Source organism: Pan paniscus, chromosome 21 (genome assembly GCF_029289425.2).
Source record: "Pan paniscus chromosome 21, NHGRI_mPanPan1-v2.0_pri, whole genome shotgun sequence".
Classification (NCBI taxonomy): Eukaryota; Metazoa; Chordata; class Mammalia; order Primates; family Hominidae; genus Pan; species Pan paniscus.
The window spans coordinates 41,397,480-41,969,689 of record NC_073270.2 but is presented as its reverse complement, the minus strand read 5'-3'; the positions used below and the strand labels follow the sequence as shown (position 1 = coordinate 41,969,689).

General features: G+C 45.9%; 10 protein-coding genes, 2 non-coding genes and 5 pseudogenes across 77 annotated transcripts; 8 read left to right on the top strand and 9 right to left on the bottom strand.

The window, feature by feature from the left end:
* Positions 1-2,399: 2,399 nt before the first annotated feature.
* On the bottom strand, positions 2,400-80,151 carry EPB41L1 (erythrocyte membrane protein band 4.1 like 1). 50 transcript variants are annotated; one of them, XM_063600815.1, is made up of 22 exons: positions 79,894-80,145; positions 61,196-61,386; positions 59,436-59,600; positions 57,111-57,215; positions 56,495-56,537; positions 52,852-52,927; positions 49,864-50,082; positions 47,433-47,520; positions 46,697-46,849; positions 44,845-44,942; positions 44,422-44,597; positions 40,860-41,005; positions 39,856-39,891; positions 37,182-37,364; positions 25,328-25,738; positions 22,846-22,950; positions 20,782-20,865; positions 16,260-16,346; positions 15,378-15,461; positions 13,277-13,357; positions 12,827-12,943; positions 2,400-5,883 (listed from the first exon to the last, which is right to left on the bottom strand). In XM_063600815.1, the coding sequence occupies exons 2-22, from the start codon at positions 61,370-61,372 to the stop codon at positions 5,875-5,877; spliced, it is 2,643 nt and encodes an 880-aa protein (XP_063456885.1). In that variant the 5' UTR covers positions 61,373-61,386; positions 79,894-80,145; the 3' UTR covers positions 2,400-5,874. The 50 variants fall into 50 exon arrangements, with proteins under 50 accessions (XP_063456885.1, XP_063456886.1, XP_057156832.1 ...); XM_063600816.1 differs by having other exon boundaries at positions 20,782-20,862; XM_057300849.2 differs by having other exon boundaries at positions 40,860-41,008; positions 79,894-80,144.
* Positions 78,160-84,878, top strand: LOC100994367 (uncharacterized). The gene is made up of 4 exons (XM_055104692.2): positions 78,160-78,261; positions 78,973-79,194; positions 79,536-79,727; positions 81,704-84,878. Exons 1-4 carry the CDS (start codon positions 78,160-78,162, stop codon positions 81,806-81,808), a joined length of 621 nt encoding a protein of 206 aa, XP_054960667.1. The 3' UTR covers positions 81,809-84,878.
* Positions 84,879-113,762: 28,884 nt separating this feature from the next.
* Positions 113,763-113,873, bottom strand: LOC112438035 (small nucleolar RNA U13; annotated as a pseudogene).
* Positions 113,874-156,848: 42,975 nt separating this feature from the next.
* On the top strand, positions 156,849-159,139 carry LOC117977173 (high mobility group protein B3-like; annotated as a pseudogene).
* Positions 159,140-202,912: 43,773 nt separating this feature from the next.
* Positions 202,913-277,358, bottom strand: CNBD2 (cyclic nucleotide binding domain containing 2). 5 transcript variants are annotated; one of them, XM_008957245.4, is made up of 13 exons: positions 276,945-277,358; positions 273,932-273,985; positions 258,903-259,040; positions 256,001-256,054; positions 251,382-251,545; positions 247,862-248,018; positions 247,222-247,373; positions 244,461-244,599; positions 236,839-236,953; positions 225,275-225,452; positions 222,494-222,614; positions 209,874-210,043; positions 202,913-203,270 (listed from the first exon to the last, which is right to left on the bottom strand). In XM_008957245.4, the coding sequence occupies exons 1-13, from the start codon at positions 277,116-277,118 to the stop codon at positions 202,979-202,981; spliced, it is 1,908 nt and encodes a 635-aa protein (XP_008955493.2). In that variant the 5' UTR covers positions 277,119-277,358; the 3' UTR covers positions 202,913-202,978. The 5 variants fall into 5 exon arrangements, with proteins under 5 accessions (XP_008955493.2, XP_034802911.1, XP_054960798.1 ...); XM_055104819.1 differs by having other exon boundaries at positions 202,927-203,270; positions 209,874-210,031; positions 276,945-277,299; XM_034947020.3 differs by lacking the exons at positions 273,932-273,985; positions 276,945-277,358 and adding an exon at positions 262,999-263,246.
* Positions 276,340-278,067, top strand: SCAND1 (SCAN domain containing 1). Its single transcript, XM_063600814.1, has 2 exons — positions 276,340-277,250; positions 277,352-278,067. The coding sequence occupies exons 1-2, from the start codon at positions 277,117-277,119 to the stop codon at positions 277,944-277,946; spliced, it is 729 nt and encodes a 242-aa protein (XP_063456884.1). The 5' UTR covers positions 276,340-277,116; the 3' UTR covers positions 277,947-278,067.
* Positions 278,068-281,321: 3,254 nt separating this feature from the next.
* On the bottom strand, positions 281,322-465,534 carry PHF20 (PHD finger protein 20). 3 transcript variants are annotated; one of them, XM_034947499.3, is made up of 18 exons: positions 465,369-465,534; positions 431,685-431,799; positions 390,916-391,087; positions 386,219-386,303; positions 375,295-375,374; positions 370,289-370,676; positions 364,153-364,266; positions 362,577-362,756; positions 361,882-362,061; positions 334,168-334,446; positions 318,577-318,675; positions 317,727-317,891; positions 314,266-314,444; positions 304,377-304,476; positions 300,820-301,015; positions 292,586-292,997; positions 290,647-290,830; positions 281,322-284,210 (listed from the first exon to the last, which is right to left on the bottom strand). In XM_034947499.3, the coding sequence occupies exons 2-18, from the start codon at positions 431,765-431,767 to the stop codon at positions 284,068-284,070; spliced, it is 3,039 nt and encodes a 1,012-aa protein (XP_034803390.1). In that variant the 5' UTR covers positions 431,768-431,799; positions 465,369-465,534; the 3' UTR covers positions 281,322-284,067. The 3 variants fall into 3 exon arrangements, with proteins under 3 accessions (XP_034803390.1, XP_054960792.1, XP_054960793.1); XM_055104817.2 differs by lacking the exon at positions 334,168-334,446 and having other exon boundaries at positions 465,369-465,390; XM_055104818.1 differs by lacking the exons at positions 386,219-386,303; positions 390,916-391,087; positions 431,685-431,799; positions 465,369-465,534 and adding an exon at positions 378,385-378,414.
* LOC112438054 (U6 spliceosomal RNA) lies at positions 303,590-303,695 on the top strand. Its single transcript, XR_003026552.1, has one exon. It is a non-coding gene; the product is annotated as a U6 spliceosomal RNA (small nuclear RNA).
* Positions 345,955-346,097, bottom strand: LOC112438049 (U4 spliceosomal RNA). The gene has a single exon (XR_003026547.2). It is a non-coding gene; the product is annotated as a U4 spliceosomal RNA (small nuclear RNA).
* Positions 349,000-355,287, bottom strand: LOC103783896 (HIG1 domain family member 1A, mitochondrial-like; annotated as a pseudogene).
* LOC117977251 (cytochrome c oxidase subunit 7B, mitochondrial-like) lies at positions 381,539-384,793 on the top strand. The gene has a single exon (XM_055104824.2). It carries the CDS (start codon positions 382,726-382,728, stop codon positions 383,116-383,118), a length of 393 nt encoding a protein of 130 aa, XP_054960799.1. The 5' UTR covers positions 381,539-382,725; the 3' UTR covers positions 383,119-384,793.
* A 2,055-nt stretch (positions 465,535-467,589) lies between the features above and the next one.
* On the top strand, positions 467,590-467,678 carry LOC112438073 (U6 spliceosomal RNA; annotated as a pseudogene).
* Positions 467,679-482,226: 14,548 nt separating this feature from the next.
* LOC100985419 (ribosome production factor 2 homolog) lies at positions 482,227-485,494 on the bottom strand. Its single transcript, XM_034947090.3, has one exon. The coding sequence runs from the start codon at positions 484,532-484,534 to the stop codon at positions 483,761-483,763; it is 774 nt and encodes a 257-aa protein (XP_034802981.1). The 5' UTR covers positions 484,535-485,494; the 3' UTR covers positions 482,227-483,760.
* A 9,531-nt stretch (positions 485,495-495,025) lies between these two features.
* Positions 495,026-533,625, top strand: RBM39 (RNA binding motif protein 39). 9 transcript variants are annotated; one of them, XM_008957242.3, is made up of 17 exons: positions 495,026-495,470; positions 496,507-496,570; positions 498,340-498,389; positions 505,251-505,445; positions 507,856-507,921; positions 508,018-508,071; positions 512,214-512,331; positions 512,647-512,799; positions 515,504-515,641; positions 520,444-520,509; positions 522,862-523,066; positions 524,146-524,223; positions 527,971-528,021; positions 530,031-530,112; positions 531,904-532,009; positions 532,486-532,564; positions 532,652-533,625. In XM_008957242.3, the coding sequence occupies exons 2-17, from the start codon at positions 496,520-496,522 to the stop codon at positions 532,750-532,752; spliced, it is 1,593 nt and encodes a 530-aa protein (XP_008955490.1). In that variant the 5' UTR covers positions 495,026-495,470; positions 496,507-496,519; the 3' UTR covers positions 532,753-533,625. The 9 variants fall into 9 exon arrangements, with proteins under 9 accessions (XP_008955490.1, XP_008955491.1, XP_034803242.1 ...); XM_008957243.4 differs by having other exon boundaries at positions 495,057-495,470; positions 527,989-528,021; XM_057300847.2 differs by lacking the exon at positions 495,026-495,470 and adding an exon at positions 496,797-496,869 and having other exon boundaries at positions 496,505-496,570.
* On the bottom strand, positions 520,684-520,781 carry LOC112438038 (small nucleolar RNA U13; annotated as a pseudogene).
* Positions 533,626-536,254: 2,629 nt separating the features above from the next.
* Positions 536,255-537,905, bottom strand: ROMO1 (reactive oxygen species modulator 1). 2 transcript variants are annotated; one of them, XM_008957241.4, is made up of 3 exons: positions 537,765-537,905; positions 537,468-537,598; positions 536,255-536,437 (listed from the first exon to the last, which is right to left on the bottom strand). In XM_008957241.4, exons 2-3 carry the CDS (start codon positions 537,596-537,598, stop codon positions 536,329-536,331), a joined length of 240 nt encoding a protein of 79 aa, XP_008955489.1. In that variant the 5' UTR covers positions 537,765-537,905; the 3' UTR covers positions 536,255-536,328. The 2 variants fall into 2 exon arrangements, with proteins under 2 accessions (XP_008955489.1, XP_008955488.1); XM_008957240.4 differs by having other exon boundaries at positions 537,760-537,893.
* Positions 537,892-570,054, top strand: NFS1 (NFS1 cysteine desulfurase). 2 transcript variants are annotated; one of them, XM_003831863.5, is made up of 13 exons: positions 537,892-538,024; positions 538,627-538,736; positions 539,417-539,533; positions 540,756-540,839; positions 546,605-546,757; positions 557,007-557,100; positions 558,119-558,253; positions 563,805-563,962; positions 564,390-564,495; positions 564,576-564,657; positions 565,324-565,407; positions 566,165-566,254; positions 569,334-570,054. In XM_003831863.5, the coding sequence occupies exons 1-13, from the start codon at positions 537,928-537,930 to the stop codon at positions 569,395-569,397; spliced, it is 1,374 nt and encodes a 457-aa protein (XP_003831911.1). In that variant the 5' UTR covers positions 537,892-537,927; the 3' UTR covers positions 569,398-570,054. The 2 variants fall into 2 exon arrangements, with proteins under 2 accessions (XP_003831911.1, XP_034803245.1); XM_034947354.2 differs by lacking the exon at positions 546,605-546,757.
* The last annotated feature ends 2,156 nt before the right edge of the window (positions 570,055-572,210 follow it).

The window sequence follows — 572,210 nt, the reverse complement described above, 5'->3', positions numbered from 1 at the left end:
GCTTGTCTGTCACATTTCCTCAGTGACAGCTGGACACGCCAATCTGTCTCGGTCAAAATTTGTCTCTTAGTGGGTTGCAGACGAGACCGGGCCCTGCAGTCATGGTTAATCACAATGAGCTGCTGCAGGATTAACCAGAGACAGCCTCCATCAGTCACAGTCATGCTTATCAATCTCAGCCTGTCCTGTAAAGTTTCATTTCCTGCATGAAGAAGCTCAGCTCCCTCTCCACCCCTCCCCACTCCCAGTCTTAAGTGCTGAGCTCTGTGGTCTGGTCTCAAAGCTCCCTGTTTCAGTTGGGCTCACCATCTTTTCAGAGACTCCAGGACACTGAACACTGGATGTAGAAGCTGTAAATGGTGGCCTAGGAGTCCCACCTTGTGGGTCACATGTCCATTTAGATCAGAATTTCTCAACCTTGGCACTATTGACATTTGGGGCCAGATAAGTATTTGTTGTATGTGGCTGTCCTGTGCATTGTAGGATGTTTAGCAGCAACCCTGGCGTCTACCCACTAGATGCTAGTAGCACCCCTCAGTTGCGACAACCATTGCTAAATGTCCCCGGGGCGGGGGTTGGGGGTAAAGGAGGAGGGGTCATTTCCCCACTCTCAACGCAATTGAAAAACACTAATCTGGGTGAACTTACCTTTGATTATTCGACAAAAGCCGAGTCAGGATGGTCCTTTATGGGAGACAGAAATATGGATCAGGGTGTATGGGGTCCTGAGAAATCATATGAAGACCCATTGTTTGTAAACCAAGTCCTATTCCAGAACCCTAGGGATAACAGATTGCTAAAGGAGACCTATAGGGAAAATTCAGAGAAGGATTCATAATGTTCCTCACAGCAATTGCCTCTGACAAGAGACAGAAATCTGGAGAAGGCTGAAGAATCACTTTTCACTGCATAGTCTTTGTATCATTTAATGAATTACCTTTCCAAAGAAAATAAGTGTTTAGTATTTGAAAGTATACGGAAATGCTCAGGATATATATACGTGTATATAGATATATATGTACATATATATACATATATGTACATATATATATTTTAAAGTATTTACAAAAGTATGTACAAGATGACCAACTCTGGAAAAATACATACACATGGAAAAGACTCGCTGGTGAGATTTGCAGCAATAAAGGTGGGCTGAGGTGAGTTGCTTGGTGGAATAAAAGGAAAGTGTCGTGTGTGCACCTCAGGTGGTCCAAGGGATGAGTTTAGGTTTTAAGTGCATTGTGGTTGTTAATTTTAATATTTTTGCATTTATTTTATGAAGACCTCCTTTCTTGGCAAATAACATAAGCTTTTCATTTGTGGAAGTAATATAGTTTCCTTTTTAAATGCATTTGCTTTTAACGTGAGTCAATTTATTTAGTTAGTTATTTTATTTTATTATTTTTTTGAGACGGAGTCTCTCTCTGTCACCCAGGCTGGAGTGCAGTAGCATGATCTCGGCTCACTGCAACCTCCGCCTCCTGGGTTCAAGCGATTCTCCCGCCTCAGCCTCCCGAGTAGCTGGGATTACAGGTGCGCACCACCACACCCGGCTAATTTTTTGTATTTTTAGTAGAGATGGGATTTCACTATGTGGGCCAGGCTGGTCTTGAACTCCTGACCTCAGGTAATCCGCCTGCCTCAGCCTCTCAAAGTGCTGGGATTACAGGCGTGAGCCACTGCACTTGACCTGAGTCAATTTAAAGAAAAATAAGTGAATAATGGGACAGGTGGTATGAGGATATGGGAACATATATAGAGGTTCTGGGCAAAGGCCGAAGTTGAGCCCCCTACTAGGCTCCCATGTAGGGGGGTTACAGGAAGAGAGACTCCAATGTAGGTACTCTTGTTTCAGGAGGAGGGACCATGCTGTTTCTCCGCTCAATAAGCCCCTCCACGTCCTGGGGCCTGTGTGCTTACTGTTCCCTCTCCTAGAATGTGCACCAAAGTTCCTCGCCTTTGTTGATTGATCCTTCTTTTCATTCAGCTCACAGATCGCCTCCTCAGGGAGGCCTTACCTGGCCACTGTATTTAAAGTGGTCTCCTTCAGTGACCCTCCTTCCCTTCTCCCTGTGTATTTCCTTCCTAGTGCTGAGCGCTCTGTAACGGACTGTTTGCCTGTGTTGGCATCTGTTTCCTCCACTAGCCTGTGGGTTCATGAAGGGCAGGGACTTTTGTCTTGTTTGTGTTGTGCCTGGAGAGTCACCCAAGGCCCGGACCACCTTGAGTTCCAAATATTTGTTGAATAAACATGTTCTAAGTTGGGATGTCTCCACTTCAGTTTTAGCCCCTCCCACAGTGCCGACTTGTACCAGTGGCCAAAGTCAGAGAGAGACAGTGAGAGAGAGAGAGAGAGAGAGAGGGAGAGAGACAGAGAGAGAGGAGAGGTGCCAAGGAAGTATGGTTCAGCATCAAACACATTTATTTCACTTTTATTGAGTATACAAGAACAGAGAGCACACGCATACAGCACGGAGCACTGAGGTGGGGGAGCATGGGGACGAGAAAGGAGAGAAGGGTGTGAGTAAAAAGGAACAGGACAGCATCGCAATTGGTTGTTAAGGTGCTTTTGGAAAAAAAAAATTATTTCGAGTGATGTTGCTCATGCAGTTTCAGGCCAGTCTTGGAATGTGCTTGCAGGATTCAAAAACTGAAACAGGTCCTGGCACTTCCTGTACCCTCAGATGGAAAAGATCCAGAGAAAACAAAATAAGAGAAAATGAAGACCCATGAGATGGCAAAGTAGAAAAAGACCCTGGAGAGCATCTGGTTCTTTCTGCTTATTTTGCAAGTCGGGAAACTGAGGCCCAAGAGGGGGAACGGGGATAGCCTGATGTCACATGGTGAGTTAGGAGCTGAGCCAGGATGGTCACCCAGAACTCCTAACCGCCCTCAGGGACTTTTTCCACTATGCTACATGGCCTCCTGGGTGGAGAGGTGGCACAGAGAGGATGAGAAACAAAAAAGAGAAAAGGAAAAGTAGGTTGAAGACAGACAAGACAAACGTCTCTATTCTCTACAAAGAGAAGGATGGGGAGGAAACAGTGCCCTAGATTCTAGCTTTGCAGGTCCCCTCCTCCCTCGTGGCACTGCCTGCATCTCCGTAGAAGGGAGGTCACAGCATCCGCGGGATGGTGATTTCCCCAAACCCTGGTGGCCCATAAACTCCACAAGCTAAGCCTGGTCACTTCATCCCTGCCCCGAAGCCAGGTACAAAATCCACAACAAGGATCCTCCCTCTGAGGTGTGTTCAGTGTGCTCAGGACTCCTGGTTCCTGCAAAGATGAGTTCCTAGACTGAAGTGGCCCAGAGAGGATGGAGCCACCACTCCAGCTCTTGACCCAGAAACAGGGGGAACTCTCAAGTTAAGAAGGGCAGGAAGAAGGTTCTGTGGCTTTTCCACCAGGATTGTAGAAAGAACCTGGTGTATGGAAAGTGTGCTGCTACACTCAGGGGGAGTTGGAGTGGACCCACCGGCCTGCACCAGGGGGAATGCCACTGATTCTGCTGCCCCGCTGAACTTCCCATTTGCCCAGCGAAGCAAATGCTATTCTGATTTCCTGCCCTGCCTCAGGCCAGCACCAGCTAAGCAGCTAAGGTGTATGTCATCACTGACAAGCCAAAGGGACGCATCTAACCTGGGCCACCTGGGGGCATCCCTGGGCTATGCCCCGATAGGTTGGCGAGAGTGGGGAGATGCTCTCAGATGGGCCAGCCATGGTTGAAATATAAAGCTGGCTCAGGTGGCTCCTCAGGCTCCGCCCTCCCCTCCCACCTTCTTCAGCCTGAGAATAGTCCCTGGCACAAGCAGGTAATCAGTAAATACTTGTGGAATGAATTTATTAACTGGTTTAGAAGGAGGACTGGGAGGTAAAATGGAACTGAGAAATTCGCAGTGCAGTGGGACATTTTCCCTCATCAAGGGGCACTTTCTGAGCTCAGAGAAGTAGCTTGTGGCAGACAAGCCTGAGGAAGCCCACGTGTGGCAGACAGCAATGCCAAGCTTGTGATGGGAGCTTCTTGAAGGGTTCCTATGGTCTTGGGGTAATTTCTGGGCACAAGCTCAGAGTTCAGCTGTTGACTGAGAGGGAGGTCTCCAAGCCAAGGTCTTATGCAGAGCTGGAGCCTATGAGCAACATCACCCGTCAGTCTCAGCTTTGTCCTGGGACAGGGGAGGCCTTTGCAAATGCAGTTTTGATCTTTCAGGGTCTGCCCCATGAAGCCTCCTTACCATGGCTACTTTGGCCTGAGAAGAAGAAATGATTCAGAACAAGGAAGAGAGTAGAGGAAAAGGCTTAGCTGGGAATTTTTAGACAGTCAGGTTAAAGCCACCATCTTCTACAATGGCTGAGAACACCACCTCCCTTTGGATATGGAGTTGGTTATTACAATGGGGTCAGGGAAGGGCAGAATGTGGCAAAAAAAAAAAAAAAAAAAAGAGAGAGAGAAAGAGAGAGAAGACTGAAAACCAAGGCAAGCCCCGTAGGGAGATAAGGACTAAGCCAGGGACCTCTACTGTGGCAACTTCAGCAGCAGAGTCCCAGACTGGGACCCAGTACCTGAGCACAGACCAGGCCCTGACTGTTACTACCAGGGGGGCAGGGAGAAGGTGTCTTGAACTGGCATTTTGGGGACGACATCTGTGTTGCTTCTTCCTTGCCAAACCCACACCTCTCCATTAGGGGCCCCCACCCCTCCCCACCAATCAACCAATTACAAACACCACACACAGTATTACTACACTGAACCCGTCAGCCCCTACTGTGAGCCAACCCACACCCAGAGTCCAGGTCTCCTTAGCTGGGCCAGTTCAGTGAGATCTAGGAACCTCAGGATACATCAATCACAGTCAGATAATTATAATTTTAGAATGTCAGCTTCATACTTACCAGCACTGTTTATTTTAATATTTTTTCCTGTTATATGTAATATACATAACTTCAAAGCACATCCGTACAAACCTCCTACAAGCTGCACCTTCATAATGAGAAACCATAAGCATACAATGTCTACTTCCCTTCCTGTGGCTTCGTTTTCTGTTCTTGCTTTCTTTTCTTTTTCTCATTTCAAAGGAGAGTCATCTGCAGTGGCCCTCAGAAAGACCAGGACACAGAGGGTGAGGGGTCTGGGGTGGGGGAAGGGGGAAGGGGGAGGAGGGAGCCGAGACAGAAAATGACAGCAAGACATTGAGAGTTGAGGGTGAGGGGAGGCGGGAGAGAGGAAGGTGGGTTTTGCAGCCCAGTGTCAAGATCCAGAAAGTAAGAATCCAGTGTTCCTCCTCTTTCTTTCCAAGTGGGGAATTTTCTTTTTTTCTCGGAAAATGGTTGACTGTGCGTGTCTTGCTGCTGTGACTTCTCTTGCTTTGCTGCGCAAGTGTTTTCCTTTGCATTCAAGTGGGCCTTAGAGATGCTGGAGAAGAACAAATGGAATTGCTCGTCTGCTAACTGTAACGTGCAGAACCAGGGCGGGAGGGACTTCTACAATCATCGTGGTCTGGCTTGCGTTTCTTATTTGGCGGGGGAAAGGGGTGAGCAAGGGATTATAGTTATTATATAATTTTTTTTCTTGAAAAAAATCCCACCAGTTCTTCAATTTGTCTGCAAAGGAAATGTAGGTGTTCAGATGTCAGTTGTTGCTGTCGGCCAACTGCTCTGCCAGCCCCAGCAGCAGTGCAAGGACGCGGTGTTTCCTGTATATATATCTATATCTCTATATATCTATATATATATGCTTTTTCCTTCCCAGTCTCTCATCAGTGACAGTACATCGCAGCTGGGACGTCAGTGTTGCGTCGGAGAATCCAGAATGAAGGCCCCTTCTTAATGGTTCTCTGGCTTGGGTTGGACCAGAAATGCCAGGATCTCTTCACAGAGGTCAGGATTCCTGGAAGCCAGAGGCATGGGGTAGAATGGGGGGTGGGGAGTGGGGGGAAAGGAAGGAAGAGGACAAGAAAAATTAGTAACTTCTGTCACTTGTTTTAAAATACATGGCAAGAGGTTGTTTTTGCTACCCTTTACCATATGCCCTTTATTGTGACTCAGCAAGGTAGAGTGACTTGCACCTGTAATCCCAGCTACTTGGGAGGCTGAGGTGGAAGGATCTCTTGAGGTGAGAAACTCAAGGCTGTAATGTGTAATCATCATGCCTGTGAGTAGCTATTGCACTCCAAGGCCACGCAGCTTGTGTGTGGCAGCAGAGAACCGAACCCACATCTGTTGGATTCCAGAGCCCATGTGTGTTTGCTCGCTTGTTTCCAGGGAGGTGGTAATCTTTTACTTTGGCCTGAAAATGTGTTAAAATGTCCTTTAACACCGAGAAGCTAAGATCATCATCATTTTACTTTTTCTTCCTATCTTGTCAGCTCTAAGAAATGTTTAGTCACGATTGCAGATGTTCTTTTTTCATTTGGTTTTCCTTTCTGTTGTCCGTGGGCTTGCTGTGTCCTGGAGATTAAACCACAGACAGCAGTATTTAAATAAAGAAATGAAGTCTGGATTCCAGGTTTGGCTCCAAAACTCAGTGTTTAAAGGAGCAGGTTCTGAAATCACACTCCATGAGTTCAAATCCCACTCTATGGGCCTGCTAGCTCTGTAATCTTGGGTGAGTTTCTTAACTTCCTTTACTTTAAACAGTTTTTAACAGACGAGTCTTACTATGTTGCTCAGGCTGGAGTGCAATAGCTATTCACAGGCACAATCAATGCACATTACAGCCTTGAATTCCTGGCTGCAAGTGATCCTTCTGCCTCAGCCTCCCAAGTAGCTGGGATTACAGGTGCACGCCACAGTGCCTGGCAAGTTTCTTAACTTCTTTAAGCCTCAATTGCTTCCTCCGTAAAATAGGTTCTGCCTCCCATTATAGGGAGGAACTGAAGCAAGGGCCCAGCATATAGTAAGTGCTGAATAAATACTGGCTGTTCTTATTATGATGATTGTTGCTGTTGTTAATTTAACCACATACTACTCTGATCTCCTTGAGGGTAAGGGCTGTCTTTTAACTCTTGTCTTTCCAGTGTTCAACACTGTGCCTGGCACATAGCAACTACTCAAAACCATTTAATGGATGAAACATCATTTCTGCTACTTGCATGCAGTCGAGTGCTAACGGAATCACAGAAAATGGATCTTTCTTGGCTCATTTGACACATAGGAAAACCGAGGCCCAGAGGCTTCAGGCTTAGTAAGTTGGCAAAACCAAGACTAAAACCCAAGGTTCCTGTTTTGGAACAGGTCAATTTTTTCCCATTAAATTTTGGAAGGTTAGGAAGCTAGGCAAGTGCTGCCCTCTTGCTGGTGGTGTTTGGGAGACAGGTCCTCTTTGAAGGAGGTGGGCCAGTGGGAGAAGATGGAGCAGAAACCAGACGTCTGACCTGCAAGGTTGCAGGGAGAGAAGGGAAAAGGTTCTGTGTGACATGAGTGACTTTCCACGCTCATAGCAAGAACTTCAAGAAGGAAGAACTTTAAGAAGGAAGAACTTTAAGAAGGAAGACAGAGTTAACTGAAGCAGGGACAGATGTTTCTGGAGGATTTGTGGAAGGAACAGAAGATGAAGACCAGTAAGACAAACACCCTCATGGAGACAGGGCCTCAGGCACCAGGCTGGTGGTGGACAATTACGATCTGACTTTCTCAGTGCTCTCATCAACCTCTAAACATGGAAAAACCTCAGAGGGACAAGGAAGCAGGTTCACCTTGCTGAGCCCCTTCTGTAGGCAAGACACAGATCCAGTATATCACAGGTGTTGTTTAGTTATTACAGCAACTCCAATGTATACATTAATGACATTTTGCAGATGAGGAAACTGAGGTCAGAGAGGTTCCTCTGGGCACACAGCTACCAAGGTGTTTCTAGCTCCAAAACCTAGTTGTATCCATCTATTCCTTCCTTCCTTCATTTCGTTTTTTGTTTTTTGTTTTTTGTTTTTTACAGGGTCTTGCTCTATTGCCAGGCTGGAGTGCAGTGGCGCGATCATAGCTCGTTGCAGCCTGGACCTCCTGGACTCAAGCAATCCTCCCGCTTCAACTTCCCAAGTAGCTGGGACTACAGGTGCCAGCCACCACACCCAGTTAATCTTTCACATTTTTTATAGAAACGAAGGTCTCATTATGATGGCCAGGCTGGTCTTGAACCCCTGGGCTCAAGTAATCCTCCTGCTTCAGCCTCCCAAAGTGCTGGGATTACAAGTGTGAGCCACTGCGCCTGGCCCCTGGTCAAAATTGAGTAGAAAGAATACTACTCAAAGAATATTACTCATGTAGCAAAATTACTACATCCTAACTGGGCATTGGTTTTGCTTTGGTTTGGTTTGGTTTTTCCTTACAGTAACAGGCTGCACTTTAAGTTTGTGCATCAATTAATGAAGTGGCTGTCCTATAAGTCAGTGTAATCATTATTCTGGGTATGTGGGATGTCTTCGTAAGCCCATAGACACTTCAGAAGTACCAAAGACATCTAAACAATACAGTGTTATGATTTATTCTTCTTGGTTTATTACAGCACAGCACAGTCCCTGCGTGCAGCATTTTGTTAGCCTATTTCAAGTTAATGGTAGTAGTAGTCATAATGAGCTTTTATTAAGCACTCGCGATGTGCTAGGCAGTGTGCTAACTACCATGCTGCATGGATGATCTTGGTAGCCCTAGGAGACAGACGTTATGAAAAGTGGGTGTGGTGAAAAGGTCAAGACCATTGGGTTTTGGAGTCTAACAGATTGGGTTTCACTCTCTAATCAATCCATCATGTTCACAGCTTCATGACTGTGAGCAAGCCACTTAACATCTCTGACCCTCAGTTTCCTCATTTGTAAAATGAATGAGCAGGTAACAGTACTTGTGTTGAGTGCACGGCCTGGTGCCTGGCACAGGGTAAGCTTTCCATAAATTATAGCGATTGTTATTACTGTGATGATCATTGCCATTTGGCTGACGAGGAATCATAGGCTGAAAAGTTTAAATGATTTGCTAAAAGGTCACACAGCTAATAAAGGGCAGGGCTTGAGACTCTGCAGGAGTACAGAGCTCTTCCTTGGGGTACCAAGAGGCATCCATCCATTAAGCCAATGTTTCCAAGCACTTTAAAAAGGAGTTTTTGAATTCAGAGGAGACCTCTTCTAGAATTAGTGAGTCTGACTGTATTAAGAGTCAGACTTGGGTTCTACTTGACCATAATTACTGGTAAAGCAAGTGGGCAGAAAAGGCAAGGGAGAGAAACTTCTGGCTTGCCAGGGCAACATAAACAAGGTGACCTTTACAGAACAACCCAGAAGAGAGAGAGATGGGGCATGGTGGTGCGTGGGGCAATGGCAGCAAAGAAAGAACTAAAGAGAGGCGAGGAGGAGGGAATGAGACAGCAAAGGGAGCAGTGAGGTGGGCAGATGTGAAAGACTGCATCGCGACGGGGTGGGCAGGATGTGGAGGCCAGGATGAGGGCTCTGAATGGCTAGGGAAATGGGAAGACGGGAGCCTGGGGGCCTGGTTCTGAATGCCCTGGGAAAGATGAGGAGGCGTGAGAGAGGGAATGGAGAAGAGATACCCCAGGAAAGCAAATAGCCAGAGGACTATAATTGGAAGGGGGCTTGCTCCACCTCTTCATTTTGCAAGTGAGGAAACCGAGTCCTCAAGCGGGAAGAAACGGACCTACGGTCACACACCAGTCAGTGGAACAGCTTTAGAGCCAGGTCCCTGGATTCCCAATACAGAGTTCTTTGCATCAATGCTACTATACCTGGCTGCACGTGGACTCCCTAAGGACCAAGGCAGAAATGAAGATTCACAGGCAATACAGGTCCCAGGTCCCAGTCCAGTCTTTCTAAATCAGACTTTATGGAGAGGGTTCTCCAGTGCCTGTATTTTAAACAGGCTTCCCCAGGTGATACACCCAGCTCAGCAAGTGGCCTACACTCTACCACTCTGAGATTTGGGAGGAATAAAGGAAGAATGATTGAAAAACTGAGGGGATAGGAATGACAATCACTTGTATGAAGGTCTGAGGAAGCCTGGGAGGTAGGCTCCGCCCATGGCCAACCTACACTTCTAGACCAGTGCTGTCCAATAGAAATAGAATGTGAACTACATATGCAATTTAAAATTTTCCTAGATAGGTCCAGGTGCAGTGGCTCACACCTGTAATCCTAGCACTTTAGGAGGCCGAGTCAGGCAGATCACTTGAGGTCAGGAGTTTGAGGCCAGCATGGCAAATATGGTGAAACCCCGTCTCTACTAAAAATAGAAAAATTAGTTGGGTGTGGTAGCACACGCCTGTAGTCTCAGCTACTTGGGAGGCTGAGGCACGAGAATCACTTGAATCCGGGAGGTGGAGGCTGGAGTAAGCCAAGATCGTGCCACTGCACTCCAGCCTGGGTGACAGAGTGAGACTCCGTCTCAAAAAAAAATTTTTTTTTCCTAGATAATAGATTTTCTAGATAACACTTCCTAAATTTTCTATATATTTCTATTTTTCTAAAAATTTCTAGATAAATAGAAAATTTTAATTTCACACTTAAATTTCTCAATTTTAGTTTACATTAAAAAGTTTAAAAAGAAACAGGTGAAATTAATTTAATTTTATTTTATTTTTGAGACGGAGTCTCGCTCTGTTGCCCAGGCTGAAGTGCAATAGTGCCATCTCAGCTCACTGCAACCTCCGCCTCCTGGGTTAAGGCAAATCTCCTGCCTCAGCCTCCCTAGTAGCTGGGACTACAGGCACCCACCAACCCCCACTCCTAATTTTGTATTTTAGTAGAGACAGGGTTTCACCACGTTGGTCAGGCTGATCTCAAACTCCTGACCTCAGGTGATCCACTTGCTTTGGCCTCCTAAAGTGCTGAGATTACAGGCATAAGCCACCGTGCCTGGCCAGATGAAGTTAATTTTAATAGTACATTTTACCTAACCTGATGTATCCCTTATCATTTAAACATGTAACCAATGTAAAAATTATTGAGATCATTTACATTTTTTTCATATTAAATTTTCAAAATCCTGCATGTATTTCACCCTTAAAGCACATTTCTTTTTAGACTAGCCAATTTCAAGTCCTCAATAGCCACATGCGGCTAGTGACTACCATCCCAGACAGCACAGAAAGAACACTTCCATCACTGCAGAAAGTTCTGCTGAACAGCCCGAGTCCAGACCAGAGGTTAGCAGCCTTTCAGAGCAGCAGGAAAATGTTTCAGTGCTTTTTCTTCTGACATTAAGGGGTCTGGTAATCAAAGGAAGAGAAACATTCTCGTATCTTTCTAGAAAAGACTGGTTTCATTCATTCAAGGAAAAGGGCAAAAAGGAGACCAGCAATTATATTTGTGGGGTCTTTGAGATGGATTTTTTTTCATTGTGGTAGAGCCCGTGAAATGTGTGAAGTACACAACTCTAAGTGGGAGAATAATTTTATAAATGTGTTTATATGTATATACCCATGTAACCCACCCAGTTGAAAATAGTGACATTTCCAGTACCCTAGAAGGTTCCTTTCTGGCCCTTCCCTCTTCCTCGTGAATACTGCATCCCAGAAGTAACAGAAAAATCAGAAGAATTTTTTTCTCAGATAGAAAATCAGAAATATTCTGATTTTCAACCGTGTCGATTAGTTTTGCTTGCTTTTGGACTCCCTATGAATGGAATCATACAGTTTATACTTTCTGTGCCTGGCTTATTTTATCCAACTCAATGGCTATGGGATTTTGCTTTAAGATCTGATAAGATCTGGTAAATTTCCAGAGGGCCCAGAAGAACCCCTCCCCTAATTTAGGTTGCTTAAAAGCCCTATCTGCCCCAACATCATCTTATTTCTCTTATTCACCAAAGCATTGATGGCCCACAGTGAAACAAGAGAATATTAGAGTCCCTAAGATTTTGGCTCCTGCAGGTCTCAGAAGTCAAAATGCAATCATGCCAGGCATGGTGGCTCATGCCTGTAATCCCAGCACTTTGGGAGGCTGAGGCAGGCAGATCACTTGAGGACAGGAGTTTGATACCAGCCTGGCCAACAAGGTAAAACCCCGTCTCTACTAAAAATATAAAAATTAGGCTGGGTGCGGTGGCTCACGCCTGTAATCCCAGCACTTTGGGAGGCCAAGGCGGGCAGATCACGAGGTCAGGAGATCGAGACTATCCTGGCTAACACGGTGAAACCACGTCTTTACTAAAAATACAAAATATTAGCTGGGCGCAGTGGCGGGCGCCTGTGGTCCCAGCTGCTCGGGAGGCTGAGGCAAGAGAATCGCTTAAACCCAGGAGCCGGAGGTTGCAGTGAGTCAAGATTGTACCACTGCACTCCAGCCTGGGTAACAGAGCAAGACTCCATCTCAAAAAATATAAAAATTGCAATCAAGCAAGACAAAAGGGATCAAGGGCTCTGGTCATCATGGCCCCTTAACAACATTCAGTGACTTGTGATAGAGAGAGAGACTCAGGGCCAGGAACGTGGCACTGGGCCTAGTAGGACTTTTTCTGACTTCCGGTTTATAGACAATGCCCAAGGAGATAATGAGGACCTCCATCTGTCCCACCTCAATATCCACTGTCAATCCTCTCTCCATTTCCCTCCCTTTAAAAAAATTTTTAACCACTTCTGGATTTATTTTTCTGGATCTGGAGCCTGAAACCCCAAAGAAACCAAGGAACCAGTCTTCCTTCCTCTCCCCGCCGACTTGTATCTCGGGGAGGTGCCGCTCTCCTTTGAGCAGCAAATCAGGAAGGCTGATGGGGGGAGGGTCAAAGCTGCACTAGGGGTCAAGCCACTGGCTTCTCAGATGGAAATGGCCCTCAGAGGATCTTGCTACTGCTCCCTCCTCTCTCTCATGGTTGCTGGGCCTCAGGAGCCTTACCTGTGGCTTCTTGTCCCTCTCCTCTGGGGATGGGTCTGTTTCTCTGTATACGACAGCTTTGGTTACCAGCATATCAGGATGCTGCAGTTTGGCCTCCTTGATGGCCAAAGCCAGGGCCTGGTGGTAAAGAACAGCAAAGGAAGGAACCATGAAATATCCAAGACGAGAGAGACTGTGAAGAACAGCAAGCCCTCTAGTGCACAGCTGGAAAAACTGAGGCCCAGGGAGGGGCAAAGTCAAACAACTAAAGGGAGAGACTAGAGCTCAGGTCTTCTGGCTCCTTCTGGCTCCCATCCAATGCCCCTTTCTTGGGGGTTTCTTATCTGAACAGGGTCAGCAAGAAGTGGACACCTTCTCTGCCCATGAGGATAGCCATCCATGGGTAACCCAACATAGGAGGGATTGAGGACTGGGCAGTGGCACTGGGAAGAACGGTCCCTACCCCCATACCTGGTCTTGATCGACATCTTCATCCCCAGTAATGATGATTCGCTTCTCGATCCTTGTCTCAGAAAACCCTCCTTTCACAGTCTGCAGAGGGAGAGGGAGGTGAGGTCACTCTTGGGTCCTGTTGGGGCAGCAGCCTCAAGAGGGGACCTACCCAAATCATCTCTCGAGGGCAGGGCTGAGAACCAGCAGTTACCTTCTCTCCTGACTTCCTCAGATTTTTTCTTTTCTGATTTTGGACTTTGAACTTCAGATCTTGCCTGGTTGCCACCACTCCCCAAAACTACCAAACTATCCCATCTAGGTCTTCCAAGCCTAGCTCCAATGCTGCCTCTCAGACCCTGGTTGGCAATGCTTCTGTCTTCCTGCCTTGGTACTGCCTGAGCACTGAATCTGTCTCTCTCACAGTTCTGGACCTCTCTGCCTGGTGCCGACTTTATGTATGTCTGTGGCCTTGTTCACCTCACCAGGCTGCCAGCTCTTGAAGGCAGGGTCTGTATTTTGTTCATCTCTATATCCCCTCCTCCCCCACTCCCTCACCCAGTCTAACCAGGGCAGTGCTGAATGCAGATTTGTTGAATGAACACATGAATGAAATGTGAATGGTGACAAGGTTCTGCCTTAAGCAACTTCAAAAAATACTACAAGAGAAAATTAGATTGATGATACTTATGACCTCCGCTGTTTTCTGAAGGCAAGGGGTTTGGACAAGTTTAGAAGTAATAACTGAGGCAGGACCTAATTGTTTGGCATGTTAAAGCAGGGTGGTGTCTGTGGGGAATCCCAGCTGGAGTCAGGAGTGGATAGAAAGAAGAGGGGGCTCCCAGTTGGCAGGGACTTTGGGAAGAAGAGTTTCCTGAGCTGTCTGCTGTGGGCGTGGGATGTAAAACCTCCCATAAAGCTTTCAGAGAAGTCAACATTGCTCAGTAATGCTTTTGCTGAGAGTGGGTTCTTTGTGGGGTACGTGAGAAAGTGCTGAATCCTGTAGAGGCGCAGGCAGAGGCCAGGACAGTCCGTGCATGAAGGCCCAGTGCAACTGACCAGAGTTCTCCTCTGATGGCTCATCAACCTGGCTGCTCCAGGCCTCCAGCCCTGGCTAGGCGCCCTCCTGCCTTCCTCCTGGCCACATAGGTGTGGACGCATCAGCCCGCCTGCCTCCCAACTAGCCCTTGTCCTTATTGCTGGGTCACCCAGGAAGGCTTCCCTCCTTTGCCCCTACCTCTTGCTGCCTGAGCTCTGACTCACACCCTGGTCCAGGCCCTCCCCACCAGGCCTGAGTTATTTATTATCCGTCTCTCTCCATACTTCTCCCTCTTCTTTCTCCCACCTATCTACACATCCTGGTGGACCTGATATTCTCTCCTTAAACCTATGTTCACTGGGTTACTCTCCAATCTAAAAACCTTCATGGCTTTCCAATCTCCCTGAGGCCCAGATCCTCCAGAGTCAAATGTGTCCTGGTATTTGTTATTTGCTCTATATTCCACCTCCCTGCCCCCAGTGCAACCTAATTTCCCAGTTACACCCCCTACATGTGCTTCTCATGTCCCATAAACAGGCCTCACTTACTGCTACATCCAGCAGCCCCTGGCACAGAGGCTAACACAAAGTTGACACTCACTAACATCTGCTCAGTGAACAAACAAATAAGCAAACACACAATTTCTGCTTCCCTCTTCTGCTTTGCTTAGAACACCCGCATCTGTCTTCTCCTCCCTCAGGTGTCCTGCCTGGCTTTCCAAGACTCTACTCAGTCCCTACTTCTTCCAGGAGATGCTTCCTGACTCTTGCAGGGCCTCCCATATGTCACCCCGTCTAGATTCCTCCAGCACTTTCCAGCTACAAGGCGCACACGCCATGGTTCACAGTTACTTCAAAGAGGAGAGTATTGTTCCCCCTAGCCTGGCTGTCAACGCCGTGTGGGAAGAGCCCGTGCCTAGAACAACATGTGGCACAGGACAAAGCGCACAGTATTCCAGAAGCTGGTAAACACTACAGGTTTTCTCTGTCCGCTTTACAGATGGCGAAGCTGAAGCAGAACAACAGTCATGACCTTCTCGCCTGCAGCTCGGCTGGGAGCATGGGGCGCCCTGCTGCTACTCACTTTGGTGACATGGGTGGTGGTGGAGGTTGAGAGGGTTTCCGCAGTGGCGCCGTAGGTGCTGGTGAGGACATCTTTCCCGATGATCTGCAGAATATAACCACCCCCCACCCAGGGTGTCAGGTAAGGACAGTGGGCTCTGGAGGGGTGGGGGCGGGGTGGGGTAAAGGGCCCCGTGAAGGTGACGTTTCGAAGCCAAGATGCTTTGAGCCATTAAGAATTCAAGAATACTAGAATATTCAGAAAAGTAGACCCATCAAATTCTCAAATCCTGGAGTCTGAGATTCCTAGACGCTAAGATTCCTGAGGCCCAGAATCCTAACAATACCCTAGAATTTAAGAATCCTGGCATCATGGAAGAATGACCAAAAGGATCCAAGGTGGAAACAGAGCCCTCCTGATGCCCCATCCTGTCATAGCCAGGTGCACGCTCTCTGTGGAGCTAAACAATGAGAACCACAGACTTGGAGAATGCAAGAGCTGAAAGAGACCCTACAGTGACAGACTCAGGGTCACTGGGCAGGCACCAACAGAGGCAGGTCCAGAATCCAAGCCTCTGGCCTCCTAGTCCATTGCTCTTCCTGGTTAGTAGGGAGGGCAGATGCAAAAGAACCCTCAGCAGCACCACCAAGGTGAGGGGCCGCTTCACCCTCACACGCCACCAATGCCCCACTTACATGTGTGGGCGGTGGGGAGGGCCACTCATGAGATTCTAGCAGGCACCAGGGAGCCCTGTGGGCATCTGAAAAGGGTCCAGTTTCCTGGCTCTGCACCTAGAAGGGTGCCTTCTGGGCTCAACGCTGCACTTCCTGCCAGCCATACATGGGTCCATGCCCATATTCTCAGTGTGGAGTCCCCTAGCCTGAGCTGGCCTTGCCCACTTACCGGAGAAAGAGAACGGATTTCCGTGGCCACCGTCTGTGGGCCTGGGATCATGGCAGCTGCCCCCTTCCCGGACTTGAGACTGTTCTCCTGGGGAAACAATAGTGCTCAGATGGCCAGCTCTCAGCCGGGTGGGCCCCCAGGATGGGCGGAGCATGTGGCCATGTAGCTATCACGACCACAAGGTTGAGTAGAAATAATAGAAGCAAAGGACTGAAGGCATCGTTCAGTTCCGCCTCATTCATCCCTTGCTCACTCAGGCACACATTTGTTCACTCGCACACTTGCACACTTGCTCATTCAACAAACATTTACAGACTGTCTGGCGTTAGGAACACTGTAGTGATCAAGACATGGCATTGTTCTCCGGAAGCACTAGCAGAGGAGTTGCCAGATTCAGGCTCGTGTCCTGCCCTGCCACCTTCAAGCCATGTGACTTGGGGCAGAGCCACTTCCTCTCTATGGGCCTCACAGATTCATCTGTAAAAAAGGACCCTTGCCCCAATCCCACACAGAACCTATGAAGCTAATGGAGTAGAAAAGGTTTTGCAAACCAAAATACATAGGATAAATATAGGGGCATAAGCTGGCTATTTAGAATATAATAATAATAATGACTTTCTGAGTGCTTGCTATGTGCGAGGCATCATTTTAAGGATGTTACATGCCTCATCTCATTTAATTCTCATAACACTGGTTGGGCATTATTTTTAATATTCCTGATTTACAGATGAGAAACTGGAGGGCAAGAGAAACTTAAGAGTTCAGTCTCCCAGCAAGTTAGTGGTAGAGCTGGAACTTAACTCCATGTTGTCTGACTCCAAGTCCAACACACTGTGCACGCCACTCTGCCCTTGGGAATCTTTCCTTTCAGACAGCTCTCTTGGCCCTACCTTAAATTCTAATTGCTAGATCTTCCTGGAATTGTCCCCTGACTTACTGCCCCCGATCTGGCGCCAGGGCCCAGCTGCCTGCTTCTACCTCCTACTTTCTGCACCATCTCAGGGCTCAGCCTTGTCTGTCCAGGGGCCCAGAACTGTGTCCATTCTGCAGGTCCTCAGTGACCTGACCTCTGATTCTGGTCCAGGCATGGCACTAGATCTGGACTTCTGCCTACCAAGGGACAGGTGAGAAAAGAAACTCGCTGACTTTCCCCTGCCGCTCCCACACCTGCATCCTGCTGAGGCTGCCAGCAGCCTGGTTCCTTGGTACTGCACCACAAGGCACGTTCCCAGATGCACCTGCAGTTCCAGAATGTGGCCCAGCAGCAGGCTTCCCAAGGGCAGCTTCCGGGCTCAATGCTTCCTTTCCCCTTAACAGCCACTAACCCCTCTGAATCCTAGCATCATTCTGGGAAGTTCTCCCTTAAAGCCTCTTATTCTCTCATTGTTCTGTCTTTCCCAGGGCAAAGCCTCACCTCCACCTTCACACTAAAAACAGAGGCCACCACTAGGGACATCAGTCATTCAAAACGAGGCACCCTCTGCTCCTCCCTTCCTCTCCTGTATCCTTGGCCAGTCCCGTCACCTGCCTCCAGGAGGAGTGGTTCCTCTCCCTGACCAAGGCAAACTCAGCCCTCTCTTCCTCCACATTCAGGCTCTCCTCACTTGCCACCCGCTCTCTGGGCCACCTCGGCTACTCAACAGCTTCTGCTGCCTCATGGAGGTCAAAGTCCCCTATCCCTTCACCTATAGCCCAGATATTTATTGGACCCTAGGCCTTTAAAACCAGTTGTGTCCTAGACATTTTGCCCTGGAAATGTTCCACAGGCACCTCAGACTCATCCGATCTCGAAAGGAATTCACTGCTTCTTCCACTTCCAACACACGCTTGTCACTAAAGAGCACTTTCCCCCATCGCTCTGTTTACATCAGCAGTTCTCCAACTTCAGAGGCATCAGCTGGAGGGCTTGGAAAAACACACACTGCTGGGCCCCACCCTAGAGTTTCCGAGTCAATAGGTCTAAGGAGGAGCCCAAAGGACCTGCCTTGCTAACAGGTTCCTGGAACCACATTTTGAGAACCATTGGCTAGTGAACGGTGTCACGAGCTCATCTTTCCTCTTGTCCCCTGAACATCCTACCAACGACCAAATCCTGTGCTTTCCCCCCTCCAGGCATCCCTTAACCCTGACCCCTTCTCTGCATCTACCTCCTTGCACTCCAGCCCCACCCCAGCCTGGGCACCAGCATCTAAGCTGGTTCCCTGCTTTCTCTCTCTGTCTCTCCCAGTGGCATGTGGGCCCCAGAGCCCCGGGATGTTCCCTTCTTCAAGCTGGATTCACAGTGGCTGGTACAGAACTATACACATCATGGGTGTTCAATCAATATTTGTGGAAGGAAGGAGAGAGAGAGAAGGAGGGAAGAATTTTTTGCTCAAGTCCCTCCTCCACAGAGGTTGCTAGAATAATCTTTCTAAAACACAGAAACACATATCTGATGACATCATGTCCCTAATGTAAAAAATTTAAGTGATTCCCCCTTGTCTGCAGGACAGAAGTTTGAACTTGGTATATGACATTTGAGGTCCATCAAGCTCTGGCCTAGCCTTCCTTTCCAGCTCTTCCCCCCCGACTCCTCCTCCATGTGCTTGACATCTGGCTTTCTTGACCACTGGTCCTTCCCCAAATGCTGCACTCCTTCCCTTCTGCCCTTTGCACTTGCTTTTCCCACTGTCTAGAATGCCTTCCCCCAGGACCATACTTTAATTTATCCTTCAAGCATAGCTCACTCAAATGTCCCTGCCTAGGGAAAGCCTTTCCTGGCTCCTCCTGGCAGAGCTGTCACCCCATAGCTGTCCTCCTGGTGGCCCCTAGGATAGCATTATTACACTGTCCCATGAAGGCAGGAAAGAAGTAACTGCAGCTCACATCTTCAGGCCACTTATTATGTGCCAGGCACTGTTCTCAGGGCTTTGCACAGATTGCTTTCGTTCCCCCTCACATCAGCCCTTTGAGGTCATGCTATTACTGCCCTCTACCCTCACCCATTTTACAGAAGTGAAAACTGAGGTTTGGAGAGGTTCAGGTGACTTGCCCAAGGTCATCCAGCCAGGAAGTGGGACAGCTGGGCCTTGTTCTCCACTGTATGCCCAGAACCCAAATACAGGGTCACAGCACATTAAAGGTGCTCATGATGGTCATTTGAATGAATGAATTCCAGCAGGCAGTATAGTTTCTTCAACTGTATCCCCCATACCAGGCAGATAGTACAGACTAATAAATGTTTTTGGAACAAATGAATGAATAGATGGATGGATGGATGAGTAAATGAATGGTATAAGTGCCTGCTCACCATATGAACGGATTTAAATTTAGCCCTACAAGCATCCCAATGACACGTGGTGAAGGACCGAGGGGAGAGGAGGAACTGAGTGACCAGGGAAAGGTGTGCAAGCTGGTAACTAGTTTGGACTTATTGATTTTAAAATTTCTGTGTATTCAAAACCTACCTGCTGGCTAGTCTAGATTGATGGAATTACCTTCCTATGTATATGTCAGGGGGTTGGCAAGAAAAAGTATTTGAAAACAACTTCTCTGGCTCCAGCACTGCTACCTTCCCTAGCCCGAGTAGTGGCTGCAACCGCAGCCCCAGCCGCATGCGGCTGATGTTCACAATGGTCAGGATTAAGGAAGCAGAGCAGAGTGGCTGGGGTTGAAAGTGGGGCTCCTGGTGTCAGAAGGCCTGGGGATAACCTGGCACTACCACTTATTGATTGTGTGACCTTGGGTAAGTCGCTTTACCTCTCTGAACTTCAGTTACCTCATCTATAAAGGTTGTGGAGGGAAGAGCATCCACCTCACAGTGTCTGTGAGCATCCACGGAGATTATCCACTCAGGAGTCTCAGCACATTGACTGGAACCACAACCTGTGTGCCAAATGCTATCTGTTCTGTTTAATCATGAAGGGATCTAGTGTTGCCGGGGTCTCTTAAGAACTGCAGAATGGGGATTATTGCCATTTTGCAGATGAGGACACCTCAGGCCAAGGGCCTTCCTTCATGGGTCAGACAGCAAATAAGTAGCAGAACCATGAGGTCCCTCAATAGGGAGGTCCCAAAAATCCTGGTTCCAACTTACGGTCACCGCACGCCATCTACTGACCAAGACAAGGAAGTGGTCTAAGGCATGAGACAATGTGCAGCCACCAGGATGGGTCCAGCCTCACCTTCAGAGTGGAGGTGAGATGAGCCAATGAAATCTCAATGCAAGATGAGATTCGTGGGTGCCAATAACCAAAGAAGACCATCCTCTCTCTCTCTCTGCTGTGGCTGAGATGGTCTAGATAACTGACACTATCAGTGGGGATTCCATCGCCCACATTACTCACTTTGGAAAACTGAGGCCTGACTATGTCCTGTGGCAACTAAAGCCCCAGATAATAAACAGCTGACTTATGTCCCGTGCCTGATGCAGCGAGGGCAGCTCACAACTTCCTGAAGCAGCCAGGCGATGTTAGCTTGTTCTCTGGCTGTTTGGTGGGGCAGGGGGCTGGTCAGAGAGGGAAGCCTCCTGGGTTCAACTTACCATGGTGGTCGATATGGTCTCCGTGGTGATGGAGGGAGTGGTTGCTATGAACTCCCTCCCCACTGAGGCACTCCCATCAACCTGCTGACCAGAGGAGGAGTCGTTAGAGCTGGGGAGAGCTGGGTATACCTGCAGCATCTGTCACCTGGGCTCACGGCCTCCCAGTTACAAAGTGACAGGCTGTGTGAGTGAACATCACTGGCAGGGGGCTGCACACAGACCAAATCACAGAGGTGCAACAGGCCCTCATTACATTTCAACCAGTGTATTTGATAAATAAAAAATAATCTCAGACTATCTGGCAAATTCTATCCAAATTGCAATGCGTGTAATCTTTGACCTAGCAATCTCTAGGAACTGACTCTTTGGATATAACCTTTGAAAAGCTCACCGAGAAGTATGAGCAAGGAAATTCACGAGCGCTGATAGTGAATTGCACAAAACAAAAACAATCACAGGGCGAGCCATTGGGAGACAGCGAAATAAATCAAGATTTGCCTCCTAACTGAGATGATCAAGAGTAAGGTGGGTCTATGTATGCCAACAAGGAGTGATCTCCAAAATAATTACTAAGAAGAAAGGTAAGGTGTAAGAAAATGATCACTTCTGTGTAAACATTGTTAAGTATATAGAGATGTAGGTATCTGTGTTGGAATAGGCTTATATTTTTTTCTGGGTGATATTATAAGAAAAATCCCATTTTGTTCTGCTTGAATTGTATAACTATAAACTTTTTTTGTTGTTTTGTTTTTATGTCAATAAGGGTTACTGGGCTGTGGGATCTAGGGCCAATTTTAGTTTCTTTATACTTTTCTGTATGAAAACACAACAGAAACACGTGTTACTAAAACAAAACAGGTCAGGGGGGGAAGCAGCTTGCCCAAGGTCACACAGCTCATCAGAACTCAAGAGTCCTGACCTGTAGTAGACGGCCTCATAAACTCCTACCATCATTATAAAAGTGGGAGAAAAAAATCTGGAAACAAAAGAATTGCCCATGTTGTATTGGTTTATGTCTTATTTCAGTTTTCTCTTTCTCTCTCTCTTTTTCCCTGTCACCCAAGCTGGAATGCAGTGGTGGAATCATAGCTCATAGTTCACTGCAGCTTCGACCTCCTGGGTTTTAGTGATCCTCCTACATCAGCCTCCCGAGCAGCTGGGACTACAGGCATGTGCTACCATGCCCAGCTAATTTTTGTATTTTTTGTAGAGCTGGGGTCTCCCTATATTGCCCAGGCTGGTCTTGTACCCCTGGGCTCAAGCGATCTGCCTGCCTTGGCCTCACAAAGTGCTGGGATTACAGATGTGAGCCACTGTGCCTGGTCTTATTTCAGTTCTTCAGAAAAAGGTTAGTCTCAGAGCAAAAAAGCTCCTAGCATTGTAGCTCTTCTGGCCAGGAAAAACCAGGAGGGCATCTATCAGATCCTCAATCTTAACTTCCTAAGTTTAAAAAGCATGGAAGGAGTGCAGGGAATGGACTGGAAGTCGTGGGCCTGTGCCTATGCCTGACGGCTTTCTCCAAGTGGTCAGGATGCTGCTTCTTGTCAAGACACATGATCTTCGGTTTTCTTCTTTCACTTTGTTCATTTTACTGATCTGATGTGGAACTCTAATGCATAAAAAATGACCCAAGGTGAGCTACTCTGACTGAAGCTGAATTGGGATCTCTCCCTCTTCTCTCCTCAAGCAGCCCCTGAGATACCTCAAGAAACCTCTCCAACTCCTCCAAGCAATGTGAACACCAAGGTCCCAATCCACTAGTCAGTACAGTCCTCCCAATATGCCCAGGAGGAAGGGGTAGACAGGGTCATTCCCATTTTATGGATGGCTAAATGGAGGCTTTAAGAAGTATGGTCTGCCCAGGACAGGAACCTGCTTTACCCGTTGCCCCTCCCCAGAGCTCAGAGAGGACACTGAGGCACAGAAGAGCATCAGGATTAACATATGGGTTCCAGGGAAGCTGAGATTAAAAGAGCTGGCCAAGGGGTTTGGCCACAGCAGTGGGGACCCTACCACCAAATGCCCAATACCCATGCTTAGGGTACATTGGAAGGCACAAGTTACCTGGGTGTTATCCATAGCGGAGACTCTGGTCTGCAGTACGGCCTCCGGCTCAATCTTCTTTCTAATGGCCAGACTGCTGACAGTCATGGTTTCTGTTTTCACAGGCTGTAGGAAAAGGAGGGAGAATGCTCTGTAACTGAAACCCTAGCACGACCCTTGCTCACAGACAATTGCAGTGTGGTGTCTGCAGGCTATCTCCTATCCCCACAGCTGGCCACATCTCTGGAAGGGTACTCTGGACAGGGTAAAAGAGTTGTGGTGTGATATCATAGACAGATAGCCCGCGAGGAGAGCCAGGACCACCACCAGGACCAGGCAGGCCTGCCCTGCGCCCCTGTGCCACACACCCTCATGGTGGCTATATGCTGTTTTTTAGGCTACTATTAGAACATCTACCATTTCATTAACATACTCTATGACAGGCCCTGGGCTAAGTGTTTTCCTTGTGTACATAATGTCACCAAATCCTGGTGAGCTCACCACCTCTCAGCCGCTTCAGCTGAACTCTTCTATTTTTTTTCTTGAGACAGACTCTCCCTTTGTCGCCCAGGCTGGAGTGCGATGGTGCGATCTCGGCTCACTGTAACCTCTGCCTTCCAGGTTCAAGCGATTCCCCTACCTCAGCCTCCCAGGTAGCTGGCACTACAGGCTCATGCCACCACACCCGGCTAACTTTTGTATTTTTAGTAGAGACGGGGTTTCACCATGTTGGCCAGGCTGTTCTTGAACCCCTGACCTCAAGTGATCCACCTGCCTCAGCCTCCCAAAGTGCTGGGATTACAGGTGTGAGCCACGGCACCCAGCCTGGACTCTTCTTTAGAGCAAGAGCCACACATGCTTGGAGGCCTACAGCATCCAGGCAGGAGATGTCAATGAGTGAAGAGGGTTTGTTGAGGACTGGGGTGAAGTAGAGAGCATGTGGGGTCCATTTGGGTATGGCAAGCTGTGACTATGACCTCTGAGTATAGTTTTGTTTTTGTTTTTGTTTTGTTTTGTTTTTTGAGATGGAATCTCGTTCCGTTGCCCAGGCTGGAGTGTAATGGCGTGATCTCAGCTCACTGCAACCTCTGCCTCCTGAGTTCAAGTGATTCTCCTGCCTCCCGAGTAGTTGGGATTACAGGTGGGTGCCACCACGCCCGGCTAATTTTTGTATTTTTAGTAGAGACAAGGTTTCACCATGTTGGTCAGGGTGGTCTTGAACTCCTGACCTCAGGTGATCCACCTGCCTCAGCCTCCCAAAGTGCTGGGATTACAGGTGTGAACCACTGTGCCTGGAGATTTTTTTTTTCTTGTTTTGTTTTGTTTTTAAGAGACAAGGTCTCACTCTGTCGCCCGGGCTGGAGTGCAGTGGCACGATCAAAGCTCACTGTAGCCTCGAACTCCTGGGCTCAAGTGATCCCCCTGCCTTCTTGCCTCAGCTCCTGAGTAGCTGGGATTACAGGCACAAGTCACTGTGCCTGGCTGAAGGGGATTCTTACAGATGGTTGCAACCCTGTAACTCAGCCATTCATCCAATTAATCATCTATTAGTGCCTAGTATATGCCAGGCCTAGAGGAGCTGCCACCTGGTGGGAGAGCAGGCTTGTCAGCCACTGACCTGACCGCTTTGGATAGTGCTGGAGCATAGGCATTACAGGGCAAGGGGGTAGGGGGGCAATATTTCTGCCCAGGGTGGTCAGGAAAGCAAACCCCTGCTAGGAAACTGACATTTGAACTTGGTCCTGGAACATGATAGGTTTGTAAGGCACCGAAAGGGAGAAAAAAAACCTGCTCAGAGAATATAGCATGAAGTGAGAGCCCAGAGTGGCTAAGCTCATATTTCAATGCCAGGAATGTTGGGGAAAGGAGAGTGTAGGAGGGAGGTTGGGTTTAGAAGAGATGAGGGGGCAAAGGAATGATATGGGCAGGCGTGCCTTAGAGAAATCCCTTCGCAGCTCTACAGAGGAGACCACAGAGAGGCCCAGAGACAGTCTGTCCCTCCTCAATGACCATATTTCCTCTCTTCCAGGAGCTTCCATTACCACCCTGAGACCCCAGGGCCAGATGGATTTAAACTGCTTCCCCTTCCCCGGGAAGCCCAGACCCCAGAGAGACAAGCCTGGGCCCGGATCAGGAAAAACCATTCAGCTTTCAGACCAGGCTGCAGGAGCCCCCAAGAGTCCACAGACGCATGCTCTCTGCAGGTGCCATGCAACACAGGTGGGGGGGCACGGGGTCAAGAAAGACCAGACTACCTGTCATCGCTCGACTTCAGCAAGCGATGGGGTCACAGGGTTAAAATACCAAGGAGCGCGTGTTAGGGGTAAACCGAGATGGCAAACATGCGAGCACAGAACCATGCTGTTCTGCGGAGGGGCAGTCATGCAACACGAGACAGAGCTTCAGGCTGCAGGCTGGGTGCTCGGTCTTCTCACGGGTGGCCCAGGGCCCTCTGAGCATGCGGTGCCCAGCGGGCCCGGCTCTTGAGGAAGCTCCACTGTACCTCAAACTGGGGCATATCCGGGGTGGAGCAGGCCCCTCGATCCGGGCTGTCCTCAATGCCCCCAGACTCATCATCCTGGCTGGGGGCCCCCTTGTTGAGATCCCGGGAGAACACCAGGCCCTCAGTGTCCGAGTCGCTTTTGTCCCGGTCGAGCTCAGGCAGGCTGCGGGAGAAGTCTTCGAAGGCGCTGCCGTGGTAGTCACCAATGACCGTGAAGTCCACCTCAGCCTCCAGGCTAGACGTAGAGCTGACCGTGATGCTGGAGCACTTGCGCTCAATGGCCAGGTGGTTGTCCTTCAGGAACACCGTGTCCCTCTCCTGGTCCTGGTCCTCATCGCCCGTGTCACTCTCTGGGGCCCGGGGACGTGGTGGTTTGACTTTCTCCTCGGAGCCCTCCCTCAGCCCTGCTCTCTATGGCCAGATAAAATCAAAAGAATGGGGATGTGGGGTGGGGAGAGAGAGAGAAAGAGAAATCAAGATGGTGAATGTCAGGAGAAATCTCGGGGCTGTGTTGACATCCCGAATGGAAGAGCAGGCCAGGAAATGAAACACACCCCAGGAAAGGTTCCTTGAAATCATAACAAGCTTAAAAAAAACAAAAACGACTCAAGAGTGGAGATGCCCCTTTCTGAGGGTCTCACACTGATGGCAAAAGCAAGTACAAAGCAAACGTCCTGCCAGTGACTCCTGGACAGGAGGCTCCATCCAAGGGTATTGGATCTGGGAGCTTATTGGAAGCAGCATTGCACGAAAGGCAGGGATGGAAGCCCGGACCCCAGGCCCATCCGTGCAGGTGGGCGTTGAGAAACAGAAACTAAGGAGGGAGATCCAGGGATTCAGGGAGACCCAGGAAGGGAAGGCAGAGAGGTTGGAGCCAAGAACTTTGAGGAACAAAAGAGGAAGCCAACATGTTTGTCAATTCCACTGAGTCTCCGGGGGAGGGGTCAGCATCGACTAGAGAGAAGAGCAATTCAGGGTCAGGCCTTTTGGGCACGAGCTTCTTGGGAGCTGAGTGCTACGCCAGCTCCACCCTGGGCTCCATGAGTGGACCACAGGCAAGTCAGGGAGTAGAGGCTCTGGTCCCATCAGTGTAATTGACAACAGCGGGCCAAGGCAGTGCCTCGGGGAACCAGCAACTCTTGTCCGACATACATACCTCTCAACTGGCCTGTCAGGGATTAAACACCACACACACATTTTTGGCGGGTTCATAACATTCTTTTTAAAGACCAACCTAATACCCATGAAAGATTTGTAAAGAACTTGGCTTCTGGTTCTAGGGATTCAGTGGGCTTAGACATTCACTTGCTAAGCAAGCCTCCATTTAGCCAGTTTCTGGAAGGTTGAGAGGTGTGAGGGAGACATTCCAGACAAGCCAGAGTTGAGCAGCACGAGAGGTGCTGCCACAGCAGGTGGGAACCTAAGGCGGCGATGCATCCTGGCCGGGTGAAGGTGACCGGGTCATCAGGGCACAGAGGGGCTGCAGAGACCTGAGGGCCCGAGGGGCTGGCGAATCTCAGGCACCCCCCCTTCCCAGGGGTGTTGGCTGCTAAGTTGGTGGAGCGCTTCTCTTCCCTGACCGCATCTCCGGATTTGTTCTGGATTAGAGAAGACAGTTAGTCTTAAGGAGGCAGAAAGAAACTTGGCACTGGGACTGAGAGGGAACCAGAAGCGAAGGATGGAAACCTCTGGACTGTCAACTTTCCCAAGGCGGGAGAACCAGGGATGGGAAAGGATGAAGAAAGATCGCTGGACAAGCCAAGCAAGGTAGGCAGGAACCCAGCGGGTATGAGCGGCAAGGCAAAGCAGATGTGTCATTTGCTGGTGGTGGCGCCACCTTCTCCATGGGGGTTGTGTGACCCTCTGGGCACCAGGTCACACCAAAAGCTGAGGGTCTTTGTGGCCAAGCTAACATGGGCCAAGCAGAGAAGCCCATCATTCAGCCTGAGCTACACCCAGGCCCGTTTAGGGAAAAAACTCACAGGGATGGATAAGCAGCCTCTGATTGCAGAAATGACGAGGGGCCACTGAAACATGCTTCTAAAAACTACAGAGCATGCGGCCAGCCCCCATGGGCGGGGAGCAGCGGTGGGGGCGGGGGCTCACGCGGCCAGTTACCCCAGTTCCAGTAGCTTCTGCCAGCGTGGTTTCACAGCCCGAATCAGGGGACACGGGCTCTAGTTCCGTGTGTGCTTCCTGGTAGGATGCAGAAGTGTCCTCCCTGAAGTGTCTGGTAGCCAGAGGTATCACTGTGGAATGTGTGGCTTTGGGGCTGGCAAAGTCCCCTGGGGGCTGGAGTTGGGCGAAGCCCAGGTCTGAGAGCGTACTCCGCTGCTGCTCTGCTTGTCCCACGGGTGCCTCTGAAGATATGTCATTTGGAAGGGACCTTGCTTCACCCTCACTCATTCGGCGAGTTTCAGCTCCGTGGGTCTCAAATATCCGAATTTTATTGGCCACTGAGGTCTTGCTAATATCTTCTAGGGAGCCCTCTTGGTCCCCGGCCTGGAAAGAGGTCATCTCCCTTCGCTTCCCTGAAGGGAACCCAAACCCCAGAGGTATGCGCCCCTCAGCTTCTTCAGGGACTACTCTGGGCTTTCTGCTGGTGATGGGAGGAGGCCTGCGCTCACCTCCTGTGGCAGGGGACACCACAAACCCTACTTGGTCCTTGGGCTCTGGGCTGGCTTTCGAAAGATGGACATGTCTAAGAAAGGGCTCCCTGAGCTCCGAAGGCTCCCCTGACCCATGGGAGGTTGGGCTTGGAGAAGCTTCCTCCAGAGCTGCCAGGTCCTCAGAATGACCAGGGGAGGCTGGCAGGGGAATGATCACCTCCATGTGAAGAAATGCTGAAGCCTCGCGGTCCTTCAGCTCAGCCCCTCCTTTCTGGGTGGGAACCACTCCCCTCTCTTTGGGTGGGAAGTTGCCTCTGTCTGGTTTGACTGGCTTCCTGACATTCAGAGGGATGGCCCGAGGAAGGGCGCAGGCCTGGGGGTCGGGATGCACGCCCCGTCCTCTGTGAGGAGGGTGCTTCTTCAGTTCCTCTGTGGGACTTTCCTCAGCCTTTCCCAGCAAATCTCCACTCACGGGGGTCCCTTCCTCTCGGGCTGCGCTGGCTGTCAGGTGGGGAAACTCTCCTTCCACTCCCCACTGGGCATCTTCCCAGCCTTCAGCAAACGTCTGTCCTGCAGGAGATCCCTTCAGGTCACCAGGTCCTCCATGGTTCTTGGGGGTCCCTGCCCCTTCCTTTGGGGAAGTCATGTGGGCTTCGTCCTTGCTCCTGCTGGAAGCAGCAGCAGAAACCCTCAGGTCTAAGGAATTCAGCGTCGGCCTGGGCTCACCTCCGGGAGGGGCATCCAGGCGCCCTTTTCTCTCCTCCAGGGGTGGAGGGAGGACTTGGTCTTCTGAGTCTTTTTCTTCATAATTTAAATAGAAGCTCCTCTCTGCAAAGGAGGTATCAGTTTCATCGCTCAACTCAGCTCTGGCTTCTGCGTGGGCTGGATCCAATAGAAACGACTGGAGTCCTCCCTTGTCGGAGGCTGGAGAGAGGGCGTCCACCTCTGCTGGCCTGGTCCCTGGAGCAGTGGGTCTCCCACAAGTGTGGGGCTCCTCCAGCCGCTTCCTCAGCTCTGTCTGGCCCTCCGGCTGACCATCTGACATGCAGCGGTTCCTGATGGTTGCCCCTCTGGTGTCTGCCCTGAGCTCAGAGCCCTCGAGGAGCTTTTCTGCCAATGTGCGGCCGGAAGCCAGGCCAGCCCCTCCTGGGCTTTCCCTGATCCAGGGGCCTTCCTCCCCCACTGACTCAAAGTCTTCAGGACTTGCAATCATTTTTCCTTGTTGCTGGGTGTTTGCTCTTCTGTTTCCCACCATTTCTTCTGTGGCCACTTCCACTTTGAACTTGTCCACCAGAACGTCTACCTTGGAGAGTCTGCCGTTGGCAAGGATACCAGCAAGGCCTGCCTGCCTTTCTTCCTGCTGCATGGTGGTCACTTTTAGGAGACCGAGCTCTTCCGGCCTAGTGTACTCTCTTTCTATAAATACCCAATGCTCTGAACCCTGTGTTTCAATTGGAGCAAGAAGAGTTAACATGAAATATCAGGTACCTGAAGAATGGGTGAGTTTTTCCCTTTGTAAGAGGGGACCAATCTACCACTGAAATGTTTGACTTTGGGACAGCATATCCCCAGAACTGGCTGGGGAGAGGAAGGCATGACGTGCCAGCCATTCTCATCAAGGTCCCTCTTCCCATCAGGCACTTGATAAATTATTGACCAATTTTCCTCAACCACTGCCCCCAACTTGATAAAATGGGATGGGGTCTTATGCCCTCCCCATGTCAGCCATGGGGAAATGGAGATCCACAGATGGGCCAGGACCCTTCCTCTTCCTCTTTTAATAACATAACTGCCACCGTCAGAGGGGAAAGTCATTTCCATCACATGGAATCTTTGAATGTTAGAGTCAAAAGTACTCTTACAATGTTATCCAGTCTCATTTCCATATTGTGTAAATGAGGAAACAGGTCTAGAGAAGGACAGTGACTTGCCCAAGGTCACTGTTAGTAGAAGACAGAGTCAGGAAAAGAAAGCCTGATTTTTGAGGCTGGAGATCTTTGCTAACTTATTTCACAACCATGGAATATGGGTGCCAACTGTGACCTAATGGCAAATTGAAGGGATGCATTAAGTTCCACAGGCCACAGCCTGAAATCGAACCTTTCTACAAGGGCTTCTGGGAAGAAAGCATAGTAGTCATGGAGATACCACATGACCACGTTAGTGCCAGGCACCACAATGGCTTAAACAGCTTGAACACTGTGGTGTTCAATCTAAAAGAAACAAATACCAGGGCCCATTCTAATTCTAATAAAACCCATAGAAAGAGCAGAAAAGAACTCAATAGAATGCATCAAGGAAGGGAGAGAGGTAAAGATCTAAGCATCATCGTGCATCAAAAGCACCAGAGGCCAAGCGCAGTGGCTCACGCCTGTAATCCCAGCACTTTGGGAGGCTGAGGCTGGCAGATCACGAGGTCAAGAGATCAAGACCATCCTGGCCAACATGGTGAAACCCCATCTCTACTAAAAATACAAAAAATTAGCCAGACATGGTGGCATGCACCTGTAATCCCAGCTACTTGGGAGGCTGAGGCAGGAGAATTGCTTTAATCTGGGAGGCGGAGGTTGCAGTGAGCCGAGACTGTGCCACTGCACTCCAGCCTGGTGACAGAGCGAGACTCCATCTAAAAAAAAGAAAGGCCAGGCTCGGTGGCTCACACCTGTAATCCCAGCACTTTGGGAGGCTGAGGCAGGAGAATTGCTTGAACCTGCGGGGCAGAGGTTGCGGTGAGCCGAGATCACACCATTGCACTCTAGCCTGGGCAACAAGAGCAAAACTCCATCTCAAAAAAAAAAAAAAAAAAAAAAAAAGCACCAGATCGCAGCACTGTTAGGCCATCTCCCAACAGCCTCTACCTCCCCCAAGAGTTCTTCAAACAATGCCTGGGAGGGGATGATGGACTTCTAGGGTGGTTAGAAAAGCAGGAAGGTCACTGGGTTTTTCATCTTGTGGCCACAGGATACTTCCCACAAAATTTTAATGCAAGTCGGCTATGTGACAGAAATACAGAGCTGCCCTGGTAAAGTTGGGGGTGTGGGCGGCCTTAATGCCCTGAGGTACCTCCCTCCTCACTGCCCCAACTAGAGCCCCTCGTGATACAGATATGGAAACTCGGACCTGGAGAAGCATCTTGCCCAAGGCCATACAGGGAGCAAGTGGAAAGGCAGGCCTTGAACTCAGTCTCTGACGCCAAGTTCTGTGAAGTGTGTCCTCTCCACCCTACCATGACCACCTCCACAGGGAGACATGCCCAGAACTTCTCCTGGCAGCAGGAGGGGGAAGGTTTATATGACCTTGGGCTCCTTTTCAGGTTATGACTTGGTGAGGAGTCTGTTAATCCCACCCCACAGGGAGGAGTCTGTCAGATCCCATAAGATCTGAAACATTTTGAAGGCTCAAGAGAGCATCATAAACCCTCTGTCCCCACTGTGTTTTGAGAAAATCTCTCTGTCAGGGAATCAGAACCCATTAAAATAATCTTGTTCATGGGAAAGCGAGATAAAAGGAAGGGGGGAAGGTCTAGGTAAAGTCTGGGGTGGGTTTCTGAGCTTTTACTTCAGGTCATTAAGCCTTCAGGACCACAGCTCCTGAACCATCCCAAAGGGACGTGCTTTGAGAGCCTACGGAAGCTAGGTCCTTTTGCTCATTTCCTTGAGAAGCAGGTTCCTTCAGCTGCCTCCATTCCAGCTGTACTGACATCCGCCTGGCAATGATGGCCAAAGCCAGTCAATACGCCTCCTTCTGGAACATTCCTGCCCCAATTCTAACTAGCAACTAGTCTAGATAAGCAAGAGTGAGTGGCGCAGGTGCTGGCAGAGAATGAAAAGTAGACTCTGCAGGAAGAAAGGGGAAACGTATAGTGATTGTTAGTTGCTATGTGCCAGGCAATGCCAGCCCTTTGTCTGAGTTATTAAATTTAATCCAAATGGCAACTTGTGAAGCAGATATCGTTATCCTTATTTCAGAAGGCGAAACGGTATCCCAGAGGGGAGAGGCCATGCGCAAGATCACAGGCTGAGCAGCGGGGGACAAAGTAAAATGTAGGATCCTGAAGAGGAAAAGAAAACTGAACAAAAAAGAAAAAAACTTCCACGGTGCGAAGGCACGGGTAGAGTCACACACCTGGCCCGAGGGGTTGGCGTGAAAGTCGTTCTAACCCGAATCACAAGATGGGATAATCTTAGGGTAGCCCCAGGTAGCCGCAGCCCCGCAGCCATTCTTTCTCGAGCCAGAGGACCGTCGGTGCCTTGCTCAGAGCGCCCCCTGCCGTCAGTTAGGGGCACTGCAGCAAAGGAAGCTGGCAACAGGGGTGGGGAGAAACAGAGCCAGTTGGGCTCACAGCTGTCTGCACCCAAGGCACAGACAGGAAACTCTCCAGCCTGGCTGTTCTCCTGACTCCAGGCTGTTCAGGCCCCTCCTGGAGCTCTGGGTCACATTTTGGGGCCTGCCTTTTTTTTTTTTTTTTTTTTTTGAGACGGAGTTTTGCTCTGTCTTCCAGGCTGGAGTGCAGACGCGTGATCTTGCCTCACTGACAGCCGCCTCCCGAGTTCAAGCGATTCTCCTGCCTCAGCCTCCCCAGTAGCTGGGATTACAGGCACGCGCCACCACGCCCAGCTTATTATTATTATTATTATTATTATTATTTGTATTTGTAGTAGAGACGGGGTTTCACCATTTTGGCCAGGCTGGTCTCGAACTCCTGACCTCAGGTGATCCACCCAACTCAGTCTCCCAAAGTGCTGGAATTACAGGCGTGAGCCACCATGCCCAGCCAGGCCTGCCCTTTATACGAGGAGGGGGTCCAGGGTAAGGGGCCCTCCAGAAACCATTTCCTGGGAGAAAGTGGGAAGAGAGTGAAGTGTTCTAGGGAAGGGGAGGTGTTCAAGTCTCCGAAGGGCTGGCCTGGAGGAGGATGCAGAGCGGTAGCGGGCACCAGCGGGCAGAATGAGACCTACAGGCTGCTGATTTGAAAAGGCAGATTTTAATTCAACACGAAAACTTCCCAATAGTTAATGGGCTGCCGCCAAGGACAGCAAAAGTGCCTGCTGTGGAAGAGGCTGGATGGACATTTGCAGGAGAATGATGCAGGGGCGGGGTGCAGGTTGTGGGCTCTGCTCCCCAAATGGGCACCTGTCCTTGGTCACAGGAGCATCTCTGTGTCCAGGGCATCTCTCTAGCCCTGTCCTTGGTATGCTGTTGACTCTTGTCCGATTTCCCTCAAGAGAGTGTGCGGACAGTTTTGTTTTTTAGATTGAGGAAAAATTCATAGAGTAGAAGTATGACTTATATTTTATCACTTATGTAGCTCATTTATGTCTTTCTTAAAGTTCCAGCACGTTTGCAGCAGCTACAGAAGTTTTCTCTGAGAATGGAGAAAGGTACAGGCCCTCAGAGGAGAGCATACATCAAGAGGGGAGCGGCAGATATCGGGGAAGAAAGTTCTGCCCAGATGATCGCTCAGTAGCTTCCAACCCTGATAGTCCATGAAATCCCAACAGAGGAGGGAACGCAGCCTCCTGCCTGGGCCTGGATTCTATGCCCAGCATCCATGAGGGGCCACAGGAAGTTCAAAGAGCCCTCCACTTGCTGCCGCCCTGGGCATAGAAGCAATGGCCTCCTCATTTCAAACACTTGCCTGACCAATCTCTCTACAACCCTAAGGATACTCCTTAGAGAAAGATGTCCACTTTTGCCTGCCTCCTTGATGGGCCCAAGCTCCAGGGGAGTTCAGAGAAGACGCAGGCAGGAGATGCCTGGAATGTCATGCCCTAACTAGCCACTGCTAGACCATTCAGGCTTCTGAACAGAGAAAAGACCTTAAGGCAGAAGGCATTTGGGTGCCATGACCCCTGACCCTAAGCATAGAAGTCAGAGCCTGCTTCTAGCATGACCCCTGACCCTAAGCATGGAAGTCAGAGCCTGCCTCTAGCATGACCCCTGACCCTAAGCATAGAAGTCAGGGCCTGCCTCTAGAGTCACCTGCCTCACCAGGACCTGAAAGAGGGAGATCATTCCTGCCTCTCCTTCGAGGCTAAAGGCAATGCAGGCTGTTCTGTCTTCCCAGAATGGTTGCAGTCCTGTCCCTCCTGAGAAACAATGGATGAGGGAGGGGCTGGCCCTTTATGGATCTCTGGGATGGGGACATTTCCTTATCACAGCATGGAGACAGCATGGGTTACCTATTGCTTCCATCTGCTTGGCAAATCTGGTACATTCCCCTCACCCCAGAGAAAGGGTTTTCTTAAGACCACAGAGGGTGGTTCTGGGTGGGCAGGAGGAAGGGGCACAGGAAGGTGAAGACAGTAACCTCAGGAGATGCTGCGAGGCTTTTCTGAGTGAACACTTCCAAGCCTGCGGCTGCTCCAGGCTCAGGTACCAAGTCCCGCTGAGAGATGTCCTGGGTCCTCTGGGACTGCAGGGGAGGCCCAGAGCCAGAGGAAAGGGAAAGAGGGAGGAAGGGAAGGAGAGACAGAGACAGGAAGAGAGGGAAAGAGAAAAAGTAGGAGAGAGAGACACACACACAAAGTCCATAAATAGCCCAGCTTTTTAAGTCCCACATCTGTAGGATTTGTGGATTAGGTCAGGGAGTAGCCACTCTGTGGGGTGAGCTCGGGAGGGACTGCCCTTCTGAGCCACTTAAGGGAGGGAGGCCCACAGTCAGCCCCAGTGCCCTTCCCCCATGGCCTGCCCACTCTCATTCAGAGATGTTGGAGCCATATCATTTAGACTCTGGCTCCAGATGTCTCTGGCTTAGGCTATGGTTCAACCCTGCAGTTTGGATTACAGCCCCCTTTAAACACTGAAACTTGGGTTTGGCAAATGGGAACAGTTAAAGTTCCCTCTGTTTTCCCCTTGGCCCAGATGAGGCCCAACAATATACGAGGAGGCTGCTAGGAATTCTGGATGACACAGGCATCTTCAGGATGCCCCCCACAAAACTGATTTTGGGATCAGGGATTCTAGTCACCATCAGCAACAGCCCCATGACTGCCCAGCACCTTCCAGTTGAGAAAGTGCTTTTATATTAATTGTTTCACTCTACTTTCCCAACTACCCTATGGAATGACCATTTTGGTCCTCCTGTAGGTGGACTAGGCAATGCGGCTCAGAAAGGGGAAGTTACCCAAGGAGCCAGTCAATCCTTGTCTATGGCACCTCCCCATCTCCCAAATCTTCAAAGGCCCCTAAATGCCAAGGGGGCCTGTAAGCCAGTTCTGAATGGTCCATAGCTCCAGGGTGAGCTCCTGGACCATAGTTCTTTCCAGCAGTGGACTATACTTCTTGCGGCTGAGCAGGGCTGGGAGGTGGAGCAGATTCTACCTTTTACTAAGACCCATCTTCTAGCAGTTCCAGCTATCACCAGCAGGTGGGGCACACCCTACACCAGGCTACACTAAGACACTCCAGAGCTCTAGACCTCACTTCCCAGGGCTCATCCTCCCCTTCTCTTCTGGAGACTCACTCTTTCAGTAGCCTCTGCATCCCACCTCGCCCACAGCCAGGTCAAGCTTGGCCAGCCCACATCAGGATTGATTAGGGGCCACGCTGAAGGGCAGAAGAGGATGTTGTTCACTGGATCACTAGACCAGCCTCCGCCACCCAGCCCAGGGTCTTGCTTGTGCCAGAGGCAAACAGAGGCCCTTCGTGGATGCAGAGGTCTGCCCTTCTTCCATGGCACCAGCCTTAAAGGCCCCCAAAGCATCCCTAATTCTGTGACTTACAAACCAGAAAGCCACCCCAGTAGCTCTCTCTGGACTTATGCCTTACTAGACAAAGCCGTCTGTTATCTGGCAGGTTCAGGCCATGGTAGCACTGATCCAATAAAATGCTCTGCTAATTAGATCATGGGTGCATCACCAATTTTCAAAGCATTAGAGGGCAGCACACATACAATTGACTCTCTACCTGGTCTTTATGTGATTTGGTCTTGCTCCTAGGCAGCTGTGATTTAATAGCACATACAATAGCCTGGGTCACAAGAAAATTGGGTTCTGGTTCCTCTTCCATCAGCTAAGACACTGAATAAGTCCTTCCTCTTTCTGGGTCTCGGTGCCCCTATCTGTAAAATGAAGGTTCTGAGCAGGTTCCCAGGGCCCTTTCAACTTTATTTTATTTAGGAAAGGGGAATTTTATTTGTTAAAGAAAAGTCATCTGTGAATGCCTCTAGTTAAATTAGTATGCTTGACTTTAACACTTTGGATTGAAACATGCTTTCTTTATTCTGATTTGAAGTTAACCTCCTCTGTGGAAGAGTCTGGAACTCTCAAGTGAAACAATAACTCACACTGCGCATCAAGGTACTCTGCTAGTCCCTCTACGTGCATTATCTCGTTTAATCCTTACAACATCCCCATGAAGTAGGTGCTTTTATTATCTCTACCCAACGAGCCTCAGAGAGGTTAAGTAACAAGCCCAAAGTCATCCAGCTGGCAGGCAGCGGAGCCAGAATTCAAACCCAGGCAGTGTAAGTCTACACCACAACCGTATTTGAGACCAGTAAGCAATAGCTTCAGGGAGAAAACACCTAAGTATAAACTGGGGTAAATATCGCCAAGATTTAGCAAGGGCTAAAAATACTGACTTGAGAGTCTAAATGCAGTGCTTCCCCAAATCCTAACTTTATCTCTTCTTCAATCGAGAAAACACCCCACTCTTTCCACTCGGAAAGGCAGGTCATGTGAGATCCTTTTCTGAAGCCTCAGAAGCAGGTCTGATTTCTGTGAAGGGCCCATTCCCCTCCAGTGGACTCCGAAGCCCCTTCTAGGAGGGACCACTCCCCGATCCGTGTTTTCACAATAGGCACAACAGGGTCTGGTTCTGGAGAGAGCTATTGGGATTCTCAAAATGTAGTGTGCATGAAAAGCCTCTGCAGCACTTGTCCAGATGCCAATGCCAGCACTGAGTCCAAATATCTGGTTCAGTAGGTCTGGGCTGGGGCCCTGAAACCTGCATTTCTAACCAGCACCCCTTCCCCATTATACTCGGGCTGATGGAAGGGGAGTATGCCAAGCTACCATGAGTCTTGAGTTTTTCATGTTTTAAGTTGGTCTCCAGGACCCAGGATTCCAAGATTTAGTGAATTCATCTCCCTCAGCCTAATCTACCACCCTCTCCATCCCCACCAGCCCCTAAGCAGCAATGGGGGAAGCATATTGGTGTGGAGGATGAGTGTAAGTCAGGATGCAGCAACCCAATGTCTCTTTACCCAAGGCCCCTATCGAGGGGTTCAGGGCGACACCTACCTCATTGGCTTTCTCAGGGGTGCCCTTGGGGGAGGGGGAGGCAGGGGAGGAGGGCAGCCTGCGCTCCCGTTCCCAGTCTCGATCCCGGTGGATGAGTTTGCTGTTGGGCTCCTTCAGGGTCCTTTTGAGCTCATTGATGCTGGCCTGGTGCTTCAGCAAGACGTCTTCTGGCTTGTCTAAGAACTAGGGATAGATGGAGAGGGTGGTGGTGTTAGGGGAACAGCTCCAAGCGGGGATGCAGGGTGCAGGGATGATGGCAGCAGTCACCATCACCACCCTCCACCAGCAACGTTATTCCCACTCTGACCTGTGTCACTCTCATGGCAGCCCCAGAGACAAACCAGGGCAAGGAGAACCACCCCAACAGGTGCACATCCCAAGGCACAGAGCACTGAAGATGAAAAAGAGGAGATGTCTAGTCAAGCCACCTTTGCTTCTCCCTTGCCTGGCTCTACAGCCTCTGAACAGCCAACCTCTACCCAAAGCCCACAGGTCTGGGTGAGTTCCCTGTGGTGCTATAAGCCCGGTCTTAGTCACAGAGGTGACTTCCCTCTGTTACAACTAAGGCATAGCAGGCAGCAACTGCCAGAGAGCTATAATAACTCACTAATCCTATTCACTGGGCTGCTCTGACTCATTCAGGGGCCTCCTAGATCCCTCCTGGATCCCAGTGTCCACTTTCTGGCTGAGACTTGGGCCACTGTACTTAACAGGATGTCCAGTCTGGGCCCCTCCTAGCCCAACATGCACAACTGCTCAGGCCCTGGGGAGGCCCACAGTACAGATCCTCCTCAAGCCAGGGACATCCAGAAGAATGGCCAAGCTCCCACACTAGGTACCAGGGGCAGGAAAAAATTGCATCTAGTCTCCTCTGTGATGGGACACTACCTTCCCCAACCACCCTGGACCTTCCAGATACCTTTCAGGTACTGACTCACCAATAGCAGACAGGGTGAGATACAGCCAGATAGAGAAACTAGAATGCTGTGGAGTGTTCAGGAAGATTAGGAGAATTAGAGACCAGGAAGAAGAGCAGTAAGTCCCACAGCTGGGCACAAGAATTGAGCCAGGTATAGCTGGAGTTGTAGGATTCTACCTATATGGGTAGTGTTCCCAGCCAGTGCAGCATGACAGAGTCATCTCCTTAGGTCAAGGGAGGACGAGCTTTGTGCAGGAGCTGGCAGGGACCTGCCAAAAGCTGTTTATCTGGCTACTTCTGGGGCAAAGTGGTGGCTGGCAGCCCAAGGACGCTTATCTGCAAGGCTGCTTAAAAATTCATGTTAACTCAATTCAGGACAAGAAATGGACAATCTCAGCTTATTAAAGTCAGATCAGGTAATTCTGGAAGAACCACTGGAAGGTAAGCTTACCCTTGGACAAAGCTAGAATCTTCCCCTGGGCTCATCTCTGGTACCCAAGGATCCACTATGGCTGACTCCTAAGCTACCTCAGGAAGGAAACCAATCCCAGTGAGGCTCCTGCTTTCCCTCCAGACATCTGTCTGTTCCTCGGGCATCCCTTCCCAAGCTGAGCTGCCCTCTGGACCATGGCTGTCTGAGAAGTCAAACCTGATGGTGCTTGCACAGGGAGAGGGTTTGGGCTGCAATGGGTAGTGAGTCCCAACCTGAGATGTGGCTTGTCATCTTCCATCACAAACCTGCCCCACTGCCTCCGTGGGTGTGTTGTGTCCCTGAAGGCTGTAGGGAGCAGTGGGATCCTGGGGTCCTGGGATCCCTAAAGGTTAAGGGCATTGGAGAAACCTAGTCTGAATGCTTTGCTGTTCAGACAGGGGACTGGGGCCTGAGGGGAATTTCCCAAGACCTTCAAAGAGTTGGTGGCAGAAGTGGGGTTGAAACCCAGATCTCAGGACTCCAAGGCAAGGCTCTTCTTATGTCCCAGTCTCTGGCCCTTTCCCTTGGCAGCCCAAGAATAAACCCACTTCTCTTGCAGTTAAAGTTCAGATGAAGAGTTGGTGACTGTGTGAGAGGGAAGAAGTGGTTAACATGGAAGGAATAATTTGGGGGAAGCAACAAATGGGAAGACGGGGAAAGGAGGAGAAAAGGAGGAGGTTTTTGCCATAGCGGAGCAGTAGTCGACCCTGCCTGGGGGAGGTGTAGGACTGGAGTTGGGGCAGATGCAGGTGTGCTCTGAGGCACCTCCCTCCCCCACCCCCAATCCCCACTCCCACATCTGACTGCCAATAGATACAAAAAGAAGCTAGGGGTGAGGACACAGGGGACACAGACGAGATGGAGGCGAGACCGAACAGTGCTGTCAGGGAGGAGATGAATCTAGGGAAGGGGTGGGTCAGGGGAGATGTGCTAAATGAAAGCACAGAATGGCCTGGAAGAGCTGGTGGTGCAGGTGGGATGGTCAGCAGGTGAGCTGCAAGTATGGAGGACCAGGTGAGCTGGGGAGAGGGTGGGAGAGCTGAGGAAGGAGGGAGAGATGGCCGATTGGCCAGGAGAGTCTAAGAAGGGAGCTGGAGAGAGAAACTTAGTGGGTGGCGGAGTGGGGAGCAAGGACGGCTGCAGAGGGGGATGGCTGGGGAGCAGAGATGAAGTTGAAGCTGAGATGGTGCCAGGGAAGTGAGCCTGGGATGGACTGTGGGATGGTGACAAATGAGCTAGGGATGGGAACGGCTGGGTAGGGAGGGACAGGTCCCATGCAGTACCTCCTGCTTGTGTCTCGGCGTGGTTTCCTGCTCCGGCTAGTGGGATGTGGTAGGAGGGAAAGAAAGCAGCAGGGTCAGTAGAGCAGGTGGATTAGAGATACCACGATGGGCTTGGTCCAGCAAGGAGCCCAGAGCACGCACACTCGACCAAGTGGAGGCCAGGGCAGCTGGGTGGGCCACCAGCAGGGCAGTGAGGTAGTCAGAAGAAGGTACAGGTGTGAAGCAGGGTGCTGTCCCAGGAAGGCAGAGAAGGGAACTAGAGGCCAAGTGGGCAGAGCCACACTGGGCAGATGGGATGTGAGAATGGAGTTCCCTGCTCTCGCTGTCAGTGGGAGCATGTTCAAGGCCCTGTGCTCACAAGGTAGATGGAAAGAAACCTGCTGAACAACTATACCAAGAGGAAGCTCTCCCTGGCCTGTGTGTGCACACACCTGTGTGTGTGCATGTTGTTTGCACATCTGTGTGCATGGATCTAAGGGTGACGGGTGCATACATCTGTTATTAAATGAGTGTGAGGCTGAGGTCATGCAATCCTGCATGAGCATGTACACACAGATACTAGGACTGTGTGTGTGCACCCGAGTGGGGCATGGGGAAATAGGAAGGGGACACACTTGAACCTCACACTCCTAGAGCTGTTGGTGACACCTGGTCATGCTCTGAGGAGGAAGAGAGTGGTGCAGATCCAGATGCCAGTCAGAGGGGCAAATTAAGAGTGTGCAAAAGGAGGCCTGAGTCCTCTAGGGGACAGAGTGCCCCTCTGGAAAAGCAGGGCAAAGCTGGGGAGAGTACAGGACAGGCAGCATGCCCACTCCCATGCCCACCCCATCCCGGCAAGGGCCAGGTATTGAGAGATGACCCAAAGGCAAGGCCCTGCCATGGTGCACTCCATAGTAAGGGTGCTTGGCCACAGCTGGAGGCATGTGAAGGTCAAGGCCGAGGCTAGACCTCAGGTCAGCCTCCTGATCCCCAGGGCAGAGAGCATGAGAAAGCCAGGCTCCTACCTTTAGCTCCTTGATCTTGGTTGGAGTCCTGACCTCTCCCTCCTCAGCCTCTGACCGTTGCCCCCCAGACTCGCCATCCTCATCCCGCTTGTCACCGTCAGGCCCTGCATCGTGGTTCTCGCTGACCGAGGCTGGGCGGGAGAACTCTGCTGAAGTGGGTGGAGATAGCCAGGCAACCATGTGAGACCCCTCCCAGAGAACAGACAGAGAACCAGCCCAGCCCTGCCCAACCACGCCTGGAGTGGAGCCAACTCTTCCACACCCCTCACCCATTGCCCAGAGGGGTGAAGTAGACTTCTGATCACATGGCCAGTGAGTGGCAGAGTTGCCTCCCAGCCCAGGACTCCTTCCTGGTTTCTACAGCACTAGAGCCTGGGTTCAAATCTCAAATCCATCTGTTCTTGACTGTGTGACCTTGGGTAGGTTACATAATATTGCTGGGTCTCGGTTTCCTCATCTAGAAGCAGTGCCTGCTTTAGAAAGCGGAGGTGAGGAATGAACAAGCTAATGTATATAAATATTTATGGAAGAGTGGCTGGCACAGAGTGAGTCTTCCATCAATGGCAGCCCATAAATGTTGCTGTTTTGGTTGTGGTGGTTGTGGTAGAATACTCACTTGATCATCATTTAGCAACACACAAATATTGTGAGACTAGCTTTATTAGTGAAAGCTAAAGTCCTAAAATTTGCAACTGATTTACCTTCTTTATAAATTAGGGAGAATTCAGGGAGATGCCTGCAATAACACCTTTCTCACTCACTGGTATTCCAAAATGCTTTTCTGAATAGGAAAGGAAGGGGTGGAACTAGACTTCGCATCACGCATTGGGCATAATCCGACTATGCCCGTGGATTGTGTCTTGGTAGAAAATAGGCTGAAAAACACGGGTTTAAAATAACCAGAGCTCAGATTATCCTTGGGGTTGGCCTAGATTTTAAAAAGAGGATAATTATCCTTTCTATTCATATACACTCACTTTGCAAAGTACGCATTTATGCATATATTTCGTTTGATTTACACAATACCCTATGTTGATGGCTGGAATGGGACTGACTTATCCCCATTTTACAGAGGATGACTGGAGACATCAAGAGGGGAAATATCCCACTGGTGACCTTTTGGTGAGTTGGGACAGGGACCAAGGCCTCCTAGCTTAGAGTCCATGCTTCTGTTCCTCTCCGATGAGCTTCACCAGTCTGGGCTAACCTCTGCTGCCTGCCAGAATCTGGGCTTCATTTGGCTCCTGACATAGTAATGGAAGCTACAGGGGAGGGACCTTTCCCTTTGCATAAACCCCAGTTGTCAGTCCTCTGTCTACCCAAGGAGAAGAAGGAGCTTCTTCAGCCTCAGATGAACCCTAGCAGAACTACACATCTTTCAAACATGCACAGGAGTCCTGAGACAGGTCTCATTTTCATATACCAGACAAAGCATCAGACTTTCTTAATCACTTGGCAAACTCCTAGGTATCCTTCCAAACCCTGCCCAGTTGGCACCCTTTCTGCAGAGCCATTTCTGCCCCTTCTAGACTTAATTCCTCCCTCCTCATGGCTACTCTACATTCTACACATGCTTTTCCCATTGCTTGAACCACAAAAAATGCTTACAAACCTGCTATTCTATGAGCTCCTCAAAGGAAAGGGCCAAACCTATTCACTCTAAATACTATACCCAGGACCCAACACAAGGCCTGGCACACATATAACACTCAGAAAATATAAGTAGAACTAACTTGCCTGGAGGCCTGCCCCAAGGTGTTCTGGGAGTATCCACGGTTTCCCTACCCAAGTCCCCACTTTCCACCTTTTTTTTTTTTTTTTTTTTTTTGAGACGGAGTCTTGCTCTGTCACCAGGCTAGAGTACAGTGGCGGTGCAATCTTGGCTCACTGCAACCTTCACCTCCCGGGTTCAAGTGATTCTCCTGCCTGAGCTCCCGAGTAGCTGGGACTACAGGCGCCTGCCACCATGCCTGGCTAATCTTTGTATTTTTAGTAGAGACGAGGTTTCACCATGTTGGCCAGGATGGTCTTGATCTCTGGACCTCGTGATCCACCTGCCTTGGCTTCCCGAAGTGTTGGGATTATAGGTGTGAACCACCGTGCCTGGCCTTTTTATTTTTTATTTTTTTTATTTTTTTTGAGATGGAGTCTCGCTTTGTTGCCCAGGCTGGAATGCAATGGTGTGAGCTCACTGCAACCTCTGCCTCCCAGGTCCAAGCAATTCTCCTGTTTCAGCCTCCCGAGTAGCTGAGATTACAGGCGCATGCCACCACGCCCGGCTAATTTTTGTATTTTTAGTAGAGATGGGGTTTCATCATATTGGTCAGGCTGGTCTCGAACTCCTGACCTCAGGTGATCTGCCCGCCTTGGCCTCCCAAAGTGCTGGGATTACAGGCATGAGTCACCGTGCCCAGCCCCCACTTCCCACCTTTAAGCCACTCTCTACAAACCTAAAAACAATAATGATGGGTACAATTTCTTAAGGTGCTACTATATGCCACAGAATATTTTCTAGGCATGATCTCATTTAGTTTTCCCTAGAACACAGCAAAGTAGGTACTATGTATTTTGTAGAAGAGGAAATAGGCTCAGGGAGTTAAATAAGTTGCTTAAGGTCACCCATCCATTCATTCAGATATTTATGAACCACTTCCAGTGTCCAGAGAACAGCCCACGGTGACTGTCAAGCCGAGATTTGAACTCAGATCTGCATAATTCTGAATCTCCCCAGTGACCCATGTGACTTCCGAACATCACCTACAAACTCTAGTGTGTACATCCTGGGGAGAGACTTGGGCCCTGAAAGGTGCTGATTTAGTAGGTCTGGGGCAAAACCTGGGAATTTTCGTGCTTGCTTAACAATCTCACAGGCGACTCTGATGAAACGTGGTTTGTGCACCACATTTTAAGCCCTGTCTGCTTGCTACAGGACTATATAGGGCCAGTTTTCATTGATGTTAAGGGCATCCATCAATCCAATAGAAATGGGGACAGTGGAGAGTGCCATGTGGTTAGATTGTCAATCAGCCCAGAACCTAGTAGAACCAAAAGAATGACCAAGAACGATGCCCTGGCCTCCCAGCAGATAAGGCATCATCAGCTCCACACTGCAGTCATAAGACACTATTCTCCTAGTATGATGATGACCAGTGCAAGGGACACTAGCCTGCAGCAGAGGGATGCAGGGGAGGAGGGTGAATCAGACCTGCACTGCCAGGCCCAAGGTTAGACCACAGGTTAGACTGGTGGATTGCTAAGCTTCTTGGGTAGGTGGCCCAAACCATATGGCTAAACCTGGGACCCCAAAAGACCACGACTCAGGGAAGTTGTGGGGAATCCAGAGAGTGGTAGTGTCACATCTCAAGTGGGAGTGAGCTCTAGGTTGGGACTAAGCCACCAAGAGCTGCCCAGGGACAGCACTGGTCTTGAGGGGCCAGCCTGGTGCAGATGAACTTGGGATGCATCTACCATTTTCCTGCTCATTCTGCAGAACCCAGCATGCCCACTCCCCCAGTTCCCTCTGAAGACCATTCCCCGCCCAGCCCTCCAATTTGGGCCATACCTCCATCAAGGCTGCGGGACATGGTGTACCGTTTGCTGGAAGAACGCTCAAAGAAGGGTGCAGGCCGGTCAATGAGGGCGCTGGCCTGGCGAGTCTGTGCCTGGGTCCTCCCACTGTACCGGAACTTGGAGCCCATCACCAGGAAGCCCTTGGGTGGGGGCTCAGGGGACACCAGCCTGCAGCAGAGGGATGCAGGGGAGGAGGAAGAATCAGACCTGCACTGCCAGGCCCAAGGTTAGACCACAGCTGGCCTTTCATCCCACTACTCCACCAACTACAACAATTCAAAGTGGTCCAGGAAGGGAGGGACTTGGGGAAAGGGTGGAGGACTTTCCTAGAGTTCTCACTAACTCCTCCCCCTGCTCCCCTCCATACACATGGCCTCTGCCCCATCCCCATTACCCCATCCAAGGTCAGGCTCACCGGAAGAATGTATGATGCTCGATGCAGACCTTCCACAGTCTCTTGGCTGACCGGTGGTTTGGGAGCTTAAAGCCAATTGTGCTCTCAAATTGCTCATACTGGAAAACCAAAAGGGCAGGTTAGAGGCAGGGCCTGAGCTCACTCTCGCCACTAGCCCATTCTTTGTGTTTTTTATTTCATTTGTTTAATGTTTTTTTGAGACACAGGGTCTTGATCATTTGCCCAGGGTGGAGTACAGTGGCGCAATCATAGCTCACTGTAACCTTGAATTCCTGGGCTCAAGAGATCCTCCTGCCTCAGCCTCCCAAGTAGCCAGGACTACAGTCAGACGACACCACACCAGCTAATTTTTTGTAGAGAATGAGTCTCACTATGTTGCCTAGGCTGGTCTCCAACTCCTGGGCTCAAGCAGTCCTCCCACCTCAGCCTCCCAAAATGCTGGGATTACAGACGTGAGTCATTCTTTCTGAACTCTTCTCAGGCATCTGCGACTTTGGCCTGTTCATTCACTGAATCAATAAGGGTGATTGAGCCCTTACTCTGTGATGGGTCCAGTGCTAAACACTAGAGATACATGGAGACCAAGGCAGAAGATTCTAGTAGGGGAAGGGGACCTCCAATAACAAATAAGCAAACAAGATAATTGCAGACACTGATCAGGGCTACAAGGGGAATGAAGGGAGATGTGTGGTGCAGCAGAACTGGGAAGGCATAGGGGCTCCTGTCATCTAAGGAAGAGCAGGGGATCCCCTCTAGACCTAGATCTAGGTGATCTTGAGCTGACATTTGAAGAATGGGAAGGAACCAGCTATGTGAGAAGCGAGAGGGGGACACTTTCAGGTAAAGGAAACATCAAATGCGAAGCACTCAGGCAGGAAAGAGCTCGACTTATTCAAAGATCTCAAGGCCAAAGAGGCTAAAGCACCTTGGGCATGGGGCAGTGTGGCAAGGAATAGGTGGGAGAGGTAGGTGGCCATGGAAGGAGTTTGAAGTTTAGCTCAAGAGCTAAAGAGAGTTCCTGAAAGGTGTAAGCAAGGGTGTGGATGGGAAGGGGGAGTGGGCTTGCCATGATCTGATTAAAGGGACTTTTTAAGATCTCTCCAGCAGCTGTGAGGAAAATGACCTGGAGAGCACCAGAGGCGAGGGAGAAGGCCCTCATAGGCACAGGCAAAAGATGGGGGATGCTGGAGGCGGGTGTGATGGAGAGGAAGAGAAGCAGATGGGTTCATGTTTATTCTACAGGTACAACCAAATGGGCTTTTTGATGGGTGAGATGTGGGTAATTGAAGGAAAAGAGGTGTAGACATATACATGTTTGCATTTGTGTGTGTTGTATGTATAGTCGAGTCTGTGTATCTTAAAATGTGTACAAACTTCCATACTTACAACACCTAAATACATGAACTTTACACAGACATGTATTCATTTATCTGTGTGACCTGAATGTATGTAGTTATATTTCTTCTTTTTTTTCTCCCTTTTTTTTTTTTTGAGACAGAGTCTTGCTCTGTCGCCCAGGCTGGAGTGCAGTGCCAGCTAATTTTGTATTTTTAGTAGAGACGGGGTTTCACCATGTTGGCCAGGCTGGTCTCACACTCCTGACCTCATGTGATCCACCTTCCTCGGCCTTCTAAAGTGCTGGAATTACAGGCATGAGCCACTGCACCTGGCCATATGTGGTTATACTTTTATTTAGACTCCTCTCTCTCTCTCTCTCTCTCTCTCTCTCTCTGTGTGTGTGTGTGTGTGTGTGTGTGTGTGTGTGTGTGTTGGCAGTCCAGGCCCAGCTGCCAGGGTCCACTCCATTCTAGTTGATTCCGGTGAGAAGGAGTGTTTCCCAAGGCAGGCTCACCTCCCCAGGCCGGATCTTGATATAGAAGTTACTCCTCTTGTAGGAGATCTTGAGGATCTTGGGCCAGGCAAAGCGGTTGATTCTCAGCCGGTCCCGGTAGATGAGCAGGCCATTGGCACAAACGCCTAACATGATGTCGATGCCCTCAGAGTCCTGCATGAGAAGAGACCATGGAATGGGAGGCCCGGGGTCCATGCCTGGGGACAGCCTGCCACCCACCCCGAAAACACTGCCCTGTGCGCTGCTTGTAACGAGCTCTCAGGAGCAGGGTTAGAGCCTCCATGCTGGAGTCCCACTGACCAATCCCTCCCATAGTCATTCAGTCATTCACTCATCCATTTAGGTATTTTTTTCACCCACTCACTTGTTTGATCATTTGCTCTGTCAATCACTCAATCATTCATTCATCCAGCAAATATTTAGTGGCACACACTTGGTGCCAGGCTATGTGCCAGGTGCTAGGGATATAGAAATAAACTAAGGCCTACGTCTTTCCCTCACAATGCTCCCAATCTAGCAGTGGCTCAAACAGGTTCATAAATAAAATACATGGAGAAAATAATACAGATCATGAGAAAATAAAAGGTTATGGAACTTCGAGAAATGAGAATGAGAACAGAAAAGGTTTCAAGTTGGAGGTAACACAGGGTCTGGCACACCACGCCCTAGGGAAAGGCCTGATAGTTCTTTGGGGGCACCACCCAGACACTAGGGGAACCCAGGAAGCTGGTGGTACCTTGGCATGGTGCAGGTCTACTCCGTACATGGAAAGCTTCTTGGCATTCTCTAAGAAGTGGATTTCTGCTTCTCCCGGGGTCATCCCCCTGAGGGAAAGAAAGTGATCACAGGTGACCAAGGGAAAGGCCCAGGCTTAGTCCTGCTGTCCAAAGGTGCCCACCATCAGAACCCATGATTCTAGAAAGTCAAATATGCTGAGCCTCACCCTAATCTTTTCCCTCTGCCCTCAGAGCAGGAGGGTGTACCCCAACTCCCACTTCAGCCCACCCAACCCCCAACTTCTGCCAAAGCTCAAGTCCAGTCTTGTTAGTCCAGGGATCATACAAAGGCTGAGCTGGGAGTCAGGATTTTTGCCTCATTCTGCCACTGAGTTGACTGTGAGCTATAAATTCTACTTTTCCATGACTGTAAAACCATTGTTAAGGACATTGTTCATTATAATCACCCAGGGGCTCCTAAATTATTACCCACACAGGATATTTCTTGCAGAATTTAGTATCAGAAGCCACTTAATCTCTCCTAAGGAACAGGTGCACATTCTCCTTTCCAAAAAGAAGAGTTATGTAATTAATCAAGTTCCTTCTTTGCTTTGGCTGCCAGGAAACTTGGACTACATTTTATACTTAGTCACAGCAAACACTTATTGAGTACTATGTGCTGGTTACTGTTCTAAGCACTTTACACATATTAACTCACTGAATCCTCATAACAACTCTGTAAGATAGGTATTATTATTATTCTCATTTTACAGATGAAAAAACCGGCACAGAGACATTGAGTAACTTGTCCAAGGTCACACTGCTATGAAGGAGAAGAGTCAGAATTTGAATCTAGACAATGTGACTTCAGAGTTTATGCTCCTAATCACTTCATTACAGGTCTTGTGTATCCTCCAGGCCTCAGTTTCCTGTGACCTGTCTACCTCTGGGCTGCTGTGTGGGATACTTGGACACGAGATGTCAGTGTGCTTTAGGTCCAAAGAGCTTTAGGGACAGCCCTTAGTATTTCTCCAGCCCATATTGATCTGAACATCTTTCTCTGAATTATTATGACTCTTGCAAATCCTAAGATGTCTTGCTATCTAGGACAGGGATGACAAATAGATGGCAGGCAGGCCACTACTCCCTATTCCTATGCCCAGGTGGATATTGCTAACCTAGGCATTGTAGGGAATCAGTGTCCTACTCAACACAACACCACAGCAGTCGCTATTAACTAAATGGAGTTAGTGTGCGACTCTCAGAGACAGCATTTGCCACCCTTGACCTAGCATTCATCACACCCCAGCAGGCTCTTCCCCACGTACACGATCCCTCCACATCTGACTCTAGCCCTCCTCTCCAGATAACGCCCACAGAACCAAGGCCTCCTAATTCCCTCCATCCTCAATAGTAATGAGACAATATCACCATACTCCTTTCCCTGGGTGCCGCACTTTACAGTTTATAATGCACCTTTACATTATTAATTATATTGAGTCCCCATAACAATCCTGGACTTACAGCCCCAAATACTTCCAGCTTAAAAGGACCCTACAAATCATTTAGTTCCAAGGGTTCCTCTCCAGGGGACCCTGTACAGAAGCAATGGCAAAGGGGAGTATCTGGGTTGTTACAAGGACTGAGAAGGTGTTATGGGCATTTACTGGGTCCCAGGGATGCTGAACATTCTGCACAATGAATTCTCCTGCCCCAAATGCCAATAGTTGAGAGACACTGATAATCTAACTTTGTGCATATACAGGTGAAAAATGGGGCTTAGATAGGTTAAATAACCAGCCTACAATCACACTAGTTAATTATCGTCCAACTGCTGGAACGAGGTACTTTCCCCTGCATGATCAACTGTTCAACCCCTCGATCCACAGACAGCAACACTAACAGCCAACATGCAGTGTGCCTTTAATATGTGCTATTTAGGCTTCCCAACAATCCTACAGGGTGGGTTTAACAGCATCCACCTTGAACAGATGAGGAAACCAAAGCATAGGAAGTGCAATGACCTTCCTGAGATCCTCTAGTTAGAAAGTGGCAGAGCCAGTATAGGAACCCTAGCAGGCTGGCTTTCGGGTCCAAACTTTTGAACTCTACACCAAGATCTAGACATGAGGACACTTACTCAGAGACACAGTAGCGATTATTTTCTCCAGTTGGCAGATAAACTTATTCTCAGAGGCCAAGGACAGGGAATTATCACACCTATAGAGGAGCTTAAGAAACTTGGGTCCCAAAAGGTCATCAAGGCCACACAGCCAGTCACTATCGTTCCTATTTACAGAGATGATTTGCTCTTAGATATACCTCAAGCTAGGGGCAGAGCCAGGCGGGGTACAAACAGCACAGTATGCGGCGGCCTAGGACATTCAGGCCTGCAAGGAAGGCTCCCACTGGCCAAGGAGCCACAGAAGGCCCTGGCTGGCACCCTCTTACCTATATGTCTTATGCAGCTCCATGATCCTCTCCTCCAGCTCCCGGGTCTGGTTAGGGGCGAAGCGGAGCTCGCTGACATAGTTGCCCACATGCTCCTCAGCATCATAGTCACCCAGCTCAGCCTGCACAGCGTAGGAGCCCAGTAGGGCATGCGTGACAAAGGAGCATGGCAGCCGGCCCGTGATGATGTCTGCCCGCAGCTGCAGGCACAGGTAGTATCTGGAGATAGGGGAGAGCCAGCATGGGCACAGGGCCCTACTCCTCCCTAGATCCCCCAAGCACAGCTGTCCATCAGAACTAAATAGAACATAGCTCAGCAGAAAAGTGTGTTTGTAGACATCGGCGCTTCATATATTGACAATCTGGGTATGTCTCATGAGATGGTTTTGCAACATTTCACATGACTTTAAGCATTTTTGTGCATTTCTAAATTTGAGGAATTTGTTTTCTATTATGACAGCATTTTCAATTTCTAACTCAATTTCAAGCTAAATAGGACTACTTTGCTGGTTTGGCCATTACAAAATGTCGTATAGTTTTAATTATACAAGTAATATACTGTATTCATGTTGTGGAAAAATTCACACTTTAGAGGTGACTCTAAATTTCCTCTTGATGACCAGAAATGTATGTGGTTTTGATTTATGGATGTTTCTTACCTGTAAATGGCATCAAATGCTGTCTCTGATTCTAACAGCTCATTTTTTCATACCCAGGCCTTAGAGCCCTCCCATGTCAGCACATGTGACTCTACCCCATTCATTTTAACTTCCACATTGTATTCCATGTCCCAGATGAACCTGCTTGCCAATGCTTTCCCAAAACTTTCTTATTTTGCCTCCAGCTCTAAGTAAATTGTCTGAAAACAAATTGGTTTAAAGAAACATTTCCAACTACCAGGCCATGATTTTTTATAACTTTTATGCACAGTTGGACGATTTTACAATTTTAGAACCATTTAAAACCATTTTTATTGCTTTTTTGGTTACTATGTATTAAAAAAAAGTTTCATTTTTAGCCAACGATGCCTCCCTGTCCATTTTTTGTTATGTTTCACCATTTTTTTCAACTGCCTATTTCTTTTTCTTTTTTTCTTTTTTTGAGATGGAGTCTCACTCTGTCACCCAGGCTGGAGTGCAGTGGCGCGATCTCAGCTCACTGCAACCTCTGACTCTCAGATTCAAGCGATTCTCCTGTCTCAGCCTCCTGAGTAGCTGGGATTACAGCCACATGCCACCACGCCCAGCTAATTTTTGTATTTTTTGTGGAGACAAGGTTTTGCCATGTTGCCCAGACTGGTCTCAAACTCCTGGTCTCAAGCAATCTTCCTGCCATTGTCTCCCAAAGTGCTGGGATTACAGGTGTGAGCCACCACATCTGGGCTTTTTTCTTTTAAGTATCTTTTACTTAAAATAATTCTTACTACTTGGTGACATTATTTCACAGTCAGAACTGAAGTCCTGGCAAAAAGTATGTGCAGCCTCAGTGTGCGCCCAGGGCCAAGGCATAGACTCAGAATCAGTAGCAGCTCAAACATCACAGGCACCGAGTACAGGCTTATGGGCATTCTGTTCAAAAGTCTCAAAATTCAGAAATCACTGCCAAATATTCTGACCAATCTTTCATTTCAATCAATTTGTCATTTTGACCAGTTTATTTCGGGCCTAACTATTTTTGGCAAAATCAGCTGCTATAGCACCCATCTCCTGGGGCCATCTGTGCTAGGCAGGCCTAACTTCCTTCCTGGTGTCCCTGGAAGCACAGTGCCCAGTGTCTGGCACAAACAGGAGAGGTATCAGTAGGGAAGACCAGGGGGATTGAGGCTGTGCTGGCTTAACCTACACAGTCCACTTGGGAATGGAATTTCAGATCTTGCTGCTGCCACATTAGCCCGCACCTGACCTCAGGGCTCAGAACTAGGACTAATGACGCCAAAGCCCAGGCCTGATCTGTTCCAGGAACATCTGTCTTATCTCCCAAGGCCAGAGTCAGCACCTTGACCTTTGGTCGATGGCCTGGCAAACAGGTAATCAACATGAAGATGAAGGAGGGACCCAATGGGAGAGAGGGGCTGGCTTAGGAGCCCTTCCCCTGCTGTAGGGGAACTCCAAGCCCATATTTTATGTTGGGAGTATAAGGCCCATCACCTGGATGACACAGCCCCAGGATATCATGAAGTGAGACTATCTCTTTGGAAAGGGCTTAAGAGAAGGGCTTCCCCCGTTCTGGTTTCCAGAAATGGGATAACCCCACGGAAGCTCCCATCCTGAAGGATGCTTTGCACTCATTTCCAATCTTCAGGCCATGTTATCTACTGGCCCTGAGGCACAACGAGACTGCACACACAGTCCACGCTTGCCCCAACAGCCCAGGCTTTTCTCTGTGGGGAGTCCCAAGACCCACTTGACTTCCACATGCCTGATGTGTGCACAGAGTGGCATGCAGACCAAAGTTCTACGTTCAAAGGCATCCCATTCTACCCTCTCCATACTCCCAATGCTGCAAACTGGTGGCTCACCCAGCACAGCAGCTTTTACATGGGTTTGGTATGTCCCACCCAGAGATGGCCCATGCTATGTTTTTTTAAAGTTTGCATTTGTTGCCAACATTTAGAACTGTGGTTTTTATTCTTTAATCTCTAGGTTCATTTCAACAATCAGGCCCAATTCCTACATGACAGTGATGGCCTGGAGGGGAACAGCAACTGTTTTAGGTGGCTTCTGTCCTCTTAAATCTACAAAAGGCCCCGCAGTTCCCTGTGATACCTCCTCCTCTGACATCAAGGGTCAGCTGCCACTGACCACTGTGCTTGCATCACTGTGTTTCTTACAATGAGTCGGCTTCCTGTGTACGATGCTGTCTGCCTGACCTCGGTAGGCGACTGCATTTGCAGCTGCTGTCACATACTGCCTGTGTCCCCAGGGCCAGGGGCCCTCATCCATAGTCCCACACAGCCAGCACACCTGTCTCTCCCTCCACAGCCCTCACCTTGTGATGTCTTCTGTCAGCTGGGCAGGATCAGGCGGGTAGAACTTGACTGTGAAGGCAAAATTCCAGGGGCTACCTGAGAGGAGATGGGAGAGAGATCAGCGAGGCCCTAACACCCCACTGGGTGGTCCAGATGCACCATCCTCTGGGCAGTTTTTCAAAGTTTCTCCTATCTATAATCTCAGGACAATCCAATCAGGAAGGCTGGAACATTATTCCCATTTGACAGATTAGCAAACTGAGGCCCAAGTTAAGAGACTCGTGAGCTAGCAGTAGGAAGGAAGGTAGAAAGAAAGAAAGAAAGAAAACTGACGCTGCATGCCAGGCACACTGTTAATTGCTTTACAAACATTACTTCAGTAAACCTCACCACAACCCCATGAGTAAGTCCTATGATTAGCCCCATTTTATAGATGAAGACACTGAGGCCCAGGCAGTAAATTAGCCCAAGGTCACCCCGCTTGGAAGTGGCAATGCTGGGGTTCAAACCCAGGCCACCTGGCTCCTTGGTCTACAACCTAGTCTGGGTTGCAGGATGTTAATGATAAGAAAAAAGTCTAGATAATATATTAAACAGGTTTCCTAAATTTGGACTTGTCAGAGCCCTCACCCTGCTACTGTGCACTGCAACTCTCTGAGGGGAACATGCATTCAAGAATTTCCAAAAATGATTTGATCTGTTGTATCCATTTTTCACAGAGCATCCTGAAAGATTAATGTTTCTCAGAACACATGTTGGAAAACTCTGCCCTATATCATGTTGACTCCATCTCAGAAGACAGGATTGGATTATAAACAAGACCTAAAAGGTAAATATAATGGGCTAAATGTAACAAAGGGATATTTTAGGGGGATAAATGCTAACCTCCACACTTAGATGTGAAAAACCAATGGCACACATCTAAGAAGATACACAGGGGAATAAAGGCTGAGGTTATAGCTGGAAGCAAGCTCTGCAAGCACAGAGAAGGGGTGGTCACTTGAGAGGGGATGAAGGCAGGTAGATATGAGGTACTGGACAAAATTAGCGAAAGTCTACATATCCACAACAATGGTCAGACCACCCCTGGGACATTTCAGGTGCCAGGCTCAAAATGGCCCCTGACAAAATGAGAAAGCGAGGCCCATCCATGGCAGGGCTGTGGTCATGGACCACTGGAGGCCACATCATCACTACCATCCTTGTCTCTGCGGTAACCACCATCTGCACCATACAGATGTCACATCTCAAACTCTTACTAGATGCCAGTCACTGTGCTTGCTAAGAACTTTATGCACATGTACAGGGGTTTGATCTTCATAATCATCCTGAAGTTGACTTTCTGTTTTATAGATGAATTCTGAGAGGTTAAGTCACTCTCTCAGGGTCACTCAGCTAGTCAGTGGTAGAGAATGGGGATCCTAACTCTGGCCATCTGGCCCCAGAGCCCAGGCTCCTGACCACACCGACTCCTTGGAAAGAGCAGCTTCAATGAATAACAATGGTCTCCGGAATTCCTACCTCAGGAATAATAATGGTAATAATCAATAATAATAATAAAAATAAATAATAGCTAATCATACTGGGTGCTACTGTGTGCAGGCACCATTCTACATGTAATACTCATTTAACCCTCACAACAACATAAATATAAGTACTAGCATTACCCTGCTTTACAGAGGAGGAAACCAAGGCACAGTCAACACAAGAATCAGGTGGAGTTAACATTCAAATCCAGGCAGTCTGGCCTCAGTGTCTGTCTGCTTAACCATCACACCAGATTGCCTCAGGGAAGCAAGAAGAAAACAGCTACTGAGCACCTACTATGTGCTTGGTGCTGTCCATACATATGTCATTGAACTGTCACCCCCACTTCATGAGGCAGGAACTACTAATCCACTGGCCAAGGAGAAGCAGGGGCCCAGAGAGGTGGAAAGCTTGTCCCAGGTGCCCTACTTTGCCCTACCTTGCCCCAGGTGGACTGAGGTTTGGGAGGAGATACACCCAACTCTGGAGCTCAGGCCACAAGGACCAATGGGACCACCTTCAGAAGGCTGAGGTGCTGTCACAGAGGGCAAAAAATTGCTCCACTGGGGCACCAGAAGGTAGGATGAGGATAAATGGCTGGAAGTTACAGGGGTACAGGCAGAGACTGTGGCTCTCCTGGATAAGGTACTTGCTAGCGATCAAGACTTACTCGATGACTTGGGATGGCTACAAGGAGTGACATCCACCAGGCCTGGGCTGTGCTGGCAGGGGCTGCAGGCCACCTCTGGGAGGGATGCTGAGACCTGACCATTTGGTCCAGCCACCTGTCTTTCCCAAGCTCCTGGTCCTGACCAAACACCACACACTCGGCTGCCTATATGTTTTCCGATCCCTTTAGTCATGAGAGACAGGCCTCCCAGCCAGGCTGGGGCTCCTGGGGGACAGCCTGAAGCCCAGGCGGAGGATCTGTCAGCCCCCCGAGGAGTGCACTCTGTCTGTGTGCCTGCCTCTTTGTCTCCAACTGACAGAACCTTCAGGAAGAATTCCTCGAGCCCCCTCCTGCAGAGTCAGCTGGCATCCCTGGGCCCAGCTGCCCGCTGTCATGGCAACAGGCTCAGCTACAGCTTTCCAGCCAGGGGACCAGGGAGTTCAGGAGAGACCAACCACAGCCAAGGGGGAGGGGCCCTGGGTGGAGGCATCTCTGCCTCGAGGCCCCAGGTCTCCAACTACTCAGGCTGCCTTGCTGAGGCCACCTACCACCCCCTTCTGCCATTTGGGAGCTGCCCCATCCCTTCCCGACATGCTTTCTCTCTCTGGGCCAGAAAGGACAGGTTGTTGGCCTGCTCATCTGCCTTCACCCCAGGCCTTGAAAAGAGCACAGGATGGTGCTGGAAGACCAGGGCTCAAGACCTGGCTCAGCCAACATTTGGCTCTGTGACCTTAGGTAATAACTGCCTCTCTCTGGGCCTCTGAGGAAAGGGTCATTGTTTACTGAAGACTACACCATTCCTGGACAGAAGGGTGGCTGTTTCCAGCCCATCTGCTTGTCCTTTGTCCTAGATGGCTCTGCAGGTCCCTTCTAGAGCTGACGTCCTGAATGTATTTATGATTCCTCTGCTAACTTGCTGTGTGACTCTGCACAGTCGTTTCTCTTCTCTGGGCCTTAGACTTGTCCTTCCCACTCTGGCTTCTCCCAAGATCTGCCATGTGGAGTACACGGACTCATGGATCTGAATGCATTTTCTTTTTTTTTTTTTTTTTTTTCCTTTTTTGAGATGAAATTTTGCTCTGTTGCCCAGGCTGGAGTGCAGTGGCATGATCTCAGCTCACTGCAACCTCTGCCTCCCAGGTCCAAGAGAATCGCTTGAGGCAGTCCCAGTGCCTCAGCCTCCCGAGTAGCTGGGATTACAAGCACCCGCCACCACGCCCAGCTAATGTTTGTATTTTTTTTTTGGTAGGGACAGGCTTTTCCCATGTTGGCCAGGATGGTCTTGAACTCCTGACCTCAAGTGATCCACCCGCCTCAGCCTCGCAAAGTGTTGGGATTACAGGGATGAGCCACAACGCCTGGCCTGAAATGCACTTTCCAAAGGAGGAGAGAGCAGTACAAGGGGGGCTCTCATGGCCTGGAATCCCCTCACCCACCCACCTCCCCAAACACAACAAGCCACTCACTCCGGATCTGCTTCTTGATCTCCTTGGAGGGGTCCAGCCAGTTCTAAAAGAAAAGATAGAGATCTTCAGAGGGAAGACACAGGAAAGGACCTGACTGGGCTGAGAGAGAGAAATATCCTGAAATGGCTGGTCAGCAGCCCCTTGTAGGGAACGCCCTTCCTTGGCTAAGCCTCTTGGTTCCTTTTCCTTGGGACTAGGGGGTGAGGGGAATGGGGCCAGGATTCACCACCAGGCTTGGACCCAGTGCCCGGAGCTGCCACTGCCCTGAGGCAGTCCCAGTGAGCAGGTGATGCATCTGCAATGGGACTGGCAGGAAGAAGGAAACTCAGAGCCTCCCAAGGGTAGGGGAGAAGCTCTAGCAGGGAGCTCCTCAGCTCCCCCAGCAACTCTAGCAGCCAGACCAGGGCTCTCCAAATTCTCATCTGGGGGTGACCTGTATGTCACCAAGAAATGGCTGAGACAGGGAACCGCAGGTGGATAGGGCTGGTTGAGCCTTGGGGACACGCAAACAGAAGATGCTTAATGATTTGAGCACTAATGGATGCTGTGGGGGGTGGCCAGGATTACAGGAGCCTAACGGAAGAGCAGGTCCCACCCTGCTCCCTAGCCCAGGTACCTTCTGGCTGTCGGCATCACAGAAGGTCAGGCCGAAGTAGTCCTTCTCTAGGAGGTTGAGGTGTTCACAGACCAGGTCAAACAGCACCTGGCCCCGGCCATGTTTCTAAGGAGGGAAGCAGAGCAGCTATGAGGCTGAAGCACACCCCGGGGCGAGGCTGGGAGATACCCTAGGCTCCACCAGGACAATTCAAAAACCCCAAGGGCCTTTCGGTGTCTGGACAGGAATGCAGCGCTCCTGCCACCCACTTGGCTCTGCCCTCTGAGTCCTAAGGGATCCTGGGGGTGACAACAATGGCCAGCTCCTTGATGGCCTTCTTCCAAGTTCTGGTGGTGGTTTCTGGACTTTGAGCTTGCTTGGGGAGAAGCTGAAGTGGAAGGCATAGGAAGTGACGGCTTTCTCCTTCCTTTTTAGTGATTAGAAGGAGGCTAACTTAGACCGAAGGAGCAGAAAACCAAGTCCTAAGCTTTGGGTGTGAGAGGAAGAGAAGCCGCCCCTGGAATATGACAGAAGCGGGCAGGGGGAGAAGGGGAGGGCTTGGGACTCAGGGTCACAGTGTGACCCTCCCTTCCCTGAGTGAAATCCAGGGCAGCCCAGGCTAGCCCACCACTCCCTTCCCCACAGCCAGTGAGGTTTCACAGAGGCTCATGGGGCCTCCATCAGCTTCTGCTGGAAGTACCATTGTTAGGGCCAGGTAGGTTCCTCCCACTCCTGTAGAGCTAGGCTTGGGCCTCTCTGAACCACCATTCAGAATGACGAAGCCGAGAACCCGACTGGGCACTCCAAACCCACAGGGGTAAAGATGAGCACCAATAAGGGGATCACATGACAGGGGAACAGGAGGCAGTCACCACCCAAAGAGCCAGGGACTCTAGAGAGGGAGTGAGACCCCTGTAAGGTCTGGCTGGGCCCTCGGGACCAAGCCTGGCAAGGAATTCCTGAACCTGGAGATCATCAGAGAGAGAGGACCTAGCCTCAGTCAAATGCTTTGTGCACTTCTAGGACAGGCAGAAATGGCGTCTTGGGGCCCATCAAGGTAGGAGAGAGGACACAGAAGACAGCCCTTTCCTTTGTCCCAGGAGCAGGGAAGGTGAAGTCTTTCTATAGACAAAATACATACACAGTCGGGCGCAGTGGCTCATGCCTGTAATCCCAGCACTTTGGGAGGCCAAGGCAGGCAGATCACTTGAGGCCAGGAGTTTGAGACCAGCCTGGGCAACATGGTGAAACCCTGTCTCTACTAAAAATACAAAAATTAGCCGGGTGTGGTGGCGGGCACCTGTAATCCCAGCTATTCAGGAGGCTGAAGCAGGAGAACTGCTTGAACCTGGGAGATTGAGGTTGCAGGGAGCTGAGATCGCACCACTGCACACCAGCCTGGGCAACAGAGCAAGACTCTGTCTCAACAAAAAAAAAAAAAAGAAAAAAAAGAAAAAATACATGTACATAAAAACAAAACAAATCAAAACCCTGTAGAGAAGAGGGACTCAGTCTCCCAGGGCTCAGGAGTAAGCCACATCCCTAAAATCAGGGCATGGGAGAGAAAAGGGGGCAGCTCCTATAAATCTCAGTAGCAAGGACACCCTCTGAGCCCTTTCACACATGCGGAGAAGGGCCACGAATGCTGCCTCGGCAGGGATAGAACCTCTAAGGGCTCACAGAGGGGGCGAGCGAGAGCTCAGAATTAGGGCAGGAGTCAGAACCTATACAGGAAAAGGAGACCTAAATGTGAGGCCAGGAGGGCCAAACCCAGAAGGAGGCATCTGCTGTGTCACCACCATGGGGCAGGGCCATACCACAGGGTTTCTACATGGCCTGGGTGACATCTTCCCAATGGGCCGCCTCCCTGTGACGTGGTGATGGGCTTGCCATAGAACCCTGAGGTGACTAGTTTGTCCTGGAGACTTGAGATGGTGCCCTGGACAGGGACATTCACTAGGAAGGGAGGAGCCCTCTCTCCACCTAGTATATAAAAATGATTCTAATTTAAATGTCAGTCTCTCCTGGGTGAATAGGGGAGCCCAGTTCCCAGGTCTACTGTTTGTAGATCAGCCCTTACATGGTGGCATCCTTGCCAAGGTATAGTCACCCTGCAAAATCTTCCCCTGGTGCCAGCCCTGTACCTCGTCTAATTCTATTTGGAATCATAACCACTCTCTCCAGGCTTTGGTGCCACCATCTGTACAAAGGAGCTCCGAGCCAGGTCATCTCTCTGGACACTGTGACTAGTCCAGGACTCCTCTGGTTTGGCCCAAGCTGGAGCCTGCCCTGGACCTGAGGCTGGCTGACCGGGGACGGGACATATGGCACTCAGTGCTCCCCTACCTCCACCTCACACTCATACTCCGAGGCATCAAGCAGAGTGACCCGGCAGATGGCACTCTTGTATTTCTTGGCAATCTTCTGGGGCGATTTCTGGGCCTTGCTAGGCGTGGTCCTCTCCGAAAGGCCATCGGCCTCACTGTAGTCCTTCTCCTCCATGTCTAGGCTCTGCAGGACCAAGCAAGGGAATAGTTTGCTCAGTGAGTTTTAAGCCATGGCCTTTCCTATAAGTAAGAAGCAATATAGAGGCATCTGGGGCCAAGACAGACCCCAGAATGAAAGTCGCTACCGTCTGAGACCCACAGGGCAACTAGGGTCCATGGCTGGTGTGTACAGGAGGAGAGCCAGGGCTTCCATGCATAATGGGTGGCCTTGTGTGAGGGGTCCCCATCTTCCCTGCAGGCTACTGCTGCCATAGGCATCCTCTGAGGCAGGAGCATCCCATGAAACCAAAGCCAGTGGCCAGAGCTGCCCTGTCTCCCCAGAGCAGCACATGACTCATCACAGCATTCATCTGGTCTCCTTTTTGTCTGTCACTGGATCTAGCAGGAGTCTGGGAGCTGTGGACTGAGTTAAAGGAGAGGAGAAAGGCCAGAGACCTGCCCCACCGCCGCCCGCCCCGGGTCCTAACTCCACTGCTGACGCCCTCAGTGATCTTGGCCAAGTCCCTGCCCCCTCCAGGCCTGTCGTGAATTAAGGAAGGTGTTAATTAGATGAGGAGGTGAGTCTGTTGTAGCTTTAGGGCAATGGGTTTTGCTCTGGGGTTACATGGGGCTGGCCAAGCTAGAACAGACAGGTTCAGGGGTAGGAAAATAAATGGAAAGAACTCAGGCTTCAAAATCAGATCTAGATTTGTCTTCACCTCTGTTACTTTATGGCAATGTGACTTTGGATAACTCATTTTATCCTGCTGGTGCTCAGTTTCCCCAGGTGTAAAATGGGGGAGTTAGTAGCTACCCTCTTTAGTCTGAGAGAATAAAATTTTAAAATGACCACAATGGGCCAAGCATGGTGGCTCACACCTGTAATCCCAGAACTTTGGGAGGCCAAGGTGGGAGGATCACTCGAGCCCAGGAGTTTGAGACCAGTCTAGGCAGCATAGCAAGACCTCATCTCTACTGAAAGTTAAAAAAAAAAAAAATTATGGCCAGGCATGGTGGCTCACACCTGTAATCCCAGCACTTTGGGAGTCCAAGGCAGGTGGATCACCTGAGCTCAGGAGTTTGAGACCAGCCTGGCCAATATGGTGAGACTCTGTCTTTACTAAAAATATATAAATTAGCTAGGCGTGGTGGTGCATGCCTGTAATCCCAGTTACTAAGGAGGCTGAGGCAGGAGAATTGCTTGAACCCGGGCGGCAGAGGTCACAGTGAGCGAAGAGTGCAGTGGCACCACTGCACTCCAGCCTGGGTGACAGGGCGAGACTCCAACTCAATTAAAAAAAAAAAAGAAAGTTAAAACAATTAGCCAGGTGCGGTGGTGCACGCCTGTTGTCCCTGCTACTCAGGAGGCTGAGGCGGGAGGATTGCTTGAGCCTGGGAGATTGAGGCTGCACTCCAGCCTGGGCAACAGAATGAGACCTGTCTCAAAAAAGAAAATAAAATAACAACAATGCTCCCAGCACAGTGCTTGGCATGTAACGGGTCACTAATAAATCTTAGTTTCCTTCTTTCCTCCCTCCAGAAAAAATACTGGAGCCCTAAGAACTGGACCTGGAGGACGGTCTGGGCAGGAAAGTTACGCCCATGCTCTCGGGCACACACCTGTTCAGCAGGCCGCGTGTCCTGCTGGGATGGATGCTTCTCATTGGAGTTGGCCTCTGGGTGGCCGTGGCCTGCAGGGGTCACAGGGGTGGTCACAGCGGCGGCAGCCTCGGGCTGCTGCGGGGCCTCCTCCTGAGCTTTCTTCACCTCAGAGTCGGGGCCTGTCTCTGTTGTCATGGTGACCAGCACGCCTGCATTGGCATGAAGGAGATCATGTGACAGGGAGGGACAGCAATGGTATGACAGCGAGAGGGGCAGGAACCACACGCGGAGAGAGACAGATGGAGGCAAGCGGACAAAGAGTCACAGGGCAAAGGGAGGAGGAAGGGAGAGACAGAGGAAGTGGGGAGGAGGGAGGGTCATGGGAGGTGAGGGGTTAGTGGCCGAGGTCACAGGCACCCCTCCCACCCTGTGTCTGCAGCTCTTCAGGGACTCAAATCTCTGGGCCTTTCATAGGGATGATGAGTCCTTCCAGGGAGCCCTGCTCTACCAGGAGCACACGGGGCTGCCAGTGACCGCCTCCAGGCAGGGTCCAAGCCAGGCTGTCTCTCCAGCCACCTCACCTGGCGCTTGGTAGACCCTCAGCAAAGCTGGATGCACAGAATTTAACTAAAAGAACCCTGGGTTCCAGACCTTTCCAGTGCTGAAGCTGGACACACCTCTTCATACCCCAAGCTTCAATAATTCCTGCCCTGCTAACTTCACAGAATAGATCCAAAAAGAGAATGACAGGAAGAAACTTGAAACAAAACAAAACAAAACAACGCGCAGGCTTGACGATGTAAAAGTCAAAAGAACAGGCTCAGTCCCCGAGTTGGCCACAAATGTGGCAGTCACTTCACCTCTCTCAGACTCATCCAAAACATGAGCAACGTAGAGAAATGCTTTCTGGGATAAACTATTCTTGTCATTTTCCCCTTTCAGCAGTAAATGAGGAGATTTCAGAGAGTCAAGGACCCATTGCCCAGCTATTCTGCTGGAATAGGCAAGTTACAGAGAGAGAAAGAGAGAGAGAGAATGGCATGGTCTCATTTTTATATTTGAAAAACAAAACACGCCAGGCGCAGTGGCTCATGCTTGTAATCTCAGCACTTTGGGAGGCCGGGGAGGGCGGATCACCTAAGTTCGGCAGTTCAAGACAACCTGGCCAACATGGTGAAACCCCGTCTCTACCAAAAATACAAAAATTAGCCAGGTGTGGTGCCGCACTTCTGTAATCCCAGCTACTCAGGAGGCTGAGGCAGGAGAATCGCTTGAACCTGGGAGGCGGAGGTTGCAGTGAGCTGAGATTGCACCACTGCACTCTAGCCTGGGCAACAGTGTGAGACTCCTTCTCCAAAAGAAAAAGAAAAAAGAAAAACAAAACAGTAACCTCAACAACATATGTTTGTGTTTGCACACATTTAGTAAAAGGTCTGAAAGGATACTTACCAATGTTAAGAGAGGTTGGTAAGGCAGAAGTGGGTAAAGGAAAATGAAAGAGATCCCTGGGAACTGGGTGACATAAGAGAGAAAACTTCACTTTTCACTTTATATGTTTTGGAAGTACTTTTATCTTTTAAAATATGCATACATAAGCCGGGAGCAGTGGCTCATGCCTATAATCCCAGCATTTTGGGAAGCCGAGGCAGGCAGATCACCTGAGGTCAGGAGTTCGAGACTAGCCTGGCCAACATGGTGAAACCCCGTCTCTACTAAAAATACAAAAATCAGCTGGCTGTGGTGATGCATGCCTGTAATCCCAGCTACTGGGGAGGCTGAAGCAGGAGAATCGCTTGAACCCAGGAGGCAGAGGTTTCACTGAGCCACTGCACTCCAGCCTGGGTGATAAGAGTGAGACTCCATCTCAAAACAATAAAATTAAATTAAAATAAATAAAATATACATACGTACTTTTTTAAACGTACAAGTTGGCTTTTTAGAAAGGTAGGGTGGCGGAGGGGCATCAGATGCACCCATTCCTGCCCCCAATCAACAGATCCTCAAAAAAAAGCTTTGAAGCTAAAACCAGGGAAATAGAGAAATGAGCAGGAACCCTCACCCCTGAGTCCAGGCCCTTCCTCTAAATCTATCATATTACATGAGAGAGATTCAGGCTAGACTGACATGGCATGCCCTCTCCCCTGCACCATCCATCGTGGGAGGCCTCTGATAGACAGACAGACAGACACAGCATCCACCCTGGGCTAGCCACGTGCTCCAGGTCCCCCGCCCCACACTTCCTTTTCATTTTTCAGTTTTTCTCCCTGCATCTCAGTGGACATCAGCCCAGCCCAAAGCCAAGAGCACTGGATAGAAAGCCAGGGACCCTGAGCATCCCACTCAGGCACAGGAGAGCTCTGGGGCCCTGAACATCCTCAGCCCCCCACAGAGTGGATAACGGTGGAAAGGCTTTTTGCGTGGAGGCTTGGAGTACAAATGAGAGGGTTTGTTGTTACTGATGCTGCTATTTAGAAGGAAGATGAGGAGGAAGGGAAGGCCTGGGTCCCCATCACCTCCTCCCCACCCAGAAATGCTTTCCACTCAAGCCACTACTCTCTGCTTTACGGGTATAACTGAAAGCCATAGTTAAATAAAGGCTCTCTGTCACTTACAGGACAATGAGTGCTGACTCCAGGCCAGGATACAAAGCAATGAGAGCTGCTCTAGGGGAGCCCACAGCCTTGGAAGGGTCCAAATGATACCGGTGCACCGGGCTCAGGATCTTTTCTGAGCCTACACTTAAGGATACTGGTCATAATGCCAGATAAGACCTATAGGCAAGAACCCTTAAAATAACTGCCTACTTAATTTTGCTTAAAAAGAAAAAAAAAAAAAGCATCACAGACTCATCTGTGTGTTTTCTGCTGTGAGATGCAGAATCCACATGACCCCTTGTGGGCCCAGACAGCCGGGAGACACTTCCACTCCTCCCTCTCCGATGGCCTCAATCTGATTTCAGCTCACACTCTCGGAACTTTTCCTGGGCCTGAGGTTCCTTGAAATAGCCAGGAAAGCAACCTTAAATAAATATCCCAGTCTTCCTCTGCCTGGGTCTCCAGCAGAGCCCGCTGGCAGCAAATGCCTGGCACTCCCAGAACGACAGAGGAGAGGAGCTGGATGCCTTTTGAGATCATTTTTGAGATAATTCAATCTACTCCTCTTCCTTTACAGGTGAGACCCAGTGAGCAAAAAAGACGACTGACAGTCATTTCCTCAGAAACCAGGTTTCCCTGGTTCCTCCGCCCACTCTCCTCCCTCCCCAGCCTCCAGACTCCCCAGATCCTAACTCTAGGTCTGCCTTCTCTCCACTGTACTTGGCTGCCTCAAGCAAACCCCAACAGAACCCCCCAAAGGAGAAAATACTCAGGTTCACGCTAGACACCAAGGACGTGGCAGGAGCCACCTCTGCATTCCATGGCCAGGGGCTAGTGAGAGAAATGATGGCTTATCCACTCTAAAGAGTTAAAGAAAAAAACGTAAAAAATCATGGAAAAGATTTGAGTAAAAAAGCATGATACACAATAGTTTGTACAGATTATCTCTGTGTTAATGAATACACATGCACAGATACAGAAAATTCAGCAAAGTATTAACTATAGTTATTTCTGGGTGGCGGGAAGACAGATTATTATTTTTTCTTCTGTTTAACTGTAGTTCTTGGTTTTGCTACTATACTTGGAGATTCCTTGAATGAGTTTAAGTTAGAGGTCAAAAAAGAAATTTTTCTGAGGCACATGGCTTGGTATGGCAGTATGAGAAGGAGATAAAATCTGTTTAAACCTTTAAAAAATTTATAAATCAAAAATAACATATTTAAAAAAAAAATCTATGATGAAATCTTTATTTCACAAATCCAAGGATAACAGCATGGTTCTCTCACTAGGCCACAGAAAGGGAGCCTAGGTGGCCCTGGCTTCTGACATAGCCCGTCACGTGGGCATGGTTCTGCCCAGGCCCAGGTGAGCACAGACTGATGGAGCCTGCTGTGCGGCTAGGCTGGGCCAGGCACTGTAGTGGCCCCTGGAGGGAAGCACGTGCTGGTTCCCGAGGAGCTGGCTGCAGTGTGGGAAGAGGATGCTCACCCAGGAAATGGCTAAACACTCATGCAGGAGACGATTTAGATTTGCCATGTATGTTTCAGCCTCTCAGCAGAGTCTGGGGACCTGGTGATCTGGAGTTCCCAAAGGAAGCTTCTAGGGTGGGGAGGTGAAGGTGGAATTAGGTGTTGAAAAAAGGGAGCCATTTAGACAGGAGATGCAGGGAGAGCATTTGAGCTGAGTCACCATGTGGGCAAATGCCCAGAGATGGGAAGAAGGGGGTTGGGCAGGGGATAGAGAGGAGACCTTGACATTCTGGCACTTCAGAGTGAGAAGCCTATAAAGGTGAGCACCAAACAGCCTGGAAGGAGGAACTGGTTGGAGCTTGGGAGGAGTGACGGAGCTGGGAGCCTTGCAAGAGTCAGAAGCATCACTGTGCAGGAGAAGGACAGAGATCCCAACACTAAGCGTTGCTGCCAGCCAGGCCCAGGGCTAGAGACTTCACACAGTCATTCATGGACCTCTTGAAGGGAGGTAGAGCAGGCGGCCCTGTGGCTCAGTGCTTCACAGCACAGGCTGTGGAGTCAGGCAGACCCAGATCCAAAGCCTAGTGCCAATGCTTGCTCACTCTGTGACCTTGGACAAGTGACTTCACTTTTCTGAGCCTGAGTTGCCACTTTTTTTTTTTTTTTTGAGACAGAGTCTTGCTCTGTCACCCAGACTAGAGTGTAGTGATCTCAGCTCACTGCAACCTCTGCCTCCTGGGTTCAAGCAATTTCTCCTACCTCAGCCTCCCGAGTAACTGGGATTACAGGTGACCGCCACCGCAGCCAGCTAATTTTTCTATTTTTAGTACAGATGGGGTTTCACCATCTTGGCCAGGTTGGTCTCGAACTCCTGACTTTGTGATCCACCCGCCTTGGCCTCCCAAAGTGCTAGGATTACTGAGGCTAGGCTGAGGCAGGAGAATGGCTTGAACTGGGAGTCGCGCCACTGCACCCCAGCCTGTCAACAGAGGAAGACTCCATCTAAAAAAAAAAAAAAAGCACTTAACATGGTATACACCCAATAAAACAAGCCTGAGACGTAGGGTCTATAATTACCAGCAGTAATGGGAAGCTGCAGTGAGGAGGGGCCTGAGAACGGGACTTCAGAAGTGTCCACCCACAACAAATGGAGAAAGAGATGTTTCTAACAGACAGAGGCCAGCAGGGCCAGACTGATGACACTAACATATGAAAGGCCTAATGCACAGGATTAGAAAAGAGAAAGGTCAGCCAGAGAAGTAAATGCTGACAGCGCCCGTACTTACTCTGTCTGGGGGAAAGGGACCCAGTGAGGCCAGGGATGCTTGCCTGGGCTGGGGCTGGCCCAGCAGACTGTCAGCATCTGACCCTCTTCAACACCCTAACCACCCTCTGGCTCCTCTAGCTCACCTTCCAGGGGCACTCAGCAGCCTTCTCACCTGTGGCTGTTTATCTGGGTGGCCTGCAGGGAGAGGGTGTCCTAGCCCAGATGAGGCAATATCCACTCAGCCTGGCAGTGAAACCACTCCTTAAAAATGAATCAACTGGTATCCGGTTTATACATCAGGCCCTCTAACCAGGGTTAGCATGAGTCAGCATCTCTGAGTCCAGTAACTTGGATTTGCTCCTTTTCTCCATCACCATTGCAACTGCCTAAATCTAAGCCACTATCAGCTTGTTCCAGGAGCTGCCCCAGCCTGCTCCATGGTCTCCCTGTGACCACTTGGGCCCTCCTAGAGTTTATTATCCACAAAGCAGCCATAAGAATCTTTCCAAAACTCTCAATGGACACCCTCTTTATTTATTATTTATTATTGTTATTATTATTATTATTATTATTAATATTATTGGAGATGGAGTCTCGCTCCATGGCCCAGGCTGGAGTGCAGTGGCATGATTTCGGCTCACTGTAACCTCCACCTCCTGGATTCAAGCAATTCTCCTGCCTCAGCCTCCCAAGTAGCTGAGACTACAGGCACCCGCCACCATGCCCAGCTAATTTTTGTATTTTTAGTAGAGATGGGGGTTTCACCATGTTGCCCAGGGTGGTCTTGAACTCCTGAGCTCAGGCAATCCGCCCGCCTCAGCCTCCTAAAGTGCTGGGATTACAGGTGTGACCCACCGCACCCAGCCGGATGCCCTCTTTAAAACCCCCAGGGGCGTCCCATTAAAATAAAACACAAACTCTTTATCAAAGCTACAGACCTCTGTATATGGCTGTTGCCCATCTATTCAGCATCAGCTCCCACCACTACTGGTCCCCTATTCCCTCCCCACGCCGCCACCATCACCATGAGCCTGTCACATTGGCTTTCCGTCTGTTCTTCGACTGTGCAAGGCTTTGGGGCTTTGTCCTTAATGATAGTCTGTAATGTTCCCTCTGCATGGACAGCTTGGCAGCTCCCACCTTCAGATTGTGAATTTGTGTGCCCCCTGACCACCCTGTCTAATTTATTTAGGTCCTTTCCCCTGTTTTTTTGGTTACAGCATGCTAGATTGTTTTGTTTTTGTTTCATTTTGCCATTGTAACCATTGTTAAGGGTAACAATTCAGAGGCATTAATTACATTCACAATGTTGTGCAAAAATCACCACTATCTATTTCCAAAAATTCTTATCACCCCAAACAGAAACTTCGAATCCATTAAGCAAGCATGCTGGGTTGGGTGATTGGTTTTCTTTTTCTTTTTTTTTGGAGACAGTCTCGTTCTGTTGCCCAGACTGGAGTGCAGTGGCATGATCTCAGCTCACTGCAACCTCCACCTCCCAGGTTCAAGCAATTCTCCTGCCTTGGCCTCCCCAGTAGGTGGGACTACAGGTGCACACAGCCATGCCCAGCTAATTATTTTGTATTTTAGTAGAGATTGGGTTTTGAATTCTTGAGCTCAGCCAATCTGCTCGCCTTGGCCTCCCAAAGTGCTAGGATTACAGGTGTGAGTCACCACGCCCAGCTGGGTGGTCGGTTTTCATAGTAATTATCACAAACTGATCTTCTATCATTGATTGATTTACTTATTTCTTTTTATCCCTCCTTCCAAAATAAACTCCATAAAGATAAGAATTTTGTCTGGTTAGCCATTATCCCCAGGGCTCAGCGCAGTTCTTGATAAATAAAAACAACATTATCATTTGTAGTCTGCTATTTGCTAGGCGCTGATCTGAGTACTTTACATCAATGAACTCACTTCATCTTCACAATAACCTATAATGGGTAATAGGTGCTCTTATTATCCCTATTTTACAAAAGAAGAAACTGAAGCAGAAAAGTTAAGGAACTTGCTCCAGGTCACACAGCTAGTAAACAGCAGTGCCAGAATTCACATTCAGCAGATTTGGCATCAGATGGAGGGGTAGATGGATAAAAGGTTGAACACATGGATGACTGATGGATAGAACACAAAGAGACAATTTCTAGTCTACCCAACTGAGGATGGAGACCTGGGCTGCATTCACCTTGGGAGCCTTTGTGGCTACCAGCCAGCCTGCCTCTCCTGATGATTTATTTTATCTCAACACCTGATGTTTCCATCCAAAGACCTGATATTATTCTCCTCATTTTACTAATGAGGATGCACACGTGCAAAGAGGCAAATGGATTTGTCCAAGGTCATAAGGCTGTGCCAGGTATCTCTGACTCCAGAGTTCTTCCCACTGTATGGCATTCCAGCAACCTCAGGGGGCTCATGCTGTACTGATTTCTCCCAGGGTTGGGGCTGGCTAAAGAAAGACTTCCCAAGATTGAAAAGGAAATATACTGGGAAGAGCTGAACTTAGAATTGGGACCACTGCTGCTTCAGTGCTTCCACTTCCGATCTGATCAGCTTTGGGCAGGTCACTTCCTCTTTCTTTTTTCTTTTTTGAGATGGATTCTCGCTCTGTCGCCCAGGCTGGAGTGCAGTGGCACAATCTTGGCTCACTGCAACCTCTGCCTCCCTGGTTCAAGCAATTCTCCTGCCTCAGCCTCCCGAGTAGCTAAGATTACAGGTGCATGCCACCATGCCCAGCTAATTTTTGTATTTTTAGTAGAGACAGGGTTTCACCATGTTGGCCAGGCTGGTCTTGAACTCCTGACCTCAGGTGATCCACCCACCTTGGCCTCCCAAAGTGCTGGGATTACAGGCGTGAGCCACCACACCCGGCCACTTCCTCTTTCTGAGCATGTTTCCTCATGTGTCAAACAGGGATGAGAGACCCTGTCCACATCAGAGGAAGGCCATGGAGATCAAGGCTATTACAGAGAATGGGAGGACTTTGAGATACAAAAGTTAATGTCCTGGGCCAGGCGCGGTGGCTCATGCCTGTAATCCCAGCACTTTGGGAGGCCGAGGCAGGCAAATCACTTGAGGCCAGGAGTTCAAGACCAACCCGGCCAACATGGTGAAACTTTGTTCCTAGAAAAAATACAAAAATTAGCCAAGTGTGGTGGTGCGTGCCTGTAATCCCAGCTACCTGGGAGGCTGAGGCAGAAGAATTGCTTGAAACTGGGAGGCAGAGGTTGTAGTGAGCTCAGATCGCACCACTGCACTCCAGCCTGGGTGACAGAACGAGATTCTGTCTCAAAAATAAATAAATAGCCAGGCGCAGTGGCTCACACCTGTAATCCCAGCATTTTGGGAGGCTGAGGCGGGTGGATCACCTGAGGTCAGGAGTTCAAGACCAGCCTAACCAATATCGTGAAACCCTATCTCTACTAAAAATACAAAAATTAGCCGGGCATGGTGGCAGGCTCCTGTAGTCCCAGCTACTCGGGAGCCTGAGACAGGAGAATTGCTTGAACCTCAGCAGCAGAGGTTGAAATGAGCCGAGATCATGCCACTGAACTCCAGCCTGGAGACAGAGCAAGACTCCATCTCAAAAAAATAAAATTAGATAAATAAATAAATAAATAAAAAGTGAATATTCTGCTGGATACAGAGGAGACTATGTTATAGATGCTTATGACATGTACACAAGAAGCATGTCTTTGTATGCATAGGCACAGCAGTGAAACAACATGAGAACACACACAGCCACATGTATCATGCAAGCAAGGTTGTCTCTTCTAAACCCTGCACACCAATGACACCAAAGACTGTTGCCCAGGTGTTCTTGGAAATTCTGAACCAGGTGAGAGAGGAGATGGGGGGCAGAGGAGGGAGGAGACACCAAAACACCAAGAGACTCCCAGGCAGAAAAAAAGTCTCTTGTTTTGAATGATGTTTTTAATAGTCAGTTACTAAGACAACTCTTTCTGGGAAGTCAGGGGACATGTCTCTCCCATCTCCCTACAACCATGTCGCTTGGGTTGTTAGTCTCCATGTGCACCCCCAGATCCATGACCTGCTTGAAGAAGCAGGAGGCTGGCCCATTGGACTGTCCCTTGAGCTCCCTTGCCTCCTGGCTTCTGGTTCCATTTGGCCAATAGAAGACACTGGCAGGGGCCGGGCACAGTGGCTCACGCCTGCAATCCCAGCATTTTGGGAGGCCAAGGTGGGTGGATGACTTGGGGTCAGGAGTTTGAGACCAGCCTGGCCAACAAGGTGAAACCCTGTCTCTACTAAAAATATAAAAATTAACTGGGTGTGGTGGCAGGCGCCTGTAGTCCCAGCTACTAGGGAGGCTGAGGCAGACCTGGGAGGTGGAAGTTGCAGTGAGCCAAGATCATGCTACTGCACTCTAGCCTGGATGACAGAGACTCTGTCTTAAAAAAAAATAATAAAGAAGAAGGCACTGGCAGGAATTCAGAAGGTGGAAGGAGAGAGATCCTGGGTGTATCTTCCCCAATTTCTCTCTCTGTGGTCCTGGTGGTGGCTGAGCCCCTCTGTGACAGCTCCCTGCCCACCTCTACCGGTCACGGAACTCAGGTAACACCACTCCCTCCTGCTCATTCAGGCCGAGAGCTAGTAATGCCTTCTGTCACTGTTAGTTTGTGGGTGCCTCACCATCCCATGTGGGTTCCCCTCACCCTGCTCACATCTTTATTAACATCTCCTCAGGTGAAGCATCTGAGTGGAATTCTGTTTCCTGTCAGAATCTGACTGATCCACCACCTGATGCTCACTTAGGATAAGGGGAGCCTGAGAAGAGGCAGAATAGGCTAAGAAGTCAAGGAAGGCAAGGGAACCGTAAGGAAGCCCCTTAACCTCTTTGTGCCTCAGTTTCTTCATCTGTAAAGTCATGATGATAAACTTACATACCTCACAGGCTTACTGTGAAAATGGAATCAGATCATGCCTGTAAAACACTAAACACATACCAGAATATTAGAAATATTTGCTCCAGAAATATTACTCTCCAATTAAGTCCAAAGACTAAAATGTTAACAATAGCCTTCCCTTGGAGAAGGAAATAGGGGACTTTTTCTCTGTATTTTTCAATTTTCTACTATGAGCATGTATTACTTTCAGAGTCAGAAAAGAAAAAAGAAGAATTACAAGAAAAAAAAAAAAAAACAGAAAGAGTGCCTATTAGGGCTTATTCTTTCTCTCACTTGCTGGAGATGATGTGACTTCCTTCCCAAGGGGACTTCCCCAGTATGGAACACTCACTTCCCTGAGTGATAATGTCTGCATGGACGTGAATGAAAGGATGGAGGGTACAGGCTGAGAGAGCTGCCTCTGAGACCTCAAGCCACTTTCACAGCCAGGCAAGAAGGATCAAAAAGGGAGCTGGGTCTGCAGTCATCCTGTCTGGTGCTTGGATTTGTACATGGCAGTGGGGAGACGGCAATTCGTCAGATGTTTGCAGTACCCACGGACACCACTTTAGACCAAACAATGTGAAAAGGCCACCACCCATCAGCCTTGGCTTCTTGCCCAAAAGCTTCACGGGCCACTAGGGAGCCTCAGGCTGATGTGCAGTGGTGGGCTGGGGACCATGTGACAGCACAGAACTGCAGAGTAACAGCATTAAAACGGAGACATGCGTCCCACCTGGCCCATCCTGATGACGATGCAGAAGGCAGAGAGAGACCTCCCGCTAGCAGGGTATCCTCCGAGAGCCGGGCAACATGCTGGCTGTCTTTTGGGCTTTATCTTATTTGAGCTGCACAAGGGCCACACGGAGTAGGTGAGCTTATTTCCCAGGCGGCTTAGTGGCCAAGGCCACATGGCTAGTCAGTTTCAAGGAGAGCCAGGACTAGGACTCAAGTCTGCTGGCTCACAGTCCAGTGCTCTCCCCACTCAATGCTGCTACATCCCACGACCTCCAACTTGCTGTAAGCCATATAACCAAAGCTACTGTTGCTCTGGATGTAGAAATAATAACGGCAGTATCAATCCCTCCCACATGCAGGGCACTTTACAACTTAAAGGATCTTTTTATAATCATTTCGCTTGGACCTCACCAATTAGCCACTGTTGAGAGTGGGCAGGAAACAGCAGTTACAGACATGGGCTTATGAGCCAGAGCTGGAATCCTGATGCCACAGGCTTGGTGACCTTGGGCAGGTTACTTAACCTCTATTGAGAAGACTATCCCCTGCACCTCCAAGGTGTATAGTGAGAATTAAATGAGATAGGCAGGGTGTGGTGGCTCACGCCTGTAATCTCAGCACTCTGGAAGGCCAAGGAGGGAGGATTGCTTGAGCCCAGGAGTTTGAGAGCAGTCTGGGCAACAGAGCGAGACACTGTCTTTACCCTGTGCACCCCCGCAAATTAGCCGGGCATGGTGGGGTGCACCTGTAGTCCCAGCTACTCAGGAGGCTGAGGCAGGAGGATCACTAGAGCCTGGGAGTTTGAGGTCACAGTGAGCTGTGACTATGCCACTGCACTCCAGCCTGGGTGACAGAGTGACAGGCTGTCTTTAAAAAAACAAGAATAACGACCGGGCCTGTAATCCCAGCACTTTGGGAGGCTGAGGCAGGCAGATCACCTGAGGTCAGGAGTTCGAGACCAGCCTGGCCAACACAGTGATAACCTGTCTCTACTAAAAATACAAAAATTAGCCAGGCAGGTGGCACGTGCCTGTAATCCCAGCTACTTGGGAGGCCAAGGCAGGAGAATTGCTTGAACCAGGGAGGCGGAGGTTGCAGTGAGCTGAGATCCTGCCATTGCACTCCAGCCTGGGCAACACAGCAAGACTCCATCTCAAAAACAAAACAAAAAAACCCAAAAAACAAACAAACAAAAAAATAAGAAGAATAAAATAAAAAGAAAAAATAGAAAAACAGATAATGCACATGAAGCTTGCTCTAGCACAGTATTTGACATATAGAAGACACTCAGTGGCAGCAATGGCTCTGATCACCACCAGACAGATGGACAAACTGAGGTACAGAGAAGGTAGAAAGCTTGTCCAAGGACAGTCTGGGTGTGGGCAGCTGCACAGCCCAAGCAGCAGCTTAGAGCATCCTAAGAGAATTTGAAAATTTCCTAGGAGAGCTCCATACTGGGTGGGTGAAAGAAAGGGTCTTTCCCTGGGACATCACCACCTTTTGAGGGTGACAGAGAGATGGCCTTCTCCAAGACCAGTTCCCCCAGGCTCCAGTGAGGAGAGGAGGGAACAGGAGAAGGGAGAAGCAGCAGACCTTTGAGGGCAACTCTCACGGTCTCATGGTTTCTGACTCCTTCTCTCACTTGATTTTCATTAATTGTCTAAATACTGTTAGAGTTCAGTTAGCGTTACTTAGAATACCGTAAAATTGGAAACAACTTCAAATGTCAATCAACAGGGGGGCTGGCCAAATTAGTAGGGTTTATCCATTAAAAATTTAATTATGAAAGTATAACATACCTATTGCAAAAATTTTTGAGATAGATTTTATATCTACTGACATAAAAAGATGTCAATGTGTAGTTACATGAAAAATGCAAGTTGTAAAACAATAATGCAATGTATGATCCCATTCTGGTTTGTATGTTTATGTTGGTATAGAAAATATCCTGGAAGGATACACAACATGCTGTTATTAGCTACGACTGGAGAATAGGATTTGTTTGGGGATCTAAGGGGAGAATACACTTTTTTTCTTTCTTTCTTTTTTTTTTTTTGTGACGGAGTCTCGCTCTGTCACCCAGGCTGGAGTGCAATGGCGCAATCTCGGCTCACTGCCCCACAACCTCTGCCTTCCGGGTTCAAGAGATTCTCTTGCCTCAGCCTCCTGAGTAGCTGGGATTACAGGCGCCAGCCACCATGCCCGGCTAACTTTTTGTGTTTTTAGTAGAAATGGGGTTTCACCATGTTGGCCAGGCTGGTCTTGAACTCCTGACCTCAGGTGATCTACCCGCCTCAGCCTCCCAGAGTGCTGGGATTATAGGCATGAGCCACCGTGCCTGGCCTACACTTCTGAATTATTAGATTTTCCACAAATTTTTTTTGTAATTAAAACTAAAGAAAAGTAAATATAACAGTAAAGAAATATTTGTTTTTCTGTTTTATTTACTTCCCATATGCTTGCTGGAACTCCATTTTCTACCTGTTTTCTTCCAATCTGTATCTATGTTCATACCTAATTTTTTACCATTGTAATATGAATACTGATAATCTTATGGGTCTTCTTTCCCATTTCACATTAATTGTATCAGACCATTAATGACATCACATCATGACATCATCATCATCTCCACTAATGTTCATGGATACTTTACTATGTACTAGTTACCATGCCAAGATGTTTACATGCCTTAACTTATTCAATCTTGATGACAACCCTAAAACCAGGTACTTGGACTATCCACATTACAGCTGGGCAAATTGGGGCTTTGAAAGATTAATTAACTTGCCAATTGCCTCACAGCTAGTAAAAACAGAAAGAAGACTTAAACCCTGTTCTATGCAAGTGCCAGGTCCTCACTGGGAACCTCTCTGTCCTATTCCCCTCGAAGATAGTGAGTGGTTAGTGAGAAGAATGTGGCAAGTAGGGAATAGCAAGAATATGGCAGGCACTATGTCTTACAACTTGAGTGACCTTGATCAAGTCACTTCCCCTCTTGATTAGTTCACTCATTCTTTCATCGGACAAGTATTTGCAAACCACTGAGCAACATGCTGTGACGAAACAATGAATAAAATGTGAACTCTGCCTTCAAGGAGACTGGAGTCTAGCGTCATTCTCTTCAAACACAGAAAGGATCTAGCCCCGGCCCCACCTCTGTCGCAGAGCAGTCATAAGCACAAAATGAATCAAGGATGCAAAAGAGCTTTGCAATTGCACAGCTCCATCCACTGCAAGCAGTTTTTCTGTGGGTGTTCACCACTGCGTATTATTTTATCCAGTGGATGTTCCAAAGCTTTCCCAATCATCTTCCTATTGTTGGACACTTAGTCCCAATTTACTGCTATTATAGAGGAAGCTCTGATGGGGATTTATTCAAAAGAAATAATTCAAAGGAAAAACAGGCCAGATGTGCAAAAAAGATGCTACCCAATCTTCCAAATGACTAAAGGGAGACCAGCCCTTCTCAAACTCACCAGGCCTCAAACAGAATTCCTGACCCTGTGGCCTTACCCACTCCAAGCTCCTCCTTCTCCAACCTGGCGAACCACCCGCTACCAGAGGGACACCTTAATGAGTGCCAATCTTGATCCCTCCCCAGCCCTCCAAGTCCCCACAGTTAAGGTTTCTCCTGTAAGATCCCGTCCACCCTCTCCTGTGGATCATACGGTTGCCAAAAGGACCTTCCCAAAACACAGTTCTGTCATGCTCCTCAGCAGACTAAAATCCTGCAAAGGTTCCTAGAGCATCCCGGCTCACGTCAAGTCGAAACACCTTGGCCTGACATTTAAGAGAGACAGAAGTGGGAGAGAAGTAATGTTTACTGAGTTCCTGCAATGTGTTAGCATTACACTAGGTGCTTTATATAACAACCACAACATGGTCCCTGTGAGACAGGCATGTTTATCTACATTTTACGAATGAGGAAACTGAGGTTTGGGCCAGCTGAGTGATGTGCCCAAGGCCACGTGGCTAATACAATGCATTGCTGTGACTACAGCCTACGTCTGGTGGATTCCAGAGCTCCATCAAAAACCCAAACACTAGGTGACTTTCTGAGTCACCTCCCAGCTCACACTCCGCCACACACACTATCTGTTCCACGCACATCAGACCGCCCACTCTTCTTCAGAGGCATTCCTATTTCCTTCCCCTCTGACCTGGGGAAGTGGGTGCCCTTCCCCCTTCAACCATCGAAATCCGACTTGGCCTTCAGTGCCCAGCTCAAAGGTCCCCGTCTTCTTGAAGCCTTCCCTGAGCACCAAAATAGGAATCCATGCTGAGCCTATGCAATAGCACACTCTACTTTTAGTGTGTCATGTCTGCATCTCTCCCAGCTAGACTGGGAGGCCTTTGAGGAGAGGGATGCATCTGACTGAGTGACTATTTCAACTTGAACAAAACAGAGTACAGCCTCTGAGAAACTACAGGCTGCCTGGCATGGCCTTCAGGAACATGGCTCTGACCCACACTGCCTAGGTTTGAATCCTGACTCCCCCACAGCCTAGCTGTTTGACCTTGAACAACTATCTAAGCCACAGCTCCATCAATCTGTAAAATGGGAAGAATAACTCCTATACCTCATCTACACCTCAAAGGGCTTTGTGAAGAACGTATGAGTTGTACATGGAAGCCCTTAAAACTGGGCCTGGCACATAATAAATGCTCAATAAATGTTAGCTGTTACTATTCTGATCCACAAGCCTCTAGCCCACAAAGGAAGCAGTGCCAGCCTGCTCCACCCCCACCCATCCACCAAGGCTCAGCTCCCTGCCCACAGGGCCTCCTCAGCCCAGTCCCCACTGTGGCCTCGGGATGTGTCCAGAGCCAGCCCATCTTCCCTAAAAGCCAATGGGAGCAGGGAGTCTGGTGTTTCCCCACTTCTGGGGGACCCTGGCCAGGAAGGAGAAGGCCAAGGCTAATCCTTCTCTGAGAGCTCCTAGTCAGTACTTATCTACCCTACCCCTCAGCACTATAGTAATATTCAGTCCACAAAGCCACCCTTGCCTCACCAGGCACACACACACACACCTCACACACCTCTCCACCTGGACTGGCCCTGGCCTACCAATGAATTGCCTGGCTCCACTTGACACCAACCTGGTACTTCCAGATATTGCCCCCAGTAAATGTCATGGTAGAAAGAAGGGCTCTGGACTCAGACCGCCTCGCACTTTCCAGCTGCGTAACTTTAGTCCAGTGACATAACCTCTCTGAGCCTCAGTTTCTCCTCTGTAAAAAGTGGATAATTAATTGCACCTATCTGACAGGGTTACTGTGAAGTGACTCAAAGCACTTCTTGCAGTACATGGCATACAGTAAGTTTCAATAAATACTATCACTTTGATTGTGTAATCACTGGTATTTATCTCCAGGCAGAGATGATCATCCTCCCCGCCCTTTTTTTTTCTTTGAGAGGGAGTCTCGCTCTGTCTCCAGGCTGGAGTGCAGTGGCACGATGTCGGCTCACTGCAACCTCCGCCTCCTGGGGTCAGGTGATTCTCCTGCCTCAGCCTCCCGAGTTGCTGGGGCTATAGGCGTGCACCACCACACCCAGCTAATTTTTGTATTTTCAGTAGAGACGGGGTTTCACCATGTTGGCCAGGATGGTCTTCATCTCTTGAACTTGTGATCTGCCCGCCTCGTCCTCCCAAAGTGCTGGGATTACAGGCGTGCGCGGTGGCGCACGCCTGTGTCCCCTTTTAACAAATGGGACAGAGAAGCTCAGAAAGGGGCTCTTAGGGAAGCCCCGGCAGGTGCTAACAAGCACCTCCCACCACAGCCTGAAGTCAGAAAACTCTCTCTGTTGCCCCCTGGAGGCTCAGGCCAGAACATCCCTGGGCACCTGGCATCCTCTCAGCTCTATGCACTTCCAAGAGGGTCCAGGACCACCCACGTCCCTTTCTCTCAGCCCTGACCTCTCCTGCTCACCTACAGAGGGCAAGGGCTGGGAGGCCAACATAACACCCCTCCTAAGGGATCAGGTAGCCTCAGGCTCCAGGCTACAATGCCTAGCCCTTGGCAGAGTCCTGTCTATAGCACAGCCACCGCAGCAGGGAAGCCAGCACCTGAGCTGCAAGAGCCCCAGAACAAGAGGTGGAAGACCTGGGTACATTAATGCTGACTCCCCCGCTCAGCTGCTTTGTGACCTTGGCCAAGTCACTCTTACTCTCTAGGCCCCATTCAACCTTTCAATATCGACTGAGTGAGGACTACCTGACCAAGCATTGTTTTCATGCAGGATTCTATGGAAGAAGCTCTTCAAGAAGCTCACAGGGCTGAGCCCAGGAGGACTGTCACATAGCCCAGGAAGGGCTTTAATAGGAACAATGCCCTCTGCACTGATCTCCTCCAGGACTGCCTTGAGGTGCCCCTGAAATCCCAGGGACTGTGCTCTGCATGCCATAAATACTATGCCTGGGTTGCCAGGCAGGCATGACCTCAGGCTGGCCAGGAGAAGCCAGCTCCATCCTTGCACAGAGCTGGCAGAGCCTTCCTGGGCCACGGTGGCTCACAGAGGAGGCTGGCACAGGCTGCCTCTGCCGCAGGCTCCATCTGGAGGAATGGGTGGGCAGAGAGGCACACAGCTGCCTCTATTCTCCACACCCTTGCCCGGGACAGGAGGCACTGTCTTCCAGGAGCTGCGGAGGGCACCATCCAGGCCCCAGATCTTGACCTGGCTCAACTGCCACTGATTCTGGAAGGCTCCTAATGCTGAGGGTGGGGGGATGGGGTGGGAATGAAGCCAAGCCGCTGGACCCCGCACAGCCCTGGAGAGGTCCTAAATCTGGCCGTCTCACATTCCCACCTTTGGGTGCAGAGGAGGTGCTATGCGGATCCAGAAGTGAATGTGGGAACACGTGGTGCTCTCTCCCCCACCAATGCATCCTCAGAGCTCCGAGGGAAAAGCAACGACGATGGCTGGCAGCTGAGGGAGAGACCAGCATCCCCAGAACTCCCTTTTGGTCCTTGTCCAGACTTCAAGGTCTCCATGGACCACTTTGAGCCATATAGGTCTGCCAGTCAGTGGCCTCTGCACCCAGTAAGTACCCCAGTGGCTGTAGACATTGGCCCCCCATGCCCATCCCTGAGACCCCAGCCTCTCGGGCCCTTGGACCTCCCCAAGTGTGAAGGTGCCAGACACAAGTGGGACACACAAGCCCTCTCCCTCTGATCAGGGGACGGTCACTGGCCAGGACAATGCCAGGCCAGAACTGCAGAAGTCCTAGGGCTAAGATCCCTCCTAGCAGCTCTGAGGTACTTGGAAGGGAGACGGAAGGGGAGGCAAGCCCAGAGCGGGGAAGGGTCCGTAACCAGAGTGAGGAGAGATGAGGGCAAGGGCTCGCCAGCATCCCAGGCTCCAGCCAAGAACTCCTCCTGCAGCGTCCGAAGCAGGAGAAATCCAAAGAGCCCTTGGCCTCTGGAGGCGGCAGCAGGAGTGCTCTCCGAAAAGAGACTGGGCCAGCCGGTGGGAGCCCAGCGCCCACCCACCGCTCATCCTACAGCAGGACCAACCCCCCGCCACCCCCCAGCCTCTGGATCCTCTCTCCAGGCCTTGGAGGAGGCTGCAGACCGGTAGGTAGGGAGGAACAGCGAGACCCTCCCCCACACTGGCCAGGGGACCAACAGCCTGAAAACTCAGTTCTCGGCCTCGCCCCCGTTCCTCCCCAGGGCTGGAGGCTGGGCCTAGATGTTGCAAGCCCCCGGCCCCGAGAGCCACCTGATCCCCCCATGTGCCTACCTGGGCCCGGGGGTCCCCATGTCGGGCAGGTTGGGCGAGGGGCGGCCCCCTCGGCTCCTCTGGCAGGCAGGCCGCGGGGCGGGGCGGCGCGGGGTCGCGGCGGGCTCTGCGGAGCAGCCTGTTCGGCGACACCCCCGCCCGCTGATGGATGCCGACTGCAGCAGCGGCGGCGGCGGCGGCGGCTCGGCGTGCGCCGGGGGCTGGGCACGGTGCCCACAGCCCCGGGCCTGGCGCCCGACGCGCGGCCAGCCCCCGCCCCCGCCCCGGCCTCGGAGCCCAGCCCAGGGGCGGCCGCCGCTTGCGCCTGCCTCCCAGCGCGCCGCGGCCCTGCCCCTGCCTCCGCCTCCTCTCTGCCTGTCTCCTCTACCACCCACCTCCCCCCGCGCCCCGCCCTCTCTCTCAGGCTCCCAGGCCACCTCCTCCCGGTCCGTGCCACACGGGCAGTTCCCAGACCACTGCGGGACTGTGCAGCAGGGGGGCCTCTCGAGCGCCCCGGCTGCCCCCACCCTGGTCCTAGCCAGCCCCGGGCCTCCTTGCTCTCGCCAAGCCCTCTTGGGGGCTCATCAGCGAGAAAGGGAGGGGGAGGAGAGAAGAGGGGGATGGATCCCTGACTCAGAAGGGGTGACTCAGCCTCAGTGGGCCTCCCATCCCACCGGAGCCGGATCCCCTCACCACCCCTGCAGCACAGCGACAGGGCAGAACCTGCCTAGGACTCGGCGTCCTCCCCCACCGGGAGGAGGTATTACAACTGTCTCCTGGGAATCCTCTGTGCCTCTGAGTGTGTCTAGAGGGTGTCTATGTGTACATTTGTCCACATGTGCCTTGGTGACAATGACAGTAAGTGTAACAGTGAGAGCCCAGGGACCTATTGGGGATGGGGCCTGTGTACAGGTGCACTTGCTGTATGTGTCTGAGCACAGGCTGAGTGTGCACCTGAGCTCCAGGAAAGGGCAGGGGCTGGCCAAGCAGCTTGTGGCAGAGATCATGGCTCAAAACCAAGGTAAGCCATGCTCCTCCCCTCCAGGAGCACTGTTACCCACTAAAAAAACCAGTCCAACCACTGCAGCACCTCCATCTCACACAATCCGAAGGTGGGGACCTCAAGCCACAGAGGACTCTGGGAGGGAGAGGGCCTGGGTTCCAGTCCAGGTCTGCCACTGGCTCAGCAAGTACCCTTGGGCAAGTTGTTCCATGCTCTGGGCCTCATTTGCAAATGACGAAAGGGCTGGACGTTCCTATCTCTAGGGTCCCTAGTTCATGGCGAAGGCATAAAGAGAATGGTGGGTAACCGCAGCATGATCTCCAAAGATTTCTGTCCATGGGTCCACTGCAACCCATATGACCGCGAACCCCCAGTCACCACCCTCACCTCCAGGCATACACAACTATTCATTCATTCTTCACATCATTCCTAAGTACCTACCATGTGCTGGCCATAGTTCTTACCACAGAATCCACTGCCCTGGGAAGCACAGAGGCCCCAAGCTGGGAAGCAGCCTCGATGTGAGCTGAGCCCTCCATCCTTCCCTGCTGCGATTCCCTCAGTATCAGCCTCACCAGTGGGCTCTCCATCTCTGCTTGTCACACACTATAGAGCCAGGCACCTCCCTCCCCCAACTCCTCCCTCCCAGTGTGCTGCTCCATCATGGTGACCTTCTACCCTGGGTCCTCATATGCACTCTAGGGCCTCCAAAGACTGAGGCTATGCCCTCTCCTCAGCACCCTTTAGAGAACTCAAGATACAATTGCGTCCCTTTGTACCATGCCCAAAGCAAGCCTTCTCTTCTCCAACTTAAACCTCCTTCATCAGGTGTCTTTAGACAAAGCTTCCGGTGCCTTCACTCCCCCTGCTCACCAGGTTCAGCAGCGGATGAAGAGCAGAGAGCAGAATGAAGCCAGCTTCTCCCAGTCCTAGAGAACAGGCCCACCCTCCAGACAGAAGGTGGGAAGACAGACAAATCTGCCCAGGCCGACTGACAGAAGGACGAGTGTCCTGCTTGGCAGCCTTCTGTACAAATCCTGTCCTTTGCCTTTGGACTTCTCATCCCCAGGCCTTTCAAATTCACTTTTTCCCAGGAGCTCCCAAGGGAGTCTCACACAGGCCCCTGGGGCCGTGGCCTTGGGCAAGTCACTTTGCCACACAAGGTGCTCTGTTTGAGTTTAGCTCACCACACATTTATTTAAATGAATGAGTGAAAGGACCAATAAAACTCAGGAGTTATACCAGATGCATTTATTGTTTCAGATGCACAGCTGCTAAGAGATTCTTGACTGCCTGCCTTCAAGTATTTTGATTCCAAATAGGCTCAGTCTCCCCTGCTGGCTGAGCCTTTCCAATCGTGGGCTCCCGTGGGCAGGAGGCTCTGGGCTGCATGGCCAAGGCTCTCTCTGTTCCTCTTAGTTCAACTCTCCTTCCCTGGCCGTCTCCCTTTCCTTCCTTCCCCCAGGCTGAAGCCCTCCCCACTCCTCCCCTGGGGCAGGGCCACTTTCCCACCCTCCTCAACCAGATGGAGCCTCTCACTTTCCCAGGAGAATCCAGGCTACACTCCAAAGACCGAGGCAGGATGTTCCCAGACATCGTTCTGCATTTATACCCAAAGGGCTCAATTCACTTCAGGTCATTGAGACCACACAGAAAATGAGGCTTCTGCTATTTTCATTATTTTGATTATTATTATTATTCACTAACATTTCTATTAGCACTTTCCAGTTTGCAAAATACTTTTGTGTGTCATCTGCACAGCATCTTGTGAGATAATATCATCCCTCATCTTTTTTTTTTTTTTTTTTGAGACGGAGTCTCGCTCTGTTGCCCAGGCTGGAGTGCAGTGGCGCGATCTCGGCTCACTGCAAGCTCCGCCTCTCGGGTTCACGCCATTCTCCTGCCTCAGCCTCCCGAGTAGCTGGGACTACAGGCGCCTGCCACCACCATGCCCAGCTAATTTTTTTTTGCATTTTTAGTAGAGATGGGGTTTCACCATGTTAGCCAGGATGGTCTCGATCTCCTGACCTCGTGATCCGCCCGCCTCGGCCTCCCAAAGTGATGGGATTACAGGCGTGAGCCACCGCGCCCGGCCCCCATCTTATAAATAGGCAGGCTGAGGCTCAGAGTGGGAGTGACTTGCCCAAGGTTATGCTTACACAGTTACACTGGCTCCCTGGACTACATACTTTCCACTTTACCCAACAATAACCCTTTCCAGAAAAATCAGGCTGGAGGAAGCAGGAGAGACACTTAAGAATGTATGGCCCCCATAGGCATCAGTTGCAATTACTACTTGAGTTACTTGACTGTTTTCATTCCCCAGGCAGGGAAACTGAGGCACAGGGATAGGACTCAACCTAGGACCAAGTCTCATGGAGAAAGAAGGAAAGAGGAGCCCATCCAAAAAAGGGGTTCCTCAGTTCCTTAGCTGCAAATTCTGCTTCCGGCCCTAGCGCTACCATTTCTTTTTGTATTACTTAGGCAGGTTATTTGACATCTCTGAGCCTCAATTTTCTCACCTATAAAATGGGAGAATCCCTGCCCCATGTCTGTCACTGGGCTGCTGTGATGGGAGGTCAGCGGATGCTGGCAGAAGAGAAGGGACAGGACCCTTCATTCCCTCTCTGCTCTGTCTAGGAGGCAGGAGAAATTCTTTCCTCTTAAATTTTAACTGGATGGAACTTAATGGTGCAAAAGTCCAGGATACAGGAAAGCCAGGAGGAGAACGGAAGTGATTCGCTCCACTGGCTGGGAAAGCAAGGGACACAGAGTCAGCCACAGACCCCCAAGGTCACTGCAGGGCAGAGATTCAACCAAACACTTCAGGCAGGGCCCCTCCTATCTCCCTTTTATCTTTCAAAGGAGGAAACCAAGGTTCTAAGCAAAGCAGTGACTTGCCAAGGTCACCCACAAGTAGTCAGTGGTCTCCTGACTCCCAGCCACCAGGGCCCTTGACTACTGGACAAGCGGGGTGGGGTGGGGAGCACTCCCAGCCCAAGGACTTAATCTTTCATTCAGCAAGCAGTAATGCTCACACCAAGCCAGGCCCTGGACACTGGGGAAGGCTGGAGGAATTGAATACAGCCTCTGCCCTTGAATTCACAATCAATCTAGTGGAGGCACGTACCCCAGCACATCAGAGGATACTAGAAGATGAAGCACCACCATTTTCTGAGCACTTCCTCTGTGCCTGGCACTGGACACACATTCATTTGTTTAATCCTCAAAGCAATTCTCTGGCACTGAAATTATTAATCCCTTTCACAGCTGAAGTAACTGAGGCTCAGAAGGGTTAGCAACCCCAAAGTTCATCCAGCTAATAAATGGCAGGGTCGGAATATGACTGACAGGTATGTCTGGTGCCAAACTCTGAGCTTCAACCCTTATAAACTCCCTGTTTTTAGGTCTGTGCTAACCAATATGGTAGCTACTAGCCATGGCTAGTTGCTATGGAGCACTTGAAATGTGGCTCGTTCAAATAAAAATGTGCTGTAAATATAAAAATCAGATTTTGAAGATTTCATACCAAAAAGAATGTAATATGTCTCGGGCATGGCTCACACCTGTAATCCCAGCACTTTGGGAGGCCGAGGTGGGCGGATTACCTGAGGTCAGGAGTTCGAGACCAGCCTGGCCAACATGGTAAAACCCCATCTCTACTAAAAATACAAAAATTAGCCGGGCATGGTGGCATGTGCCTATAATCCCAGCTACTCCAGAGGCTGAGGCAGGAGAATAATTGCTTGAACCCAAGAGGCGGAAGTTGTAGTAAGCTGAGATCGTGCTGTTGCACTCCAGCCTGGGGGACAAGAGCGAAACTCCGTCTCAAAACAAACAAACAAACAAACAAACAAAAAACCTTATGAATGTATTGGGTTAAATAAAACAAATCATTTGAATAATTACATTTGTTTCTTTTGACTTTTTTAAAAAATGTGGCTACTAGAAAATTTAAAATTGCATGTGGCTTGCACGTGTGGCTCACATTATATTTCTTTTGGTCAGTACAGGTTTAGATACTCTGGGGTCCTAACTCAGCCCATAGAGATCAGAAAAGGCTTCCTGGAGGAGAAGACAGTAAGCCAAGCTGGGTTAAAGGTGAGGTCATGGGGAGGAGGGTATTCCAGGACAAGAGAGCTGGAGGGCATCTGGCTCCTGCCCGGGAGGGCAGCCGGGCCCAGTGACAGCCCCAGGCCACTGGGAGCTGGGCCAGAGGGAGGGAGCTAGCGGAGCCAAACTTAACAGAGCAGCATGACCCACCATTCTGGGAAGTGCTGCCTGGCAGGCTGTTTCACTGAGGTTGGCACTCTGCAGAGGGCACCACAGGGCAGCTGTGTCTGGGTGGAGGAAGTAGGCAGGGTGGACAGGTGGCAGTGCCCACCTTGCAGGGACCTCCCCCCTCCAGCTGCCCCCTACTTCCTCTTCTCCATCTTCTCTAAGAAGCCTCTCAAAGCACTGCAGTTCCCAGAGACCTTACCCTTCCCTGTAACCTTCCATCCAGCCCAGACCGTGGGAACCACACCCTCCTGCGTTAAGCCTTATTCTAGTGTGGAATGATGAGGATGCCTGCAAACTGCATAGCAGGTCACAGTGTACAAAGCACGTTTCCATATGTATCTAGTGTAGTGTTGTTGAACAGCCTAAGGGCAATTTTCACCTCTGGCAAGGGGGCTGGGGCAGGGATGGGGGACATTTATTAGCACAGGAGCTGCATGACCTTGAGCAAGGCCTTAGCCTCTCTGAGCCTCAGTTGCCCCATCTGTACAATGGGGATAATATCAGCACCGTCTTCCAGAGCTATGAGAATGACATGCAAGAATGCCCACAAAGGCTCTGTTTGGTGCTGGCATGCTCCAAGCTCCCTTCTGCACCTCAGATGGACCCCACTAGGGTGCCCCTCAGTACCCTCAGTGTCTCCAAAGCCTGCCCATTCTGAAGGTTGCCTCCCTTCCAGAAAGCCCGGCCCCATCTCCGCCCCGCATGCTCCCCCAGCCAGTTTCTTCTTCTCTGCCTACTGGACCCTCATCTCATCCTTGCCTCTACTTTTGAATTTGGGGCTCAGTTGTCATGAGGCTCTCCAACGTCTCCAGTAAGACTGTCATTTCTCAAAGCTGGGAACCTCAGCTCTGGTCCATGCCCCTCTTCCTCTTCTATACCCACAGCCAAGCCCCCTGTACATGTCTGGGCATCCCAGAGGCTCTCACAGCCCGCTCCAGTGGCTTGGACAACTGATTGCCATCTTTGGCTAAAAACAATGCTGGTCTCCACAGAGCACAGTAAGAGGATCTGGTCTGGCTCTGCTTCCTCAATGGAAGAAGCTTCAGTGGCTCCTCATTCTCTGATGAAGCAACTCAAATACCTCAGCCCAACTCTCGAGACCTTCCACAGCCTGGTCTCACCTGGCTCTTCAGCCTCATTCTCAGATTCCATGTGATGAGCTTTGTCAAACTGACTGGTTCCAGGTCCCCAGGGCACAGTGGCTGTGCCCTCTTCTCTGCCTGGGAGACCCTCTTCCCATTTCCCATAGTTATTCTTCTAGGCATTCTCCAGGAAGTCCTTCCTGAACCCTTCCTCTTTGCACCAACTCCTCTGGCTAGAAATAACCTCTTGGCCTCTCTGTCTCCCTCCTGCCACCCTCAAGTTCAGGGTCATGTGACCTGTCCAAGGGTTTTAAACTTCCATTGCACTATGAGCTTTAGGATAATGGCCACTTTTCATCATACTCCCTTCCCCCCGCCCACACACACCCCTGAAGGCCCACATCAGTGCCCAGTTCACAATATGTGCATAGTATGTGTTGGCCATCTTCACACCGAAAGCCAGAGGCCAGGGAGCAAGTAGGAGTCAGGAGTCCACCCAGGACGCCAGGACACTCCTGAGGCTGAGTTCTGCCTTATCTCCACCTCGGCTATGTTTCTTAATAGGTCCCCATGCTTCCAGCTGCTTCTTGGGAAATCAGCCCCTCTAGGAGGTCTGGGAGCCACATTCCTGAGGCCAGAACATGAAAAATCTGGCCATGTACCCACTAGATACAGATGTCCACCCAGCCTCCCATCGGGTGCCTGAAGTGTCAGCTGAGGTTTGCATCATCACAGCATCTCTAATTCCTTGCAGTCAGAAGAGAGCTGGAGAGTATCATACAGAGGCTGGGAGCAGTGAGAGGCAACAGGAGAAAAGCTGTGTGTGTGTCCCTGGTCCCGGGTGCCAGAAGGTGCTGCAGCATCACCATCAATTAACATCGCCATTGCAGAGAGCATCTGAGTCCCCACTTATGTGCTGGCACTGTGCCTAGCAACTTGCCTATATTTTCAATTTTAAATCTCCTACTTCCCTGTAAGGCAGACATTATAGATCCACCTTGATTTTACAGGGGAGGAAACTGAAGTTAAATCACTCATCCAAGGTCACACTGCTAGTAGGTGCAGGGGCCCAGGATTCAACCCCAGGCATGCCTGACTCCAAGGCCTGTGTTTGTTCTATCATTAATCCTACACACATTGGGCTTCACACAGGTTTATTCTGGAGATACTGACATATTCTGTTCATGTCTGGGGGGTAGTTACACAAGTATGTGTAAACTTATGATCTGTGCACTTTTCTGTGTTTATGTTATAACATCAATAAAGTTTCCTTTTTTTAATGTTTTTGTCCCAGAGATGAATATATGCTAGAGATTTTCAGGATGTAAAATACTCTTAGGATTAGAGTCTAAAGCCAGAAAGCTGTTTCTATCTTTTTTTCCTCTGTTTTGTTGTTGCTGTTATTATTGTTTTGAGACAGGGTCTCACTCTGTCGCCCATGCTGGAGTGCAGTGGTGTGATCATGGTTCACTGCAGCCTCAACTTCCCCGGGCTGAGGTAATCCTCCTACCTCAGCCCCCTAAGTAGCTGGGACTACAGGTGTACACCACCATGCACTGCTAATTTTTATATTTTTTGTAGAGATGGGGTTTTGCCATGTTGCCTAGGCTGGTCTCAAACTCCTGAGCTCAAGTGTTCTACTCACCTCGGCCTCTCACAGTGCTGGGATAACAGGCATGACCCACTGCACCTGACCTCCTTTTTTTTTTTCTTTTCAACAGTTTTTCCATTTAAAACAGGGACTGTTATGAAGACCTCATAACCCCCCAAGCCAGACCCAGCAGAATTTCACCTGCTGTCTGCTGTCAGATCACAAACATTTCCTTGCACTCACATTCCCAGCCCAGGTGCCCACTCCACCCAGCCAGCACTTCATTTCCAGAAGCTGGCACTGCTCTGCTGTCTTTTCAGTCCTCTCTTCATCCATCCATCTGCAGGGACCAGACGGCTAGACCAGCCGCTGCATCACTGGTTAATCCGCAACTTCACGAGGCAGCCAGGCAGCGACGCCTGAATGTTCCCATCTCCCCACACTAGGCCAGGCTGGGCAGAGAAGCCGTCTGTGTATGTAAACACAGCCTTCTGCTTAGGCAGCTCCTGCCGGACTCCCCTCGCCAACTGGGCCCTCTGTGGCTTTTATCTCCCTGCCCAAAATAACCATTGGCTTCAGTGGTTCTCTGGGCATGAATCAGACTCTCGTAGAAGCCTGTGAGCAGCTTGAGGACAGGGAAGTTATGGTACCGATCTCTCCCCAGTGTGCCAGTACAAAGGTTTGTGGGATTTGTCGAACTCCTCTGTGTACCTGGAGGGACCTGCAGTAGGAAGCAAGAGCTCTCTACAGAAAACAGTCACATCCTCCAAAAGCTCACAGTTTAGTAAGAGAAAGTACCCACACCAGCCAACTGCAATGTAAAACAGAAAGCACTAAAGGTTGTAAGAAGAGGACAGAGTGTTGGGGAGTTCAGAGGAGAAAAAGATTAGAGAGCAGCAGGTGTCAAAGGAGGTTTCAAGGAAGAGGTCACATGTGGGTTGGGCATTAAAGGCAGGGCAGAAGGACAATGTAGACTGAGGAGAGAGCATAACACAAGCCATAGTGCTGGGAATTACAAGGTAGAATCAGGAAACGCTGCATATGACCTGGAGCCTGGGATACTGAGGGTTGAGGCTATCCCTGAGGAGATAGAAAGGAGCTGGTGCCAAGCAGAGCCTTGAATGACAAACCAAGTGCACTGCACTGTCTAGCAACTGGCCAAATGTGATTATTTAAATTTAAATTTAAATTTAATGGAACAAAATGTAAAATTCATAGCCACATGTGGTTAGTGGTTACCATACTGGACGGTGCAGATATAGAACATTTCATCACTACAGACATTTCTAGTGGACAGCAATGGTGGATAGTGTCAGAGGATCCAGAAAGCTTTGAGCAGAGGCATAATTAGAGCTGGGCTTTAGGAAAATTAATTTGCTCCTGGTGAAGACTCAGTGACCGGAGTGAAGGAGAAGCCTGGAACCACAGTGGGACATTGCAATAATCCAGGTGAGATCAGTCACCACTTCTTTTCCCTCTGTTCATCTCTTCCTATCAGGAAACAGGGATGATTCTAAAGTGTGGTCCCTGGAACACCAGCAATATCTGGGAACTTTTTTTTTTTTTTTTTTTTTGAGATGGAGTCTCCCTCTGTCGCCCAGGCTGGAGTGCAGTGGTGTGATCGCAATCTCAGCTCACTGCAACCTTCACCTCCCAGGTTCAAGCAATTCTCCGCCTCAGCCTCCCAAGTAGCTGGGATTACAGGCACCCACCACCACAACCGGCTAATTTTTTTGTATTTTTAGTAGAGACGGGGGTTTCACCATCTTGTCCAGGCTGGTCTTGAACTCCTGACCTCGTGATCCACCCACCTCAGCCTTGCAAAGTGCTGGGATTACGAGCGTGAGCCACCGCACCCAGCCTTATCTGGGAACTCTTAAGTACACAAATCCTCAGGCCCCACACAGACCTACTGAGTCAGAAACTAGGAGGTTTGGAACAGCAACAGTGCTTTCATCAGCCCTCCTGTGATTCTAACGCACACTGGAGTTTCAGGTCTGCCAGCATAGAGGCTAGGAGCCTACACTTTGGCTCCAGAGTGATGTATACTCTGGAGTCAGAGGACCTGACTTCATATCCTGGCTCAGTTGTTTCCTAGATGTGCTTAATCTATTTGTGCCTCAGTTTCCTTATAATAACCATATGGAGTTATTATAAGGATTAATGGAGCTAATACATGTAAATATCTTAGAAGAGTGTCTAACTTATAGTAAGTATTCAATAAATGTTACTTATCAGTCCTATTATTCACTCCTATGGCAGTTTAATTCCTCCCATATACAATGAGACAGCATCTGTCTCTTGCCACTAGCTATGACCTCCTGCCTTTCCATGATATAATATTCCCAGGCCCACTCAGCCATTCTATTTCCTGTCCTCCAGGACCCGAGGGTCAGTTCCTTTCCCACAAGGCAGAGGCACTTCCTGTATCAGGGAGTGTCCCACCAGGATAAGAATGTCAACAGACAGATTTAACTGTCCTGGGCAAAGATGCCCTCTAAAGGAATGAGTCAGGAGATGCCCCATGGGTTTTCCCCTGGGAGTGGGAAGGTCTGGAGGTGAGTGCTCAGCTGCCCACTGTGATTGAAAGCCTCAAGCCTGTTCAGTTGGATCCATGCCAGCCAAGAGGGTATGGAAAATGGTACTGTGATCCTGCCTACTGTAGGTAGCTAGACCCTGGCTCAAGGAACCAGGCAGGGGAGGGTGGCGTCCTGTGTGGCAGAGGGCGCTGGGCTGGGCATCAAGAAACCTTGATTTGACCTTTGCTGTGAGATCTTGGGCAGTCATTTTCCTCTCTGAATTCAATTTCCTTACCTGCAATATGAGGGGGTTGGACTAGTGCAGTTCTAAACCTTTTAGGGGGCTGGGAGCAGTGGCTGACGCCTGTAATTCTTACACTCTGGGAGGCTGAGGCGGGCAGATCACCTGAGGTCAGGAGTTTGAGACTAGCTTGGCCAACATGGTGAAACCCCATCTCTACTAAAAATACAAAAATTAGCCAGGGATGGTGGCGTGCGCCTGTAGTCCCAGCTACTTGGGAGGCTGAGGCAGGAGAATCACTTGAACCCGGGAGGCAGAGGTTGCAGTGAGCCAAAATCGCGCCACTGCACTCCAGCCTGGGCAACAGAGCGAGACACTGTCTCAAAAAAAAGAAAAAAGAAAAAAAAAAGAAAAAGAAAAAGAAAACCTTTTATGGGTCCTGATTTCCTTTGAAAATGCAATGAAAACTGCAGAGCTTCTCCTAGAAAAATGTACATGGGTATGCACCTGCACACACACACACACACACACAAAGTCACACTCACACACACACACACCTACCTTTATCATCTTTCAGGTATCAAGAGAGCTCATGAAGCCCATGCATAGATCACCCCCTGAGTGATAGATAGATAATCCCCTTGGTTAAGACTTGGGCTAGATGATCTCTAATCAGCCACGATAAGAAATTAGCTGTATATGTGTGTATTTTGTATTTTGTATCTAATTTAAAGGAACCCTACATTAAAGACTTCACTAAGACGATGAGCTTTTATGTGGGCTTTTGTGGGACATAGATGTTGATTGGCTAAATGCTGTGCTTCCCCAGAGCCTGCCTCACCCTTGTCATATTGCCTCTGAAGTCACCCTCTCCATTCCACTCTCTCTGCCCTTTTTCAGCAGGGAGTGAGCATACAGTCCTGAAAAATACTGCTACCCCCACTAGCTGTCTCTGTCCCCAGCTATGAGAGGGTAGAAAAGAGCGAGCCTGGTCTGCCTCTCATACCCCCACCCCAAAGCCCTGGCTCAGAGGTCAACCAATCAAGAGGCCCCCAGATGGCACCTCTATCCCCAACACACACACACACACACACACACACACACACAAATACACCCTCCCTCACATAGCCACAACCACAGGACTGCACCTCCAGACACCTGGCGGTGTGGTCACTCGGAACCGGCAGGAGTTATTTTTAGAGGCCAAGTGACAGGATGGTGAGAGCAGTTCCACTCTGTCAGAGTTACTGCTGCCACCACCAGCTCTGATGAATCACTCTCCACTACGTGAATGGACAAGTCTGTCAGCATGGCCACGGAGGCCAAGCCAGCTTCTAGAATGAATGTCTTGGATTGGTGACTACGCTGATCACACCAGGCTGAGCCCAGGATCACACCAGGGACAAGACTGCCAGGCCTGAGCCAGTGCAGCCAACCCAGCCCAACTGCCCAGCACAGCCTCCCCTAACCAATACAGTCGGGCCAACACAGCCCAGCACAGCACAGCCCGGGTAGGTAAGCCCCTTCAACACAGTCCAACCCAGCCCCATCAGGCCACCCAGGGGCCTCTCTTTGCAAAGTCCTTTTAGAGTGGCTATTGATGCCTCCCTCCGCCCAATCCGTGCAAGTGAGCCTCCCACCCACTAAGCTACCGCTGCCGGGTTATTAAGATAATGAGCCGCCAATAAATTGGGCAGATTCAGACAGTGTCAATGCAGCTATCAACTGGTTTCATCTTTCATCGTTGAAAAAGTACATGATAAGCCTTAAAAGTGTGCATACCGTTTAACGCAGAAATTCCTTTTTTAGGAATGGATCCTTAGGGAACAATGAATGACACAAAGATGTGGCTATAAGAACATTTGTCTAAGCACTGTATACAGGAGTAAAGTAGAGCATTGGAGTTAATATATATGTCCAATAATAGTGGCTACGTTATATAAATAGTGATACATACATATGCTGAAATACTACGCAGCCACACAAAATAATGTTGTGGATCTATATGTGGCTATATAATCATGTTCTTAACACAATACAGGTAAAAAAGCAGAGACAAAATGGTACGTAACAAATGATCCAATTTCTACAAAATACGTTTTTTGTTCTTTTTTCTTTTTTTTTTTTTTTTGAGATGGAGTTTTTGCTCTATTGCCCAGGCTGAAGTGCAGTGGCACGATCTCGGCTCACTGCAACCTCCGCCTCCTGGGTTCAAGCAATTCTCCCACCTCAGCCTCCCGAGTAATTGGGATTACAGGTGCCCGCCACCACACCTGGTTAATTTTTGTATTTTTAGAAGAGACAGGGTTTCACCATGTTGGCCAGGCTGGTCTCGAACTCCTGACCTCAAGTGATCTGTCCACGTCAGCCTCCCAAAGTGCTGGGATTATAGGCGTGAGCCACCATGCCTGGCCCCAATTTCTATAAAATATGTATGTATGTGTACATGCCTAGAAAAAAGCAAACAGGAAGGAAATATTTTAAAACATGTTACCAGAGGTTGTTTTATGATAGTGGAATTATTTCTTTTGTGTACATTTGGGTCTTGTTTTGTTGCTTACTTTCTGGTATATATGTGTAAACATATTTATATAAGAAAGGTCTGTTACCTTCACCTCTCTCAAAGCTTCTGGCCTGAACCATTGAAAGTCCCTCCTAGAATCTCACTAGAGCCCCCACATTTCAGCAACCACAGCCCCCCTTGGGCTGCCTCTCTGGCTTTGAACTTTGCTGCCCTCTTCAGTTGTTCCCTGGAGTTTCACTAATGGGGCCCATCTAGCCAATTCCCACAGTCTCCTGACACAGGCCCTCACAGCGGAAGTACCCTCCAGGGCTCCCTATTCATGCATAGAAACCTAACAGAGTCCAATTCCCTCATCTGACAGTAAAAGAAAAAATAATAATAAAGATGACAGTCATAGTGAACCTTCACATTTCTACTTTGTCTTCCTTTTTACAGAGCACTTTATTATACATGTTTCACTTAGCCCTCCCATTGGTGAGAAAACTGAGGGCCAGCAAGTACAGCAGCACAACACTTGCCAAAGGTCATAGAGTGAATCAGGATTCACATGCAGGTCTGATATTGACAGATAAGGAGGTAAATGGAAGAAATGAACAGGTAATACGAGCCCACAGTCTATGAAAGGGGCCATATTCTACAAAGACCCTCCTCCTGCCCCCAGCGCCTTCTCCCAGCTGCTGTCCCTTGCCCAGAATCCCACAAAACCCCATCTGGGGCCACGTGCCCTACATCTACTCATCAGCCCATCATTCCCTCCCAGCTTTGGAAACAGGCTCTTGCTGCCTCCTCGGAAATCTTAGCAACGAGACATCCTGCAGCACCACCCTCTCCACCTCTGGGCTCTTCCATCTTGGGCCTGTCTCATTAGGGGAGGGGGTGGCTAGTCGGGCTCTCTCATGGGGGTGGGGGCTGTGACACCCACACACGGCAGGGGCAGGGGAAGAGAGGAGATGAAATCAGCCTGGATGGCCCTCACTCTGGGCCTCCTCTTGCACTATTCATTTCTTGGGCTTCTGATTATCTGCTGACTGGGACAAAAAAAGAAGCCAAATCCTAGGGCATGAATTCTAGTCCATTCCAATTTTATTTTTGCATTTCTGAAATACACGGATTCTTCCAACCAGAATATTAATATTCAAAATAGCAATAATAAAAGTATTAGCAACAAAACAGCTACTTTATTCAGTGCTTACAACCACCCTTGAGAAGTCATATCCCCACTTTACAGATGAGAAAACTGAGACTCAGCTTGCCTGAAGATACCTAGCTAATAAATGGAAAAACAATTGTGTCTGACATCCAAGTGTATACTTTGACTACCATGTCTCTTAGAAAGCACTTAATCCTGGTTGGGTGCGGTGGCTCATGCCTGTAATCCCAGCACTTTGGGAGGCCAAGGTGGTTGGATCACTTGAGGCCAGGAGTTCAAGACCAGCATGGCCAACATGGCGAAACCTCATCCCTACTAAAAAAAAAAAAAAAAAAACATACAAAAAGTAGCCAGGTGTGGTGGCGTGCACCTGTAGTCCCTGCTACTCAGGAGGCTGAGGCACAAGAATCACTTGAATCTGGGAAGCAGAGGTTGCAGTGAGCAGAGATTGCGCTTCTGCACTCCAGCCTGGGTGACAGAGCGAGACTCTGTCTCAAAAACAAACAAACAAACAACAACAACAAAAAAAAACCACCTAGGCCGGGCACGGTGGCTCATGCCTGCAATCCCAGCACTTTGGGAGGCCAAGGTGGGCGGATCACCTGAGGTCGGGAGTTCGAGACCAGCTGACCAACATGGAGAAACTCCATCTCTACTAAAAATAAAAAATTAGCCAGGCATGGTGGCACATGCCTGTAATCTCAGCTATTCAGGAGGTTGAGGCAAGAGAATCGCTTGAACCCAGGAGGCAGAGGTTGCGGTGAGCCGAGATCGTACCATTGCACTCCAGCCTGGGCAACAAGAGTGAAACTCCGTCTTAAAAAAAATAAATAAATAATAATAAGAAGAAAGCACTTAATCCTATCCCTTTACTGCACAGATGGGGAAACTGAGACCCAGAGAGGGGAAGGGCTTTGTAATCAGTCAGCATCTATTTATTTACTGAGCAACAACTAGGTCTGAAGCGCTGAGCTAGTGCTGTGAATGAGGAAAAATTTAAACTTCTGTGTTATTGGATAGACAAGCTGTGACTCTATGTATTAATCATTGCTAAACCTAGGCAATGGGTTCACAGAAGTGCATTACACTATACTCTTTATTTTTATGTATGTTTGAAATTTTGCATAACAAAAAAATTTTTTTTAAAGGATGACAGAAAGATAACTGACTATCATGCAAACCGTAAGTCTGGCTTGAACTTATAAAACTCGAAACAAATTTAGGAATATTTTTGCTCTGATAGTTTTGAAAATCAGAAAAAGGCAATTGTACTGGAATCTACTTCATAGCCTTTCTTTTCCCACCTTTCTGTAAAATTTTCTGCCTCTGTTGTTGCTAGGAAATCAGTGAGCCAAGAGAATCCTCGTCGGCCTAGCCGGGCCGTCTCCCTTCCCACACTGCCTCTCTGGGGGTACAGCGTCCCTGTACCCAGGAAGCTGGCCCTCTTGGGCCGGCTTTCTGTGGATCCACAAGGCAATCACCACAAGAGGCTGAATAAGAGCCTGTCAGTCACTGGGAGACAGGCAGCTATAAATCCAGAGGACCATGATTAGAAAGCAAATTACAGGCCTCCCGCTCTAAGTTTCCAACTCACAAAAACTTCTTGGCAGTCAAAGGGCCTTTACTTAAGTTGTTCAAAGTTTCCAGAGAGAGTGAACACACACAAGGCAAGAGAGAAAAAAAAAATGGGACACAACAGAGGCAGAAAATTCTATAGACAGGTGGAGAGAGAGGCCACTGGGAGGCAGCATGTCACAATAGTTAAAAGCAAGGCTTTGGCGGCAGGTCAAAGCTCCAGTGCATGTTCCAAAGCTTCCTAGCTGTGAGCAAATAACTTAACCTCTCTGAGTCTTTATTTTCTCAACTACAAACTGGGGATAATTCTTCCTACTACTCAGAGTGGACGCAGGGATTGAGTGAGGCAATATATGTCAAATCATTAACCCAGTTCCTGGCACATATTAAGCATGCAATAAATAGTGGCTTTAAAAAATGTGCTGGCTGGATGTGGTGGCTCATGCCTGTAATTCCAGCACTTTGGGAGGCTGAGGCGGGCAGATCACCTGAGGCTGGGAGTCGAGATCACCTGAGGCTGGGAGTCGAGACCAGCCTGGCCAACATGGTGAAACCCTGTCTCTACTAAAAATGCAAAAATTAGCGGGCGGGGTGGAGAAGCTGTAATCCCAGCTACTCGGGAGGCTGAGGCAGGAGAACTGCTTGAACCTGGGAGGCAGAGGCTGCAGTGAGCCTGAGATCGTGCCACTGCACTCCAGCCTGGCTGACAGAGCGAGACTCTTGTCTCAAAAAAAAGAAAAAAAAAGTGCTAACCATACAACCCAGCAATTCCACTTCTGAGGCTATATCCAAAATAATTGAAAGCAAGGTGTCAAAGAGATCTCTGTACAGCCAAGGCCATAGCAGCATTATTCACATAGCCAAGAGGTGGAAGCAACAAGTGTCCATCGACAGATGAGTGGATAAACAAAATGTTGTACATATATACAATGGAATATTATTCAGCTTTAGAAAGGAAGGGAATTCTGATACATATGACAACATGGGTGAACTTGAGGACATTATACTAAGTAACATAAGCCAGTCACAAAAAGACAAACACTGTATGATTCCACTTATCTGAGGTATCTAGTCCAATTTGCAGTTACAGAAAGGAGAATGGTAGCTGCCACAGGTTGGGGGAGGAGGAAATGGGAGTTATTGTTTAATGGATATAGTTTCACTTTTTTCATATTAAAAAATTTGGCTGGGCATGGTGGCTCATGCCTGCAATCCCAGCACTTTGGGAGGCCGAGGCGGGCAGATCACCTGAGGTCAGGAGTTTGTGACCAGCCTGGCCAAGATGGACAAAACTCATCTTTACTAAAAATACAAAATCAGACGGGCATGGTGGTGCATGCCTGTAATCCCAGCTACTCAGGAGGCTGAGGCAGGAGAATCGCTTGAACCCAGGAGGCGGAGATTGCCGTGAGCCAAGATCGCGCCATTGCACTCCAGCCTGGGCAACAAAAGCGGAACTCAGTCTCAAAAAATAAAAAAAGTATTCAGGCTGGGTGCGGTGACTCATGCCTATAATCTCAGCACTATGGGAGGCTGAGGCAGGAGGATAACTTGAACCCAGGAGTTTGAGACCAGCCTGGGCAACATAGTGAGACCCAATCTCTATCCAAAAAAAATTTTTTTTAATTAGCTGCCCCAGCGCAGTGGCTCATGCCTATAGTCCCAGCACTTTGGGAGGCTGAGGCATAAGGATTACTTGAGGTCAGGAGTTTGAGACCAGCCTGGGCAACATGATGAAACCCTGTCTCTACAAAAAATAAAAAATTAGCCAGGTGTGATAGTGCATATGCCTGTAGTCCCAGCTACTTGGGAGGCTGAGGGGCGAATATCCCTTGAGCCCAGGAGGCAGAGGTTGCAGTGAACCGAGATTGAGCCACTGCACTCTAGCCTGGGCAACAGAGTGAAACCCTGTCTCAAAAAAAAAAAAAAAAAAAAAAGGAAAGGAAAGAAAAGATAAAAAAGAAAAAATTAGCCAGGCATGGTGGCATGCATGTGTAGTCCCAGCTACTTGGGAGGATGAGATGGGAGGATCATTTGAGCCTGGGAGGTTGGGGCTGCAGTGATCGTGCCACTGCACTTCAGTCTAGGCAACAGAACAAGACTCTGCCGTGGAAAAGTAAATTTTAAAAAATTTAAAAATTCAGGCTCACACCTGTAATCCCGTTACTTTGGGAGGCCAGGGCAGGAGGATTACTTGAAGCCAAGAGTTCAAGACCAGCCTGGGCAACAAAAGAAGAACCCCATTTTTACAAAAAAAAAAAAAATTAGTCAGGTACCACGGTATGCACCTGTAGCCCCAGCTACTCAGGAGGCTGAGGCAGGCGGACTGCTGAAGTTCAGGAGTTCAAGGATGGAGTGAGCTATGATTGCACCTGTGTACTCAGGCCTAGGCAACAGAGCGAGACACCATCTCTAAAAAAAAAAAAAGAAAGAAAAAAGATTTAAAAGTTCTGAAGATGGTGGTAGTGATGGTGTTGCACAATATGAACCTACCCAACACTACTGAAGTGTACACTTACTTAAAAATGGTTAAGATGGACCAGGCATGGTGACTCACACCTATAATCTCAGCACTGTGGGAGGCTGAGGCAGTTGGATCACTTGAGGCCAGGAGTTCCAGATCAGCCTGGGCAACACGGTGAAACCCTGTTTCTCCAAAAAAAAAAAAAAAAAAAAACTTAGCCGGGCACAGTTGCATGTGCCTGTAGTCCCAGCTACTCAGGAGGCTGAGGCGGGAGGATCGCTTGAGCTTGGGAGGCAGAGGTTGCAGTGAGCCAAGAGCACGCCACTGCACTCCAGCCTGGGCAACAGAGCGAGACCCTCCCTCAAAAAACAAGTGGTCAAGGTGGTAAATTTTAGGCTCTGTATATTTTACCACAATTTTGAAAATTTTTTTGTAAGTTCTAGCAAGAAAACCAAACAAGAAAGTAAAAGGCCATGAGATGATGCCAAAGAAATAGGGGGAACTGAAAAAGTGAGACCACAGTAATAGGAAGGTTAGTGATCCAAAGAGGAAACACTCACCTCATATGCACACCCTTCCTAAGCTGTCAAGTATAAAGGGAGGAAATTTTCTGGAGGGATTTATATTTCCAGGGTGTTCAGGACCCTACCTGCTACCCTCAATTCTGCCCCTACCGAGGGGTTGTCCTGATAATCACTGAACAGGCCTGTGGGAGAACCTACCTCACCCCTTCCCCTTTCCAGAATCCTCAAGGAAACAGTAAAGGATCGAAGTCTAGATGTGAAGGAAGTCTATCTTTACAACAACAGGCAGAGACAGCAACTTTCAGGCAGAAGAGCAGCTTGTGCAAAGGCCTAAGCTAAGAGCTATGCGTGGGAGACCTCCAGGGTGGCCAGAGCCTCAGATATGTAGAGGGAAGCAGGAAGGAGGCAGGGGCAAGAGGTGAAAGCCCACAGGCTAGACACTTGCACTTCCCATCATCTCAGTGACCTTTAAATCAATCCCAACTGGCAGGTATTAATATACCCATTTTATGGAGAGAGAAACGGAAATCCAGACAGATAAAGTAACTTGCCCAAGGAAACACAGATGGTGAGCAGAGGGGGGATTCCAAACCCGCTGACTCCTGACCTCATGCTTATTGCTTCGGCCCATGTGGTATCAGTCCCTAAGGCCAAGACCGTGGGCTCTGGAGGCAGAATCCCAAATCCCCCTCTATCCCTCACTGATTGTGTGATCTGAAAGAAAGTACTTAACCTTTTGAGTCTCAGTTTCTTCAACTGTAAAATGGGAATGACCATATACATACCTCATATGGTTTTAAGAGAAGTAAACGTAATATTTCAAGGAAAGTGGGTTGCAGGCCGTGATAACAGACAATACAAAGTAGGCTGGGTGCAGTGGCTCACGCCTGTAATCCCAGCACTTTGGGAGGCCGAGGCAGTTGGGTCACTTGAGGCCAGGAGTTTGAGACCATCCTGACCAACATGCAAAACCCTGTCTCTACTAAAAATACAAAAGTTAGCCAGATGTGGTCGCATGCACCTGTAATCCCAGCTACTCGGGAGGCTGAGGCAGGATAATCACTTGAACCCAGGAGGTGGAGGTTGCATGCAGTGGGCCGTGATCAAGCCACTGCACTCTAGCCTGGGCAACAGAGTGGGACCCTGGTTCAAAAAAAAAAAAAAGACAGAGAAAACACAAAATAGTGTTCTTATTTATTATGCTTAGGCACCCTCACAGACTCCCACAGACAGACGTGCAGCCATTGCTTCTGCCTACCTGAGACCAATGCAGCCTTTGGAGCAAGGTAGATGACAGACCTGGACCCCTGAGGAGCTAATAGCCCAGGCTGGGCAGTAACCTTGCAGGAACAGCCTGGAAACTACCTCCTCCACTCTTTATTCTCAACTCCATGGCCTGGGTAAGTTGTTCTGCAAGTGTTCAGTGGGACACAGTCCAAGCAATCTCTATTCTCGTGGGAATAAATGTAATAGAAAAAACTAGGGCTGCCAACTCACCCACCGTTTGGTCTCCACCATGAGCTGGTCTCCTGCCCCACAGTACCTTCTGGGACCAGATGGCCTAGAATGTCAAACCATCAATACCAGGAAGGCCTTTGGATACCATCGAATCCCACCCCTCGTGTACATGGGAACACTGAGGCCTAGGGATTAGTGGGGATCTGCTTAAGTTCACAGCGTGAGCCAGTGGCAAAGCTAGAACACAACCTCGGGCTACCAACTCTCTGGTTTACTGGAGTTTCCAATTTATTTCACCATCGCTATTTCTTGTTGTGTCAAGCTTAAGTTTACATATTTGAAGTTCAAGAGTATTATCACCCCTGCAAGCCTAATTCTGGGAGGTGGCAAGAACTTTGGAGACAGACAGACCTGGGTTCAAATCCCAGCCCCGCCACTTCCTAGCTGAGTGGCCCTTCATTTATTTATACAGTAGAAAAAGACAATGGAGGCAGAGGCTAAGAGCATAGGCTACAGTCCTAGCTCTGCCATTTCATGACAGGTGAGTCACTTTATCAACTGCTGGTTCAGCTTCCTCTTCCGTAAAACCTACCTCACCTAGTCATCCAAGTATAGAATGAGAAAAATATAAATGAAGAATCAGGTACAAGGTTTGCTATCAAGTAATGATGGATATTATTGTTACTTTTTTTTTTTTTTTGACAGGGTCTCACTCTGTTGCCCAGGCTGGAATGCAGTGGCGTGATCTCGGCTCACCGCAAGCCTCAACCTCCTAGGCTCAAGCGATCCTCCCACCTCAGCCTCCTGAGTAGTTGGGACCACAGGCGCATGCCACCACGCCCAGGTAATTTTTGTATTTTTTGTAGAGACAGGGTTTGCATATTGCCCAGGCTGGTCTCAAACTCGTGAGCTCAAGCTATACGCCTGCATCGGCCTCCCAAAGTGCTGGGATTATAGGCGTGAGCCACTGTGCCCAGCTACTATTAATATTATCTTTAATGCTATGATTGGGGTATGTTTTCAGCAGGTAGCAAGAAGGTACCTCTGTCTCAAAGCTCTAGTCCTCCCATTTCTCCTCATGGAATCATGGAGTGTTAAGCTGGCCAGGGCCCTGTATCACAGACAACAGATCTGAGATCCAGAGGGAAATGGCATGCTCAAGGTCAGGGAGCAAGTTAATGAGAGGGGTGAACTAGAACCCAGATCTCTTGAATCTACAGACTTAATTCCCTAAACACAAGCTCTTACTTTGTGCATGGGCTTGGTGGGAAGAAATGGTGGTCTTTTCAGACCCCAAATACCAAAGGGTAGTTGGATCTCAGCCAGAATGGAACTCATCTTGCCCTCATGGCAGTCCCAGGCCAGAAACAAGGCAGGGCTCAACGCTGGTGGACCAGGCCAACTGGGCTAACAGCCAGAGTGGAGCCAAAGGCACAGCTCGGGCCCTCTCACCAGCTACATAATAAAGTAATTATGGGATTAGGGATAAAATTAGTCACTTGTGTAATTATTTTTCTTAGAACAAGAGCAGAAAGGACCTTTTTCAAGAGTTGTTCCTTGGCCCTCCCAAGAGTATTCATGCAGAGACACAGATGAGTGCACACACCCACAAGCACGTGTACACACACAGCAGTGATGGCGGTGTGTGGAGCGGGTGCTTGGCTTTCTGTGGCAGTGCCTCACAGTGGGTCCCACACCTACCAGGACTACCTCTGAAGGCCAGGGGTGACATTTCCCAATGTCTGCCTCACTGAACACATTTATCACACTATCACAGGTGCACTGCCTTCCTTCCAGGCCCCACATCATACAGAATCTCTCATACCCCTCCCAGGCCACAGCATATCAGGCCTGGACCCCCAAGCCCTCCCTCCATCTTGGAGGCTAGTGGTACAATTCCAGCAGGACCTGGGGGTCCAGTAATCCAGAGAGATCTTTGCTACTGGCTGCTGTGGCAGGCATAATAATGCGCCCCCCCCGCCCCCTGCCCACAAAGATGTCCATGTCTTCATCCCCAGAATCAGGTGAATATGTTACCTCACGTGGCAAAAGGGACCTTGCACAGGTGATTAGGTAAAGAGTTTTGAGATGGAGAATGGTCCTAGATTATCTGAATGGGCTCAATGTAACCACAGGGGTTCTTGTAAGTCAAAAGGGGATTTGGGGGAGTCGGAGGAGATATGATGATGGAGGCAGAGGTGGGAGGGACCCAGCTACTAGAAGGGGCCATGAACCAAGGCATGTGGGTGGCCTGGAGAGCTGGAAAAGGCCAGGTGAGGATGCTCCCCTAGCAGCTCTGCCAACACCCTGACTTTGGCCCCATAAGGTCCATTTTCAGATTTTGACCTCTAGAAGTCTAGGGTCATCCATTTGTGTTGTTTTAAGTATATGGTCATTTGTTAGGGCAGCATTAGGAAACTGACACAGTCACCTAGGGAGGGGTCCTCAGAACTCACCTTTCCCTCCAGACTGAAACGCCCTCCTCAAGGGCTAGCCAGGGAGACTCCTTGGGGCCAGATGTCCCCTGGATATACCTCTGGGGAACAGGCCTGAGCTGGGGCCCCAAGCTCTAACCTAGAGAGATAACTTTGTGGGGGAAAGCACCCCAGAAAGAAGGTGACGGCTCTGGGAGGAAAGGGAGAGACCCCACCTTATAGATCCATCCAGGCCCTCCACCCCTCCCACATATTCTTGAACAGAGGGCCACCTACGCCATAAACCACACCATCCACAGCAGTAGCCTGGCATCAGGGAAAGACAGCACTGGAGGCAGGAAGCCTGATTCTGGCCTCAGCTCTGCCCCTGCATCACCAGGTGGTGAGAGATCAGCCCCTTCCTCTCTCTAGGCCTGACCATTGTCATCCTGGCTTACCGTATTTCAAGTGTCTTCCATGCTTTCATGCACAGAAAGCCTCACAGGGACCCTGTGAGGTAGCTCCCTGTCATGATGTTCACTTTACAGCTGAGGAAGTGGACACAAGGTGGTTAAGAGGGGAGGCTGGTTTGAACCCAGGCAGCCTGACTCCACAGCCCTATTCTGCCTCCCGCCTTAGGATGAATGAATGCATGGACAGAGGACAGTTGGGAGCAGTCCCTACACACAAGGAACAGGCTCTTCAGACCTAAGAGAAATAAAAAACAGGCTGGGTGTGGTGGCTCACACCTGTAATCTCAGCACTTTGGGAGGCCAAGGTGGGTGGATCACCTGACGTCAGGAATTTGAGACTAGCCTGGCCAACATGGTGAAACCCCATCTTTACTAAAAATACAAAAATTAGCCAGGCGCGGTGGCTCATGCCTGAAATCCCAGCACTTTGGGAGGCCGAGGTGGGTGGATTACCTGAGGCCAGGAGTTCAAGACCAGCCTGACCAACATAGAGAAACCCCATCTCTACTAAAAATACAAAATTAGCTGGGCGTGGTGGCACATGCCTGTAACCCCAGCTACTTGGGAGGCTGAGGCAGGAGAATCACTTGAACCCAGGAGGCAGAGGCTGCAGTGAGCCAAGATTGAGCCATTGCACTCCAGCCTGGGCAACAAGAGCAAAATTCTGTCTCAAAAAAAAAAAAAAAATTAGCCGGGTGTGGTGGCGGGCTCCTGTAATCCCAGCTACTCAGGAGGCTGAGACAGGAGAATCCCTTGAACCCAGAGGCAGAGGTTACAGTGAGCCGAGATCATGCCACTGTACTCCAGCCTGGGCAACAAGAGCAAAACTCTGTCTCGGGGAAAAAAAAAAAGAGAGAGAGAGAGAAATTTTTAAAAATCAAATAAAGAGAGAGAGAGAAATAAAAAACAGTTCCTGCCATTCACCCTGGATGCTGGGGGTTAAAGGTTGGCATAGCAGTTTGGCAAGTTTACTGAGAGCCTCTAAGGCAGCCACAGCCTTTTACCCAGCATTCTCTTCCTGGGTCTTCACCCCAAGAGACATCATCATCTGAAATACAGGAAGAACATTTTATGCAATGTTCATTGCACTGTTATTCATAATAGCAAAAACTAGAAACAGCCGGAATATCCATGAGCAGGAAAAGGGATGAGTCGATCATGTATTTAATAGAATCCTCAGTAACGACACAGAAGGCAGCTTCCGATACACCATTAAGAGAAAAATGCAGGACAGTACTGATGATGCGGTAGAAATTATGACTGTGCAAGAAAGAGCAAAGGAAAACTGGTGAAAGGAAACACTCCAAGCTCCCAATCATATTCAGGAGTAAATTTTTCCTGCTTCCTGTTTTCCCAAATCTTGGTACTATGTTATTATGGTTTTAATTTAAAAAAAAAAAAAAAAAAAAAAAAACACTGCTGGGCAAGGTGGCTTATGCCTGTAATCCCAGCATTTTCGAAGGCCAAGGCGAGCAGATCACTAGAGGTCAGGAGTTCGAAATCAGCCTGGCCAATATGGAGAAATACCGTCTCTACTAAAAATAGAAAAATTAACTGGGCATGGTGGCGGGTGCCTGTAATCCCAGCTACTTGGGAGGCTGAGGCATGAGAATCACTTGAACCTGGGGGGCGAAGGTTGCAGTAAGCTGAGATCACGCCACTGCACTCCAGGCTGGGTGACAGAGCAAGACTCCATCTCAAAAAAAAAAACAAACCTGCCGGGTGCAGTGGCATACTCTGTAATCCCGGCTACTCTGGAGGCTGAAGTAGGAGGATCCCTTGAGTCAAAGAGTTTGAGGCTGTGATTGCACCTGTGAGTTGCCACTGCACTCCAGCCTGGCCAACATAGTGAGCTCTCATTTGTAATTTTTAAAATAAATGAATAAATTGAATTTTAAAAATTAAAAAACGATATTATTTTAAAAACGACAATAACTGCAATGCAGCCCTGAGGAACCCACACACTGAACAGTTAAGGAGAGGAGCAGCAACAGGCAAATGAGGGCAGGCCAGAGTGAGAAAGCCAGAAAGTGGGGTGTGCTGTCCCAGAGACCAAGGAGAGGGAGTGCTTCGGGAGCAGTGAGCCTGGGGTCAGGGTGGCCTGGGACCCACTAGTGACCCAATGCTTGCCCTTATGCCTCCCAACTGCATTCATAATGCAAACCAGGTGCCAAGAATGATCTAACAATCGGCCCTCACACATTCCCCAGGAAGGCGTCTGAAAAAGTGCCCCCACCATGACCAGTGGCTCCAGGAGCAGTATTTACAATGCAAACCAGGCTCCCCCCAGGAGAAGCGGTAACTTACCACACCCGCGGCCATTCACCCTGCAGTCCAGCCCAAGCAAAACAGAAGAGGCCTCATGTACAAGAGCCTGGTCAGAATTTTCTGGTGTCTTCAGAATAGGACTCTCTTGGTCCATACCATTCACCAATTCTACCACCTGTGTTTCCACAGGGACTCGCAAACCACTCCCAGGACCCACCCCTCACCCCCACCCATGCTGGCTTCTTAGGCCCATCCCTCAGCCTCTTTGAGACATGACCCTTAGATTCTGTGCCTCCTCCATGTAAGCTACACAAGCTTGCCCAGAGAGTCACATCTCATTGGCACAAATTCACCCACCCACACACCCACCAGCCTTTTTTCTTCTGAGAATGCCCCTTCCTCCCTCTCTCTACCCACCTCATCCAGGACCCCAGGCAAACCTCAGCAAAGTTGGGAAGGTCCCCCAGCAACTCATGCCTGACTTCAACATCCCATCCCTGCCTCCCACCACACCTGTGACAGACAGTGGCCAGGTCTGGGCTGCTGCCTCTAGACCCCAGAGGTGGAGAGAGGCTAGGTCACAAAGCTAAAAACTAAACCAGGCTCTGAAGGCCAACTAAGAAGTCCTCTCTGACCCTCAACCTGGTGAGTCGACAAGAAGCAGGGCTGAGTCACTACCAGATGCAACCCCATCACCCCCTGCTAAGAAATTGACATTGCTTACAGCCCAAATGCACGGGTCATCCTCCTGGGCAGCCTGTGGTAATGAGTGTCACGGGGCCAAGGCAGGGCCAGTACCAATTAAGGCTGCTCCCTTTCCTGCCAGTGAGCTCAGTCTCATTACTTTGCTCCATTTTCAGCTCATCTGAAAAATCCTCATTTGAGGTCCCTGGAGGATCTTAAAAGTGTTATTTAAACATTAGCTCTGACACACAGCCTCCCCCATCCACCCAAGGCCAATACTTTTTTCTCCCTGCTTTTTGGCACTGCCAGGAATGAGCACCATCTAAGGCCTGGCCTGGGGCACCTCAGGTCTTGCAGCCTAGGGCCCCTCCTCAATCTGAACTTTCCCCATCTCCCTGCCTTGTTTAGAAGAGAGAGCAGGGAAGGGAACTTGGTGTCTCCTGTATGGCAGACATGTCATCTTGGCAACAAGCCCTGTGAGGTGGCATTATTATTCCTGTGTGATAGATGGGGAGACTGCAACTGAGCCACCCTCCCAAGGTCACATAGCCAGCAGGTAGACAAGTTAGGCCTGGAACCCAGGACTGCTGAGCTCCAGGGCTCTTCCAGCTGCCCCCGCCCACCCCCACATGCTCCTTTCTGCACACTGCCTAGCCCCACCCTGCAACAGACACAAGCACCCATCATTCGTTCCCCCGGGCTTCTGACCCTGGGGCTCGGTCCAGGTGAGACAGATGAGGACAAGAGGGGTTGCAGGATGTAGGGCTTCTAGGACAGGCTTCAGGGAGCACAATTTTTCCTACAGAAAACCAAAACAATGCTCAAGGCTGGTTACAACCCCCTATTCTGACCTGCATCTTACAAGGGAACCTACGAGAGAGAATGCAGTCAGAGGCGCGCAAGAGGCACGAGGAGGGCCATGGAAGGTCAGAGAGGGGATCTGGGCTGTGTGGTCAGGGAAGTCAGAGCTGGAAGGACCAGAGTTTAGCCCAATGCCTTCATTTTTACAGGTAGGGAAACTGAGGCCCAGGGAGACGAGACCTGCCCAAGGCCAAGAGTGAGTCTGCCTATGTCAGGATTGGTATACAGTTTTCCTGATTCTTAGGCTAGCTTTCCTGGACCTAGAAGGATGAAAGGCCTGGGGCAGATGCTGCCCAGGATTAGTGAAAGACGAATGAGCAAGGGGATCCAGCACCCCCAGCTAAGGAGGTAGGACAGAGACACCAACACAGTGCCTCCATGGGGACTCCAGCCTTACTCGTCTCTCACCTCAGGGAAGGTGTAGGCAGAAGAGAGGCCCTTCCATTCACCAAAGCTTAAGCTCCAGCAGGAGCCAATCAGGGCCTTAGAAGAAGGCAGAAACTTTGGTTCCCCTGGCAACTCAGACAAAGGCATCTCCTCATCACTGCAATCAGCTGGGGTGGGGATGCAGACTGTATTCCGCCAGACCCAGACAGGGCTCTCCTCTCCTTTTCTCATAAGAAGGGGGTACCAACCCAATCCCTTTGGTTTTAGCCCTGAAACTTCAGTCATATCTTTGAGCTCATCTCAGATGGGAGGCGGGGTATGGATGAGCCTCACTGTCAGAGGCTTAGGACAATAGCTGAGTCCTCTCCAGTCTGCGGGGGCCCTCCCACTGCCACTAGGTGTGTGCCTCTGAGATGGGCCGGGGGCTGTGCTGATGTTCATCAGTTCATCACCCCTATCCTCCTCTCCAGAGGCAGTGCCAGCTGCATGCCATGGGAAAGCCTGTAGCTGCCAGTGAGGTGCCTGGGCCAAGCCCAGCTGTGGCATTATTCACAATCATGAGCAACTTTCATGCACCTTCTCTTGTTCCCATCCATAAGGAAAATTAGACGGGTAATCTAAGACCTAAGTTTCTCTGGAATGTGAGCTTCCAGTCCACACCAATCAAGAAAATAACAGAGAGAGGGAGCACGCAGGAGCTTACCTTTCAACACTCTTGAAAAGTTGCCTAGTCTTGGTCCAGAGCCGTGGAATAAATACGCAAAACATTCCACTGGCCAGGCACGGTGGCTCACGCCTGTAATCCCAGCAGTTTGGGAGGCCGAGGCGGGCGGATCATCTGAGGTCGGGAGTTTGAGACCAGCCTGACCAACATGGAGAAACCCAGTCTCTACTAAAAATACAAAATTAGCTGGGCGTGGTGGCACATGCCTGTAATCCCAGCTATTCGGGAGGCTGAGTTAGGAGAATCGCTTGAACCTGGGAGGCAGAGGTTGCAGTGAGCCGAGATCACGCCATTGCACTCCAGCCTGGGCAACAAGAGTGAAACTCTGTCTCAAAAAAAAAAAAAAAAATTCCACTAACTGGAACTGCCTTTTTGTACATGCTTTGAAGAAAATCACAAGAAAACTGATAGACTCTGAAATACAGCTTCCAAATAAAATCCCCAGCTTTGTTACCACCAAAGGAGGCCAAGCTGCCACCCCTCCTTAGGAGGTATGCACGGTGTCCCCACAGGAGGCCTTCCTCATCCCTAATGGAGGAGTCATCATTCAGAGATTTTAGAAAGATTTTCTACACAGAGAGTCAGATAAAAGAGAGGTTTCTCAGGGAGCTACTGAATTCCCAGAAAAGTCAAACTACAGGCATCAAAACCCACATGCACTGTCCATACTTTCGGTTTTATAATCTCGTCAGCCCCCCATCGAGAAAGTCTGCAGCCATCCAGGACAAGTTCCTTTCTTCCCCCTCCCTTCCCCAAGACCCATCAGCCCCACACTGTCCGTTCTCTGTCTCTACTCACTCTGTGATCTGTTCCCTCTTCTACACTTCCATGAGCCTGAGATGAAGCCCATCACTTCTCACCAGGCCACACCAACAGCCTACCATCCGTCTCCTGGTCTCCAGCCTTACCCTTCCAATTCATCCTCCCACTGCCAGAAATCAGATCACATCATTCCCAACCTGATACCCTGCAGTGTCTTCATCGCTCTCCAGATAAAGTGCCAGCTCCTGGCCAATATACACGGGCTGCAGGAGCTGGACCCACCTGCCGCTCCACTTGCCTCCTTGCCGTCCCCAACACACACAGGAAACTCCTGCCACTCCAAAGTGTTTCATGCCTCTGTGCATTTGTGGTTCAATCTACCTTTCTGAATCCCCCACTGTTGAATGGAAGATAATAGCTCACCTTTACTGAGCGCTTAGTAGGTGCTAGGCTCTCTGCTAAGCCCTTTGCAGGTTCTACCTCATTGATCCTCCCCAAGAAAACCATGAGGCAGGTACGAACAGCAGCCTGTTTACAGATGAAGAAACAGAATCAGAAATGCAAATGAGCCTAGCAGAAGTCACACGGTTGATAAGGGGAGGGGCTCAAATAGAAATCCAAGCATCTGACTCTTAGGTCACCCCTATCCTCCACTCCCCAGAAACAATGTAATGGCCATGTGGAATCAGAAAACACAGGATGCTCCTAACTGTGTCCCCTCCTTCTGGGCCTGTGGGAATAGCCTGTCTCAGAGAATGACACCAGAAAGGTTCCCAGCCTGTCTCTCTCTGGGTTTGTCCCCAACCCTGCAACCCCACTACCATACAGCACAGCCCCTTGAGTATGCAAAGTGGCTGAGCCCACATCTTAGAAGTAGGGCTTTATAGTTACATTAATGGCCCAGCAATGACTTCCAGCTACTGTCTTTCAGGAAGTCTAAACTCTTTGGCTGAGCATCAGGGACCCCCAAGATCTGGCACCAGTGCATCACTTTCCAATCTTAATTACCCGCTGCCTCCCCTACCCACCATGTATGCAATCTATCAGTGGGTATTTATTTTCTCTGCCATGTCAGTTCTCACTAAAAGCTGCGATTTATTGAGCACCTCCTAAGAGCCATACCCTATGCCAGGCACTCAACCAGCACTCTCTCATTTCCTTACAATTCATTCATTCATTCATCCAATAGATACTTATTGAATACCTACTGTGCGCCATGCCACATGGAATCAAGAGTGAACATGACATTAAAAGAAAAAGACAAATAGCTACAAATTGTGATAAGCATTATGAAGGAATCAAGAGGTGGTGAAAAAAGCAGTGCAGGGGGTGGGAGGACTAAATTAAACTGCGACGTAAAGGATAAGAAGGAGCCAAGGCGGCAAAGAGCCAGGAAAAGAATTCTAAGCAGAGGGAACCTAAGCATGTGTAAAGGTCTTGAGACTGGAATAAATTTGCTAAATGAACAGAGAAGACTCCTGTGGCTGATGGAAATGACCAATAGAATAATTTCCAATGACCTATGGAGACCAATAGAGATAGATGGCTGGAAGGGGGAGGCAGGGACCGGCTCACTCAGGGCTCTGAACGCCATGGTAAGGAATTTAGATTTTATTCTAAGGGCAGAGGAAAGTCACTGAGTGACATAGTCAGATTTGTGTTTTTTGGGTTTTTTGTTTTGTTTTGTTTTGTTTTTTTGAGACGGAGTCTCACTCTGTCGCCCAGGCTGGAGTGCAGTGGCGCGATCTCTGCATCCCGCAGAGATGCAAGCTCTGCATCCCGGGTTCACACCATTCTCCTGCCTCAGCCTCCCGAGTAGCTGGGACTACAGGCGCCCGCCACCACACCCGGCTAATTTCTTTTTTTTTTGTATTTTTAGTAGAGACGGGGTTTCACCATGTTAGCCAGGATGGTCTCCATCTCCTGACTTCGTGATCCGCCCGCCTCAGACTCCCAAAGTGCTGGGATTACAGGTGTGGGCCACTGCACCCAGCCAAATTTGTGTTTTACAAAGTTCACCCTGGCTGCCACTTGGAAAGGAGACTTGGGAATATAGATGGTGTATGTATTGTATGCAAAGTAATTGGCATAGCACTGGCACATAGGTGCTCACTGAATGTTAATTCCCTTTTTCTTCTCTCTCTAGCCCCCATCTCAGGCTGGGAATGTCCTCTTCATCTAACTCCCATTCCTTCTTCTGACCTATACATTGTCAGAACTTAAATTTTCTGCCCAAGCGCAGTGGCTCACTCCTATAATCCAAGCACTTTGGGAAGCCAAGGTGGGTGGATCACCTGAGGTCAGGTGTTTGAGACCAGCCTGGCCAATATGGCAAAACCCTGTCTCTACAAAAATTAGCCAGGTATGATGGTGGATGCCTGTAATACCAGCTACTTGGGAAGCTGAGGCAGGAGAATCACTTGAACCCAGGAGGCGGAGGTTGCAGCGAGCCAAGATTGCGCCACTGCACTCTAGCCTAGGCAACAGAGCAAGATTCTGTCTCAAAAACAAACAAACAAACAAAAAAACCAGAACTTAAATTTTCTGAGGAGATGTGATCTGGAAGACATGTGTCTTCCTCGTTAGATCGGGAAACTGAGGTGCAGCGAGAGTACACAATTTTCCCAGTGTCACAGAGGGGGCCTGTAGCAGTGGTGGAATTCTTCTGCCTTCCCCTCTTCCCCCAAACTAGACCCTGGGCTGGTCTGAAGGTCGGGAGGAACGAGGAACGGGAGGCAGCAAGTGCGAGGGCCTTTCCTCTGTATTCTTGTTCTCTACCTCTGCCCCTCCCCCCCGATCACGGAGATGTTCAGAAAGCCTGGTTCTCAGTCAATTATGGTCTCAGGGTAAGTGGAGCATGGGAGGGGGCCTAGAGAAAGCCCCATCTCTAGGTATCCTCTCTCCTTCTGCGTGAACCAGATAAGGGCAGGCCAGACTATAGAAAGAAAACTTTCCCATGGAGACTGGATGCTTGCTAGGATGTTGGCTGATCCTATCGACATCTCCAGGAAGCGAGCAAGGGTCGAGGCACTCATTTTACCCAGCTGGAACCTGTGGCAGTCAGTGCGCTATCGTTTGTTCAGGGATGGAGAGAAAATGGTAGAACCCCAACTAGAATCATACAGCGTGGCTGTCTGAGGATCACTGAGCCCAAAGCCCCACTGTACAGGTGCTGAAACTGAGGTCCAAGAAGGGAAAGGGGCTGGCCAAGGGCCACATACCGAGTAAGCAGTGGAACCAGGACTAGAAGTCTGCGTGGCTTCTGCCTTCCAGTTTCCCAGGAAGCCTCCCTTGAGAAAGGTAGAAAAGGCGGCAGAAGTGAGGCTGGGATTTGGGGGTATGGGGGTAAGGACAGGGCAGCACTGCCTCCTCAGGCCTGCCCCACCCCAGCTCCCAGCCGTCGCACTGCTCATGGGTGTGGCCAAACCTGCCAAACCAGTCTCTGTGCCAGAGCTGAGTAGCAAAGCCCAGAGCTTCAGGGGTGTGGGTGAGGCGGTAGACACCAAGAACCAGGAAGGACACAGAAAGGCTCTTCCAGGGCCTGCTAGCCTAGGTCACATGGCCACTGCCCAGAGAAAGGATGGGCGCTCACAGCTGAGCGGCTCCACCACCAGGAATGGTGTACAGCAGGACTCACCAGGCCTCCTGTCCCCATTTGGCACAAAGGCCGGCCCTCTGCATCGCCCCCTCCTCTGGACACTCAACCTATAGGCTGTTTGCGTCAGTTGGGCAAGAGACCCAGGAACTTATCTGAGAAACATGACAGGAGGCAGGGAAACATGACAAATGACATGGAGACACTTCTCCCCCCACAACCATAGCATCGGGATAAAATGTGGCCACTCTCCACCTGGCCAGGTGCACACACGCTCTATCCTTTGCCCTCCCCTACTCCGTGAGCAAGGCCCAGGAACAGCTGAGCACACGACACACTTGTGCAGGCAGGGATCAGTAGATCTGGGTTCCAGCATAGTTTGGTGACACCTGGCAAAGTCTTGGGGAAAGCTGCCCTTCCCGGGCTTTGGTTTCACCACCCTTCACAAGGCAGGACTAGGTTAAGTGCATAGTTTCAGGGGCCTTGAAGGTCTGCTCTCACTCCACCTCCATTCCAGCCTTCCCCACTTCCTGCCCAGAGGAAATAATAAGAGGTTACACCCACCAGTGTATGGGGTCCCTGCTGGACAGGTCTGGCTTCTGTGTCAGGGTCTGCCTTGCTGGAACCTGTTCCGTCAGCTCTGAGAAGCCAGCAGGAGACCCCTCGGGCTTCAGTGTGGGGAAGCTGATGAGCTACCCAGCCCAGTGGTCACTTCCAGGGCCTGTGAGACCCAGGAACCAAACGTTAGAAAGGAAGGGACCTTGGAATCAGCCTGGGCTCCTGTGAGCACATGACACATAGGCCAAGGAAATGCCCCACAAATGCCAGGGACTGTTCTCATCTCCCCTTTTGGTAGATGGGGAGGAAGAGGACCAGAGAGAGGCAAGAACCAGCCTAAGGTCACCCAGCATGGCCACAGAAGAAGAAGGATCACAGCCCAAGCCTGACCCCCAGCACATGGGCTCCCAGCACATGCTACCTCCCGCAACAGAGGTATTTTTCCAAATTCAAAATCATGCATCCCATGGAGGAACCAAGAGACATCTTTGTCACTACCCCTTGGGAAATGCCAGAGAACGATATGAAGTTCTGCTTTCGGGCTGCTATAACCAAACACCATCAACTGGGTGGCTCATAAACAACAAAAATGTGTTTCTCACATTTTTGTGAGAAGTCAAAGATCAGGGTGCCAGCAGATTCCGTGTCTACTGAGGGCTGCTTTCTGGTTCAGAGATGGCTCCTTCTAGTCATCATATGGTAGAAAGGAAATCTAGCTCTCTGAGATCGCTCTCTTTTTTTTTTTTTTTTCATGTCAGACAGGTAATGCGTTCACATTGTACATTGTAACAAGGTTTGAAGGCGGCACATCTCACACCCATGCGTGAACACCCAATCATCATGCTCATGAACTACCAAAGGCTCTGGGATCTTTTATAGGGACATTAATCCCATTCGTGAAGGTGGAGCCCTCATGACCTCATCACCTCCCAAAGGCCCCACCTCCTAAAACCATTATCTTGGCGGTTAGGATCTCAACAAATAAATTATAAGGGGACACTAACATCCAGACCATAGCATGTGTTTACCTGCCATGTGTGCCTCTGTATCCCAGTACATAGGACAGTGTTTGGAGTATGGTAGAAACTCCAATAAAATTGGAGTTTTTAATAAAAATTTGCGGACTAAATCAGGACCCAGTGGAGGAGCAGCTGGAGGCAGAATCCATTTCTAGGCCCAAGCACTGGGGTGGTCGGTAGGAGAAAGAGAAACAGATGAGAGAGAAAATATGAATCTGGTTGTCCAGGGCTCAGGCTCCAGCCAGGCTACATCAAACAGACAGGGACACGGTTGGCCTAGAGCTTCAGAAATCCTAGATTCAAAGGCAAAAGGCAGATTGCCCGTCACATGGAATGTATGGACTTCAAGGCTGTGTGTGCTTCTGTGGTTTGCCAAGTTCACCGGACCAGTCCCTCTTTGCTCACTCAGTCTTCAGCTGGACTGACTGCCCTTTTCCTCCTGTGTGCTCTACAGTCCAGCGGATAAGACTCAGCACAGCCTCTGGTTTTGAATCCCAGCTTCACCAACACTTAGGCAAATTATGACACCTTTCCGTGCCTCAGTTTCCTGATCTGCCAACTAAGGATTATACTATAACCCATTTCTTAGGATGAGGATTAAATGACTTTAAGTGATACAGAAATGAATCACTTATAATCACGCCTGGCTTAGGGTAGGGGCTTGGTAAATGGTCATCTGTTTTAATGGTTATTAGCGCTTAGTGCTAATGTTACCGACAGTTTCTAGCTGTGATCAGCTGAAGGCCAGAACAGCAATGTCAGGGGTGGACTCAGACTGAGGAGGGCTACTTGGAGTGATGAAGCAAGGACTAGCTTGGTCTGGGAGAGAGGACCCCTGGGCTCAAGTTCACCTCTATCAGGCTCACCGTGTGACCAGCGCAGAGGGTACAGAGGAGGAGGGCGGGCAGGGAGAGTGGTATTGAAGAAAGGGCTGAAATGGGCTTGCCCTGGATGGAGGGCAGTGGGCAATCTAGCATTGTTCCTCGCCTGCTTAAAATTCATCAGTGACTCCTCCTGCTCTTCTGAATCAAAGCCAGCCCTAATCTCATCACAGGATTCAAGGGCACCCTGGACTGACATGAAGATACCCTACCCTGCCCACCTTGTCCCTTTCCTTCCCTTCCCCTCCTTTCCCCTCCTCTCCCCTCCTTTCCCCTCCTCTCCCCTCCCCTCCCCTCCTCTCCCCTCCCCTCCCCTCCTCTCCCCTCTGCTTCCCTTCCCTTCCTTCCTGCTTTCTTGCTTTCTTTCGAGATGGAGTCTTGCTCTGTCACCCAGGCTGGGGTGCAGTGGCTCAACCTCGACTCTCTGCAACCCTACCAGGTTCAAGCGATTCTCCTGCTTCAGCCTCCTGAGTAGCTGGGATTACAGGCGTGCACCACCATACCTGGCTAATTTTTGTATTTTTAGTGGAGATGGGGTTTCACATGTTGGCCAGGCTGTTCTCAAACTACTGACCTCCAGCGATCTGCCCACCTCAGCCTCCCAAAGTGCTGGGATTACAGGCGTGAGCCACCACACCCAGCCACACCTTGCCCTTTCTTTTGGCCATCTTTCTGATCCTTCCTGGTCCAGTCAGCTGTCAGCCTCCAGGGCAGTCACCCTGCTCTCCCCAGGGCTGGCCAGAGCCCCTTTGGGCATTGCAGCCCCTGAGCCCACCTCCCTTCAGTACTAATCACACCATAGTCATGTGTGATTAGTCATGTCAGTGCTTGGTTCTTCATCCCAGTCTCCCTCTCAACTACTGGGGAATGAGAGAGGTCTTGTCACATTGATATCAGTATCTCAGCATCTCAGGGATAGCTCAGTTATAGGAGAAGTGCTTGGTTAAGGTTTGCTTAATGAATCAAGGGCTGGAGAAGATAGTATAAAAACTTATTTCAACTCTCTAAAACTCTAATTCAATTGCCCTAGGTAAGTCATTTCATCTTTCCAGGCCTCTGTTTCTTTATCTGTTAAATGGGGATCATTATTCTTGCCCTAAGTCCTCCTTACAGCTGCTGTGAGGATCAAACAAATGTGCTTTATAAGATGTTCTTATATCAAAACAAAATTTTTAAGTAAAATAAATAAATAAATTTACATTCATTAATGCATTCATTCAACAAATATCTATTAAGCATCTATTAAGCACCTACATGTGCAGGGCATGCTCTAATATAATCCCAGGTATTCTTTTTTTAAAAAATTGAGATATAATTCATACGCCATAAAATGTACCACTTTACAGCATACAATTCACTCCTCTTGAGTATATTTACATATGGAGTTGTGCAATCATCAGCACTAATTCCAGAATCCCAGTTGTTCTGGCAAGTGCTGAGCTGTAAACTCCAATGCTCCTTAGGAACCTGGGTCTCTGGTTCTGGTTTGGCCCAGGTGCTACTTTTCTGACAAAGCTTAAGGTGCCCCTTGGAAGATATTCTCTGGGATAGAAGTAGAGCAAAAGATAGGCACTCAGTACACTCTGTGTTTCTTTTTTTTTTTTTTTTTTTTGAGATGGAGTCTTGTTCTTGTAGTCCAGGCTGGAGTGCAGTGGCTCGATCTTGGCTCACTGCAACCTCCACCTCCCAGGTCCCAGTTCAAGCAATTCTCCTGCCTCAGCCTCCCAAGTAGCTGGGATTATAGGCACGCACCATCTGTGTTTTATTTAATGAAACAAAGCAGTAGATTTTCCTGGGGAACGGCCCATCGTATTAGTCCAGTCCAAGCCTTTTCTTAGCCTTGCCTCTCTAAGCTGTCCTGAATGCAGCGATTGTGCTGACCCTTGCCTCAGTTTCCCTGTCTACTCCCTCAGCAGCAAGCAGGCTGAAACCCATTCATCCAACATCCCACAGAGGGATGCCCCCCTAACAAATGGCTAATCTTGTCTACTTTGTCAGAAGGAAAAGACTAGCCTGTTATGTTAGCTGAGATTGGCAAGAGCAGTGGATTGGGACTGGATTTGGGGAACTCTCAAATACAGAAGTGGTGAGTGAGGCTTTACTCTGGAGGCCTTAGGAAGCCTGGAAGGTCTGAACTGGGGACATGACTCCTCCCCCACACTGGGCTGAACCAGAGAGGGAGTCCTGGATGTAGAGAGGGACTAAGAGGCCAGCCAGAGGCTGTCCCAGTAGCTGTCAGCACTGGGCACTGAGAAGTAAGGTCAGGATTCCTGGACACTGGCTTCTATCTTCTAGCCCTGCTCTGCCACTATCATCTGTGTAACCTTGGAGAAGTTACTTACCTTCTCTGAGCCTCAGTTAACCCACCCACAAAATGGGGATAATTATACCCTTCCTGCCTTATCTCTCAGGATTACAAGGAAAATCAGATGAGATGATAAATTGAAAAGCCCTTTGTAGAAAAGAATATGAAAGACTTTGATTCTAGTTCTAGTGTGAGCCAGGTGATAAGGGCCATGGGGTTGAAGGATCCTAAGGACAGAAGAATTAAGAATTCTTCTGTCCTCTGCCTCTTTTCCCCTTACAGAAATGCTGGAATTCCTTCAAGAAGGATTGGAGAAATCCAGGGACTCCAGAGACTGTAAGAGTCACAGAAGAAATACTGGATGTCTGGACCTTACGTGGGCAACATTCCTGAGGCCTGGGTCCCCCAGAAACACCCCTCCAGCTCTCAGGAAGGCAGCAATCCAGGAGGAATGATCTGCTACCATGTAGAAGAGAGGATGGAGAGCAGCTAGGGTAGCCAGAGTCAGCATTTCAGAGCCACTGCCACAGGAGGAGGAATTGGTAGGCAAGAGCAGGAGAGGGAAGGGGCAGTTTTCCATGTTGAGTCTCCACACTTATGTCCCTCCTTCAGCAGACAATGGCACAGCCATTCATATTTCATGTGACAACTGCATTTGTCATCATTTTCCTCCTCTGAACCTCAACTTCCTCATCTGCAAAATGGGGTAATAAAACCCCTGACTCACTGTGAGTCCAGCTCAAGAAAAATAACTGCTATTCTTCTATCCTTTGAAACTGAGAGAGCTCCTAGCACTATATCATACTCTTCCCCCAATTTCCCACCTGTGTTGTTTGGAGAAAAATCCAAAGGCACTTTAGGGACAGAGCCCAGGCCTCTGGGGGCATTATCCACCTTCTGACAAATGGATGAGATTAGCTAAGGGAGGGCACAGGAGAAAGGAGCCCCTGCATGGGTGACAGGCATATGCTTCAGCCTGCTGTCCAGGGAGGACATGGAGAACCCTCCTGAATGGCTAGTCCAGCCATTCTGGTGCCTGGAGCACTGTGCTGTCTGGAGAAAGTGCTGATCCCTGGGGAATGGACCATTTTTCCTGCCATTCACCACCAGGAAGAAGGGAATGAAGCACTGACAGCTGTTGGTGCCCAGGTGCCTTGTCTACCCTCCAGATAGGGCCTGCCCACCTCACATCAGGAGGAAAGGAAGGAAATGGGCACCTGTGTTGAGCTCTCCTGGAGAAGATCAAACCTCTTCACGTCTCAGAAGAGAACAGTCTGGAAGAAGGAGGCACCTTCTGTGGGGCCTGAAAGCACAGCTGGCCACAACACCCCTCATCCTCACCCCAGCTCAGCTCTTTGGTTTCCCCAAACTTCACTACCCCTGCTTCTCTCTTCCAAACCTTCCTGGAGATCCCTCCCTGAACTGAATGTCCAAATCCTAGTTCCCCTCAACTTAGATCAAATGTCCCCTTCTCCCCCTTTCCCTGACCTCTCTCCTCTAAACTCCAGTTGCATTTTTCCTGTCCCTCTCAGTGGCAATTTGCATGCTGACTGTGTCACAATCACATCTGCACACATGTATTCCCCTCTAGGGGACGCAGCTGACTGCACTGGGTTGTAGTACAGGCTCTGGAGCTAGGCAGACCTGAACTCAAATACCAGCTTTGCAGTTTCTTAGTCACTTATTCCCTCTGAGCCTCAGTTTCCCCTGGAAAATGGGGACAATAACAGAACCTACTTTCTGGAGTTGTTGTTGCAACTATTATTATTATTATATTTTTGAGACAGTCTTATTCTGTCACCCAGGCTGGAATGCAGTCATACGATTGCGACTCACTGCAACCTCCACCTCCCGAGTTCAAGCAATTCTCCTGTCTCAGCCTCCTGAGTGGCTGGGATTACAGGCGTGCTCCACCACGCCTGGCTAATTTTTGTATTTTTAGTAGAGACGGGGTTTCACCATGTTGGTCAGACTAGTCTCAAACACCCGACCTCAATTGATCCACCTGCCTCAGCCTCCCAAAGTGCTGGGATTACAGGTGTGAGCCACAGCACCTGGACTGTTGTTGCAATTAAATGAGATAATGCACATAAAGAGTTCAGCATGGAGCCTGGCACAATGTAAGTAATGTGACTTATTGTGATGATGACCGTTCAGGCAGGTTTATGGATGATTTGTCTTGACATCTCCTGAAACACCTAACACACAGCCATATGCTGGCTGGATGGATTTGTATGGAGGTAGACATGTGCACTGCATAGGGAAGCCCTTTCCAACAGGCAGAGCAGTGCAACCTGGGCCTGGGCTGCCTCTGTAAGTCGTGAGCTCCGTGCATACAAGCAAAGGCAAGATGGCCACTTGGCCTACCAAACAGAGGCTGGAGATGCAATAGTCAGAGCATGGTCTCTGAAGCCAGACACCTTGGGCTTGAAACCCAGCTCCCTTACTTACTCAAAGTGTGGCCTTAACTTAACAGGGCCTCAGTTTCCTCATCGATAATATGGGGAAATAATAGTAATAATAGGACCTACCCAAAGACTGTCATGACAGTTAAATGAAAGAATACACATAAAACAATAGAACATGCCTGGTACAGGGAGAGTAATTCAATGCACATTAGCTATTGTTATTATTGTTGGCATTTGCATTACTATAACTGAAGAGGGGAGTTACAGCCCCCTGCAGGCCTATGAGCTGTTACAACTAGGGCTCCACTAATATCCTAGCATGTTCTCGTGGTCTGCCAACAGCCTTCTACTCCCCCAGTGTCTGGTGCTAGCTCTGCCCCTACATTAGCTACATAGGTAGGCACCTGACCCACACCTGGCCACTCAGAATATTCCTATCCTCCCAGCAACAGTGATTGAACCACTCAGAGTCCTTCCCTTGGATTGACATACAGATTCTAGAAGAAAAAGAGTCTCCCTTTTCTGTTTGGATTGCTAAGCTGGGACACAGGACAGCTTAAAAGGGAGAGACAAGCAATGCAGAGAGAGAGTCAACCTGACTCTTCATTCTTCAGTCCCATGAACTGCCCCAGGATCCATTAAAGTCATTTTTTGGTTTAAAGCCACTTTGAGTTAAGTTTTTGTCACGGTTTCTGGAAAAAAGCCATGCCCAATTGTATAGACCCTAACTAAGATAAGGTCAGTGCTGTCCATGGGCAGGGCCAAGCAGAAGCCAGTATTATAACTACTCTTGTGTATGTGGCACCACCCCTATCACCTGGGTTGCAGCGGGCAGTTTTCAAAGCATGTTCTCAAGAATACCCTGACCCAGTGGTCTTTAGACCCTGCTTCCTAGAGCCCTGGGAATTTGCAGAGGTATCTCCAAAAGCACCCAGGAAACTAAGCCACGAGGAGGGCAAAATTCTGGGTAAACTGCCCCAGAACCAGACAAGTTCTGCTACAAATGCTTACAATATGGGTTTCTGCTGCCCAAAGAGATTTGAAAAACTCTATTCTAATTGACACTTAGAAAAGCATTGAGAAGTAGCTAGGGCTGATGTGTTCATCTGCATTCTACAGAAGGAGAAATGAGGGTTCAGAAAGGGGAAGTCATGAGACCATTACTGTAGAGCAAGAACTTGAATGTGGGGCTCTAGACACACGGCCAACTAGCTCCGACTGCACCCAGCTGCCTGTGAAAGTCTATTATCTCTCACATTTCCTGTCTCCTTCAGTAAACTGATGGTGGTTAATACCTAGAGTCTCATCTTTCTTGGCTCTGACTCCTACAGAATTGTCTGCTTCTGAGCTTGGCTCCTTGAAAGGCTTCAGGAAGCTTAAGGAACGTGTGGAATAAATGTATGAGCCGATCTCAACCTCCCCTTAACGGAGCCCCACCTTCCCTATGCGCACATACCTTGAGCTCCGCATCTCCCCACACATTTGCCCAAATGTCAGGGAAAGGCTGAGCAGGCTCCCTCCCGGGAACTCCTAATCCACGTCCTCTGTCTTGGCTGTGCTGTGGCTGTGGACAGAGGATTCCTTGTTCCCGGTGCTTCCTGCCCAGAGATCTCCATGGGGCCCCTGTAGGAAGGAGCCAAATCGCTCCTTTTAACCGAGCTAAAGCCACCCCCTACCCCCACCACCCCCAGGAGCAACATGCTCCCAGCTCTGCCCACCATTCATTCTACCTGTCCCAGCCTGGCTCAGCCACACTTCATTCCCCATAGTTCCCGCTCCCTACAGGTGCACACACATGTGTACACACACACACACAAATGGAAAGTTTCCCTAGGGGTACAAAGATACTTCACATTGAACCAAAATTAAAAACCAGAGGACTCCAGAATGACAACATCACAGCCCTGGCAATTGTGCCTTACTAATAACATCACAGTGACATTTGCATGTTACTTCGAAATTTCCCAATCAATGTAACTCCATTGACTGAGTTCCCTCTCTACTCCCTCGCCCTGCCAGAGTCACAGCACCTCCAAGTTGGGAAGAAGCTTTGACATGCCCCGGGCCAGTGGTTTCCAAAGTGTCTTCCATAAAGCCAAGAAAAGGTCAGTTGCATTGTTTGGGGGCTGAGGAATTGGCCAGCCCCACGCCAACTCCAACCCACACTGCAACCCCTTTAGCTGTTTTGTACATCTTTGGGGTGCAATGGAAAAAGGAGAGTTCCCTGCTGGAAAGTTTGAAAACAAGTCATTTAGTCTGACCCTACTTTCCCCCATCCCCTGATCCACCAATGTTGGTTGATGTGACCCTGAGGCCAGTAGAAAGGAAGGTCATGTAGTAGTCAACGGGCAGGGCCAGGATGAAAGCACTCTCTCCTGAATCTAGTCTACGACCTAGGAGTGGCGAAGCAAAGGCAGGCAAGGGCCACGGGGCAGCTTCCAGGCCCAGCACCGTCCTTCACCAGCCACGGTGGCATGGATGAGCAATAGAGGCAAAGTCTGTTTTTGAATACAGAGCTTGATGAATATGCATTTCAGCCCCTAACCCAAAACAAGCCAAAACCAGGGAGGGTCCCCAGCATGGCCCCTGTTTTCAGCGCCACCAGAAACAGGTGGCGTAGACAAAGCCTCACACTTCCCCAGCAGTCAAATATGTCAAAAATCGAGAGCCCGAGGGCCTGGAAGACCTCTTCGTCCAACCTCAGCAGAAGGAGAATAATAAGTCTGTGCCTCCAGAACACTCACCCCTCCTCTGTCCACACCAGCTCCCCGGGGGCAAGAACTTCTGTCAGTCAGGCACCTAGAGGGAGGAAACAGCGTTAGCTCCTCAGAACAGGAGTTCATGAGCCCAGCATGTGCTGGAAATTGAGAGGCTGGCATTTGACTCTCTGAGGCACCTTAGGGAAGTTGCTGAACCTGTTAAACAAAAAGGCCTTGTGACAAGGCGGAAAGCAAAATAGAAAGTAACAAATATGCACCTGAAGCGGCAGCAGGGGCCAGGCAGCGAAGGACCTTGGAGGCCAAGGAGAAGATTCGCTCTTTATTGTAAGAGCAAAGAGAAACCACTGGCTTACAGGGTAGAGGACGGAAGAGGGGCAGGGGAAGCTGCAGGAACATCAGTTAGGAGGTTGTTGTGATTATCCAGCGGAGATATGACGAGGGCCTAGGCTAGGGTGGTTGCAGAAGAGACAGAAAGAGGTGGACAGACTCAAGAGGTATTTAAAAGGTGGTATCCCCAGAACTTGCTGGTGGACTAGGTGTATGGGGAGAAGGGAGAGCAGGGGCCCCAACCTCCAGATGCCTCCTCAGGTGCCATGGTTATACCCCTGCTGTCCACTTGGCCTTTCCTTGCTTCAGTCTCCCCATCTGTGAAATAAATATGGTTGGAATCAGTGATCCCTCGGAGTCTTTTCTTTTCTCTTTTTTTTTTTTTTTTTGAGACAGAGTCTCGCTCTGTCGCCCAGGCTGGAGTGCAATGGTGCGATCTCTGCTCACTGCAACCTCCGCATCCCAGGTTCAAACGATTCTCCTATCTCAGTCTCCCAAGTAGCTGGGATTACAGGCGTGCGCCACAACGCCCGGCTAATTTTTTGTATTTTTAGTAGAGACGAGGTTTTACCATGTTGGCCAAGCTGGTTTCAAACTCCTGACCTCAAGTGATCCACCCACCTCGGCCTCCCAAAGTGCTAGGATTACAGGCATGAGCCACCATGCCCGGCCTCCCTCGGGGTCTTTTTAGCATTCACATCCTGTTCTGGTGTAATTCACTCAAAGTATGTAAGTACTTTTCTCAATCTTCTTTGAGCTCCAACCACAGGTCAGGCTTAGTATGCAATGGGGCAGGAGACTTGGAGGGAGAAGCTACAGGCACCCTGGACTCACACACTCAGAACAGTAAGTCTCCAGGTGGGATGAGGTGTTCCTACTTCATGTAAAATGTGAAACTCAGGTGAACAGGAAGAACACACAGTGGTTTATGAGCTTAGGCTCTGGAGTAACTCAGACCTGTTTGAATTCTGGTTCTAACACTTACTACTTATGTGGCCCAGGGCAAGTCACTTTACTTCCTCATTTGGAAAATAGGAGTAAAAGTGTCTGCTCCCAGGGCTAATAGGGGGGACTAAATGAGATGATGCCTGTGAACAGCTCAGCAAGGTGCCTTATCACAACTGTCCAAGAGGTAGCAGCACCATTCAAAGATGGGGAAACTGAGACCTAGAAGGATGAAATGACTCACTGAAGACCAGGCAGTGAATAAGTGGCAGAGCTGAGACCCCTACACTGCGGCTGGGGTCTGGAGCCCAGCTAAACCACTAGGTTGTACACATACCATTCCCGTTCCTGCTTTTCAAATGAGGAAGTTGAGGTCAAAAAAGAACAAGTGACTTGCCCAAGGTCACAGAGAGAATCAGACATAGAAGAAGGATTTGAACTCAGGCCTCCTTGATGAAAAAGCCCATGGTCTCTCCGTGGATATCCAGAAAGTAGATATGTGTGGATAGTCTTCAAATTTCAGGGTCCTTTAAACCTGGAATAGGGACAAATGCAAATTGAGGCCAATGGGGTGTGTGTGTGTGTGTGTGTGTGTGTGTGTGTGTGTGTAAAGCAAACTGAGGCCAATGGGATGTGAGAGTGTGTGTGTGTAACAAATGCAAACTGGGGCCAATGGGTGTGAGTGTGTGTGTGTGTGCACATGTGTGTAGCTACCTTGAGAGGAAACCAGGAGGAGCTGATGAAACAAAAGCCTCTTTCTCAGAAGCCCTCTCTGGGGACTGGGCAGGAGAGAAGGGCACTGACAAGCAGGGCCATCCATCCTGCTGGGGCTGAGCTGAAGCCTGGATCTAAGCAAACAGAATCAGCTCCAGCTTGGCCACCAACTTGCTATGTGATCAGCAGTTCTCTCTCTCTTTCTCCCTCTCGCTCTGCCTCTCTCATCTCTGTTTCTTCGACTTCAGAATGAGACCGTTGTACTAAACAATGTCAAGGCCGGGCATGGTGGCTTATGCCTGTAATCCCAGCACTTTGGGAGGCCGAGGCGGGCGGATCACCTGAAGTGGGGAGTTCGAGACCAGCCTGACCAACATGGAGAAACCCCGTCTCTACTAAAAATATAAAATTAGCCGGGCATGGTGGCATATGTCTATAATCCCAGCTACTAGGGAGGCTAAGGCAGGAGAATCACTTGAACCCAGGAGGCAGAGGTTGCGGTGAGCCGAGATTGCGCCATTGCACTCCAGGCTGGGCAACAAGAGCAAAACTCCGTCTCAAGAAAAAAAAAAAAACAATGTCAAGATCCTTTCCAGTTATAGAAGACTAATAATAACCATTGCTTACAAGCTCTGGATTTCTGGTCAGGTGCTGCTCCTGCAACCTTGAATGGTGGCATTAGCTGGCTCCAATACCACCACGACAGGGGCAGAATGTCCTGCATTCAGGTTCCGGCTGTGTAGCCAGGTCACTTTCCCTTCACAGGCCTCAGCTTCCTCATCTGTAAAATGGAATTTATCTTTGCCTGATCACTTGCAGAAAGGAATATCCAAGGAGCTACCTGAAAACCAAGCAATCTCTTGAGGTATCATACAAAGCAGCCCCAAATCCCCATCCCAACTCCCACCCTCAAGCTATTTTAACTTCTTCCCCTCTGGCCAATGTCCCCTTGAGGCACATGGAATAACTGAATATGAGCTGCTGGATGCAACAGTACTGTCGTGGCAACAGCCCCCACACTAACAGTAGTAGCAATCACCACACAGCAAATACTTGACTGCTTAGGCATGCCAGGCACTGTGCTAAATACTCACTTGGATTATTTCTCAGGCCATCCCCTCAACCACCATTAGTCTCAGTTTGCAGATGAAAGGCTCAAGTTCAGCAAAGAGAATTGCCCAAGGTCACACACAGAGCAAGTGAAGGGCGTGGCCAGGATGAGGACCCAGACCAAGGTTTTTCATTTGCCATCAGAAGCCCTGAACTCGGCCGGGTGCAGTGGCTCACACCTGTAATCCCAGCACTTTGGGAGGCCGAGGCAGGCGGATCATGACGTCAGGAGATCGAGACCATCCTGTCTAACACGGTGAAACCCCGTCTCTACTAAAAATACAAAAAAAAAATTAGCCGGGCGTGGTGGCAGGCGCCTGTAGTCCCAGCTACTCGGGAGGCTGAGGTGAGAGAGTGGTGTGAATCCAGGAGGCGGAGCTTGCAGTGAGCCAAGATCGCGCCACTGCACTCCAGTCTGGGCAACAGAGCGAGACTCCATCTCAAAAAAAAAAAAAAAAGAAGCCCTGAACTCATCCTCGAGGCTATGGGGCTGTCCAGGGTAACATTCCACCAAGGGGCAAGGCCCGGGCTGGGGTGAGGTGGGGAATATCTGTCCTTCATTGACCTCCCAACATTCCCCAAATAACTAGTCTTTATGTAGTCTTCTGTTATTAATCAAATGTGCCCAACTCAACTCTGTCTACAATAGTGTTGTCAAATAGAAATACAATGCGAGCCACATATGTAATTTAAAAGTGTATAGTAGCTACATTTTATTTTATTTTATTTTTGGAGTCAGAGTCTCGTTCTCTCACCCCTGCTGGAGTGCAGTGGCACGATCTTGGCTCACTGCAGCCTCTGCCTCCCAGGTTCAAGCAATTCTCATGCCTCAGCTTCCCAAATAGCTGGGGTTACAGGTGCGCACCTCCATGCTTGGCTAATTTTTGCATTTTCAGTAGAGACAGGGTTTCCCCATGTTGCCCAGGCTGGTCTCGAACTCCTGGTCTCAAGCGATCCGCCTGCCTCGGCCTCCCAAAGTGCTGGGATTACAGGTGTGAGCCATCGTGCCTGGCCTTAGTACCTACATTTTAAAAAGCACAAAGGAATGAGGGAAATTAATTTTCATAATATATTCATTTAACCCAATATATCTATCTCAACATGTAATCAATGTAAAAAATACTATAGGCCCAGCACGGTGGTTCATGCCTGTAATCCCCACACTTTGGGAGGCTGAGGTGGAAGGACCTCTTGAAACCAGAAGTTCAAGACCAGCCTGGCCAACATAGCAAGACCTTGTCTCCACAAAAAATAAAAAAATTTAGCTGGGTGAGGTGACACATTCCTATAGTCCCAGCTACTAGCTGAGGTGGGAGGATCTCTTAAGTCCAGGAGTTCAAGGGTTGCAGTGAGCTATGATCATGCCACTCACTCCAGCCTGTGCAACAGAGTGAGAACCTGCCTCTAAAAAAAAAAATTAAAACTAAAATTAAAAAGACTATAGAGATATTTTACATTTTTTAATACATCCTCTTCTAAATCCAGTGTGTATTTTATACTTACAACACATCTTGATTCAGATGCTAAATATTCATAAGATATTTAGATTCTCCTTGCCTTTACAATTTTTTTTTTTAAGATGGAGTCTCACTCTGTCGCCCAGGCTAGAGAGCAGTGGTGTGATCTCAGCTCACTGCAATCTCCACCTCCCAGGTTCCAGCAATTCTCCTGCCTCAGCCTCCTGAGTAGCTGGAATTACAGGCACGTGCCACCACGCCTGGCTAATTTTTGTATTTTTAGTAGAGACGGGGGTTTCACCATGCTGGCCAGGCTGGTCTCGAACTCCTGACGTCAAGTGATCTGCCCACCTCGGCCTCCCAAAGGGCTGGGATTACAGGCATGAGGCACCATGCCCAGCCGCCTTTATGATTTAAAAAAAAAAAAAAAAAAGCCGGGCACGGTGGCTCACACCTGTAATCCCAGCACTTTGGGAGGCCAAGGCAGGTGGATCATGAGGTCAGGAGTTCAAGACTAGCCTGACCAATATGATGAAACCCCATCTCTACTAAAAATACAAAAATTAGCCGGGTATGGTGGTGTGCATCTGTAATCCCAGCTACTCAGGAGGCTGAGGCAGGAGAATTGCTTGAAGCCGGGAGACGGAGGTTGCAGTGAGCTGAGATCATGCCATTGCACTCCAGCCTGGGCAACAGAGCGAAAGCGAGAGTCCGTCTCAAAAAAAAAAAAAAAAAAAAAAAGGTATATTCTCAAATCTAAGTTTCCAAACACGCATAGTTTGTCAATAAATGAAGGGAGCATTCTTTTAAAATGTTAAATTAGTTAAAATCAAATAAAATTAAATATTAAATAAAATTTAAAATTTGGCTGGGCTTGGTGGCTCATGCCTGAAATCCTTTGGGATTACTTTGCCTGAGCTCAGGAGTTTGAGACCAGCCCAGACAACATGGCGAAACCCCATCTCTACTAAAAATACAAAAAATTAGCCAAGCATGGTGGGGCATGCCTGTAATCCCAACTATTCCAGAGGCTGAGGAAGGAGAATCGCTTGAGCCTGGGAGGCAGACGTTGCAATGATTGTGCCACTGCACTCCAGCCTGGGCGACAGAGTTCAAAAGGTCAGTTCCTTGGTGGCACTAGCCACATTTTACATGTCCACTAGCCACATGTGACTAATGGCTGCTGTATAGGGCAGCTGCAGCTCTGCAGTCAAGTCCTTGAGGGCCTGGGCCGATGACCTCCTTGGCCCTAGCCCAGAGCTAAGCCTCGAAGGTAAAGTTGACTTACCTCTGTGAGCTTACCTCTGAATAGAATGGTATCTACTCATTCAACAAAACCCTACTGAACCTAAAATTAATATTTACCTCTGGTGCCCACACAGTGATGGTGACAATGGGATCTGAGTACCCAGTGTCCTTCACTGACCCCTCAAACCTCCCCAAAATAGGAACTCCTGTAGTGTTCAGAGGATGAGGCTGTGGCTCACAGAGGTAAGTCACCTGCGCAAAGTCACCCAGCTTTGACTAGGCCTGCTGACTTGGAACCCTGAGCTCTGTCCCTAAACTTTGGCAGGGGCCTACCCCGAGGCTCAGCCTTCTAGAAGTAATAAGCCTTTGCCACTATTCTCAGGGTGCCCAAATCTCCCAGTCTTTTGGCAGAGAATGGCCCAGAATAAGAAACTCAATGAAGAGGACAAAAGGGAAGGAGAGCGGAACGGCATGGCATGGGCTGCACAGGCAGTGGTCCTGTGTGCAGGGCTTAGGCCACTGTGGCACCATCCTTAGTTCCCCCACCCACACCCAGCAGGAGGCAAAGCCAGCAAGGTCCACTGGCTGCCTGGCCTCTGGACGGGTCTCCAGGGCTAGGCACCCTGCCCTCCCCCACACCTCCCCTAAGAGCACTCACCCAGAGGCCCTTGGACTAAGGCCAGAGCCAGTGCTCACCTCCCAGGGTCACCTTAGCTGGAGGCAGGGGAAAGGGCCAGGTGGCAGCCTGCCCCCTGGGGAGGAGGGGAGGAGAGGGCCCTGGAAGCAGATTCCAGAATAGGGAAAAGGTGGCAGGTACCAGCCAGAAAAACCTGGGTGACTCCACCCCTCCCCTGGGGTGCAGCCCCCCTCCCACCAGCCCAGGAGAGTGAAACTCTCACCAGCTATTAGGTTTAACAATTAACTCTGACTGGTTTTCATTTCAGCAGGAGGTAGTTCCAACAAGAACCATCTGGGGCTAGGGGCATTTGCAAGGGGATAGAGGCTGAGAAGAGGGAGGGGCTCACGTAAAGGGAGAGAGAAGTGGCCAGTGGCCCCCTCCCCTGCTTCTTCCCATCACTCCCTGGCAATGTGGGATAGCCCTCTGTGCCAAGAAGCGATGGCATAAGTTCCATGAAATCAAGGGCAGTGCCTGGCACATAATAGGTGCTCAATAAATATTTTTCATCAACAAATTAAGGGGGGTGGGTAAAGTAGAAGAAAACAGGCCCGCTCAATGGGCAGATTGATGGAGAAGAAGTGAAAGGAAGCAAAAGATGACTTGCGCTGGGCTGAGTACCTCCTTGACCCCTTTGACCCCAGGACCTCACAAGAACTGGAATGGCTGCCACCCAGGGCATGCCAGAGACATGGCTTTGAAGTCCTCCAGCCCTGGATGCCACTCCTGACTCCATTCTTCCTAGCTCTGACCTTGGGAGCCCTGGTTTCTTCCCCTGCAATGGAGGTGATACCACTACAGTCCAGGGCTGTACAGTGCCAGGCCCACAGACGCTAGGGTGCCTGTTCTGTTCTCATACAGTCATGTCTCTTGCTGCTTGGCAACAGCCTCCTCTTCTCAAGCCACCCCCTGATTTCCCCCACATCCCAATATTCCCCTGGTTCCCACCTATGTGGCCCTTTCTCCTTTTCCGGAAGGAAAGCCTGGAATGATGACGGCTCCGGCCCACTCACATCCCACTCACCTGGGATCACGCACACACCCTAGCAACAGACTGCTCCCAGCTTAACATTTGCTAGTCATGTACATCCTTCATGGGTTCCCTGGCCCCCTCCTCACCCTAACACAGGCCTAGGTCCATCCAGAGTGCGCACAGCCCATCCAGAGCACGTGAGGCCAGTTCACTCGGTGTTCTTGGGTGCCATCTCCTCCTCCCAGGCCTCTGCTTCCCACCTGTATAGCGTGGCATGAGGGAGGTGGATTCAGAGATCACTTCTGCTGGTTGGCTCTGACATATAGAGATTCTGACATTTCTGGAGTCATTTCATGCTTTAACTTCAGACATCAATGTTCAAATCCCAATCTTGGCCAGATAAACAGGCAGCCCTGCAGAAGCCCGGAACTGAAGCCCACTTGCCACCATTCTTAGCACAAGCCTCGGCAGAGAGGGACAATGTCCCCCCACCTCCCTGGTCCCCACTCTCTCTGCCATAAAGCCTCACTTTTCTACCCCACCTTCCCGGCAGTCTCTCTCTTACTCTCAATGGCGGCATCATGAGTCATCACTCCCCCAAATTCTTCTTGGCAAAACAAAGCTTGAAGTTCCTGCTCCATCCGGGGTGCCGACCCTATGCCCCTTCTGCAGGGAAATTCTAACTCTGCTTCCACTCTGCTCTTTCCCGCCTCCTTCCTGAAACTCTCCAAATATGCACCCCACTTCCCCATTCTCCACAGGGAATATGGGTCTCCTCCCAGCCTGTCATTGCCCTTCCTACTTCATGCCCTTCTGGCTCAAATGTCACCTCTAGCCTGTTGTCACCTCTACACTAATGACTCCCCCCTCAACTCACTCAGCCACATCTCTGCCAGACACTGACTTCTTGTACTAGAGTCTTACTGCCTCATTTGACCTTAAGACCCTGGAGACCAAGGAACTCCTGTTATTATTTTTTTGTCTCTCACCCTGGCCCCCGCAGCACAATGCTCAGAATGTAGTAGATGTTTGTTGAAACAATGGTAATAATGCTGGGGCGGTGGCTCACGCCTGTAATCCCAGCACTTTGGGAGGCCGAGGCGGGCAGATCATGAGGTCAGGAGATCGAGACCATCCTGGCTAACACGGTGAAACCCTGTCTCTACTAAAAATCCAAAAATAATTAGCCAGGCATGGTGGCGGGCGCCTGTAGTCCCAGCTACTCAGGAGGCTGAGGCAGGAGAATGGCGTGAACCCAGAAGGTGGAGCTTGTAGTGAGCTGGATCACGCCACTGCACTCCAGCCTGGGCGACAGAGTGAGACTCTGTCTCAAAAAAAAAAAAAAAGAAAAGAAAAAGAAACAATGGTAATAACTATTAACCAAAAAATAATAACTCATAATCATTTATTAGCTATTTGTTCATTACAATGTTTTTATCAGCATTTTACACAAAGCACTTCAGTTAATTCACCCAAGCCCCCAATAGACTTGTCATCTCTACCTCTTTGTTTTAAACTGAGAAAATTAAGGCTCGGAGAGAGGAAGTGATCTGCTCAAGGTCACACAGCCCAGAAATGGCAGAATCAAGATCAGAATTTAAGTTCTTATTGCCCTACTTGGCCTCCCTCCAATCCACAAATAGAGGGAGGGGCCCTGTGAGAAACCATGGCCTGCCAGTGACATGGGCCATAGGGGCTGTAAAGAGGCCAGCTCAGCCCAGAGCTGGAGGCAGATTCTGCAAACTTAGTAAGCCTCAATTAAGAACTTGTTCTGTGCACAGCCCCATGCTAGGTGCTGGGAAGCAAAGAATAAGACATAAGGCATCCCAGTGCTCACAACCCGGTGAAAGCCACCTCCCTGGATAAAGCTAAGACCAAACAGAACTCATCCCCCAGAGGGGAACAGATAAGGTACTAAGGGAGTGCAGAGGAGTTAAAGACAAATTTCATCTTGGAGTGAGGGGGAGGGCTTACAAGGCTTTGTAGGACATAGGCTGGCATCTGAGCTGAGCCTTGAAAAGGCAGACAGGATTTCAACAGTGATTGGGGAATGGAGGGGGTGGCATTCTTGGCAGGGAGGAACAGAGGGAGCTAGGGCAAAGACATAGGAAGCACTGGGTGTGTCCCAGGAGCCTCAGGAAATTAGTTTTCGCAGCCCTCCCCTTGGCACTGACCCACATGTCCAGCTCTGAACAGAGGTCACCTTGAGCTTCCCCAGATTCACAGGCACCTTGCTCAATTATGGTGAGTGGGGACGGAAAGGGAGAAAGGGCTTGAGCATTTGGGCATGTGGTCAGACAGAAGGGATTCAAGGGGCCAGAATGCAGGCTGTGTCCAGAATCTCTGAAGATGGAAGATGAAAAAGGGGGAGGTCCCCCCAGTGGTGGGTGAAGCCAGGGAGGAGCAAGGAAAAGGACAAAGAACTTGGACTGGGCAGCAGGAGACCTGACTTCCAGAACCACAGATCAAAGCTGCATGGAAACTTGAGATTATCCTGTCCAACCCCCATTTTACAGCTAGGAAAACTGAGGCCCAGACAGAGGGACAGGTCTACAGTCCCTGACCACCTTCACAGCAAAGCCAGCAATGTGCTGAGAGGCATGAGAGACCAGCCCTCTCCACCCAGCTCTGCCATTGGCTCCCTGGTGACCTTTCTCTAGACATTAGGCTCCAACTGCGTAAAACAACCCTGAAGACAGCAGTTCTAAAGTTGTATGGGTTGTGACTCCAAGACAGATGGTGCCTGTGGATCCTCTCCTGGGGACAATGCACACTCTTAACATTGTGCATGCCATATTTCAGAAGTTCATGAACATCTGAGGCCAGCCTTCTACAAGGGCAATCTGAGAACCATCTGTGTCCCAATCATCTCGATGGGGAGACTGTTACAGCAGGCTGCTTCCGGGGCCCTACCTCGGATCTGACGCCCACCCCCGACCCCGCCCATGGAGCAGCTGGGTTTGAATCTCTTGGGTGAGGTCTGGAAAAAGAGTGCTGGGTTTTTTTGTTTTTTTGTTTTGTTTTGTTTTGTTTTTTGAGACAGAGTCTCACTCTGTCACACAGGCTGGAGTGCAATGGTGTGATCTCAGCTCACCGCAACCTCTGCCTCCCAGGTTCAAGTGATTCTCCTGCCTCATCTTCCCTAGTAGCTGGGATTACAGGTGCATGCAGCCATGCCCAGCTAATTTTTGTATTTTTAGTAGAGACAGGGTTTCACCATGTCAGGCTGGTCTCGAACCCCTGACCTCAGGTGATCCACCTGCCTCAGCCTCCCAAAGTGCTGGGATTACAGGCATGAGCCATGGCACACAGGTTTTGTTTTGTTTTATTTTGCTTTTTAGCATGCTCACCTTTGTTGCTCTTAGGGGGAAACAAAGTTTGAGAGGCCCAGCCTTAGGGAACCCTAGGAGGGAGGGGAATGGGGTGGGGTGCTAAGCTGCTCCCCCTTTTAGGTGTTTCACAAATTGAACTTCTGCTCCCTTGCCTATGAAGAGTGGCTTTGTGGATAGAAGTTTCAAAGCCACCACTCCTTCACCAAGGTCCCTTCTGACTGAGCCACCTGCTCAGGCAGGCAGGTGGCTGGGCTGGGCCAGGCTGACCAACATAATGGTCTCGGTTGGGGTGGGTGGAGGCTCAACAAGCTGACTGCAGCTGCCCAGATTCCTGAGTGACACTCTGAGACCAGCAGCCCTGACTGGGAGGGAGTCTGGACTCCTGGGCTGCACATGGGGTGAGAGCAGGTTTCCTATTCCTCCCTCTCTCCAGGCCACCTCCCTCTGGCCCTCAGGCCAGCTCCTTTTTTTCTTCTGGTGGATGTGTACCTCTGAACCTGGGTCTCCTGGCTCCGGTCTCTGCCTCCCTCCCTACTTCTTCCAGAGTTCCACCCGTCACTGAGCCTGCAGCATATCCAAGCTCCCAAGCAGTCTTGTGAGGAGACAAAAGTAATGCTCTTTGCAAATGATATGCTTCTTTAAGTGGAAGACTCGATTCAATGAAAAATTGAGGTGGCCAGAGACAAAACAATAACTAGGAAAAAAGGCAAGTACCTTCAGATGGGCCCTGTCACCACCCCCCATACCGATGCAGTGTCTCTCCTACAGGTGGGCAGCTGCCTAGAACCAGATGGGCTCAGAGCCTTGGTGGGCCCCAAGGCTGATGCTGTAGAAAGGCCAGTCCCGGAGGTGCTGCCAGAGTGCAGGCCTGGGAGGGAAGATTCCTCGATTGGAAGCCCTTCTCTCAGAGTCAGGAATTTGTTCTCTGAATTTGAGCAAATGCATGCCCCTCTGTGGACACCTAAATGCTCCCGCAGGCTCTGTCACAGGCCGTATAGGAAAGACTCAAGAATACCGGTGGGCTTCGGACAGATCTAGATTGAAATCCCAGCTGTGCCACTTGCTGGCTGAGGACTGCGTAGGCCTTGGGCAAGTTATTTAGCCTCCTGTAATACGACGGGGATCATCATCTCTGCCTCGCTTGGTAGTTGTAAGGATTAAAAGACATAAGGCATGTAAAGCGCTTAGCACAGGGCCTGGCACACAGTAAGCCAATAAACATAAGCAGTTGATTATAAGTCACCAGAGTGAGCTTCTTATGAGGAAGACTCTAGACTTTCTAATTCTAGGTGGCCTCAAGCAAACCCAAAACCACCCACCTGAAGTGGGCCTGGAGACTCTATCTTTAGACCTCTAATCTGGGGACAAGGTGGGGAGAGGGAAGGGGAGAAAGCAGACAGAAGGGAGAGAGCAAACTGAGAAGAGGAGGGAGGAAAGGAAAGAAGAATCAAGGGGCCAAGGAGGGGCCTGGCTTCCCCAGTGTGGGGGGAAAGGAAGATGACTTGCCAGAAACTACCAGGACAGTATAAGCCCTCTCTCTTTCCCAGAGCCTTCCCTAGACCCACCAAGGCAAGGCTTAGAGGGACAGGACCTGCTGAGAAATGCCACCCTGGCTGTCAACAGGGACACTGAAGCCTTGGGTTACATCTAGACTCCAGAGCCCCGCATGGTGGCCCTCCCACCAGAGTAGGCAGAGATGGCCATAGCCAGAGTGATAACAGAACAACTGGCCCATTCAGCCTGCTCACTCAGAGCCCAGGGACCCCTTTCTTGGGGTTCTAATCCTGACAGCAGGACACTCTCCTGTTGCATTCTCACCTCCGGAACATATGCAGAGCCCACTCCAGGCCTCTATCTGCCCTGAGCTCCTGCTTCTGGGCCTAAAGTTGCAACTAGGGAAAAAGCACTGTTCAGACTGAAGACAGGAGCCACAGATAAGGTGTTCCAATTACCACTGACCAGCTGTGTGACTTTGCGGGTGTCACTTTTTCTCCCTGAGCATGTTTCCCTCCTCAGGCTAATAAGGGCAACGGCAAGGACCATCTCTAAGGTCCTCCCAACTCAGACAGAGGCGACACTTCATGGGATGCCTCTGAGCACAAACAGGCAAAGAGGACCTGTCTCAGGAGAGGAGCGGGCTGGGCTGGGCTGGGCTCTGAGGAGAATGCAGCGGATATGACAATGGCCAAGGGTTATTATGATGATGATTATTATAATTAAAAATCACAGCTACAAGCCCTTAAGCAATTTACAAAGAGCTTTCTCATTATCTCCTGGGATCGCAATTTGGTGAAGTAGGCAGGGCTGGATGATGATTATTCACATTTGATAGATGAGGAAAGTAAAGCAAGATTAGGTGACTTGTCCAAGCTCCTAAGTGCAGAGAAGGGAGAGCTGGAAAGGAAGTAGGTATTGAGTGCCTACTGTGTACTACCTCATTAGGCATGCTCATATCTGTTATTTTGATCAAGTCTCATGACCATGACACTACTGTAGGTGCTACTGTCCCATTTCTTTGTTTTGTTTTTTTTTTTTTTGAGACAGAGTCTTGCTCTGTCACCCAGGCTAGAGTGCAGTGGCACAATCTCAGCTCACTGCAATGTCCGCCTCCCAGGTTCAAGCAATTCTCCTGTTTCAGCCTCCCGAGTAGCTGGGATTACAGGTGCCCGCCACCACGCCTGGCTAATTTTTGTATTTTTAGTAGAGACAGCGTTTCACCATGTTGGCCAGGCTGGTCTCAAACTCCTGACCTCAGGAATAATCTGCCTCAGATCACTCAAATTTGAAATACAAATCTGATCAGATGATCTGCCCGCCTCGGCCTCCCAAAGTGCTGGGATTACAGGCGTGAGCCACCATGCCCGGCCTACTGTCTCCATTTCATAGAGGCTCCACTGAAAAGCCTAAATTTGGATGTAGCCCTGTGGAACTAAAAGGCATGCACTCCTCCCCAACTTCCTGCATGTATTGGGTTGAACAGTGTCCCCTCCCAACCCAAATTTATGTCTACCTAAAACTTCATAATGTGACCATATTTGGAAACAGGGTCTTTGCAGATGCAATTACTCAAGTTCAAATGAGGTCATACTGGACTAGGGTGGGTTCTAAATCCCATATGACTGGTGTCCTTATAAGAGGAAATGAAACAGAGAGAAAGCCACGTGACGACAGAGGCAGATGCAGCTGCAAGCCAAGAAATGCCAAAGATTGCTGGCAACCACCAGAAGCTAGGAGAAAGGCAGGAAACAGATTGCCCCAGAGCCTCCAGAAGGAGCCAACCTTGCTGACACCTGGATTTCAGACTTCTAGCCTCCACAAGTGGGGGAGTAAATGTCTGTGGTTCAAAGCTACCTGGTTTGCGTGCTTCATGACAGCACCCCTAGGAAGTTAATACACTGTGCATCCTTTGAGTAGCAGACCTAGGACCCTCAAACTCTGTTTTTCAGATTCCCACTCATTAGGCAGCTTTAGAGGTTAAAGAGGACCCAGAGGCTCCTCATGAGAAGTCACTCTCACCTCTCCTGCACCTTCCAGGGCCAGGCTGTCCTGAAAACAGGCTGAAGACAGGTTTACAGAGGAAAAAACTTCCTAGAACAGCCTGTTCTAGGTATCTATCCACCCCAGTGGGGCCTCCCATTGAGCTTGTTTAGCAGCCTCTGTGCCCAGGTCTCCAGGTCAACAGTCCTTCCCTTCCTCCCAGACCAACCATCCTCTGTCACCACCTGGAGAGCTGTGTTTTTGAAATGCAAATCTGATCCTTCCTGGTTGGCTTACTCCTCTTCCCCAGCTCCCTGCCGTCTGCAGGACTTGCTCAGGCTGTTTGGCCTGCACCAGATCTGTCCCTAATCTTCCTCTCAGCTTTATCTCCAGTCATTCACTCCTCCACCCTCATCCCTGCCACTCACCACCTCCTATTCCAACCATGTGGAACTATTTGGGGTTCCCCTAAGAAGCCGTTCTGCCTTTGCACATGCTATTTCAAATACTCAGATGGTAAAATCCAGCCCAAACACCATCTCTGTCCTCCAGGAAGCCTTTTCCTCCATAAACAGCCACACCCTGGCAGCTTGTACATTGTCCTTGCGGTGGTATTGCATCTTTACATGTCTGCTCCCACCCCCAACCTGTGAATACTGCTGGATTCATTTCTGTTTTTGTAGGCCTAGGGCCCAATACAAAGGCCTTCAAGAATGTTGAGCTGAATTGTGGAATAGCAATAATGGTCATAATAGTTGACATTTATCAAATGTTTCTTATGCACTCACATTATGCTAAGCATTCCAAGGATGTTATCTCATTTAATTCTCAAAACAATCCTGTGAAACAGATACTAGTACTGGTCCTGTTTTACAAGTAAGGAAATGAGGAGATGGAATCACTTGCCCTAGTCCCCCCAGCTAGTACATGGCAAACCCCGAATGACTGTAGAGCCAGTGCTAGTAACCACTACTAAGTGTGCCACCCATCCCAATACCTTCATTTTACAGAGATGGACACGTGCCAAAAGGGGAAAGTGATTGGCCCTCAGTCACATAACAAGGCATGGACGCAGATATTTGGATTCCTCTTTCAATACTTTTCCTCTTCTCATTCCAGTACAATCCTAATCCAGGAAGACACAGAACCCAAGCTAGGCTGTGTCTCCTGAGGAGCTTCCTCCTGCCTCCACTAGAGCAGAGCCCAGCATGGGCCTGGACCCACGGTGAGTGCTCAAATCTACAGCCAGGAGATGGGAGATGCAGCATTGAAAAAGACAGGTAAATCAACTTGAGAAAAGGCTGAGGCCTGCTTGGATTACACATTGTCAGGGCTTGAAACGAAACTTTGGGTATCATTTAGTGCCATCTGCCATTTTATAAATTAACTCAGTTTGACAAGCTTATTGAACACAAATCATAAGTCAGGCACTGTGTGGGACACTAAGAAGATTAGTAAGCAAGTTCCTGCCCACATGGCATTTACAGTCTAGTAAAGGGACAAACAACAATTACAAATTATCACAAGCCCCGTGAGACACAGAGAGCTCTAAGAATGTGTAACAGGGAAAATTGACTTGGCCTAGAGAGTTGGCAAAGGCCCCCCTGAGAAAGTGACTATTGAGCTGAAACATGAAGAGTGGGAGTTAATCAAGATAAGAAGCAGGGGAAGAGTGTGCTAGACAAAGGGAACAGGATGTGCAAAATCCCAGAAGCAAAAGAGCTCATGGTGCCTAGATGAACTAAAAGGCCAAAGTGGCTGTTGTCCAGAGAAGTGGGCAGGAACTGGATCCTGAAGGGCCTTAGAGATCAAAGTAAGAATTGGAGAAACTGAGCAGATCAGGGAAACCCCTTGCTCAGAACCTGGTCCACAGCACACTGTCAAAGAGTCATTGCATTAGTCACTGAAGGAGAGACTTGTCCAAGATCATAAGACCTGGGACTTGAAAGCAGAATTCCTACCTACCAGGTGGGGCCTGAGGGCTACTTCAGGCACCTGTGTGAGGGACAGGGGAGGCTTTCCAAGTGTTTCAATTAATAGATGTTTCCCGGCTCCCTGTCTCCACCTCTCTTGAGCTCCAGAGTAAATAAGAATTACCTGTGTTTGTTAAAACATAGATTGCTGGGCCACACCTCCAGAGTTATCAATTCCTAGGTCTGGCGTGAGAACCAAGAAATTGCATTTCTTTTTTTTTTTTTTTTTCCTGAGATGGAGTCTCGCTCTGTCACCCAGGCTGGTGCGCAGTGATGCAATCTCAGCTCACTGCAACCTCCGCCTCCTGGGTTCAAGCAATTCTCCTGCCTCAGCCTCCTTAGTAGCTGGGATTACAGGCGCATGCTACCATGCCCGGCTAAATTTTGTATTTTTACCATATTGGCCAGGCTGCTCTCGAACTCCTGACCTCAGGTGATCCATTCGCCTCGCCTCCCAAAGTGCTGGGATTACAGGCGTGAGCCACCAAGCCCAGCCAATAAATTGCATTTCTAACAAACTCCCAGGTAACCCTGCTGCTGTTGGTGAGGTGAAAAAACCACAGCTCTAGACTAGAGTATATTGGTGGGGAGATCAGTAGTGAGGACCATGGCCAGGATCTCTGGGGACTAGAAGGGTGGATTCCTGAACCTGGGTAACAACGAGACAAACTCTAGCAATCTGAGCAAGGGAAGGGTCATCAAAGTCCCAAAATCTAGCCCACTAGCTGCCTAGCCAGGTAAACCAAGGCTTAGGGAGTTTAGACCCTTTCACATAAAGAAGCTTAATAAAAAGTGTTGGGTGAAGAGATAAACACATGAAGGGGTTGGCTAAAGTCAAAAGAAGATCCCAGGCTGGGCGCAGCGGCTCATGCCTGTAATCCCAGCACTTTGGGAGGCGGAGGCAGGCAGATCCCTTGAGGTCAGGAGTTTGAGACCAGCCTGACCAACATGGTGAAACCCTGTCTCTACTAAAAATACAAAAATTAGGCCGAGCACGGTGGCTCATGCCTGTAATCCCAGCACTTTGGGAGGCCGAGGCGGGTGGATCACCTGAGGTCAGGAGTTCAAAGCCCGCTTGGCCAACATGGCAAAACCCTGTCCCTACTAAAAATACAAAAATTAGCCGGGCGTGGTGGTGGGTGCCTGTAATCCCAGCTACTTGGGAGGCTGAGGAAGAAGAATTGCTCGAACCCAGGAGGAGGAGGTTGCAGTGAGCCGAGATCATGCCATTGCACTCCAGCCTAGGCGACAAGAGTGAAACTCTGTCTCAAAAAAGAAAAAAAAAAAAAAAATTAGCTGGGCGTGGTGGCTCATTCCTGTAGTCCCAGCTATTGAGGAGGCTGAGGCGGGAGAATCACTTGAACCCAGGAGGCGGAGGCTGCAGTGAGCTGAGATCGTGACACTGCCTACACTCCAGTCTCGGTGACAGAACAAGGCAAAAGATCTCTGGCCCAGACTCCAGAGCTCATGAACTCCAGGCCAGCTTTCCCCATGTCCTGGGATTCTGGGATTCAAGGAGGGGACAGAAAGCTCAGCTTTCCCCAGCCTCTGCTGCTTTTGGCAGGGAAACATTTTTAAGAATTGCAGAAATCTGCTGCTGGCCCCCAATCCTATCACCCATCCACCTTCCTTCCTTTTACACTCCCAGCTCCCTCCCTTTGCACTCCAAATCCTGTGTCCTGTATCTTGGCAAGCCAAGCAGCAAAGGGGGATGTGACGTTACGGGGAAGAACTGGAACTAATGGAAGAATTCTTGCACTTGGATATCCTTCTCTCTGAACAATTTCTTCCTCCTATAAGACTCTACTTCTCTCTACCCTTGTATCACAGTCAAAATCCAACCTACCTACATTTCAGTACCGGTATCTGAAACCCACAAAGCCACAGACTAAATTCCCAAACTTCCTTTTCACGCAGTTTTTCAAAAATAGCGTGGCCCGGTACAGAATGTTTCTATCCTATTCCATTTGGCAGCAAAATGCCACTTCTCTGCAAACCCACATGCACAGACTAATATACAAACAACTACACATACATAAAAACAAATATACCAGAACCTATAAAAACACACACACATATACATCAAGAGATACATTTTCACTGTTCACTATACACCCAAATGTACAAGAAGTACACAGGGAGGACACATGCACACAGACTATAGATCTAGAAATGCCTGTATGCACCAGTACTTGGAGAAAGGGGTATGGACATACCCAGAGACATCTCTTTCAAAGTAGAGAGGTCTCCTGAGGAGGGATTCCCTGGAGTGAGGAGCTGGCCCTTTAAGAGAGTGGTTCTCCCTCCTAGTCCTTTTCAGGGCACCTGAGCTTCTACCCACCTACCTTCCCACCCACCCAGAGCCCTGCACGGGTGAGACTGGCACAGGCTAGGTCTGGTGGGGGGCTGGGGGAAGGCCGGAGGGGACAGGTCCCCTGGCCACAACAGGAAATGAATCCCTGAACCGGCTGGTCACCAGCCTGGAAACTGCTGTTGCTACCACCACCACCCCACACCCACACCCACATCCACACACGCGCGCGCACGCATACACATACACACACACACGCACGCACGCACGCACACGGGCTTCAAGCAGGACACGCCCTCCTCTCCAGCTCAGGTCAGAAAGCGGGCTCTGCTGTCAGCCCAGTTCCCCCGACCCCCGGGGTGTGGCCGCCCACCTGCCAGCAGGGAGTCTCTGCCCGACGGGGAAGGGACACCCCCGCCGCCGCCACCCACCGCCCGGGCCAGGTGCCCAGCTCCCAGCGGCGGCGGCGCCTGGACCGCCGCCCCCACCCCTTCCTCCCGGCAGTGCGAAGACAAAGCCGCGCACACGCACACGGGGGCTACGCGGGAGCACACCCGCACTCACACGCGCACACACGGGAGTCACACTGGCGCGCACACAGCGACGCGCGCGCGCACACACACCCGCCACAGGCTCCAGCCACAAGCGAAGCCACTGGCACACGCCCTCACCCAGAGGTGTACACACTGCTACACATTCGGACACACCCTCTCACAGATACATTCACCGACAGACACACGCAGACACACGCACCCTCACCCAGATACGCACGCACCACTCGCGAAGACACGCAAGGCACACACCCTCACACACGCACACACAGATGCACACCCGGCGCACACACGCACGCGCGCGCACACCGAGCAGCCGCTCGCACGGATCCACGAGCACACGCGCGCTCACACCTAACACACACCCAGAGACTGGAGCCCCGACACACAAACCCGCGACAGTCCCCACACGCACGAACCGAAGCCCGCGGCTCCTGGAGCCGGCCCGCCGGCCTGTCAGTGCCCAAAGATCGGGAATCGAGCCCGCCGCCCTCGGCGGCCACCCCACACGCACACGCGGGACCCGACGCGGCGGGGTCCCCGGGACGCGGAGGGGGACGGCGGGTGCGGCTAACCTGGCGGCGGCGGCGCGGCTTCCGGGAGCTGTCTGGCTCGCGGTCCTGGTGTCCGGCGGCTGCCCCGGCGGGCTCCGAGGCGCGCTAGAGCTGCGCAGAAATGCCCCGCTCTCTCGCGCGCTCGCTCCTGCTCGCCCTCCCACGGCGCTCAGCCCCCTCCTCGCCCGCCCCCCACACCCCCTCTCGCCGCTCCGCCCCGCCCCGGCCGGCTCCCCCGGAGGAGGCGGCGGCGATCCCGGCCCCCCAAGCAGCAGCGGGCGGGCGAACGAGCAAGCAGCGGCGGCGAGCAGCCAACACCAGGGGAGCGCCGGAGCCGCCGGAGCCGCCGGAGCTGGGGCCGCGCGCCGGTCCCGGGGAGGGGAGCAGAGGAAGGGGCTGAGCCCCGCGAACCCTCCCGGCGCTGGGGACCCGCCGCCGGCTTCCCCACGTGGGCCCGGCGTCAACCTGAGCTGCGGCGGGCTCAGAGGCCGGGCGAAGAAGAGGAGCAGACCCCACGCGGGGCCCCCACGTCCTCCCGGGTTCCCGCCAGCGCCGACCTCGATTTTCGCTAGCTTAGACTTCTCGGCTCTGTGCCCGGTGCCCCGGGGTAACCCCGCGGCCCCGCGCCCAGCTCGCCGACCTCGTCTATCTCCAGCCGGGACCTGGTCCACGCCCACCCTTTTCCACGCCGCGCTCCCATTGTTCCCGCGGCCAGGGCTCGCGGAGGATAGCCCAGTGCGTTCCAGCCCCTCGCAGGTGGCAACCTCTGGACTCTCTGGGGACTCTCCAAGGGCTGAGTCCCTGGCTCTGGGATCCCGACGCCCACCCTCCACAAGCCCAAACACCCCCAAAGTAATGGGCTTTTCTAAATTAGGGTTATAACCACCACGGCCCGTATAGGCGCTCCTTTAGGTCCTTCTTGGAGTACACACTGAGGCTAGGAGAGAGCAGGAACTAACCCGTGTTCAGCGAGCCCAAGATAGCATCTGAAAGAAGATGGGGCAGGGATGAAGTGTCTGCCTTCTATAGATAAAGAAAGGAATTCCTGCCCTAGGGCTCCTGGGGCAGGGCCAGGCCCTCCAGAAGTGCCCGGAATAATGAGCCTGGGCCTCCTTTGTTAGATGCTAAAGGAAGAAACAGGGAAGATGCAAATGCCACTCACTTGCCAGGGTTTTACTGGAAGTCAGGACATATGCAAAGGCCTACTAAGTAGCTTTCACCTACTTGTCTCACTTAAGTGGCAGCTGGGATTATCCCCATTTTGCAGATCAGGAGCCTATCCTAGGTCTCCCCTCCAGGCAGCACAGAGCCAAGATGAAGCCCAACAATTCTGGTTCTTCACTGTGGTCCATGCCTCAGGTATAGGATACTAAGAGCAGGTGCAAAGTGAGCAGCTGAGAACATAAGAAAGCAGGAAGGAGAGGCAGGGCTTGGGCCTCCAAGGACTTACACAAACTAAGGGAGGTCAAAACTAAGGAACTGAGGCCCCAAAGCAGGACTGAACATGGCTTGTCCAGGAAGGAAGATTATGATTAACCGTAAGAACTGATAATAATTCACCGGTTAGGAACACTTACTGTATTTATTGTTCTAAGATCTTTATTTGCATTAATTCGTTTAATTCTCCCAATAACATTAGAGGTTATTCTTATTCCCACATTATGCATGCTGAAACAGAAACACAAAGACATCACATAGCTTCTAAAGTGGCAGAGCTAGGATCCAAACTTGGGAAGCTGACTCCCAAGCTTCCATTTTTTTTTTTTTTTTTTCTTTTTGAGAGAGACTTTCACTCTGTCACCCAGGCTGTAGTGCAATGGTACGATCTTGGCTCACTGCAACCTCCACCTCCTGGGTTCAAGTGATTCTCCTGCCTCAGCCTCCTGAGTAGCTGGGATTACAGGCGTATGCCACCGCGTCCAGCTAATTTTTGTATTTTTAGTACAGACAGGGTTTCACCATGTTGGCCAGGCTGGTCTCAAACTCTTGGACTCAAGTGATCTGCCTGCCTCGGCCTCCCAAAGCACTGGGATTACAGGTGTGTGCCACCGTGCCCAGCCCCAGGCTTCCACTTTTAACAACCACAAAACAGACAGAAGAGGCAGCCTTGAATGGGAAGCAAAGACATTTGAACTACTAGAGCACCCAACTCAGTAGGACTCTTTTTTTTTTTTTTAATTGATGTCTTCTGTCTTCCTTGTAGGTACCTGGTACCCAGCACAGCACCTAGGATATAGGCCTAATTTGTTAAATGACTGCACAACTGCTGCATGGGGCTGGAGAGCAGGGTGTCACATAGAGGGCTCGATTGCAAGCCTCTCTGTTCTGCTGGGTATTTTTATCAGTTGGTTTTAGATGAAGCAGAGGAAGGTATGAAACGTTGATCAAATCTACTGTTGTCATGAGGTTGGGAGGGAAAATGAAGACTCCGGAAACCAGAATCAGTTTCTTAAAGCTCTCAGCAGTTTTGGAGGCTGAGCTGGAACTCTCAAGATGACGTGCCTCAGAGTGTAAGTATAAACTCCTGCTCTTAGGTCCAAACCAGAGCAGTCCCACAGAACTTTCCATGATGATGGAAATGTCCTGAATCTTTGCTGTCTGATACAGTGGCTACTAGCCCTCAGTCCAACTGAGGAAATGCAAAATAATAATTGTATTTAATTTTAAGTACTTTAAATTTGAATGGCCACAATGGCTGCCATATTGGACAGTGCCCTTCCAAATGAGCAAGTGCCCCAAATACAGTGTAGAAAGAATCTCAATCAACAGTAATTACAGTGAAAGTGACTTAGAGAAGGAGGAAGGAGAAAGCGAAGAAAGGAAGGAGGAGAAAGTGAATATGAATATTCTATCAACGGAAACCAGAGTTGAGGCCAGGCGCAGTGTCTCATGCCTGTAATCCAAGCACTTTGGGAGGCCGAGGCAGGCGGGCAGATCACCTGAGGTCAGGAGTTTGAGATCAGCATGGCCAACATGGTGAAACCCTGTCTCTACTAAAAATACAAAATTGACCAGGCACAGTGGCTCACACCTGTAATCCCAGCACTTTGGGAGGCCGAGGCAGGCGGATCACGAGGTCAGGACTTCGAGACCAGTCTGGCCAACATGGTGAATCCCTGTCTCTACTAAAGATACAAAAAAAAAAAAAAAGCCAATTGTGGTGGCACGTGCCTGTAATCCCAGCTACTCAGGAGGCTGAGGCAGGAGAATTGGTTGAACCCAGGAGGTGGAGGTTGCAGTGAGCCGAGATCGTGCCATTGCATTCCAGCCTGGGCAACAGGGTGAGACTCTGTCTCAAAAAAAAAAAAAATACAAAATTAGCCAGGCGTGGTGGCGCACTCCTGTAATCCCAGCTACTCGGGAGGCTGAGGCAGGAGAATCCCTTGAATCCAGGAGGCGGAGGTTGCAGTGAGCCAAAATCACACCACGGCACTCCAGCATGGGCAACAAGAGTGAGACCCCGTCTCAAAAAAAAAAAAAAAAAAAAGTTGGGCCAGCTCTGCCCTAGATGGATCACAGCTGGACCACCAAGCTCATTTGTGAGCCCCATATTCTCAGGGGGACTGGAGCATGTCTACAGGAGACCGGAACGTAGAGGACCTGGACGCCATGCTGTATGATGAATGATTTAAATAGCTTGGAGAAGGGAAAGCACAGGGTAGACATGGTGACTATCTCCACACCTCTGAAGGACTATCATACAGAAAGAGGATTTGCTTTGTTTCCTTTCGTTTAGGTCTAATAAACAAAACAAAAAATTCTGCATTAGCAAACTCCTAGGCCACCCTCTCTGAGGGAAGGATCCATATCAAATTTATTTGCTGTTCTCCTCAGCACCTAGTCCATCCAGGACCTGGTTCCTATGAAACAATGACTACAGATTTGCTGCCAGAATGGATACGAAAGAATTCCATTGGCCAGGTGCTGTGGCTCACACCTGTAATCCCAACACTTTGGAAGGTTGAGCAGGTGGATCACCTGAGGTCAGGAGTTCGAGACCAGCCTCGCCAACATGGTGAAACCCCGTCTCTACTAAAATACAAAATTAGCTAGGCGTGGTGGCACATGCCTGTAATCCCAACTATTTGGGAGGCTGAATGTCTTGAACCTGGGAGGTGGAGGTTGCAGTGAGCCAAGATCACACCACTGCGCTCCAGCCTAGGCAGCAAGAGTGAAACTCTGTTTAAAAAAAAAAAAACAAAAAGGGGCCGAGTGTGATGGCTCACACCTGTAATCCCAGCACTTTGGGAGGCCGAGGCAGGCAGATCACCTGAGGCCAGGAGTTTGAGACCAACCTGGCCAGCATGGTGAAACCCTGTCTCTACTAACAATACAAAAAAATCAGCCAGGCTTGGTGGCTCATGCCTGTAAGTCCCAGCTACTCCGGAGGCTGAGACATGAGAATTGCTGAACCTGGGAGGCGGAGGTTGCAGTGAGCTGAGATTGTACCACTGCACTCTAGCCTGGGCAACACAGTGAGACTCGGTCTCAAAAAAAAAAAAAAAAAGAGAATTCCATCACATCACCTCCAGTGGGGGGATATCCAGGAAGACAATTTCAGCTCACTATAAAGAACTCCCTAACAGTTGGAGCTACCCAAGAATGGAATGGACCACCTTGGGAGTGATGAACTCCTTGTCAATATATGTATTCAAGGAAAGATTAAGTCTTCATTGGGAAATTGAACTAGGATCCTGGTGACCTCTCAAGTTGAAAAAATGGGCAAGTTCTATTAGGAAGGGAAAGACAAGATCAAAGCTGTGCTTCCAGACAATTATGTGACTGTATGTGTAGAAGAAATGGGTGGGGAGGGATCAGAGGCAGGCAGGACCAGTAGGAAACCACTGCAGTGGACCAGGAGATAAAAGAATAGACTGGGGCTGGGCACGGTGATTCATGCCTGTAATCCCAGCACTTTGGGAGGCCAAGGAGGGTGGATCACAAGGTCAGGAGTTCAAGACCAGCCTGGCAAACATGGTGAAACCCTGTCTCTACTAAAAATACAAAAAAATTAGCCAGGCATGGTCGTGGGTGCCTGTAATCCCAGCCACTTGGGAGGCTGAGGCAGAGAATTGCTTGAACCCGGGAGGCGGAGGTTGCAGTGAGCCGAGATCACACCACTGCACTCCAGCCTGGGCGACAGAGCGAAACTCGTCTCAAAACAAAACAAAACAAAACAAAAAACAAAAAAAAAGAATAGACTGGGAGGCCATGGGAATGGAAAGCCAATGCAAGTGTGACTTGAAAGAGGCACTGGCACTAGGCTGGTAGTCAGGAGCTGCAGGTTCTAGTCCTGCCCCTGCCATTAACTTATTGTGTAGTCTCAGGTAAATCCCAGCCCTTGAGTAGATCCCTTCCTTTATTCAAATTTCAGAGATCCCATCTGTAAAATGCAGAATGATCTGCAATATCCTTCCTAACTCTGGATTCTGTGAATGGGAGAGAGATAATGAAGGATAACTGGGATAATGTATTAGAAAGCCTTCATACACTTCAAAGTAATAATATCATTAGTACAAGTACCATTGTTATTATTATTTCAAAGGCAGCCTCACCAGAACGTGGTGACTGGACTGGTAGGAGGGGACAGGACAGAGTCAAGTGGCCTGCATCTGTGGGTGGACAAGACACCAGGATCTCTGATCTTTTGGGAAGGTCAGCTAACCACTGTATCCCTCCCCCAATATCTGTGAAGACAAACAGTATTCTGTGCCCTGTCACCTCATTAACTGCTTCCTCATTCCTTTGAGCCACACCTTATACTTGGCTAAAAGAAGCAACCAATTCTAAGAAAAGTTAGCCTCTGTACTCCCTCCTTTCAATGTTCAAAAATGGGTCCTCGTCTGGGACTTTCCCTAAATAATAATAAGTTTCATCATCTCATATAGGAATAGCCAACATTATTGAGTACTTAGTATATGTTAGGAAATTTATTTACATAATTTTCTCACCCTGGGAGGTAGCTGTAATGGCTTATGAAGATCTACAACTTTCTCAGTCACATAGCTTATGAGAAGGATTCCAGTATAAGTCTGTGCGATTTCAAGGCTGCATTCTTAAAGATTTTTTTTTTTTTTTTTTTTTTTTTTGAGATGGAGTCTTGCTCCATCACCCTGGCTGGAGTGCAGTAGCGCTATCTTTGCCCACTGCAACCTCCATCTCCCGGGTTCAAGCGATTCTCATGTCTCAGCCTCCCAAGTAGCTGGGATTACAGGTGCCTGCCACCATGCCTGGCTAATTTTTGTATTTTTAGTAGAGATGGGGTTTCACCATGTTGGCCAGGCTGGTCTCGAACTCTTAACCTCAGGTGATCTGCCTGCCTCAGCCTCCCAAAGTGCTGAGATTACAGCCGTGAGCCACCCTGCCCGGCACCCTAAAGATTTTTACTATGTCTTTTTGTAGCAACTTAGGGAGGAGGGCAAGATCAGTGTTGTTGCCACTTTATAGCTGGGGAAACGGAAGCTCAGAGAAGGTAAATTCTGTCATTTGGACAAATTAGTAAAGTCTTCTATGGTGCAGTTTGGTGCTCTTTCTACTTCTCAGAGCTTCCTCCTCTGCACCTTCCAGGACCTCCCCAGTCCTCCTAGGAGTGATGAGTAGAGACTTGCCCAGACTACTTAAGGGAAGGACTTACACTTGTCCTTCTCCTGGGGAAGGGAAAGGTTCCTGAAAGGTGAAAGTTAATTTCCACCTCCCCTCCCCACCCACCAACTCACACACCCTAAACCAGGACCTTGTGGTGACCGGCGCTGAAGGCTTACAGAGTGAGTCATGCGGGGCTGACCTGTCAGAGTCACCCAAGCACAAGATACTAAGCTTAGTTTAGAGGGGTGGAAAAGTAGGCAAAGTGCTCTCATCCTCAGGAGCACAGTCCACTTGCAGATTGTGCCCCTCACTCCTTTCATCCCAAAATACTGCAAACATTTGGGAACACTGTACAAGGGCCTTAGAGCAGAGGGAACACATGACAAATAAGAGTGAGTCCAAGGAGTTGAGATTGGAGTGGAGTCTTAAAGAGTGAATTCAGCACACAAATTAGGTAGAAGGGCCCTCCAGGCTGCAGGAATGCCCTAAAGCTTAAATATATTTGGATTCCATCTAACAGGCAGTAGGGAGCCATGGAGTTCACTATGGCTTTGGAGACTGTCTGAGTTTGAATCTGCCTCTGTCCCTTCCCAGTGGTTTGATCTTGGGAAAGTTACTCAACCCCTGTGGTTGACATATTATTTTTCTCCATTATTTGCCCTTCCCTTGGCCAGTAAGAGAATTATCCATCCTAGCCAGTTGCCATGTGACTTGTGTACCTTCCAGAGGAAGGAGTGCACTTCCCCAGCCCATTGTCAAGCTTAACCACATGACTTCCTTTGGCCAATGAAATGTGAGCTAGAGAGATACATGCCAGTTCGAAGCAGAAACTTGGAGTGCCATTGCATGTTTGAGTCTGAAATCTTACTTTTTTATCTCTGCCACTGGAAATGTTGTGTCTTGGATAGGGCCTGCACCTTCAGCCTGGACCCTGGAATGAAAAGACACAGAGCAAAGCTGCAGTCAATCTACAGCTGTGATGTGTAATGTGATGAAGAAAGCGATTGGCTTTTTGTAAGTCACTGAGAGTTTGGGGTTGTTTGTTATCACGTCATACTTAGCAAATGCTGACTGGCACACCTCTCGACAGTAGGTGATTTTAGTAGCACCTACCTCACGGCACTGCTGTGAGGATTAAATAAGATTATCTCATGAAAAATGTCTAACCATTTCATCAGAGATTTATATTATAAAATGACCACTCTGCCCACACATAAATGGACACTTGATAAACAACAGAAATAGAATTTGCAAAAGAGTAGCAAAAGATGATGCTATATAGTGGGCTGAATAGTGTACCCCGCAAAATTCATGTCCCCTCAGAACCTCGGAATATTAACTTATTTGGAAATGGGGTCTTTCCAGATGTAATTAGCTCAAGATTTTAAGAATAACTCATCCTGGATTTAGGGTGGGCCCTAAATCCAATGACTGGTGTCGTTATAAGAAGAGGAGAAGACACAGGGAAACAGAAAATAAAACGATGTGAAGATGGAGAGAAAGATTAGTGATGTGTCCACAAGCCAAGGATTGCTGGCAACCGCCAGAGGCTAAGAGAGAGGCATGGGAGGTTTTCTCCCTCAGAATCTTCAGAAGGAACCAGTGCTGCTGACACCTTAATTTCAGACTTCTGGCCTTCTGAACTGTGAGAAAATAAATTTCTGTTGTTTTAAGCCACCCAGCTTGTGGTAATTTGTTATGACAGCTCTGGGAAACTAATACAGATGGATTGTTTTAAAATAACACTGAACAACTTGTTAATCATTTGGAAAAAAAATAAAATGGCTTCCTACCTTGTAGCATACATTAAAATAACCCCCGGTTAGATTAAAGACCTGAATTTGAAAAGCAAAACTTCATGATCTTTAGAATCTAAAGAAAATCATCTTCAGGACCTCAGGGTAGGGAAATAGCTCCTTAACAAGGCGCAGTCACAAATTGTATTACTCTGAGTTCTCCAGAAAAACAGAAGTGTTACTGGAAAGGGGTCTGGATCCAGACCCTAAGAGAGGGTTCTTGGATGTTGCACAAGAAAGAATTCAGGGCAAGTCCATAGGGTAAAGTGAAAGCAAGTTGTGTTTTTGTTTGTTTGTTTTTGGAGTGGGGGGGATGGGGGGAATGGAGACTCTGTCGCCCAGGCTGGAGTGCAGTGGCGAGATCTCAGCTCACTGCAACCTCCGCCTCCCAGGCTCAAGCAATTCTCCTGCCTCAGCCTCCCAAGTAGCTGGGATTACAGGCACCCACCACCATGCCTGGCTAATTTTTGAATTTTTAGTAGAGACAGGGTTTCACCATGTTGGCCAGGCTGGTCTTGAACTCCTGACCTCAGGTCACCCGCCTCGGCCTCCCAAAGTGTTGGGATTACAGGCATAAACCACCACGCCCAGTGAAAGCAAGTTTATTAAGAAAGTAGAGGAATAAAATAATAGCTACTCCTTAGACAGAGCAACCCCCAGGGCTGCTTGTTGCCCATTTTTATGGTTATTTCTTGATTATATGCTAAACAATGGGTGGTTTATTCATGCCTCCCCTTTTAGACCATATAGGGTAACTTCCTAACGTTGCCATGACATTTGTAAACTGTCATGGTGCTGGTGGGAGTGTAGCAGTGAGGACGACCAGAGGTCACTCTTGTCTCTATCTTGGTTTTCCTGGGTTTTAGCTGGCTTCTTTACTGCAACCTGTTTTATCAGCAAGGTCTTTATGACCTGTATCTTGTGCCCTCCTATCTCATCCTGTAACTTAGAATGCCTAACCAGCTAGGAATGCAGCCCAGCAGGTCTTAGCCTTATTTTACCTAGCACCTACTCAAGATGGAGTTGCTCTGGTTCAAACGCCTCTGACAGAACCAACAGAATAGAGAGAGAGTATTATAAAAAATTAGGTCATGTGGTTATAGAAGCTAAGCCCTAAGATTTGTAGTCAGCAAGCTGGAGACACAGGAGAGCCAATGGTTTAGTTCTAGTCTGAGTCCAAAGGCCTGAGAACCAAGAGAGCCAATGGTCCAGATAAAAGTCCAAAGACAGGCCGGGTGCAGTGGTTCATGCCTATAATCCTAGCACTTTGAGAGGCCAAGGCAGGCAGATCACTTGAGGTCGGGAGTTGGAGACCAGCCTGAACAATATGGTGAAACTCTGTCTCTACAAAAAAATACAAAAATTAGCTAGGTGTGGTGGTGGGCACCTGTAATCGCAGCTGCTCGGGAGGCTGAGGCAGGAGAATCACTTGATCCCTGGAGGCAGAGGTTGCAGTGAGCCGAGATCACACCCTGCACTCTAGCCTGGGCGACAGAGCCAGACTCTGTCTCAAAAAAAAAAAAAAAAAAAGAATATGGATAATTCTCAAAGACATAATGTTGGTAGGAAAAAAGAATATTGCAGAGGATGCAACTTATGTGATGTATATTAAGCTTAAAATCACACAAAGCAATGCTATATATTGTTTAGGGATACTCATACATTTGTTAAAAGTTATAAAGACATGTATTACTGCTATGCTCTGAATGTTTGTGTGTCCTCAAGAGTCATACATTGAAACGTAATCCCAAACGTGACAGTGTTAGAAGATGACGCCTTTAGGAGATGATTGGGTACCCTCATGAATGGGATTACTGCCCTTATAAAAGAGACCTAAGAGAGCTAGCTGGTCCCTTCCACCATGTGAGGTCACCGTAAAACGTGAAGTCTGTGAGAAAGTAGGCCCTCACCAGAAACCATCACCCCATTGATCTTGGCCTTCCCAACCTCCAGAACTGTGAAAAATAAGTTTCTGTTGCTTATAAGATACTCAGTCTAAAGTATTTCATGATAGCAGCCCAAATAAATGAAGACAATTGCCATGATAAACACCAACTTCACGGTAGTGGCCGCTTCTGGGTAGAGAGGGAGGGGAATGGGATGGAAGAACAGTACATAGGAAATTGCAATTGTATTTGTAACCGTTTTTTTCTGGAATTAGGTAGTATGTACATGGGTGCCTACTATCATATACTGTACTTTTTCTTGAGATATAATTAACATAAAAAATTAATCATTTTAAAGTGTGCAATTTAGTTGGTTTTTAGTATATCCACAAAGTTGTGAAACCATCACCACTCTCTAATTCCAGAACATTTCATCACCCCCAAAAAGAAATCCCATGCCTATTGAAACTGCCTTTGCAAAATTATGACTGAGACAGTGAAAGAGATCTAACTTAATCGACTCTACTTGCTTCTAACCTCCAAGCTGTCCTTGTTCATTCCTAGGCATAGACTGAACTAACTTTGGGAGAAACTTAGTTTATAGTTTTTATAGGTTTTTTTTGTTTTTCTTTTGATACGGAGTCTCATTCTGTCACCCAGGCTGGGGTTCAATGGCATGACCTCGGCTCACTGCAACCTCCACCTCCTGGGTTCAAGCGATTCTTCTGCCTCAGCCTCCTGAATAGCTGGGATTACAGGTGCCCACCACCACACCCGGTTAATTTTTGTATTTTTGGTAGAGGCAGCATTTCACCATGTTGGCCAGGCTGGTCTCAAACTCCTGACCTCAAGTGATCCACCTGCCTCAGCCTCCCAAAGTGCTGGGATTACAGGCATGAGCCACCGTGCCTGGACGTAGTTTATAGTTTAAAACAAAGACGATAACAGCCCTTTCCAAAAGCAGACCTCTTTCTTGCCTGGAGACTAGATTGCCTTTGTAGGACTAATATTAGCCATAAGATTAGAAATTAAGGTTTAGGAGTCATGCAGCTGGAGGCTACAAGATTCTGACCCTCTCTAAACTGCTCCTAAGATCAATGCTTGAGATATTTTGCAGACCTGCACTTGATGGATCAGCTGGCACCACCCAGATTGATAAACTGGCTCATCTGATCTCGTGACCCCCATCCAGGAAGTGACTCAGCTCAAGAAGACAGCTTCAACTCCCTGTGATTTCATCCCTGACCATTCAGCACTCCTGGCTCACTGGCTTCCCCCAACCCACCAAGTCGTCCTTAAAAATTCTGCTCCCCGAATGCTTGGGGAGACTGATTTGAGTAATTATAAAACTCTGGTCTCCCGCACAGCTGGCTCTGCATGAATTACTCTTTCTCTATTGCAATTTCTCTGTCTTGATAAATCGGCTCTGTCTTGGCAGTGGGCAAGGTGAGCCCACTGGGCAGTCACACTATTAACCGTCATTCCCCATTCCCAACTTCCTACTATCCCTTGGCAACCACTAATCTACTTCTGTCTTGATTTATTCATATAAATGGATCATACAATATATGTTATTTTGTGATTGGCTTCCTTCATTTAGCTTAAGATTTTCAAGGTTCATCCATGTTGTAGTGTGAATCAGTGTTATTCCTTTTTATGGCTGAATAATAGTCCACTATATGGATATACCACATTTCGTTTAGCTATTCGTCAGTGGATGGACATCTGGGTTGTTTCTACCTGCCTGCTATAAGAAATAATAACACGATAAACATTGTGTACAAGTTTTTGTGTGAACGTACATTTTCTTTCTTTTTTTTTTGAGACGAAGTCTCATTCAGTCACCCAGGCTGGAGTGCAGTGGTGCAATCTCGGCTCACATCTCAGCTCACTGCAAGCTCTGCCTCCCGAGTTCAAGTGATTCTTCTGCCTCAGCCTCCCGAGTAGCTGGGAGGCATGCGCCAACACTCCTGGCTAATTTTTTTTGTATTTTTAGTAGAGATGGGGTTTCACCATGTTGGCCAGCCTGGTCTCAAACTCCTTACCTCAGGTGATCCACCCACCTCGGTCTCTCAAAGTGCTGGGAATACAGGCGTGAGCCACCACAGCCAGCGCCCCCCACCTCCCTTTTTTTTTTTTTTTTTTTTTGAGACGGAGTTTTGCTCTTGTTGCCCAGGCTGGAGTGCAATGGTGAGATCTCAGCTCACCGCAACCTCTGCCTCCCAGGTTTAAGCGATTCTCCTGCCTCAGCCTCCCGAGTAGCTGGGATTACATGCATGTGCCACCATGCCCAGCTAATTTTATATTTTTAGTAGAGATGGGGTTTCTCCATGTTGGTCAGGCTGGTCTCAAACTCCTGACCTCAGGTGATCCGACCACTTCGGCCTCTCAAAGTGCTAGGATTACAGGCATGAGCTACCATGCCCAGCCTCCATTTTTGTTTTGTTTTGTTTTTTGTGTTTTTTGTTTGTTTGTTTGTTTTGAGACAGTGTCTCACTCTGTCGCCCAGGCTAAAGTGCAGTGGCGTGATCTCTGCTCACTGCAACCTCCATCTCCCTGGTTCAAATGATTCTCCTGCCTCAGCCTCCCGAGTAGCTGGGCTTACAGGTGCCTGACACCACACCCAGCTAATTTTTGTATTTTTAGTACAGACGGGGTTTCACCTTGTTGGCCAGGCTGGTCTCGAACTCCTGACCTCAAGTGATCTGCCCACCTTGGCTTCCCAAAGTGCTGGGATTACAGGCGTGAGCCACTGTGCCCCGCCTATGAACATACATTTTCATTTCTCTTGGATATACGCCTAGCAGTGGAATTGCTGGGTCATGTGGTAACTCTGTTTTACTTTTTGAAGAACTTCAAAGCAGCGATACTATTTGACAGTCCCCCAGCAATATATGAAGGTTCACTTTCTTTACATCCTTACTAACATTTTTTTTTGAAACGGAGTCTTGCTTTGTCACTCAGGCTGGAGTGCAATGGCTCGATTTCTGCTCACTGCAACCTCTGCCTCCCCGGTTCAAGTGATTCTCCTGCCTCAGCCTCCTGAGTAGCTGGGATTACAGGTGCACACCACCATGCCCAGCTAATTTTAAAAATATTTTTAGTAGAGACAGGGTTTCACCATGTTGGTGAACATGATGAGAACATTTCCAGGGGAAAACCATTTCCCTTCTGGCTCCCCAACTCCCCCATCTGCTGAGAGCTAGTTCTACTCAATAAAACCTTGCACTTATTCTCCAAGCCCACATGTGATCCAGTTCTTCCAGGTACAACAAGGCAAGAAACCCCAGGATACACAAATCCCTCTGTCCTTGTGGTAAGGAAGGGGGTTTAATTGAGCTGGTTAACACAAGCCGCCTATAGATGACAACCTAAAAGAGCACCCTATAACACACGCCCATTGGGGCTTCAGCTGTAAACATTCACCCCTAGACACTGCTGTGGGGTCGGAGCCCCACAGCCTGCCCATCTGTATGCTCCCCTAGAGGTTTGAGCAGCAGGGCACTGAAGAAGCAAGCCACACCCCCATTGCACACCCTTCGAGGGTTCCTGTTTCACCGTCTCTACAAAAAATTTTTAAATATTAGCCAGGTGTGGTGGTGTGTGCCTGTAGTCCTAGCTACCCAGGAGGCTGAGGTGGGAGGATCACTTGTGCCTGGGAGGTTGAGGCTGCAGTGAGCTATGATCCCAACACTGTACTCTGTCTCAAACAAACAAACAAAAATAAATACAAACGTTGTATGATTCCACTCATATGAAGTATCTAGAATAGGTAAATTCGTAGAGACAGAAATTAAAATAAATAGAGGTTACCAGAGGCTGAGGGAAGGGGAAAATGGGGAATGTTGTTTAATGGGTACAGAATGTCTGTTTGGGATGATGAAAAAGTTCTGGAAATAGGAAGTGGTGATGATTACACTACTTTGTGAATGAACTTAATGTCACTGAATTGTATACTTAAAAATAGTTAAAATGGGTGAGGTGTGGTGGCTTACGTCTGTAATCCCAGCACTTTGGGAGGCCAAGGCTGGCAGATTACCTGAGATCAGGAGTTCGAGACCAGCCTGTTCAACATGGCGAAACCCCGTCTGTACTAAAAATACAAAAATTAGCTGGGCGTGGTGGCCCGTGCCTGTAATCCCAGCTACTCGGGAGGCTGAGGCAGGAGAATCGCTTGAAACCGGGAGGCGGAGGTTGCGGTGAGCAGAGATCGCACCACTGCACTCCAGCCTGGCGACAGAGGGAGATTCTGTCTCAAAAAAAAAAATTTTTTTTTAAGTTGGCCGGGTGTGGTAGCTCACGCCTGTAATCCCAGCACTTTGGGAGGCCGAGGCAGGAGGATCACGAGGTCAGGAGATTGAGACCATCTTGGCTAGCACAGTGAAACCCCGTCTCTACGAAAAATACAAAAAATTAGCCGGGCGTGGTGGCGGGTGCCTGTAGTCCCAGCTACTCGGGAGGCTGAGGCAGAAGAATGGCGTGAACCCAGGAGGCGGAGCTTGCAGTGAGCCGAGATCGCGCTACTGCACTCCAGCCTGGGTAACAGAGCGAGACTCCCTCTCAAAAAATAAAAAATAAAAAATAAGTTAAAATGGGGCCGCCACCGCAGCGCCTGCAGAACTTTCGGGCCGCGTCGCCGCCTCCCGCTGCTTCGCCTCCCAGGGCCCTCCCTCTCCTCCCCACGCCCTTCACTCCCCTCCGCCTTCCCTCCTGCTAGGCGGCCGGGAAGGAAGAAGAAATTCAGTCAGGGTGGCTAAAGGTGACACCAAGAAACCAAAGGGAAAGATGTCTGCTTATGCCTTCTTTGTGCAGATGTGCAGAGAAGAACATAAGAAGAAAAACCCAGAGGTCCTTGTCAATTTTGCAGAATATTCCAGGAAGTGCTCCGAGAGGTAGAAGACCATGTCTGTGAAAGAGAAGTCTAAATTCAATGAAATGGCAAAGGCGGATAAAGTACACTATGATCGGGAAATGAAGGATTATGGACCAGCTAAAGGAGGCAAGAAGAAGGATCCTAATGCCCCAAAAGGCTACTGTCTGGATTCTTCCTGTTCTGTTCAGAATTCTGCCCCGAGATCAAATCCACAAACCCTGGCCTCTCTATTGGAGACGTGGCAAAAGAAAAAAAAAAGTTGGGTGAAATGTGGAATAGCTTAAATGACAGTGAAAAGCAGCCTTACTTCACTAAGGCGGCAAAGCTGAAGAAGTATGAGAAGGATATTTCTGACTATAAGGCAAAAGGAAATTTTGATGGTGCAAATGGTCCTGCTAAAGTTGCCCAGGAAAAGGTGGAAGAGGAAGATGAAGAAGAGGAGGAGGAGGAATAAAGAAACTGTTTATCTGTCAAAAATTAGTTAAAATGATAAATTTTATGCTATGTATATTTTATCCATAAAAAAGTAAAGCTAAAGAATTAGGGAGCCCCTGCCAACTGGGAAATAAAAATTAAGCAGAAGCTGGGCACAGTGGCTCACACCTGTAATCCCAGCACTTTGGGAGGTCAAGGCAAGAGGATCATTTGATCCCAGGAGTTAGAGACCTGCCTGGGCAGCATAGTGAGACCCCCCCCCCATTTCTATAATTATAGAAATAAATAAAAATGTTAAAAAATTAAGCAGAGTAAAAACAAAAAAACAAACACGATAACTAACAGTTGTATTCATTTCTTAGCTTATCTAAGAATAATTGGGAGCAAATTCCTTCAGATATTCCAAGATTGCTGGATTTACTTAGGATTCATCTATACTGTGTTGCTCATGATCTTCCCACATATTCGTGATCACTTTGACTATGGGACACTAATTGTCTTCACCTTTAGCAGAGCAAAGAGCAAATGATAGGCAAATGTTCTTGGGGGAAAAAATGGAGGAACCAAAATACCCTTTTTTGAACAGGTATAGAACTCACATCGGATTTATGTAGCTAAGCATAGAAGGTGGAGCTCAGTTCTCTGCTTCTAGTTGAGGACAGAATCAGCAGATATTGTGACAGAAGAGAATTAGATTGGTTAAGAGGAAACCTTCCTGGGAGTCCTTTTACCACTGTAGAATGAGAGGATTGGACCAGGAATATCTAACACCTCTCTACCTCTAACAGTACATGACTCTGTTTCTTAAAAAATGAATAGGAATTCACACTGGCCGCGTGCCTGTGGCTTGTGTGGCACTGTGCCAAGTGCTTTTTTAGCTTTAGCTTACTCTCACGAGCCCAGGAAATTAGTATTGCAACCCCCATTTTATATACAAGGAAATAGGCTCAGGTAACTTACATAACTTATTCAAAATACCAGAGCTAGGAAGAAGCACAACTGAGGACCAAGGCCTGGGATGTCTGACTTCAAAGGCTTATGCTCCCTCTTAGGCTATGCTACAGAGTTTTCCTTTGTGGAGATATTTGGGATGAGGAGAGAGTTGACTCTGGGCTACGGCCTGGACCACCTCCTGCTCAAAAGCAGGATGCCAGCTGGGCGCAGGGGCTCACACCTGTAATCCCAGCACTTTGGGAGGCTGAGGAGGGAGGATCACGAGGTCAGGAGTTCGAGATCAGCCTGACCAACATAGTGAAACCCCATCTCTACTAAAAATACAAAAATTAGCCAGGCGTGGTGGCACACACCTGTAATCCCAGCTACTCAGGAGGCTGAGGCAGGAGAATTGCTTGAACCTGGGAGGCGGAGGTTGCAGTGAGCTGAGATTGTGCCACTGCACTCCAGCCTGGGCAACAGAACGAGACTCTGTCTCAAAAAAAAAAAAAGCAGGATGCCTTGGAGCTGCTTCTCCCATCGTTATGTCAGAGCCAGGGACGGGGTGCTGCTGATACTGCCACTCCCCAGAAATTGAGCTGGAAACTCTGCCCATCAATCTTCAAAGCCCTTTGCAGGTGCTTACCTGCTCTTGTAAATCACAGGACCATTCATTTCCCAGGTGAAGAGGTTGCAGCCCTAAGAGAATAAAAGAGACTTGGCCAGGAAAGGACAGCACCCCTTGACAGAGGTTTTGAATCCACTTTCATCGTTTTGAATCCACTGACCTAGAATGGGAAGAAGAACAACAACAAAAAAACCAAACCAAGTTACAATGGAAAACACATTGATGTGGGTGAAGGATCTCATGCTTAGGCTTTACCAGAGGACATGCCAGAACAATTTCCCATCAGTCCTGGTCTTCTCGCCTCCAGTCCATTCCATACCTTGGTGGCCTGATTAGTACTCCCAAAGCACAACTTCAACAAGCGTACTCTCAGTTCAAGAGACAAGTTCAAACTCCACAGCTTGGTATTTGAGGCCCTCCATGGTGCACCTCTCTCTCTCTCTTTCTTTTTATTTCTTTATTTTTTTTGGAGACAGAATTTCGCCCTTGTTGCCCAGGCTAGAGTGCAATGGTGCAGTCTCAGCTCACTGCAACCTCTGCCTCCCAGGTTCAAGCAATTCTCCTGCCTCAGCCTCCCAAGTAGCTGGGATTACAGGCATATGCCACCACGTCTGGCTAATTTTTTGTTTTCAGTAGAGACAGGGTTTCACCATGTTAATCAGCCTGGTCTCAAACTCCCGACTTCAGGTGATCCACCCACCTTGGCCTCCCAAAGTGCTGGGATTACAGGAGTGAGTCACCACGCCCAGCCACGCCTGGCTAATTTTTTATCTTGTGTAGAGACGGGTTTTCACTATGTTGCCCAGGTTGGTCTTAAACTCCTGGGCTCAAGCAATTCTCCCACCTCAGCCTCCCAAAGTGCTGGGATTATAGACGTGAGCCACTGCACCTGGCCTGTAGCTCTATTTTTAACTGTTACCACTCTTGAAGAGCTCCTAATCCTTCTCACTGTTCCCTATACATGCCTCACCTTGTTCCACTACAGCAGACCTGGCAGACATGCCAGTTCTAATTTCCCTTCTTCCAGTAATAATCCCTCCCTTTTCTTTGGAGAACTCTTTGCCCTTCACTCAGAAGATAGACAGAACCCTATACCCTCCAACAGAATGTATCTTTCATGCCACAAGGATTAATTCAAGTAGCCAAGATGGCCCCATTGTAATATTCTTTGGGACTTTTCTGCTAAAGGTAGCAGGGAAGGCTGTCTCACTCTCCTCTGATCTCCCTTTTCTGGGCCTCTCTCTGGGCACCTAGCACTTTTTACCTTTTAATATGATTATTCTTATATTCTCTGTGAGACTGTCTCAACTACTGCTTTCTCCAAATGCTCAATTTTTTTTTTCTTTGAGACCTAGTCTCACTCTCTTGTCCAGGCTGGAGTACAGTGGCGCAATGTTGGCTCACTGCATCTCCGCCTCCTGGATTCTAGCAAGTCTCCTGCCTCAGCCTCTCTAGTAGCTAGGATTACCAGAGCATGCCACCATGCCCAGCTAATTTTTATATTTTTAGTAGAGACATGGTTTCGCCATGTTGGCCAGGCTGGTCTTGAACTCCTGACCTCAGGTGATCCACCCACCTCGGCCTCCCAAAGTGCTGGGATTACACATGTGAGCCATCACACCCAGCCAAAATGCTTAATTTTAACAAGCACTTACTTTCTGTCTTATATGCAGATGTTGTGTTATACTCTAGGGATACAAGTTGGATAAGACATAGTCCCTTGTTGAATGGATGGATGAATAAAAATGCTCCTCTGGGCCTCACCCAGAAATCTGCCTGATACCCACTCTAAACAAAATAAAACAACTTATCATAGGGGATTTGAACAAGGGAAAATAAAAAATATAAAGTTCAAAATCATTAACCTGGCATCCAAGACCTTCTACAATCTGATTCTAATTTTGTCTACCTACCACACTCTTAGCTCTAGCCAAACTAAAGTGTTTTGTTGTCCTAGAAAACACTATGTCTCCACTTGCATGTTTGTTTGCCCAGGCTCTGGTTTTCTCCCATGGTTTCTTTTCCTGTTTTTCTCTCCCATTTGTACCTTCCTTATTCTCCATTTCATTCCACTCTCTTTCTCTATTTTATTTTATTTTTTTTTTTTTTGAGACAGGATCTCACTTTGTCACCCAGGCTAGAGTGCAATGGTGCCATCATGGCTCACTGCAGCCTCGACCTCCTGGGCTCAAGTGATCCTCCCACCTCAGCCTCCCTAGTAGCTGGGACTACAGGCATACACCACCATGTCCCGCTAATTTTTGTATTTTTGTAGAGATGGGGTTTTGTCATGTTGCCCTGGCTGGTCTTGAACTCCTGGCCTCAAGTCATCCACCTGCCTCGGCCTCCCAAAGTACTGGGATTACAGGAATAACCACTGCACTCAACCTCTTTCCTTCACTTTTACCTCCTCTCTCTCCCCTTTTCCTTCCTTTTCACTCTCCCTGAGCTTTCTTTCAATACTTCCCTCTATCACGTCCTTACCTCTTAATTTTCCTCTCTCGTTTATTTCCTGACCTCCTTCCCTCTCCACCAGACTTGCCACTGCCCTCCATGATTGTGCACAGTCTCCTCCCTTTGTGGGCAAAAGACAGGATAAGCAATTGTAAGTAAGACAGCTTTTAGATCTCATCACAAGAAGCCCTCAGAGTGGGGTGGAAAGAAGAGGGGGAGAAACGGAAGGGGAAGAGATCTTGGTGGCAGAGAAGAAGCTGCCTGGAGACTGCAGGTGAATCCATGGAAGGCATCCTGCCAGTTATTTACCTCCAACCCACCCCCAGCTTTCCTTTCCTCTTTCTGATCAAAGAATTGGGAAAAATTAGAACTGCAAAAATCCTTAACATTTATTTACTCCACCTCCATGGTTTCGCAGCTGGGAAACTGAAGCATAGAAAAGGGAAACAACTAGCTAATGTCACCCAGCAAGTCAGTAGCTCAGCAGAAATGGAATCCCAGGCTTCCTGCCCCCCAGACCAGTTAAGTGTCCTTTCACCTATACAACACTTTTTTTGAGACGGAGTCTCACTCTTGTCGCCCAGGCTGGAGTGAAATGGCGCCATCTTGGTTCACTGCAACCTCTGCCTTCCGGGTTCAAGCGATTCTCCTTCCTCAGCCTCCTGAGGAGCTGGGATTACAGGCGCCCGCCACCATGCCCGGCTAATTTTTGTATTTTTAGTAGAGATGGGGTTTCACCATATTGGCCAGGCTGGTCTCAAACCCCTGACCTCAAGTGATCTGCTTGCCTCAGCCTCCCAAAGTGCTGGGATTACAAGCATGAGCCACCATGCCCAGCCTATACCACACTCTTAAACCTTCTTTCCTCTTGTTCCTAGTTCTTCCCCACTTACTGAACTCCTACTCCACCAGGTTTGGGATTATGTCTAAGGATTCCCAATCCCCCCCCTAGTGAGTATAGGAGCCAGTGAAGTAGGGACAGAAGGGACAAACCACATCACTTCTAGCCTAAATCTTCGGCGCTTATTGAGTGGTGGCAGGGGATGGTGAAATGTCAATCTTGCCTGTAAGGGGCCAGTCTCCTCTTTGGAAAGCCCTGTTATAAGTGATCTGTATTGAGTTAGGGGATGCTGTGTTTCAGCTGGCCATCCTGCCAGGACCCCTCCTCACCCTTCCAGCCTAGCAGGCTGCCTAGAGACCCTATCTTACCCCGCCAGCTGCAGACTTAAAGCAGAGGCCACCCAGGCACAGGATGGTCCGTGGCTGCGGGAGGAGGTTGCTCGAGGCAGAGGGGAGGAAACGGTTTCCAGCAGCTCCGCTTTCAGTCTGCTCCTCCACTCTACAAAGGGCCACTGTCTGAGCACAGAGGGACCCTGGAGGGAGGCCTCCCAAGGTGCTCGGCAACAGGGCCGGGTTTCATCACACTGGGCCTCCAGGCCAAGTAAACATCAGAGTAGAAACAGGCCCAGCAGTTTCTGCAGACCAGCTCCTGGCTCCAGGCGGGCTCAGTGGCATCCTCACCCAGGGCTTTCCTGAGACAATAAGGAGGGCTAAGGTCATTGGCCCAATTTTATAGCTGCAGAAATAGAGAATGAGGAATGAGCTCTATCCAAGTTAATTTCCCATTACCCAAGAAGCAGACAAACATCCTACGTCCCTCTTAAGGAGCAGTTTTTTACAATAACTTTTTTTTTTTTTGAGATGGAGTCTCACTCTGTCACCCAGGCTGGAGTGCAGTGGTGCTATCTCAGCTCACTGCAACCTCTGCCTCCCAGGTTCAAGCAATTCTCCTACCTCAGCCTCCCGAGTAGCTGGGACTACAGGCATGCACCACCACCACACCCAGCTAATTTTTGTATTTTTTAAAGTAGAGATGGCATTTTGCCATATTGGCCAGGATGGTGTCAAACTTCTGACCTCAAGTGATCCGCCTGCCTTGACATCCCAAAGTGCTGGGATTACAGGTGTAAGCCACTGCGCCCAGCCACAAGAACTTTTTTAACTAGTTCAGAGGGAGACAGCTCTGTGAGCTGAAGTAATCAGGGAAGACTTCCTGAAGGAAGTATGATTTAAGCTTAGCTTCCATGTTTAGGTAGAATCTCCACAATAAATGGACAGGAAAGAGAAAGGCATTTCAGGCAGAGAGTATGGCATTTGGAAAGCAGGAGCATTTGGAGTCAATAAAGAGAACTATCTGGCTAAGGTAGAGGATTCACATAGAAGAAAAGGGTGGCAAATAAGGCTGGAAATTTGGTTGGGAGTTAAACCACAGCTAGTTTTTTGTGGGTTTTTTTTTTTGAGACAGAGCGAGACTCTGAGCTCACTGCAACCTCTGCCTCCCGGGTTCAAGCAATTTTTGTGCCCCAGCCTCCCGAGTAGCTGGGATTATAGATGTGCACTACCACACGCAGCTAATTTTTGTATTTTTAGTAGAGACAGGGTTTTACTATGTTAGTCAGGCTGGTCTCAAACTCCTGACCTCAAGTGATCGCCCACCTTGGCCTCAGAGTGTTGGGATTACAGGCATAAGCCACTGTGCTTGGCCTAGACCACAGCTAGTCTTAATAGCCAGGTTGAGGAGTCACGGGCAGAGCAGTGATGGAATGACAGCAGAATTTTAGAAAACTTAGGATGGTGTAAAAGAGGCCCTAGATTGAACCCTGTTGATAACCTTGGACTGGTTATGGCATCTTTTGGGGGCTTAGTTTCTTCATCGTTAAAACAGTTGCACTAGAAAATCTGAAGCCCCTTTACATCTCTAAAATGCAAAGATTCTCTGATGGGGAAACATGGATCATATAGAATGAAGAAGGGAGACCGAGAGGCTAGGAGGACAGTCTGGAGGCTATGGCCAGCCTCTAGATATCTCTGGGCTGCATTTCTGCAGTGAATCATCTGCCCAGAGCTGCAGAAAGGCTATCACCACCACCGCCACCACTGCTAGGCATTGTGCTAAGTACTGCCCCCTTTTTTAAAAAATTTCATTTTTGTGAATAGAAAATGCATGCACATACTGCAAAATCTAAAAGTCATAAAAGGGTGTATGTATGGTAAAAATGTTTCCCTTCTCCTGTTTCCAGCCACCCATTTCTTCTCCCACTGTTACCAGTTCCTTGAGTATCCTTTCAGATGTACATGAGCCTATATCTGTATAAAGATTTTATAGGCTGGGCACGGTGGCTCACTCCTGTAATCCCAGCACTCTGGGAGGCCGAGGCGGGCGGGTTACCTGAGGTTGAGAGTTCAGGACTAGCCTGACCGACATGGAGAAACCCCGTCTCTACTAAAAAAATACAAAATGAGCCGGGCGTGGTAGTGCATGACTGTAATCCCAGCTGCTTGGGAGGTTGAGGCAGGAGAATCACTTGAACCCAGGGGGCAGAAGTTGTGGTGAGCCGAGTTCGCGCCATTGCACTCCAGCCTGGGGAACAAGAGTAAAACTCTGTCTCAAAAAAAAAAAAAGATTTTATAAAGATTTTTTTTTTTTTTTTTTTTTTACAGAAATGAGTGCATTGGCTGGGCGCAGTGGCTCATGCCTGTAATCCCAACACTTTGAGAGGCCAAGGCAGGTGGATCATCTGAGGTCAGGAGTTTGAAATCAGCCTGGCCAACATGGCAAAACGCCATCTCTGCTAAAAATACAAAATTTCGCTGTGTGCCGTGGTGCACGCCTGTAATCCCAGCTACTTGGGAAGCTGAGGCAGAATTGCTTGAATCCGGGAGGCAGAGGTTATAGTGAGCCAAGATCGTGCCACTGCACTCCATCCTGGGCAACAGAGCGAGACTCCATCTCAAAAATAAATAAATAAATAAATAGCGTGTTTATAAACAACAAATTAATGAATATCCCTTACACTTGTCTTTCAGCATATGCAGAAATATGTCCACAGGGCCGGGCACAGTGGCTCATGCCTGTAATCCCAGCACTTTGGGAGGCCGAGGCAGGTGGATCACCTGAGGTCAGGAGTTCGAGACCAGCCTGGCCAACATGGTGAAACCCCCATCTCTACTAAAAATACAAAATTAGCCGGGCGTGATGGAGGGTGCCTGTAATCCCAGCTACTTGGGAAGCTGAAGCAGGAGAATTGCTTGAGCCCGGGAGGCAGAGGTTGCAGTGAGCCAAGCCTGTGCCATTGCACTCCAGCCTGGGTGAAAAGAGCGAAACTGTCTCAAAAAAAAAAAAAAAAGAAAAGAAAAGAAAGAAAGAAAAGAAATATGTCCACAGGATATGTTCCTAGAGCTGAAATTGTGCGCTAATCTTTTCACGTGATGTAATATGTACAACAATGGTTTAGGGTAATCATAATTATACCAATTATGCAAATGAGAAAATTAAAGCACAGAAAGATTCAATAACTTGGTCAAAGTCACACAGCTCTTATGTAGTAGCATTGAGATTCTGATATGGACAGTGTGATACTAGAGCCAACACAATTAATTATTCCACCAGTGGTTCTCAGACTTTAGCACGACTTTGTCCTGGTTCTCAGGACATCAGCAAGACCTGGAGGCTTGTTAAAACATAGATCACTGTGCCCTACACTAAAATAGTTTCTGATTCAGTCCATCTGAGGTAGGGCCCGATAATTTTTTTTTTTTTTTTTTTTTTTGAGATGGAGTCTCGCTCTGTCATCCAGGCTGGAGTGCAGTGGCGCAATCTCGGTTCACTGCAAGCTCCGCCTCCCAGGTTCACGCCATTCTCCTGTCTGAGTCTCCCAAGTATCTGGGACTACAGGCGCCTGCCACTACGCCTGGCTAATTTTTTTGTATTTTTAATACAGACAGGGTTTCACTGTGTTAGCCAGGATGGTCTCGATCTCCTGACCTGAGAATTTGTATTTTAATAAGTTCCCAGGTGGTCCAGATACTGCTCATCCAAGGACCACAATTTCAGGACCACTGTACTCTACTAGCTCTCCCATTTTAGCTGTGCAGCTAGCTCAGAAAGAAAGCAGTTGGTACCCAGCATGTGGCTTTGACAGGACCAGAGTTGAGAGGCACTGGAGAGGTTTCCTGGATCCCATAAGGCTATCCTCCATGAGGACAGAGTGAGTCTGGCACAGTGCCTGGCACATGGTACTCAATAAATATTTGTTGAATAAATGAATAAATAAATGAGGTACAAATGCTCCATGCAACTTGTTGCTGCCTCTTTTTCCCAGCACCCCAGGAGTCCCCTGCCCCCGGGAAGCCCCACTGCCCACACTGGCTGAGATCCAAATCCATGTTATGAAAGCCCTTGGGAGTGAAGCTGTTCATTTCCTCCCATTCCTCCCATGGCCTATAATGAAATCAACGAGGCAGCCAGGGCCCTGTTATTAATGGAGAGGCAACATCTTAGCATGCTAGAGCTAGTTCGAAATAAACTAGTCTGATGCTTTCATTGTATTATTATTAATAGCAATAACTCATAGCATACCCATGCTTGCTTTAAAAAAATAAATCCCTCTGACCAGTATTTCCTTCCCCCTTATTCTGGTACAGAACAACTCCTTCCAGGGGGGAAGCCATTGCATGTGGTTGGTGTGGCTGACACATACACACACAAACACACACACACACACAGGCTGGGAGAGATTTAAATTCAGGAAGAGGCTGGGTGCAGTGGCTCATACCTGTAACCCCAGCACTTTGGGAGGCCAAGGTGGGCAGATAACTTGAGGCCAGGAGTTTGAGACCAGCCTGGGCAATATGGCAAAACCCTGTCTCTACAAACCCCCGGCTAAAATACAGAAATTAGCCAGGCATGGTGGAGCACACCTGTAATCCCAGCTACCTGGGAAACTGAGGCATGAGAATCGCTTGAACCTGGAAGGCGGAGTTTGTAGTGAGCCAAGATCGGGCCACTGCACTCCAGGCTGGATGACAGAGCAAGACTCCATCTCAAAAAAAGAAATAAATAAATAAAAATAAATTAATTAATTAATTCGGGAAGAGATCTGAGGTCTGCGGGATGACCCTTCTGCAGAGCAGCAAGGCATTGACAGAGATTTCCCCAAAACCCGCAAAAAAAGGTTTTCAAAGTCAGGGATCGTGTCCTGAGGACCCCACACACCAACCCAACTCCTCAAGGTGCTGCCTCCCTTACAGAATCGGATCCCTAAACTCCGGCACCTCAAGGTCCTGCGGCCTCCTCCCAGCCCCGGAGCTTCTTCCAGCTGTTCCTCGCCTGGCCCCAAGTCCCACCCCTGCTGCCTGCCTGTCCCTTGGCCTCTGTCTTAGGCTCTCTTCCCTGTGGGTGCCCTTGCTTGGGATCCCCTAAGGCTCTGACTGTGTGTGGCTGAAGAGGTCCAGGCCACAGAGCCCCGGAGGGCACCACCTCAGAAGCCCTCGCTGGACAGCTGGAGAGAAGGTGGCCGTCCTTCAGCCAGGCTCAGCCCCAGCTGCACTTCACGGGGGCAACCTGATGCCCACCTGCAGGGGGACAGATGCGGCCAGCGGCGGCCACCAACACGTCCCTCAGACACAGACGCTGCCAGGCAAGCCGAGCTAGCCAGGGGCGCCTAGGGAGGGACAGCCAGGCGACCGTCATTCTGCACGCCCTGTCTGTGAGGGGCAGCCGCACTCAGCTGCGGCCACAGTCAGCGCCTCACAGGGCAGCGCTGAGCGGTGCAACCTCGGCAGGGGTCAGGAAGTCTCTGGAAGCCGGTAGCGCCACTCGGGCCAGGCGTTGCCAGAGTCAATCCGTCGGTGTCGGCCGGCTCAGCAGAGATGGGGTCAAGCAGCTGATCGGCCGCTAGGAACCTTGTGCTCAGTCAGACACAGACCGTCGCGGCCGGTCACACAGCTCGCCAAGCACAGATGGAGGCTGGTCAGGCAGAGGCAGATAGGCCGCCCGGTCAGACGCAGCCCGTCAGGCCCAGATGGCGGCCGGGCAAGAGCAGCCAGCCAGCCAGCCAGCCAGCCAGCCAGCCAGCCAGTCAACCAGCCAGCCAGTCAGCCAGTCAGCCAGTCAGCCAGTCAGCCAGTCAGCCAGTCAGCCAGTCAGCCAGTCAGCCAGCTGCGGTCAGGCTGACAGATCCAGCAGTCTTGGTCTGTCAGGCACCCATGAAACCTGCGTTCAGTCAGACGGAAGCTGACACACTCGTATTATCAGGCGGTGGCGGCACCTGTGGTCAGTCAGGCACAGTCGCTGGGTCAGCGCGGCCCGTCGGGCACGGACAGAACCAGTCGGGTCGCAGCTGTCGGACCTCTCTCGGGGCAGAGAGTTGCTGGAGGCGGGGCTTCGTCCCGGGCTCGTTCCGGGGCGGGGCTTCGTTCTGGGCGGAGCGTTGGCTGGAGGCAGGGCCTCGTCCGGGCTGGGCCTGCCTCCCCTCCCGGCAGCTTCCGGGCGTTGCCATGGCAGCCGCGGCCGGCTCCCAGACTGCCAGGGGGTCGAAGGACTCGCGGCCTTTCCCGCGCTGGCCCTGCCCCTGGGCGCCCCAGCGCCTGCCAAGTGGAGGTCCTGGCCCTGGGGCCGACTCTCTAGAAGCGGCCAGTGGGTTCGGCGAACCGCGCCCCGCACAGCAGCAGAGTCCCCGCTGCGGGGTCGGCATTTTCTCATCCTCTTGCTCAGGCGGGCATGATTAGGGGGCTGGGAAGGACTCACAGAAGGCGACGCAGCAAGAAGTGACAGAGACCCAGACCCTCCGGAGCCCCAGCTGCTCACCTGACCCTGCACCGCCCCCCAGGAAGAATCAAACGTCTCTAGGCAGAAAGGGCGGCCGTATCCAGAAGAGAGAACAGCCATGCAGTGATGTGCTTAGGGAAATCTGGCGCAACAATGTCAAGGCGAGCACTCACCTTGTGCCCAGCCCTGTAATAAAAGGTTTATATACAGTATTTCACCCGAGCCTTATAATTTTGCTTTGGGGTTCTATAATGATTCCCTTTTTACAGATGAGGAAACCAATCACAAAGGGTTTGGTGATTTGCCCAGGGTCAGGGGCAGTGAGGTGCGGGAGCCGGATTGGAACCGAAGCAGTCCAACTCCTGACATGTTGGCATGTGGACCCTCAACCCACCGTCTGTTCTCTCCTTGTGACCTTCCGAAAGCTCAGCACGAGTCCCCTTAGCAGACCTTCAGGACACCCAGCCCTATGCTGGGTCCTGAGGTGGCAGAGTCCTGTAGGAGTCTCTGCCTGGGAGGCTCAGAATAAGGGGCTATCAGAACCAAGAACCTGGTCAAACCAGAGGACAATCTATGGGTTTGCCTTGCAGCATTTAGAAGAAGGGGAAGCCTGTGATATCAGAGAAGCCAGGGCCAAGAAGCCACTGGAAAACTGGGTGGGCTGTCACTGGGGAACCCCAGGAGTATTACAGCTTCAAGTCCAAAAGTCTATGATCAAGTTATAGCAGTGTGAACCAGAGTTAGGAACATATCATGGATCATAAACTCAAATGCCTACCGGGGACAGAAAGGTAATGAAAATCATGGGAAAAAAAAAATCAGGCCGGGCACAGTGGCTCATGCCTGTAATCCCAGCACTTTGGGAGGCCGAGGTGGGTGGATCATTTGAAGTCAAGAGTTCAAGAGCAGCCTGGCCAACATGGTGAAAGCCTGTCTCTACTGAAAATACAAAAACTAGCCGGGTGTAGTGGTGGGTGCCTGTAATCCCAGCTACTCAGGAGGCCAAGGCAGGAGAATCACCTTGAGCCTGAGAGGCAGAGGTTGCAGTGAGTCGCAATTGCGCCACTGCACTCCAGCCTGGGCAACAGAGTGAAGCTCCCTCTCAAAAAAAAAAAAAAAATCAAATGCCAGATCAGCAAACCTGCCCCATCTCCGGGGGGCATCTGCCTCTTTGCTTCTGCTGACTATGCTCTCAGACACCCACTGCTTCTAGTCTTCTAGTTAGGCAAAGTTGGCTAAGTCAGTTGACATCAAGTCTCAGTTTCTCCATCTGAGAAGGAAACGTTTGGCTTTATCTCACACATTTTATGGGGATCAAACATTATTGTATGTAGAAAATATTTTGTGAAGTGTAACAAACTATAAAATGGAGGGGGAGGAGAATGTGACTGATCATTTGTTGTGCATCTGTTTCACAGTCTGCAGGAGTTCTGACAGCATTTCTCTGAGTCAGGGCTAGTGTCCTCTTGTACAGATGAAGAGATAGTCTTCAAGGAGTATGTTGACTTAACCAAAGTCACAGGCTTGCCAGAGTTAGAATGTAGAACTCTCTGACCTCTAAGACCAATCTCTTACACTGTTTGGCAAAGTGTGGCTTGGGTCCCACCAAGGCAGGGCAGGTGATCCCAATTGGGGCTTAGCCCAGGAGGGTTCTTGACTTGAAAGAATTCAAGGGTAAGTCAGTGATGTCAGATAGTAACTTTTATTGAAGTGGCAGTGTTCGGCAGCAGCAGACGTACTGCTCCTTGTGGAGCAGGGTTACCCCATAGGCAGTGTGCCTAGAGTAGCAGCTCAAACGCAGTTCTGCAGTCATATTTATACCCACTTTTATTTACATGCAAATTCAGGGGCAGATTATGCAGAAATTTCTAGGAAAAAGGTGGTAACTTCTTGGTCTTGGGTCACTACCATGGAAAGGGCAGTAACCTCTGAGTGTTGCCATGGCAATGGTAAACTGGCATGGCACACTGGTGGGCATGTCTTATGGAAAGCTTCTTCTACCCCATCCCTGCTTTAGCTAGTCCTCAATTTGGTCCAGTGTCTGAACCCCACCTCCAGACTCGAGTCCTGCCTCCTACCTCACTAGTGGTCATAATACGATGATTTCAGGTGGAACCCAGATGAACATTTTTTAAAACCAGGTTATGTCATATTTTTTATTTTCAAGTATAGAGCCGGCTTACTCATACTACAAAAGTCCTACATTTCACACAGCCAGGGTGTAGTAGGCTGAATAATGGCCACCCAAATATATCAAGTCCTAATCTCTGGAAACTACTGTAAACATTACTTTATTTGAGAAAATAATTTTTGCAGATGTGATTAAGAATGTTGAGATGAGGATATCATTGAGGATTAGCCAAGTGGGCCCTAAATTCCATCACACATATCCTTATAAGAGAGACGGAAAGGAAGATTAGACCAACACACACAGAAGAAGAGGAAGCAATGTGACCATGGAGGCAGAGACTGATGTGGCCACAAGCCAAGGATTGTTGGCAGCCACCAGAAGTTGGAAGAGGCAGACGGATTCTTCCCCAGAGCATCTGGAGGGAATACAGCCTTGCCAACACATTGACTTCAGCTCAGTGAAACTCATGTTCAATTTATGGCCTCCAGAACTATGAGAGAATAAATTTCTGTTGTTTTAAGCTACCAGGCTTGTAGTAATTTGTTTTGGCACCCACAGGAAACAAATAAATGGATCTACATGACTTCAAAATTCATGCCTCTTTTTTTCTCTTTTTATTATTTATTTATTTATTTTGAGACAGAGTCTCGCTCTGTTGCACAGGCTGGAGCGCAGTGGCGTGATCTCGGCTCACTGCAACCTCTGCCTCGTGGATTCAAGTAATTCTCATGCCTCAGCCTTCCAAGTAGCTGGGATTACAGGCATGCACCACCACGCCTGGCTAATTTTTGTATTTTTAGTACAGATGGGGTTTCACCATGTTAGCCAGGCTGGTCTCAAACTCCCAACCTCAGGTGATCCACCCACCTCGGCCTCCCAAAGTACTGGGATTATAGGCATGAGCCACCGCACCCAGCCTTCTCTCTTTTTAAAATAAACTTATTATTTTAAAATAATTTTACATTTACAGAAAATAAATGTAAGTCTTTGATTTAGAGTACAGAAATTTCCCATTGTGTTAGGGCTCACCAGAGAAAGAGAACCAATACGGTGTGTGTGTGTGCATAAAAGAGATTCATCATAAAGAATTGGCTTACCTAATTATGAAGGCTGGCAAGCCCGAATCCCACAGTGTGGGCCTGCAGGCTGATGACCCAGGAGAGCCAATGGTGCAGTTTGAAGGCAGCCTGCCGGAGAATTCCATCTTGCTTAGGGAGGCCAGTCTTTCTGTTTTATTCAGGCCTTCAACTGATCAAATGAGGTCCACCCACACCCAAGTTCAACCATTTAAATGCTAATATCATCCAAAACCACCCTCCATGTTGACACATGAACTTAACCATCATACTCAAGAGTACAGAGAGTTCCTGTATAGCCCTCACCCTGCTTCCCCTATTATTACCACCTTACATTACTATGGCATTTGTCACAACTAAGAAACCAACACTGGTACATTCCTATGAACTAAATTCCACCTGTTTTCTGCTCCAGAGTCCCTTCTAGGATACCACACTACATTTAGTCATCATGTCCCTTTAGTTTCTTCTGGCTTGTAACAATTACTCAGGCATTTCTTGGTTTTTAAGACCTTGACAGCTTTGAGGAGTACTGGACAGGTATTTTACAGAGTGCCCCTCAATTTGGGTTCATCTGATGCTTTTCTCATAGTTAGACTGGGGTTATGAGTTTGGGGAAACATGTCATAGAGGTAAACTGCTCTTCTCATCAAATCATAGGTACATGTTATTGACATGACTTCATCAGGATACATGTTAGCGACATGACTTGATTACCTGGCCAAGCGAGTGTCTGTCCAGTTTCTCCCCTGGGAAGTTGCTTGTTTTTCCTCCCTTTCCACTCTTTGGAAGCAAGTTACTAAGTGCAGCCCACACTCAATGGGAGAATTAAGTTCCACAACCTGAAGGGGTTGTATCTACCTACATTATCTAGAATTCTTCTTTAAGGATCATTTGTCTCTTCTCCTTTATTTATTTATTTATTTATTTATTTATTTATTTATTTACTGAGACGGAGTTTCACTTTGTTGCCCAGGCTGGAGTACAATGGCACGACACTGGGTCACCACAACCTCCGCCTCCCAGGTTTAAGAGATTCTCCTGCCTCAGCCTTCCCAAGTAGCTGGGACTACAGGCATGCGCCACCACGCCTGGCTAATTTTGTATTTTTAGTAGAGACGGGGTTTCTCCATGTTGGTCAGGCTGGTCTTGAACTCCCGACCTCAGGTGATCTGCCTGCCTCAGCCGCCCAAAGTGCTGGGATTACAGGCGTGAGCCACCGCGCCCAGCCCTCCCTCATTTATTTATTTAATCATTTATAACAGTATGGACTCATGGATATTTGGTTTATACTTTGAACTTTATCCCAACACTATGTTATTTTGTTGCTCAAATTGTTCCAGCTTTGGCCATTGGGAGCTTTTTTTTTTTTTTTTTAGATGGAGTCTTCTCTGTCACCTAGGCTGGAGTGCAGTGGCGCGATCTCGGCTCACTGCAACCTCCGCCTCCGGGGTTCAAGCGATTTTCCTACCTCAACCTCCCGAGTAGCTGGGACTACAGGCGTGCTCCACCATGCCTGGCTAATTTTTGTATTTTTAGTAGAGATGGGGTTTCACCATGTTGGCCAGGCTGGTCTCAAACTGTTGACCTTAGGAGATCCACCTGCCTCAGCCTCCCAAAGTGCTGGGATTACAGGTGCAAGCCACTGCGCCTGATTGGGAGCTTTTTCGGCTGTTGCCTGTGTCCCTTTGACACTAATTGCTTTGCTAAGTGTGGTTTGGGTTCCACTGGTTGCACCGAGATGATTTCAAGTGCAACCCAGAAGAACATTTTTTAAAGAGTTATATATTTACTTTAATGTATATTAGGAAAACATATAACTAGCATGTCAACTTGATGATTTCACAAATACTGCTGAGGACAAGGTTAATGTAGCAACAGTTGGGCTAAATTAGTCAATTCATAGAGCGGTATTAAGTAGAAACTGGTACGGATGTGCTATGGTCTGAATGTTTGTGATCCCTCACCCCCAAATTCCTATGTTGAAATCCTAACCCCCACAGTGATGGTATTAAGAGGTGGGGCCCTTAGGAAGTGATTAGATCGTGGGAGAAGAGCCTTCATGAATGGGATCAATGTTATAAAAGAGGCCGGGCCAGGCACGGTGGCTCACGCCTGTAATTCCAACACTTTGGGAGGCCAAGGTGGGCGGATCACCTGAGGTTGGGAGTTCAGGACCAGCCTGGCCAACATGGTGGAATACCGTCTCTACTAAAAATGCAAAAATTAGCAGGCATGGTGGCAGGAGCCTGTAATCCCAGCTACTTGGGAAGCTGAGGCAGGAGAATCGCTTGAACCTGGGAGGCAGAGGTTGCAGTGAGCCCAGATCGCGCCATTCCACTCCAGTCTGGGCAAGAAGAGCGAAACTCCGTCTCAAAAAAAAAAAAAAAGAAAGAAAGAAAAAGAAAGAAATAAACCCTGTCTCTACTAAAAATACAAAAATCAGCTGGGCATGGTGGCAGGCACCTGTGATCCCAGCTACTCAGGAGGCTGAGGCAGGAGAATTGCTTGAACCCAAGAGGCAGAGGTTGCAATGAGCTGAGATCGTGCCACTGCACTCCTGCCTGGGTGGCAGAGCAAGACTCCGTCTCAAAAAAAAAAAAAAAAAAAAAAAAAAAAAAATTGGGCCTTCGCCAGACACAGAATCTGCCATTTCCTTGAGCTTAGACTTCCCAGCCTCCAGAACTGTAAGAAATAAATTTCTGTTGTTTATAAGCCACTCAATTGATGGTATTTTGTTCTAACCGCCTGAATGGACTGACACATTGTGGTACATGGATATGGAAAAAGTTGTTAGGCTGATTTAGAAACGATTCAAGTTTGAGAAACTCTGTAGTAGGGCAAAACCAAATCCCACGTTCAAGCAATGATAATAATGATGATCCTGGCTGGGCGCGGTGGCTCATGCCTGTAATCCCAGCACTTTGGGAGGCCGAGGCGGGCGGATCATGAGGTCAGGAGATTGAGACCATCCTGGCTAACACGGTGAAACCCCGTCTCTACTAAAAATACAAAAAATTAGCCGGGTGTGGTGGCGGGCACCTGCAGTCCCAGCTACTCAGGAGGCTGAGGCAGGAGAATGGCATGAACCCGGGAGGCGGAGCTTGCTGTGAGCTGAGATCGAGCCACTGAACTCCAGCCTGGGCGACAGAGCAAGACTCCATCTCAAAAAAAAATAAAAAATAAAAAAATAATGATGATCCTAAGTGGACTTTATGGGACACCCCCCCCAACACCACCTGTTTTCCAGAGCCCTGATGACAATTAGATCTGCCTCAGTGCAGACAAATGCTAATAGCAATAATGGTGGGACTGTATGCCCAGGCCCGGGAAGGTACAGATGTTGCACTGCCTTTGTTTCCCAAGTCTCAAACTCCTGACCTAGGTGATCCACCCGCCTCAGCCTCCCAAAATGCTGGGATTACAGGCATGAGCCACCATGCCCAGCCATTATTATTATTATTATTGAGACAGAATCTCCGTCTATTGCCCAGGCTGAAGTGCAGTGATGCGATCGCAGCGCACCGCAGCCTCCGCCTCCCAGGTTCAAGTGATTCTCCTGCCTCAGCCTTCCAAGTAGCTGGGATTACAGGCGTACACCATCACACTGGCTCATTTTTGTTTTTGTTTTGGTTTTTTTTTTTTTTTTTTTTTTTTAAACAGAGTCTCGCTCAGTGCCCAGGCTGGAATGCAGTGGCGTGATCTTGGCTCACTACAACCTCCGCTTCCCAGGCTCAAGCAATTCTCCTGCCTCAGCCTCCCGAGTAGCTAGGATTACAAGCGCCAGCCACCATTCCAGGCTAATTTTTGTATTTTTAGTAGAGATGGGGTTTCACTGTGTTGACCAGGCTGGTCTCGAACTGTTGACCTTAGGTGATCTGCCTGCCTTGGCCTCCCAAAGTGCTGATTACAGGCGTGAACCACTGTGCCCAGCTTCATTTTTGTATTTTTAGTAGAGACGAGGTTTTCCCATGTTGGCCTGGCTGGTCTCAAACTCCTGGCCTCAAGCAATCTGCCCTCCTCGGCCTCCCAAAGTGCTGGGATTACAGGCATGAGCCACAGCACCCGGCCATTTAGCTTTCTTGACTCTGTCCAAGCCTAAGCCCTGACCCAGGTCCTGAATCTGCCTCCTGATTGAGCAGTGACACACCAGAATCTGTGGCCTGATCTGAAATAGAAAGCCCTTCAAGAAAGGAATCCTTTAGTTTCCCTGCTTCTAGTCTGAGCTGTGGGTGGTTTCAGGCTGTGTGTACTCAGACTTCTAAATCCCCTATAGTGCCTTCCCAGGGAGCTTGGGAGTCAGATGAGTTGGATTAAAATCCTAGTTTTTTTCTGAGAACTAGACAAGTGACATAGCTTCTCCTCTGTAAAAGGAGGAGAGTAGTAGCACTTACTTCACAGGATTGCTGTGCAGGTTAAATGAGACAATATATGTACAGTGCTGAGCACAGTGCTTGGCCCACAGTATGTGCTCAATTAATTAATTTCTTTACAATTATTAATGCCTACTGCATACCAGGCACTGTGCTGAGTGCCAGGGACATAGGTGAAAACCAGAACAGAAAATAAACTAGTAAATTAATAGACAGGCAGGGCATGGTGGCTCATGCTTGTAATCCCAGCACTTTGGGAGGCTGAGGTGGGAGGATTGCTTAGAGCCAGGTGTTCAAGACCAGCCTGGGCAACAAAGTGAAACTCTGTCTCAACAACAACAAAAAACTTTTTTTTTTTTGAAATTAGCCAGGGTGTGGAGATGCACTCCTGTAGTCCCAGGTACTCCAGAGGCTGGAGAAGGAGGATCTCTTGAGCTCAGGAATTCGAGGCTGTGGAGAGTTACAATCGTATCACTGCACTCCAGCCTGGGTGAGAGGGTGAAACCCTGTCTCAAAATTAAATTAATTAAATTAAAAATAGACAAAGCAGGCCAGCTGTGGCAGCTCACACCTGTAATCCCAGCACTTTGGGGGGCCAAGGCAGGAGGATCACTTGAGGTCAGGAGTTCAAGACCAGCCTGGCCAACATGGCATAACCTCATCTCTACTAAAAATACAAAAATTAGCCAGGCGTGGTGGTGCATGCCTGTAATCCCAGATACTAGGGAGGCTGAGGCAGGAGAATCGCTTGAACCCAGGAGGCGGAGCTTGCAGTGAGCTGAGATTACACCACTGCACCCCAGCCTAGGTGACAGAGTGGGACTCCATCTCAAAATAAATAAATAAATATAGTGAGTCATATAAAACCAAGTCCTCAGTACAGTGCCTTGCATATAAGAAATGTGCAGAAATGTTCATTACTATTAATAAAATAATGAGATTTTTGAAAAATGAAGGAAGGAAATAAGTAGGGCAATGTGATGATAACTGGAAGAGACCTTCTGGAGAAAGGGAGGTCGGGAAAGGCTGTCTAAGGAGATAATATTGGAGCTGAGACCTATAGGATGAGAAGAAACTTAGCCTTGCCAAACCCAGTGAAGAGGTGAAGAGTCTTCCAGGTAGACAGCATGTGGAAAGGCCCTGAGGCAGAGAAGAGCTCAGAGAGTGGAAGGAACAGCAAGGAGACTAGCGTGGCTGGGATATAACGAGACAGGGAGAGAGTGGCTCAAGATGGGGCATGAAGCTGGGGGCAGTGGCTAATGCCTAAAGCCCCAGCACTTTGGGAGGCCGGGACGGGCTGGGGAGGGTGAATGGCTTGAGCTCAGTTCAAGACCAGCCTGGGCAACATGGCAAAACCCTCTCTCTACAAGAAATATAAAAATTAGCTAGGCATGGTGGCGTGTGTCTATAGTCCTAGCTACTTGGGAGTCTGAGGCAGGAGGATCACCTGAGCCCAGGGAGGTCGAGGCTGTAGTGAGCCATAATCACACCACTGCACTGCACTGCACTGCAGCCTGGGTGACAGATTGAGATCCTTCTCAAACAAAAACAAAAAAAAAAAAAACAAAGATGAGGCACGAGGGACACAAAGGGCAGGTCAAAGGGCAGGTCATGGAAGGCAGTGGTCGTGGAAATCAGTTTGATTTTGTTCTAAGTGTGATGAAAAGCCACTGAAGGCTTAAACAGGAGAGTTATAAGATCTGATTTTTGATTAAAAGTTCATTCTGGCTTCTGTAGGGAGAACGGATTAGAAAGGGAGAGCAGTAGAAACCAGAACAACAACAATTAAGGGGCTATTAGAGTCATCCAAATGAAAGACGTTGCTAGCTTGGACTTGGATACAGATCAGCACTGTCAACGGGACTTCCTGGGATGGTGGGAACATTCTCCACCTGTGCTCATATGGTAGCCACTGGCTCCTAGTTCCCTGTGACTCTTGAGCACTTGGAATGAGGGTGGTGTGGCTGAAGAACTGAATTTTTAATTTCATGTCATTCTAATGAATTACAATTTAAATAGGCACACGTAGCTAGTGGCTACTATAATGGACAGCACAGGGAATTGGCTGTATTTGAAATATATTTAGGAGGCAGATAGGACTGGGGATGGTTGCCGTGTGGGAAGTGAGAGAATGGGGAATCAAGGGAGATCGAGAATTACTTGGTGTATTAGTCCATTTTCACGCTGCTGATAAAGACATACCCGAGTCTGGGAAGAAAAAGAGGTTTAATCAGACTTACATTTCCACATGGCTGGGGAGGTCTCAGAATCACGGCAGGAGGTGAAAGGCACTTCTTACACAGCAGCAGCAAGAGAAAATGAGAAAGATGCAAAAGTGGAAACCCCTGATAAAACCATCAGATCTCGTGAGACTTATTCACTACCATGAGAACAGTATGAGGGAACCACCCCATGACTCAAATTATCTCCCACTGGGTCCCTCCCATAACGTGTGGGAATTATGGGAGTACAATTCAAGATGAGATTTGGATGGAGACACAGCCAAACCATATCACTTGGGAAACAGGTGGATGATACTGCCATTTACTGATAGGGAAGAGCAGGCTCTGGGGAGATACCAAGAGTTTTGTTTTGCACAAGAGGAGTTTCAGATACTGTTGGAACATTCAAGTAGAGCTATCAGGTAGAAAGCAGAATGTATGCCGAGCACAGCGGCTCATGCCTGTAATCTCAGCACTTTGGGAGGCCGAGGTGGGAGGATCATGAGGTCAAGAGTTCCAGACCAGCCTGGCCAACATGGTGAAATCCCATCCCTACTAAGAATACAAAAATTAAAGGGATGTGGTGGCACGTGCCTGTAATCCCAGTTACTCAGGAGGCTGAGTCAGGAGAATCGCTTGAACCTGGGAGGCGAGGGTTGCAGGGAGCCGAGATCACACCACTTCACTCCAGCCCAGACACAGCAAGACTGCATCTCGGAAAAAAAATAATAAAAGAAAAAGAAAAAGAAAGCAGGATGTATACATGTTTTTCATCATCCTCATCTTTAGGTTCCAGGAATACCCACATGTTTGGCTGCTTAGGCGGTGGGAAGCTCAGAAAGGGGACCAGGAGCCTCTCCTACTCCTTGTCTTGGCTAATGTATCAACTACCAAACTACCCATTAGCGCTAGTGTTTGAAACTTGTATAATCCATGGCTCTTCCTTCCCCTCCTCCCTCTTCTCTCAGGTATTAAGCCCACTGGCTTCTTCTCTTGAAATGCTAGAAACACTCACTTCACCGGTTTTCTACTTCTGTGCAACTCTCCTGGCTCAGGGCCTTGTCATCTCATTGTGGACTAGAGCCCCTGGACTTCTCACCACCTCTCCTGTCCACCTTCCACCAGCAAGGCCTTTCTGACTGCAGGATTTTCCTCCTGGGAATCATGTCTGAGTCTGCATCAAGAGTCTTAATCCTTTGATCTTTCTTTACATTTCCAGAATCGTATCCAAAGGAACTCAGGGCCAGTGGTGGTAGCTCATGCTTGTACTCCCAGCACTTTGGGAAGCCGAGGCAGGTGGATCACCTGAGGTCAGGAGTTAGAGACCAGCCTGGCCAACACAGTGAAATCTCATCTATACTGAAAATACAAAAATTAGCTGGGCATGGTGGCACACGTTTGTAGTCCCAGCTACTTGGGAGGCTGAAGCAGGAGAATCATTTGAACTCAGGAGTTGGAGGTTGCAGTGGGCCGAGATGGCACCACTGCACTCCAGCCTGGATGACAGAGCGAGACCCTGTCTCAAAAATAAATAAATAAATAAATAATTTTAAAAATAATAAAAATGCAGGCCAGGTGCGGTGGCTCACACCTGTAATCCCAGCACTTTGGGAGGCGAAGGTGGGTGGATCACCTGAGGTCACAAGTTCGAGACCAGCCTGACCAACAGGGTAAAACCCCGTCTCTACTAAAAATACAAAAAATTAGCCTGGCCTGGTGGCGAATGCCTGTAATCCCAGCTACTTGGGAGGCTGAGGCAGGAGAATCACTTGAACCCAGGAGGTGGAGGTTGCAGTGAGTCAAGATCGCACCATTTCACTACAGCCGGGGCAACAGAGCAAGACTCTGCCTCAAAAAAAAAATACAAATACAAATACAAACAAAGGAACTCAGAGGCTGGGGGTGGTGGCTCACGCCTGTAATCCCAGCACTTTGGGAGGCCAAGGCAGGTGGATCACGAGGTCAGAAGTTTGAGACCAGCCTGGCCAACATGGTGAAACCCCCGTCTCTACTCAAAAATACAAAAATTAGCTGGGCGCGGTGGTGGGCGCCTATAATCCCAGCTACTCGTGAGGCTGAGGTAGGAGAATCACTTCAACCTGGGAGGTGGAGGTTGTAGTGAGCCAAGATCGCGCCACTGCACTCTAGACTAGGTGACAGCGCAAGACTCCATCTAAAACAAAAAACAAAAAAACCCAAAGGAATTCAGAAGTCTACACAAAATGTGAAAATTCACGAGGAAGTTCATCACAGCATTAATTCTAAAAGCTGGAAGTGTAATTTCCAACCTTATCTTAATTGACACATCAGCAGCATTTGACACTGTTGATAAATTCCCCTTGAAACACTTTCCTCATTTACTTCCAGGACACCACACTCTCCTGGTTGTTCTCCTACCACTCTGGTCGCTTCTCAGTCTCCTTCGCTGGTTCCTTCTCATTCCCTGACCTGTAAACGTTACCCAGGGATCAGACCTCAGACCTTGTCCCTCTCTTGGTTCTCTCATGCAGCCTCAAGGTTTTAAAGACATCTATATGCTGACGACTCCCAAAGATTCATCTCCAGTTCAAACCTTCCCCTGAATGCCAGACTCATAAATCCAACTGTCTGCTTGACATTTCCACTTGAATGTCAAACAGACATCTCAAACTTAACATGCCTAAAACTCAGCTCCTGGTGTTCTCCCCAAAGCTTGCTCCTCCCATGGTTTCTTCCATCTCACTTAAGGCGGCTGCCTTTTCATTTGCTCAGGCCAAAAAGTGTGGAGTCATCTTTCAGTTCTCGCTCTCCCACTTCACATCTGGTCCGTCAGCAAATCTTATAGACTTGAGCTTATGTCAACCCCTGAATTCAACCACTTTTTGCCCCCTTTGCTGTCGTCGCCCTGGCATAAGTCCCTATCATATCTCACCTGCTTGATTGCAACAGTCAGTTATCAGGTCTTCCTGCTTCCGCCCCTGCCTCCACTTCAGCTCTTCCGCACTGCAGTTCAACTCCCTCCCATGGTCCCATTTCTCTCTCCTCTCTTCCCCAGCCTCTTTGCTGTTCCTGGAACAGGCCTGGCCCACATGCTTCGGCTTTGTGGCCTGTGCATAAGCTGTTCCCCTACAGACATCTCCAAGCATGGCTCATCCCCTCGCCTCCTTCGGGTCTCTGCTCCAGAGTCACCTGGCCGTACTATAAAGCATTCCACACCTGCACTTCATATTCCTCTTTCCTTTTTATGTTTCCAAAGCACTTTCGCTATCTACCCTTTTATGCATTTTAAGGATCTTGTTTATTGTTGTTTCCCTTACTAGAATGTAAATTTTAGGAGAGCAGAAATTTTCCTGTGTTTTTTTCTTTACTGCTGCACTCCCCCGTGCTTAGAGGCACATAGGTGCTCGGTAAACAGGTGGTAAATGAGTCAATAAATGAAATATTGGAGTCTTCTTATCCAGCACCGGAGGAGAAAGGAGATAGAGAAGCAACGTTTGCTCAGGGAATTCTGAGGCCAGTAGCAATTTCCGTTGCGAAGAGCAAGCGGGGTGGAGGGGGCCCTAACCCCACGTGACCACACCCCATTCCCCATTCCCCACCCCCACGCCGGAACATTGCAGACCCGGAACCAGGGCTCGCGGGCCCCCAGCGCAAGGGCACTTCCGGTACCGCTCCTCTCTTGCCAGCGCAGAGAACTGCCAAGTCAGTTCCGGTCCGGCAGAGATCGCGGAGAGACGCAGAACGCAGCCCGCTCCTCCAGGGCCCTCCAGGCCCTCCGGCCCCGGGCCGGCGGGTGAACTGGGGGGCCCCGGGACAGGCCGAGCCCTCTGCCCTGCAGATAACGGAGGCCTCTGCTGTGGCTGCCCACTGGCTGTGCCCAGACCTTGAAGCCGCAGCGAACCTCTCTTTCCCACCCCACCTCGGTGACTGATGGCGGCCGTGGCGTCTCCCAGCCCGGACCCCGCCGGCACCCGGGTCTCCCGACCCAAGCCTGCTGGGCCTCGACGAAACCCCCGCAGAGCCGCCAGGACACAGCGCCTTTGGGCGGCGCCGGGCGTGGTGGGCCGGGAAGTATGGCGGCCGCTCGAACGCCGTGCGGCGGAGGCCATTAAGGCGTGGACGGCCCGGGAAGGCGGCCTAGGGACGCAAGCAGGCTCGGCCGCCTCTTTAGGCCACGGAGCCGCACAGATCCGGTTCCCGGGTGACCACTCTGTCGCCATTTGGCGAGACCTACCTAGTCCTGACGACAACGGACAAAGGCCTTAAGGGGCCTGGAAGGTGAGCGAAGTCCCGAACGACGACGGGTGGAACGGTTAGCGGCCATCGGGCGGTTGGTCTTCATTCTACCAGACTTTGCTGTCGGAAGAGAGAAATGGTAGAATGACAGGCCACGTTTGGCCCGTTGGAAATGCCCACCACCCTCTGAGAAGATTTACTGGCCGTTTATGGAAGGCCTGTGTATATAATATGAAAAAGCTGCTCTCAACTCCACCCCAACCTTTTAATAGAAAACATTTGTCACATCTAGCCCTTCTAGATGGAAAGAGGTTGCCGACGTATGATAAAATAGAGTTAGAAAGTTACACATCTTGTAAATTCTCATTTGTTTAAAAGAAATCATAGAAAATACATGTCTTCTGGAGATGACTTTTGGAAACGGAGTTGTTAAGACGGCCTCTGGAAGCGATACGTCCACGTTTGTTAAGTGGGTTAGATGACATGGAGCTGGAAGACCTGAGAAGGAAGAGAAGAAGGTTCTATGCTAGACTGGTCATATTTAGAAGACATTTTCATATTCTATCCATTGTTTTGTGTGCATTTTATTCCTCACTACTGTGTATATAGTTGACAATGCTAAGCTTTTTTGAAATATCTCTTCTTTTTAGACGTTCTGAAGTGCCTGATATGTTAAAATTAGAGGTAGCAAAATCACATTTTGTAAATACCTTTTTGTTACAATTCATAGGAAATATTTTTGGGGGGGAATGGCCAAATCACCTGTTGAGTAATACTCATTGTGTTTGTGCAGTGGTTCAGGGGAGGAGAGAGGAGGGGGAGGTGCAGAGAGCTCTATGCCATCCTGTTTACAGCGAGGCAAGATGAATCATTACGTCTGTGCATTTTGTTTTACTTATCTGTGTATATAGTGTACATAAAGGACAGACGAGTCCTAATTGACAACATCTAGTCTTTCTGGATGTTAAAGAGGTTGCCAGTGTATGACAAAAGTAGAGTTAGTAAACTAATATATTTTGTACATTTTGTTTTACAAGTCCTAGGAAAGATTGTCTTCTGAAAATTTGATGTCTTCTGGGTTGATGGAGATGGGAAGGGTTCTAGGCCAGAATGTTCACATTTGGAAGACTCTTTCAAATTATAACTGTTGTTACATGTTTGCAGTTTATTCAAGACTGCTGTATACAGAGTAGACAAATTAACTCCTTACTTGAAACATCTAGTCTATCTAGATGTTTAGAAGTGCCCGATGTATGTTAAATGTATAGGTAGTAAAATACCACTTTGTAAATATCTTTTTGCTAAAATTCATAGGAAATGCTTTTGGAAATTGAATTGTGAAGCCACCTTTGTGAACAGTATAGTAATGTCTATACTTGTTCAATAGTTTAGAGGAGGTAGGAGGGAAGAAATTGCAAAAGGTAATATACTAGTGTGTTCATACTTGGACATTTTCAGACACCATTTTTCTATATGTTTTGTGCATTTTGTTTTGCTCTGTATATAGTATATATAATGGACAAATAGTCCTAATTTTTCAACATCTAGTCTCTAGATGTTAAAGAGGTTGCCAGTGTATGACAAAGGAGTAAAATTAGCATATTTTGTACGCTTTGTGTTGAAATTCGTAGGAAAACTTGTCTTCTGTAAAGACTTTTGCATAGGAATTTGTTTGACCATCTCTAAGCATTACATGTGCCTGTACTTGTCCACTGGATTGAAGGCAGAGAAGGAAGGGAGGAGGGAATGATTCAAGGCCAAAATGGCCACATTTAGAAGATACCTCAGATGATAACCATTGTTATGTGTGTGCAATTTTATTTAACAGTGCTGTGTATGTGGTGGACAAGTTATATGAAATATCTAGTCTTCCTAGATATTTGGAAGTGCTTGATGTATTTAAAAGTGGTAGTAGAATAACACTTTGTAAATAGCTTTTAAAAACTGATGGGAAATGCTGTTTGGAAGTGGAATTGTTGAACCACCTGGGAGGTGGGAGGGAAGAAATTGCAAATGGTGTTTTGCCATTGTTTATTAGAAAATTTCAGCTTAATCCATTGCGTATATGTTACATGCATTTCATTTAACTTTGCTATACTGTATATATTGTATATATAACGGACAAATTAGTCCCGATTTTATAATATCTAGTCTCTAGATATTAAAGAGGTTGCCAATGTATGACAGAAGTAGAGTTAGTAAACTAACACATTTTGTACACTTTGTTAAAATTTGTAGAAAGGCTGTCTTCTGAAAAGGACTTTTGGAAGTGAGATAACATCAGCTCTAAGTGACACGTGCCTATATCCATCAGGTTGGTGGTGGAGAGGAGTTGGAAGGAATGAAGGGTTCTAGACCAGAATGTTCGTATTTAGAAGACACTATCAGATATAACCATTGTTACATGTGTGTAGTTTATTCAACCCTACTGTGTATATAGCGGACAAACTTAAGTCCTTATTTGAAACATCTAGTCTTTCTAGATGTTTAGAAGTGCACAAAGTATGTTAAAAGTAGAGGTAGTAAATAACACATTTTGTAGCTATCCTTTTGATATGAAATATTGTCTTGGAAATTGATCAATTCTCTGAGCAGTACACATTTTGATATTTGTGCTGGTTCAGGGGGAAGGAGGAGCACAAAGTGCAAAGGGCTTTCTACCAGTGTCCAGTGTGTTTATGAGGAGGCACATTGACCATTGTCCCTTATGTCTGCATTTTCATTTACTGTGCTGTGTATATAGTGTATATAAGCGGACATAGGAGTCCTAATTTACGTCTAGTCGATGTTAAAAAGGTTGCCGGTATATGACAAAAGTAGAATTAGTAAACTACTACATTGAGTACACTTTGTGTTAAAATTCATAGGGAAGACTTCTTAAAAACAAGTGAAATTGTTAAAATCCCCCCTAAGCATTACAGATGGCTTATAGCTGTCCATGGGGTTGGTAGAGGTGGGAAAGGGAAGGGTTCTAGGCCAGAATGTTCCTATTTAGAAGACACTCAAATTACAGTCTGTGTTATGTATGTATACCATTTATTCAATGCTACTGTGTATATAATGGAAAACTGAAGTCCAGTTTGAAACATCTAGTCTTTCTAGGTGTTTAAAAGTGTACAACGGCCTGTCACAGTGGCGCATGCCTGTAATCCCAGCACTTTGGGAGGCCGAGGCAGGCGGATCACGAGGTCAAGAGATCAGGACCATCTTGGCCAACATGGTGAAACCCCATCTTTACAAAAAATACAAAAATTAGCTGGTCGTGGTGGTGCCCACCTGTAGCCCCAGTTACTCGAGAGGCTGAGGCAGGAGAACCGCTTGAACTTGGGAGGCGGAAGTTGCAGTGAGCCAAGATCGCACCACTGCACTCCAGCCTGGCGACAGAGCGAGGCTCCGTTTCAAAAAAAAAAGTGCACAACGTAGGTTAAAAGTAGAGGGCTTAAGTAACACCCCTCTAAGCATTTGTTTTCAGTACTTCCTAGGAGTGGTTGCATTTGGGAATGGAATTGTTAAAACTTGATGCTTAGGAACGAATGCAGACTATTCATTGGGTGGTTGGGGTGGGGGAAGGGGGGGTGGGCAGAGGAGGTATGCAGGGAGAGGGGTTCTGTGCTCCTGAGATTAGTTCAGATGGTCTAACCATTGTTCTATATGTGCATTTTAGTTAATATTGTGTATTAAAGGATAAGTCTTAATGCTCAAAGCATGTTAAAAATAGATGTAGTAAATCAGTCCCTTTGTGAATGTCCTTTTGTTAGTTTTTAGGAAGGCCTGTCTTCTGGGAGTGACCTTTATTAGTCCACCCCTTGGAGCTAGACATCCTGTACTTAGTCACGGGGATGGTGGAAGAGGGAGAAGAGGAAGGGTGAAGGGAAGGGCTCTTTGCTAGTATCTCCATATCTAGACGATGGTTTTAGATGATAACCACAGGTCTACATGAGCGTTTTTAGTAAAGTGCCTGTGTTCATTGTGGACAAAGTTATTATTTTGCAACATCTAAGCTTTACGAATGGGGTGACAACTTATGATAAAAACTAGAGCTAGTGAATTAGCCTATTTGTAAATACCTTTGTTATAATTGATAGGATACATCTTGGACATGGAATTGTTAAGCCACCTCTGAGCAGTGTATGTCAGGACTTGTTCATTAGGTTGGCAGCAGAGGGGCAGAAGGAATTATACAGGTAGAGATGTATGCAGATGTGTCCATATATGTCCATATTTACATTTTGATAGCCATTGATGTATGCATCTCTTGGCTGTACTATAAGAACACATTAATTCAATGGAAATATACTTTGCTAATATTTTAATGGTATAGATCTGCTAATGAATTCTCTTAAAAACATACTTACTGTATTCTGTTGCTGTGTGTTTCATTTTAAATTGAGCATTAAGGGAATGCAGCATTTAAATCGGAACTCTGCCAATGCTTTTATCTAGAGGCGTGTTGCTATTTTTGTCTTATATGAAATTTCTGTCCCAAGAAAGGCAGGATTACATCTTTTTTTTTTTTTTTTTTTTTTAGCAGTTTGAGTTGGTGTAGTGTATTCTTGGTTATCAAAATACTCATATAGCTTTGGGATTTTGAATTGGTAAATATTCATGATGTGTGAAAAATCATGATACATACTGTACAGTCTCAGTCCCATAAAATTGGATGTTGTGCCTACACACAGGATCTAGAAGAATATGTCAAACTATAAACTGCTTGTGATTGTGAATGACTTTGTTCTTTGCTTGTGTTTTTCGATTTCCTATAATGCACATACTAACTTTTAAAAAATAAAGGTTATTTTAAAAGCCTGTATTAAGCCCTCGTTGCTTGTAGAATAGAGTTAGTATACGCTACAGAAGCACAGGTTCATGCTCCTTCATGCTTGGGCTCTGAGGTATCTGGAATTTCTCATCTTTGACTCCTCCCTCCATTGCCTGGGTGTTAGCCACTGCCACCCAGGTGCTCTGCTGTTCAGGATAACCTTGCACTTTACAGGTTCTGTGGTTTGCTCAAGCCATTCCTTCTGCCTGTAATGCCCTTTCCACAGTTTCACTTGGCAAAATCATTCTTCAGAGCCCAACTTAAATTCAGTATCTCCACAAAGTCTTGCCTATAAGAACCTGACACTCCCGAGTGCCAGAACTGAACGTCAGAAGATACAGCCTTTTTTTTGAGATGGCGTCTCACTATGTCACTCAGGCTGGAGTGTGGTGGTGCCATCTTTGCTCACTGCAACCTCTGCCTCCCAAGTAGCTGGGATTACAAGCATGCGCCACCACGCCCAGCTAATTTTTTGTATTTTTAGTAGAGACGGGGTTTCACCATGTTGGCCAGGCTAGTCTCAAACTGACCTCAAGTGATCCGCCCGCCTCAGCCTCCCAAAGTGCTGGGATTACAGGCGTGAGCCACCACCCCTGGCTGATACGGCCTTTCTTTTGCTGCCCCTCCTTGCTCCTCTTGTATATGGATGGAGCCCACTTGCATCGTAATTGTTACCTGAAAGCCTACTTGGATTGAGCTAAGGTTTAAATAATTTCTGCAACAACAGGGTGCAACGTAATGCCTGACACACAGCAGGTGCTTGGAAATGTCTGTTGAATACAACAGACGAAAGCCTTTCAGACTGCTGCTTGGTGTGACATCGCTAGTAAGAGCACTGATTGAATAATCAAGCATTTCCAGGCTGGAAGTTGCTATCGTGGCTGACCAAACCAGAGGGCATCGGTCAGATGCAGCATAACCTATCCCCAAATCAGGCACAGCAAACATTCTCTAATGGCATATAGAGAATATGACTATAGAGGGTTCTTATTCTCAACTTTGACGTGAGGCTAATGAGACACTGGCCTCCAGATGTGGGAAGGTAGTGTCTCTGTTTCCCCAGATGCTGATGGTGTAACCTGGGTGGGTTGGGAGCCTTAGGGCAGGTAGACGAGGCCTTTCCAATTGCCTTCCCAACCTGGTATCAGGCCTGGACCCAATCTTTCCTGTTGATGCTCCTCTATGAGACAGGTCTTAGCTGACCAAGATGGGCTTCAGGGAGGCACATATTCCTTGAATCCCTGGCCTGGAGGGAACAAACCACGTGTCCCCCCAGGTCCATGCACTTCGACAAGTCATTTCAGGATGGGATTGGTTTGTAAGCTGGAGATAAAAGCTGAAGCAGGACCTCTTCTGTAATTTAAGGTGGATTCACCCATAAAAGTCTCCAGGAAGGTAAGGCACATCAAGAGCCAGGAGCTAAGGTCAACTCTCAGGCAGTCCTGGACCCCCAGGGCAAAGATAACCCTCAGTGGCCGCAAGAGGGAAGTGAGGTCCAGAGAGGGCCAGGCCCTGCTGGGAGCAGACCGCTTAGCTAGCAATATGTATTGCCATGCAGAGAACACTGGACAGGAGGTCAGGGGCCTCAGCTCGTGTCTAAGCTCTGTCACTGGCTGCGGACTTGGCCAATGGACCACATCTAGGCCTCAGTCTCCTCAGTAAAATGAATGGTTTGTTCTGCCTCTTCAGATCAGATGCCGGGCCTTTCAAAGCCATGAGTTTCATCGGGGGTAAAGCCAGGGCCAGAAGCTTCTAAACATGGTTCTTTACTAAAAGGAACCATGGGCCTTGGAGAAATGGCTAATTCCAGGGCTGCAGCAAAGAAAGTACAAGATCATCTTGAAATATCCTGTTATGGCAGGAATCAAGACAGTGCTCCAAGAATGACGGGGACATATCAAAAGGACACAGAAGCCAGCTTGAAGTGGCTTCCATTGGCCAAATCTGTCACAATTTGAGCATCAAAATGTAGAATGACTCATATAATGCAAATGATAGCACACTGAATAAAACAGGAAGCCATGAGTCCAATTCTGATAGAAATAAAGAAATGGCCTGTATTCCCAGCTATTCTGGAGGCTTTGGTGGGAGGATCACTTGAACCGAGGAGGTCAAAACTCTACTTCAACCTGGGCAATAGAGTGAGACTTTCTAGAAAACAAAAATCAGGCCGGGCACAGTGGCTCAGACCTGTAATCCCAACACTTTGGGAGGCTGAGGCAGGTGAATCACTTGAGGTGAGGAGTTCAAGACCAGCCTGGCCAACATGGTGAAACCCCATCTCTACTAAAAATACAAAAATTAGCCAGGTGTGGTGGTGGGCGCCTGTAATCTCAGCTACTAGGGAGGCTGAGGCACAAGAATTGCTTGAACCCAGGAGGCAGAGGTTTCAGTGAGCTGAGATCATGCCACTGTACTCCAGCCTGGGCAACAGAACAAGACCCTGTCTCAAAAAAAAACAAAAAACAAAAAAAGAAAACAAAAATAAAAACAAGTGTTGGCAAGGATGTGAATAAACTGGGACCCCTATGCACTGTTAGTGGAATTGTAAAATGGTGCAACTGCAATGGAAAACAGTAGGACAGTTCCTCAAAAAATTAAAAATAGAACTCCCGTATGATCCAGCAATGCCACTTTCAAGTCATACCTTGATATACATGGGGGATTGGCTCCAGAATCCCTGGGTATACCCAAATCCGTACATACTCAAGTCCTGCTACAGAACCTGTATATATGAAAAGTTGGCTCTCCCTGTCTGCAGTTTGGCATCCCACCACTGCATTTGACTGAAAAAAAAAGCCACATATAAGTGGGGCCACACAGTTCAAACTCATGTTGTTCAAGGTTCAACTGCATATCCAAAAGGACTGAAAGCAGGGTCTCAAAGAGATACAGTACATAAGTTGCTTAACCCTTGAAACTTCAAGCTTATTTTTAAAATGGAGATAAATGTCAACCTTACATGCGTGTGTGCTATGAAGTACCAAATACTGTCCCTAAGGTGTTTGTTTGTTTGTTTGTTTGTTTTGACAGAGTCTCACTCTATTCTCTGTTGTCCAGTCTGGAGTGCAATGGTGTGATCTCAGCTCACTGCAACCTCCACCTCCCGGGTTCAAGTGACTCTCCTGCCTCAGCCTCCTGAGTAACTGGGATTAAAGGTGCCTGCCACCAAGCCTAGCTAATTTTTGTATTTGTAGTACAGACAGGGTTTCACCATGTTGGCCGGACTGGTCTCAAACTCCTGACCTCATGATCCGCCTGCCTCGGCTTCCCAAAGTGCTGGGATTACAGGCATGAGCCACCGCGCCTGTCCTGTCCTAAGTTTTTAATGTATATTAGGTCACTTCATTTTTAAATCCTTTTGCTGTAAACTGTTTAAAACCACACTCCTGAGATCCACCCCCAACTGTGCTTCCCTCACAGCCTTCCTTATCTCAGGAAGCAGCTTCCACTTGCTCAAAAAACATTTCTGGAGTAATTCTTGATTCTCTCCCATTCCTCACATTGAGTCCAACAGCAAGCCCTCTCAGTTCTGCCGTCAAAATATGGCCAGGATTGGTCCCATCTCAACACCACCACAACCACTCTGATCCAAGCCTCCATAATCTCCTACTTGGATAACTGCAGTGCCTTCCTCCCCGACGCCTTCCATGCTGGTGCTTCCCCAGTCTAGCCAGATTCTGGATCCTAGATCTCTGCTAAGAACCTTCCAAAACCTCCCTTCACATGGTCATGATCTGGCCTCCACCCCCCTTCTTGCAACTTTTTTCTCCTTTGACTCCATTCTGGACATACTGGCCTCCTTGCTGTCACCTAGCCATGCCAAGCATGGAACATTCCTCTGCCTGGAACATTCTTGGCCTTGATATCTGCAGGGTTCACTCCCTCACTGGTATACTCACCAATGTCATATTCTTGATAAAGTGTTCTCTAATGACCCTTCACAAAGTAGTAGCCTCCAACCCACCTCCACTCCCTACCTACCCTGATTTTTCTTGTGCACTTCCTGTGCTCATCATCAATACAGAATATAAGCTCCTAGAGGCCAGGGACTTTGTTCCATCTTGTTTGGTGCTGTCTCTCTAAACCTAGACCATCTCCTCTCCCTAGGGCATGTGTGCTGGTTGGATTCTTCTAGGTTTTAGATTCAGTGGTGCCAGCTCTCCTAGGCCTCCCTGTTTCATGGAGATGCCCAGGAGCCTGAAGGTGAGGGGACTGAGATGGACAGAAGACAAGCGCTGTTTGGAGGGAGGGGAGCAGGTAGCAGCCAATGGGCTCCAGGATGCTTCTCGCAGAGGAGGCAAACCCCATGAGCTGAAGATCATCGAAGCTGATGAGGATGTGGATAATGGAGCAATGTGTGAATGCTGGTGAGAACTGTTTTTTTGTTTGTTTGTTTTTTGAGACAGAGTCTCCCTCTGTCTGTCGCCTAGGCTGGAGTGCAATGGCACGATCTCGGCCCACTGCAACCTCCACCTCCCAGGTTCAAGCTATTCTCCTGTCTCAGCCTCCTGAATAGCTGGGATTACAGGCACCTGCCATCATGCCCGGCTAATTTTTGTATTTTAGTAGAGACAGGGTTTCACCATGTTGAGCCATCAGAGAGCTCAAAGCCAGTTGTTTTGTTTTGTTTTTTTAACAGGCTCTATTTTCTATCGCAGTTTTAGGTTCATAGCAAAACTGAGTGGAAAGTACAGGGATTTCTCATATACTCCCTGTTCCCGACACATGCACAGCCCCCTGATTATCAATGTCCGCGACCAGAGTGGTACATTTGTTACAATTGAGGAACCAATACTGACACATTGTTATCACCCAGGGTCAGAGTTTACACCAGGGTTCACTCTGGGAAGTTTACATTCTATGGATTTGGACAAATGTATGATGACATGGGTTTACCATTAGTAGTAGTATTACAGGGTGTAGTTTCACTTCTGTAAAAATCATCTGTGCTATATCCATTCATCCTTCCCTCTCCTCAGCCCTTGGCAACGACTAATTTTGAAGACAACTCCATAGTTTTTGCCTTTCCATAGTGTCATATAACTGGACATACATCCAGTTTGTAGCCTTTTCAGATTGGCTTATTTCACTTAGTAATATGCATTCAAGGTTGCTCCATGTCTTTTCAAGAGTTGATAGCTCATTTCTTTTTAGTGCTGAATAATATCCCATCGTCTGGACATACCACAGTTTATTTATCCATTCACCTACTGAAAGACATCTTGGTTGCTTCCAAGTCTTAGCAACTACAAATAAAGTTGCCATAAACATTTATGTATGGGTTTTCATATGGATATGCTTTCAACTCCTTGTGTGGTAGGAGAATGTTTAATTTTATAAGAAACCACTGAACTGTCTTCCAAAGCAACTGTACCATTTTGTACTCCCACCAGCAATGAATGAGGGTTCTTGGTCCACATCTTTGCCAGCTTTTGGTGGTGTCAGTGTTCTGGATTTTGGCTATTCTAATAGGTGTGTGAAAGCCAGGTTTTGTAATTATGGCTAGAGCTTATACAAATCCATAGTGACTTCCTCCATTTTCTTCTTGGTCTCAATTGTCTAATTTCTTTTTGTTGTTGTTGTTGTTTTTTGAGATGGAGTCTCGCTCTGTCGCCCAGGCTGGAGTGCAGTGGCGCGATCTCTGCTCACTGCAAGCTCCGCCTCCCGGGTTCATGCCATTCTCCTGCCTCAGCCTCCAGAGTACCTGGGACTACAGGCACCCGCCACCACACCCGGCTAATTTTTTGTATTTTTAGTAGAGACGGGGTTTCACCGTGTTAGCCAGGATGGTCTCGATCTCCTGACCTTGTGATCCACCCACCTTGGCCTCCCAAAGTGCTGGGATTACAGGCGTGAGCCAAAGCACCCGGCCCAATTGTCTAATTTCTAATAAATAATATGTTTCTCTTTTTATCCTGAATATCACAGAGCTTATCAATGATTTTTTTTTTATTTGAGACTGGGTCTGGCTCTGTCACCCAGGCTCACTGCAATCTCAGCTCACTGTAACCTCCACCTCCCAGGCTCAAGTGATCCTCCCTCCTCAGTCTCTTGAGTAGCTGGGACTACAGGTGCACACCACCACATCTGGCTAATTTTTGTATTTCTTTGTAGAGACAGGGTTTCATCATGTTGCCCAGGCTGGTCTTGAACGTCTGAACTCAAGCAGTCTGCTCGCCTCAGCCTCCCAAAGTGCTGGGATTACAGGTGTGAGCCACCACACCCGGCCTCAACAAACTTAAAAATCAATTTTTATCTAATTATAAAGTCAACTAAAGCCAATATTTATGCATATCCATATTAGCTTCCTTCACTTTCTTCCTTTTTTCAGTTCTAATTTTTATTTTAAAATAACTTCACACTTAAAATTGCAAGAATGATAATGCCACTATGAAAAATATGGCAGTTCCTCAAAAAATTAAAAATGGAATTACCATAGGATCTAGCAATCCCACTTTTGGATATATAACCAAAAGAACTGAAAGCAGTGGTCTCAAAGATGCATTTGCACCAATGTTCCTAACAACATTATTCACAATAGCCAAAAAGTAGAAGCAACCCAAGTGGCCATCGGTAGATGAATGGGTAAACAAAATATGGTATATACACATAAAATGGAATATTGTTTAGCCTTAAAAAGGAACGAAATTCTGACACATGCTACAACATAGGTGAACCTTGAGGACAACATGCTAAGTAAATGAACCAGCCCCAGAAAGACAAATATTGTATGATTCCACTACTTTAGGTACCTAGGGTACTCAAATTCATAGAGACAGAAAGGAGGGGGTAGTTGCCAGGGACTAGGGGGGAAGGAGTAATGGGGAGTCATTGTTTAATGGGTACAGAGTTTCATTTTTCCAAGATGAAAAGAGTTCTGGAGATGGATGGTGGTGATAGTTACATAACAATGAGAATACTTCATGCCACTCAACTATACACTTAAAAATGATGAAGATGATACATGTTATGCTATTCGTATTTTACCACAGTTAAACATATGTTTTTAATTGCAAGGATGGTTCAAAGGACTCCTAAGGCCAGGCGACGGCTTACAGCACTTTAAGAGGCTGAGGCAGTGGCTGGGCACGGTGGCTCATGCCTGTAATCCCAGCACTTTGGGAGGCCAACGTGGTTCGATCACCTGAGGTCAGGAGTTCAAGACTAGCCTGACCAACATGGTGAAACCCCATCTCTACTAAAAATACAAAATTAGCCAGGCGTGGTGGCATATGCCTGTAATTCCAGCTACTCGGGAGGCTGAGGCAGGAGAAGCTCTTGAACCCAGGAGGCAGAGGCTGCAGTGAGCCAAGATCTGCCACTGCACTCTAGTCTTGGCAACAAGAGTGAAACTCTGTCTCAAAAAAAAAAAAAAAAAGGCTGAGACAGGAGGATCACTTGAGCCCAGGAGTTTGAGACAGGCCTGGGCAAAACAGTGAGACCCCACCTCTGTTAAAAAAAAATTTTTTTTTAAAACAATTCCTAAGTACACTTCACGTAGATTGGCCAGTTGTTATTTGACTATATTTTCTTTGCCATTCTCTCTCTAAATGTACATATTATAATTTTCTAAATAATTTGGAAAGTAAATTGAAGAAATTATCTCTCTTAACTGCCAAGTACTGCAGTGTATATTTCCTAAGTACAAGGAGAGTCTCTTACATAACAGTACAATTACAGACAGCAAGAAATACAATTACGGCCAGATATGGTGGCTCACACCTGTAATTCCAACACTTTGGGAGGCTGAAGCAGGCAGATCTCTTGAGCCCAGGAGTTCAAGACCAGCCTGGGCAACATGGTGAAACCCTGTCTCTACAAATAATAAAAAAATAAATTAGCCAGGCATTGTGGCACACCTGTAGTCCCAGCTACTCAGGAGACTGAAGTGGAAGGATCCCTTAAGCCCAGGAGGTCAAGGCTGCAATGAACCGTGATTGCACCACTGCACTCCAGAGTAGACAGAGTGAGACCCTATCTGGGAAAACAAACAAATAAATAAATAAATACTATTATCTCTCCCACAGTTCATTTTCACATGCCACCATGGGGTTCAATAATCCATTTTCTTTTACTTTTTTTTTTTTTTTGAGACGGAGTTAGGCTCTTGTTGCCCATGCTGGAGTGCAATGGCACAATCTCGACTCACCACAACCTCCACCTCCCGGGTTCAAGTGATTCTCCTGCCTCAGCCTCCCGAGTAGCTGGGATTACAGGCATGTGCCACCACGCCCGGTTAATTTTTGTATTTTTAGTAGAGACGGGGTTTCTCCATGTTGGTCAGGCTGGCCTCGAACTCCCGACCTCAGGTGATCTGCCCACCTCGGCCTCCCAAAGTGCTGGGATTACAGGCATAAGCCACTGCGCCCAGCCTCAATAATCCACTTTCTTGATCCTGACTTTCTGTTGGGGGTGGGTGGTTTTGGAAGTACGAGATAGGTGAGGACAAAACAAGAGAGGCGGGTGGGGCCCTGCTCAGCCCCTGGGGTGGGGGCTATGTGTGCAGAACACCCGCTGGACCCCTGGAATTGCACAGATGCTAGGCATGAAGCTCAGGAAAGGGATGGAGCCTGGCGGAGAGTCACACAGCACACATCTGAACTCTGCCACCTCTCACTGCCCCAGCCCTCCAGTGTCTGTCCCCAAGGCCCACAGTTTGGCAGCAGCCATGAAAAACCTTTGTTTATGCTTTGATCCTGCTTATCAGCCACCTAGAAACTGCTACTCATCCTCATTGTTTGCTCTGGACCAGTGATTACAAATTCAGCAACTCAGCACCCTTGCAGTTAAGCCCCATAAATCCCCCAGCAGTAGAAAGGCATCATGGTAGAATGGCCTGTACGTGTACTGCCCTGAAAGTATTTCCCTATGATGTAGCCTTGCAGATGAGCAAAGTGACCCATTTCACCCCTTAACTGGAAGGTAAGATTTTCCTAGGAGTTATATGAAAGGAATAGAAGACTTTTCTTTTTTCTTTTTTTTTTCTTTTCTTTTCTTTTTTTTTTTTTTTTTTTGAGATGGAGTCTTGCTCTTGTCGCCCAGGCTGGGGTGCAGTGGTGCAATCTTGGCTCACTGCAACCTCTACCTCCTGGGTTCAAGCAATTCTCCTGCCTCAGTCCCCCGAGTAGCTGGGGTTACAGGTGCCCGCCACCACACCAGCTAATTTTTTTTTATATTTTAATAGAGATGCGGTTTCACCACGTTGGCCAGGCTGGTCTCGCACTCCTGACTTTGTGATCCGCCCACCTCAGCCTTCCAAAGTGCTGGGATTACAGGCATGAGCCACCACGCCCCACCGGAATAGAAGATTTAAACAATGCCTTTCTTCCAACCCCAAGTTGGGACCTTAAACACTACCTATAACAAACGCTGGTAATGTGTCCTGTGTTTATTTTTCAAGTGGGTTTTTTTATTTTTCCCCCAAACAGTGGAAGCTTTTAGCACTAGGGGCTATATTTTTGGCTCGAGCAGCTTGGGCTTGCCTCTGCAAGTATGACTATGCTTATTTACATATGGAAAATAATTCCAGAGGGCAATTATATTCTCCCCAGCACAGTTTCAGGGCTGTGTGTGCAGACTTCCTTTTTTGAAAATAGGTGGCTCATTTGGGATAGATGAGTAACGGTGGTGTAACTGTCCACACACTTCAATGCTGATTAACTAGGAGGGTGCTGGGCTGTGGTTTTCCTGGATTTTCTGGAACCACCACCTGGTAGCTGAGTGAGCTTTGCCTTTGGGGCCTCAGGCTCCTCATCTCTCAAATGGATGCTGCCATCCAGTTAGCTGCCAGGAAATAGTTTCAGAGTAAGTGATGGCCTCTGTAGAGTGCCTCACATAATGCCTGGCACACACCAGGTACTCCATACCTGAGCCTGGGGCCCTCTCCCTGGCTTCTTAGGCATGGCAGATCACCCCGGGCTTCCGGGACCCTTGGATCTGTGCCTAGGTGGCAGTGAGGACCTCTGCAGCACTGAAAATGTCATTTGTTCCAAACACTTGTGCCAGGGGGTATCATATTTACTCCTTCTGAGTGAACTCCTCTCCCAGGTAAATGCTCATGTCATGTCTTCCACTGCCCACTGCCTGATTCTTTTTTCTTTCTTTTCCTTTTTTTTTTTGAGAGAGAGTTTCACTCTGTCACCCAGGCTGGAGTACAGTGGCATGATCATGGCTCACTGCAGCCTTGACCTCTTCGGCTCAAGTAATCCTCCCACCTCAGCTCCCTTAAGTAGCTTGGACTACAGGCATGCACCACCATGGATGGCTAATTTTTGTATTTTTTGTAGTGACAGGGTCTCACTATGTTTCCCAGGCTGGTCTTGAACTCCTGCCTCAGCCTCCCAAAGTGCTAGGATTACAGGCGTGAGCCAGCACACCCAGTATCCTGCCTGAATCTGATCCCATGTTATTGCATGTGTATGTATGTATGTGTGTATGTGTATGTGTGTCGTGTGTGTATATGTGTATTTATGTATATGTGTGTATATGTGTGTATGTATATGTGTATGTGTGTATATGTGTGTGTGTATGTGTGTGTGCATGTGTATGTGTGTATATATGTGTGTATGTATATGTGTGTGTGTGTGTGCTGGGGAAAGGGAGCCTTGAGAACCGGCGCTCATTCTGCAGCTCACAGCCTGGAAGCTAGGCTCACACACAAGTCCCACCTCCCCCCGCCCTACATTCCCCTCACTGTCCCACTCATTCTTTTTCCAAACAGTACCCTCCCCACACAGTGCTTGGTATGGTTTGCTGCCCTGTCTCCACTCTCCCCTGAGAGGCTGCCCGTTCATGTTCCCATGAGCTCCTTCACCTAGAGAAGAGTGTGGGGGTTAGGCGAGAAGTCATTCAGGCTCCTCCTACCCCAATCCACTCAGTGATGGCCTTTATCACTGATTATGAGGGCTCAGACTTCCAAAGTCTCAGTTTCCTATTCCACCGAAGGGGGAAGAGAGTTTCTAGATGATCAAATTGACCTTGGTCTAAAAGACGTGAATAACACTTAGCGAGTGCTGAGCACTTACCATGCCAGGGACTTTACACCATATGCTGAATATAATAAGCATCTCTTGCTGCCCACTCCCTGCTTGGTTACTGGATTCAAAGAGACAGCAGTACTGCCTAATTCTATAATTCTATTCAAATGTTCACTTGGTTTCTCAAACAAATGCCAAAGAGGGACACATTCTCAATGCACAGAAAAGCACAGAGGACTCCTTGAAGTCCTCTTCAGACATTTCTCCTTCTCAAGTTCTTTTGTCACATAGTGGCTTCAGGAACTTTGCTCTTCCTCAGCTCCCCTCAAGACCTCCTGAAGCCCAGCCCAGAGTCTCTCTCCCTTCTCAGTACCCTCATCCTCAGTTGCTCTTCCAGGCTATTTTCTCACCCATTACTGCCCTAAAAAACATGTTCTGCCTGTTATTCTGGAAGCATTTTCTTTCTTTTTTTTTTTTTTTTGATACGGAGTCTCGCTCGTCGCCCAGGCTGGAGTGCAGTGGTGCAATCTCGGATCACTGCAAGCTCCACCTCCCAGGTTCACGCCATTCTCCTGCCTCAGCCTCCCAAGTAGCTGGAACTACAGGCGCCCGCCACCACGCACAGCTAATTTTTTGTATTTTTAGTAGAGGCGGGGTTTCACCATGTTAGCCAGGACGGTCTTGATCTCCTGACCTCGTGATCCGCCCACCTCGGCCTCCCAAAGTGCTGGGATTACAGGCGTGAGCCACCGTGCCTGGCCGCATTTTCTTATTTCCCAGGAAGCAGGACCCAGAGATCTTGGTGAAAAAAATCTTCCACCTTGTTATACACATACCACCTCTTTTAATCCTCAACAGCCATTAAGTGGCAGAGCCTGCAGGACTCAACAGGTCACTGAACTCCACAGTCAGATGCTCAGCAAGGTGACTGTCACGTAATAAGTGCTCAACATGTGACCCCTTACATAAAGAGTTTGGGCTGGGCATAGTGGTTCACACCTGTAATCCTGGCATTTTGGGAGGCTGAGGCAGGAGGATCACTTGAGGCCAGGAGTTTGATACTAATCTGAACAGAACAGCAAGGCCCTACCTCTACAAAAAAAAAAAAAAAAATTAGTCAGGCATGGTAGTGCACACCTGTAATCCCAGCTACTTAAGAGGCTGAAGCAGGATGATTGCTTGAGCCCAGGAGTTTGAGGCTGTAGTGAGCTATGATCATGCCATTGCATTCTAGCCTGGGTGACAGAGACAGACCCTGTCTCAAAAATAAATTTAAAAACATAAAATTTAAAAGGAGTTTGGTGACCCCTAGCCAAGAAAATAAAAGGCAACAGAAAATGCATCTTATCCAACCTTTGACTCTCTCTGCAGTGCTCAATAAATAAATTTCAAGACTGGGCACGGTGGCTCACGCCTATAATCCTAGCACTTTGGAAGTACCAAGACAGGTGGATTGCCTGAGCTCAGGAGTTTGAGACTAGCCTGGGCAACACAGCAAAACCCCATCTCTACTAAAAATACAAAAAATTAGCCAGGTCTGTAGCCAGGCCTGATGTCACACACCTGTAGTCCCAGCTACTTGAGAGCCTGAGACACGAGAATCGCTTGAATCCGGAAGGTTGCAGTGAGCTGAGATTGCACCACTGCGCTCCAGCCTGGGCGACAAAGCAAGACTCTCTCCAAAAATAAATAAATAAATAAATTTCAAATGGATGAATAAGAAGCCCACACCATCATCTTGGAGCCACAGCCCTAAATGCAAAAGGATACCTAAATATGGTCAGACACCCCAACTTACTTGGTCCCAAAACAGTGACCCTTTGTCCTTGTAGGTCACAGTCGACCTTTCCAGGACTGCTGCAGATATCCCTGACTCCTTGATTCTGGAGCTATCAGGGAAGTGAAGATCTGTAAGTCCACTGCTTCTTTACCCTTTACGTCCACACCCCCTTCAGAGAGAAAAATTTCATACTTCTTTTCTGGTATGCAATATGAAAACGGCTTTCTTTTAAATTCAACAGAGTTCCAGTGTAGTGGCTCTGTATGAGTTTGTCCTCACATTGCTAACAAAGACATACCCGAGACTGGGTAGTTTATAAAGAAAAGAGGTTTAATTGACTCACAGTTTCACATGGCTGGGAAGGCCTCAGGAAACTTAGAATCGTGGCAGAAGGGGAAACAAATAAATCCTTCTTCACATGGCAGCAGGAGAGAGAATGAGAGCTAAGCGAAGGGGAAAGCCCCTTATAAAACCATCAGATCTCGTGAGAACTCACTCACTATCATGAGAACAGTATGGGGAAACTGCCCCCATGATTCAATTATCTCCACCCGGTCCTGCCCTTCACACATGGGGATTATTACAATTCAAGATAAGATTTTGGGTGGGGACACAGCCAAATCGTATCAGGCTCATACCTGAAATCTCAGCACTTTGGGAGGCCAAGGTGAGAGGATCACTTTAGGCCAGGAGTTTGAGACCAGCCTGAGCAATTCAGTAAGACCCTGTCCCTACAAAAAAAAATTTTTAATTAGCCCTATGTGATGGTGCATACCTGTACTCCCAGCTACTTTGGAGGCTAAGGCAGGAGGATTGCTTGAGCCCAGGAGTTCGAGGCTGCAGTGAGCTATGATCGTGCCACTGCACTGCAGCCTGGGCAACAGAGCAAGACCCTGTCTCAAAATAAAAATAAAAAATAAATTCAACAAACAAAACTATAATGTTGAATATGCTTTTCAAACTAGATCACCCCCATTCATGAAAGCCATTGATCTTGTCCAACTTGCTCATTTCACCACTGGGGAAACTGAGGTACAGATAAGGGAATCAAAGTGCTCAAGAGGGTCCAGTGAGACACAAGCACACCTGGGACTGCCAGAGCTCCTGGTGCCCAGCTCGACGCCCAGGCATTCCTCAGAGTCTATGCCTTGCCAGGGACAGGGTGGGGGACTTGGAAGCGGGCAGGCTCCTGTGCCGCCATGGCCTCCGCCAGGCTCCTCAGTGCTCTCAAGCTAACCTATGGGGTTCTCGAAGGGAAAGAGGTGTCTGGAGCTTGGTCTGTGGTGCTGAGGCTGCTGGAGACAGGAACCCTGAGTTGTAGGCCCAGATCAGTGTTGGGCAGCTCCAGATTAAAGACCCAGCAGAGAGAGTGAGGAGCCCTCTTTCATTCAGACTCTGCAGCCTCCTTGTCTCCACCTCCTCTATCACAGCTACTCACTCCTCATCCTGGACCTGATGCCTGCTCCTGTCATGCTGTCCCATCAGCGTCTCTCTGGCTCCTGTACCCTCCTCCCAATCAGTCGCAGCCTCACTTCACTCTCTGACAGGGACCCAGCCCACCACCTGCAGGCCCATGTGTGTTTTGTTTGACACTATTTGAAAACAATCTGAATTAGTTGCTCGTGTTTAAAAACTGGTAGGAATCATCTAAAATATTGAATTTCTTGATTCTCTTGAAGAATCTACAGACTGACGATATGAGGCCTGAATTATTTTCTGACAGGGCAGCAACTGACTGGGCTAAGGGGCAGCTGCCCCATCTGGATGGGGAACTTACACAGCGGGCCCCAGCATCTCCACCATTCCCCGTTGCCTTTCCAGCCTTTCTGCTGCACTCCTTTAGATGACCTGTGTGGCCTTGGAAGGCATTTGCAACCCTAGTCTTGACCACTTTGATTTGAGCCTTCCCCACATCCAGCTTATCAGACAAGACCCTCCTACCCTGAAACTATGCCCAATGATTAACCCGTCCACACACAGCCTCTGACCATCCATTCACTCAGCCCAGCCCTCAAGCGTCAAGGGAGACTGTGCCCCCATTGCTGTCCCCCAAACACCTCTCTGGACCCACAGCTCAGCCCTCCAGGCTCCCTTCCTCCAAGTCCCACAGCTCCCATGGTGGTCATTCAGAAAGCACAGCGGCCAATCCACCATCCTTTATTTGTCCTAAATAAGGACCCCTGCGCTCTTACACTAAGCCAAGAGTTCTCGGATTTTGTACCGAGGTGCTTTGATGGCTTGGACAATCCTCAATGGGGGGAGGTATTTCTGGGGTGCCATAAAAATAGGATAACGAGGTTTAGTCGTCTTGTTGATGCTGCACAAATCCAGGACCACAGACTTAGGGTTGTAGATCTCTCTCTTCTTGGGCCGGTTTGGAGTGAACAGTTGACTTTGGCAAGGCTCCACGAGCAGCTGCAACAGGTCCTTCCGAAAGACATTCCAGCTGTTCTGCTGGAGGAACTTCTGGCACATATCTTCATCACTAAAGGGCAGGCACAGAAGCCGAGGTTCTCATGCCAATCCCGCCCCTCCAGCCTTGCCTCCTGCCACTCTCCCCTCCCTAAGCATGTGGCACTTCATTCTGCTTCTCTGACCCTCCCAGACTCTCCTTCTGCACCCTTTCCCTTTCCACAGTTTTCTTCCCTTAGGCCTGTGCTGTCTCATGTAGTAGCAATGGGCCACCTGTAGCTACTGAGTACCTGAAATGCAGCCAGTCTGAAATAGAGATGTGCTGTGAGTGTAAAATACACACCAGATTTCACAGACTTAGAACACAGAACTTAGAAAGTAAAATAGCTCCTTAATCATTTTATATTGATAAATGGATAAAGTGTGGTATATATATATTACATGATTCCGTTTACGTGAGATGTCCAGCACAGGCAGGTCTGTAGAGACAGGAGGTAGACTGGTGGCTGCCTTGGACTGGCCATGGTGGTCTGGCTCTGCCCTCCCCCTCACCTCATAGTAAGTGCGGCTGAGGAAGGTGGAAGAAGGACTGGGGCCTCCTGAGACCACAGCAAGGCAAGGGGGTATTAAGCTTCAACTAACTCACCTGTACTCTCTTACCTAAGCAGACAAGCTGAATACATCATTAACAAGTCAGAACATTCATTCTTCCAGCCAGATTATATCGACAAAGATAAAGTCAACTTTGATCCATAGAGATTGGCTTAAGAAAAAACCCAGAGGTCAGCATGGCTACAAGCTAGTCCTGTAGCATCAGCAATATGACAAAGCCAGCTTCCACCCGCTCATGAAAGCTGACCATGTGCACCTCTTCTCAACTCCATGCTTGTGGCAGCAGGTTGGTACTTTGAAACTGGCCATGGTGGGAGTATTTACACTATGGAAATCAGCAAACACTGCAAGCCAGGGTCCTCCTCCGGCATCTTGGAGAGCTGGTTGTTAAACATCCATGAGCACACTACTGGGTAGTCCTCACTTAAAAAGTTCCATTAACTCTCAATTTCTTACATAATAAATAACAACAACATCTCACTCAGACTTAGAACTTACCATGTGTCAAGCACTTTACATTTGTGAACTCATTTAATTTTCACAACCACTCCATTTCAGAAACATAGAAATTGGGGTGAGGCTAAGGGATTCACCAAAACCTAGGAGGGGGCAAGCATGTGATGACTAATTCTTAGGGGATAATTTTTTTTTAACCTAGATTCTAAGCTAGGACAGACAAGACTCCATGTCACTTCCTGATGCTGATGGTCACATTGATTTCTAGTCTACTTTTTCACTTAACAGAGTAGCCTTAGCTTCACACATGGGTCTCAGTTCCAATCCCCTGTCTCACTTGAACTGAAAGCTGCATCTGTCCTTTCAGGCTTTAAAAAATCAACCCATGGCTGGGTGCGGTGGCTCATGCCTGTAATCCCAGCACTTTAGGAGACCAGGCGGGTGGATGACTTCAGATCAGGAGTTTGAGACTAGCCTGGCCAAGATGGTGAAACCCTGTCTCTACTAAAAATACAAAAATTAGCCAGGTGTGGTGGCACACGCCTGTAATCCCAACTACTCAGGAGGCTGAGCCACAAGAATCACTTGAACCCAGTGGGGGGACATTGCAGTGACCTGAGATCACGCCACTGCACTCTAGCCCGGGCGACAGAGTGAGACTCCGTCCCAAAAAAAAAAAAAAAAATCAGCCCGTGACGCCCTTAAGCCCTCCTGGGCAATCCCCAGCATTAGTTCATACTGTCTGTCTGTTTTGGGTGATCCTCTTCACTTTGGCCTTGGGGATTTCCTGACTTTCTTGTGGATGCAGCCATGCATTCTACCCCACATGGGCCGCCCTGTGCTCTGTAGGGGTGATTTTCAGGATAACCAGCCTGCGCTATTCACAGGACAGGTACCTCTGCCACCGGCTCTGTGATCTTCAGGATCTCAGAGTCTTCGGTTAAAACGTGAGGGATTTGAGCTAGATAATGGATATGTTTTCTGCCTGTTTTAGCAGTCTAGAAAGGCATGAGTTCAACGATTAATGAATAAGACAGAATTCTGTGGGTCAGCATTCTAGATGAGGGCCGCAAATGCTGACTGAGAAGGGCGGATGCCGAATGTTCCATCTGCCCCCGCTCAACTCTATGTAAACCTTTTATGAATTTCCATTCAACAGATATTAACTGATCCCCATCATGTGCCAGGCAATATGCAAGGAGCTAAGGCTCCTTAAACCCTTTTTTGAGTGGCAGGTCTAAATGGCCATTTCCTATATTGGTAATACCCAGGAATCAGAGAAGTGTGGCATCCTTGAACCAGAAGGAACCACCAGTATTTTTCAGCTTGTTTTTCTCACAAGACTGCCCCAGTGTTGGCCTTATCTACATATCATCTGCTCTTTAAATTTATTAATGATTTTCCGGGCTGGGCACGGTGGCTCACACCTGTAATCCCAGCACTTTGGGAGGCCGAGGTGGGCGGATCACCTCAGGTTGGGAGTTCGAGACCAGCCTGGCCAACATGGTGAAACCCCGTCTCTACTAAAAGTAGTCAGGTGTGGTGGCGGCGCCTGTAATCCCATCTACTTGGGAGGCTGAGGCAGAAGAATCACTTGAACCCAGGAGGCAGAGTTTGCGGTGAGCCAAGATCACACCACTGCACTCCAGCCTGGGTGACAAAGCAAGACTCTGTCTAAAAAAAAAAAAAAAAAAAAAATTACAAATGATTTTCCTTCAACCTGTTCAGTTCCTTTTACTTAAATATTTACTTTAACTTTGTCTTAAGCAACAAGATCTGTCAGATCACACAGTTAGTAAGTTAGTCATGCTGCTTTTTCTAATTCACATAAATAAATACATAAATGTTAAAACTAAAAACGTCAATCTGTGAGCCACCTAAAATCATCCTGTAACCCTCCTGTGGAATATGTTCATACTTTAAAAAATACTGATCTACTCTAATTTTCTTGTTCTGCTGATTGGAGTCAAAAGCCTAGAGAAGGTCATGAAGACCTCACACTGCTCAAGGTCATGAAGATCTCACGTCAGAGCCTTTTGGGTGCTTATTGGCCAGGGCTGGAATCACCTGCAGCTCTGTCTGCCTTCATACCCCCTTTCTCTACCATTGGAATCACTCGCTTCCCACACCTGCTGCCAAAACCGTGTCTGACCACAATATCACCGCAAGTAAAGAAAATGTGTAAGAAGTATGAGCTCCATTATGAAAACAGAGTATGACAATAAAGGCATATTTGGCACATATTCACGAAGTGAATAAAACACTAAAAGGAAATACAGAAGATGCTAACTGGGATTGCTGGAAGACTGCAAATGATTTGGGTTTTGTCTTTTTTTGCTGTTCAGTGTTTTTCAATCTTCGGCAATGAGTATGGCCCATCACATTTAGTCAACATTTATTAAGCACCTTCTGCATGCTGGGCACTGTACAGGTGCTAGAGACCAAAGGCGGATAAAGCACAGCCTTGCCTTCCTGAAGCACTTAATCAGGTGGAAGGGAAAGAGCTGTGCGAACAGGTAACTGTATGACAACACGATACGGTCAATGACAGAGCTGTGTAGAGAACATTATGAGTGTGCAGAAAGGGGGTACTTATCCCAAACTGGGGTTAGTCTGAGGAGGTTTGCTGCAGAAGATGAATCTTACAGAATGAGCAGGAATTTATCACAAAGGGTGGAGGCAGGACTGGGGTTAGCATTTCAGGCAAAAGGGCCAGCATTGGCAAAGGCAAGGTATGTGCAGCATCTAGCAGGCAACCCGCCTGGGCTGCTGGAGTGAGTTGGAGGTGGCAGGAGATGCTGGAGGGGGCTTGAGTGGGGTGTCAGACTGTGGTGGGTCATTGAGGTAGCACTGAGTTTGGACTTTATCCTATAGGCAGTGAGATACCATTGAAAGGTTTCAAGCAGGAGTTTAACACAACTAGATTAGGGTTTTAACAAGAACACAGTGTGCAGAAAGAATCCAGCAGGCAGGAGACTGAAGGGGAGGAACCCGTGATAAGACTCTTGCGGGAGTCTAGCTTGGTGGTCCCGAAGTGGGGGTGGAGGCCAGGCGCAGTGGCTCATGCAATCCCAGCACTTTGGGAGGCCAAGGTGGGTGGATCCTTTGAGCTCAGGAGTTTGAGACCAGCCTGGGCAACATGGCAAAACCCCGTCTCTACCAAAAAATACAAAAAAATTAGCCAGGCATGGTGGCGCCTGCCTGTTGTCCCAGCTACCGGGGAGGCTGAGGTGGGAGGATCACTTGAGCCCGGGAGGCAGAGGTTGCAGTGAGTTGAGATTCAGCCACAGCATGCCAGCCTGGATGACAGAGTGAGACCCCATCTCTCTCACACACACACAAAACAAAGCCGGGGTGGAGAGACATGTCACCCAGGAGATGTACAAGATCCACTAGAGTATGTGAATAGTAGGATTTCATTTATATTTATCTTTCTCTTTTTCTCTTAAAAGATCAATTTTTATATGTTTATAATATATATTGGTACAGTAATATTATATGTGGATATAATAAAAACAAATTAACAGATGTTATTTATATTACATATACATACCAGGGAGTACATGCTTGAACACTTTTTAGTAATAGCAGTGTGAGATGGAAACAGTTTTGAGACCACTGGTCTGGGCAATAAATTAATTTTTACATTTAAAAAAGTTATTTGTTCCCATTATAAAAGCATTAACATTCACTCTAGAAAATTTGGACACTATGAAAAAGTAAAAAAAAAAAATTATCTAATCTTTCAAGATACATATTTATTTTTAATAATTATAAAAGTAAATCTCAGCATTTTGGAAGACCAAGGCAGGAGGACTGGTTCAAGACCAGCTTGGGCAACGTAATGAGACCCCCATCTCTACAAAAAAATTTTCAATTAGCTGAGCATTGTAGTGTACATCTATAGTTCCAGCTACTCAGGAGACTGAGGTGGGAGGATCCCTTGAGCCCAGAAGGTCAAGGCTACAGTGAGCCATGATTGTGCCACTGCACTCCAGCCTGGGGAACAGAGTGAGAACCTGCCTCAAAAAAATAAGTAAATAAAAATAAAATAAAACGTGAGAGGAATATATAACCAGAAAGTCCCCTTTAGTCTCACCTCCCAGAGAAAACGACTCTTACCATAGGCATTGTCATTTTTGCTTATTTCCTTCTAGGTTTCTCTCGGGTAAGTGTTTTACAAAGGCATAGTCATAGCACATGTACAATTCTGTACCACCCTTTTCCAGTATCATTATATCACCCATTTTACCCTGCTGTTACAGAGCCATTAAGCTTACCATTTTTTAAATAAAACAATTATGTTCTATCAAGAGAATACACCACAATTTTATAAACTATCCCCTTAGTGTGGCACACATGAATGTTGTTGTCATTGTTTTTCTATTATGAATATGGCTGCTATGAACATCTTATTTATTTTTTATTATTATTATTTTTGTTTGAGACAGATTTCGCCCTTGTTGCCCAGGCTGGAGTGCAAAGGTGCAACCTCGGCTTACTGCAACCTTCACCTCCCGGGTTCAAGTGACTCTCCTGCCTCAGCCTCCTGAGTAGCTGGGAGTAAAGGTGCCCGCCACCACACCCGGTGGTGTGTTTAGTAGACTATGTTTACTAGAGACAGGGTTTCACCATGTTGGCCAGCTGGTCTTAAACTCCTGACCTCAGGTAATCCACCTGCCTCGGCCTCCCAAAGTGCTGGGATTACAGGCATGAGCCACCACGCCCAGCCTATTATTATTATTATTTTGAGATGGAATCTTGCTCTGTCACCCAGGCTGGAGTGCAATGGTGTAATCTTGGCTCACTTCAACCTCTGCCTCCCAGGTTCAAGTGATTCTCCTGTATCAGCCTCCTGAGTAGCTGGGATTACAGAGGCCCACTACCATGCCTGGCTAATTTTTGTATTTTTAGTAGAGGCAGGGTTTCACCATGTTGGCCAGCCTGGTCTCAAACTCCTGACCTCAGGTGATCCACTTGCCTTGGCCTCCCAAAGTGCTGGGATTACAGGAGTGAGCCACCACGCTCAGCCTTATTATTTTTTAACACACAGTTTCACTCTGTTACCCAGGCTGGAGTGCAGTGATGCCATCTCAGCTCACTGCAACCTCTGTCTCCCGGGTTCAAGTGATTCTCCTACCTCAGCCTCCTGAGTAGTTGGGATTACAGGCATGTGCCACCACGCCTGGCTAATTTTGGGTTTTTAGTAGAGATGGGGTTTTACTATGTTGGCCAGGTTGGTCTCAAACTCCTGACCTCAAGTGATCTGCCTGCCTCAGCTTCCCAAAGTGCTGGGATTATAGGCGTGAGCCATCGCACCCGACCCTGCAATGAACATCTTAATGCAGGGGCTTTCTCCATATTTCGGCTCTATAAATTCACAGATGAATCTCTGTCTCAAAGTGTTGGGACAGTTTTATAGCACTTGAAATGTAATGCTAAAATTATTATCAAAAGGATTGAGCCTATCTAGAGTGTACCAACAACTCCCAGTTTCATTTCACCCTTGTCAGCAACAGGTATTATATTTTTCCTTCTTTTACTAAAATAACAGGTGAATAATTGTTCATTTCACCTGATGGGACTTACGCACATTTCCAGTACTGACCTGGGGAATGCAATATCGAGCTTTAACAACTTTTTTATCATCTCGTCATCATTGTCAATCAGTTCATAAAATATTTCCTTCCTTATCCGTATCAACTCATTTCCCAGGCTCATCAGGATCAAGGGTCGTGTGTCGCATTCACCCTCTGGAAGGAAGTCCTGGTGAAGACCCTCGGGAGAAGTCACAGAAAGTTAGACCTCAGAGACTGGCCAGGTCTGCCCGCAGATTTTCATTCTTTTTTTTCTTTTATTTTTTTTTTGAGACGGAGTTTCACTGTTGTTGCCCAGGCTGGAGTGCAATGGCCCAAATCTCAGCTCATTGCAACCTCTGCCTCCCAGGTTCAAACGATTCTCCTGCCTCAGCCACCTGAGTAGCTGGGATTACAGGCATGCGCTACCTTTTGTATTTTGAGTAGAGATGGGGTTTCTCCATGTTGGTCAGGCTGGTCTCGAACTCCTGACCTCAGGTGATCTACCCGCCTCGGTCTCCCAAAGTGCTGGGATTACAGGCGTGAGCCACCGTGCCCAGCCTACCCACAGATTTTCTAGATGGGAAAAAGAAGGCCTCAAACAGGAGGTGAATTTATCTGGGATCACTGAGCAAATGACAGGCAGGAGAAATCCTGGGCCCCTTTTGCTACATCATATGGAATTCCTCTAACCGTGGAATTAGAAGAGCACCTAAATCAGATTACCCACTGTCCCATTCCAGCAATCTCACTGCCACTATTGCTCTCAAGTTTTCCCCAATGTCCAATTATAGCTTTTTGTTTTGTTTTGTTTTTGTTTTTGTTTTTGTCGAGCAAATCTCTTTTCTCTTCCTTAGGACTTACAACAAAAATCAAACAGCTAGGCACCAGGTGCAGTGGCTCACACCTGTAATCCCAGCACTTTGGGAGGCCCAGGCGGGTGGATCACTTGAGCCCAGGAGTTTGAGACCAGCCTGGGCAACATGGTGAAACCACATATCTACACAAATTATAAAAGTTAGCCAGATGTGATAGTGCATGCCTGTAGTCCCAGGCTGAGGTGGGAGGATTTCTTGAGCCCAGGAGGTGGAGGTTGCAGTGAGCCAAGATCGCGCCACTGCACTCCAGCCTGGGCGACAGAGCGAGAGACTATCCCAAAAAAGTAAAATAGGCCAGGTGTGGTGGCTGACACCGGTAATCCCAGCACTTTGGGAGGCTGAGGCAGGCTGATCACCTGAGGTCAGGAGTTTGAGACCAGCCTGGCCAACATGGTGAAACCCCACCTCTACTAATAATACAAAAATTAGGGCTGGGCGCAGTGGCTCACGCCTGTAATCCCAGAACTTTGGGAGGCTGAGGCGGGTGGATCACGAGATCAGGAAATCAAGACCATCCTGACGAACACGGTGAAAACCCATCTCTACTAAAAATACAAAAAATTAGCCAGGCATGGTGGCACGTGCCTGTAGTCCCGGCTACTTGGGAGGCTAAGGCAGGAGAATTGCTTGAACCTGGGAGGCAGAGGTTGCAATGAGCCAAAATTGCGCCACTGCACACCAGCCTGACGACAGAGCGAGACTCCATCTCAAAAAAAAAAAAAAAAGAAAAGAAAAAAGAAAAAGAAAAAGAAAAAAAAAAAAGAATTAGCCGGGCATGGTGATGGTGGCCGGTGCCTGTAATCCCAGCTACTTGGGAGGCTGAGGCAGGGGAATCGTTTCAATCAGAGAGGTAGAGGTTGTGGTGAGCCAAGATTGTGCCACTGCACACCAGCCTGGGTGACAGAGTGAAACTGTGACTCAAAAAAAAAAAAAAGTAAAATAAAAAATCAAACAGCCAGTCCTCTTCTAGACCTTATCTTTGCAGCCACCCACCCCACCCTTTCCTGCAGGCCTCTGTTTCTCCTCCATCCCTCACAGACTTTGGAGGCCACAGGTCCTCCTCTCTCCAGCTGCCCTCCTGTTCCTTGGCTTGAATTCCTACTTTGTTCTATCTGGAAGGGAGATGGAAGTCCACAGGCATACTTGCTTCCGTGATGAAGGGTGCAATCCGCTTTTTAAGGAGACACCCTGGGACAGGCAGAGCCAGGACTAGAATCCTTGTTGCTGAACTCCCAATCCAGTGCTCAGTCTTCAGCCTCTCAGCTGTTAATCAAGGCTGAGGCAAGGAGGGGCAGGGGCAGGAACGGTTAGTGGCCCCAGAGCCACCAATGCCAGCTGTATAGGGCTCAAGAAGAAAAAGGGCCACAAACCAAGAGGCCCACTCTGTGGAGGACACATGGGGTTGGGGCTAATCCTGGATCCAAGTTGCTGTTGTTGAAGTACAATATACACATCTAATTTACCATCTTTACCATTTTTAAGCATACAGTTCACTGGAAATAAATACATGTATATTCTTTCTTTTCATTCCCTCTCTTCCTCCCCATCCCAGCCTCTGGTAACCACCAATCTACTCCCTATCTTCATGAGATCCAGTTTTTAGGTCCCACATATGAGTGAGAACATGCAATATTTGTCTTTCTGTGCTTGGCTTATTCCACTTAACATAACAGCCTCCAGTACCATCCACGCTGCTGCAAAGGACAGGATCTCATTCCTTTTTATGGCTGAATGATATTCCATTGTGTATATGTCCCACATTTTCCTTATCCATTCATCTGTTAATGGACACTTAGATTGATTCCATATTTTAAAATTTTACTTATGTGATTTGGGGCACACGGTACCTCCTGGGCCATTGCTCGCCTGTGAAATGCAGGTGAGAATATCTATCGACATGTCTCCAAAGGATTCTGAATTTGAAAGGAGATGTGAAGTGGGATCTGGAACACCCTCCCCACCTCCACCATTTGGGTTCTAGACCTTGAAATATGACCACGTACAAATTTTTGGGTGCTCTGAGCCCTGGCTTTGTCTCTCTTTGGCAAGACTGGGATGGAGCTATGCCACCTTTCCTCTGAAGCTGCTGAGGGTCTACACGAGATGGCACGTGTGAGAGTGCTCTGGGGGACATGAAGCACCTCGTGTGTCTCTCATGTTGAGTACAGTGGGAACAAAGGCCCTCCTAATCAATGCCAGGACTTGCACAGAAACCAGAATGGCTGCTCTTTAGCCAGCTCCTACTCTGGGGAGGAAACATATATATATATATGAATTTACACCTTACAACCATCCTAGGATGTGGGGGTTATCCTCAGATGTGGAAAATGAGGTTCAGGAAAGGAAATTTACCTATCCACAGTCAATCATCTTATAATTACAATAGCAATGATGATAAAATGGTAATAATAGCACCAACGAACATTTATTGAGCACTCACTAAATTCCAGGCCCTTTTGTAGTTTTTGCGTCTATAACCCATTTAACCCTCACCACAATCCAGTGAGCTGACTCCTATTCTTATTCTCATGTTACAGGTGAGGATGCTGAGGTTAAGAAAATTGTCCAACATCAGCCGGGCGCAGTGGCTCACGCCTGTAATCCCAGCACTTTGGGAGGCCGAGGAGGGCGGATCACGAGGTCAGGAGATCGAGACCATCCTGGCTAACACGGTGAAACCCCGTCTCTACTAAAAATACAGAAAATTAGCCGGGCGTGGTGCGGGTGCTTGTAGTCCCAGCTACTTGGGAGGCTGAGGCAGGAGAATGGCATAAACTCGGGAGGCGGAGCTTGCAGTGTGCGGAGATCGTGCCACTGCACTCCAGCCTGGGCGACACAGCGAGACCCCGTCTCAAGAAAAAAAAAGAAAGAAAAAGAAAAGAAAAAGAAAATTGTCTAACATCACACATCAGGAAAGCAATAAACCTAGGCTTTGAATCAGGTGGTCTGTCTTCAGAGTCTGTGCTTTCAGCAACTACAATGAGGAAACTGAGGCACAAAGAGGTTAAGTAGCTTGCCAAAGGTAATGAGACATAAAGTGGCAGAGCCCAACCTTGAACCAGGGATCCACTCAGGAGCACTGCTGTCCTGCTTGCTCTCTCAGCCACCTCCAACCCACTTGCTGCATGCACACAGCTGGAGTCAGTTGCTTCTCTGGCTAGATGCTTCAAACAGGGTCCCAAGGCACCTGGGATCAAATAAATCTCATGCCGCCTAAGGCCTGGGCTGTCTCACCCTTCCAGGCCCTCCATCTCAGCCTCATGTCACTGCTGCCTTGCTTAGTCTGTTCCAGCCACTCTGCCCTCCCTTCCAATCCCCCCAACACGCCTCCTCCCTCCTGCCTTGAACCTTGAACTTGCCGCTTGTCTGTCTTGAACACTTTTCTGCCAGGTCGTTCCATAGCTTATTCTTTTTTTTTTTTTTTTTTTCTTTTTTTGAGACAAGGTCTCACTCTGTCCCCAGGCTGGAGTGCCGTTGCATGATTTCAGCTCACTACAATCTCAACCTCCTGGGCTCAAGGGATCCTCCTGCCTCAGCCTCCCGAGTAGCTGGGACTACAGGTGTGCACCACCACACCCGGCTAATTTTTGTTTTTGGTAGAGATGGGGTTTCATCATGTTGCCCAGGCTGGTCTCGAAATCCTGGCCTCAGCCATCCTCCTTCCTTGGCCTCCCAAAGTGCTGGGATTACAAGTGTGAGCCACTGTGCCCAGTCCCATAGCTTATTATTTTCATCATTCAGGTCTCAGCTTAAACATCACCTCCTTGGAGCAGACTTTCCTTAGCTACCCCATTTAAGAACCTCCCCACCCACCCTGCTTTTCATTCCATTCCTAACAATAGCGATTTGTAACTTTCTATGTATTTACTAGTTATCTGTTTGTCGTCTGTCCTGACTAGATCATAAGCCCCATAATGGCAGGAATTACGTCAGTCTACTCAGCCACAATGGCACTTTGTGCCACGCTTGGAGCATGGTAGGTGCTCAAGGAATATCTGCTGAATGAGTGACCCAAATGGAGCCATACAACTTTAAAGGTGGCAGCTCCCCCAGATGAATCTCCTCATTTTCCCATGGCATAGATTCAAAAAGGGAAAGTGATTTGCCCGTGGTCACACAGCTAACTATTAGAAGCAAAATGAAAATAAGAAATGCTGCTTGCCACCTCTCTTCTGTGCTGCCCATGGCTCTGGCCTGCCCAGTCTTGACCACCTCAGAGGCCTCAGCCTGCCTGTTCCTTGGAGAAGTTGGACTTCCTATATCTCCTGGCTCAAAACCTGGGTCCCTCCACCCTAGGCCCCACCCTCTTCTGTTCCCAGGGCTGACCCAGTTCCACACTGCTACTCCCAAGGGTGAGGACGATGTGACCCACCTTCCAGGGGGCGGGTTCAGTCAAGCAGTTACCACTCTCATTCTCCTACAGCTGAAGCCAGGGCCTCAACACAGGGAGCTCAGAGTCCTACCACAGGCACCTCACGAAGGCATCCGCAGACATTTTCTTCAAAGGGGTCATGTTAACAAATATTTGTTGAAGGCTTTCTATGTGCTGGCCCTATGTGGGAAGCAGCAGCCAGGTCCTTGAGCTAAGTCCCCACCCAAAGCCTTCCAGGACTTCTAGGAAATCAAGGCCTTATTCCCTGTTCCAGCATTGCAGGGCCTGGACAAAACAGACCCTGTTGTTCCTGTTCCTGACACAGCCTCCCCTCTTGTCACTGCCTACCAAACTGAGCAAGGCCTTTTCCGTCCTCATGCCTCCATCCTGCCCAGGCCTCCATGTCCCTTAGTGCCCTGTGTTCAGCTCTGAGCACCTTACTCTGAAACATTAACAAATTGAAGTGAAGCAGACACCACCTTCACTAACTCTAACAAAGACGTATTAATGTAAGACGTTAATAACAGGGGAAACTGGGTGTGGGGCATATGGGGACTCTCTGTACTATCTTCTCAATTTTTCTGTAAATCTAAAAACTGCTCTAAAAAATAAGACCACTAAAACAATGAATCCAGTAGTGGGGGCAGGGGGAGTGTGGGTGACCACGCTTGGCTGTGAGCTGATCACTATGGAGGCTGGGAGGCAGGTGACAGAGCTGAGTGGCAGGAGGAGCGGTGTGTGGGCGCAGAGGTGGGGCAGGCAGAAGGGCTTTCCAGGAGGAGCAATAGGCTGGAAGGCTGGAAATTACGCCCCTTGAAGAATGACCAAAGGAATGGAGGCCACTCTGCGTGAATATGAAAATAATTAACAGAACACTGGCACTGTGCCTGGCTACATAAATGCTGAATGAAAAACAAAACAGCATTCTTTAAATACCTAAGGGCATCACATGCTAAGGAAGTGGATTTCTTCTGTTTTGGGGAACAGGGCAGGGAGAGGAGAGGAGCTAGTTTAAAGTTGTAGGAGGCAATGTTTTACTAAACAAAAGGAAGAAATTTCTAAGAGCTAAAAAATAATCAGCATTGACAGAGGGCTGTGCTAGGGACTGGACCTCCCAGACAGTACTGGACTGACCTTCCCAGCCCTGAGGACATACAGGCTGGTGTGAGTGGGGGGAAGGAGCATGCACAGTCCACCATAACACAGGCAGAGAATGGCATAAGGACAACCTTGGAGATAGTGACAGAGGAACAGAGGAGAGGGCTTGGTGAGGGAACAGTTTCCCAGATGCTGATGTGAAGCATGATGCTGATGTGTAACCACATGATGCTCATGTGGTTACACATGAGGCTTCAGGAGACAGCCCTCTGCAGGCACAGGGAGGCCGAGGCCCATTGCTCCTCCTGAAATCCCTTCTCCCGCCCTACCTCTGCACCCGCACACTGCTCCTCCTCCTCTCATTCAGCTCTGGCACCTGCCACCCAGCTTCCATAGTGATCAGCTCATAGCCAAGCGTGGTCATCCATACTGCCCTCGCTCCCACAACTGCATTTTTTTTTTTTTTTTTTTGAGACAGGCTCTCATTCTATTGTTCAGATTGAAGTACAGTAACACAATCATGGCTCACTGCAGCCTTGACTTCACAGGCTCAAGCAATCCTTCCACCCCACCCTCCCAAGTAGCTGGGATCATAGGCAAATGTCACCATGCCCAGCTAACTTTTTAATTTTTTGTAGAGACAGGATTTCCCTTTGTTGCCCAAGCTGGTCTTGAACTCCTGGGCTTCAGCAGGTATGAGCCACCATGCCCAGCCTTGGATTCCTTTTTTTTTTTTTTTTTTTGAGACAGAGTCTTACTCTGTCACACAGGCTGGAGTGCAGTGGTACAATCCTGGCTCACTGCAACCTCCGCCTCCTGGGTTCAAGCGATTCTCCTGCCTCAGCTTCCCAAGTAGCTAGGGTTACAGGTGTGTGCCACCACACCTGGCTAATTCTGTATTTTTAGTAGAGACAGGGTTTCACCATGTTGGCCAGGCTGGTCTCAAACTCCCAACCTCAGGTGATCCACCTGCCTCAGCCTCCCAAAGTGCTGGGATTACAGGCATGAACCACTGTGCCCGGCCTGGTGGTCTTATTTTTTAAAACAGTTTTAGATTTACAGGAAAATTGAGAAGATAGTACAGAGAGTCCCCATATACCCCACATCCAGTTTCCCACATCTTACATTGGTATGTCTTTGTTAAAATTAGTGAACCTCTACTGCTACATTATTGTTAGCTAAAGTCAATGAGTTGCTTAGATTTCCTGTTTCACCTAATGCCCTTTTTCTATTCCACTATCTTATCCAGGATACAACATTACATTTAATAATAGGGCTCTTTAGGCTCCTCTTGGCTGTGGCATTTTCTCAGGCCATTTTTGATGACCTTGGCAGTTTTGAGGGTACTCATTGAGTATTTTGTGGGATGCCACAGTTAAAATTTGTCTCATGTTTTTCCTCTAATCATGTCTCATGATTAGATAGGAGTTATAAGATATTGAGAGGATGGCCACAGAGGTTAAATGACATTTTCATCACATCCTGTCAAGGGACAATACTATTAACATGATGTTTTACTGTTGATGTTGGCCTTGATGATCTGGCTGTGTTTTTCAGATTTTTTCCATTGTAAAGTTACTTCATTCCCCGCTTGCCATACTGTACTCTTTGGAAGGAAGTCCTATGCATGACCCACATTGAAGTGGAGAGTTAGGCACTCTCTCCTTTAAGACAGCGCATCTACACAAATTGCTTGAAATTTATTCTGCAGGGAGATTTGTCTCTTCTCCTCCATTTATTAATTCATTATTAATTCATTTATATCAATATGCACTCATGAATGTTTATTTTGTACTTTTGGTTATAATCCAACACTGCTTTATTTTGTTGTTCAAATTGTTTCAGCTTTGACCATTGGGAGATCTTTTAGGTGGCCCCCATGTCCCTTGGACATGCTCCCATATTAAAGTAGTTCCTGCCCCCTCCCCTAGCTCTTCCTTACTTTCTGGCATTTACAATATGTTCTAGACTCATCCTGTGTATTTCCTGCCCTAGTCCTAGATTGAACCATTCTTCCAAAGAGCCCTTGTTCCTTTCATTGAGAAATTGTATTAGAAATCATGATCTGGTTTCTTGACATTGGCCTGGGCAATGGTTTTTTTGGGGGGTATGACCCCAAAAACACAGGCAACAAAAGCAAAAATAGACAAATGAGATTGCATCAAACTAAAAAGCTCCTGCATAGCAAAGAAAACAAGCAACAAAGTAAAAAGGCAACCTAAAGAATGGTAGAAAATATTTGTAAGCCGTACATCTGATAAGGGGATAATATCTAAAATGTATAATGAACTTAAACAACACAGTCTCAAGAAATCAAATAGCCTGGTTAAGAAGTGGGCAAAAACTCTGAATAGACATTTCTCAAAGGAAGACATACAAAGACCAACAGGTATATGAAAAAAATGCTCAACATCATTGATCATCATGGAAATACAAATTGAAAATCCAATGAGATGTTGAGTCATACCTGTTAAAATGGTTACTATCAAAAAGACAAAATATGACAAATGTTGGCAAATATTTACAAAAAAGGGAACCCTCACACACTATTGGTGGGAATACAAATTAGTACAGCCATCATGAAAAACAGTATGGAGGCCAGGCACTATGGTTCACGCCTGTAATCCCAGCCCTTTGGGAGGCCAAGGTGGGAGTATTGCTTGAGGCCAGGAGTTCCAGACCAGCCTGGGCAACACAGTGAGACCCTGTCTCTAACAAAAAATAAAAAAAATTAGTTGGGCATGGCAGCGCACACCTGTAGTCTCAGCTATTCAGAATACTGAGGTGAGAGGGTTGGTTGGGCCCAGGAGTTCAAGGCTGCAGTGACCCATGATCACTTGCCACTGCACTCCAGCCTGAGTGACAGAGCAAGACCCTGTCTCTTAAAAAGAATAAAAGAGGCCAGGTCCAGTGGCTCATGCCTGTAATCCCAGCACTTTGGTAGGCCGAGGTGGGCGGACCACGAGGTCAGGAGTTCCAGACCAGCCTGGCCAACATGGTGAAACCCCGTCTCTACTAAAAATACAAAAAGTTAGTCAGGCATGGCGGCGCGTGCCTGTAATCCCAGCTACTCAGGCGGCAGAGGCAGGAGAATCACTTGAACCCAGGAGGCAGAGGTCACAGTGAGCCGAGATGGCGCCACTGCACTCCAGCCTGGGTGACAGAGCAAGACTCTGTCAAAAAAAAAAAAAAGAAAGAAAGAAAGAAAGAAAGAAAGAAAGAAAGAAAAGAAACCAACCAAGATCCAAGTGTTAAGTGTACTCATTGCTGGAAGGGTATCATTTCTTTTAGGCCCTATTATCTGACAGAGCAAAACAGTTGTATGTTTCCACTCATACCTATACATATTTCTTTTTTTTTTTTTTTGAGATGGAGTCTTGCTCTGTCACCTAGGCTGGAGTGCAGTGGCACAATCTCGGCTCACTGCAAGCTCTGCCTCCCGGGTTCCCGCCATTCTCCTGCCTCAGCCTCCTGAGTAGCTGGGATTACAGGTGCCTGCCACCATGCCCGGCTAATTTTTTTTGTATTTTTAGTAGAGACAGGGTTTCACTGCGTTAGCCAGGATGGTCTCGATCTCCTGACCTCGTGATCCGCCCTCCTCAGCCTCCCAAAGTGCTGGGATTACAGGCGTGAGCCACCACGCCTGGCCTACCTATACATATTTCTATACATAATTATCTGTAAGTATATATTGAGCTAAATTTGAGTGTCTACTGATGTTTTCAACTCTAATCCATTACTACATGGAGCATTCTAGGCTCCCCCTGCTTTCTATATATTCCTGCTTAAATTGTGAAAAACCTGGCTCCCACCCTCTGCCATCCATTTACTGAACTGATTTATTTCAGTGTTAACACTGTGTACATGTATAGTAGTAGAAGTATTGTTAATCCCTACCTTCATGAGAAACAGCTTTATCACTAGGGCACAGTGCTCAGACACAGTTCCTTTTGCTTTAGTCTTACCAGCTCCACTCATTTCCAAAGTTACTTAAGTCAGCATCTTTTCCCCCCAACTCCTTCAAAGAGATTGTTTCATACATTTGTAATGGTTAGATTATCTTGTCATAGTTTGTATTCCTTCCTCAGATCCACTGACCTCCTGGATGATTTTTTTCTTTTTTTTTCTTTTGTTTTTTTTTTGAGATGGAGTCTCGCTCTGTTGCCCAGGCTGGAGTACAGTGGCGCGATCTCTGCTCACTGCAAGCTCCAACTCCCGGGTTCAAGCAACTCTCCTGCCTCAGCCTCCCAAGTAGCTGGAACTAAAGGCACCCACCACCACGCCTGGCTAATTTTTTGTATTTTTAGTAGAGACGGGGTTTCATCATGTTAGCCAGGATGGTCTCAATCTCCTGATCTTGTGATCCGCCTGCCTCGTACTCCCAAAGTGCTGGGATTACAGGCGTGAGCCACTATTCCTGGCTGATTTTTTTCTTTTTTAACAAATTGCATACATTAAGATTCACTCTTTGTGCTGTAAAATTAAATGGGTTTTGACAAATGCTTTTGTATCCACCATTACAGTACCATAGAGAATAATTTTACTGCCCTAAAAGTCCCCTGTGCTTCACCTATTCATCCCATCTCCTGAACTCCAAACCTCTTGCAACCACTGATAATTTTACTATCTCTATAGTGTTTTTCTTTTCCAGAATGTCATAGAATTGGAATCATGCAATATTTAGCCTTTTCATAATGGATTCCTTAGAAATTGAATTCTTTTTTTTTTTTTTTTTTTGAGATGGATTTTCACTCTTGTTGCCCAGGCTGGAGTGCAATGGTGCGATCTCAGCTCACTGCAACCTCCGCCTCCTAGGTTCAAGCAATTCTCCTGACACAGCCTCCCGAGTAGCTGGGATTACAGGTGTCCACCATGCCTGGCTAATTTTGCATTTTTAGTAGAGACAGGGTTTCTCCATGTTGGTCAGGCTGGTCTCAAACTCCCAACCTCAGGTGGCCTCCCAAAGTGATGGGATTACAGGCGTGAGCCACGATGCCTGGCCTAGAAATTGAATTCTTTAGAAATTAGATTCTGTACAAATATTAGGTAATTTATTTATTTGTTATTAATTTTTTTTTTTGAGATGGAGTTTCGCTCTTGTCACCCAAGAGGAGTGCAGTGGCACAATCTCAGCTCACTTCAACCTCTGCCTCCTGAATTCAAGCAATTCTTGTGCCTCAGCCTCCCAAATAGCTGGGATTTCAGGTGCCTGCCACCATACCTGGCTTTTTGGTTTGGGTTTTGGTTTTTTTTTTTTGGAGACGGAGTTTCACTCTTGTCCCCCAGGCTTTAGTGCAACGTCACGATCTCAGCTCACTGCAACCTCCGCCTCCCAGGTTCAAGTGATTCTCTTGCCTCAGCCTCCCGAGTAGCTGGGATTACAGGTGTGTGCCACCATGCCTGGCTAATTTTTGTATTATTAGTAGAGATGGGGTTTCACCATGTTGGCCAGTCTGGTCTTGAACTCCTGATCTCAAGTGATCCAACCTGCCTCAGCCTCCCAAAGTGCTGGGATTACAGGCGTGAGCCACCATGCCTGGCCCCAGCTAATTTTTGTATTTTTAGCAGAGACGGAATTTCACCATGTTGGCCAGACTGGTCTCGAACTCCTGACCTCAAGTGATTCGCCCGCTTCAGCCTCCCAAAGTGCTGGGGCTACTGTGCCCAGCTGGTATTGTGTTTTTAAATGTCAAATTCCAATTGTTCATTGCTGGTATAAGGAAAGCAATGGACTCTCTATATTAATTTTGTATCCTGTGACCTTGCTATAATCTCATTAGTTTCAGGAGGTTTTTCTTTTTAAAAAAATTGTTTGGAATTATCTACATAGACAATAATGTTATCTGCAAACAAAGATAGCTTTATTTCTTACTTCCCAATCTGTATACCTTTTATTTCCTTTTCTTGAATGGACTAGCTAGGACTTTCAATACAATGCTGAATAGGAGTGGTAAGAGGGAACATCTTTGCCTTGTTCCTGGATTCAGCTGGGATTACAGGCGTACACCACCATGCCCAGCTAATTTTTGTATTTTTAGTAGAGACGGGGTTTCACCATGTTGGTCAGGCTGGTCTCGAACTCCTGACCTTGTGATCTGCCCACCTCGGCCTCTCATAGTGCTGGGATTACAGGTGTGAGCCACCGCGCCCGGCCTATTCTTATCACATCTTTACAAATCAACATAATTCCTTAATATCATCAAATATGGAGGGAAGTGTTTTTAAACCTTTACTGTCATTACTTAACATTCCAGCCCATTCATGTTACGTACTCCATGGTGAACAAAGCTCTTGGCACACTCACCAAAATTTCTCCCTGCTCCACAGTGTGCACCTTCACGTAGGCCCCCACTGCAGCCTCCTTGGGGAGCTCACCAAGCTTGGTATTGATCATGGCACATTTGATCGACTGAGCAGGCCTGGATCTGCAATGTGACAGCTTGTTAGAGAGCTCATCTGTAACACAGTCTGCTCCTGAGGCCCTGGCTAATCAGCCCTCACTCTTCTGCACATGGAGGGCTCCCCTCCCTGGGGAATTCACAACTCCCCAGAAGGCAAGAAAACTCAAAATCAAGCCCTGACTCCCATTGTCAGGAATTGGAGGGTGCGAAAGAGGAGACTTGGGAGAGGAAGGTGATACAGGCCCTCCCCTTAAACACCTGAGGGCTGTTCTCCTGGAGGCAGGGGCTGATGATCCCGTGCAGCCAAGCCAGGCCTAATGGGTGGGAAGTCCAGGCTGGCCCTCTCATGCTCAGCATGAGGAAGGAATTTCTTTCTTTTTTTTTCTTTTTTTTCTTTGAGACGGAGTCTCATTCTGTCGCCAGGCTCGAGTGCACTGATGGGATCTCTGCTCACTGCAACCTCCACTTCTGGAGTTCAAGTGATACTCATGCCTCAGCCTCCCAAGTAGCAGGGACTACAGGCACCCACCACCATGCCCGGCTAATTTTTAGCAGAGACAGGGTTTCACAATGTTGCCCAGGCTGGTCTCAAACTCCTGGCCTCAAGTGATCCACCTGCTTTGGCCTCCCAGAGTGCTGGGATTATAGGCGTGCGCCACTGCGCCCAGCCAAGAGCAAGGAATTTCTTTTCTTTTTTTTTTTTTTTTTTTTTGAGACAGAGTTTTGCTCTTGTCGCCCAGGCTGGAGTGCAGTGGCACAATCTTGGCTCACTGCAACCTAGATTCTTCAGAAGGATTATCCATAACAGCTCAAAAGTCACAGGGTGCTCGTTATGGAGGCCAGGAGCTTGGAAATGTTAACAGGCAAAGGACTCACGTGAAGTGGCCCTTGTAGGAATGCAGGGATTGTGACACTGGTGCCATTGTTAGTCTCATTATGACACTTCAATTTCAAAAGTAGCAGGGGGAGGGGGCTGTGCTGCTCTGGGCCCAGCAATGAGCTGATTCTAGGCTGGTCCCCACTGAGTCTCCTCTTCTGCTCTTCGGTCTCTCCAGAAAAAACAAAAGCACAGCACCCCAATGTGCATCTGCCTCATACCAGTCGTGACAATCATACCGATAACAACACTGAGCTGCTCAGGTTTGAATCCTGGCTCTGCCACTTTCTACCTGCGCAACCCGGAACAAACAACTTAATCTCTCCCCGTACCTTGGTTTTCTCACCTGAAAAATGGGAATGATTATAATAGTACTCGTAGAGTTGTTACAGAGGTTAAATTAGATAATTCAGTACTGGGCACAGAAAACGGGTTTTGTTTTGTTTTTGAGATGCAGTCTGGCTCTGTTGCGCAGGCTGAAGTACAGTGGCGTGATCTCAGCTCACTGCAACCTCCGCCTCTTGGGTTCAAGCGATTCTTGTGCCTCAGCCTCCCAAGTAGCTGGAACTACAGGCGTCCGCCACCACACCCAGCTAATTTTTGTATTTTTAGTAGAGACGGGGTTTCACCATGTTGGCCAGGCTGGTCACGAACTCCTGACCTCAGGCAATCCGCCCGCTTCAGCCGCCCAAAGTGTTGGGATTACAGGCATAAGCCACCACGCCCAGCCTGTTTTCTTTTTCTTTTTCTTTTTCTTCTTTTTTTAAGAGACAGGGTCGGTCGGGCGCGGTGGCTCATGCCTGTAATCCCAGCACTTTGGGAGGCCGAGGTGGGCGGATCACGAGGTCAGGAGACCGAGACCATCCTGGCTAACACGGTGAAACCCCGTCTCTACTAAAAATACAAAAAAATTAGCCAGACACAGTGGCAGGTGCCTGTAGTCCCAGCTACTCGGGAGGCTGAGGCAGGAAAATGGCGTGAACCCGGGAGGCGGAGCTTACAGTGAGCAGAGATCGCGCCACTGCACTCCAGCCTGGGCAACGGTGCAAGACTCCATCTCAAAAAACAAAAAACAAAAAAAAGAGACAGGGTCTTGTTCTGTTGCCCAGGCTGGGGTACAGTGACATGATCACAGCTCACTGCATGCAGCCTCAACTTCCTAGGCTCAAGCGATCCTCCTGTGTCAGCCTCCTGAGTAGCTAGGATTACAGGTATGTGCCACTATGCCCAGCTACAAAAAATATTCTGTAAGTGTTAACTATAATTATCATTATCTCATTTAATTGCTGGCTTGCAACAACCCCAAGACTTAGATGCTATTATCTACCAAGAAATACAGCTTAGAGAGGTCAAGTCCCTTGCCTGGGGACACAGAGCTAAAATAAGTGGCCAAGCCAGGATTAATTCCAAACACAGGCTCTTATCTACTATGCTGTAACTGCCTTCCTTAGATGGACAGAATTTTCTGAAGCAGCTCAGAATCAAAAGGGCCCAGAAACACACAGACTGACAGAATGTCAGAGCCAGAAGATATGTCCAGCCCCTTCTTCCTTAAATGGGTTACTGAGGCCCTGAGAAAAGAAGTGGCTGAATGCCTGACGTAGCCTTGTGAGTTACAGGTGGAGAATGCAGGTCCTGGCTCTCAGACCCAGGACATCTCTAGGTTGCCTCATGCACAACCCTTTGGGATTGACCTGTGTCCTCCACCTTTGCCCCTTATCCGCATCCCTGACATTCTGCCATATAAGTATTATCTCCCTTTGCAACCACAATCTGGACCCATCTATCTGCCAAGGGCTGAGCTTACTGGATCTTCGGGCCCAGCATCTTGGGGAGAGTGTCTCCTGAGGTTCTGATCTTCCTGCTGAAGCTTGTCCCCTGTAGCCCACAGGCTTTTTTGAGATGCAGAAGTTTCAAGGAGCTAAAGTCTTGCAGAGGATATGATTTGATCTGGAATTCCTTAAATCTTTCCATAGGAGAGTATTCTGTTAGAGAAAGCACAGGAAAAGATACTTATGGATCTTTGCATATATGATGGTTATGGTGGTAGTAGTTGAAGCTTATCACAGGAACCTGCCTGGATGGTCTAGCACATGGGGAAATTTTTTTTAAAAAAAAGAAAGATAAAACACTGTGGCCTCCATGTAATGTCCCTGGGTGGCAGGCCCTGCGCTAGAGCCTTTACATCTATTACATCTGGAGAAAGGTGATTAACACACTTTAAGAGATAAGATGAACAGCAGAGAGCTCAAGTCACCCAGAAAAAGGTTAAAGCTTGGATTTGAACTCAGGTCTCTTGGATTCATTCCATTAACAGACCATATTTATCCTGGCCTTCAAACTGGGCTTTCAAATTGGGGCAGAGTCAGCAATAAGAGATAAATGGATGACTGGTCATGGAACTTTGGACAAGTCATATAAGCATCAGAGCCCTCATAGAACTATTGTAAGAATTACAGGCTGTGCATGGTAGTTCACGTTTGTAATCCCAGCACTTTGGGAGATCAAAGTAGAGGATCACTTGAGCCCAGGAGTTCAAGACCAGCCTAGGCAACATGGCAAGACCTCATCTCTACAATAAATTAAACAATTAGCCAGGCATGCTGGTGCACACCTGTAGCTCTAGCAACTGGGGACACTGAGATGGAAGGATTGCATGAGCCCAGGAAGTTGAGGCTGTAGTGAGCTGTGTTTACAACACTGTGTGCAGTCTGGGCAACAGTAAGACTTTGCCTCAAAAAAAAGAATTGCAGATAAAGTATGTGATATGCCTAGCACAGCGCCGGCATATAATAGGCCCTCCATGAGAGTTATTTAAAAAGATCACCAAGAGCCAGTTGCAGTGGTGCACACCTGAGTCCTAGCTACTCAGGAGGCTGAGGTAGGAGGATTGCTTGAGCCTAGGAGCTCAAGTTCAGCCTGGGCAACATAGAAAGACCTCATCTCTTAAAATGAAATAAAAAAAAACTCGAAGGAAATATAATTCAGAAATACAAAGGAGCAAACTACTCAGCATGCTAAGTAAAAGAAGCCAGATACAAGAGTCCATACTGTATGATCTTTATTTATTTATTTATTTATTTATTTATTTATTTATTTTTGAGAGGATTCTCGCTCTGTCGCCCAGGCTGGAGTGCAGTGGTGCGATCTCTGCTCACTGCAAGCTCCACCTCCCAGGTTCACGCCATTCTCCTGTCTCAGCCTCCCGAGTAGCTGGGACTACAGGCGCCCGCCACCACGCCCAGGTAATTTTCTGTATTTTTAGTAGAGACAGGGTTTCACCGTGTTAGTCAGGATTGTCTCAATCTCCTGACCTCGTGAGCCACCTGCCTCGGCCTCCCAGAGTGCTAGGATTACAGGCATGAGCCACCACGCCTGGCCTGTATGATCTCATTTATATGAAACCATAGGAAGACAAATCTAACCTATAATGATAGAAAACAAATCGATGGTTGCCTAGGGCAAGGGTGAGGGGTAGAGATTGACTGGGAGGCGGCACAAGGGAACTTTGTGGGGTGATGGAAATGTTCTATAACTTGATTGTAGAGGTATAAATTTGTCATGGAACTATGGCCAGGCACAGTGGCTCACGCCACTGTAATCCCACGCTTTGGAAGGCCAAGGCAGGAGGATTGCTTGAGCTCAGGAGTTCGAGACCAGTCTGGGCAACATGGCAAACCCCCGCCTCTACAAAACATACAAAAATTAGCAGGGTGTGGTGGCATGTGACTGTAGTCCCAGCTACTCAGGAGGCTGAAGTGGTAGGATTACTTGAGTCTGGGAGGTCAAGGTTGCATTGAGCCATGTTCATGCCACTGCACTCCAGACTGGGTGACAAAGTGAAACCTTGTCTCAAAAAGAATTTTTTTTCTAATTTGTGATTTAACTATACACATAAAATATGTGCACTCTATTATATAAAAATTATACGTCAAGAACATTGATTAAAAAAGAGATCTCCAGCCGGGTGTGGTGGCTCATGCCTATAATCCCAGCACTTTGGGAGGCCGAGGCGGGCAGATCATGAGGTCAGGAGTTCGAGACCAGCCTGGCCAACATGGTGAAACCCCATCTCTACTAAAGATACAAAAAATTAGCTGGGCATGGTGGTGCATGCCTGTAATCCCAGCTACTCCAGAGGCTGAGGCAAGAGAATTGCTTGAACCTGGGAGGCAGAGGTTTCAGGGAGCCAAGATCGTGCCATTGCACTCCAGCCTGGGTGACAGGGCAAGACTCTATCTCAAAAAAAAAAAAAAGAAAAAAAAATCTCTAGTATGAGAATCAACTCTTCAAATTAATGTCTTTTGTTTGTTTTGTTTCGTTTTTGTTTTTTTGTTTTTGAGATGGAGTATTGCTCTGTCACCTAGGCTGGAGTGTAGTGGCTTGATCTCGGCTCACTGCAAGCTCTACCTCCCAAGTTCACGCCATTCTCCTGCCTCAGCCTCCCAAGTAGCTGGGACTACAGGCGCCCGCCACCATGCCCGGCTAATTTTTTTGTATTTTTATTAGAGACAGCGTTTCACCGTGTTAGCCAGGATGATGTTGATCTCCTGACCTCGTGATCCGTCTACCTCGGCCTCCCAAAGTGCTGGGATTACAGGTGTGAGCCACCATGCCTGGCCCCTCAAATTAATGTTAATGGGAATAAATCCAAATTCCACCAGCAGTAGGTCTGGCTTAACAAAACACATATAAAAAGCCCTGAGTTTGATCTTTCGGAAAGGCACTTCAACAATATCTACCAACGTTTTAAATGTATGTAGCCAGTATGCACTGGATTAACTATTTCAGGGGTCCCCAATCCCCTGGCCATGGACTGGTACAGGTCCGTGGCCTGTTAGGAATGAGGCTGTACAGCAGGAGATGAGTGGCAGGTGCATGAGCATTATCACCTGAGCTCCACCTCCTGTCAGATCAGTGGCGGCATTAGAGTCTCATAGGAGCACAAACCCTATTGAGAACTGTGCATGAGAGGCACCTAGGTTGTGTGCTCCATCTAATGCCTGATGATCAGAGGTGGAACAGTTTCATTCCAAAACCGTTACCACCTGCCCCCATCTGTGAAAAAATTGTCTTCCACGAAACCAGCCTCTGGTGCCAAAAAGGTTGGGGACCGCTGAACTATTTGATCCAGTAATTCTCAGAATTTGTCTAACAGATTTCCTTGCACACAGATGCAAAGATAAACACACCAGGAAATCTGCCACAGTAGGGTAAACATTTGAAAAAGAATTCAAAATATCTGTAAAAGGTAATTAAATTAATTACGATATATGCATATAATAGAATAAAACTCAACCATTAAAAACATAGATCTAGACTTCTGCTTTTGCTTCCAGCCAAGATGGAATAACAGGGACTAAGTTTTCTCTTCTACTTGAAAATATTGGGCAACATTTATGGAAAAAATTGTTTTAAAGACATTGAAGGATGGATGCGGTGGCTCATGCCTGTAATCTCAGCACTTTGGGAGGCTGAGGTGGGAAGATCCCTTGAGGCCAGGAGTTCAAGACCAGCCTGAGCAACATAGTGAGACTCTATCTCTACAAAAAGATAAAAAATTAGGTGGGTGTGGTGGCTCATGCCTATAGTCCCAGCTACTCAGGAGAGGCGGGAGGACTGCTTGAGCCCAGGAGGTCCGGGCTGCAATTAGCTATGAATGGGTCACTGCACTCCAGCCTAGGTGACAGAGTGAGACCCTGTCTCAAAAAAAAAAAAAGACATTGAATATCAGGCAATAAAGGACAATCATCCATGATGCAAGACAGAAAACAAATGAGGTGAGCCCTACTACTGCCCCAGCTTGCTGCCTAAAGATTTTCTGGGCCGTGGTGCAGGGAGGGGGAACTCAGATGGAGCCCAACAATCTCCTTGAATTGATGAGACAGAAGACATAGTCAGGGGAGGGCAAGGCAGCTAGAGTCCACAGAGCAGGGAACCAGAGAAAAGAGAGCTGCATAGAGACAGAACTCCAAAGATCTGCAGAGAGTTTCCCCTGAAGCTCAGCTGAGTATTAATCAGCACATGTGTATTGGGAAACTACCAGTGGTAGGCAGCCTCTGAGATGGCCACCAGTGAACTCCACCTCCTACTAGTCACACACTTGTGTAATACCCTCCCATTAAGTGTGGGTTGGGCTCACGTCTAACAGGATACAGCAGAAGTGATGAGATTTTATTTCTGAGATTAGGTTATAAAAAAACTGTGGCTTCCATCTTGGGCATGTTCTCTGTTGCTCTCTCTCATTCTTGGGAAGCATGTCATCAAACTGCCCTGTAGAGACACCCATGAGGCCAGACACTTGGCCAATAGCCATGTGAGTTAGCCTGGAAGCGGGTCCCTCCCAGATGAGCCTTCAGATGAGACCACAACCTGGCTGACAATGGCAACCTCAAGAGATTTTTTTTTTTTTTTAGATGGAGTCCAGCTATGTTTTCCAAGCTGGTCTTGAATTCCTGGACTCAAATGACCCTCCTGCCTCAGCCTCCCAAGTAGCTGGTTCATAAGAGGTCTTGAGTCAGAAGCACCAAACTAAGCTATGCCCAAATTTCTGACTCACAGAAATTGGGAGAAGTAAATGTCTGTTATTTTAAGTTGCTAAGTTTTGGGGCAATTTGTTACACAGTATACTACCCAAGGCTGGGGAAAGAATCACCCCAAATGATTAGAGGGATAAATCATCAGAGCTCAAACAGGACCAGAAATAGTCCTGTTCCCAATAACTAGAATAGAAAACCTCTCAAGTCATGGGGCATTCTGAAATACACAAAATGGTTTTACTTCACGAATGGGAAACTAGCTCTAGATTAAACACTGTTCTGACCCCACATAACAAATTTAAAAGCTAGCCTTGAAAAGATCAAAATACTTCCAAGTAACTACATCTTAACGTTCAGAAATATTTACAGGAATAAAAAATATGCAGTACCCAAAATTCACATTTTCTAGCATCCTATTAAAAAATCATGAAGGACACAAAGAAGTAGGAAAATATAAACTATATGAAAAGGAAAAAAATGAATTGAAACTGACTCAGAAACGACACATATGATGGAATTAGTACATAAGGGCATTGGAAGAGCTATTATAATTATATTCCAAGGAAAAAATATTGTGTATATTAAGTAGAGTTGTGGAAATTATAAAAAGACCCAAATCAAACTTTGAGATATAAAAACTAAAATGTCTAAAATGAAAAGTACACTAGGTGGGATTAACAGCAGATTAGACAATGCAGAAGGAGGATTAGAAAACTTGAAGACATAGCAATAGAAACTATCCAAAATGTCACAGAGGAAAAAAAAAAAGAATAAAAAAAATGAACAGAACATCAGTGAGCTGTGAAACACAGCAATCCAATATACATGTTGCAATCCAATATACATGTAATTGGAGTTCTCAAAGTGGAGGAGAGGGAGAGACAAATAATTTTTTTGAAAAAATCATGGTCAAAATATTCCAAATCTGATTTTAAAAATACAAACCCAGGAATCCAAGAAACTAAATGAACCTCAAGCACAGAAACATGACAAAAATTATACCAAGGCACAACATAATCAAATTGCTTAAAACTATTGATAAAAAAATTCAAAATCAGCCAAAGCAAAAAGGTACACTGTGTACAGAAAATATACAAGGTTATATAAAGAGGTTATACAAAAATAAAAATGTTGGCCAGGTGCAGTGGCTTATGCCTGTAATCCCAGCACTTTGGGAAGCCAAGGCATGTGGATCACTTGAGGTCAGGTGTTTGAGACCAGCCTGGCCAACATGGCGAAACCCCATCTCTACTAAAAATACAAAAATTAGCCAGGCGTGGTGGTGGACACCTATAATCCCAGCTACTCGTGAGGCTGAGGCACAAGAATACTTGAACCTGGGAGGCGGAGGTTGCAGCTAGCCGAGGTTGTGCTATTGCACTCCAGCCTGGGCGACAAGAGCAAGACTCCATCTCAGAAACCAACAACAACAACAAATACAAAAATTAGCCAAGCATGGTAGCGCATGCCTGTAGTCCCGGCTATTCAGGAGGCTGAGGCAGGGTAATCGCTTGAACCAGGGAGGTAGAGGTTGCAGTGAGCCGAGATTACACTGTTGCACTCCAGCCTGCGTAACAGAGTGAGACTCTGTCTCAAAAATATAAATAAATAAATAAATAAAATGTTAACGGACTTCTTGTTGAAAACAATAAATAAAAATATGAACGGATTTGCTGAAAACAATGCGAGTCAAAAAACAGACTTTAATGCAACATCTTTAAAGTAGTGAAAGAAAAAACCTGTCAACTTAGAATTTTATATCCAGCAAAAATTTCTTTCAAAAATGAAGATAAAATAGTTTTCAGACATAGAAAAGCTGAAATAATTCATCACTAACAGACCTGAAATACAAGAAATGTTAAAAGAAGTACTTCAGGCAGAAGGAAGTGGTTATTAGGTAGAAATCTGGATCTATACAAAGGAACAAAGAACATCAGAAATAGTAACTATGTAGGTTAACTTAAGAGTCTTTTCTTATTATTTTTTAAATATACTAAAAAGATACTTGTTTAAGCTGCGTATGGTGGCTGATGCCTGTAATCCCAGCACTTTGGGAGGCTGAGGCAGGTGGATTTCCTGAGGTCAGGAGTTCAAGACCAGCCTGGCCAACATAGTGAAACCCTGTCTCTACTAAAAATACACAAAATTAGCTGGGCATGGTGGCAGGCACCTGTAATCCCAGCTACTAGGGAGGCTGAGGCAGGAGAATCACTTGAACCCAGGAGGCGGAGGTTGCAGTGAGCCGAGATCGCGCCATTGCACTCCAGCCTGGGCAACAGGAGCAAAACTCCATCTCAAAAAAAAGAAGATACTTGTTTAAAGCAAAAGTAATAACCATGTATGGTAAGGTTTTTAATATACATTAAAGTATAATATATCACAATAGCATAATATCTAGGAGGAGAAAATGGAAATATATTGTTGTAAGATTCTGATTCTATACATGAAGTGGTATAATATCACTTAAAGGTAGACTGTGATAAGTTAAAAGTATATACAATGATTGTAAAGCAACTGTGAAAATAATACCACAAACAGCTAATAAGGCAACAAAGAAAATAAGATTGAATTATACAAAATACATAATCCAAAAGGCAGGGAAAAACAGAAGAAAAAGGGAATAGGTGTGACAAATAGAAAAAAAAATAGCAAGATGGTAGAGTCAAATCCAACCATAATCAATATTAACATTAAATGTCAATGATTAGACATCTCAATAAAAATTGGGTCTTTCAGCAAGATCCAATTATATGCTGCATTTAAGAAATTCACTTTTACATATAAAGACACAAATAGGTTAAACACAAAAGGATGGAAAAAGATATACCAAACTAATACTAATCAAGAGGAAGCTACACTAAATCAAAAGAAGTGGCTGAATTTACATCAGAAAAAGTAGGTTTTAGAGCAAAGAATATTACCAGGGACAAATAAGTTCATTTCATAATAATTAAGAGTTCAATCCCAAACATCTATGCATATAATAAAAGAGCTTCAAAATATATGAGGCAAAACAGACAGAAATACAAGGAGAAAAATGTATCTATAATTATGGCTGGAGATTTTAACAACTCTATTAAGAATTTTTTTTTTTTCTTTTTTTGAGAGACAGAGTCTTGCTCTGTCGCTCGGACTGGAGTGCAGTGGCGTGATCTTGGCTTACTGCAACCTCTGCCTCCCGGGTTCAAGCAATTCTCCTGCCTCAGCTTCCCAAGTAGCTGGGACTACAGGCATGCGCCACCATGCCCAGCTAATTTTTGTATTATTTTGGTAGAGACAGGGTTTCACTATATGTTGGCCAGGCTGGTCTCAAACTCCCGACCTCAGGTGATCTACCCGCCTTGGCCTCCCAAAGTGCTGGGATTACACGCGTGAGCCACCACGCCAGCCTCTATTAACAATTGATAGAGCAAGTAGACAGAAAGTTATAAGGGTACAGATGACTTGACCAATACTATCAACCAACTTCACCTACTTAACATTCATAGAACACTGCACCCCAAAACAGCAAGTTTTTTTCAAATGCAAATGAAACATTTACCAAGACAGACTATATTCTGGACCATAAAACAAGTTTTAATACATTTCAGAGGATTCAAGTCATATAAAGTATGTTATCTTAGAATTCAATAACAGAGGCCAGGCGTGGTGGTTCACGCCTATAATCCCAGCACTTTGGGAGGCCGAGGCAGGCAGATCACCAGAGGTCAGGAGTTCAAGCCCAGCCTGGCCAACATGCTGAAACCCCGTCTCTACTAAAATACAAAAATTAGCTGGGTTTGGTGGTGCGTGCCTGTAATCCCAGCTACTCGGGAGGCTGAGGCAGGAGAATTGCTTGAACCCGGCGGGTGGAGGGTGAAGTGAGCTGAGATCGCACCACTGCACTTTAGCCTGGGGACAGAGCGAGACTCCCTCTCAAAAAAAAAGAAAAAAAGAAAAAGAAAAAAGAAATCAGTAACAGAAAGATAGCTGGATAATTCCCCAAATGTTTGGAAACTAAACACTCTTCTAAATATTCCATGGGTCAAAGAAGAAATCAAAAGAGAAATTTAAAGGTATTTTGAACTGAATAACATTGAAAATACAACATATCAAAATTTGTGGGATGCAACTTTTTCTCTGGTGGATTGCCAGTGGAAAAGTGACAAACAAGAATTGACATGAGAAGAAACATTTACTGAGTACTTATAAGGCCTCATGCATACATCATCTCACTCTGCCTTCCTAGTAGCCTGTGTGGTAATGATAACAAACATCTGCCATCTGCCTATGCAGCCAGGTAGTGTTCTAAGAGTTTTTATATATTAATTTGCTTAATGTCATTACAATCCTATGAGGTACGGACCATTATTTACATTTTACAGACTCTGAGGGCACTGGTGCACTTGGACATAGGGCCCACTTGCCCAGTATCACATCACTAATAAGAGAAGGACCCTGTATTCAAACAGAAGCAGTGGACTCCAAGCCTATGCTCCTAACCATGACACTACCCAAGGTAGATATGAAGAAACCAGGCCCAGAGACTTTGAGTACTCACCAAAGCTACCCAGCTAATAAATGGGACTCAAACCCAGCTCTATTCAGCTCCAACCTCTCCTTTTTCCACCCTTCTCCTCTGCCACCCTGTGTTGGCCTCAGTTCTAATCTCAGGAGGACTGGCTATATCTATAAGGCAATCCTTGGGGAGGAGGGCCCAGGATACACAGATTACAATCTCAAGGGATGTGGGGGGAAGCATGCCAGTACTGAGCAGGAGGTAAGAGATAAGACATCTGAGCCACTGCAAATATCTGTTGAGGGCTGGGGTCCTTGACCCAAGTGGGTAACACAAAAAGATCTGCAGAGGATGGAAGGGGAAAAAAATAAATAAAAATGCCATTACAGAGCTGTGAGTGGAAACAATACTACCCTAGAATCAGCAAGCCTGGTTATCACCCTGGCCAGTTCTAGAGGCTGCTACTTGACAATGTCTATGTCCAACAAGAGGAAATGGAGAATGAAAAAGGCTGGAGATGTTTATGAAAGAGAAGAAAGTCTGGGCTTTGGAACCAGTTGTGCCTGGGTTAGAATCCCAACTCTACAGTCCTACATTGCTACTTATTTGCCCTATGAGCCAGTTTCCTCATGTGTCAGATGGTACAATCGTACCTTCTTAAAGAGTTATTAGGCCAGGTGCGGTGGCTCATGCCTGTAATCCCAACACTTTGGGAGGCCGAGGCAGTCGGATCACTTAAGGTCAGGAGTTCGAGGCCAGCCTGGCCAACATAGTGAAATCCCATCTGTACTAAAAAAACAAAAATTGGCCGGGCATGGTGGCATGTGCCCGTAATCCCAGCTGCTCGGGATGCTGAGGCAGGAGAATTGCCTGAACCTGGGAGGCAGAGGTTGCAGTGAGCTGAGACTGCACCACTGCACTCCAGCCTGGGCAACAGAGTGAGACTCTGTCTCCAAAAAAAAAAAAAAAAACAAAAAGAGAGCTATTATGAGAATTATGCAATATGTATAAACAGTCAAGCCCAATATAATAAACATACAATTAGAATTCAATAAATGATCACTGTTATTCATACTTGTTACTAGACGTATGAGTTGGGATAAGGCTGTGGAGAGTGCGCATACATTCACAGGCTAGGATGCGTCCAAACCACACACAGCAGCCAAAATATGTTTATCCATTAACTCTGTAATTCACTTCTGAGCACCTGCTAGATGCCAGGCATAATACGAAGCCCTGGGAATGCAAAGCCTTCATAGAGCTTATATTCTAGCAAGGGAAACAGATGTTTAATAAGCATTTCAGACTCAGTTGTATGATTTCAGTGGGGTTATATAACACAGAAGAGTACTTGAATGGTACTTGAAGGGTACCAGAATGGGATATAGCAGAAGATGGAAGATCTGGTCCAGCATGAGAAACCAGGAAGACTTCTTCAAGGAAGAATGTGTAGTCTAAGATCTCAAAGACAGAAGTGCTCCCTCTCCATGTGATGCCCTTTGCTGCCCCGGGACTCTGAAGAGTCCCCACCAGCAAGAAGTCCTTCACCAGATGCAGCCCCTCGACCTCAGACTCCCTAGCCTCCAGAACTATAAGAAATAAATTTCTTTTCTTTATAAGTTACCCAGTCTCAGATATTCAGTTATAGAAATAGAAAACTGACTAAGATACCATATGACCCAGAAATTCCACTCCTAGGCATATAGGTAATACTCAAGAGAACTGAAAAATATGTTCACACAAAAACTTGTATACAAATGTTCATAGCAACATTATTCAAAACAGCCAAAAAGTGAAAACAATCCAGATGTTCACCAACTGATAAGTGGACAAAAAAAATGTGGTATATGCATACATTAGAATATTATTCAGCCATAAAACAGAAGAAATGATATCTGCTACAACATAAATAGACCTTGAAAACATGGTGCTCAGTGAAGGAAGTCAGACGCAAAAAGCCAAATAATGTATGATGCTATTTATATGAAAAGTCCATCACAGGCAAATCCAGAGACAGAATGAATAAATAAATAAATAAATTTTAAAAAGCAGAAGAGAGCTGGGTGAATAAAAGGGTGGGGGATATGTGAGGCAAGGAGTTGATGGTCACGTGGGAGAACCTGAACAGCAAAAGGGAAAAGGCTCAATAAAAAAAAAAAAAGGCTGGAAAGGAGGGCAGGGCCTTGCAGACTGGGTTTCCACCGCTGGTAGAAGGGTGCAGATGATATACGCTGTCAGGCTGGCTGACTAGATTTCTAAGGCTCTATGGGCTGGGAACTGGAAACAGGACAGGCCCAGGCGCCCCCTGCTGTCAGACAGGCCAAGGCAGCTTACCACTCAGGCGGGTCTTCAGAGGCCTGTCATCTATCAGCTCCAGGTGCTGCCAGATCCATCTATGGTAGGAAGGGGAGGCCCCAAGGTCCAACAGCCGCAGGACTTCACAGCTGCCCTGAACACAGCAAGGGACACAGGAAAAGGGTTAACCCCTAAGGCTCCAGGTAGGCCAGGCTTTGAAGAAAATCTCTCTTAATTGCATTTTATCCCATTTTGTTTTATTTGCTTAATGCAAGTGGTTTCAGGTTCTTTTTTCTTTTTTTTGAGATGGAGTCTCACTTTGTCACCCACGCTGGAGAGCAATGGGGCAATCTCGGCTCACTGCAACCTCTGCCTCCTGAGTTCAAGCGATTCTCCTGCCTCAGCCTACTGAGTAGCTGGGATTATAGACATGTGCCACCATGCCCGGCTAACTTTTGTATTTTTAGTACAGACGGGGATTCACCATGTTGGCCAGGCTGGTCTTGAACTCCTGACCTCAAGCAATCTGCCTGCCTCGACCTCCCGAAGTGCTGGGATTACAGGTGTGAGCCACCACGCCCAGCCTGGTGCTTTTTTTTTCTTTTTTTTTTTTTTTTAATGAAAATGTTATTTACTCACCATACGAAGTTCAAGTAACTGAAGAAGCATAAGAACTAAATATAAGCCAGGCATGGTGGCTCACGGACTGTAATCCCAGCACTTTGGGAGGCTGATGTGGGAAGATCACTTGAGCCCAGGAGTTCAAGACCAGCCTGGCCAACATGGCAAAAACACAAAATTATTTTGTCTCTACTAAAAATACAAAAATTAAGCCGGCGTTGTGGCTCACACCTGTAATCCTAGCACTTTGGGAGGCTGAGGCAGGCGGATCACCTGAGGTCGGGAGTTCGAGACCAGCCTGACCAACATGGATAAACCCCATCCCTACTAAAAATACAAAATTAGCCGGGTGTGGTGGCACATGCCTGTAATCCCAGCTATTCGGGAGGCTGAGGCAGGAGAATCGCTTGAACCCAGGAGGCAGAGGTTGCAGTGAGCCGAGATCGCATCATTGCACGGCAGCCTGGGCAACAAGAGCGAAACTCTGGCTCAAAACAAACAAAACAAAACAAAACAAAACAAAACAAAATTAGCCGGGCATGGTGGCGCATGCCTGTAATCCCAGCTACTCAGGAGGCTGAGGCAGGAGAATCGAATCACTTGAACCCAGGAGGCGGAGGTTGCCATGAGCCAAGATCATGCTATTGCACTCCAGCCTGGGCAACAAGAGCGAAATTCTGTCTCAAAAAAAAAAAAAAAGATTAGCTGAATTAGCTGGGCATGGTGGTGCATGCCTGTAGTTCCAGCTACAGGAGTTCTTTGTACTGTTCTTATAATTTTTTTATAAATTTAAAATTATTCCAAAATTGAAAGTTTAAAAATATTCAAACCAGACAGAAAAACATAGAGATAAAAACTACATTAATCCTGACACCCAGAAATAACTAGTAGTAACATATTAGTGAATATTATTTCAAACTTTTCTCTATGAACATGTAAGATGTATATCTACAATTTTTCATCAACGAATTCATTTACATAAAACAGACTCTTGTAACTTTTTAAGAAACTCAATAATATATCAAATACCTCTTTTCATGCCAAACAATATGGTTCTATAGTATCATGTTTAATGGTTACATATTATTCTATGCACACCACAATTTATAAAATTAAAAATAACAAATATTCAGTTGAGCAAAAGAAGTCAGAAACAAGGAATACACACTGTATGATTCCATTTATATGAAGTTCAAAAACTTGCAAAAGTAACCTGTGGTGACATAAGTCATAAGAGTATTAAGCTTTGTAGGGGGATTTTGTCTAGGAAGGGGCACAGGAGAGCCTTCCGGAGTAGTGGAAATGTTTTTTATCTTGATTTGGGTAATGATCACTCAGGTGTATACATATATAAAAATTTATGAAGCTGTAAAGTTTAGATTTGAAATCTTTACTGCATACTTTTTTTTTTCTTTTTTTTTTTGAGCTATAGGGGAACTGCAGGTGCCAGAGAAACAACATGAGCCCGGTTTCCTCAAGTATTTAGTAGGTCTTTAATTGCATCTATGGAGAGAACAGTTCCACTATGTGTCCCCCAGTGATAAACTGTTAGAAATGAGTTGAAAATGTGCATTAAGTTTTCGATGCCATCAGGAAATCTTCTCTAGCTTTCCGAGGTCCCAAGGGTGTCCAGCCACCCGCAGCTGATTTCGCCCTCTAGTGGTAATATGAGTAAACTACAGGAGTCGGGACAGCTTGATCTCCCTCCCAGAGATGAATACTCAAAAAACGCTGGCCAGGCAGGAAAAAAAAAGAGAGAAAAGAGCAGTCCTTTAGAGGGGGCTGGTGCTTTTCATTTCCAACCAGGGTCGGGGGGTGGGGGAGGGGGTGCTGTACCAAAATATGGCTTGTTGTTGCCTGATCCTCTGAATTCTCAAAAGCCAGAAATCAGAATTTTTATATAAAATCTTCACATTGATGATTAAATCAGATTTTAATAAAACACTGTAAGGAACAAACCAGACTCATCTTCTGGCCAAGAGCTCCCTACCTTGATGTCCTTTAGTGACTTCCGCATTATTTTTCTCAGAATGAAGGCTCAGCACCGCTGCATTAGAATCCCCTACAGCACTTGCTCAAATGCAGATTCCAGAGTTAATGAATCAATCTCTGGGGTGAGACAGCAAATCTGCCTTTTTAAAAAGCACCCTATGTGTTTGTATGCTTACCAAAGTTTGAGAATTCCTCCCTCGGGAAGCACCCTACATGTCTGAATGCTTACCAAAATTTGAAAATTCCTCCCTTAGGTCAGGGGTTCTCCTACATCAGTGTACATTGGAATCGCCTGGAAGCCTTGTTAAAACACAGATCACTGAGCCCTTCCTCCTAGAGTTTTGGATTGAGTAGCTCTTGGGTGGGCCTGAGAATTTGCATTTTGAAATGAGTTCCCCGCGGTGGTTCACGCCTGTAATCCCAGCACTTTGGGAGGCCGAGGAGGGTGGAACACCTGAGGTCAGGAGTTTGAGACCAGCCTGGCCAACATGGTGAAATCCCGTCTCTACTAAAAATACAAAAATTAGCCAGGCCTGGTGGCGGGCACCTGTAATCCCAGCTACTCAGGAGGCTGAGGCAGGAGAATCACTTGAACCCAGGAGGTGGAGGTTGCAGTGAGCCAAGATCGTGCCATTGCACTCCAGCCTGGGCAACAAGAATGAAACTCCGTCTCAAAAAAAAAAAAGAAGAAGAAATGAGTTCCCAAGTGCTGCTGGTGCTGCTGGTCCAGCCACCGCACTTTGAGAAGCACTGGATTGCGGGAGGAATGCTCACTGAGTAAGCATGTACTAAACTGATTCTCATCCTTACCAGACTTTACGGGGTGAGTGGTACCATTTCACAGGTGAAGCAATGGAGGCAAAACAGATGAAGAACCACCCCCCACCCCCCGCTTTCTGCCAGTCAGAATGTAATCATTATGCTGATTAAAGAAAATATTGTAAAGGATTTCTATCCCTCACCACATATCCCCCCATCTTTTCTGGCTATATAGTATCAAAGAGCTTAGAGTTAAATTTGGAGAGATATGGCAGAGGTGATCACCTCAAAATTTTAGCACAGACGAAGCAAATATCAAGGAGGAGAAGGAACTGCCAATTGATATCCGGCAATAAATCTTTTGCTACTTATATTAACTAGACTTGATTCTGTTCTCTGGGACTGAGCCGAGAATAACAACACACACACCACGCCCCTGGTGGTGCTGGTAAGTTTAACAACCGCTCTCCTAAAAAACATATGCCTGCATATAAACCTGTTATAAAGAATGTGTTACACACAATTTATAAATAATAAAATATACCATACAGGAAATTCCATACAGCCAATCAGCTCTCACAGAATTCTTTTGTGGGTTTTGGCTGAACTCTTGTATCCATGGCCAGTTTATAGTTGCAACTCAACCATGATTGGACAAATGAAGTTGCATCCCAATCCATTCTCTTCCCAATAAATTCAATGTTATTAAATCTGACTTGTGATATACTGTTCTATTTCTCACCCTCACATAAATTATATTAAACTGAAACGTTTTTTAGCTTTAGCACTATGTACATCAGAACTTCATTTGTTCAATGGTATAACTTCTATGATGAATGAGATAATAGCTTTTTTTTTAATTAATTTTTTTTGAGACTCTGTCACCCAGGCTGGAGCACAGTGGCATGATCTCAGCTCACTGCAACCTTCACCTCCCAGGTTTAAGTGATTCTCCTGCCTCAGCCTCCTGAGTAGCTGGGACTATAGGTGCGCACCACCACGCCTGGCTAGTTTTTGTATTTTTAGTAGAGATGGGGTTTTACCATGTTGGCCAGGCTGGTCTCAAACCCCTGGACTCAAGTGATCCCGAAGTGTTGAGATTACAGGCGTGAGCCACTGTACCCAGCCAGATAATAGCTTTTATTTGTTTTTATTTATTTTATTTTTTTGAGATGGAGTCTCATTCTGTTGCCCAGGCTGGAGTGCAGTGGTGAGATATCGGCTCACTGCAACCTCCACCTCCTAGGTTCAAGCAATTCTCCTGCCTCAGCCTCCAAGTAGCTGGGATTAGGCGTGCGCCACCATGTCCAGCTAATTTTTATATTTTTAGTAGACATGAGGTTTCACCATGTTGGCCAGGCTAGTCTCGAACTCCTGACCTCAAGTGATCCACCCATCTCAGCCTTCCAAAGTGCTAGGATTACAGGTGTGAGCCATGGCGCCCAGAGAGATAATAGCTTTTAAATATTGTTAGACAATTTCATTCTCTTTGCAGTGTAGCAGCTATAGACCCAAGCCACTTTTAAATTTAATCTGCATTATAAGCATTTTCTTTTATCACTTTCCTAAGACAATCAGCAAAGCCCTAAACCAAGACCTGACTTAGGGTGTTTGCTGATTCCATTGTATAAATTATCCAACCATGGCTAATTGTAAGCTACCAACATGAGGTCACTGAATGTGGAGTGGGGAAGAGATGCTCACAATTGCATAGTATTTCTACCACAGAGACATAATAGACGTAACCTGAAGAGAAAAACTAGTAAAAATGCAGTAACATCAGTAGGAAATGATGAGTTTTCAGTATGTATTACCCTTGTTTTCTTTCTTTCCTTCTCTCTCTTGCTTGCTCCTTCCTTCCTTCCTTCCTTCCTTCTTTCCTTCCTTTCTTCCCCCTCCCCTCCCCTCCCCTCTTCTCTCTCTCTCTCTCTCTCTCTCCCCCTCTCTCATCTGTCTTTCTTTCTTAGAGATAGGGTCTTGCTATGTTGCCCAGGCTGCTTTCAAACTCCTGGGCTCAAATGATCTTCCCGCATGAGTCTCCTGAGTCGTTAAGACTATGGGCGTCAGCCACCATGCCCAGCTCCTAATTTTCCATATAACTTATTTAATTGTAGGTTTATAGCATCTAATTTTTAATAATTACTATGTTTACCAAAATTCCTGAAAATTTAACAATCAGCTCTCACAGGCAGGTACAAGCCAGTGCCAGCACACCACCAATCTTGCTTCCTCCTTTTGCCTAATGGTTCAATATGTCAGGGCTCATCTCCCACCTCACCTCCTCCAGGAAGCCCTTCTTAAAGCCTCCAGCCTTTAGAGAGTTCCCTCTCCTGAATTCTTGTAACTTGCAGAGTTTGCACCAATCACTTGGTACTTGGCATTGACACTTTTCTTTGTCTATGTGTGGAATCTGGTGGAGGAGATCTATAAAGAGAGAAAACCAGTCTTTTTCATCTTTGTATCCCTCCAGAGCCTGGACCAATGTGTCATGACCTTGGCAAAAACTCAACAAATGCCTGTGGTGGCTTAATCTGTAAGAACCAGACAGAAAGGTCAGCCCAAATCCTAAATCCAAGTTCTTGAAAATATCTTTGCAGTCAGAGAGACTTGGGTTGAACCCTGCCTCTGCACTTCATCAGCTGTGTGACCTTGGATAACCACTTCACCTACTGTGCCTCAGTTTCCTCCTCTGTAAAATGGGAATAATGACAATACTAACCTCCTCCAGGCTATAGAGACTAAAATGAGATGAAGCATGTGAAACATAGAAACTGGCATACAGTAAGCGCTTGAGAAATGGGAGATTTCCTTTTCATTATCAACCAACAGAGAAGGTGGCAAAGGACATAAAGCAATTTGCAAAAGATAAAATGTAGGTCATAAGCAAACATGATAAATCTCACTAGTAATCAGAAAAAATATCAAATCCTCAGTATGGCAGCAATTGCGACCTATTAAACTAGAAAACTTTTGAAAAAATGACATGCAAGGCTGGCAGAGCTGTGGTGGCACCAACAAAAATGTACATCCTGGACACTAGATAAGGTGGGGCTCTCCTTTTGGAATGCAATTTGTTGCAGGAGCCATAAAAATTACGATACTGAGAGTTGAGTCCAATCTCTGTCTCTGGCTGCAAGACTCCATTGCAGTGGTCCCTATACCTATGGCTATGGCCCCTTTGAATAAAGTCTGCCTTACAAAACAAAATTATGATACCAAGAAATTCCATTTTGAAACTCTACTCTGAGATGATGGGTTTATGGATGATTTCTTCCCTTTTTCCAGAAAGTTTCCTAATGTGGTCATATCACTTTTACAATTTAAAGATAATTTAAGGTTGGGTGTGGTGGCTAACATCTGTAATCCCAGCACTTTGGGAGGCTGAGGCAGACAGATCACTTGAGGCCATGAGTTTGAAATCAGCCTGGCCAGTATGACGAAACCCCATATCTACTAAAAATACAAAAAAAAAATTAGCCAGGCATGGTGGCACATACCTATAGTCCTAGCTACTCTGGAGGCTGAGGCAGGAGAATCACTTGAACCCAGGAGGCAGAGGTTGCAGTGAGCCAAGATCTCGTCACTGCACTCCAGTTTGCGGCACAGAGTGAGCAAGACTCTGTCTCAAAAATAAATAGGCTGGGCCTGGTGGCTCATGCCTGTAATCCCAGCACTTTGGGAGGCCGAGGCAGGCAGATCACCTGAGGTCAGGAGATCGACACCAGCCTGTCCAACATGGTGAAACCCCGTCTCTATTAAAAGTACAAAAATTAGCCAGGCATGGTGGCAGGCACCTGTAATCTCAGCTACTTGGGAAGGTGAGGCAGAAGAATTGCTGAAACCCAGGAGGCAGAGGTTGCAGTGAGCCAAGATTGTGCCATTGCACTCCAGCCTGGGCTGACAACAGCGAGACTCTTGTCTCAAAATAAATAAATAAATAAATAAATAAATAAATAAATAAATAAATTTAAAAGTGATCTGGCATCACTAAGATTCAACAGCCAAATGCATAATTTAAATATGCATCTATATGTAAATAAGCATGCTTAGGAGCTCAAGGCGGGAGAATCCCTTGGTCCTCTTTCTAACACAATAGCCATATATCTAATGTCTCTAGCCATGCTCTATGAGAGGCAGGCCTCTTACAGCTGGGACATGGAAACTCTGAGAAGGAAGTGAATTGCACAGGTTGCAGAAAAGAGCTCAAACTCTGACCATCAGGTCACAGGACATGATCTTAGGCATGCTCCTCAGAGGTTCACCCTCATCCCAACCCCCAGACTTTTCACCTTGCTGATAAACATGATGAAGGGTGACTCTCCAAAATCTTTTGAGATCAGCTGCCCATACGAGAACCTCTCTATCTTCGCCATGGCTACAAGCTGCCAGAGCTTCTCATCAGACCATGATGCAAACAGCTCCATCTTCCTGTGGGAAGAGCCTGTTAGAATTCATCAACTCCATCACACAAGGTGCCCAGACCTTAGCAATCTGCAGAGGGCACATACTCTTCTCCTGTGGAGGATGCCTGGGTGGAAGATTTCGCTGCTACCTGCCCGATTACCTGGCCTTGCCTGTAGCCACTCTCCTACCTGCTATCACCTTGGCTCCCTCCTCCTTTTCCCAAGGCCCTCCCCTTCAGCAAAGCTCCCCTCTTTGCGGCTGCTTAGATGCCCCTGGGTGATCCAGCCTCTGTGCTTTTCTCATCTCTGCTCCTCCTTCCAAGAATCTTCTCCTCCTCCAGCCCTGCCATCCCTCCCCACCGTGGCTCATGAAGCTAGTCCCCACTCCAGCTCACAGCTGCTCTGTCCCCCAACTTAGCGGTTCTGGCCCTACCTTTGCTTTGGGCAGCTCATCCAACCCTTGTGTCCCCCTGGCCTGTTGGCTTCAAATACTCAGCTCTGGGTCTGGAGAGTGGGACATGTCTGGACTCCACTCTTTCTGCCTGTTGCTCCCTGTGGGTGAACCCACCCCACTGTGACTGCCCCTTCCCCTGACCTTGAACACCACTTTCACAGGCTTGCCTGCCTTCATATGCTGCTCCAAGTGCTGCCAACAATCATCTCAGATTTTCTCACCTCCAACAGGTTAAGGGCTCAGAACTTAACTGACTCAGGTGGACTGAGTTCATTGAATCAGGTTAACTCAAGGTGACTCAGGCCTCAATGCGCACACTGAGTTAAGGTCAGGGCACCAGAGGTGAACACGCTCAGTGCCATGTCAGGGACGAAGGTCTGAAGACACCAGAAGAAAAGTAGGGCCACCATAGAAGAAGTACCTACCATGCACCAAGCACTGGGCCATACACTTCCCATGATCATTCCATTCCATCCTCACCATGACCTTGGGAGAAGGGTATCCTTATCCCCATTTTACAGAGCAGGAGGCTAAAACACAGAGAAATGGCGTGACCTATCTAGGGTCACATCGCTGATAACCTAAGAGCTGAGATTGGAGCCAGACCTATTTTTCCACAGTACGGAAAAAAAAAAAAAAAACAGCTCCTCCCTTTAGGACTAAATCACCACTTTTCCAGGGGATGAAGCTACCTCTCTCAGCCCCAGCCACAGGAACCAGACCCCTCGGCCATCACGCTTCTCTGTAGCTGTGCAGCCCTACAGCCCAAATTTTCAGGGCCAGTGCAGATACTTCACTGGATTTTTACTCCTTTTATATAAGGCAAATAACTGAAGAGCAATTAAATGAGATTTCACTTGCATATCCTTACATGGCCTTTCATGCACGTAAGTATTCAAAAACCAAAAATCTTTTGCTATGTATGAGTTCTGCTTTTAAATATGATACCCAGTTACGGTGCTTACTTTCTGACTCACATGTGATTGTAATTATTTATATCCTGTTATTCACCTTACTCAATATTTATTTGTTGAGCACCTGCATGTGTCTGGCAGTGTGACAACATAAGGATTATAGTAGTGACAAAGACAGCTCTATCTGGTCTCTGTCACCATACTGCTTACTGTCTGAGGGGGTATATAAACTGTAAAGAAATTACCATGCAATCAAGAATTATAGTTTGGGCCAGGCGCAGTGGCTTACACCTGTAATCCCAGCACTTTGGGAGGCCAAGGTAGTCAGATCACTTGAGGCCAGGAGTTCAACACCACCCTGGCCAACATAGTGAAACCCCATCTCTACTAAAAATACAAAAAAATTAGTTGGGAGTGATGGTGTATGACTGTAATTCCAGCTACGTGGGAGGCTGAGGCAGGAGAATTGCTTAAACCCAGGAGGCGGAGGTTGCAGTGAGATGAGATCATGCCACTGCACTCCAGCCTGGGCAACAGAGCAAGACCCTCTCTCAAAAAAAAAAAAAAAAAAGAATTATAGTTTTATAGTTTGGGCTGAGCAGGGGGGCTCATGTCTGTAATCCCAGCACTTTAGGAGGCCAAAGTGGCAGGATCACTTGAGACCAGGAGTTCAAGACCAGCCTGGGCAACATAACAAGACTCCATCTCTACAAATAATAGAACAATTAGCTGGATGTGGCAGCACACCTACAGTCCTAGCTACTAGGACCACACTCTGTTGCCCAGGCTGGAGTGCAGTGATGCGATCACAACTCACCACAGCCTCGAACTCCTGGGCCCAAGTGATCCTCCCACCTCAGCCTCCCAAGTAGCTGAAACTATAGGTATGTGCCACCACACCCAGCTAATTTTTTAAAATTTTTTATTTTATAGGGACAGGATTTCACTATGTTGTCCAGGCTGGTCTTGAACTCCTGGGCTCAGGGATCCTCCCACCTTGGCCTCCTAAAGTGCTGGGATTACAGGAGTGAGCCACTGTGCCCAGTCCCGTGTTAGCTATTCTTACTATTACTATCAATAAGGAAGGGATATTTGCGCTGAGACCCGAAGGGATAGTAGGAGTTTGCAGAGAGAGAAGGTGGGTACGAGGTGGGACTTCAGAGCATCCCACACAGAGAGAACAGCAACCAGTATGTTTCCCACCAGGCCTAGGACAGACAAAGTCAGGCAGCTAATAAACACACAAGGGGAAAAAAATGTTGAATGAAGGCAGAGTTACCTAAAAAATTCAAACTGATACTGAGCATCCTTCTGAACTTCCTGGTCCAGCTTATTAGCAAAGAAGTCCTCCCGGTCAACAACCAGGAACTCCGTTTCTTCCATACAGACGATGGTGGACCTCCTCATTGAAGCATGCAGAACGTCCGTTTCCTGTTGGGTAGACAGGGCAAGGGCAAGTGTGAGGCCACCTCCACTTCCTGTCCTCAGCCTTACACACATCTTCCCTGCCTCCATCTTCCCCCTGAATTCTCTCCTCACCAGACTGTGTGTTCCCCAGCCCCCTCTATTCTCCTGCACATTCTCCCACTGGGGCCCACTCCCCTTCTTCTTAATCTGCTGCTTATGGAAAAAGAGGCAACAGACCTGAACAGGCCAGAGGGGAGGAAGCTGGAGAGGCCTCACTATGGAGTCACTTCATCTCTAAAGGGCTGTATCAGGAACATACTTCTTAAACATCACAGATGAAGAGGCTGATCTTAGTCCAACTCAATTAGCATTTGACAGGTAAGGGGCCCACACGGGACAGTGACTTGTACAGAGTACTAGGCAGGACTGGGCCTGGCTGAGAGGTTCTAGCAAAAGTCCTGTCACCTCCACCCACTCCACCCCAGGAAACTGGGTCCTTCCCCTGGGCTTACCCCAAAACAGCTACCCTTGTGCAGCAATTTCGGGTGGGGATCTAGGAAGGCACTGCTGCCATCCTCATCCTTGGTTATTGCAACTGTGCCCAGGTAGATGAAATAAAAGCTGTTGCCCTTCTGCCCCTTCTTGATGATCACACGCCTGCGACCAAACCTGGGAAAAGACCACTGCTAGTTGATTGGGTAGTGACATGGGGGCAGGTCCAAGCTGGGAGGAGCTCTGGACCGGTTGTGCTCTTTGCTCTGGGATATAAGAGCACAGACTTGGACCAGAAGGGCCCTCAGGACAGCCCAGCCCTGCCAGTCAAGCTGGAGCCTTTCACTAACACCTATCCCGTTGCCTGCCTTGGTTGGACTGAAGCTTCCCGAGAGCAGAGTCTTTGCCAGTCTGGGTCACTGCTGCGTGTGCTTGGACACAGTGAATGTTCGTTGAACATAGTGGAATAAATGAGTGAACACATGCTGAAAGCAATGAATGGGTTAGTAGAGTCACTAAATGATTAGGAGGACTGGCTTTAGCGTTAGCCCAGGATCCAAATCCTGGTTCTGCTCTTAGCTGTGTGACACTGAGCAATGGATATCCCCTCTCTGATCCTTGGTTTCTCTTGTCTGTAAAATGCAGATGAGTATGCCTAGAATGAGACACAGATAATGGTCTTATCATAATTACCAGCAGCCCACTACCCAACTGGGCACCCTTAGGGTAGAGGTGCCCAGGCCCAGAGCGAACAAGGAGTTCTTAAACTCAGAGGGAAGTTTCTGTATTTCGTATGCAAGTCCAAATCTCAATTCTTTCGATATTTATTCTTTTCCTTCATTCATTCAATAAGTTAAATAAATATCAGTGGTGTCTGTTAGGTACCGTGAGGCCAGGTGTGGTGGCGCACGCCTGTTAATCCCAGCACTTTGGGAGGCCAAGGTGGGAGGATCATTTGAGCCTAGGAGTTTGAGATAGGGACAGGGTCTCACTATGTTGCCTAGGCTGGTCTTGAACTCCTGGGCTCAAGGATCCTCCCACCTTGGCCTTGCAAAGTGCTGGGATTACAGGAGTAAGCCACTGTGCCCAGTCCCATGTTAGCTATTCTTACTATTACTATCAATAAGGAAGGGATATTTGAGCTAAGACCTGAAGTTGCCACATCCAGCTAATTGTTCTATTATTTGGAGAGACGGAGTCTTGTTATGTTGCCCAGGCTGGTCTTGAACTCCTGGGTAGGCAACAAGGTGAAACCTCATCTCTACAAAAAATGCAAACATTAGCCAAGTGTGGGGGTGCACACCTGTAGTCCCAGCTGCCTGTAAGGCTGAGGTGGGAAGATCACCTGAGCCTGGGAGTTTAGGGCTATGGTGAGCCATGACCATAACACTGCACTCTGGCCTGGGTGACTCTGTCTCAAAAAAAAAAAATTGGGCACAATGAACAACACAGACTTTGTTTTCAAAATTATGGTCACATACAGGATGTAAATAAGGTTTAAAAATGCTTTAAGAGATGTCAGTGCAGGCTACTTGAGGAGCACAGAGAAGGGGCCTTTATCCAAGCTTAGGAAGGTCAGACAAGGCTCTAGCATGGTGCTTGAAGTGAGTCATCCAGGTGGACAAAGAGATGGAAGAGGGTCCCAAGCACAGGGACCACCATGACCAAAGGTGCAGAGGTGGCCCAAAGCACGGCACATTCAAGGGATAACGTGTACTTCACAGGTAATGTGTACTTCACGGGAAAGGAAAATGGGAGAAGGCAAGGTCAGGGGAGTGGTGGGAGAGAAATTCGACTGGTCCCACCATAAAGGGCCTCCAAAGCTCAGCTAAGTTTGGATTTTACCCAGGAGACAATGGGAAAAAAAAAGTCTGCCCTTTAGTCTCTGCCAGGACTGATGAGCAGTCATTGTGGAAGTGCCCCGATAGCAGGGCCATTGTCCCCAGCTCTGAGCTCATGGCCCTGCCCTCAGCAGTTCCTCCTCTTCCTCCTCCCCCTCCACACTGCCACCTTCTGTTCCTTCCTGACTCGCTGGCTTGACCAGCAGCAGGGGAACCAACACCCTGCTCAGGGCAGATGATACCCACTTTGTTCCATCAGTTTGTCCATGTTGCTCCCCTGCCTGCAATGGCCTTCCCTGTCTTCTCCACTATTCAGATCCTTTCAGGAACTCAGATCCTACTTCCTCCAGGAAGCCTTCCCTGACCCAGCCCCCAGCAGCATCTCCTCTTCTGACCTCTTAGAGAGTACTCACTGGCCTTGTGATTCTGTGGCAAACTCCTGAGGGAAGGGATCAGAGGACAGACAGAGGACCACACCAGGCTGGAGTCAGTACTGCCCAGCCTCCATTGTGGCTGTGGGCTTCATGAGCTACAAACCAGTATCAGCCTGGAATCTTTATCAATGTAGGAAAGAGGCAAGCCAGGCACGGTGGTACACGTCTCTAATCCCAGCATTTTGGGAGGCTGAGGTGGAAGAATCACTTGAGCTCAGGAGTTCAAGACCACCCTGAGCAACATAGTGAGACTTTGTCTCTACAAAAAATAAAAAGTAAAATTAGCCAGGAATGGTGATGCCTACCCCTTGTCCCAGCTACAAAGGAGGCCGAGGTGGAAGGCTCATATGAACCTAGGAGGTAGAGGCTTCAGTGAGCTGTGATCGCACCACTGCACTCCAGCCTGGTTGACAGGACGAGACCCATCTCAAAAAATAATAATAATAAAAAGAAAAAAGAAAGAGGAGATGGCCCAGGTGATAATGACTAGCTGGGAGATAGCAGGAATATTCAGCTAGGAAATGAGATTTTGAAGATGAGGGAGCACAGGCACTGTTCACTGAAGTAAAGATGACTAGAGCTAGAGCCAGAAAGACCCTCAGAGACCATCAAGCTCAACCAACATTTTTGGGAAGGGGAAAGGGGGACCCAAGGAACCCACAGCTTGCTGAAAGTCACGGCAAGCCACAATCAAGTCAGAGCTAGAACCCGAATCTCCAAAAGCAGACATCTGTCGCTTTTGCTGTCAAGCATCTGGTCATATTTTTCCACCAATCACACCCTGATTCTCCTTTGGGAAACTACCCTTTCTCAACTCTCAATCAGAGCATCACTGACCTCAGTGGTAATTCAAGCAAAGCCAAGCTGTTTCAGAAAGAATTCATCCCAAGCTCTGATGGGCGTAACTGAAAAGAGCTTCAGCGCTGTTTCTTTTTGTCTGGGTGACCTAGGAGGAGCCATTTTCCCCCACAGAGCCTCAGTTTCCTCATCTGAAAAATGAGGGAATTGGACCAGATCTTCTCTGAGGTTCCTACTAGATCCTCTCCAGATTTAATGGCCCTTTAATTATCTAAGAGTCTCAATAAGTGAGCGAGATAAAGGGTGCTGCGACCATAGCAGTGGGAGCTGAAGTGAATGGACAGAAGACTTCATTTATGGCTGACACTATGCAGAGGGGTGGGCAGGACCTGCCACACCTTCTCAGCCAGGCTCTTTTGCTCAGTCCAGCCTCAGCCTGGTGGCCAAGGGCTGTGCCCCTCACTGACCGTTCAAAGCGCATGACTTTGGCCAGGAGCAGCTGCAGGGGCTCTGCGTAGTTCCGATAGCTATCCAGAACCTGCAAGATGTTACAGACGGCCTGGATCTCATCCTCTGTTCTCCAGGAAGGCTTCTTCTGCATGATCTGAATGGCCTTTGGAGGAAAGTGACCCTGGGGAGAGAGGACCAGAGTGATACAGGGGACTCAGCAATTTCACCCATGGGCCAGCGGGCAACACCCCACAGTCCTGCTTGTACACTCTCCCGTTCCCTGTACCACAGTGGCTGACATGTGATGAGTGCTTACTGTGTGTCAGGCACTGGGATAAACATTTTACACGCCCACCTCACTGCATCCTGCCAGCCCAAGAACTGTTATTCCATTTGACAGATGAAGAAACTCAGGCAGGATTAGGAGATCTGACACATATCAACGCTGACATCCCCCCGACCTGTGTTGTTCATTGACCTTCCCAGGCAATACAGGCTTCCCTGGGCTCCAGTGGTCCTGCAGAGTCTGCTCAGCACATACACATAGCAGTCAGGGGAGACCTTTGCCTCTGTCTCAGCCTAGAGCTCAGTGTGCTACAGGAGACTAACGAGCAAAGTGAACCTTCCAGAGACTATTAGCTAAAGCTCTTCTTCTCCAGTGAACCAGGCCTCATGGACCAGCACGTTCACCTACCACTCCCACCTGCTAAAGAAGTGACACTGTGAGTTGTGAACACCCTCAATGGCTTCTCTCCAGCCTCATCTCCTACCTCTCCCCTTTGTTCTCTACTCTGGAACTTTCTACCTGTCCCTGGCATGTGCTAAGCTCGGCTCTGTCTTGAGGTCTCTGCCTGGGCTGTTTTTTTCTGCCTGGAATATTTGTCCCCTGGGTTTTCTCGTGGACATGGCTGACTCATCATTCTGGTCTCGGCTCAGATGCTGCCACACCCTCAGTGAGTCCCCACTGGGTCATCTTAGCTGAAAGAGTAGCCCCTTCCCCAGTAGGCTCTTGCTATAGGGTGAACGTCCCCTCCAAAACTTGTGTCAAAATATAATTGCCATTCTGACACTATTAAGAAGTGGATGCTGGGCACAGTGGCTCATGCCTATAATCCCAACACTTTGGGAGGCCAAGGCAGGGGGATCACTTGAGGCCAGGAGTTTGAGACCAGCCCAGGCAACATAGCAAGACCTTGTTTCTACAAAAAAATTTGTAAAACTGAGACCTTTAAGAGGTAATTAGGTTACAAGGGCTCTGCCTTAGTGAATGGATTCATGTAATTATCATGAAAGTGGGTAACTTACTAGTTAAGTCTCATCATAACTCCTAGTTAGCTCCTCAATGGCAGGCTGGGGATGTTACACAGCCTAATATTCCTCACGACCACACACAGATCTAGGCCTACCTTAGGAGCTCAAAAAAATGGGATGGGGAAAAGGGAATACACTTCAAATAGGGCATAGGAGACTTGGCCCATCTGCTTCTCAAACACCATTTCTCACCATTTTCCCTTCACTCACTGCAGGCCAGCCATACCCCTACTGTGTTCCTCCAGAGGACAGGAAGGATCAAGAAAGAATGACTGACCATAATCCCACTACCCAAAATTAGCCATTAACATCTGGCATACTAACTTCCTCTATTTTTCTTAGGTGTAAGTAAAATTTTTAGAAATAACACATATTTTCCATTAGAAATCAGAACAACACAGATGGTTAAAATCCTCTTATATGTATACACCACCCCAATCCAGATCTGCTCCCCACCATCTGAGTTTACCACTTTTATGTATGCATATATATGTACCCACAGAATATATAAGACTATTTTGTATTTTAAAATTTATTGCTGGGCATAGTGGCTCATGCCTGTAATCCCAGTGCTTTGGGAGGCCAAGGCAGGAGGATCACTTGAGCCCAGGAGTTCGAAACCAGGCTGGGCAATATGGCAAGACCCTCATCTCTACAAAAAATTTAAGAATTAGCTGGGCATTGGGCCGGGCACAGTGGCTCTTGCCTATAATCCCAGCACTTTGGGAGGCCAAGGCGGACGGATCACGAGGTCAGGAGATCAAGACTACCCTGGCTAACATGGTGAAACCCCGTCTCTACTAAAAATACAAAAAATTAGCAGGGCGTGGTGGCAGGCGCCTTTAGTTCCAGCTACTCGGGAGGCTGAGGCAAGAGAATGGCGTGAACCCGGGAGGCGGAGCTTGTAGTGAGCCCAGATCGCTCTACTACACGCCAGCCTGGGAGACAGAGCTCGACTCCGTCTCAAAAAAAAAAAAAAAAAAATTAGCCAGGCGTAGTGGCACACACCTGCAGTCCTAGCTACTGGGGGGCACTAAAATGAGAGGACCGCTTGAGCCCAAGGAGGTTGAGGTTGCAGTGAGCTGTGATTGCATCACTGCACTTCAGCCTGGATGACACAGCAAGACTCTGTCTCAAAAACTGAAAATAAAAAATTTACATAAATGTCAAGACTGTAGACATCACTTGCGCAATTTGCTTTTCTTCACTCAGTGTTTTTCTAAACAATGTTTTGTAAATGTATCCATTGTTTCCACTGTCTGACAGTTGCTGCAATAATTGAGTCTATGATTCTAAGCCTCTCTAATACTAAGGGTTGTCTGTGAGAAGTTTAGCGTTATTAGAAGCCCAATAAGGACTATACTGAGGCTTAGTTTTCCATCAGAATCCAAATGCTGTGCTGAGGGGCAGGTTAGGTAACTATATATGTGTGTGTACTATATATTATATGTCATTTTTACTCAGATATAATTCACATGCCCTGGAAATCACCATTTAAAGTGTACAATTCAGTGTTTTTTAGTGTATTCACAGAGTTGTACAACAATCACCACACTGTTTTGGAAGCTTTTCATCACCCCAAAGAAACCCTATACTCATTAGCATCACTCAGAGGGCTGGGCTTGTGTTTTTGGGATGGGTTGGGGGCAGGGGGACAGGGTCTCACTCTGTCACCCAGACTGCAGTGCAGTGGCACAGTCATAGCTCACTGCGACCTCGATTTCCCAGGCTCCAGCAATCCTCGCACCTCAGCCTCCCAAAATTCTGGGATCACAGGTGTGAGCCACCGTGCCTAGCTAATTATTTTTATTTTTTAATTTTTAGTAGAGACAGGGTCTCACATGTTGCTCAGACTGGTCTAAAACTCCTGAGCTCAGGTAATCTTCCTGCCTCGGCCTCCCAAAGTGCTGAGATTACAAGCGTGAGCTAGCACATCTGGCCAAAGGGCTGGTTTTTAAAATGAGCCTCCAGCTGGGCTCAGCAGCGCACACCTGTAATGCCAGCTACTCAGAAGGCTGAGACGGGAGGATAAATTGGCTCTCTACTCTTCCCTGTGTTGGAACCAGAGTCAGGCATGATTCATTTGAGGACCACCTATAGACCTTGCCCGTAACAAAGAATTTTCCCTTTGTGCCCTCTTCCCGCCCTCTACTGCGGTGCACAGAATTGCCCTCATATCTAGAGTTCTGTGGCTCTCAGATAGGCCCCTAGTTTCTCCTGCCTGAAGGAAAGAGCCTGATTAAGCTTCAGTGCTCAGTGTCACACACTAGCCAGCCTGAAGAGCTGAAGAGTCACAGAGCTTGAATGACTTAACTGAGTATGCTTCATACACGAGGGGGCACGAAAAATAAGGCTGTGCCCAGGAGAGGCAGGCAACAGAAGCCATACCTGGGCTCCAAGAAGAGAAAGGGGTGGGGCAGGAGATGGGCACAGGTGGCCCTGATACCCATTATAAAGTTCTTTTCTTTCCCCTTCCACTGAGGAAAAAAACAACAACGTGGCTACTCCAAGCCAGGATCAAGTCAGGTCTGCATTGGTGAGAATTTCAGATGTTCCCTATAAATAGGTAGACTCTTTTAAATTTTAAATTGGATTTTAATATTTAATACCCAGGATATCATGGAGAGAAGCCAAGAAGATAACAATGATGAGATTGAAATTCAGAGAACAAGTCACACAGTCCAAAGCTCCCATGGATATAAAAGCATTCCCTCATCAAAATGAGAGGACTCTTTTAGAGAGGGGGCCTCGCTCTATCACCCAGACTGGAATGCAGTGATAACAACCATAGCTCACTGCAGTCTTGAACTCCTGGCCTCAAGTGATCCTCCCACCTCAGCCTTCCGAGTGTCAACAGCTGCGCTGCACCTGAGTAAGACTCTTTAAGGGTATCTGACACCCAGGTGTGAGAGGTGTGCCCAGCATCTCTCAGAGAATTCAGGGTAGAACCAGAATTCACACAGGTCAGCCCTTTCCCACCACCTGAATTCTTCCTCTCTCTGGGACTCTCACATCCTCTGCTTTACCTTTTCCTGCTGTTTTCCCACGGGTCCAAGCCCAGGAACTCTCTCCCATTGGTTCTGCTCAACTGTGCAGTGACAGCTGGTTCCTAGATGCTCACAGTCTTGGAGCTCCAGGGCTGGAAGGAATCACTGAGATCAGCTATTTTATTGATGAGGAAACGAAGTGGCCAACCCAGGGTGACAAGCTGAGTTGGTGGGAGAGCCTAGACTGAAACCAGCTCTGCTGATACCCAGCCAGGGTTTCTTCCAAGCCAGGGTGCAGAAAGCAAATTCCCCCACAGCAAGTTTCAAGCTATGCATACCTCCTCTGCAATGAAGTCCATGGTATCAAATGTGACTCGGCTTTGCATCTTTTTCTGAAAGAAAGAGGGCAGGGAGAAGAGGGAGAATCAGCAAGACTGCCCCTAGAACTTTGCATCTAGAGCCCTCCTGTGTACCTGGACCACCATGGTGGGCAGGAAGCCATGGGAAACCTCATAGCAGAGCCTGCCTCTGCTCGAAGGCCCCAACTCAGCACTAGGCTTGAGTCCAGCATTTACAGCATATTATTGTGAAGGCAGAGAAATATGGGGGTGGGGAGAAGGAAAGGAGGATAAGGAGGAAACAGGAAAGGAGAGAGAAAAGGAAGGGGGAAAAGCAGCAAACAAACAAGCATAGAGGAGGAAGAAAAAGAAGAATAAAAAGAAAGGAACAGGCTGGGTGCGGTGGCTCACGCCTGTAATCCCAGCACTTTGGGAGGCCAAGGCGGGTGGATCACGAGGTCAGGAGATCGAGACCATCCTGGCTAGCACGGTGAAACCCCGTCTCTACTAAAAATACAAAAAAATTAGCTGGGCGTGGTGGCGGGCGCCTGTAGTCCCAGCTACTCAGGAGGCTGAGGCAGGAGAACGGCGTGAACCCGGGAGGCGGAGCTTGCAGTGAGCCGAGATCGCGCCACTGCACTCCAGCCTGGGCAACAGAGCAAGACTCCATCTCAAAAAATAAAAAAAAGAAAGGAACAAATGAAGCCAACCTTTGTTAAATGTCTTTAATGAGCCAAGCACAGTGTATCTTCCCTGCCTTACTCCATTTAGTCATCAGGACAAAGCAGGTTTTATTAAGCTCCATGTAGGACTGAGATGGTGAAGGAACTTGCCCAAGGATCACACAGCAAGTCAGTGGTCTAGCTGAGACCCCAACTCAAGGCTTTCAGCAAACCCAATTCCGTGTCTGGAGTGTGGCCTCAAGCCACATGTCATTTGTTCCTTAGAGCCACTCAGACCCGTCTCGCCCCCACCACCTGTTTATCCTTTGCATAGCCATGTGGTGCTTCTCAGGGAGACTACTGAAGGAAAGAGGCAGTGCTCAGAAACATCCAGATTCACACATCTACTGAAGCAGTCTAGGGCTCCCCACCTGATCCTGCACTCCAGCCGCCCAGTGCTCCGCCTGACAACCCTATGACCCTTATAGGCTGCCCTTGAGAGGCTTCTGCTCTGCTCAAGCCACTCTGGCTGGCCAATGTGGTTAGGCTTAGCCTCACATTCCCCTGACAAGTGACTCTGCATCTTAGCTTCCAACTGCCCCATGCATCAGGCCACGTCTTCCGGTAACCAAAGCCCTCTGATCTCCAGGGCCCATTGCATCACCATTACATGCCACCCTGAGAGTCAGGAGGTCCTTCCTGAGAGCTAATCTGAGTCTTTTGGTTACAGTTCTTCTACTCCATTCGTTTTTCATCTCAGCCCAACCACATGGCTGCAGCCTTGTTTGGTTTGGCCAGCACAGGGTCTTAAAATATAATCTTTGTATCTGAATGTCTTTAGATGAGGTGTATCTTTCCTCTCCAGCTGGCCTGCTGTATCTTAAACTCAGCTACATACACACTAGTTATATTACCTGCTGGCCCCTCAGAAACCAGTTTAAGGCTGCCTTTCCTTCCCCCATCACCAGCCCCGTATCCCCCTTTCTTTGGCCACTATCTGTCAGAAGCCCTTTAGGGAAATTTCTTGGAGTGAATCACTAGATGCAGAGGGGTGGGGACTGGCTCTAGTCATTCCTGAAACAACAGAAAAATGGGCAGGATTTGTCCAGGTGATTGCTGGGGAAACTTTGAAGCCCTGAGCAACACACCCAGTAGCAATGAAGATACCTCTGGGGAACTAGAACAAGTTAGCAGAAGGGTGACCAACTTTTCTGAGCTAAAGAAGGGCACATGATCTACCACTGGGATAAAATATTTTAAATTGGGACCGTCTAGGAAATCTAGAAACACGGTCACCAGGCCAGGCACGGTGGCTCACGCCTGTAATCCCAGCACTTTGGGAGGCCGAGGCAGGTGGATCACGAGGTCAAGAGATCGAGACCATCCTGGCTAACAAGGTGAAACCCCGTCTCTACTAAAAATACAAAAAATTAGCTGGGTGTGGTGGCGGGTGCCTGTAGTCCCAGCTACTAGGGAGGCTGAGGCAGGAGAATGGTGTGAACCCGGGAGGTGGAGCTTGCAGTGAGCCAAGACGCGCCACTGCACTCCAGCCTGGGCAACAGAGCAAGACTCCGTCTCAAAAAAATGAAAGAAACATGGTCACCGCAGTGAACAAATCCCTGAAAATGCCCCTGCACCAAAGTAGGGGTGTAGGAAAGAAAGTAGAGATGCGAATAGAGACAGCGTGTGGGCATTTAGAAAACCCTGGTTATTGTGACTCCTGGATTGCTTCTGGCTCTTTTGATCACCATTGAAATGGAGACCACCTCTCTACTCCCAAGGTTTCTTTCCACATGGAGGGAGGTGTATTAGTAGAACACTACTGGCCTCTCTCCTTTTACACTGAGGAGTGACTTAAACTCTTTGATGAATTTGGAAAGAGAAAAACTAGGCATGATTGTCTCCTTCCCTCTCAGCCCGTATTTTGCTCCACCTTTCCCTGCCATGAGTTTTGGCAGCAGGCCTGCTGTTGCAGTGGAGCCTGCCTTGGTCCAGCGTTGCCTGTGGCTAGGCATGTAAGGCTGTCTAAATCTGGGGTTCAGTATTAGGTAAACCTCTTGGTTGATGATGTAAGTCACCCTCTCCAACAGAAGTATGGCCATTAATAAAAGTGACCATTGGGTCTCTCATCTGCTTTTCCTTTTGTCTTCTTTCTCAGTTCTGAGCTTAGGCCAGGAAGTGGGATGCAATTTATTGGGCTTCTTTGAGCCCTCATAATCCTGCTGAGCCCAACTGCTTACATCCCAGAAGGAGAAGATAGGGTGCTTCCAGTGAGCAGTCTCAATGATTTGATATTCCCGGAATCCTCTGAGGCCTTGGCGGAACATTTTACACACTCGGATCATTATGATGATATCCATGGCGACCTGGTACAGTCCCTATGGAAACAAAGCAAACAAGATCAATAGAAACCATCTGTTCTCAACAGTCAACAGCAGGCTGGATGGTGCTGAACAAGGTGAAATTTACCAGGATTAAATGCAGTAGTGTGCTGGAGTGATGGTTACATTTTCAGGAATTTTGCAAGCCTGCTGAAATTAAGTTGGTAACTTAAAACTGGCCATGGTAGGAGTACTTATGCCACAGAAATTGGCAGCTACTAGTCAGGGCATCTCCTCTCCCCAGAAGCTAGTTGTTATGCACCAGCAAACCAGCTAAATGTCAAATCCTTCAATTCCATCCACAAAATAAGTGGCACGACTAATTGCAGGCAGTATAGGTATGATGTACAGAGCCTGGATTTTAGAATCGGATAGATCTGAGGGAATAATGGTAAGAGGAATGCAACACTGCTGGCTGTCAAGATGAAGGAAGGGCCCACAAGCCAAGGAATGTGGGTGGCCTTTAGAAGCAGAAAAGGCCGTGAGCCTTGAGAAAGGAATGCTCACACTTGATTTTAGAACAAGAACATCCATGTCAGACTTCTTGCCTACAGTACTGTAATATAATAAATTTGCTTTGTTTTAAGCCATCAAATTGTGGTAATTTGTTATGGCAGCCATAGAAAACTTATATAACACCTAATCCAAGATGGGCCACCCTACCTTTTCCCCAGGAATTTGGAATTAGACTGAGAACAAGTGAATACAGAAGACAGGGAAAAATCCAGGATGTAGAAGAATCTATAAATCAATGAACCTAGTTTCTTCAAAAAGTCAATTTCATGATGAAAAAAACAAGGCATGGGGGCTGCTCTAGATCAATAAAGATTCAAGAGACATACCAATGGTATGCTTCTTGATTGGATCCTGATTCATGATAACAAGCTATAAAAGGCACTCTAGGCCAGGTGCGGTGGCTCACGCCTGTAATCCCAGCACTTTGGGAGGCCAAGGCGGGTGAATCACCTGAGGTCAGGAATTTGAGTCCAGCCTGACCAACACAGTGAAACTCCTTCTCTCCTAAAAATACAAAAATTAGCCTGGCATGGTGGTGCTTGCCTGTAGTCCCAGCTACTCGGGAGGCTGAGGCAGGAGAATCACTTGAACCAGGGAGGCAGAGGTTGCAGTGAGCTGAGATCGCGCCTCTGCACTCCAGCCTGGGTGACAGAGCAAAGGCACTCTAGGGACAAATAAGGAAATTGAATATGACTGTACATTAGATAATATTAGGAAATCAGTGCCGATTTTCTTAGTATGATAGTGGTATTTGGTTATGTGGGTAATGTCATTATTTTTAAGAAAGATATGTCATAAAGTATGCAGCTTACTTTCAAACAATTCAGCAAACACATATACAAATACATAAAGCCAGGCTGGGCCCGGTGGCTCATGCCTGTAAACCCAGCACTTTGGGAGGCCGAGATGGGTGGATCACCTGAAGTTGGGAGTTCGAGACCAGCCTGACCAATATGGAGAAACCCCGTCTCTACTAAAAATAAAAAATTAGCTGGGTGTGGTGGCATATGCTTGTAATCCCAGCTACCAGGGAGGCTGTGGCAAGAGAATCGCTTGAACCCGGGAGGCGGAGGTTGCGGTGAGCCAAGATCGCACCATTGCACTCCAGCCTGGGCAACAAGAGCGAAACTGCGCCTCAAAAAAAAAAAAAAGAAAGAAAAAAGAAAGAAACAAATACATAAAGCCAATACAGCAAAATGGTGAATGATAGATCTAGAGGATGATACATATATATATAAAATATTTCAAATTTCATGTTTGAAAATTTTCCAATAAAAAATGTAAAAACTTTAGTTTGGGGAGGGGTTAGAAAAAAATGCAAAAACTAAATAAAAGTCTCTGTTTACTAACTTCTATTGAAAAGTACATCGTTAGCTAGGCACAGTGGCACTCGCCTGTAGTCCCAGCTACTCGGGAGGCTGAGGCAGGAGGATTGCTTGAGCCCAGGAGTTCAAGGTTGCAATGAGCTATGATCGCGCCACTGCACTCCAACCTGGGTAACAGAGCAAGACCCTGTAACAACAACAACAAAATGAAACAAACAAACAAACAGCTCTGGCACAATGGCTCATGCCTGCAATCCTAGCACTTTGGGAGGCCAAGGTGGGCTGATCACTTGAGACCAGGAGTTTGAGACTAGTCCGGCCAACATGGTGAAATCCCATCTGTACTAAAAAAAACAAAAATTAGCCGGGCGTGGTGGTGGGCGCCTGTAATCCCAGCTACTCAGGAGGCTGAGGCACCAGAAGCACTTGAACCTGGGAGGTGGAGGTTGCAGTGAGCTAAAATTGCACCACTGCACTCCAGCCTGGGCAACAGAGTGAGACTCTGTCTCAAAAAAATAAATAAAAACAAACAAAAAAAGGAAAAAAGAGAATGTTCTTTTTAAAGTGTATCATAAACAAAGTGAGACAACGAACTGCAGACTGGAAAAATATACTTACTATGCATATAATCAACAGAGGATTACGATCCAAAATTTATTTTTTGTAATCCTACAAATCAAAAGAAAAATACAAATAACCCAATAGCAAAATGAGCAAAGGTAATTCAAAGGGAAAGTTCAAATTACCTATAAATTGTGAAAATATTGTTTTTATTCATTTGTATTTATATTTACATTGTTTGTAAAGAGGGGGTTTCACTTTGTTGCCCAGGCTGGTTTCCAACTCTGGCTTCAAGTGATCCTTCCACCTCAGCCTCCCAAAGTGCTGGGATTACAGGCATGAGCCTTCGCGCCCCAGCCAAATTGAGAAACCATTTTTAACATTGCTAGAAATAATGGAAATGGAAATTAAAGTAATAACATGATACTATTTTGCACTTATCACTGGGAACTGGGAAACATGGTACGACCATGTTGAAGAGCAATTTGGCAACATTATATGAAGTTGAGGATGTGTGCACTTCACAATGGAAGAATTGTATGTACTTTATATGTCCTCTTCAGAGAAACATACATGTACAAGGGGATAGCCATGAGGGTAATCATGGCAACATTGTGTGTAACAGTGAATGGCTGAAAACAAATGTTCATTAGTAGGGATCAAAGGGATCAATACATTATGGTTCAGTCACAGGATTGAACACAGCACTAAGTCTGTGTGTGTCAATGTGGATAAAGCTGAAATGATTTTGAGTGGGAAAAAAGAACTATGATGCTATTTATGGTATCATTTTTAAACAGTGTGCCACATACTATATATTGTTTATGGATACATACACATGTGATAATATATAAAAATATAAACAGGAAGGGTGACACCAACTTCAGGAAAGTGGTTACTATTAAAGAGAAATAAAGGGGCATGGGATGGTAAAGAGCTTTCCCTACACCTGTAATGTTCTATTTCTTAAAAATTAGATATCTATGGAAATATGGGGAAAGGTACTTTATGAATAAAATTAATACTTATTGAGTACAATTTACTATTGTCAGGCATTATCCAAAGCACTATTCTGATATGTAAATCATTTAATCAGTAAATTTATGCAGTAGGTACTAGTATTATCATCTCACTTTACAGAGGAGAAAATAAAGGCACAGCAAACCAAGCAACTTGCCTGGGGTCACATGACTAATAGCTGATAGGGATTTAAACCTAGGTAGTCTGGCTCCAGAGTTCACAAGCTTAACCTATGACTCTATGTTGCTACCCTGACTCTACCCTGCCTCGTTCTCTCTGGATCTCATAATAGCAGGAAGAGTGGGTACAGAACAGGACTCAGTGGCTCTGAGTGTGGCTTATGGCTTGCCCAATGTGGGGGGCTGGTAGGCTACAGGGCAGGGGTCCCTCCTTTGTGCCATGCTGTGACTCCAAAAGGTACAGGATGGCCACCATTCATCCAAGACCCCTCCTACACCTGCATCGACCTTCCTCAAAACACCTGTCTGTTCAGTCTTCTGCTCTTCCCTCCCAGGGCCCTTGCCCCTCCTCACCAGTTCCTTCTTCAGGAGCTGCCAGGCATAAGTTACCATATGTCTCCTCATGGTTCCTGTGCAGGCAAATGGCACAACTAGCCCCTTTGCCTTTCAAGGGGAGGACTACAAATTTTTCCCCAAAAATCCAGTAATACTAGAAACAAATAGATTTCCTCAGTAACAAGGCAAGAGCTCCACTCCACTCCTCCTACCATACTATCAGCTACTGGAAGCCCTGCCCCGAGAAAAATCATTCTCAGAATCTCTTAAGGTCACAATGAAAGATTCTGGAGGCAAGGGAAACACAGGGATTGGAATGTGGGAGTCTAACATTTATTGGATACTCACAGGCATTATCTCAGCTAATCCTCACAACCACCCAAACTTTTACTCAACTCCATACATAGGAGACTGGGGCTCAAAGTAGCTAAATGGCTGCCAGAGTCCTGGTGAGATAGGAGAATGGCAGGACTTGTTTCTGGTCACAACCCTGCTGACCAAAACAGGATCTAGGACCCCCTAGCTGTCCCCATCCCTCATTAGCATAAGACACTCCCACCAGTGCCATGACAGTGTACAAATGTCTTGGCAATGACCAGGAAGTTGCTACCTCTTTCCTAGAAAACTCTAAAAACCCACCCATTAATTTGCATTAACCTGCCCCTTAATTTGCATTAGCCTGCCCCTTAATTTGCATGTGATTGAAAGTGGGTAGGAATGAGTATACTACACTTGATCTCAGCCAAAAGGCTGAGAAGGGATTAGAGGTGAGTATAAATACAGTTGCCAACATCTCATACACTGGGTATCGACTCTGGATTCATTGCCCATGAGTTAGCCCTGCTCCACAAGGAGAAGCACTATTCAACAAAAGATTGTTGTCTAACACCACTGGCTCACCCTTGAATTCCTTCCTTGGGCAAAGCCAAGAACTCTCCTGAGCTAAGTCTCAATTTGGGGGCTCATCTGTCCTGCAAAGATAGGGCTTTTTTGTTTTTTGAGACACTGTCTCACTTTGTTCCCAGGATGGAGTGCAGTGGCCCGATCTCAGCTCACTGCAACCTCTGCCTCCCAGGTTCAAGTGATTCTCCTGCCTCAGCCGCCCAAGTAGCTAGGATTACAGGCGTGTGCCACCATGCCCGGCTGATTTTTGTATTTTTAGTAAAGACAGGCTTTCACCACGTTGCCCAGGCTGGTCTCAAGCTCCTGACCTCAAGTGATCCACCCACCTCAGCCTCCCAAAGTGCTGGGATTACAGGCATAAACCACCACTCCTGGCCAGGGTCTTTTTTTTTTTTTTTTTAAGAAAGCAGTGTAGCTAAATTTCAGGTACACTTGCTCTCCATTTGTAGCATCCAATTAACAGAAGCAAGGTCTGGTCCAGCCTGGCCAACGTGGTGAAACCCCATCTTTACTAAAAATACAAAAAAATTAGCCGGGTGAGGTGGTGGGCACCTATAATCCCAGCTACTGGGGAGGCTGAGGTGGGAGGATCACTTGAACCCGGGAGGCAGAGGTTGCAGTCAGCCAAGATTGTGCCACTGCACTCCAGCCTGAACGACAGAGCAAGACTCTGTCTCAAAAAAAAAAAAAAAAAAAAAAATTGGGAGGGGGAATTGGCATAAATGGCATGCAGAGGAGGGAATGAGCAGGTGGGAGTCTCCATGACTCACTTTGGTGCCTTATCTACCGCCTGGTCGAGCTGCCACCATCTTGGGAAGAACTAGGTTGTAAAGTGGCCTTGTCTCGAGATACTCTCCAGGTGGGGCAGAGTTTCCTGGCAGGCATACTTTTGGTTGTAAATTGACTATTGTCTCTCAAGGCAATCTGGTGGGAGAGGTTTCTACTCTGGAGCTTTTAAGTAAGCACACAGATACACTTGCTCTAGGAGTGTCTGGTGAAGGGAAAGCAAAAGGTTATAACTGCATTTCTAATCAGCTAAGTAGGAAGTGGGGAACAGAAGAAAAACACAAAAGAGAAAGAAGAAAAAGATGATTTAAAAAGATAACTCATTCTCTATCTCATAGAAAAATGGGTGTACTTTGTTACAGCGGGAGGCTTCTAGGCTGGGAGTAGGTTCATCCAGCACCTTAGCCCAGGGACCACTCTGAGACTTAGAACTTGGAGGCCCTGGAATGTGGGTGCATAGTACTGTCCCATAAGTCTGGTTAAATCAGGACAATAAAAAAAAAAAACTCAGCAAAACAGAAGACCTCACCCAAATCAAGTGTCAAATATTGAATGGAACTTGGTGACTAGAACTCAAATCTCTGGAGTCCTTCTAAAGATATAGAAAAATATAGGATCTAAAGTGCTTTTTTCTATTAAAGATGACAATTGAGTATCTCAATTTGCTCTTGCACCAGGATCCTCAGTAGAAAACTGTGATTTCAAGCATCACCTGCTCTGCCATTCCTATCCCGTGGGGTGTATCTGTTAACTCTCCTCCAACTGATAGGTAGACAGAAGGACACTGAGTTCAGCAAAGACGGCTGGACAGCTGAGAAGAAAGACAAAGGCCACTCTTGGGGTGGGACAGTAATCACACACAGAGGTGAGAAGGGACAAAACTGGTTTTTCCCCCATACCATGAGAAAAGATGTAAAGAATTCAGAGAGAGAAAGAAGAGAAAGTTTTAGAAAGAGAGACAGAGAGATGAGGTATGGAGTTTTTGCCTCCCCCACTGCAAACCTAGTCTTAAGGAAGGAAATATAAGAGGATCCCCTTCAAAAGTTTAGGGGGCTTCTGAAAGAAACAACTGGGCCTGGAGAAAGCAAGAGAGATGGTAGGAGACGGCTATAGGCAGGAGGGGTGTCCCATCAGTCCTCTGAACTGCCTGAGGATCCAAGAGTGACAAGGAAAGTATCTAGGCTCACAAGGGGCATCAGATGATGCCAGTAAGACCTGATGAGACCCCAAAAATGGTTACTGCCAACCTCACCTCTTGCCAGCTGTGGTTGTACAATTTCTCTAGGAATTAGATCAGCTTTGGGGAAGAAGAGGCAGGAAGTTTGGAGAGCTATGAATGGGCCCAAGATGAATCAATAAGCCTGAAATTATATCCACTCAAAATTACTGGATTGGATCTCAATTTACCTGAAGACATCCTAAATTCAATTATCTGCAAGGAGGTGGGCTGGGTATTCAGAGTCACACATTTAAGTCAGTTCTAGAAACTAAGAAAGTTTCATTTCTATTACAGTTCCTGATTTTATAACTGTAACTATTACAGGGTAGAATGCCAAAAAGAGCACTGGTCCTATTCCTATGTGATCTTAGGTAAGTCACTTAACTACTTGGGGCCTCATTTTCATAATGTATAAAATGGAGTTCGATTCAATTCCACAAACAATTGATGAGAAGATTCGGCCAAGCACGGTGGCTCATGCCTGCAATCCCAACACTTTGGGAGGCTGATGCGGGTGGATCACCTGAGGTCAGGAGCTCAAGGCCAGCTCGTCCAACATGGTGAAACCCAGTATCTACTAAAAATACAAAAACTAGCCCAGTGTGGTGGCATGCACCTGTAATCCCAGCTACTCGGGAGGCTGAGGCGGGAGCATCATCTGAGCCTGGGAGGCGCAGGTTGCAGTGAGCCAAGATTGCACCACTCAAGCCTAGGTGACAGAATGAGACTCCATCTCAAAAAAAAAAAAAAAAAAAAGAGAGAGAGGGAGAGAGAAGATTCTTATTGTTTTGCTGATTATAAAAGCTATACAACAAATGTTTACAAAGCATATGAAGGTGAATAAGATGTGGTCCCTGCTTACCAGGAGTTCACAATATGGTGGGGAAGTAAAATCCTCAGAGAAAGTCTTGCTATAATAAAGCTATGAAAGATATATGAGGCCGGGCATGGTGGCTCACGTCTGTAATCCCAGCACTTTGGGAGACCAAGGTGGACAGATCACGAGGTCAAGAGATTGAGATCATCCTGGCCAACATGATGAAACCCTGTCTCTACTAAAAATACAAAAATTAGCTGGGCTTTGTAGCGGGCACCTGTAGTCCCAGCTACTTGGGAGGCTGAGGCAGGAGAATTGCTTGAACCTGGGAGGCAGAGGTTGCAGTGAGTCGAGATCATGGCACTGCACTCCAGCCTGGCAACAGAGTGAGACTCCGTCTCTTAAAAAAAAAAAGATATATGAAGAGGTGGTTGGGTGCAGTGGCTCACGCCTATAATCCCAGCACTTTGGGAGGCCGAGGCGGGTGGATCACGAGGTCAGGAGATTGAGACCATCCTGGCTAACATGGTGAAACCCCATCTCTACTAAAAATACAAAAAAAAATTAGCCAGGCGTGGTGGCAGGCACCTGTAGTCCCAGCTACTCGGGAGGCTGAGGCAGGAGAATCACTTGAACCCAGGAGGCAGAGGCTGCAGTGAGCCAAGATTGAGCCACTGCATTCCAGCCTGGGTGACAGAGATAGACTCTGTGGTTGGGAGTTTGAGACCAGCCTGACCAACATGGAGAAACCCCATCTCTACTAAAAATACAAAATTAGCCGGGCGTGGTGGCGCGGGCCTGTAATCCCAGCTATTAGGGAGGCCGAGACAGGAGAATCGCTTGAACCCAGGAGGCGGAAGTTGTGGTGAGCCGAGATCACACCACTGCACTCCAGCCTGGGCAACAAGAGCAAAACTCCATCTCAAAAAAAAAAAGAAAGAAAGATATATGAAGAAAGAGCAGGGTCTGTTCAGGGAGCATGAGACATAGCTAAAACGTGAGATGCTCAGGAGGTGTGGTTATGAGGAAGGAGGCTGGGCTGGCAGAGGCCATAAACTAGCTATGGCACGTGATGTGCCAAGTGAACTTGCAGACTGTTTTATTTGACCTGCATAGTGTTTTGGTTTAAATATTGCTTAAAATTAACTTGCTTGTCTTTAGTTGAGGTATTGGCTCTGTAATTCACCAAAGTCTTCACCTCACACAATTAAGTCATCTGCCAGGCATGTTACCTGTTTGCAACCCCCAGTATGGATCCATAGGGCCTCTTTCAGGTCAAAAATTCTCTATTTAGTGGTTGCAAAATGGCAGTTCACAGCCCATAGCTAGCCTACTGACATGTTTCAACAGAGGTTATTTTTAGGAATTTGAATGAGTCTTTTAACACTTAAATACTAGATTTTTATGAATAATCTTTTAGGAAAAAATAATTTACCAAAGTGACCCCAATAGAAACTATTTATTTATTTATTTATTTTTGAGACAGAGTCTCTCTTTTGCCCAGGCTGGAGTGCAGTGGCACGACCCTGGCTCACTGCAACCTCTGCCTCCTGGGTTCAAGCGATTCTCCTGCGTCAGCCTCCTGAGTAGCTGGGATTACAGGCACCCACCATCGTGCCTGGCTAATTTTTGTATTTTTAGTAAAGACAGGGTTTCACCATGTTGGCCAGGCTGGTCTCGAACTCCTGACCTCAAGTGATCCGCCACCGTGACCGGCCGAAACCATTTAAGTAGACTAATTTTCTGATTTTATTTCCTTTTTTTTTTTTTTTTAATTTGGAGACAAGGTCTCACTCTACGCCCTAGGCCAGAGTGCAGTGGCATGATCACAGCTCACTGCAGCCTCTACCTTCCCAGACTCAGGTGATCCTCTCACTTCAGCCTCCAAGTAGTTGGGACCACAGGTGTGCACCACCATGACTGACTAATTTTTTAATTTGTAGAGATCTGGTCTCACTACGTTGCCCAGGCTGGTCTTGAACTCCTGGGCTCAAGCAGTCCTCCCACTTCAGCCTCTTAAAGTGCTGGGATTAGAGGTGTGAGCCACCATGCCCAGCCTAAATAGATTAATTGTCATAGAAGTAGAGAAGCTGTAAAAGAGGTCTCTCACCACTACCACTACCTAAAAAGAAAAAAGCAGCTGGTCCTAAAGGTTTCACAGGCAACTCCAAACAACCCCAATGTTTCTTCAACCGTTCCAGAGCCTAAAAAGAAGGAAAACTACCAAATTATTGTAATGAAGTGAGAACACTGACACTAAAACCTAATAGAGGTTGCACAAAAAAAGAAAGCTACAGATTCATCTCATTTATAAATATTGTTTTTAAAATCTTAAAATATAAGCAAATAGAATTCAGCAGTACCTGTAAAAATAACATATCATTCTGGGAGTGCAAAGATGGTTAATTATATAAACATAATTCATTATGTTAACATAGCTAAGGAGAATAATCACAGGATCTTCTAGAAATTTTTGTTTTTTGACAGAGGTGCATGAACATGTCACCCCTATGGCCCAGTGGGGCTCCAATGTCCTGGGGACCCTAGTAAGACTGCAGGGGGCCGGGTGTGGTGGCTCATGCCTGTAATCCCAGCACTTTGGGAGTCCAAGACAGGCGGATCACAAGGTCAGGAGATCGAGACCACCCTGGATAACACGGTGAAACCCCATCTCTATCAAAAATACAAAAAAAATTAGCTGGGTGTAGTGGTGGGCGCCTGTAGTCCCAGCTACTCGGGAGGCTGAGGCAGGAGAATGGCGTGAACCCAGGAGATGGAGCTTGCAGTGAGCCGAGATCGTGCCACTGCACTCCAGCCTGGGCGACAGAGCAAGACTATGTCTCAAAAAAAAAAAAAAAAAGACTGCAGGGAGCATGCCTCAGAATTGTCCACTTGAGAGCTGCTCCTGGAGGCATTAACTTCCCAGCCTTTCTGGGTTAAGCACTCCAGTGGCCAGAGGGTGACGGTGCCCTCTGTGATGTGTGAAGCTATCACATCAGCCTGTGCGGCAATGAGGGGTGCTGAGAAGATCCAGAAGGTTAATGCCAATAGAGAACGCTATGGCTGCAGGCCTTAGGGAGAGCTGGCAAAACTCGTAGTTCTCCAAAGAAGCGGGCTACACCTTGAGGGCACAACTCACAACACCTTCAGTAGAACATTGGGATGGTGATGGACAGGCTGGCTCTGGTCCCACTGGGACCAAGGAGAAGTAGGGGAGTGGGGTGACCAGGGAAACACACAGATGTTCCATTTTTATAGCCCTACAGCTGCCAAGCTCCAACTGATCGGAAGAGGAGAGGGCTAAACCAATTCACATACTCACACAAAACCCTGTCAGAAGAAGCTTCACTATGAAGCCAAGAGAATTCCTGCCAGCCTGGAATTCTACTCTAGTCCTTTCTCCACACACAATCCCACAAGCAGCTTGTCCAGAAGAACTCACTTCATCTAAAGGGGAGTTATAGTAAAAAAGAAATAGCACAAGACTTATACAAATATATTACTGAAAAAAGCAGGAGAGGGAGGCAGGGAACAGGAAAAACAAATGGCAGATGAAAGACAATCACCAAAAAAAGAAAAATAAAAAAGCTAACATGAAACAGATGATAATCATGAACAACAAAGAAGTCAAAGGGCTTAATGAATTTTAAAACAAGAGATCAAAGCAAAGATGTAATAGTTCAAAGAAAAGACACTGAGACAGCCAGAGGAGACGACACTGGCAGAGCTCAGGAAAGAAGGGATTTTAAAAATAACCGTCTCAGAAGAGAAGGTCATTCCAGAAACATCAAAAAGAAAGCTAGCCTTGCTGAGAACAGAAGATAGGACTGCAAAAAGCAAATGAAGGAGTTGGGAATGAATGATTTAAAAAGAGCCAAGAGGCCGGGCGTGGTGGCTCACGCCTGTCATTCCAGCACTTTGGGAGGCTGAGGCAGGTGGATCACCTGAGGTCAGAGGTTGGAGACAAGCCTGGCTAACATGGTGAAAATCTGTCTCTACTAAAAATACAAAAAATTAACCGGGTGTGGTGGCAGGCGTCTGTAATCCCAGCTACTCGAGAGGCTGAGGCAAGAGAATAGCTTGAACCTGGGAGGCAGAGGTTGCAGTGAGCCAAGATCATGCCACCACACTCCAGCTGGGTGACAGAGCGAGAGGAAAGAAAAAGCGGGAGGAGGGGGGTGGCGACAGAGCAAGATGAAAGAAAAAGGGGAGGGGAGGGGAGAGGAGAGGAGAGGAAAGGAAGAGAAGGGAAGAGAGGGGAAGAGAAGGGAAGAGAAGGGAAGGGAATGGAAGGGAAGAGAAGAGGAGTATGGCAGTATAGAGACAGAGAAAGTGAGAGGTAGGGGCAGGCACGGTGGCTCACGCCTGTAATCCCAGCACTTTGGGTGGCTAAGGCAGGAGGATTGTTTGGGCCCAGCAGTTTGAGGCCAGCCTGGGCAACATAGCGAGACCCTGTCTCTATAAAACAAACAAACAAACAAAAAAACAATTAGTGGGGCATGGTGGTACGCGCCTGTAGTCCCAGCTACTCATGAAGCTGAGGCAGAATAGTTTGAACCCAGGAGTTTGACGCTGCAGTGAGCTAGGACTGCAACACTGCACTGAATTTTCTGAATTACTAATGTCACTGAGCTTGGATGACAGACTCTGTCAAATGAAATACTAAGTGCTGATGAGGATGTAGAGCAACTAAAATTCTCATTCATTGCTGGGCCCTGGATTCTACCCTGGCTAGTACTTCTACTTTCTGAACTTTAGTTTGCCCATCTGTGAAGTAAAGGGGTTGTCCTAAGGTTCTATGAATCAAACACATGTCTATAGAAAGAAAGGTGGCAATATGTAGCAAAATATTTCAGTCAGTCCTCTTTTGGGATTACAGCTTAAGGAAGTACTGGTATCCCTTACCATCCAAGCTCTTGCTATCAGAATGCTTCCTTTTCAAACTCAGAGACCAAATAGATTTGATAGTAATAGATGCTTATAATTCAAAATCAGAACAAGCTTTAAGCAATATATGATTATCACATTATTTTAATGAAAAATCAGAAATAATCTAAGTGTTCAGCAATAAAGCAATATTCTTTACAGTGCATCCAGACTGAGTCTCCTAAAACACAAATCTGATCACATCCTTCCCCTGCTTTAAGTCCTTCCATGGTTCCTACTGTCTATGTTAAACGTGGGTTTGAATCCCAATCTTGCCATGGATTGGCTGAACCTGGGCAAGTTAATTAATCTCTCTAGACCTTAATTTCTCATCTGTAAATAAAGTATCACACATACACAGATGTTCAAGAATGATATGGTTTGGCTGTATCCGCACCCAAATCTCATCTTGAATTGTAGCTCTCATAATTCCCACGTGTTGTGGGAAGGACTCAGTGGAAGATAATTCAATCATGGGGGTAGTTCCCCCATACTGTTCGCATGGTAGTGAATAAGTCTCACGAGATCTGATGGTTTTATAAGGGGAAACCCCTTTCACTTTCTCATTCTGTCTGCCTGCTGCCATCCATGTAAGATGTGACTTGCTCCTCCTTGTCTTCCACCACGATTGTGAGGCCTCCCTAGCCACGTGGAGCTGTGAGTTTATTAAACGTCTTTCCTTTATAAATTACCCAGTCTTGGGTATGTCTTTATTAGCAGCATGAGAACAGACTAATACACTAATAATAATATCAATGCCTGTGACTTTTAAAAATACTACATACTAGAACTTACATATTCAAGGAAGTATTATCTCTTCATAACCATCGGTTTTAAAAAAAATGACAAAGTATATATTCTGTGCCAAACCCTACACCAGTTCCCTTATATATATTTCTCCTCCTCAACTATTCAGAACCATCCTGTGTGGTAGTTACTATTTCCAGGCTCAGAAAGATAAGTGATTACCCAAAGCCATGTCATAAAATAACTCATAGCGGTTCTATTTGTAACAGCTCAAAGGTGGAGACAACCCAAATGTCCTTCAATGGATGGTTAAATATACCATGGTACATCTATACCATGGATTACTACTCAGCAATAAAAAGGACAAACTATTGATACAAGCAACCACTTGGGTGAATCTCCAGGGAATTGTGCCAAGTGGAAAGAGCCAAGCCCAAATGATTATACACTATATGATTCCAAGTATGTAACATTTTTTAAATAACACAGTTATAGACATGGAGAATAGATTAGTGGTTGCCTGTGGTTAGGGATAGGGGAAGGGAAGATGAATGGATGCAATTATAAAGAGATAGCACGAGGGATCTTTGTGGTGATCAGACAGTTCTAGATATTGTGGTAGTAGTTGCATTAATCCACACATGATAAAATTGCATAGACCTACACACACACATACACACACAAATGCATGTATGTAAAACTGGGAAAATGTGAATAAAGTCTGTGGATTGTACCAATGTCAATTTCCTGGTTTTGATATTGTACTATAGTTATGCAAGATGTTACCATTAGGGAAAACTGACTGAAGGGTACATGAAACCTCTCTGAACTATTTTTGCAACCTTCTATGAATCTATAATTATTTCCAAATAAAAAACTTATTTATTTATTTTTTTGAGATGAAGTCTCACACTGTCACCCAGGCTGGAGTGCAGTGGCACGATCTCAGCTCACTGCAACCTCTGCCTCCCGGGTTCAAGTGATTCTTCTGCCTCAGCCTCCCAAGTAGCTCGGATTACAGGTACCTGCCACCACGCCCAGCTAATTTTTTGTATTTTTAGTAGATATGGGATTTCACTATATTGGCCAGGCTGGTCTCAAACTCCTGAACTCGTGATCCGCCTGCCTCGGCCTCCCAAAGTGCTGGGATTACAGGCGTGAGCCACCGTGCTTGGCCAATGAAAAGCTTTTTAAAAGACGTATTCTCCAGTGTGATGGCTCTGATAAAAAAGAAAAGAAGTATCCAAGCTTCTTTTCCACAACCCTCAACAACCAAGTGCCATCAAAAGGCACTGAGGTCTCTGAAAGAGTCTGGGACTCATATGAGAGCTCTGCCTTCTCAGGGATGGTCTGCAATCCACATTTGTCCTCTTTCCTTTAATCAACACTGAGGCTACCTAGGAGTCAGGCCTTGTGTTGGAAGCTAAGTGATATGAGATGAATGAGTTATGATCCCTTCCCAAGTGAACTCCCAATCTAGGGATAAAGAGGCCTAATAAGATAAGAGTTTGGACTAAAAGTCAAAAGATTTCTGTCCTCATGGAACCACTTACTAGCTTTCTTATTTTGGACCAATCCTTCATCTTCTGACATCTTGGTTTCTCAATCTGCAAAATTCAAAAGAATGAAATATAAATGTATATTTTAAGCTTAATCTGGGACTTCTGGGAGGGTTCAAGGATATATGTAAATTACATGAAAGTAGATAACTGCATCCCTTTTCGAAGAAGAGGCATTATATGTTTTTTTTCAGACTCTGGGAATCTGAATGTTTTAACTTTTATCATGGACATTTTCAAGTATATACAAAAGTAGAGTGTACATACTGCCAATCTTTCAAGCCTTCTAAAGTGCTGAGATTACAGGCATGAGCCACCGAGCCCAGCTAATTTTTTGTATTTTTAGTAGAGACAGGGTTTCATCATGTTGCCCAGGCTGGTCTTGAACTCCTGAGCTCAGGTGATCCGCCTGCCTATGCCTCCCAAAGTGCTGGGATTACAGGCATGAGCCACCGCGCCCGGCCAACTACTGAGCCAATCTTGTTTCATTTATTCCCTCCACATTATTTTTTACTGCTGAATCACTTTAAAGCAGGCTTACCGGCCCACAAAGGGCTGGATTTTTAAATTCCATTTCTAAGGGCCCTTCCAGTCTAACATTCAATGACTCTAATAGATCTCTCAGGTCCCTCCTCCTATCTCTAATAATTCACGATTTCAATAGGGATGGAAGAAATAGACTAGAGATCTAACATAACATCTCATGATTCCAGGTGCCACAAAAGTTCATTCCCTTTCACAAGAAGATAAGAACTAAATTTTAAACATGGAATTCTAGGACATTTATGATTTAACCCCCACCAGTGTTCCAACCTCATCTCTCACCCCTTCTCCAGATCCCAACCACTTTCCCATATAGCCTGCAGTTTCCACAGTTTTGCTCCTACTATGTGCCTTTGTACAGGCAGTACCTTCTACCTGGAATGTCCCTGAGCCCCACCCATTTTCTTCTTGAGTCTCAGCTTGAAGTCTCCTCCCCAGTGAAGACTTCTATCACCTCTTGCCTCCACAGAAGGGTTAGTATGCTCCCTTAGGCCTGGAAACTGAGTACCTGTTACCACACAGGGAATAGCACTGTTGGTCACTCTGGGCAGCAAACCCAACTACTGAGGGGCCAGAGAGAAGTCAAGGTTTGAAGCCAGTAGGCATAACAAACACTAAGACCCTGCTTTCTCACCTCTAAAAAGAAAAGAGAGAAAAATATCAACCCTAAATAAAGCAACAACCTGAGAGCAACAGTAAATGCAAACAACATTCTATTTCAGAGAACCATAGGGAATGGTTGAGATTGAGACCAAATGGGACAGAGTATCTTGTCTAAAGGAAGTCGTCTCTACTCAGTGTCAGCTGATTGTTGACCGGCAGGAATTTGGGTCCAGTGTGGCCAGCTCTTCCGTTTTTTCAAGAAAAACTAGAAATCCAGATTTGCATGTGAAATCTCCCAATTTTTACATGTCAGCAACTAAAAAACATTAAAGGCCCACTGCAATGACTTTCAAGGTTTTCAGGCTATGTTAATGATTTCATGAGGGTCCACTTCCACCCATCCAAAGGAAACATCCTATGGTAGGGGTAAGTTTTATATCAGGGCTAATGGCATGTTAATGGTTGTTAAACCTGCTCCTCCATCCTGCACGGGCTCAAAAGGACTGCAAGATCATAGAAAACCTTTCATATGAGGCCCCTGTCCTTTCAGGGCCTCAGTTTCCCCTTCTGTAAAATGAGGATATAAAACCTATTTGTGGCCCGGCGCGGTGGCTCACGCCTGTAATGCCAGCACTTTGGGAGGCTGAGGAGAGTGGATCACCTGAGGTCAAGAGTTCGAGGCCAGTCTGGCCAACACGGTGAAACCCCATCTCTACCAAAAATATAAAATATTAGCCGGGTGTGGTGGTGGGCGCCTGTAATCCCAGCTACTCGGGAGGCAGAGGCAGGAGAATCGCTTGAACCCGGTAGGCGGAGGACTCAGTCTCAAAACAAAAACAAAAACAAAAACAAAAACTATTTGTGAGTCAGCTACCAAACAGAAAACCACCTGGCCGGGGGCTGTCAGGGCCACGTGCTTTTACCTACATCATCTCACTGAATTCTCAATTACCTCTGAGAGGTAAGTTCTATTACATCTACATTTTACTGAAAAGAAAACAGTAGCTCAGAGATAGCAAGCAGTTTACCTAATAAAAACAAGAGCAAACTTCTTAAAAGCCCTTTCTCTCCAACGGCTTAACTTATTTAATCCTCCTAACAACTCTGAGCTGGGTATCGTCAAAGGGGATTCCACCAAGGTAGCCTCACTCCAACACTCTAACCCAAGGCTGCTCAACAGAAATATAATGTAAACTGCACATGCAATTTAAATGTTTTTAGTAGCTGCATTTAAAAAGTAAAAACACAGGTGAAATTAATAACATTTTATTTGACCCAATATATGCAAAACATTATATTCCAACAGGTAATCAGTATTAAAAAGTATTGAGATAATTTTTACATCAGTTTTTTCGTACTAAGTCCCGTATTTTACAATATAGCACATCTCAATTCGCTATATTTCGAGGGTTATCAACTAGCTACGTTGCAAGAGCTCAGTCAACTCAGGCGGCCGGCGGCCACCATAAGGGGCAATGCATTTAGAGTTCACTTATTAAATGCTGAAGTTAACAGAACCCACAGAGCTGCATTTCCCTTGGTTTCGGAGGACACGCGAAAAATAACAACAGCAAAGGGTTCTCGAGCATTTCCTTCGCGCCAGACGGTGTGTTGTACTTTGTCATCGTCGCAGTAAGGCCGGTGCTATCGCCCTCCTAGTTTGACCAAGCGAGAGGACTTTCTCCAGATGGGCCCCTCCCGAGAGAACGGCCGCCGCCCCGCTCTCCTGTTCGGGTCACCGGCCGGGCGCCACTCGAACGAGCCCCGGCCAGCCGTCACCCTAATCATTCCCGAAGGAGGGGCCATCAGAGCTACAGCTCATCAGGGTCAATCAGGAGGGGCGCCCGCACGGAAAGGTCACCTGCAAACCGAAGCGGCGCACGGATAAGGTCCGGGACTTGAAGTCTACCTCCAAACATTCAGGCTCCTCCTCCGACTCCTCCTCGAACTGGCGCTCAGAGGCGCCACCATTCGGAAGGAGCCCAGGCCACACGCAGCTCGCCCTCCCGCACCGCGAGGGCAGCAGCCGCCTCATGCGACTCGAGAACGCTAGAGGGCGCCGCTTCCGGGAGCCCGCAAGCGGCTTCCGGGTGCTCGCGCGCCGACCTGGACGCGGAGAAGCCAGAGACTTTCGCTTCCGGCTGCCGCAGGCGTTTCGCTGGTGCAGGTAAGCACTCTCGGCCGGTCCTGAGTCCGACTCCCTCAAGGGTGACGCGAGCTCTGCCCTTTAACCGGAAACGTCTCCCTGCTCACCCCACCCCCGCGCAGACGCAGTGCTGAGCACACAGCTACCGAACAAAGAGTGACGCCCGGAGCTGGAGTTATGGCGGCTACGGAGCCGATCTTGGCGACCACTGGGAGTCCCGCGGCGGTGCCACCGGAGAAACTGGAAGGAACCGGTTCGAGCTCAGCCCCTGAGCGTAACTGTGTGGGCTCCTCGCTGCCAGAGGCCTCACCGCCTGCCCCTGAGCCTTCCAGTCCCAACGCCGCGGTCCCTGAAGCCATCCCTACGCCCCGAGCTGCGGCCTCCGCGGCCCTGGAGCTGCCTCTCGGGCCCGCACCCGTGAGCGTAGCGCCTCAGGCCGAAGCTGAAGCGCGCTCCACACCAGGCCCCGCCGGCTCTAGACTCGGTCCCGAGACGTTCCGCCAGCGTTTCCGGCAGTTCCGCTACCAGGATGCGGCGGGTCCCCGGGAGGCTTTCCGGCAGCTGCGGGAGCTGTCCCGCCAGTGGCTGCGCCCTGACATCCGCACCAAGGAGCAGATCGTGGAGATGCTGGTGCAAGAGCAGCTGCTCGCCATCCTGCCCGAGGCGGCTCGGGCCCGGCGGATCCGCCGCCGCACGGATGTGCGCATCACTGGCTGAGCGGTGGAGCTGCGGGCGGCCAGGGCCGGGCGCTCTGTGCGGACTGGGGCCATGATCGGGTCCGGGGGCCTGAGCCTGGGACCCCACCCCGTGTTAATGAAAAATGAGTTTTGGCAGCGCCTGTGGTCTGGTGTGTCTCTTTCATTCGTTCTTTATTGGGTTTATTTTACCAAGCTTGTTTCCTACCGCCTTTCTGGCTGGTGGCGAAACGAAGTTGGGAGTCCGTAACAATAAGGCCTTCGTTGGCTATGGTGGGATCTTTAGATGTTGACTGAACCTAGGTTATCCCTCTACCACACATGGGAAGTTTTTCACCTGGGCTCCCAAGGACCCACTTGGATTTCTTACACGCAAAATAGCTGGCTCTATTAAATGCTCACTTAACTGGCTACCTCTATACCAATATGGGCACCAACTTGCACCTGCCCTTTGGGTACAGGCTTCCCAAAATGTCCAAGTTACTGGGCCATTTTAATGTGAAGTGTTTACTGCACACCTTCACAGAGATAGGCTAGTTCTTGTGAGCTCTGGCTTATGCCGCCAGGCTTGCTCAACTTCCTTGCCAAATTTTAGGCCTGTGGTAGGAATAAAGCAGAACTAGTTGAAGTAATGGATTATTTACATTACTGAAGCTACTCATTTTAATGTCTCTCCGGCTGGCTCCCTTTTGGTGTTTAAACTAGCATAATCGTTTACAAAGGGAAGAAAGAATTTGGCAAATAATGAGGACCTGTTCTGAAATCTTAAACCTACTGTGTTTCCAGAGGCTTCTGCCCAACCAGTGAAGGAGGTAGTTAGGGTCCATGGACAGCTTGGATTGGTCCCAGATAGGTCCTATTGCAGTGAGTGCCATTTGTTAATATAAGGAAGGCCAGACTTGTCTTCCTTGCACTGCTCTCAACAATCAAAATCAGCCTGCAGTTCACACCACAAAGCATGAGTGAGACTGGGCTGGAAGTTGGTGAGGGGCATTTTGCTTTTGAATATTAAAGACAGACAAATTGAGAAGTATTTTTGCATTCTTGGGATTTCTTGGCAGAGTTTGCACCTGCCTCCCTGGAAAAAGATAGTTGTTTAGAAGGTAAGAACAACCTTCTTTAAAAGGTAATGTTTAAAGAAGATTAGAATAGGTGAAGAAGGACAAGCACAGTGGCTCACGCCTGTAATCCCAGCACTGTGGGAGGCAGAGGCGGTGGATCACTAGAGATCAGGAGTTCGAGACCAGCTTGACCAACATAGTGAAACCCCCATCTCTACTAAAAATAGAAAATTATCTGGGTGTAGTGGCACATGGCTGTAATCTCAGTACTTTGGGAAGCCAAGGCGGGCGGATCACTTAAGGTCAGGAGTTTGAGACCAGCCTGACCAACATGGTGAAACTGTGTCTCTACTAAAAATACAAAATTAGCCGGGCATGGTGGTGCACGCCTGTAATCCCAGCTATTCGGGAGGCGGAGGCAGGAGAATCGCTTGAAACCAGGAGGCGGAGGTTGCAGCGAGCAGTGATCGCACCATTGCACTCCAGCCTGGGCAACAAGAGTGAAACTCCGTCTCAAAAAAAAAAAAAGAATGGTGAAGGACTTTATACAGTCATGCATCTCTTAATGGGGATACGTTCTGAAAATGAGCCCTTAGGCAGTTTTATTATGTGAGCCTCATAGAGTGCACTTACGCAAACTAGATGGTGTAGCCTACACACACCTAGGCTTTGTGATAGAGCCTACTGCTCATAGGCTACAAGCCTGTACAGCATGTTACTGTACTGAATACTATAGGCAGTAACAATGGTAAGTATTTGTGTATCTATACATAGAAATGGTTAAGTAAAAATATAGAATAGGTCGGGCGCGGTGGCTCACACCTGTAATCCCAGCACTTTGGGAGGCCGAGGTGAGCAGATCACGAAGTCAGGAGTTTGAGACCAGCCTGACCATCATGGTGAAACTCCATCTCTACTAAAAATACAAAAATTATCTGGGCTTGGTTGCAGGCAACTGTAATCCTAGCTACTCAGGAGGCTGAGGGAGGAGAATTGTTTGAACCTGGGAGGTGAAGGTTGCAGTGAGCTGAGATCGCGCCATTGCACACCAGCCTAGGCAACACGGTGAGGCTCCATCTCAAAAAAAAAAAAACATTTATATATATATTTATATATGTATATATACACACACACATACATATATACACATACACATATATACGCATATATACACATATATATACACATATATACATATATATATATCAAAGTAAAAAGAGTTTGCGGGACTGGACATTGTTCTGGCTGGGTAAGTGGTGAGTGAATGTGAAGATGTAGGACGTTACTGTACGCTACTCCAGAATTTATATAAACACTGAACACATAGACTAATTTTTTTTTGTTTGAGAGAGGATCTCACTTTGTTGCCCAGGCTGGAGTACAGTGGCACAATCTAGGTTCACTGCAACTTCTGGCTCCCAGGCCTAGGTGATCCTCCTGCCTCAGCCTCCCAAGTAGCTAGGAATACAGGCGCATGCCACCATGCCTGGCTAATTTTTGTAGAGATGGGGTTTCACCATGTTGCCCAGGCTGGTCACGAACTACTAAACTTATTTTTTAAAATTTTCTTTCTACAATAATAAATTAGCCTTAGTTCACCATAACTTTTTGTTTTTGTTTTTTGTTTTGTTGAGACAGTTTCACTCTGTTGCCCAGGCTAGAGTGCAGTGGTACGATCTCGACTCACTGCAACCTCCTCCTCCTGGGTTCAAGCAATTCTCCTGCCTCAGCCTCCCAAGTAGCTGGGACTACAGGCATGCACCACCATGCTAATTTTTGTATTCTTAGTAGAGATGGGGTTTTGCCATGTTTGCCAGGCTGGTCTTGAACTCCTGACCCCAGGTGATCTGGCCGCCTTGGCCTCCCAAAGTGCTGGGGTTACAAGCGTGAGCGACGGCACCCAGCCTTTTATTTAGAGACAGGGTCTCCATCCTCAGCCTCCCTAAGTGCTAGGATTACAGATCTGAGGCACCTTGCCTGACCAACTTTTATACTTTGTAAGCTTTTAAATTTTAACTTTGACTTCTGTAATAACACTTTGTGTTTACACACATGGTACAACTATACAAATATATTTTCTTTATATCCTTATTCTGTGAGTTTTTTTCTAGTTTAATTTTTTTATATATATTTTACTTTTTAGATTTTTGTTAAACACTAAGACAAATCCACGCATTAGCCTAGGCCTATGCAGTAGGACCATCAGGACATCACTAGGTGATGGGAATTTTTCAGCTCCATTATAATCTTATGGGACTACCCTGTATATGGGGTCCATGGTTGACAGAAACGTTATATGATGCATGACTGTAACTCAACAATATGTAACTGAAACATAGCAACAAGAACCTGTTTTATTTTTTCCAAATACAGATACAGAAGTCTGCGTGTTTTGCAAATATTGCTTCAAAGCAACATTTCTATATACAGCGCCTTCTGTTCTAATAGCGCGTAAACATAGATATGTATCCACAGTGCAATGTTGGCTCATCAAGGATCCACCTTGCATACACTTACCACTTAAAGAAACAAAATGATTAGTCAAACCGGAACTATTTTTGTCAAGGTAATTTTTTATAGGTGGATAGTTTTTCTAAAGACAAAACTTAGGTAGTGCACATATTTCTTTCTTTTCTTTTATTTTTATTTTTTTGAGACGGAGTCTTGCAGTTGTCGCCCGAGCTGGAGTGCAATAGCGCAATCTCGGCTCACTTCAACCTCCGCCTCCCAGGTTCCAGCACTTCTCCTGCTTCAGCCTCCCAAGTAGCTGAGATTACAGGCGTCCACCACCACGCCCAGCTAATTTTTGTACTTTTAGTAGAGACGGGGTTTCACCCTGTTGGCCAGGCTGGTCTCGAACTCCTGACCTCAGGTGATCCACCTGCCTCGGCCTCCCAAAGTGCTGGGATTACAGGCGTGAGCCACCGCACCCGGCTGATAGTGCACATATTTCTAAATGGTAACAGCAATGTTTGCAAATAATGGTTTCCAGTGCTCCAACATAGGGTTAATTCACCTTGACCCAGGAATTGGGAATGGAGCCCCTCAACATGGCTTTAAATTAGGGAAGCACACTGAGGTTATAAGAACTTGGGGAGTCTTCTCTGCTTCCCTAAGAACAAAAGTCACAATGAATGAAATGGGATTACTTCCTTTACCAAAAATTTAAACAATAAACCCAATAATGGCCAGTTGGCAAAATTAGGGCAATTCAGTTTCTGCTTACATCGTTGAACAAGACATGAAATTGACTACCTTAAAAGTTACAGCTTCCACAGATGTGATTAAAACTCAAATGTATTTTCAGAAAAGAAAAATCAGTAATCTAATAATACAACAATCATCACACCTCACAGCTGTGGCTACAGAAAGCCATCCTGTTTCTTCCCTTTTCAGACTGCATGACAGAACTCTCACAATGCAGCTGTCTGAACGTGCATGCCATGCACGCCTGTGCATTTCTTCCCACGCCAGAAACACCAACGTTAGCAGTGAGAAACAGCCTCTTGTAGAGGAATCGTCAGTTTTGTTATAGATGTTATAGCCACGTGTATTCTCTCTGATGGACAGCTATAGCAGATCAGCTTATACTTGTCCTATAATTCATTATATATCAAATGGTAAGCAAATCACTAGACAGAACATTCCCTGAAATAGATTTTAGTACAGAGGCCTGAATTCATGTCCACAATGACCTGTGCTTAACTATTCCAAAGGTCGCTAAAGATACTGTTACTACTATTGAGATATTATTGGCTACTTCACGTTTACATAGTAAATGTTTGCAGCATATAACATTACAGACTCATAAACCCATAATTAACTTATAAGTGTTAATGGACAACTGTGCTTTGATTTTTGCCTTTAGTGATAAGAAAACAAAGTAGTGAAATGGGTCACTCCTCAAAGCATGGAACATTTTAACTTTACCTAGTAAGGAAAAACAAAACAAAATATAGCAATTACATGTGGAACCGTAACCTGCAAAAGTAACACAAATATTGTCTCAAAAGGTACAAATAGGTTGTACCTGGACCTTAAGCAGCATAATCACCTTGCTCTCACAAAATAATACAAACAGGAAATGTAAAATGTTAAAGTATAGTAACAAAACAATTCTGAAAACGCTGACTACTAAACATACCCTTCAGGAAGGAGAAAAGCCGCGCATGTAGAATTTGAAGTTTGTTTACAACAATGTAAAATAAGGTAATTCCCCAAACCACATTCTTTGTAACAAATCTTTACAGTGAAAGAGTTTGAAATTTTGGGAAACATTTTTGGACATTAAATAGAACGGGGAAGCTGTCAATATTAAGAAGTGGGTAGAAAATGCTGTCCTTTGGGTTCCAGACCCTGCCTGCTTCGGTTTGGAATTCCTCCTAGATTCTTATTACTGTGAGTGAGATTCTAGTTCTTCCATAGGCTGTATGGGCTCTGCTACAAAAGCCATAACCCAGCCAGCTCTGGGGTGAAGGCATACAAACTTGTCCCCAGTACCATGAAGTCATGCAAGAGATGTGGTGAGAAAAGTGAAGAGTCCTAAGGAGAAAGCAGGGCAGCCAAGACTCTGCTCCTTCCCAACCTCCACAGCACGGTGAGCTCACAACATTCCTATGAATCTAGAAAAGGAAAATGATGCCTGCTGCCCAAACACCATGCCAGGAAGAAACCAGGGAGTTGGCATGTGCCCCAACCTGACAGAAAAGTCAATTAAATAAACTCCAAATTGAATTTACAACTGTCTCCAACTAAACTTTTTTGGCTCTCATTCCGTTTATCATCAGTGGCACGATTTCAAGTGAAGTTTGTGCAAAAAGACTCTCTTCATTCAACGATGTGCACAGAAGAGGGGAATCCCAAGAGTCTATTTGCTACCTTTATGGTAGGCTTCGAGATCAGAGTGTCCTCCCGCAGCCAAAATGGCCTCTTTGTCCAATGTCCACCACACTCCTGGCCCAGATCCCTGAAGTCAGTCGGTGTCACGTGCATTCAGCATGCTAGGTTTATTTATTTAAATATGCGAAGCTCCTCCTGCAGGTGCCCCAGGATTGTGCCCCCATGAGTTTTGGGTGCCCAGTTTCATGTTGAGCAGCAGAGGGCGATCTGCTGCACCTTGCCCAGGTCCATCAGCAGCTGCTTGATACAATGCTTGAGCTGCGGAAGCCTGGCCAGCGGCTCAGGGGGCTCCAGTTCCCCAGTGTAGTCCAGCCAGCTCTCCAACACTGTCGGCAGAAGAGAGAGATGAGACCTAGTGAGCTCCCAACACTTGATTTGCAAGAACATCAGCAAGCATTTCAGCACCTTATTCCATCAGACACGGGGCAAGGGAGGAAGGGCCATTTCAGCCTCCATGGGGCAAGGGAGGAAGGGCCATTTCAGCCAACACTGTGTCAACACCTGCTCTACAAAGTGGTACTCCCAGGACAAAACACAAATGCTTTAGAGCAGCACAGTCCAAAAGAACTTTCTGCGATGATCAATGGTCCAAGTCTGTGTCATCCAATACAGTAGCCACTAGCCTTATGCAGCTATTGAGCGCTGGAAACATGGCTAGTGCAACTGAAGAACTGAATTTTAAATTTTATTCAGTTTTGGTTAAACAGCCACACATTGCCAGAGGCTACTGTTACCAGAGTCTAGAAGTCTTGGAAGGAAGCACCTTTCTGAGTGTTACCACTCACTCTTTAAAAAGCTTTCCCAGCCGGGCGCGGTGGCACATGCCTATAATCCCAGCACTTTGGGAGGTCGAGGCGGGCAGATCACAAGGTCAAGAGATCAAGACCATCCTGGCCAACATGGTGAAACCCCATCTCCACTAAAAATACAAAAATTAGCCAGGCATGGTGGTGCCCGTCTGTAGTCCCAGCTACTCAGGAAGCTGAGGCAGGAGAATTGCTTGAACCCGGGAGGCGGAGGTCACAGTGAGCCGAGATCGTGCCACTGCACTCCAGCCTGGCGACAAAGCGAGACTCCATCTCAAAAAATAAAATAAAATAAATAAAATAAAATAAAATAAAATAAAATAAAAATAAAATAAATAAAATAAAATAAAATAAAATAAAAAATAAAAAGCTTTCCCATGTTGAAAATCAGAGAGCCTGGTGTTTTAGCATCCTGTCAAGAAAAATCAAAATCTATAGGGTCTTGAAAAGGTCTATTTGTATATCATAAACTCTGATTTGCTTCATATTAATTCCTGATTGATACACAATCATCAGTGGCACAGAATACTCTGTTATTATTTTCTCCCTTTATTTATTTACTTATTTATTTATTTTTTTGAGATGGAGTCTCACTGTGTCGCCCAGGCTGGAGTGCAGTGGCGCCATCTCAGCTCACTGCAATCTCTGCCTCCTAGGTTCAAGCGATTCTCCTGCCTCAGCCTCCAAAGTAGCTGGGATTACAGGCATGTGCCACCACGCCCGGCGAATTTTTGTATTTTGGTCTCAAACTCCTGACCTCAGGTGATCCACCCACCTCGGCCTCCCAAACTGCTAGGATTACAGGCATGAGCCACTGGGCCTGGCCTTTTTTTCTCTTTTGAGACAGAGTTTCGCTCTTGTTGCCTGGGCTGGAGTACAATGGCAATGACCTCGACTCACTGCAACCTCCGCCTCCCGGGTACAGGCGATTCTCCTGCCTCAGCCTCCTGAGGAGATGGTATTACAGGCACACACCACCACGCCTGGCTAATTTTTGTTATTTTTAGTAGAGATGGGGTTTCATCATGTTGGCCAGGCTGGCCTCGAACTCCTGACCTCAGGTGATCCACCTGCCTTGGCCACTTTGAAAGTGCTAGGATTACAGGCATGAACCACCATGCAGGGCCCCTTTAAATATTTAATGTAAGATTTCAGGTATTAATTAACATCATCATTGATTCAATATCTAGAAAGCTGTCTTGCTTGTGAGAACAAGTATTTCTCTACAGAAAGATGTTTGTTCTTCCCTAAGCTACCCCCTAAAGCTCTGGCATTTGGGGAGAGACCATCTGGGAACCCTGAACCTTTGACAAGAACCACCCCCTGCAGGTAGCCCCTGTGCTATCTCAGCCTGCCTGTAGCCTTTCTAGTCCATGCACCAACCTGTACTGAGCACCTTCTGGACCCTGGAGTGCAGCAAAAGAAAGGCCCACCCAGTACCTCTTCATCAAGTAGCCTGCAACCTACTGAGCAATCCTCTCCTGTCCTCAGATTCAGCCCTACCTTCCTCTCCACCTTTCTAAATCCTGTTTCCTGTGAGCTATTCTTTAGGGAAGCCTTCCCCAACCCTATACCCTGAATCTGGTCCTTGTGTTACAGGTGCTATGATATCACATGTTCTCCTTTGAGCATTTACTATGGTTTGTCATTACAGGTAATGGGATGATTTGATTAATATATGTCTCTCCCACTAGATCAAGTTCCATGAGGGCAAAGGCTGAGTCTGCCTTGCTTGCCACTATATCCCTAACACTCACCTGTGTATGAAATGTGGCAAGCCTGCAACAAACACAGCGAGAGAAGGAATGTGTGGTCCAGCAAAGTGCCCTACCCATTGCTCTGGGCCCTATGTAGTTTATCCTCCTCCATCATATTTCTTGTTGGTATTTGGGGGTTCCAAGAAGGAGGAACCCTCTCTCTTCCTAATTCCAGCAAGTACAAGGACTTGGAAATAAGAAAAATAAGACCACCTCCTCAGACTTAAGCTTGAAAACCATTAGTAAAAGATCAGTCACGTGAGAGGAACTAGTGGCCTGCTGAGCAAGAAAACTGCATAGTGACCAGTTTCAAAACACCAGTAAGTCTTTAAAAAAAACTAGAAGGAGACAGGGGACTGTTCAGCAAACAGGCAGAAGAATAAATGGAGAGGCTGGACGTGCACGCCTGTAATCCCAACACCTTGGGAGGTCAAGGGAGGTGGGTCACCTGAGGTCAGGAATTCAAGACCAGCCTGGCCAACATGGTGAAACCCCATCTCTATTAAAAATACAAAATCAGCCAGGTGTGGTGGCAGGCATCTGCCTGCTACTTGGGAGGCTGAGGAAGGAAGAGTCGCTTAAACCTGGGAGGCAGAGGCTTCAGTAAGCCGAGATCATGCCACTGTACTCCAGCCTGGGCGAGAAAGAGCAAGACTCCGTCTTAAAAAAATAAAATAAAATAAAAATAAATAAATGGACAAAAGGCAGTCAGGACTGGATGGGTCACTCCAACAGCAAAGAGAGTCAGTCAATCTTTTGCAAGATGATCCTACAGTTGCTGAGAGGCCCCTCTTAAGGTCACCCTAACTACCTCGGAGCTAGTTCCAGGCTCACCAAAGACATCCCGATACTACGGTGGCCCAGGAGGCATGCACAGTGGGAAAGCGCACCAACGCTCAGACTGGAAGAGTCTAAGCCACTCAGTAGTGCCTGAGCTTGGTTAACAGGAGTGTGTGGAGTTCCTGAGATGGAAGCTGTCTGTCTAGGTCTGTTAGGCTGAAGAACAAAGCCAGGACTGTGGGAAGTCAACAGCATCTCCTCTGGACCCCAGCATCCAGCAGGCCACCCTCTCCATACCATGTGCTGCACCATCCCAAGTGTCTTTTAAAGATGCAGAACAGCTTCCAACTAGCATAGTGGTTGCTAGCAAGACAGAAGGTTACAGAGGAAAAATTTCTGTTCAAATACACTAAGATCATGTGTATAGAGACCACTGCTCACCAAGGCAACATTTTTTATTTAAGAAAATAATATCTCTAATGCCAAAAGACTTTTTTACTTTTCATGGTCATTAAATATCCTTTGTCTTTTAGTTTTAAAGTACTGTTCAGGCCGGGCGCAGTGGCTCACACCTGTAATCCCAGCACTTTGGGAGCCCGAGGCAGGCGGATCACGAGGTCAGGAGATCAAGACCAGCCTGGCCAACATAGTGAAACCCCGTCTCTATTAAAAATACAAAAATTAGCCAGGCATGGTGGCGTGCACCTATAATCCCAGCTACTCGGGAGGCTGAAGCAGGAGAATCGCTTGAAGCCAGGAGGTGGAGGTTGTGGTGAGCCGAGATCGTGCCACTGCACTCCAGCCTGGGCAACAGACCGAGACTCTGTCTCAAAAATAAATAAACAAATAAAGTACTATTCATATAACTACATAAATAATTAAATAATGGCCAATTGTAAAACAATGGCATATATATATATATATATATATATTTCATATAATAGCTTACTAGGCTTTTTTTTTTTTTTTTTAAAGAAATGGGGTCTTGCTCTGTCACACAGGCTGGAGTACAGTGACACGATCATAGCTCACTGTAACCTTGAACTCCTTGGCCTCCCAAAGCACTGGGATTACAAGTGTGAGCCACCACGCCAGGTCAGCTTTTAAATTTTTTTAAATTTTTTATTTTCAGACTGAGTCTCACTCTGTTGCCCAGTCTGGAGTGCAGTGATATGATCTCAGCTCACTGCAACCTCCGCCTCCTAGATTCTCCTGCTTCAGCCTCCCGAGTAGCTAGGATTATACGTGTGCACCACCACACCCAGCTAAGCAGGCCGGCTTTTTAAAAAAGGAATGTTACATCCAAATTCCTATTTTAAAACTTGGTTATGAAAGCTTAGTTTAGGGCTGGGCACGGTGGCTCACGTCTATAATCCCAGCACTTTGGGAGGCCAAGGCGGGCGGATCACGAGGTCAGGAGATCGAGACCATCCTGGCTAACACGGTGAAACCCCGTCTCTACTAAAAATATAAAAAATTAGCCGGGCCTGGTGGCGGGCACCTGTAGTCCCAGCTACGCGGGAGGCTGAGGCAGGAGAATGGCGTGAACCTGGGAGGCGGAGCTTGCAGTGAGCTGAGATGGCACCACTGCACTCCAGCCCGGGCAACAGAGCGAGACTCCATCTCAAAAAAAAAAAAAAGAAAGAAAGCTTAGTTTATCTTGGTGTTTAAATAAAGAGTTGATTCCCTAAAAAGGGATTTTGATTAATCTTAAATACTATGCAAAAGTCTGTTTACCTAAATAAAATCTTTAAGCTTTATCATTTATTTTAATGCTTTCTTGGTATCTCTCTCTGGGCCTAGAGTCTTAGAAATGTACAGAATATGTGGCTCTGAATTAGCAAGACACACAAGAGGTCGTCTGTGAGGCCAAAGAAGGGGGTTCAGGCCTACCATCCTTGCCACACTGCCCATTCGGCAGGGCTAGAGAGGCCGAACCTGGCTGAAGAGAGGATTAAGGAAGTAAGATGTGAGTAGACTTTAACTTCTCCCTCAGGGAAGGTCCCTGTGGCAACAACCGAACATTCACCCTGTTTCCATGGTGCTAATCCTCTTTTCAGGGACTCAGAGCCACTCCTACTGCCATTCTCTCAAGAGCTACACTTTTTTGTCTAGCATTATATCCTCCTTCAGCTCTCTAATAATATGTTTTTCACAGACAGTGGCATCAGTTACAATCCCTTTTTTTTAGTTTATTTTTTTAGAGACAGGGTCTGTGTTACACAGGCTGGAGTACAGTGACATAATCACAGCTCACTGCAGCCTCCAACTCCTGGGCTCAAGCAGTCCTCCCGCCTCAGCCTCCCAAGTAGCTGGGACTACACCCCTACACTTGGCTAGTTTTTTATTTTTTTGTAGAGACTGTGATGCCCAGGCTGGCCTCAAGCAATCCTCCCACCTTGACCTCCCAAAGTACTGGGATTATAGGTGTGAGCCACCACACCCAGCCTAGGTCTTGCTGTCTCTCTCACTGTCCTCCAACGGGGCAACTCTTTTTCCAGTCTAGCCAGATCATCCACCCTGAGTCCTCTCCAGTAGGAAACACCATCACTCTCCTTAAAGCTCAACTTCAGTCTCAGGAGTTTTAGGAAGCCCTCCTGTTAGCACTCTCCTTCTCTGCATTGACATCAGCCACATGTGTCCCGGCCACACCTCATGGCCTCACTTGTATAACAGATGGCATTTTCTCCTGAGTTATTTCATGTATGTTTTATATTCCCAGTTACAGTAAAAAATCATAGCTGGACTGTACCCAGAATCCTCAAACAACATTTCTTTTTTAACTGGGCTCCATTTTCAACATGAAAACAAATAATTAGGGAATATTTCAACAACCAAAACCGTCAACTTCCTGGAGAGAGACTGAACTTGATCATGTTCATCATCACAGGTTTGATCCTCCAGGCCTGTCTGTAACCACCAATATCTGGAAGGAATACCCAGGGCTATACAAATGACTCAGGCAAATTCTCAAATCTCTACTGGCTTACGAGGAGAAAGCTTCATTTTAGATTTTATCAAAGATTGGAATAAGAGGTTTTTCAGATTAAATCCTCAGATATCCTAAAACTCAAGTCAAAATTTTAATTTCTCACAGAACTTGTTTGTAAAGATTGGCTTAGATCACGTATTTCCTGCAAGCAGGACTGCCAGTTGCCCTCTCTCTGCATACTCAACTTTACAGAAGGGATCAGACAAGTGAGGCAGGACCCAACATCATGCAGATCTTGCACCTGATAAATACTAAAAGTAAGGCTCATCCATCCTGAGGGGAGAATGGAGGTGGGGAGAGGCTGAAAAGAAGAGAAGCAAAGAGTACAGCGGTCCCTGTAAACTCAGACTAGGGGGTTCAGAAAGCAGCTCGTCTGGGGGTGCTCGACTGCATGCCAATGCACAGGGGGCCAAGGAAGCAGCCCTACCATCCAACTCCTTCTCAATGGAGTCCATCCTGTGCGTAACTTCATCCTGAAGAGATTCCACATGGGTCAGCAGGTTAAACTGCCACTGGTGCTGGGAGCTCAGCAGCCCCTCTCCACCTCTGTCCAGCAGCTTCCGAGCAGGGGCTTCTTCTGGTAGGGCCTTTTTGGAGACATATTCCTTCACCTGGGGATGCAATGGCATGGAAATTACTGAATGGAGATAGCCCCTGGCCCATTTTTCAACCAGCCAGCATTTCCAGCCACCTGAAATACTAGCTGCAGTTTCAATACTCCAAATCCCTACCTCCCTTTCCTATTTCCCACTTAGGAACTGGGCAGGAGCTTGCCCACTGTACCAATTCCAACTACCTCAGGGTAGCACTCTAGCTCAGGGGACCCACAGCTGCTTCCTACTGACTGGGCCAATGTCCTAGCCTAAAGTAAGCCTCACAGAATGGCTTCCAGAGCCCTGAGAGCTGATTAGAGCAGGGCTAGTGCAGACAAGGGTTAGTACACGGGAGTCACACCAATGCGTTTCAAGTCTCAGCTCCATCTCCTGCGAATGTGCGAGTCTGGATAGACTACTTCATGTCTCTGAGCCTCTGCTTTCTCGGTGGGAGGATGGGGGTACTAAAACCTATTTGGAAGGTTCATGAGGATGAAATAGGGTAAGGCACATAAAAGCAAGGCCAGCTTACAGTCAGCTTACCATCAATGGAAAAGACTGTTAGCCCTGGTTGCTTTGCTGAGGCCCAGTATTTCCTGGCTTTGTTTTATGTGCCAGATACCTCTAGGAAACCTGCCTGATCCACAGGACCACAAACCTTTTCTAGGATTTGGTAACTCAACCTTTCATTCATCCATTTGAAATGAAATAGATTCTAGCCAATATTTATTTAGTACTTACTATGTGCAAAACTGAGGGATTTTACTGAGGGATTTTCACAAATATGTTCCACAGTAACTGAGGAGGCTTCACTGGCCCCATTCTACAGGCGAGAAAACAGGTCTGGTGAGGAAGGTGAAGTAACCCGCTCAGAATCACACAGTAAGGGGCTGAGCTCAGAACTGAAACTGCGTCTGTCTCAAAAGACTGTGTTCTTACCACCTTGCCCAACACTGTTTAGACATAGTCAAGGGCACAAGGATGCATGAGATACAATCCCCTCCCTTGAGGGGCTTGTAATCTAGGATCCCCTTGGCACTATGCAGCAATGTATTTAACACTGGTGACACCAACCTGCAGGAGAAAGTCTGGGAAGTAAGGATGATGAGACAGAGAAACTCTCAAATCATACAAAGCCTCACTGACAACTGAGGACAGGGCACAATGAGCCTAGAGAGCAGTTAGAGATGAAAACACCGGCAATGAGGTGATACAAGGGGGTTCTAGAAGAGAATGACTTGAATAACAAAAAACCAAAAGTGGCTCTTGGGAAAACTGATGAAACCAGCAATATTTTGACAAAGTGTACCATTTTTACCACAGGGCTTCAAAGTTAAAAGTCAAAATAAAGCTATCATACAACTGGATTGAAAAAATTCTGCCTAACAAAACATTTGACTCATCGTTTGCTCATGCTAAGAATTAACATCTAGGTGCAATTATAATGCAAACTGCCTTAAAGAAAAGATGAGTTTTCCTAATCCATATCTCCTTGCTACTTCCCACCTCTCCCTCCCTCTGCACCCGTGCCCCCCACCCCACGTGCTACACTTGACTATGCCGTTTTGTGGGTGCTTCCTGGAACCAAGGATCTTTGGCTTAAGTGGGCTCTCCTGACTTTGCACCCATTTTGGCAAACCAAAAAATATCTATGGTAAGCAAATTTAAAGACAGTTTTATTAATAAATATCTTCCATAGAGCATTCAAACTAGGAGGATAACTTACAAGCATTCACGCAATGAATGAAGAACAAGTACAAGGCAGCCACATACCTTTGGGGAGCTGGGTTTGGGGTCACTGTCCCCCTTGCTCCTGTCTTGGTCTAGAGGCCAGCCCAGGCGCGGGGAAAGGGAATCATCGCCGTTCTCATGGAGGGGGTTGACCGCATCGTCGAGGGCAGAGCCCCTCGTCTCCACCACCAGCTTCTGCTCCACAGCAGGGTAATAGGCGCGGGGCTTCTGGTAGCAATGCTCACTGGTGATATAGGATTCCTCCACAGAACGCGGCAGGGGCAGGGCCAGGGGCCTGGGCTTCTCCACTGCCCCGTTCAAAGTTCTATAGCTTGGAGCTTCCTCCTTGCTCCTGGTGTCAGTGACAGGGATGTTTCTGAAATGAGATCTCCCCTCCCCTGAGTGCTGTTTCCAAGGCTGGCACCACAGCGGCAGATCAGGATGCTCCCGGCTTCTGTTGAGAGGACAAAGAGGACATGGGCTTTGGAGTAACTGGCACCATTGCAGGGGTTCTCAATTCCTAAATACTCTCCCAGTAGGGACAGCAGCTCCACCTGGGCCATCTGACCACACATCACCATTTGCTAAACAAGAACGAATGTGAATCCGTGGTCTCCTAGGAGACCACTCCTTAGTGAGCTCCCACTGTGGTCACACACAGTGAGTGGGACTGGACTCTCAGTCAGAAGACCTGACTGGATTTCAACTCTGGGACAACTCACTCAACCAGCATCATTCCTAGTTCCTCCTCTGTGAAACTGGGCTAATTATCTGTCTGATCTGTCTGCTATTGTAAACCAAAAATAAAATTCTAAGCCCCTCAACCAACCTGAATGGACCCCTCCTCTTGGCCAAGAGCATTCCAACATTAACCTGAAACACTAGTTCAGGCCATGATGGGAAGGGAGTCAGACAAGCCACATTATACCCTTCTCCCTTTGGAATTCATGCACAACTGACCAGCATGAACATTAAAACGGGCTGGGGGCGGTGGCTCACACCTGTAATCCCAGCACTTTGGGAGGCCGAGGCAGGAGGATCACGAGGTCAGGAGATCGAGACCATCCTGGCTAACACAGTGAAACCCCGTCTCTACTAAAAATACAAAAAAAATTAGCTGGACGTGGTGGCGGGTGCCTGTTGTCCCAACTACTTGGGAGGCTGAGGCAGGAGAATGGCGTGAACCCAGGAGGCAGAGCTTGCAGTGAGCCAAGATTGCGCCACTGCACTCCAGCCTGGGCGACACAGCAAGACTCCGTCTCAAAAAACAAAAAACAAAACCAAAAAAAACATTAAAATAGAGACCCTCAGACAGACAAAACAGACTGTAGCAATTAAGATACCAACATAACAGATAGCAGGTACTGAAAGAAATCAAAGTATTTTACCCCAAAATATATTTCTTTGACATAATTTGAACTAGCCCTGGAAGCTGTCTCTTGTGGGGAAATCTACATTCTATAGAGAACCTCCTTTCCTTTCCAGGTCCTTTCCTGATCCAGGAGAAAATTAAGGAAGAGTCTGGCACCTTTTTAGGTCTGATAAGAAACATTTACAATCTGTTCTCTCTGAAGCCTGCTACCTGGAGGCTTCATCTACATGGTAAGAACCTTGGTCTCCACAACCCCTTATTTTAACCCAGACACTCCTTTCTTTCTTTTTTTTTTTTTTTTTTTTGAGACGGAGTTTCGCTCTTGTTGCCCAGGCTGGAGTGCAATGGTGCGATCTCGGCTCACCACAACCTCCACCTCCCAGGTTCAAGCGATTCTCCTGCCTCAGCCTCCCAAGTAGCTGGGATTACAGGCATGTGTCACCATGCCCAGCTAATTTTGTATTTTTAGTAGAGATGGAGTTTCTACATGTTGGTCAGGCTGGTCTCGAACTCCCAACCTCAGGTGATCTGCCCACCTTGGCCTCCCAAAGTGCTGGGAGCCCAAAGGCGTGAGCCACCAAGCCTGGCGACTGGCCTTTAGATAATAACTTGACTCTTTAGATAATAACTTAACTCTTTCAACCAATTGCCAATCAGAAAATCTTTGAATCTACCTATGACCTGGAAGCCCACCCACCCCTCAAGTTGGTCTGCCTTTCTGGACCCAACCAATGTACTTCTTATATGTATTGATGTCTTATGTCTCCCTAAAATGTGTGAGACCAAGCTGTATGTAGCCTGACCACCTTGGGCTCATGTTCTCAGGACTTCCTGAGGGTGTCTCACAAGTCAAGGTCCTCATATTTGGCTCAGAATAAATATCTTCAAGTATTTTACAGAATTTGACTCTTTTTGCCAACACCATCAAACACTGAGTTTCATAACAATTAAGTGAATTAATGGTGGTAAAGTGCTCTTCAAATGTGACTTACTAAAAATAACCTTAACTTATTAATAAACAGTCACAATGATCCCAGCATGTAATGGCATTTGATTACAAAAATGCAATGATTACCCAGGGGTTAAAAAAATAAAATCAACTGTCCTTTATGTATAGGTCATTAATGATAAAGCTTCTAAAAATTATTCTGAAAATTTATTCACACCATTCCAAAGAAAAAAAGTTTGTTATTAAAGAAAAGAACAGGGATTCTTATCCTTTTTAGGGCCACAGACTCCTGTGAGCATCTACTGAAAGCTGCGCCTCCATGTATGTGCACATAAAATGCTGTGGATGCCTTCCTGTACCTTCCTGTGAAAGTGGAAGTGGTCATATACATGAAGGCATAGAGTGATGTTACAGAACTAAAATTCTGCTCCCAAGGGCCTGCAACTATCCCGTCTCAGCTCTCCCACTCCAGCAATCCCATACCACTGCTAGCCACTGAGGAAGAGGGGAAACAATTGGCATCAATTGTTTAGGACACCTCCAGACAGGGTATCAGCCTGTCCCAGGAGCCTACCCAGGACCCAGACACACCACTAAAACTGCTCAGGGGAAATGGGAGTCATTGTTAACTTTCAGGTCCACTACCTGTTAACATGGAACACACGAACCATAGTACAGACCTGCTCTTTATTAAAAAAACCATTAAAGTCTCTGCTTCCTCCCACCTACAATTTTCATCCTTCCAACTGCGATCTGAAGGTGCTACTTCTCACAAGCATGACCCTGCCATTTCCTTGTAAGCCCTGTCAGTCATGAAGAAGGTAAGCACAGCCATCCAGGCCATGTTTTTTATGATGACAGATGCTCTGAAGTTACTCCCAGTTTTATTGTTTGTCTTTGAAAATAAATTCACCAGGTCACTGGGGAACAATATTTCTGAGAATAAAGACCCAGAGCCCATGACAACAGAGACCATCCATGAATACAGAGACATACTGGGGCCACCTTCCCCTTTCCCAGGATCTTTTCTCCATTTGTAAGAAGTACCAAGATCTTCCTATGCCCTCTTCTGAATTGCTAGAAGACAGATTTAATTCTACTACAAACAAAGTAATTTCTCTAAAGATGGAGGATCTAGATGAGGATTCAGAAGGGACAAGGGGCTAGGCACAGTGGCTCATGCCTGTAATCCCAGCACTTTAGGAGGCCGAGGCAGGCAAAGCACTTGAGCCCAGGAGTTCGAGACCAGCCTGGGCAACATGGCAAAACCCAGTCTCTACTAAAAATATGAAAACTAGCCAGGTGCGGTGGTACATGCCTGCAATCCCAGCTACTGGGGAGGCTGAGGCATAAGAATCGCTTGAACTCGGGAGGCAGAAGTTGCAGTGAGCCGCGATCATACCACTGCACTCCAGCCTGGGTGACAGAGTGAGACCCTTGTCTCAAAAACATAAAAAAAGAAAGGGCAAGGCTTCAGAATATGGGCCAGGGCCAGGAACACTGGCATTTCAGTAAGAAAAAAGAGAACAGCATCTGACAGAACCCTCAAATGAAAAGAAATGCAGGCGCCTATAGTCCCAGCTACTCCGGAGGCTGAGGTGGGTGGATAACAATTATTATTTTTAAAAAGTTCAGCCCTATTAAGACTGTCGAGAAGAAAATAATAAAAATAAAAGAAATATGAGCCAGACACAGTGGCTCACACCTATATCCCCAGCACTTTGGGAGGGCAAGGCAGGTAGATCACTTGACCAGCCTGGGCAACACAGAAAGACTCCATCTCTAAAAAAAAAAAAAAAAAATTTTAAAGAAATATAGCAAAGTTTACAATCAGGAGTAGCCCTGAGGTTTCCCAGGCACTCACGTGGACCACCATCCACCTACTTCATTTAATTGCTGCCATCTCATTAAAAACAAACTCATTTGGTTTATATGGGGTTACGTTTTCCTGTTTTATGAAATGTGAGGAAATAGCTAGTCTCTGACATCCTATCCAGGGCCGTCATTTGATTCAGTTCACCTCAACAGATTCTGCCACAGCAACTGCTAATTGCCCCAGCATCCAACCTCTCCTTCTCCTTTTATCCCCACCCCCACCCCTACTCCTAAGTATAAGCAGGGCCTGTGGCCACCTGCCCAGCCTGCCCTGCCATTAGGCCTGTCCATGAAACTATTTGCCCTCCCTCTTCTTTCTCTTTTCCCCCTCCTGGGGACTGGGGTAGAGCTGAGGTGCAGGTGAAACTGCTTCAACCATGCAAATGGGTGGTATCCCAAGAGAATGCCAGAGCAATAAGACAAAAGGAACCTAAGACCATGCAGATAAGGGGAACCCTAAGAGAATGCTGGAGCTGTAAGACAGAAGGAAACAAAGTTCCCAACCCGACAGATGGAATCCTGGAGAAAGGTCTCCTACCTAGCCTAGATCCCTGCCTAGCCTTGAACCATTCATTTATATGAGAAAGAAACTTCTGTTTTGTTTGAGCCTCTATGTGGGGGGTCCTTGTTATAGCACCTCAGCTTTTACCCAAACCAACTGCAGACCCAATGTTCCCTCCTCCACCACCTTTGTCACGCAGATCTTGAAGCCAGGCCTCTGTGTGCCAGAGAGCACAAGAGGAAGCAGATTCCCATCTCACCATCTCAGGGTCCTGATACTCCACTCTGCCTGACACCAGGCCTCCTCTAGGCCTAATCAGCACAAAGGAAATCCTATCCAGGAGCAGCCTATCAAGTCTTAACTCACTCATGGCACTAGTCTGCCACTGTTTACAACTTAAATAAAAGCAGTCCCTGACATAGACTATACTAAAACCAAAAGAAAGCTCACAAGGTCATGCAGTATCACATAGAGAGACAGTTCGAAAAGTACCTGACAGAGCCAGGATTTGGATTCTAGTCCAGGCTCCACCCATGGAAACCATGGAAGAGGCCTACCCCACTCAAGGCCCTGTTGCTGTATTTGGTAAAGTAGGGTAGGTTATAACAGCCAAGAGACCGACCGGGCGCAGTGGCCCACGCCTGTTATCACAGCACTTTGGGAGGCCGAGATGGGCGGATCAGTTGAGGCCAGGAGCTCGAGACCAGCCTGGCCAACATGGTGAAACCCCGTCTCTACTAAAAATACAAAAATTAGGCCAGGCGCAGTGGCTCACGCCTGTAATCTCAGCACTTTGGGAGGCTGAGGCGGGTGGATCGCAAGGTCAGGAGATCAAGACCATCCTGGCTAACACGGTGAAACACTGTATCTACTAAAAATACAAAAAAATTAGCCGGGCGTGGTGGCAGGCGCCTGTAGTCCCAGCTACTCAGGAGGCTGAGGCGGGAGAATGGCGTGAACCCAGGAGGCGGAGCTTGCAGTAAGCCAAGATCATGCCACTGGACTCCAGCCTGGGTGACAGAGCGAGACTCGGTCTCAAAAAAAAAAAAATTATCCAGGTGTGGTGGCATGTGCCTGTAATCCTAGCAACTCAGGAGTTTAAGGCAGGAGAATCGCTTGAACCCAGGAGGTGGAGGTAGCAGTGAGCCAAGATCACGCCACTGCATTCCAGCCTGGGTGAGTGAGTGAGACTCTGTCTCAAGAACAACACAACAACAACAAAAAGCCAACAGACTCCAGTAAGAGCCACATGTGTTTATCACAGCTTACATGAAATTGGGTCATCTGACATATAGAATGCAACCACAAGAGGAAATTCACACTAAATTTCATTCTCTGGCCACTAAAAGCCAGAAGTCCAGCTCCAAAAGGTTTAAAGCTTTTCTGTATGAGCAAACCACCAAGAGACATTTTTACTGAGCAACCACTGTGCTAGAGAACAGGCCTGCCAAAAATATCTGTTCCAGCAGCTTTTTCAATTTTACCTTTTTTACAAATCAAGAATGTTTAGAATGAGCTGAGGCAAGCCCTGGCATGGTGGCTCACGCCTGTAATCCCAGCACTTAGGCCAAGATGGGTGGATCACCTGAGGTCACCTGGCCAACATCGTGAAACCCCGTCTCTACTAAAAATACAAAAATCAGCCGGGCTTGGTGGCGGGCACTTATAATCTCAGCTACTCAGGAGGCTGAGGCAGGAGAATCACTTGAACCCTGGAGGTGGAGGTTGCAGTGAACCGAGATCACGCCACTGCACTCCAGCCTGGGTGACAGAGCAAGGCTCTGTCTCAGAAAAAAAAAAAAAGAATGAGCTGAGTTGCTTGAGCCCAGGAGCTTGAGGCTGCAGTGCTTGATGATCGCACCTGTGAGTAGCCACTGCACTTCAGCCTGGGAAATAAAGCAAGACTCCATCTCTCGTTAAAAAAAAAAAAAAGGAATATTTAGCATGAAAGGGATAAACAAAATGTGGCATACACATAAAACAAGTTATTACTCAGCCTTAAAAAGGGAGGAAATTCTTACATATGCTATAACATGGATGAACTTTGAGGACACTATGCTAAGCCAGTCACAAAAAGACAAACACTATATGACTCTACTTACATGAGGTCTCTAGAGAAGTCAAATTCAGAGAGGCAGAAAGTAGAATACTGGTTGTCAGGGGCTTTGGGGAAAGGGAAATGGAGAGCTGTTGCTAAAGGGTATAGAACTTCAGTTTCACAAGGGTTTTAGAGACTGGTTGTAAAACAACATGAATGACAACTGTGCAGAACTGTACACTTAAAAATGGTTAAGATGGGGCCGGGTGCAGTGGCTCACACCTGTAATCCCAGAAATTTGGGAGGCCGAGGTGGGTGGATCACCTGAGGTCAGGAGTTCAAGACAAGCCTGGCCAACGTGGTGAAACCCTGTCTCTACCAAAAATACAAAAATTAGCCGGGTGCAGTGGCGTGCGCCTGTATTCCCAGCTACTCAGGAGGCTGAGGCAGGAGAATCACTTGAATCTGGGAGGCGGAAGTTGCAGTGAGCGGAGATCACACCACTGCACTCCAGCCTGGGCGACAGAGCGAGACTCTGTCTCAAAAAAAAAAAAAAAAAGGTTAAGATGGTAAATTTTATATTATGTATATCTTACAGCAATTAAAAACAAATAACTCAGCTAGGTGCAGTGGCTCATGCCTGTAATCCCAGCACTTTGGGAGCCCGAGGTGGGTGGATCACTTGAGGTCAGGAGTTCAAGACCAGCCTGGCCAACATGGTAAAACCCTTTATCTACAGAAAACACAAAAAATTAGCCAGGCATGGTGGCATGCGCCTGTAGTCCCAACTACTTGGGAGGCTGAAGTGGGAGAATCGCTTGAACCCAGGAGGTGGAGGCTGCAGTGAGCCATGATCTCACCACTGCACTCCAGCCTAGGTGACAGAGTGAGACTCCATCTCAAAAAAAAAAAACACTCAGAACTGTACGCCAAAACAAAAAACAAACCAAAATACACACACCATGTATTGATTCTGGTGGTGGCTTCACGGCTGCATACAATGTCAAAATTCAATGAACTCTTTTTTTTTTTGAGACAGAGTTTCGCTCTTATTGCCCAGGCTGGAGTGCAATGGCACGATCTCAGCTCACCACAACCTCCGCCTCCCGGGTTCAAGCAATGCTCCCGCCTCAGCCTCCCAAGTAGCTGAGATTACAGGCACACACCAGCACGCCTAGCTAATTTTTGTAATTTTAGTAGAGACAGGGTTTCACCATGTTGGTCAGGCTGGTCTCAAACTCCTGACCTCATGATCCGCCTGCTTCGGCCTCCCAAAGTACTAGGATTACAGGCATGAGCCACCATGCCCGGCCTCAATGAACTCTTAAAGTGGATGAACCTAATTATATGTAAGATATTACTCAATAAAGTTTTTTTTTTTTTTAAAGAATGTTTATCCTGAAACTGATAATTTTTAGTAAAGGTCTCAAACTCAGTTTTATGATTTGATTGCTTTGGTAGCTTTCCAATTTCTCAGATTTACTCAGCCCCCAGACCATGCCAAACAGACTGCTCCCAGCACTGCAGGTGCCACACTTACTGCAAGATGCTCATCTTGAGCTGCAGGCCATGCAGAACCTCAATCACTCTCTGCACATCACCAAGAAGCTGGTGGGTGGCCACGATCTTCTTGGCATTCTGATGGGAGTAGTTCTCTTCTAGAAATGCCAGGCCATGCATATGTCCCCTGCTCAGCCACTCCTTGTCATACCAGTACTTGAAGCCAGGCCTCTGACCTACAGCAGTGACAACAAGAGAGTTAAAACAAGGCCTGAAGGAAACCCAGGCCATTTCATCACTCTCACACAATTATCATACCAACTACTGGAAGAATAGATTAGTATACTCATTTTGTTCATTTATTCATCCAGTGTACATTTTCTTGGCACCTACAATATGCTGGGCTCTCTATTAGGTAGTGGGGATAAGGTAGTGAATAAGGCATGTACTTCCTCATTTCCTGGAACTGGCCAGAGGTGAGCTGGGCACCTAGATTATCTCTAAATTTATATCATAATATTCTCTCCCCTACTTAAAACCTTCCACTGCCTCCTACTGCTCAAAGGAGAATACCCAAAGCCCTAACTCTCTAACTCTGGCTTACTGAGGCCCACAGGACCCAGTTCCTTCCTGTCTTCCCCTCCATAGCCTTACACTGGCTTCATTTCAGTTTCTGAAACACATCAAACTCTTTCCAGCCTCAAGACCTTCACTTGCGCATCCCTTCTGTCTGCAGCACTATTCCCTAAGCCTTTGCAGGTTTGGCTCCTTACCACCTCCTCAGAAAGGCTTTTATTTCTTTTCCTGCTTTGTTGACAGGGTCTCACTCTGTTGCCCAGGCTACAGTGCAGTGGCATGATCATGGCTCACTGCAGCCTCAACCTCCCTGGGCTCAGGTGATCCTCCCGCCTCAGCCTCCCGAGTATCTGGGACTACAGGTGTGCACCACCATGCCTGGCTAATTTTTCTTTCTTTCTTTCATTTTTTTTTTGATGGGGTTTTGCCATGTTGCCCAGGAGTGGGGCCTTCTGCTACTTCCCAAAGTTGAGAGCATCATCAGTGCCTCAAGTCATCTTATCAATTTTCCCGTCACGGCATTCATCACTACCTTACACAGTCTTGTTTACTTAACTTGTTTTAACTTCTGTTTCTGGCTCCCAACCCAATTAAGAGCCAAAAGAGTAGGAACTATCTTGTTCATGGTTGTATCCCCAGTGCCTGGCAAAAGGCATCTTGAATGGACTTATCAAGTGAATGGAAAGATGCCTCGAGTCCCCCTGCAAATGTACCTTCTACCACCTAACTCAACAGATGATCAGGCCCCTTCCCTTCTCTGTACCTGTTATCCATTCATTAGAACAACATAGGAACTGGATGGCTTCAGCCATCCTATTTGTTACAGGGCTCCTTAGGAAGGACTGAAAACAAAAGCACATGTGACTTATCAACATGACCTGCTCCAAAGTCCCAGGGAAAAGCTTTCAACCAGACTGTTGTTGGACTGTCAATATCTATAAAAACCCTGAAACACCCAGGTGATTCCTATTAAGGTCTTTGAGCTACTTCTGGCTTTACTAATACACATGGTGGGGATACACCTTGATTCTGTTAAAACTATTTTTAAGTTGCCTTTAAAAAACGAATCTGTTAAACTTTTGGTCCAGCCCTCTGCAGAGTCAGTCTATAAAGGTAGACCCTGTGGCAGACATGCTGTGCTCAGTTCAAGGAAGAGTCTATTCACAGTATTGGCGATTAAAGTCGTAGAAGTTCAGTAAGTGCACAGGATTTGATGAAGATGGTGTGTGTGACTTCTAAAGAAGGAAAAGTAGAGAGAAGACACAGTAGGGAAAAAAAGATTTTTAAAAGGTATGCTAAGGAGCCTTCAGGAATATATGGGGGAACCCCAGAGGCAGCTGCTGCAGGCAGTGCCTAGAGCAGCAGGATTCAGAGCTGCACTACCTGTTTTACAAGGCAAAGGTATGAGACAACTGGTTCTCATCGCCTGTCTGGCATTAGCTGGTGGCGTGATCTTGGGCCAGTCATGTCCCTTCTGGACTTGTGTTTGTTCACCTGTCAAATCTTCTGACTATTCTTTCCTTGGGATAAAGGGACAAGTGGAGGCAGATGCTTCTAGTACAAGGAGACAGTGTCACAACAGAGGCCTTCAGGCCCAGAGGGGACCTGCATGCTGTTAAATGAACTGGTGGCCAGTCCCTCCCTAGACAACCAACAAAATCAAGAGATCTGGCTCTGCAAACCAGTTCTAATTCCAATTTGCTTTATGAGGAAAGTCAACTGTATCCTCAAGGATCAATTTCTTCCTCATAAGCAAAACTGGGAGTAGGAGAACCAGGCCCACTTCATCGGACAGAAAGGAGTAACGGAAGCAGAGGCTCTCAAGCACTGTCTAGCTCTAAAGGAATCAGGGGACTAGAGCTGAGGGAGAACCTTACAAGTGGTAATGGGAGACAATGTCACCATCCCATAGAAACCAAGACAATGAACTGCATATTTACAATCCACCCCTTCTAGAAAGGAGCAATCAAGAGCCACAGGTGACCCCTATAGCCATGGAACAAACTGATCCTGCAAAGGAATTAAGTCACTGCTCAGGGTGGCAACAGGCTCTACCCAACCATGCCTTCCTCCTTCCCCTCAAGGGCATTTCTCCCTTCACGATGGCAGTGATGTGATGAAGGGCAGATGTTGCCACAGGGGGCAAAGGCAAGTTTCTAACCCTCCAATAGCCCCCAAAAGCCAAAGACAGAGCCCACACGCCTATCCTCATGAGTCCTCAAGAAAAGGAAAAGGTGCCACTTCGGCAGCACATACACTAAAACAGGAACAATACAGAGAAGATTAGCATGGCCCCTACACAAGGATGACACTCAAACTTGTGAAGTTTCTACATTTTTCTACAGAGCTTCAATCAGGCAGGATGAAAGTTCTGGAGATCTGCTGTACAACACTGTGCTTATAGTTATTAACAACAATACTGTATTGTTGAGGGTAGATCTCATGCTTTTTTTTTTTTTTTGAGACGAAGTTTTGCTCTTGTTGCCCTGGCTGGAGTGCATTGGCATGATCTCGGCTCACTGCAACCTCCGCCACCTGGGTTCAAGTGATTCTCCTGCCTCAGCCTCCCAAGTAGCTGGGGTTACAGGCGCCTGTCACCATGCCCAGCTAATTTTTGTATTTTTAGTAGAGATGGAGTTTCACCACATTGGCCAGGCTGGTCTCAAACTCCTGATCTCAGTTGATTCACCCGCCTTGGCCTCCCAAAGTGCTGGGATTACAGGCGTGAGCCACTGCGCCCGGCCTCATGCATTTTTTTAAAACCATAATTAAAGAAAAGGAAAAGTTCTAGCTCAAGGCCAGGCCTTCCACTAGGTGGGCCCCTTCACACATGTGCTCTTATTGCTACATTCCGGATAGCTGGCCACCAGGCAGGATAGCAACAGAGGCGAGGAGGAGCTGGAGTCTAGCCGATGCTGAAGAAATGAGTCTCAAGACCACAGACATTTAGAATGTGTCACAGCCAGCTGTGCCAAGGAAAAGGCTACATACTGTTATATCCCTGACTCCAGAAATCTCTACCTGGAGGGTCTTGGCAAACATAACAGGTGTATTTCTCGGGCACATTTTCTTCCAGTAATCCCATGCAGACCCCATGCTGCCAGCACTGGCACTCTTCACACTGTTAGAATTAAAGAAGCAACAAAAATTAAACTCAGAAGGTGTTCTCCATCCAAAAGTAAGACCCACCTGCTGAGGGGAGGGGCGTGGGAGGATAGAAGGAGAGGGGAGGAAGCACTCCCTCCTGACTAACGTGGAACTGAGCTGCTGCCACACATCTGGAACTGCACTGTCCAATATGGTAGCCACTAGCCACATGTGGCTCTACATTGAAATTAACAAGGTAAGCTAAAAATTCAGTTCCTCAGTCCCACGAGTGACATCTTAAAGCTGAGTTTGAATTATGGCTGAGACACTCATTAGCTGTGTGACTTTGCACAGGTTAGTTCTCCTGGGCTTTATTTTCCCCATCTGCAAAATGGGATACACAATTCCTACCCTCCTCCTGGGGCTGTTTGTGAAGATTCAATGGGTCATATGTAAAAGCTCCTATTATAGAGCCCAGCACATAGCTTTATGTAATAAGCTACTATTAATACTATTAACCACTAATGAGCAAACCAATTCACTAAGACCCCTGCTGGAGTAATCATGGGTTAGTACTTTGCATTTATTCTCTCTAAACCTTACCAAAGATCACACAGCTATTGAAAGGCAAAGGTGGATGAGAACATAACCTGACTCATTGCTAAACCAGTTCTTTCAACCCAAGGCTCCACTTCCTTCCCTGAGTATTGAGGGGACAGGGGGAGAGGGCCAGAAGGCAGAGAGGGAAAGGAGGGAGTTGACAATGAGGGTTGCACTGGGAGACATGTGGACAGCCTGAGGATAGTAGGTCTGAGAGCTAAGGGTCCAGAGGAGGGAATGAAAAGGAAAGGCGAACTCCCGAGGAGATACTAGGGCACTTCAAGCAATTCCAAACCAGGACCCTAAACCTTTAACTACCCAACCAAACAAATTAGCCCTAGAAGGTGGACAGTGAGCTTCCTGACATGACCTTGATGGTGGCCCACCAGCCTGGCCACAAGGGACTAGAAATCCAGAGCTCAGATGGTCCTCAACCACTGGGAGTCACATAGGTCCTGGCATCAAGAGGGCTTCCCTGAGCAGATATAAGGCCTCTAGGAAGTTAATCACATCAGAATCAACGTGGGCAGAGCGGGAAGACAGGCTTTAGATATCTGTTTTAGATTCTTCAATTTACAGATGAGGAAACTAAGGCTCAGAGAAGATATGTAAAGCGACAAAAAGGCGGTCAGTAGCAGAAAACAGACTAACAATTAAAAATGAAAGTCTGTCTCACCAATGACTTCATGTTTTGAAAACCAGGATTCACCAAAAATGAATCAAATACAGTTCAGTTTCAAAATGGTAACTTTTTTTTTTTTTTTTTTTGAGATGGAGTCTCGCTCTGTCACCCAGGCTAGAGTGCAGTGGGACAATCTTGGCTCACTGCAACCTCTGCCTCCCAGGTTCAAGCCATTCTCCTGCCTCAGTCTCCTGAGTAGCTGGGACTATAGGCACAAGCCACCATGCCTGGCTAATTTTTTGTATTTTTAGTAGAGATGGGGTTTTACCGTGTTAGCCAGAATGGTCTCGATCTCATAACCTCATGATCCGCCTGCCTCGGCCTCCCAAAGTGCTGGGATTATAGGCATGAGCCACCGCGCCTGGCCAATGATAACTTTTTTCATGTGCGTGTAGCTAAAACACATTATTCCTTTAAATTAAGAAATGAATGAGAATAATAAACAAACTAAAAGAAAAAATACCTAAGAATAACCATAAGCATGTATTGCCTCTCTAAAAAAAAAAAAAATGTAAATACTATTTGAAGAACACACACACAGACTTAAGTCAATGGTACAGTGCACCCTGTTCCTGGACAGCAAGAGTTAACATATGGATATCAATTATCCTTGGGTTAATTTATAAAAAGAATGTAGTCCCAGCCAAGCACAGTGGCTCATGCCTGTAATCCCAGCACTTTGGGAGGTCGAGGCGGGTGGATCACTTAAGGTCAGAAGTTCAAGATCAGCCTGGCCAACATGTTTGAAACCCCGTCTCCACTAAAAATACAAAAATTAGGGAGGCATGGTGGCAGGCGCCTGTAATCTCAGCTACTTGGGAGGCTGAAGCAGGTTCAAAATTGCTTGAACCTAGGAGGCGGAAGTTGCAGTGAGCCAAGATCACGCTACTACACTCCAGCCTGGGCAACAGAGCAAGATTCCATATCAGAAAAAAAAAAAAAAAAAGTCTCAATAAAATAATAAATTAATAGCTTCAGAACTAGAAAAAATTCTAAAATTAACAGCTGGGAAATGTGTGAAAAAGAAAAAGCAATAAGGAGACACTAGCCATACCAGATATTTTAAAAATATTATAAAGGTACAATAATTAAAATAGAATTGTACGAGCAAATATACAGACAGATGAATCGCTGAAAGAGAGAACCAGAAAAGGATTCAAATGCATTTAGAAATGAAGTAAATAAAGGTGGCATTTCAAACAGTGAGGTATGGTATTAGTACAATGGGGAGCCATAGTTCTCACTATATACCTGGCAAAATTTCAGGTGGATCAAATATTTATATAGCTTAAAAAAAAGAAAAATGGGCCAGGCGCAGTGGCTCTTGCCTATAATCCCCGCGCTTTGGGAGGCCGAGGCGGGAGGATCTCCTGAAGTCAGGAGTTGGTCACCTGAGGTCAGCCTGGCCAACATGGTGAGACCTCATCTCTACTAAAAATACAAAAAATTAGCCAGGTGTGGTGGTACACACCTGTAGTCACAGCTACTCAGGAGGCTGAGGCAGGAGGATCACTTGAACCCACGAGAGGAAAGTTGCAGTGAACCAAGATCATGCCACTGCACTCCAGCCTGGGTGACAGAGCGAGGCTCCATCAAAAAAATAAAATAAAATAAAGTAAAATAAAATGTGATCCAACCATTATGCAGAAAATAAAATGGTTTTAATTTACATATTGCTAAATGAAAAAAGATGTTAAAAATACTATACATGCGGCCAGGCACAGTGGTTTATGCCTGTAATTCCAGAACTTTGGGAGGCCAAGGTGGGCGGATCACCTGAGGTCGGGAATTCAAGACCAGCCTGACCAACATGGAGAAACCCTGCCTCTACTAAAAATACAAAATTAGCCAAGCGTGGTGGTGCATGCCTGTAATCCCAGCTACTCGGGAGACTGAGGCAGGAGAATCACTTGAACCCGGGAGGTGGAGGTTGTAGTGAGCCGAGATCACACCATCGCACTACCCCAGCCTGGGCGACAAGAGCAAAACTCCATCGCAAAAAAAAAAAAAAGAAAGAAAAGAAAAGAAAAGAAAATACTATACATAAAATGCAAACATTTGCATTTAGACAAAAAAAGAGATGGTTGCAAAGCAATGTGAATGTACTTAATATCACTGACTTGCATGCTTAAAAATGGTTATAATGGTAACTTTTAGGCAGGGCAGGGTGGCTCACACCTGTAATCCTAGCACTTTGGGAAGCTGAGGAGGAAGGGTCATTTGAGGCCAGGAGTTTGAGACCAGCCTGAAAAACATAGCAAGACTCCATCTCTACAAAAAAAATTAAAGAAATTAGCAAGGTGTGATGTTGTGTGCATGTAGTCCCAGCTACTTAGGAGGCTGAGGTGGGACAATCACTTGAGCCCAGGAGCTGGAGGCTGCCATGAGCTGATTGTGCCTCTGTACTCCATCCTGGGTGACAAAGCAAGATCCTGTCTCAAAATAGGAAAATATAAAAATAAAAAGGGTAACTTTTAATGTTATGTGTATTTTACCAAAAAATTTTTAAAAGGAAAAAATACATTTGCTATTGTTTGTTTAGCCATAGAATGTTTCTGGAAGGATATACAAGAAACTGATAAGGGCTGACTCTAGGGAATGGGAGTTGGAGATAAGGTGGGGATAAGGTATTTCTCTGTGTGCTTTCTGGACTTTGAATTATGTCAGTGCATTAGGTACCAACAAATAATATGAATTTTAAAATAACCAAAACTTTCAAATGGGCTTCTTTGTTTAAATTTTTATTTACTTAATTTTTATTTAATTTCTTGTAGAAACGGGGTCTCTCTATGTTGCCCAGGCTGGTTTTGAACTCCTGGAGTCAAGTGATCCTTCCGCTTCAGCCTTCCAAAGTGCTAGGATTACGGGTGTGAGCCACAGTGCTAGGCCATTAAAATGGGCTTCTTTTTAAAACTGCTATAAAATCTTTACTGGAGTTGGGCACTTAATACATATTAATACTTGTTGTTGTAGGGCAAAGGTCAGCAAACTACAGCCCATGTGCCAATGCCAGCTTGACTTGTTTTGTAAATAAAGTATTATGTGAACACAGCCATACTCATTTGTTTAGGGGTTTTTGTTTGTTTGTTTTTTGAGACAGGGTCTCACTCTATTGAACAGGTTGTAGTGCAGTGGTACAATCTCATCTCCCTGCAGCCTTGACTGCCCAGGCTCAAGTGATCCACCCACCTCAGCCTCCTGAGAAGCTGGGACTACAAGTGTGCACCATCACAATTAACAAATTTTTGTATTTTTTGTAGAGACAGGGTTTGCCACGTTGCCCAGGCTGGTCTTGAACTCCTGGCCTAAAGTGATCTGCCCACCTCAGCCTCCCAAAGTGCTGGTATTACAGATGTGAGCCACTGCACCCAACCATACAGGTGAAAATTTGTTTTACATATTGCCTACAGCTGCTCAAAGAAGAATCCAGTAGGTGCAACAAGGCCATATGGCCCTCAAAACCTAAAAATTTATTATCTAGCCATTTAAGAAAAAGCTTAACAAAACATGCTCTACAGCAATTAAAATAATTTAAATATCAAATGTATTTCCTGTTCATTTTTATGTGGTAGCCAGATTTCTCAAATACCATATTTATTAAGTAGGATTTTAACCTTCCAGTGATTTAAATTAGTACTGGTAAATAAGATAAAATAGTGATATACATGAACAATGTTGATACTACTTATATAATGACAATGATCCAAAAAGTTATTTCTCTATAGTAATACATGCACTTCTAGAAAACACACTCTAAATGTATTCTAGGGTTATTCAAAATATCAATTTAAGGTAAAGATTTAAGAAAAATTTATTCATCTCTTCCTAATTAGATGGTGAATACATTTTAAAAGTTTAAACTGTATTTGTTCTAGCTAGCTCCCTCTAAACTTATGCCTTTTGCTAAAGTTATTGAGTGTAAAAGGTACGTTGCTCACAGTGACAGGACAGTCAGAAACTGTCCCTCCTTAACACAAAGCCAGGTGGACACTCTTGGTTCAGGTGGACAGCACAGAAAAGTCCTCTGGAACAAAAGCCAAGAAGCTTTTGTGAGCTTGAGACACAAGGTCTTGTGGAGCCTGGGAAGCAGGAGATCAAGTTGGCTCCTGACTCTGCCATGCTCATGGTGGCCCCAATTGCCCCGAAATTAGTTTTTTCATATAGCACATAAGGGCATATTAACCTCTACCCTCAAACACACCAAGATCCTTGCTACTTATAGAAAAGTCAATGGAGAAAGTACCAGAGTGGATCAGAAATGGGTTACATACTGTTAGACAGAATAGCCCTGCCAGGACGGACATTCATTACTCACCCACTGAAGATTTTAACAGGCAGATAAAGGGCAAATCTGTCAGACTAACAAGGCCTGGAACTGAGCATATGCTCAAGGATGACAGAGTAGAAACTAAAGATCTTCAACGTCCTTTTAAAAACAAACTTAAAAAAAATCTACTAAAAAATAATAGTCTTCATGTTATATACCATTTTTTATCTTTTCTTTTTTTGGGGGGGGAGGGCGGGGACAGGGTCTCATTCTGTCACCCAGGCTGGAGTGCAACAGAATAACCAGGGCTCGCTGCAGCCTTGAACTCCCAGGCTCAAGTGATCATCCTACTTCAGTCTCCGGAGTAGTTGGGTCTGCTGGCATGCATCACCATGCCCAGCTAATTTTTTTATTTTTTTGTAGAGCTAGGATCTTGCTATGTTTCCAGGGCTGGTCTCGAACTCCTGGGCTCAAGCAATCCTCCCACCTCTGCCTCCCAAAATGCTGGGATTACAGCATGCCCAACCAACAATTATCTAATAGTAGTCCACAGGGCTTCAGAGAGTCTGCAAAATGTGTGTGTTTTTAAGATAGGACAATTAAAAAAAAAAAAAGATGCACACTCAAACATGTTCCAAGCCAAATGTTAAGACAATGAAGCCCGCCACCACACATAATTTTGTGTTGCTAGGATAGCTCAGTATTATGTTGACCTCAAAACGGAGCTTGTCCTCCCATCTCTGATTAATCAAAGTAACTACACAGCATGCTGTTCAGGAAAAGTCACCCTGACAATAGCCATGTGCATCACGCTTGTCTCACTGTTGTATAACCAAATAGAGAAAAACAAATGAGCCACTGAAGTGCTCCAAGTCAGCAACTGTCTGTCACTCATAATTCTGACAGCATATTAGAATCATGGGAATATGCCCACCATTCACATGTCCAACCTCACAAGTAAAGATTATCCATTTTGAACTTTCAAAACTATTGCTGTTACCTGTTACACATTTTGGGGTTCTATGAAACAGTCCATTAGGAAAAGGGGTTCTGATATTCAAAAATGTTTGAAAACCACTGAACCAAGGTTTAATAAAGGTCTTAAATATCAGGTACCCTTGAATCCCAGAGGTTACTATGAAGGCTATTCAAAAAGACAAGACTCTCCCTCAGCCTAAAGTGTGTGTATGTATGTGTGTATGTATATGCGCATGTCCACTGGTGGTGCTGGGGAAGGGTTGGTCAGCCAGGCTAGATGGTACTATTACGTTTCAAAAACAAATTTTTCTTGTTTCACTTCTCAACTGTAAATGTAAATCCCCGTAGCTAAGGCCGCATAGGGAAAGAGCACTTGACTGGGTGCCCTGGGTTCAAATCATAATCTGATGACTTATTTAATGGTTCTACAACAATGAAAGAAATCATATCTTTGTAATTTTGTTTTCCCAAATAAGTGACTTGAGATCGCCTTGTTAGAGGTGAGATGGTGTTTCTGAAAACACTCCAGAAACTTTAAATCACTACTCAGCTGTACCCAGTTACCTTAGCTCCATAGAGTTGCTTTAGTTCTATTAACAAAAAGAGCACGACTGTGGTACATCCATAGCATGGAATACTACTGGACAATAAGAATAAATGACTACTGAAACACACAACAACATGGATGAATCTCAAGGATATTATACAGAGTAAAAAGGGCCTCTCACAAAAAGATACATACCACGTGACTCCATTAACCAAGAATCATAAATTACATAATTATAGACAGTTAAAACAGTTTAGTGTTTCCAGGGTTAGGGATAAGTATGGCTACAAAGTATGGGTACCAGGAGGGAATCTCATGGTCTTAGTATACCTCAGTACCTTGATTGTGGGAGTGATTACACAAGGCTATACTTGTAATGAAAGCACACAGAGCTATATGCACACACAAATGAGTATGTGTATATCACTGGTAAAATCTGAATAAGCTCTAGTGATTATGCCAATGTCACCTGGTTTTGTAGTTTTGATATCCTACTGTGGGTTTATGGGCTTTTGCCATGGGAGGAAGACCAGCAGAGGAATTCATGGGACTCTCCTGTACATTTCTTTACAATCTCCTGTGAATCTATAATTATTTCAAAATAAAAGTGTTTTCTAAAAGCCCTGGGAAAATAAAAGGCAAAAAAGCAAATACATCTACTCATCTCCAGTTGTTCTGAAAGTTTAAAGAGCTACGGAAAAGTCCCAATGTTTCAAGAAATAAAAGGAAAGGGGATTGTTGAGTACAAAGACAACAAATTCAAAGATGAGAGGAAAAAATGCAACTGTATATTAAGTCAAGATCCAAAAGTGAATTTCAAAAATCCATGCCATGCAGATCACAAGGTCAGGAGTTCAAGACCAGCCTAGCCAATATGGTGAAACACCGTCTCTACTAAAAATACAAAAATTAGCCGGGCATGGTGGCAGGCGCCTATAGTCCCAGCTACTCAGGGGGCTGAGGCAGGAGAATCGCTTGAACCCGGGAGGCAGAGGTTGCAGTGAGGCGAGATTGCGCCATTGCACTCCAGCCTGGGTGACAGAGGGAGACTCCGTCTCAAAAAAAAAAAAAAAAAATTACCATAACAAAAATATTTTGCCAGGCGCGGTGGCTCACGCCTGTAATCCCAACACTTTGGGAGGCCAAGGCAGGTGGATCACCTGAGGTCGGGAGTTCCAGACAAGCCTGACCAACATGGAGAAACCCCTTCTCTACTGAAAATACAAAAATTAGCCAGGCGTGGTAGCACATGCCTGTAATCCCAGCTACTCGGGCGGCGGAGGCAGGCGAATCGCTTGAACCTGGGAGGCAGAGGGTGGTGGTGAGCCGAAATCGCGCCATTGCACTCCAGCCTGGGAAACAAGTGCGAAACTCTGCCTCAAAAAGAAAAAAAAAAATAAACCCATGCCATGCCAACCTACAGTACTGAAAGGGCAAGGAAATAATATTCTATCACAGAAAGCAAGCCAAAGGGGCTGGGCCTATTTCTCATAATCTCAATAGGCTATACAGATTCTTATTGGACAATGGGCAGCCACCCCCTTTACTGGGAACAATCCCTGAACCCCCATTAACGCTATAATATAACACAGGTGGGCCCCAGGCAGTCTTTTTGCCCCTGTCGATAATCTGTAAGCTCTACTACCACCAGATCAGACAACTAGACCAGGGGAGAGCATTTGATCCATAACAAACCTCTTTCCCCTCTGGCCACAGGTGACTGTTCCAAAAACTAATATCTGATCTAAATTTGGCTGGAATTACTTACTCAGAAATTTAGAACTGGGACTAAGATTCTGACCTTGGTCTACCTAGCCTCTTGAACACAAAAATGTAAAATTGGGGCGAGGCCAAAGGTGGCCATTTTGCATTTTCCAAGAAAATAAGCAAGGAGTAAAATAAAAAAGAACCAAAAGGACTCCAGAGAAGCAGGAAACAAGGCAGACCAAGGCCCTCAAGATGGAATTCCAGGTTCTGAGCCTGAAGGCAGCCCTGCCTCTGAGTCCTAGGACCCAGTCTATTTTCCCAACAATATTTGTACTTGCCCCTAAAAAAAAATCCTAACCAATATAACCATGACTTTTAAAAACTCAGCTTCCCAAGCCAGTTGGGCAGCTGTCAAGACACCAGGGAACTTGTGACACCCTTAGGAGCCAGCCAGCCAGCGCCACCTCTCCCAAAACTGCGATTTACAGACAAGGGCCAGGGCAGGCAGGTGCTGGCCAGGCATGGTTTCCCCAAGCAGGTAAGGAGGTCCCACCCACCACAGGCACATCTCAGAGATGGAGATGACAGACTCAAATGTCAGGAAAATAAAGAAAAAGAAACATAGAAGTTATAAAGCCAGCCTGCATGACTTTGGATCTTAAAGAAAATTTACCTCAAAGAGAAGATAAGAGTCCATGGGAAGATTAAACTGCCACTCCAAAGATTTCAGTCCCTGCTGTTCAACTCCTCACTTTGTGACCACAGGCAAGGCCCTTCCCATTTGTGGGTCCCAGCTGCCTCAAGCAGAGCATGAGAGGTTTAGACTCAGTGATCCCTAAAGTCCTCTCCTACTCCATCAATGGACTATGTATGGCAGCCTGGAACTCTGAGGAAGCCAAACGAAAAAGCGAAGCTCAGTCTGCTGCCGCTCATGCTGTGTATCTGGGGCTCTGCTATGACTTGCCATTGTTGCTGGCCTCAAAATTCCCTCCAAGGACCAGTTTGTGCTTCTCTAGACCTGTTTCCTGGAAGCTCTGCCTACCTGAATCATGAAGTCATTTTCCTCCTGGACCTCACAGATGCAGCGGACCACCTCGAAGTCATAGCGGTCATCCCCATCAAGTTCCTCATCTGGGTTGGTGGTCACATCCACATCTTGGCCATACTCATCATCGCTCCAGAGAAAGCTCTCAGAAGAGGACTCACTCAAATTATCCTCCTCTACGAGGAAAGGGAAAACAACAGTTACTATATTAGGTTATAAAATTAAAAAACCTTTGATTGTCAAGAATGAAAAATGACATTATAGTCCCATACCTCCAAGCAAGAACATTCATAGGGCAAGGAAACGAGGATGCCAATCTGTCCTTGGATCTGTCATTTAGTAACAGCCCAAACAAAGCATGCTGCCTGGCAGTGAACTCAACTCCACTTCCTCATTTCACTGAGAGAATGAAGCCCAACGGCAGTGGCTACTCAAGATCATAGAACTCAGTGGCAGAGGAGCTACAACTCCCCATGAACCACACAGGCCACCATCCCTGACAACTCTAACATGTTCTTCAGCCTCACCCCATCCAGTCAGGACCTGGCTTACAGTCTGTCTGTATCCAGGGCTACCTTTAAAACTCTGTAAACAAAGGCTGAGCATGGTGGTTCATGCCTCTAATACCAGCACTTTGGGAGGCCGAAGGAGGAGGATTGCTTGCACTCAAGAGTTCAAGTCAAGCCTGGGCAACATGGCAAAACCCCATCTCCACTAAAAGAAAAAGAAAAATTAGCTGGGCACGGTGATGCATGTCTACAGTCCCAGCTACTCAGGAGGCTGAGGCAGGAGGATCCCTTGAGCCTGCGAGTTTGAGGCTGCAGTGAGCTATGATCACACCACTGCACTCCATCCTGGGTGACAGCGTGAGACTTTGTCTCAAAAGACAAACAGGCTGGGCACAGTGGCTCACGCCTGTAATCCCAGCACTTTAGGAGGCCAAGGTGGGCCGATCACTTGAGCCTAGGATTTGAGACCAGCCTGGCCAACGTGGTGAAACCCTGTCTCTACTAAAAATACAAAAAACTTAGCCAGGTGTGGTGGTGTGCGCCTGTAATCCCAGCTATGGGGAGGCTGAGGCAGGAGAATCACTTGAACCCAGGAGGCAGAGGTTGCAGTGAGCCAAGATCACGCCACTGCACTCCAGCCTGGGTGACAGAGTGAGACTCCGTCTCAAAAACAAAAATCAAAAACAAAAACTCTGTAGACAGTGAGGAATGAGGAAGAGGAAGATTCCAGGGATAATCAGAGGCAGAATCACTTGATGCCTGATTAGTTATAATCACAGCTAACTTTTACTAAGCGCTTGTTCTGAACCAGACACTGTTGTAAGTCAGGCATAACTATTAATATTTTATTGCACTTCACAGATATTGTATCTTTTTTTACAAATTGAAGGTGTGTGGCGCAACCCTGAAAGTCTATTGACACCATTATTGCAAAAGCAAATACTCTGTGTCTGTCAGCATTTTTAAGCAATAAAGTATTGTTTTACTTTTTATTATTTTTATTTTATTTATTTATTTTTGAGACAGGGTCTCATTCTTTCTCCCAGAGTGCAGTGGCATGATCACAGCTCACTGCAGCCTTGACCTCCTGGGCTCAGGTGTTCCTCCCACCTCAGCCTCCTAAGTAGCTGAGATTACAGGTGCATGCCACAACAACCGGCTAACTTTTTTTGTATTTTTTGTAGAGGCAAGGTTTGCCATGTTGCCCAGGCTGGTCTTGAACTCCTGGGGTCAAGCAATCCACCCGCCTCAGCCTCCCAAAGTGTTGGGATTACAGGTGTGGGACATTGCACCCAGCTTTCATTTTTTAAATTGTCAGTTAACATAATGAAATGTATTGCTAGTTCAAATTTTTGAACATTACAGCAAAACAAGATTGATCTAATGAACACACATGTCACATTTTTCAGGACATATGGAATAACTAAACTAATTTTATCTCAAAGAAAGTTTTAAGAAATGTAACAGTCCAGGCGCGGTGGCTCATGCCTGTAATCCCAGCACTTTGGGAGGTCGAAGTAGGTGGATCACAAGGTCAGGAGTTCAAGACCAGCCTGACCAACATGGTGAAACCCTGTGTATACTAAAAATACAAAAATTAGCCGGGCATGGTGGCATAAACCTGTAATCCCAGCAACTTGGGAGGTTGAGACAGGAGAATTGCTTGAATCCGGGAGGCAGAGGTTGCAGTGAGCCAAGATCGCGCCACTGCACTCCAGCCTGGGCGACAGAGTGAGACTCTGTCTCAAAAACAAAAACAAAGCAAAACAAAACAAAACAAAACAAAAAATATATATATATATTTTAAAATATAAATATATATATAAAAACCCTTTCTCAAGAGGGCTCAAAGATATGTTTTAAGAGTCGTGTGTGTGAACAAATACTGTCATTCACCTGCACATCCACTTACACTTCAATGCCTTCATATGTACCATCCTGTAGCAGGACACACTGGCCAATGCAGCAAGTGAGAAGGCTTTTCAATGCCAGCAGGACTTTGTAACACCTGGGTGAGTGGGTGCCTCCCCTTCCAGGGCCCATATTAGGTTGAGCGCATATATATATGTGTGTATGTGTGTGTATATCTATATATATATAAAAAACATTTTACCGTTTTTTTTACATATATATGTATATGTATATATATAACATATTTTACTGGGTTTTTTTTTTTTTTTTTTGAGACGGAGTCTGGCTTTGTCACCCAGGCTGGAGTGAAGTGGCGTGATCTTGGCTCACTGCAACCTCTGCCTCCCAGATTCAAGCGATTCTCCTGCCTCAACCTCCCGAGTAGCTGGGATTACAAGGCAGACACCACCACGCCTGGCTAAGTTTTTGTATTTTTGCAGAGATGGGTTTCACCATGTTGGCCAGGCTGGTCTCGAACTTCTGGGCTCAAGTGACCCACCTGCCTCACCTCACAAAGTGTAGGGATTACAAGTGTGAGCTACCGCGCCTGGCCACCAATTTTTACATTGAATAATTTTTCTATTGAGTTGAGTTCTTATATATTCCAGCTACTAATCTCTTGTTGATGAATAGTTTACAAATATTTTCTTTCATTCAGTAGGTTTTCGGCTCACTCTATTAATCGTTTAGTTTGCTGTGCATAAGCTTTTCAGCTTGATGCAATCCCACTTGTCCATTTCTGTATTTGTTGTCTATGCTTTTGAGAACTTACTCCAAAAAACTTGACATTTCTCAACACAGCAATATTTTTAAATTAAGGTATATGCATTGTTTTAGACATATGCTACTGAACACTTAAGAGACTACAATATAGTATAAACATAAGTTTTGTAAACACTGGGAAAATAAAAATTATGTCTGACTAGCTTTATTTGTTTTATTGTAGTGGCCTAGAACCAAACCCGTAATATCTCCCAGGTATGCTTATATTTTCCAATAAATGATCAGCAAATGATCAGGACAGAAGAGCCTCCTTACCCAATGCTTTCACTTTCCCTTTGTGGTGTCCAGATTCTGGGCCATGAAGCTGCGGGCTCATATGGACCCCTGGCTTGTGTGAGGACCCACACCTGGTAACAGCAAATGCCTTGGGTGGAGAAGGTTCCTGGGAGGTGTCACTGATCTCCTCACTGCAGGGGCATTCTGGAAGAACAGGATCAGGAAGGAATGAATAACCCTAGTTAACACTGGTGCATTCTAGAATCAATCTCATCCAACCAACAAGCCTCCTTTTTAAGCAGCACAAAGGCTCAGGGACAATTCAACCAAAAAGAGGTGTGGAGAGCAGATGAAGGGGCCCAAACGCCTCCTCTTAAGTATTGACCCTCTCCTCTTTTTCTGATAAGATTGTTTTTCTAAGCTAGAAGATACACCGAGAATAAAACGTGGCATCCTTTAAGTCCCAAGTCAGAATATATAGATTTTTCTAAACATTTTTGTGAGGGCTAGACACAGTTTTTAAGAAGGGAATCCTTTCTCAAGAGGGCTCAAAGATGTGTTTTAAGAGTCGTGTGTGTGAACAAATACCATCATTCACCTGCACATCTGCTTACACTTCGATGCCTTCATCTGTACCATCCTGCAGCAGGGCACACTGGCCAAGGCAGCAAGTGAGAAGGCTTTTCAATGCCAGCAGGACTTTGTAACACCTGGGTGAGTGGATGCCTCCCCTTCCAGGGCCCATACTAGGTTGAGCCCACAAGCCCTGGTAAGAGACTATTGGTCCTTCCTCTGCTCAGCGCAGGCCCAGAGGCCATAATGGGAGAAAGCAACCCCTCCCCATTCATAGTAAGGAAACCTAAGTGAAACCCTCAGGAAAAAAAATTACCAGGTTTGGTTTTCTTTTTCTTTTTCTTTTTCTTCTTTGGCTTCACTCTCACAAACTCCTTGAATTTCTTCTCTTTATTCTTTTCCTTGTCTTTTGTAGCTAGAATTAAACACAAATGTTGGCATTTTAACATTTTGTTTTCAATGCTGGGGTGCTTATTCTTCTCCTAAGCAAGCATGTCCGATGGGCCTGGCTCTGCCTGGGAAGTCTGGAGCAGATTGCTCCAGTCTGGAGGCAGAGCCACGCCTCCATCACTTAGCCTTTCAGTCCAGCTCAGCACACTCTGGCCCATGGCCCGTCACTGTAAATGGATTTTAGTGAAACACGCCATGTTCATTGGTTACGTGTCTTTCACACTTCAACAGCAGAGCTGAAAAGTGAGGACAGAGACCTTTCAACCCCAAGGTTGAAAGTATTTATTATCTGGCCCTTTACAGACAAGTTTGCAAAACTCTACTTAGATCACTGCTCCTCAACCCTGGCTACATACTGGAATCACCTGGGGATCTGATTTTTGTTGTTTTCATCGCCATGTCACCCAGGCTGGAGTGCAGTGGCGCGATCTCAGCTCACTGCAACCTCCGCCTCCCGGGTTCAAGCGATTCTCCTGCCTCAGCCTCCAGAGTAGCTGGGACTACAGACACACGCCACCACACCTGGCTAAATTTTGTATTTTTAGTAGAGACGGGGTTTCACTATGTCGGCCAGGCTGGTCTTGAACTCCTGACCTCAGGTGATCCAGCCGCCTCAGCTTCCCAAAGTGCTGGGATTATAGGTGTGAGCCACCACATCCAGCCAGGATTCTGTTGCTTGTTTCATTCTTTTTCTAAAAATTGAGGTACCATTCATATAACATAAAATTATTTTTAAATGAACAGTTCATGCCTTCTAAATACCAAAACTTTATCCTCTCTACTCTACAACAAAACTCCTTAAGATGTCAATCCTCCCTGTCCAAACTTCTCCCTTCACAGTTTTTCCTAATTACATTCTAAAAAGCTTCCCACCTACCACTCTACTGAGATCAGTTTTCAAAATTAATAACCTCACCATTGAAAAATCCAGTCGTTGCTGGGTGTGGTGGCTCACGCCTGTAATCCCAGCACTTTGGGAGGCCGAGGCGGGCAGATCACAAGGTCAGGAGTTCAAGACCAGCCTGACCAACATGGTGAAACCCCGTCTCTCTAAAAATACAAAAATTAGCTGGGTCTGGTGGCGTGTGCCTGTAATCCCAGCTACTCAGGAGGCTGAGGCAGGAGAATCGCTTGAACACGGGAGGCGGAGGCTGCAGTGAGCCGAGATCATGCCATTGCACTCCAGCCTGGCGACAGAGCGAGACTCCATCTCAAAGAAAAAAAAAAAAAAAAGAAAGAAAGAAAAATTCAGTCGTAGCCGGGCACGGTGGCTCATGCCTGTAATCCCAGCACTTTGGGAGGCCAAGGCAGGTGAATCACCTGAGGTCAGGAGCTTGAGATCAGCCTGGCCCACATGGCAAAACCCCGTCTCTACTAAAAATATAAAAATTAGTCAGGCGTGGTGGCAGATGCCCGTAATCCCAGCTACTTGGGAGGCTGAGGCAGAAGAATTGCTCGAATCGGGGAGGCGGAGGTTGCAGTGAGCCCAGATCGCACCATTGCACTCCAGCCTGGGTGACAGAGTGGGAATCTGTCTCCAAAACAAACAAACAAAAAAATCCAGTCGTTTCTTCTTCTCTTACCAAATATATCTGTAGGATTTCAAGTAATTCACCATGCCTTACTTTTTAGATATCAACAAGAGTTTATACGTACATATATCCTATGACCTTGCCATCCACTACAACATATTCATTCAAGAGAAAGCATCACTTATGTCCACACAGAGACTTATACATGAAGACTCATAGCAGTTTTAGTTGTAATCGCCCCACACTGAAAACTGCCCAAATGTCCATCAAGTGAATGTACAAATAATTCATGATGTATCCACACAATGGAAGACTTTTCAGCAATAAAGGTAGGAACAGCAGGCCGGGCGCAGTGGCTCACGCCGGTAATCCCAGCACTTTGGGAGGCCAAGGCGGGCGGATCACGAGGTCAGGAGATTGAGACCATCCTGGCTAACATGGTAAAACCCTGTCTCTACTAAAAATACAAAAAAAATTAGCCGGGCGTGGTAGCAGGCGCCTGTAGTCCCAGCTACTGGGGAGGCTGAGGCAGGAGAATGGCGTGAACCCAGGAGGTGGAGCTTGCAGTGAGCTGAGGTCTGGCCACTGCACTCCAGCCTGGGCGACAGTGCGAGACTCCGTCTCAAAAAATAAAAATAGAAAAAAAGGTACGAACAGCAACATAAGTGAATCTCAAAGTATGCTGGGTGAAAGGAGCCAGACAAAACAAGTGCACACTGCAGGATTCCATTTCTACAATAGTCTGCAAAATGAAAACAAACCATCTGGGCATGCTGGCTCACTCCCAGCACTTTGGGAGGCCAAGGTAGGCAGATCAGCTGGGGTCAGGAGTTCAAGACCAGCATGACCAATACGATAAAACCCCATCTGTACTAAAAATACGAAAATTAGCTGGGTGTGGTGGCTCATGCCTGTAATCCCAGCTACTTGGGAGGCTGAGGCAGGAGAATCGCTTGAGCCCAGGAGGCAGAGGTTGTAGTGAGTTGAGATCGTGCCACTTCACTCCAGCCGGGGCAACACAGCGACTCCATCTCGGGGGGGAAGAAAAAAGAGAGAAAACACACCACAAGTAACAGTAAGCAGAATAGTGGTTGCCTGGAGCTCAGGGGGAGGGGAGAGGTGGGAAGGAGGAACTAAAAAGGGGCATGAGGAAAGTTTGGGAGGGAATGGAATATGTTTACTATCTTGATTGTGGTGATAGTTGGGTATAAATATATGTCAAATCTCACCAATTATACCATTTAAATATGTGTAGTTCATTGTACAATTAAGTCTCGATACAGCTGTAAAGAAAAACAACCAATTCAGTTGCATTTAGTACATTCACAATGTTGTACGACCACTTTGATATAGTTCTAAGAACATTTCCATCACTCCAAAGTAAAACCCTTTACCATTAAGCAGTATTTCCCCTCCCCTAAGCCCTTCCCCTCAGCCCCACCAACCTGCATCTGACTCCATGGGCTTATCTACTCTGGATATCTCATAAATATGGAACCATACAATATGTGACCTTTTGTGTCTGGTTTCTTTCATTTAGCATGATGTTTTCAAGGATATCAGGATTTTTTAAACTTTCCAAGTGATTCTGATATGGAATCAAGATATCCACAAAGCAGGTGTGAGGCAGGGTAGACAATCAGATTCCATTTTAACTAAGCACTTGTGTGCAAGGAAACCACAAATATCTCATTTAATCCTTACAACACCTTGTGTGTATATCATTCCCATTTTACAGGCCGGGAAACTGACGCTCAGAGAGGTGAAATCACCCACCTGACATCACATAGGTATTTAAAAGCAAATTGGTCTGACTCTCCAGCACCATGTCTCCTCTGCAACCCAGGCCCCTCTCCCAAATTAGCACTTGGTAACCATCAGAAAGGAAGAGTGGGCTGTGCCTACTGGCTGGCAAGCCTGGAATCTATAGGCAGAGTTGATCTACTGGCTAGAGAACATAGGACTTAAGGGTATTTGAGCTCCTTAACTTTTAAAATACCCTGCAACTAGAAAGAAAGTCAACAAACATGAAAGCTGGAGAGAACTTAGACCAATTTGTAAAAGCACTCATTTTTAAAACCAAAAAACCAAGGCCCAAAGACAGCAGACTGGCAAAACATGGTCAGATGCCTTCTGAATTTCAAAAAAGCTATCAGTCATTTTTACTTTTCATTGATCCTGAGAACAGGGTCTTCCCCAAACATAAAAACAAAACTCATTTTTACACAGTTTGACTACCACTGTATTATTAGCATGGTTTCAATTCATTTAGGCAACAGATACCATGCATATACTATGTTCCAGGCACATTCTAGGGAGGAGGGATATTGCAATGAACAAAGACAGATAACACCCCCTGTCCCTCACAGTGCTACATTCTATTCAGTTGGTGCAAAAGTAATTGCTGTTTTTGCCACTGAAAGTCACAGCAAAAACCACAATTACTTTTGCACCAACCTAAAAAGCTGATGGGGCAGCAAACTATGAATAGGAGGGAATTTCCTCAACTGGATAAAGAACTTCTTTGCAGCCAACTTCATACTTAATGGTAAGAAATTGGATGCTTTCCCCTTAAGATCAGGAACAAAGCAAGGTGCCTCTCTCACTACTCCTATTCAACATTTTACTGGAAATCTTAGCGAGTGGAATAAGCCAGAAAAGGAAATAAAAGCTCTACAGATTGAAATGGAAGAAATAACACTATCTTTGTTTGCAGATGATCTGTCTATGTAGAATATCCCAAAGAATTGATCAAAACAAAAACTGCCAGAACAGCACTTACAGCAAGGTTACAAGACACAAAGTTAATATACAACAATCTATTGCTTTTCTATATGCCAGCAATGAATAACTGGAATTTGAAATAAAGAAATAGCAAGGAGATCTGTATGGCTCCAATGGAACTGAAATTAGAATTAGGTTGAGTAAGGGAAAGAAGCAGATGGAGGCTAGCAGCAGATCATGATGAAGGGCCCTGTGAGGAAGTTGGCTTTTACTATGAGTGATTTAGGGAGCCACTGGAAGGATCTCAGCAAAGGAGGGATATTATCTGTTGTACCTTCACCCACACTCCCCCACAACACACACACAGACTGCTCCCTGATCCAGTTTTTATTTGTAAATTCAGGTTTTAGTGACCTCCAACTAAAGTAATTATACCCATCAGCTTAGTGAAATGCTAACAGAATTTATCTTGTCAGCAGCAGAACTGCCTGAAGCAGCAACATAATCTAGGTCCTAAATCCTTGAGACAGAGAGGGCAAGATGTAGAGGAAAACTGCCCAATGCTAGGGCATACCTGGTTATCTGGCTAAAGATAGTGGTCATTTGTAAACTCCAGTGGCAGAACTTGCAGGCCCTAGAGAAGACACAGAGAATTGCCCAGCAAGGACTGAGCTAAGGCAGGTGAGTCCCTGAGGAACAGGAGTAGACAAGGTGACAACAGGCAGAAATCCCCAGACTGCCAGGTGCACAGGAAGTCTCCTGCAGGGAGGCACTCCTATCTCCCATTCCAGGGCCTGGGACAGGCACTCTTCCCTGGAATCATAAAAGACAGCAGAGCCTCAAAGTGAGAGTATGGGCTTCACAACAGATTCAAATCATGGCTCCACCACCTGCTAGAGCTGTAAATATTGGTTCAAGTTAATCCATCTCATCTGCACCTTAGTTTCTAATCTATAAATTAGGCATTATAGATGCCTAATATGCCAACATTAGAGCATCCAAATTCTTAAAACAAGTACTTCCAGACCTAAAGAAAGACTTAGTCACATAATTTTAGTGGGGGACTTCAACACCCCTCTGACACAGCATTAGAAAGATCATCGAGGCAAAAAACAAAGAAATACTGGACTTAAATCCAGCAATGACAAACTATACATTCCACCCATCTGCAAATGGCAAATAATCTAAAATTGACCACATGCTTGGCCATAAACCAAGTATCAGTGAATTCAAATCATTGAAATCATATCAACCACACTCTGAGACCACAGTGGAATAACTGCATAAATTAGGCATAACAGCACCCACCTCAGAGGGTTTGTTCTGATAACTAAATAAGATAATACAAGTAACGAACTTGGAACAGCGCCCAGCACATGAAGTACTCAAATGTCAGCTGTTATTATCTTGCTTGCAATATTCTTTCCCTGGAAAGCAGTGCTGGTCGCTGGTCTGCTGTCAACTCTCTCTCTGGACAGCTTTACCAATTGTTCCATGACCCACAGAGCATGTACTGGCTGTGGAGCTTCCTCCCGGCTGCCCTGACTAGGTTGGACAAAGAGTGACTTCCTGCCAGGCTCTGGATCAGAGAGCAGCTTGTCACCTAAGCAGGGTGAGGCTTTCCTCCAGGATGGCCACTTGTCCTCTCCCCAAGCTGCAGGTGTCCATCAGGAGAAATACCAGAGGCCCTCTTGCTCCTCCATACAGCTGACTCTTGAGTATTCCATCCAATCACTGACTTATGAGAGCAGAAGGACAACTGTCATCAGACCGCCGCTTCCAGGAGGGAAAAGAATAGCATCACCACCACCTATGGGGTAACTGCTTGTACACCACAGAGCTCAGCCAAGAGGCTGGGACAAGCACTGACCAGAGCATGTTCTGATCTGCACAAGGGGGTGGTAGCTCAAGGGCAGAACAGAAGCAGATATGGGCTTGGAGGGGTTCTCTCTGCCTATCAGAGAAGTGGTAGTCAGGGTCTGCCACCGTCATTTCACCATGTCTACCTTCCCAATCTCATCTCCTATCAGTCCCCTACCATGAGTCTCACCCAGATACCAACCCAGGATGGCCCTCCAATAACCCCTCCCTCCTCAAGCCCTGCATTCTTCTTAGCTCATGTGGTAGAGGCTGCAGTGCCCTTCCCAACACTATTTCTCCACTTCTTCCATAGGAAGAGTTCATGTTCCATGTTCCCTTGAGAGAGGGGTGGCAGATGTTCTGCCTATTGGATACAAGAAGTGATGTGTGGCACTTCTGGGTTGTGCCTTTAAAGAAAGGAGCATACTTTCCCTTCATTTCCCTTCCCAGCAGCTGAAAGATAAGCAAGGCAGGGAGCCATTTTGGACACCAAAGAAGAGCAGCACCTGGGGCAACAACGGGGAGAAAGCAAGGCCCAGGGACCTTCAGAGCCTGGTGGAACAACGGGGAGAAAGCAAGGCCCCGGGACCTTCAGAGCCTGAGCACAGCCACCATGGGTAACTTGCAGTTCATCCTGAGAGGGAAATAAACTTCTCTGATTTTAGCCAGCTATGTTGTTCTCTCTGTTATGGCACCATAATCCATATTCTAATTAAGCTCACACTGCTCTTTTTGTTTTAAGGGGAGGAGGTCATGTTCCTGCGATAAGGCCAGTGTAGTCCCATGAGAAAAGGTGTGGATGGCAATGAAGAGGTGCCCACTCCAGTGCCCCAAGGCTCACTTTGGCCTAAAACTGAGGTTTACCCAGGGTGAGAGCACGACTCAAACAGATGTAGCAATAAGTAATAATAAGCACAGGAGAGGCCCTCTTTGACACTAGAAAATTCTTTCTGAGCCTAACCTGTATTCAGGACTGAACTCACCTACGTAGAAAGAAACCCAAGGGAGCCTGAGCTGGCTACTGGAAGAGAATTTATTAAGTGACTCTGGTATACTGAGAAACCTCATTTGGAAAAGCAAATCTAAACTGACCTTCTAAATTCATTTTGCAACTAAAGGCTTGGCTGAGAGCAGAAGAACCATATGAGTGACAGGATTACAGAAGGCTGGCATCAGAAGGGGCACCTTAGGGACAGATGATTGGTTTATTCCCCTTGATGCCTCTGAACCCTTGCTATGCCTATTCCTGGCACAGGGATGCTTTTCCTCTTCCCGACTTCTGGTCCAATTCCTATCTAGCCTCACTCCTTAAGGCATGGGTTAGTCTGCTCAGGCTGTTATAACAAAACATTATGTTATATGTGGCTTAAACAACAGATATTTCTTTCTCACAGTTCTGGAGGTTGGAAACTACAAGATCAAGGTGCCAGACTATTTGGTTCCCAGTGGCCCCTCTTCCCAGTTTGCAGATGGCCATCTTCTTGCTACATCCTCACATGGGGGGATAGGGGGAGCTCTCTGATCTCTTCCTATAATCCCACTAATCCCATCATGAAGGCCCCACCCTCATGACATCATTTAAACTTAATTATTGCCAAATACCATCACACTGAGGGTTAGGACTTCAACAGATGAATTTTAGGGAGGAAGGCAGGACACAATTCAATTCACAGCAAGGCCTAACTCAAATGTCACCTTCTCCTCTCAACAGTCCAGCTACTACCCTACAGGCAAAATCTGAATCTGTGTTCCCACAGCACTTTACATGTTCCTAACACAGAACTTAGCTTTCTCACATTGTTTATGAGCTTTTCTCCCCACATGAAAGGGCCTGGTCTCATGCATACCTAGCTCTACATCATCACTTTAGAAATGAGGAGATCAGCCAGGCACGGTGGCTCATCTTTGTAATCCCAGCACTTTGGGAGGCCAAGGCAGGCAGATCATCTGAGGTCGGGAGTTTGAGACCAGCCTGACCAACACGGAGAAGCCCAGTCTCTACTAAAAATACAAAATTAGCCAGGCATGGTGGTGCACGCCTGTAATCCCAGCTACTCGGGAGGCTGAGGCAGGAGAATCATTTGAATCCGGGAGGCGGAGGTTGTGGTGAGCCGAGATCGCACTATTGCACTCCAGCCTGGGCAACAAGAGCGAAACTTCATCTCAAACAAACAAAAAAAAAGAAAGAGAAAGAAAGAAAAGAAAGGAAGGAAGGAAGGAAGGAAGAGAAAAGAAATCAGATCTGTGAAGAGACCTGCCTGAGATCACAAAGGGAACAGTGGCAGGTTGCTACTAAGATCAGTCTACGGACTCTCAGACCAGAACTACTACTTCTGCCCAACCTTACCAACCCAGAAATTGAGGAGTCCAAAGCCAAGAAATCTCTGCAGGGTACTTTCGAGTCCCAGTGGTTTTGCTGGAAGCCCCAGGAATCTCCATCAGAGAAATCCATGAGAACCCAAGTTCGGGACCACTTGAGGCCAGGAGTTCAAGACCAGCCTGGACAACATGGCAAAACCCCATCTGTACTAAAAATACAAAAATTAGCTGGGTGTGGTGGTGAATGCCTGTAATCCCAGCTATTTGGGAGGCTGAGGCAGGAGAATTGCTTGAACCCCGAAGGCAGAGGTTGCAGTGAGCCAAGATCACGCCACTGCACTCCAGGCTGGGCAACAGAGTGAGATTCTGTCTCAAAAAAAAAAAAAAAATCAGAGCATTCAGCATAAAGGGGGTACTTTTTTACAGTTACTATTATCACGCAGCACAAATCCTATAATATTCTGTTTTTCACTTAAACAGAATGTCAAGTTCACACTGCCTGTAAACTAAAACACAGGCTGCCTGGTATCAGAGTCCCACTGTGAAACGTCTCCCAGTGAAACGTCTCCCCAACCGAACTCCCCACACTGTCTGAAATTCCACCCTAGAGATAAGAGCTTTCTCAGAAGCCTGAGGTGAAACCACGATACTATTAAGTTGGTTCTATTCTTTCAAATTTTTGGTTATCAGATTAGTCAAGTATCCAGTAAAACCGTGACAAACTGGGGCAAGGCTTTGATGGGAGAAAGGTAAGGGGTGATGCCTGGAACAGGGGTGCCTTCTGGAGAGCTGCAGCAGAATAAGGCAGCCACACTACAGAATCTTCAGCATACACTACTATGTTCACTCTCATTGATAGCTAGCTACGTGATAAACACTGAACATGTCTACTGAGCCCCATCCACATATGATAATACCGAGGCTCTTGCTGGTTAGTGGGACAGTCAGGGCTGGTGGCCAGGCTTTCAATTTTCCATCTGGATCACAGCGAGATGGATGGTCTAGTTCCTTCGGTCTGGTAACTGCTAAACGTATCAGCAATGAGGCATGGGAGATACATTTGGGTAATCGCCATGTTGTCTAGGAGGCTGTGTCCACCTGACATGTGGATGGGGGTACATTCCTTCCTGGCTGCACAAATCCTGCCCTCACTGAGAGGGTACAGAAATGATCAGACTGTGCCCTCACTGAGAGGGTACAGAAATGATCAAACAGTGGGTGAGTGGTCTGTGTGGCACATTCTGCTGCCAAATTGATCAATTTTACAAAGGACCACTTTAAACAAATTAAAACATAAGGACTTAAAAAACCTTTTGGCAACAAGTTAAAGCATAGGGATTTAAAAGACTCTTGTTTCCCTTAAAGCATTTTATAATTGTCCAACCCTACTAGTCTAGTGAGTATACAGCAGGCCTTATTTTTAAAAACTGGTAAACAAAAATCTCCAATTCACCAAGAAATTTCCAAATCCCATTGAAAAGGATCCTTCAGGATTAACAGAGAGAATAAAATCCCAGGTCAGTATAATGCATGAGACCCAAGAGGGAGACATGAAAGTAGAAAATCAATTACTCAAAAAAAAAAAAAAGAAAGAAAGAAAGGATAGGAAAGGAAAGGAAAGGAAACGAAAATCACTCAAAAAAAAAAAAAAAAAAAAGAAAGAAAAAAGAAAAGAAAATCAGTCACTCAGCCTTCTTAATTATACCAAAATGGCAATGTCTTGTCTATTGGTTTTGTAGCTCATCAGTGGTTGGCTGAGTTCAGAACTCAGATCTCTGACTGCCTGGGTAAATGCTTTCACTGAGATAAAGAGACTGTGTATTCAGAGTTTATTATAGGCCAGACATTTTACAAAGCATTTCCCCTTGGGTCATTTAGTGTAACAAAGTTATGAGGTAGGTAGTACTATTATCTCTATTTCACAGATGGGAAAATTGAAGTTTAGCAAGTTCTCTGCCCAAGGTCCTGGAGCAAGCAAGCGGTAGAGCCTGTATTCAAACTCAGGTGAGCTGACACATATTACTCAACATAAACCAAGTCATGCAAGTACAGTTAACCAAGAATCCCAAAGCCAGGTGGTAGATCAGCATCTGGCCAGGAATACCTGCCCCACGCTCAGGTGCATTATACTGAGCAAAGTCCCTCCTCAGACAATTACCATGAACAGGGAGAGGCAGAGGCACTACGTCCTAGCACAGAGAGCACACACCACGATGGTCAGGCAAGCAGGACTTCCATGGGTCCCTCAATGGCCTCCTGCCTGTCAAGTCTTAGCCTTTGGAACAACCTAACTCTGGTGGCTTTGTGCTGTCTGGGGTAGGCTGCACTCTACTTCCAGTGTTGTACCCTCATCCTGCCCAGATGTCAATCCATTACAATATCCAGCACCTGCTATTTCTACTGGCTCCTGACACCTCAATGACCTCCATTTACTCAACATAATCTCCAGTCCTTCAGAGCTGGTTGTTTCTACAGTGCTGCAGAGCCCATGGGATACTGTAGTGACTCAAGATGACTCAACATAATTCCTCCCCAACAGCACTCAGAATCCAGCTAGAGAGCTCACACAAATGTACCCAACTCAGCCACATATGGCTGGATGAGAAGGATGAAATTCTGGAAAGCAAGGGGAAGAAGGAAATCCACTTCCCCACACCAGGCCTTGAAACAGGCTTATTAAAAAGATTAGCTCACAAACTAATCACAAGAACTCAGGTTTACACAGGCTTATTAAAAAGATTAGCTCACAAACTAATCACAAGAACTCAGGTTTACACTCAGAAAGAGACAGTGAGGTCTGGAGACCTGAAGAGAGTCCAACAGTGACTGAGGCAACACATGGGATTCACAACCCATGTGCCCAGCTCCAAAACTTATGCTTTGCAGAAGCATCATTCTGTCCTTACATATTATTTAGCAAGAGAGTGATATAATCAGGTTTGTACTCTTAAAGATCGATCTGATGGCAAAATGATGGATAACCACAGTGAGTAAAGAATGATGGGAGGAAAACTGATTAAGAAATGACCACAACAACCAGGGCAAGAGGAGAAACCTAGATTAGTGCCATGGGACTGAAAAGGAGATTAATTTGGAGGTAAGTCAGATAAAAGGAAACAAACAAACATTAAAATCCTCTCAATTACATTCATTATTTCAAGTAAAAAGCCCAATCCTTTATCTTGGTATCTCTCTGCAGTTTCTTACATTCTTACTGCATTTTTACCATTTCCAAGTATATGTTTTAAGCACACTTTTTTTTTTTTTTTTTTTTTTTTAGACAGAGTTTTGCTCTGTCACCCAAGCTGGAGTGCAGTGTCACGATCTTGGCTCACTGCAACCTCTGTTTCCTAGGTTCAAGCGATTCTCCTGCCTCAGCCTCCTGAGTGGCTGGGATTACAGGCACCTGCCACCACGCCTGGCTAATTTTTGTATTTTTATTTTTATTTTATTTTTTATTTTTTTTATTTTTTATTTTTTATTTTTATTTATTTATTTTTTTTATTGATCATTCTTGGGTGTTTCTCGCAGAGGGGGATTTGGCAGGGTCACAGGACAATAGTGGAGGGAAGGTCAGCAGATAAACAAGTGAACAGAGGTCTCTGGTTTTCCTAGGCAGAGGACCCTGCGGCCTTCCGCAGTGTTTGTGCCCCTGGGTGCTTGAGATTAGGGAGTGGTGATGACTCTTAAGGAGCATGCTGCCTTCAAGCATCTGTTTAACAAAGCACATCTTGCACCGCCCTTAATCCATTCAACCCTGAGTGGATACAGCACATGTTTCAGAGAGCACAGGGTTGGGGGTAAGGTCACAGATCAACAGGATCCCAAGGCAGAAGAATTTTTCTTAGTACAGAACAAAATGAAAAGTCTCCCATGTCTACCTCTTTCTACACAGACAGGGCAACCATCCGATTTCTCAATCTTTTCCCCACCCTTCCCCTCTTTCTATTCCACAAAACCGCCATTGTCATCATGGCCCGTTCTCAATGAGCTGTTGGGTACACCTCCCAGACGGGGTGGTGGCCGGGCAGAGGCGCCCCTCACCTCCCGGACTGGGCGGCTGGCCGGGCGGGGGGCTGACCCCCCCACCTCCCTCCCGGACGGCGCGGCTGGCCGGGCGGAGGCTGACCCCCCCCACCTCCCTCCCGGACGGGGCGGCTGGCCAGGAGGGGGGCTGACCCCCCCCACCTCCCTCCTGGACGGGGCGGCTGGCCGGGTGGGGGGCTGACCCCCCCACCTCCCTCCCGGACGGGGCGGCCGGCCAGGCAGAGGGGCTCCTCACTTCCCAGTAGGGGCGGCCGGGCAGAGGCGCCCCTCACCTCCCGGATGGGGCGGCTGGCCGGGCGGGGGGCTGACCCCCCCCACCTCCCTGCCGGACGGGGCGGCCGGCCGGGCAGAGGGGCTCCTCACTTCCCAGTAGGGGCGGCCGGGCAGAGGCGCCCCTCACCTCCCGGACGGGGCGGCTGGCTGGGCGGGGGGCTGACCCCCCCACCTCCCTCCCGGACGAGGTGGCTGCCGGGCGGAGACGCTCCTCACTTCCCAGACGGGGTGGCTGCTGGGCGGAGGGGCTCCTCACTTCTCAGACGGGGCGGCTGCCGGGCGGAGGGGCTCCTCACTTCTCAGACGGGGCGGTTGCCAGGCAGAGGGTCTCCTCACTTCTCAGACGGGGCGGCCGGGCAGAGACGCTCCTCACATCCCGGACGGGGCGGCAGGGCAGAGGTGCTCCCCACATCTCAGACGATGGGCGGCCGGGCAGAGACGCTCCTCACTTCCCAGATGGGATGGCGGCCGGGAAGAGGCGCTCCTCACTTCCTAGATGAGATGGCGGCCGGGCAGAGACGCTCCTCACTCTCCAGACTGGGCAGCCAGGTAGAGGGGCTCCTCACATCCCAGACGATGGGCGGCCAGGCAGAGACGCTCCTCACTTCCCAGACGGGGTGGCGGCCGGGCAGAGGCTGCAATCTCGGCACTTTGGGAGGCCAAGGCAGGCTGCTGGGAGGTGGATGTTGTAGCGAGCCGAGATCACGCCACTGCACTCCAGCCTGGGCACCATTGAGCACTGAGTGAAGGAGACTCCGTCTGCAATCCCGGCACCTCGGGAGGCCGAGGCTGGCGGATCACTCACGGTTAGGAGCTGGAGACCAGCCCGGCCAACACAGCGAAACCCCGTCTCCACCAAAAAAATATGAAAACCAGTCAGGCGTGGCGGTGCGGGCCTGCAATCGCAGGCACTCGGCAGGCTGAGGCAGGAGAATCAGGCAGGGAGGTTGCAGTGAGCCGAGATGGCATCAGTACCGTCCAGCTTCGGCTCGGCATCAGAGGGAGACCGTGGAAAGAGAGGGAGAGGGAGACCGTGGAAAGAGAGGGAGAGGGAGACCGTGGAAAGAGGGGAGAGGGAGAGGGAGAGGGAGAGCTTTTTGTATTTTTAATAGAGACGGGGTTTCATCATATTGGCCAGGCTGGTCTCGAACTCCTGACCTCAGGTGATCCACCTCCCAAAGTGCTGGGATTTCAGGTGTGAGCCACTATGTCCGCCTAAGCATGCTTTTTATTGAGGCATAAAACATACACAGAAAAGTACACACAAACACATAAACCAATACTTTTTCATAAATGAACACACCTGTATAACCACCATGCAGATCAGGAAACAGAACATTCCGGAGCCCTAGAAGACTCCCTCCTGCCCAGTTTCCAGTCCTACCCACCTCCTCCCAAAGGTAACTACTGTCCTGACCTCAAATACCATAGATTATTTTTCTTACTCATTTTTGAACTTTATATAAGCAGAACCATACAATCTGCATGAGTTTATGCTAGCTTATTTGGTTGTTGTTTTGAGAAGGAGTCTCAGTCGCCCAGGCTGGAGTGCAGTGGCATGATCTCGGTTCACTGCAACCTCTGCCTCCTGGGTTCAAACAATTCTCCTGCCTCAACCTCCAGAGTAGCTCGGATTACAGGCATGCACCACCAAGCCCGGCTAATTTTTTTGTATTTTTAGTAGAGACGGGGTTTCACCATGTTAGTAAGGCTGGTCTCGAACTCCTGACCTCAGGTGATCCTCCTGCCTTGGCCTCCCAAAGCACTGGAATTATAGGCATGAAACACTGTGCCTGGCCTCACATTATATTTTTAATGGATAATACAGCACATACAAAGTCTTGACAGCATAAATGAAGGTTGACCCCTCGGAGGGTCAGAGTTCACCTTAGTCTGCATGGCTCTGCCCCTGTCCTGAAACCTGATTGTATACTCTACTGGGAACACTGCCAGATGTCCTAGGAGTTCCATATACCATTTAAGACCTACACATTTTAATAGAAAACCTCTAAGCCAAGAAGTAGGTAGTGATATTACAATAGCAAGTAAAAAGCTGGGAAGATTATATAATTTATTGGAAATCCATTAATTCTTCTGAAATTCCCCTGGAAACATGTAATTTTTCAATTTCTGTAAGCTTTAGAAGATATTTCCTAAAAGGTTCTCTGTAATAAGTTATAAAATGAGATTTTATGGTAACCCCTATTATGGTTTCTATGCAAAACAAACAGTGCTATTATAAATATCTTCAGTTGCACTTAAGATGAAACAGGATTCACATTTGGACCCAGCAGTAGAATCACATATCACCTTTTGGTTATCGTGCTCTTTTGTGCTGCTGGCAAGGAAAACGCACAGGTTTGGGAGAGTGGGACGATGGCACCCATGCTGCTCTGAGCACGAGTTCTCCTGCTGGCTTCTGAATAAGGTCCCTTTGCTTAACTGTCCCCACTCATACTGGAAGCAGCAAGGCCTTCAGAGGCTAAGCGATTTTTCAAGGTAATTCTCAGTTAGGTGTTCCTGCTTCCTGTAGGAAGGCCACAGCTCCGTGGCACAGCCCAGAGGATCACTTAATATGTTCAGTCCTGTGGGATTCAACTGGAACAGACAAACCTAATGCCTGCTTTGTGTGTCAGAAAACACAAGCACTGTGGCCAAGCAACTGAGCCATCCATGACACAAGGAAGAATGAAGATACTTACTTGGGGAACTGGCAGAGACCCGCTTCCTGGTCAGGGTCTCCTGGCTGGGCTTGTCTGAAGCTGAAGGGCCCCTGGTTTGGACATGCCTCTTTCCCGGGCTCTCTTCTGGCTCCAGTGACTTCTCCATTCCATGGAAATACTTCATGTGATAGTGCAACAGTTTGGCTTTGCGGAAAAATTTTAAACAGTCCACAACTTTGCATCTAAACTTATGGTCTAGGTCGACAGCTGGTGCATTAGATGACCCAAAATCATCTGTTTTCTTAAAAGTATTTGTTACTGAAAAAAATAAAAACAAAAGCAAAGGTTCCTTGTATTTATCCCAGTTATTACAAAACATGCATTAACACATGACAACTGAGGGTGAAAGACTAGCGTGCATATGTAGCCTGAGACATCAGACTGCCATTACCTCCTCAAATTACTGTTTAGAGAGAATGAAAACAACTTCAGGTCAAATAAGACTCAATTGTGATTCATCTTTAGGAAGAAGAAATCAACATGTTTATTTTAAACAGTCGTACAAGTTTTCAGGGTTTCATATACTTTAAGGAAAAATCCTTAAAAAAATAAAAATAAAAATCAAGGATCTCAGGTCAAGCAGAGCAGCTCACACTTGTAATCCTAGCACTTTGGGAGGCCAAGGCAGGTGGATCACTCGAGATCAGGAGTTCATGACCAGCCTGACCAACATGGTAAAACCCCATCTTTATTAAAAATACAAAAGAAATGGGCTGGGCATGGTGGTTCACACTTGTAATCCCAGCACTTTGGGAGGCCAAGGGAGGCAGATCGCCTGAGGTCAGGAGTTCGAGACCAGCCTGGCCAATATGGTGAAACCCTGTCTCTACTAAAAATACAAAAATTAGCCGGGCATGATGGCAGGTGCCTGTAATCCCAGCTACTTGGGAGGCTGAGGCAGGAGAATTCCTTGAACCCGGGAGGCGGAGGTTGCAGTAAGTCGAGATCATGCCATTGCACTCCAGCCTGGGAGACAAGAGCAAGACTTTGACTCAAACAAAAAACAAACAAACAAAAAAATTAGCCAGGCATGGTGGAGCACATCTGTAATTCTAGCTATTCGGGAGGCTGAGGCACGATAATTGCTTGAACCCGAAGGCAGAAGTTGCAGTGAGCTGAGATCATGCCACTGTGCTCCACCCTGGTCAACAGAGCCAGACTCTGTCTCAAAAAAATAAAAAATAAATAAAATAAATAAAATCAAGGATCTCAAGCTAGCACTTATGAGTTGGACCAGACTTACATTTACTACCATCCTGGTACCTATCTGTGTGGACGGAAATAGGGAACATTCCTCAGTATCTCTCTATGAAACCTAAGAGATTTTACGTCAGTTTTTGTGCAAGGAAAGTGTAACAGTTACAAAGGTTTTAGTATTGAGTCTTTGAGATTTCAACACGTACTTTGTTTTACAATATACTTTGTCTGATCAAAAGGATCCAGATTTGGCGGGTACAGTGGCTCACGCCTGTAATCCCAGCACTTTGGGAGGCCGAGGTGGGCGGATCACCTGAGGTCAGGAGTTCGGACCAGCCTGGACAACATGGTGAAACCCCATCTCTACTAAAAATACAAAAATTAGCTGGGCATGGTGGCACATGCCTGTAATCCCAGCTACTCGGGAGGTTGAGGCAGAAGAATCGCTTGAACCTGGGAGGCGGAGGTTGCAGTGAGCCAAGATCACACCGCCGCACTACAGCCTGGGTGACAGAGCAAGACTCTGTCTCAAAAAAAAAAAAAAAAACACACCAGGCGTGGTGGCTCACACCTGTAATCCCAGCACTTTGGGAGGCCGAGGCAGGCAGATCACAAGGTCAGGAAATCGAGACCATCCTGGCTAACATGGTGAAACCCTGTCTCTACTAAAAATACAACAAAATTAGTCGGGCATGGTGTCAGGCACCTGTAGTCCCAGCTACCCAGAAGGCTGAAACAGGAGAATGGCTTGAACCCAGGAGGCGGAGTTTGCAGTGAGCCGAGATCGCACCTCTGCACTCGAGCCTGGGCGACAGAGCAAGACCCCGTCTCAGAAAAAAAAAAAAAAAAAAAGGGATCCAGAATAGGAGGAATAAGTTCTAGCATTCTACAGCACTATGGGGGAACTATAATTAATAACAATTTATTGTATATTTTCAAATAGCTAGAAAAGCAGATTTTGAATGTTCTGAACACAAAGAAATAAATGCTCAAGGTGACGGATTTGCTAATTATCCTGATTTAATCATTATACATCGTATACATGTAAGGAAATATCACTGTACCACATGAATATGTAAAATTATTACATGTCAATTAAAAATAATAATAAATGAGGCCAAGGCAAGAGGATCACTTGAGGCCAGGATCCTCAAGACCAGTGTAGACAACTCAGCAAGACCCCATCTCTACAAAAAAAAAATTTTTGTTAATTAGCCAGGCATGATGGCATGTGCCTATAGTCCCAGCTACCCAGAAAGCTCAGGTGGGAGGATCCCTTGAGCCCAGCAGGTTGAGGCTGCAGTGAGCCATGACTGTACCACTGCACTCCAGCCTGGGCAACAAAGCAAGACCCTGTCTCAAAAATGTATGAATAACAATAATAACAAATGCAAAACAAACAACAACAAAAAGGACCCAGAGACTGCAAGAAAAACCAGCTAACTAAATGGAGGTGGAAGGCATAAGGAGGACTCATAGGACTCAATGATCAATTTCAAAGAGACAATAAAAGCATGACCCTAAAAGACAAATAAGCAGAAGGCAATAGTCGGTCAGGCACCAATGACAAAAAGTAAACCCATCACAAGGACTTTTTTTTTTTTTTTTTTTGAGACGGAGTCTTGCTCTTTGTCCAGGCTGGAGTGCAATGGTGAGATCTCGGCTCACTGCAACCTCCACCTCCCCAGTTCAAGCGATTCTCCAGCCTCAGCCTCCTGAGTAGCTGGGATTACAGATGCCCACCACCACGTCCAGTTTTTTTTTTTCATAGCTTTAGCAGAGACTGGTCCAGCCTGGTCTCGAACTCCTGACTTCAAGTGATCCGCCCGCCTCAGCCTCCCAGAGTGCTGGAATTACAGGTGTGAGCCACCGCCCCCAGGCCACAAGAACCTCTTGTGTGTTAGAAATGCAGTTTATTGAGGACTCCCTTTAGAATGTCTTCCCACCAACAAAAAATCACATTAAGTCATTCCTATGCTACAGATTTGGTCACCCAAGAATATATTATATTAAATGGATCTTTTTTTAAAAAATTAGGAATTCAGTATGCAATGAATGGCCCTTTCTTGAGTTAATCAGATTTTTCGTAAACACAATCACACAATCTCCACTGGAAGCAGGTAGCCTGTTAAACCTTTGGTAAGTATTATGATTACTTTTTCAAGTGTCATCCCATAATCAGAAGTAATTTTAAAACTCTTAAATTTGATCTAAATTATACTCTACACTTCAAAATTAGGTTTGGTTGTCTGAAGGATGCTGTTATAGAGCCAATTTAAACCAACAAAAACCTATACACACACACACACACACATCCCAAAGCATAATGCCTTAAAATCACTTTCTACCTATAACAAGAGATATAAAAGATGCCAGATCAATTAGTTGCAGGTAAGAGAATAAAAAGTTGGCCAGGCGTGATGGCTCACGCCTGTAATCCTAGCACTTTGGGAGACCAAGGCGGGCAGATCATATGACGTCGGGAATTCCAGACCAGCCTGGCTAACATGGTGAAACCCCATTTCCACTAAAAATATAAAAAATTAGCCGGGCGTGGTGGCATGCATCTATAATCCCAGCAACTCCGGAGGCTGAGGCAGGAGAATCACTTGAACCCGGGAGGCGAAGGTTGCAGTAGCTGAGATCGTGCCATTGCATTCTGGCTTGGGCAATAAGAGTGAAACTCTGTCTCAAAAAAAAAAAAAAAAAAAAAGGAGAAGCAAAAGTGACACGATGTGAAACAGAATACACACTTCTCAGACAAATAATTGGACAGGAAAAGTATGTCAGTGGAGAAGTTCAAAACACAAAACTTTAATACATCCAATTCTTTCCTAAAACAAAAAATAGTTTATTTTGGAATATCCTTCCCTTGATCTGTATTAGGTTAAATCATATAAACTTGCCATTTTGTAGGTTAAAAAAGACTAAGGCTGAAACCCTGTGCAGTGGCTCACGACTATAATTCCAGCACTTTGGGAAACTGAGGCGGGCAGATCACTTGCAGTCAGGAGTTCAAGACCAGCCTGGCCAACATGGCGAAACCCCATCTCTACTAAAATACAAAAATTAGCGGGGCACGGTGGCTCACACCTGTAATCCCAGCACTTTGAAAGGCTGAGGTGGGCAGATCACTTGAGGTCAAGAGTTTGAGACCAGCCTGGCCAACATGGTAAAACCTCGTCTCAAATAAAATTATAAAAATCAGCCAGGCATGGTGGCACATGCCTGTAGTCCCAGCTACTTGGGAAGCTGAGGTGGAAGAATTGCTTGAACCCAGGAGGCAGAGGTTGCAGTGGGTCAAGATCACGCCACTGTACCCCAGCCTGGGCGACAGAGCAAGACTTTGTCTCAAAAAAAAAAAGAAGAAAAATTAGCTGGGCATGGTGGTGCGCGCCTGTAGATCCAGCTTACTCAGGAGGCCGAGGCAGGAGAATCACTTGAACCAGGAGGTGGAGATCGCAGTGAGCCGAGATTGTGCCATTGCACTCTAGCCTGGGTGACAAGAGTGAGACTCCGTCTCAAAAACAAAAACAAAAACTTGCACTCCTGTGTATACACAATGGTCATCTACATAAATCAAACAGTACAGGGGCTAAGTGTGGGTTCTGCAGCTGGACAGCCTATTTCAAAACCGAGTTCTTCCACCTACATCCCTTGCCTCAGTTTCCTCATATGCAGGATGGAGACGATAATGGTAACAACTTCGCTGAGTTGTGAGAATTAAATAAATTACATGCAAAGAGCTTAGAAAGGTGTATGGCACATAAGTGCTCAATATTACCTACTATGACTATTCAATGTCATTTTAAATTTCAGGAATTAACCTGATCATAAGCAGAAGAGGGGAAGTGTCCACCACCCACAGCCTCACTGCATGCTCATGCCAGAGGCAGTATGGTATAATACAAAAAGCACAACGTTTAATCCCAGGTCCACCTTTCATTAGCAGCATAAATTAGCTGTGCAAGCTAGTCTAATTATCCAGATTCTTAAGGGAAGAATACCACCTATTTCAAAGATTTGGAGAAAAGGTTATGGATAATGTATGTACTTGGCACAAAGTAGGTGATCAACGCATGGAAGCCATTATCATTTCAAATATAAAATACATCATAAGCAGGCTTATGTTATTTCTGGAACATGGCTGGAGACAGCTATTATAATTATCAACCAAGTGTGAAACATTTCTTCAACCAGGCTTCATATGCCCTGGCTGGGACGCATATCACCCTGAAAGCACTTCATTTTGTCTACGTCCTCCTGAAAGTGTGAAATTCAAAACCAACCACAAGGTTCCTAGTATGACTATTCACATTTCAGTGAGATTATTATCTCCACCTTTTGGGACATCTTTTACTATGACACCTAAAGATTTTCTTTTGTAATACTCTATACAATGCAGGATAGTACCAAGCTTGTTCCACCAAAATACTGAACACTGTTTTATCTTTTTAAAACATAAATAACAGTACATGTTGGCGGGGCACAGTGGCTCATGCCTGTAATCCCAGCATTTTGGGAAGCCAAGGCAGGCAGATCACCTGAGGTCAGGAGTTCAAGACCAGCCTGGCCAACATGGTGAAACCCCATCTCTACTAAAAATACAAAAAATTAGCTGGGCGTGGTGGCAGGTGCCTGTAATCCCAGCTACTCAGGGGGCTGAGGCAGGAGAATCGCTTGAACCTGCTAGGTGGAGGTTGAAATGAGCTGCGATCACACCATTGCACTGCAGCCTGGGCAACAACAGCCAAACTCTGTCTGAAAACAAAAAAAGAAAAAAGACATGGCCGGCTGGGAGTGGTGGCTCATGCCTGTAATCCCAGTACTTTAGGAGACCGAGGTGGGTGAATCACTTGAGGTAAGGAGTTCAAGACAAGCCTGGCCAACATGGCAAAACCCCGTCTCTACTAAAAATACAAAAATTAGCTAGCTGTGGTGGCGTGTGCCTGTAATCCCAGCTACCTGGAAGGCTGAGGCAGGTGAATTGCTTGAACCCAGGTGGCGGAGGTTGCAATGAGCCAAGATCACACCATTGACCTGGGTGACAAGAGCGAAACTCCATCTCAAAAAAAAAAAAAAAGTCATGGCCAAACTATCTGTTGAAAGATAGATATGACTGGACTAATAATCAGACTAATAATCTGCCAATCTAGTAAACCTTTCAAAGCAAGCGAGTTTAGTTTACAGGATAAAAACTCCCCCTGCAAAAGCAAAATCCTTGATTCCTCACAGCTAAGCAAAAGTTAGTACAGCTGAAACTCCAAAGGAGCGCAAGCTTGGCACTCGGGTGGACCAGCTGCCTCTGACAGGCAGTACTAGGATCAGAGAGGCTCAGGTGAGCACGGATGCTCCTCAGGAGGGAAGACACTGCCAGGTGCCACTATCACGAAGACCCTAGCCAAACCAAAGGCTCTTTTCAATTTGGCAACACTAAGACAAAGTAGTTTCTGTTTTCTCTCATGGAATAAACATCAAAAGAAGATTTGAGCATTACAAATCTTTAACCATGGAAACTCAGGAAGTAAGATTTCCCAGTGAAATCAAGTATAACTCACTGTGATACAAGCAAGCTCTTCTGATTATAAGCCAGTTGATAATCTACCCTGCACTGCTGGAAAAAACAATCAACATAAGCATCAGAGTGAGAAAAGCTGCAAACAGGGTATGAATCAGTAATGCATAATAGCCTGTGATAAAATATGATAAATTACACAATTTGCTATAATTTCAGAACCACAAATCAAAAAGTAGATTCTTCCAGAAGTAGAGCTCTAAAGAAAAAAAAGTAGATAAAAATATTATATATGAATAAAATGTTTATGTTAACTTTTTAATGATGAGAAAATGTTTAGGATATGTTATAATATAACAAAAAAGGCCAGACGTGGTGGCTCATGCCTGTAATCCCAACACTTCGGGAGGCTGAGGCAGGTGGATCACCTGAGGTCAGGAGTTCGAGACCTGCCTGACCAGCATGGTGAAACCCCATCTCTACTAAAAATACAAAATTGGCCGGGTGCGGTGGCTCACGCCTGTAATCCTAGCACTTTGGGAGGCCAAGGTGGGCAGATCATTTGAGGTCGGGAGTTCAAGACCAGCCTGACCAACATGGTGAAACCCCGTCTCTACTAAAAATACAAAAACAAACAAACAAAAAAAAATCAGCCAGGCGTGGTGGTGCATGCCTGTAGTCCCATCTACTCGGGAGGCTGAAGCAGGAGAATCGCTTGAACCTGGGAGGCAAAGGTTGCAGTGAACCAATATCACGCCACTGTACTTGAAACTGGGCGAAAGAACGAGACTGTCCCCCGCTTAAAAAAAACAAAAAAACAAAAAAACAAAAACAAAAAAATTAGCTGGGGGTGGTGGCGGATGCCTGTAATCCCAGCTTCTCAGGAGGCTGAGGCAGGTGAATCGCTTGAACCTGGTAGGCGGAGGTTGCAGTGAGCCAAGATTGCCCACTGCACTCCAGCCTGGGCAACACAGTGACAAACTCTGTCTCAAAAAGTACATAAATAAATAATATATAAAAAATAGAACAACAAAAAAGACACATAAACACCAAGACTTAAGCAATCGTCCCTTTCTCATGAAGGTTTTGCAAATTGGACTATTTTACTTTTGAACCCAAATATTTAGAGACATGAAAAATTATATTTTCTAGACTTCACAACCTTATCCTAATTTTTGCACAGCCAAAAGGAGCCCTCTGTATGCACAATAAAGGCTGCCAGTTCAGCCAGTCTAGGCCATGTGGTTGCCTCTATTTGGCATGTTGTTCCCACACGCAAACCAAATCTTGCTCATCCTTCAAATACCACCTCCCTGCACAATGCCTTCACCCTGGTCTCTCAGCAGAAAAGATTCTGTCCTGCCTTGAAGAATTCCTGTATTTTATGGATCCTGTAGTCCTTCCCTTTCTATTTGTTTAACAGTTGGTTTTGTTTATTCCTTTTTCTAAAATGTTGAAATACCCAATGTGCTGCCTTTTTTTTTTTTTTTGACATAGAGTCTCTCTCTGTCGCCCAGGCTGGAGTGCAGTGGCATGATCTCAGCTCACTGCAACCTCCGCCTCCTGGGTTCAAGCGATTCTTCTGCCTCAGCCTCCCAAGTAGCTGGGATTACAGGCGCCCGCCATCACGCCCGGCTAATTTTTGTATTTTTAGTACAGACTGGGTTTCGTCATTTACGACAGGCTGGTCTCAAACTCCTGACTGCAAGTGATCCACCCACCTTGGCCTCCCAAAGTGCTGGGATTACAGGCATGAGCCACTGTACCCGGCCTGGAATGTGCTGCATTCTTTACTTCTCTTACTTATGTTAGTGTACTGTCACATCAAACATGGGAGCTAGCCTCTCCAAGACTGTTTCCTCATTGTTAAATGGGAATAAGAATACTTATTTCACAACTCTCCTATATGTTTCCATGAGGCAGTTAAAGACAAAACCCAGTTTCGTTTAGTTTTGTTTTGTTTTATTGTTGTTTGTTTTGTTTTTGAGACAGAGTCTCACTCTCTCACCCAGGCTGAAATGCAGTGGAGCGATCTCGGGTCACTGCAACCTCCACCTCCGGGTTCAAGTGATTCTCCTACCTCAGCCTCCCGAGTAGCTAGGATTAGAGATGTGTGCCACCATGCCTGGCTAATTATTTTGTATTTTTAGTAGAGATGGGGTTTCACTCTGTTGGCCAGGCTGGTCTCGAACTCCTGACCTCAGGTGATCTGCCCACTTCGGCTTCCTGAAGTGTTGGGATTACAAGGCGTGAGGCACTGTGCCTGGCCACAAAACCCAGTATTAACAGCAAGAGGTTACTTGAATATTATTTGTCATTATTGTTGTCACTGACCTCACAGTTGTTTGCTCAAAACAATCAAAGTTATGCATAATTCTAGCCAAGGGACCATGTGTCACTGGTACAATCTGCAAAATTCTAACATCTAATTGCCCTCCTTTATTAATCAAACAATGAAGGATTAGTGATAATTAATAAAATCACAATAGGAACATTAAAATTATGCATTCAGCAAAAATATTCTACATTTTAAAATAGGTCAGGTGTAGTGGCTCGTGCCTGTAATTCCAGCACTTTGGGAGGCCAAGGTGGGTGGATAACTTGAGCCCAGGAGTTCAAGACCAGCCTGAGCAACATAGTGAGACCCCCATCTCTACGAAAAAAGACAAAAAGTAGATGGGTGTGGTGGCATGCACCCATAGTCTCGGCTACTCAGGAGACTGAGGCAGGAGGATAGGCTGAACCCAGGAGGTCGATGCTGCAGTGAGCCATGATCCTACCACTGCACTCCAGCTTGGGCAACAGAGTGAGACAGAACTGTCTCAAAAACAAATAAATAGGGCCAGGGGTGGTGGCTCATGCCTGTAATCCCAGCACTTTGGGAGGCCAAGTTGGGTGGATCACTTGAGGTCAGGAGTTCAAGACCAGCCTGGACAACATGAGGAAACCCTGTCTCTACCAAAAAATACAAAAATTAGCCAGGCATGGTGGTGCATGCTTCTAGTCCCAGCTACTCGGGAGGCTAAGCTGAGAGAATCACTTGAACCTGGGGATGGAGGCTGCAGTGAGCTGAGATTGCACCACTGAGACTCCAGCCTAAGCAACAGAGTGAGACCCTGTCTCAAAAATAATTTAAAATTAATTAATTAATTAATTAAGAAACAGAATATGCATGGTATAACTATGCTAAATAAAACTCAAAATATGGCCAAGCACAGTGGCTCATGCGTGTAATCTCAGCACTCTAGGAGGTTGAGGTGGGCAGATCACTTGAGGTCAGGAGTTGAGGACCAGCCTGGCCAACATGGTGAAACTCTATCTCTACTAAAAATCCAAAAATTTATCCAGGCGTGGTGGCGCGTGCCTGTTGTCCCAGCTACTCGGGAGGCTGAGGCACAAAAATTGCTCGAACCCAGGAGGTGGAAGTTGCAGTGAACTGAGATTGTGCCACTGCACTCCAGCCTGGGTGACAGAGTGAGACTCTGTCTCAAAATAAAAATAAAAAATAAAACCCAAAATATTACAAGCAAAATAGAAAATTATGTATAGCACCAGGCACGGTGGCTCACGCCTATAATCTCAGCACGTTGGGAGGACAAGGTGGGCGAATCACAAGGTCAGGAGTTCGAGACTAGCCTGGCTAACATGACAAAACCCCGTCTCTACTAAAAATACAAAAGTTAGCTGAGCGTGGTGGTGTGCACCTATAATCCCAGCTACTCGGGAGGCTGAGGCAGGAGAATCGCTTGAGCCCAGAGGCAGAGGTTGCAGTGAGCCGAGATTGTGCCAGTGCACTCCAGCCTAGGTGACACAGCGAGACTCCATTTCAAAAAAAAACAAAAACAAAAAAAGAAACTAAGAGGGCCACTGGTTGTCAAATGGACCTGCTGGGCCAAAGTCTACATAAATCCCAGTCTCACACACAGGTATGTATTCCCCTATGGGAGGACAGTTCATTTAGAACATACATGGCAGCAGCTGGTGACACCACTAAGTGACATCATCTACCCTTAGCATACTAATATGGTTCTTGTCAACATGAGAGCAGTTACTCAGAGACAGAGGGCAGAAGACATGTAAATTATTATTTAAAAAAAAAAAAAAGAAAGATGAGGGTCTCCCTATGTTGCCCAGGGCTGATCTCCAACTCCTTGGCTCAAGTATCTTCCTGCCTCAGCCTCCCAGAGTGCTGGGATTACAGGCATGAGCCACCATGCCCAGAAGAAAATATTGTAAATTAAATCTTAAAGTTGCTGGTTCAAAAGTGAGGGGGAACTCAATTACTCTTGGGATAAGGTCATCTACTGAAACCAGTTTATTCCTCTTTTAAAAGCAGTATGAAAATCACTATTTCCAAGTAGTTACTGGTATTATCATTTACCTGCTCTGTCCTCTACCTCCTGTTTAACAAATTATTGCTAGGAGGAATCAAGAAAAAGCACAGAGCTCTCTCCTGGGCATCCAGGCTCAAAATCTCAAGAGTCACCCTTTGCTCTTGTTGTTCCTAAATTACTACTATACTTTGGTATGTGCAGAGAAAAATGGTCCACAAATTTTGCTTTTAATAATGGTTACCCTAGGCCAGGCGTGGTGGCTCACACCTGTAATCCCAACACTTTGAGAGGTCAAGGTGGGTGGGTCACCTGAGGTCGGGAGTTGGAGACCAGCCTGACCAACATGGAGAAACCCCATTTCTACTAAAAAATACAAAATTAGCCGGGCATGGTGGTGCAAGCCTATAATCCCAGCTACTCAGGAGGCTGAAGCAGGAGAATTGCTTGAATCAGGGAGGCGGAGGTTGCGGTGGGCCGAGATCGCACCATTGCACTCCAGCCTGGGCAACAAGAGCGAAACTCTGTCTCAGAAAAAAAAAAAAAAAAAGGTAACCCTAAGCAGTGTTTTCTTTATCTATTTTCGGGGGAGGGTGTGGAGTTAAACCCTAAAATGTTTCCTAATAATCCCTGCCTCCTGGTATTCACGCCCTGATATAATCTCTTCCTCTTGAGTGTGGGCAGAACCTGTAACTTCTTCTTTTTTTTTTTTTTTTTAATTCAGTCTCTGTAGACATGTCAAAAATTGCCATTGCCAACCTATGTTGTAAGTTGTCACTTTGGTGTATTGGGAAAATTTTCAATTATTTTAATAATCATGCCTCGGATAAACCTCATTGGCTAGGATACTGCCACTGGGCAAAGCTGTAACCTGTCTCTAACAGAATATGGCGAAGGAGACAGTATGTCACTTTCATGATTGTATTAGGTAGGACTACAGTGTCTGTCTTACTAGGAAACACTCTTCCTTGCTGTCTTAGTGAAACAAGCTGCTACATTGTGAGCTACTCTATACGAAGCAAGGAACCGAGTGCACCAGCAAAAACCAAGGCTCTCAGTCTGACAGTCTAGAAGGACTGAATGCCGCCAACCATCAGGTAAGCCTGGAACCCTCCCCAGTAGAGTGCTCAGATGAGAATACAGCCTGAGCCAACCCTTGGATTGTAAGCTTGCAGAGGACCAAGCTATGCTTGAACTCCTCACCCACAGAAACTGTGAGAAAACAAATGTGTTGTTTCAGCTACTATATTTGTGGTAATACTGTCACACAGCAATAGATAATATAGAGGGGGATCAGCAGCCCACTCATTTTCTATATATACTTGAGTAATGTTTTATACTTTTCCTTTTATAGTAAGCATACACTATGTTTATACTAAAAAAAAAAGTTTGTAAATTGTTTTCTGAAACTTGGCTTAGAAATAAATATCCTATTTAATATTTTGTGTACCCATTGCCAGTATCAGATGACCTCACAACTGGATGACTATGATTAGATTACGATGATGGTGATATTCGGTCTGGCTGGCAATGCTCAGTCTGGCATTCAAGGCCCATGTCACTCCAAGTGGCATCTTGCTTCCAAACGCACCTCCCATTCATCCACAAGGAGGCCTCAGCTCCTGCTCCAGCAACTGCTTCATGCTCTCGCAGTTCACACCCCTGCTTGGCCTGTGCCCTCTTCCTGCCATTCCTCCCTGGCTCAGCCAAGTCTTCACTTCCATCCAGACCCAGCTCACCCCACAAACAGGAAGACATCCAGATGGCCCTGGCTCTCAGGGACCACATGCCATCAATTCCTGCCACAAATGACTATCTGCTCTACCTCATCATCAGCACTTAACATCTGCTCCTGGATCCTGTTATTTGTCACTTCTCCAGCCAGGGGACAAAAGCCACTTCTCATTGTCATGTGTTCCCTCAGGACCAAGGCCCAACACAGTTGCTATTCTTGTCGGCAATCACGCCATGTGGCCCAGCAGTTTGATACCTTTTTGATATATATTTCACATAATATAATGAATAAAATATTTTTCATGTCTGTGAAGGAATAACTTTTTCAGCTTGAAGCATCAAAAAGCAATCAAAGATTAGCCGAGGCCAGGCACAGTGGCTCACACCTGTAATCCCAACACTTTGGGAGGGTGAGGCAGGCGGATCACTTGAGGTCAAGAGTTCGAGACCAGCCTGGACCAGTCTCTACTAAAGCTACAAAAAAAAAGCTGGGCATGGTGGTGGGCACCTGTAATCCCAGCTATTTGGGAGGCTGAGGCAGGAGAATCGCTTGAACCCAGGAGGCGGAGGTTGCAGTGAGCTGAGATCTCATCAGTGCACTCCAGCCTGGGCAACAGAGTGAGACTCTGTCTCAAAAAAAAAAAAAAATATTTACTGACATAATCTCAAGATTATAATTTTTTGGCATTAAAATAAATAATGATAGAAACAGATTATAACCCATAGAACGACATAAGAATCCATGAGCCCATGCAGATAAACAAACAAGGAAAGGAAGGAAAGAAGTGAGATTAAACCCCCCTAAGGCAGAATATAAACTAATACATGTTGAAGGAATGATGAAAGTTAGATATCATCATTTGGCAGCCATCACAGTAAAAATTGTTTCAGGCAAGAAATACCAGTAGATGCTAAAATAATGGGTGAAAGTTTGATGAGGAAATAAGATATTTACATAGTCTCAATGTTTCTCTCACAGGAAATGTATTCATTATAAAGGGGGTAATAACAGCTTTATAGTAGAAAAAGCTGGTAGATACTACCTTAGGTAAGTGATAAAAGTTAATGTCACCAGTAAATGGGACAAACAGGTTTTCATGTGCTTCCTGATAGAATGCACCTGAAAAGGTCACAACATCACTTACGTGGTATTTCTGTGGAAAGTGAATAACCCAAATCAAATTATGAGGATACATCAGAAAAACCCAAATTGAGGGATATCATATTCAGAAATGTAATGTCAAGGTCATAAAAGACAAAAACTGAAGATCTCATTTTTAAAAAGTAAAAAAAAAAAAAAAAAAGCTTATTCCCCTGTCCCCACTCCAGTAAAAAAAGTAGAAGACTGAAGGTCTGTTTCAGATTAAAGAAGACAAAAGAAATATGACAGCTGAATTCAACGTGTGTACCTGGATTGGATCTTGACCAGAAATAAAAAAAATTTACCCCCATTTTTTCCACAAAGAACATTATTAGAACAAATGGCAAAGTTTTTAAAAGGTGTTGATTTTGATTATATTGTGGGAATGAAAGAGAATGTCCTTGTTTTCAGGAAATACACACTGAAATATTCAGGGCTAAAGGTCTGCAATTTATTTTCAAACAATTCAAAAAACTACATTAAAAAATCTGGGAGAGGGCTGGGCATGGTGGCTCATGCCTGTAATCCTAGTACTTTGGGAGGCCAAGGTGGGTAGATCACTTGAGGTCAGGAGTTCGAGACCAGCTTGACCAACATGGTGAAACTCCATCTCTACTAAAAGTACAAAAAAAATTAGCCAGGCGTGGTGGCATGTGCCTGTAATTCCAGCTACTCGGGAGGCGGAGACAGGAGAATTGCTTGAACCCAGGAGGTGGAGGTTGCAGTGAGCCAAGATCTCATCACTGCACTCCAGCTTGGGCGAAAGAGTGAGAATCCATCTCAAAAAATGAAATAAAATAAAATCTGGGAGAGAATAATAAAGCTAACATGGTAAATTGCTAGCAATTGGGGAATCTATATTTTCCAACATAGGGAAAGGTATAAGGGAAATCTTTTTGCTATTTTTGCAACTTTTTTATAAATCTGAAATTATTTTTTGTCATTTTTTTAACCCATGCTACATAGATGTATAAATCTAAATTATTTCAAAATAAAAACTTCCTAAAAATATATTCAGGAAAAAATATGCATCTACATACGTAGGAAAAATACTTTGAAGCCACAAATACTCAAGTGGAAGGAAAGGAACCACACCGACATACAGTCCTGGTGAACATTTCAAGGCTAGCCCCTGGAATGCAGATCTCTGCACTCAGCCCCCACAGAAATCACTGAGCACTCATTCCACAAGGTGGCAGAGCTGCCCCAAATGCCAGAGTTAGGTTGGAACAGCTGGCCCTAGACTAGATGTGTTGCCCTCCCAGCTCCTCCTCCTCCTGCTGCCCATGAGCCTCCTTCACACCAATTTCTCAGATTGTGACTCCATCTCGGTTTAAAAACGCAAGACTATGGCACCGACTCAGGAAAGCAACACTAAACAGTGACTAACGCAGCATCCCAGCTTCCAGGGGCCTGGCTGGATGCTTCTGAAGATGGTCATGGTCCCGCCCTATTTCCGCTTACTTACGTTAATACATTCCTGGTGAATGAGTTCTCAACAACCTCCCTTTCCCCCAGCAATCTTTCTGGATCGTCCTGTACTCACACCACTAAACCTATGTTTCCAAAGAAACACCAGAAACACCATTCAGTTTCCAGATCAAGACATTTTCCACAACTCAAAGAATTCAAAAGGCACCACCCAGTCCTGGAGTACTGACATCACTTGTACCACACACCACCCTCCAAACCTAGCCACCCTACTAAGCCTCTTACTCTGAGTGTACACACTGCTTTAATGAGTGCCCCGAGAGCAGAAGTTTGCATCACATACTGTGCAATGCCCCTAAAGGCAGGGACTCTGTTCATTTCATTTGTTTTATATAGCACCCAGCATCTTATCAGATGGAATTAGGCACTCAGCAGGAAAACAACAGTTACAGACTCTGGCCAGACACACTGGCTCACACCTGTAATTCCAGCACTTTGGGAAGCCGAGGCAAGTGGATCGCTTGAGCTCAGGAGTTTGAGACCAGCCTGGGCAAAATGGCAAAACCCTGTCTCTACAAAAAATACAAAAATTAGCCAGGAGTGATGGCGAGTGCCTTTGGTCCCAATGATTTAGGAGGCTGAACAGTGGGAGGATCACTGAAGCTCTGGAAGTCAACACTGCAGTGAGCCGTGACAGCGCCACTGCATTCCAGCCTGGATGACAGAGTGAGACCCTGTCTCAAACAAAAATTTAATTTAATTTTACCAACCTCTACAATACTGACCATTAGGAAGTGTGCCACTCTAGCTAACTCACTCCTTCATGCCAAATATTAGGCTCTTTGTCTGTAAAACAGGGAGAATTAATAGGGAAAAGTTAGAAAGAACTTAAATATCTTTCAGCAGGGGCTAGGTAAATAAATTATGGAACATCCATACAATGAAATAAACTATACGTAATTGTTTTTGTTTTTGTTTTTCCAGAGACAGGGTCTCACTCTGTTGTCAAGGCTGGAGTGCAGTGGTAGGATCATAGCTCACTGCAACACCGAATGCCTGGGCTTAGAGAGATCCTCCCATGTCAGCCTCCCGAGTAGCTGGGACTACAGGCGTGTGCCACAATGCCTAGCTAATTATATTGTTTTTCTTTTTTCTTTTTTTTTTTTTTTGAGACAGAGTGTCGTTCTGTCACCCAGACTGGAGTGCAATAACGTGATCTTGGCTCACTGCAACCTCCGCCTCCCACGCTCAAGCAATTCTCCTCTCTCAGCCTCCTGAGTAGCTGGGACTACAGGCACACACCACTGCACCTGGCTAAACTTTTGTATTTTTAGTAGAAACAGGGTTTTGCCATGTTGTCCAGGCTGGTCTCCAACTCCTGACCTCAGGTGATCTGCCTGCCTTGGCCTCCAAAAGTGCTGGGATTACAGACTTGAGCCACTGTGCCTGGCCTAATTATATGTAATTGTGAAAGAAGATAGGGCTGGGCATAGTGACTCACACCTCCAATCCCACCAGTTTGGGAGGCCAAGGTGGGGGCCCAGAGTTCAAGACTAGCATGGTCAATATATCTAGACCCTGTCTCCACAAAAAATTTAAAAATTAGCCAGGCTTGGTGCCACATGTCTGTAGTCCTAGCTACTCAGCAGGCTGAGGCGGAAAGATGGCTTAAGCCCAGGAGGTTGAGGCTGCAGTGAGCTATGATCATGCCATTACACTCCAGCCTGGATGACAGAGCAAAACCCTTCTCAAACAAATAAATGAATGAATACATAAATAAATATTACCCATCACATTACTGATATGTTCCCAATGGATCTACTTGCTCTGGCTGGGGATAAAAAGTACTCAATAAAAGTGTGCTTGAACAAGGCCCAGAGGTAGGAGTGTAACAATACATATACCATGTAACCACCATGGAATGTAAATTCAGGTTAGACAAGAGAATTTCACAAGTGTAATAACATTCTATGGTATATAAAAGTTTGGGTACACTGTCTGGCCAAACCAGCTTGCTCTTAAGTCATTAATCAAAACCATTATGGGTAATTTGTTCAGTTTAATGTTTACAATTCTTATGGAAAAAATAAGCAATGAACACATTTAAAAAGTGTTCATTTACCTTTGCATGAGTGCTTAAAATAAATATTTCTATTTCAAGATGACATTTAAAAATTATTCTAATATAACAGCAGCAAAAATATAGTTTGCAATTACCAAAGAACTCAACTAGAATCCGTAAGTTATGCCTGCAGGATAGCAAGGAGGCCATGTGGCTGCAGCAGAATCAATAGGAAGGTGAGGCAACAGGTGGCCAGAAGAAGCTGGGCCCTGCAGGCCAGTGTATGGCCCTGAGGCCCTCATGACCAAATACTAACAGTAGTGGGCCATGGGACTATGGGAGACAAGAATGTTAGTTGAATTATCCTTGTATATTTCTGGAGTTCTTTTCAAATTTATGAATATTTTTTCAATTGCCCAAAAAAAGCATGTAGAATAAAAACAAGATGACTGCCATAAATGGGGTGAAAGGCAAAAACTGATAAAGTCTGAAGAAGGTCCTGATTTTGAAAATTATATTGTGGTAATGTAGAAGAATGTCCTTGTCTTTAGGAAATATGGAATATTTTTTTCTTTTTCTTTTTCTTTTTCTTTTTTTTTTTTTTTAGACAGAGTCTTGCTCTGTCGCCCAGGCTGGAGTGCAGTGGTGCTATCTCAGCTCACTGCAACCTCTACCTCCTGGGTTCAAGCAATTCGCCCACCTCAGCCTCCCAAGTAGCTGGGATTACAGGCGCACACCACCACGCCCAGCTAATTAAATATGGGATTTTCTAAAAAGTACTTAGGGAGGCCGGGTGCGGTGGCTCACGCCTATAATCCCAGCACTTTGTGAGGCCAAGGTGGGTGGATCACCTGAGGTCAGGAGTTCAAGACTAGCCTGGCCAACATGGTGAAACCCAGCCTCTACTAAAAATACAAAAATTAGTCGGGCATGGTAGCATGTGCCTGTAATCCAAGTTACTCGGGAGGCTGAGGCAGGAGAATCTCTTAAACCCAGGAGGCAAAGGTTGCAGTGAGCAGAAATCGCACCACTACACTCCAGCCTGGGTGACAAGAGCGAGAAACTCCGTCTCAAAAAAAAAAAAAAAAAAGGTAGTTAGAGAGAAAGGTCTGGAACTTATTTTTAAACAAAGAAAAAGTACTTTCTAAAAAAAATTTTTTAATTTTTGTTTTCTTTGAGACAGAGTCTCGCTCTGTCATCTAGGCTGGAGTACAGTGGCACAATCTTGGCTCACTGCAATCTCCGCCTCCCGAGCTCAAGAGATTGTCCTGCCTCAGCCTCTCGAGTAGCTAGGACTACAAGCATGTGCCATCACGCCTGACTAATTTTTTTATTTTTGTAGAGAAAGGGTTTCACTATGTTGGCCAGGCTGGTCTCGAACTCCTGACCTCAAGTGATCTGCCCGCGTCAGCCTCCCAAAGTGCTGGAATTACAGGTATGAGCCACCGCATCCCATCTAGAAAAAGTACTTTAAAGAGTAGAATAATAAAGTAAATATGGTAAATTGCTAGCAATTGGGGAATTTGGTTAAAGGTATATTCTTTGTACCATTTTTTTAACAACATTTTTAATAACAAATTATTTCAAAATAAAAACTTCTTTAAAATATATGCAGAAAAAATACCTTATGGCCACAAAATAGCTAAATGGAAGGAAAGCAATCCTGCCAACACAGGCTATCTCCCTATCCTGAAAATGAAGCATTTTTCAGTTTCTCAGTAAATTCCTCAAAGCAACCAACCTCAGTTTGGCAGCAACTTACCCCACCTTAACCCACTTCAGGAAGTCTGCAATTACCTCAAAACACATACCTGACAGTCTCAGAAATCGCCCTATGGTCATGCTGTGCTAGCTGCTTTGCCTCCATTTTCAAATGCCTAACTGCTGCCCATCCTTCAGGGTCCCATGCAAGTACCGCCTTCTTCCATCCCTGCCGCTAAAGCACCAACCTAAGTATCACCAATAGCAAATCCAAATAGCAGTTAATGAACACTAAGACCAAGAGTGCCCACTCATCTTTGCATACGCAATAGTTAGCAGTCCTAGGCATATGGTAAAGGCTCAGTAAGTGAGTTGAAGTCAATTAATTTCTTTCTCTCTCTCCTTTCTCTTTCTCTCTTTCTTTCCTTCTTTCACAGGGTCTCACTCTGTCACAGCTCTGGAGCACAGTGTTGCCATGATCATGGCTTATTATAGCTTTGACTTCCCGGGCTCAATCGATTCTCCCACCTCAGCCTCACAAGTAGCTGGGATTACACGCACATGCCACCACACCTGGCTAATTTGGTTTTGGGGGTTTTATTCTGTTTTGTTTTGGAGGGTTTTTTTTTTTTTTTTTTTTTTTGGAGAGATGGGGTTTCACCATGTTGCCCAGGCTGGTCTTGAAGAGGTCAATTTGTTTTGTTTTGTTTTTTTGACATGGCTCACTTACTTTAATAATAATACATATACCATGTAACCACCATGGAATGTAAATTCAGGTTAGACAGGAGAATTTCACAAGTGCAATAACATTCGATGGTATATAAAAGTTTGGGTACACTGTCTGGCCAAACCAGCTTGCTCTTAAGTCATTAATCAAAACTACTATAGGTAATTTGTTCAGTTTAATGTTTACGATTATTACAGAAAAAATAAGCAAAGCACACAGTTAAACAGTGTTCATTTACCTTTGCATGAGTGCTTAAAATACATATTTCTATTTCAAGATGACATTCAAAAATTATTCTAATATAACAACAGCAAAAATATAATTTGCAATTACTAAAGAACTAAACTAGAATCCATAAGTTATTCTCATGTTTACAATTGTGATTCTTTAATAAATACTACTATTATGCAGCTGTATTGTAAGTTTTCCAGATTTGGTTTAAATACACGCACATATATATATTGTCAGTTGTGGGAAGCTTTACAAGTTATAGTCCATGCACTTTTTGGACAGAGTTCTAAAAGAGCCAGCCAGTCCACAAAACAGGCAAAAAAAAAAGTTAAATTAACTAGGGCAAATAGGACTCTTCTATAACATCCAAAATATGTGAGATTCTGCAGCAAACTGGGAGTACTTCAGGGTTGGCCTGTTATCTTCCTTAGAACTAAGTTCATCTTAACAATTTAAGAAGGTGGACATTCAACACCATCAAATGCATTTAGGTGACATGTTTCTTTTAAGTTAACTTGACTTCCTTGAATGACCTAGTTAGTAAACTAGTCACTAGTAATTCGGTCAACAGGCAAATCAAGCCTGCAAGAAAGGAAGCCAATATTCAAAATGCCATGTTACCATCTAAACCCATACAAATTAGTTTATTTTCAACAATAATACGTAACTGCAATAATGAGACGTCTAACTAAAGCAAGCTCCTCCTACAAGAGCAAGACAGCATCTCTTCTTCTAAGGCTTAGGTTTTGCCCAGAATTCTCGATACATGATATAACAACAGTCATTGCTCCTACAACAAAGCCTTGGGCTGCCACACGCATGTGGATCAGATGAAGGGACATTTTAGTATTTCCCCTGCTCTTCAATTTGTATAATCCATATGCAACAATTGCTGCAAAACCTTCTATTCCAACAAGTACGAATGGTGCCTCTTTAGCTTTTTGAATAAGTTTGGATCCCTGATCTTCATCATATGAATTCAGAAAGGGAAACATCTGTGTTTGTTGACATAGTGATTGCTTAAAGAATCTCCCTAGAGCAAGAAAATCTCACACATGCCAACCTGAAGAGGTCAATTTCTATGTAGCAGGCACACATTTTCACTGTCATTCTTCTCTCTATTCTCATAGTTTCATTCTAAGTTTGTCATGACATCATCTTACTTTCTTGTATCATAGGTATCTGAAGTCTCATCCATTCGTCTGGACAGAAAGACCTGGAAGGGCCTAGAACAGATGTCGCATTCATCTCTCTAACCCCCAGAATAATGAATTCTCTATCAGTTTCCATCACAATACATACTTGATGATATGAAAAACCATAGACACACACAATTTCCCAAATTAAAATGGCTGTAGATCTATGACTCTCCTGCTCAAGAAACCATAGAGAACACAAATTCATTAAAGCTAAAATACTAAAGGCATTACACTAAATCTTAACTGGTTAATTTAAAAGTAAATAATTTGCAAAAACTATTATAGTCATCATGCTAAATCTTAACTAGTTAATTTATAAGTAAATCATCTGTTAATTTTTGATACTTCAGTGACAATTCATTCGTTTTATAACTAACAACAAACACAGCAAGATTTCATGGGTTAGAATCACTGATCTGGATCCTGTGGCAAAGTGTCCCACTTCTACCAGGTATTTAGTAAAAAGAACTTAACTGAATGGACCTGTACTTCTATTTGTTTTTCTCTCTTGTTTATTCTGTGCTTCTTGTAGAGTATCAACCAATGAGACAGCTTAGAATAGGGTCTGAGGCTGAAGCAGGAGATCACTTGAGACCAGGAGTTAGAGGCTGCAGTGACCTAAGATCATACCACTGTACTACAGCGTGGGCAAAAGAGTGAGACTCCGCCTTCAAAAAAAAAAAGAAAGTGGGAGGCTGAGGCAGGAAAATCACTTGAACCTGGGAGGCGGAGGTTGCAGTGAGCCGAAATCACACCACTGCACTCCAGCCTGGGCAACACAGTGAGACAGTCTCAAAAATAAAAAATAAAAATAAAAAAAGAAAATAAAAGAAAGAAAAGAATAGGGTCTGGCATTGGCACTTACTAGGCACTTGCTAAATATTTGCAGCAGCCCATTTTCAGATAATAATATGATCTCTAAACTTTTTTTTTTTTGAGATGGAGTCTCACTCTTTTTTTTTTTTGAGATGGAGTCTCTCAGGCTGGAGAGCAGTGGCACGATCTCGGCAAACTGCAACCTCTTCCTCCCAGGTTCAAGCAATTCTCCTGCTTCAGCCTCCCAAGTACCCAGGATTACAGGCGCCCACCACCATGCCCAGCAAATTTTTGTATCTTTTTTTTTTTTTTTTTTTTTTTTTTGAGACAGAGTCTCACTCTGTCGCCCAGGCTGGAGTGCAGTGGCATGATCTAGGCTCACTGCAAGCTCCGCCTCCCAGGTTTACGCCATTCTCCTGCCTCAACCTCCCGAGTAGCTGGGACTACAGGCGCCGGCCACCACACCCGGCCAATTTTTTTGTATTTTTAGTAGAGACGGGGTTTCGCCGTGTTAGACAGGATGGTCTTGATCTCCTGACCTTGTGATCCGCCTGCCTCGGCCTCCCAAAGTGCTGGGATTACAGGCATGAGACACTGCGCCCGGCCAAATTTTTGTATCTTTAGTAGAGATGGGGTTTCACCATGTTGGCCAGGCTGGTCTCTAACTCCTGACGTCAGGTGATCTGCCCGCCTTGGCCTCCCAAAGTGCTGGAATTACAGGCGTGAGCCACCACGCCCGCCTGAGACCTCTAAACTTCTAGGGGAATTACTAACTTCTGTTTTACTGCATAAATGAATGCTTGCCCAATTACAACAGTCACAGCTGCATTCGTCTCTGGCTTTTTAATTTTTTTATTTTTGAGATAGAGTCTCGCTCTGTCACCTAAGCTGGGTGCAGGGGCGCAATCTCGGCTCACTGCAACCTCCACCTCCCAGGTTCAAGCAACTCTCCTGCCTCAGCCTCCCGAGTAGCTAGGATTACAGGCGCCTGCCACCATACCCGGCTAATTTTTGTATTTTTGATAGAGATGGGGTTTCACCATGTTGGCCAGGCTGGTCTCGAACTCCTGACCTCAAGTGATCTGCCCACCTCGGCCTCCCAAAGTCCTGGGATTACAGGCATGAGCCACCAGGCCCGGCCATCTCTTCTGGCTTTTAAGTCACTAAAGCAAAAAGCAAATACCTCATTCAAAAAAAAAAAATACAGTAATGGGTTCCATGCTATATTTATTCCTCTTGGCTCAAGCTCAAAGTAATTTGACCTCCACCCTTACTATTAACCCTCTTGGAAAATAGATAAGTGCTTCAATCAGTTGCAATGGTTTCAAAATTATTCCCTTAGAAAGGCTACTGTGAGACCTTTGTAAGGATGCAGACGACGACATGAAATCTCATCATCATCCTTTTCCCCTAGACTCACCTGTCCCACCCTTACTATACTTGATTCTGTCCTCTCCACAATCCAGAAACATAATTAGGTTAGCTAACACAAGACAGAAATTATGTATGTGTATATTTTGGGAAAAAGTATAGCCCAAGACCCCATAAAATACGTAAACTTTACAAAAGGCACTGCAGTTAGCTTCTAATCTAGTCTCCTCACTTATATGCATGGCGTATTTCCTAGTGGTGTAGGAACAATTAACTACAAATTTCAAGTGACGTCTAACATACCACCACCCTTAAGACAACATAATTAAAAGCTTAGTCTGCTGAGTCACAGGGGATGTGGCTGTCATCTAGAGCTCTCCTGCCAAGACAGACAACTAAATTCCGAGATTAAATTTCCACCTCATTTATATATGAACTTTAGTAATTTGCCCCACATATCAGAAGAGCAGGCTGGGAAGAAAAGAGCCCTGACACTAAGAGGAGGAGTAGCAAAAAAAGGAAGATCCCTTGCCCCGACAAGCCCTCGAGGCTGAAGCACAACACTATGGACGAAGCTAGACAGAGAACTAAGAGAACAGCCGCCGAGATGAGCTAGGAATGAATACTTCGGTACTCTTTTAATTTTTTTTTTTTTTCTTTTTTGAGATGGAATCTCACTCTGTCACCCAGGCTGGAGTGCAGTGGTGCGATCTCAACTCACTGCAACCTCTGCCTTCTGGGTTTAAGCAATTCTCCTGTCTCAATCTCCAGAGGAGCTGGGACTACAGGCGTGCGCCACCAAGCCCAGCAAATTTTTGTATTTTTAGTAGAGACGGGGTTTCATGTTGGCCAGGCTGGTCTCGAATTCCTGACCTCAAATGATCTGCCCGCCTAGGCATCCGAGAGTGCTGGGATTACAGGCGTGAGCCACCACCCCTGGCCAATTTTTAAAAATATTTTAGGAGATAGGGTCTTCCTCTGTCACCCAGGCTGGCAGTGGTACAATCACAGCTCAAGGCAGCCTCGACCTCCCTGGTTCAAGTGATCCTCCCACCTCCGCCTCCCAAGTAGCTGGGACTATAGGCATGAACCATCATGCCAGGCTAATTTTTTTATTTTTTGAAGAGGGAGGGTCTCACTATGTTGATGCAAGGCCTTCAATATAGCGAGTCTTGAACTCCTGGCCTCAAGTGACCCTCCAGTCTCAACCTCCCAGAGTGCTGAGATTCACTATTTTCAAACAGCTGCTCTACTACATTTATGTTAACTATATAGCATCTGGCCAAGAAAAAAAAAAAAACTATTCAAAAAAAATTTTTTTAAGTTATCCAAATAAAAAGCAGACAATTCTATAGACACATAGTCTTATTTGTTTGTTTTTTAACTAAAAGTTGAGAAAAGAAAAAAAATTAGCTGGACATGGTGGCACACGCCTGTAGTCCCAGCTACTCAAGTGACTGAGACAGGAGGATCACTTGAGCCCAGGAGGTCCAGGCTGCTCTGAGCTGTGATTGTGCCACTGCACTCCAGCCTGGGAAACAGAGTGAGACTCTATCTTTAAAAAAAAAAGTCAAGTTTTAACAAAAACCAGAAAAATTTGTCATCAGGAACCTATAAGAAAATCTGAAGGAAATTCTTCATGCTGAAAAGAAATCTTCGAAGAAATAAAGAACATTGGAAATAGGCATGTGTAAATATGACTGTCGCTTTTTGCCTTATCGTCTTTAACATACATAATTGTGTAAAGCAAAACTTATAATACTACATTATGAAATTTATAGCAGGCCAGGTGTGGTGGCTCACGCCTATAATCACAGTACTTTGGGAAGTCAAGGCGGGTAGATCACTTGAGGTCAGGAGTTCCAGACCAGCTTGACCAACATGGTGAAACCCCATCTCTACTAAAAATACAAAAAAAATTTAGCCAGGCGTGGTGGCACATGCCTGTAATCCCAGCTACTTGGGAGGCTGAGGCAGGAGAATCACTTGAATCTGGGAGGCGGAGGTTGCAGTGAGCCAAGATCGTGCCATTGCACTCCACCTGGGCAACAAGAGTGAAACGCCATCTCAAAAAAATATGTAAATAAAAAAATTTTTAAAAAGGAATTTATAGCATATGCAGATATAATTCATGTGACAACTACAACATGGGGGAGGTTAATGGAACATTTTTACATAAAGTGGTTAAATATTAACTCTAAGTGAACTGTGAGAAGTTAAGGATGTATACCATAATCCATAGAGTAACCTCTTTCAAAATGCTAGAAATACAGCTAAAAGCTAACAGATGAATTAAAATGAAATTCTTAAAAAATCAGTTAACCTAAAAAACAAGAAACAAAAGAACAAAAAACAAATAATATAAACAGATAACCAGCCTGGCCAACATGGTGAAACCCTGTCTCTACTAAAAAATACAAAAATTAGCCGATTGTGGTGGTGGGTGCCTATAATCCCAGCTACTCGGGAGGCTGAGGCAGATGAATCGCTTCAACCCGGGAGGCAGACGTTGCAGTGAGCAGAAATCGCACCACTGCACTCCAGCCTGGGCGATAGAGCAAGACTCTGTCTTTAAAAAAAAAAAAAAAAAAAAAAAAAACAGACAAAACACAGCCAAATGTTAGACTAAAAACCAACCATATCAACAATTACATTTAGGCCAGAAATGGTGGCTCACACCTGTAATCCTAGCACTTTGGGAGGCCGAGGTGGGCAGATCACCTGTGGTCAGGAGTTCAAGGCCAACCTGGTCAACACGGAGAGACCCTGTCTCTACTAAAAATACAAAAATTAGCTGGGCGTGGTGGCACACTCCTGTAATCCCAGCTACTCGGGAGGCTGAGACATGAGAGTTGCTTGAACCCAGGAGGCAGAGGTTGAAGTGAGTGGAGATCAACCACTGCACTCCAGCCTGCGTGACAAAGCAAGATTCTGTCTCAAAAAAAAAAAAAAAAAATTATAAATGTGTATGCATCTAAAAGATCTTCAAAATACACAAAGCAAAAATGACAAAATTAAAGGGAGAAATGAACAAATCCACAATAACAGAGATTTTAACAACCTAACAACCTTCTCTTAGAAATTGACAGAACTAGACCAAAAGGAAAAAAAACCCACAAAAATCAATTTATCAGAGAAACACCATCAACTACCTTGATCTAACTGACAGATACAGAACAAACACACGACAATGGTAAAATACACATTCTTTTCAAGTGCATATGAAACATTCACCAGGACAGATCATATGCTGGACCATAAATTAAATCTCAACAAATATAAAAAGATTGAAATCCTACAGAGTATGTTCTCTGACCACAGTAAAACTATATTAGAAATCAATAGCAATAAGGTATCTACAAAAACATAAAATACTTCAAACTGAAACAACATACTTCTAAGTAACCCATGGTCAACAAATAAATCACAAGATATATTAAATTGAACAAAAATAAAAACACAACGTATCAAAATGTGTAGGATGCTGCTAAAGCAGTTCTCAGTAGGAAATGTATAATTTCATTATTTATTTATTTATTTAGACTGAGTCTCACTCTGCTGCCCAGGCTGGAGTGCAATGGCATGATCTTGGCTCACCGCAACCTCCGCCTCCTGGGTTCAAGCAATTCTCCTGCCTCAGCTTCCCGAGTAGCTGGGACTACAGGTGCCTGCCACCATGCCCAGCTGATTTTTGTATTTTTAGTAGAGTCGGGGTTTCACCATGCTGGCCAGGCTGGTCTCGAACTCTCCACCTCAGGCAATCCACCCACCTCGGCCTCCCAAAGTGCTGGGATTACAGGCATGAGCCATCGCGCCCAGCCAGAAATTTATAACTTTAAATGCTCATATTAGGAAGAAAGATCTTTTCACCAGGTAATGAAAAAAAAAAAGGAAGAAAGATCTAAAATCAATTAGGTAAAGTTCTAGAAAAAATTGAAGGAAGAAAGCAAGATCAAAACAGAAATCAATTATATTTTTAAAAATAAACAATAGAGAAAATTGAAGTAAAAAGTTAGTTCTTTGAAAACAAAATAGATAAAGCCCTAGTCATACTAAGAGAGGGAACACAAATTATCAAAATCAGAAATGAAAGGAGCATAACATTAAAATGATAAGGGAATATTAATAAAAGGTGAAAAACATCAACAGAAAAGTCATTTTTTTTTTTTTTAGTTCACAAAGCATAAGCAAAAGTGTATATAAAAAGAGGATTAATTTAACTCTAAATATGAACCTTCCACAGTCGAAATCTCTTGTAATTCCACAAGGGGAGAAGTCGGTTCTGTTTTCATCGTGTTTTCTCCCATTGATGGGCAGTTCAACTCCAAGCCTGCAGCCCCGGATCCATCCCCAAAGGAGTGGCAAGTCAGTGCAGATGAGACCTGGCCAGCTTCCAAAGTAGACTTCAACTGACCTAGAAGAAAAAAAGAAAGTTTGGGGGAAATATACATGTATGTAATTCTGAAATCAAAAGTCCTACAACAGTCTAAGAAAGCCAGGGACTTTTTAGAGGAAGGAATTAATCTAAAACATAAAAGCATACATTCACAGGTTCCCGTACATACAGGCTGGCTTGTGAGCTTCTCAAAGAGAGAGGTTAAAGTGAAAGGAGAAATTGCTGGAAGTATAAACACAAAGGCACGAATGAGATGGCAGCAGAGAGAGAGAAGCAGGGCTCTTCGAACAGTGTACCTCCAGGCCAACATTGAACGGTAGATAAGCAAAACCAACCACAAATGCATCCAGAAAGTATGTCTATTGAATAAATCATCAGTGAAGAGCAATACATTATAAAAACACTGCAGCACATTCAATAGTTTGATTTCAAGACAATTTAATACTTGTGGAAGGCAGAACATAATGATTTAGATTGATTCTCACTAAATAGGAACCAGGTTGGCAAGACAATTCCTGAACAGACTGACTCACCTTCTTGAGATTCCTTGGTACTAGACAACGTGTCTTGCAAAGGATCCGTATCAACCAAATCTGATACAACCAAGTCAGGATCTAGGATCTCATGGGTCCCATTAGTGGACAGCCTGGAGGAACGTCTCCTCGATAAGTCTTTGTCAGTGTTTTCCGAGTAGTTTTTTGACTTTTCCTGGGCTATTAAACCATTAAGAGAGTTGTAGTCAAGAGACCAACAAGAAGAAATAACTGTGCTACTACAGATTTCAGGGCTGGATGTCTCTAAAAGGACTTTACAGAGAGACTACTGGAATGTTAGAGTAGTGATAAAAGGAAATACCCTTTACTAGTTTACAGTTTTAAGTAAGGGAAAAGTGTCCCTGCCAGGATAGAATTTCACTTCTTTAAGGATTCATGGTCTGAAAACATGTGCTAGGTCATGTCCGAATCTTGACAACTATGTTCTATTTTGGGGCTTCCCAAATGTACTAACTTCCAAAGTCGACTTAAAAAGGTTTATAAGAGCCTTACTTAGAGCTATCACAAATCCTTTTTGGAGCCAACAGGATACTTTTTTATTTTAAATTTATTTAAACATTTGAGCCAACTCACTCCAGAGGGTATTTTTTTAAATCAATAAATAGTATTTTATTTTGTATTTTTATTTTTTATAGGACAGAGTCTCACTCTATCACCCAGGCTGGAGGGCAGTGGCACAGTCTTGGCTCACAGCAACCTCTGCCTCCCAAGTTCAAACAATTCTCCTGCCTCAGCCTCCCAAGTAGGTGGGATTACAGGCACCCGCCACCACACCCAGATAATTTTTTTTTTTTTTTTTTTTTGAGACGGAGTCTCGCTCTCTCGCCCAGGCTGGAGTGCAGTGGTGCGATCTCAGCTCACTGCTAGCTCCGCCTCCCGGGTTCATGCCATTCTTCTGCCTCAGCCTCCTGAATAGCTGGGACTACAGGTGCCTGCCACAACACCCGGCTAATTTTTTATATTTTTAGTAGAGATGGGGTTTCACCATGTTAGCCAAGATGGTCTCAATCTCCTGTCCTCATGATCTGCCCACCTCAGCCTCCCAAAGTGCTGGGATTACAGGCGTGAGCTACCGCGCCTGGCCACACCCGGCTAATTTTTATATTTTTAGTAAAGATAGGGTTTCACCATGTTGGCCAGGCTGGTCTCAAACTCCTGACCTCAGATGATCCACCCACCTCAGCCTCCCAAACTGCTGGGATTACAGGCATGAGCCACTGCGCCAGGCCAATCAGTAGTATTTTTAAAGTTTCACTCTGCATATGAAACCCATCCCTTCCTAAGCCATTAAATTTCCAGTGGCATCCAAATCAAATGTGATTTATGGATATGGAGATGATACCACAGAACCCAACATTAGTACAGTTTGTGCTTTGGGATTTATTTTTCTTCTAGCAAAAACTCCTTCTGATCCAACTGCATCCAACTCACATTACCTCATATGACCAGAGACAAACATTAGAGCCTATAGGGAATGGGGGACAGGATGAATATAGAGGAAGTTGACCCAAACAATGTCAAATTCTAGCCACACATAAACAAACTGGAGACTCACATGAATTTTTGTCAAGCCGAGGACGTTTTAATGGGACTTCACATCCTTTTGATATTTTCCTTCTTCTCAGTTCCAATGTTATTGGTTGCAAAGTTTGAGAGTTTGAATCCACAGCTACCATGTTTATAAAACCACACAAAAAAAGATACATAATTTCTTAGTGTCTGTCATTTTTATATATAAATAAAACATATATATATATGCAGAAATCACTGCATTATAAATGGGCCATCAAAAGGGCATTCTTACTTAAGATAAAAGAAAAAAAGTAAAATGAGTGAGAAATTACTTCCTTACAGGAGATGGTGATACCTTGCCAATTGACCTCCTGAATCTTTTCTATGATCCAGCTCCAGTTTTCAACCTCTACTTGCTACATTAATTATCTTAGCACTGGGCCTAGTTTTGAGGGTACAAGAAAAATGTCCAAGAGAATTTGTGGATTTTTTTTTTTTGAGATGGAGTCTCGCTCTGTCACCCAAGCTGGAGTGCAGTGCCGCGATCTCTGCTCACTGCAACCTCCGCCTCCCAGGTGCAAACAATTCTCCTGCCTCAGCCTCCGGAGTAGGTGGGATTACAGGCACCCAACACCACACCCGGCTAATTTTTGTAATTTTAGTAGAGTCACGGTTTCCCCATGTTGGTCAGGCTGGTCTCAAATTCCTGACCTCAAGTGATCCAGCTGCCTCGTCCTCCCAAAGTTCTGGGATTACAAGCATGAGCCATGAGACCCAGCCGAGAATTTCTATTTTCTTAAACAAAATCCTAAAAAAATTCTTGGGAGATTATGCTAGTTAACAGTCAATGTTTCAGGCAAGGCTGCTGGTCCCCAGCAAACCCAGCTCTGACATAATTTAGTAGTACAGACGCTAAGCCTTTGAAGAGTACTTACTATTTAGATTTTTGTTTGCTTGCTTGCTTGCTTGCTTGCTTGTTTTTTTGAGATGAAGTCTGGGTCTGTTGCCCAGGCTAGAGTGCAGTGGCGCGATCTCGGCTCACTGCTACCTCTGCCTCCTGGGTTCAAGTGATTGTCCTGCCTCAGCCTTCCCTGTAGCTGGGATTACAGGCACCTGCCATACCTAGCAAAAATTTTTTTTTTTTTTGTATTTTTAATAGAGATGGGGTTTCACCATGTTGGCCAGGCTGGTCTTGAACTCCTGACATCAAGTGATCTGCCCGCCTCAGCCTCCCAAAGTGCTGAGATTACAGGTGTGAGCCACCTGCCCAGCATAGTATTTACTATTAACTTTTTTTTGAGATGGAGTTTTGCTCTCGTTGCCCAGGCTGGACTGCAATGGTGCGATCTCAGCTCACCGCAAGCTCTGCCTCCCGGGTTCAAGTGATTCTCCTGCCTCAGCCTCCCAAGTAGCTGGGATTACAGGCATGCGCCACCACACCTGGCTAATTTTGTATCTTTAGTAGAGACAGTGTTTCTCCATGTTGGTCAGGCTGTTCTCGAACTCCTGACCTCAGGTGATCTGCCTGCCTTGACCTCCCAAAGTGCTGAGATTACAGGCGTGAGCCACCATGCCCGGCCCTTACTATTTTGTTTTAAACCTACCACCTAAGAAGCTCACCCCAAATCAGAAAAGATGAGAATTGAAAAGGCAGGCAGAAGAAAGAAACTGGGAAGTTGGGCAGGAAGGCAGAGCTAAGGGGTCTCAGGAAGGGTGAAAGGAGGAGAGAGAAGAGGAAGGAGGAAAGGAAGAGGGAGGAAGAGAAGTAAATGGGAGGAAAAGAGGAAGGGAAGGGAGAAAGATGAGAAGAGGGGAAGAGGGACAGAAAAGACTCATCTAAGACCTGTAGCTTCAGGTCGGTCAAATGGCTCAACAAGACATGGCCTGAAGTCTGAGGAAGCAAACCAGAGAAGACCATTGAACTCTGAGGCTCTTCCTGTGTTCCAACTTCCCAATGGGCCAATATTATTTTGTTCCAACTGGCAGAACTTGGAAATCCCACACATTCCAAGTTAAACATAAATACAAACAGGCTGGGTGTGGTGGCTCACGCCTGTAATCCCAGCACTTTGGGAGGCGGAGGCAGGCAGATCACCTGAGCTCAGGAGTTCAAGACTAGCATAGCCAACATGGTGAAACCCTGTCTCTACTAAACATACAAAAAATTAGCCAGGCATGGTGGCACATGCCTGTAGTCCCAGCTACTCGGGAGGCTGAGGCACAAGAATCACTTGAACCCAGGAGGCGGTGGTTACAATGAGCCGAGATCATGCCACTGCACTCCAGCCTGGGAGACAGAGTAAGACTCCATCTCAAAAAAATAAAAATTAAAATATATATAAACAACCCTCTCTAAATAGCTCAGATCCTGTTCCCAATCAAGTCTATACAATCTAGGGTGCTCAAGGAAGGCTCTACAAATCAATGAACTTATTCCAAGTAATGTTTTAAGGGGATGTGAACCATATATGGGATACTTGGCAAGTCTTCTTCCCTTTGATACCGTATATAAATAGGAGCTGACTGTACAGAACTTGAGTGTTTCCCAAACTCTTCTTACAGTATAAGTCATCTGGGAAGCTTGTTAACAATTCATATTCCCAGATTCCCATCCAGACAGTCTGACTGGAAAAGAACTGAGGCATGGCTGGAATCTGTTTTCACAAATGCCTTGGGCAAGGATTAACCATAAACTTAGAAAACATCCCTTCTATATTAAATTTATCCTACTCATTATGAAATCCTACACTTACAAAAATATAAAAACCGAATGTCCTTGTTCTTATCTCAATGGAGTCATGTGGCTTCAAAGGAGCAGTCTGCTTGTTGGGGTACAACTACTTCTGTACATACTTTCTGGAGAGTATAAGCCAGGGCATGAATAGCTAAAGGAGAATTAGTTTCAAAACACTCAGTTCTCATACATACTCTTTCCTAAACTGAGCTAAGGACATGTCAGATTTCTGCCTAAGGACATGTCAGATTTCTGCCAGTTTACATTTTCCACCTCTCCTTGTATAATAACTGCCTTTAACTGCCCTTCTCCCACTTTACATAAAAGGGCCTGCCTCTCACTCATCCCATATCTTAACATGGTGCTCAGCCTGGAGGTTTAAAACTTCCAGATTTTCTCAACTGGGGTTCCCCATCTGAACAGAGATATATTTTCTCTGTTTTCCTAAGGGTACCATTCTCAATGCACTAAGGTCAATCCATCACAGATCAAGGATGCCTTGGGTATTGTGGCTTCTCTCCCAAAACTCAGTTGAGAAAGCCAGTGAACATAAAGTCAGTGCTTTCCAACAGAAATATACTAAGAGTGCAAGCCACATGTAATTTTATTTTATTTTATTATTTTTTGTTTTTTTGAGATGGAGTCTCGCTCTGTCACCCAGGCTGGAGAGCAGTGGTGCGATATCGGCTCACTGTAACCTCTGCCTCCTGGGTTCAAGAGATTCTCCTGCCTCAGCCTCCCAAGTAGGTGGGATTACAGGTGCATGCCACCACGCTCATCTAATTTTTGTGTTGTTAGTAGAGATGGGGGTTTCACCATGTTGGCCAGGCTGGTCTCGAACTCCTGATCTCAGGTGACCCACCCACGTTGGTCTCCCAGAATGCTGGGGTTACAGGCATGAACCAGCATGCCCGGCCAATTTTTGTATTTTTAGTGGAGACGGGATTTCACCATGTTGGCCAGCCTGGTCTCAAATTCCTGAGCCACCACGCCTGGCCAATTTTGAATTTTTTACTCATCACATAAGAGGGTTTGGTTTTTAAGTGCCAGGCATGGTGGCTCATGCCTGTAATCTCAGCACTTTCAGAGGCCAAGGCAGGATTGCTTGCTTGAGGCCCGGAGATTGAGACAAACCTGGGCAACATAGTGAAACCCTGTCTCTACAAGAAATAAATTAGCCGGGCATGGTGGCATGTGCCTGTAGTTCCAGCTACTCAGGAGGCTGAGATAGGAGCATCGCTTGAGCCTAGGAGGTGGAGAATGGAGTGAGCCACAATCACGCCACTGCACTCCAGCCTAGGTAACAGAGTGAGACCCTGTCAAAAAAAAAAAAAAAAACACACACACAACTTAAAAAGTTAATTTAAATACTATTTTATTTAATCCAGTACTTTAAAAAAAATTTTTTTTTTAACTGGGCTCAGCAACCTTCCTGCCTCAGACTCTGGAATCGCTGGGACTACAAGCACGTGCCACCACTCTCAGCCAATTTTTTCATTTTTTGTAGAGATGAGGTCTCACTATGTTGCCAAGGCTGGTCTCGAACTTCTGGACTCAAGTGATCCTCCCTCATCAGCCTCCCAAAGTGCTGGCATGATTACAGGGATGAGGTACTGCACCCAGCCTCTAAAAACATTTCAACATGGAATCAATTTTTTTTTGGTTTTGTCGCCCAAGCTGGAATGCAGTGGCCCGATCTCAGCTCACTGCAACCTCCGCCTCCTGGGTTTCAAGCAATTCTCTTGCCTCAGCCTCCTGAGTAGCTGGGATTACAGGCACCCACCACCAAGCCTGGCTAATTTGTCTTTATATTTTTTCAGTAGAGACGGGGTTTCACCATGTTGGCCAGGCTGGTCTCAAACTCCTAACCTCAAGTAATCCACCCGCCTGGACCTCCCAAACCACTGAGATTACAGGCCCAGCCGTAATCAATATTTTAAAATTGAGGTGTGTTACATTCTTTTTTTGAACTAAGTATTTGAAATCTAGCATTTACTTACACTTACAGCATATCTCAATTCAGACTAGCTACATTTCAAGTAGTCAATAGCCCCATGCAGCTAGTGGCTACCATACTAGACAGCAGAGGTCTAGGCCCCATTTAGGCCTACGGACAATTGCAGCACCCTCAGATCTTGAGGGCAAAACCCAGTTACAAGCACTACAGGGAAAGATCCCTTATTTCATATAGAGACAAATCAACCTATTATATAATTTCCTATCTTACAATGAGTACTAATACACTTATGTGAAGTAAGTTAAATTTTTTTCCACAGAAATTAAGTCTGATAGTCTGATTTGATAAGGAAGACTGGCTTTGCATTCTCTACATCGTTAGGGAATAATGAAAAGGTTTGCTCTGTAGTTCCACAGTTTTGATGAAAATATTTGTCTGTGTGTGTGTGTGTGTGTGTGTGTGTGTGTGTGTGTGTGTGTGTTTTGAGATGGGGTGTCACTACATTGCCCAGGCTGGTTTGGAATTCTTGGGCTCAAGCAATCCTCCCACCTCAGCCTCCTGAGTAGCTGGGACAACAAACATGCACCAACGCACTCAGCCTTCATGTTTTGTATTTTAAATGTATCCACTGCAGCTATTTAAACTTGTGAGAAAAAGATAAATACTGCTTTAAAACGTGCTAGGGGATTCACAGTTTTTCAACTGAACACATAAAGAATGCACAATCAAGAATGTCTGAAGGTCACTGCACATATTAATCAATGGCAGGCTCAGTCCAGAGAACCGGGGGGGCCTCTTCATGCCATTGAATTGATTTGGAGAACGAGTGTTTGGCTTAGGAAGAAATCAGGGCTTGTTTCATTCTTGGTTATTCTAGAAGAATTCCAAATTTTAAGTTTTTTAATAACTGCATTCTTCCCTAAATCTATACCCTCTAACCTTGACTCTTACCAATTAGCCATCTCGGCTTTTTATTTAGACTGTGAAAATTTCTAATCAATAATCACTCTCCAAGGAGCTCAATTTCAAAATGCACCCATGCTTTTCTAGTTTCAACGTTCCTTTGTCCCCATCTCCTTCAGAAGCCCATACCTTTTTACTATTTCTTTTCTTTCATGTCTGTCTCATTAAAACTCTATTTCCTGATTCTAGGTTCTATTAAGCTGACTTAAACTGAGATCATTTGAAAAAGCATAAGCAAAAGGCCTCGGTTTATCAGGTTTTATCATATAAGCTGAAGTATCTAGTCAACAGTTAACCACTACTTTAGGAAACTCAGTTATGAACATGCTTCCCAACTTAGATTCACTTGGATATGTACCTCACTTAAATTCAGCTTCATGAACACAACTTGTTTCCAGATCATAAGACAATTCAAAATCAGTCACAAAAACAAACGATTGACGTACACAAGTTACAAAGAACCACAAAGGGCCACAGAAGAATACTCTGGCATTGCCCATTGCAGAGCCCACTTAAAAAACTCACCAGTAGGAGCTATGGAAGGGGGTCTGCCTCGTTTTCTTTTGGGTTCCCTCAAGTTTTCTTGTGGACTCTTCACAATGTCATTTTCAGGTTTCTTATCCACTTGGGCATCTCCAGAATACTCTCTGTCATTTTCGGAAATGTTTTCCTTGTCTTCCTTCTCGTTCTTGGGAAGACTTTTCTCTGACACTTTCCCCTTTTCAGAACAGATTAACTTTCCTTCTTTATCAGGCTGCTTGGGTCGCTTTTCTGTCTTTAAGGGTTTATCTTCTTTGTCTTTCTTCACATTCACTGTTGCTTTTCTCTGTTCTTTAAACTTCTCTCGTTTATCAGGAGATGATGAAAGACTTTTGTGATCTGTTTCTTTAGGCCTAGCATTACCCACAATATTCTAAAATGAGCAAAATAGCGATGAAACACTTTGTGATTACTTGCAAATACAAAATTAGGAGTTTCTTACAAACTTATGAAGACAAACAAAGAAATTAAAACAAGACATACGCCAGATCACATATACAAAGCACCACTGACAACAGCCACCTGTGCTGAGTTGAGAACCAATCCTTAAACTTAAAACAATTCAATTATTCTGGAGACAGTGCAATCTCCCTTATTATGACGAATAAGTCACTAGAAAATAAAATTCTGGGTTTTTGTTTGTTTTTGTTTCTGAGACAGAGTCTCTCTCTGTTGCCCAGGCTGGAGTGCAGTGGCACAATCATGGCTCATGCAGCCTCGACCTCCCAGGCCCAAGCGATCCTCCCATCTCAGCCTTCTGAGTAGCTGGGACCACAGGCATGTTTCACCACGCCCAGCTAAGTTTTTTATTGTTATTTTTTGTAGCAATAGGGTCTCCCTATGTTGCCCAGGCTGGTCTCAAACTCCTGGGCTCAAGCAATCCTCCTGCCTCAGCCTCCCAAAGTATTGGGATTGTAGGCATGAGTCACCATGCCTGGCCTTAAAATTCTGGAAAGCAATCTTTCTGACAAAGGTGTTCGAAGAAAACGCCTTCATGCTCTGTCCTTATCCCCAGCATGACTATACTGACCCAGAGCTTTTCAGAGGCCTGGTTCAGTTTGCCAGCAAATGCTGATGTCTTGTCTATAGAAAAACAAAAACTGATAACTGGAAGCTTAACAGGAAAACTATAAAGATTATCCAACCCAGAACCAAGGTCTCTGCTTCCTCTATCAGGTAAAGGCTGTGCTCAGTTCAACAAGCCACCTACTATGTTCCTGAGCTACTTGGAGTTTTTGTCTATTGGTAGGAAATACCACTTCTTAGTTATGTTCTCCCTAAATTACATTCTTTAAAATTCACACTAAAAATCGAGGGTCCTCTATTGTGACTGTTTCATAATAAGGCCAGGTCTGAAAGCTCTAGAGATTCCAAAACTATAATTAAGTTTATTTGTGTACATATCTCTCTTCTAGGACCTCAAAAGAGCAGAGACCACCATACTATGTTCATATGGGATCCCCAGCACCTAGCACACACTAGGCACATAGGTTTTCACTGGAGGCAGGAAGGAGTACCTAAATACTCAACAAATAAAAGTTTAATTTGTTCTACAGGGAAAAATAATAAACAAGGAAATATTTTTTCAAGTCCCCCAAACTATTCTGAAAGCAGCCAGGTTTGAGAACAGCCAGCAGAAATATAAACTGAAATTGCCCTTCTTGTTGGGAGTTCAGGGAGGAGATGGCAATTTGAGTCAAAACTAAAAAGGTTATACCTTTGAACTAGAATAAATTCCTAGAAATAAAATTAGCTAAAATAATAATCAGACTTGTGTACCTGGATTTACAAATATCCTTAATGACCATTTGGGAATTGGTTACACAAAGTAGTTACATACATATTACAGAATACTACATAGCTGTTAAAAATTATATTCTCAGAATATTAAGGAACATGGGGAAATGTTAGTTAAAAGAGCAGTACTATATTAATGTACCACAACTCCAATTTTGAAAATAAATAAATACACACACATGTATGTTCAATAAAAAACACAGAAAGATGTATACATCAAATTGTTAAGTCAAGTTACACACCAAAACGTTAAGAACAATGATATCTGTTTGATGGAATTATAGTTTTTATTTTCTTTGTGCTTTGTACTTATATATTTTTCTACAGTAAACGTATTATAACTTCAAAAACATAAGTGTTACTAATATAGAGACTATCAAAACATTTATAAGGCAGTGCAGTCCTACAGAAAAAAAAAAAAAACTCAATCTATTCCAATAGTATATGAAAAACCTTTGAAATTGCCCATGACAGATAACTCTAGCCAAACCACTGTACCCTCTTGGAAAAGAAGTCAAGTCCAGGAGCCTTGGGCCTGTGCTTAAGGGCCTACCGGGCTAAGGTCAGACACTCAGAGGCCATTGGGAAATAAGAAATGAAGCATGGCACCCAGAAATCCTCACTGGGTAAGGCACCCACCTCCAAGCCAAAGCACTGTGAGTGCTATCCATCAATTTACTGAGTATCGCAGAGTAAACAGATGAACAATTGTTATCTAGAGCCCTGGACTTCCACTTGGGAAGGTTCTGGATATAACCTGCCAATTCTGGACAAGTTTATAATTCTGTCCTCTATATTAACTCGTTCTACAAACCTAACACAAAAATTGCCAAATTTAAGGCCAAAATAATGTTTTAGAGTACTGTATGGCTCCTTACATGCCTGAGAGACAAGTGAACAAAGAAAAAGCATCATCAGGGCCAAAGCTTTATGTAATAATTTTGTTAATTTTCTGAAAAGGAAAACAAGCAAAAGGCAAAAACATTCTTGAGGTTACCACTAAAGGTATCATGTATCAAAATCCTTTGAATCGGCTGGGCATGGTGGCTCATGCCTTGTAATCTCAGCACTTTGGGAGGCCAAGGTAGGCAGATCACCTGAGGTCAGGACTTCAAGACCAGCCTGGCCAACATGGTGAAACCCCCATCTCTATTAAAAATACAAAAATTAGCTGGGCATAGTGGTGCATGCCTGTAGTCCCAGCTACTCAGGAGGCTGAGGAAGGAGAATTGCTTGAACCCGGGAGGTGGAGTTTACAGTGAGCCTAGATTGCATCACTGTACTCCAGCCTAGGCTACAGAGTGAGACTCCATCTCAAAAAAAAAAAAAAAAAAAAAATTTCTTAGAAACTTATGAATAGGCCAGACATGGTGGCCCACACCTGTAATCCCAGCACTTTGGGAGTCCAAGGTGGGCGGATCACTTGAGGTCAGGAGTTCAGGACCACCCTGGCCAACATGGTGAAATCCCGTCTACTAAAAATACAAAAATTAGCCAGGCGTGGTGGCACATGCCTGTAATCCCAGCAAATCAGGAGGCTGAGACGAGAATCACTTTAACTTGGGAGGCGGAGTTTGCACTGAGCAGAGATTGGGCCACTGCACTTCAGTCTGGGTGACAGACAGAGACTCAGTCTCAAAAAAAACACAACTTACAAATATACATACAGAAGAATTCATTAAAAATCTCTGATAAGTAGAATCATTTCATCATCACAAAGACACAACAGAGGGCCAGGCGCAATGGCTCATGCCTGTAATCCTAGCATTGTGGGAGGCCGAGGTGGGCGGATTGCCTGAGCTCAGGAGTTTGAGACCAGCCTGGACAACATGGTGAAACCCTGTCTCAACCAAAATACAAAAAATGAGCCGGGCGTGGTGGCACGCGCCTAGTCTCAGCTACTTGGGAGGTTGAGGCAGGAGAATCACTTGAACTGGGGAGGCGGGGAAGTTGCAGTGGGCCAAGATTGCGCCACTGCACACCAGCCCAGGCAACAGAACAAGACTCTGTCTCCAAAAAAAAAAAAACCAAAAACCAAAGACACAACAGGTTATAGCATCACCAAATATTGTCACATCAACTACTATCCAAGCAGATGAGTAGCAAGTTATGATGCCTCAGTGATAAAATCTTTTACTAAATTGCTAAATTAGCTGTCTCAACAGCTGAAATTAGTAATAATCAGGATTTTTAAAAACACCAATATCCAAATTTTGATCTCTATTTTCCCCTCAACTATTAAAACATAAACACAAAAAAGACAAAAGGGGAAAAATCATGAAGAAAGTAGGCAACACTTCTAGATGGCCCGTATCTATGCAAACCATATTTCCAGTATCAAAACTGAGGCCCCATGCTCAGGCAAGTACATGCATGGTGACTGGAACAACAGGATACCCAAATCACAAACCAGGCACATCTAGCACAAGTGGCTGCCAAATCTGTGCCAAATGATAGCTCTGTAAACCACCAAGTAATGGTCCTAAGCTAAAAGACAGAGCTAGATGGACAGAAAACATACTGGAGGTCTCCTCAAGCAATTCAACAAGTTTCCTGTATGGCTAACAGCTCTTGTGGGGCGCAGGGTACAGAGAGAAGAAAAGAATAACCATTGTTGAAAAAAGATTAGGAGAACAGAATATAGGCAATGGTATCCAAGCATTTGGCACTTTTGAAAAAAAATCTCTGTTAAAAGGAAACAGTGGCCAGACACAGTGGCTCACACCTGTAATCCCAGCACCTTGGGAGGCCGAGGCAGGTGGATCACCTGAGGTCAGGAGTTCGAGACCAGCCTGACCAATACGGTGAAACCCCGTCTCTACTAAAAATACAAAAAAATTAGCCAGGCGTGGTGGCGTGCGCCTATAATCCCAGCAACTCAGGAGGCTGAGACGGGAGAATTGCTTGAACCCAGGAGGTGGAGGTTGCAGTGAGCCAAGATCGCACCATTGTACTCCAGCCTGGGCGACAGAGCGGGACTCTGTTTCTAAATAAACAAATAAATAAATAGGAAACAGCAAAGAGACAAATATTTACAACTTCTGAAAACTTGTGTATTATTTTCTGGTGAAATTGTGTCAGATGGAGGAAATAAACACTTGCCATCATAAACAAATGTAATGTCTTTATTTGAGGAAACAAAACTACAATGTTAGCATTATTCATAACACAAAGCACAAAACCACATTTCTCACCTGATCTTTGGAAAAAGCTTTGACATGAATATGTTTGACAGTCTGAACTACTCCATCATAAAATTTCACAGTGTAAGTACCTAAAATTCAAGAAGATATCATGATTTTAACTCACAATTTCATGAAAGTGGTAACTTTTCAAAGTATAAACACAAGGGATCTCCAACCACATAATAAGCTTATAGGAGTTTAAAACTGTTTAAGAATCATATTCAGTCTTACTTATGTCCAAGATAACAGTATGCTTATCTTCATTTCTTAGTTAAGATTAGTTTTCTACCTACGTAAATTGAAATCCATCAAAAAAATAAACTTGTTTTTAGATGCTTCATTAAAATAAAAAAAATTTCACTGAATTTAAGTGAAGAACAAAGAGCAGTAAAACAATTAAGAATGTGAGTAAAATGCAGACTTATTTATTCCTTGGTGAATTTTTCACTTTTATAATTTAATCTTTACGTTCCGGGATCGGGGGCAGTAATAACTCTCAAGTTTTAAAAGGAACATCATGGCTCACGCCTGTAATCCCAGCACTTTGGGAGGCCGAGGCAGGCGGATGACGAGGTCAGGAGTTCGAGACCAGCCTGGCCAACATAGTGAAACCCGTCTCTACTAAAAATACAAAAAATTAGCCGTGCTTGGTGGCAGGCACCTGTAATCCCAGCTACTCGGGAGGCTGAGGCAGGAGAATCACTTGAACTGGGGAGGCGGAGGTTGCAGTGAGCCAAGATCCTGCCATTGCACTCCACTCCAGGCTAGGCAACAGAGCAAGACTCCTTCTCCAGAAAAAAACAAAAAAACAAAACAAAACAAAAAAAAGGAACATCATTCAGCTAAAGGTATTGTGTTTCAAGAGATGTGTTCTATTTCCACAACTCAAAATCCATTTGAATTATCTTCATGATACAATGTTTTAAAATAGAGACTTGGTCAAAACACAAAATGTTTGCTGCTACACTGTTAGTTTTTTTCTGCTACACTGTTAGTTTTTTCCCATTAGAAAAAAATTATTCAATAAAGATCCGTCCCTGCTAAAAACCTTAAGCTGGAAACCCAGATAATCTTATCTTCCCAAATAAGGTGTCCAACTACAGAAGTTCTCATTAGTTGTACCCAAACAACACTTTCAAATTTTGCATCTTAGAGCCAATTCATGCCCCACCCATTTTTGCCCCAGGGATTTAAAATAATCACAATTAATCTTGTCAAGATTCAGTAAACCATTGGTAATCACGTAATGGTTTCCACTAGTAAACAGGTTTTTCTCTTTTTAGAACCAATTCCCCCACCCCCTGCAAAAAACCCTGAGGCCTGGGAGCCGAAGAATGCAACAACAAAGTTAAGACCTGGTTTTCTCCTTCTGATACATTCTCTTCCCATACCCCTCCACCGCCAGTCCTCAACAGGGCCTAGTCAATGGCTAATCACGGGTACCAAATGAAGTCCAAAAGTATTCAACCTCCAACACAATCTGACCCCAATAATTTTCCAAACCTTATTTCCCATTACCACCATCCAATACCCACCAACTCAAAGTGACAAGCTACCCACTGAAACTGCCAGCGACACTTCTAACTCCACATCTGTATTAAAAGTGTTTTCCTTCTGGGAATGTGCCACTCACTGATCTTTAAGTGCCTGGCTCAAATACCCACAACAGTTCTGTAAAAGCTTCCGGGCTTTTCAGCTACTAATGATTACCCCCGATCTGAACTTCTTAGGCTCATTTGGCACCAGCCTACAGAGCTTCAAACTTAGGTCTACCTTCATATAAGTACAGATCACAACTCAAAAGCAGGCTCTTCAAGGCCAGAGACCACAACTTATACCACTTTCTTCCACACACAGTACCTGCCTCAGAGTAAACCAGTGCTTCTCAAAGTGTGGTCCCACAGCAGCAGCATGAGCAACTCCTGGGAACTCATTAGAAATGCAAGTTACCAGTCCCACCTCAGATACACTGAAACAGCAACTGGGAACAGGGCACAGGAATGTGCATTTTTAACAACTCCTTCAGGTGATAATGATGTACACCAAAGTCCAAGAACCACTGCCATAGACAATTAGTAATTACCTACTGACCTTTATTCCTGGTAATTACAAAATAAAGGTGATTATTTGTCACAGGTGTCACCAATACATGACGAAACTAGCTAGCAAGACATAGACAAACTTTGATGTTCTCACTTATTTGTAGGAGCTAAAAATTAAAACAATTGAACTTATGGAGATAGAGAGTAGAGGGAGGGTTACCAGAGGCTAGGAAGGGTAGTAGGCAGGGGTGGGGGAACGTGTCGATGGTTAAGGGGTACAAAAAAGTTAGAAAGAATGAATAAGATCTAGTATTTGCTAGCACAACAGGGTGACTATAGTCAAAAATAACTGTACATTTTAAAATAACTTGGCCAGGCGTGATGGCTCACGCCTGTAATCCCAGCACTTTGGGAGACCGAGGCGGGTGAATCACTTGAGGTCAGGAGTTCAAGACCTGTCTGGCCAACATGGTGAAACCCTGTCTCTACTGAAAAAATGCAAAAAACATTAGCCAGGTATGGTGGTGGGCACCTGCAATCCCAGCTACTCAGGAGGCTGAGGCAAGAGAATCGCCTGAACCCAGGAAGTGGAGGTTGCAGTGAGCCAAGATCACACCACTGCACTCCAGACTGGGCAACAGAATGAAACTCTGCCTAAAAAAAATAAAAAATAAAAATAAAATAACTACATAATTGGATTGTTTGTAACAAAGGATAAATGCTTGGCGTGATATATACCCCCATTTACCCTGATGTGATTATTACACATTGCATACCTGTATCAAGATATCTCATGTAACTCATAAATACATACACCCACTTATGTACCCACAAAAATTAAAAATTTTTTAAAAAATTAAAAATATAAAAAAAAGAAACTGGCTAGCAAACAAGATATAAAGATACATAGTTATGCCTGGTTGGGTTAAAACATCAGCAATTAGATGACAACAACAATTAGATGAACAGGCTATGATAAAAGGATAAGAACATAAAAGGATAAGAGCATAAACAATTATCTACACAGGCAGCTCAGCAATGACTTATGAGTACTTACAACAAAGGTCTGGGTTCCTGTTTTTCCCTGCCTATATTGTGAGGGTGTTGGCAAGCAAAGCAGTTATGATAAACAATGCTATGGAATTCTAAACAGAACCCTCTCAAGCAACCATGGTGCAACTCCGGCAAGTCTGGGGACGGAGATGGGGGGATGGGAGTTTTAAGACTCCAGTTATCTTGAAATCTTAAATATTATGTGTGCCAACAAACCACCCAAGACTCTACTTTCAACTATTTTATCAACAAAGTTAGTTCAGGATCAGTTACATCAAAATGAAAACTGCCATTTTTACAGGCATTTCCAACATCCAAAAGTCAATATTGAGTAATGTTACCTAACAGTCCAACATTTTCAGCTACTTGGAGTTAATTTTGAAGGTTACTCCTGATGGCAGATTCCAGAAGGAGGACTTACATAAAAGGAACCTGAGTTCCATGATTAAGTCTGAGACAGCTATCTTTGGAATCCAAGCCTGTCTACTGACCTCCAACCAATTTTTTCCCACCACCCCGCACTGCCTATTGCTCAAGCTCCTCAGGCTAATTCCAAACCACAGACCCATTTCAGAGTGCTGAAATGACCCAAACTATGGCCAAAGGTGCTAAGGGATGACCGTCCTTAGATATATCTCGATCTTTGATCCTTTTAACTTCCAAAGGACTACAAAGGATCATCTTGAAACTTTCCCCTTTAATCATGCTAAACACAGCCTAACTTGGGCTTCAATAAATCAGACAGAATAATGGACAACAGAGAGGCCCAAATTTTACTCTGATGGTTTCATGTATATTACTAAAAGATTGTCTTCACATGGAATCCTCCCGTAGGTAGCTAATAATAGAGTTCTCCTGTGGCCACAAACACTACCTAACAAACAACATGTAAATGAAGGAACTCAAAATAAGTGTATCCTGTTCCATCTCCTCTAACGTGACAGAAGGGCTACCTGCCTCAGACTCCCTCAAGGAGTTTTTGTCCTTAGACTTTAAGATGAAACAAAGATTCCTGGTCTTGCCCCTCTGAGGGTTAAGGACTCAGCATTGCAGACAATCTTATAGCAGTCAGTAACACTAAAAGGGTTCTAAGAACAAAACTAGAGATGCATAACAAGCTCATGTTCTCTAGGACCAAAGACATAGGGATAATACATGGGTGATTTTGGATTGGACAGATTTCTGTTGCTCATGAAATCTACCACAGCCAATATTCCAGGGCCTCTTTTTTTCTTAGAAACAGGGTCTTCATCGGCCGGGCATGGTGGCTCACGCCTGTAATCCCAGCACTTTGGGAGGTGGAAGCGGGCGGATCACTTGAGGTCAGGAGTTCAAGACCAGTCTGGCCAACGTGGTGAAACCCCATCTCTACAAAAATACAAAAATTAGCTGGGCATGATGGTGGGTGCCAGTAATCCCAGCTACTCGGGAGGCTGAGGCAGAAGAATCACTCGAACCTGGGAGGCAGAGGTTGTAGTGATCTGACATTGCGCCACTGCACTCCAGCCTGGGCAACAGAGCAAGACTCCATCTCAAAAAAAAAAAGAAAGAAAGAAAGAAATAGGGTCTTCGTCACCCATCCTGGAGTGTAGTGGTACGAACCTAGCTCACTGCAGCCTCAAACTCCTGGGCTCAAGCAATCCTACTGTCTCTGCCTCACAAGTGGCTGGGACTACAGGCATGCACCAACATGTCCAGCCAATTTTTTATTTTTTAGTTTTTTGTAGAGATAGCGGGGCATTGGGGTCTATGTTACCCAGGCTGGTCTCAAACTCCCAGCCTCAAACAATCCTGCCTCCTCAACTTCCAAAAGCACTGGAATTACAGATGTGTGCCATCCTGCCCAGCGTCCAGGGCTTCTTTTCTATCTCATTCACTCTTCGGAAGTCAGATTATTCCAGAATGCCACAGATGGAAAACGGAGGGTTTTCAAACATGTTTTCTCAGGCTGGTCTGAAAGTAGTGAGTTATCTCAATTGATGGTTCACAGTTAGTTACAGATCGAACTTCTTGTTCTACTCTTTCCTTTCTTCTCACAACTGCTTTCAACTAGTCTTTTCTTTTTTTTTTTTCTTTTTTTTTTTTTGAGACGAGTCTTGCTCTGTTGCCCAGGCTGGAGTGCAGTGGCTCGACCTTGGCTCACTGCAACCTCCGCCTCCTGGATTCAAGTGATTCTCCTGCCTCAGCCTCCCGAGTAGCTGAGATTACAGGTGCGTGCCACCACGCCCGGCTACTTTTTGTATTTTTAGTAGAGACGGGTTTCACCATGTTGGACAGGCTGGTCTTGAACTCCTGACCTCAGGTGATCCACCTGCCTCGACCTCCAAAAGTGCTGGGATTACAGGAGTCAGCCACCACACCTGGACCGGCCCTTTTTAGAAAAAAAAAAAAAAAGGAAAAAAAGATTAGTCAGGTCGGGCAAGGTGGCTCACGCCTGTAATTCCAATACTTTGGGAGGCCGAGGCGGGTGGATCATGAGGTCAGGAGTTCAAGACCAGCCTAACCAACACGGTGAAACCCCGTCTCTACTAAAAATGCAAATATTAGCCAGGCGTGGTGGCACACACCTGTAATCCCAGCTACTCGGGAGGCTGACACAGGAGAATCAGTTGAACCCAGGAGGCGGAGGTTGCAGTGAGCTGAGATCGAGCCACTGCACTCCAGCATGGGCAACAGAGGGAGACTCCGTCTCAAAAAAAAAAAAAAGTTTTCTTGAAGTCCTTAGGCTTCCACAGATTGAGGGGTGGGGATGTGCATATGTTTGTGGGCATGCCTTCCCCTCCCTCTAAGTATTTTCTTCTTAGCAATTTTACATTTTGGGTTTAGGTTCTGTGGCCAATACAACACTCATCTATTCCCACTCCCTCTTTGACTTCTAACTGCTCAAAAGAGTCCAGAGCAAAGGCAGTGAACCACCCATAATCACTGAGCAGGAACTGGGACCAGACCCTGTCTCCCAACCATGGTTCTCAAGACAACACCGGCTCCAGAAAGTGCAGACCACTACATCCACTCTCGCATTCTATCAGTGAACACCTGGACCTAATTGACAACACCTGCCCTCTTAGGAAAACCCTGCTCCAAAGAGGCAGCCTGGTACTGTGGGAATGACAGTTTAGGGACTCTGTAGAACCACAGACCTCCATGCAGATCTCAGCTCTACCATCCAAGCGCTTTATAACCTCAAGCAGTTTCCCCCGTGAGCTTAGTTCCTCATCTGCAAAATAAGAATGGGGTTAAGGGCAATAACCTTTCCATGTTTGTGTAAAGACTAAATACGATAAGATATGGAAACAACCTAGCACAGGGCCTGTCACAGACCACGGGATCAATACCACCAAGTCACCCTAAAAGGGAAGCACAGCACATTGACATCTTTTTTTTTTTTTTTTGGAGACGGAGTCTCGCTCTGTCGCCCAGGCTAGAGTGCAGTATGGCGCAATCTCAGCTCACTGCAACTTCTGCCTCCTGAGTTCAAGCGATTCTTCTGTCTCAGCCTCCCGAGTAGCTGGGACTACAGGCACATGCTACCACGCCAGGTTAATTTTTCTATTTTTAGTAGATACTAGGTTTCACCATGCTGGCCAGGCTGGTCTTGAACTCCTGACCTCAGGTAATCCACTGCCCCCGCCCCTCAAAGTGCTGGGATTACAGGCATAAGCCACTGTGCCTGGCCAGACATTGACATCGTTAAAGGCTATCTAGGCAAAAAAAAAAAAAGGGGGGGGTGGGGGTTGGGGGGGGGAAGCACAATCCCTCTTCCCCCAATAGAAGAAAACAGCCAAGCTAGCACCTGCACGTGTGGGCCTAAATCTTCCTTTTCTCTTTCTACAAAGCTGTTCACATAGTATCAGCCTCCCCACATTTCAAATGTAGAATCAGTTACAGCATGAAGAAAACAAAAAATAAGAGCTGCTTCAGCCAGAGACTCTAGAAACAAGATTATTTCCATAGCATCTCCTGTTATAAATGCAGACTTCAGTCACTGCCCCAGAGACTGAACTGGCAGGGTAGGTAGGGGACATGACCCAAAAATATGCATATTTTTTAGGAAGAAGGAGCTGATTTACCTGCTCATTCAAGTTAAAGAACCACAGATCAACAGAAAGGACCAATTCCCCATTTTGTCATAAATGCTAACCTACACAGTAGTTTCCTTAAAGAAAATCACTTACAGAGCAGAGTTGTACACTACTGGGGGCAAAAAGCCCTGACAGACAACTGACTCTGCTAATCCTTGTGTGAAAAAAAGGGGAGATTCAGGAGGCTGAGGCGGGTGGATCATTTGAGGTCAGGAGTTCCAGACCAGCCTGGCCAATACAGTGAAACTCTGTCTCTCCTACAAATGCAAAAATTAAAGCAGCAGCTTCATTGCTGCAGTTCTATCTTCACCTTCACGATGTTTCCCTTGGTCAAAAACAAACTCAGTCATCTCCAAGTTCGAAGCATTCAGCAAACAATGGCAAGGCAGAGCCACCAGAAACATACACCTGATTTTCATAACAAATATGGTAATACTGTATTAGCTAGTGGACCCACTTTCTGTATTGCTATGTGGACATATATAACAACACAAATTGGAATAGAATGGAACCCATCCCCTGTTGGCAGAGTCACCCCCCAAAATGGAGAGAACAGTAATCATACCAGCTGGTGTAATAATGAATTGTTTAAAAAACAGCTCATAATTGATGCCAAGTTAAAGCACTGTGTACCCATTAAGATATGGCATTATTGAAGAAATAAAGTACATTTGAAACCTTAAAAATATATATATATATAAATTAGCCAGATGCGGTGTGGCGTGTGCCTGTAGTCCCAGCTGCTCAGGAGGCTGAGGCAGGAGAATTGCTTGAACCCAGGAGGCGGAGGTTGCAGTGAGCAGAGATTGTGCCACTGCACTCCAGCCTGGACAACAGAGCAAGATTCTGTCACCAAAAAAAAAAAAAAAAAAAAAACGGAGGGGGAAGCTAAGCAGCCCCAGCAAAGAGGTGAGGTCAGCTCACCAGAGATGGCTTCCAAACAAAGATTCCCTGAAAGTAGAAACCCATCTTTTACTGTCTTTTGTAACAACACAGACTGAGGGTCTAACAAGGCTACCAACTGCCGCTGCCTTCCTACTAAATAATGCTTAATCTCCACTGCTGAAGAACCATTCCAGGTGAAAAAAGCTAAATAATATGGCATTATATGCCCTATTTTCCGAGTGCTAACAGACTTCCTTAAGAAACTAAAGTTGTTATTTAGTTCTGATTCAATCATGCCAGACTCCTCAGTGCCAGCAGCTGCCACTTCCACACTCTGGCTACAGTCCCCACCCACCAGCCTGCTCAACACTCAGCCTTAGCAAAACATCCAAGGAGATTAAGAGTGGCAAGAAAATCAGACCAAGCCTTCTAAAGATAAATCTACAAGGCATGACTTCACTATATCCCCTGCCTCCTCCTGGCAGCACCAACAAGACATAAGTGACATTTACAGGAAATAAAGGGGCCGCCTTGCCGGCAGAGCTTCTCCTCGCAGGGCCATTAAGCTGGTGGCCACTGCTACGGATGAACCTGAGGCACAGCAGAAAATACCAAGGAAAGAGTGAAAAGAGAGACTAGCATTGTCGCTCCCAATCCCACAAGTAATCCCACAGTGAATCGTGATGAAGCAGAAACTGACCATCAGCTCTAATCCAAACCTAATCATTTTTGAAATCATTATTTCAAAGAGTTTCTGATCCATCCCACACACAAACACAAAACCTTATAGAGACAGGTGCCTACCATGATTAACCTGCACCATCCTGCCCTGCCTCCTCCTGGTAGCTCTATTTCAGCAGCTACTTCATTCTACCTTGAAGCAGGTCTTCTTTTGTTTTACTTCATGATGCCAAGCTCTGGGCTCTGCAGGTATTAGATCTAAACAGTAGATTACTAAGCCTTCATTGCCTCCACCAAGACACCTTCCCACCCCTCTTAGAGGCATTAATTATCTTCATCTCTGAATCAGACATAGATCTGAGCTCCTACAAAGGCTAGCTTTCCTTCACAATCTGGGTGGCCAATAGTACTACCCAGCCTGCCCCACTAACTTTCTGTTTCAGGATTGCCCCTCTCCCATATCCTCTCCTCCCTCTTCCAGTTAGTCCCAAAAACCAGTCAATGTGTCAGCATAATACAGGACTTCAGACCCAAGAACCTCAGGACAACAGGTTTTGGCAGAAATTTCCATTCATTTTCATGTCCTTCAATTAACTAAATTTCACTGGACAGAATATGGAGCTTCAGAAACAATATATTAGCGTTGCAAATGACCATTTTAGGAACTATCATAGCCTCGAGACTCTCCCTCCTATAATTTTAGCTTATGGAGGAAGCACAACTGAAAAGACTTTTTTTTTTTTTTTTTTTTTTTTTTTTTTTAAAGAGACAGAGTCTCGTTCTGCTGCCCAGGCTGGAGTACAATGACACTATCACAGCTTGCTGCAGCCTCAAACTCCTGGGCTCAAGGGATCTTCCCACCTCAGCCATGCGAGTAGCTAGGACTACAGGAACATGTCACCACACTCATCTAATTTTTTTTTCATAGTGAGATGAGGTCTCACTATGTTGCCCAGGCTGGTCTCAAATTCCTGGCCTCAAGTGATCCTCCCACGAGAGCCTCCCAAACTGCTGGGATTACAGGCAAGAACCATCGTGTTTGGCCTGAAAAATACTTTTCTAAAAAGTTGCAGCTGGGCATGGTGGCTCACGCTTATAATCCCAAAACTTTGGGAGGCCGAGGTGGGCGGATCACATGAGACCAGCCTGGGCAACATAGCGAAACCCCGTCTCTACTAAAAATACAAAATTTAGCTGACCGTGGTGCACGTTGGTAATCCCAGCTACTCGGGAGGCTGAGGCAGGAGAATCGCTTGAACTCAGGAGACGGAGGTTGCAGTGAGCTGAGCTGGCACCACTGCACTCCAGCCTGGGCAACAGAGCAAGACTCTGTCTCAAAAAAGAACAAGAAAAAAAAAAATCATTCTCAGACAAAACTTGGTCAGCCTGAGGCCCAGTAGTTAGCAGAGTATTAATAAATATCTGAATAACTTCATCAAATGAAAAGTCAGGCTGGCCTAATAGTCAACCCTACAGTGGCATCAAGAGGCCTGACTTCCCTAAACACTCACTTCAGAGATCATGGAGACCACACACACCCTAGTGGAATGTGCTTACAATGGTATCACTGGGACCCAGACTCTATTCTCCAGGTGCCAGGATCCTGACCGTACATATTATCCTCATAACTCTTTGTCTGCCCTTTTACTAGCAAAATTGAGCCTCTATTAGTCAAGTTCCCCATCCTGTCTCTTCACATGTTCAACTCTGGCAAATGAAACCCAACTCAGTGCTCTAAATTCCGGCATCCCAGTTTCCACTAGCAACTCCAATGTTACAGACCACCCTCAGTCACCTTGCATCTAGAAAGCACATTTTTTAAAGTTTGTTAGTGTTCATTTAATTTCTAAGCTATTCACAAATATTCAGGACTATGTCATCAAGTATATTAGGAACTCCTAGACAGCAAGTACCTGCATACTTCCAGGCAGAGTGACAGATGAACTGTGACTGTTTTAGAAAACAATGACTGAAATTCAGGGGGTAAAAAGTCAAACTATCTTTTTTGTCCAGTTTTCTTTACACTTATAATTTCTACCCAACTCCTGACATAGTGATTAACTTGAATAAAGCGGATACCTAGGCAGTAAATAAATACTGAAAATATACTATCAAGCTCTGATATTACAAACATCCCCCCCCCCACCACCTAAGTCATGAGTAAAAACAACTACAACTCAAATGCCTTACCATCCTTGTTAACAGCAGTGACTTTGGCCGGGTAAAAACGACAATCAGACCAGCAAGCAAGGACCTGCTCATTTATTTGAAATTCCTAAAAAACATAAAAAAAAAAAAAGATCCTGTTACCAACCTAATTTCACAGGACATACAGGACATACCAGATCTCATAAAAGAGGCTGGGATTGATAAGAAAGTGTGAAGGGAAAGTAGCTGTTGAGATGGAGGAAGATATTTCTGTTGTTCAACACTAGGAGTTGCTATAATTTCGGTGTCATTTGTCCTCACCAAAAGTTAACGTTTTCAGTGCAGCAGTGTTGAAAATGGGGCCTATGAGAGGTGTTTGGGTCATGGTAGCAGATCCCTCATGAATAGATTAATGCTGTCTCACAGGAGTGACTTCTCGCTCTCCTGGGAATGGATTCATTCCCAAGAAAGCAAGTTGTTATAAAGCAAGGCTCCTCCTTCTGTTTGGTCCCTCTCTTCACACTTGTCTCCCTCTTTGACCTTCCACCATGTATGACACAGCATGAAAGCTGATGCCAGAAGCCAGTACCATGCACTTGAACTTCCCAGCCTGCAGAATTGTGAGCTAAACAAACCTCTTTTCTTTATAAATTACCTAGTCTCAGGTATTCTATTATAGCAACACAGAAAAGACTAAGACAGGAGTCAAAACAAAAGGGTTGGGACACAAGACCTCAATAAGCCCAAGAGGTCTGGGCAGGCACAGAACAGCACTGATGATAATTCCACCCTAACCAGCATACATTCTGAAAATGAGTCTAAGAGGCCAGGACTACTAGGATACACATCCAGTATAGGAGTCAGAAGATATGAGGCTACTTCATACTCAGGGAAGCAGCACTTAATGCCATCTACACTTCTAAAGGGTCTTTTGCCAGGGAAAGCAACCATTCACCTTTAATATTTTATACTCTTTTCCCAGCACACAGTTTGCACTGATAAATTTTGTACAATGGGCCAGGTGCAGTGGCTCACACCTGTAATCCCAGCACTCTGGGAGGTCAAGGTGGGCAGATCACCTGAGATCAGCCTGGCCAACATGGTGAAACCCCGTCTCTACTAAAAATACAAAAATTAGCCTGTGTGGTGGCGGCCACCTGTAATCCCAGCTTCTCACGAGGCTGAGGCAGGAGAATCACTTGAACCCAGGAGGTGGAGGTTGCAGTGAGCCGAGATTGCGCCATTGCACTCCAGGCTGGGTGATACAGTGAGACTCTGTCTCAAAAAAAAAAAAAAAAAAATTTGTAGAATGAACACTGAAAAGTCAAATGGAACAATACTGAATAATCCTTACTTGGGAAAAAGAAAAAAAAGGCCAGCAATAGTTCAAGTTCCCTAATAGGGTTAAAACAGAAAATAAGCCGGACACAGTGGCTCGTGCCTGTAATCCCAGCACTTTGGGAGGCTGGGGCAGGTGGATCACCTGAGGCCAGGAGTCTGGCCAACATGATGAACTCCCACCTCTACTAAAAATACAAACATTAGCCAGGTGTGGTTGGATGCGTCTGTAGTCCAAGCTACTCAGAAAGCTAAGACTCGAGAATCACTTGAACCCGAAAGACAGGTTGCAGTGAGCCAAGATCATGCCACCGCACTCCAGCCTCGGCCATACAGTAAGACTGTCTCAAAAAAAAAAAAAAAAAGAAAAAAGAAAAATAGAAGGCAGGGCTGAGTCAGATCCAAAAGCAGCAGGACCATTATAGATGTCTCAATGCCTGTTTAAAAACCTTAAAACTAGCCAGGCACAAGGGCACACGCCTATAATCCCAGGACTTTGGGAGGTACGAAGGATCTTCCTTCTTTGGCAGAAAGATCCCTTAAGGCCAGGAGTTCAAGACCAGCCTGGGCAGTATAATAAGACCTTGTCTCTACAAAAAAAATTTTTTAATTAGTCAGGCACAGTGGTACATGCCTATAGTCCCAGGTACTCAGGAGGCTGAGGAAGGAGGATTGCTTGAGCCCAAGAGGTCAAGGCTACATTAAGCCAAGACTGCACCACTGCACTTCAGACTGGGCGACAGAGCAAGAAAACGTCTCTTTAAAAAAAAAAACAAAAAAAGACGAGTTAATGGGTGCAGCACACCAACATGGCACACGTATACATATGTAACAAACCTGCACATTGTGCACATGTACCCTAGAACTTAAAGTATAATAAAAAAATTAATAAATAAAATTAAAAAATAAAACAAACTCTTATTACAGGAACAGAAAAAAAAAACACCATAAATGAAGCTTCAAAAGGTATGCTAATTGAAGTAAGTCAGACCCGAAATGTTACATACAGTATGATTTTATTTCAAATGAAAAACCAAACAAAAATAGGACTATAAACAGAAAATAGATAGATCAGTGGCAAGCCAGGGTCCAGAACTGGTCCAGGACTGGCTGGTGAAGACTGAATGAAAAGCAATTTGAGGGAGAGCTTCTTTTTGTCATAATGAAAATATTGTGTATCATATGGCAGTGGCTATCTGACAATATAAATTTGCAAAACTTATTAAACTATACAGTTTAAAATGGGTGATTTTTATATCACAAATTTAAATGCTTATTAAACTTAAGCTTATTACACAAAACTTACGAAATCATACACTTAAAATGGGTATAGCTAATTTAAATAAAGTTAGTTAAAAAACAAGAGTCTATAGTGCCTTCACCCTTGTTTTAATACGATAAAATTTCTAAAAATATTCTAAATTAGGGCTTAATCTGTAATCTTAAAATATCATTATTTTATGATTTCTTTGCTTCTTTTCTAAAGTTGATAACCCTCTTCGGACTTGATATCTTCTTCTTAGGATGAACTTTATATTTTATTGTTTCAGCCAGTGTGTGTGTGTGTGTGTGTGTGTGTGTGTGTGTGTGTGTGTGTGTGTGGTGATGGTGAAGAAAAATGGGAGATTCTCAGGGTGGGAATTTTATAATGACAGAGTGAGGAGCTTGACAAATCTTCTTTGGCAAGAAAGCAAAAATAAAGCTGGACAACATTATCAAAAAAAAAAAAAAAAAAAAAAAACCGGCTGGGCGCGGTGGCTCACACCTGTAATGCCAGGACTTTGGGAGGCCGAGGCAGGCGGATCACAAGGTCAGGAAATCGAGACCATCATGGCTAACACAGTGAAACCCCATCTGTACTAAAAATACAAAAAATTAGCCAGGTGTGGTGGCACGCACCTGTGGTCCCAGCTACTCAGGAGGATAAGGCAGGGGAATCGCTTGAACCCAGGAGATGGAGGTTGCAGTGAGGTGAGATCGAGCCACTGCACTCCAGCCTGAGCAACAGAGCAAGACCCCATCTCAAAAACAAACCAAAAAAACGGCTCTTGAGCTACTTGCTTGAGCCCACTCCCACTCTGTGGAGTGTACTTTCATTTCAATAAATCTGTGCTTTCACTGCTTAAAACAAAACAAAACAAAAAAACCTTAAAACTAATACTTCATACTGCATTTTGAAGTCAGTAAAAGCTCCAGGCATAGAGATAAAATTTAGAAAAATGGAATACAGTCCAATCAATTCCAAGTTCTTTAAGGGCTTATAAAAGACTCTGCAGGACGAGCTTACACCTATAATCCTAGCACTGTGGGAGACCAAGGCGGAAGGATCTCTTGAGCCCGGAGTTCAAGACCAGCCTGGGCAATAATACGAGACACTGTCTCTATAAAAAAATTTAAAAATTAGCCGGGTGTGGTGGGCCCGTGGTCCCAGCTACTTGGGAAGTTGAAGTGGAAAGATCGCTTGAGCCTGGGAGATTGAGGCTGCAGTGAGCCATGATTGCACCACTGCATTCCAGTCTGGGCAACAGAGCAAGACCCTGTCTCAAAAGAAGAAGACCTTGCATATGAGACTTAGTACAACGTTCTACATGGAATGATCACTTCTTTTTTTTTTTTTTTTTTTTGAGATGGAATATCACTCTGTCACCCGGGCTGGAGTGGAGTGGCATGATCATCTTGGCTCACTGCAACCTCCGCCTCCTGGGTTCAAGCGATTCTCCTGCCTCAGCCTCCCGAGTAGCTGGTATTACAGGGGCCCGCCACTATATCCAGCTAATTTTTTGTATTTTTAGTAGAGGTGGGGTTTCACCATGTTGGCCAGGCTGGTCTCAAACTCCCGATCTTGTGATTTGCCTGTCTCCGCCTCCCAAAGTGCTGGGATTACAGGTGTGAGCCACCACGCCTGGCCAGAATGATCACTTAACAAAAGACCAGACAGCTTAACAAAAGATCAGAAGATCTACAATGTGCCAGGCAGTGTTCTAGAAGTTAAGGATACAATGCCGTAAAATTGGTCAGGAGTTTGAGACCAGCCTGGCCAAGACGGCAAAACCCCGTCTCTACTAAAAATACAAAAATTAGCCAGGGTGGGCACCTGTAATCCCAGCTACTAGGGAGGCTGAGGCATGAGAATTGCTTGAACCCGAGAGGTGGAGACTGCAGTGAGCAGAGACTGCACCACTGCACTCCAGCCTGGGCAACACAGCGACACTCTGTCTCAAAAAACAAACAAACAAAATTGGGATTCTTCAAGAGCCCCAGGTGTCATAGAGATCTCAGGGTTACAACTATAGGCCTAAATAAGAACTGGTCTTCAGCTGCTACTAACATCAAAGATTGAAACACAAACAGCCCAATGGCTGACCTTGCATACTACAGAACTTCCCAGATTTGTTACTCACAGAAGATCCATCCTCTTCATGCAAGCCCTCTTTCCTCAGCTGTATTTTCTCTAAAGGGCGTAAATAAGGACTGTCCCAGCAGAACCACTCATCATAACGATGGTTCCAACGCTTGAAATGGATGAGTACTTTTCCTTCCTCGTAGTCAATGTCTTCTATGTGAGCTGGATACCTGAGTCAGAAAAAAAAAATTGGCATTCCTTTAATACCCACCCCAAATATCCAAATATCCATAATAGTACACTTCCAAACCTCTTCCCAAAGGAGAAGGTTACCAGGCCTACCGTTTAGAGACTCTGTGTAATTGGGTCAAATCACAAATTATGGAGGGTAACAGACTTGAGGTCCAAATCCTAACCTGCATATTCCTTAGTTTATGAACTATTTTATTTTATTTTATTTTTGAGACAGAGTCTCGCTCTGTCACCCAGGTTGGAGTGCAGTGGTGTGATCTTGGCTCACCGCAACCTCCTGGGTTCAAGCAATTCTCCCTGCCTCAGCCTCCCGAGTAGCGGGGATTACAGCGCCCGCCACCACGCCCAGCTAATTTTTGTATTTTTAGTAGAGATGGGGTTTCGCCATGTTGGCCAGGCTGGTCTCGAACTCCCGACCTTAGATGATCTGCACGCCTCAACCTCCCAGAGTGCTGAGATTACAAGGGTGAACCACTGTGCCCGGCCAGTTTATGAACTATTAAATTAAACTTTCAGAGCCTGAGTTCCCTCATGTAAAGTGGAAGAAGCACACTGGGTTGTAGTGTGGATTAAACAAGATGACATACACAGAAGACTTGAGCACACAAGAGGCAGGAAGAAAACATTTAACAACTAGATTAGATTTTACATGTGCCAATAAATCAGAATGACCATGCAACCCAGACTGTATCAGACAGTCTCAATTTTAAGCATTTATAAGCAATATAATGGAATACTGTGCAGTTTTTTTTGTTGTTGTTTGTTTGTTTTTTTGAGACAGGGTCTCGCTCTGTCGCTATGCTGGAGGGCAGTGGCACGATCTCAGCTCTCTGCAACCTCCACCTCCCTGATTCAAGTAATTCTCCTGCCTCAGCTTCCTGAGTATCTGGGACTACAGGTACGTGCCACCACGCCCAGCTAATTTTTGTATTTTTAGTAGAAACGGGATTTCACCATGTTGGCCAGGATGGTCTCGATCTCTTGACCTCATGATCCGCCCACCTCAGCCTCCCAAAGTGCTAGCATTACAGGCATGAGCCACCGTGCCCGGCCTTATACTACGCGGTTATTAAAAAGAACAAGATGATTTTATCTGTCAAGATATGGAAAGCTCTTCTAAGATATACAGTTAGATGATTCAGAACACTGTATATGCTAAGCTATTGTTTCGTTTTATTTTGATTGATTGATTGATTGATTGAGACAGGGTCTCACTCTGTCACCCAGGCCGAAGTACAGTGGCGTGATCCCGGCTCACTGCAACCTCCCTCTCCCCAGCTCGTGTCCCTCCAGCCTCAGCCTCCCAAGTAGTTGAGACTACAGGCACACACCACCATACAGGGCTAATTTTTGTATTTTTTGTAGAGATGGAGTTCTGTTACGTTGCCCAGGCTGGTCTCAAACTCCTGGGCTCAAGCTATCTGCCCAGGATAGCAGATCCTGGCTCAGCCTCCCCAAATGCTGGAATTACAGGCATGAGCTACCACACCTGACTTACTTTTTAAAGAGGAGAAAAAATGATATGTATTCACATATGCTTATATATGCATAAAGTATCTGGAAGGATGCCCAAGAAACAACAAAGGTTACTTGTGGAAAAGTGTGGTCAGTTCAGTAGATGGTTTCTTTCAACCTCCATTCAACCTTCTTTCTAGACTGAGAGTTAGGAAAATCAACAACTACATTTCCCTGACTTCCTTACAATTGGTGGCCAAGGTCATAAAGACCCTTGGGTTAGTGGCCAGGTCCAGTACAAGGCCTATCAAGCTTCCGCATACATGTAAATCATCAAGGTATCCTGTTGAAATGAAGATTCTGATTCAGTATGCCAAGCTGGGGCCTAAGAGCTCTCACAAGCTCCCAGATGTTGCTGTTGCTGCTGCTGCTGCTGCTGCTGCTGCTGGTGTGCAATAAGCCAGAGCCTAATGTCTAATCATCAGTTTCATGCATGTCAAGCAGCAGTGGTGCAGATGGCAGTGCCAGTAGTGACTTCCTGACCAGATCACAGCTACGATTGTGGGCCTTTCAAGATGATACCCTAAGGGCAGCCTCCTTGAGTCCCACTCTTCCAGCCCTTCCAACAACTTTAAAAGTACCCAATCCCCACGTTAAATCCTTTTGTGGTTAAAATACTCGGGCTGGTTTCTGTTTCCAGCATTTATTCCTGACACAAGAGAGGTATCTGGATAAGAGGTGGGAAGGGGCAAAAATAGGAGGGAGACTTTTTGCAGTATACCTTATAATACCTTTTTATTTCAACTATATAAAGGTATTGCTCATTCCAAAAAATAAACGGTTAAAAATAAAGAAAAATATTGTATGCAGTTTTTCTCTGAAAACACTTGTATTAATCAAATAGCTATTCTAGACTGAAAAAGTTTACATTCTATCTGTATTTTCTCCCTGCAACCTGGTTTGTACCACTTCCTTCCTTTCTTATATCCAGCACCTATACAGTGCTGTCCTAATAAACACATGCTACCTACCTAAATGAACAGGCCTGCTTTCTTGTGTCTGTATACTGTGTACTTTTCAACCCACACTAGCACCCTCTAAGGCAGTTTGCTTGGCATTAACTTATTGCAGTACTTTGCACATACTAGGTACTCAATAAATGTTTAGCAAATGAATTCCACTCCTCTTATTCTTCCCAAAGGTCATGTATTCTATCAGTTTTTAAATTCCAACATTCTCAGACTCCAGCAACCTATTCCAATTTCACTCCTCAAGTTCAGGCCCCCATCACTTCATGTGTGTATTCCTCATAGAGGACTGGAAGGGTATGTTTTCCATAATTCCTAATTGCTACTATGCATACCTTACTTGCTCAAAAATATTAACAAAAGACATAAACAGCCCTGAAACTAGTCTTCCTACTCCAATCCAAATGACAGCTGCTATAAATACAAGATACCTTGACAACAGACTGGCTAATTGTCTGATCTGACAAATGAAATAGTACAATTGTAGGAGACAAGAGAGGATTCCCTAAATCCACTCCTCTCTGTAAAATGGGGAGAAGGACATCAATATGACAATTATATATCTCTTACCCTCTCATTCATTCAGCCTACCTGAGGCTAGTAAACCTCTCTAAAATAACACAATCTGTCCTAACACATTCCTATTCAAACCACTTTCTTTTTTTTTTTTTTTTTTTGAGATGGAATCTCGTTCTGTCACCCAGGATGGAGTGCAGTGGCACGATCTCAGCTCACTGCAAGCTCCGCCTCCTGGGTTCATGCCATTCTCCTGCCTCAGCCTCCCAAGTAGCTGGGACCACAGACGCCCGCCACCACGCCCGGCTAATTTTTTTGTATTTTTAGTAGAGACGAGGTTTCACCATGTTAGCCAGGATGGTCTCGATCTCCTGATCTCGTGATCCGCCCCCATCGGCCTCCCAAAGCGCTGGTACTACAGGTGTGAGCCACCGCTCCTGGCTTCAAACCACTTTCTTTAATGGTTTACTATCTCTAGCAACAGCTTTCTCACACAGGGTCCTTGGACTAAGGCAGGAAATTTTCTTTACACGGAAATCACTTTTTTTTTTTTTTTGAGACAGGGTCTCGCTCTGTTGCCCAGGCTGGAGTGCAGTGGCACCACCATGGCACACTACAGCTTTGAACTCCTGACCTCAAGTGATCCTCCCACGTCAGCCACCAGAGTAGCTGGGACTACAGGCTCATACCACCATGCCCAGCTAATTTACTGGGTTTTTTTTTTTTTGTAGAGGTGGAGTCTCACTATGTTGCCCAGGCTGGTCTTGAACACCTGGGCTCAAGTATCCTCCTGCGTCAGCCTCCCAAAGTGCTGAGATTACAGGCATGAACCACCACATCCCGCTTGAAATCGCATTCTTTCTAACTTTTAGTATTTAAATATACCTTCTAAGTTAAAACGATAACAACTGTTTTTAATACCCTTCCTAATATGACACAGCCTTCAAAAAGAATAAGGCAGCTCTATGTATTGATTTTACTTTATTTTTTTAATGTATTGATTTTAAAAGATTTCTAAGAAATGTGGGAGGTAAACTCAAAGATGTCAAACAGTATTTGAATGCACTACCATTTATGTGGGGGAAGGGAGAGAGCCAGTACAGTCATACCTGTTTTTAAATGCGTGGGCTACCTCGGGAAGGAGGATCAAGTAATCCGGTTTGCCTCCCGGAAGGGGAACTGGATAGTTTTAAGCAACTGGAGAGGAAGCATGAGACTCATTTTATTTGCTGTATATCCTTTTGGACATTTTGAATGCTGTACCATGAGCACATATTAACTATTAAAAGTACATAATTACATACTTATTTTAAATGTCCTTATTTGGCAAAATTAAAAGTTGGCAACCTCAGGGAAAACCTTAAATTCCTTTGGATATGCACTGGTCAGAAGTCAGGATTCATAGAATCAAGTGTGAACTCCTAGGCCAGCAACTCCACTCACTCTGAAGGGTCTTTACGTCCTCAGCTAATGTAAAGCTTCTCCCTCATTCAAAAAAAACTTTACTGGGCACACATATCCAACTCTCTGCAGACCTAAACAAACCCCTCCAAGAGGCTCAATAGTAGCCAAGGCGCAAAATTTTCCAAAGATTAAGTGGTCCTCCCCACTTCCCTAAAGTGTGACAAAGATGCAAGTCACTTACGGCAGTGGGGACCCAATTACATTTCAGAGAAGAGGGAGGCTGCAAAAACCATCTTAGAGATCAACCTGGTAAGATTTAGTGGATCACAACTCTGCCTGCCTTGGCGACAGCTTAGCTTCATCAGTCAACAGGAATTTATTAAGTGCTTTTGATCTGACCAGCCAATTCTAGGTCTTGGAAGGGATTATACAAACATGTGTTCTGGCCCCTGCCCTTGAGGAGAACTAGACACATAAATGGATTAGGCTTTAAAACTATTAGGTTGAACCACATTTAATTGCTGATAATCAACTGCTTTTTACCTACCAAAATAGCAATTTTATCTGGTTCAACCTAAATATATGGACAACCATAAAGCAGGCTGAAGATGATGAGACAGAGTTAACAAAAGAGATGTGAATGGAATTTGTACAGGCAGAAAAGGAAGAGAGAATTTCTAGCTTCCATTTGTAACTAAGAGCCATGTGAAACTAAGAGACTCTAGTTTCCAAACTAACATTGCAGCTGGGAGTTACATTTCCAACCAACGGGAATACTGGCCAGAAAGGGGCAGATAATCAAACTAATAACAAAAATTAGCTCTTAGGAGGAGATAGGGATTAGGAATAACCAAGAGATTTTTGCTTTAGTGTGAATTTTTTTAAAAATTTAGTTAAATATTAATTGTATAAGTAAAAAATAAGTACTTTTTGGGGTTTTGTGTTTTTTTTGTTTTTGTTTTTGTTTTTTGTTTTGTTTTTGAGACAGGGTCTTACTGTGTCACCCAGGATGGGGTACAGTGGTGCAATCTCCACTCACTGCAGCCTCAACCTACCAGGCTCAGGTGATCCACCTCAGCCTCCTGAGTAGCTGGGACTACAGGCTCACGCCACCATGCTCGGCTAAGATACTTTTTTGGTATTTTTTGTAGAAACGGGGTTTTGCCATGTTGCTCAGGCTGGTCTCAAATTCCTGGGCTCAAGTGATCGCTGGCCTTGGCCTCTGAAAGTGCTAGGATTACAGGTGTGAGCCACTGCACCCAGCCAAAAAATAAATACTTTTAAATTAAAAGTTTTTTTTTTTTTTTTTTTGAGACGGAGTCTCCCTGTCTCCCAGGCTGGAGTGTAGTGGTGTGATCTCGGCTCACTGCAGGCTCTGCCCCGCCGGGGGTTCACGCCATTCTCCCGCCTCAGCCTCCCGAGTAGCTGGGACTACAGGCACCTGCCACCTCGCCCGGCTAATTTTTTGTATTTTTAGTAGAGATGGGGTTTCACCGTGTTAGCCAGGATGGTCTCGATCTCCTGACCTCGTGATCCGCCCGCCTCGGCCTCCCAAAGTGCTGCAATTACAGGCGTGAGCCACTGCGCCCGGCAAATTAAAAGTTTAAAAAACTTTTTTAAAGATATCAACCGATAGCTTCATGAATATTATGTTTATGTGCTGCTATGGCACACCCACAAAATGGCATATTATGTAGCCATAAGAAAGAATGAAGACACACTCTATGAACTGATACAGAAAGACTTCCATGACACATTAAGTTTTTAAAAAACAAGCTACAGAATAGTGCATATCTTATGATACCTTTTGTGTTATAAAAGAGGAAAATAAGAATATTGGCTGGGCATAGTGGCTCATGTCTATAATCCCAGCACTTTGGGAGGCCAAGATGAGAGTATCACTTTGAAGCCAGGAGTTTGAGACCAGCCTGAACAAGACAGCAAGACCCCATCTCTAAAAAAAAAAAAGTCAAAAAAAAAAATTTGCTACGAGTAGTGGTGTGTGCCTGTTGTCCCAGCTACTCAGAAGACTGAGGCAGGAAGATCACTTGAGCCAAAGAGTTCAAAGCTGCAGTGAACTATAATTGTGCCACTGCACTCTACTCTGGGGACAGAGTGAGACCCCATCTAAAAAACAGGTAATAATAAATTTTTAGAATTTTCAGCCTTTGTCAAGAAGATTATAAAACTTTTCTCTTTTATTTTATCTTATTTTATTTGTTTTTTTGAGATGAAGTCTCATGGTGTTGCCCAGGCTGGAGTGCAGTGGTGTGATCTTGGCTCACTGCAACCTCTGCCTCCCGGGTTCAAGTGATTCTCCCACCTCAGCCTCCCCAGTAGCTGGGACTACAGGTACACGCCACCACGCCTGGCTAATTTTTTGTATTTTTAGTAGGGACGGGTTTCATCATGTTGGCCAGGCTGGTCTCAAACTCCTGACCTCAAGTGATCTACCCACCTCAGCTTCTCAAAGTGCTGGGATTATAGGCGTGAGCCACTGTGCCCGGACTCTTTTATTCTGTAAATATAATGAACTTGATAGATTTCTTAAATTTAAGTTATCATTACTCTGCTAGAATAAATCATATTTGGTTTCATGCATCATTCATTTAATAAGTCTCTACTTGGTGTTCCAGGATTTTATTGACAAGAATTGTACCTCTTATAAATGAGATCTGTCCAAGTGTCCTTGTATTATGCCCTTCCTGCCCAGTTTCAGTATTAGGCTATGATAATCTCATACAACAAACTAGAATGCTTTATTTCATTTTCTATGAAACCACCTACTCTGAGGGCCTTCTCAGAAGGTAGTTCTTTATCTACCTTTCCCATCACTTCTATGGTTACTAGTCTGATCAAGTTTCCTACCTCTTCTTTTTTTTTTGAGACGGCATCTCGCTCTGTCGCCCAGGCTGGAGTGCAGTGGCGTGTTCTCAGCTCACTGCAACCTCTGACTCCCAGGTTTAAGCGATTCTCCTGCCTCAGCCTCCAGAGTAGCTAGGACTACAGGCGCCCGCCACCACACCCAGCTAATTTTTATATTTTTAATAGAGACGGGGTTTCAGCATGTTGGCCAGGATGGTCTCAACCTCTTGACCTCATGATCCGCCCGCCTCAGCCTCCCAAAGTGCTGGGATTATAGGCATGAGCCACCACGCCCGGCCTCCTACCTCTTCTTGAGTCAATTTTTCCTAAACTGATAAGAGAGTTTGAAATGATAATCAGGTACAACTTAAATGTTCAAAAATCAATAGTTTTCCTCAGAAGAAAGAGTTCAAGAGTCAACAAAAATGTTTCAAACTCAAGTCACAAACAAGATTTTTAAATGGCTAATATAAACACAAGGCTGCTAAGCACTTTACAGGGCAGGAACTATGCCCTATGAACTTCATTATTCAACAAACATTCCTGAGTTTGTATTATGAGACAAACAAAATGCTAGGTCCTGGAGACACAGAATAGATGACCAATCATCAGAGCCCCTAGGGTGGCAAGAGCCCAAAGAGAAGTTTGGTAAGCTCCATGGGATTTCCCATTCCTCTCCACAAGCAAAAAGATCAGAAACACTCTGGATCTCAGGAAGAAAGGAGAGAAAAAGAAGCATAGCTGGCTGGGCGCAGTGGCTCACACCTGTAATCCCAGCACTTTGGGAGGTTGAGGTGGGCGGATCACCCAAGGTTGGGAGTTCGAGACCAGTCTGACCAACATGGAGAAACCCCGTCTCTACTAAAAACACAAAATTAGCTGGGTGTGCTGGCGCATGCCTATAATCCCAGCTACTCGAGAGGCTGAGGCAGGAGAATCGCTTTACCTGGGAGGTGGAGGTTGTGGTGAGCCGAGATCGCACCACTGCACTCCAGCCTGGGAAACAAGAGCGAAACTCCGTCTCAAAAAAAAAAAAAAAAAAAACCATAGCTGTAGAATGAACCAGCCTGCCTATATCCCATAACCAGGACTAGACAGAAGAGAGGCATTATCTCTCCTCCATGTCCAGCCCAGGCTGGACAGTCTGGGTTTCTGCTGCTCTTCCCTGCCCCCTTCTAAAGCACTTGAATAAACCCTCCCCACTTTTTATTTATTTATTTATTTATTTTTGAGACAGAGTCTCACTCTGTCGCCCAGGCTGGAGTACAGTGGCATGATCTCGGCTCACTGCAACCTCTGTCTCCCGGGTTCAAGCAATTCCCCTGCCTCAGCCTCCAGAGTAGCTGGGATTACAGGTGTGCGCCACGATGCCTGGCCAATTTTTGTATTTTTAGTAGAGACGGGGTTTCACCATGTTGGCCAGGCTGGTCTTGAACTCCTGACTTCGTGATCTGCCCGCCTCAGCCTCCCAAAGTGCTGGGATTACAGGCATGAGCCGCTGTGCCTGGCCTATTTTTTATTTTTTTTAACCCTTCATTCTAAAGCCCACATTAAACTTTTTCATCAGAGTCCCATTTTTTCTAACTAGAGGGTTGGGAAAGGGTTCAGAGAAGACTTAGCCTTTGGATCAAACCTTCAGAGATCAAGAGTCTGAATCTCCCCCAGGGTATCCTGCATATATTACACATTCAATAAACGTTCACCAGATGTAATTTTTAAAAAGATCTGGAGCCACAAAACAGCAATAGAAATATATAAACAAACCAAGATGAATCATCAAAATAAACCAGTGATATTCATGTTGTAGATGTCAAGAAGACAAACATGCCCCAGTATGGGAACTCTTAATTTGGAGGGGATATATGCACATGGTGGTCACCATGACAAAATTAGTCACAAAACTGTTTTCCAAAGGCCAAAAAGCATCAAAAATTCTTATCTAAAATTCAACCTGGAAAGGACAGATAAGCAAAAATTCATAATAAATAAGGTTACCATAATAAGCTTAATTTAAGCAAGTCAGATAACTGGTCACTAAGCCAACCAAGAAGCCACAGAAGACCAGTATAGCCAATGTCAAATGGAAAAGGACAAGGAGAATGAACAGAAATCAGCAGAAGAAAAATTCATTGAACCATAATTCCACAAACATTTTCTGAGTACCTACTCTGGGCCAGGAAGTATATTAGGGTTTAGAAATACAGAATCAAATCTACTTTTTTTTTTTTTTTTTTGAGATGGAGTCTCACTCTGTCACCCAGGCTGGAGTACAGTGGTGTGATCTCAGCTCACTACAGCCTCCACCTCCCAGGTTCAAGTGTTTCTCCTGCCTCAACCTCCCAAGTAGCTGGGACTACAGGTGCCCACCACCATGCCCAGCTAACATTTTTTGTATTTTTAGTAGAGACAGGGTTTCACTATGTTGGCCAGGCTGGTCTCGAACTCCTGACCTCGTGATCCACCTGCATTGGCCTCCCAAAGTGCTGGGAATACAGGCGTGAGCCACCACATCCGGCCAGAACCAAATCTATTAAGATGCATGATCACAGCAACTGGCAGAGGATGACAGGCCCTACGTTACAACACACAGTAGACTTTCAATTCCTCAAACACACCACACACCTTCCCACACCGACTATGCTCCCTTTACCTGAAACAACAACCCCTGCCCACTCTTCCCAGGCAACATCCTTATCCTCCTATAGCCTCAGAATCTCTGACTACACTATCTCAAGTAGCCCCCATTTCCTTGGAGTCTGTGTCAGTTTCCTATATGTTTCCTTCATAGCATTTACCCTAATCTGTCATTATTTCATTTGTTTGTGTTTATGGCCTGCTTCCCCAGGAGACAACAGGCACTGCTAGAGGCATCTGTCTCTTATTTACTACAGTATAGTCTGGGGGAATAAAAGTATCTAAGTATGTCTATAGGTACAAATAATTGTAATAAAGTATACCAGGTGCAACAACAGAGGACTCCTTAAGGTAGAGTAAGATACAGAGGTGCAAAAGGGGAGAGGGAGAGGAAGGGGATCGAGTGAGAGGAGGGCCCAAGACAACCCTGGGGAAGAGGAGACACTTGATCTCCATTCTGAAAGATGAGTAGGCATTTTCCAGCTGATCAAAGAGGCAGTGAAGCTGGGGAGAGTTTCTGAGAGAAGATGTAATAGGAGTAAATCAGCATAGTACAGAGGAAAGCAGGCAAAAAAGAGGACAAGGAAATTCAAGGGGATAGAGGAAACAACAACTCCGTTTGAGGGGCCAGGAGGATCTTATGGATGGGCTGCTGAGCCCTAAATGAATGTTTGCCAAGAGCAGTCCCTGGACCACTGCGTGTTGGTGAACACAGAGCTGCTGGTCCACAAGGTCTCCATGAGGGATGAAGAATATTATATTGTGCTTTTCTGTAATCTGGACCCTCTTTACCAGAGCTTCCCAGCTGAGGTACCACAAATGGGTTACAAGTGGGCAATGACATGAAGAACGTTGAGATACCAGATGACCACCATATAATCAAGAACTACTAGAAAATTTTAGCGTGTGAGGCTGGGCGCAGTGGCCCATACCTGTAATCCCAGTGCTTTCAGAGGCCAAGGCAGGAGGCCAGGAGTTCAAGACCAGCCTGGGCAGCATAGGAAGACTCCGTCTCTACAAAAAGTTTTAAAAATTAGCCAGGCCTGTAGTCCTAGCTACTTAAGAGGTTGGAGTTGGGGAATCACTTGAGCCCAAGAGTTTGAGGCTGCAGTGAGCTATGATCACAACACCACTGCACTCCAGCCTGGGCAAGAAAGTGAGACCCTATTTCTAAAAAAATTTAATCAGCCCAGCACAATGGCTCATGCCTATAATCCCAGCACTTTGGGTGGCTGAAGGAGGATCCCCTGAGCCCAGGAGTTTGAGATCAGTATGGGAAACATAGGGAGACCCCATCTGCCTGGACAAAAAAAATTTTTTTTAATTAGCCAGATGTGGTGATGCATGCCTGTAGTCCCAGTTACTCAAGAGGCTGAGGTGAGAGGATCACTGGAGCGCAGAAGGTTGAGGCTGTGTTGAGTCATGATCGCACTACTGAACTCCACCCTGGGTGATAGAGTGAGACCCAAAATAAATAAATGGGAAGGAAGGAAGGGAGGGAGGGAGGAAGAGAGGGAGGGAAGGAAGAAAGAAATAAGTTTAGCGTGTATATTTGTAACTAACCTGGCATTATAAAATCACTCCCAAATAGTAGCTGGAACAACTTTATATGTCTGCAGATTTGGCACTTATTCCTTCAAAAGGTAGATTTTGTTTTATCCTTGAATATGGCCTCATTTCTAACAAGTAGAATGTGGCAAAAGTGATGGTGTGGGACTTCCAAAGCTGGGTTATAAAAAGCACTGCAGCAGGACAGGGGAGAGAGAATATCAGGAAGAAGAGCTAATGGATGCTGGGCTTAATAGCTAGGTGATGAGATGATCTGTGCAGCAAACTACCATGGTACAAGTTTACCTATGCAACAAACCTGCAAATCTTGCACATGTACCCCAGAACTTAAAAAAAAAAAGTTGAAGGGAAAAAAAAAGCAAACTTCTGAATTAATAAAGTGATGGATTATCTAACTATAAAGTTGATGTGAAAAAGAAAAAAAAGCACTGCAGCAATTCCACTTCTGGGTATATATCCAAAAACACTGAACACAAGGACTCATACAGATGTCTGTACTCCAGAATTCACACAGCATTACTCACAACAGTCAAAAGACAACCCAGTAGTCAAAAAGCCACCCAAGTGTCTAATACATGAATAGATAAAATGTGGTATATCCATACAATGGAATATTATTCAGCCTTAAAAAGGAATAAAACTCTAATACATGCTACAACACAGATGAACCTTGAGGACTTATGCTAAGTGAAATAAGCCACTTGAAGGACAAATACTGCATGATTCCATTCATCTGAGTTATCTAGAGTAGCCAGATTAATGAAAGCAGAATAGAGGTTACCAGGAGCTAAGGGGAGAAGGGATGGGGCAGTTGCTGATTAATAGATACAGGGTTTCAGTTTGGAGAGATGAAAAAATCAGGCCGGGCACGGTGGCTCACACCTGTAATCCCAGCACTCTGGGAGGCCGAGGCAGGTGGACTGCCTGAACTCGGGAGTTTGAGACCAGCCTGGGCAACACGTGAAACCCCGTCTCTACTAAAATACAAAAAATTAGCCAGGCATGGCTGCATGCGCCTGTAGCCCCAGCTACTTGGGAGGCTGAGGCAGCAGAACTGCTTGAACCCAGGAGGCAGACATTGCAGTGAGCTGAGATCGCACCACTGCACTCCAGCCTAGGTGACAGAGCGAAACTCCATCTCAAAAAAAAAAGAAAAAGAAAAAATCTTGGGCTGGGCGTGGTGGCTCACACCTATAATCCCAATACTTTGAGAGGCCAAGGCAGGAAGATTGCTTGAGGCCAGGAGAGACAGGGTTTCACCACGTTACCTAGGCTGGTCTCAAACTCCTGGGCTCATGCAATATGCCTGCCTCAGCCTCCCAAAGTGCTGGGATTATAGGCATGAGCCATGGCGCACGGCTAAGGCCAGGAGTTTGAGACCAACATAAACAACATAGTGAGATTTTATCTCACTATGAAAAATTTTAGGTCAGGCTCAGTGGCTCATGCCTGTAATCCCAGCACTTTGGGAGGCTGAGGCAGGTGGATCACCAAAGGTGAGGAGTTTCAGACCAGCCATGGCCAACATGGTGAAACATCATCTCTACTAAAAATACAAAAATTAGCCAGGCGTGGTGGCACAAGCCTATAATCCCAGCTACTCGAGAGGCTGAGGCATGAGAATCACCGGGAGGCAGAAGCTGCAGTGAGCTGAGATCGCACCACTGCACTCCAGCCTGGCAACAGAGTGAGAATCTGTCACCAAGAAAAAAAGAAAAAAGAAAGAAAGAAAATATTTTGGAGAAGTATGCTGGTAATGGTTGCAGAACAGTGTGAATGTATTTAATGCTACAGAACTGTACTGCACACCTAAAAATGATTAAAATACTAAATTTTATGTTGTATGTATTTTACCACAAGCATATACACAAAGCACTGCTGCTTCTGCCCTGCACTCTCTCAGATTCCCTGTTCTAGGGTAAGTCAGGTGCTACATCGTGAGAACATTCTAGATGTCTATGGAGAGGTTCACATGACAAGGAACTGAGGCCACCTGTCAGGAACCAGCACCAACTTGCCAGCCCTGTGAGTGAGCCCCCTTGGATGCAGCCTTTATGCGATCCTGGGCCAGAAGCCCCCTCAACCCCCCATTACGCCGCTCCTGAATTCCTGGCCCATAGACACCTAGAGAATAATAAATGTTTATTGTTTTAGGCCACTAAATTTTGAGAAAATATGTTACACAGCACTAAGTAGCTAACAAAGTTGCATTTTGCTAGACTGCTTTGGTATCTAGAAATGGAGTCTATCAATAGTTTATAGGTTAGAGGTGCCAGTCCTCATGTTTTCAGGTTTGAGAAACACTGCTCTAAGCTACAAGATAAGCCAACATGTCCTAGGGCTCCACCAAGGGAGGGAGAGGGCTGTAAGACAGTAAAGCACTGCCACTGCTGGCATGACTCCATGTGCACAGCCAGAAGGCAGAGAACAGTACAGGTCTAATTCAGGGAAACAGTGTTGACACGCCTGCCCTATATGACCTTAAGCCCCAGGAAGGCTTGCCGCTCAGAGTCTTGCTGCATCTGTGTAAAATTAAGCTGCCTAATACTACATACCGTGCACGTGCTTAAACTAGAGCAGCCAGACAGTGCTTGGCAGGAATCTGTTTTGTTCCCCCCTATATACCAGAAATACTAACTAAAGAAACATCATGGGGCGGGGGAGAAAAAAGCAGAAAGGATGACAATTTCCTTCTGAATTCCCACTACAACTCATCAGTGTTCACCCACATGGCTATTAGTAATTAATGAGGCTGGGCGCAGTGGCTCACGCCTATAATCCCAGCACTTTGAGAAGCCGAGGCGGGCGGATCACCTGAAGCCTGGAGTTCGAGACCAGCCTGACTAAAATGGAGAAACTCCGTCTCTACTAAAAATACAAAATTAGCCTGGGCATGGTGGCACATGCCTGTAATCCCAGCTACTCGGGAGGCTGAGGCAGGAGAATTGCTTGAACCCGGGAGGCGGAGGTTGTGGTGGGCCGAGATCATGCCATTGCACTCCAGCCTGGGCAACAAGAGCGAAACTCTGTCTCAGAAATAAATAAATAAATAAATAAATAGAACTAATGAGTGCAGCTTACTCTAGGGTTTGTAAACTATCTTTATCTAAGGTATCTCACTTGATCATGCCATGAAGACTTAAGGAGTCATTATTATTACTGCCCCCTTTTTACATTCATGGAAATGGAGCCTCAAAGAGAATGACTAGGAAGAGGCACAATCAAGATCGATATCTACATCTAACTCTAAACCTGGTGAAGAGCCTTCGGCTTTTTTTTTTTTTTCTGAGATGGAGTCTCGCTCTGTTGCCCAGGCTGGAGCACAGTGGCGTCATCTTGGCTCACTGCAAGCTCCGCCTCCCGGGTTCACACCATTCTCCTGCCTCCGCCTCCCAAGTAGCTGGACTACAGGCGCCCGCCACCACACCCAGCCAATTTTTTGTATTTTTAATAGTGACAGGGTTTCACCGTGTTAGCCAGGATGGTCTCGATCTCCTGACCTCATGATCCACCCACCTCAGCCTCCCAAAGTGCTGGGATTACAGGCGTGAGCCACCGCACCCGGCTATGAGCCTTCTGCTCTTAACTGGACTCCACATGTAAACATTCCTGCAGTCACCACATCCACATGGGTGTCTTTTGTCTTAGCCGTGTAATAGTCTACTTAACTGCGTGGCTAGCCCAGAATTTGACTTAACTTTCCCCCAGAGGTTAAGCATTCAGACTGCTTCCAGATTCTTTGCTATATAAACAGTGTGTCTGCAAACATACAGCACTCATTTTACTTCAAGAATCAGAAAATTACCCAGACGTGGTGGCGCATGCCTGTAATCCCAGCTACTTGGGAGGCTGAGGCAGGAGAATCACCTGAACCCAGGAGGCAGAGGTTGCGATGAGCCGAAATCGTACCATTGCACTCCAGCCTGGGTGACAAGAGCGAAACTCCGTCTCAAAAAAAAATCAGAGCTTGCCTCCATTCCTGGCTCAGGGCACATACCAGAAGCAAAATACTTCTATGCACAAAAGGAACATTCTAAGCCATCACCAGCCTTTGCTGGAGAGGAGATGGGGATGGAAGATATATTTAGTAAAAAACAAAAGGCTGACTATTAAACTGCAGAAAAACTGCTATTTTGAATGCCTTAACTCTTTCCCTACCCCTTCACCACTTCCATTAATCAACATGTGATATAAGAAAGGTCTTAAATTTATCTTTCCTCTCTATCTCAATCATTTCTTACCAGCAACAACTGAACAGTCAGTATGTACAGATCACCCCCAAACCCCCTCTATCAGTACCCAGCAGAATGCCTGATACAGAGCCACTCAGCAAATATCTTATGACAGAATGAACACTGCCAATTTTCTGTTACTGAGAAGGATCAAAACATGTCTCTCTCCTGCTTAAATTTTCACTCTTCAGTTCAATCTCCCACCACTCCTGTTACCTCCCTGGATTCTCAGAACACACCAAGTTCTTTCAAGCCCTGAATATTTTTGCTGATGTTATTCCTTCTGCTTCTCCCCCTGCCACTCTCTTCCTGGAAATCTTCTCATTCTTTAATTTCACTTCCTTGCATATGCCCTCAAATTACTGGCGACTCTCTTCCTCATCACAACTGCCACCCAACCCTGGTTATTTCAGACTCCACATTCTCCATTCCTGTACCCAGACAGCTAAATGTGGCTAGAGAAAACACTCAACATGCTGATGGGTCTCACTTTAAGTGCATGTCTAGGCCAGGTGCAGTGGCTCACACCTGTAATCCCAGCACTTTGGGAGGCCGACGCGGGCAGATCACCTGGGGTCAAGAGTTCGAGCCCGGCCTGGCCAACATGGCGAAACCCCATCTGTACTGAAAATACAAAAATTAGTCGAGTGTGGTGGCGGGCACCTGTAATCCCAGCTACTCAGGAGGCTGAGGCAGGAGATCACTTGAACCCAGGAGGCGGAGGTTGCAGTAAGCCGAGAACGTGCCACTGCCATCCAGCCTGGGGGACAAGAGCGAAACTGTCTCAAACACACATACATACATACATAAAATGCATATCTGCAAACAGGTATTAAACAGTAATTCTCTTTAGGGGTAGGAGAGGGACAAAAAAGCTTCCAGAGTGCCCATAATGGTCCATATCTTGATTTGGGTGGTGGCTATAGAAGTGTATACATATGTAAAAGTTCACCAAGCTACACATTTAGGGTTTATACACTCTACTATAAATTAAAACTCAACAGAAAGTATTTTTAAAATAAAAGTGTAAGAGCTGGGTGCTATAGTGCATGCCTATAGTCCCAACTACACAGGAGGCTGAGGCAAGAGAGCTGCTTGAGCCAAAGAATTGAAGGCTGTAGTGTGCTTTCACGGCACTCGTAAATAGCCATTGTACTCCAGCCTGGCCAACAAAGCAAGACCCTCTCTCTAAAAATAATTAACCTAATTATAGAGTAGCAATTTTGCACTCTTCTTAATTCAATGTCTTATACCTTTAAGGAGCCAGGAAAATTAATATCAAAAAAGTTTTTAGCCAGGCATGGTAGCTTACACCTGTAACCCCAATGCTTTGGGAGGCCGAGGCAGGAGGATAACTTGAGGCCAGGAGTTTGAGGCCTGTCATTAGCTACTGAGTAAAGCGGAGCCTGAGGAGGGAGTGCAAACTCCTAAATATTTCATACCTTATCTTCTTTCCTCAAACCTAAGCCCTCCCTGTCCTGATCTCAGTCTCAGCTGATAATTTTACTTCTTATTGAATGTAAAAAATAGCTGGGCACAGTGGTATGCACCTGCAGTCCCAACTACCCAGGAGGCCTGAGGCAGGACAATCACTTGAGCCCAGGAGTTTGAGTCCAGTCTGGGCCAATACCAAGACTCCCATCTCTTCAAAATAAAAACAAACAGGATTCCCATTGCTGGTGGGAGTGTAAAATGGTGCAGCTACTATGAAAAGCAATTTAGCAGTTCCTCAAAAGGTTAAACAGAATTACCATATGATCCGACAATTCCATCTTAGGTATATACCCATATGATGTAAAATCATATGTCCACACAAATGTGTACTCACAATACCCAAAAAGAAGAAACACTGTAAATACCCAACAACTGATGAATGGGAAAACAAAATATGGTATACTCATATAATGGAATTATTCATCCACAAAAAGCAGTAACGTACAACATAGATGAATCTTGAAAATAGCATGCTAAGTGAAAGCAGCTAGTCACCTACTGTATGACTCCATATCTATGAAATGTCCAGAACAGGCATATATATAGAGGGAAAGTAAATTCGTGTTTGCCTAGGCTGGGAAGGGCAGAGAGGAAATAGGGTCTGACTGCTAATGTGTATGAGGTTTCTTTTTGGGATAATGAGAATTCTGGAATTAGATAGTGGTGACAATTGTACAACTTTGTAAATACACTGAACACCATTGAATTATTGAATTGTATGCTTTGAAATGGTCAAATTTTTTTTTTTTTTTTTTTTTTTTTTTTTTGAGACAGAGTCTTACTCTGTCACCAGGCTGGAGTGCAATGGCGTGATCTTGGCTCACTGAAACCTCTGCCTCCCGGGTTCAAGCAATTCTACTGCCTCAGCCTCCCGAGTAGCTGGGACTACAGGCACATGCCACCACACCCAGCTAATTTTTGTATTTTTAGTAGAGACAGGGTTTCACCATGTTGGCCAGGATGATCTCGATCTCTTGACCTTGTGATCCGCCCACCTCAGCCTCCCAAAGTGCTTGGATTACAGGCATGAGCCACCACACCCAGCCTAAAAGGATGAATTTTATAACATGTAAACTATATCTCAATTTTTTTAAAACAGTTAATTAAAAAAAGGAGAGAAAAAAAAGAATCCCACCAAGTGCTGACAACAATGCAGAGCAACTGGAATTATCATACATTCCTGGTGGAAATGCAAAATGGTACAGAGACTCTGAAAAAGTTTGGCGGTTTCTCACTTGGTTAAACATACACTTACATGACCCAGCAATCCAGCTCGCTGGTATTTATCCAAGAGAAATGATAACTTATATTCTCATAAAAACCTATATATAAATGTTTATTCATATTAACCCAAAACTGGAAACAATCCATATGTCTTTGAACACATAAACAGATAAGCTGTGGTATATCCATCCAATGGAATACTTACTACTTGGTTCTAAAAGCAACAACCCTTTATTTTGCTCATGCAAAAATACGGGTGAGTCTCAAATGCATTACGCTAAGTTTAAGAAGCCAAATCCAAAAGGCTATGTACTGAATAATTCCATTATAACACACTATGGAAAAGGCAAAACTGTATAGACAAAGGACAGATCAGTGGGTGACAGGAGCTGGAGGTGCCAGGAGAGGCTGATTACAAATGGACATGAGGAAATTCTGTGGGTAACAGAAGTGCTTTATATCTTTTTTTTTTCTTTCTTCACCCCTTTTTTTTTTTTTTTTTTTTTTTTTTTGAGACAGGGTCTCGCTCTATCACACAGGCTGGAGTTGGAGTGCAGCGGTACAATCACAGCTTGCTGCAGCCTTGACCTCCTGGGCTCAAGCAGTCTTCCTCCCACCCCAGCCTCCTGAGTAGCTAAAACTATAGACACACACCACCACACCCAGCTATTATTATTACTTTTATTATTATTATTATTTTTTTTGAGAGACGAAGTCCCATTACGTTGCTTAGGCTTGTCTTGAACTCCTGGGCTCAAGCAATCCTCCCACGTTGTCCTCCCAAGGTGCTGCGATTATAGGCATGAGCCACCATTCCCGACCCATATCTTGATTGTGGTGGGGCTTGCGTGAACTGTCAAATTTGGCAAAACTCAACTGTATTCTGAAAAAGAGCGAATTTTACTATGGGTTGAGCATCTCAAATCCAAACATCCAAAATCCGAAACTTTTTGAGCATCAAGTTGTCTTTTCATGAATATTGTACTTTTTTTGTACTTTTGTAACTTTTATGGATTTTGACAAATGTATAATGTACACATATGGATTTTGATAAATGTGTAACATACACATATACATTATACATTTGTCAAAATCCATAAACAATACAACACCAGCAGCAAACCTTAATGCAAACTATGGTCTTTGGGTGGTACTGAGGTGTCAATATTGGTTCATCAACTGTAATAAATGTACCACTCTGGTGCAGGATGTTGAAAGTGGGGGAGGCTGGAGGGAGAACACAGGAATATGGGAACTTGATACATTCTTTTTTTTTTTTTTTTTTTTTTAGAAGCAGGGTCTTGCTCTGTGACCCTGTGACCCAAGCTGGCATGCAGTGGCATAATCATGGCTCACTGTAGCCTCAAACTCCTGGGCTCATGCGATCCTCCCACCTCAGCCTCCCAAGTAGCTAGGACTACAGGTACAAGCCACCCCCTACCCCAGCTAATTTGTTTTATTTTTTGTAGAGACAGGGTCTTGCAATGGTGTCCAGGCTGGTCTCAAATTCCTGGGCTCAAGCAATCCTTCCACCTCAGCCTCCCAAAGTGCTGGGATTACAGGCATAAACCACTGTGCCCAGCCAGAACTCTGTACTTTCTGCTCAATTTTGCTGTGAACCTAAAACTGCTCTAAAATATAGTCTATTTTTTTAATCCCATTTACTCATTACCAACTCCCAAATTCCTTTACTTTTTTTCTTTTTTTTTTTTTTGAAACAGGGTCTTGCTCTGTTACCCAGGCACAATCATACAGTATAGCAGCACAATCATAGCTCACTGCAGCCTTGACCTCCCTAGCTCAAGTGATCCTCCTACCTCAGCCTCCCCAGTAGCTGGGACCACAAGCTCACACCACCATGCCCAGCTAGGTTTCTTGGGGCTTCTGTGTATATATGTGTTGTGAGACAGAGTCTCACTATGTTGCACAGGTTGGTCTCGATCTTGGGATTCAAGCGATCTTCCGTCTTGCCTCCCAAAGTCCTGGGATTACAGGCGTGAGCCACCGCACTCAGCCCAACTCCCAGATGTCTATCTCTAACCCAGGGCTCACACTTGAACATCTGACTCTGTTATTCAACTATCCATTCAACATCTCCACTTAGTCATCTCAAAGGAATCTCATATATTTAACATGCCCAAAACCAAACTGCTTATCGTCTCCCTAGAACCTAGTTCTACTGAAGTCTACCCCATTTCAGCATGTGGTAATTCCATCTACTGGTACCGAGAGAAAAAGCCCTTGGAGTCATCCTTGACTCTTCTCTATCTCTTACATGTCGTCAGCAAATCTGTCAGCTGTACCTTCAAAAATTATACAGACGCTGATCACTTCTCATCAACTCCCCCACTGCTTTTTAGTTCAAACAACTATCATCTTTCACATGGACTAATACAAAAGATCCTTGCTCTTCTTGTTTCTGCCCATGGCTGCCTACAGCATATTCTACACACAATAACCACAGCAACTTTATTTTTTTGAGACAGGGTCTAGCTCTGTCACCTGGGATGGAGTGAAGTGGCACCATCTCAGCTCACTGCAACCTCTGCCCCTCAGGTTCAAGTGATTCTCCCACCTCAACCTCCCAAGTAGCTGGGACCACGGGTACACACCACCATGCCTGGCTTTTTTTTTTTTTTTTTTTTTTTTGTATTTTTGGTAGAGACAGCGTTTTGCTATATTGCCTAGGCTCACAGCCCCCCTTTTTTTTTTTGACAGAGTTTCGCTCTTGTTGCCTAGACTAGAATGCAGTGGCACAATCTCAGCTCACTGCATCCTCCATCTCCCGGGTTCAAGCAATTCTCCTGCCTCAGCCTCCTGAGTACCTGGGATTACAGGCGCCCACCAACACTCCAGGCTAATTTTTTGTATTTTTAGTACCTGTCAGCCAGGCTGGTCTCAAACTCCTGGCCTCAAATGATCCACCCACCTCGGCCTCCCAAACTGCTGGGATTACAGGTGTGAGCCACTGCACCTGGCCCACAGCCACTTTTAATACTTGAAATCAGATAACATTGATTCCCTGTTTAAGACCTTTCAATGACTTACTATCACATTTAGAATAAAGTCCAAACTCCTTATTATGGCCAATCTGGCCCCTGCTGACCTTTCTGGGCTCACCTCCTACCTCTGGCCTCTCACTCTCTACCCTCCCAGCCACATGTTCCTACCTATTATTGCTTGAATGCCCTGCTTGCTCCTAAGCCAGGGCTTCTGCCTTGGCTGCCTCTGTCTGCAACCCTCTCTCCTCTGGATACTAACATGACTCACTCCCTCACTTACTTTAGGACTCTATTTAAATGTCTGTCAGAGAGATCTCCTCTGTTCACCCTCTATATAAAAAAAGCAGAACACATACACACATAGAGGCACTCTACCCACTTGAAAGTACTTATTCTGGCCAGGTGCGATGGCTCACACCAGTAATCCCAACACTTTGGGAGGCTGAGGCAGGCAGATCACGAGGTCAGGAGATCGAGACTAACCTGGCTAACACAGTGAAACCCCATCTCTACTAAAAAATACAAAAAATTAGCCGGGCATGGTGGCAGGCACCTGTAGTCCCAGCTACTTGGGAGGCTGAGGCAGGAGAATGGTGTGAACCTGGGAGGCGGAGCTTGCAGTGAGCCAAGATCATGCCACTGCACTCCAGCCTGGGTGGCAGAGCGAGACTCCATCTCACAAAAAAAAAAAAAAAAAAAAAGTACTTATTCCACTTTCTAGCATTTATCACCACCTAACATTATCTATATATATCAGTCTGCTGGTTTCTGTTCTATCCACCTCCACTGGAATGTCAGCTCCTAAAGATCAGGGACTATGTCTGTCCTAATCACCACTATTTCTCCAGCATCTAGCATTGAATGAATGACTTGGCATCAAAAGTCATCTTTCTGAAGCCTTCTGAAATTCCCACATATGAAATTAACTATTCTCCCCTAGGGGTTTTTGTAAATGAACTTTGTACAGAGTAAATATCTCCTCATAATATATTTAATTTCAGGGACTTTATTCTAGGTACTGAACACATGCGTGGGGATCAAAGCCACACCCGACCATGCTCAGAAGCCAACTAGCTAGACTCAAATCCTAAATTCACCATTTACAGCTACATAGCACTGGAAAACTTAACTGCTTTCTGCTTCTATTTCCTCATATATAAAGTAGAATAAAAGTACCCCCTTCATAGCATCTAGAGGATTAAAGGAGGTATAACATATAAAGCCTTTAGATTTGTGCCAGGCACAGAGTAAATCACTCAATAAATGTGAGTCACTAGCAAAGACATAAGCATTAGAATACATGATTAACGACCCTTGGCTATCAATACTAAAAACCAAAGCCAAATACTTGACTCGTCTGTGAACATCTTGAAGTACTTATTTTCCTTCATTTCATAGCACCTAGTGTACCACCTGACTCACAGCATTCAATACATGTTTGTGGAAAGCTCAGAAAAGATTGCTTAAAAACACACACACACACACACACAGATGGTGTAAGGAGTAAAGAGGTATGAACCAGAAACTCAGATGAGATCAGTACAAATAACCCTAATGAAAAAGAAACCAAAAATGATCTAAGGACATTATGAAACTCAGATTTTTAAATCTTCTGTACAAGAAATGGAAGTGAACTATGATCAACTTAAATGGAAACACAGTAGTGGAAAGGTACCAGAGTGTCAGGAAAGCAACAGAAGGAGCTTTTTCGTTGTGTTTGGAGCAAGAACAGGGAAGCCCAGCCTACTTCTTGGAACAGATGGCACACTTCTGACAGATGATAGGAAGAAGGCGAAGGCAGCAGAGCAAGCAGATTCTATTCTATCCACCAAGTATCACTACTAGGAAACTGCAGCCTCTCAGATTTTAGTTCATCTATAAAACGCAGGAAGCAAATAGGGAAGGCAGGGCTGGGCACAGTGGTTCACGCCTATAATCCCAGCACTTTGGGAGGCTGAGGCAGGCAGATCACCTGAGGTCGGGAGTTCGAGACCAGGCTGTTCAACATGGTGAAACCATGTCTCTACTAAAAATACAAAAATTAGCTGGGTGTGGTGGTGCATGCCTGTAATCCCAGCTACACAGGAGGCTGAGGCAGGAGAATCGCTGGAACCCAGGAGATGGAGGCTGCAGTGAACCGAGATAGGGCCACTGCTCTCCAGCCTGGGCAGCAGAGCAAGACTGTCTCAAAACAAAACAAAACAAAACAAAAACAGGGAAGGCAGGATTACCCCTTCTACAGAGAAGAAAATGGACATGCTGAAAGTTCACCCCAAAGTGGTAGATTAAAAATTAGAATATAGGCCAGGTGCAGTGGCTCATGCCTGTAATCCCAACACTTTGGGAGGCCAAGGTAGGAAGATCACTTGAGCCCTGGAGTTTGAGACCAGCGTAAGCAACACAGCGAGACTCAGTCTCTATAACAAATACAAAAATGAGCCAGGTGCAGTGGCATGCACCTATAGTCCCAGCCTACTCAGGAGGCTGAGGTGGGAGGATCACTTGAGCCCAAGAGTACCAGGCTACAGTTATGATCACACCACTGCACTCCAGCCTTGGTGACAGAGCAAAACTCTGTCTCAAAAATGCTAGGCCAGGCGCCTGTAATCCCAGCACTTTGGGAGGATGAGGTGGGTGCACTGCTTGAGCCCAGAAGTTTAAGACCAGCCTGGGCAACATGGCAAACCCCACCTCTACAAAAAACACAAAACTTAGCCAAGGGTGGCGGCACATGCCTGTAGTCCCAGCTACTCAGGAGGCTGAAGTAGGAGGATCATGGCTCACTGCAGCCTCAACCTCTCAGGCTCAAGCAATCCTTCCACCTCGGCTAATTTTTTGTTTTGTTTTGTTTTGTTTTGTTTTGTTTTTTGAGACAGAGTCTTGCTCTGTCACCCAGGCTGAAGTGCAGTGTCGCAATTTCGGCTCACTACAACCTCCACCTCCTGGGTTCAAGCAAGCCTCCCACCTCAGCCTCCTGAGTAGCTAGGATTACAGGCATGCGCATAATTTTTTTTGTACTTTTAGTAGAGACGGAGTTTCACCATGTTGGCCAGGTTGGTCTCGAACTCCTGAACTCAAGTAATCTGCCCACCTAGGCCTCCTAAAGTGCTGGGATTACAGGTGTGAACCACCATGCCTGTAATTTAATTATAATTAAATTTATACTTTAATTATAAAAATATAATTTTTATATTTTTTTGTAGAGATGGGGTTTTGTCATGTTGCCCAGGCTTGTCTTGAACTCCTGGGCTCAAGTGATCTGCCTACTTCAGCCTCTAAACATGCTAGGATCACAGGCATAAGCCACAACACCTGGCCAAAAAATAATTTTATTTTTTAAATTTTTTTGAGACAGGGTATCACTCTGTCACCCAGGATGGAATGCAGTGGCACGATCTGGGCTCACTGCAACCTCCGCTTCCCGGGCTCAAAGGATTCTCTAGCCTGTCTCCTGAGTAGCTGGGACTACAGCCAGGAGCTACCAACACCCAGCTAACTTTTGTATTTTTTGTAGAAACATGTTTTTGCCATGTTGCCCCCAGCTGTCGTTGAACTCCTGAGCTCAAAGCAATATGCCCACCTTGGCCTCCCAAAGTGCTGGGATTGCAGGTGTGGGACACCATGCCTGGCCCCAAAAATAATTTAAATGCAGAAACAGGTCTGGTGTGGTGGCTCACGCCTGTAATCCCAGCACTTTGGGAGGCCGAGGCAGGTGGATCACCTGAGGTCGGGAGATCAAGACTAGCCTGGCCAACCTAGTGAAACCCCATCTTTACTAAAAATACAAAAATTAGCTGGGCGCCGTGGCAGGGGCCCGTAATCCCTCCTATTTGGGAGGCTGAGGCAAGAGAATCTCTTGAACCCAGGAGGCGGAGGTTGCAGTGAGCTGAGATCACGCCATTGCACTCCAGCCTGGGTGACAGAATGAGACTCTGTCTCAAATAAATAAATAAATAAATGCGGAAATAAAATTAGACTGTAGGAGTATTTAAAAAAAAAAAGAAAGAACTGTTAGTTCATATAACAGACTAAAAAAAAACAACAACAACACTTATGGCCAGGCGCAGTGGCTCACGTCTGTAATCCCAGCACTTTGGGAGGACAAGGAGGGTGGATCATGAGATCAGGAGTTCGAGACCAGCCTGACCAACATGGTGAAACCATGTCTCTACTAAAAATACAAAAAATTAGCCAGGCGTAGTGGTGCACGCCTGTAATCCCACTACTCACGAGGCTGAGGCAAGAGAATCGCTAGAACCCAGGAGGCAGAGGTTGCAGTGAGCCGAAATTGCACCACTGCACTCGAGCCTGGGCAACAGAGCAAGACTCCATCTCAAAGAAGAAGAAAAAAAAAACTCATTTAATTTTGGATTAAGTTTATGACATAAATCGGCCGGGCGCAGTGGCTCACGCCTATAATTCCAGCACTTTCGGAGGCTGAGGCGGGCGAATCATAAGGTCAGGAGTTCAAGACCAGTCTGGCCAACACAGTGAAACCCCAACTCTACTAAAATTACAAAATAAAATTAGCTGGGTGTGGTGGCAGGCACCTGTATTCCCAGCTACATGGGAGGCTGAGGCTGGAGAATCGCTTGAACCCTGGAGGCAGAGGTTGCAGTGACCGGAGATTGCGCCATTGCACTCCAGCCTGGATGACAACAGCAAAATTCCGTCTCAAAAAAAAAAAAACTTAAAAAAAGTTTATGACATAAATCAAATATAATTTGTCCTGAGTAAGATATGCACTTTTCAAATGTCAAAAAATCCTTAAAATTCACTCAGTATACTTGTTAATAGTAATATTGATACTGTAACTTTAAAACTATTTCACATATAACACAGAATAAGGCAAGTAGGTTAAAGTATGATTAGGAACAAAGATTTTTGGGCCGGGTGCAGTGGCTCACGCCTGTAATCCCAGAACTTTGGGAGGCTGAGGTAAGTGGATCACGAGGTCAAGAGATCGAGACCATCCTGGCCAACATGGTAAAACCCCGCCTCTACTAAAAGTACAAAAATCGGCTGGGCATGGTGGCGCGTGCCTGTAGTTCCAGCTACTCAGGAGACTGAGGCAGGAGAATCACTTGAACCCCGGAGATGGAGGTTGCTGTGAGCTGAGATCCAGCCCCTGCAGTCCAGTCTGGGGGACTGAGCGGGTCTCCATCTCAAAAATAAACAAATATATAAATGCCTTTTGTCAATTATATCTCAATAAAGCTGGAGGGGGAATATATATGTATTTCCAAAACGATTTTGCTTGTTTGTTTGTTTTTTTGAGACAGAGTCTCAACTGCAATCTCGGTTCACTACAACTTCTGCCTTCTGGGCTCAGGTGATCCTCTTACCTAGGCCTCCCAAGTAGCTGGAATTACAGGCATGCCAGGCGCAGTGGCTGACGCCTGTAATCCCAGCACTTTGGGAGGCTGAGGCGGGTGGAACACGAGGTCAGGAGACCGAGACCATCCTGGCTAACACAGTGAAACCCTGCCTCTACTAAAAATACAAAAAATTAGCCAGGCATGGTGGCATGCGCCTGTAGTCCCAGCTACTCAGGAGACTGAGGCAGGAGAATCACCCGAACCAGGGAGGTGGAGGTTGCAGTGAGCTGAGATCATTCGCGCTACACTCCAGCCTGGGAGACACAGCAAGACTCTGCCTCAAAAAAAAAAGAATAAAAGAATTACAGGCACATGCCACGATGTCCAGCTAATTTTTTGTATTTTAAGTAGAGACATGGATTCGTCATAATGGCCAGGCTGGTCTCCAACTCCTGACCTCAAGTGATCTGCCCACCTCAGCCTCTCAAAGTGCCCGGATTACAAGCATGAGTCACCGTGTCTGGCCATATTTTGAGTTTCATTTAGCATAGTTACACCATGCATATTCTATGTTAGTTCTTTTTGTTTCATCTATTTATTTACTTATTTATTTATAATTTTTCGGGGGACAGAGTCTGCCTCTGTCACCCAGGATGGAGTCCAATGTCGCAATCTCAGCTCACTGCCACCTCTGCCTCCTTTGGTTCAAGCAATTTTCCTGCCTCAACCTCCCGAGTAGCTGGAATTACAGGCACCTGCCACCACACACGGCTAATTTTTGTATTTTTAGTAGAGACGGGGTTTCATCATGTTGGCCAGTTTGGTCTCAAACTCCTGACCTCAGGTGATCCGCCCGCCTTAGCCTCCCAAAGTGCTGGGAATACAGGCTTGAGCTACTATGCATGGCCTATTTATTTATTTTTGAGACAGTGTCTTACTCTGTTACCCAGGCCTGATATTTCCAACTTAAATTTAATATTATAGGCTGGGCGCAGCGGTTCACGCCTGTAATCCCAGCACCGTGAGAGGCCAAGGCAGGCGGATCACTTGAGGTCAGGAGTTCGAGACCAGCCTGGCCAAGAGGGTGAAACCCCATCTCTACTAAAAATACAAAATTAGCCAGGCATGGTGGCATGCGCCTGTAGTCCCAGCTACTTGGGAGGCTGAGGCAGGAAAATTGCTTGAACTAGGGAGGCAGAGGTTGCAGTGAGCTGAGATCGTACCACTGCACTCCAGCCTGGGAGACAGACCAAGACTATCTCAAAAAAATAAATAAATAAATTGGAAGTATCAAAGTGAACTCACATTTTTTCAAAAAATAGATTTCTTACCCCCATCTACTAAAAAGTTGTTTAAGACAATGACATCCTAGCAGCAATAAACACCCAGTGCCCAGAGCTAAATTTCTTTTTTTAAAAACCAATGTTTTATTTTATTTATTTATTTATTTTATTTATTTAGAGATAGAGTCTTATTCTTATCACCCAAGCAGTGGTGTGATCATAGCTAACTGCAGCCTCAACCTCAGAGGTCAATTTCCTTTTTTTTTTTTTTTTTTTTTTGAGACGGAGTCTCACTCTGTCACCCAGGCTGGAGTGCAATGGTGTGATCTTGGCTCACACACAGGCTGGAGTGCAATGGCGCTATCTCGGCTCACTGCAACCTCCACCTCCCAGGCTCAAACAATTCTCCTGCCTCAGCCTCCTGAGTAGCTGAGACTACAAGTGCGTGCCACCACGCCTGGCTAATTTTTGTATTTTTCGTAGAGACAGGGTTTCACTATGTTGGCCAGGCTTGTCTGGAACTCCTGACCTTCTGATCCACCTGCCTCGGCCTCCCAAAGTGCTGGGATTACAGGCGTGAGCCACCGTGCCCAGCTCAGAGGTCAATTTCTAAATACCCTTTCCTAATTAAAGAAACCAAGCCTTGGAGAACCAGCTGCGTCCAGGGTCTGGGATAAGAAAAGTAGAAAGTAAGTTTGGGGTTTCTAGTAGTGCCAGAAAACAAAAAAAGGCTAAGGGACTAACAGGAATTGTCAAAAGAACAAAGGAGCTAGTTTAAACAGCATCCCACTGGACAAATTTGGGATAATTTTAGCACAAAATTAATAATAATGAATGGAATTGACTACACCACCACACTCAATAATCTTATTCCTAAGTGCACTTTAAAAGAATAAAAATGGGCCGGGCGCGGTGGCTCACCGCGCCTGTAATCCCAGCACTTTGGGAGGCCGAGATGGGCAGCTCACGAGGTCAGGAGATCGAGACCATCCTGGCTAACACGGTGAAACCCAGTCTCTACTAAAAAATACAAAAAAATTAGCCGGGCGTGGTGGCGGGCGCCTGTAGTCCCAGCTCTCGGGAGGCCGAGGCAGGAGAATGGCGTGAACCTGAGAGGCAGAGCTTGCAGTGAGCCGAGATCGCACCACTGTGCTCCAGCCTGGGCGACAGAGCGAGACTCTGTATCAAAAAAAATAATAATAAAAATGAAAGCTGTTCGTACAGAAGAACATCACCTAATATAACAGAATAACAAAACTAGAATATTACCATTTTTCCATCTCCAGAGTAATAACTGATTCAGGCAGGGATTATCAATGGATGCTAAATCATTAGGTAAATGATGTGGGGGGATAATAGGATATTGACACGTACCAGAGTATCCCCACAGATTATCTACTACTTGCACAAGGAAAAATACACCTTTATAATGGTGAGAGATGGAAGTCATTACCTTATCCAAGTGATACACGGAACAGTGGGACGACCTAGCTTTATGTGTCCCCCGATGTGATGCAATATGAAACACACGGCATTACCACTGAAACACTCTGCAAAAAAAATGTTTAATCTGAAGTCTAGACCTCATTTCCAGTTTACAGGAAATAGAAGAGAATACAAGAAACAAGTTAAACTCACCATGATAAAACAATGTGACTAAACCAGAATGTGGGACATTCTAAAAAACAACTGTTCGGAACTCTTAAAAATTAAACAAATAATGTTGTGAAGGGGAAAAATTTTTTTATTTTTTTGAGACGGAGTCTCGCTCTGTCTCCCAGGCTGGAGTGCAGGGGCTCGATCTCTGCTCACTGCAAGCTCTGCCTCCCGGGAAGAAGAAAGATTATCATGGAATCAAAGCAACTAAAGAGACATAAAAATAAAAAAGTAATGTGGATCCTGTCTGGAAAAATACTATAAGGGACATTTTTGGAACAACAAGAACATCTGAATATCTCTGGATATTAGATATTATACAATTATTGCTAAATTAAATAAGTATATAAAACAAATGGGTTAACAATTAGTGAATACAGGTGGAAGGTATAATGTTCTCTCAACTTTTCATTATGTTAGAAAATTTTCTTAATAAAAAGCAGGGGCCGGGCGCTGTGGCTCATGCCTGTAATCCCAGCACTTTGGGAGGCTGAGGCAAGTGGATCACGAGGTCAGGAGATCGAGACCATCCTGGCTAACACGGTGAAACCCCGTCTCTATTTTAAAAATACAAAAAAATTAGCCGGGCGTGGTGGCGGGTGCCTGTAGTCCCAGCTACTCGGGAGGCTGAGGCAGGAGAATGGTGGGAACCCGGGAGGCAGAGCTTGCAGTGAGCAGAGATCGAGCCACTGCACTCCAGCCTGGGAGACAGAGCAAGACTCCATCTCAAAAAAATTAAAAAATAAAAATAAATAAATAAATAAAAAGCAGGGACTGGGCCGGGCACGGTGGCACATGCCTGTAATCCCAGCACTTTGGGAGGCCAAGGCAGGTGGATCACCTGAGGTCAGGAGTTCTCAACCAGCCTAACATGGTGAAACCCTGTCCCTACTAAATACAAAAAAAATTAGCTGAGCATGGTGGCGCATGCGTGTAATCCGAGCTGCTTGGGAGACTGAGACAGAAGAATCGCTTGTACCAGGGAGGCAGAGGTTGCAGTGAGCCGAGATTGTGCCATTGCATCCCAGCCTAGGCAACAAAAGCAAAACTCCATCTCAAAAAAAAAAAAAAGCTGGGACTTAGTTTCTTTAGGGCCCAAAAATAAGAACAAATAATTCAAGGATTCAGAGGCAAGAAGTCACAAGGACATAAGCAATTAAAAAGTGGGCCCTAGCCCAACGTGGTGGCTCACGCCTGTAATCTGAGCACTTTGGGAGGCCGAGGCAGACAGATCATGAGGTCAAGAGATCAAGATCATCCTGGCCAACATAGTGAAACCCCATGTCTACTAAAAATACAAAAATTAGCTGGGCGTGGTGACGCACACCTGTAGTCCCAGCTACTCGGGAGGCTGAGGCAGGAGAATCGCTTGAACCCTGGAGGCGGAGGTTGCAGTGAGCCGAGATCACGCCACTGCACTCCAGCCTGGCGACAGAGCAAGACTCTGTCTCAAAAAAATGAAAATTAAAAAAAAAGTGGAACCTAATTCCCACACATTTCATTTCAATGGACTGAAAATACACACATACACACACAGAGAGACACAGACACACACAAAAAATATGGTTGTACCGTGCAGCAATACTATCTACTATAATGTAAGCAAATCACTTACCAGGGTGAAAACATAACCACTTTCAGTCTAGAGATAATAAAACAAACTCTCCATTGTTTTTGGCAAAGCATTCAAAGTCAAAGATTTTACCAAACAATTAAATGTCCAGTACTCTAGATTAGGAAATCAGGTGAACATAATCAGAATGCATTTTCCAGTGTTTTGTTTTGTTTTGTTTTTTGATTTAGGAGTCAGGAACATTCAGACACTCTGGAGAAATTTGGTTATTACAAAAATGCTATGAACTCAGTCTACTTTGATTCAAACCCTAGTCCTACCACTGCGTGACCTTGGGCAAATAACTTCATCTCTCTGAGACTCCTTTTTCTTACTGCTAAAATGAGGCTCATAAGAGCACCCACATGAGGGTACTCTCCCACTTGAAGACAGGTAGTCTCCCTCTCAGTGTGGCAGGGCTTTTATGGGTTCAGAATGGGGAATGTATGCTGATTGGTTTGTGCGTATAACAAAAAGGCTAAAACAAAGGCGTCACTCAAAGGTGGGCATGACAGTGTAAAAAACCAATCAGGGAAGGCTAAGTACATGTAAAACAGGTGAAGGGTGGGGATCAATCAGAGGAAACCTTGCCAAACTGGAAGAGAGGTTCTCAATCCAGTCCGTGGATTCACCCAGGACTTGTAGCTTGGCTTTCAGGCTTTAAACTGTCTTTGGAGGCCAGGCACAGTGGCTCATGCCTATAATCCCAGCACTTTGGGAGGCGGAGGCGGGCAGATCACCAGAGGTCACGAGTTTGAGACCAGCCTGGCCAACATAATGAAACCCCATCTCTACTAGAAATACAAAAATTAGCTGGGTGTGGTGGCACCTGCCTGTAGTCCCAGCTACTTGGGAGGCTGAGGCAGAAGAATCGCTTGAACTCAGGAGGCGGAGGTTGCAGTGAGCTGAGATGGCGCCACTGCACTCCAGTCTAGGCGACAAGAGCAAAACTCCGTCTCAAAAAATAAATAAACAAACAAACAAACTGTCCTTGGTTTGACAGTCAGGTTTCACCAGGGAACTGTCCCTATCTGCCTAGGCATTTGACTGCCACCTGCGGCTATCAGCACAATTGCAGCTCACTGCAACCTCAAACTCCTAGGCTCAAGCAGTCCTCCTGCCTCAGCCTCCCAAGTAGCTGGGACTACAGGCATGTACCACCATGCCCAGAATTTTTTTTTTTTTTTTTGAGACAGGGTCTCATTATATTGTCCAGGCTGGTCTTGAAATCCTTGACTCAATCAATCCTCCCACCTCACCCTCCCAAAGTGCTGGGATTACAGGCATGAGTCACCATGCCCAGCTGGATTATCTTTTTTTTTGTTTTTTTGAGACAAAGTCTTGCTCTGTCACCCAGGCTGAAGTGTAGTGGCACAATCTCAGCTCACTGCAACCTCTGCCTCCCAGGTTCAAACGATTCTCCTGCCTCAGCCTCCCAAGTAGCTTGGACTACAGGCGCACACCACCATGTCTGACTGATTTTTGTACTTTTAGTAGAGACAGGGTTTCACCATGTTGGCCAGGCTGGTCTCAAACTCCTGACCTCAGGTGATCCACCAGGCTTGGCCTCCCAAAATGCTGGGATTCCAGGTGTGAGCCACCACACCAGGCCCAGAATATCTTTTAAATGTTAAGTTGAAACTTTGTTTTTTTTTCTTCCAAGACAGAGCCTTGCTCTGTCGCCCAGGCTGGAGTACAATGGCGTCGTGATGTTGGCTCACTGCAACCTCCACCTCCCAGGTTTAAGCAATTCTCTTGCCTCAGACTCGGGGGTAGCTGGGATTATAGGCATGTGCCACCACACCCAACTAATTTATTTTGTATTTTTAGTAGAGACGGGGTTTCACCATGCTGGTCTTGAACTCCTGACTTCATGATTCACCCGCCTTGGCCTCCCAAAGAGCTGGGATTACGGGCATGAGCCACCGCATCTGGCCAAATGTTAAGTTTAAAATTTGTTCCTAGAAATTTGTACAAGATGGCCATAACGTTTTCCTCTTTTCCGTAAAGACACGGTTAAGAAAAAAAAAAATTGGGGCCAGGTGCGGTGGCTCACGCCTGTAATCCCAGCACGTTGGGAGGCCGAGGCGAGCAGATCACGAGGTCAGGAGATCGAGACCATCCTGGCCAACATGGTGAAGCCCCGTCTCTACTAAAAATAGAAAAAATTAGCCAGGCGTGGTGGCAGGCGCCTGTAGTCCCAGCTACTCGGGAGGCTGAGGCAGGAGAAAAGCACGAACCCGGGAGTCAGAGCTTGCAGTGAGCCAAGATGCACCACTGCACTCCAGCCTGGGCGACAGGGTGAGACTCCGTCTCAAAAAATAAAAATAAAAATAAATAAATAAATGAAGATTAAAGGGGAAAATACGCATGGTCAGTTAATTAGATGCCCAAAAGCATTAAATTCAACATTACTCAGGCTGAAAAAAAAAAAAACTTGCAGCAAACAAGGAATAGGCATGAACTTCTTTAATCTGACTAAACACATCTACTATGATCCTATGATAAACATCATACTTAATGGTGAACTCTCAGATGCGTTCCTGTTAAAGTCAAACAACAAACTATGGAAGGCTGCTATCATCACTATCATTTAACATCTTGCTGCTATGATCCTAGTCAATGAACACAGAAGGGAAAACGGGAAGGAAAGAAAAAAAGTAAGGAAGGAAGAAAGGAAAAGAAATGAGAAGCAGAGGATTGGAAAGGAAGAGGCAAAACAGTTGTTTGCAGATACATGATGGTCTATGTAGAAAATCCAAAAGAACCATTAAAATGAACACGAAAATGGAGAAAGGTTTCTGTGTAAGACCAGATACAAGACTCAATAGCGATAAAGACTCATGTACCCATTACACATGGCCGCTTTTGCTTCCTCTATCTTCCCACCCTTTTCCCCCTTCATATTATCTCCTTTTTCTTCCTACTGCATATAATCACAGAATCTTCATATTATCTTGAAGCAAATCACAATGTATCATTTTATTCATAAATGTAGGTATATAATCTCTAAGAAATAAGAACTCTTAAAAAACAAAATTACAATATCACTTCCACATCTAAAATGTTAACGATTCTTTAATATCAAATAACCAATCAATGTTCAAACTTCCAACAATCTCATAAATGTCATAAATCTTTTTTAAGCAGTCTGCTTTTGTTTTCAAACTATATAAAATCCACATACTGAATTTGGTTAACAACAATATTCTTTCATGCCAGCAATAACCAAAGAGAAAAAATATATATATAAAGATCTGGCCAGGTGCAGTGGCTCACGCCTGTTATCCCAGCACTTTAGGAAGCCGAGGTGAGCAGATCACCTGAGGTCAGGAGTTCAAGACCAGCCTGGCCAAAATGGCAAAACCCCGCCTCTACTAAAACATACAAAAATTCCAGGCATGGTGGCGGGCATCTGTAATCCCAGCTACTCGGGAGTCTGAGGCAGGGAGAACTGCTTGAGCCTGGGAGGCGGAGGTTGCAGTGAGCCCAAATCGCTCTACTGCACTTTAGCCTGGGTGACAGAGCAAGACTTCATCTCAAAAAAAAAAAAAAAAAGATCCATTCATAGAAGCAACAAAAACTAGACAGTACTTAGGAATAAATCTAACAGATAACATGCAAAATCTTTATGGAGGTTATAAAACATCACTAAAGTTCATAAAGTAAAACATGAATAAGTATAAAGATGTATTTTCATGAATGAAAACTTTTTATCAAGATACCAATTAAATACAATTTACTTCAAAACTCCAAAAACACTTTTCAAGACACTCAACAATACTACAAAAATTCACATTAAAGAGTAAAGGTTGACTGGGTGCGGTGGCTCACGCCTGTAATCCCAGCACTTTGGGAGGCCAAGGCGGGCAGATCACAAGGTCAGGAGATCGAGACCATCCTGGCTAACACAGTGAAACTCCGTCTCTACTAAAAATACAAAAAATTAGCCGGGCGTGGTGGCAGGCACCTGTAGTCCCAGCTACCCGGGAGGCTGAGGCAGGAGAATGGCGTGAACCCAGGAGGCGGAGCTTGCAATGAGCCAAGATCGTGCCACTGCACTCCAGCCTGGGCGACTGAGCAAGATTCCGTCTCAAAAAAAAGAAAAAAAAAAAAGAGTAAAGGTCTAAGAATACAACAAATAAAATAAAACCTGTCTTACCAGATATCAAGAGTTATGTTAAAGCAATATCAATTAAATAATGTGTTATTACAAGCACAGGAGTAAACATAAATCAATGGAATAGACTAAAGAGCTGAGAACAGGCCTATGTAAATATAAGGCTTAATACATACAAGTGGTATTGCAGGTCAATGGGGAAAGAATGGACTATTCTAAACATGATATTGCAGCAACTGGTTATTCATTGAATTAAAAAATAATAATTAGATACAAGTTCATACTACACATAAAATGAATTCCAGGTGGATTAAAAACCTAAATATGTGCCAGGCATGGTGACTCACGCTTGTAATCCCAGCACTTTGGGAAGCCGAGGCAGGTGAAACACTTGAGGTCAGGAGTTCAAGACCAGCTTGGCCAACATAGTGAAACCTCATATCTACTAAAAATACAAAAAATTAGCCTAGCATGATGGTATGTGCTGGTAGTCCCATCTGCTCAGAAGGCTGAGGTGAGAGGATCACCTGAGCCTGGAAGTCAAGGCTGCAATGAGTTGTAACTGCACCACTACACTCCAGCCTAGGCAACAGAGTGAGACATATCAAAAAAAAAAAAAAAATGCCAGGTATGGTGGCTCACGCTTGTAATCCCAGCACTTTGGGAAGCTGAGGAGGGCAGATCACAAGGTCAGGAGTTCCAGACCATCCTGGCCAACACAGTGAAACCCTGTCTCTACTAAAAATACAAAAATTAGCTGGGTGTGGTGGCGGGCGCCTGTAATCCGTTACTCAGGAGGCTGAGGCAGGAGAATCGCTTGAACCCAGGAGGCAGAGGTTGCAGTGAGCCAAGATTGTGCCACTGCACTCCAGACTGGGCGACAGAGCAAGACTCTGTCCCAAACGAAAAAAAAAAGAACTGAAAAAAATACCAGAGTATAATGCATGTATTAAGGTTAAATACTACTTCATAAAATTTGTGTTTCAGTTAAATTTATATAGATCAGGTATGGTGACTTATGCCTGTAACCCCAGCATTTTGGGAGGCCAAGGCAGGAGGATCACCTGAGCCCAGGAATTCGAGATCAGCCTTGGCAACATAGTGAGACCTCATCTCTACTAAAAATTTAAAAATTAATCAGGCGTGTGGCTGGGCATAGTGGCTCACACCTATAATCCCAGCACTTTGGGAAGCCAAGGCGGGCAGATCACGAGGTAAATCCTGGCTAACACAGTGAAACCCCGTCTCTACTAAAATTACAAAAAATTAGCCGGGAAGCTAAGGCAGGAGAATGGCATGAACCCGGGAGGCGGAGCTTGCAGTGAGCCGAGATTGCGCCACTGCACTCCAGCCTGGGCGACAGAGCAAGACTCCATCTCAAAATAATAATAATAATAATAATAATAATAAATCAGGCGTGGTGGCATGTGCCTGTGGTCCCAGCTGAAGCAGGAGGACTGCTTAAGCCAAGGGAGCTCAAAGCTGCAATGAGCTCTGTTCCCACCACTGCACTCCAACCTGAGCAACAGAGTGAGACCTTGTCTCGAAAAATAAAAATAGGCCGGGTGCCATGGATCTGGCCTGTGGTCCCAGCACTCAGGAGGCCGAGTTGGGCAGATCGCCTGAGGCCAGGAGTTCAAGACCAGCCTGGCCAACATGGTGAAACACCGGCTCTACTAGAAATAAAAAAAAAAATAGCCAGGCATGGTGGCAAACACCTATAATCCCACATACTCAGGAGGCTGAGGCACGAGAATTGCTTGAACCTGGGAGGCGGAGATTGCAGTGAGCCAAGATCACGACCCTGCATTACAGCCTAGGCAACAAAGTGAGACGCTGTCTCGACAGCGTTTCAAAAAAATAATAATAAAAACAAAATAAAAATAAATTTTTATGTACATATGGTTGAGTACCACACTGGATTTAAAATACATTTCTTACTGTAGGTTGTGGTCAAAAGCCACTGCCCAAGTAAAAGTCTGTGTATGTGCACAAAGAGACATTCACAGCAGCACTGTGTCTCAGGTGAAAAACTGGAATTTAAGCACCCATTTAAAAAAAATACAATAAAAAATAATAAATAAACAGGCCAGGAGCGGTGGCTCACACCTGTAATCCCAGCACTTTGGGAGGCCAAGATGGGTGGATCACCTGAGGTCACAAATTTGAGACCAGCCTGGCCAAAATGGCGAAACCCCATCTCTACTAAAAGTACATAAATTAGGCTGGGCGCGGTGGCTCACGCCTGTAATCCCAGCACTTTGGGAGACCGAGGAGGGTGGATCACGAGGTCAGGAGATCGCGACCATCCTGGCTAACACCGTGAAACCCCGTCTCTACTAAAAAAATACAAAAAAATTAGTTGGGCATGGTGGTGGGTGCCTGTAGTCCCAGCTGCTCGGAAGGCTGAGGCAGGAGAATGGCGTGAACCCAGGAGGCAGTGCTTGCAGTGAGCAGAGATCGAGCCACTGCACTCCAGCCTGGGCGACTGAGCAAGACTACGTCTCAAAAAAAAAAAAAAAAAAAAAAACCATACAGTAGCTGGGCAAGGTGGGCACCTGTAATCCCAGCTACTCGGGAGGCTGAGGCAGAACTGCTTGAACCCAGGAGGTGGATGTTGCAATGAGCCAAGATTGTGCCACCACACTCCAGCCTGGGTGACAGAGCTAGACTCCATCATAAATAAATAAACAAACAAACGTCCATTAGTAGGGGACTAGATAAACAAAATGTGGTATATTCATACAATAAAACTCTATACAGAAGTTAAGATGTAGTCCCAGATACATGGAGGGCTAAGGCAGGAGGATCACTTGAGCCCAGGAGTTGGAGGCCACAGTGAACTATGATTGTGCCATTACACTCCAGCCTGAGCAATAGAGTAAGACCCTATATCAGGGGTGGGCGAGGAGGGTGCGGAGTTAAGTATGGGTAAATCACAAAAACATATTGAATACAAAAAACAAAGACACAGAAAAAAAACAAGTTGTATGATACTACTTATATAATATATATACATACAATATATAATATATATACACACACAGTATATTATATATATATACACACACACACACACATATATATATACTGAAACCAAAAAAGGAACTAATTATAGATAATACAAATAGCCCAAAAACAGGCAGGCTTGGTGGCTCACGCCTGTAATCCCAGCACTTTGGGAGGCCAAGGTAGGCAGATCATCTGAGGTCAGGATTTGGAGACCAGCCTGGCCAACATGGTGAAACCCCGTCTCTACTAAAAATACAAAAAATTGGCCGGGCATCGTGGTGCATGCCTGTAATCTCAGCTACTCAGAAGGCTGAGGCAGAGGAATTGCTTGAACCTAGGAGGCAAAGACTGCAGTGAGCCAAGATCACGCCACTACACTCCAGCCTGAATGAAAGAGCAAGACTCTTGTCTCCAAAAAAAAAAAAAAAAAACCCCAAAAACAACTGTGTTGAAAGTGTACCTAATTACCTAATTATTTTTTCTTTTTTCTTTTTTTTTTTTTCGAGACGGAGTCTCGCTCAGTCACCCAGGCTGGAGTGCAGTGGCGCGATCTTGGCTCAATGCAGCCTCCACCTCCCAGGTTCAAGTGATTCTCCTGCCTCAGCCTCCTGAGTAGCTAGGACTACATGCGTGCACCATCATGCCCAGCTAATTTTTATATTTTTAGTAAAGACGGGGTTTCATTATGTTGGCCAGACTGGTCTTGAACTCCTGACCTCGTGATCCGCCCACCTCAGCCTCCCAAAATGCTGGGATTATAGGCGTGAGCCACCACAACTGGCCAAGTGTACCTAATTCTTTTTTTTTTTTTTTCAGACCGAGTCTCACTCTGTTGCCCAGGCTGGAGTGCAGTGGTGCAATCTCGGCTCACTGCAACCTCCACCTCCTGGGTTCAAGCAATTCTCCTGGCTCAGCCTCCCGAGAAGCTGGGATTACAGCATGCACCACCATGCCCGGCTAATTTTTTGTATTTTTAGTAGAGACAGGGTTTCGCCACTTTAGCCAGGCTGGTCTCGAACTCCAGACCTCAGGTGATCCACCCACCTCGGCCTCCAAAGTGCTGGGATTACAGGCGTGAGCCACCGCGCCCAGCCAAGTGTACCTAATTCTAATAGCAAAGACAGTTTTCTGTACCAACTGCTTCCATGCCTCTCTTCTCCTGTCTTATCTTCCTACACCTGAAGAGCTGATCAATCTATTTTGAAAGAATCTCAAAAAGGGTTAAACTCTTCCTTCTTTAGCTCAAAAAGGAATTAGCCAGGCATGGTGGCACACATCTGCAATACCAGCTACTCAGGAGGCTGAGGCACGAGAACTGCTTGAACCTGGGAGGCAGAGGTTGCAGTGAGCCAAGATCTGCCTGGGTGACAGAGCGAATCTCTGTCTAAAAAAAAAAAAAAAAAAAAAAAAACCCTTAAAGAGGTATAAGTTCTGAAAACCCCATGCTCACCTTGAGTACCAACAAATGACCAAATTCTAGGATGCCCTCAACCACAACAATCACTTCACAGTCTATAAGGTCTTTCCTTACATATTCTATCATTTGATTCTCAGAATAACCCTATGAGGTCAATATTACCAATACCCACATTTATAGATAAGCCAATGCACAAAGCAGCTAATTACCAGCCAGAGGTCACAAGTCAATGACACAGCTGGGACTATAACCCCTCAGCTTCTGAACCTAATCACCCTGACAGTGTGCCCTTACGTGATGACTGTATTTCAACATACAAGATCATGCCCAGAAAACAGGATGGGGTGTTCACAACACATGAGCTGCTCCAATCGAACCCCTTTTTCTTCACTATTCCATCCCTGATCTTTCCTCTTTTTTCAGACAGGCAGCCAAGAGCAAGAGAGCTGCCACTATTAACTCTTCCCTTCCCTGTAGCCATTCCTGCTTCTTTTTCCCAGAACTCTTTCAGATGAACAGGCAAAAGGGGGAAACAAATATATACAGGGGGTTACAGGACAGTCACCCTGACACTGGGATCCCTGCATCAAAGAGAAAAGACTGACATTTCCTCACATCTTCCAAGAGTCAGGAAGTAGAAAAACACCACAAAAAAAGCCTAAGCTACCACTCTATCAGTGCTGGCAAAAATCCTTTACTGAAGGGCTTTAATTAACAGAAAAATGTAAAAGTACCAGTTTTTTAAACGGTCCCGGGCTTCCAACTGGGCTCCCACTTCAAAGCTGATTCCTCGTCTGTTAGGTGGATGCTTTGTCATTTTCAGTCATCAACGGGGCTGCCTTTATTCTCCTGAAAAAGCCAATTAAATATTTATGAAACTTAGGCAAAGTCCACCCAGAGTGTAGCATCATTCACTACACATAAAAAAACAAACAGGCATTATTCAAAACACAAAGCTCCATGAAACCCTGTTGGTGTCCTCATTCTAACACAGGTGTGTCTTCCACTGGTTCCTATTCCTCCATCGTGCAGCTTCCTGTGGTTTCTGGAACTAAGAAGACCCTCCCTCAACACTGCTTACCACTCACCTACAAGGGCCAAGGGCCACCCCTCAGAACTACAAAAAAACAACTGCTTTCACAGTTAAATTCAGTCATATGCTGATGCATTATTCAACAAATATTTGCTCAGCGACTATTTAAGGAAACAATCAAGACCAAAAGAGACACAGCTCCTGCCCTCAAGAACCCTTCAGTCTACCGGGGAAACACAAAAATTTAGCCAGTAAACTGATAAATAACTGCAAACTGTAATTGCAATGAAATTTAAAGAGTTACAAAGGAAGCAAACAAATGCCAGGCACAGTAATGTATGCCTATAGCCCCAGCTACTTGGAAGGCAGAGCCAAGTTGTTTCTTTGAGCCCAGGAGTTCAAGACCAGCCTGGGAAACATAGCAAACGCTCGTCTCTTAAAAACAAAAAAAATTAAAAACGAAGCAAACAAAAGTTGAGATATTAATACTTGGTGCTACTTTTGGAAGGCTGTACGAGGTCTGTTTATTTATTTATTTATTTTTTGAGACAGAGTCATACTCTTTTACCCAGGCTGAGTGCAGTGGTGCCATCTCAGCTCACCGTATCCTCCACCTCCCAGGTTCAAGCAATTCTGGAGCCTAGGCCTCCTGAGTAGCTGGGACTACAGGCGCATGCCACCACACCCAGCTAATTTTTGTATTTTGAGTAGAGATTGGGTTTCACCATGATGGCCAGGCTGGTATCAAACACCTGACCTCAAGTGATCTGCCCACATCAACCTCCCAAAGTGCTGGTATTACAGGCGTGAACCACTGCGCCCAGAATTGTTTATACTTTCTTTGATCTATGTATATTTCCTATTTCTTTTTTTGTTTGTTGGTTTGTTTTTTGAGAAGGAGTCTCGCTCTTGTCGCCCAGGCTGGAGTGCAATGGCATGATCTCAGCTTACTGCAACCTCTGCTTCTCGGGTTCAAGTGATTCTCCTGCCTCAGCCTCCCAAGTAGCTGGGATTGCAGGCACCTGCCACCACGCCCAGCTATATTTCCTACTTCTTGAGTCCATTCTGATCATTTGTATTTTCCTATAAGTTTTACCCAGATTTTTTTAATCATAGAACAATAAAACAGTAAAAATATTCACGTTTAATTCCTTTAATTGCCTTTGAATCTGAAGTCACAATTTGAATCTCTCCTTTCTCAATCCTGTCTCGTGTACTCGTGCTGCAATGAATAAAATTTATATTTATGATCAGAACCAAACAGTAAAGCCAATTTCCTTTTGATGGAAAAAAAAGGTGTACTGGATTAGGCCATTTACAAGAAAAGTGGCCCCCATAAAAGAACACTTCCGGCCGGGTGCGGTGACTCAAGCCTGTAATCCCAACACTTTAGGAAGCCGAGGCAGGCGGATCACAAGGTCAGGAGTTTGAGACCAGCCTGGCCAACATGGTGAAACTCCATCTCTACTAAAAATACAAAATTAGCGGGACGCGGCGGCAGGTGCCTGTAATCCCAGCTACTTGGGAGGCTGAGGCAGAAGAATAGCTTGAACCTGGGAGGCAGAGGTTGCAGTGAGCCGAGATCACGCCACTGCACTCCAGCCTGGGTGACAGAGCAAGACTCCATCTTGAAAAAGAAAAAAAAAAAAGAACACTTCTTGTGATCACTGAGGTAATTAATCTATTAATCTGCAGAGTCCTAAATGCTATCGGAGGAGCTAGTGGTGGTTCTGATGGACATGTAGCCACTCTGAACTCTAAGGGCACTTGAACAGACCACTTCCTTACAGCAGACTTACCCCAGCCTAACTCCTTCCTCCCACTAAACTCGGGACTTTTTAAAATTTTTTTTAGACAGGGTCTCATTCTGTTGTCCAGGCTGGAATGCAGTGGCGCTATCATAGCTCACTGCAGCCTCAGACTCCTGGGCTCAAGCAATACTCCTGCCTCAGCCTCCCGAGTAGCTGGAATCACAGGCATGCATCAGCACACCCAGCTTTTTTTTTTTTTTTTTTTTTTTTTTTTTTTTTTTTGCAGAGAGAGTATCTATGTTCCTAGGCTGATCTCAAACTCCTGGGTTCAAGCAATCCTCCCGCCTGGGCCTCCCAAAGTGCTGGGATTACGGGATTACAAGCACGAGCCACTGCATCCACCCTTATACTTTGGCTGTTGACAGCCTACACTGCCCAAGCAATGCCAGAGCACTGCCAGAGCAATGCCTGCCTCCTACCAGAACACTTTCTTTGCAATAAATGAGTATGGAAAAAAATCACAGAAGTGAGTACATGTCTAATGTTTAAAATAGCAGCACATTTTATGAAGAATTTGCTTGCAATATATTACATAAAAAGGCAGGATGCAAAATTGTACCACATGGAGCTCACATTAAAACTCATACACAGCCAGATGAGGTGGCTCAGGCTTATAATTCCAGCTACTGAAAAGGCTGAGGCAGGAGGATCGCTTGAGCCCAGGAGGTTGAGACTGCAGTGAGTTATGATTGTGCCACTGTACTCCGGCCTGAGTGACAGAGCAAGAACCTGTCTCTTTAAAAAAAAAAACAAAAAAAACAACAACAAAAAAAGGCCAGGCATGGTGGCTCATGCCTATAATCCCAGAACTTTGGGAGGCCGAGGCTGCCGGATCACCTGAGGTCAGGAGTTTGAGACCAGCCTAACCAACATGCAGAAACCCCGTCTCTACTAAAAATACAAAATTAGCCAGGCACGGTGGCACATGCCTGTAATTCCAGCTACCTGGGAGGCTGAGGCAGGAGAATCACTTGAACCCAGGAGGTGGAGGTTCCAGTGAGCCAAGATCGCACCATTACATTCTAGCCTGGGCAACAAGAGTGAAATTCTGTCTCAAAAAAAAAAAAAAGAAAAGAAAAAAACTCGTATGAATTTATTTTTTTGGAGACAAGGTCTTGCTCACTCTGTCACTCAGGCTGGTCTACAGTGGCTCAAACCTGGATCACTGTAGCCTCGACTTCCTGGGCTCATGTGATCCTCCTTACTCAGCCTCCCAAGCACCTGGGACTACAGGTGCAAGCCACCACACCCAGCTAATTTGTTATCTGGTAGAGACAGGGTCTTGCTATGTGTTTGTCTGGGCTGGTCTCAAACTCCCAGGTTCAAGTGATCCTCCTGATTCAGCCTCCCAAAGTGCTGGAATTAGAGGCATGAGCCATGGTACCCAGCCACTGATTCTTTTGTAAAGACAGGAAGAAAAAAATAAGTTATAGGTTATTGGTGATTGTTCCTTTCTTCTTAAATACTTTCCTAAATTTTAGTTTTTCACAATGAAAATTTTTCACAAGTGTATAATGTAAAGGATTATACATGTGAAGGACAATAAGCTATCTATTAAACAACCCATTCCAGGCTGGGCGCAGTGGCTCATGCCTGTAGTCCCAGCACTTTGGGAGGTCAAGGTGGGAGGATCACAAGGTCAAGAGATCGAGACAATCTTAGCCAACATGGTGAAACCCCGTCTCTACTAAAAATACAAAAATTAGCTGGGCATGGTGGCATACGCCTGTAGTCCCAGCTACTCAGGAGGCTGAGGCAAGAAAATCGCTTGAACCTGGGAGGCAGAGGTTGCAGTGAGCCGAGATCATGCCACTGCATTCCAGCCTGGCAACAGAGTAAGACTCCATCTTAAAAAAAAAAAAAAATTCCAAAGGGCTGATATTGGGAAACACATAAAGCAAGCAAACCGAGGCAGAAATGGTTGACAGCTGTAATTAAGGAAGCTGAAACTTAATAAACTGAAAAGCTGTGTTGGCAGGAGTGTTCTAACTACTTGGACCCTAGGAAAGGAAGCGTCAAGAGGTTTGACAGCCTTTACCAAACATTCTGTAAGAAAATGAGATATCAAATCTGACATACACATGGCCAGGCGCGGTAGCTCATGCCAGTAATTACAGCACTGGGAGGTCGAGACGGCTGATCACTCGAAGTCAGGAGTTCCAGACCAGCCTGGCCAACATGGTAAAATCCTGTCTTTACTAAAATTACGAAAATTAGCTGGGCATGCTGGTGCACGCCTGTAATCCCAGATACTCAGGAAGCTGAGGCATGAGAATTGCTTGAACCCAGGAGGTGGGGGTTTCAGTGAGCCGAGATCACGCCACTGCACTCCTACCGGGGTGACAGAGCAAGACTCTGAAAAAACAAAAATCTGACATACAGGTATAATCCAATCAGTAGAAAGGTCTTCATTTTGGCTTGCCTGAAATACCACGTCAAATTTTTTTTTTTTTTTTTTTTTTTTTGTATTTTTAGTAGAGATGGGGTTTCACTATGTTAGCCAGGATGGTCTCGATCTCCTGACCTCGTGATCCGCCCACCTCAGCCTCCCAAAGTGCTGGGATTACAAGCGTGAGCCACCGCACCCGGCCAATACCAAGTCAAATTATCTTGTTCTCTGACTTCATTCATACCAAGTAATATTCTGATTATTAATTTCCCCTCCCATTATATAAAAAGGTGATGCCCAACAAGAAAGGCAGGATGAAACTTAACACTCACTGAGCTGCTATTATTTGTCAGGCTCTACGTAGCCTGACAGTCTTCTTTTACCAAAGTAACGGAATTTAATGTAATGGGGTTAAATGCTTGGCCTTGAATCCCCAGCCCCACTCATCATTAACTGAATGAATTTATATAAATTATATAACCCCTTATTAGCTGAATGAATTTGTGTAAATTATTTTCCTCTCTGTAAAATAGGGATGGTGATAATAATAATATCTATCTCCAGGCAGTGGATGTGAGGATTAAAATATATAATCCATTTAAAGAGCTCAGGACTGGCACAAAGTAAGAACTACATAGTTAGTAGCTGTTAATAACTATGTTATCACAGATAAGGAAATTAGGCTTAAAGTAACTTGGTTAAAGTTCAGGTGCTAAGTGACAGGCCCCAGAACAAAAGCCCAGGTTGGCCTGACTTCTGAATTAATTGTTTCTACATTACTTTCCCCCAGGCACCTCAGGAGGCCTTCCATTAAAATGCAGGAGTGAGGGAGCAAGGCAGTGAATGAATGAAGATGAGGAAATTATTCCCAAAAGCTCAAGAAAACCAATTCCTCTTGAGGCTGAATCCTCAGAATTCTTGCTACGTATGAACTAAAACGTGTTTCATTTTAACTCTGATCCACCTGTTTGAAGTTTCACTCTCTGATATCACACAGAACACAAAACTAATCTGGCTTTCCCATCCCATTACCAATTTCCCCTCCACCCCTCTAAAGTGGCAGAGTTTGTTTTTAAATTCACATTAATTCACCCAACAAACCACTAACAAGTATTATCAGTAAGTCACTATGCTGGAAATGCTGAAAATTAGGAATCCAACTCAGTCCCAGCTCTAGTCCACCCAGCAAGACAAACGCAAACACTGAGAAGACATGAATGAGCTCTAGCAAAGGGTGAGGGGAGGGGCAGAGGGGAAATCATCTGAAAGTATCTATTTAAATTGACAACATCTACTAAAGAATAAAAGAGTTCAATACAGAAGCAGGGATTTCAAAAAAATTACATAAGTAGTACATTTTTACTTCTTTCATTTAGTTTTAAACATAATTTTTCTGAAGATGCAATAGGACTAAAGATTCTGTAGCTTTTAACTTTTCTTCAGGGCCTTAGCTTTTTCTTCCAAAAATCATCAGCTTCCAGAAAAAGAGGAAAAGGGAACATGTTCAATATGGACATGGAGAGAATTTTAAAAACTCATGAAATCTGTATTCACATAGGATTCCATTTTAAAAGACCTTGGCAGGATTTCAAATTACTCCTTTACATTCAAATTTCCCTACAATGGGAACTCGCTGCTACACAGGAGACACAGGGCCTAGTTTACTTCCTTAAATACAGTATTCATTAATGTCCCCTGCATCAATGACAATGAAAGCTTGAAATGCACACTGTGCAGCACAGTTTAAAGGGCACTTTCACAAACGACAAACTGGGAGAAAATAACTGTAACCCGTATGACAAAGAGCTAACTTCCAATATTAACAAAGAGTGCATACAAACCAAGGACAAAAAAGTCAAACAATTTACCTTTTTTTTTTTTTTTTTGAGACGGAGTCTTGCTCTGTCACCCAGGCTGGAGTGCAATGGCATGATCTCAGCTCACTGCAACCTCCGCCTCCCAGGTTCAAGCGATTCTCCTGCCTCAGCCTCCCGAATAGCAGGGATTACAGGCGTGCGCCACCACGCCCAGCTAATTTGGTATTTTTAGTAGAGACGGGGTTTCTCCATGTTGGTCAGGCTGGTCTTGAACTCCCGACCTCAGGTGATCCACCCGCCTCAGCCGCCCAAAGTGCTGAGATTATGGGCGTGAAGCACCACGTCTGGCCACAACTTACTTTAAAATGCGCAAAGTGGACCAGGCCCGATGGCTCGCGCCTGTAATCCTAGCAATTTGGGAGGCCAAGGTGGATGGATCACCTGAGGTCGGGAGTTGAAGACCAGCCTGACCAACATAGAGAAACCTGTCTCTACTAAAAATATAAAATTAGCCGGGCGTGGTGGCACAGGCCTGTAATCCCAGCTACTCGGGAGGCTGAGGCAGGAGAATCGCTTGAACCCGGGAGACAGAGGTTGCAGTGAGCTGAGATTGTGACATTGCCCTCCAGCCTGGGCAACAACAGCGAGACTCCGTCTCAAAAAAAAAAAAAAAATGCGCAAACTGTAAGAACTGGCAGATTTGGAGGTCGAGTACAGATACCAAGGTCTAATGAACATGTGATAATATATACATATAACATCACCCTAAATTAAAGGAAATGCAAATTAAAATAACAAATTTTCACTTCTCAAATTTGGCAAAAATTTAAAGGTAGTGTTAGCAGGGATGAGGAGAAAAGACCATGCCCAAATGCTTCTACCAAAAGCATAAACTAGAAAAGCTTTCTAGAGGCAATTTGGCACCACCTACAAAAACATACTCTCTGCCCAACAATCCCACAGCCAGTAACTTATAATGAAGACATACCCTCAAAGCCTATCAAATTATCTATAACAACGATCAATAGAGCTTTGCAATTTCTGCAACCAAAACGTACATCAAAAGAGGACTGTGTCTCAGCCACTCGGGAGGCTGAGATGGGATTGCTTGAGCCCAGGAGTTTGAGGCTGCAATAAGCTACAATCATGTCACTATAGCTATTAAAAGGAACGATGGGCCAAGCACAGTGGCTGACACCTGTAATCCCAGCACTTTGGGAGGCTATGGTAGGTGGATTGCTTGAGCTCAGGAGTTCAAGATCAGCCTAGACAACATGGTGAAATCCCATCTCTACAAAAAATACAAAAAAATTAGCCAGGCATGGTAGTGCGTGTCTGTAGTCCTAACTACCTGGAAGGCTGAGGTAGCAGGATGGTTTGAGCCCAGGAGGAAGAGGTCGCAGTGAGCGGAGATTGTACCACAGCACTCTAGCCTGGGCAACAGAGCCAGACCTGTCTCAAAAAAAAAAAAAAAAAAAAAGGCCAGGTGCGGTGGCTCACGCCTGTAATCCCAGCACTTTGGGAGGCCAAGGCAGGTGGATCACCTGAGGTCAGGTGTTCGAGACCAACCAGGGCAACATGGTGAAACCCCATTTCTACTAAAAATACAAAAATTAGCCGGGCATGGTGGTGGGAACCTGTAATCCCAGCTACTCAGGAGGCTGAGGTAGGAGAATCACTTGAACCCAGGAGGCGGAGGTTGCAGTGAGCTGACATCGCGCCACTGCAAACCAGTCTGGGTGACAGACCAAGATTCCATCCCAAAAAAAAAAAAAAAGCCAAAAGACAAAAACAAACAAAAAAAACCACCAAAGAAGTAATTGTCAGCAGGAATTATCTAGATGGTAAAATTTTATTTAATTCTGGTGGTGGGGTTGCTTCTTTATGTTTCTTCATTTTTTTTCTTTTTTTTTTTTTTTTTTGAGACAGGGTCTCACTCTGTCGCCCAGACTGGAGTGCAGTGGCACAATCTCAGCTCACTGTAACCTCCGCCTCCTAGGCTCAAGCAATTCTCCCGCCTCAGTCTCCTGAGTAGCTGTGATTACAGGCATATGCCACTACTGCCCAGCTAATTTTTGCATTTTTAGTAGAGACAGAGTTTCACCATGTTGGCCAGGCTGGTCTTGAATTCCTGACCTCAAATGATCCACCCACGTTGGCCTCCCAAAGTGCTGGGATTACAGGCATGAGCCACCACGCCCGGCCCTTTTTTTTTTTTTTTAATGTTATTTAAATATGCAAATTTTTGGCCAGGTACACTGGCTCATGCCTATAATCCCAGCACTTTGGGAGGCTGAGTATAGGCCCATGCCTGTAATCCCAGCATTTTGGGAGGCCAAGGGGCAGGTAGCTTGAATCTAAGAGTTCAAGACCAGCCTGGGCAACTTGGTGAAATCTCATCTCTACAAAAGATCCAAAAAAAAACCTGCAAATTTTTTAAATGCAAGAATTTAATTCTTACACTATTTTACTATTTACTGGATCTTCACAACTGCCAGATTATATAATTAGGACTAATGTAATGTTACCATGGTATACAAGTAAAATTAAGTTACAGGGAGGAAACTGACATGCAGAGGTGCTAGCCAATTTCAAGGTCCTCTGAGGCAGGAGAAATCCCTCTTATCAAAAGTAACACGATGTACGCAGAAGTAGACAAAGTACCTCTCAAAGGTCCTTCCTCTTTCTCTGACCAAAGTCGTTGCTATGCTTATATTCATATCTTTAGATATAAACATAACTTGAATACAGGAAGATAAAGCAACTGGATGCTTTTCAAATGTTGTGTCACAATTATCACACCATTATATAACAAGCAGAAATACCTAATTTTTTAGAAAAGACAAAACCTAACACTGGTCCAGCTGTGGGGAAACAGGTACACTAGAACACCTCCTGGGGTCCTGACCATGGCCATCTTTTTATACCTTAATCTAGAAGCAAAGAACAAGCTGTGGAACTGCTTATACTCTTGGACTCAGCCATTTCAAGCTGAAGAATACAGTCCAGGATAAAAATAAATCATTTGTGAAAACGAGAAAAACCAATAGCTCTTTACATAAGATTCTGGGCAAACTGGATGTAGTTCATCCATTAAAAAACAAGAGAATATTTAATCAAAATTCAATACAGTAGGACTACATTATAAACTCAACAAATATGTAATAAATTAAATAAAGAATGCTATTAAGCTACTACTATGATAAAGATATAAACTAACTTTACAGAAAGAGAGTAGATGTAAAATAACCTTATCCAAACTAACGAAACCCGCATAAAAAAAAAATGTATAGTCTGGGTGTGGTGGCTCACGCCTGCAATCCCAGCACTTTGGGAGGCCAAGGCGGGCGGATCATGAGGTCAAGAGATCAAGACCACCCAGGTAAACATAGTGAAACCCCGTCTCCACTAAAAAATACAAAAATTAGCTGGGCATGGTGGTGCGCACCTGTAGTCCCAGCTACTCAGGAGGCTGAGGCAGAACAATCACTTCAACCCTGGAGGTGGAGGTTGCAGTGAGCTGAGATCGCACGACTGCACTCCAGCCTGGGCGACAGAGTGAGACTGTCTCAAAAAAAAAATTTATAATAATTAAACTTACATATATTAACCAATTTAATCCTTACAAAAATCACAGAAGTACTATATTAATCCCCATTATAAAGATGAGGAAAAAGAAAGTTAAGGACACTCACATAGTAAGGAGCTGAGCCAGCAATCGAACCTCAGCCCAGTAGCTCCTGAGTTCAGATTCTTACCCCAAGTTTATTTACAAGCTACCTTGTTGAGCTCTGTTTCTTCACTTATGATATGTGGATAATGGCCCCTATCGTGGGTGCTATGAGAATTAAATGAGAAAGGTCTGCAAAACCCCTATTAAAATATCTAACACAAAGTAGGTAGTCAGCTGGGTGCAGTGGCTCACACCTATAATCCCAACACTTTGGGAGGGCAAAGTGGGCAGATCACTTGAGGTCAGGAGTTCGAGACCAGCCTGGCCAATGTGGTGAAACCCTGTCTCTACTAAAAAAATACAGAAATTAGCCAGGCATCATGGCACACACCTATAATCCCAGCTACTCAGGAGGGTGAGGCAGAAGAATTGCTTGAACCAGGAGATGAAGGTTGCAGTGAGCCAAGATGGCACCACTGCACTCTAGCCCAGGCATCAGAGTAAGATTCGTCTCAAAAAAAAAAAAAGTAGGTACTCAATAAATGATAGCAGATTTTTCTTCCTTTTTTTTTTTAAGACAGAGTCTCGCTCTGTCCCCAGGCTACAGTGCAATGGTGCAATCTCAGCTCACTGCAACCTCCTCCTCCCGGGTTCAAGCGATTCTCCTGCCTCAGCCTCCCAAGTAGCTGGGATTACAGGAGCACACCACCACACCCAGCTAATTTTTGTATTTTTAGTAGAGACAGGGTATTGCCATGTTGGCCAGGCTGGTCTCAAACTCATGACCTCAGGTGATTTGCCCACCTCAGCCTCCCAAAGTGCTGAGATTACAGGTGTGAGCCACCACGCCCATATTTTCTGAATTCATATCACATTTACAGTTAATGTTGTACTGACAAAGACTCTGGGTTTTATTTTGGGAGAGGCAAAAGAGTACTGTCGCTATAGTAACTGGAAGTCTTGCCCTCAGCAATCCCTTTGTGCTCAGGGAAAAGAGGGACAACAAAGAATTAAAAGTGATAGATGGGTATGGAACAAGACCTTTCAGTGAATCAGCTCTGGGACAGGAGTAGAGGGAAATAAACTCTGGAACTTTCGAGGAAAAAAGTCTCTGGGACTCTCAAGGAATAAAATGCCAACCACCAGAAACTACAGAACAGGCTTTGGGATAATCTAATGGTGCTCACCACAAGGCTGGGATTCAACCTCCATTAAAGGGTGACAGTGCCTTTTAACTCAATACAACCACTTTAAATTGAGGGACACTTCAGGTGAAAGACCAGCTTAAATCTTTATGCCCCCCTCATTCAAGAAATATTCATTGAGTGCCTGCTGTGTGCCAGGTACTGGAAATAGACAATGGGAGGACAAGGCACCCGGACCCTGTTCTCTAGTGGGGAAGGCAGCTAAGAAACAAGATAAGCACATACATAAGGGTCATTTCTTTTTTTTTTTTTTTTGAGACGGAGTTTTGCTCTTGTTGCCCAGGCTGGAGTGCAGTGGCACGATCTCGGCTCACTGCAACCTCCATCTCCCAGGTTCAAGAGATTCTCCTGCTTCAGCCTCCTGGTAGCTAGGATTACAGGTATGTGCCACCACGCCTGGCTAATTTTTGTATTTTTAGCAGAGAAGGGGTTTCTCCATATTGGTCAGGCTGGTCTCGAACTCCTGACCTCAGGCGATCCACCCACCTCAGCCTCCCAAAGTGCTGGGGATTACAGGTGTGAGCCACCGCGCCTGGCCTTTTTTTTTTTTTTTTTTTTTTTTTGAGACAGAGTCCCGCTCTTGTCGCCCAGCCTGGAGTGCAAGGTGCAATCTCGGCTCTCTGCAACCTCCGCCTCCCAGGTTCAAGCATCTCCTGCCTCACCCTCCCCAGTAGCTGGGATTACAGGCGTGCACCACCATGCCTGGCTAATTTTTGTATTTTTAGTAGAGACAGTGTTTCGCCATGTTGGCCAGGCTGGTCTCGAACTCCTGAACTCCAGTGACCCACCAACCTCAGCCTCCCAAAGTGCTGGGATTACAGGCATGAGCCACTGCACCATGCGAGCACATAAAGATCATTTCTGACAGAGATAAGTAATTGTGGGAAAAACAACAAAATAATGTGAACCAGCAACATGGAAAGGACTATTTTAGATACGGCTGTTAGAAAGGACTCTCAAGACAGGCGCAATGGCTCATGCCTGTAATCCCAGCACTTTGGGAGGCCGAGGCAGGTGGATCACCTGAGGTCAGGAGTTCGAGACCAGCCTGGCCAATATGGTGAAACCCCGTCTCTACTAAAAATACAAAAATTAGGCAGGCTTAGTGGTGGGCACCTGTAGTCCCACCTACTTGGGAGGCTGAGGCAGGAGAATTGCTTGAACCCAGGAGGTGGAGGTTGCAGTGAGCCAAGATCATGCCACTCACTCCAGCCTGGGTGACAGAGCGAGACTCTTGTCTCAAAAAAAAAAGAAAAAAGAAAAAGAAAGGACTCTCTGAGGAACTGAGGTCTAAGCAGAGAACTAGGTGACAAGAAGGAGATCTAAAGGAAGTGACTTCTAAGCAAAGGGAACTACTAGAGGCAAAGAATCTCCGGCAGAAAGGAGCTTTCCCCACACACAGCTTGAACCTAGAAGGTTGACTTCCCGCAGCCCATGCTGCTGTCCCAAGAAAGCATAAACAATTTTAGCCGGTCCAGTGATACCTGGGTCTCCCAGGAAGAAGTCTCCAAGAGGACCTTTTGCCAAAGTTCTGCCGTGGAGGAAGGCCAGGGAGTGCCTAGGGATGGGTGCACAGACAGGTTTTAGACTCAGATTCTAACCAATTCTGGCTCCAGGCATTGTTGGCTGAGCAACGACAAGAAAAATCACTGAGCCTGTTTGCCCAGCTATAAGATGGGATCAACAGCCCCAATTTCCTGGGTTGTTGTGAAGAATAAATGAGCTAATGGATGTCAAGTGCTTAGCACAGCAAACTCTAAATGGTACTGGTGATGGCAATGGTGGTATACTAGCAAAAAGGACATCAGACACAAAGAATTATAGTCAATATTATTAAAAATTAACAAACAGTATCCAATATACTAAAGTGCATAAAGAGCGTATCTTTAGTCGTAGGGAAGTAACAAATTGGTTCAAGTAGGACCTCTTCCCAGGTCACACTAGAAGAAAGGGAATTAGTCCCTTTTACTTGACAAGGTAGGGAAGGAGGGAGGAAAGGCAGAAGAGGTAAGGAGGAAGAAAAAGAAAGGAAGAAAGGAAGGGAAGGCAAGAATGAAAAGAGGGAAGAGGCCAGGCACGGTGGCTCACGCCTGTAATCCCAACACTTTGGGAGGTCGAGGAGGGCGGATCACCAGAGTTCAGTAGTTTGAGACCAGCCTGGCCAACATGGTGAAACCCCGTCTCTACTAAAAATACAAAAAATTAGCCAGGCATGGTGGCAGGTGCCTGTAATCCCAGTTACTCAAGAGGCTGAGGCAGGAGAATTGCTTGAGCCCAGAAGGTGGAGGTTGCAATGAGCCAAGATCGAGCCACTGCACTCCAGCCTGGCGACAGAGCAAGACTCTGTCGTAAAAAAAAAGAAAAGAGTGAAGAAAGAAATAGGCCTCAAAACTTCACCTACTTTCTTCCCAGATACTTGAAATGCTTTCTGCAAGAGTCAAGCTTTGCCTTCCATAATTAAAATGCAAAGAGACAGCAAACATGAGTTGAGTTTACTCATTCCAAACTACTGAGAATGAGTCGATTAAATCAGTGGATTTTCCCAGAAGCAGTGGAAAGGGCCTGTGCCAGGGTTGGCCCTAAAATGTATCTGCTGTATGACCTTTCGCGTATTACTCAATTTCACTAAGCTAATCATCTTACCAAGTTCCTTCTCCTTTTGTCCCCATCAAAGAATAAGGCCTCAAGATTGGCAAGTGTGCCAAACTAGAAACATGGGCACTTACCTTACCTCCTTCTCCTTCCCTCACCTCCCACACTCGGACATTTTGTAGGACCTGCTTCTAAGTCTCAGCCATTGCCAAGTGGATGCCCAGTTCAGCCCTGCATCAGTTCTAGTCTTGATTACTCCAGCAGCTCTTGACAGAGCTCCAATCCTCCAGCTACACCTTCCCCAGATCCAAATCAATACTGTCTCATGAGATGACATCTTCTCAGTGGTTATTTTATGACAAATACTATTCTAAGATATATATATATATATACAATTCTAAGATATATATATATATACACTATTCTAAGATATATGTATATACTATTCTAAGATATATATATATATACTATTCTGGTGTATATATATATATACTATTCTGGTATATATATATATATATATATACTATTCTGGTATATATATATACATATATATAAAAACTATATCAGCCCATTTAGTGTCTACCTCTTAGGTTTGTAATGAGGATTATTCCCATTTTATGGATGTGAAAACTGAGGTTCACAAAGTAAGTTTCCCAAATACCAAGGCTAGTCAGGTATTGGGACAAGGAATTGAACCGAGGTAAGGCTGACTCCAGTTAATTACACTGTTGCCAATCTTCATCACTGCTGCTACAGTGATATTTCTAAAATGTAACTATGATCATAAGACTTCTATTTTAAAACAGTTCAGGCCGGACGCGGTGGCTCACGCCTGTAATCCCAACACTTTGGGAGGCTGAGGCAGGTGGATCACAAGGTCAGGAGTTCAAGACCAGCCTGGCCAACATGGTGAAACATCGCCTCTACTAAAAATACAAAAATTAGCCGGGCATGGTGGCACACGCCTGTAATTCCAGCTACTCAGGAGGCTGAGACAGGAGAATCGCTCGAACCCAGGAGGCGGAGGTTGCAGTGAGCCAAGATCGCGCCACTGCAGTCCAGCCTGGGCAACAGAGCAAGGCTCTGTCTCAAAAAACAAAAACAAACAAACAAAAAAAACAGTTCAGCGGCTCCCCTACAGAACCATATTCAAGGTACTCAGCGCAGCATTTGGGCCATTAGTGAGTTAGCCATTATAACCAAGCCAAAAGAAACTCTCTTTTGGAGCTTAAAAGGAGAGAAGCAGGCAAGCTTTAGCAGAGGGGCTGTGGGACACAGCGGTTATGAGCCAGAACTCTGGAATAAGAGTGCCTGAGTTTGGACCTCAGCCCCACCACTTTCCAGATAAACTTGCACAAGTCATTTCCTCTCTGAGCTTCAGGCTCCCCATCTGTAAAATGAGGATATCACCAGCACCTACTTCAAACCATCATATAGGTGTTGTGAAGATAAAAGTTATTAGCACAGGTCAGGCCCGGTGGCTCACACCTGTAATCCCAGCACTTTGGGAGGCTGAGGCAGGCAGATCACCTGAGGTCAGGAGTTTGAGACCAGCCTTGTCAACATGGTGAAATCCCACCTCTACTAAAAACACAAGAATTAGCCAGGCGTGGTGGCATGCGCCTGTAATCCCACCTACAGGGGAGGCTGAGGAAGGAGAATCGCTTGAACCCAAAAGGCAGAGGTTGCAGTGAGCCGGGATCACACCACTGCACTCCAGCCGGGATGACAGAGCGAGACTCCGTCAAAAAAAAAAAAAAGTTATTTAGCAGAGCCTGGCACACAATAAGCTTGCAGGGTTACTACTGTTCTTGCTGGGCATGGTGGCTCATGCATGTAATTCTAGCATTTTGGGAGGCAGAGGCGGGCGGATCACCTGAGATCAGGAATTCAAGACCAGCCTGGCCAATGTGGTGAACACCCATCTCTACTAAACACAAAAAAAAATTAGCTGGGGATGGTGGCAGACGCCTGTAATCCCAGCTACTCAGGAGGCTGAGGCAGGAGAATTGCCTGAACCCGGGAGGTGGAGGTTGCAGTGAGCTGAGATCGAGCCACTGCACTCCGGACTGGGCAACAAGAGCAAAACTGTGTATAAAAAAAAAAAAGGGGGGGGGGGGCGGGGGCTGGGTGCCATGGCTCACGCCTGCAATCCCACCACTTTGTGGGGCACAGGCAGGCGGATCATGAGGTCAGGAGTTCGAGACCAGCCTAGCCGACATGGTGAAACCCTGTCTCCACTAAAAATATAAAAAATTAGCCGGGCATGGTGGTGCACGCCTGTAGTCCTAGCTACTCAGGAGGCTAACGCAGGAGAATTGCTTGAACCCGGCAGGTGGAGGTTACAGTGAGCCGAGATCCCGCCACTGCACTCCAGCCTGGAAGACAGAGCAAGACTGTGTCACAAAAAAAAAAAAAAAAGAAAAAGAAAAAAAGGTTATTACTGTTCTTACCACCCATACTCCTGCCACATCCAAACACCCTGCAGTTCCGACCTCCAGGGCCTTTGTATAAACAAGCTGCTTTTTTTTTTTTTTTTTTTTGATGGAGTCTTGCACTGTCACCCAGGCTGGAGTGCAATGGCACAATCTTGGCTCACTGCAACCTCTGTCTCCCAGATTCAAGCGACTCTCCTGCCTCAGCCTCCCAAGTAGCTGGAATTACAGGAGCAAGCCACCATACCAGGCTAATTTTTGTATTTTTACTAGAGACGGGCTAGTCTCTAGTTTCACCATGTTGGCCAGGGTGGTCTCGAACTCCTGACCAGGTGATCTGCCCCCTCCCTCACTAAGCCTCCCAAAGTGCTGGGATTAAAGGCATAAGTCACTGCACCCGGCCAAACAAGCTGCTTTCTCTTCCTGGTCCTTCATGACCAGGATTAGCCATTGGAACCTCCCTGAAGGACTTCCTTCACACCTGCATTCTCCCATGGCAACCTAACCTACCCTCTGGGCCACAGCATTCATCACTCTACGCTGAAACTGCCTATCTAAGCAGATCTCTCCCAAGAGGCAATTAACTCCTCATAGGCATCCCCAGCATCTAACAAGCAGTGCCCTTAACATGGTGGTCAAATGTTTGTTAAATGATATAACCTGGCCAGGCGTGGTGGCTCACGCCAGTAATCCCAGCACTTTGGGAGGCCAAGGTGGGTGGATCGCCTGACGTCAGTTCAAGAACACCCTGGCTAAAATGGCAAAACCCCATCTCTAGTAAAAATACAAAAATTAGCCAGGCGTGGTGGTGTACACCTGTAATCCCAGCTACTCAGGAGGCTGAGGCAGGAGAAACGCTTGAACATGGGAGGTGGAGGTTGCAGTGAGCAGAGATCATGCCATTGCACTCCAGCCTGGGCAACAGAGCGAGACTACGTCTCAAAAAAAAAGAGGTAACCTCAGCCTTCTCACTGGCAAAATGGAAATAAAAACAGAAAAGAGGCCAGGTGCAATTGCTCACACCTGTAATCCCAGTACTTTGGAAGGCCAAGGTGAGAGGATCACTTGAGTGAGGCCAGGAGTTTGAAGCCAGCCTGGGAAACATAGTGAGATCTCATCTCTACAAAAAATAAAAAAAATAGGCCAGGCACGGTGGCTCACACCTGTAATCCCAGCACTTTGGGAGGCCGAGGAGGGTGGATCACGAGGTTAGGAGATGAAGACCATCCTGGCTAACATGATGAAACCCTGTCTCTACTAAAAACACAAAAAATTAGCCGGGCGTGGTGGCGGGCGCCTGTAGTCCCAGCTACTCGGGAGGCTGAGGCAGGAGAATGGCATGAACCTGGGAGGCGGAGCTTGCAGTGAGCCGAGATCGCGCCACTGCACTCCAGCCTGGGCAACAGAGCAAGACTCCGTCTCAAAAAATAAATAAATAAACAAATAAATAAAAATATAGAGCTGTGCTAGGTAGCTCACGCCTGTAATCCCAGCACTTTGGGAGGCCATGGCAGGTGGATCACTTAAGGCCAGGAGTTCAAGACCAGCCTGGCCAAAATGGTGAAACCCTGACTCTACTAAAAACACAGAAATTAGCCGGGTGTGGTGCCAAGGGCCTGTAATCCCAGCTACCAGGGAGGCTGAGGCAGGAGAATCACTTGAACCCAGGCGGAGGTTGCAGTGAGCAAAGATTGCGCCACTGCATTCCAGCCAGGGAGACAGAGCGAAACTCTGTCTCAAAAAGTAAAAATAAAAATAAAAAAATAGGCTGGGCGCGGTGGCTCATGCCTGTAATCCCAGCACTTTGAGAGGCAGAGGTGGGCACAGAGCGAGACCAGCCTGACCAACATGGTGAAACCTCGTCTAGACTAAAAATACAAAATTAACTGGCGTGGTGGTGCTTCCCTGTAATCCCAGCTACTTGGGAGGCTGAGGCAGGAGAATCACTTGAACCCAGGAGGCGGAGGTTGCAGTGAGCAGAGACTGTGCCACTGCACTCCAGCCAGGGAGACAGAGCGAAACTCTGTCTCAAAAAGTAAAAATAAAAATAAAAAAATAGGCTGGGCGCGGTGGCTCACGCCTGTAATCCCAGCACTTTGAGAGGTGGAGGCGGGCAGATCACCTGAGATCGGGAGTTAGAGACCAGCCTGACCAACATGGTGAAACCTCGTCTAGACTAAAAATACAAAATTAACTGGGCATGGTGGTGCATCCCTGTAATCCCAGCTACTCAAGAGGCTGAGGCAGGAGAATCGCTTGAACCTGGGAGGCAGAGGTTGCAGTGAGCCGAGATCACATCATTGCACTGCAGCCTGGGCAACAAGAGTGAAACTCTGTCTCAAATAAATAAATAAATAAATAAATAAATAAATAAATAATTAGCCAGGCACAGTGACACACACCTGTCGTCCTAGCTACTCAGGAGGCTGAGGCTGGAGAATCACTTGAGCCCAGGGGTTCAAGGCTGCAGTGAACTATGATTGCACCACCGTACTCCAGCTTGGGCAACAGAGCAAGAGACCCTGTCTCCAAAAAAAAAAAAAAAAAACAGGAAAGAGATCAATATCATCCACCTCAATGGGTATATAGATTCAAGAAGATAATCACATGGAGGTTCTTTGAAGAGTGCTATCCACAGGTAAACGTGGGAACTATTATTACTCCTTGCATGCAGAGGAAGGCAAAGCACGCGGAATGAAGCAACTGAAGACTGATCACAATTTTATCCCTGGGGCTTAAGAAAAGCTGTATCCATTTCTTCAGGCACTGGGGGCTCCAATCTATCAATACTCTACACTCTCTGAGTGATATAGTCTATAGCTCTGGAGTGAGTTTTGAGACGGAGTCTTGCTCTGTCGCCAAGCTAGAGTGCAGTGGCTCAATCTCGGCTCACTGCAACCTCCACCTCCTTGGTTCAAGTGATTCTCCTGCCTCAACCTCCCAAGTAGTTGAAACTACAGGCGTGCACCACCAAACTGGGCTAATTTTTTGTATTTTAGTAGAGACAGGGTTTCACCACGTTGGCCAGCATAGTCTCGATCTCCTGGCCTTGTGATCCACCCGCCTCGGCCTCCCAAAGTGCTGGGATGACAGGCGTGAGCCACTGCTCACAGCCTAGGGGAAGTCTTATTTATTTATTTATTTATTTATTGAGACAGAGTCGCGCTCTGTCACCAGGCTGGAATGCAGTGGCACGATCTCGGCTCACTGGAACCTCCAACTCTCTAGTTCAAGCGATTCTCCTGCCTCAGCCTCCCGAGTAGCTGCGATTACAGGCACGCGCCACCACACCCAACTAATTTTTTTTTGTATTTTTAGTAGAGACGGGGTTTTACCATGTTGACCAGGATGGTCTCGATCTCCTGACCTCGTGATCCACCTGCCTCGGCCTCCCAAAGTGCTAGGATTACAGGCGTGAGCCACCACGCCCAGCTGGGAAGTCTTTTTTTAAACACACCTGACCAGCTATCCTTACAAGATTTGTTTTTTTGTTTTTTTTTTTTTTGAGATGGAGTTGCGCTCTGTCGCCCAGGCTGGGGTGCAGTGGTGCAATCTCAGCTCACTGCAACCTCCGCCTCCCGGGTTCAAGCGATTCTCCTGCCTCAGCCTCCCAAGTAGCTGAGATGACAGGCACCTGCAACCATGCCCAGCTAATTTTTTGTATTTTCAGTAGAGACGGGATTTCACTGTGTTGGCCAGGCTGGTCTCAGCCTCCCAAAGTGCTGGGATTACAAGCGTGAGCCACCACACCCAGCCTATTCTTACAGAATTTCTTAATTGAAATATCACCATATTACGAAGGAAAACAATTTGGAGATGAAATCATTACTCAACAGGGCCTTGAGAGACATTTTCATGCCTATGGAGTTTTAAATACCTAAGATATTTATGAGACAATTCATTAATTCCCTTATCCTGGCAGGGTGTGGTGGCTCACACCAGTAATCCCAGCACATTGGGAGGCTGAGGCGGGAGGATCACCTGAGGTCAGGAGTTCGAGACCAGCCTGGCCAACGTGGTGAAACCCCATCTCTACTAAAAATACAAAAATTAGCCCGGCATGGTGGTAGGAGCCCGTAGTACCACCTACTCGGGAGGCTAAGGCAGGAGAATCGCTTGAATCCAGGAGGCAGAGGTTGCAGTGAGCCAAGATTGTGCCACTGCACTCCAGCCTGGGTGACAAGAGCAAAACTCTGTCTCAAAAATAAATAAATAAATAAAAGTCCCTTTTCCTTTAAGTATGAATTTTTATTCCTAGCCTTTATTATTAATACCAGGAAATATTCAACATTTACTGATTTATCACCACATGCTAAATCCTTGACAAACATCTCATTCCCAACAATGCAGAGAAGTCAGCAGTATTTTACGAAGGAGTATAAACAATAAACAACTTGCCCAAAGTCACCTGGCTAGATAGAAGAGCTGGGACTTCAGAAGCAAGACCTCCTTCCTCCAAAACCCACTACCCTCTTTTTTTTTTTTTAAAGACAGGGTCTGTTTCTGTGGCCCAGGTTGGAGTGAAGTGGCATGATCCTGGCTCACTGCAACCTTTGCCTCCCAGGCTCAAACCATCCTCCCCACCTCAGCTCCCCCAGTGCTGGGACTACAGGCACGTGCCACCACACCTTCCTCATTTTTGTATTTTTTATAGAGGTGGGGTTTTGCCACATTGCCGAGGCTAGTCTCGAACTCCTCAGCTCAAGTGATCTGCCCACCTAAGCTTCCCAAAGTGCTGGAATTACAGGTGTGAGCCACCGCACCCGGCCCCCACTAACCTTTATTGCTTTTAAAAACAAGGGGCTGAGTGCAGTGGCTCATGCCTGTAATCCCAATACTTTGGGATGCTGAGGTGGGCAGATCACCTGAGGTCAGGAGTTCAAGACCAGCCTGGCCAACATGGTGAAACTCCATCTCTGTTAACAACATAAAAATTAGCTGGGCATAGTGGCACACGCCTGTATTCCCAGCTACTCGGCAGGCTGAGGCAGGAGAATCTCTTGAGCCCGGAAGGCAGAGGTTGCAGTAAGCAGAGATCATGCCACCACACTCCAGCCTGGGAGACACAGTGAGACTCCATCTCAAAAAAAAAAAAAAAAAAAAAAAGTCTTTGGGATATTTCAACATTAAAAATATTAAGGGATTACTGTTAGTTTTGTGTGTGTGAAAATGAGGGGAAAAAAAAATGTGGCCGGGTGCAGTGGCTCACGCCTGTAATCCCAGCATTTTGGGAGGCCGAGGCAGGCAGATCACAAGGTCAGGAGTTCAAGACCAGCCTGGCCAATATGGTGAAACCCCATCTCTACTAAAAATACAAAAATTAGCCTGGCGTGGTGGCAGGCACCTGTAGTCACAGCTAGTCGGGAGGTTAAGGCAGGAGAATCGCTTGAACCCTGGAGGTGGAGGTTGCAGTGAGCCGAGATTGTGCCACTGCACTCCAGCCTGGGGGACAGAGCGATACACTGTCTCAAAAAAAAAAAAACACAAACAAACGTAAGGGCGGGACAGTGGCTCATGCCTATAATCCCAGTACTTTGGTTTGGTTTTGTTTTGAGATGGAGTTTCACTCTTGTTGCCCAGGCTAGAGTGCAATGGCATGATCTCGGCTCACCACAACCTCCGCCTCCTGGGTTCAAGCGATTCTCCTGCCTCAGCCTCCCAAGAGTAGCTGAGATTACAGGCATGTGCCACCATGCCCGGCTAATTTTTTGTATTTTTAGTAGAGATGGGGTTTCTCCATGTTGGTCAAGCTGGTCTCGAACTCCTGACCTCAGGTGATCCGCCCACCTCGGCCTCCCAAAATGCTGGGATTACAGGAGCGAGGCACCATGCCCGGCCAATCCCAGTACTTTGGAAGGCCGAGGCAGGAGAATCACTTGAGCCCAAGAGTTTGAGACCAGCCTAGGCAACATAGCAAGACCTCGTCTCTATAAATAATAATAATAAAAAAAAAATTAGCCAAGCGCGGTGGCATACACCTGTAGTCCCAACTACTCAAGAGGATGAGGCAGGAGGATCCCTTGAACCCAGGAGGTTGAAGCTGCAAGACAGCTGTGATTGTGCCACTGCACTCCAACCTGAGCAACAGAGTGAGAGTCCATCATAAAGAAAAAAAAAAAGTAAGAGTCTTTTTCTTTGGCATACACTACTGATAAAGTTATGGATGAAATACAAACTAACAAGGCCCACTGAAGGGCCCATGGAGGAATTTTACACACATTTTCTGAGAGGAATAAAACAAAAGTAATAATGGTAACATATACTCAACTCCTCATAAATCTTCAAGCCAGGAAAACTCTATAAACTATGTTTTCTTTTTCTTTTCTTTTTTTTATTTTTAAACACAGGCTCTCACTGTCACCCACACTGGAGTACAGTGGCAGGATCATAGCTCACTGCAGCCTTGAACTCCTGGGTTCAAGCAATCCTTCCACCTCAGCTTCCCAAGGAGCTGGGACTACAAGGCGTGCACCACCATGCCAAACTAATTTTTTTTTTCTGTTTTATAGAGATGAGGTTTCACTCTGTGGCCAGGACTGGTCTCAAACTCCTGGCTTCAAGCAGTCCTCCTGCCTTGGCCTCCCAGAGTGCTGGGATTACAGGCATGAGCCACTGTGCCCAGCCAAACCAGGTTTCTTTAATTTCCTTTACAGATTAGGAAATGGAGGGAAAGGGTAACATTTACTGATATTTCCAATGACTGATGTCAGACAGTTATGATAATACTTGGGTGAGGAAACAGGCTCATATAGGTTAAGTAACTTGCTAGGCTGGAAAGTTCTGCCTCCAATGTGCATAACACAATGAAAGGTTCAAGAGGTTTAAGCCATATGCCCAAATTACATTTGGCCCCAAGAAAGTGGCAAATACAGGCACTCAAACTCAGGCATTCCACCTCCAAATCCTACATCCTCACCACCACATACCATGCAGCCTGGACATGAAAAGTGACCTCTTGGCCAGGCACAGTGGCCTGTAATCCTAGCACTTTGGGAGGCCGAGGAGAGTGGATCACTTGAGGTCAGGAGTTCAAGACCAGCTTGGCGAATATGGTGAAAACCCATCTCTTCCAAAAATACAAAAATTAGCCGGGCATGATGGCATGCGCCTGTAATCCTAGCTACTCGGGAGGCTGAGGCAGGAGAATTGCTTGAATCCAGGAGGCAGAAGTTGCAGTCAGCTCTGAGATGATGTCACTGCATTCCAGCCTGGACAACAGAGTGAGAATGTCTCAAAAAGAGAAGAAAAAAAAAAGAAAAAAAGAAAAAAAAAACAAAACAAGAAAAAGAAAAGTGGCCTCTTTAATTACAAGTGGCCTTTACAAGTTGCACATGTCTAATTATCATATAGGTCACAGCATGACCAATTTCCTACTCATCAAAGCACATTACACAGAATTCAATACTCCATGGAACCAAGGGACAGTCAAGCAACCCAAACCAGTCATGCCCAGGAGCCTCAAGAAAGGCAGAAAAGTATTCAAAAACATGGAGACAGAAAGTAGAATGGTAGCTGCTGGGGCCGGGAGGAGGTTCATGAAAGAGGGAGTCAGTGTTTAATGGGTACAGAGTTATAATTTTTTTTTTTTTTTTTGAGATGGAGTCTCGCTCTGTCACCTAGGCTGGAGTGCAGTGCAGCAATCCTGGCTCAGTGCAACCTCCACCCGCCCCCGCGTTCAAACAGTTCTCCTGCTTCAGGCTCCCTAGTGGCTGGGATCACAGGCACGTGCTACCACGCCCAGCTAATTTTTGTATTTTTAGTAGAGATGGGGTTTTGCCATGTTGGCCAGGCTGGCCTCGAACTCCTGACCTCAAGTGATCTACCTGCCTCAGCCTCCCAAAGTGCTGGGATTACAGGCATGAGCCATTGGACCCGGCCCAGAGTTTCAATTTTGAGGAGTTACGGAGATGGAGAGTGGTGATGGTTGCACAACATTATTTAATACCAGTAAGCTATATAACTTAAAAATGGTTAAAATGGCAAATTTTATATTATGTGTATCTGACCACGACAACAACAACAACAACAACAACAAAAATTGAAGAAGAAAGAAAAATGTAGAAAGGCAGCTTGAGTTGGGAGAACTGGGCTTCTACAATTAAAGGATGTTTTGCATGGTCAAGAATGAAGGCCAGGCACAGTGGCTCACGCCTGTAATCCCAGCACTTTGGGAGGCTGAGGCGGGCAGAGACCAACCTGGCTAATACGGTGAAACCCGTCTCTATCAAAAATATGAAAATTAGCCGGATGTGGTGGTGCAGGCCTATAATCCCAGCTACTCAGGAGGCTGAGGCATGAGAATCACTTGAACACCAGAGAAGGAGGTTGCAGTGAGCCGAGATTGTGTCACTGCACTTCAGCCTGGGTGACAGAGCAAGAATCCATCTCAGAAAAAAAAAAAAGAATAAAATCTTGCTCACACCTGTAATCCCAGCACTTTAGGCCGAGGTGGGTGGAGCACCTGAGGTCAGGGGTTCGAGACCAGACTGACCAACATGGTAAAACTCCATCTCTACTAACAACAGAAAATTAGCCAGGCGTGTTGGCACATGCCTGTAATCCCAGCTACTTGGGAGGCTGAGGCAAGAAAATCACTTGAACTCGGGAGGCGGAGGTTGCAGTAAGCCAAGATCGTGCCATTGCACTCCCGCCTGGGCTACAAGGTGAAACTCCATCTCAAAAAAAAAAAAAAAAAAAAAAAGGCCAGGCACCAGTGGCTCATGTCTGTAATCCCAGCACTTTGGGAGGCCAAGGCTGGTGGATCATCTGAGATCAGGAGTTCAAGACCAGCCTGGGCAACATGGTGAAACCCCGTCTCTACTAAAAATATAAAAGATTAGCCAGGTGTGGTGGTGTTCGCCTGTAATCCCAGGTACTCAGGAGGTTGAGGCAGGAGAATCACTTGAACCCGGGAGGCGGAGGCTGCAGTGAGCCAAGATCATGCCACTGCCTTCCAGCCTGGGAGACAGAGTCAGACTCTGCCTCAAAAAAAAAAAAAAGAAAAGAAAAAAAAGAAAAAAGAATGAGCCAGGCATGGTGGCTCATGCCTGTAATCCTAGCACTTTGGGAGGCCGAGGCGGATGGATTATGAGGTCAGGAGATCGAGACCATCCTGGCTAACATGGCGAAACCCCTGTCTCTACTAAAAATACAAAAAATTAGCCGGGCATCGTGGAGGGCATCTGTAGTCCCAGCTACTCAGGAGGCTGAGGCAGGAGAATGGCGTGAACCCGGGAGGCGGAGCTCGCAGTGAGCTGAGATTGTGCCACTACACTCCAGCCTGGGCAACAGTGTGAGACTCCGTCTCAAAAAAAAAAAAAAAAAGAAAAGAAAAGAAATCTGGGGTGAGGGTGGCAAAGTGCCTCAGTGCTGGTTTCCAGGCTGCCACCTGTTTGATTTGTAGTTAAAATGACTTACTCAAATTTCTAGGGGAAAAAGCACGATAGCTACAGAGAGAGGGATGTAAGAGCACTAGGACAGGAGGCAAAGAAACGTGGACTCCAATCCAGGCCCTGCTTATTAGCCAAATGACCTTGGACAAATCACTCATCTCAGTTTCCTCCTCTGTTAGGACAGGATAATAGGTCAGATGTAAGGATTCAATGACATTTAAGACAGTGCTCCAAAAATGCTAGCTATAGTTATCATTATTGTAAAATGCCCACATTTCCAGACCAAGTTTCCACAACCTAGAAATCCCAACACCTGTGCACCTGTAGAAGCAAGAAAGGCATTGGCCGGGCACGGTGGCTCATGCCTGTAATCCCAGCAGTTTGGGAGGCCGAGGCGGGTGGATCACTTGAGGTCAGAAGTTCAAGACTAGCCTGGCGAACATGGTGAAACTCCATCTCTACTAAAAATACAAAAAATTAGCCAGGCATGGTGGCGGGCACCTGTAATCCCAGCTACTCAGGAGGCTGAGGCAGGAGAATTGCTTGAACCCCGGAGACGGAGGTTGCAGTGTGCCGAGGTTGCACCACTGCACTTCTGGGCGACAGAGCGAGACTCCGCCTCAACAAAAAAAAAAAGAAAGAAAGGAATGTCAACCCACCAGCTATGGACTTTTTCCATATGAGAAAGAGACCTCTTGTAAATCAGGTCTCTACTAGGACAGAGACCCCCAAATATCCATCTAAGATACCTGGAAGTCAGCCTTTAAAATCTGAGAATTATGTTCCTGACATGGAATAAACTATCATTGAATAAAAACCTTGGTTTAGGCCAGGCGCAGTGGCTCACACCTGTAAACCTAGCACTTTGGGAGGCCCTGGCAGGCGGATCATGAGGTCAGGAGTTCGAGACCAGCCTGGCCAATATGATGAAAGCCAGTCTCTACCAAAAATATAAAAAATTAGCACGGTGAGGTGGCACACACCTGTAGTACCAGCTACCTGGGAGGCTGAAGCAGGAGAATCACTTGAATCCGGGAGGCAGAGGTTGCAGTGAGCCGAGATTGCACCATTGTACTCTAGCCTGGGCAACAAAGTGAGACTCCACCTCAAAAAAAAAAAAAAAAAAAACCCTTTGTTTAAATCCCAAGCCCCTCCTCTTGCTCCTTCCCCAAAGTTCACTGATTCAGGCTCCACCACTCTTTCCTAAAACTGTCCTATTTACATTTAGTCACTCATATTAGGCTTCTAAAATTGTACAGGATTTCTGCCAGCTCATTAGTTCCATTATTTGGCAAAAGAGAGGAAGGTCCAGGTAGGACCTAGCCCAAGATCTAGCAAAGTTGTCAAAGCATTATTACAAATTAAGGGTTCAATTTTTTTTTTTTTTTTTGAGACACAGTTTCACTCTTGTTGCCCAGGCTGAAGCGCAGTGGCATAATCTCGGCTCACTGCAACCTCTGCCTCTCGGGTTCAAGCCATTCTCCTGCCTCAGCCTCCCGAGTAGCTGGGATGACAGGCACCTGCCACCACGCCTGACTAATTTTTTGTATTTTTAGTAGAGATGGAGTTTCACTGTGTGTTGGCCAGGCTGGTCTTGAACTCCTGACTTCAGGTGATCCATCCGACTTGGCCTCCCAAAGTGCTGGGATTACAGGCGTGAGCCACAGTGCCTGTCTCAATTTTCATTAGGTTACCCTATAGTCAATAGCCTGTAAGGGGCAGTCACTGGCAAAGATGGATTAGACAAAGACATCACCCTCCCTTTCTCTAGGCTCATAATCCAATCAAGGATCTTGACTAAGCATACATTTTGGTTTAAAGAATGTTTATCAAGAAAAATGTCCCAGCTTAACCAACATAGTGAAACCTTGTCTCTACTAAAACTACAAAAAATTAGTTGGGCATGGTGGTGCGCGCCTATAATCCCAGCTACTCAGGAGGCTGAGGCACAAGAATCGCTTGAATTCAGGATGTACAGGTTGCAGTAAGCCAAGACTGCGCCACTACACTCCAGCCTAGGCAACAGAGCAAGACCCTTTCTCAAAATAAATAAATAAATAAATAAAATTAATAAAAAGACTTTATCAAGAAAAATGTAAACATCCTCCCTATTATTTCTTAGGAAGATGATGAAAGAAGAAAACTCCAGAGGTTAAATATACCTTTAAGTCCTGACTTCCAAGCCCCCTCAGCAACTGTCTTTGACAATAATCAGGTGCTCTCAAAGAACTGTTGGTTTTATTCATTTGTTAAGTTATTTGAAATACAGATTTCTTATCATTATCCTTAACAATTCCTTGTTCTGGGTTTTGTGGCTGTGTGTTCCTAGAAGAGCACTTGGAAGCAATGGGGTCTCGTGCTGTCACCCAGCTGTAGTGCAGTGGTACAATCCTAGCTCACTGCAGCCTCTGAACTCCCTCGTCAGCCTCCCAAGGAGCTGGGACTACAAGCACGCACCACCATGCCTGACTACTTTTTTGTTTTTGTGGGGGGAGTAGAGACAGGAATCTCACTTTGTTGCCCAGGCTGGTCTTGAACTCCTGGCTTCAAGCAATCCTCCCACTCTGGCCTCCCAAATTGTTGGGATTACAGGCGTAAGCCACTGCACCCACCCAACCACGAGTGATTGTCAAATGGTATTTGCACTTAGGATACACTTTCAAACTTCAGAAAGGAAGTTTAAGCACCTTTACAATCCAGGAAGACATACCAGGCAACTGATTCCCACAGATACAGGAGATCTTGGGGAAGGGGACTAAAAACATTACATCTCATACTTTCCCCAAATCCCAGCCAAAGGCAAACAACCTGCTTGCTTCCTCTTTAAATTTCATGCCACCTGCCCTGCTAATTCAAACCAAAAAACAAAGCTGTGGTATGGAGGAAATGAAGTCCCTTTTTAAGTATACATTAGATAAGAGAACTGACAAGTAAATACGGGGTATATAAGGTACAGACTCCTTCTTGGTAAGGCAGAGAAGTCACAAACATTGAATGGAGAACTCAGGAAGACTTCTTTGAGGATTTCAGGTAGTTCTGAATGAAATACAGCATGGAACTGGAAGAAGACATGGAAGCAAGAAGAATGCTGAAGTTGGGTTGAGAACAAGCTGGCTGCCTCAGCTAGAAAAAAAGATAGTGGCAGAAGTGACTCGGACAAGGGAATAACTGGCAGGCTGCCCAAGGGAGCACATGAAAGAAATCAGATCTGCTGCAACAAGCTTCCACAGGCAATGGGGTTTCTAAGCAAGGTAGCGACCAAGATTCAGCCAGGGTGGACATTGCAGATCATCAGCCCCTCATTTTACAAATGGGGAGAAGCAGGCCCATAGCATTAAGTGACTTGCCTGAGGTCTCACAGTAAGTGGAAGAGCTAGGACTAGAGCCAAATCCAGATCAAATCCGTTACTGAATAGGATCTGACACTCATGTGAGGAATAGGGGTTGGAGGAGGACAGGGACACAAAATAGTCTAGTCATTCAGGTTTGTCCTGATTAGGGCTGGCAACAGGATCACGTGGAAGAGGGCCAGACAGGTGACAGCCAGGGAAATAGGTACAGATGATCCAACACACTTAGAAAGGAAAAACACTTTCAGAGGTAGTCTTTGTCTCCAAAAAAATTTTTTGAAAAAAGGAAAAACTCACTTGAGACTTAGAATAGATTAGACATGTGGGTACAAAAGGAGAAAGATCATCATAAAGCATGATCACCATCAAAGAATATCATCTTCTCCCCAGCATTTGCCTTTCTGGAGCACCCATTTAGAGAAAGCCAGAAGCTTCCATTCAAGGTCGGGGAACGTAGCTTTATCCTGGCTTTTCCTGGCCCATTTCCAGAACCCAGAAAACCAAGAAAGACTCCTTGGAAATTCCAACACCTGTGACCCACTGATTTGGGGTATCACAGACTCCCTACTCATGGTAGGATGAGGAACCAGAGAGACAAGCTGGCTATGCAGTATTTATTAGAATGATTCTATATCAATAATTATGTTCACATTCAAGTAAGAAATATGTAACCATTTAAATTTGGCAATAGCCAAGCATGGCAGCTCACACCTATAATCCCAACACTTTGGGAAGCTAAGGTGGAGGACTGCTTGAGCCCAGAAGTTCAAGACCAACCTGGGCAAAATGGCAAGATCTCATCTCTACAAAAAATTTAAAATTAGCCAGGTGTGGTGGCACGTGCCAGTGGTCCCTGAAACTCAAGAGGCTGAGGGGAGGATCGCTTGAGCCCAGAAGGTTGAGGCTGCAGTAAGCCGTGATCACACCACTGCACTCCAGCTTGGGTGACAGAATGAGACCCTGTCCCCACCCAAAATATATATATATACACACAGAAACCAAACTCCTGGAGAAGTTTTGGCCTTTTTTTTTTTTTCCTTTTTTTTTTTTGGAGACAGAGTCTCACTCTGTGGCCCAGGCTGGAGTGCAGTGGTGCAATTTTGGCTCACTGCAACCTCCGCCTCCCGGGTTCAAGCAAGTATCCTGCCTCAGCCTCCCATGTAGCTGGGATTACAGGTGCCTGCCACCACACCCAGCTAATTTTTCTATTTTTAGTAGAGACAGGGTTTCACTGTGTTAGCCAGACTGGTCTCGAACTCCTGACCTCGTGATCTGCCCACCTCAGCTCCCAAAGTGCTGGGATTACAAGCATGAGCCACCGCACCCAGCCAGTTTTGGCCAATATTTAAAAAGCTATGTGCTAGAATAACTAATTGAGTATAACTAATAAAGGGGACTATGGCCTTGTACAAACTTTTAAGGGATGTGTGTCTGGATAAAGATAAAATAAAAAAATATAAGGCTAACCACCACCTTCCTATTTTCACAGAGAAACTTTGTCTTCGTGTATGAAACCTCACTACTAAAAGTGTAGTTCAGTAACATCAGCATCACCTGCAAATCAGAAATGCATTCAGGTCCCATCCTAGATCTACCAAATCAGAATCAGCATTTCAACAAGACCCCTGGGTGACTTACATGCACATTCAAGTTTGAGAAGCACTGGTGTAGAATACTTTAAGGGTGCACTGTACGGCAGTACACAGATAAAGTATCAAGCAGCCAAAGAAAGAGACAAAGTATCTGTTCACTTTCAGTATACTATATTTTATTAGGTACTGCTCAGACAGACCTCCAGTGATTTTTATAAATTTGGTACTTCCTAATGGCCACATGATCTAACTGTGGGATCTATTTCATTTCTGGAAATAACACAACTTAGTTCTAGGGCTTTCATGCACATGAAATATAAAACAGCTTAGTTGTTCTGAAAACATGATAATGGTTAATTTTATTCAAGTCCCAACACTGAGTTCAGAGCACTTCTCCATAGGCCCCATTAATCTCTCCAGGTTTCTGGGAGTATCATTAAATCCCTCGGCATCCTTAAGAAGCAGGTGCTTAGCAAACATCCAGTTTCCAAATGAGAGTCAGAGGGGCTTGATCCTGAAAGTGTAGTATTTTCCTGCCTTGTCCTACTGGTATAGCTTCTTGGACCTAAAATCTCTCTCCTGCTGAGGCCTCATGCAGCTGCACACTCAAGTACTTCCCAAAAGGAAGAAAGGTCAGAGGTATCATTATCCCCAAGCACTTGGAATTCCAGCTGTGGAGAAATTAATCTGGTTGGGGGTTCAGGCTGAGAAGCCCTGAATAAGATCTGTAAAGGCAGAAGGAAACACAAAAGAAAGAACTATTGAGGCTCTTAAGAGATAGGAGGTCCCAGATATTTGCAGATTTTAAAGTGAGGATTGGGGGTAAAGATTGACAAGAGGTTGGCCGGGCTTGGTGGCTCACGCCTGTAATCCCAGCACTTTGGGAGGCGGAGGCAGGTGGATCACGAGGTCAGGAGATCGAGACCACAGTGAAACACCGTCTCTACTAAAAACAAAAAAATTAGACGGGCGCAGTGTGGTGGGTGCCTGTAGTCCCAGCTGCTCGGGAGGCTGAGGCAGGAGAATGTCGTGAACCCGGGAGGCGGAGCTTGCACTGAGCCGAGATCGCGCCACTGCACTCCAGCCTGGGCGACAGAGCGAGACTCTGTCTCAAAAAATTAAAAAAAGAAGATTGACAAGAGGATGATTGGGAGAGAAAAATATCCATTTCCCCACCGACACCCCAGGGACAAGAACAAAAAGAGTATCCAAGGGATTCCTCCAAACGACATCTTTTCTTCATAAAAGATAGTAAGAAAGCCAATATAGGGAAGAAGTTTATGGGCTAGAAGCAGTGCTGGAAAAATCTGAGAGTTTTGTTTGTTTTTGTTTTCCAGCACAAGGAGATAAAGCAAAGGAGAAAACAGTATGCACCTAAACAGAATCTTAGGTCTTCTAGAAGTAAACCACCAGGAGGATTCAGAGTCCTGTGATTAACCAAAGAAATGGTTTCCACTTTGAATCCAGCGCTGGGGGCCCAGGCAGTCCTAGACTTGAGGCCACCTCCAGCACAAGGAAAATCTTTATAGCCACTACGTAAACAGAACAATTCCAAAGAAAGACAGAAACCAGAAAAATGTCTGGGGATTGGGCAAGCCAAGAGAGAAGAGATCCTGCTAGCGGAAAGATAAAAGATAGGCCTATCAAAAACAATGTGCAGGTAGCCCTTTAGGAGAGGAATCCTTCCCTGGGAGGAGAGGAGAATTCAGGAGGTGTGACTCTGGGAAGTGTGCTCAGAAAAGGCCGCAGAAGCACAGAGAAAAGTGCCGTGCTGAACAAAGATACGCACTCGCCAGAGGAAGAGGAAATGGGTGCACTGACCAGACTGGGGAGAGCACCTCAAGGGGAGTGTGGCTCCAAAAAGGGAAGGAAACTGAGGAATGAAAATGTCTTGGATGACAGAAAAGCTAAACAGGGTAGGAAGGCATGCTCAAAACCACAGACCACTCGCCACCTGGAAATGAGAGGACTCACAAAAAGGTGTGCCCCCCAAATTTAAGAAGCATCTGGAAAGTGGCTGCACTCTGAGAGTTGTATAACTAAAAGGGGTTCACCTCGTACATTTGGGGGGCACAAGAAACAAATATACTCCCAGATATGAAAATGAGTCTCCTTTAGGAAATAAGGTAGTTTGATTTGGGGAACACGTGAAAAGTGTGTAACCCCAAGAATACAGTCTCGGGAGAAGGCAGTGAATTCCCTTATTTGTGAAACTGGAAATAAGTACCCATAAACTTCAAAATTTGGACATTGTTTTCGGCCCAACCTCAGGTTTGAAGGGCTGAGGAAAGGAAGTGGCCCCTAAATGTAAGAAATTCCAGAAGGCATGCTGTCAGATTTGGGACCTGGAAAAGGGGAATTCTTCCTTGGAGTGGAGGGGATACAAGAAAGTATCCCAAAACTTTAGCTAATGGACCCCAGATCTGAGGAGCCGATAACAGGGTTAACCTCTAAATTGGAACGGAAATGCAGAATCAAATTGGAGGCCCGAAAAAAGGAATGTGCTCCCACTTTGGGGGCTGAGGGAAGAGGGTACGCCCTAAATTTGGGGGGGGGGCTTTTAGAAATTTAGATAAAATTCCAGAGCTAGAGCTTAAGAAAGGGGATGTGCCGCCCAGTTTTCAAAACTATAGAGAAAAGGGACACTCCCATATTTGGGGTCTTGAGAAAGGAATGTGCTCCCCAGAATAGGATTAAAAAAGCCAATTTTAAAAAACATATTCCCAAAGCGCAAGGCAATAGCAGAGGCTGCTGATGAGGCTCTAGGTGCCCATACAGCTCAGGCTCGGGCCCTAGGGCTTACCCGCACCCCCAACACGGCCCGCTCCGCGCCCCGGGCCCGCACCCCACGGCCCAGCCCCCTCGGGCGGCGCTGATTGGCGGCAGCCGCCGCCACTCTTGCGGGTAGCCCCGGGGATTGGGCACCGCTCGCACGCCCGCCACGCTCTCAGCAGCAGTCCCAGGGCCTCCCTCCAGGCTGGGCGAGCGGGGCCAGGCGGGGAGCGGGGCCGGGCAGGGGACCGAAGCAGCGGTGGCGTCCGTCGCCGTCCCCGCCCGCACGGCGCGCGCGCAGCGCGGGCCCGGCCCAACCCGGCCCGACCGGCCGGCTTCGCCTCGCCGCGAGCTCACCTCACGGCCCCACTCCGGCTGCGCCGCTCCAGGACCAACCGACAGAAGGACTCTGCGTGCTCTGCACCACGTGACCCCCGGGACGCGCCCAGCGTATCCCCCGCCCCCCACACACACGCATCATCGCCACCACCGAGTGACGTAAGGTCCCAGCTGCCCCGCCCCCTGCCCCGTCTGCCCGATCACTGTGGCAACGGCCTGCGCAGGCCACGCCCACTACCCTGACGCGCGGGAAACAGGCCCGCGCCCTAGCAGGAACACGAAGTCCCCACTCACTCGTAATCACTGAGATCACCGAAGCCGGGGAATGGACGCTATCCATCACCCGTTAATTTTGCCACCTAAATGCGTCTCAAAGCTTCCCATTTCTCCATCGAAGCGACCACCATCTCTCTCCAAGATGAAGATGGTTTCCACCCTATTACTCTTCGCCGTTCTAATCCATTCTTCGTACACCGGCAGAGAGGTCTTTTCAAAACGCCATCCCCTGCTCAAAGCTCGTTTCCCTCCCTACTCCGGATTAAGATCTAACTCTTCACCTAGACTATCTACCAGGCTCTTCAGAGTCTGGACCTGACCTGCTGCTTTCTTATCCTCACGAATCCAGCTCCCCCACATTCTCAGTGTCCTTCAACTCCGCTAATAATCCAGGTTCTTCTCATCTCAGAGCCTTTGCACTCATTTCTCCCCCACTTTATAATTAACTCCTAGAAAGGTTTCCAATTGCTGCTAAGGATAAGGAGCTATATTTTCTCTGGGGACGAAGGTCGGAGTTGAAGCCACCCCAAAAGAATATGAGACCAGGAGCAGTGGCTCACGCCTGTAATCCCAACACTATGAGAGGCTGAGGTGGGTAGATCACTTGAGCTCAGGAGTTCGAGACCAGCCTGGGCAACATACCTAGACCCCCGTCTCTCCAAGAAATACAACAATTAGCCAGGCGTGAACGTGCGCACCTGTGGTCCCAGCTCAACCTTCTGAGTAGCTGGGACTGCAGGCCCATGCCACCATGCCTAGCTAATTTTTTTTTTTTTTTTTTTTTTTTTTGAGACACGGTCTCACTGTGTCACCCAGGCTGGAGTGCAGTGGCGCAGTCTCGGCTCCTCATAACCTCCACCTCCTAGGCCCAAGCAATTCTCCCAGCTCAGTCTCCCAGATAGCTGGAACCACAGGTGTGCACCTGGCTAATTTTTGCATTTTTTTGTAGAGACGCAGTTTCACGATGTTGCCCAGGCTGGTCTTGAATTCCTGGGCTCAAGCAGTCCACCCACCTCAGCCTCCCAGAGTGCTGGAATTAACACCGTACTTGGCCAATTTTTTTTTTTTTTTTTTTTTGAGATAGAGTCTCGCTCTGTAGCCCAGACTGGAGTGCAGTGGTGCGATCTTGGCTCACTGTAACCTCTGCCTCCCGGGTTCAAGCAATTCTTTGCCTTAGCATCCCAAGTAGCTGGGATTACAGGCGCACGCCGCCACGCCCAGCTAATTTTTTGTATTTTTTTTAGTAGAGACGGGTTTTCACCATCTTGGCCAGGCTGGTCTTGAACTCCTGACCTCATGATCCGCGCGCCTCGGCCTCCTAAAGTACTGCGATTACAAGCGTGAGCCACCGCGCCCGGCCGAGGTTTTTTTTTTGTTTTTTTTAGAGACAGGGTCTCACTTTGTTGACCAGGCTGGTCTCAAACTCCTTGGCACAAGTGATCCTCCTGCCTCAGCCTCCAGAAATGCTGGAATTACAGGCCTCAGCCAGCAAATCCAGCCTGAGGGGTGCTTTTTAACCAGGGCTGGAGACTAAGGAGGGTATTGCCTCAGTTGAGGTAGTCAGGGCAAAGAGCAGCCCTTAGGTAGAGACACTGTGGAACCAGGGACAAAAGCTTCAGCTACACTTGCTTGGGCAGTACATGTATTCTATTAAAATTGTAACATGGCTGGGCGCGGTGGCTCACGCATGTAATCCCAGCACTTTGGGAGGCCAAGACGGGCAGATTACCTGAGGTGAGGAGTTCGAGACCAGCCTGGCCAACATGGTGAAACCCTCTCTCTACTAAAAATGCAAAAATTAGCCAGGCGTGGTGGTGCATGCCTGTAGTCCCAGCTACTTGAGAGGCTGAGGCAGGAGAATGACTTGAACCCTGGAGGCAGAGGTTGCAGTGAGCCGAGATAGCACCACTGCACTCTAGCCTGAGTGATAGAGCAAGATTCCATCTCAAAAAATAATAATAAAATAAAATAAAATTGTAACAATACAGAAAAGATTCACATGACCCCTGCATAAGGATAAGCATGCAAATTCATGATACATTTCATACTTTTTAAAAAATCAGCAATTTGAGAATCAGTGCCACTCAGTCAAGTAAGTGCTCACATATAGGAAGGGCTTCCCAAGATCCTCTGGGTTTATGTTTATTAATATGAAATTGCTCAGATGTCAGTGGCTATGGTAGCACACAAAGAACTTTTTGCCCCCCAACCACAATAATGCCAAGAACTCCAGACTCTGTAGCCCCGTATAAATATAGCATGTTTCTTTACTTATTCAACCTGCATTTACCGAGAGTCAAATTCAAGATGGGCACCAAACACTCAGAGCACAATGAGACTTAGGCCCTGCTCTCGAGGAGCTCACAAACTGGTGAAGTAATCATGGCAAGCAAAAGAGAAATATGTTACAAGGGCCCCTGAGCTACAACAGGAGTGCAGGCTTGGAAAACAAACAGGCACAAGGACAGCTCCACCAAGAAAGAGCAACAGCTGCTGCCCCCAGCACCACTGCGCACCACTGCTGTGATTCAATCTTAGTATCCCTTTGTCTTTGAGTCACTCACTCAAGAGGCAAGGTCTTGGCCAGCAGCCACTGTCGATTGGCCAATCTCAGGTCACATGGATGAGTCCAGCCTGCCAGGGAAAGAAGAGAGGAATGACCTGCCCCTAAGGGTACTCCCCAAGATGGGAAGTGAGGGTTGGAAGGAGACTGACACTGATCAGGGAAAAATAACTGAATACAGATAAGAAAAAAGTACCTTGTGAGCTAAGCTCTTTCTGATGTAAAAACTTGCAGAAATTTGACTTACCAGCTTCTTCTGAACTGAATATTAATGGAATGCTAGCCAGAGAGCTCCAGTTTACAAGATTTTGGTCTAAAGTCCACTGACTTTAGACCAGAAGTAACATCTACCTTCTGCCTTAAGATCCTCCCCAGCATCTTACTAATACTGTATTTCAAAACTGGAGTCCCAGCCCATAAGCTGAGAGCTCCACAATGAAACCCTGTGTGCATCCATACAAAGTATAGGATAGCACAAAAAGCATCTACCTGCATGGAAGAGTTGTCACTCTCTGTAGGCATTGCTTTTCTTCAATATTCACTTTTTTTACTCAATGGGATAATATATATCTACCAACGCAGAATTGTCACGTTTAAGTTCAATAATATGTGAGAAAATGTACTGAACTACAAAGTTCTATACAACTTCATTTCTAATTTCTTTTTTACTAGATTCAGCATATTCAAAATATTCCTAGCTAAAGAGAAGCAGAATTAAAGATCCAACATGAGATAAAATATTCAATTAGGAAACTGATCTTTCTCAACGTCTACCCAGCAAACCTCTATACTCTATCCTTATGCAACCCTAAAGCACTTACAGTGAGTCTGTTAAGGGAAAAGAGGGAAACTAAAACAGAAAAGTAAGCCCTCTAGATCTCACAGACCCCATGTACTGAGTATCACCAAACTTGAGCATGTCAGTCCCCAAAAGCAGGAACTGGGGTGTGATCTCTGCAGCACCAAGCTGAGTGTGAGAACTCAGGAAGCCGGAAACCACAGTCACAGTAGCATCTGAAAGGTCCAAGACCTCAACAAGGCACCAGAGGCCCAAGGGAAGCAGGTTGTCTTGGCCCTGGCCGGACGTCTCTCCAGTCTGGGCTCCACGGAAAGTTCCCGAACTCCCCAGGCCTTCACTGCTCTCCAAGTGAGGGGGAGGAGAATTAACTAGGAATTCCAAATTACTTCCTGCATTTTGCACGATTACAAGGAGGGAGGGAGCAGTCGGAAGGAAAGGAAAGCATTTTGTATTCTTGTCCTAGTCACTAAAAAGGCTGATAAGGCCTGGCACGGAAGCTCACGCCTGTAATCCTAACACTCTGAGAGGCCAAGGCAGGCGAATCACTTGAGGTCAGGAGTTCGAGACCAGCCTGGCCAAAATGGTGAAACCCCATCTCTACTAAAATACAAAAATTAGCTGGGCGTGGTGGTACATGCCTGTAATCCCAGCTACTGGGGAGGCTGAGGCAGGAGAATTGCTTGAACCCGGGAGGCAGAGGTTGCAGTGAACCGAGATCATCATGCCACTGCACTCTAGCCTGGGTGACAGAGCCAGACTCTGTCTCAAAAAAAAAAAAAAAAAAGAGGGGGGCCAGGCTTGGTGGCTCACTCCTGTAATCTCAGCACTTTGAGCGGCCAAGGCCGGCACATCACCTGAGGGCAGGAGTTCGAGACCAGCCTGGCCAACATGGTGAAACCCCATCTCTACTAAAATACAAAAATTTGCCAGGCGTCGTGGCGCATCCTGTAATCCCAGTGACTCGGGAGGCTGAGGCGGCAGAATCGCTTGAACCCAGAAGGCAGAAGTTGCAGTGAGCTGGGATCACACCATTGCACTCCAGTCACTGTTACCTGTAATTTAAACATACCTAATAAATATTTCTTGTGGGTTAAAATTCTTACGAGCCTAGAGATAAAGGGAAAGGGGGAGGATTTTCGCCTCAGGGACTAAGAGAATGGAGGTTATAAAGAGGTAAATTAAACAAACAGTCTTGGAATATCCAGGTAATCCACTTCAGTCTCCAAACTTCTTGTAATTTAATTTTAAACAGTTAATGTTGTCACATGGTTCAAATACTGGAAATTACATAAACGTTGTACAATACAAAGTCTCCCTGAAATTCTTGTCCCTCATTGGTCCAGTTCCAATTGGTAAACATGACACTTACTTTTTTAATGGATCGTTTGTGTCAGGATCTTGCTCTGTTGCCCAGGCTGGAGTGCAGCGCCACGATCACAGCTTACTGCAGCTTCAAACTCCTGGGCTCAAGCAATCCTCCCACCTCAGCCTCCCAAGTAGCTGGGACTACAGGTGCACACCATCAGTATTTCTTTACATATATACAAGCAAACTTTGATACAGTTCTTATATTGATCCTTTAACACAAAAGGAACATTTATTCATGTTGTTGTTCACCTTACTTTTTTCATTAAACAAAACTTGTTTTTTTTAGAGACAGAGTCTCACTCTGTCGCCCAGGCTGGAGTGCAGTGGGGTGATCTTGGCTCACTGCAAGCTCTGCCTCCTGGGTTCACGCCATTCTCCTGCCTCAGCCTCCCAAGTAGCTGGGAGTACAGGCGCCCACCACCATGCCCAGCTAATTTTTGTATTTTTAGTAGAGACGGGGTTTCACCATGTTAGCCAAGATGGTCTCGATCTCCTGACCTCATGATCCTCCTGCCTCAGCCTCCCAAAGTGCTGGAATTACAGACATGAGCCACTGCGCCCAGCCGAAATTTTTTTTTTCTTTTTTTTTTGAGATGGAGTTTTGTTCTTCTCACCCAGGCTGGAGTGCAGTGGAGCAATCTCAGCTCACTGCAACTTCTGCCTCCCAGGTTCTATCGATTCTCCTACGTAGCCAAGATGGTCTTGATCTCCTGACCTTGTTATCCTCCTGCGCAGCCTCCCAAGTAACTGGGATTACAGGTGTCCACCACTATGCCGGGCTAATTTTTGTATTTTTAGTATTTTGTATTTTAGCCAGGATGATCTCGATCTCCTGACCTCATGATCTGCCCACCTCGGCCTCCCAAAGCGCTGGGATTACAGGCGTGAGCCATTACACCTGGCCTAATTTGATTTATTTTCTTACATAATTGTATTTGCTTTTACCATCAGATTGTGAACTTCTATGGGAACAGGACTGCTTCTTGTTTATCTCGATCCCCCCAGCTCCTAGCATCCTGCCTAGAATGTGCTGGTTGTTTAACAACTATTTGTTGAATTGATTGGAGTTGCTTTGGAGATGCATCAGTGGAGAGCCAGAGGAAGGAAGGATGAAAGTATTTCCAGAAATAGAGCACATTACTCGGTGAAAATAAAATATAGACAGGGGCATGCTTTTTTTTCTTTTTTCCTATTTTTTTTTTTTAACATAGAGACGGGGTCTCGCTATGTGGCCCAGACTGATCTCAGACTCCTGGGCTCAAGCAGTTCTCCTGCCTTGGCCTCCCAAAGTGCTGGGATTACAGGTGTGAACCACCACATCCAGCCAAGCATTTTGTTTTTTTATTTATTTATTTTATTTTATTTTATTTTATTCTTGAGACAGAGTCTCACTCTGTTGCCCAGGCTGGAATGCAGTGGCGAGGTATCAGCTCACAGCAACCTCTGCCTCCCAGGTTCAAGCAATTCTTTTTCCTCAGCATCCTGAGTAACTGGGATTGCAGGTGCCTGCCACCATGCCCAGCTAATTTTTTTTGTATTTTTAGTAGAGATGGCGTTTCATCATGTTGGCCAGACTAGTCTCAAACTCCTGACCTCATGATCTGCCGGCCTCAGCCTCCCAAAGCACTGGGATTTAAAGCATGAGCCACTGCACCCAGCCCTAATTTTTTTATTTTTTAAGACATTGTCTCACTCTGTCACCCAGGCTGGAGTACAGTGGTGACATCTCGGCTTGCCACAACCTCTGCCTCCAGGGTTCAAGCAATTCTCATGCCTCAGCCTCTTGAGTAGCTGGGATTACAGGTATGCACCACCACACCTGGCTAATTTTCATATTTTTAGTAGAGTCAGGGTTTCACCATGTTGGCCAGGCTGGTTTCAAGCGATCTGTCGGCCTCAGCCTAACAAAGGGCTGGAATTACAGCAATGAGCCACCGTGCCTGGCTGGGCATGTTTTCATGCATACAGGAATTCTGTGTGAAAGTGAGTTGCATGGGTGGGGTAGAGAGTTGAGCAGATTCCATTAGAATGGCAGATAAGAGGCTGGCAGGGTGGCTGACACCTGTAATCCCAGCACTTTGGGAGGCCGAGGTGGGTGGATCATTGAGGTCAGGAGCTCGAGACCAGCTGGGCCAACATGGTGAAACCATATATCTACTAAGATACAAAAATTAGCTGGGCGTGGCCAGGCATAGTGGCTCACGCCTGTAATCCCAGCACTTTGGGAGACTGAGGTAGACGAATCATGATGTCAGGAGTTTGAGACCAGCCTGGCTAACATGGTGAAACCGTGTGTCTACTAAAAGTACAAATATTAGCCTGGTGTGGTGGTGCATGCCTGTAATCCCAGGTACTCAGGAGGCTGAGGCAGGAACTGAGGCAGTGAGCGGAGATCATGTCACTGCACCCCAGCCTGGGCGACAGAGTGAGACCCTGTCTCAAAAAAAAAAAAAAAAAAGGCAGATAAGAGCTAATCTGTGAAAGGACATGATGAAAGGATATTTTTTTTTTTTGAGATTAAATTTTGCTCTTTTTGCCCAAACTGGAGTGCAACGGCATGACCTCAGCTCACTGCAAACTGCGCCTCCCTGGTTCAAGTGATTCTCCTGCCTCAGCCTCCAAAGTAGCTGGGATTATAGGCACCCGCTACAACACCTGGCTAATTTTTTAATTATTTTATTTTATTTTATTTTATTTTTTTGAGACGTAGTTTCTCTCTTGTTGCCCAGGCTGGAGTGCAATGGTATGACCTTGGCTCACCACAACTTCCACCTCCCAAGGCGATTCCCCTGCCTCAGCCTCCAGAGTAGCTGGGATTACAGGCATGTGCCACCATGCCAGGCTGGTTTTGTATTTTTAGTAGAGATAGGGTTTTTCCACACTGGTCAGGCTGGTCTTGAACTCCTGACCTCAGGTGATCCAACTGCCTCAGCCTCCCAAAGTGCTGGAATTACAGGCATGAGCCACTGCACCCAGATTGTGGCTTTTTTTTTTTTAAGAAATGTTGGCTGGGCATGGTGGCTCACGCCTGTAATCCCAGCACTTTGGGAGGCCGAGGCGGGCGGATCACAATGTCAAGAGATCAAGACCATCCTGGCCAACATGGTGAAACCTCGTCTCTACTAAAAATACAAAAATTAGCTGGGCGTGGTGGTGTGACTGTAGTCTCAGCTACTCTCGGGAGGCTGAGGCAGGAGAATCGCTTGAACCCAGGAGGTGGAGGTTGCAGTGAGCTGAGATCATGCCACTGCACTCCAGCCTGGCGACAGAGTGAGAGACTCCATCAAAAAAAAAAAAAAAAAAAAAAAAAAAAAGAAGGGTTTTGGAGTTTTTTTAATATAATTTTATTTTTTTTAATTAATTAATTAATTTATTTTTGAGACGGATTCTTACTCTGTTGCCCAGGCTGGAGTGCAATGGTGCAGTCTTGGCTCACTGCAACCTCCGTCTCCTGGGCTCATGCGATTCTCCTGCCTCAGCCTCCGGAGTAACTGGGATTACAAGCGTGCACTACCACACCTGGCTAATTTTTGTATTTTTAGTAGAGGTGGGGTTTCACCATGTTGGCCAGGCTAGTCTGGACTCCTGACCTCAGGTGATCTGCCTGCCTCAGCATCCCAAAGTGCTGGGATTACAGGTGTGAGCCACCTCACCTGGCTAAAAAAAATAATTTATATTTTAGCCAGGTATTTGAAGATTTCTGCCTTCAGTTTACTTCCTCTAAAAAATAGGCTCCCCTGAAAATGAAAGGAGATAGGGAAGAGGAGGAGGGGCAATGATGTAGCTTGTAGGATAAATAACTCTGAAAATAATAAAGGGTGAAGGCTGGACGCAGTGGCTCATGGCTCTAATCCCAGCACTTTGGGAGGCGAGGGCAGGTGGATCACAAGGACAGGAGTTCGAGACCAGCTTGGCCAACATGGTGAAACCCCATCTCTACTAAAGTTACAAAAAATTAGCCGGGTGTGGTGGTGGTGGTGCGCGCCTGTAATCCCAGCTACTTGGGAGGCTAAGGCAGGAGCCTCTGCTTGAACCCAGGAGGCGGAGGTTGCAGTGAGCTGAGATGTCGCCATTGCACTCCAGCCTGAGCGACAGGGCAAGACTCTGTCCCAAAAAAAAAAAAAAAAAAAAGAATAAAGGCTGAAAAGAGTTTGGTGCTTGTGAAGTAGTTGTGGGTTGGGGCGAGGGGATAGGACAATGACATAGTCAAGGAAAGCAGGGAAAATGGAATAAGGCGTGAGAGTACCTGTCAGTGCCTGTTTTTCCATAATTGTTCCTCCAGTGACTTTCTTTAGTGGTGCTATTTAGAGCGTGGAATTTGGAATTCAGATTGGACTTCAGATACCTTTTTAGGCCGAAGGGAAGTATGCACTAGGCTGGGGAGGGTGAAATGAAGGAAGCAAGATTTCAAACCTGTAAGTGTAGGGTGACAGTGAAGGGAGAGAGAGCCTTAGGGTCTTGGTGAGTCAGTAAGCAGACAAGAAGGGATTCGCAGAGGTCCGGGTGGCAGAGCATTAATTATCAACATTTCTTTTCCTTCTTTTTTTTTTTTTTTTTGAGATAGAGTTTTGCTCTTGTTGCCTAGGCTGGAGTGCAGTGGCGTGATCTCAGCTCACCGCAACCTCCAACTCCCGAGTTTGAGCGATTCTCCTTAATCCCAAGAGAATCCCAAATAGCTGGGATTATAGGTATGCGCCACCATGCCCAGCTAATTTTATATTTTTACTAGAGACAGGGCTTCTCCATGTTGGCCAAGCTGGTCTCAAACTCCGGACCTCTGGTGATCCACCCGCCTTGGCCTCCCAAAGTGCTGGGATTACATCGCACCCAGCAATTATCAACATTTCTACTGTCCCCCTTTTTTTTAACCTCAAATGCACATAATTACACAGATAACACTCAATCATGCTTTTGTTTCTTGGCACCCAATTCCCACTAAGCCAGACACAGCCCCACTTTTTCCTTTCTTTTTGGTTTTTGTCTTGTTTTTTGAATATAAAAGGATGTTTATTGAAGCATGGTTTATAACAATGGAAAGGTTGTGATTGACTATCAGTAGGGAAATTATTTATTGCAACATTGTTTATAAACATATAAACATTGAAAACAAAGTAAATGAATGGCTCCTCTTTGTTACTCTTCTTCTTTTTTTTTTTTTCTTTGAGACAGAGTCTTGCTCTGTTGCCCAGGCTGGAGTGCACTGGCGTCCTGCCTCAGCCTCCCCAGTAGCTGGGAATACAGGCACGTGCCACCACGCCTGGCTAATTTTTATTTTTATTTTTTTTAAACGGAGTCTCGCTCTTTCACCAGGCTGGAGTGCAGTGGCGTAATCTTGGCTCACTGCAACCTCCGCCTCCCTTCTGTCTCAGCCTCCTGAGAAGCTGGGACCTACAGGCAAGCGCCACAATGCTCAGCTAATTTTTGTATAGGCACAGGGTTTCACCATATCAGCCAGGATGGTCTAGATCTCTTGACCTCATGATCTGCCTGCCTCGGCCTCCCAAAGTACTGGGATTACAGGCGTGAGCCACTGTGCCCAGCCTAATTTTTTGTATTTTTAGTAGAGATGGGGTTTCACTGCGTTAGCCCAGGATGGTCTAGATCTCCTGACCTCCTGATTCGCCGGCCTTGGCCTCCCAACATGCTGGGATTACAGGTGTGAGCCACCACACCTGACCTGTTACTCTTCTTTAGCTTCCATTCTGTCTCAATTCCCTAACGCTTCTGAGACTACCCATGTGTATATGTATATCCATGAATAAAATATAAATATTTTATGTACTTGAATTTATAATATTTTCTTTAATGTCTTGTCCTTTTTGTGTGTTCAGAATATTTCCCACACAAGATCATCACGATAATTTCCAAGACTTCTCTTTTTATTTTATATATTTATTTAAGAGACAAAGTCTGGCTTTTTAGCCCTGGCTGGAGTGCAGTGGCACGATCATAACTCACTGCAGCCTCGACCTTTCCTGACGAAGCGATCCTCCCACCTCAGCCTCCCAAGTGGCTGGAACTACAGATGCATGCCATTATGCCTGGCTAACTTTAATTTTTAAATTATTTTTATTATTTAAAAATTGTATTTATTGATGTATTTTTTGAGATGGAGCCTTGCTTTGTTGCTGAGACTGGAGTGCTGTGGTGTGATATTGGCTCACTGCAACCTCCATCTCCTGGGTTCAAGAGATCCTCCCATCTAAGCCTCCCAAGTAGCTGGGACTACAGGTGTGAGCCACCTCATCCGGCTAAGTTTTGTATTATTTTTGTAGACAGGGAGTTTCACCATGTTGCCCAGGCTGGTCTTGAACTGCTGGGCTCTAGTGATCTGTCTGCCTCAGCCTCCCAAAGTGCTGGGATTACAGGCATGAGCCACCACACCTGGCCTTTTAAATTTTTTTGTAGAGACAGGGTCTCACCATGTTGCACAGGCTGGTCTTGAACTCCTGGGCTCAAGTGATCCTCTAGCCTTGGCTTCCCAAAGTGCCGAGCTTATAGGCAGAAAATTGGAAGTCACCCACATGGCCATCAATAGGGGACTGATTAAGCAAATTATAATATGTCCACACAAGGAATACTATGCAGCAGTAACATAAAACAAAATAATAAGGACCTTATCTTTATTCCATTGTATAAAATATATTGTTGGGCTGGGCACAGTGTTTCATGCCTGTAATTCCAGCACTTTGGGAGGCTAAGGCAGGTGGTCAGGGGTTCGAGACCAGCCTGGCTAACATGGTGAAACCCCATCTCTACTAAAAGAATACAAAAAAAATTAGCTGGGCATGGTGGCGCACACCTGTAATCCCAGCTACTCGGGAGGCTAAAGCAGGAGAATCACTTGAACCCAGGATCCAGAGTTTGCAGTGAGCCAAGATCATGCCAGTACACTCCAGCTTGAGCAACAGAACAAGACTCTGCCTCAAAAAACAAACAAAAAAACTTTATGAAGTAGCCAGGTGTGATGGCAAGTGCCTGTAGTCCCAACTACTTGGGAAGCTGAGGTGAGAGAATTGCTTGAGTCCAGGAGTTTGAGGTTACAGTGAGCCATGATTGTGCCACTGCATTCCACTGGGTGACAGAGCCAGACTGTCTCAAAATAACTAAGTAAGGAACTAAATAAATATAAGAAAATGTAGAGTATCTTTTTATTGTTGTTGTTTTTTTACAGTTTCGCTCTTGTTGCCCAGGCTGGAGTGCAGTGGTGTGACCTCGGCTCACTGCAACCTCCGCCCCCTGGGTTCAAGTGATTCTCCTGCCTCAGTCTCCCGAGTAGCTGGGATTACAGGCATGCGCCACCACGCCTGGCTATTTTTTTTTTAATTATTCTTAGTAGAGAAGGGGTTTCACCATGTTGCACAGGCTGGTCTCGGACTCCTGAACTTGTGATCTGCCTGCCTTGGCCTTCCAAAGCGCTGGGATTACAAGCGTGAGCCACCCCCGCCCAGCCCCTATTTTTCTGTTTTTAGTAGAGACGAGGTTTCACCATATTGGCCAGGTTGATCTCAAACTCCTGACCTCAGGTGATCCACCCACCTCAGCCTCTCAAAGTGCTGGGATTACAGGTGTGAGGCACCACACCCAGCCAGATCTATCTATCTTTCTTCCTTCCTTCTTTTTTTTTTTTTTTTTTTTTTTTTTTTTTGACGGAATTTTGCTCTTGTCGCCCAGGCTGGAGTGCAATGGCACGATCTTGGCTCACTGCAACCTCCTTCTCCCAGGTGCAAACAATTCTTCTGCCTCAGCCTACTGAGTAGCTAGGATTACAGGTGCCCGCCACCATGCCCAGCTAATTTTTGTATTTTTAGTAGAGACGTTGTTTTACCATGTTGGCCAGCCTGGTCTTGAACTCCTGATCTCAGGTGATTCACCTGCCTCTGCCTCCCAAAGTGCTGGGATTACAGGCGTGATCCACCAGGTCTGGCCCCGGCCAGGTATTTCTTAAACAATAAGATTTGAAAGTCAGGCTTGGCATGGTGGCTCACATTTTGGGAGGCTAAAGCAGGAGAATTGCTTGAGCCCAGGTGTTCCAGACCAGCCTAAACAACATAGTGGGACCCGATCTCTATATAAAAATCGCTGAGGAATAAAAAATAAAGGCCAGGTATAGTGACTCACGCCTGTAATCCCAGCACTTTATTGAGGCTGAGGTAGGCAGATCACTTGAGGTCAGGAGTTCGAGATCAGCCTGACCAACACAGTGAATTTCCATCTCTACTAAAGAAATACAAAAATCAGCTGGGCGTAGTGGTGAGCGCCTGTAATCCCAGCTACTCAGGAGGCCAAGACAGGAGAATTGCTTGAACCCAGGAGGCGGAGGTTGCAGTGAGCGAGATCGAGCCACTGAACTCTAGCCTGGGCGACAGAGTGAGATTCTGTCTCAAAAATTAATAAATAAATAGAAATAAAAATAAACATTTTTTTAAAATAAAGATAAAGACATGGAAGTCCAAATTATTCCTTCATTCATGGACTGCAGAATGAATGTTGTTTTAGCAGGCATGTATATCTTGTATATCTCCTTGTATATCTCCCTGAGAGCTTTTGGGTGACCAGGTGCATTGTCAATGAGCAGTAATAGTTTGAAAGGAATCTTCTTTTTTTTTTTTTTCTGAGTAGTACGTCTCAACAGTGGGCTTGAAATATTCAATAAACTATGTTGTAAACAGATGTGCTGTCATCCAGGCTTTATTGTTCCATTTATAGAACATAGGCAGAGAAGACTCAGCATAACTCTTTTTGTTTTGTTTTGTTTTGTTTTGAGATGGAGTCTTGCTCTGTCGCCCAGGCTGGAGTGCAGTGGCAACGATCTTGGCTCACTGCAACTTCCTCCTCCCAAGTTCAAGCAATTCTCCTGCCTCAGCCTCCCGAGTAGCTGAGATTACAGGTGCCTGCTTCCATGCCCGGCTAATTTTTGTATTTTTAGTAGAGACAGGTTTCACCATGTTGGCCAGGCTGTTCTGGAATGCCTGACTTTGTGATCCGCCCGCCTTGGCCTCCCAAAGTGCTGGGATTACAGGCATGAGCCACCGCGCCCGGCCAATAGTTTATATTTATTGAATACTTGGGGCATTAGACAGGCACTGTGGTAAATGCTTCACACATATTATCTTACTTAATCCTTTCCACATTTATTCTACTTAATCCTCAGAGCCGTCTGTGAGGCTAGAGAAACAAATTTAACTGAGAGTTTAAGTAAACTGTGCAGAATTACATTATGTAATTGAATGGATTAGAACCCATGTTTGTTCCTTCTTGCTCTATACCTACTCTTCTCTATTATAATTGGTAGGCAATTTTTTTGGTTCAGAGTTAATTTGAGTAAAGAAGTTTCAGTATAACTGTAGGACAACAAAGAGATGTGAGTAGGCATATGAGTGTGACTGGGCATATAATTATAAAAACAAACGCCTATTGGCTTTTCAAGAAAGACATTATGAATTAACTGGATGGATAATTTTAACTGAGGATAATGGAAAAGACACATTAGAAGGCAGCATTTGAACTGGACCTTGAAGGATAAATAACAATCCTTATATATTAGTCAAGGTCCTGTAAGGAGGTAGAAATCACATGGCATTTGGACAGAGACAGTGTAACTTAGTGGATTGTTAACTAAGTAACTGAAGAAGTAAAAGGCGAAACCTAAAGTTTCATGGTGGTAGTAACTGTAGGAACAGCTACCACCCCTAGGGCTGAGGGAACAAAAAGAAGAGGTTGGAGTTATTAAAACATAGAAATTTAGAGGGGGAGTGGCCAAACACAGCCGACACTCAGACCTCTGAGGAGGAGGTATTGATTGACAGGTGCTCGTGTCTCTGAACTCAGAGGAATAACCCCAAGGGGTAGAAACCAGACTTGTGAGTATGGGGCATTGGGCAGCCAGGTGCTGGTATCTCTGAAGAAGAGGCAATGAGACTAGTTCTGTAAGTGTTGAAAAAACTGCTGGGCATGGAGGTTCATATCTGTAATCAGCACTTTGGGAGGCCAAGGTGGGAGGATTGCTTGTGCCCACGAGTTCAAGATCAGGCTGGGCAACAAAGTGAGGCCCCATGTCTATAAAAATAAAAATTAGGCCAGGCGTGGTGGCTTACGCCTGTAATCCCAACACTTTGGGAGGCGGAGGCGGGGGGGATCACGAGGTCAGGAGTTCGAGACCAGCCTGACCAACATAGTAAAAACCCGTTTCTACTAAAAATACAAAAATTAGCCGGGTGTGGTGGTGTGTACCTGTAATCCCAGCTACTGGAGGGGCTGAGGCAAAAGAATCACTTGAACCCGGGGGGCAAAGGTTGCAGTGAGTCGAGATCTAACCACTGCACTCCAGCCAGGGTGACAGAGCAAGACTCCGTCTAAACAACAACAACAACAAACCAGACTCATCTTCCCTGGCTTAGAAGGTATTACATGGTTGGGCTCTTCCTAAGCATCTTTGCTATAGCCACATGGTCTTCCTGTAGTCCTTAAAGACACCATGCTTCATTCTGCTGCAAGGCCATTGCACAGTCTATTATTTGCCAGGAATATTCTTTACCTGTTATACGCTGCTCCTCAAATCTTACTTTTTTGTTTTGTTTTGTTTTGTTTGAGATCAGCCCATCTCAGCCTCCCAAGGTGCTGGGATTACCGGTGTGAGCCACCGAGCTTGGCCCAAATCTTCCTCTTATTTGCTCTTATAGCACCATAAACGTCTCTTATAGCAATTGTCACAGTTGTGCATCTTCATTTATTTATATAGTCTTTTTTTCTTTCTTTTTTTTTGAGTCTCGCTCTGTCTACGAGGCTGGAGTGCAGTGGCATGATCTCAGCTCACTGCAACCTCCACCACCTGGATTCAAGGGATTCTCCTTCCTCGGCTTCCTGAGTAGCTGGGAATATAGATATGTGTCACCATGCTCAGCTAATTTTTTTGTATTTTTAGTGGAGACAGGGTTTTGCCATGTTGGCCAGGCTCGTCTTGAACTCCTGACCTCAGGTGATCCACCTGGCTCATCCTTCCAAAGTGTTGGGATTACAGGCCTGAGCCACTGTGCTTAGCTCTATTCATATAGTCTTTTGATCAATGCCTGCCTCTTCCAAGAAGGTTTGTTAGCTCCAGGAGAGCAGGGGCCATGACTGTTTTTTGCACTGCATTGTTTGTTTTACCAGTGCCTAGTTTAGTGACTGGCACATAGTAGACTGACACATATATACATATAGAATATATGGCTGGGCATGGGGGCTCATGCCTGTAATCCCAGCACTTTGGGAGGCCAAGGCGGGTGGATCACAAGGTCAGGCGTTGAAGACCAGCCTGGCCAAGATGGTGAAACCCATTTCTACTAAAAATACAAAAAAATTAGCTGGGCGTGGTGGTGGGGGCTTGTAATCTCAGCTACTCAGGAGGCTGAAGCAGAGAATTGCTTGAACCCAGGAGGCAGAGGTTGCAGTGAGCCCAGATCACGCCACTGCACTCCAGCCTGGGCGACAGATTGAGACTCCGTCTCAATTAAAAAATATATATATATATGTATATATATAAAATACATATGTAGTAAATATATATAATATATATGCGTGTATATACATATATTCATGTATATGTATATACATATATTCATGTATATGTATATACATATATTCATGTATATGTATATACATATATTCATGTATATGTATATACATATATGTGTGTGTGTATATATATATATATATATATGGAATTACTTCAATATTCTGCAAGTGCAGAATGTAGCCATGACAAGAGAAGAGGTGGGTATTTGAAAGCAGGGATTTGGGTGGGCACAGTGGCTCATGCCTGTAATCCCAGCACTTTGGGAGGCTGAGGTGGGCGGATCACTTGAGGTCAGGAGTTCGAGACCAGCCTGGCCAACATGGTGAAACCCGTCTCTACTAAAAATAGAAAACAATTAGCTGGACGTGGTGACTCGTGCCTGTAATCCTAGCTACTTGGGATGCTGAGGCAGAAGAACGGCTTGAGCCCAGGAGGCGGGGGTTGCAGTGAGCCGAGATCGCGCCACTGTACTCCAGCCTGGGCGACAGAGCAAGACTCTGTCTCAAAAAAAAAAAAAAGAAGAAGAAGAAAGCAGGGATTTGAGTCTCTTTTGGTTTTTTTGTGTGTGGGTTTTTTTTTTTTCTTTGAGATGCAGTCTTGCTCTGTCACTCAGGCTGGAGTACAGTAGCACGATATTGGCTCACTGCAACCTCTGCCTCCAGGGTTCAAGGGATTCTCCTGTCTCAGCCTCCCGAGTAGCTGGGACTACAGGCACGCGCCACCACACCTAATTTTTGTATTTTTAGTAGAGACGGGGTTTCACCATACTGGCCAGGCTGGTCTCAAACTCCTGACCTCATGATCTGCCCACCTCTGCCTCCCAAAGTGTTTGGATGACAGGCATGAGCTATTATTGCGCCTGGCCGAGGGTTTTCATTTCATTGATAATCCAGCATCTCGCTCTTGATTCTAGAGGTTCTGAGAAGGTCCCTTGTTTCTTTCCTTTTTTTAAAATATCTTTCTTTTTTTTTTTCCTTAGGAGACAGGGTCTTAATCTGCTGCCCAGGGTGAAATGCAGCAGTGCCATCATAGCTGACTGCCACCTCAAACTTTTGGGTTCCAGCAATCCTCCCACTTCGTCCTCCCATGTAGCTGGGACTACAGGTGCATGTCACCATGCCCTGCTAGGTTTTTTTTTTTTTTTTTTTTTTTAAGATAGGGTCAAGGCCAGGAGAGGTAGCTTACCCCTGTAATCCTAGCACTTTAGGCAGCCAAGGTAGGCAGATTGTTTGAGCCCAAGAGTTTGAAACCAGCCTTGGCAACACAGAAAAACCCTATCTCTACCAAAAAAGATATGAAGATTAGCTGGGCATGGTGGCATACACCTGTCATCCCAGCCACACCTGGGAGGATTGCTTATACCCAGGAGGCAGAGTTGCAGTGAGATCAATCATACCAGGCCACTGCAATCTAGCCTGGGTGACAGAGCAAGACCCTTGTCTCAAAACCACAACAACAACAACAAGTAAAAAAAGATAGGGTTCCTCTCTGTTGCTCAGGCTGGCCTTGAGAACTCCTAATTTCAAGCCATCCTCCCCCTTGGCCTCCCAAAGTACTGGGATTACAGGCATGAACCACTGCACCCAGTCTATTCTCTTTTTATTGAGATAAGATTCACATAAAATAAAATTAACCATTAATCATATTAAAGTGTTCAATTCTTGGCATTTACATCCACAATGTTGTGCAACCTTCTCCAATGTCTAGTTCTGGTAAATTCTTTTTTTTTTTTCCATAATTTCTTTTAAATTCTTTTTGACTTTTTCTCCTGGTCTTCTGTTATCCTTTCTGCAGGTCACTTCTTCAACCCCTTCATTTTCCTGGTTTGTAGTTTGCTTATCTTGGTTCTACATATGAATCCTTCCATAAGTTGTACCAAAAGTATCATTGGAGATATTTTTCTTCTTCTTTGGCTTGAGAGCTTTTGGCATTTTCATAGATAATGTATAAAGGTCATCAGATGCCAGGTGTGTCCTCCTCAGAACCAGATTCAATGAGGGTCCTATCTCTTCCAATTCAATCCGTGGTGTTCTGCAACCAGATTTCTTCAACAGCAACTTATATCTTCGAAAGTAAATCTTCCCATTCAGTGCAGTGAAGTGCAGAACATACTCTAATCCAGCCAGGCAGATATTTGATACTGTGGGGCCTCTGAATAAATCAGTAAGAAGACTTTTTAGTCTTCTGTAATCTTCTGTTACATTGAAATCATCACCAGCAAATATTAGCATGGGTTTTGTTCCCTCAGGACATTTACTATTCTTAATGTCTTTTAGAGAGACAAAATTCTCAATACCTAATTCAATCATATCCAGCACATGGTAGTCATACATATGACCTATTACTAGATTATTTGGCCGCTTCTTATTATAGGAGCCAAACATGAATAAAGAACAATCTGACTTCTTTGAAAGTAATTCCAGTGATGTCTGATCCTCAAAAGGTCTTGTAACATTTTTCTTTTTATACAGTACACCGTATGGTTTTTTCAGTGCACACACATCTTTAAGTACTTGTGTCACTGTTGCATTTGCATTTCCCCCTTTAATCAGCATTGCATTTTTAATATTTTCATTGAGTTTTGGTTCTCTCTTCTCAAGGAATCTCTTGACTCTTTTCATTTTGGGCTTTACAACTCGATCCGGAGCATCTATCGCTACCACTACCTGGAACTCTTAACTAGGTGGATCTAGTTCTGGTAAATTCTTATTACCCCAACAGGAAACCTTATAGCCATTAAGTAGTCACCCCACATTCCTCCTTCCCTCCAGCTCCTGGCAAAGACCAATCTGGTTTCTTTTTTTTTTTTTTTTTTGAGACGGAGTCTCCCTCTGTCACCCAGGCTGGAGTGCAGTGGTGCTATGTCGGCTCACTGCAACCTCCGCCTCCCGGGTTCAAGAGATTCTCCTACCTCAGCCTCCTGAGTAGCTAGGATTATAGGCACCTGCCACCACGCCCGACTAATTTTTTGTATTTTTAGTAGAGATGGGGTTTCACCGTGTTAACCAGGATGGTCTTGATCTCCTGACCTCCTGATCTGCCCACCTCAGCCCCCCAGAGTGCTGGGATTACAGGAGTGAGCCACTGCACCTGGCCTACCAATCTGATTTCTGTCTCTATGGATTTATCTACTCTGGATGTTTCATATAAATGGTTTCAAGCAATACGTGACCTTTTGTGTCTGGCTTCTTTCACTTAGCATAGTGTTTTCAAGGTTCATCTACATTATAGCATGTATCAGTATTTCGTTTTTATGGCGGAATAATATTCCATTGTCTGAATATACTACATTTTGTTTATCCATTCATCAGTTGATAGGCATTTGGGTTGTTTTCATTTTTTGGCTATGGTGAGCAGTGCGGCTATGAACACTTGTGTATGAGTAATTATTTGACTGTTTTTTTGTTTTGAGATGGAGTCTTGCTCTGTCTCCCAGACTGGAGTGCAGTGGTGTGATCTTGGCTCACTGCAACCTCCACCTCCTAGGTTCAAGTGATCCTCCCACCTCAGCCTCTGAAGTAGCTGGGATTATAGACGCTACCATGCCTGGCTAATTTTTGTATTTTTGGTAGAGACAGGGTTTCACCTTGTTGATCAGGCTGGTCTCGAACTCCTTTCAAGTGATCTGCCCGCCTTAGCCTCCCAAAGTGCTGGGATTACAGGTATGAACCACTGTGCCCAGCCAAATGTCTGTTCTAAATTATTTTGTTATGCCTAGGAATGTATTTGCTGGGTCATAGAGTAACTCCATGTTTAACTTTTTGAGTAACTGCCAAACTGTTCTCTATAGCAGCTATATCATTAATATGTAAACATTGATACCAATAAACTATAGGGGTTCCAATTTCTCCACATTCTTACCAAAATCCCATGTTGGTTTTTTGTGTTTGTTTGTTTGTTTGTTTTGAGATGGAGTCTCACTCTGTTGCCCAGTCTAGAGTGCAGTGGCGCAATCTCCACCCACTGCAACCTCCGCCTCCTGGGTTCAAGCAGTTCTCCTGCCTCAGCCTCCCGAGTAGCTGGGATTACAGGTGCGCACAACCTCGCCTGACTAATTTTTGTATTTTTAGTAGAGATGGGGTTTCACCATGTTGGTCAGGCTAGTCTTGAACTCCTGACCTCGTGATCCCCCCACCTCAGCCTCTCAAAGTGTTGGGATTACAGGCTTGAGCCACTGCACCCGGCATCCCTTGCTCTTTTACAACAATAGCATACAATTCATGTCTATGATGCACATATTCCAACTCTGATGTTTCATTTATATATTGAGATGGCACCTGGTTATTTATTTCACTTATTTTAGAGATGGAGTCTCACTGTGTTTCCCAGGCTGTACATGAATTCCGGGGCTCAAGAAGTCCTCCCACTTCAGCCTCCTGAGTAGCTGAGATTACAGGTTCCTGCCACCTAGGTAGGCTAGGGAGCTGGTTATTTAGAGATGTTTGGGCAAGATGTATGTCTGTAGACCTCTTACAGAAAATGACTATTAAGAACCTATTTTTTTCAGACCCCAAAAGAATGAGTTTATTAGCTACATCCTTTCAGAGATGCTGTGTCTTTCTGGGCTATTCATTGTACAAGGTCATTCATTCATATCATGAAATCACATGCCTTTCATTCAAAACCACTGTTGAGTTGATGCTTCTTTTGTTTGCCATCCTTCATTTTCAAGGTATATCTCCATCCTGTGATGCCTTGTCAGCAGAATCTTCCTCTCTATTGCTAGATTTGCTTAATTCCTAAATCTTTTGCAATGCTGTGCCCGACTGCATTATTTTTGCTTCTGTTAGCAGATGTTTTTAAACAATACTCTGCCTCCTAATTTGCAATGGTTTATCCATTTCTCCGGTTGTCAAATCAGGATATTTTGGGACAAAATATACTGCTTTCTCTGACCCTCTGTGCCTGTGTCTGCTATTTCTTTACTTAATAAAGTTAACAGAACATTACCCGATTTGTAAGCATTTGTCAGAACTAATCTATTGGTACATTTAAGATTTGTGCGTTTTGCCATATGTAAATATTATGTCATTTAAAAATATTGTGAACACTATTAAACTCTAGTTAAGATTTAAAAACAAACTCTAGTTAAAATTATGCAATGCTGAAGTGTTTAGAAATAAAGTATACTGATGTCTGCAATTTGCTTTGAAAAGCACACAGAAATTAAGTTGGATGAATGGATGGACAAAGGGATAGATGAATATGTGATATAGCAAACATTGAAAAATGTTAAATGTAAAATAGATGGTGGGCATCTGTACTATTCTCTCAACCTCTGTTTGAGAATATTCATAATAAAATGTTGGAAAAAAATCTCCCTAACTGCTCTGATAAAATACATAAATCAGCTACTTTCAGAAGCAGATTCTGTGATCACTTCCATTATAGTCTGATCATTTCAATGTATTTCATTCAAGGAAATAAACAAGGCTGGGAGCGGTGGCTCACGCCTGTAATCCCAGCACTTTGAGAGGCCGAGGCAGGCGGATCACCTGAGGCCAGGAGTTCGAGACCAGCCCGGCCAACATGGTGAAACCCCGTCTCTACTAAAAATACAAAAATTAGCCAGGCATGGTGGCATGCACCTGTAATCCCAGCTATTTGGGAGGCTGAGGCAGGAGAATCCCTTGAACCCAGGAGGTTGCAGTGAGTGAAGATCGCACCACTGCCCTCCAGCCTGGGCGAAAGAGCAAAACTCTGGCTCAAAAAAAAAAAAAAAAAAAAAGGAAATAAACTGATATAGAGGAATAAATGGGATTTTATATAGAAAAAGGTTTATAATGTGTGAAGTGTTATGTAAATATGCTATTATTAATACTATTAGCCAGGTTAGGTGGCTCACACCTATAATCCTGGCATTTTGGGAGGCTGAGGTGGGATGATTGCTTCAGACCAGGAATTCAAGACCAGGCTGGGCAACACAGAGAGATCCTGTCTCTATGAAAGAAAAAAAATAGCCAGGTGTAGTGGCGTGTGCCTGTAGTCCTAGCTACTTGGTAGGTTGAGGTGGGATGATCTCTTGAGCCCAGGTGTTTGAGGCTGCAATGAATTATGATCATGCCACCAAACAATGCCTGCTGGGCGACACTGCCGGACTCCATCTTTTTTCTCAGACAGGGTCTTGCTATGATGACCAGGGTGGTCTCAAACTCCTGGGTTCAAGTGATCCTCTGCCTTGGCCTCCCAAAGTGGTGGCATTATAGGTGTGAGCCACCGTGCCTGGCCGAGACCCTGACTTTTGATGTTTAAAGCATTGAGTTTATGCAAAATCTTATTAGTACAATGCAAAACAGTATCTTGAATACGGTTTTATGTTCCTTCAGGTGTTCTCAATAAACTGGAAACTCTTGAAGGAAAAAGGATTATCCTTTTGATTAGCTGTGGGCTCACAAATTTTCTTTTCTTTTTCTTTTCTTTTTTTGAATTGGAGTCTCACACCGTCGCCTGGACTGGAGTGCAGTGATGCGATCTCGGCTCACTGCAACCTCTGCCACCCAGGTTCAAGGGATTCAGCCTCCTAAATAGCTGGGATTACAGGTGCCCGCCAGCACGCCCAGGTAATTTTTTGTATTTTTAGTAGAGATAGGTTTTCACTATGTTGGCCAGGCTGGTCTCCAACGCCTGACCTCATGATCCACCTGCCTCAGCCTCCCAAAGTCCTGGGAATACAGGCATCAGCCACCGCACCTGGCCACAAATTGTCTTAATGAGTATTTCACCTACCTAATGTACTAAATAAACACTGAATGAATCAGTAAACAGTATATTTCACTGATAAGCTCTAAATGAGTGTTGTAAATTACATTTTTTTTTTTTTTTTTTTTTGAGACAGAGTCTTGCTCTGTCACCCAGGCTGGAGTGCAGTGGCATGACTTCGGCTCATTGCAAGCTCCACATCCCGGGTTCACGCCATTCTCCTTTCTCAGCCTCCCAAGTAGCTGGGACTACAGGCACTCGCCACCATGCCCGGCTAATTTTTTTGTATTTTTGGTAGAGACGAGGTTTCACTGTGTTAGCCAGGATGGTCTCGATCTCCTGACCTTGTTATCCGCCCATCTCGGCCTCCCAAAGTGCTGGGATTACAGGCGTGAGCCACCGCACCCGGCCGTAAATTACATTTTATGTTACCGTGTATTGAATATTTTTGCTTTTATTTTTAATCTAAAGTAGCATTTTGGGCAATCCTTTTGGCCATGGAATGGACACATGGGCTATTATGAGTGCCCCTTAATTTTTTTCATTGCCGTAACTATGATGAGTTCAAAACATTTTACTTTTTTGACCAAAGATGAAACTCTGACAGAAAGCATCAGTTATTTCCCTATCTAGTTCATATCGGATCTAACGAAATTATCTTGAGTTTGAGGACAGGATTTTTGACAGTGATCCCAAGCAAAGTTAATGTGGTATCAACCTCAAGTAAGTGGCCAGGGATGTACCCTTGAAAGATTTCTTCTTTTTTTTTTGAGACAGTCTCCCACTGTCGCCCAAGCTGGAGTGCAATGGCGCAATCTCGGCTCACTGCAACCTCCACCTCCCGGGTTCAAGCGATTCTCCTGCCTCAGCCTCCTGAGTAGCTGGGATTACAGGTGCGTGCCACCACGCCCAGCTAATTTTTGTATTTTTAATAATTACGGGGTTTCACCATGTTGGTCAGGCTGGTCTCGAACTCCTGACCTCAGGTGATCTGCCCACCTTGGCCTCCCAAAGTGCTGGGACTACAGGCTTGAGCCACCACGCCCGGCCTAGATTTCTTCTTAAAAACTAATCATTCTGCCAGGCACAGCGACTCACACCTGTAATCCCAGCACTTTAGGAGGCCAAGGAGGGCTGATCACTTGGGGCCAGGAGTTTGAGACCAGCTGGGTCGACATGGCAAAACCCCATATGCACTAACAATACAAAAATTACCTGGGCCCACTTGGTTGAAATCCCAGCTACTCAGCAGGCTGAGACATGAGAATTGCTTGAATCCAGGAGGTGGAGGTTGCTGTGAGCTGAGATCTTGCCACTGCACTGCAGCGTGGCCAACAGAGTGAGACTATTTCAAAAAAACAAAAAACCAAGCTGGGTGTGGTGGCTCACGCCTGTAATACCAGCACTTTGGGAGGCCAAAGTGGGCGGATCACCTGAGGTCAGGAGTTCAAGATCAGCCTGGTCAACATGGTGAAACCCCGTCTCTACTAAAAATACAAATATTAGCCGGGAGTGGTGGCGCATACCTATGGTCCCGCTGCTTTGGGAGGCTAAGGCAGGAGAATCACTTGAACCTGGGAGGAGGAGACTGAAGTAAGCTGAGATCAAGCCACTGCACTCCACTCCAGCTTGGGTGGACTGAGTGAGTATCTGTCTCAAAAAAAACAAGCAACAGGCCGGGCATGTTGGCTCATGCCTGTAATCCCAGCACTTTGGGAGGCCAAGGCGGGTGGATCACCTGAGATCAGGAATTCAAAAACAGCCTGGCCAACATGGTGAAACCCCATCTCTACAAAAAAATTAGCCAGGCATGGTGGCAGGTGCCCGTAATCCCAGCTACTTAGGAGGCTGAGGCAGGAGAATCGCTTGAACCCAGGAGGCGGAGGTTGCAGTGAGCCAAGGTTGTGCTACAGCACTCCAGCCTGGGCAACAGAGCGAGACTCCATCTCAAAAAAAAACAAAAAAAAACCTAATGATTCACTTCGGGAAGCTAAGCCAAGAGTTTGAGCCTGCAGTAAACCATGTAAACCATAACTAAGTCTCTGCACTCCAAGCAGCCTGGGAGATGGTGCAAGACTGTCTCAAAAAACATGATTCACAAATTTAAGTTAAAACCTTTGGATATGTCACTAGAATACCCTTGACATTGTGCCAATAGACAGGCAAGTATTTAAAACAATTCAATCAGTCAGTAGATTGATGAGATAATCAAGTGCAGAAGGAACCTGGGTGGGGAGATACAATTTCATCTGCCTAAATCAGGCAAAGGTCACATGAGTGTTAAAATTAATTACATCTGTATGAAATGGGCTTAAGTTTCCCATTGTCCTAGTGATATGGGGGAAAAAAAAGGGTCAGGCATGCTGGCTCACGCCTGTAATCCCAGCACTTAAGGAGGCATAGAGGAGAGGATCCCTTGAGCCAGGAGTTGGGGACCAGCCTGGACAACATGGCAAAAACCCAACTCTACAAAAAATACTAAAATTACCTGGGCCTGGTGGCATGTGCTTGTAGTCCCAGCTACTTGGGAGGCTGAGATGGGAGGATCTCTTGAGCTCAGGAGGTCAAGGCTGCAGTAAGCTGTGATTTTGCCGCTGCACTCTAGCATGGGTGACAAAGTGACACTGTTTAAAGAAAGAAAAAGGCCGGGCGAGGTGGCTCACGCCTGTAATCCCAGCACTTTGGGAGGCCGAGGCAGGCAATTCCCTTGAGGTCAGGAGTTCGAGACCAGCCTGGGTAACATGATGAAACCCCATCTCTACCAAAAATACAAAAAATTAGCCGGGTGTGGTGGCATGCTCCTGTAATCCCAGCTACTTGGGAGGCTGACGCAAGAGAATTGCTTGAACCTGGGAGGCAGAGGTTGCAGTGAGCTGAGATTGTGCCATTGCACTCCAACTTGGGCGACAGAGAGAGACTCCATCTCGAAAAAAAAAAAAATATATATATATATATATACATATATACACACACACACACACACACACACACACACACACACACACATATATATATAGAGAGAGAGAGCGTGAGCCAAGAACGCGCCATTGCACTCCAGCCTGGGCGACAAGAGTGAAACTCTGTCTCAAAAGAAAAAAAAAAAAAAGAAATGTTAAATGCTTGAGGTGATGGATTACCCCAATTACTCTGATTTGATTATTACACATAATATGCCTTTATCAAAACATCACATTTGAAGCCCAAATCTCTACAAAAAAAAATTTTTTTTTTGAGAAAGAGTTTCGCTCTTGTTGCCCAGGCTGGAGTGCAATGGCGTGATCTCGGCTCACTGCAACCTCCGCCTCTCAGGTTCAAGTGATTCTCCTGCCCCAGCCTCCCAAATAGATGGGATTACAGGCATGCGCCACCACGCCTGGCTAATTTTGTATTTTTAGTAGAGACGGGTTTCTTTATGTTGGTCAGCCTGGTTGCAAACCCTCAATCTCAGGTGATCCACCTATCTCGGCCTCCCAAAGTGCTGGGATTATAGGAGTAAGTCATCACACCCAGCCAAAAAAAATTTTTTAAAAATTAAGCTGGGCACGGTGATGTGCACCTGTTTTTCTAGCTAATTGGGAGGCTGAGCTGGCAGGATTGCTTGAGCCCAGGAGTGCAAGGTTACAGTAATCTATGATGTTGCCACTGCACTTCAGCCTGTGGGACAGTGTGAGACCCTGTCTCAATTAAAAAACCAAACAATTCTACTTGCTGTAGATTTTTGGGGACAAAAAACCAAACCAAACCACATGTATCTGATAAACATATACATTTAAAATGTACCCTTAATAATTAAAAAATTAAAAATCCACATTGGTAAAATACATTTAGTTTTCAGCCAAATTCTCTAAGTATATTCATTACCTTTTTGGCTCTATTTCAAGCTCTATTCCTCCATCTTTTGAAAGCAAAATGATGAAAGGGGAATTAATTTACATAGAAAGTTCATGAACCAGAGTTAGTGAAGTTTTGTAAAGTGAATGAAAAGCATCTTATGTTCGTGATATTTTCTTTTGTGTTAAGAGACAGGGTCTTGCTCTGCAGCCCAGGCTGGGGTGAAGTGGCACATGATTCTAGCTGACTGCAGTCTTGAAGTCCTGGGCCCAAGCTATCCTCCCATCTCAGCCTCCTGAGTAGTTGGAACTACAGACATGCATCACCACGTCTGGCTAATTTTAAATTTTTTGTAGAGACAGGGTCTTGCTATATTGTCCAGGCTGGTCTCAAACTCCTGGACTCAAGCAATCCTCCTGCCTTGGCCTCTCAAAGTGCTGGGATAACAGCCCACGAGCCGCCATGCCTGGGGATATTTTCTTTTAAACATAAAAAATACTTGTTTCAGAAACTTGATTTTTCCAAACGGCTTTTCTTGATGATCTGCTAAGTTGCCATATTGCCTCTGATGGTCCTTGAGCAGAAAACTATTTAAGGGACCTTAAATCATCAAGCGACTTAGAGCTTAAATCCTTCCTCTTCCCAAACAAGAAGTCTAGTGGTTAAGGTCAAATTCTGTCATGTCATGTTCCTAAACAAACAAGAAAAACCAAGTGCCACCTTCACGCTTTCATTTTGCACAAATCATAATACTGGAATTACCGAGGGGCAGGAAGAGATAGCAAAGGTTAGCTTGCTTTATTTCTGACATATTATGCTTCAATTTCCTGTGACGGTTTTCTTTTCTTTTTCTTTCTTTTTTTTTTGAGATGGAGTCTCGATCTCTGTCACCCAGGCTGGAGTGCAATGGCATGATCTCAGCTCACTGCAACCTCTGCCTCCCAGGTTCAAGTGATTCTCCTGCCTCAGCCTCCCGAGTAGCTGGGAATTGCAGGCGCCTGCCACCTAGTTTTTTTTTTATTTTTAGTAGAGACAGGGTTTCGCCATGTTGGTCAGGTCTTGAACTCCTGACCTCAGGCGGTCCACCCGCATCGGCCTCCCAAAGTGCTGGGATTAGATGCATGAGCCACTGCGCCCTGCCTCCAGAGCGAGACTGTCTCAGAAATAAAATAAAAAGAGGATCTGAATTTTCAGAAAAAGGATTAAGGGAGTATTCTAACTACAAAATAACTGTTATTAATAATCCTCTAAGATAAATCCTAACCTGTGTGTAAAGTTAACCTGAGAGGCAAAACCACTTAACATCTATATTTGCTCTAAATAATTTTGTTTAGCAGAAACAGAAGTTAGCTGTTTTGAAGATCAAATATTTGCCAGGCGTTTTACAGACATTATATCATTTAATCTTCACTATAGCCCTTCTGAGCCTTCATTCATTAATTTACTGAGGGTCCACTTGGGCAGACATGCCCTGCTAACCTCTAAAAATTCAGTACTGAGCATTACCTGCCTTCCTCAGTCTCAAGTACCTTAGACTAGCTACTAAGCACGTCCTCTTTTAAATCAGGAAATGAAAGATCCCCTCTGAGAGGTTAATTTGCTTGTCCAAGGTCACACAGTGTTGCAGCAGCTAGTTACACTAATCAAGGCGTCTCATTTCCAATCTTTTCTGCCCTCAATCATTAGACTGTTAAGATTAGAGGGTAAGATTTTTGCTTTGAAGACTTCTTTCCAGTTTTTTTTCCCAGCATCTAGGAAGAAACTTCACACAGTACTGACCAAAGAACAAATGGCTAATTCATACTCTAATTACCTGGCATCTAGAAGACTTCAGGGGAGAGGAGCCAGGTCCCAGGGGGAAGGGGGCCTTTTTTTTTTTGTTGGGGGGGTGTCTTATTTTTTCACCAAATCGTTCAGTAATATTCAGGAAGGGGAACATTTTTGAAGGAACGGTAGCAACCCTGACACAAGAGCTGATTAAATTCGGGGCACAAAACTGATCCCATGCCAAGGGAAGCAAGAGTTTATTTTTTCCACCTTTTTTTTTGCTTTTCTCCACTATTTCCAAGGTTGTTTCAAAGCTCGACAGTGGAGGCCGCGCCATTGGCTCCAAATGACAGGGAAATCTATTTTTATTATCTCCCCCTCTCCCCCTACCCCTAAAGATCTCTTCTTCTGGCCTTCTGATACACTTTTCCACTTCCTCTCCACCCTCAGCGGATAATCTGAATATGGCCGTTTTATCCTATCGCCATAAGGACTAGGTTGCCTTATGGCGACCTTGACAGCCATCTGTGTGGGAGGCCGGAGCGGGGGCGATCGGCTGTGCCGAAGGAATCTTCAGATGGCCGTGAGGAGGCGCCACGAGGGGGAGGTGACCGCTGAGCTCCACTCAGCGAGGAGCTCTCTGAAAGATTGACAGGCAGCCTACCAACTGTCTTTGCCCTAGAGACCCGCTCTGTCTCGCGAGATTCGGGTGCTTACGCGGAGGGGGAGTGAAAGGCGCCTCGCTGAATGGGGGATGGGAATATCTGTGGCGCAATCATTGCGCGAGATTGGGCTACGGTCGCCGGAGCCATACTTAGGTCTCGCGATACTTCGGCCGCTCAGATTTGGAGCTTGGGGCAGCTTCTCGCGAGAGCCCGTGCTGAGGGCTCTGTGAGGCCCCGTGTGTTTGTGTGTGTGTATGTGTGCTGGTGAATGTGAGTACAGGGAAGCAGCGGCCGCCATTTCAGGGAGCTTGTCGACGCTGTCGCAGGGGTGGATCCTGAGCTGCCGAAGCCGCCGTCCTGCTCTCCCGCGTGGGCTTCTCTAATTCCATTGTTTTTTTTAGATTCTCTCGGGCCTAGCCGTCCTTGCAACCCGATATTCGGGCTGGGCGGTTCCGCGGCCTGGGCCTAGGGGCTTCACAGTAGCAACAGAAGCGGCGGCGGCGGCGGCGGCGGCGGCAGCAGCAGCAGCAGCAGCAGCAGCAGCAGCAATCTCTTCCCGAACACGAGCACCACAGGCGCCCGAAGGCCGGAACAGGTACGGGGCGTTGCGGACCCGCGTATTATCTCAGCTTTCTTGAGGTTTGGCTCCATTTTGGGCTGAGGGGCGCTTTTGGCGGTCTTTAGCGACCGGGGTGGGGGGTGGTTTTCGAGAAATCGGCCCTGTTTCAGTGACCGCGCCCTTATTTTCCAGTCGGGTATAGTCTGGATTCTTGGGGCGGTAGGGACCCCCGAGAGGCCGCGGTAGAATGGTGACCTGTCTCCTTCGAGGCCTGGGCCGGCCGCGACCTCCCAACATGGCGCCAGTTGAACGCTGCCTTGGCTCATAACCCCTCCCAATGGAGGGAGTTTCCCTTTGCCCCTAAAATGGCAGCGCGGGTTTTTGCCCGGAAAGAGGCGCTCTCGTTCGGGTCTCCCAGTTTCTGTTTTTGGAGTTGACAGCAGTTTTAAATATTGGATATTGAAGTCTTTATTTTCGTGTGTTTCGTGTAAGAGGCGTTTTGGATTTACTTACGTAAGCCAAACCTGGTTAAAGTGCGTGTCACTTTAGTCATTAATTGTAGGGCTTTTGGAGGTTTTTCTTAACTTTTCGAGTGTGTCGGCTGAGAAAAAAAATTCAGTCGATTTGAAAAACCAGGCCGGGCGCGGTGGCTCACGCCTGTAATCCCAGCAGTTTGGGAGGCAGAGGCAGGCGGATCACTTGAGGTTAGGAGTTCGAGACCAACCTCATCAACATGGTGAAACCCCGTCTCTACCAAAAATACAAAAATTAGCCGGGCGTGGTGGCAGGCGCCTGTGATCCCAGCTATTCGGGAGGTGAGGTAGGAGGATCGCTGGAACCTGGGAGGCGGAGTTTGCAGTGAGCCGAGATCGCGCTACTGCACTTCAGCCTGGGCAACTAGAGCGAAACTCCGTCTCAAAAAAAAAAAAGAAAAATGTTTACTCACGGAATCGTCTTGTTCTTTTCCTAGGCGTTTAGAGAAAATGTTAGACGATATAGGCAACAAGAGTGAAACTTGTTTCACATTGTCAAAAAAATGTTTACTCAAGAAATTGTCTTGTTTTTTTCCTAGGCGTTTAGAGAAAATGGCAGACGATATTGATATTGAAGCAATGCTTGAGGCTCCTTACAAGAAGGTGAGAAAAAACATGTCAGTGAGGTTTATATAATTCTTAATTTAGCATTATTCACGAAACTACTGCTGAAATGTAAACTAACCTCCCCGGAGCCCTCTTGATTTATCTTATCAGAGATGCATTACGTGTAACTTACAAAAGTAAATATTTGCTATTGATGTAATAATATTGTGCAGTAGTTTCACTTCAGCGTGATGAATAAATGCCCATCTATCTCTCTTTGTAGACTTGCCTAACGATATCTCACCTCTACTCCCATGAATTCACCTTTGATTCCAGTGTGAACTGTCAATCATAAGGTAGTAATTGAGTGACTTATCGCTGTACCGTGGTCCCCTAGGTAAAATGACTCAACTAAGAATTACCACCTCCAGTTTGGTATAGCAAAAAGGTGAATGTAGTGGTTTGGGAAAAAGCAGGGGTCCAAGAATAACAAAGCATAACCAGTCTGTGGCAAGTTAAATCTTCTAATAGTCTTATAAGAAGAAATGGGTGAGATTTTAAAATTTATGTATCTATGTAAGACTGGTGATAGTAAATCTTAAAACAGTCCAGTGGCAATCTGCTGCTCAGTTAATAATTACTAAAATTCTTGGATCCCTGAATAGAAATTAAAAAAAAAAAATACAAGAGGCAGTATCACAGCTTAGAGTCACTTGATGACTGTTTTACTGTTCTCCATATTGTTTTTATTTTTAATTAGGCCCTACCATAGTATTTCACACTAAAAACAAAGGAATTATATTGGCTAATATAGTCTTTGACTCATTTCGGTATCTCAGTAAAAGTAAACTGTCTTTTCATTGTTTCACCAGTTGGTGGTGAAAATAGCAGTATGCATGCATTATCACTGGTGTCACAAACTGTAAGCTTTGTAAGTTAGCACTTTACTCCTATAGCTGATGTAATCAAACTTTAAAATAAACATTTCCCTAAACCTTTTAAAAATAATACATTTGTTTTGGATTGTATAGCACGACCATGTGGTACCAATTTGGATGAATTCTTGATAGATTTAAATAGTGTATGTAATTTTGTAATGCTTAGACTCTTGAAGAGCTACTTTCTGTTTTAATGTTAAGATTCTTGTGTCTTAGTTTTTTTTAACATGGATGTAATTCCATGTAAACAGGTATGGAAGTAGGAAATGTTTAGGCTGGACTTGGTGGATTATTAATTGACTTTCTTGGGTTCTTGGGAGTCAACATTACTAAAGCAGTGTGAATCCCTGTTTGCTTCAGGGCGAGATGTGTGACAGAGGTGGCATCAAGCTCTTACAGTCCCAACCCTCCAACGGAAATGGGCGAAGATCTCAGGAATGGCATCGGTCACAGGAAATCGATAGTGGCTGGCTGCTAGCATGGCCACTTGGGGCTTAGGCAGAAATAGAGCCATGGTACTGACCAAAGGGACCATAGCACATGGAATAAAACTCAAAACAGGACTTCATGTTTTATGGAAATTATATTTAACCACTTCAACATTGTAAATCTGGATAACTTAATATCTAAACTATATAAGAAAGTAAAATTTAACATGTTAATATGGAAAATTTTTTTATTTTTGTATCTTGATGACTTAAATGTAAGCAACAAAGTGGTTAAACACATACCCATCTAAATTTTTTTATAGCCTTCCATGTTAAACTATAAGTAAATAATTAGTTTTAAAATTGTTTTGTATTTTCTTATTCCTGTTCCCTTTACCCTTTGACAACTTGAAATGTTACCACTTCGTCCTCATGATGTTCTTCTATCAACCCTGCTTAGGATGAGAACAAGTTGAGCAGTGCCAACGGCCATGAAGAACGTAGCAAAAAGTGAGTTTTAAGAAGGGGCTTGGGGGAGGGTGGTGAGCTTTTTTGTGGTTTTAGACCTTAAGTTGTGTTCCTGTGGCTAAAGTATACAAAATTCTCTTCTGAAGCTTTTCTTTGCTGCTTTTAGAAAATTGGTTCTTTGCCTTTTGAGACAAACTCTTGGAGGAACTGTGGATTTTTTTGCTTAGATTTCAGAATATAGTTTCAGATACCTTCTCCTCCAAGTCCATCATGACAATCTGGTGACAAGTTCTGTATTAGAGGTTGTCTTGTTTTAAATTTGTTAACTTTGGTTTGATATTTGGTTATCTTACTGATAAAACTGTTATATATCCATTGATCTTAAAAGGTAGAAAGAGTTAAATTAGGTGATAACTAGGCCATGGAAAGTATTGTTTGCCCTAAATTGCTGAAGGAGTCAAAGCTGTGAATTATTTCTGCAACTTGCTGCTCAGAGGCCCTTTTGGAAGTGATGCAACAGAGTACTTAAGTACTTCTAAAGGTGGCTTTCATTATCTTAGGCCTTTTAAACTCTAGACTTAACAGGGTGGGGATTTTGGAAATTATGAATATTATATCTGTACACTTTATTTGGGTAAGATGAGTGACTCAATAGAACTCTACTATAGACTAGTACAGAAAACAGTGTACGAAAAGTCTTAGGTAACAGATATGATGAGATCCACTTTTTTTTTTTCTTTTCTTGTGAGACGGAGTCTCGCTCTGTAGCCCAGGCTGGAGTGCAGTGGCGCAGTCTGGGCTCACTGCAACCTCCGCCTCCTGGGTTCAAGTGATTCTTTGATTTTTTTTTTTTTTTTTTTCTTTTGACATGGAGTCTGGCAGTGTCGCCCGGGCTGGGGTGCAGTGGTTCTATCACGGCTCACTGCAACCACCGCCTCCCAGATTCAAGTGATTCCCCTGCCTCAGCCTCCGATTAGCTGGGACTACAGGCTCGCGCCATCACGCCTGGCTAATTTTTTTTGTATTTTTAGTAGAGAGGGAGTTTCACCGTGTTAGCCAGAATGGTCTCCATCTCCTGACCTCTCATGATCCTCCTGCCGTGGCCTCCCAAAGTGTTGGGATTACAGGTGTGAGCCACTGCGCCTGGCCTTTTTTTTTTTTTTTTTTTTTTTTTGACACGGAGTCTTGCTCTGTTGCCCAGGCTGGAGTGCAGTGGTGTGATCTCTGCTCACTGCAAGCTCTGCCTCCTGGGTTCACGCTATTCTCCTGCCTCAGCCTCCCAAGTAGCAGGGACTACAGGCGCCTGCCACCACACCTGGCTAATTTTTTGTAATTTTAGTAGAGACAGGATTTCACTGTGTTAGCCAGGATTGACCTTGTGATCCGCCTGCCTTGGCCTCCAAAAGTGCTGGGATTACAGGTGTGAGCCACCGTGCCCAGCCTCTGTCTTTATTTTTTCTTTGAGACAGAGTTTCGTTTTTGTCACCCAGGCTGGAGCGCCATGACGTGATCTCAGCTCACAGCAACCTCTGCCTCCTGGGTTCAGGCAGTTCTCCTGCCTCAGCCTCCCGAGTAGCTGGGATTACAGGTGCCCGCCACCATGCCTGGCTAATTTTTTTTTTTTTTTTGAGATGGAGTTTCAGTCTGTTGCCCAGGCCGGAGTGCAGTGGCGCAGTCTTGGCTCACTGCAACCTCTGCCACCCGGGCTTAAGCGATTCTTCCGCCTCAGCCTCCCGAGCAGCTGGGATTACAGGTGCCTGCCACCGCACCTGGCTAATTTTTGTACTTTTGGTAGAGATGGGGATTCACCATCCTGGCCAGGCTGGTCTTCAACTCCTGACCTCGTGATCCACCTGCCTTGGCCTCCTAAAGTGCTGGGATTACAGGCGTGAGCCATCGTGCCCAGCCAATTTTTGTGTTTTTAGTAGAGACAGGGTTTCACGATGTTGGCCAGGATGGTCTCCATCTCTTGACCTCATGATCCGCCCGCCTTGGCTTCCCAAAGTGCTGGGATTACAGGCGTGAGACATGGACCCAACTGAGACTCCGTCTTAAAAAAAAATCTGGGCTTGGCGTGGTGGCTCACACGTGTAATCCCAGCACTTTGGGAGGCTCAGGCGGGTGGATCACAAGGTCAGGAGATCGAGACCATCCTGGCCAACGTGGTGAAACCCCGTCTCTACTAAAAATACAAAAATTAGCTGGGCGTGGTGGTGCACGCCTGTAGTCCCAGCTACTCTCGGGAGGCTGAGGCAGGAGAATCGCTTGAACCTGGGAGGCAGAGGTTGTAGTGAGCTAAGATTGTGCCATTGTACTCCACCCTGGAGACAGAGCGAGACTGTCTCAAACAAACATAAAAATCTGTCATACTTACGACCTTATGTTAATGAAAAACGAGAGAAAAATAGCCATTTATTTGATTTCTTTTTGGCTCTTTTCCTCCTAAGATCCCTAAATGCTTCATAGTAAGGATGTCAGTCATTCTCACTACAACTGTGTTAGGTAGGTTGATAAAATTTCATAAAACAGATGAGAAAATATATAATGTTATTCAGGGCTTGTTAAGCCACTATTTTTTTTTTCTTGTAGTTCCCCTAAAATAATGTGGTAATGGATTAAAAATGATATAATTTGTAGAAAATGTGCTCCTTTTTTCTGGTATAAGCTTGGATGGGAGTCATTTATAGTTCCTCACCAATCACAAGAAATTGTGGGGATCAGGTTGGGTTTAGTCTTGATGTGGGATCTGAGGCAGCCAACCAGAGGTATGGTTTATGTCATCTGGTTTTCGACTTTCTGCCACAGTAATGGTTTCCTAATGTTTTTGTTTTGCAATTCTCTAATCAAAAGAAAACCCAGGAAGGTGTATCCATATAAGTTGACATAAATTATCCAATTTAGGTGTCAGGCCGAGTGGCTAAAGATTTCGCTTCAAGTGCCAGAAGGATAAGAACGTACACTTTTGGGTACAGACCTTCGTTACTGTACCATTCTCTCATGTCGCTTTTTGCCACTAAGGTCATCTCCGGTGTCTACTTGTTTTTATCCTGTGTATAAGCTGATTAAGGCTACAAGCTTTTACAAGGAGGCTGAGCATCAAGTTCTCCATGTGTGATATTCGGTGGCCTTTGTCTAATGTAGAGAACCACAGGACTAAATAGAAGAATGGACAATTTTCTTTAACCATGAGATTGTCTAAGGGAAGATCCTTTCAAAACACTTTGGTAATCTTAAAATACTTTCCAGTCAGACTTCTCGTCAATTATAGGTGATAAATAAATGATTCCCTTGTTCAATCAGGACTCTTGATTTTCTGAAGGAACTTTATGTTTCAAATTAATTTTAAAGTTACCTGGAAGAAAATTTTTGTATTTAGGAATAGATATAAAACATACAGAACACTCTGCTTTAAACCTTTAGTACTAAATTAAATTTCTTAACCAAAGGAAAGTGCCGTGTTGCATTTTTCATTCTAAAACTTCATTGTCTTAAAAGCCACATTGAGCTATAGTTTGTTAGGTAGTAGAAAAATGGCATGTTCTGAGAAACAGTTGACTGAGTATAAATTTTTTTAATTGTATAATTCTGATTCTTAACATACACTTCATAGTATCCTAGAATAGTAAAAGGAACAAAGTTTATTGTGACACAGACTGGTTGTCAACCTATTTTCTGAAGAGCTGTAAACCTGAGTTTTTGCATATGTCAAGGTATGCATCCTAAGTGCTTGAGCTTGCCCTCGTGGGAATATTATTTGTTAAAGTAACCAGTTTTGCAAAGTCTAAATCAGCGTCCATTCCGTTAAGCTCTTTAGAGAATTACTCAATAAAAGATAACATTAAAATGACACAGTTGAAATATATTGGCTACTGTGGTGTGGATTATCTATAAATTTTGGAATAAATGACTTTTCTATTTTTTTTCTTATTTTCCAGAATACTTTGCATTAAAAATTTAGATCTTCTTACATGGAAGAGGTCAAATCCAGTTATAGCAAAACACCTTTACTGCAGAGGCCATATAACCAAAAAGTCCAAAGGCCCAGCCCAGTGGACCATTTACTTCAGTGATGTTCAGTACAAAATTTCACTGCCATTAAAGACTTTGGAAAGTCCCTTTTAAGTTGTAACAGGATTTGACTATTAGTGTGGATTTCGATAACCCTTCTTTAGTTAATGTAATAAATGCTCTTTGAAGCTGGAAATATACTGGTTTCTTGCATCCTTATAGTTTTCTCTGGGCTTTTATGCAAAAGATTGTATTTTCTGAATGTCTTAGTATGTTGCTGTCTTTTTACCTGCCTGGGGTTGCCTTCAGATGTGGGTGAGGACTTGTTTACAAAAAGTCCTAGAAGACCTTAAGTTAAAATTAGCTCTCCAATTTTCAAGTATTTTCTTTTGGCAGAATAAGTTTTGGGTCCTATGAGAGGTAAATAGGTTGGTTGCCTCTCTTGCTATAGCCCATCTAGAGCACAACAAAAACTTTGTTTTTGAGGGGGATGGAGTTACTTTTTACCTTGTCCCCTAATTGAATATATTTAGGACTTTTGGTTTTAGAAATCTCAGAGTTCTATAGTTGGAATAGTGTCACAGAGATAGTGTTAGGTTTCTTAGGCAACAAAATTGGAGTGTTACCTATTGCCCATCTGGGCATGGCTTTGATGAGTTCTGTATAAATAATGAGTGTAGCCTAATTTTCTGTCATGTGCTACCTAGCATATACATTTCTGACAGTCAGGTGGATTATCTTGAAATTTTAGACAAACTTTCTGCCTCCTTGGAAAGCTCTACATCTCCTTGTGATTGGAGTGTGGGTTTCAAGATTCCAGAAGGTGGGTGTCTTCATTTTCTATTTTCAATGCACTCTAAAGATGACCTGCTTACAGGTTCTCTGAGGCAGACCTCAGTTGCTCTTGTGATATGTAACTTTGCTTTGATAAGGAATAAACAATTACATATCCAGATAATGATACAGAATTGTCAAAATGTTTAATCATTAAGCCACTACAAATAGACATTTTAGTGGAATAAACTGATTTTGAAATGTCTTTCAATTTATATTGAAATATCTGAAGGCACCTCTAAAATTTGGGTGATGACACAGGTATAGATTATAAGATTTAATTATGAATGGGTGGTATACTGTGAAGACTACGGAAGTGAGCAGAAAGATATGTTTGGCTTTTTTGGTTTTTAGTTAGAGATTTTAAAAAGGTCTGTGAAGGTCAAGTTGATCATTGGTTTTGATTGCATCCCACAGGTTTCTATAAACTGGCTTAAAAATGGCATACTCCATTTTCTGGTGTATTCATTGTAACTTTAGGAAGTATTTGAAATGGTCACATTAAAGTCTAGGAATGTCAAAATGTATTTTAATGCGTTAGTTCTTTTTCTTTTTCTTTTTTTTTGGAGACAGTCTTGCTCTGTTGCTCAGGCTGGAGTACAGTGGCATGATTTCGGCTCACTCCAACCTCCGCCTCCCAGGTTCAAGCGATTCTCCTGCCTCAGCCTTCACAGTAGCTGGAACTACAGGCCTGTGCCACCACGACCCACTACTTTTTGCATTTTTTAGTAGAGATGGGTTTTCACCATGTCGACTAGGCTGGTCTTGAACTCCTGACCTCAGGTGACCTGCCTTCCTCAGCCTCCCAAAGTGCTGAGATTACAGGCCCAAAGTGCTGAGATTACAGGTGTGAGCCACCAAGCTTGGAGTTGGGTTTTTTTTTTTTTTTTTTTTTTGAGATGGAGTTTTGCTCTTTTTGCCCAGGCTGGAGTGCAATGGCATGGTCTCAGCTCGCTGCAACCTCCACCTCCCGGGTTCAAGCAATTCTCTTGCTTCAGCCTCCCAAGTAGCTGTGATTACCGGCATGCACCATCAGGCCTGGCTAATTTTTGTATTTTTGGTAGAGAGGGGATTTCACCGTGTTGGCCGGGCTGGTCTCAAACTTCTGACCTCAAGTGATCTGCCTGCCTCAGCCTCCCAAAGGGTTGGGATTACAGGCGTGAGCCACTGCACTGGCCTGCATTAGTTCTTATTGTCCTTTGTCATTACGGTTTTGCCCATGAAAACCAAAATGTTGATGTCTATGTGACCCTTTGAACGTGTTAAATATTTCCATATGTAAATGGGGGCAAAATTGACTTAATGGTAAATTACTATATTTGATGAAAATTTTTATAAATGAACCAGTACTAGTACTTGAATGTGAAAATATTCTATTGTAAGTTTGTTTTATTAATTTATTTTGCGGATTACAGTAATGCTTTTGTTGGCCTGTTGTATGACAAACTATTTAAAGGTTCACATTTTGATTTGTATTTGCCAACAAGCCCTTTTGCTTGTTAAAGCTATAGCTAACTCTCAGGAGATAATTGCAGTTCTACTCTTAGAGGATGGTGTCTTTCAAATAATGTCTTGTCTGCTGATTTTCAGTAATGTTAATATAAGGTAAAAGGGATATTGTTTACTATACGTAGCAATTTTTTTAGACAGAGTCTTACTCTGTCGCCCAGGCTGGAGTACCAGTGGCGGGATCTTGGCTCACTGCAACCTCCACTTCCCGGATTTGAGCAAATCTCCTGCCTTAGCCTCCCGAGTAGCTGGGACTACAGGCACACGGTACTATGCCCGGCTAATTTTTGTATTTTTATTAGGGACGGGGTTTCACTACATTGGCCAGACTGGTCTTGAACTCCTGACCTTATGATCTGCCTGCCTCGGCCTACCAAAGTGCTGAGATTACAGGATTTTTTTTTTTTAAGTATGATTATGTACCATTGTATCATAGTAAAACTAGCCAAAGAAATTTATGAAAGGATAAAAAAATGATTCTGGCCATAAAAGGTAGTATATTTTGGTGGGTTCTTAAGCCAGCATGATAATGGCGAGTTTTTTTCTTCTCAGGAGGAAAAAAAGCAAGAGCAGAAGTCGTAGTCATGAACGAAAGAGAAGCAAAAGTAAGGAACGGAAGCGAAGTAGAGACAGAGAAAGGAAAAAGAGCAAAAGCCGTGAAAGAAAGCGAAGTAGAAGCAAAGAGAGGCGACGGAGCCGCTCAAGAAGTCGAGATCGAAGATTTAGAGGCCGCTACAGAAGTCCTTAGTATGTAACTATAGTTATGATTTTGGTTTGAGGGTTATTCTCTGGGTATTCAGATGGCAGTTTAACTTGAGTGATTTGAATTGTGAAATTTTATTTTTTTAATGATTGGTTAAAAAGTATTGAATTAAAGATATTGGCATTGAATACTAGTAAAGTGAAAATACAGTGCATAGACAAATAAGTAAAAATTTGCTTTTACTAGGCATACTGACTATTTTCTGTTAAACTATCAGAGTTTCTAAATCGTATGCCAATCAACACCAACTGGTTGAAAGCACTAGAGTGCTTGAAAAAGATGACATTGTAGTGCCCAAATACTTAAGAAAGCTTAACAAGTGTCTGGGCTGTTACAGTATTTGCTAAATACATATTTACTTAAAATTGTAAAGTTCTGATGAATACTAAGTTACACATGTATAATTAGTTAACAGTAAATAGAAAGTCTTTGTCACCGTGGCTGTTTTCAGCTGAAATGTCAGGCCAGTTGTGAATTTGTTGTGTATGCTCATTGATAAAGATCCTTTTTTGGGCTCATCTGTATTTAAGGTTTGTTAATAATAGTAAAAGGTATTCCAAACTAAAAGTGTTTTGAAGATTAGATCACTAGAAATTTGGATGTGGATATTTAAAGTTGGAAACAAATTTATTATGGTTATTAAATAACTATATTAACCACCTACAATTCTAAGGATTGCATCTAGCAATCTTTAATGCTTTATGAGGTTAATTCCTCTTAATAAACACAGTGCTGTAAACTCTGGGATATATTAAAAATAACCCTTCTAACTTCTAAGATTTGAATGGTTAAGGATGGAATTCAAAGACAAACAGACCCGAATCACTTGGGCAAGATACTTAACCCCCTAAGCTAAGCATTTGTTTTCTAACCTTTTAAGGAGATAATAAGTTTCAGATAAGCTATTAATGAGTAATGAATGAGAAGAAAATGTAAAGTGCTCAATGGATTCATGAAATGTTTTGGCATTACATGAATTCCGATTCTGGCTCTTTTATCTTTAAAATAAAAAGAATTAAACTCCGTGATGCTGGTTTCCTCCAAGCTGCTTATTTCATTAACTTTTTAATAGCTGAAAATGGGACCACAATGCTATTTTAATTTCGAATGCTGTACAACATTAGGAAATTCTCTGCTTTTGTCCCATTTATCAAGATTCTGAGCATTTTTAAAATGGGATTATGTTAAATCTTTTTACCAGGATGAACTAAATAAGGGGAAAGGAATTAGCTTAATTCCTTTGAGTGATGGATACTTTGTTTGCTGGGATCATGGCTTAACTTTAATAAAAAATTACTTAGTTCTTAATGTTGGGTTTGAGGCTGTAACTCAGAATATTTTATAATTAAAGGGGAAAGAAAATAGCTTATAACTGATTACTTGAGAACTAATACATCCAGTAAATGATTCTCAGTCATCAGCATTAGTCTGAATTGCAAAGGGTCAAGTTAATATAAAGTGTTTTATTTGGAAATACTTGCATGTTGTAGGTAGGCATAGTGTTCATGAAAACTAATTCAAATGTGTGGATCACAGGCCACTATGTATTTATTTATTTCGCTGTTCTTCTGGAATAAGTTAGCGGGATGAGCACTAATGGACAACTGGCTAGTCCCTTTAAGTTAGCCTGGTCTTTAAAAAGTCACAAAAACTGTTACTACAGAATAATTACCTTTATGATCTTTGTGAAAACACTGTTAGTCCTGACAAGTCCTCACAAAATTTTTCTAGAGAATTGGTAAATTACCTTCACATGTTCACGATGGAATATTTTTGCAACAAACAACTGAAGTATGTAGTGTGTTAAGTGGTGTCATGCTGTCTTAAGAGTTACAGGTGAATGGGGAAATACCTAAGTTGCATGACTAAAGAATTCACTTTAGTTTTTAAAAGAAGTCTTTCAAAAAGAAGACGTATATGAAAATTGTATATGTACATGTGTACACATAGATTCCCAAGAGAGGATCTGCAAAGATACACACCAAATTGTTAACCATAGTTACTGCTGGTGTGAGGGAAGTTCAGAGGGATTTATTTTTTATATGTGTGTGTGTGTGTGTTTTTTTTTTTTTTTTTTAATTCTCAAGACTGTATATATATATGTAGCTTACAAAGATATCTAAAGTCTGAAAATGGGTGTGTGCATTTTCAGAATCTAAAAATTTTGAGGCTGTAACCTTTGGTCTTGGCACCTCTCAGTGGTCCAGGATGGATAAATACAAGGGCAGCTTGCCTGGGAATAAAGTTAAGAGACAAGTATTTTTGTTTCCTCTTCATAACTGAGGTGGAAAAGCCAGTAGCCTAAACAATGTTAGTCTTGCTGGAGAGCGCATGAATGCGATCTTAGCAAGACCCTAAACCTGTAACTAGTGTAATTTTGTGTTTCCTTTTTAGCTCCGGACCAAAATTTAACAGTGCCATCCGAGGAAAGATTGGGTTGCCTCATAGCATCAAATTAAGGTTTTTAAACATACTTCTGAATTGTTTAAATTGTTTTTCAAGGAACTAACATGCTGTACTTGTTTGGATAACTTCTGAAACTTTTTAACTTTGCAGCAGACGACGTTCCCGAAGCAAAAGTCCATTCAGAAAAGACAAGAGCCCTGTGAGGTAGTTTACTTCTTTAAAGCCTTTAGCTCTTAAAAAGCTTTTGCAGCTTATGGTACTGTTAAATTTGATGATATTTAGTAATTTGGACCATATTAAATCTTGCTTTTGCTTTCTTTTGCACTTCCAGTACTTTAAAGTCAAGTGAATTTCTACTGAGTTTTCAGTAGTTTTCACTTTAATTTCATATAATTAAAGCAACAGTTATATATTTATTTATTTATTTTGAGACAGAGTCTCACTCAGTCACCCAGGGTGGAGTGCAGTAGTGCAGTCTTGGCTTACTGCAACCTCCGTCCCTTGGGTTCAAGCAATTCTTCTACCTCAGCCCTCCAAGTAGCTGGGATTACAGGCATGCACCACCATGCCTCGCTATTTTTTTATTTTAGTAGCGATGGGATTTCACCATGTTGGCTAGCCTAGTGTTGAGCTCCGGACCTCAGATGGTCCACCCACCTTGGCCTCTCAAAGTGGTAGGATTGCAGGTGTGAGCCAACACACCCGGCCACAAAAGTTATTTATTTATGAGATGGAGTCTCCCTCTGTCACCCAGGCTGGAGTGCAGTGGTGGGATCTCGGCTCACTGCAACCTCTGCCTCCTGGGTTCAAGTGATTCTCCTGCCTCAGCCTCCCGAGTAGCTGGGAGTACAGGCATGTGCCACAATGCCCGGCAAATTTTTGTATTTTAAGTAGAGATGGGGTTTCACCATGTTGGTCAGGCTGGTCTTGAACTCCTGAGCTCATGATCTGCCCTCCTCAGCCTCCCAAAGTGCTGGGATTACAGGCAGGAGCCACCACTCCCAGCCTGAAGTTATTTTAATGTAATCTTATTTTCCTATTTTAATTAAAATAAACTTTTTGTATTTATTATTTTTAATGGACATGTAATGATTATGTATATGGGTAATACAGTTAGGTTTTGATACATGTATACAGTGTAATGATCAAATCGGGTAATTAGCTTATTCGTGTTAAATGTTTCTTTGTGTTGGCAACGTAGCAGTTATATCAAACTTTACACTTAACTTTGGAATTAATAAATAATGAGTTATTTGAAATAGCCTCATGTGGAGAAGTAGTTGTAACAGTAAGTTTTACTATTTGGCTGTCCTGAGGAAAACTATTTCATCTCAAAAGTCTTAGTGATTTGAATTGTTACTCCTAGGTTCTTCAATGAAGTTTCCATGGATTATTTTACTCTTAAAAATAAGAATTGTAGGCCAGGCCCGGTGGCTCACGCGGGTAATCCCAGCACTTTGGGAGACTGAGGTGGGTGGATCCACAAGGTCAGGAGATCGAGACCAGCCTGGCTAACATGGTGAAACCCTGCCTCTACTAAAACTACAAAAATTAGGCCAGGCGTGGTGGTGGCTCACGCCTGTAATCCCAGCACTCTGGAAGGCCGAGGCAGGCGGATCACCTGAGGTCAGAAGTTCAAGACCAGCCTGGCCATGGTGAAACCCTGTCTGTACTAAAAAATACAAAAAATTAGCTGGGCGTGGTGGTGTGCACCTGTCATCCCAGCTACTCGGGAGGCTGAGGCAGGAGAATCGCTTGAACCCGAGAGGTGGAGGTTGCAGTGAGCCAAGATCGCGCCATTGCACTCCAGCCTGGGCAACAAGAGAGAAACTCTGTCTCAAAAAAAAAAAAAAAAAAAATTAGCTGGGCATGGTGGTGTGCACCTGTAGTCCCAGCTACTTGGGATGCTGAGGCAAGAGAATCACTTGAACCCAGGAGGCGAGGGTTGCAGTAAGCTGAGATTGCGCCACTGCTCTCCAGCCTGGTGACAGAGCAAGACTGTCCACAAAAAAAAAAGGGAACTGTATTTGTTCAGTCTACGATTTCGGTTCAAGGAATATTTTGTCAGGTGGTAGCATTGTGGGTGTTTTTTTTTTTTTTGAGACCCCCGGCTAGAAAGCATTTGCTTTTTTATTTTTATTTTTTATTTTTTGAGGTAGGGTTTCTCTTTGTCACCCAGGCTATAGTGCAGTGATGCAATCATGTCTCACTGCAGTTTCTAATGGCTGGTCATAAGCAATCCCACCCAGGTTAGCCTCCCGAGTAGCTGGGACTATAGGTGCAGCCACCATGCCCTGCTAATTTTTATATTTTTTTTTTGTAGAGACAATGTTTTGCCATGTTGCTCAGTTGGTCTGAAAATCCAGGGCCAAGCAATCTGCACGCTACTCCCGGCCTTAAAAGCTTTTGTGCCTGGCGTGGTGGCTCATGCCTGTAACAATAAGGTCAGGATATCAAGACCAGCCTGACCAACATGGTGAAACCCCATCTCTACTAAAAGTACAAAAATAGCCGGATGTAGTGGCGCGTGCGTGTAATCCCAGTTACTCGGGAAGAGAGGCAGGAGAATTGCTTGAACCCGTGAGATGGAGGTTGTGATGAGCCAAGATCACACCACTGCACTCCAGCCTGGGTGACAGAGCTAGACTGCGTTTCCAAAAAGAAAAAAAACTTTTGTGACAAATCTTACAGGTGGAGCGACCACCCCAACCCCCGTACATCCTGAGAGTGTCCAAAAAATGGAAAAGAGCGTGTTTAGGCTTACATCTTAAAGGATGACTTACAACCTTAATTGATATTTTGTAACAGAGATGATGTTAATAGACACTGTAACTAAATTTGTAAAGTAGAATTTGTAGAATCATTTGGGGTTTCACTTCAAGTTTGCCATTTGTGATTGTCAAACTTAATTTGACTTTACAATTACATGGTTGTGTTGTAAAGAATCATCCATTACACTGATTTTGGATCAGTCTGGCATTTGTGATTGGTCTGGTGATATGTTTTATGGCTATGATTAAACTGTCAGGCTTCTGGTTGACCCTTGTTTTAGAAAAATTACCCTTTTTGGGCCAGGCGTGGTGGCTGACGCCTACAATCCGAGTACTTTTGGAGGCCGAGGCGGGTGGATCACGAGATCAGGAGATGAAGACCATCCTGGCTAACACAGTGGAATCCCATGTCTACTAAAAATACAGAAAATTAGCCAGGCATGGTGGCACACACCTGTAGTCCCAGCTACTCGGGAGGCTGAGGCAGAAGAATTGCTTGAACCCTGGAGGTGGAGGTTGCAGTGAGCCGAGATTGCGCCACTGCACTCCAGCCTGAGTGACAGTGAGACTCCATCTCAAAAACAAAAAAAGAAAGAAAAATTACTTTTTTTTGAGATGGTAAGGCCAGTAGACTTCTGTGCTAATGCCATGTAAGATGTGATTACAAGAAACAGTAAACCTTAGTTTTTAGAAGGAATTGAGTTACATTGAATAGTTTTATGCACATTTTTTGTCAATAGATCTTACTGAAAATGGGCTTGGGTTGGCCGGGTGCGGTGCCTCATGCCTGTAATCCCAGCACTTTGGGAGGCCGAGGCGGGCACATCACCTGAGGTCAGAAGTTCGAGACCAGCCTGGCCAACATGGTGAAACCACATCTCTACTTAAAATACAAAAATTAGCTGGGTGTGGTGGCAGGCGCCTGTAGTCCCAGCTACTCAGGAGGCTGAGGCAGCAGAATTGCTTGAACTCAGGGAGGCGGAGGTTGCAGTGAGCCAAGATGGCGCCGTTGCACTCCAAGCCTGGGGGACAAGAGCAAGACTTCCTCTGAAAAAAAAAAAAAAAAAAAAATAGAAAATGGGTTTGGGAATTATGACAAACCAGTTTCACAGCTTACTCTGTTTACTGAACATGTTTGAGAATTATTTTAGGCCAGGCGTAGTGGCTCACACCTGTTATCCCACCTCTTTGGGAGGCCAAGGCAGGCGGATCATCTGAGGTCAGGAGTTGGAGACCAGCCTAGTTAACGTGGTGAAATGCCGTAGCTATGGGGGAGTTTAGGGCAAAAGGATTGCTTGAGCTCAGTAGTTCAAGACCAACTTGTGCAGCATAGCAAGACCTGGTTTCTAAAGATGAAAATATTGTTGTGGAGTTGGGAAAGGAGTGAGGGTACAGTATATACTGCTCAGGTGACAGGTACACTAAAATCTCAGAATTCACCATTAAAGAACTCATCTATGTAACCAAAACCCACCTGTACCTGAAAACCTGTTGAACTATATGAAGAAATAAAAAAGATAAAAATTATTTTAAAATCTGTTATGAAATTAATTTTATATGTTTTACTCCTATTAGAGAACCTATTGATAATTTAACTCCTGAGGAAAGAGATGCAAGGACAGTCTTCTGTATGCAGCTGGCGGCAAGAATTCGACCAAGGGATTTGGAAGAGTTTTTCTCTACAGTAGGAAAGGTAATCTTAACCTGTTTAGGGAGGTCAAGTAGGTAGAAATTGCAAGAGAAAACATGTAAACATCAAATACTTCATTTGATTTAGTAGCAGTATTTGTTTGTGGTAATGTTTCCATTTTGCCTCTTATAGTATTGGAGTTGATAAATGTTACTACAAATTTGTTCAAAGATAAAGATAGGATATAGGAATTGTCCTACAGATTTACTTTTTTAATTAAATTTTTAAAAATACCTTCATCCTTCAACAATGTCTCTTGAAATAATTCTACATGTGTTACAATGGATGGTTGCACAAACAACTGTGTTTTCTTTCTAGGTGCGAGATGTGAGGATGATTTCTGACAGAAATTCAAGACGTTCCAAAGGAATTGCTTATGTGGAGTTCGTCGATGTTAGCTCAGTGCCTCTAGCAATAGGATTAACTGGCCAACGAGTTTTAGGCGTGCCAATCATAGTACAGGCATCACAGGTAATTTTTTTGTTGGTTAAGAGTTTGATTATTGATGGTGTTGAAAGCCTCCTGTTGCATGGTATAGTGCTGTTGTGTTCTGTGACTGCTGCTCATTACGTTGAGTCGGATGTTTTCAGGACCTTTTTTTTTTTTTTAACTTTGCGTTTATGAACATTGATATAGTTTTCTCAAGACTGTCGTCCTGTCGTTTCTCCTTGTGTTTGAAATGTAATGATTTTGCCTTTTTTTTGTTTTGTTTTTGAGGTGGAGTCTCTCTCTGTCACCAGGCTGGAGTGCAATGGCATGATCGCTGCTCACTGCAACCTCCACCTCCCGGGTTCAAGCGATTCTCCTGCCTCAGCCTCCTGAATAGCTGGGATTACAGGAGCCTGCCACCACGTTCGGCTACTTTTTGTGTTTTTAGTAGAGATGGGGTTTCATCATGTTGGCCAGGCTAGTATTGAACTCCTGACCTCAGGTGATCCACCTGCCCCAGCCTTCCAAAGTGCTGAGATTATAGTTGTGAGCCACCACACCTGGCCTTGTTTTTGAGATAGGGTCTCACTTCTGTTGCCAGGGCTGGAGTGCAGTGAGATAATCACAGCTCACTGTAGCCTTGACCTGCTGGGCTCAAGCAGTCTTTTCTCCCCAGTCTCCTGAGTAGCTAGGTCTACAGGTGCGTGCCACCACTCCCAGCTAATTTTTAAATTTTTTAAGAAACAGGGTCTTGCCATGTTGCTCAGGCTGGTTTCAAACTGTCATGCTCAAGTGATCCTCTGGCCTGGGCCTCCTGAAGTGTTAGGATCACTTGAGCCGCACAGCACTTTGACAGCATTTAATATTTTAGTATTTTGGCTGGGCGCGATGGCTCATGCCTGTAATCCCAGCACTTTGAGAGGTCGAGGCGGGCGGATCACCTGAGGTCAGGAGTTCGAGACCAGCCTGGCCAACATGGTGAAACCTTGTCTCTACTAAAATGCAAAAATTAGCTGGGCATGGTGTCAGGCACTTGTAATCCCAGCTACTCAGGAGACCGAGGCAGGAGAATTGCTTAAACCCAGGAGGCAGAGGTTGCAGTGAGGCAAGATCACGCCATTGCACTGCAGCCTGGGCGACAAGAACCAAGACTGTGTCTCAAAAAGAAAAAAAGAGTTACTCAAATTATTTCCTATGTTGGAAGACAAACTTAGTGGCTGGGTGTGCATTGGCGGGACCCAGGGCTGAGAAGTAGCATATTAAGTGAGGTTTTTAATTCATGCAACAACCTGTTGTAGAGCAGTACTATCCAATATACTCTAGTTTGTTACAAGAGAAGCCTGTGTTAGAATGCAAATGGACAACTTTTCTTTTCTCTTTTTTTTTTTTTTTTTTTTGAGGCGATGTTGGTTATGGAGGGATGACAGCTGACTCAAAATGTTTGCTTGGTGGTACAGTTTTATGTTATGGCATATACACCTTATTTTATCACAACTACGTTCGGTTATACCAATCTCAAGAGTATTTTAGTGAATGTTGGTTTTGTCTAACAATTCCAGGAAGCATTTTTCTCTGTATTTAGTATCTGTGGTATCAGAATGCATCTTAAGATTGTTGTCAAGAATGTAGGTTCATGATTCATTTTAGGTGTGAAATGTAGCCTGCTTACTTTTTTTTTTTTTTTTCTTGAGACGGAGTCTCGCTCTGTCGCCCAGGCTGTAGTGCAGTGGGGCGATCTTAGCTCACTGCAAGCTCCGTCTCCCGGGTTCACGCCATTCTCCTGCCTCAGTCTCCCAAGCAGCCGAGACTACAGGTGCCTGCCACCACGCCCGGCTAATTTTTTTGTATTTTTAGTAGAGACGGGGTTTCACTGTGTTAACCAGGATGGTCTTGATCTCCAGACCTCGTGATCCGTCCGCCTCGGCCTCCCAAAGTGCTAGGATTACAGGCGTGAGACACTGCGCCCGGCCAGCCTGCTTACTTTATATGTGACTGGCATATGCTCTGAAAACATTCTAAAATAAGCAGGGTGTGATGTGGGGTGTGCTGTAGTCCCTGGCAGTCTCTAGTGGATGAGAAGGAAGGATGATCACTTAAGTTTAGGAGTTCAAGACCAGCTTGGGCAACATAGTGTGAGACTCTGTCTCAAAAAAAAAAAAAAAAAAACCTCTAAATAAACTCTTTTTTTAAATTTATTTTTATTTTTTTTATTTTTTTGAGACTGAGTCTCACTCTGTCACCCAGGCTGGAGTGCAGTGGTGTGATCTCATCTCACTGCAAGCTCTGCCTCCTGGGTTCATGCCATTCTCCTGCCTCAGCCTCCTGAGTAGCTGGGACTACAGGTGCCCACCACCGCACCCGGCTAATTTTTTCTATATTTGGTAGAGATGGTGTTTCACTGTGTTAGCCAGTATGGTCTCGATCTCTTGACGTCGTGATCTGGCTGCTTTAGCCTACTAAAGTGCTGGGATTACAGGTGTGAGCCATCGTGCCCAGCCAAAAACTGTACTCTTGAAGCTGTAACTCCCTAATTTCCTGCAGGCCCTTGGTAAAATGTTATCTACCTCCTCTTTCTGAATTTTGCATATTCTAGATGCCTCCTATTAAGTTGATATGTAGTATCTGACTTACGTAGGGTAGTATTTTTATCACTCTAAACTTTAACATTAGTTGTTATGCAAATGGAAGGTGTATGTCTTTAAACTGCTGTGTGTTATCTCTGTGTGACGTGTATTTTGTCTTCTAGGCAGAAAAAAACAGAGCTGCAGCAATGGCAAACAATTTACAAAAGGGAAGTGCTGGACCTATGAGGCTTTATGTGGGCTCATTACACTTCAACATAACTGAAGATATGCTTCGTGGGATCTTTGAGCCTTTTGGAAGAGTAAGTCCAGGTTCTTCAATGAATCTTCAGTAGGTTGTTGATCTGAGTATAACTACATAATTTCTGTATGTCTTGCTTTGTTATCTTTCTGTGAGATTAATATTAAGAGGATAAGGGCTGGTTTTATAAAAATTTCTGTGACAACATAGATTAAAATAGGTCACTTGATAGATTCTTAAGAGAATGTTACTGTTATTCATAATGCCATGTGAAATGCATAATGGGTATTAGAGTTAATAAAAAGTCCACATTGGCTGGGCATGGTGGCTCATGCCTGTAATCCCAGCTACTTGGGGTGCTGAGGCAGGAGGATGACATTAGCCCAGGATTTCAAGGTTGCAGTGAGCCATGATTATGCCACTTCACTCCACCTTGGGTAACAGTGTGATCCTGTGTCAAAAGAAAGAAAATTGTTAAATCATACGAAGACTATTATTTTTTAGTAGGATTTTTTTTAAAAGATTGTTTTTAAAAGAAAGTTGAATATCTTAAGATTCTTCTCTGTTGGCCGGGTGCGGTGGCTCACACCTGTAACCCCAGCATTTTGGGAGGGAGGCCGAGGTGGGCGGATTATGAGATCAAGACCATCCTGGCCAACATGGTAAAACCACGTCTCTGTTAAAAATACAAAAATTAGCTGGGCGTGGTGGTGCGTCTCTGTGTTCCCAGCTACTCGGGAGGCCGAGGCAGCAGAATTTCTTCCTTGAATATAGGAGGCAGAGGTTGCAGTGAGCTGAGATGGCACCACTGCACTCCAGCCTGGCGAGACTCTTAACTTTAAAAAGACTTTACTCTGTCTCCCTGGTTATGTGCTCAGTTCCAGGCCTTGGTAGCCTGATTAGATTTGCCCTTTTTCTGTCTGTTGAAATCTTCAGTGGGTGAATGCCCCTCTGGCAAGGCTGTTCTGCCTAACAGTATGTGACCCACTTCTGATCCACTCTGGTACTTTCTCCATTGACTTTTTGAGACAGAGTCTTATTCTGCTGCCCAGGCTGGAGTGCAGTGGCACAATCTCGCCTCGCTGCAAACTCCTCCTCTCAGTGTTCAAGCGATTCTCTTGCTTTAGCCTCCCGAGTAGTTGGGTTTACAGGTGCCTGTCATCATGCTCGACTAATTTTTTTTTTTTTTTTTAAGAGACAGGGCTTTACCATGTTGGCCAAGTTGGTCTCATACTCCTGACCTCAGGTGATCTGCTTCGGCCTCCTAAAGTGCTGGGATTACAGGTGTGAGCCACTGGACCTGGCCTCCATTGACTTTTCTATCAGTAACATGGATCTTAGGTGGAGGTTGACATGCCATTATGTGCTATATGGAGAAATGAAGTTCAGAGCAGTTGGGGCCACATGAGCTGTTACATGGCAAAGTGAGGAACCAACTTGATCTGCTTCACAGGCGCCACGAGGCCTTGTGTCTGGCATTGTGGTCTTGAGCTCAATTCAGAGCAGCTTGGCTTTTGTTCTAGAGGACTTTGTGCTATCTACCTAAACCAAGAGTGTCCAACTAGTTCTGTGTTGAGGAGAGAAAGTTGCCAAGACTGTCCTGTCACTGTGAGGAATGAACCTTTTCCACTCAATAATTTTAGCAAAAGGCATAAATTTAAAAGGAGCTAGATAGAACAAATAAAATTTAACTTTTAAAAGTATATTCACCGGCCAGGTGCAGTGGCTCACACCTGTAATCCCATCTCTTTGTTTGGGAGGCCGAGGCAGGTGGATCGCTTGAGGTCAGGAGTTTGAGACCAGCTTGGCCAACGTGGTAAAACCTTGTCTCTACTAAAAATAGAAAAATTAGGTGGGTGTGGTGGCGCATCCCTCTAATCCCAGCTACTTAGGAGGCTGAGGCAGGAGAGTCACTTGAACCCGGGTGGCAGAGATTGCAGTGAGCCGAGATCACGCCTGGATAACAGAGCCAGAGTGTCTCCGAAAGAAAAGAAAAAGAATAATCACGGATATTTGTGAAATCTGTGTACCATATAAAAATGAACATCAGGAAACAGTTGATATTTAAATTATTTTTATTACTCTAGAGTCTGATTTGTCAAACTATTTCTTAAATTTTGAGATGGGAGTTTCACTCCTTGCGCCTAGGCTGGAGTGCAATGGTGCAGTCTCGGCTCACTGCAACCTCCGCCTCCCGGGTTCAATTGATTCTCCTGCCTCAGCCTCCTGAGTAGCTGGGATTACAGGCTCTGACCACAACGCCCAGCTAATTTTTGGTGTGTTGGTCAGGTTGGTCTCGAACTCTTGACCTCAGGTGATCTACCCGCCTCGGTCTCCCAAAGTGTTGTCATTACAGGCGTGAGCCACTGCGCCCAGACCCATTTTAGGTTTTCAGTGCCATATGGTCTTGTTGCAAGTACTCAACTCTCCTCCAAACCAGCTGTAAGCTATTAAGAAATTGAGTATGGGCCAGGCACAGTGGCTCATGCCTGTGATCCCTGCACTTTTGGGGGCCGAGTCGGGTGGATCACTTGAGGTGAGGAGTTGGAGACCAGTCTGGCCAGCATGGTGAAACCTCTTCTCTACTAAAAATACAAAAATTAGCCGGTCTTGGGTGGCATATGCCTGTAGTTCCAGCTTACTCTGGAGGCTCAGACAGGAGAAAGATTTATAAAACAAGTCAAGCTGGAGTTGGTTCATGGGGTATATGTAGTTTACTTACCTTTGCCCCAGAACAATTAGTATGTATTAAGTGCCCAACTCCAGTAAACATAATGTAGCAGCTTTAATAAGAAGCCCTTTTTAAAGGTTTATTTTATTATTTTTTTTGGAGTCTGAGTCCTGCGCTGTCGCCCAGGCTGGAGTGCGGTAGCTCACTGCAACCTCTGCCTCCCAGGTTCAAGCAATTCTTCTACAGCTTCCCTAGCAGCTGGGATTATAGGTGCATGCCGCCATGCCTGGCTTTTTTTTTTTTTTTTTTTTTTTTGAGATGGAGTATCGCTCTTGTTGCCCAGGCTGGAGTGCAATGGCATGATCTCAGCTCACCATAACCCCCATCTCCCAGGTTCAAGCGATTCTCCTGCCTCAGCCTCCCAAGTAGCTGGGATTACAGGCATGCGCCACCACACCCTGCTAATTTTGTATTTTTAGTAGAGACAGGGTTTTTCTCCATGTTGGTCAGGCTGGTCTCAAACTCCCGACCTCTGGTGATTCGGCCTCCCAAAGTGATGGGATTACAGGCATGAGTCACCGAGCCCAACCTACTTTTTTGTGTTTTAGTAGAGACAGGGTTTCACCGTGGTGCCCAGGCTGGTCTCGAACTCCTGAGCTCAGATAGTCTGCCCACGTCAGCTCACACCTACAGGTGTGAGCCACCGAGCCCAGCCTAAATGTTTATATTGTTTACTTTTTGCTAGCTAATGCTCCTAGAATATCTTATCCCTATCATAGTCCCACTTCATCCACGACTACTCCTTTTCTAGAGGCAGCCCTTACCCGTTTTTTTGTTTTGTTTTGTTTTGTTTTTTATATCCTTCCATAGACTTTCTGTGGCTTAGCAAATACTAGCAAATAGGCGGGCGGATCACGAGGTCAGGAGATCAAGACCATCCTGGCAAACTCGGTGAAACCCCGTCTATACTAAAAATACAAAAAATTTAGCTGGGCGTGGTGGTGAGTGCCTGTAGTCCCAGCTACTCAGGAGGCTGAGGCAGGAGAATGGTGTGAACCCGGGAGGCAGAGCTCTCAGTGAGCCAAGATCACACCACTGCACTCCAGCCTGGGCCACAGAGCGAGACTCCGTCTCAAAAAAAAAAAAAGTTCCTTCCTTGTTTGAGACAGAGTCTCCCTCTGTGACTGAGGCTGGAGTGCAACAGCATGATGCAAGCTCACTGTGTAGCGTCCACCTCCTTAACATGCGATCCTCCTGCCTCCCAAAGTGCTCGGATTACAGACCTGAGCCAACCCACCTGGCTGGATGCTCTGTTTTAATTTTTCATACCTTTTTTTAAATGGACAGCTAAATCGGGAGATTGTGTTACAGTTCACTGATTGAACGTAAACTCAATGGTTTTTAGTTAGTACAATTCACAGAATTGTGCAGTTATTGCCAAATTCATTGTATATTGCCAAATTCATTCCATTTTTACGATTCTGTCTGTATAATTGGAAATTACTGCTTGGTGTTTTTAGCACAATGGGAAGGAAACGTTGATTTTGTTTCTACCTTCTAATGGTAATTTACGAAGGATTTCTGGTTTTCAGTGGTTTAGTATTGATATAAAAATTAATCTTAGGTTACAATCATAGTTTTTTTTCCTCCCCTCTGCTCCCCAGCGCATAATTTCTCGCTTGGGAAGTTTCTAGAGTTTTTTTGTTTTTTTTTTTTTTGAGACCAAGTCTCGCTCTGTTGTCCAGGCTGGAGTACAGTGGCGTGCTCTGGGGTCATTGCAACCTCTGCCTCCTGGGTTCAAGCAATTCTTCTGCTTCAGCATTCCAAGTAGCTGGGCGTACAGGCATGCGCCACCAAGCCCAGACAATTTTTGTATTTTTGGTGGAGACCTGATTTCGTCATGTTGGCCAGGCTGGTCCCAAACTCCTGACCTCAGGTGATCCGCCTCTCTCAACCTCCCAAAATGCTGGGATTACAGGCGCCGACCACCACGCCCAGCCTAATTTTTTTCATTTTAAATGTAAAATTATAGTTTCTAGACTTTAAAAAGACTTCTTGGTGATGAGGTTTTGTGATAAGTCTTCTATTTTGGAGGATGAGGAGACTGGTAGATTTTTAAAACCATGTCTCAGGGAATAAAGTAGTTTTGTACTCTGCTTTTAAGTTATAGTAATTATGCTTTTCAATTATAGATTGAAAGTATCCAGCTGATGATGGACAGTGAAACTGGTCGATCCAAGGGATATGGATTTATTACAGTGAGTAATTACCATAATTATATTACTTAGGGTTTTTTTTTTTTTTTTAACTACGTTTGCTATGTTGCTCAGATTAGTCTCCTCTAGCTCCTGGCCTTAAATGATGTCCCACCTTAGCCTTCCAAACTGCTGGGATTACAGGACTGAGCCTCTGTGTCCGATCAAAAAAGTTTTTTTCACAGCAAAGGGTAATATGCCCTTGTAACAAAAGGCAGGCACAGCTCACACGAATGTGAAAACCAAATCATCACACTTAGGTACTCCTAAAATTTTTTGATCCAAGTTGCATAGTAGAAGTACAATAATAGTTAATAATGGTGGGGAAGGTGGCATTTTAATATTTTCAAGTGCTTTAAATTAGTTTTTGTGGCCGTGCGCGGTGGCTTACGCCTGTAATCCCAGCACTTTGGGAGGCCGAGGCGGGTGGATCACCTGAGATTAGGAGTTCGAGACCAGCCTGGCCAACGTGGCGAAACCCCGTCTCTACTAAAAATACAAAAATTAGCTGAGCATGGTGGTGCTCAAATGTAATCCCACCTACTTGTGAGGCTGAGGCAGGAGAATTGCTTGAACCCAGGATATGGAGATTGCAGTGAGCCAAGATTGTGCTATTGCGCTGCAGTGCTCCAGCCTGGGCAACAGAGTAAGACTCTGCCTTGAAAAAAAATAAAACTATAAATAAATAAATATAAAATAATTTAAGAAAATAGGTTTATTAGGTTCTGCAGGCCATGCAAACATGACACTAACAGCTGCTCAGATTCTGTGGTGGCCTCAGGAAGCTGTTACTTCTGCTTCGCAAAGCCTTCACTTGTTATTGCTTGGAGGAGCAGGTGTGTCACTTGGAGAGAGGGAGAGGAAGAGAGAGGAAGACATCCTGTGAAGTAACAGAGCAAGGACCCTCGCCTATTAGCAGGGGGAGTGCACCAAGCCATTCATGAGGGATCTGCCTTGTCATACCTCTTGCTAAGTCACACTTTCCACAGTGGGGATCACATTTCAACCTGAGGTTTAGAGGGGACAAGGATCCAAATTATATTACTATGTTCCTATTTTCCTTTACTATGTGCTATATATACATATAGGGGTCAGCCAGCTATTCATATAATTGAATGTTTTATACGTTCATCTCTGATAACCTTTTGACACATTCTTAACAGTTAAATAAATGAAGGTCTGTTAACGATTCTTTTTTACTAAAGATCCTTTTTTTAATGTACATACCTCACAACCAAGACCAGAATTGTCTTGTCAAAAGTGTTTTTGGGCTGTGTGTGGTGGCTCATGCCTGTGATGCCAGCACTTTGGGAGGCTGAGAGCGGTAGATCACCTGAGGTCAGGAGATCAAGACCATCCTGGCCAACATGGTGCAACCTTGTCTCTACTAAAAATATAAAAAATTAACCGGGCGTGGTGGCGGGCGCCTATAATCCTAGCATCTAGGGAGGATGAGGAAGAATTGCCTAAACTTAGGAGGCAGAGGTTGCAATGAGCCGAGATGGTGCCACTTATGTATATGAAACTCATACATGGTGGAACTTTTTTCAGATGTGTGAGCTCTGTAACCTTTTAAGGTCCTGGAAACATAGTATTTTTAAAAGTACACTGTATATCTCTATCAGGAAATTAAAATTGTTAGCTTATATCTACATTTCAATAAAATGTAAGCCTGTTGCTATGTTGATAGCAAATCTGTTTAACTTACTGGTCATTAGGCTGTTACGTACGTCAATGAACTGGTGAAAGGAGAAAATTTATGAAACATAGCTCACCAATTTTATTTTTTTATTCTAGTAACTTTAGTGTGGATATTTTCCACCTTTTCTTTTTCTCCAGATAAGCCATTGTGGGTATATGTGTAAACCAAAATTTTATATATATGTAATTTATATCAAGTTACGTATTTATTTGCTTGTGTATGAAGTATTTATGTTTTATATATGAGGATTATATTGACTATTTTGTCCCTGGTCACATTTTTATTAGAAAAGTATTAAATTCTACCTCAGGTGGTCTGCCTGCCTCGGCCTCTCCAAGTGTTGAGATTACAGGTGTGAGCCACTGCACCCAGCCAGTTTTCACATTTTCTAACCACAATCCCCATGTTCTCAAATATAAAGCTGTCATTACTTGTAATATCTTTTATTTAAACTACCACATCAACAAGCCTAATTTGCATTAGCTAGCGTCGTCATCATGTATGTTGTGTTTGCTACTTACAGCTTGCAGTTTCTACCTTAGTATTCAGAAGTAATTATTGAATATGCTAAAAATATATTTATATTTTTAAGTATAGTTTGTATTTTAAAAATTAAAGCACTGTCTCCTGTCCTTGCCTCCCCTATCATGTAGTTTTCTGACTCAGAATGTGCCAAAAAGGCTTTGGAACAACTTAATGGATTTGAACTAGCAGGAAGACCAATGAAAGTTGGTCATGTTACTGAACGTACTGATGCTTCGAGTGCTAGTTCATTTTTGGACAGTGATGAACTGGAAAGGACTGGAATTGATTTGGGAACAACTGGTCGTCTTCAGTTAATGGCAAGACTTGCAGAGGGTAAGTGTTTCTTGCTATTACGAATGATTTACTGTGGGTATTGTAGTGGAAAAGAAAGGTAGCCATGTAAACTAAGAAAGGGAAAAAGATTTTATCTTATTTTGTAGTTGGTGTTATCCTTGGTCACACTGCATATTATTTCATAGATGATGTGCCTTGTATTAATGTATGGAAATCTATATTATGTGTTTTGAATGCCACAGTATAATTTGCAAGATTTCTTTTCCTTTATGTAATGTTTATATGTCATACTTAGGAATAAATTTAGTTGCAGCTATTATAATGTTACATGTTTTTCTTTTTGTAATTTCTTATTTTTTGATGCAGGGTCTGGCTCTGTTGCCCAATTTGGAGTGCAGTTGTGCGATCCTGGCTCACCGCAACCTCTGCCTCTTTGGCTGAAGCCATCCTCCCACCCTAATCTCTAAATAGCTGGGACTAACAGTTGCAAACCACCACCACCACGCCTGGCTAATTTCTGTGGTGTTTTTTTTTGTTTTTGTTTTTTGTTGTTGTTGGTTGGTTGGTTGGTTGTTTTTAAGAGATGGGGTTTCTGCCGGGTGCGGTAGCTTACAACTGTAATCCCAGCAGTTTGGGAGGCTGTGGCGGGTGGATCACCTAAGTTCAGGAGTTCGAGACCAGCCTGACCGGCACGGAGAAACCCTATCTCTGCTAAAAATAAAAAATTAGCCGGTCATGGTGGCGCATACCTGTAATCCCAGCTACTTAGGAGGCTGAGGCAGGAGAATCACTTGGACTTGGGAGGGGGAGGTTGCAGTGAGCCGAGATTGCGCCATTGCACTCCAGCCTGTGCAACAAGAGCCTGTGCAACAAGAGCGATACTCCATCTCAAAAAAAAAGAGTTTCACAATTGTTGCCCAGGTTGGTCTCGATCTCTGGGATTTAAGTGAACCACCTCCCTTGGCCTCCCAGAGTGCTAGCTAAGTTACAGGCGTCAACCACCACACTCGGCCCTCCTTGCAATTTATTTTAGTGAAGTGATCATGATATTAATGACCCAGGAAACTTCATTTCTCTGCTCTCAACATAGTAGGAACTTTAAGACTATTCTTTTACAGGTACAGGTTTGCAGATTCCGCCAGCAGCACAGCAAGCTCTACAGATGAGTGGCTCTTTGGCATTTGGTGCTGTGGCAGGTAGGAATTGAATCTTTTCTAATTTTAAATCGTTTTTTCATCTAATTCGAAAATTTTCCAAATTTTTACATTTAAAAGGACTTACTGAGAATTCAATTCATCAAGTACTTATAGCCTGTTAGTTTGTAGTCTTCTATTTAAGGAAGTGGAGACGTAGGGTAGAATTAACCATGCATCAAAATGAGTTGTCAGGACAGTTTTAAACCCTGCACCCTAGTTTTTAGTCGAAATTCATTGACATAAGTTTCTTTTAAAATATATCAGTTTTATTGAATACTACAAGGTGTATATTGTTTGATCGAAAAAATATTTATAATATTTGAATTCAGAAAATATCAGAGGCACTTAAAAAAGCTTTACTTAAAACTATTGTAGTAGTAAGAGTGTTGAGACAGTTATTTTTCTTTATAGTACATAAAAATTTAAGATCATGAATTGGGAGATGGAGCTTTTGGAGGCAACAGGAAAAGAAGGGTGAATTGACATTTTTACAATTATGTATAAAGGGATTTAGTTCATAAAACACTCATTCCCCTGTGCCCCCCAACCCCCCCCCTTTTCTTTCTTTCTTTTTTTTTTTTTTTTTTGGATAACGGTAGACTTGCTCTGTTGCCCAGGCTGGAGTGCAGTGGTGCAGTCTCGGCTCACTGCAACCTGTGCCTCCTGGGTTCAAGCAGTTCTCGTGCCTCAGCCTCCCGAGTAACAGGGATATTTTTAGTAGAGATGGGGTTATGTTGGCCAGGCTAGTCTTAAACACCTTATCTCAAGTGATCTGCCCACCTTGGCCTCCCAAAGTGCTGGGCTTACAGATGTGAGCCACTGCATTCGGCCCTCATTTCTTAATTTAATTACCTGTAACTTTTACATTGACCCAAATCTAGGAGATAGGATAGGATCTAATTTTGAAATGTCAAAGACGTGCTTTTAGAACATCATAAGAAGAACCCTTTGTTATTTTGTTGGTGGGGGATGGAGTCTCACTCTGTGGCTCAACCTCTTCCTCCTGGGTTCAAGGAATTCTGGTGCTTCAGCCTCCCACATAGCTGGGATCACAGACATTTCCCACCACACCCAGCTAATTTTTGTATTTTTAGTAGAGACCTGCCTGCCTTGACCTCCCAAAATCCTGGGTTACAGGCATGAGCCCCCTCACCTGGCTGGTCCTTTGACGTTATATATATATACGAAGTGAGACTGTAACTGAGAAAATATATTTTAGACCCTGGTAGTACCGCATCTGAAAGTACGAAGAGGTCCTGTGGTTGCTTCATGATTTTCTTCTAAATTGAAAGCTCAATATTCAATTAAAGTAGAAGACGACTTTTGTTTTTACATTTATTTTTTCACTGTTTTGCCTTCTTAGTGGTTGTTCTTAAGTGTGTGAGTACCTTTAGAAAACCTGCATTTGGTTTCATTTCCTTTCTATAAATTGTATGACTTATTTTGAAATTTGACAAGCAGTTACTCCCTAGAATTTCTGACAGCGAAGCCAGTTTATACTTACAAGAATCAGAACCAGTAAGGCATTTGTGTATTTAACAGTCATTTGATCCCTCCTCAAGTTATCTTTATTCCATTGGATTAACACATAATTTATTTTGAGCTTATAGTGTTAGCTATTCGATCCTTTACAGTGAATAATTGTCGATTGCTACTTGCTCTAATTGATAGTAAACTCATTACCTAGAGTTTATTGTTACAGTTTGAAAGGTTTTTTTTTTTAACCAGAAAACTGTTTACCTGTATTGCTTCTCATTGTTCATAATGTTCTTTGACAACTTAGAAAATTTTTAGTTCATGTTCTAGGTATTCCACTAAAGGGTGGTGAAAGATTTCTTCCTGCCTTCAGGGAATTGATACAGTGACAAAGGGGTCATTTATAGACAATTTTCTTACACCCTGGATGCTGTATCAGATACGTTGATTTGCTCTTAATATCTTCAGTTAACTGAAGATTATCCACTGTTAAATATCAGTTCTACCGTTAGCCTTTATTTCTTTTATTATGGATGAATGTACCTCTCGGGTTCTTTCTCATCGTGTAGTATATATTAAGATTGTTTGAATGTAGCCAGCTAAAATCCTAAAGCTCCATATGGATTCCTGACAATAGTGTCCCTACCCTTTATCTATGTATCTAGTTACATTCCCTTTTTTAGTGCTGGTGGTGGTAGAGATGATTTTAAAGATCATTGTTTTATTAGCCTTGCTATAAATTTCTTCTGCATTAATAACACTCATGTTTTAGGTGAATATCTGTGTAACTGGATATTTTTCTCCAGATGGTGGTCATTAAAATATTACATATAACTTGCTGAAATAAAATTGTTGAGTGTTTACTGTGTTTGAGGTGCTTGTCCCCTAAGTCTTTTAAAGCTATTGGGTGAAACTAGGGATGGGTCATCACTATATCCACATTATTTTATTCTGCCAGTTTGATAGGCCCTTTCTAAAATAGGTTAGAGTCCTTATCTTTATGAAAACCATGCTTTATTTTTCACTTTGTCACAAATGATACGACAAATCATTTTTGAAATTATGATTGGGTTGGTAGACAAAATAGCATGGATTTCTGATATCTATACATTTTTTCCCATTTTAGGAAAAAAAAGACATTCTGTTATTATTTAAAGTTTATTGACACTGTTCACATGGTCCTATCTTCAAGTTCCTTCAGTATACACCAGTTACATTTCTTCAGCTCCCTGAGATGCCAATTTTGAGCACCTAGGACCCAGGTATTTTATCCCAATATAACTTGGGCTGCAGATCCCTGTACATTTTTGCCCATGTTGCAAGAAACCCATATATGTGGTAATAAAGTGTTGCAGTTGAATCAAATTTTAATGAAAATCAGGTTACTGAATCAGAATTTTGATGTTGTATATTTCTATAAAAAGAACTTCAAGAGAGCATTATAGCACTGTGGCAGACTTACTGTTCAGACTTGCTACTGTTTCACTCTGTAGCAGCTTTCAGATGGCGTCCACTGTAGAAATCTAACGATTATATGAGAAAATATATTGGTCACATCCCTCTTATTTTTAATACTGATTAGATGTTTTCATTTTCCTAAACTTCATAGCTTTTAAGAAAACTCCAGAGATTTTTATTTCTGCCTTGCTAAATTTTTACACTAGGCCAGGAAATCAATAATCAAGTTGCCCCATTATGGGCTAGATTTGACAAGTTAAATCTTTGAAAAGTCCTTAAAAAAATAATATATGCATACTGTTGGAATGGTGTATTTCCCAATGGTGATGTTCTTCCTAAATTGGGAAATCATTGAAACTGTTACAGCTTTTTGATGTGCAGTATTTACAATTTTATAATATCCTTTTAAAGTGTTAAGTACTATGGCCACTAAAAATATAAATACTTGTATTTCCCAAGTACTTGGAATTGAATTCTCAAGATCAGGGTTTTTCACTCATTTTCTGACCGGTGTGCTTCCCTTTCCCCATTTCCCATTATTCCCAGCTGTATAGTAGTGTAGTGAAAATCACTTGAGATGTGGAAGAGTAGTCTAGTCTAGGAAGAGAGAGGGAAAAGTAAGTTTCCCAGGATAAGAGGGGGAAAAAAAGGCCCCAAAGCCTTCTCAATGAGGAATGGGGAAGGAGGTTTTGCTGCCAGGTTTTACTAAGTGCATTTGAATAAACCCTGCTATTGTAGTCCTCTTTTATTAATGCTTTCCTGACATTTACCCTGTTAGTTGAGGCTCTTCATTGTTCCTGCACTGAGCTGTAGAATTCTCTTTTGTTATAGATTTGCAAACAAGACTTTCCCAGCAGACTGAAGGTGAGTTGAAGTGTTCATATTTTTTATTTTTGTCTTTGAAATAGAATTAAATGTAGTAAGACAGTTTTCTATATTTATTGTCATATTTTTATACCAGTAATTTGGACCGAATTTTGACACAGTGACACATAGTGGTATATTCATAGTAATCTGTCTGTATTTCAGAAGACCTAACCCAAATTAATGGACTTAAAAAAAATCAAAATAACAATTTTTTTTTTTTGCTTTAGTTTGCTTAAAATTTTCAACCTTGTTTTTGATTTATGCCTGCCTGTGTGTTCTAAGTGTTGATAAGTTGCATATAGAAGTCAGGAAATGAAGTATTCTCTTATTAACGAGTAGGCAAGTATTTTAGAACCTGGGATCTGGAAGTTGTCTTAGTATAAAGTTGTGAATCATGCTATAAAACTCACCTTTTTTTGCTTAAGACATAGTACTCAGTGATTTATTTAAGCCAGTACCAAGCATAAGAGGTTTCTACATACTTAAATTACATGCACATTTCAGAGAAACCATTCATTAAGTAGGCTATGATTTCTTGTTTTTAGTTATCACTAAATCTCTGTTGCTTGACATGAGCATTTTGCTGTTAATGTAAGTTCTATATCTTTTGTAGGAGTATGCTTAATGTTTAGGGAAATGATTATGAGAAAGATATGTCATGTTCCATCACAGTCAAGAATTAAATTTTTTCACAAACAAGATGCTTCTAATCAGTGCTGTTTTAAGAGATTTTTAAAAGATTTTCCTAGATTTACTGTGTTCTGCATTGATCTAGCTTGAACGTGAATGTTTGTATAGTACGTTTTCTTAATATTTTTTAGTATTCATAGTATATAATCATACTAAACTTGAGAAACTGGAAGAATCAAGTCTTCCTCAGTTCTATTTAGACTTTCTAGTTTTTTTTAAGGATACTTCCATATCTTCTGTAAGCTACACAGTGAGCTTCATTTTTGCACAGTTATAATACACTCTCGAATCTTTAACTTTTTTCCAGCAGAATTTGACATGTTATATTAAAATTTTGTTTTATTTAAAATAAAACTTGATGAAAGAAAAAACTTATATGTTACAGAGAAGCTAAAGCACCTGTAATGCTACCAGAAAGTTATCATTTATGATATATTTCATGCACAGCTCTAATTTCTCGGTGTAATATTTCTGATACTTTAAGTGATCGTTTATTTTAATTACCGTAATTTCTAATGCACTGTTTTATCCTTAGCTTTGTTTGTTATTATGTTTTGGAATGAAATTTGGTCAGATAATATGATTACGGTGAGTTCTGTAACAGCTACTGGTAATATTTTTGTAAATCACGTGAAAGCATTGGAGCAACTGTCTTGGAAAATGCTCTTTAAACTTCAAACCCCAGTATGTTTTGGTAGTAGTGGATATTACACATATATGCTGCTCTTTTCAGTGTTCTTTTATTGTGCGAAAACATTTTTAAAACATTTGATTTATTAATAGGATTTATTTTTAATAGGATTTATTTTTCTAGGACATTGTCTTTAAACACTTGGATGATTTTATATGTCTTTTAATTCTTTTATAATTTGTAGATTTAAAAAACTTCGTGGGCAGAAAGCGAAGAAATAGGAAAGGATATAGATTTATTTGGCATTTCAAAGGAGTTTGTTTTATTATCCCCTCTTATTTGGGTATAAACTCAAATCTATTTTATCCTTCATCTGTTTGGATTGATGTGTATTGAGATTTTGTCTAATTGAACTGATTTTGATAACACATAAAGTTTAATTTCCCTGTTAAAATAGGACTCCCAAATTTCTGAATGTCTGTTTCACGTATTAGGTTACCTCAGTTTTCTGGCACCTAAAAGCTACTGATAACATGCATTAGTAGCAATATTAAATAAGGTAAAATAACTCCAGTGACATCCTAGTTACATGTTTGGGGTGGGTTTTTGGTTTCGTTTTAAAGTATTTATGAGGGATACTTTCATGCATTTTCCATGAAACTAATTTTTCTCTTTCTTTTTTTAGCTTCAGCTTTAGCTGCAGCTGCCTCTGTTCAGCCACTTGCAACACAATGTTTCCAACTCTCTAACATGTTTAACCCTCAAACGTAAGTAATGGACTTTATTCTTGATATTTCCTATCAAGGCATCAATAGAGTTGTTTTATATATTTCTCTTTTTTTTTTTTTTTTTTAAGATGGAGTTTCGCTCTTGTTGTCTAGGCTGGAGTGCAATGGCGCGATCTTGGCTTACTGCAACCTCCGCCTCCTGGGTTCAAGCGATTCTCCTGCCTCAGCCTTCGGAGTGGCTGGGATTACAGGCATGCGCCACCACACCTGGCTAATTTTGTAGTTTTAGTAGAGATGGGGTTTCACCATGTTGGTCAGGCTGGTCTCAAACTCCCGACCTGAGGTGATCCGCCCACCTTAGCCTACCAAAGTGCTGGGATTACAGGCATGAGCCACCGGGCCCGGCCTGGTATTTCCATATTTCATTTGAAACTGCATAGTTTTGATCCTTTTAAAATAATTTTTCGGCCAGGCGCGGAAACTATGCCTAGCTAGTGATTAGGATGCTAATAACTATTAGCATTAGAATGCTAGTAACTATCCCTAGCTAGTGATTAGAATGCTATTTTTTAACTCTTCTCATTGGTTTTATAAATCTTATTTATAATATAGTACATCCAATCAAAATGTAGATTTTTGTTTCGATTTCAATAAGTTACATTTCATATAATGACAATTGTATGACTGTTTCATCCAAAGAGTCTTGAATTCTTTTGTTTTCCCAGTACCAAATTTACTTTAGTTTTATCTATGAAATGGTGATAAACTTTCGTTGTAAGTATCATTTGATAGCATTGAAGTATTTAACTTTTTTTGTTGGAGCCAGAGTCTCACTCTAGGTTGGAGTATAGTGGCGCCACCGGCTCTATCTTAGCTCACTGCAACCTCCATCTCCCAGGTTTAAGCAGTTCTCATGCCTTTCGAGTAGCTGGGATTACAGGTGCACACCACCACGCCCAACTACTTTTGTGTTGTTAGTAGAGACAGGGTTTTGCCGTGTTGGCCAGGCTGGTCTCGAACTCCTGACCTTAAGTGATCTGCTCGCTTCAGCATCCGAAAGTGCTGGGATTACAGGCGTGTGCCATGATGCCTGGCTGATTTTTGTATTTTTATAGTAGAGCTGGGGTTTCGCCATGTTGGCCAGGCTGGTCTTGAACTCCTGACCTCAAGTGATGTGCCCCCCTCAGCTTCCCAAAGTGCTGAAATTACAGGCATGAGCTGCTGCGCCTGGCCCATTTAACTATTTAAAAGTCACTTTCAAGTTATGCAGAGTCATAAAGTAGGATGGGATCAATATTTTCTATCTTATTTTGCTTTGATTTTCCCCAGAGCCCTATCTATATCTTTTAACTTTTTTTTTTTTTTTTTTTTGAGACGGAGTCACCTAGGCTGGCGTGCAGGGATTTGATACTGGCTCACTGCAACCTCAGCCTCCTAGGCTCAAGCGATTCTCCTGCTTCAGCCTCCTGAATAGCTGGGATATCAGGCATCTGCCACCACTCGTGGCTAAATTTTGTATTTTCAGTAGAGACCGGATTTCTCCATCATGGCCAGGCTGGTCTCAAACTCCTGACCTCTGGTGATCTGCCCACTTCGGCCTCCCAAAGTGCTGGGATTACAGGCATGAGTCACCGTGCCCGGCCTCATTGAAAATTTATTTTTCAATACCAGACTGCAGTGTTCTTTGGGGCAGAGACGTTCTGTCAATGTGCTTTTTTTCCAAAGTATTTTTTTTAATTCATAGAATATTTAAATTTTTTGATACATTTGTAAATATATACAGTTTGTTAGTTTCAATAGTATTTAAGAGTCCTTAATACTTTCTTACAGAGAAGAAGAAGTTGGATGGGATACCGAGATTAAGGATGATGTGATTGAAGAATGTAATAAACATGGAGGAGTTATTCATATTTATGTTGACAAAAATTCAGCTCAGGTATTTTCATCTTTTTTTATAAATGATGTTAGGTTGTTCGTCTCTACCTTAATCTTCGCACATATGTGGTGCATGTTATGGTCACCGTCTTCCATTATAGTTTTTTTGTGTGTGTGCCTGAAAGTAGCTTTAAAATAGTGGCTAAATAAACCCTCCAAAATAAAAGAAAATCAGTAACAATTTGATCAGGGTATGAGAGGATTTCTAGTAATGCTCAAAGCTTGCCATGAAATCTTGGCATCTTGATTCATTCTTAGGCTGCATACAAATCATAGAGAAAAGATAAAACGGCAAATTTGAGAGTAGAAGTTATTTTTTAATAAAATTCTAGTATACCTATTAGCCAGTGGAACCATTATGGTAAACCAGTTTGTGGTTATAGAGCACTAAGTTTCTACAGGCAACTTGAATAAACATAACTTGGGTCCATTTTGCATACAGCAACATCTTTACCTTTTTTTTCACTTTTTCTGTAGGGCAATGTGTATGTGAAGTGCCCATCAATTGCTGCAGCTATTGCTGCTGTCAATGCATTGCATGGCAGGTGGTTTGCTGGTGAGTTTGAATTTATTTTTTTGACTGATTGTTATTAAGCCTCTATAATGAAGATGCTAAACCCAACATGTCTGTTTCTTTTAATAGGTAAAATGATAACAGCAGCATATGTACCTCTTCCAACTTACCACAACCTGTTTCCTGATTCTATGACAGCAACACAACTACTGGTTCCAAGTAGACGATGAAGGAAGATATAGTCCCTTATGTATATAGCATTTTTTCTTTCTTGAGAATTCATCTTGAGTTATCTTTTATTTAGATAAAAATAAAGAGGCAAGGATCTACTGTCATTTGTATACAATTTCCTGTTACCTTGAAAAAATAAAAATGTTAACAGGAATGCAGTGTGCTCATTCTCCCTAAATAGTAAATCCCACTGTATACAAAACTGTTCTCTTGTTCTGCCTTTTAAAATGTTCATGTAGAAAATTAATGAACTATAGGAATAGCTCTAGGAGAACAAATGTGCTTTCTGTAAGAAGGCAGACCAGGGATGTAATGTTTTTAATGTTTCAGAAGCCTAACTTTTTACACAGTGGTTACATTTCACATTTCACTAATGTTGATATTTGGCTGATGGTTGAGCAGTTTCTGAAATACACATTTAGTGTATGGAAATACAAGACAGCTAAAGGGCTGTTTGGTTAGCATCTCATCTTGCATTCTGATCAATTGGCAAGAAAGGGAGATTTCAAAATTATAAGATTTCTTGATGGTATCTTTTCAATTAATGTATCTGTAAAAGTTTCTTTGTAAATACTATGTGTTCTGGTGTGTCTTAAAATTCCAAACAAAATGATCCCTGCATTTCCTGAAGATGTTTAAACGTGAGAGTCTGGTAGGCAAAGCAGTCTGAGAAAGAAATAGGAAATGCAGAAATAGGTTTTGTCTGGTTGCATATAATCTTTGCTCTTTTTAAGCTCTGTGAGCTCTGAAATATATTTTTGGGTTACTTCAGTGTGTTTGACAAGACAGCTTGATATTTCTATCAAACAAATGACTTTCATATTGCAACAATCTTTGTAAGAACCACTCAAATAAAAGTCTCTTAAAAAGGCCACAGGAGATCTTCATTTTTCAAATGTTTTAAAGTTACAGAAATTTGAGAATAGAATTAGCTTCTTTTAGTCTCAATTCAGTACTTGCCTCTTGGGGGGGAAAATGTTCCGAGTCTGCGGAAACTTGCCCTCACGTTGTCCCCCATGAATTCCTTTATTCCATTAAGAGTCTAGCCCTGTGTATTTTAGAAGAATGTATCAAAACTGAGGGGTTTACCAAAAAGAAAAGGAAACAGCCTGCCCTTAAAACCTGGGCATTCTTGGTCTCCTGCATTGTCTGGGCATATTTATGAAGAAATTTTCACCATTTACAATACACACTTAACAAAATGGCTTAACTTCAAACTGGCTTCCAAAATTGATTTATATATTAATATATTAAATAAGGTGCATATATTACTGTATTAAGGGGTTTTGAGCTTTCATACTAGTTGGGAAGCAAGCTGTCACCATTTATACTCAATTCTCTTCAACTGTTTATATCTTGGTAAATCTTTTGAGTAGGAAATGCTGCTCCTAACTTATCTTCAAATACTGAGTTCCTTACCTCATTTGTTCAACTTTTTTTGTTGTTGTTAGCATTGAAGCACAAGTTTTACAGGCTTATTCAGAATTTCCTATCAGTCGTTTTGTTTGACATTTATCCCAATAATTGTTCTAGTGATTTAATTTATATGGAAACTCCCAAGGTTCAATTTCTTTTTCTTTTTGAGATGGAGTCTTGCTCTTTGGCCCAGGCTGGAGTGCAGTGATGTGATCTCAGCTCCATCTCCCAGATTCAAGCAATTCTCCCACCTCAGTCTCCTGAATAGCTGGGACAGGTACGCACCACCGTGCCCAGCTAATTTTTGTATTTTTAGCAGAGACGGTGTTAGCCCGGCTGGTCTCACACTGACCTCAAGTGATCTGTACGCCTTGGCCTCCCAAAGTGCCGGGATTACAGGCATGAGCCACCGCGCCCAGCCTCATTGAAAATTTACTTTTCAATACCAGACTGCAGAGTTCTTTGGGGCAGAGACACTCTGTCAGTGTGCTCTTTTTCCAAAGTATCTCCTGCTATCAGTTTTTCCCCTTGAACCAAGTCTTCCTAACAAATTTGTGTCATTGCTTTCTAGGGAACTGGACCAGCAAATGTGGCCTTTAGTGGTTAATCTCATCTGTGCCAAAATTTAGTTGCTACCACAGAGTGAAATTTGGTGTGTAAATAATGTTCAGAGGAAATGTGGTTGGAGTGCAGTAACTTGAATAGTGTCGTGCATAGAAAACAGCTCATTCTGAGTGAAACTGTTTATGTCCAATCAGTTCCTGAGTCAGCATCCCACTGGTTCGAAAATCTGTAACTAATCTGGTAATGTCCTTAATTTCCTCCTGCCTGTCAGTGTTCCAAAGTGTTCATCTAGTTTTCTTTTATCTTTATAATAATTACTACCATCTTTGAAAGTTCTGTTTAAGAAATGCTTAATGGGCAATGCAGGTTAGTAACTCCAGGGTCTGCGTGGCCTAGGCAGGTGAGATGGACAACTGCCTCATTACAGAAGCTTTTTATCATCAAACTAGTAAGTTTTGTGGAGGGCAAGCTATATAGATTGTTGATGAGTGGTTAGAAAATAATCTGGAATTTAGCCAGTTGAGAAGCTACAGAAGTTTCTATTTTTTTTACAGTGGATGAACTGTTTTGCTTTTTCTGATAAAGCCACTAGGTATATCTAAATAACAACCTCGGGCTGGACGTGGTGCCTTATGCCTGTATATGTGAACACTGGGAGGCAGAGGCGGGTGGATCATGAGGTCAAGAGTTCGAGACCAGCCTGGCCAACACAGTGAAACCCCGTCTCTACTAATACAAATTTTTTTTGTTTTGAGACAGTCTCGCTCTGTCGCCCAGGCTGGAGTGCAGTGGCTCGATCTCAGCTCACTGCAACCTCCACCTTCTGGGTTCAAGCGATTCTCCTGCCTCAGCCTCCCGAGTAGCTGGGAATACAGGCGCGTGTCAACACACCTGGCTTAAGTTTTTGTATTTTTAGTAGAGATGGGGTGTCACCGTGTTACCCAAGATGGTCTCCATCTCCTGACCTTGTGATCCACCAGCCTTTGCCTCCCAAAGTGCTGGGATTACAGGCATAAGCCACCGCGCCCAGCCTACCAATACAAAATTTAGCTAGGCATGGTGGCACGTGCCTGTTATCACAGCTACTCGGGAGGCTGAGGCAGGAGAATCGCTTGAACACAGGAGGCAGAAGTTGCGGTAAGCCGAGATCGTGCCACTGCACTCCAACCTGCGACCAAGGAAACAACCAACCTCAGGATGAACATTGCTTTGGAAATAATGCAATGTGTGACCTTGAGGAAATTTCGGCTTATAAATCCATTTTTTGAAGTAGTTTTTCTCCTTTAAAATGGTGACCGTAGCAACAAGCACAGAGTTGTACTGAGTAATTAGTTGAATAGTATCTATGGAAAATACTAGACACTCCCAAGTTTTCCAATTTTGGATTAAGAGAGGCAGGCCTTGTGAAAGAGATACTAACCCTAGTCATTACGTTAGTCCATCTCTTTAGTGCAGAAGATCCTTGGCAAAGCTGGATAATAGGCTGAGAGAAGAATATTCCTTTAAGAGAGGGACACTGACTACTCAAAGACTTTCTTTTATTAGTACATGGGCTGGGATTGATGGGAAGGGACAGATGTAGTTGGCAACCATGGTTAGCATCGGATGCCCATCCCAATGGCCATGAATGTGCCAAAGGTGCCGCCACTCTGCATCATGGTTTTCCCAATGCCGCCCATCAGCTCTCGACCCCGCATTCCGATCCTGAGGAGGAAACCAAGATGGAGCTATTTGGTAACAAAAATATCAGAGTATTAACTGCTCCTTTCCAATTTTTTGCTAACACTAGTCTAGCAACCCCTACATCTGATTTTCCACTTACTGGATATTATATCTTACTACCTGGGGTGGGTAATGAGAAGGAAAAAGATCCATCTGGGTCTCCAGGGTATTTTTCTGGTGGATGTCGTATTAACTGCCTTCAGTTTGTGGGAGGCAGCAGATGCAGTGTAAAATACATAGAGAAACCAGCTTTTTGGACTGGTGTTGCCTGCAGTTTAAGACCCAATAAAGACATCTGTCTTTTAGTTTCTTGGTGTTAATGATTTTGGAGTAAGGTTGGGGTTCAAGAGTCAGCTCTACAATTTACACATAGTGTCAAGTGTAAAATGGGCATCTCAACATTATTTACAGGATTTTGAAAACTACAGTATTTAGCACAGTGCTTAACATAGAGTAAGTGCTCTGTAAATGGTAATTTACAATCTAGGGATATGGCAATAACAGCCTCTAAATGTGAAAATGACCTTTAGAGTGTAAAGTTTAACTGCTTTATCTCTGTATCCTGTATCCAGAATAGTAAAACCGCTGAACGAGTTTCTTTCCTTATGCGCAATTGGAAAAAAAAATAAAAGCAACAGTAGTAACTAGTTACTGAGCACTTAATATGTGCCAGATGCTGTGCAAAGTGTGCTGATCGAATTTTTACAACTCTATAAGTTAGATGCTACTGTCTTCATTCTACACTTAAGGAAACCCAGTCTCCAACTTGCCTAAAGTCACCGAACCAGTAAGAAAAGGGCCAGAAAGCATTTTGACTCTAAAGCTCAAATTCTTAAGCACTGACGCTTCCAACCTGACTTTACAGATTGAAGGTGGTTTGGAATGAGTCTGGCTCGCGAGGGGACAGAGAGGGAAGTCGAAAGAAGGAGGCTGTGTTCAGGCTCCAGGCCGAATGGGGTAGGGCCGGAAGGTCTGGTTATCCTGCCCAGAGATCACCGCCCGCGCCCCTCACCTGAGACAGGAAAAGGTGCCGAAGAGCGCCCCGGCTGCCATGCCCACGGCGCAACCCATCACGAAGCCCATCTTGACACGGTCGAAGCAGCTTGGCTGGGACTGTCCGTAGGGACCCACGGCCACCGGCATCTGCGGGGGATAGGAAAGTGTGGGCCCAGGCGGGCGGGGACGGAAGCGGTAGGCTGGGAAGTGGGCCCAAGGGCTCAGGGGAAGTAAGGGAAGGAAAATCAGTGGGTAGCCCGACTCCACCACCCTCTTCGCGTTCCGGCCCCGCGTCGCCCGGCGCCTACCTCACCTCGCTCGCGGCCTCGGTCGCTCAGCTCTACGTCTCTCACGGAAAACGACGGGGAGGGCGCTCGCGGCCCGATGAATCGCTTCCGGAGCGCCGGGCAGCACTTCCGGGAGCCTGGGGCCCAGGACTGCAGCGGCTTCGGAAGGTGGGCTCTGCCAGCGGGACCATGCTGCTCCGAGCCGCTTGGAGGCGGGCGGCAGTGGCGGTGACAGCGGCTCCAGGGCCGAAGCCCGCGGCGCCCACTCGGGGGCTGCGCCTGCGCGGTACGCTCGGGTCCCGCTCTCCGGGAGGCGCGGACCTGTCCCCTCCGCGCGGCGACGCAACTGAATATTCCGGAGCCTTCCTGTCCACCCTGCTGCCCAGACCCTCTGACCCTTTCTCTCAAATGACACATCCCTCAAACTTTCTTAGGCGGGTCCCCGAACGGTTGACCCCGGCGCACCACCCCTCGCACCCTGCGCGACAGGCCCCCAGAGCCGTGGAGGCGCGTCCTTCAGACCGCTCCTGGCCAAGTTACAGATGCTGCTCCGGGCTCCCGTGCAGACCGTTACCTTCGGTCAGAAGGGACTGCACCTACTCTGGCTCCACGTTCCTTCTAAACGTCTTTGCCCTTTAGAGCCTTCCTTCCTACGATACCATTTGAATATCAACTCAACACCCCCTCCAGGAACCCTCTCTCCCTCTCCCTTACCTCCTTTTACAGCGTGTCAGGTATCTGGTGTTGTTTTCTTTCCATTAAGATTCGACCCTAGCATCCCTTACACTTATCTCACCTCCAGCCAGATTTTTCCTTCTGCCCTTTGGATGCCATGCGTTCATAGTTGCCTTCGGTCTTATTTGGCTACTCTGTTCCATTTTTTATCAGTTGGAGACCATGCTCCTCAGTCTGCGGTTCCCGCAGATACAGCCGCTGCCCCGGAGGCGGGGCCCGTGCTGCGACCTCTCTATATGGATGTGCAAGCTACAACTCCTCTGGTAAGGATGAAGCTTTTCCCAAGGCTGCTTATAGGAAGTAAATGATGGGCGTGATCATGCAAAGAAATGGCTGAATCCCTGGAGAAGTGAGAGCCGTGAAGGTGTGCTGGAAAAAGCACTGAGCGAGGAGTCGGGAGGCTTAAATTCGAGGCCACTGGCATTGGCTTTACTACTCACTAGCAATTGACTTTGGTCAGATCACTTCAGCGCAGGCTCTATATTAGTAGTTAAAAGCATGGGCTCTGGAATGAGCAGAACGGCCACTTAGTAACTGTGTGAACTTGGACAAGTATTAAACGGGTTAAAAGACTAATGCAAGTTTTCACCAATGTGTGACCAGGGGTGTTTGCCTAGGCCCTGTCCTGTCCCAGCCTCTTATAGATCACATTACCTGGCAGGAATGGAAACACCAGCAGAAACAGATGTCGGAACAAGGCAGTGTTTGTAGACTACCTGAGGGGAGGCAGAACAATCCGAGTTGGGATGGGTTGTGAGTGGGAGTGTATTAGGTTGATATTTGGTGGGTAGTTTTGTGGGAACAAAAGAATGTTTGAGGCCTCCTCTAGGCAGTGCCTGAGGGGTTGAGAGTGTCTTAAGGCAGGGTGGCCAGGTCTGAGGGGTGGAGTGGGACCTGAATTGACGATGCGCTCAAGGAAAATGATCTGTTCTGTTGTGTTCAGGACCCCCGGGTGCTTGATGCCATGCTCCCTTACCTAATCAACTACTATGGGAACCCACACTCCCGGACACATGCTTATGGCTGGGAGAGTGAGGCAGCCATGGAACGTGCTCGTCAGGTTAGTACACAGGAGTCTAGGAGGTTCTAAGGTCAAAGAGGGGCAGTGGCCTGTGGGAGGCATTTCTTTCTTGGTAGGTGTGCATGGAGGTAGAAATGGTTTTGGATTCTTTCTGGAAGAGATTCAAAGAGCAGCCTTGGAGTTTGACTGCAGGCATTTGATTAGTTCCCATATTTCCTGGCTAAATGACTTGGGCAAGTTATCTAATTTCTTTGAGCCTTATTTTCCTCATTTAAAACAGAGATTGTGGTAGTTTCTACTCTGTAGGGTTACTGGGTGTATTAAATAAGACAATGCTGATAAAGTGTTTATTACCACAACATCTGTAAGTAAGAAGTACTATAAATAGTAAGAGCTCAATAGTTCTTTTTTTTTTTTTTATGAGATGGAGTTTTCACATTTGTTGCCCAGACTGGAGTGCAGTGGCGCACGATCTTGGCTCACTGCAACCTCTGCCTCCCGGGTTCAAGTGATTCTGCTGCCTCAGCCTCCCAAGTAATTGGGATTACAGGCACACGCCACCATGCCTAGCTAATATTTTTGTATTTTTATTTATTTATTTATTTACTATTATTTGAGACAGAGTTTTGCTCTTGTTACCCAGGCTGCAGTGCAGTGGCACGATCTCGGCTCACTGCAACCTCTGCCTCCCGGGTTTAAGCAGTTCTCCTACCTCAGCCTCCCAAGTAGCTGGGATTACAGGCATGCGCCACCACACCTGGGTAAATTTGTATTTTTAGTAGAGACGGGGTTTCTCCATGTTGGTCAGGCTGGTCTTGAACTCCCGACCTCAGGTGATCCACCTGCCTCAGCCTCCCAAAGTGCTGGGATTACAGGCTTGAGCCACCATGCCCGGCCTAATATTTTTGTATTCTTAGTAGAAATGGAGTTTCACCATGTTGGCCAGGTTGGTCTCGAACTCCTGACCTCAGGTGATCTTTCCACCTCGGCCTCCCAAAGTGCTGGGGTTACAGGAGTGACCCACCACACCTGGCCAATAGTTCATTTAAAAAAAAAAGTTATTATTTTGCATTGGGCTGGAAAAGAGCCTGGGATCTGGGATATAACTAGAATCTGATTCTTGTAGGTGCAGAGCTTCATCCAGGGCAATTTGGTGGAATGCAGTGGAGCTCTTCTTGCTCCAGGGCTGTCCCACCTGTGTCTGCAGCTCTATTTCTGCCTGGGGAACTGATGTTATATATCTCTGTTTCTTGGCTTGCAGCAAGTAGCATCTCTGATTGGAGCTGATCCTCGTGAGATCATTTTTACTAGTGGTGCTACTGAATCCAACAACATAGCAATTAAGGTAAGAGAAGGGAACCAGAGGGTGTATGTGGGCTTTCCTGACCTAGGAGATAGTGTCCCTCCATCATTTGGACTCGTATATGTATTTCGCAGCCACCCATCCCCACCCCATTGTGAAGAGAAGGCTTGCAGTCTTTCTGATTTGTTGCTTCCTTTAACCCTTTGCAGTCTACTCTTTCTTAAGTCTTTGCTGCTGTTGGTCTGAGTTGAGTGAGGTAGTTGGATAGCAAAGGAGGTGGCCCTCAGGCCATTAACCACTTGTGTTTTTTTTTGTCTGGCAGTTACTTCAGAGAGTGGATAATGGTGATTGAACCTTTTCTCCATTCTTCTTTTTTTTTTGATACATAGTCTCACTCTGTCGCCAGGCTGGAGTGCAGTGGCGCAATCTCAGCTCACTGCAAACTCCACCTCCCAGGTTCAAGTGATTCTCCTGCCTCAGCCTCCAGAGTAGCTGGGAGTACAGGTGCCCGCCACCATGCCCAACTAATTTTTGTATTTTTAGTAGAGATGGGGTTTCACCATATTGGCCAGGATGATCTCAATCTCTTGACCTGATGATCCTCCCATCTCGACCTCCCAAAGTGCTGGGATTACAGGTGTGAGCCACCGTACCCAGCCTTTCTCCATTCTTTTTATCTAGTAACAACAAGTTATATATGTGATTTCAGGGCTGCCCTCCTCTCAGCCTTCCTTTTTCTTTCCGATCAGATCTATTTGCAACAAGTTCCTCCTGTTTCTTTAGATATCTCCATTTTGAAGTGCTTGTCTTTGTGGTGCCCTCTGCAGGCATTCACATGGTCACCCATTCTGGGATCAGTCATTTTGTCCTGGGTACATAAAAGATCTTTGGTGCTAATGCAAGGAAAAGGTACTTTTAGTAGTCACGTTGGTGTTTCATAGAACATAGTCAGATTTCACTGGGCCTGGTTGCCAGGATTATGTGAGTAAATGCCAAGGCTCTGAGAAATTGTGGCTTGCTGTAGTTTGAACTCTGGCTCCACTTGCTCTCATCTTTGTCTTTGAACTGTGCTGCCAGTGTTGGTTTCTTTGACCTTAGCCTGAATATAGGAGGCCTAGGACGGGCTTCAGGGTCATCAGCACTCTGCCTGATCATGTTAACAGGAAGGCATCCTTCCTTGGGACTGCAGAGACCAGAGAGTCGGGGTGAAGGTTCCTCCAAAGGTGGAGATGGTTTCTGAAATGGAGAGCATTTTCAAAACTTCGAAAATATTTTCTTTGGAAGTCTCCACAGATTCCAAACCAACAGGTCAAGGATCGCTAAGAGTACCTGTGATGATGTTTCTTCTAATCTCCATGATTGGTAGAGTAAAATAATCTATAAGTTGTTAAAGAAATCTACATCATGGGTAACTGAGATAAAATAAGGTGGGTGGGTGGTGAAATGTCATTTAAATGAAATTTTTATAAACAACTGTAACATTTTGAACTATCATCACCATCCCACAACCATTTTTTCTTTTCTTTTTTTTAGACTGAGTCTCACTCTGTCATCCAGGCTGGAGTGCAGTGGCATGATCTTGACTCACTGCAAGCTCCGCCTCCTGGGTTCACGCCATTCTCCTGCCTCAGCCTCCTGAGTAGCTGGGACTACAGGTGCCCTCCACCACACCCGGCTAATTTTTTGTATTTTTAGTAGAGACAGGGTTTCACTGTGTTAGCCAGAATGGTCTCAATCTCCTGACCTCGTGATCCGCCCTCCTCGGCCTCCCAAAGTGCCCCACAACCATTTTTACTTACTGATGTAAATACTTTTTAGGATAAAATAGAGTATAAATCAATTATAAATGTTTCTCATTTATGTTCTTTGTCCTCATGAACAGACCATTTTTACATAGTTATAATTTTGTCCTATATGGTTTAATATTCTGCTTTTATTTTATTTATGTATTTATTTTTTATAAGACAGGGTCTCAGCCGGGCCCAGTGGCTTACACCTGTAATCCCAGCACTTTGGGAGGCTGAGACCGGCAGATCACCTGAGATCAGGAGTTCGAGACCAGCCTGACCAACATGGTAAAACCCCGTCTCTACTAAAAATGCAAAAACTACCTGGGTGTGGTGGCACACCCCTGTTGTCCTAGCTACTTGGAAGGCTGAGGCAGGAGAATCAGTTGAACCCAGGAGGCAGAGGTTGCAGTTGCAGTGGGCCGAGATTGCGCCATTGCACTGTAGCAACAAGGGCGAAACTCTGTCTCAAAAAAAAAAAAAAAGACATGGTCTCACTCTGTCACCTAGGCTGGGGTGCAGTTGCACAATCACAGCTCACTGGAGCCTTGAACTCCTGGACTCAAGCGATCCTCTCATCTTAGCCTCCCAAGTAGCTAGGCTTACAGGCGTGTACTAGCACGCCTGTCTAACTTTGTTATTTTAATTAATTAATTAATTTTTTTTTGAGATGGAGCCTGGCTCTGTCGCCCAGGCTGGAGTGCAGTGGCGTGATCTCAGCTCACTGCAAGCTCCGCCTCCTGGGTTCACGCCATTCTCCTGCCTCAGCCTCCTGAGTAGGTAGGACTACAGGCTCCCACCACCACGCCTGGCTAATTTTTCTATTTTTAGTAGAGATGGGGTTTCACCATGTTAGCCAAGATGGTCTCGATCTCCTGACCTTGTGATCCGCCTGCCTTGGCGAACCACTGCGCCCGGCCTGTTATTTTAATTTTTGTAGAGATGCGGCTCTCATTATGTTGCCCAGGCTGGTCTTGAACTCCTGGGCTCATGTGATCCTCCTGCCTTTGCCTCCCAAAGTTCTGGGATTACTGGCTTGAGCCACTGCACCTGGCTTTTTATTCTGCTGTTAAAGGTAATAGTCTTTTATAAGCTCTGGGGAGAGATGCACATTTTCTTTCAAGTTTTTAATTTTTGAAAAATAGTTCTGTCACATATGGTGTGTTTTTTTAAAACCAATGGAAAGATTTAAAATGAAGTGTAGGCCGGGTGCAGTGGGTCAAGCCTGTGATCTTAGCACATTGGGAGGCTGAGGCAGGCAGGTTGTCTGAGCTCAGGAGTTCGAGACCATCCTGGGCAAAATGGCGAAACACCATCTCTACTAAAAAATACAAAAAATTAGCTGGGTGTGGTGGCCGTAGTCCCAGCTACTCGGGAGGCTGAGACAAGAGAATTGCTTGAACTCGGGAGGCAGAGGTTGCAGTGGGCCGAGACCACACCACTGCACTCCAGCCTGGGTGACAGAATGAGACCATCTCAAAAAATAAATAAACAAAAATAAAATAAAATGAGGTGTAAATCTTCCTCTCCTTCCCCAAGGACCCCAGTCCCTGATCCTGTTCTGCAAAGTTGATACTGTTAATTCTTTTTTTTTTTTCCAAGGGGGAGTCTTGCTGTGTCACCCAGGCTGGAGTGCAGTGCCGTAATCTTGGCTTACTACAACTTCTGCCTCCAGGGTTCAAGCGATTCTCCTGCCTCATCTTCCTGAGTAGCTGGGATTACAGGAGCCTGCTACCACGCCCAGCTAATTTTTGTATTTTTAGTAGAGACGGGGTTTCGCCATGTTGACTAGGCTGGTCTCAAACTTCTGACCTCAGGTGATCCACCTGCCTCAGTCTCCCAAAGTGCTGGGATTACAGGTGTGAACCACTGCTCCTGGCCCATTTTTTTTTCTTTTTTCTGTTTTTTGAGACAGAGTCTTGATCTCACCTAGGCTGGAGTGCAGTAGCCAGATCTCAGCTCACTGCAGCCTTGACCTCCTTGGCTCAGGTGATCCTCCTGAGTAGCTGGGACTACAGATGTGTACCACCACGCCGGGCTAATTTTTTTTTTTTTTTTTAGTATAGATGATGTTGCCCAGGCTGGTCTTGAACTACTGAGCTCAAGCGATCCTCCTGCCTTAGTCTCCCAAAGTGGTGGGATTATAGGCATTAGCCACCACCACATCCAACCCCCCCTTTTTTTAAAAAATTAATTAATTTATTTATTTTGAGATGGAGTCTCACCCTGTCGCCCAGGCTAGAGTGTAGGGGCATGATCTCGGCTCACTGCAACCTCTGCCTCCCAGGTTCAAGCGATTCTCCTGCCTCATCCTCCTGAGTAGCCAGGATTACAGGTGCGTGCCACCACACCTCGCTAATTTTTGTATTTTTATTTTTATTTATTTATTTATTTTTTGAGACAGAGTTTTGCTCTTGTTGCCCAGGCTGAAGTGCAATGGCGTGACCTCGGCTCACTGCAGCCTCCAACTCCTGGGTTCAAGCGATTCTCCTGCCTCAGCCTCCAGAGTATCTGGGATTACAGGCATGTACTACCACGCCTGGCTAATTTTTGTATTTTTTTTAGTAGAGACGGAGTTTTTCCATGTTGGTCAGGCTGGTCTTGAACTCCCGACCTTAGGTGACCCTCCCTTCTCGGCCTCCCAAAGTGTTGGAATTACAGGTGTGAGCCACCACGCCTGGCCATTTTTGTATTTTTAGTAGAGATGGGGTTCCACCATGTTCGTCAGGCTGGTCTCAAACTCCTGACCTCGTGATCCACCTGCCTGAGCCTCCCAAAGTGGAGGGATTACAGGCATGAGCCACCGCACCTGGCGTTCTTTTTTTTTTTTTTTTTTTTTGAGATGCAGTCTCGCTCTCTCGCTCTGTTGCCCAGGCTGGAGTGCAATAGCACTCTTGGCTCACTGCAACCTCTGCCTCCTGATTTCAAGTGATTCCCCTCCCTCAGCCTCCTGAGTAGTTGGGATTACAGGTGCGTGCCACCGGGCCTGGCTTATTTTTTAATTTTTAGTAGAGATGGGGTTTCCCCATGTTGGCCAGGCTGGTCTCAAACTCCTGACCTTAGATGATCCACCTGCCTCGGCCTCCCAAAGTGCTCGGATTACAGTCGTGAGGCACTGCACCTGGCCGCTTTTTTTTTTCTTCAATGAGATAAATGTTTTTTTTAGTTTCTTGTAATAGTTGAAATTCCAGGAATTTTTAAATGTACCTTTATTGTTTCTTGTGATATTAACAGTAATACCTACTCATGACTTGTTTACTGTTATATCACTGGCACCTAGAAAATTACTTGGGATACTGGAGGTGCTAAATATTGGTTAAATGAATGAATCATAAATTCCAATAATATAGAGTAGAACTCTAAACACATTTTCACTGCTAATTTGCTGTATATTTCTCCAGATTTTTAAATACCTACATTAATCTGTATACTATTATTATTTTAATAGATTTTATTTTTTATAGCAGTTTTAGGTTCACAGCAAAATTGAAAGGAAGGTATAGAAATTTCCTATATATGCCCTGCCCCCAGGTATGCACAGCCTTCTGCCATTATTAGCATCCTCCATCAAGTGGTACATTTGTTGCAATTGATGACCTGATATTGATACATCATTATCACCCAAAGTCCATAGCTTATATTAGGATTCACTGGTGGTGTACATTCTATGGGTTTGGACAAATGTGATTTATTCTAGTGAATTATTGAACTTGACCGGGCTTCGGGAAGCCCTGAATTTGTATTTGACTGGGCAGAAGTATGGGTAGCTTGAGATCCCTGGGACTTATGTCTGGTATCTGAACTAGGAGCAGTCTTGTACGATTGAGCCCTTAACCCATGGGGTTTTTCACTAAGTCTGGAGAGTTAGCCTCAGAATTGAATTATAGGATACTCAGTTGGTATGAGAGAACTGGTGTTGGAGCATACTGTTCTTGCCCACTTTTCCTTTACAAATGAGATTGAAGTCATTGCTGTCTCTCTGAGTATGTTCTCCTTCCATCTGTCACCACCAATTTCTAGGGGGTGGCCCGATTCTACAGGTCACGGAAAAAGCACTTGATCACCACCCAGACAGAACACAAATGTGTCTTGGACTCCTGCCGTTCACTGGAAGCTGAGGGCTTTCAGGTCACCTACCTCCCAGTGCAGAAGAGTGGGATCATTGACCTAAAGGTAGGAGTGGCTATTGGCAGGAGGAGCAAAAATGGAGGAGCCTGGCTTCAGCTTGTAAATTTCTCTCTTGGGCCCTAGCTGGAGCTTGAAGGAATAGATCTAACAGTTAGGATGAAGTTTAGAGAAATAAGCCTGGCAGAGAATGAGATCATGTTCCCCTTGAGTGTGTACTGTCCTCCTTTTCTCTGGAGGACTTGTTTCTTTTTCTTTTTTTTGAGATGGAGTCTCACTCTTTTGCCCAGGCTAGAGTGCAGTGGCTTGATCTCAGCTCTCTGCAACCTCTGGAGGACTTGTTACTTCTTTTTTTTATTTTGAGACAGAGTTTGGCTCTTATAACTCAGGCTGGAATGCAGTGGCGCGATCTCGGCTCACTGCAACCTCCGCCTCCTGGATTCTAATGATTCTCCTGCCTCACCCTACTGAGTAGCTGGGATTACAGACGCATGCCACCAGGCCCAGTTAATTTTTTTTTTTTTTTTTTTTTTGAGGCAGAGTCTCATTCTGTCACCTAGGCAGGAGTGCAGTGGCACTTCACTGCAACCTCCACCTCCCGGGTTCAAGTGATTCTCCTGCCTCAGCCTCCTGAGTAGCTGGGACTACAGGCACGTGCCACCACACCTGGCCAATTTTTTTTTTTTTTTTTTTTTTTAAACAGAGTCTCGCTGTATTGCCAGGCTGGAGTGCAGTGGCGTGATCTTGGCTCACTGCAACCTCTGCCTCCCGGGTTCAAGCGACTCCCCTGCCTCGGCCTCCCAAGTAGCTGGGATTACAGGCATGCACCACCACGCCTTGCTAGTTTTTTTTTGTATTTTAGTAGAGACGGGGTTTCACCATGTTAGCCAGGATGGTCTCTATCTCCTGACCTCGTGATCCACCCACTTCGGCCTCCCAAAGTGCTGGGATTACAGGCGTGAGCCACCGTGCCCGGCCACACTTGGCTAATTTTTTATATTTTTAGTAGAGATGGGGTTTCGCCATATTGGCCAGGCTGGTCTCGAACTCCTGACCTCGTGATCCACCTGCCTCGGCCTCCCAAAGTGCTGGGATTACAGGCATGAGCCGCCATGCCTGGATCTAATTTTTGTATTTTTAGTAGAGACAGAGTTTCACCATGTTGGTCAGGCTGGTCTTGACCTTTTGACCTCAGGTGATCCACCCATCTCGGACTCCCAGAGTGCTGGGATTACAGGCATGAGCCACTGTACCTGGCCTGGAGGACATGTTTCTTGCATTTGTTTGTGTTTTCTGGTTTGTATGGGAGCCACTGGCCACATGTGCAGGATGCCAGGGACTCACATTCACCATGGCAAAGCTCTGGCCTCCTCCTTCCCTGCACTGATGCTTCTCATCCTGCTAAAGAAGTAGTGTCGTTTTCTTGAATCTTATCCACCAGATTTTGGATATCAGCATTCCTAGACAAATCCTAACATGCTGTTTGTAGATGGACCCCTCAATCCAAACTCCAAAGTGTTCTCATCATTCATTATTTCCTCCCTTTTTCATCTTATTTACATTCAGTCATCAATCAGTAACATTTATATCTATGGCCATTTCCTTATAATGTCTCTGGAATTATACTTTTCCCTCCCTCACTCCCACCCTCCCTTCCTCCCTCCCTGCCTCCCTTCCTTCCTTTCTCCCTCTTTTCCCTCCCTCCCTCTTTTCCTCCCTCCCTCTCTCTCTCCCTCTGTCTTTCTTTTTTTGGAGACAGGGTTCTTGCTGAGTTGTCCAGGCTGGAGTGCAGTGGTATGGTCATAGCTCACTGTGGCCTCAGACTTCTGGGCTCATAGCTCACTGCGGCCTCAGACTCCTGGGCTCACCTCACCTGGCTAAATTTTTATTTTTGTTTTGTTTTTTGAGATGGAATATTGCCTTGTCTCCCAGGCTGGAATGCAGTGGCACGATCTTGGCTCACTGAAACCACTGCTTCCTGGGTTTAAACGATTCTCCCACCTTAGCCTACCGAGCAGCAAGGACTACAGGCATACACCACCACACCCAGATAATTTTTTTGTATTTTTAGTAGAGAAAGGGTTTTATCATCTTGGCCAGGCTGGTCTCAAACTCCTGACCTCAAATGATCCACCCGTCTTGGCCCCCCAAAGTGCTGGGATTATAGGCAAGAGCCACTGCAGCTGGCCTGGCTACATTTTTTTTTTTTCTTGAGATGGAGTTTCACTCTTGTCGCCCAGGCTAGAGTGCAATGGCACGATCTTGGCTCGTTGCAACCTCTGCCTCCCGGGTTCAAGTGATTCTCCTGCCTCAGCCTCTCAAGTAGCCGAGATTACAGGCATGTGCCACCACCACGCCCAGCTAATTTTTTTGTATTATTAGTAGAGTCAGGGTTTCACCATGTTGGCCAGGCTAGTCTCTAACTCCTTACTTATGGTGATCTGCCCACCCTGGCCTCCCAAAGTGCTGGGATTATAGACGTGAGCCACTGTGCCTGGCCAGCCTGCTAAATTTTTAAACATTTTTTATAGAGGCAACATCTCAGTACATTCTCCAGGCTGGTGGTGAACTCCTGGACTCAAGTGATCCTCCTACCTTGGCCTCCCAAAGCACTGGGATTACAGATGTGAGCCACCTTTCTCGGCCTCCTCTCATTTCTTTGTTTGGATTGTATCCTGCATCTTAGCTGCCTCTGGACTTTAATCTCTGTTGCCTGAACTAGTCCTTTTGTAGGGTCCAGCCCCACAGGGTCGGTGGGTTTTCTCCCCATGTGCGGAGACAAGAGAGCGTAGAAATAAAGACACAAGACAGAGATAAAAGAAAAGACAGCTGGGCCCAGGGGACCACTACCACCAAGGCACGGAGACCGGTAGTGGCCCCGAATGCCAGCCTGCGCTGATATTTATTGGATACAAGACAAAGGGGCAGGGTAAGGAGTGTGAGCCATCTCCAATGATAGGTAAGGTCACGTCGGTCACGTGTCCATTGGACAGGGGGCCATTCCCTGCCTGGAAGCCAAGGCAGAGAGAGAGAGAGAGAGGAGAGAGAGAGAGACAGCTTACGCCATTATTTCTGCTTATCAGAGACTTTTAGTACTTTCACTAATTTGCTACTGCTAGCGAAAAGGCAGAGCCAGGTGTACAGGATGGAACATGAAGACAGACTAGGAGTGTGACCACTGAAGCACAGCATCACAGGGAGACGGTTAGGCCTCCAGATAACTGCGGGCAGGCCTAACTGATGTCAGGCCCTCCACAAGAGGTGGAGGAGTAGAGTCTTCTCTAAACTCCCCCGGGGAAAGGGGGATTCCCTTTCCTGGTCTGCTAAGTAGCGGGTGTTTTTCCTTGACACTGACACTACCGCTAGACCATGGTCTGCTTGGCAAAGGGTGTCTTCCCAGATGCTGGCGTTACCGCTAGACCAAGGAGCCCTCTGGTGGCCCTGTCCACGCATAACAGAAGGCTCACCTCTTGTCTTCTGGTCACTTCTCACTATGTCCCCTCAGCTCCTATCTCTGTATGGCCTGGTTTTTCCTAGGTTATGATTGTAGAGCGAGGATTATTATAATATTAGAATAAAGAGTAATCACTACAAACTAATGATTAATGATATTCATATATAATCATATCTAAGATCTATATCTAGTATAACTATTCTTATTTTATATATTTTATTATACTGGAACAGCTCGTGCCCTTGGTCTCTTGCGTCGGCACCTGGGTGGCTTGCTGCCCACACCTTTAGCAACAACCTTCCAGTGTGTCCTGCACATCCTCATCAGACTTTATTTCTAAAGTACTTATTTGGCCTTTCCTCACTTTACTCAAAAATCTTGAGAGATTTCCCATTTCCTTTGACATGAATTATAACTTCATTTTGCCTGATATTCAGAGTTCTTTACATGGTGCTTTTTTAAGCACTTAGAAATTTCTGATATAATTCACATACCATAACATTCATCTTTTGAAATTATACAATTCACTGGCTTTTAATGTATTCACAGTTTCCAACGATCATCACTGTCATATTCCAGGACATTTTCATCACTTCATAAAAGAAAGCTATGTATTTTTCTTTTGTCATTTGCACTTTTTTTTTTTTTTTTTTGAGACGGAGTTTCGCTCTTATTGACCAGGCTGGAGTGCAATGGCATGATCTCTGCTCACCACAACCTCCGCCTCCCGGGTTCAAGCGATTTTCCTGCCTCAGCCTTCTGAGTAGCTGTAATCCCAGCACTTTGGGAGGCGGATCACCTGAGGTCGGGAGTCGGAGGCCGAGGTGACCAGTTCATCTGAGGTCAGAAGTTCAAGACCAGCCTGGCCAACATGGTGAAACCCCGTCTCTACTAAAAAATACAAAAATTAGCCGGGTGTGGTTGAGGGCGCCTGTAATCCCAGCTACTTGGGAGGGTGAGGCAGGAGAATTGCTTGAACCCAGGAGGCGGAGGTTGCAGTGAGCCGAGATCGTGCCATTGCACTCTAGCCTGGGTGACAAAAGCAAGACTCCATCTCAAAAAAAAAATAAAGAAAGAATTCATTTTGAAATCCAAGGTCATAGAGTTTTACCCCTGTGTTTCTTTTTTTTTTTTTTTTTGCGGGGGGGTACTGAATTTCACTCTTGTTGCCCAGGCTGGAGTGCAATGGCACGATCTTGACTCACTGCAACCTCCACCTCCCGGGTTCAAATGATTCTCCTGTCTCAGCCTCCTGAGTAGCTGGGATTACAAGTGCCTGCTACTACGCCCCGCTAATTTTTGGTATTTTTAGTTGAGACGGGGTTTCACCATGTTGGCCAGGTTGGTCTCGAACTGTTGACCTCAGGTGATCCGCCTGTCTCAGGCTTCCAAAGTGCTGGGACTACAGGCGTGAGCCACTGTGCCTAGCCTGTGTTTCCCTTTAAGAATTTTATAGTTTTAGCTATTACATTTAGATCTCTGATCCATTTTGAATTAATTTTTATATATAGTATTAGATAATAGTCAACTTCATTCTTCTGCTTGTGACTATCCAGTTGTCCCAGCACCATTTGTTGAAAAGACTGATTTTCCCTATTGAATAGTCCTGGCATCACTGTGAAAATTCAATACACCCCAGTGCTTTAGGAGGCCGAAGTGGGAGGGTTGGACTTGACACCAGGACCTCAGCCTCCAAAAGTGCTAGGATTACAGGTATGAGCCACCGTGCCTAGCCAGGGATGTTGATCTGTAGTTTTTTGGATACCCTTGTCTGGTTTTGTTATCAGGGTAATACTGGTTTTATACAACATTTTGGTGGTAACCTTCCTTTTTTTTTTTTTTTTTTTGAGACGGAGTCTCACTCTGTTGCCCAGGCTGGAGCGCGGTGGCGCGATCTTGGCTTACTGCAACCTCTGCCTCCTGGGTTCATGCCATTCTGCTGCCTCAGCCTCCTGAGTAGCTGGGACTATAGGTGCCCGCCACCACACCCAGCTAATTTTTTGTACTTTTAGTAGAGACAGGGTTTCACCGTGTTAGCCAGGATGGTCTCGATCTCCTGACCTTGTGATCCACCTGCCTCGGCCTTCCAAAGTGCTGGGATTACAGGCATGAGCCACCGTGCCCAGCTGGTAACCTACTTTTTATTATTGCTGACCACTGCCCCCCTTCATAAAAAAACCTATTCCAGCCACACTAGCCTTCACATCTCCATAATGGTCCTTGCTAATCCTGTCTTTTTTTTTTTTCTTTGAGACAGAGTTTCGCCCTTGTGGCCCAGGCTGGAGTGCAGTGGCTAGATCTCAGCTCAGTGCAACCTCTGCCTTCCAGGTTCAAGTGATTCTTCTGCCTCAGCCTCCCAAGTAGCTGGGACTACAGGCATGTGCCACCTTGCCTGGCTCATTTTGTATTTTTAGTAGAGACAGGTTTTCTCCATGTTGGTCAGGCTGGTCTTGAACTCCCGACCTCAGGTGATCCGCCTGCCTCGGCCTCCCAAAGTGCTGGAATTATAGGTGTGAACCATCCCGCCCATTGCCAATCCTGTCTTGAGCCTTTCCTCACATACCCCACTTTGATCTACTTACCTTATTTTTTCCTTTCCTTTTCCTTTTCCTTTTTTTTTTTTTTTCTTTCTTTCTTTCTTTTTTTTTTGAGATGGAGTTTCACTCTTGTTACCCAGGCTGGAGTGCAGTGGCACAGTCTCAGCTCACTGCAACCTCCGACTCCCAGGTACAAGCGATTCTCCTGTCTCAGCCTCCCAAGTAGCTTGGATTACAGGCATGTGCCACCACGCCCAGCTGTTTATTTTTGTATTTAGTAGAGACAAGGTTCCACCATGTTAGTCAGGCTGGTCTCGAACTCCTGACCTCAGGTGATCCACCCGGCTTGGCTTCCCAAAGTGCTGGGATTACAGGCGTGTGCCACCGTGCCCGGCCTTTTTTTCTTTCTTATTTGTATATACATACTTATTTTATTTAATTAATTAATTTTTTTGAGACGGAGTTTCGCTCTTGTTGCCCAGGCTGGAGTGCAGTGGGCGCGATCTCAGCTCATCCCAACCTCCGCCTCCCAGGTTCAAGCAATTCTCCTGACTTAGCCTCCTCAGTAGCTGGGATTATAGGCATGCGCTACCACACCTGGCTAATTTTGTATTTTTAGTAGAGATGGGGTTTCACCATGTTGGTCAGGCTGGTCTCAAGTGCCTGACCTCAGGTGATCCGCCTGTCTCGGCCTCTCAAAATGCTGGGATTACAGGCGTGAGCCACTGCGCCCGGCTGCTATATATATAATATATATATATATAAAATATTTTATATATATAATATATAATTTTTTTTTATGAGACATGGTCTTGCTCTGTTGCCCAGGCTGGAGTGCAGTGATGTGACCTCGGCTCACTGCAGCCTCCGCCTTCCAAGTTCAAGCGATTCTTGTGCCTATGCATCCTAAGCAGCTGGAACTAGAGATGTGTGCCACCACACCTGGCTATATATTTATTTATGAATGAGAGAGGAACTTGCTCTGGAACCACCAAGGCTTACAGCAGCCTTGACCTCCTAGGCTCAAATGATCCTCCCACCTCAGCCTCCTTCCTGAGTAGCTGGAACTATAGGCGCAGGCTATGATGCCCAGCTAATTTTTTTCTTTTTTCTTTTTGTAGAGACAGGGTCTCCCTTGGCCGGGTGCTGTGGCTCATGCCTATAATCCCAGCACTTTGGGGGCCAAGGTGGGTGGATCACCTGAAGTCAGGAGTTCGAGACTAGCCTGGCCAACATGGTAAAACCCCGTCTCTACTAAAAATACAAAAATTAGCCGGGTGTGGTGGTGTCTGCCCATAATCTCGGCTACTCAGGAGGCTGAGGTAGGAGAACCACTTGAACCTGGGAGGCGGAGGTTGCAGTGAGTGAGACCCCGCCGCTGCACTCCACCTTGGGAAACAGAGCAAGACTCCATCTGAAGAAAAAAGAGACAGGGTCTCCCTATGTTGCAAGGCTGGTCTCAAACTCCTTGGCTCAAGCTATCCTCTGACCTCAGCCTCCCAAAGTGCTAGGATTGTAGGTATGAGCCACCATCCCCAGCTATATTTATTTTTATTTATTTATTTTTTATTGAGATGGGAGTCTTGCTCTGTCACACAGGCTGGAGTGCAGTGGTGTGAACTTGGCTCATTGCAACCTCTGCCACCTGGGTTCAAATGATTCTCCTGCCTCAGCCTCCTAAGTAGCTTGGATTACAGGTGTCTGCCACCATGCTCCACTGATTTTTGTATTTTTAGTAGAGACAGGGTTTCACCATGTTGGCTGGGCTGGTCCAAACTCCTGACCTCAAATGATCAATTATTTCAGCCTTCCAAAGTGCTGGGATTCCAGGCGTGAGCCACCATGCCTGGCCCTTATTTTATTTTATTTTATTTTATTTTATTTATTTGAGATGGAGTCTTGCTCTGTCTCCCAGGCTGGAGTGCAGTGGCGAGATCTCTGCTTACTGCAACCTCCGCCTCCCAGGTTCATGCCATTCTCCTGCCTCAGCCCCCTCCCCAAGTAGCTGGGACTATAGGCGCCCGCCACCATGCCTGGCTAATTTTTTGTATTTTTAGAGATGGGGTTTCACTGTGTTAGGCAGTATGGTCTCGCTCTCCTGACCTTGTGATCCGCCCGCCTCGGCCTCCCAAAGTGCTGGGATTACAGGTGTGAGTCACCACACACAGCCTATTTTATTTTTGAGACAGAGTTTTGCTCTGGTCGCCCCAGCTGGAGTGCAATGGCACAGTGTTGGCTCACTGCAACCTCTGCCTCCCGAGGTCAAGCAATTCTCCTACCTCAGCCTCCTGAGTAGCTGGGATTACAGGCACCTGCCGCCATGCCCAGGTATTTTTGTATTTTTAGTAGAGCAGTGGTTTCACCATGTTGGCCAGGCTGGTCTCGAACTCCTGACCTCAGGTGATCTGCCGAAGTGCTGGGATTACAGGCGTGAGCCACCATACCCAGGTGTGAGCCACCATACCCAGCAATTTCTTTCTTTCTTTTTTTTTTTTTTTTTTTTTTTGAGAGTCTCACTCTGTTGCCCAGGCTGGAGTGCATGGAGTGCAGTGGTGCAATCTCGGCTCACTGCAACCTCTGCCTCCCAGGTTCAAGCGATTCTCCTGCCTCAGCCTCCCTAGTAGCTTGGGACTACAGGGCGCGTGCCACCATGCCTGGCTAATGTTTTGTATTTTTAGTAGAGACAAGGTTTCACCATGTTAGCCAGGATGGTCTCGATCTCTTGACTTTGTGATACGCCCGCCTCAGCCTCCCAAAGTGCTTGGATTACAGGTGTGAGCCACCGTGCCTGGCATTTTTTTAATTTTTTTTGAGACGGAGTCTCACTCTGTTGCCCAGGCTGGAGTGCAGTGGCTTGATCTCAGCTCACTGCAACCTCTGCCCCCCGGGTTCAAGCGATTCTCCTGCCTCAGCCTCTCAAGTAGCTGGGATTACAGGTGCCTGCCACTGCGCCTGGCTAATTTTTGTATTTTTAGTAGAGACGGGGTTTCACCATCTTGGCCAGGCTGGTCTTGAACTTCTGACCTTCTGATCCACCCGCCTCCGCCTCCCAAAGTCCTGGGATTACATTCGTGAGCTACCACACCCGGCTGGCAGTTTCTTTAATTTTGTCATTTCATACTGTCATGTGGATGGAATCATACAGTATGTAACCTGGGATTGGCTTTTTTATTTTTGTTTTTGTTTTTTTGTTTTGTTTTGTTTTGTTTTTTGAGATGGAATCTTGTTCTGTTGCCCAGGCTGGAGTGCAGTGATGTGATCTCCGCTCACTGCAAGCTCCGCCTCCCAGGTTCACGCCATTCCCCTGCCTCAGTCTCCCAAGTAGCTGGGACTACCGGTGCCTGCCACCACACCCAGCTAATTTTTTGTATTTTTAGTAGAGACAGGGTTTCACTGTGTTAGCCAGGATGGTCTTGATCTCCTGACCTTGTGATCCGCCTGCCTCAGCCTCCCAAAGTGCTGGGATTACAGGCGTGAGCCACCATACCTGGCCTTTCTTTTTTTTTTTGAGGCAGAGTCTCACTCTGTCACCCAGGCTGGATTGCAGTGTTGCAATCTCGGCTTACTGCAACCTGGATTTAAGCATTTCTCCTGCCTCAGCCTCCGAAGTGGCTGGGACTACAGGTGTGCGCCACCAGGCCCAGCTAATTTTTGTATTTTTAGTAGAGACAGGGTTTCTCCTTGTTCGCCAGGCTGGTCTCGAACTTCCGATCTCAGGAGACCCACCAACCTCAGCCTCCCAAAGTGCTGGGATTACAGGCGTGAGCCATTGCGCCCGGCCTTGACTGGCTTTTTTCACTAATCATAAGTCTTTGGGAATTCATTCACTGCTGCGTGTGCCAGTAGTTTGTTCCTTTTGATTGATAAGTAGTAGTCCATGTTATGGATGTACCAAAATCGTCTCTTGAAGGAATCTGGGTAGTTTCTAGGTTTTTGGTATTATGAATAAAGTTATTGTGAACATTTACGTAAGATGTTTTGTGAATTTAATTTTCATTTCTCTGGGATAAATGCCCAAGCGTACAGTTACTGGGTTGTATGGTAATTTCATGTTTAGTTTGATGAGAAACAGAAACTGTCAAACTGTTTTCCAAAGTGGCTGTGATATTTACATTCCCACTAACAACGTATGAACCATTCAGAGTCTGTGCATCCTCACCAACATTTTGTGTTGTCACTGTTTTTAGTTAACTATTCAGATAGGTATGTAGTATAAGACTCCTTTTCATGACTAAGTTTGCCTATATTCTGATTTAGGAGGACTTTGTTTGTACTATCTAGTCACCTTACTCCTGCATATCCCTAGGAACTAGAGGCTGCTATCCAGCCAGATACTAGCCTGGTGTCAGTCATGACTGTGAACAATGAGATTGGAGTGAAGCAGCCTATTGCAGAAATAGGTGAGTATCATGGCTTATCCCTGATCCCTGCCCACCATGGGGGTCTGTATGAGGTAGTATACTGAGAGCTGTAATACTCTATGGAGTGTAGTTAGGAAATCAAGGGAAAGCCTAAGTACTTTGTTCAAGGACATTGGAAGTGTCATAGGCAGTATTTGAATCCAGGTCTATTACCTTTTTTTTTTTTTCATTGAGACAGAGTATCACTCTGTCACCTAGGCTGGAGTGCAGTGGTGTGATCTCAGCTCCCTGCAACCTCCTCCCCCTGGGTTCAAATGATCCTACCGCCTCAGCCTCTCGAGTAGCTGGGACTACAGGTGTGTACCACTATGCCTGGCTAATTTTTGTATTTTTAGTAGAGATGAGGTTTTGCCATGTTGGCCAGGCTGGTCTTGAACTCCTAACCTCAGGTGATCCGTCCGCCTTGGCCTCCCAAAGTGCTGGGATTACAGGCGTGAGCCACTGCTCCCGGCCAGGTCTAGCACCTTTTATGGTTTTTAATTTTATTGCAGTTGCTGCCAAAACCAACCACAAAACAAAAAAGCCTGCTACTCTTTTTCCTTTTAGAACATCTCTATTCTCCCCACATAGAGCTCGCCCTGTAATTTCTTTAGGCACATTAGCACAAAGATCTGTTAATCTTGTTTTTTTTTTATTTTGTTTTGTTTGTTTTTTAATCAAAAGGGATCTAGAAAGTAATCTGACATTTTGGAAGGCTGGTGTTAATGAGGTGGTGAGAATTGTATGCATAAGAATATCACGAGTGTTTCGATCTGGTGCTTTGCCCTTCATCTTTTTTATTCTGAAGAAGGGAAGCTACTGAGACACAGAGAGGGAGGAAGGGGGAAGGGGGAGGAGGGAAGGAAAAGAGGAAGGAGAAGGGGTAGAAGGAGGGAGGGGAGGAGTTTAATATTGACAGGTCATTTACTATTGGTGGAGATAATTCACAGTGCACTGTGGGACTCTGACAGATGACTTTCCAACATTGTGCTGTGGGTCTTCCCCTCTGTTTCCTCAGGGCGGATTTGCAGTTCCAGAAAGGTATATTTCCATACTGATGCAGCCCAGGCTGTTGGAAAAATCCCACTTGATGTCAATGACATGAAAATTGATCTCATGAGCATTAGTGGTCACAAAATCTACGGTCCCAAAGGTACCAGCCCCTTCTAGAGTTCCTTCTCTCTGTACCTTCCAGCAAGACCTTTGATAGATGTTTGTCACAGTCATTTGGGACTACTGTTGCTCTCAGAGGAAGTTGTACATTCAGAGTCCCTTGTAGAATGCAAATGTCATTTAGCAATAGCCAGAAACACTTGCCTGTTTGTAGACCTTAGCAGTTACTATACATCAGGCCATTCTTTCTTGCTCTCTTTAACAAATCCTTAGCAAGCATGTAGATCTTAATTTGGTTGAGGAAAAATGGGTTTTGTCAAATCAAATTTATCTAGATAGGCCCAGCTATCTTGTTTTCCCCACTATGATGTGCAGAGCAACTATTTGAGTCCCTCATTCCCAGTGTCTTGCTATAGGTCAGGGGAAGATTGCATGGGATTTGACATCTCTTTGTGTTCTTTTTTTTTTTTTTGAGACGGAGTCTTGCTCAGTCGCCCAGGCTGGAGTGCAGTGGCGCAATCTCGGTTCACTGCAAGCTCCACCTCCCTGGTTCACGCCATTCTTCTGCCTCAGCCTGCCGAGTAGCTGGGACTACAGGTGCCTGCCACTACGCCCGGCTAATTTTTTTTGTATTTTTAGTAGAGACGGGGTTTCACCATGTTAGCCAGGATGGTCTTGATCTCCTGACCTCGTGATCCGCCCGTCTCGGCCTCCCAAAGTGCTGGGATTATAGATGTGAGCCACCAAGCCCAGCTATCTTTCTGTTTATTCTTAGAAGACTTCATAGTCTGTTATCCTGTTAGTCTCTCAAGGATACATGTTTGTTCCCTATGGTCCTATTGGAATGTGTTCAAGCTTGAGTTATGCCTCTTTCCCTTAACCCTCGGGAATAGACTGTTGTCCTCTGTTTTGTGAAGGTAACCATAAAATATAAATATAAAATATAACTCCTCTTTCTCAAGTGAGGGCCTTTTTTGGGTTGATGTCTGTGCTGGTACCCTTTTTATGTCTGCAGGGTGTGTTATCTGGGTGTATACCTTGTAGAAGTAGGTGTAATAGCTTCTGGAATTATGGAAGATGGTGTCTTCTAAGGGTTCCCAGAGGTTGTAGAGTGTTTTTTGTGAGTTATTATTTCAAAAAACCCAGTAAGCGTTCTGTCTTTTAATAAAATGTTGCTTTTATTGGCTTTTATTGTAGATAAGTCTTTTTGATAAAAACCAATGAACTCAGGCTGGATACCCCATTCTTCATCATGTGCCTATTTCACATTATATGCCTGTATTAAAACATCTCATGGGCTGGGCACGGTGGCTCACACCTGTAATCCCAGCACTTTGGGAAGCCAAGGCGGGCGGATCACGAGGTCAGGAGTTCAAGACCAGCCTGATCAACATGGTGAAACCCCGTCTCTACTAAAAATACAAAAATTAGCCGGGTGTGGTGGCATGTGCCTTTAATCCCAGCTACTCAGGAGACTGAGGCAGGAGAATCGCTTGAACCCAGGAGCCAGAGGTTGCAGTGAGCCGAGATCACACCACTGCCTGGGCGACAGGCGAGACTCCCTCTCAAAAACAAAAAAAATTCATGTACTCCATAATATATATACCTCCTGTGTACTCACAAAAATTTTAAAAACAAAAAACCAATGAACTCATTGATCAGAAGCTCTGATCAACACTTACATGTGTACAGGTGTCCCTCATTATCCAACCTCCTGCTTTCCAAGTCCAGAATCTAAATAGATTTAGACAATGTGGCATTCTTCACTGTTCAGACATGGTATTTGAGCACTTGCTGTTTGAATTTGGGAACTGAATAGACTCAGATAGTATAAGATTCTTGACTTTTTTAAAATGGAGAAATGAAATAATTCTTAATAAATACAGTTTAATACATTATTTTATTCATTTGTTTTATAGGGACAAGGTCTCACTCTGTTGCTCAGGCTGGAGTGCAGTGGTGCTATCCTACCTTGCCACAGCTTCAATCTCCTGGGCTCAAGCAACCCTCCTACCCCAGCCTCACCAGTAACTAGCACTACAGGTGTGCACCAACACGCCTAATTTTTTTTTTCTTTTTTTTTTTTTGAGACAAAGTCTTACTCGGACGCCCAGGCTGGAGTGCAGTGGTGTGATCTTGGCTCGCTGCAACCTCTGCCTCCCGGGTTGAAGGGATTCTCCTCCCTCATCCTTCTGAGTAGCTGGGATTATAGGCCCACCGTGCCCGGCCATGCCTGGCTAATTTTTTTTTTTTTTTTTTTTTTTGAGACAAAGTCTCGCTCTTGTCCCCCAGGCTGGAGTGCAATGGTGAGATCTCGGCTCACTGCAACCTCCGCCTCCCGGGTTCAAGCGATTCTCCTGCCTCAGCCTCCCAAGTAGCTGGGATTACAGGTGCCTACCACCACGCCTGGCTAATTTTTGTATTTTATTTTATTTTTTGAGACGGAGTCTCGCTCTGTCACCCAGCCTGGAGTACAGTGGCGTGATCTTGGCTCACTGCAAGCTCTGCCTTCAGGGTTCACGACATTCTCCTGCCTCAGCGTCCCAAGCAGCTGGGACTACAGGCGCCTGCCACCACGCCCGGCTAATTTTTTTTTTTTTTTTTGTATTTTTGTAGAGACGGGGTTTCACTGTGTTAGCTAGGATGGTTTTGATCTCTTGACCTCATGATCCGTCCGCCTCGGCCTCCCAAGGTGCTGGGAATACAGGTGTGAGCCACCGCACCCGGCCTAATTTTTGTATTTTTAGTAGAGACAGGGTTTCACTATGTTGGCCAGGCTGGTCTCGAACTCCTGACCTCAGGTGATCCACCCCGCCCCTCCCCTTGGCCTCCCAAAGTGCCGGAATTACAGGCGTAATCCCGTGCCTGGCCCAATGCCTGGCTAATTTTTAAAACAGTTTTTGTAGAGATAGAGGTTTCACTATGTTACTCAGGCTTGAATTCCTGACCTCAAGCAACCCTCCCGCCTCAGTCTCCCAAAGTGCTGGGATTACAGGCATGACCCACTGCACCCAGCTTATTATTTAAAATCTGGTGTCCTTCATAATCGATTTGGAAACCACTGCCTTAATTTTTATAGTACCTCCATTCTCAGCATAAACAGTTTTCTGTGTGGGAGAACTGTCAAGTGCCAATTCTATTCAGAAGCCCTGATTACTTGGTGAATAACTTTGCATGCTCATGCTCATATTTTGGCACAAAATTTCTGTAATTTGGCTTGTTTAGTCACAGGTTATACGCATTTTTAAGTTTTTTGTTTTTTTGAGTCAAGGTCTCAGTCTGTTGCCCAACCTGGAGTGGAGTGAGTGGCACGATCATAGCTCACTGCAGCCTCGACCTCCTAGGCTCAAGTGATCCTCCTGCCTTAGCCTCCAGAGTAGCTGGGACTATAAGTGCATTCCACCATGCCCAGCTAAATTTTAATTTTTTTTTTTGTAGACACGGGGTCTCACTGTGTTTCTCAGCTGGTCCCAAACTTCTGGTCTCAAGTGATTCTCCTTCCTTGGCCTCCCAGAATGCTGGGATTGTAGTCATGAGCCACCATGCTCCACCAAATTGTTTTTAAATTTAAATTGTATTTTGAAAAAGTAATATTCATGTGATTCAAAATTCAAAAGCTACAAAAAAGTGCACAGACAGCCAGGTGCAGTGGCACACGCCTGTAATTGCAGCACTTTGGGAGGCCGAGGCGGGCAGATCTTGAGGCCAGGAATTTGAGACCAGCCTGTCCAACATGGTGAAACCCCGTCTGTACTAAAAATACAAAAATTAGCCATGCGTGGTGGCGGATGCCTGTAATCCCAGCTAATCAGGAGGCTGAGGCAGGTGAATCACTTTAACCGGGATGTGGAGGTTGCAGTGAGCCGAGACCGTGCCATTGCACTCCAGTCTGGGCAACAGAGCAAGACTCTTGTCTCAAAAAAAAAAGGAAAAAAAAAGGCACAGACAAAAGTCTGCCTCTCACCTCTGACCTCCAGCTATGCAGTTCCCTTCTGGGGAGGTAATTTCTTTCTTCTTTTTTTTTTTTTTTTTTTTTTTCTGATTTTCTCTGGTTATTGGGAGGCAATTTCTTGGGTTTTTCTACAATTATCCTATGTGTTTACAAACAAATATATACTTCTCCTCCAGCTTTCTTTTTTATCCAGATGATAGCATACTGTACTCACTGTTTCAATCTTTCATTTTTCACCTAATGGTACATCTTTTTTTTTTGAGACAGAGTCTTGCTCCGTCACTAGGCTGGAGTGCAGTGGCGCAATCTTGGCTCACTGCAACCTCTGGCTCCCAAGTTCAAGCGATTCTCCTGCCTCAGCCTCCTGAGTAGCTGGGATTACAGGTGCGTGCCACCACGCCCAGCTAATTTTTGTATTTTTAATAATTACGGGGTTTCACCATGTTGGTCAGGCTGGTCTCGAACTCCTGACTTCATGATCTGCCCGCCTCGGCTGCCCAAAGCACTGCGATTACAGGTGTGAGCCACCGTGTCCAGCCCATAATACATTTTTTTTTTTTTAGACGGAGTTTTGCTCTTGTTGCCCAGGCTGGAGTGCAATGGTGCCATCTCAGCTCACTGCAACCTCTGCTTCCCGAGTTCAAGCAATTCTTCTGCCTCAGCCTCCCTAGTAGCTGGGATTACAGGCATGTGCCACCATGCCTGGCTAATTTTGTGTTTTTAGTGGAGAAGGGGTTTCTCCATGTTGGTCAGGCTGGTCTCAAACTCCCGAACTCAGGTGATCCACCCACCTCGGCCTCCCAAAGTGCTGGTATTACAGGCGTGAGCCACTGCGCCCGGCCAATACATCTTTGTTTTTTCAAGCTAAAGTACAGACTTTTTTTTGGATTTCACCAGTTTTGTAACAATGTATCTTGGAGATTTTATGGTGTCAGTTCAGAACAAGCTTCTTCTTTTTTTTTTTTTTTGGGGAGACAGAGTCTTGTTCCATCACTCAGGCTGGAGTGCAGTGGCTTGATCCCAGCTCACTGCAACCTCTACCACCTGGGTTCATCTCATGTCTCAGCCTCCTCAGTAGCTGGGATTACATGTGCCTGCTACCACGCTTGGCTAATCTTTGTATTTTTAGTAGAGAGAGGGTTTCACCATGTTGACCAGGCTGGTTTCTAACTTCTGATCTCAGGTGATCCGCCCGCCTTGACCTCCCAAAGTTGGGATTATAGGCGTGAACCACCACACCCGGCCCCCTCATTCTTTTATACACCTGCTTGGTATTTCATTGTATGGACATGCCATAATCTATTTGACCATTACCCTGATGATGGACATCTAAGTTGTTCCCAGTATTTTTGCTGTTATGAATAATACTGTAATGTATGATGGCATTTCATATAGCATAGGGAGCTACTTTAAACCATTTTGATCATTACTCCTTCTGGCATTTATCTTCCAGATGTTAAATATTTTACTAAATACTATGCTTTTACTGCTGTTTCTTCTTTTCCTTAACGTTTTTTATTTAGAAAAATTTCATGCTTACAGAAAAGTTGAAGTAATATTTTGATCCCTTTGGAAAGAAATATTTTGTTTTATCTACTTTTCTCTCTTTCTGTTTTTTGTAATAAATTTTGTTTCCCAGGGGTTGGTGCCATCTACATCCGTCGCCGGCCCCGTGTGCGTGTGGAGGCCCTGCAGAGTGGAGGGGGGCAGGAGCGGGGTATGCGGTCTGGGACAGTGCCCACACCCTTAGTGGTGGGGCTGGGGGCTGCGTGTGAGGTGGCACAGCAAGAGATGGAGGTATGGGGAGAGCAGTTCCCTCCCACAACTTCTTCCCCTGTGCTGGGTCTCCTATTTAGAGGCTTCTCAGCATGACTGAGGCAGATCTCTGCAGGGAGAGAGGGCTTAAGAAAACTCTTCCTTGTCCTGGTGCTGCTGGCACCTTGTTCTGAGGGAGACATTATGGGCTCCAAAACCCATGGCCTTTTAGTAGTTATCAGCTCATTTATTTCTGGATAAGTAAATGAACCCTGTGTCCAGTTATCAAGCGCCTTTTGCATACCAGGCACTATGCTCAGTACTGGAGATACAGTGGTCCCCATGAGTACATAGGATGATAGGTGGGGCTGATACATAGTCACTTCCAGTTATAGGAGAAGGGCTTCTCAAACTGTCTTTCTGAGCTGGTTAATGGTTACTGCCTAATCCTTCCTTGCCTGCTCCTTAGTATGACCACAAGCGAATCTCAAAGTTGTCAGAGCGGCTGATACAGAATATAATGAAGAGCCTTCCAGATGTGGTGATGAATGGGGACCCTAAGCACCATTATCCCGGTATGGACTTGCTCTTTCTATCCTCATTCTGGTAGAGGCTGAGACTCTGAGACCTCTCTCACAGTATTTCTTTCCTCCAGGCTGTATCAACCTCTCCTTTGCATATGTGGAAGGGGAAAGTCTGCTGATGGCACTGAAGGACGTTGCCTTATCCTCAGGGAGGTGAGCTGGACGGCATAGACAGGGCCTGCGGCAGGGCCACTTAGAAGAGTCATACAGGCTATTAAACTTCCCAGTGTGGAGATGATAGGCACAAGACCTCTTGATTAAGGGTAAAGGTCATTTTGTAAGTGCCTCTCTTTTTTTGGTTGGCTGGGTAGCTGGGTACAGACTGAAGTTTACCACCCTAGGAAGACTTCCTGGGGTAGAATTTTGTGCCTTTTATCGTCCCAGGGGATGTATGTGTCTGTTGTGGGGTTACACTAGCAGTTCTGTTACAGGCCTCTAGAATTGAAGATGCTCCAAAGGCCACTAAGTGTTTGGCTGCCCTTCAGGCTGGTGCAGATGGTGTATTATGTCCTGGGGAAGTGAGCACATGGTCCTCTGCTGCGTCTTCTTGTCAAACCCATGTGGTATCATGCTCTGTCACACTTTGCCAGCGTCCTTGCTCAAGGAAGTCATCCACCATGGGGGCCAGAGGAGCTAGGTTCACACATCCTAGGATGTGCAGGGGAGCATCAGGTCCTTTAGTTCTGCCAGATTAGAAGGTCTCTTGTTTTCTCCAGGGTATGACTCCAGGGCCCTGGGGGATGGGAACAAGACTGAGGGTTTGTGACTAAAAGTAGACGTCGATGATGAACTGAACAAGGTTCGTGTCTCTCTCCTCAGTGCCTGCACCTCTGCATCCCTGGAGCCCTCTTATGTGCTTAGAGCAATTGGCACTGATGAGGATTTAGCGCACTCTTCTATCAGGTCAGTGAGTTGAGCTGCAACATTTATGAAAGGCATCCTCTTATATTTGTCATCTCCTGTTACAGTTTTTTTTCTTTTTCCACCCTGAAGTTTTTCTCAGTCGAGTTCTCCTTATCTCTTCTCATAACCTTGTGAAAGTTTCTAGAGCAGTGGTTCTCAGACTTCATTGAGTTTCACCTGGGAAGTTTGTGAAATATGATATCTGAGTCCCACATTCAGATATTCTGATTCACTAGGTCCGGAGGAGGAGTAGAAAACATCTCAGGTGATTTTAATGTTGGTGGTCCGTAGACCATGTTCTTTTTTTTTTTTTTTCTGAGACAGAGTCTTATTCTGTCACCCAGGCTGGAGTGCAGTGGCATGATCTCAGCTCACTGAAACCTCTGACTTGCAGGTTCAAGCAATTCTCCTGCCTCAGCCTCCTGAGTAGCTGGGATTACAGACATGTGCCACCAGGCCCAGCTAATTTTTATATTTTTAGTAGAGACGGGGTTTCACCATGTTGGCCAGGCTGGTCTCGAACTCCCAACCTCATGTGATCTGCCCGCCTTGGCCTCCCAAACTGTTGGAATTACAGGCGTGAGCCACTATGCCCGGCCGATCCATATACCATGTTCTGAGAAACTCTGCCTAAAGGGGAAGGACCATGTTCTCTCCATATCTTTTGTGTCGTAGATCCTTAGTGAGTATTTGCGGAATGAATTTATCCCAGTGCCAGAGCTCTGATGGGGAGCCATTCTCCTGTGCCTTTTTTCAGGTTTGGAATTGGCCGCTTCACTACAGAGGAGGAAGTGGACTACACAGTGGAGAAATGCATTCAGCATGTGAAGCGTCTTCGAGAAATGAGGTATACATATTGTATCAGAGACCCTTTGGAAGAAACTCTAGCACTGTCTCCCCTCTTGTCCTTAGGCTGTGTTTACACTGCCAAAACCAAAGTTCAAGCGTACTTGGATCTTAGGATTTAGAGATTCCACAAAGCAAGAAAGTAGATCTTCTTGGCTACTTGTCTTCACAATGAGAAAGTGTTTTTAAAAACTAAAGAACTAGGCTGGGCAGGGTGGCCCACGCCTGTAATCCTAGCACTTTGGGAAGCCGAGGCGGACAGATCACCTGAGGTCAGAAGTTCGAGACCAGCCTGACCAACATGGAGAAACCCCGTCTCTACTAAAATACAAAAAAATTAGCCGGGAGTGGTGGCGCATCCCTATAATCCCAGCTACTTGGGAGACTGAGGCAGGAGAATCACTTCAACCTGGGAGGGGGAGGTTGCGTTGAGCCAAGATTGTACCATTGCACTGCAGCCTGAGCAACAAGAGCCAAACTCCGTCCCAAAAAAAAAAAAAAAAAAAAAAAAAAGCCGGGCACAGTGGCTCACACCTGTAATCCCAGCACTCTGGGAGGCTGAGGTGGGTGGATCACAAGGTCAGGAGATCGAGACCATCCTGGCTAACACGGTGAAACCCCGTCTCTCCTAAAAATACAAAAAAATTAGCTGGGCGTGGTGGCGGGCACCTGTAGTCCCAGCTACTCGGGAGGCTGAGGCAGGAGAATGGCGTGAACCTGGGAGGTGGAGCTTGCAGTGAGCCGAGATCACACCACTGCACTCCAGCCTGGGTGACAGAGTGAGACTCCGTCTCAAGAAAACAAAAACAAAAACAAAAACAACAAACTAAAGAACTAGATGAATGCAGGTAATGCAGGTAGTAGTTTTTTTTTTTTTTTGGAGACAAGTTCTTGCTCTGTTATTCAGGCTGGAGTGCAGTGGCACAATCACACCTCACTGCAACTTGTGCCTCCCAAGCTCAAGTGATCCTCCCACCTCAGCCTCCCAAGTAGCTGGTACTACAGGCATGTGCCACTATGCCTGGTTAGTTTTTGTATTTTTTGTAGAGACGGAGTTTTGCTATGTTGCCCAGGCTGGTCTCAAACTCCCGGGCTCAAGCAGTCCTCCTGTCTTGGCCTCCCAAAGTGCTGGGATTACAGGCACAAGCCACCGCACCTGGCCCAGGTAGTATTCTTCATTATGATTATTATTATCTTTAGAGAAAGTGTCTCATTCTGTCACCCAGGCTGGAGTGCAGTGGCACAGTTGTAGTTCACTGTAACTTTGGACTCTTGGGCTCAAGTTATCCTCCTGCCTCAGACTCCCAAGTAGCTAGGACTACAGCTGTGTGCCCCCACACCTAGCTAATTTTAAAAATATATTTTCTGTGGCTGGGCACGGTGGCTCACGCCTGTAATCCCAGCACTTCGGGAGGCCGAGGTGAGCGGATCATGAGGTCAGGAGATCAAGACCATCCTGGCTAACACGATGAAACCCCGTCTCTACTAAGAATACAAAAAAATTAGCCTGGCATGGTGGGCACCTGTAGTCCCAGTTACTTGGGAGGCTGAGGCAGGAGAATGGCGTGAACCCAGGAGGCAGAGCTTGCAGTGAGCTGAGATCGCGCCACTGCTCTCCAGCCTGGACGACAGAGCAAGACTCTGTCTCAATCAATCAATCAATGTGTTTATAAAGGTAATGAGATCCTTGGCCAGTCAGCTGGCACCAGGGCTTCCCCTAGTAGCCACAGAGCTCATCTTCCTCCTGGAACCTTGAGGCCTTTTCAGACCCTGGGTCTGTCTTGGTTAACCTTGACTTTCAGGATTCTCTTGGTCTAGTTGGTAGAGAGAGGAATTTCAGGTATATACTCTGCTTCCCTTTATGAGCTCTCACAGGCTTTTCTGTGTTCTGGATTTTTCTTTGTAGGGTCTAGCTGTATTGCTTAAGTGTCTATAGCTTGCTCAACTGCAGGACCCTTCCTTTGTCCTCACTTTCTAGTATTCTGTGGTATACTCACAAGGCATTTCTACTGACCACGAGGCCAGCAAAGCCTTTTGTTTCCTATCTATGTGGCTTCGGCATCTGCACCCTATTCCTTCTGACCCTTTACAAACTGAATGCAGCCTGGTCCTATTAGCTCTCAGAGTCTTATTTTGTGAGCCTATAATAATAAGTGGTCTTCCCTAAAGAGGAAGGACAGGAAGGAGATGGCTAACTTTAAGGGCCATGGAAAATCTCATGAATAGAAAGGCATTCTGGGAATGTTTAGTGTATAGAAGAGGGACAAGTCAAGAATATAATGAAATTTGATAAAATTACCTGGTGAAATCTAAACTGTAAAATCCCATATTCATAGCACACTGAAGTAATATCTGGTCTGGGAACATTATCCAAGATATCCAAGCTTCTGCTTGGGGATCGATCAGAGCTTAGCAGAGATTTCTTAGCAGCAGCTCTTGTGTGAGATGGGATGCTCAGGTCTAAGATCCAAGGAATTCTTTCGGATTAGAGCCAGGGATATTGGAAGCACAGGCCAACTCTGGGGAGATGAAACGGGCAAGAACTGGGTAAGGGTACAGCATACCAAGATGATGTAGGGTTAAGTTCCACCCCTAACTGGGAACTAGAACAAAACCAAGAAACAAATGCTGAAAAGCGGGTAATATGTGGTGGGCTGAAACGAGCTGCTTATACATGTCATATGAAGAGAGGCTTAAACTAGATGTTTATACAAGTCTCAAGGGTCTTGGTTCCTCCAAGGGAAACCATGGCCATAGCCTCTTACCAGTGGGATGAAAGTTTCAAGAATATGACCATGTTTGGTGTCCATTGGCTCAGGGCCCCACTGCAATTGAGCCTGAGGAACCTAGTTATTCCTGTTTGTTAGCAGTTGGGGAGAGCTCTCAGGAGAGCTGACAAGGACTTACAGGGAGCTGGAGAGCTCAGGATACCTTAACCACCTGTGTTAGGGTCTACCAGGGCAAGAGGCAGAGGACAGACAGGGACAGAAGGAGGCAAGCCATTGCTCAGAGCCTTGGGGCCAATGTTGTTGACTTCCTATCTAAGCCCTCACTCATTTAATGCCTCTTCTCTTTGGCAGCCCTCTCTGGGAGATGGTTCAGGATGGCATTGACCTCAAGAGCATCAAGTGGACCCAACACTAGGAGAATAGGGCCCTGACTTTGTGCTGGTCTGGCCCCTCCTGCCTCACCAACCCGTGCACAACCAGACACCTTGTTACACCTAGTGGATGCTCTAGATTGGTATAGACCAGTTGACTTCAGCATCAGTCCACCTCTATGACAGAAACACAAGAAAACTGTCTTTCCCTAGCTTCAGTTCCTTGGGTGTGGAGCACTCCCCATTTCTTCTCGGGTCTTAAAGTGTGTGGACATTTTCATCCCGAAGCCATAGAGACATTTGCTGTCATATTGCTGCTGGGCACATCTGTGCTCTTGGTGAGAAGAGCAAGAGGAACCAGAAGAAGTCTCTTTGGTCAGGGACCATGATGCTCTACATGGACATTTGAGTCTTCGTCTTCTGCTGCTGCTCGGCTGGACCAGCTTCTTTAACAGCAAGCATAATCCACTTCAATTTAATATTTTCTGTAGCTTCAAAGGCTATCTCTTCATATTGACTGCAGACAGACTGAATGGACAGTTTCTTAGAGGGCTTGTCTCCTTTCTACCCTTGTCCTCTTTCCTTTCCTTTGACCTAATGGAGCTAGAAATATGTCTGTGACTCCACCAGTTATTCTAATAATTTGTTTTCTTGAAAATTGTTAATTTCAAGACTGGAGAAATAAACTCACCTTCTATTTACTCTGTGACTTTATGAGAGGTTGAGGGAAAAGTGGAAGCTGTACTTGGGAATTGTGGAGAAGACCGCCACTCCATCTGATTTGCATAAATGACTCAGTGGGCTTTTGTATCTCTTCATTTAAGAATTATTTGAATGCCTGCCAGGAGCCAGATTTGTTCTGGGTATTAGGAATACACTGGTTAACAGGACCAAAAAAGACCCTGCCCTCACTGAGTTTTAAATTTTAGTGGAGAGATGGAAAATAAGTAAACAAATAAACAATGTTATAGATTGTGATAAGTGCTATGAAAGAATTAAGTGGTAAGAGGACATAGCAGGGAAAACCTACCATGCTGGGTGTTTGAGGAAAGTTTTTCTGAGGAGGTAGTGCTTATAAATATGAAGAGCTCGCTAATCTAGAAATGAGAGGTGAGAAGGAATGGCAAGAGCTAAGGGCCTGAAGTGTGGTAAAGCACAAAGTATTATACTTTAGAAACCAAGAGAAGGCCATTGTAACTAGAGCTTTTCATTTGTGGGTCTGAACCCATAGGTGGGTAGTTACCAGTACTTAAAAAAGGAGATAATATGTTAGAGTACATTTATGCATATTTTAAGAATATATTTTGATGATATATTTGAATTTGTATACCAGGTTATAAATGTATTTCTTATTGTGGATAATGGTCAAAAAAGTTTAATTGCTTTTCATACTTGCCAGTAGCAGGGGGACAGGAAAGTTTGAAAGCCACTGGGCTAAAGTTTGGTAAATGTAGATGGACAGTGGAAGGAGGAGATGAAATTATAGAATTTTTCTTGTTGAAAAATATCTTTTTTACTTAGAATAATTTTAGATTTACTGAAAAGTTGCAAAGATAGTAGAGTTGTAGATCTATTACCAGTTTTCCTCTAATTAAAAAGTCTTACATAAAACTATGCTAATTTGGCTGGGTGTGGTGGGTCACACCTGTAATCCCAGTACTTTGGGAGGCGAAGGTGGATGGATTGCTTGAGCTCAGGAATTCAAGACTAGCCTGGGCAACATGGCAAAACCTTTACTCTACAAAAAAATACAAAAATTATCTAGGCGTGGTGGTGCCCACCTGTAGTCCAAGCTATTTGGGAGGCTGAGGTGGGAGGATCGCTTCAGCCCGTGAGATCAAGGTTGCAGTGAGCCTTGATCGCACCACTGTATTCAAGCCTGAGCAACAGAGTGAGAACCTGTCTCAAAAACAACAATAGGCTGGGTGCTGTGGCTCATGCCTGTAATCCCAGAACTTTGGGAGGCTGAGGTAGGCAGATCACGTGAGGTCAGGAGTTTGAGACCAGCCTGGCCAACATGGCGAAACCCTGTCTCTACTAAAAATACAAAAATTAGCTGGGCATGGTGGTGGGTGCCTGTAATCCCAGCCACTTGGGAGGCTGAGGCACAAGAATAGCTTGAACCCTGGAGGCAGAAGTAGCAGTGAGCCGAGGTGGCAGTGAGCCGGGATGGTGCCACCACACTCCAGCCTAAGCAACAGAGCAAGACTCCGTCTCAAAAAACAAGGCCAGGCGCGGTGGCTCATGCCTGTAATCCCAGCACTTTGGGAGGCGGAGGGAGGTGGATCACGAGGTCAGGAGATGGAAACCATCCTGGCTAACACGGTGAAACCCCCGTCTCTACTAAAAATACAAAACATTAGCCGGGCGTGGTGTCACGCACCTGTAGTCCCAGCTACTTGGGAGGCTGAGGCAGGAGAATTGCTTGAACCTGGAGGTGGAGGTTGCAGTTAGCTGAGATTGTGCCACTGCACTCCAGCCTAGACGACAGAGTGAGACTCTGTCTCAAAAAAAAAAAACAAAACAACAAAAGAAAACTATGGTACATTTGTCAAAACTTAGAGGTTAACATTGGTATATTAGTATTAATGAAACGTGATTTTCTAAAATTATTATTTTAAAGATTTTTTATAGAGACTGGGCCCGTGTTGCTCAGGCTGGTCTTGAAGCAATCCCCTTGCCTCTTGGCCTCCCAAAATGCTGGGATTACAGGTGTGAGGCACTATGCCCGGCCTAAACTTCAGATTTTATTCAGCTTTCACCAGTTTTCCTGTCTTTTTTCTGTTCCAGGATCCAACCCTGGATGCTACATTGCATTTAGTAGGTTTTGTTTTTAATGGACTATGTTTTACCTACA

What these genes read in the sequence shown, in the direction of transcription:
- EPB41L1 (XM_008957262.3), bottom strand. Translation starts at nt 61,372, where the DNA reads ATGACAACAGAGACAGGCCCCGACTCTGAGGTGAAGAAAGCTCAGGAG. An exon ending in GATCAAGAAGCAGATCCGGA is followed by an intron (nt 52,928 to 56,494) that starts GTGAGTGGCTTG and finishes ATCTCCTCTCAG; the next exon opens with GTAGCCCCTGGAATTTTGCC. An exon ending in CCGCTATGGATAACACCCAG is followed by an intron (nt 20,866 to 22,845) that starts GTAACTTGTGCC and finishes TCCTCTGGTCAG; the next exon opens with CAGGTTGATGGGAGTGCCTC.
- LOC100994367 (XM_055104692.2), top strand. Translation starts at nt 78,160, where the DNA reads ATGCCTAGCCCTTGGCAGAGTCCTGTCTATAGCACAGCCACCGCAGCA. An exon ending in GTCAGTGGCCTCTGCACCCA is followed by an intron (nt 79,195 to 79,535) that starts GTAAGTACCCCA and finishes CTCCTCCTGCAG; the next exon opens with CGTCCGAAGCAGGAGAAATC. An exon ending in TTGGAGGAGGCTGCAGACCG is followed by an intron (nt 79,728 to 81,703) that starts GTAGGTAGGGAG and finishes CTCCTTCATCAG; the next exon opens with GTGTCTTTAGACAAAGCTTC.
- SCAND1 (XM_063600814.1), top strand. Translation starts at nt 277,117, where the DNA reads ATGCGACTCGAGAACGCTAGAGGGCGCCGCTTCCGGGAGCCCGCAAGC. An exon ending in CAGGCGTTTCGCTGGTGCAG is followed by an intron (nt 277,251 to 277,351) that starts GTAAGCACTCTC and finishes ACCCCCGCGCAG; the next exon opens with ACGCAGTGCTGAGCACACAG.
- CNBD2 (XM_008957245.4), bottom strand. Translation starts at nt 277,118, where the DNA reads ATGAGGCGGCTGCTGCCCTCGCGGTGCGGGAGGGCGAGCTGCGTGTGG. An exon ending in GGTCCAAAATAAGAAAGCTA is followed by an intron (nt 259,041 to 273,931) that starts GTAAGTGGTTCC and finishes TTGTTTCCATAG; the next exon opens with GGACTGTACCAGGTCGCCAT. An exon ending in TATCAGTTTGAATTTTTTAG is followed by an intron (nt 244,600 to 247,221) that starts GTAACTCTGCCT and finishes CTCTTCCCACAG; the next exon opens with GAAGATGGAGCTGTTTGCAT.
- LOC117977251 (XM_055104824.2), top strand. Translation starts at nt 382,726, where the DNA reads ATGCAAAAATTAAAGCAGCAGCTTCATTGCTGCAGTTCTATCTTCACC.
- PHF20 (XM_034947499.3), bottom strand. Translation starts at nt 431,767, where the DNA reads ATGACAAAGCATCCACCTAACAGACGAGGAATCAGCTTTGAAGTGGGA. An exon ending in AGGGAAAGTGAAAGCATTGG is followed by an intron (nt 314,445 to 317,726) that starts GTAAGGAGGCTC and finishes CTTTCCTCGTAG; the next exon opens with AGGAGGATAATTTGAGTGAG. An exon ending in CATTGAGAAGGAGTTGGATG is followed by an intron (nt 284,211 to 290,646) that starts GTAGGGCTGCTT and finishes TTCTGCCGACAG; the next exon opens with TGTTGGAGAGCTGGCTGGAC.
- LOC100985419 (XM_034947090.3), bottom strand. Translation starts at nt 484,534, where the DNA reads ATGAAAAGAGTCAAGAGATTCCTTGAGAAGAGAGAACCAAAACTCAAT.
- RBM39 (XM_008957242.3), top strand. Translation starts at nt 496,520, where the DNA reads ATGGCAGACGATATTGATATTGAAGCAATGCTTGAGGCTCCTTACAAG. An exon ending in TCATAGTACAGGCATCACAG is followed by an intron (nt 512,800 to 515,503) that starts GTAATTTTTTTG and finishes TTTGTCTTCTAG; the next exon opens with GCAGAAAAAAACAGAGCTGC. An exon ending in AATGGCAAGACTTGCAGAGG is followed by an intron (nt 523,067 to 524,145) that starts GTAAGTGTTTCT and finishes ATTCTTTTACAG; the next exon opens with GTACAGGTTTGCAGATTCCG.
- ROMO1 (XM_008957241.4), bottom strand. Translation starts at nt 537,598, where the DNA reads ATGCCGGTGGCCGTGGGTCCCTACGGACAGTCCCAGCCAAGCTGCTTC. An exon ending in GGCACCTTTTCCTGTCTCAG is followed by an intron (nt 536,438 to 537,467) that starts GTGAGGGGCGCG and finishes TTTCCTCCTCAG; the next exon opens with GATCGGAATGCGGGGTCGAG.
- NFS1 (XM_003831863.5), top strand. Translation starts at nt 537,928, where the DNA reads ATGCTGCTCCGAGCCGCTTGGAGGCGGGCGGCAGTGGCGGTGACAGCG. An exon ending in CCATGGAACGTGCTCGTCAG is followed by an intron (nt 539,534 to 540,755) that starts GTTAGTACACAG and finishes CTTGGCTTGCAG; the next exon opens with CAAGTAGCATCTCTGATTGG. An exon ending in AAGCGTCTTCGAGAAATGAG is followed by an intron (nt 566,255 to 569,333) that starts GTATACATATTG and finishes TCTCTTTGGCAG; the next exon opens with CCCTCTCTGGGAGATGGTTC.